At 46.2% G+C, this 452,500-nt stretch overlaps 12 protein-coding genes and 1 pseudogene across 28 annotated transcripts; 7 read left to right on the top strand and 6 right to left on the bottom strand.

Moving 5' to 3' along the window:
* The first annotated feature begins 12,733 nt into the window (after nucleotides 1-12,733).
* On the top strand, nucleotides 12,734-25,980 carry LOC146272212 (arf-GAP with coiled-coil, ANK repeat and PH domain-containing protein 3-like). Its single transcript, XM_084705926.1, has 8 exons — nucleotides 12,734-12,857; nucleotides 16,055-16,174; nucleotides 16,963-17,016; nucleotides 24,297-24,355; nucleotides 24,538-24,721; nucleotides 24,967-25,011; nucleotides 25,238-25,333; nucleotides 25,585-25,980. Exons 2-8 carry the CDS (start codon nucleotides 16,076-16,078, stop codon nucleotides 25,723-25,725), a joined length of 678 nt encoding a protein of 225 aa, XP_084562052.1. The 5' UTR covers nucleotides 12,734-12,857; nucleotides 16,055-16,075; the 3' UTR covers nucleotides 25,726-25,980.
* An 11,357-nt stretch (nucleotides 25,981-37,337) lies between these two features.
* On the top strand, nucleotides 37,338-47,659 carry LOC146272211 (arf-GAP with coiled-coil, ANK repeat and PH domain-containing protein 3-like; annotated as a pseudogene). The gene is made up of 14 exons (XR_014766678.1): nucleotides 37,338-37,486; nucleotides 38,157-38,208; nucleotides 38,324-38,424; nucleotides 39,403-39,514; nucleotides 40,221-40,431; nucleotides 40,991-41,060; nucleotides 41,152-41,246; nucleotides 42,180-42,392; nucleotides 42,556-42,651; nucleotides 43,151-43,243; nucleotides 43,420-43,628; nucleotides 44,432-44,541; nucleotides 45,120-45,230; nucleotides 45,574-47,659. The product of XR_014766678.1 is annotated as an arf-GAP with coiled-coil, ANK repeat and PH domain-containing protein 3-like (transcript).
* A 5,355-nt stretch (nucleotides 47,660-53,014) lies between these two features.
* ube2j2 (ubiquitin-conjugating enzyme E2, J2 (UBC6 homolog, yeast)) lies at nucleotides 53,015-60,048 on the top strand. 2 transcript variants are annotated; one of them, XM_084705924.1, is made up of 7 exons: nucleotides 53,015-53,196; nucleotides 54,099-54,229; nucleotides 54,470-54,510; nucleotides 54,724-54,826; nucleotides 55,376-55,514; nucleotides 57,406-57,486; nucleotides 59,496-60,048. In XM_084705924.1, the coding sequence occupies exons 2-7, from the start codon at nucleotides 54,099-54,101 to the stop codon at nucleotides 59,778-59,780; spliced, it is 780 nt and encodes a 259-aa protein (XP_084562050.1). In that variant the 5' UTR covers nucleotides 53,015-53,196; the 3' UTR covers nucleotides 59,781-60,048. The 2 variants fall into 2 exon arrangements, with proteins under 2 accessions (XP_084562050.1, XP_084562051.1); XM_084705925.1 differs by lacking the exon at nucleotides 53,015-53,196 and adding an exon at nucleotides 53,239-53,633.
* Nucleotides 60,049-62,939: 2,891 nt separating this feature from the next.
* On the top strand, nucleotides 62,940-69,663 carry LOC146272209 (RING finger protein 208-like). Of its 4 annotated transcripts, XM_084706114.1 has the most exons (4): nucleotides 63,766-63,844; nucleotides 63,973-64,032; nucleotides 68,573-68,990; nucleotides 69,190-69,663. In XM_084706114.1, exons 3-4 carry the CDS (start codon nucleotides 68,668-68,670, stop codon nucleotides 69,254-69,256), a joined length of 390 nt encoding a protein of 129 aa, XP_084562240.1. In that variant the 5' UTR covers nucleotides 63,766-63,844; nucleotides 63,973-64,032; nucleotides 68,573-68,667; the 3' UTR covers nucleotides 69,257-69,663. The 4 variants fall into 4 exon arrangements, with proteins under 4 accessions (XP_084562244.1, XP_084562240.1, XP_084562242.1 ...); XM_084706118.1 differs by lacking the exons at nucleotides 63,766-63,844; nucleotides 63,973-64,032 and adding an exon at nucleotides 62,940-63,191; XM_084706116.1 differs by having other exon boundaries at nucleotides 63,781-64,032.
* A 1,395-nt stretch (nucleotides 69,664-71,058) lies between these two features.
* hipk1b (homeodomain interacting protein kinase 1b) lies at nucleotides 71,059-86,123 on the top strand. The gene is given in 19 exon segments (XM_084704327.1): nucleotides 71,059-71,510; nucleotides 72,344-73,047; nucleotides 73,365-73,556; nucleotides 74,401-74,582; nucleotides 74,681-74,804; nucleotides 75,088-75,207; nucleotides 77,476-77,562; nucleotides 78,816-79,000; nucleotides 79,369-79,522; nucleotides 79,605-79,788; nucleotides 80,258-80,376; nucleotides 81,303-81,425; nucleotides 83,189-83,343; nucleotides 83,441-83,512; nucleotides 83,642-83,812; nucleotides 83,955-84,151; nucleotides 84,271-84,374; nucleotides 84,532-84,781; nucleotides 84,784-86,123. Coding segments are annotated over 18 exon segments (3,234 nt in total). The 5' UTR covers nucleotides 71,059-71,510; nucleotides 72,344-72,345; the 3' UTR covers nucleotides 84,897-86,123.
* On the bottom strand, nucleotides 86,112-89,238 carry LOC146272207 (coiled-coil domain-containing protein 42 like-2-like). Of its 3 annotated transcripts, none has more exons than XR_014766466.1 (7): nucleotides 88,877-89,235; nucleotides 88,639-88,744; nucleotides 87,986-88,090; nucleotides 87,427-87,627; nucleotides 86,753-86,970; nucleotides 86,508-86,669; nucleotides 86,112-86,247 (listed from the first exon to the last, which is right to left on the bottom strand). XR_014766466.1 is itself a non-coding variant. In XM_084704332.1 (7 exons), exons 2-7 carry the CDS (start codon nucleotides 88,702-88,704, stop codon nucleotides 86,191-86,193), a joined length of 813 nt encoding a protein of 270 aa, XP_084560458.1. In that variant the 5' UTR covers nucleotides 88,705-88,724; nucleotides 88,877-89,238; the 3' UTR covers nucleotides 86,112-86,190. The 3 variants fall into 3 exon arrangements, 2 of the variants coding, with proteins under 2 accessions (XP_084560458.1, XP_084560456.1); XM_084704332.1 differs by having other exon boundaries at nucleotides 86,749-86,970; nucleotides 88,639-88,724; nucleotides 88,877-89,238; XM_084704330.1 differs by having other exon boundaries at nucleotides 86,749-86,970; nucleotides 88,877-89,233.
* Nucleotides 89,239-89,303: 65 nt separating this feature from the next.
* Nucleotides 89,304-94,100, top strand: b3galt6 (UDP-Gal:betaGal beta 1,3-galactosyltransferase polypeptide 6). Of its 2 annotated transcripts, none has more exons than XM_084704329.1 (2): nucleotides 89,304-89,654; nucleotides 89,993-94,100. In XM_084704329.1, the coding sequence occupies exon 2, from the start codon at nucleotides 89,997-89,999 to the stop codon at nucleotides 91,017-91,019; it is 1,023 nt and encodes a 340-aa protein (XP_084560455.1). In that variant the 5' UTR covers nucleotides 89,304-89,654; nucleotides 89,993-89,996; the 3' UTR covers nucleotides 91,020-94,100. The 2 variants fall into 2 exon arrangements, with proteins under 2 accessions (XP_084560455.1, XP_084560454.1); XM_084704328.1 differs by having other exon boundaries at nucleotides 89,305-89,602.
* Nucleotides 94,101-106,603: 12,503 nt separating this feature from the next.
* Nucleotides 106,604-210,154, bottom strand: cpne5b (copine Vb). 4 transcript variants are annotated; one of them, XM_084704323.1, is made up of 21 exons: nucleotides 209,778-210,038; nucleotides 183,045-183,085; nucleotides 181,472-181,518; nucleotides 181,126-181,197; nucleotides 173,248-173,351; nucleotides 172,144-172,183; nucleotides 170,709-170,785; nucleotides 144,488-144,551; nucleotides 135,700-135,803; nucleotides 133,724-133,828; nucleotides 126,325-126,366; nucleotides 126,088-126,163; nucleotides 122,930-122,983; nucleotides 121,671-121,732; nucleotides 118,913-118,959; nucleotides 117,183-117,364; nucleotides 116,926-117,053; nucleotides 114,912-115,014; nucleotides 110,291-110,348; nucleotides 109,462-109,535; nucleotides 106,604-109,196 (listed from the first exon to the last, which is right to left on the bottom strand). In XM_084704323.1, the coding sequence occupies exons 1-21, from the start codon at nucleotides 209,885-209,887 to the stop codon at nucleotides 109,008-109,010; spliced, it is 1,779 nt and encodes a 592-aa protein (XP_084560449.1). In that variant the 5' UTR covers nucleotides 209,888-210,038; the 3' UTR covers nucleotides 106,604-109,007. The 4 variants fall into 4 exon arrangements, with proteins under 4 accessions (XP_084560449.1, XP_084560450.1, XP_084560451.1 ...); XM_084704324.1 differs by lacking the exon at nucleotides 181,126-181,197; XM_084704325.1 differs by lacking the exon at nucleotides 209,778-210,038 and having other exon boundaries at nucleotides 181,126-181,175; nucleotides 183,045-183,084.
* Nucleotides 210,155-218,869: 8,715 nt separating this feature from the next.
* kif21b (kinesin family member 21B) lies at nucleotides 218,870-259,618 on the bottom strand. Its single transcript, XM_084704321.1, has 34 exons — nucleotides 259,409-259,618; nucleotides 259,036-259,218; nucleotides 258,104-258,253; nucleotides 257,863-258,007; nucleotides 257,519-257,703; nucleotides 257,227-257,342; nucleotides 256,800-256,995; nucleotides 255,938-256,127; nucleotides 255,621-255,684; nucleotides 255,239-255,463; nucleotides 254,316-254,418; nucleotides 253,579-253,690; nucleotides 253,059-253,247; nucleotides 252,208-252,407; nucleotides 251,471-251,578; nucleotides 250,559-250,887; nucleotides 247,241-247,403; nucleotides 245,792-245,980; nucleotides 245,495-245,596; nucleotides 244,508-244,673; nucleotides 244,351-244,411; nucleotides 244,196-244,244; nucleotides 241,187-241,401; nucleotides 240,862-240,936; nucleotides 239,406-239,519; nucleotides 235,497-235,535; nucleotides 232,951-233,087; nucleotides 230,365-230,545; nucleotides 229,821-229,985; nucleotides 229,104-229,221; nucleotides 228,820-228,990; nucleotides 227,270-227,469; nucleotides 226,537-226,674; nucleotides 218,870-224,333 (listed from the first exon to the last, which is right to left on the bottom strand). The coding sequence occupies exons 1-33, from the start codon at nucleotides 259,616-259,618 to the stop codon at nucleotides 226,575-226,577; spliced, it is 4,950 nt and encodes a 1,649-aa protein (XP_084560447.1). The 3' UTR covers nucleotides 218,870-224,333; nucleotides 226,537-226,574.
* A 3,774-nt stretch (nucleotides 259,619-263,392) lies between these two features.
* Nucleotides 263,393-292,219, top strand: lhfpl5a (LHFPL tetraspan subfamily member 5a). The gene is made up of 5 exons (XM_084705284.1): nucleotides 263,393-263,455; nucleotides 266,647-266,807; nucleotides 288,584-288,995; nucleotides 290,199-290,435; nucleotides 292,099-292,219. The coding sequence occupies exons 3-5, from the start codon at nucleotides 288,593-288,595 to the stop codon at nucleotides 292,107-292,109; spliced, it is 651 nt and encodes a 216-aa protein (XP_084561410.1). The 5' UTR covers nucleotides 263,393-263,455; nucleotides 266,647-266,807; nucleotides 288,584-288,592; the 3' UTR covers nucleotides 292,110-292,219.
* Nucleotides 292,220-292,387: 168 nt separating this feature from the next.
* srpk1b (SRSF protein kinase 1b) lies at nucleotides 292,388-329,949 on the bottom strand. 5 transcript variants are annotated; one of them, XM_084704246.1, is made up of 18 exons: nucleotides 329,811-329,949; nucleotides 328,943-328,997; nucleotides 310,785-310,900; nucleotides 308,174-308,282; nucleotides 308,005-308,092; nucleotides 306,648-306,735; nucleotides 305,586-305,692; nucleotides 305,336-305,501; nucleotides 300,710-300,735; nucleotides 300,393-300,600; nucleotides 299,374-299,796; nucleotides 298,695-298,795; nucleotides 298,462-298,569; nucleotides 294,508-294,577; nucleotides 294,296-294,388; nucleotides 293,608-294,101; nucleotides 292,854-292,930; nucleotides 292,616-292,629 (listed from the first exon to the last, which is right to left on the bottom strand). In XM_084704246.1, the coding sequence occupies exons 1-16, from the start codon at nucleotides 329,821-329,823 to the stop codon at nucleotides 293,917-293,919; spliced, it is 1,956 nt and encodes a 651-aa protein (XP_084560372.1). In that variant the 5' UTR covers nucleotides 329,824-329,949; the 3' UTR covers nucleotides 292,616-292,629; nucleotides 292,854-292,930; nucleotides 293,608-293,916. The 5 variants fall into 5 exon arrangements, with proteins under 5 accessions (XP_084560375.1, XP_084560372.1, XP_084560373.1 ...); XM_084704247.1 differs by lacking the exons at nucleotides 328,943-328,997; nucleotides 329,811-329,949 and adding exons at nucleotides 323,846-323,873; nucleotides 324,674-325,845; XM_084704248.1 differs by lacking the exons at nucleotides 328,943-328,997; nucleotides 329,811-329,949 and adding exons at nucleotides 323,846-323,953; nucleotides 325,523-325,845.
* Nucleotides 329,950-338,005: 8,056 nt separating this feature from the next.
* On the bottom strand, nucleotides 338,006-364,240 carry mapk14b (mitogen-activated protein kinase 14b). Of its 2 annotated transcripts, XM_084705985.1 has the most exons (13): nucleotides 364,222-364,240; nucleotides 363,843-363,963; nucleotides 357,556-357,685; nucleotides 348,910-348,968; nucleotides 348,017-348,128; nucleotides 347,796-347,825; nucleotides 347,106-347,153; nucleotides 346,694-346,808; nucleotides 346,360-346,431; nucleotides 342,353-342,432; nucleotides 340,723-340,801; nucleotides 340,353-340,526; nucleotides 338,006-340,262 (listed from the first exon to the last, which is right to left on the bottom strand). In XM_084705985.1, the coding sequence occupies exons 2-13, from the start codon at nucleotides 363,959-363,961 to the stop codon at nucleotides 340,195-340,197; spliced, it is 1,086 nt and encodes a 361-aa protein (XP_084562111.1). In that variant the 5' UTR covers nucleotides 363,962-363,963; nucleotides 364,222-364,240; the 3' UTR covers nucleotides 338,006-340,194. The 2 variants fall into 2 exon arrangements, with proteins under 2 accessions (XP_084562111.1, XP_084562110.1); XM_084705984.1 differs by having other exon boundaries at nucleotides 363,843-364,238.
* A 669-nt stretch (nucleotides 364,241-364,909) lies between these two features.
* On the bottom strand, nucleotides 364,910-367,448 carry tmem167b (transmembrane protein 167B). The gene is made up of 3 exons (XM_084705986.1): nucleotides 367,295-367,448; nucleotides 366,190-366,321; nucleotides 364,910-366,013 (listed from the first exon to the last, which is right to left on the bottom strand). The coding sequence occupies exons 1-3, from the start codon at nucleotides 367,302-367,304 to the stop codon at nucleotides 365,931-365,933; spliced, it is 225 nt and encodes a 74-aa protein (XP_084562112.1). The 5' UTR covers nucleotides 367,305-367,448; the 3' UTR covers nucleotides 364,910-365,930.
* Nucleotides 367,449-452,500: the final 85,052 nt, after the last annotated feature.

Below are 452,500 nucleotides of genomic sequence, written 5' to 3'. Positions count from 1 at the left end.
CACAGATGTGGACGAGTCAGCAAGCTGCAAAACATGCACCACACACACACCATACACACACACACACACACCCACATATATATACACACACACACACACCATACACACACACACATATATACACACACACACACACACACCATACACACACACATATATATATACACACACACACACACACATATATACACACACATGCACACACACATATATACACATACACAGCTTGCATTGAGGAGAACTGTGCCTGCTTTAGGAGAGGACTAGGTGACTTGATGTTTTCATGCCAGGCAAACTTTGTCTGAAAAACATCCTGGATTTCACCTGACTTTTACTGTCTGTGTGCGTGTGTGAGAGTCTGTACACGTGTGTGTGTGCATGTGTGTGTACAGTATATATGATGTGTGTGTGACTGCATATTCTGGTCTTGTTCATATCCTTGTGGGCTAGAGTTCTTGTATAACTGGCTGGTAATCACAAGTGGGTTAGGGTTAGGGTTAGTGGTTAGTGGTTAGGGTTAGTGGTTAGGGATAGCGGTTAGGGTTAGTGGTTAGGGTTAGGGTTAGGGTTAGGGGTTAGGGTTAGTGGTTAGGGTTAGTGGTTAGGGTTGGTGGTTAGGGTTAGTGGTTAGGGTTAGTGGTTAGGGTTAGTGGTTAGGGTTGGTGGTTAGGGTTAGTGGTTAGGGTTAGTGGTTAGGGTTAGTGGTTAGGGTTGGTGGTTAGGGTTAGTGGTTAGGGATAGTGGTTAGGGATAGTGGTTAGGGTTAGTGGTTAGGGTTAGGGGTTAGGGTTAGCGGTTAGGGTTAGCGGTTAGGGATAGCGGTTAGGGTTAGCGGTTAGGGTTAGCGGTTAGGGTTAGTGGTTAGGGTTAGTGGGTTAGGGTTAGGGTTAGGGTTAGGGTTAGGGTTAGGGTTAGTGGGTTAGTGGGTTAGGGTTAGTGGTTAGGGTTAGTGGTTAGGGTTAGTGGGTTAGGGTTAGTGGTTAGGGTTAGTGGTTAGGGTTAGTGGGCCACAGCCAGCTGACGTCACACTTCCACAGGAGAGGGTTAGGGTTAGGGTTAGGAGTGGAGAAAGCCACTAAGAGCTTCAGGACTCGTGTCCTCTCAACAGTAACATGTCAACCTACATGGACAATTCAATCTCTGATCTTGTTGCCATGACTGCAAGTCTGTAAGCCTCCTCCTTGACCCCAGGACTTAACCCACCACACTGATCAAACAGGTTGGGCTTGTGGACATGCTGCTCTCTCCAACCTGAGGGGCCGACGATCACTCAGAACCAAGATGAGGTTCTCCTTGGACGAGCAGCTAAACTCAGACACACAAACTCCAGATCATTACGATAGAAACACCAGATCATTACAGTAGAAACACCAGATCAATACAGTAGAAACACCCGATCATTACAGTAGAAACACCAGATCAATACAGTAGAAACACCAGATTATTACAACACAAGCAGGCAGTTCTACCCCCAGTTTCTGGGGATTAGCGATGTGCTGCAGGCCCCTGTGTCGGGCGTGTATCAGTTACACAGGATCCTTTCAATCTCAAACGTGTGTTTTGGTTTCCATTAAGTTACGCTTCCATAAATCCCACTGAGGGTAAAACATGTTGCAGCTGTTTATCTACCTGGGATGGTCGTCATGGTGAACTGAAGTCAATCTCTTGCCATATGATGGCGAGGTCAAGTCTGGTCCCTCCCCTTTTTAATGCTCCCGCTCCTCTCGTTTAGAAAAGAGGGCCTTTGCACTCTGACTCAGATCCAGCCAAAGCAACCAACTGACTGACTGAATGACAGGTTGACTGACTGACTGACTGACAGGTTGACTGACTGACTGACTGACTGACAGGTTGACTGACTGACTGACTGACTGACAGGTTGACTGACTGGCTGGCTGGCTGACTGACTGGCTGGCTGCCTCAGGACACATCAGAAACATACATTGGTCTATTGTGACTGACACAGACACAGACTGAGGCCTGCTCACATTGCAGTGTTCACCCTACACTGTCTCATCATTCCCAGTCCTCCACACAGAGAACACCGGCTCTGCTGTACGCTGCAGATAATGACAAATGTACAGCAATGTTCATCACAAATGTACTTATGGTGTTAAGAGGCACAAAATGAACCACAATCCACCCTGTTTGCTCAAGATTAATCCAGCACTCAAATCTTGATGTCCCATCTAGTTACAGCTCCAAGCTGCTGTCTTAATGGTGGTCTAATGCCAAGCTTCCATGCTTTCCAGGATCACAGTTTCAGTTCCTCAGTAAATTCCTTACAATACCAAGCAGAGCAGCTCTTAAATGACCCCTGGTTCTAAAAGTCATAGTGCAGATTAATGTTATAGATGAAAACGTAAACCCAGATTAAGGTTATAGATAAAAACATAAACCAGACTGTGGAACTGCAGGGTTACACAGTCACACTAAAGAAGAATCCTGCTAGCATTAGTATGGGACGCTTAACCCTGTCCCAGCCCACTCTCTCTCTCTCTTTATTTCCTTCCTTCACAGCATCCATCTATCCCTCTGTCCCAGCCTTGTTTAAGAGGAGGAGAGCCCCTCATTACGTGGTGGCTGCTTGCAGAGCCAGATGTCTGGAAGATCAGACAACCCTCCATGGCTTGTCTGTGGTTGGCCCTCCTCAGCCCCAGACTACGCCCTGGTCCCTGGATCCCCACACACTGGGAGCCTCGGGTGGGAACTGGATGTAGCATTAGCCTCAGTTAGCATGAATGGGCAAACAAACCCAGTTGAAACATCTGACTCAGAGGATTCGTACTACGGTGAGGATCAGGGGACTCTAGTAGAAGCAAATCTGTATTTTTGTTACTGTAATTAGTTTGTTTTAGCGTCAATTTTGGGGAAGCTTTTCAGAACAGCAGGGGTGAGTTGGTAGGATTTAGATGTAAGTAGCAGAGGGGGTAGCTGTGTGTGTGTGTGTGTGTGTGTGTGTGTGTGCGTGTAGTTGTTACCAGGCATGTGGTGCAGTGTTCCCTGGTGCACATGGGAACACTATTTATTTTATCCAGACAACATTTACAGAAGATATTCTGGAATTTCAGAAATTGACCACTAAACAGAACCCTAACCCTTCCATAAAAGGCAGGAAAAGTGCCCCCCCCCCCCTTCACCCCCTGCTCCACAAACAACATTTGCAGCTATTATAAAGAGCATTCCCACCTGGGTCCCATTGTGGCCAAGCGAGGGACGTCAGACAGAAGCTGGGCCCTGGTGCCCCCCCTGCCCGGTGCAGACCCTGACTGGTAAACCCTGCCCGGTGCAGACCCTGCCTGGTGCAGACCCTGCCTGGTGCAAACCCTGCCTGGTGCACCCTGGCTGGTGCACCCTGCCTGGTGCAGACCCTGCCTGGTGCACCCTGCCTGGTGCAGACCCTGCCTGGTAAACCCTGCCTGGTGCAGACCCTGCCTGGTGCAGACCCTGCCTGGTAAACCCTGCCTGGTGCAGACCCTGCCTGGTGCAGACCCTGCCTGGTAAACCCTGCCTGGTGCAGACCCTGCCTGGTGCAGACCCTGCCTGGTAAACCCTGCCTGGTGCAGACCCTGCCTGGTGCAGACCCTGCCTGGTAAACCCTGCCTGGTGCAGACCCTGCCTGGTGCAGACCCTGCCTGGTGCAGACCCTGCCTGGCAAACCCTGCCTGGTGCAGACCCTGCCTGGTGCAGACCCTGCCTGGTAAACCCTGCCTGGTGCAGACCCTGCCTGTTGCAGACCCTGCCTGGTGCAGACCCTGCCTGGTAAACCCTGCCTGGTGCAGACCCTGCCTGGTAAACCCTGCCTGGTGCAGACCCTGCCTGGTGCAGACCCTGCCTGGTGCAGACCCTGCCTGGTGCAGACCCTGCCTGGTAAACCCTGCCTGGTGCAGACCCTGCCTGGTGCAGACCCTGCCTGGTAAACCCTGCCTGGTGCAGACCCTGCCTGGTGCAGACCCTGCCTGGTAAACCCTGCCTGGTGCAGACCCTGCCTGGTGCAGACCCTGCCTGGTAAACCCTGCCTGGTGCAGACCCTGCCTGGTGCAGACCCTGCCTGGTGCAGACCCTGCCTGGCAAACCCTGCCTGGTGCAGACCCTGCCTGGTGCAGACCCTGCCTGGTAAACCCTGCCTGGTGCAGACCCTGCCTGTTGCAGACCCTGCCTGGTGCAGACCCTGCCTGGTAAACCCTGCCTGGTGCAGACCCTGCCTGGTAAACCCTGCCTGGTGCAGACCCTGCCTGGTGCAGACCCTGCCTGGTGCAGACCCTGCCTGGTGCAGACCCTGCCTGGTGCAGACCCTGCTAAACACTGCCATACTACTGGGCTGGAATAATGATTAATTGTGTAAGTGCGCAGAAGACACATATAGTATCACATGGCTAACAAGAAAATAATCACACCATTTAAATGACCCTGACTGCAGCTGATGCAGATCCACCACTAGCAGTTTATATGCTAGTGGTGGATTTTACTTTTGCTTTGTAAATGTGTGGTCACAGACCTCTTTCAGAGACCAGAGAGGCTGCTTTGTTGGTTCAGCCGGTCGGGAGTCCAGCTCATTGTTTCTTCAGGGAATCAATTTCATGTTTGTTCATTGATTGGGGCTTTTGAAAGACATGGTGAAGGTGTCTTTGTTGCTGATGAAAGGGCCATAGAGTTGACTGGGGTTTGGAACATTTGTTGGTGTGAAAAGTGATCTGTTTGGGCCTGTGTGTTTTGTTGTAAAAAGTGGCCAATTTTTTGAGTGAGTGTGCATGTGGGTTAGTGTGTTTATTCATGACTGATTCAAGCAGGACAAAGACTTGGATTCAGACGGCTGTTTGAGGACACACCCTGCTCTGGTCACAACACTCCTTGTTGCTCTCTTTGCTGTAAAATACAATCTTGTATTTGTGGTCACACACACACTCACTCTCACAGACACAGACACACACACACGCAGACACACACTCTGCACCTGTGGTCTCAGCCTGCAGGGGTAAGGGACACTGGCAGAAGGGAAATATGAAACAATGAGAAATGGAATTAAACAAAAGAGTGATAGAAAGAGGGTTATGTAAAGAAAGAACAGACAACAAGAAAACTGGAAATTGGAGGGAGGGAGAGGGGGAGAGGGGGAGGGAGGGAGAGGGGGAGGGAGGGAGGGAGGGAGAGGGGGAGAAGGGGAGAGGGGGAGGGAGAGGGGGAGGGAGGGAGGGAGGGAGGGAGGGAGGGAGAGGGGGAGAGAGAGGGGGAGAGAGAGGGGGAGGGAGGTAGGGAGGGAGAGGGGGAGGGAGGGAGGGAGGGAGAGGGGGAGGGAGAGGGGGAGGGAGGGGGAGACGGGGAGGGGGAGAGGGAGAGGGAGAGGGAGAGGGAGAGGGAGAGGGAGAGGGAGAGGGAGAGGGAGAGGGGGAGGGAGAGGGAGAGGGGGAGGGAGGGAGGGAGGGAGGGAGAGGGGGAGGGAGAGGGGGAGAGGGGGAGGGAGAGGGGGAGGGAGGGGGAGACGGGGAGGGAGAGAGGGAGAGGGGGAGGGAGAGGGGGAGGGAGGGAGGGAGGGAGAGGGGGAGGGAGGGAGGGTCTCTGGGAAAGAAACGTGAGTAATGCCAAGGCCAGTTGCCATGGCAATGGCATGACACTGAGTCGTTGCCATGGAGCTGCCTACTTAGGATTCTGAGGAGGAAATTGGTGAAGTGTGCTTGTTCTTGTTTTGGGAGGGCGGGGCAGGGCGGATGAAAGAGGATTTGTTATAGATGATAATCAAGGGTTGATTATTGCCTGCTAGCTAGCCCGCCTGCTTGCTAGCAGTGTGGTCTCTCACTGCTGTGACATTCCTTTGTTTTGTCATTGGCCCGTATGTTATTTCATCATGGGATGTACCAAGGCATCATGGGAAATGTTGTTTCATGAATCTGTGTCTTTTACTTACATGTTCTGTGTGGTCCTCGTTGGAGAGTTTCTGATAGTATTTGACAGTCCTGTCAGATGCGTGAGGACGGAATATGTCATCTTAACCCTAGAAGACATACAAACGCTCACACACACACAAACGCTCACACACACACACATGCTCACACACACACACATGCTCACACACACATGCTCACACTGACATCTTTATGAAGTGGATCTGCCTCAGGGGTTCTCCTCACTGTTAACACACATGCCACTCTCTGTTCCTCCTACACGTACACACACACACACACACACACACTGTCTATCGGACATGTCGAGTTAGAGGGAATCGTCAGTGAAAGGTGCACACACACTCTCCAGATCAGCCTTGCACACATGCATTTACATTTAGTTATTTAGCAGACGCTCTTATCCAGAGCGACTTACAGTAAGTACAGGGACATTCCCCCGAGGCAAGTAGGGTGAAGTGCCTTGCCCAAGGACACAATGTCATTTAGCACGGCGGGGAACGATCCGGCAACCTTCTGATTAATAGCCCGACTCCCTCACCGCTCAGCCATCTGACTCCCTTATGACTCCCTCTTGACTCCCTCCACATGCTTCTGGTTCTTAACCAGCTCTGACAGCCACTGTGTTGGATTCTTGATTTTGCAGAGTCTTCTAAGATGCCCCTGTCTGCATGACTGCCCTGGCATGGCTGAATATTGTGTGTGTGTGTGTGTGTGCATGTGTGTGCGCATGTGTGTACCATACAAGCCACATTTTTTTATTTTGAGTTTGTGGAATGTTCTCAGCATGTGCTCTGACCTGCTTCAGCACGTCCTCCTGTGTGTCTGGAGCATGACAGAGCCCAGTCTTCCACAGATGGGTCTGACCCTGCCGCTGTCATCGCCCGTCCTCAGGCAAGGAGGAGGAGGAGGAGGAGGAGGAGGCCTCTGGACTGGCCCTGTCAAGGAGGAGGAGGAGGAGGAGGCCTCTGGACTGGCCCTGTCAAGGAGGAGGAGGAGGAGGAGGAGGAGGAGGCCTCTGGACTGGCCCTGTCAAGGAGGAGGAGGCCTCTGGACTGGCCCTGTCAAGGAGGAGGAGGCCTCTGGACTGGCCCTGTCTAGGAGGAGGAGGAGGAGGAGGAGGAGGAGGAGGAGGAGGAGGAGGAGGAGGAGGAGGAGGAGGAGGAGGAGGAGGAGGAGGAGGAGGCCTCTGGACTGGCCCTGTCAAGGAGGAGGAGGAGGAGGAGGCCTCTGGACTGGCCCTGTCAAGGAGGAGGAGGAGGAGGAGGCCTCTGGACTGGCCCTGTCTAGGAGGAGGAGGAGGAGGAGGAGGAGGAGGAGGAGGAGGAGGAGGAGGAGGAGGAGGAGGAGGAGGAGGCCTCTGGACTGGCCCTGTCAAGGAGGAGGAGGAGGAGGAGGCCTCTGGACTGGCCCTGTCAAGGAGGAGGAGGAGGAGGAGGCCTCTGGACTGGCCCTGTCTAGGAGGAGGAGGAGGAGGAGGCCTCTGGACTGGCCCTGTCAAGGAGGAGGAGGAGGAGGAGGCCTCTGGACTGGCCCTGTCAAGGAGGAGGAGGCCTCTGGACTGGCCCTGTCAAGGAGGAGGAGGAGGAGGAGGAGGAGGAGGAGGAGGAGGCCTCTGGACTGGCCCTGTCTAGGAGGAGGAGGAGGAGGAGGAGGAGGAGGAGGAGGAGGAGGAGGAGGAGGAGGAGGAGGAGGAGGAGGCCTCTGGACTGGCCCTGTCAAGGAGGAGGAGGAGGAGGCCTCTGGACTGGCCCTGTCAAGGAGGAGGAGGAGGAGGCCTCTGGACTGGCCCTGTCTAGGAGGAGGAGGAGGAGGAGGAGGAGGAGGAGGAGGAGGAGGAGGAGGAGGAGGAGGAGGAGGAGGCCTCTGGACTGGCCCTGTCAAGGAGGAGGAGGAGGAGGAGGCCTCTGGACTGGCCCTGTCAAGGAGGAGGAGGAGGAGGAGGCCTCTGGACTGGCCCTGTCTAGGAGGAGGAGGAGGAGGAGGCCTCTGGACTGGCCCTGTCAAGGAGGAGGAGGAGGAGGCCTCTGGACTGGCCCTGTCTAGGAGGAGGAGGAGGAGGAGGAGGAGGAGGAGGAGGAGGAGGAGGAGGAGGAGGCCTCTGGACTGGCCCTGTCAAGGAGGAGGAGGCCTCTGGACTGGCCCTGTCAAGGAGGAGGAGGAGGAGGAGGAGGAGGAGGCCTCTGGACTGGTCCTGTCAAGGAGGAGGAGGAGGAGGCCTCTGGACTGGCCCTGTCTAGGAGGAGGAGGAGGAGGAGGAGGAGGAGGCCTCTGGACTGGCCCTGTCAAGGAGGAGGAGGAGGAGGAGGCCTCTGGACTGGCCCTGTCAAGGAGGAGGAGGAGGAGGAGGAGGAGGAGGAGGAGGAGGAGGCCTCTGGACTGGCCCTGTCAAGGAGGAGGAGGAGGAGGAGGCCTCTGGACTGGCCCTGTCAAGGAGGAGGAGGAGGAGGCCTCTGGACTGGCCCTGTCAAGGAGGAGGAGGAGGAGGCCTCTGGACTGGCCCTGTCAAGGAGGAGGAGGAGGAGGAGGCCTCTGGACTGGCCCTGTCTAGGAGGAGGAGGAGGAGGAGGAGGAGGAGGAGGAGGAGGCCTCTGGACTGGCCCTGTCTAGGAGGAGGAGGAGGAGGAGGAGGAGGAGGAGGAGGAGGAGGAGGAGGAGGAGGAGGCCTCTGGACTGGCCCTGTCTAGGAGGAGGAGGAGGAGGCCTCTGGACTGGCCCTGTCTAGGAGGAGGAGGAGGAGGAGGAGGAGGAGGAGGAGGAGGAGGAGGAGGAGGAGGAGGAGGAGGAGGCCTCTGGACTGGCCCTGTCAAGGAGGAGACAATAAGATGTGAGTCCTGAAAGAGATGGATGACAAAGAAAGGAAGGATGACTAGTGTGGCGCAGGCAGGTCAGGAACTGGACTTACTCCAGCCAAGTGTAACTCTGGGAATGTGGCGGAGCGGCAGGTGCAGACCTGAAGACGCAGCAGCACTCTGCCCTGCCCCCCAGCTGTCAGGTCATCCCAAATATAAACACCCAGGGTTGGGACCTTTCACCTCACGGTGACCTGTACACAAGAGAGGAGGGCTGGAAAGGTGCACGACTTTACAGACTACACATCTTTAGTCAAATTACAGAATGTTCTCATAACATATAATTCAATTGGTGGATGCTCTGGATAAGAGCGTCTGCTAAATGACTAAATGTAATTGAATGGGAAATGTGTCAAAAGTTTTGACTGGTACTGTATATTAAGACAAATCTTGTGTTATTCCTGTAATTGAAAATGTTTAATGATTTGTTGTTTAGTTTTTTAGAGAGGAAAATATATCGAAATGAGGCTGACTGGGTTGGATAACATGTTTGTTTTTAAAGGTTCCTGTTGAGAAATTAACTTTTTATATAATCTGATTGAAGAGATTTTTGCATGCTGTACTTCTCCAGCCTGTGTGTTGAAGCGAGAGCTTGGGAACGTCTGTGGAGGTGTTAGTCATGCTGTGTTTAGAGCTACGGTTCTGTTCTTTACCAGGGTTGTCTACAGTGTTTATGCCAAAATGAAACATTATAAGGAAAATCTTTTGGTAAAATACAACTTAGGAACCGAGCCTTGGTTTAGACCATTATTACTTTAGATATACTGTGACTGTACACACACTCAGAGATGGTGTGTGTGCGTGTGTGTGTGTGTGTGTGTGTGCGTGTGTACATTACACTAATGGATAGGGAGCCTGTAGGTGCAAAAGTATGAGGGGCCGTGAGGGACATTATTCAGAATATGCTCTCACACACACTACTGAAAAGCTTTACGCTCACACACACTACTGAAATGCTCTCACACACACTACTGAAAAGCTCTCACACACACTACTGAAATGCTCTCACACACACTACTGAAAAGCTTTACGCTCACACACACTACTGAAATGCTCTCACACACACTACTGAAAAGCTCTCACACACACTACTGAAAAGCTCTCACACACACTACTGAAAAGCTCTCATACACAAAAATGAAAAGCTGTCAACATGAAAAGCTCTCATTCACGCAAATTTCAGTTGCAACGGAAGGCGTTTCAGTTGCAACGGAAGGCGTTTCAGTTGCAACGGAAGGCTTTGCAATTTTCGTATGGTCCTCCAGGTAGCCTCAATCTGCTAACGCAAACTGTCATGAATATATTTTTCAAGCTTGTTGTTTGGCCAACCAATGTCAACATGACACGCAGGCTTTTTATTTCGAGTCATCGGGTCTGTAACTCCCAGAGCCCCAGACATGACATCCGAAATTCGTGGCCACGAAATGCTATTTTGGGGATAACGACGGAGCCTAACTATATTGCTGGCAGTTCTGCTATACCTGTGTGGGGCACATAGGCTACCCAGAGCAAGCTAAAGGTGCAGTCATGGACAGAGATTATTTGATTCTATTGTATTTTAGGCTGGTGAATGACCGTGGTAAAGTTGGTTTGAAGTTCGATATTCAACAGATATTCGGATGCCCAGTATTGTGTTATTTTAACCGGCGTTAGCACCGCCACGACCGTCCGCTTAGCCAATGCTTTCGGCTGCCTAAACAACGCGTATGTTTAGGGACCATCACCAAATTATACATTTCAAAAGTCAATAGCTTCTCAACAACATGAACTAGGAGCATCAAAATAATGTTAAACTGTTGCATATGTATGCATTCATGCTGCAAAACCTTTATTTTGTTCATTTTCATCTCAAGTTATTAAAAACGAATTCTTAATTCAAAATAAACCTTAAAACTTTAATAGCTTTTTGGTCATGTGACCTATAATCCTCAAATTCATTTCAGAGTGTTCACTGACTATGCATATATAGCCTTATATATATATTTAAAAATATATATTCCCCGAGGAGCATGCCCCGGACCCCCGAGTGGGTTCGGATCCTTGTCACCTTTTAGGCACCCCCTCGCGGGAGCGCGCACGAACCACTCGGAATCTAAGAGTGAAGGATTTCGTCTTGATATCCCAACCAAACGAAGGGGAGTCTCACATTAAACCTCTTTGTTAAATAAATCAAGAGAAGGGATATACAGAACAGACAATAGAGGGGGGTGCATACCGTGTTCCTCCATTAAGTACAAATATTAATAAAGTGTCTAGATACAACTCTATTCAATTCTGCCCATAGTCTGTCAATCCTTTGGTTGTGTACTGAAACACCTTTAATAACACTACGACTGTTCAGTCCTCTTCTTTCCAACATAAAATGGGCAATATGTATATTTTCCATAACCTGATCATATCTGACGCGTAAGGACAAACCAAAGTTCTCTACTCCTCCCAAAAATAATGACAAGACACTTGAGGCTCTGTTGTTAGATAAGCACCGTAAGTATATAATGGTCCAGCTGAAGCCATCAACACAGCCATGGAAGACCATCCGTCATCTAATCAGCTTGTTGCCGTCAAAATGCCTGTTGGATCATAGCCTCATGATAATATCTGGACACAGCAAGAAATGCAGATAGAGTTTGTGTATGATCACCAAGCTCTCTATAAAGCCCCTCCTGACTGAAATTGTGGGACTCCTCACTTTGCAATGACTCAATGCATTGCGGATCACCAGAAAAAAAAAATATATATATCCTCTTCATTGCCTTGAACCTCAAAAAATAATGTTTGGACATGAAAAACTAAGAGGATCATGTGAACATGCATTGTGGTTTACCTCAAATCCAGTAAAAGCAAATGCACTTCCTGGTGTGGACGTCCTGTTTCCTTCAGTTGAAAGGAAGGCCTTCCTTTTTAATTGTAATGCTCGTATTCACCAATGAACCGTTATATTCCACAATATTATGCAAGAGCATTTCAGTTGTGTATATGACCACATTTCACTATTATGTGTGAGAGCTTTTCAGTAGTGTGTGTGAGAGCTTTTCAGTTGTGTGTGTGTCAAAGGGTATTCTGAATAATGTCCCTCACGGCCCCTCATACAAAAGGTTGCTGTCCCCCACTGACACAAACTCACACGTACACACTCAAGCACACACACACTCACGCACACACACATGCACGCACACTCACTCACGCACACACACATGCACGCACACTCACTCATGCACACACACATGCACACACACACACTCAACAGTCAGTAACTGTATCAGAGAGAAAACAGCCTAGAGGCCAGGGGTGTCTGTAACCAACCCCCATGTCTGAGTCTCTAAGAACAGCAACAACCCATGGGATTTATTATACAGTTTATTGTTAAAAAAGTTATGATTTAAAGGGGCTGTTTGTGTTCATGTGTGAGGATGTGACCTGTGTGTGTGAGGATGTGTGAGGATGTGACCTCTTACGTAATAGAGAGTGGACAGGCTCTCCTTAGACAGGCTCTGAACACACCTACAGTGTTTCAACCAGGGTTGATGATGCACACACACACTCACACATGCGCGCAAGATCTATGCAAGGGAACCAATGAAGAAGAGCCATGTGACAGTTGCATACCGGTGTATGAACCAATGACTGTGGAGAGCGCTGTTGTTTAAATAGTTAGCTAGCGCAACAAGCTAACAGACAACCTTTGTATCACCATGATTTGTCTCCTGGCAGCCCGCCGCAAGCAAAAACTTTTCTTGACTTTTTTACCGACTGACTGCAATACTTGATAAAGATGAATATTTCTGACATCTTCATAAAGAATGGCTGTGCCCACGACCATCTCATAATTTCCTTAATGATCGTGTGGTTAAGGCAGAGTTGTGTGTTGTGTTTCCTGTAAATCTTCCTGCAAAATGTGCACAATGTGCAAAAAGACTACAAATGTAGCCTCTATACTGTGGTATATGGTGGTATCCTACAGATCTCCATGCTGTGCTATCCTACAGATCTCTATGCTGTGCTAACCTACAGATCTCTATGCTGTGCTAACCACCTGCACGTGTGTTGCAGGGCTGGCATTGACGAGGTGGAGACTGATGTGGTGGAGATTGAAGCAAAGCTAGAAAAGGTATGTACCTGTTAAAACATCAAATGGTCCAATTGTCAATTACACTGAATATAGTTGATAAGACTAGTATGTCGTTGTAGTTAATACAGTAGTGTACACTAGTTGTTGACAATGTTGTTGTGATGTTGATGATGTACAGTTGTGGTCAAAACTATTGGGAGCGACATACATTTTGTGTTTGCAAAGCTTGCTGGGCCTTGGCATAAAATGACTGCTAACATAATTTCAGTAAGTCATATCATCAGCACAGGGGAAAGTGTGAACTAGTTCTAGCCAGGTGAAATCACTCTATCATTCTGATTGCATTTTTAGAGCAGATTGACTGCTGTAAAAGATGGGACTATTTGCATATATTGAATATTTTCGCCCCAAAAAAGCTTTTAAAAATATGAAATGTGCCTTATTGTGATTCTAGTATTCTATAGAAAAACATTTGAAAACCTCAAACATTTGAAATCCTCAAATACTGAACCAGCAAACTTTGCAAAACACAACATGTGTCATTGCCAAAACTTATGACTACGACTGTATGTGTTAATAATATGGTAAATAGTAAAAACATTATGGTTTGATATGTTTTGTTAAAGAAAAGAAATAGGACGACAGAGAATTCTTAATCCTACTCCTTTTATGGACCATTCAGAGATGGCAAAAGTCCACACATCCTTCACTCAAGTAGAAATACAGATACTCGTGTTTAAAAAGACTGGTAAAAGATGATGTACTGACGGCACGTTTTCACTCAAGTTAAAGTAAAGAAGTGTGGGCTCTGACATATACCAAAATAAAAAGTAGCCATTACTACTACCTGTTTTAGTGTCACGCAGGTAACTGGACCTCACATCATTTTAATACATTCATACAAAAATACACTATAGACACACAGCACATTTGCCAGGAATCCTTTTTGATGGTGACAATGTCAAACATCTCCCTCATATATGGCCATAGGTGATCAGTAATATCTCTATTCTCAGTCATGTTAACATTGGTAACACTGTTTCATCCATAACGTACCTTTTATTAAAACAAATTTTACCGTTCAAAACGTTTTTTTTTGCAAATGTTGTTTCGCAAATATCCTTTCGCAAATATTTTATCACAAATATTTTATCACAAATATTTTTTCAAAAATATTGTATAGACAATATTTTATAAACAAAGTTTACAAAAACATTAGAACATTCGACATTTTACCTTTCAAAATATTATAAAAAAATAAACCTTTCGAAATTTTGCAACTCTCCACTACATTGACAATTTCCATTTTCATTGGTTAACCTGTAACTGATTTGTGAATGACACTTCTGGGCTGTAACATTAGCAGTATTAGGTCATGGGAAGGGATGCTATGCTGATCTTATTGTTAGCATTAGCAGTAAAAGGTAAATTAATGTGAAGGGATGCTATGCTTATCTTATTATTAGCAATAGCATTACCTCATCTAATTGCTTAAAAAGTTCATGCAGGTCTTTAATGAGGAATCAATAGCTGTCTTTATTGTGATCTTGGGAGCCAATAGGCTACAGATGAAGATAGCCAGGCTGGCATTATTGGCACTGAGGAATGAGGTAGTCCCCTTGTAGCTGCAATAAATCAACATAATGGTCTTATCTTTTCTCTCTGCTTCTGTTTTAGCTTCTATCATGTTCCGATTCCTTTTTAGAATCTTATCTTCAGTGGCTTAAAATGTTTAATATAATGTAGCATAGCTGTGCATTAGTGTTGAGAGGCGTGTTTGACGCTGGCCTGCTTGTCTGTCATGTGTGATGACAACATCAACATCTGCTTCCAGCAGGCCAGCGTGTCACAGCGTGTCACAGCGTGTCACAGCAGGCCAGCGTGTCACAGAGTGTCACAGCGTGTCACAGCGTGTCACAGCGTGTCACAGCGTGTCAGAGCGTGCCAGCGTGTCACAGCGTGTCACAGAGTGTCACAGCGTGTCACAGCGTGTCACAGCGTGCCAGCGTGTCACAGCGTGTCACAGCGTGTCACAGCGTGTCACAGCGTGTCACAGTGTCACAGCGTGCCAGCATGTCACAGCGTGTCACAGCGTGTCACAGTGTGTCAGCGTGTCACAGAGTGTCACAGCGTGTCACAGAGTGTCACAGAGTGTCACAGCGTGTCACAGCGTGTCACAGCGTGTCACAGCGTGTCACAGAGTGTCACAGCGTGTCACAGCGTGTCACAGCGTGTCACAGTGTCACAGCGTGCCAGCATGTCACAGCGTGCCAGCATGTCACAGCGTGTCACAGCGTGTCACAGTGTGTCAGCGTGTCACAGAGTGTCACAGCGTGTCACAGCTTGCTCTCTCAGCCTGCTCTCTCTGCTCTCTCTTCACTAAGTTGATTACCCACATGTAATTAGATGTAAAAGAGAGGATTCCTGTCATGTTGCGTAGCTGCATGTACTAGAAACTGTTGGCCCCAGCTGTGGTTCAACCGTGTGGTGTGTGTATGTGTGGTTGTGAGTGTGTGAGTTTGTATATGTGGTTGTGTGTGTGTGTGAGTGTGAAACCCTGTGTTTTCAAGCTATGTTGAGGCCCTCAAGGTGTGTATGTGTGCATGTGTGTACGTGTGTGTGTGTGGTTGTTTATGTGTGTGTGTGTGATTGTGTGCGTGTGATTGTGTGTGTGTGTGTGTATGCATGTGCTCATCTTGTCACATGATGTCACATGGGTTCACTGGCTTCCACCAGTAAACCACCGCGACATGTTTGCCTCCATGCAGTCTCCCACACCATGGGTGACTCTGCTACACACACACACACACACACACACACACACACACACACACACACACACTGACACATACACACTCTTTAACACACTGACACACACACTTGCAGACATACAAAGGTCAGGCAAACACATTCATGTACCCCGCTGTACACACATGTAGATGTAGATATTAGTTGTATTTATATATACACACACAGACACTGCTGTGTCAGAGGAGTGGTAATGACAGTGTACAGCATTTAAGCTTCTCTCATTATCAGTTTAGTGGAAAAGTTGTTGTTTCTGGTGAACGTGGTGATTCAAGTCTTATAGTGCCATCTGTGTGTGTGTGTGTTTGTTTGTGGGTGTGTGTACACCTGGATAACCACCACTATCACCATCACCATCACATTCTCTAGAGTCGCCTCACTGTCGTCTCCTTACTGTCCTCCCCATCCTCCTCTCCCTCTCTCCTCAGCTGGTGAAGCTGTGCAGTGGCATGATCGAGGCTGGCCGGGCATATGTCAGCGCCAACAAGCTGTTCGTCAATGGCATCAAAGACCTGTCCCTGCAGTGCAAGAAGGAGGAGATGATCTCTGTGAGTAGACCTTCTGAAGAAACCTTTGGCCTTCCTTCATCATGTTTAGAAACAGTTTGTCAACACCACCAGTTCAGCTGCTCTTAGCTGTCAGATGTGTGAGGACATGAGGGCCAGGATGCAGCTCAGTGCTTAGAGCACTGCACTGCAGATCAAGAGTTGGAAGGTTCAACTGCGCTCGTATTGTATGATGGATAAAGTGTCTGCACATTTTTTATCATGACCTTACAGTCCTCACATTCTGAGTCTGAGAACCGGAGCTCAGCTCCTCATTCATCATCGTCCTTCTGTCCTGCGTTCCAGAACGTTTCCCCTCTAGAACAATAACAGTCCCAGATGTAAACAGTATTGTCCAGACCCAGGCGTTTGGGTTTCAACAGGGAGTGGGTTTGTACAGAGGGCCAGCTGTCGTAACTGTGTGAAATAATGGAGTCAGGAGATGGCCATGTTTATAGTAGTACTGTAGTTTCCATGGCGGGAACAGGAGCGATCTGAGATCTCCAGACAGCAAGGGTAGTCATAAAGACATTGCTAGGCAACAGGCTTTGATGCTATAGCTAACGTTAGTGCTAATGCTAGCTCTCTGAAGATACGTTAATAACCAAGAGTAAAATAAACTGCTAAATGTTCGGGTGGTGACTGATAATGTAGGTAATACTTTTATACAAACTAATTAGAAACATAATCTGTACAACATAGCATCCATCAGCGCTGTGCGCAGCCTTGAGGGGAGGGACAGTGACTTGCTGGCCGGGTGTTTACTCAGGTGTCTAAATCTGTCATTGCAGGAATGTTTAGAGAAGTGTGGGGAGAGTCTCCAGGAGATAGTCAACTACCACATGGTAAGACCCTCCACACACACACACTCATACACACACACACTCTCACACACACTTAGACACGCACACACATATACACCCCTCCATGTTGAGTCATGCTGTGTGGGTCCAGTAGAGCGAGGCTGTTTGTGGTTCCCCCTCCTGGGTCCAGTAGAGCGAGGCTGTTTGTGGTTCCCCCTCCTGGGTCCAGTAGAGCGAGGCTGTTTGTGGTTCCCCCTCCTGGGTCCAGTAGAGCGAGGCTGTTTGTGGTTCCCCCTCCTGGGTCCAGTAGAGCGAGGCTGTTTGTGGTTCCCCCTCCTGGGTCCAGTAGAGCGAGGCTGTTTGTGGTTCCCCCTCCTGGGTCCAGTAGAGCGAGGCTGTTTGTGGTTCCCCCTCCTGGGTCCAGTAGAGCGAGGCTGTTTGTGGTTCCCCCTCCTGGGTCCAGTAGCAACACTAGGAACACACACGTGTGTGAATGAGGGTGTGTGTTGTTAATCAGTCATGACCTTGACTGTATATCTGTTAACACATGGTGAAGGGGTGTATGTGTTTGCATGTTTGTGTGTGTGTGTGTGTGTATGTGTGTGTGTATATGAATCAAACCACATGCCCGGTCAGGCACACATATGTGTAAAACAACACTAATTGAACACTCACACACTTGCACACACACTTGCACATACACTTGCACACACACTTGCTCACACACACACACACACACACACAGGCCTTTAGAGAGTCCTGCTGTCCCCAGGTGTGTCCAGGGCTGTGTGCCAGGGTGAGGAGGTGTCTAGACCAGTCAGAGGGGAGACACTGGTCTGATGAACACAGCTCTGAGGGAGAGAACAACATAAACATGAGGTAGTGACATGAGGTAGTGTCTTTACACAGAGTACTTTGAGTTCCTGTTAGCTGGTCTCAACAAGCATGGTGTGGTTCTTTCTCTCTGTTACTGTCTACCTCTCTCTCTTCCTCTTCTCTCTCCTCGCTCTTCCCCCCCTTTATCTCTCCCTCCCCCATCTGTCTCCCCCCCTCTCTTTCCCCTCCCTCTCTCCTTCCATTTCCCCATGCCAGGAGGCTACCACCAGTCATCCACTTCCTCCCTGCTGTCTGTGATCACAGAGACAGAAAGAGGGAGGGAGAGAAAGAGGGAGGGAGAGAGAGAGGGAGGGAGAGACCCCATCCATCTTTGTTCTCCAATTCCTAGACGTCAATGTTTCAACACGTTTCTAGAGAGAGGACCAAACACCAACACACGCCCAGAATCAGTAACAACAGTTGAGGCATCTTGTTTATGGACACATAAACCACACATGGTTCATCTAAACAACACAGCAAACGGCTCCTTGGAATCTGAACATAGTTTTGCAAGTGCCCAATACGAACACACACAAGCACAAACACACACAAAGACACATACAAAATGACACAAACGTGTATTAATAGTCACAGATGTAAATGTTTGCTGTATTGCTTAAGACAGCACTGGTAAACACATGTCTGCAGCCCCTGATGGTCTAATCCCAGGCTGTAACATGTGACGTGTGAGTAGCAGGCAGCACAGTCCCAGCACTCTGTATAATGATCGTGTGTGTGTGTGTGTGTGTTTACTACTGAGTAAATCTCTAATTATCAAATGTGTGACTGACTAACATAGGATCAGCATCTAATCCAAGCTTTCACTTTATTTAATGATTGTGTTTGTATATATTTGTGTATAAGCATGGGTATGCAGTGTGTGTGTGTGTGTGTGTTCATCTGTCCATTTTAGCTTAAAACATTTTAACAAAAACGTCACAGAATGATGGACAAAAGATGGATAAAGCAAGACACACACAAGCTAACACACACAAGGAAACAAACGCACACACACACAAGCACGACCAGGGCAGCACGACCAGGGCAGCACGACCAGGGCAGCACGACCAGGGCAGCACGACCAGGGCAGCACGACCAGGGCAGCACGACCAGGGCAGCACGACCAGGGCAGCACGACCAGGGCAGCACGACCAGGGCAGCACGACCAGGGCAGCACGACCAGGGCAGCACGACCAGGGCAGCACGACCAGGGCAGCACGACCAGGGCAGCACGACCAGGGCAGCACGACCAGGGCAGCACGACCAGGGCAGCACGACCAGGGCAGCACGACCAGGGCAGCACGACCAGGGCAGCACGACCAGGGCAGCACGACCAGGGTGCTGCCCTGGGACAGGGCAGCACGACCAGGGCAGCACGACCAGGGCAGCACGACCAGGGCAGCACGACCAGGGCAGCACTATGAGGATGTGTGGGAGTGTCTTCAGCTATTGTACATGTCTCTTTGTCTGAGCAGCAGCCCAGCATCAGATGTGTGTGTGTTTCACCAGTCCAATCCCCTAACCTCCCTGTCCTCTCACCCTCTCTCTCTCCCTCTCATCCTCTCACCCTCTCTCTCTCCCTCTCATCTTCTCTCCATCTCTCTCTCCATCTCTCCCTTGCTGTGTGTGAATGAAGGGGACTTGTGTGAACTTGTGTTCTGCAGAACACAAAAAAAATCTCTGCCCTACACTGCCACTTAGTGGTAGAATACAAGAAGGCAAATGTCTAAAAAGTGCTGTTGAAGCAGACAGAGGTTCCATGTGCTGTCGACCAGTGGTTCTCAAAGTGGGGGGCAGCGTTCTCAGCCAAGACACTGGCTGAGTTTTGGATTTCAGTGGAGAGGGAATACCCATGGCCGTGGGAACTAGGGGTGCTGAAGGTGCTGCAGCACCCCCTGACAGCATGAACTAGGGGTGCTGAGGGTGCTGCAGCACCCTCTGACAGCATGAACTAGGGGTGCTGTGGGTGCTGCAGCACCCCCTGACAGCATGAACTAGGGGTGCTGAGGGTGCTGCAGCACCCCCTGACAGCATGAACTAGGGGTGCTGTGGGTGCTGCAGCACCCCCTGACAGCATGAACTAGGGGTGCTGAGGGTGCTGCAGCACCCCCTGACAGCATGAACTAGGGGTGCTGAGGGTGCTGCAGCACCCCTGATAGCACGAGAATTTATAATAATATGACTTAAAAGTCCACCACCGCGGCACAGCTTCACAGTAGTGGACTGGCCATCGGGAGCACCGGGAGAAGAATAACGATGGAAAACTAGGCTAAGAAACATAAGGGTGGGGCTGAAAGATTAAGAGACAAAAATACATCACTTTCACGAGACAATGTTCAACCAATACCAATTGAAAAACGCATATGTTTATTTTACACAAAGCTCAAAAAATATTTAGCGCTCAAATAAAGGCCCAAAAAATTGCCTCGCGCTCTACGCGCGCTGGCATTAACCATCGAACTCCCAAACTAGCATCACATCAAACTCAGATTGTGCATGCATTAGCAGGTTAGCTGTGGTGGCGTATACGGGGGCCGGTTCTGGTGGGCCGGTGTTGTCGCCCAACTGGTTACCACGCTAACTGGTTCCCCAGCTGTGCGTTCACGCATCAGTCTTCCTCCATCACCAGATTCGTCACAAATTCACAAACATGCTACTGGCGATTTTCAAGTCGGATCTCATATTTGCTGCGGCGAATATGAAAGTATGAAAGTTTAGGTTACGAGCGCACTACATTACATCCATTCACAACAAAATAAATGGAGACAAAATAAAACATTTGCATGCTCGCATGAAGTGGGATTCGATCGCACTAGAGCAAAAACACGCTCCACATGGCAGTCCGTTGCCTTACACTGAGAGCTATTTAGCTCACAAAATGTTACCAAATCGGTACGTATTTATTAACTACGTCGGCCTTCAGGTAACATCTTGTTTTGGCTTCTTCTAAAACAACTGGTTCCCATAGACACTACCCGAATTTAGGCTACTAAAAACGTATTTGGGGTTAACTCGAGGCAATAGCCACATTTACCAAGATATCAAAGCCCCCTAATGACACCACATATTGCAAAGTAATACTTAAATCGTCGCTGTTAACCCAAACAATACGATCAGTTTAAATGCGAACAGTAGTCTATAGATGGGATAATATTCTACCCGCGGCACAGTATGCAATTAGTGTCGCATGCATTTGTGAATAGCATCCAGGTTTCTATGATACATACATTTGTATTTTGTGTCTAACCAACACACGACACATGTATTGCCATCGTATTTCCTTTATTATGTGAAGCACTACACATGTTGTGTGAAGTACTATAAACAATGATCAAATACAAATGTATGTATCATAGAAACCTGGATGCTATTCACAAATGCATGCGACACTAATTGCCTACTGTGTCGCGGGTAGAATATTATCCCATCTATAGACTACTGTTCGCATTTAAACTGATCGTATTGTTTGGGTTAACAGCGACGATTTAAGTATTACTTTGCAATATGTGGTGTCATTAGGGGGCTTTGATATCTTGGTAAATGTGGCTATTGCCTCGAGTTAACCCCAAATACGTTTTTAGTAGCCTACATTCGGGTAGTGTCAACGGTAACCAGTTGTTTCAGACGAAGCCAAAACAAAATGTTGCCTGAAACCCAACGTAGTTGGTAAATTTGTGACTGAATACTACATTGTCTCATCAGCTTCAGTAGCTCGCCGTGTAAGGCAACGGACCTCAATGATGGATGTGTTTTTGCTCGTGGGATCGAATCCCACTGGAATCTTTTATTTTCTTAGCTTCCATTTATTTTGTCCTGGCGAATGGCTGAAATGTACGCTAGTGCTCGCTACATATACAACTTTGAAATGAATTGATTTCAAAAGATACAGCGAAGAAACACTCAGCCATACACGAAATCGCATAGGAAACGAATGGACACATGTTGTGTTTCAAAGGGTTACGCGTAGGCTATTTTGATCGTATTATCTGGGTTAGCAGCGACGTTCTTAGTATGAATTTTTAATATGTGATGTTAGAAGGAGCTGTGATGTCGTGGAAAATACGGCTATTGGCTCGAAACAACCCCAAATACGTGATTAGTAGCCTAAATTCGGGTAGTGTCTATGGGAACCAGTTGTTTTAGAAGAAGCCAAAACAAGATGTTACCTGAAGGCCGACGTAGTTAATAAATACGTACCGATTTGGTAACATTTTGTGAGCTAAATAGCTCTCAGTGTAAGGCAACGGACTGCCATGTGGAGCGTGTTTTTGCTCTAGTGCGATCGAATCCCACTTCATGCGAGCATGCAAATGTTTTATTTTGTCTCCATTTATTTTGTTGTGAATGGATGTAATGTAGTGCGCTCGTAACCTAAACTTTCATACTTTCATATTCGCCGCAGCAAATATGAGATCCGACTTGAAAATCGCCAGTAGCATGTTTGTGAATTTGTGACGAATCTGGTGATGGAGGAAGACTGATGCGTGAACGCACAGCTGGGGAACCAGTTAGCGTGGTAACCAGTTGGGCGACAACACCGGTCTGGATCAGAGTCCAGGGCCTTTTTTCAGTCCCACGTATGCGTAAACCACCTCCGTGGATGCCGGGATTGCGAGTCACTGGCACCATTATTTTAAGGGTCGTGGGTTGAAAAGTTTGAGAACCCCTGCTATAGACAGATCCTTCGTGAAGCTGGGACTTGGGGCAGGTTCCATTACGGTCGAGGTATAAACCTGAGACAGGACAGGGAGGTCATGAGAGGATTAATTACGAGAAACATTGAGTATCAAAGCACAAACTATTTAGCACAAACAATTTAAACGAGCAGCCGGAGCTCGCTACCAACTAGTGTAGAAAGTGCATTGCTGTACTTGGCTGTTGTTTATTTGGTTGTCAAGACTTTGCAAGTGATTGACTTCCTTTCACGGTTCCAGTTGTTCATTCTGTCACGTGGAGAGACCGGAAAACCGTTCAGTTCCATGGAGCGGATAGCAGTAGCAAGACATTTCATACAATTCTGGAGCGCGACTGTAATGATGAATATAGCGGAAACACTGGGGCGCAATTACTGCCATTTCTAGACTAACAATGGAGACAGCAAACGTCATCGGTTACAGAGATGGAAAGTAACAAAATACAAATACTTCGTTACTGTAGCCTAAATGTTTCTGGTATCATTACTTAACTTCACTGTTTTTTTTGGGGGGGGGGACAAATATCTGTACTTTATACTATAGAATATTTTCAAGCCAGGTGTTACTTTAGTTTTTATAAATAAATAAATATTTTGGGGAAAAAAGAACGAGACAGAGGAAGTTAGCGATGTCGACATGACTGAGAATAGTGACATTCCTGATCACCCATGGCCATGTATTGGGAAGATGGTCGAAATGATTCCTGCCAAATGCACTGCGTGTCTATAGTGTCTTTTTCTATCCGTGTATTAATATTATGTAAGATCCAGTTACCAGCTTGACACTAAAACAGGTAGCAGTAATATGTCAGAGCCCACACTTCTTTAACTTGAGTGAAAAAGTGTAGTCAGTACTTCAGCTTGTACCAGTCTTATTAAACATGAAAATCTCTCTTTTTCTCTGTGGCTCTACCCCCTTTCTCTCCCCCTCTATGTCTCTCTCCCCCTCTATGTCTCTCCCCCTCTATGTCTCTCTCCCCCTGTATGTCTCTCCCCCTCTATGTCTCTCTTCCCCTCTATGTCTCTCTCCCCCTCTATGTCTCCCCCCCTCTATGTCTCTCTCCCCCTCTGTCTCTCCCCTTCTATGTCTCTCTCCCCTTCTATGTCCCTCCCCCCCTCTATGTCTCTCCCCCTCTATGTCTCTCTCCCCCTCTATGTCTCTACCCCTCTATGTCTCTCTCCCCCTCTATGTCTCTCCCCCTCTATGTCTCCCCCCCTCTATGTCTCTCTCCCCCTCTCTCTCTCCCCTTCTATGTCCCTCCCCCCCTCTATGTCTCTCCCCTTCTATGTCTCTCTCCCCCTCTGTCTCTCCCCTTCTATGTCTCTCTCCCCCTCTATGTCTCTCTCCCCCTCCATGTCTCCCCCTTCTATGTCCCTCCCCCCCTCTATGTCTCTCCCCCTCTATGTCTCTCCCCCTCTATGTCTCTCCCCCTCTATGTCTCTACCCCTCTATGTCTCTCCCCCTCTATGTCTCTCTCCCCCTCTATGTCTCTCTCCCCCTCTATGTCTCTCTCCCTCTCTATGTCTCCCCCCCTCTATGTCTCTCTCCCCCTCTGTCTCTCCCCCTCTATGTCTCTCCCCCTCTATGTCTCTCTCCCCCTCTATGTCTCTCTCCCCCTCTATGTCTCTCTCCCCCTCTATGTCTCTCCCCCTCTATGTCTCTCTCCCCCTCTATGTCTCTCTCCCCCTCTATGTCTCTCTCCCTCTATGTCTCTCCCCCTCTATGTCTCCTACCCCCCCTCTATGTTTCCAGATTCTGTTTGACCAGGCTCAGAGATCTGTAAAGCAGCAGCTTCAGACCTTCATCAAGGAGTGAGTGTCGAATCTCCTCACAACTCTCCTGTCTGCTTCAGACAGGAGAGTGTTTGAGTGTGTTGACATACCTCAAACTTGGGTTCATTTAAATGTGTAGAAATGAAATATTACACACCAGCCAACATGTATAAAACAAAGCTAACTATCAATGCTAACCTCTCTCTTTATCTCTCTCTCAGAGACGTGCGTAAGTTCAAGGAGACGCGGAGACAGTTTGAGCGTGTGCGTGAGGACCTGGAGCTGGCACAGGTGAAGCACGCCCAGGCTCCTCGTACCCGTCCTCATGAGGCGGAGGAGGCCAGCACCGCCCTCTGCTCCGCCCGCCGCAGCTTCAGACACCTGGGGCTGGACTACGTGCTGCAGGTGGGGGGAGGGCGCCACTTACACATCTTACTGGGTCCCGACCATTCACTCCCATTCACTCCCATTCACTCCCATTCACTCCCATTCAAAATGGTGTCTTTGAAAATGGTGACCCTAAAACCCCTTACACAAAGTTATCAGAATAAGGGCCCCACAAGGTCATGCTTTTCATATTTCACTTGTGAGGACATTAGTTAAACAAGACCACACACACACATAAAGCACACTTTACTTTCTTCTTCTAGATCAACGTCCTTCAAGCCAAAAAGAAGTTTGAGATCCTTGATTCTGTGAGTAACCTTTCCTGATATTTTGAACAGTTTAGGATTGAACAGTTTGGGGGATTTTTAAGGTTTTGACAGGTTTCTGATTTACTTTGTGATGGGTTGATCTCTTTCCCCCTCTCTCCCTTTTTCTCCTTCTCTGTATATCTCTGTATCTCTCTCTCCCTCTCTGTATATCTCTGTATCTCTCTCTCTTCCTCCTCTGTCCTCCTCCTCTCTCCTCCTGTCCCAGATGCTGTCATGCATGCACGCCCAGTACACATTCTTCCAGCAGGGTTACAACATCCTGGATGAGATAGACCCCTACATGAAGAAGCTAGCAACAGAGGTGAGCAGCAGCAACCATGAGAGGAGGCCAGCACACCCCTGTCAGCCCAGTTACCTGCTCCCCTGGATGGGCTTGATGTCCAGGAAAGGCCCTGGCTTTCACTTTGCTGCCCCAAGGAGTGAAAACACTCAGATAATCCTTGAGTAGTTTGTCTTTTCTGTTTGTGAATGTGTGTGTCCAGTGTGTGTGTTTCCAGTGTGTGTGTGTGTGTATCCCTCTCCCTGACTGAGTGTGTGTTAATCCTGTTCCAGCTGGATCAACTGGTCATTGACTCAGCTGTGGAGAAGAGAGAGCTGGAACACAAACATGCTATCATCCAACAGAGGGTGAGACACTCATCCATCTCTCCTCCTCACCCCCCCCCCAGTCAATCAAGGAGAATAATTCAGTGATGTCATGAGTTCATCAGGATTATCTGGGTTTAGGATAGTAGGACTGATTGGCTACTGATAGATTGTAATAAATCTTTTATTTTTTTAACATCGTTGTATGCAAAGCTAAAGTTAAATGCAGTATTATTGGATTGACACTGTTCAGGACAGTCTTCCAAGCAGCACTGCAGCAGTCTGCCAGGAGATCAGGTGACTTCTGTAACATCGTGCAGATCAAGGATGTCTGCTCAGCTCAGGGGACATTCTTTTTCTATTTCCAGATATGATATTAAATTAAATGGACTCAAATTAAGTCGTAAAAATATCTCTCTGAGCTCTTCTTTGAAAAGAAGACCAATCAGATCTTCAGCATCACATGGCTTTTCAACAGAACAAAAGAAATCATAAAAGCTTTGACTTCAGATAACAAGAGTTTCAAAATATATTATTTACTTATTTTTTTATTACTTCCTGTACTTGTTTTTGACAAGTAGGACTAACATGACAAAATATGTTCCATCAAGTTGTTTTTAATCACCAAAGATTAAAATAGTTTAACTAACCCTAACCCTCACACACAGAGACACACACACACTCTCACACAACTTTACATTAACATTACTTTTATTCATTTAGCAGACGCTTTTATCGAAAGCGACTTCCAAGAGAGAGCTTTACAAAAAGTGATCATAAACAACGAGATAGCCTCAAACATTGTGGGAAGCCAAAAACATGAAGCATACACTGTGAAAAAGCAAACAAGTGCCAATGGGCAGAACCAGAAGAGCATGTAGTTAAACAGATTATAATTAAACAACATGATCCTCTAAAGTGCTAGAGTGTACCTGGAGGAAAGCAAAGCTACAATAATATAATTCACAGCTAGTACAAGCAGTTAAATCAGTTACAACTGGTTTCTGCAGTGAAGTCTTGGTGTCCCCAACCTTTCACTATCTGAATGGATGGAGTGGAAAGGTTCTCCCTACTTTCAGTGCGGATAGCCGGTCACATGACTCCCTAGTCTGCAGACATGGATGTTGTTACTGACACAGAATGACCACTTCTAATAAACTTGTTATACTAGCCAGTTTTCCAGAAATATATTTCAAGCTTATTTACGTTTTTGGGGTCATTTTTTCAGTTTGCAGAGGGCACTGTTTGAATCATGATTCCATCTAAGTTACTGCCAGTGACAATGTTGTTAGATATAGGTTAGGAACATTTTTACACAGGATTACCCAATTTCCTTTTTTTGATGCGACTATTTCAAATATGTGAGGTTGCAACATAGCCTATCACCATTCCCTCTTCCACCAAGGGAAATGACAAGAGAACCCTGTTTCATTGTACACTTCACTCTTAGAATTTTGAAGTGTAAATGAGCAGTGTAAATGAATGCTTTCTAATCTAGCGGGAAAATATTATACAAATTTACACTGTAGAAGGTCAAGAGTCGGACAACAAGAGAGCAAAACTACTTCATGTTTGGCCAACTACAACAGGCTGAATGGGGATTTGAACTCATGAGCATGAGGTTACAAGACAGCCTCTCTATCCTCTCTGCTACACATCAACTGTTGAGAATACATGAGTAGAAAGGGCATACTATTAGCTTTGGTCAGCTGTGGGACAAAGGTTAAGAAACGGTTGACATTTCAAGGTGAAATTGCATTAAATTGCGCATGGTATTTCAGAATTATGTCTGCCTGTTTAACTAAACAAGTATTCAAAATGATGACAGGCCAAAAGACTGTGCCTGGATTCAACCTGTGACCTTGCACTTTGCAGGACACCGTTTCAACCCATTGAGCTACCCTCAAGGATGAGAATGTGTCGTCAGTTACTGTATTAAAAAAAGGAAGCCGTTTCTCCTGTAGCACGGACTGTTCGATTCGGCCAAAGTTTAAACAGCCGTAATTCAATGATCTTTTGACATATCAGGGTGAAATTGCACATGGTACATCAGAACGATGTCATCCTGTTTAAACAGATATTCAATTTTAAGACAGGCCCAAACACTGTGGCTGGATTCAAACCTACGACCTTACAGGCTCAAACACTGTGGCTGGATTCAAACCTACGACCTTACAGGCTCAAACACTGTGGCTGGATTCAAACCTACGACCTTACAGGCTCAAACACTGTGGCTAGATTCAAACCTACGACCTTACAGGCTCAAACACTGTGGCTGGATTCAAACCTACGACCTTACAGGCTCAAACACTGTGGCTGGATTCAAACCTACGACCTTACAGGCTCAAACACTGTGGCTGGATTCAAACCTACGACCTTACAGGCTCAAACACTGTGGCTGGATTCAAACCTACGACCTTACAGGCTCAAACACTGTGGCTGGATTCAAACCTACGACCTTACAGGCTCAAACACTGTGGCTGGATTCAAACCTACGACCTTATACTTTGCAGGTCACTGTCCCACCCCAGTGAGCTATTCTCAGTGTTGAATATTGACATGTTCAGTTACTGTATAAAAAAGTGAGCTGTTTCTCTTGTGGTAAGCGTTGTTAGATAGAGCCAAAGTTGACAGCTCTAATTCAATCAGATTTTGACATAAAATAGGTGAAATTGTTTATGGTACTTCAGAGTGATGTCATCTTGAACCCTATTAGGTTTGAAAACCCATCAGTCAAAATTATATTGAATTTATTGACACAAAGATATTGTGACAATGTGGATATTTACGTCAGCCATTTTAAATTGCATTTCTTATTCCATGTCACCCTATATAAAGACATCAATTATACACATCTGTACAACATTTCAAATCAATTGGACCTTTGGTTTAAGAGAAGAGGAATTTTAAAGATTTCCCCAAGTTTTCACTGTACAGGAAAATACATCATGGCAGACCTTATGGGTCCTTGAGGCTTTTTTGTTCCCCATGAGAAATAAGACATGTACACCAAGTACAAAGAAGAATTGGAGAAATGGGGTGGAAATGCCATCACTTTGAAAATCGGACTTTAGGGCGTGGCCTGTGGCGCCCCCTATAGTCGAATGTGTCCCAAATTTGGTGTGGGGGTACCCACTTGGATGTAGTATCAATGTGCCAAATTAGAAAATGTATGACCAGGGACTTTTTTGAGATATTGGGGCTCAAGGAGAAGAAAAATCATAAGAAGAATACTAACAAAAACAATAGGTTCCCTCCTACCGGAGAAGCCCTCATAATAATAAAACTAACAAATACAATAGGTTTCCGCCTACCGGAGGAACCCTAATTAATGGATGCACTTGGGAATTTGCCGCCCCCCTCTTCATGCCGCCCCAGGAGGCTGCCTATGTCTCCTATTCCTAGGACCGGCCCTGCCAGAAATTGTACCATCTTTAGTTTCAAGTAGATCATGAATCAAGTCAAACTACTAGAGACAGAACACAGTATTATGATATTATAAACTTTTACTGAAATGCTGGAGTGTGTTCAGGGTTCTCAACTGACATTGTACTCTCTCTCTATCTCTCTCTCTATCTCTCTCTCTATCTCTCTCTCTATCTCTTCATGTCACCATGGTGATGTTTCTTCCTGCCCATGTGACCATCTCTTCCACACAGACTTTGATGCAGGTGAGTGTCTCCTTTCTCTAAGTACTGTGTGTTTTCTGCAGGGACTATCAGGTTATTTCTGAAGGATAGACCGTTGTAGTGTTTACAGAGGAGGGACTATCTGGGTGTTTCTGAAGTGTGTGTGACCTTTCCATCCTGAGTCAGAATTACGCTAGGTAAATCCTGCTCCTCTCTGGACCAACAGGGGTCTAGTGAGCTGCTGCTGCTGCTGTTGTTGACCGCTGCTCAGCTGATTGACTGACTTTTTACTGACTGATTTCTGGCTTAATGGGTTTGATGACAGTCACATGCTGGATGCTGTTAAGACAGTCAATAGCTGGGCCGTGCCAAATTATGTAGTGTCCTTGGGCAAGGCACTTTACCCTACTTGGGTGCCAGGCCCCAGAGAGGTCTGGAGGGGGCAGGGGGCCAGGCCCCAGAGAGGTCTGGAGAGGGCAGGGGGCCAGGCCCCAGAGAGGTCTGGAGAGGGCAGGGTGCCAGGCCCCAGAGAGGTCTGGAGGGGGCAGGGGGCCAGGCCCCAGAGAGGTCTGGAGAGGGCAGGGTGCCAGGCCCCAGAGAGGTCTGGAGGGGGCAGGGGGCCAGGCCCCAGAGAGGTCTGGAGAGGGCAGGGGGCCAGGCCCCAGAGAGGTCTGGAGGGGGCAGGGGGCCAGGCCCCAGAGAGGTCTGGAGAGGGCAGGGGGCCAGGCCCCAGAGAGGTCTGGAGAGGGCAGGGGGCCAGGACCAGAGAGGTCTGGAGAGGGCAGGGGGCCAGGCCCCAGAGAGGTCTGGAGGGGGCAGGGGGCCAGGCCCCAGAGAGGTCTGGATTAGATTAGATTCAACTTTATTGTCATTGCACAGAGTACAGTACTGAGGCAACAAAATGCACTTTAGCATCTAACCAGAAGTGGAAAAACAGCAAAAAGTGAAAGTAAAGGGAGGAGGTGGAGTAGTGGAGGGGGCCGGGGGCCAGGACCAGAGAGGTCTGGAGGGGGCAGGGGGCCAGGACCAGAGAGGTCTGGAGGGGGCACTGTGCTGCTCTGACTATGGTGGGAGGCAGAGGGCAAGAGCCAACAGATGGCATGATGGCACAGGAGGGGATTAAAGGAGAGGGGGAGGATGGAGAGGGGGACAGAGACAGAGAGGGACAGAGAGAGTTGGAGAGAGAGAGAAAGAGAGAGACAGACGGACAGAGAGGGACAGAGAGACAGTGGGCCTCATGTACACACATTCGCAAACGTAGCGTTATTGCGTTATGGCCAACCTGCAGATTGCGCACGCTGTGATACTTCAGTTTACGTCGTATTTACGAAACATGCAGGTCATCGGGTAATCAGTGCCTTTCTCCGCCCACTATACAGTACATTGCGAGCATTTAAACTCGCAATTGAATGGGCCTCCGTTTCTCTTTCTATTATGGATCAGCCACCAAAGTCGAAACAGCGATGACTGTTTGAAATGATCCTGATGCCAATACTTGTAATGTAGCGAGGAGTTTAACAACTGCTGGAATGGAATGTGAACACTGAGTCGGAGATTCGATGTAATCTCTGATTCTTCCAGTAACTATAGGCTAATATTGCATGGCTGCTTAATCTGTAACTTGAATGATTTCGTGTTCACTCAACTCAAAAAGTGTGATCCTTGTGGCAAAAATACTTTGGCCTGTCTTCGTCTTGCTCGGGTTACGGCTGCCATTTCACCAGGAGGCATATGCGCACCCTGGTTTATTCCTGCTTTTAAAAAGCGTAGAATTTTCACCGCAAAATAGAGATGCGCTTTCACAGGAGGTCTTTGTACATACCGTGGAATACATAATTAGGCGCACTTAAGGCATCCCTTCCCATCTCTTTATGGGAAACTCCCACTTTCCCCTGACCCTCCCGTGAATGCATATGCATGACACAAAAGCGCAATTTGCCATTTTCAGTTCCCGCGACAGGCAGTCTGCGCTTTTCCCTGAGTGCGGCATGTTTGTACATACTTCGTCATACGTTTACGCGCAAATTGCGAAAGAAATACGCCTGAAGTGGGCGCAAAAGCGTTAGTAGGCCTACATGAGGCCCTCTGTCTCTCTAAATTAGTGCCACCAACTGTCACTGCCAGTTCGTTCACATACACATCTGACTAAACACTATGGCTGTCCCCAACTAAGATTTTCTTTGGTCGACCATCGATTAATCGAAAATGGAAACTGTTTAAAAAAAAAAAAAAAATAAAAAATAACTTACCAACATTTTCGCAATCTGACTCAATGGCTGCTGGACATTGCAGATTCAGCCGCTAATAGCCTACTAATAATAAGACTCATATCACCAGTCCTGTTTTAACCGAATGCCAATGTTATTTAGTATCTCTTACAATTTACTACAAATTAATAATATTGTTTGTTTAGCATGCAAATCATAAGAGCGCGCTATCACTGCCTGAACTTGTAGCATGCAAACTTACGTAAAAGCTGAGTGGGGAACGGTGCAACAGAGAAATATTTTGTTGTCTTGGCCGGAGAAGGTAATGTCATTCGATTTGGATCTTATAATAGTGTAAGCTATTTTTCTTGTGAGCTTTTATTGTGAAAAGGGGGTCGTTGTTCGGACGGTCTAATAAGAGAGTGTGGTTCGGAAAATAAAGAGAGACGTGCGGTGCCGTCTTGGTTTCGGCATCGGAATCCCGTGTCCTTATTTTACAGCCAAACATAATAGCTATTGTCTAAAACCTTCGGCTACATTGGTGGCAGCGGTGGGATGCTTCAACCGGACTCTCATAGATCAGCTGGCCAAGTTGTTGCTTGCCTGTGGAGGCGAATGGGATGATTACCTGAAACAGGTGGCTTTTGCCTACAACACATCTGTCCACTCCTGCACCGGCTTCACTCCCTACTACTTGACTCATGGGCGGGAGGCTCGTGTTCCGGTGGATGTATTGGTGTCCTCTCAGACAGGATGTTCGGATGGTCATTCCTCTCATGCTGACTTTGTGACTTCTCTGGTGGGGAGGCTGAAAACTGCCTTCGGCACTGCCAGGCAACATGGTGCCGACGCCCGCGAGAATCAGAAGTTGTATTATGACAGAGCTGCCCGTCACAAGCCGTATGCAGTGGGTGATCTGGTGTGGCTGCATGACCCCACGGAAGACCGCAGGAAACTTGCTCCCCACTGGAGGGGGCCCTACGTGGTCCTGGCTGTCATAGGTTCTCAGGGGGAGCCTGGGCTCACTTACCGGATTGGCAGTCCTTTGAGCCCCAATGGGCGAGAGCAGGTTGTTCATTATGATAGACTCAAACCCTACACTGTTGGACTGGTGCCGGCTGCTTCGTCTCATGACGTCCCTGCTTCCTCTCTTCCTCATGCTCCTGTGTTGTTGGTCGGGGGGTTGCAAAACGGGGACTGCGGACTTGAGGAGCCACCGGGCACTGAGACTGTTCAGGATACGGGCCCCGGTGAGCTTCGACAGACTGTGTCTCGATTTGGTCGGACTGGGAGACTGCCAGTTCGTTTCATGGACTTTGTTACCTATCGTTGATGGTTGTCCATGTTGACTCTGTATGTGAGGTTCATGTGTTTTGCTGGCTGTTGTTGGAGTTGGTCTTGGTTTTTTTTCTATGGTTGTGGTGTTTTGATGTTGTGTGTTGGTGTCCTTCATGTTTTGGTAGTTTCTGTGTTGAAACGAGGACGTTTTTTTTGGAGGGGGGGAGGTATGTAAGCTATTTTTCTTGTGAGCTTTTATTGTGAAAAGGGGGACGTTGTTCGGACGGTCTAATAAGAGAGTGTGGTTCGGAAAATAAAGAGAGACGTGCGGTGCCGTCTTGGTTTCGGCATCGGAATCCCGTGTCCTTATTTTACAGCCAAACATAATAGCTATTGTCTAAAACCTTCGGCTACAATAGGCATATTCATTTTTCAACCCAGCGCGTTAGCATCAGCGAAGTAGGGCTAAGCCAACGACGTTGAACTATGAAAAATAAACCGTTGTTGGCAGAGTTTGCATTCAACGTTTTTCGAGTCACCCGGGACTTTGTAAATGTAAATGTACTTTAATGAAATGCTACCATACCACAGATTTATTTGCCATTTTGACTAATAACACCGACAAAGTAGGCTATGGCAGAGTTTGTAGTTCTCCAACCAATTGTGCTCGTGCCGTGTGCAAAATACCAAAACAAAACAAAGCGCAGATTAACGAAAGGGGAAATAGTAACACATTTTCTTTTAAATTATATATTTTTAGAGTTGCTTTGTTTGTCTTAAATAATATAATCTACAATTTCTGTAGAACATTTCATTAATTCAGCAATGATGACACAAGCGGGAATCAGATCTCACACTGCCATAAGGCAGCTTGACTAAAAAAATCTTAGTCGACCAAGAGCATATTGACCGGAAAATCGACTAGTCGACTGAGTGGGGACAGCCCCACTAAACACACACACACACTGACAAACACACCTTGACACACAAATTGAACAGTACATACACACACAGACAGAGAGTTTCTCACACAAATTCACATGAACAAACACACACATGGTCACACACACGCTCACACACTCAGACTAAAAGACAGTTCTCCTTCTGGCCATGTCGGAACAGAGTGCAGAGTGCAGAGCTGTGTCTAGACAGAACGTTCTCTCCTACCCTGCTAGTCCTGTCTAGACAGAACGTTCTCTCCTACCCTGCTAGTCCTGTCTAGACAGAACGTTCTCTCCTACCCTGCTAGTCCTGTCTAGATAGAATGTTCTCTCCTACCCTGCTAGTCCTGTCTAGACAGAACGTTCTCTCCTACCCTGCTAGTCCTGTCTAGACAGAACGTTCTCTCCTACCCTGCTAGTCCTGTCTAGACAGAACGTTCTCTCCTACCCTGCTAGTCCTGTCTAGACAGAATGTTCTCTCCTACCCTGCTAGTCCTGTCTAGACAGAATGTTCTCTCATACCCTGCTAGTCCTGTCTAGACAGAATGTTCTCTCCTACCCTGCTAGTCCTGTCTAGACTCCTCGCCTGCAAACAAGAAACACTCACAACCAGTGACAAGACTTGTTACTTTGAATGTCTGTTGTTCGGGGTACATTGTGGACTTTCAAACAGAAATGTGGCTTTTGGTGGGGAGACTGTCTCTTTTTTTTTTTCCTTGGTTCTCTCTCTCCCCCTCCTCCCTCCCTTCTCTTCTTCTCTCCTCCCTCCCTTCTCTCTCCCCCCTGCCTCCCTCCTCTCCCATCTCACCTCTCTCCCTCCTCTCCTCAGCACACATCTGCTACCCCTCTGCTCCTCATTCTCTCCTCTCTCTGCAGTCTTTTGTGTGTTCAGGTCTTCACCGTGGCCCCCAGGGATCTCTCCCTTTCTTCTCAGACAGAGTTACAGCATGTTGCTCCTCAGCTGTGTGTGTGTGTATGCGTATATTGTATTCCAAAATATTATTTCTTGTATACTTCCCTGTTTGCTCAGGTATCTTTCTTGACATGAACCCAGAAAGATCTGAAAATACAGTATATCACTACTGTGCTGCTATGTGCTGTCCCTAGTGACCCAGGGGACGGTGTGCCCTGTGTGATTTAGAGTGGGAACTTCAGTTGTGGGTGGGTACTCAGGGAGCAGTTAAGCCTGCCTGATTAGGCAGCAATGGTTTTGTGAACTCACAGACAGATGGAAAGCCAATACTACCAAAAAATAAGAAATCCTAGCTTGAGGTGAGGGAAAAGGGGGGGGGGGGGGGGGGCAGATGGGAAGCATACCGGTCATGAGGGCGCTCGTAAATCGTGTGTGCAAGCGGTGGGTTTCACGATGGCATCGGCCGTTTATGTTCTGGCTTTGCAGCAATGTTGGCGTTCCGGCGGGCATGAAGGGGTCAACAGGACACATAAGTCGACAGCTGTATGATAATAAGCGCTCAAGCGCGTGAATCCACAGGACTGAACACTGGGCAGGTGGCACGAGCTGAGCGAGCTCGCAGCACAAGCCTAACCCAGCACAACCCTAAGCACAACCCTAATACAGCACAAGCCTAACCCAGCACAACCCTAATACAGCACAAGCCTAACCCAGCACAACCCTAAACCTAACCCAGCACAACCCTAACCCAGCACAAGCCTAACACAGCACAACCCTAACCCTAACCCAGCACAAGCCTAACACAGCACAACCCTAACCCTAACCCAGCACAAGCCTAACCCAGCACAAGCCTGCTGTTGACATTGTGCTGCACTTGTGTGGGGGTCGCTCTTCTCCGTTCTTTCGGTGCATTTTGGGGAAACTCACTACTCCACTCTTACTGTCTGATCACCACCAGGGAAGGAAATGAAATCAGATTGATTGTTGCTTGTTATAAAAGAGCTTTCAATGTTATTTGGATATCGTTTTTTTATTTAAATGCTTTTGGAATCGACTTCTACTCTATACACTATATTCGGCAGATTGGATTATATACTGGTAAGATATCTTGTAAACGGCAGATTGGATTATACACTGGTAAGATATTGTATAAACTTCAATAACAACTTTTTTTCCCCAAAATATTTTTGCAACCTTTCAAAACCTTTTTTGACTTTCACTGTTTCACTGTGTGTAAAAAAACAGTGTGCATCATTGATGAGTACTTGATGAGGACCCTACTATACTCTACTATACTCTATTGTACTCTGCTTAACTCTGTTTTAGGCTTTTCTGTTCTCCTCTCACTTTCACTGTGTGTGTGAAAACAAAGTTGTGTTTTTAAACCTTTCCAAAAAAACCTTTGAAAATGTTTTAAGGGAAAAAAATATTTCGAAGGTAAAAAAAAAAAAAAAAAAAGTTTGTTAAAGTAAAAAAAAAAAGTTTGTTAAAGTAAAAAAAAAAGGTTAGAAAATAAATGTTAAGAAAGGTTGAAAAAGGTTGTCTGAACACCTCAGACCACGATGTGTTCACCAGTAGTGACGCATCTCAACCAGCCGACAGATTTCTGTCTTTCTGCTCCTGATGGGGAGAGAGGAGACAGGGCTGTCTGGGCCTCACAGCTCACCGGTATCTCTCCTCTCCTGTATCTCTCCTGTATCTCTCCTGTATCTCTCCTCCTGTATCTCTCCTCCTGTATCTCTCCTGTATCTCTCCTCCTGTATCTCTCCTCCTGTATCTCTCTCCTCCTGTATCTCTCCTCCTGTATCTCTCCTCCTGTATCTCTCCTCCTGTATCTCTCCTCCTGTATCTCTCCTCCTGTCTCTCCTGTATCTCTCTTCTCCTGTTAGTTTCCTATAGGATCACAATTACTCTTATTGAGAGACTTGTTGCTCTTGTAGGTTAGTTATAACAAAGTAAAGTCTTGTGCTCACTGTGAAATATTTTACTGTTGCAGTTTACCTTTACTGGAACCTAAATCTCACAACTTAGCCTTCCTCCCTCACCCTCATCACAGTCATGTCAGCAGCCTGGCTGCCACACTACTCAGGACGTTAAACACATCAGGTTCCATTCCATTTCAAATGTTTACAGTAGATCCTTTGTTGTAACCAAAGGAGGCAGGAGATAGGAGAGGTCCTGAGTGATAGATAGGGGACAACTAGTTGATATTAGTCACCTTGATAAGGGTATTATTGTATGTTTAGTCTTACCCTGTCATTAAGTTAATCAATGTATCAAAACATTAGTTATAACACACACATCAACACAAGCACACTGACATGGTGATTGGTATAGTAATGGGGGACTAATATGTGTTGTCAGTCTGTTGAAATCACATTATTTATGTTTTCTGTGTGTGGGTGTAACTTCCATCTACCATCATGTGATGTCAACAGATGATTGACAGCACACTTCCTTTCTATGTCAGCATATCGGTCTGCTGAGTGAAGATCACATTCCAGCCCCCCTAACCCTAGCCCTAACCCTGTTATCTGGGGTCAGAGGTTGACATGAGCCTTTCCCTGGAGAAGTGTGTCTGGTCTAACCCTAACCCACAGTAACACACAGCAGTCTGTCTCAGAGTCTCCTGGTTCGAGGTGCCAATCAAATGAACCTGATGTGCTTTTAGAACAAACTGCTTTTATCAAGAGCTTTTGCGAGTGTCTGTTTTGGGAAACATTAGCCAGGTAGTGTATCTTATTAGAGAGACATGCTAACAGTGCCTCTCCTTCTCCTAAACTTTCAGGACTTCTCATATGACGACACCAAGGTGGAGTTCAACGTGGATGCACCCAATGGGGTGGTGATGGAGGGATACTTGTTCAAGAGAGCCAGCAATGCTTTTAAGACCTGGAACAGGTGAGAGAGAAGGAGAGGAAGGAAGAGAGAGACCAACTAGATGTACAGTACCAGTCAAAAGTTTGGACACATTGAATGGGAAAATGTGTCCAAACTTTTGACTGGTACTGTAGATACAGATGTACTATAATTTTGGTTATTTGGGGTATTATGTCATAGAATACTGTGTAGCTACTGACTATACTGTGTGACACCATCCTACAAATGACGTTTTTATACTTATAAGTCCAGCTAGCTTAGCTACAATGTAAGTCCTGCTAGCTTAGCTACAATGTAAGTCCTGCTATCTTAGCTACAATGTAAGTCCTGCTAGCTTAGCTACAATGTAAGTCCAGCTAGCTTAGCTACAATGTAAGTCCTGCTAGCTTAGCTACAATGTAAGTCCAGCTAGCTTAGCTACAATGTAAGTCCAGCTAGCTTAGCTGCAATGTACATCATTGTATTATTTCAGTCTCATGCTCGCCCCCTGGACCGGCCCTGAGCCGCCTTTTAGCCTCATGGCTTCACCCATTGCAGATTCATTCTCATATCTTGACTGTATTTAGCTTCCATGGAGACAGCAAATGATTTTTTGGGTGAATTGCATGGGAGGGATAAAAAAAATAGTTCTGATCTACGGGGTTGTGATTGGTGGTCCATCTAACTGTGACCCCCCCTCCTCGTTTCCTAGGCGATGGTTCTCCATACAGAACAGCCAGCTGGTTTACCAGAAGAAACTGAAGGTGTGTTTTATTTTCCATGAAAGATTCTTAAGAGGTTTGCTGTGAAGTACAAAGTCCTTGTTTAAAAAAATGTGTATGTAGAGTGTTTATTGACAGGTCTGTCGTCCAATGACAGGACTCTCTGACGGTGGTGGTGGAGGACCTTCGGCTGTGCTCAGTCAAGCCTTGTGAGGACAGCGAGAGGAGGTTCTGCTTCGAGGTCGCCTCCCCCACCAAGTAAGTGTGTTGGTCCCCTGTATTCATGCAGGTGTGTGTTTCAGGTTCACGTTCCCAGTTTATTGCCATCATTAGTAACACGTACAGTTACATGATGTTCAGGTACAGTTACATTTACATGTATTCCTTTAGCAGACGCTTTTATCCAAAGCGACTTCCAACAGAGAGCTTTACAAAGTGCATAGGTCACTGATAATAACAACAAGATAGCCCCAAAGCATTGCGGGTAGCCAAAACAAGAAGCACACATTGTGAACAACCAAATAATAAGTGCCAAAGGGAAGAACCATAAGAGCATGTAGTTAAGCAAGTTACAATTAAACAACATGAATCGCCAAATGCAAGTGTATCTGTAGAAAAGCAAGCAACAGTAAAAAGAAAAATAAGATGAACTAAAATAGAATATTTTGCAGCGAATACAACAGTTTAAATCAGTTACCACTAACCAACAAGCGCAACAAGTCTCTAAGCAAGAGTCATTGTGATCCTTGAGGAAACTAGCATTGGGTTCTCAGCAAAACATTCCTAAGTTTTACTACCGGAACAAGTGCGTCTTGAGCCTTCTCTTGAAGGTGGAGAGACAGTCTGTGTCTCTGATGGAGGTGGGGAGTTGATTCCACCACTGGGGGGCCAGGCAGGAGAAGAGCTTGTGTTGGGACCGGGCGGTCTTGAGCGGTGGGACCACCAGTCGGTAGTCTGAAGAAGACCGTAGGTGACGGGTGGGGGTGTAAGGCTGCAGGAGAGACTAGATGTAGTCGGGTGTAGTCCCGTTTACTGCTCGTAAGGTCAGTACCAGGGTCTTGAATCTGATATGGGCCGTGATGGGAAGCCAGTGGAGGGAGATGAAGAGCGGGGTAACATGGGAGCGTCTGGGTAGGTTGAAGACCAGGCGGGCTGCTGCGTTCTGAATCCAGGTACATGATGTACAGGTATATATGAATACTGTGGGTGTGTCCTCACATGTCATGGTGTTTCTAGGAGCTGCATGCTGCAGGCTGAGTCGGAGAAGCTACGCCAGGCGTGGATCCAGGCGGTCCAGGCCAGCATCGCCTCGGCCTACAGAGACATTTCAGATAACTGCTACATAGAGGTATAGCCACTCACACAGACACAACTCATCTGAATACAGAGGGTTAGGGTCAGGGTCTCTCAGTGGGGATGTCTGGGTCAGGGTCAGGGTCTCTCAGTGGGGATGTCTGGGTCAGGGTCAGGGTCTCTCAGTGGGGATGTCTGGGTCAGGGTCAGGGTCTCTCAGTGGGGATGTCTGGGTCAGGGTCAGGGTCTCTCAGTGGGGATGTCTGGGTCAGGGTCAGGGTCTCTCAGTGGGGATGTCTGGGTCTCTCAGTGGGGATGTCTGGGTCAGGGTCAGGGTCTCTCAGTGGGGATGTCTGGGTTAGGGTCAGGGTCTCTCAGTGGGGATGTCTGGGTCAGGGTCAGGGTCTCTCAGTGGGGATGTCTGGGTCAGGGTCAGGGTCTCTCAGTGGGGATGTCTGGGTCTCTCAGTGGGGATGTCTGGGTCAGGGTCAGGGTCTCTCAGTGGGGATGTCTAGGCGAAGAACACTGATCCCCACGCTCTCCCCCTACTCCACTCTCCTCCCCCCACTTTCCCTCCCCCCTCCCCTCCTCCCCCCTCCCCTCTTTTCCCAACCTCCTCTCCTACTCCCCCCTCCCCTCCCCTCCCCTCTTTTCCTCTCCCCTTCCCCTCCTCCCCCCTCCCCTCTTTTCCTCTCCCTTCCCCTCCTCCCCTCCTCTCATCCCCTCTGCTCTCCCTGCTCCCCCTCCCCTCCTCTCCACAGCGTTTGGACAGAACTGCCTCCCCCTCCACGAGCAGCATCGACTCGGCCAACGAGGTGCGGGAGCGGGGGGGGCGCGGGGGGACAGTCTGGTCCAACTGGTGCAGATGCTGCCGGGCAACGAGCTGTGCTGCGACTGCAGCCAGGCCGCCCCCTGCTGGGCCTCCATCAACCTCGGTGTGCTGCTCTGCATCGAGTGCTCAGGGATACACAGGTACGGAACTACAGAGAGAGGGCAGGTGGAGGAGGGGGCAGGCTGAGGAGAGGGCAGGCGGGTAAGGATGTGGAGGAGAGGGCAGGTGGAGGAGGGTGCAGGTGGAGGAGGGGGCAGGTGGAGGAGGGGGCAGGTGGGTAGGAAGGTGGAGGAGAGGGCAGGTGGAGGAGGGGCAGGTGGAGGAGGGGGCAGGTGGGTAGGGAGACTTGTGCCCGTGCAACTCCAGTCCATTCATGGGCTGAGATTTTCCCTAAAACCTAACCCACCGTCACAGTGGTTAATCCCTCACTGTCACTCTGTTAAAACCTCAACCATTTGTCTTTTGTTGGGTTTGGTGGGAACTTATTTACAATAAGACCACCCCCTTATCCACGTACAGTTTGAAACAGTCTGGAGTGTCATGGATGTGTTCTACTATGACAGCAGCAAAAGTGATAATAACCACTGGTAAATTGGCTCGATAATTTCACTCGATATCAGTATTGAGTGTTTAGTGTGTCTTTCTGATCTTGTGTTAAGTGTTCTGAGTGTTTCTGATCTTGTGTTTGGTGTTCTGTAGAAGTCTGGGGGTTCACTGCTCCAAGGTGCGCTCCCTCACACTGGACTCCTGGGAACCAGAGTTACTCAAGGTGCACTTCCTGTTTCCTGTTCCTAACCTGACATCTTCCTGTTTCCTGTTCTTACCCTGACATCTGTTAACGACTCCCTCTCCCCATCCAGCTGATGTGTGAATTGGGTAACACGGTCATCAACCAGATCTACGAGGGAGCCTGTGACGAGCTGGGCGCCCGGAAGCCCGGTCCGGCCAGCACCAGGTGAGTCCTCCAGCAGAGAAGAAGCAGAACCAGGAAGTTCTCCAGAACCAATCTTCCCTCCAGTAGAGGGTACACAGGCTGCCAGACAACACTAGAGAGAAAAAATGAAGTATACTGAAATATAAATGGACAAAAAGCAGTAACATATTTTTTGGAAATAAAACCGCGATTTATACCCCGATTGTAAATTTTTCTTGTGGTGGTTTTTATAACAAAACAACAGTAGAAACACTTTTTTGTGAATGTTATTTAACCCGTTAAGGAGTAGCGTTGCACATATGTGATCGTTCAAATGCAGGTCTCACAGCGTAACGTTGCATTTATGCGATTTCAAACATTCCAACTGAATATTTTCCGATGGACAAAAACTATGCCACAATTGCTTTAGTATGGCTTCAAAATGTACTAATGAAAAGGTTAACAAGTAACACTAGCATGGTAGTCGCATTGCTACGAGTAATATGCTAGCTAATCTAGCCCGGAAGCTAACTAAAGATAGCTAGCTACAGTTTTGGAAAAATAACTTAGGCTTTGGGGACCGTCGGAAATATTTAATATATAATATTATTTATACTAAAGGTACATATTAGTTCATTCCCGGGCACAGGCCCGGCCTTAGCACATTTGGCGCTCTAGATTAGCTTCACTCACACAAATCTCCCATTCTGGTGGGGTACGGTTTATAGAAAATGTGGCTTATTTTTCGAAAAATGCATTACTTATTTTAAGTACACTTCCAATTATGTAGAAAAAGTCAAATATTAGGAAAATGTATGACGTTCTCACTGGATACATTTAATTTAGAGTTTAGGGATTTCCGCTTGCGAAAAACTATTAGCAGGAATGGAAAGAGTAGAAAGAAAATTGAAACATCACCAGATCTAGAGACAGGAATGTATGTTCTGTATTAAGTCCACCTCCTGTGTGGTGCAGGCAGGAGAAGGAGGCCTGGATCCAGGCCAAGTACGTGGAACGGCGCTTCCTGAGGAAGCTGCGAGGCGCTGGGGAGCTGGGAGAGGGGGGAGGGAAGCCCCGCCCCTGGGGGGAAGAAGTGTGTGAGACGCAGTAGCTCAGCGCGGCCGCCCAAGACCCACAGGAGGCACCGACACGACCTCGGGAGCGCCTTGCCTGCCAACCTGTCTGCAGGTCAGAGGCCCACATCCCTCTCTGGGGAGAACCAGTTCATGGTTGTTGACACTGGAGCATAGATCGATAGACAGCCAGGCTGTTTTGTTGAAGTTGTCTTCGTCATCCTTAAAGGGCTGTAAGTTTAGCTCAAGTGTTTCTCTCTTTCTTCCTGGATGTTCAGCGGCTGCAGCAGCAAAGTTCCGTCGTGACTCTCTGTTCTGTCCTGACGAGCTGGATCATTTGTTCTCCTACTTCGACACCGGGTCTGGGCCTCGCAGTAAGAGCATTGTGTGTTGTGGTAGTGTGTGTGTGTTGTGGTAGTGTATGTGTGTGTTGTGGTAGTGTGTGTGTGTTGTGGTAGTGTGTGTGTGTGTTGTGGTAGTGTGTGTGTGTTGTGGTAGTGTGTGTGTGTTGTGGTAGTGTGTGTGTGTGTTGTGGTAGTGTGTGTGTGTGTTGTGGTAGTGTGTGTGTGTTGTGGTAGTGTGTGTGTGTGTTGTGGTAGTGTGTGTGTGTTGTGGTAGTGTGTGTGTTGTGGTAGTGTGTGTGTGTGTGTGTTGTGGTAGTGTGTGTGTTTGGTAGTGTGTGTGTGTGTGTTTGGTAGTGTGTGTGTGTGTTGTGGTAGTGTGTGTGTGTGTGTTTGGTAGTGTGTGTGTGTGTGTTTGGTAGTGTGTGTGTGTGTGTGTGGTAGTGTGTGTGTGTTGTGGTAGTGTGTGTGTGTGTGTGGTAGTGTGTGTGAGGGGACTCACGTGTCCGTGTGGCACTGGTGGGTCCTGCAGGTCTGAGCAGTGACAGTGGCCTGGGCGGCAGCACCGACGGCTCCACAGATGTCCTGGTGTTTGGCTCTGTGGTGGACAGCGTCACCGAGGAGGGTATGTGACTGTGTGTGTGGGGGTGCATTTGTGTGCGTGTGACTGTGTGTGTGTGTTCTTTGCTGTATAGATATAAAAATACATATTTTATTCAAACATTGTTTTAGACTTATCTGAGCTCAGCATTACAACTAAAAATCCTGTGATTGTCACCAAGTTTCTTCCTCCCCTTACAGAGCAGTCTGAGGACTCCAGTGTGGAGGGTGAGGGTGAGGGCTGGGATGGTGAGGATGTGAGGGAACGCTCCCCTGGCTCCCTACTCCAGCGGGCATCTGGCCTGCGCTGCCTGGCCCTGATGGCTGAGGCTCTGGCCCAGGGCGCGGACGTCAGCTCTGCGAGCGAGGACGAGGAGGGCCGGACGCCCCTCATACAGGCCGTCATGGGGGTGAGGAACACAACACACTAGGGATGGGAAGATCCATCGGCATAAATGCTCACGATGCGATGGCCCGGATCAAAAAAGTGTGCACCGGATACAATGTGGGATGGAATCGCGATGCATCGTTTCTAACATCTTTGCATCGGTATAATCCGATGTATTTATATAGAATTATGTGTATGCGAACACATACTTTAGTATTTAGAAATTTGACCAATGATTTGTGACCAATAATTGTATATTTAGATAGTTTCATAAGCACGCTCTTATCTCCACTGCACACGCACACACTCTCATACACCACAAAAACACACAGACCTGTTTCGCTATGTTTGTGAGAACTTTAGATTCATATTGAGTTGAACTCTTTTACTAACCCGCCAAGCCTAAAATAAAAAAATAATAATAATTACAATAATCACATTTTCAAAATAATAATTTACACACAAATGAACACATGGTCTAGGTGGACATGTGTGAGCCTGCAGAGGAGTACAGCTGCATGTGTCCTGCAGGCCTCTGGTACAGCTGCATGTGTCCTGCAGGCCTCTGGTACAGCTGCATGTGTCCTGCAGGCCTCTGGTGGCGTGTGTGTGTGTGTGACGTGTGTGTGACGTGTGTGTGTGACGTGTGTGTGTGACGTGTGTGTGTATGTGACGTGTGTGTGTGTCCTGCAGGGCTCTGGTGGCGTGTGTGTGTGACGTGTGTGTGTGACGTGTGTGTGTGTGACGTGTGTGTGTGTGACGTGTGTGTGTGTGACGTGTGTGTGTGACGTGCGTATGTATGTGACGTGTGTGTGTGTCCTGCAGGGCTCTCTGGTGGCATGTGAGTTCCTGCTGCAGAACGGAGCTGACGTCAACCAGCGTGACAGGAGGGGGCGGGGCCCGCTGCACCATGCCACACACCTGGGACACACCGGGTGAGACTTCAACCTAGCCCCGCCCTCACCCTAGCCCCGCCCTCACCCTAGCCCCGCCCTCACCCTAGCCCCGCCCTTACCCTTGCCCCACCTTCACCCTAGCCCCGGCCCCTACCAGCCAGGGGTGTGTTTCCCGATAATGATGGATTGTAGCAACGATCGAGCAAAAAACTAAACCATCGATATTTCTTACGTGCGTTTCCCAAACATGCTCATAAGGAGTAGGGTAATCCATGCGCTTTATAGAGCTACGAATTTTCAACAGACACTTTAGCTACGATGTTTTAGGGAAAGGCCCGTAAAACTAAGTATCGTCCTACGATGGATTCTACGATCGACTTAGGCTTGCGATGCTTTCGGGAAACGCACCCAAGATCATCCTAACCCTGGCCCTCTACCAGCCAGTCTCTGGACCAGATGTAAACTTGACGGTCCTTAAAGCCAGTGTAGTAGATGAAAACTCACCCACTTGTATCTATTTATTATGTTGCTGTTTGTTCATGTGTGGTTTATCAGTCCGAACGTGACACATGAATCCCTCTTATCTTTCCTACTCCTCCCCTCTCTCCTCCCCCCAGGCAGGTGTGTTTGTTTCTGAAGAGGGGTGCGTCCCAGGCGGAGGTGGACGAGGAGGGGCAGGATCCTCTGAGTGTGGCGGTGCAGGCGGCCAACGCAGACATCGTCACACTGTGAGTGGTCACATTGGGGGCGGGTCTTCCCAGTGGTCACACTGGGGGGGCGTGGCTTTCCAGTTGGGCCCAGTTTGCTTTACTGACACGTCTCTCTCTCCTCCCCCCTCATCCTCCTCCCCCCTCATCTTCCTCCCCCCTCTCTCTCCTCCCCCCTCATCCTCCTCCCCCCTCTCTCTCCTCCCCCCTCTCTCTCCTCCCCCCTCATCCTCCTCCCCCCTCATCCTCCTCCCCCCTCATCCTCCTCCCCCTCTCTCTCCTCCCCCCTCATCCTCCTCCCCCCTCATCCTCCTCCCCCCTCATCCTCCTCCCCCCTCATCCTCCTCCCCCCTCCTCTCCGCAGGCTGCGTCTGGCCCGGATGAACGAGGAGATGCGTGAGGCGGAGGGTCCTGTGGCACTGGGCCAGCCAGGCCAGTACCACAGCAGCAGTCCCACAGAACAGCAGTATAGGAAGTGCATTCAGGAGTTCATCTGCATCACCATAGAGGAATGCTAGGGAACACCAGAGAGGCACACTGTTATCCCCCATCACGGGTGGACCTCAAGATCAATTCACCCATAGACACTGATCTGAAGTCAGCCAGGCCACTTTCCTGAAGATGTTCAGTAACAGGGTTCAGGGCTGGTTGGCTGGTCTTAGATCTGTGTCTAAGGGTAACATCTACATGGGCTGTTCTGCCATTCTGGACTCCATCTCTGGAAATGTTTTCTTCTGCTACTTCTGGAGCACCTGCTTTTCTGTGACTGTGTCCCTTACCTCTGCTGCCACCTGCCCCTCTCTGCATCGTATCTTTACAGACTGGAATGGGGTGGGAACAACACTGTATGCTTGTCACTGTGCAGGTGTCTGGAAGCATCTGGCCTCAGAATGATGTCACAGAACTATACACTTGAGATTTCGTGTTATGGGATGCTAAATAAAACTGCCATTTCCATGTTGAGTCCAGCAGCACTGTAACACACCTCCCAGTCCGCCAGAGCGCTGTGGGGAGAATGTGGCCTCTGCCTCAGTGTCCTCTCTGCATCCCTCCTGCCTCCTCTCTCTCCCCTCTCAATCTTCAGCTTAAAGATTTGTCCTTCAAGTTGATGTCACTTAGAAATGCTGTCAAAGGAATATGTGATGAGAGAGGGAGAGAGAGGGTAAAAGGATGCTGAGTTGGAATGTATTATATAAATATAATACAATTATTTAAATAAAGAAATGCAGCTGCACTTTTCTTACCAGACAGTATTAGGATTTTTTTTGTTTGTTTATTCAGTGTAGTTTTTTTTCCGTTGTGGTATCATTCACTCAAACTGTCTTTATTTGTGTTTTTAGTTTTATGTATGTCAAAATACCAGTGTAATGAATATCGAGATGCAGATTGTTTCTGGAGACCATTTTCTTTCTAGTTTTTCAACATGCAGTATTCTCTTCTCTTTAAACAGAATATCTTTTTGATATCTGGAACAAGTCACAACTGTCATACAAAACTTTTTATTCAAGATCTTGGGAGATATTAAGTTATTTTAAAGTGATTCCTTTATAGAAATCAGGATGTTTCTGTTTCTTATAAACATCCAGGATTGCAGTCAGGGAGCGTTGCTATGTGTATTGTGACTCCTATATATGATATATATGATATTTTAGGACGGAGGTTGGGGGCACCGTCCTAACATGATCCAGTCTGGATCAGTCCTAACACAGTCACATCATGCAGCCTATGGATACTCTCCACTGGAGTTGTTTTGTTTTAGGGCTGCGAAATAATTCGTCCTATATGGTTTATATTGGAGGAATGATTGGAGTCCAATGAAGATAGATACACCTTATCTTTTTGACTGGTCATCGCCTGTATTCTGCATGCTATCATCAAGACCAGAATGCTATAAAACGTTCCATTATTTTATAGTGAGCATGATGATCACTTAGCAGTGATCACTTCATCTTGCAGTCCTGTTGAAAAGCATGACCACACAATGACCAGACCTTTTGGATCTGTGTGCATCTACACAGCCAGATGATCTGTGTGCATCTACACAACCAGATTCTGAATCTGCGACAGCTTCAGGACAGTGTTGGTTATTTTTCATTGACCAAGAAGTAAGATTTCTAAATACGTAATAGTTTCTTTTTGCTAGTCTTCATCAGGGTCTTGATGTGTGTTTGGCATACATTTTTATAAACCTTTTGTCTTCTGCCAAAGACTTTCGAAAAGGGAAGCAGACAAATTCTCTGTCACAGTTGGAGTTCAACTTTTCAGAGTAAGATGACCACATAGGTCAACAATAATAATGTGTTTGAACCAGAGTCTGTGTTTTTCAAACGTTCAAAAAAGTAACGACCCAAGAGTAATTTGGGTTCTGGATTATGAATTTAACAGTCGTCTTCTGTTTTATTAGAAAATCTAGTTTGATTCCAGCATAAACTGGGATGTGATAGTTTGGAAGGTGTGAGCTGCCAGGCGACGAGCCAGGCGACTTAAGTGTCTTTTGGTGTGTGTATATAGACTGTTGGGGAGAGTTTTGTCTCCTGCTCCCCCATCATCTCTCCTGCTGCCCCATCATCTCTCCTGCTGCCCCATCATCTCTCCCTCTCCCCCATCATCTCTCCTGCTGCCCCATCATCTCTCCTGCTGCCCCATCATCTCTCCTGCTGCCCCATCATCTCTCCTGCTGCCCCATCATCTCTCCTGCTCCCCCATCATCTCTCCTGCTGCCCCATCATCTCTCCCTCTCCCCCCATCATCTCTCCTGCTGCCCCATCATCTCTCCCTCTCCCCCCATCATCCCTCCCTCTCTCCCCATCATCTCTCCCTCTCCCCCCATCATCCTCCCTCTCTCCCCATCATCTCTCCCTCTCTCCCATCATCTCTCCTGCTCCCCCATCATCTCTCCCTCTCCCCCATCATCTCTCCTGCTCCCCCATCATCTCTCCCTCTCCCCCCATCATCTCTCCTGCTCCCCCATCATCTCTCCCTCTCTCCCCATCATCTCTCCCTCTCCCCCATCATCTCTCCCTCTCCCCCCATCATCTCTCCCTCTCCCCCCATCATCTCTCCCTCTCCCCCATCATCTCTCCCTCTCTCCCATCATCTCTCCCTCTCCCCCATCATCTCTCCCTCTCTCCCCATCATCTCTCCCTCTCTCCCCATCATCTCTCCTGCTGCCCCATCATCTCTCCTGCTCCCCCATCATCTCTCCTGCTCCCCCATCATCTCTCCTGCTGCCCCATCATCTCTCCCTCTCCCCCATCATCTCTCCCTCTCTCCCCATCATCTCTCCCTCTCCCCCCATCATCTCTCCTGCTCCCCCATCATCTCTCCTGCTCCCCCATCATCTCTCCTGCTCCCCAGTGTGCTTCTGCTCATTTTAACTCTCAACTCACCTGCTGCTCTTAGCATTCAAACAACATACTTTCTGCCTGTATGATTTTATTTTTCTCTTCCAAATTATCTGTAAAACATTTTGGGATTACTGTTACATAGTTCTGTACTATTTGGAGACTGTGTATTGTTTACATTTGTATATCTTTGAAGTACTTCCTTCCTTCATGTGTTTAGAAACACTGAGAAAAAAGAAATGCAGAGAATAAAACTGATGAGATGTGTTTATTAAAGCCTCCGCCTTCTCTCTGGTCATATCTGCTTCTGAATAGGACTTCAGTGTTGTTGTAACTTTGTTGGACTGCTGACAGTTTGTCAGACTGTTAAAGGTGCTGACAGTTTGTCAGACTGTTACAGGAACGCTGTGGGACTTTAATGACTGATTGTCGGTGTCTGTTGTCTCTAACATCATATGGGTTCACTCTTGACTGTGGGGAATGCAGCTTCACGTTACAGGTTTACCTAACCCTAACCCTGTGGGGAATGCAGCTTCACGTTACAGGTTTACCTAACCCTAACCCTATGGGGAATGCAGCTTCACGTTACAGGTTTACCTAACCCTAACCCTGTGGGGAATGCAGCTTCACGTTACAGGTTTACCTAACCCTAACCCTGTGGGGAATGCAGCTTCACGTTACAGGTTTACCTAACCCTAACCCTGTGGGGAATGCAGCTACACGTTGGGGGTTTCCCATTATGGGGAATGCAGGTTTACCACTCAAACCGCTCAGACACTTGCCTTGTACAGACTCCTTATTCTTCCTCCTTTTACAACTAGACACATACAGTAACTCTCAAAGATATTTGATGTAGGGATAATACTGTAAAGGTTGTCACCTAAAACTGATTATGACTGGAGTTGGGGTTATTTTCTCACAAATTGCTTGTAAAAGGGGCTATACAAATAAAATTGGATTTGATGTTCCCAGGAAGAAATTCACTTAATGTCTGTTGTTGCTTCCATTGATACAGGAGTCACAGCAGGAACCAGGAGGGTGAAGAACAAGGATGGTCGTGACAGAGTGAGTGAAGCATCATGGTCTATAACATGGTCTCTTTCTTTGGGTGGTCACTGAAGGGAACTCTGGTTTGACATAAACACACACACAGGTTTGTTTTACCATCCTAGTGCAAACTGACAATTCACTCCCATTCAAAGTCATCCTATCCCTAACCCCGACGCGACCTGCTTTTGTCTTAAGTGTATATGGAACAGAAGGGTTGTTTGGTGGGATTGAATTACCTGGTAAACCATAAAGAAAATTTAAATTCAATTTTTGATCAATGATGAACTTGATCAAATATTCTATGCCAGTTTTAGTCAGTGGGCTGCTTAGACCTGAGTCACTGTGAGTGAGTGAATCAAGATGTTAACCCTTACCCATCCAGAGTTAGGGTTGGGTATCAGTCAACCAGAACTGCTTATGGACTCATGACCTATAAACGGGAAAGCTTCCCTGTATCATATAAAAGACCCTTTATCCTACTGTACTATAAGATCCAGAATGCTACCAAGCTACTAATGGAGCCTTATATCCATCACACACGCCTGTGAGTCACAGAACCAGACAGAAGGAATCTAGACAGACTTTTCTTCTGTTGCGCTTCACTAACAAGGGGACTCCAATTCTGTGAGATTAACACAGTTAACAATGATAATATGAAATAATGCGTTTTAGTGTTTAACCTAAAATAACTTCACAGTGGTTGTATACTGCATGTGACTATAGTGTGTTCCCCTACTGCAGGTTTCTCCACTTACACCTACATCTTTTGGGAGTTTTCTCTCTCGGCATCTCTCCAGCCCCAGGAGCTAAACTGACGAAGCACTTCAGACTGGGGTGGTGACTAACCTTCAGATTCAAGACCCTGGTACTGACCTTCCGAGCAGTGAACGGGACTGCACCCGACAACATCAAGTCTCTCCTGCAGCCTTATACCTCCACCCGCCTACGGTCTTCTTCAGACAACCGCCTGGTGGTCCCACCGCTGAAGACCGCCCAGTCCCAACACAAGCTCTTCTCCTACCTGGCCCCCCAGTGGTGGAATCAACTCCCCACCTCCATCAGAGACACAGACTGTCTCTCCACCTTCAAGAGAAGGCTCAAGACGCACTTCCGGGAGTTCAACGGTACTTAGGAATGGTTTGCTGAACGCAATGCTAGTTTCCTCTAGGATCACTATGACTCTTGCTTAGAGACTTGTTGCTCTTGTTGGTTAGTGGTAACTGATTTAAACTGTTGTATTCGCTGTGAAATATTCTATTATAGTTAATTGTATTTTTATTTTTAATGCAGCTTGCTTTTTTTACAGGTACACTTGCACTTAGAGATTCATGTTGTTTAATCGTAACTTGCTTAACTATATGCTCTTATGGTTCTTCCCTTTGGCACTTATTATTTGGTTGTTCACAATGTGTGCTTCTTGTTTTGGCTACCCGCAATGCTTTGGGGCCATCTTGTTGTTATTATCAGTGACTTATGCACTTTGTAAAGCTCTCTCTTGAAAGTCGCTTTGGATAAAAGCGTCTGCTAAATGAATAAATGTAAATGTAAACTGATGAAGCACTTCAGACTGGGGTGGTGACTAACTGATGAAGCACTTTAGACTGGTGGTGACTAACTGGCAACAACAACAACCAGACTGGCAACAGCAACCAACTGTAACACAACCAGACTGGCAACAGCAACCAACCTTAACTGAACTATCAAGCAGAACCATGCTACAATGAAACTCAGTGGGTGTCGGTAGGGATGTCAAAGTTGCTCAAAAATGACTTTCGAATATTCCCTTAAAAAAAACATATATTCGTATTTGAATTTCTGGTAGCGCATTAAGTAGGCTACGTCAATAACAGGACAAATTAATACAACGAAACACAACTACTTGTATACTGTAGGTAGGTAGGCCTAATTCATTTAAGTTTAAACATATTTGACAAATTACCTACACAAAAAAAAGTTAATGAACTAATGGACAAGACCGCAGACCTTGGCCTATCGCTCGCTCGCACACACGCACTCTTTCTTTCTCTCTCCCGCACCGTCGCGCTCTCTGCGCGGTGTAAAATGACCGACAACAATAAACAGATGCTGAGTTCTGAGCAAGCAATTTAAGGTTGCGATTCTGGTCCAAAATATGGCAGGCTTCATTCAGTGATTGAAACAAATATTACTAACATTAAAGTTTTACAGTAGAGAACCCCGACATTGAACGCTCCGAGCGAGCTGTCCTGTGGTAAACATTGAGAAGTTGCTAGTTGTTGAATGGTAAGCTAACTCCAGCTTACCTATGTTTACACACTACTTTAGATGTAGGCTCAACAAGTTTACCATCAACTGACCAAAATCAGAAATATTTCCAGACATCACTCTTTAGATTTATTGGGGTTACAATCACTTTCTCTGCTGCGGTGAAGCTGGGTTCTACACTTTCTGCCATCTTCCACGCAAGTCAACTGTCAGCAGTGACGCTGAGGCGCGCACCCACCCGCAAAGCAGACAGACGCGCTGCCGCTGCGGATGTGTTTTTTTTTTACATTCGAATATTAATTTTAATATTCGAAATTCGGTTATTAACCACTATTCGAATATATATTCGAATTTAGAATATTCGTTGACAGCCCTAGTGTGCGGTGGGCTGAACACAGTGATTTGAGGACAGAATGTAGACTAACAACTGTAAAGTTACTTTATTGTCATTTGAGGAAATCTAACCCTAACCCTAAAACAAAGCAGCACCAAAGTGCGAATTATACAATGACAATCTGGGGGGTCAACTTCTTCTCCAGGGTGACATATAAATGTATCGACCCCCGACCGTGGTGATAGGTTTGACTTTGACTACTGTTAAATCATTTGTAAAGTTATAGTCAAAGTCATACAAATAAATCAGTTTGTATAATTGCTGTTATTCTGGTGAACCAAGCTTTATACAGAGAATAAGAACATATAAACAAGAATATTTATATTGAAAAGGTCAAAACGTAAGTAAGTAGGCCTATACTTCATAAAAGGGTAGCCATGAGATCCATCATATGGATGGATATTCATGTTGGGGACAATAATATGTTTTGTGATGGTTGTGCTTTGTATTGATGGATTTCACATGCTGCAGGACAACCCAGGTAGGGTAGCGTAAACAAGCCTACGATAAAATAAATAAATAAAACTATTTTGTAGTAGGCTAGCCTATACGTTTAGCCGAATGCATCCGATATACTTTTTTCACTTCCGTTTAATTTTAGTGCCTTCTTACGTAGAACTTTTTTTTCTACATTTGTATTCAATTGTATTGTTATGATTAGACTTTTTCTCATATGAAATTGTTGAGACAGTGGGAATGCCATCATCGTGTACTATAAACTAATTGAATGTAAAAAGGTCCTAAGGAGGATGATCTAGAGACGCTGGTCCGCTCTACTCCCCCTAGCTGACGGCTCCGCTCCGGGAAGCCATGTTGAGAAGCTAACTATACTGTAAAGTCCCCGTGGTAACATCGCTGCTAGGTTATCGTTTTCGGTTTTGGATTTGACAACATAAACTACGTTTTACATCGGGTCTTTCCGCGAATAACTAATTTAACTGGATTCTCTGAAGAGGTGACTGATATATTATGTTGTGTTTGTTTCGTGTCTGATCTAGTTATTGTCCTGCTTTCGTTGTTTACGTGAAATGCTAGCAAGACTAAGCTAGCTTACATAGACGTTGGCTAGCTTGTTCTCGTAGCATTTAAATATATTAGCCAGCTAGTAGCAGGAGTGGCCTAGCCAGCCAGAACTAGCTTTGACGAAACGGACTGTTTGATAATGACTGCTCAGAGTCACTATAATACACCTCAACACAGCGACCTTCATGCTAAAACCTCTAGCTAGCTGATGGGGTTAGTTTAGTTAACACAGTCGTCTGTTCCAATGAGTTAATCAGTATGTTAATAATGACTTATAAGCTCCCAGCGTTTGACTACACTGGCTAGCTGTCGGATCTTTTGCTAGCTGGCTAGCAGAACAACGTCGCCACCACTAGCTTGCGTAGCCAGGTAGGACAATTTAAGCCTAAACTACACTAGCACCAGCAGCTATTGGCTTTGCGTCAGATTTCATTGCTAGCCTAACAAATTAAGTTATGTGCAAACTAGTACGCGAAGGAGTACGGATTGCGTGTGTATTACCCAATTTCTGGAAAGTTAAAGCTGAAGTCGTTCTTGTTTAGCTCATTGCGTAGTTGACTAGACAAACGTCAGTGAAGCTGTCATGTTCGTGTCGGTGGGTGCTGCCCAGGCCTGTAACTACATCACTATGTACATGAAATACATATCATCTGAAAGTTAACGCTGTCTGTATTTGGGACACCCTTCAAACAAACAAAAGACTTATCTTCACTCGGAAAGCCCAGTAAATGATCATCATTATGATTTTGTTGGTTAAATTCGAGATGACTGCAGGGATGGCATAACGTGTCGAGATGGGTTTTCTTTCTGATTATGTAACGCGTCTGTGTCCAGATGAACAGTAATGGGAGCAAGAGAGCGCCAACCACAGCCACGCAGCGACTGAAACAGGATTACCTCAGGATAAAGAAAGACCCTGTGCCTTACATCTGTGCAGAACCTCTCCCCTCCAATATACTGGAATGGTGAATGTCCCACTTTGATCATGTGACCTACTGCAACGTCTAGACATCGCTTATTTTACTGTGCTACTGATTTTATTAATTTTTTGTTAAAAGACAAGTCAATAATTTACAATGTGCTTGTTATGTGACTTTCTTTAGGCCTCTTATCCTATGTTTTGCCCTAAACACGTTTGAGTGCAAAGTAAGGATTGTGATAATCTTCCTAAGTACAAGTTCCATCAACTGTGTTTGGTTTTACAGGCACTATGTTGTCAGAGGCCCAGAGAAGACACCATATGAAGGTGACATTACTAACTAATGACATTACTAACTGGTGACATTACTAACTAATGACATTACTAACTAATGACATTACTAACTGGTGACATTACTAACTGGTGACATTACTAACTAATGACATTACTAACTGGTGACACACTGCTGCCAAAGTGAACATAGTTGTATCCTTCATTGATGAAGTGTGTTATGCTCATGCCAGCTCTTGTTATTCACAGGGGGATATTACCATGGAAAACTGATATTCCCACGTGAATTCCCCTTCAAGCCGCCCAGTATCTACATGATTACGCCAAACGGAAGATTTAAATGCAACACAAGGTACATTTATGACTCACCAGCTTGGTGAAAGGTGTCTACCCTGAGATTGCTCCTTTTGTAACAAGCATAGTGGAGCTGCTGTGTCAGACCTCCCCATCTTTCCCCTAACTGGTAGTCAGTGTTCGAAATTTAGAAACTTTTGAAATCTCTGTTTAGAATTCTCTGTTTTTGTTGTTGAGCAGCAGCAAAGTCCCCCTTCCAGAGTTGTAATAGCCCCCGCCCCCCTCCCCAAGTTGTCATAGCCCCCGCCCCCCTCCCCGAGTTGTCATAGCCCCCGCCCCCCTCCCGAGTTGTCATAGCCCTCGCCCCCCTCCCGAGTTGTCATAGCCCCGCCCCCCTCCCCAAGTTGTCATAGCCCCCGCCCCCCTCCCGAGTTGTCATAGCCCCGCCCCCCTCCAAGTTGACACATCAGCCACACTGTATTTATGCTAACAAGGTCACCTTATGCAAAGTGAACCAGTATGTTGAGTAACTAACTGATCAGCCTGCTTTACCATTACCTGATTGTGTCGTGACCCAGCCCTCCTGGATGACCTGTCTTGTCCCCAGGCTGTGTCTCTCCATCACAGACTTCCACCCTGACACCTGGAACCCTGCCTGGTCCGTGTCCACCATCCTGACCGGGCTGCTCAGCTTCATGGTGGAGAAGGGCCCCACCCTGGGGAGCATTGAGACCTCCGACTACACGGTGAGTTCAGGGGTCATCCAGACCACACGGTGAGTTCAGGGGTCATCCAGACCACACGGTGAGTTCAGGGGTCATTCAGACCACACGGTGAGTTCAGGGGTCATCCAGACCACACGGTGAGTTCAGGGGTCATTCAGACCACACGGTGAGTTCAGGGGTCATTCAGACCACACGCTGAGTTCAGGGGTCATCCAGACCTCCTCCAGACCTCCGACCACACAGTATGTAGACGGGTCCCCAGGAGTGAGACACCTCAGCCAGCTGCACCTGTCAGGGAGAAACTTTGTTGTGAATCAGGTGGTGGAGGACCTGAGGAGACACTCACAGGGAACAACTAAGAACCTGCGACTAAGAACCTGCGACTAAGAACCTGCGACTAAGAAGATGCGACTAAGAAGATGCGACTAAAAAGATGCGACTAAGAAGATGCGACTAAGAAGATGCGACTAAGAAGATGCGACTAAGAAGATGCGACTAAAAAGATGCGACTAAGAAGATGCGACTAAGAAGATGCGACTAAGAAGATGCGACTAAGAAGATGCGACTAAGAAGATGCGACTAAGAAGATGCGACTAAGAAGATGCGACTAAGAAGATGCGACTAAGAAGATGCGACTAAGAACCTGCGACTAAGAACCTGCGACTAAGAACCTGCGACTAAGAAGATGCGACTAAGAAGATGCGACTAAGAAGATGCTGTGTTGATCCAAACTAGTACATTGGTGTATTTATTCAATCCAGGGCTCAATGTTTCTACAGGCTTCATGCTTCAGGTCTTTGCATCAGTCCCAGTTGTTACTCTGGTTCAACACAAACCATATAATTGAAACCAGAGGCGTGTTCCATTAACCCTTGTGTTATCTTCGGGTCATTCTGACCCATCAGTCACTGTGACCCACCTTCGTATTGGGACAACTTTACCGCATACAAAAACAAACGGTATGAGCAATAGGGCTAGAGCCATTGTGATACATCCACTGTAAACATTAGCGCATGGTGCCGCCCCTCTCCTCCTCATAAGCATTTAAAGCTACAGACACAGAAACAGCTTGTTCTGTGGAAAGCTCATTGAGGGACTGCTTGTAGTGGCTGTAATTCTGCACCAAGGCTGAATTTCGGAAAGAGACTTCAGATACAGTATTAGGGGACCAGTAAGGCCTATATAAAAGCATACAAAAACGGCATGTCATGGGAACTTTAAACACTGATGAACAATGATTTCAGAATTATACAAACCTACATAGTCTACGCTTTACTTATATGGTAGTTTTTGAAATCAATCATTTATGCTGATGCTACATAAAATGTATTGATCTACATTATCCCAATAGAATGATCAAAGCTACATAAATCATGTACAATTGCAAAAACAAAACTCATTGACCTTTATGTCATTGATTGTCATTGATTTTGATGAGGAAGCTGTCATAGTACGCGGCTTAAAGAGATCGTTATTTCGGGTAAAAGTTTGTTTGAGCGACATGGAACAGGCCGGGATTTCATTTTTTTTTTAGTGTTCTCTTGTACTTGTATACTGCTTATTTTGTATTGAGAACTATTTTTTTTGTTTGTATTTCCTGTACCCATTTCCTTATTATGATCTTGCTGGCTGCAAAGCCTCCAATGTCCTCTTTGGAACAATAAAGTAAAATACTTTTATTAGCAGATTAGGGATGTCATAAACCCACCGGAAGTTGTGGCTCCTGAAGAGCCTGGCTGTAGACTGCTAGTGTACTTCCACTACTACAATTAATATTCTATTACAGCTGCTTTGATAAGAATATTGTGATTTACTTTTTATAATATGATTACACTTGGTGCAATCATATTATCAAAGGTTGTCTAGAATGTTTTGTGTTGTTACATGTGATGTGGTGACTTTGTTTACACAGAAACGCCAGCTGTCTGCCCAGAGTCTGGCCTTCAACCTGAAGGACAAGGTCTTCAGCGAGCTGTTCCCTGATGTTGTTGATGTAAGTATACAAACCTTCCCCTGAAGCTGAACCCAGCCAGGAAGGTTCCCCTACACCAGTGGTCTTCACTATATTTTTCATGAGAGCCACAATGATAAGACAAAGTCAATAGGAGAGCTACTTCTACTGCAAAGTATCAAAGATTACATCCAATCATAATTTGCATGCCTTTCTGCTTTGATTGCTTATTATATTGCTGGGATTGCATTCAACATGTTGCTTGGAAGCTTTCCTTGAAGCTATAAGTTGAGTGGTCACGTGTCAGTTAGAAAAGGGCAGTTATGTTGTTTGGAAATGCTGTGATTACATTCAGCATGTTGCTTGGAAGCTTATCTCTTCCTTGATACAATAAACCTTGTGTCACCAGACGTGTTGTTACCAAATGCCAATATAATAAAAAATGCCCGAGTGTTGTTGTTGGCAGAGTGTGCATTCAACATGTTTTGAGTCACCCGGTACTTTGATAAAATGCTTCCATACCACAGATTTATTTGCCATTTTGCTTAAAGGATTCAAAACAAACTGTAGACAAAGTATGGTAGAGTTTAGGCTCAGAGCTACAATTGTGCTCATGTGCCTTGTGCAAAAAAGTTGCTTTATTTGTCTTAAATAATATAATCTACCATTTCTGTAGAACATTTCTTTAATTCAGCAATGGTGACACAAGCGGGAATCTGATCTTACACTTCCATACGCCTGCAAAAAAAAAAAAAATCTTAGTCGACCAACAGCATATTTACCAAACAATCGACTAGTCGACTGGGTGGGGACAGCCCTACTATATATAAACTGGAAATAACCCCAGCTAAGCTAGTGTTGTTGTTATAATGTGCGTATGAAGTGCCAGGTTGGTCATGGTGGGCAATATGGCTAAAATCTTCTATCACGGTATGAGTAATTTTATATCACGGTTACGGTATAAATCACGGTATAGTAATTGTTCTGTAAATTCAATTAAGAAATGGTACAAAATAACCATACCGTACTTCATCATCACACTCGATTATTTATTACAAACAAAAACATTTGCATCACATGAGACAACACTTGAGTTAAAAACAAAAGACTCAAATAAGTTACGAGTACGAGCGTTCTGATTGGTCATGCCATCTGCGTGGTGACCTACTCACAGCTCAATACGGATCCGTAATGCCCTCCGACGAAAATTTCCAAATGAACGAAAGCGATCAGTCTGAGTTTTACTATCCATATATAACTTTGGTTGGTCGGTCGATACGTTCCAGCCTCAGTTTGATATTTCCCGGCATGACCTCACTCTCAGTTAGTAAGTAGTTAGCCTTCACTAGTCATCCTAGATCAAGAATGCTAGCAACGCCACCAGTGTAATTTTACAGCACTAGACATAAAACTTGAACAACAAATCGAATTGGTTACCTACAGAATGGGTCATCAAATATATAATTAATTAGCATCGGCATGAATGTGGTCCGCTTAGACAAAATACACTCCACATCAAAAATTTCGTCAGACCAGCGCAAATGTGCTTCAAGGTCAAACGAAAATAGTGAATCAAATAAAAGTTAAACTAAAATTCTAAATATCGCAAGAATGCAATTTATATGATGGCTTGTATACAATACAACAACCAGACATTTAATTGACATGTGTAATACAAAAAAATAGATTAAAAGTATACCGCGGTTGAAACGGTATAGCCAAATCTCTCCCGGTAGACACATTTCTACCGTCGCATGGTGCATATACCGCCCAGCCCCAGTTGAGATGGTCTCTGAGCCCGGTCTTGGATAACCGCAGGAGGCTTGCGAGCCGCACAATGAGTAACACTGCCCTACACCATGTCTCTCTCCCCTGGCTCCTGACCCTCTCTCTCACTCTCCCTTCCTCCTTCTCTCCCACATCCTCTCTCCCCCCTTCTCTCTCCCCTTCTCTCCCCCTCTCTCTCTCCCCCTTCTCCCCCCTTCTCTCCCCCCCTTCTCTCTCTCCGCTTCTCCCCCCTTCTCTCTCTCCCCTCCTCCCCCCCCTCTCAGGAGATCAAACAGAAGCAGAAGCTGCAGGAGGAGTTGAGTGTTCGCCAGCAGCCCCTCCCCCTCCCAGACGTGGTCCCTGACCGTGACCCACAGCACGCCCACTACGGCCTCCCGCCCCTGAACGGAGCCCCCGCCCCCCTCGCTCACCCCGCCCCCGGCCTACAGCAGGCCAATCGCAACCACGGACTGTTGGGTGGGGCCCTGGCCAACCTTTTTGTGATCGTGGGCTTTGCGGCATTCGCCTACACAGTGAAGTACGTGCTGAGGAGCATAGCCCAGGAGTGAGCCTGCTCTCCTCAGGCAGGCTGCAGAGGACAGTTAACACACTACTACAGAGGGGGGCCTGCGCCCCCCCCCCACCCAAGACTTTGGAAGATTGAGGTTCAGAGTCCCCCACCCTTAAAAGGGTGAGGCAGGATGAAGGTGGGGGGAGGGGGGTTAAATAGTTGTGATCCAATCTGCGTTTTCGGTGGTTTACAGGAAGTGCTTGGCTCATGGGCTGTAGGAGTGTGTGTGTTTGGAGCCGGCAGAGAGGTCCTTCTCTGTGGGTGTAGGGGGGGGGGGGGTTACAGGTCTGTGGGTGTAGGGGGGGGGTTACAGGTCTGTGGGTGTAGGGGGGGGGGGGGGGTTACAGGTCTGTGGGTGTAGGGGGGGGGGGGGGGTTACAGGTCTGTGGGTGTAGGGGGGGGGGGGTTACAGGTCTGTGGGTGTAGGGGGGGGGGGGGGTTACAGGTCTGTGGGTGTAGGGGGGGGGGTTACAGGTCTGTGGGTGTAGGGGGGGGGGGGTTACAGGTCTGTGGGTGTAGGGGGGGGGTTACAGGTCTGTGGGTGTAGGGGGGGGGGGTTACAGGTCTGTGGGTGTAGGGGGGGGGGGTTACAGGTCTGTGGGTGTAGGGGGGGGGGGGGGTTACAGGTCTGTGGGTGTAGGGGGGGGGGGTTACAGGTCTGTGGGTGTAGGGGGGGGGGGGGTTACAGGTCTGTGGGTGTAGGGGGGGGGGGGGGTTACAGGTCTGTGGGTGTAGGGGGGGGGGGGTTACAGGTCTGTGGGTGTAGGGGGGGGTTACAGGTCTGTGGGTGTAGGGGGGGGTTACAGGTCTGTGGGTGTAGGGGGGGGGGGGGGTTACAGGTCTGTGGGTGTAGGGGGGGGGGGGGTTACAGGTCTGTGGGTGTAGGGGGGGGGGGGGTTACAGGTCACTTTGTGGAACCACATCATTTGTTATTTGTAGTTTTCAGTCTGATGTGGCCCCATGGTGTGTGGTTCTCCAAACAATAGCTTCTTCTCATTCCTACCTTTCAGGAAATAAAACGTGTCTCTCTTCCTGGGATGTGGTTGAGATTCCTCTTGTAACCACATCCCTCAGATGGTTTAACTATAAAACAAGACAGTTGGTGGATTTAAGTTTAGCTCACATGCTTCAGTTTTCTAGTAAGTAAACATGACAAGCTTTATGTCTAATGAATCATTTAAAGGTGCTTCTACAAAGTTCCAGTTAAATAGTTGCTGTGAGTGACATGGAGGCTCTTTAAGATCTGATCTTGGATAAGGCTCTAGCTTGTCTGCTGTTGCCAAGCCTCATGGACAGGTGCCAGTCATCTCACTAGCTATTCCATGACAAGATTTGAAATACTAAAGCAAGTAACTAAATATGTGTTTGAATGATGTCTCGTTCACTGGAATTGTAGTCGGGAAAAACGCAGTAAAACACCAGAAATATGTCGGCCGTGAATATGTAATTCATCCTCAGGAAACACTCTAAGCCCAGTGACGGCGCATGTGGAACACAATCAGTCAAACTGTTTAAAGGGGAAAATTAAGAATGTTGTTGCAATAGGTTGAATACAAATGATGTGACAATGATCGGTGGACTTAATGTGATAGAATTTAAAGTACATGGATAAAGTTCTGAATATTATGATTAATGATGTTGCCCTGAATTTGTTTCTTTGGCTTTTGGTAAAATCCCATAATTGCTTTGTTTTGCAAGGCCTCTTGGATCTCTTCAGGTCAGGTGAAGGATAGAACACAGACCTGGTCACTGCCAGACAGAGCCTCTGGTCAGCACTGTCCACAGAGAGAATTAAGAGACCAATACCTTTTTAAATCTCCAATCGGCTTAGTTGACCGGTAAAGCAAAGCTCTGTTTGGTCCAAACAATGAGACAGGTTGGAGGAATCTACACAACCTTCTGTATATTTTTATTCTTGCAGTTTGCTTTCTTTTATTTATAATTGTAGCCTTGGGTGCTGGACGCTTATAGCAGAAGGACTGTCGCTTGCCAAACAGGGCATGAATAGTGTTGCTGACTAGGAACGCAAGAAGCTACCACCCGGGCTAGCAGATTGCTCATACTTTACTGTTGTGCATTTAGCAAAGGTTGTTCTATTGTGTGTTTATTTTAACATAAAAACAGTCAGGCAGAAGCTGCCTGCTGGCATCACATTCAAGCAGCACATGATGTGAGCCCTGTGGTGAAATGGACAGCTCCTGTCCACACTCCAGGCCTAAGCAGCACATGAGTGGAATTGTACATCTTCTTAGTTCATTCAAATAAATTACCCTGCCCAGCAGGACATTTAAGAAATCGCTTGTTCTCTCACTTTATTACAAGCTGCCAAACTGAACCAGGATTTAGGTGAATTATTGTGGGTTGAGTATATACTATTAAATCAGTCAGATGGCTATTGGACATGGAGCAACAAAAAAACAAAAACAAGGGAGGGGAGATATGTTTTTAATCAGTGTCCTCATAAATATTTGAAGATTTGTGAACATTTGTGCCATTTAATAGCTGTTCTCAAAGCTTTTGGACACATCAAATCATAAATAATAACTACATATGTGAAATATAGGCTATTAATTTTATGAAAAATCTCTTTGGTCAAGTTGTCCATGTTTCTGTCATGTGTGTTTGTGTGAGATGAAAATGAACACAATAAAGGCTGTGGAACATGTATGCATAGTCAATGAAAACTCAAATAGATTTGAAGATGATAGGTCACATGACCAAAAAGCTATTGAAGTTTGGAATACTAGAAAATTCACTGAAAAAAAGTGTAAGATAAAAATTAGAAAACTAAAGGCTGTGCGACATGTATGCATAGTCAGTGAACACTTTGAAATAGATCTGAGGGTGATAGGTAACATGACCAAAAAGCTATTGAAGTTTGAAATACTAGAAAATTCACTGAAAATTGTGTGAGGTAAAAATGAAACAACTAAAGGCTGTGCAACATGTATGCATACTCAGTGAACACTTTGTCACATGACCAAAAAGCTATTGAAGTTTGAAGATTTATTTTGAATAAAAAAATATTGTTTTACAACCTGATATGAAAATAAACAAAATAAAGGCTGTGCAATGTGAATGCATACATTTTGAACAGTTAAACATCATTTTTATGTTCCCAGTTCATGTTGTTGAAAAGCTATTGACTTTTGAAATTTGAAATGTGTAATTTGTTGATGGTCCCTAAACTTAAGCGTTGTTAAGGCATCCAAAAGCATAAGCTAATCGGCCGGTCATAGCGTAGCAAACCCCGGCTAAATTAGCACAATACTGGGCCTCCGAATATCTGTAGAATATCGAACTTCCAACCAACTTTACCGAGGTAACTTTGACAACACTTTCCAGCCAGAGAAACACGTTTTGGAATTGGCCGATGGGACGAGGACGTGCAGTGTCGCGTCAAAAAGAGGTGATGCGGAGATCTTCCTCATGAACAGCGAGGGCAAATGGGTGAAAGCGACAGACTGTATGGGGCTGGTTGTCACATTTTTTACTCTCGCCAGTATTTCTCAGCACTAGTACATTATAGAAGACGAATTTCATTATTGGTCCAGAGCTTAAGGTCTTGGGTGTGAATTAATATCTATTTTATCAACATGACACGTTTCAACTTAAAGTTATAAGCCACAAAATATACTCCGAGAAAGTGTGACAACCAACCCCGTTACGGTGAAGTTGGTTGTCAATGCCAATGTGATTTACAAAAATAAATAGTTTTTTCTTAACTTAAAGATACCAAACAATTACAATTTTTCTTAAAACAAGACGTAATGTGCCAATACAGTTTCTGCTATATGTGCTTAAATCCCCTTGTCTTTGCTCGGGTGTTTATTTATCTACAGAAAAGGGCAGGCATATAAATATTGACAGCTCCAGTCCCGCTTTCCAATCACAGCCTCGCCGGCCGGTATTCATATTCAGTGAACTGCGAACAGGTGCACGTGTCAGAAGGGAGCGCGAGTGCATGGAAATATTAGCGCGAAGGGCTTTGCATCACCAGTGCAGACCACCATCAGAAGCTGAAAGCACTCCTGGCCTCGGCGATTTACCTGACTGAATTTGGTGAATGATGGTTTCAATCATTTATATATTTTCTGGTATATTTATTAAGTTACGTTACCCATGAGCTCTGTTGACATAGACTTAGCTAATGTTAGCTACAGCTTGATGAATTGAGTCATTGAACACAGGAGGAGAGAACGCAACGTTAGCCAGCTAGCTAAAGCTCCGGTGGAAAATTCCAAATGAAGGTATGCAGCCCTTAGTGCCGCTTACACACAACAGTGACACTGACAGATCGAAAGCTAATTTGAGACAATATAAAGATGGAAACCAGGCTAAGAAACGTAAACGTAATTACCTTCACTAGACAACATTTTACCAATTGGACAAACGGCTATGTTTGTTTGTTTCAAGCTCCAAAAACTATTTTTCGCTGAAATCAGCCCAAAAAATACACTCGCGCGCGATGCGCGTTGGCATTAACCATGGAAGTCCCTAACTAGCATTACATCAAGCACAGAATTTGCATACATTGGCGGGGGGGGGAGTTTTGCTCTGCAGCCAAATTCGGTACAATGGGGCTTAATAGGGAGTGGCAAGGCTCTTTAGACAGGCTCTGGTTCAACGGTGGAAAATACAATGTTTGGAACTATAGCTCTAACGCTTTACTTCCGCATTCCTCGATAACAATGGGAGTCTATGGAAGTTTCGCAACTCTTTTTCTATGGCTCTGCCAACAGCCAACCCCATACCAGTGTGACAACCAACCCCATACCAGTGTGACAACCAACCTCATCTGAACTCTTGAGCTAAATGTTTAGCTAGCAACCACATGGCTTGACCTAGCATCTGATAAATGTACTAAAATTCTAGCTATTCCCTTCTACTCTTAAACAAAAGTTACAAAATTGAAATAAGTTAAATGTACAAAGTTACAGAAGAGATGTCATGCAAGAGTAAATAGTTACTATTACCCATTGAAATGTGAATTTATTGTCTTGTGCCAGGAATGCTAACTCTATTTCCATACTGACAACATGAATGAGCTCAGACAAAGCGGGCACACATTTGATGAGAACCATTTTACACAGCGCCCCCTAGTGTGGCTGTAATGAGCTCTGTGACAACCAACCCGTGTGACAACCAGCCCCTGTCTCCCCTACTATCTGAACACTTACAGTGGTGAGAATGATGAGTGTAATGCATGTTATGATATCCAAACCTAGCACGAGATCGTAGGTCACTTTAACTAGGATGATGTCTCTAAACTGCAAAATGTTGTAGAGGGAATGAAAATCAAAGGGCCAATCGATGGATCTAGCTTAAATTGTGAGGTCTGCATACAAGGGAAATTTGCTCAGAGCAGAAACTGAGAAGCAGATGAAAGAGCAAAGGCTGCACTTGATCTAGTGCACACTGATTTAGCTGATCGAGCCAGAAGCAAAAGATGGTTTCCGATATGTTTTATCATTCACTGATGACTAGTGTTGTGTTTGTCTATTACTTGAAGGTTAAAAGTGATATTGCCAAAGCAACCGAGAAACTCATTGCTGACACTGCCTCTTATGGAAAGATAAAGTGTATTAGGTCAGACAATGGCACGGAGTACAGAGGAGAAAAATTCCAAGCTTTCCTGAGTAAGAATAGCATACGACACGAGACGTCAGCACCTTACTCTCCTCACCAAAACGGAACTGCTGAGAGAAACTGGAGAACTCTATTTGAGATGGGTAGATGTATGCTTATCGAGAACAACTTGCCTAAAGAATTGTGGACATACGCTGTGATGACTGCTGCAGTAATACGCAACAGGTGCTACAATAGTCGGGTCAAACAAACCCCATACTACATGCTGACGGGAAAGAAACCAGACCTTTCGAAAATGAGTGTTTGGAACGGTGTGTTAGGCCTATGCTTACAAACAGGACAGGAAAAAGTTGGATCCCAGATGCGAGAAGGGAGTGTTTGTAGGTTTTGACAAGAATAACCCAGCACACTTAGTCTACTACCCACATACAAGGAAATTACTGAAGCACAGGCTTGTGAAGTTCATTACGAAGAATGTACTTGAACATGAAACTCAGACTGACCTAAAAATGACAGATGATGCTCATGGGAAGAGATTTGCATCCGCCATGCCCAGATAGCTGATCAGACCCAAAAAGAGGACCAAGAGTCTGACTTGGTAGATCCAGAAATGACTCTCAGACAAGAGACAGACAACAGAGGTGCCATACTGACAGAAGATAGTAGTACACGCTACCCCAGAAGGAATAGGATCCCTCCTAAATACTTGAATGATTATGTTTCTGATGTTGATAGTGATGATCAGTTATTTGCCAATCTTGACTATTGCTACAGGATGGTATGTAGTAGTGTACCACAAACTTTTGGTGAAGCCATGGATTCACCAAAGTCACTGATTTGGGCTGACGCTATAAAGGAAGAGATTAGTTCTCTCAAAGAGAATAACACATACAGATTGACCCCACTGCCAAAGGGTAAGACTGCAGTGGGGGGTAGGTGGGTCTTTGCAGTCAAAAGCAATGCTGATGAGTCTGAGACGTATAAAGCAAGATATGTTGCTAAAGGTTATACAGTCAAGTAGCTGGAATAGACTACAAGGACACTTTTTCTCCAACTGCGAATATGACGTACTCTGATGGAAATGGCAGCCCAGTATGACCTTAAACTCCATCAAATGGATGTCAGGACGGCTATCTTAATGCTCCTATAGATTGTGAGGTTTACATAGAACAACCAGAAGGATTTGAAGTCAAGTCAGAGACAGGTGAAAAACTTGGCGGCAAACTGAACAAGTCACTATATGGTTTGAAACAGTATGGACGGAAGGGAATAGGGTGTTACACGATCACCTCAGTGAAAATTGATTTACTCAGAATCCAGCAGACAATTGTGTCTACTACAAAGAAATGAGAAATTATAGGATCATACTGATCATCTGGGTTGATGATCCACTCAGCATCTAGGGACAGTGATTCACTCAATGATGTGAAGAAAATGTTGACAGCAAGGTTCAAAATGAAAGATCTTGGAGAACTTAAGCACTTTCTAGGCATAGATTTTAACCAGGGGAGGTAAGAATGAAACAAAAGCGATACATATAAAAAAATACTGGAGAAGTTTGGTATGTCAGAGTGTAAATCAAGGTCGACCCCATGTGAACAGAAATTAAACTTGGATTGTGATGAGGGACTTAGCGATTATAGGAGATATCGAGAGGTGATAGGCAGCTTGATTTATGTAATGACATGTACAAGACCAGACCTAAGTTGGATAGTCAGCAAGCTTTCACAATACCTATCACAGCCAAAACAACAACACATGATGGTGGCCAAACATGTGATGAGATACTTAAAATGCACAATCAACAAGGAGTTATGCTGTAAGAAAAGTAAAGAGGCACTGAAACTTGTGCCATATAGTGATGCTGATTGGGCAGCAGACCTAAGGGATAGACACAGTACTACAGGGTATTGTGTAGGTCTAACTGAAAAGGGTCCTGTTGTGTCATGGAAATCAAAGAAGCAGCCAACAGTTGCGTTATCCACATGTGAAGCTGAATATATGGCTTTGGCATGCGACTACTCAAGGATGCCTATACCTTATACAACTATTGAATGGAATGAATAGTGAGTGTAAATATGTGCCAGTCAAAATCTTGGAAGACAACTAAGGAGCAATTGCTTTGTCCAAAAGTCCTGTAAATCGTCAAAGATGTAAACATGTTGATATTCGTTTTCATTTTGTTCGATCAGCACTCAGTGATGGCAATATAACCATTGAATATAGCCCAACAGCAGAGATGGTAGCAGATGTTATGACGAAGCCTGCCACAATAAATGTTTGTTCTCTTTCCGATAAAGTCATTCTGATCGCGAGCTGTGTCACTTATTCCTCCGTAAATGTGTAGATATATCCTACCCTATGATGTACAACGCAACAACGCCTACTGTCTCCAAGGGGCAATTAGTTGCAGCCTCGATAATGCTTTGATACAACAGTTGTACAAGCTCATTATGACACTGGCTTATTATATATATTGTCCATGCAGCACAGCACTTCCGCTCGTGTTGCTTAATTAACTCGAATGTTATTTGTGGAAATAACATTCGATAACACATAATGTGAAGCTCGTTACAGTGTGAGCGGATACGTTTCTTAGTCCCAATAGCCTTTAGGCTACCGTATGGTATATCACCGAGGTGAAATCAGTTTCATATTCGAGATTCAACAGACGGAGCCTGAACGGAGGTACGAATATGAATGTCTGTTGAATCTTGAATATGAAACAGATTTAACTTTCGGTTGGAATATTACGGAAAGCATCTTGTCCAATCAAATTAGGCTACTAGCTTGTTGAACTTTGTAATTAATTTATTACAATGTTTACCTACAATGGCCTGCACGTGTATGGAATATTTCCTGAGCATACGTGCCAACTGATAAGTATTCCAAGGAAGCGATCCATTTCCAGGTTCCATTGAACATCATTCGGGTCACTATAACAATACGTCAGATTCTGAGGAAATCACGCGAAGTATTTTGGCAACGCCCCCAAACTGACTTTAAATAGGCTAGACACAGGCAGGGATTTAAACAGTGCTCCTTCGTAGCCTGACTATTCCACACAGCAAACGTCCTGATTTGGGTTAGGTCTTATAGGCTACTTAAATATAGCAACACACTGAGGATTTTGGTTTGATTTAAGATAGGAATATTTGAAGGTACTTTGGACCCAACTAAAATTGTTTTGGGCATTCTCAGAAATTTGCAGTCTGAACTTCACTGGTGTCTGGAAGCCGCGTCTTCTCCATTCAAAGAGAACCTCACGGATAACGTTCACCTACCCCAGCCCAGTCATGGTTCTGATCGAGGACAACGAATGTCCCGTGTGCTTCCTAGCCTACTCCCGGACGGAGAGAATCCCCCGGATGCTTCACTGCCAGCACACCTTCTGCGTGCCCTGCCTCCAAGCCCTCACACGGCTGCAGGGCTGCGTACTGACGGTCTGCTGCCCGCTGTGTCGCTGGATCACGTGTGCATCGGCCAGTCTCACCTTGTCCGGGTCGCTGTGGGTGAACACCAGCATCTGGGACCAGCTGGGACAAAGAGGGGAGGACAATGAGGAGCTGTGTGAATGGGCTGGAGTTGAAGAAGCAACAGAGACTACTCCGTCTAAACGGTCAGTGGGATTTGCCATATTTGATATTAGGTATTGTCTTCTGTGGAAGCATTTGTTACGTTGCAACAGTCGTTTGTTGTGAATGAACCCACTTTCAGATAAGGTTTCTCTTTGATTCTTCTCCATATATATCAGTATAATAAATATATAATTAAATCGGCTATTTCTCCTCCTCCTTTCTCTTTACTTCTGCTTACAGGAAGACTGAGTGGAGGACCAAGGTGTGTAGGTTCCTAAAGAATATGCTGGACATTCCACACCATTGATCTTGCTTGATCGACCCTGAGTTGAGCTGGACTGATTTGCATATTGGAATTCAGCAAGTGACGGCACGCTGGAGGACACATCCAGTCGAGCAGGCTGCAGGAAGGCTGATTACTGACAAATTAAAAGGTCCAACCTTACTAGAAGCAGCATGATACATGATGTAACCTAGCCTTTATGCAAAACTTACAATACAACATTCCCTACTGAAACTGAACTGGGATTAACGCCAATTACTGGCTCAAGTGGGTAGAGGTGTATTTAGTATAGAGTTGTTTTAAATAGTGCATGTTTATGAGCACTCCAGATTAAGACTGTGAAAATGCAGTGTTCTGTGAATACTGATGAGGCATATTGGCCACTAATCTGTTGTTCTTGTTCAAATTACCAATTAAAATGTATAAAGTAACACTTTTTTTAAATTCGTTTTATATTTATGAATGTACATACATATTTCCCTGTTGTACTCGCAAAAAGTGGGTATGCGCTATATGCGGCGCATAGGTGCGCCGCACTATGGGGGCGCCAAAGCAATGGTACAAATTAATACATTTAAAAAAATTAAATCTTTTGGGGGTATTTTCTATATATAGCTGCTGTTGTGCGTTTCTGCATTTCTTCAATGTTATAAAACATTTTAGAACCGCTAGGGTAGGCACCCTATCTTGTAAGATTCTATAATATAATTTTGACATAGGGAGCGGGGGCGCCGTGGGCGCTGAGCGAGCAGGTACGAGTATTTAGTTGTCGTCTATGGAAAATGATGGACAAAGCAAAAAAGTTGTCGGGGGCTAAAAATAGAAAAAGAAAGAGTGATAAGGAGATGGCATGTCAAGGGATGCAACAGTAGTTAAATAAGTGGATGGTTAAAGGCAACAGGTAGGATTTAAAGTGTGACGTTTGTGCTTGGAGGCTTGCAAATATTCATGTTAACAGACTAGCTAGCGTTTGCTAACACTGGGAATGTAGCAGCCAAATTTGGGTTTAAGGCTAGTTTAGAATATGCTAAACCGAGGTTGTTGAGCTGAAAACCGGAAAATATAAGGTAGCATGTACAATAAATGACAAGAATCTGGAAAACATAACTAATGCAATAACTCTGGTTTACATCGATCATGCACAGTATGCAATCATGCACAGATGTTCTACCAAACTTGGAGACTTGCAAATATTCATGTTAACAGACTGTTTTCAGACTAGCTAGTGTTTGCTAACATGAGCTTAAGTGGGGTTGCTTACAGATGAAGTCTGATTAGTTCTAATGCCAATTCGAAATAATTCAACATGTTTTGTTATAGGCTAAGCTAATCTTGCCATTGCGAATGAAAAATGCATTTTTGTAGGCCTATCAAAACCCCGCATGTGGGAAATATAACAATTAGCCTGTCTGACAGTGGGGAAGTAGTAAACAAATCAGAACGCAAATTTAAACATCCGCAAAGTATATGCTCGAATGCCATCAATGATGATTTATTTGTAATGAAAATAAAGTAGGCCTACATGAAAAAAGTGGGCTACAATAATGTGGTTGCTAGGGGTGATGTTGTCACAATATGGTTGCCACAATTTGTCGATCCCTGAATATACCTATGCTATATATAATTATTTATAATTATGATTGGCCTACAGTGGCTACTTTGGCTGCGCCAAATTTGTTGCTGCACACCCCTCTGACACTGGGTAGTTGCCTCCCTGGCTGCCCCCGCGACCCGACCCCCGGACAAGCGGTAAATAACGACGACGAGGACGACGACTCTGTAGTATTTATATTGTATATAATAACATGTATAGGCTTCTGCTGTTTTCTGCTCTGGTCCTCGGTCCCGGCGCAATATTGCGTCGTTACAAACTCAACGGTGTCTTGGAGCGCGTGAATTCAGCTGTATTTACGGTACCGGAAATTCTGAGATCAGTTAAGCAGCTGGTGATATGCTAAGGACGTGGTTTGTTCCGGTAAAAAGCTGCCTGCTCGATAAAGGATAGTTCATTTTAAGAACTCCTACCATTTTTTAATGAGAAGAAAATACGTTTTTACTATGTGACTACTTTTTACTTAATTTTATAAGAACAAATTCACGTTGTTGGTACGCCGGACAACTTGCTTGGTTTGTGGATGTCCTTGTCTCCTTTGTCGATGGAAAACACAATGCAGGCCTAAAGACTGCTAACGTTAGCAACAGTCTGCTAGCCTGCAGCTAATTGGGAGTTAAATCGATGACAGGGCCTATTTTCAACGCTGTACTGAAACAATTTACGGTATGTTAATCATTCTGACTTGTATTAGTGTATTGAATACACATCCAGACGGTATGTTATTGTTACTGCTTGCCCAGCTACTTCCCATTTGACGAGCAAAACTGTCTCCAGAATGTGTGGATTGCACACTTCAGTTTGTTACCGAATGATTAGACTGCGTTACAATAGCTACCGTGGTATACAATGTTATATTTGCTGACTTGTTAGTTATGAAATGACCAGATCAGCCTGAATCGGTTTATTCCCCAGATAACTGGCATGAATCAAGATCGTGATTCCTCGTCTCGCATGCGTGAAAACGGCTATGACGAACTGTCCAAGCGAGAGCTTATTATAGTAATGACAGCTCAATGTATCCCTGGCATGGATGCTATTAAAAAGTTTCAGTAGCATGTTAGTAAGGCCTAATGATAAGGCCTGTGTGTATCCTGTGTGCTTTTTCCACATGTACACTCTTGCACTTTTGAGGTTCTTGCTGTTTAACTGCAACTTGTCTGACTACATGCTCTTATTGTTCTTCCCTTTGGGACTTATTTGGTTTCACAATGTATGCTTCATGTTTGGCTAACCGCAATGTTTGGGGCTATCTCGTTGTTATTATCAGTGACTTATGCACTTTGGTAAAACTCTCTTGGAAGTCGCTGTGGATACAAGCGTCTGCTAAATGTAAATGTGTGTGCTTGTATTGTGTATTTTTCTGTGGTTATTATTGGCTGGACATTTCCTTCTGAGATCAAGTATGATTAAGTACATCTCCCTCGTAAAGCATCTGACTATAACTCCCTCCTCTCTCTGTTATCTACCCCCCCCCCCCCCCACACACACACACACAGTGATGTCGTCCCAGCTGCAGCTGTTCCCCCCTCCCTCCGTCTCCTCCAGTGCCTTCTGCCGGGTGAAGAAGCTGAAGGTGGAGAGCGGTGTGTGGGACGTGTCCTCCTCAGAGGCCTACGGCAGCGTGGGGGGCCAGACGGGGTACGCCTTCCCCCCTGGTGGACCCCCCTTCGCCCCGTCTGCCCTGGTGTTTCCCCCCGCCCCCCCCGGCTCGCGGGGCCAGGTGGCGGTCCGGGCAGCCGACAGCACCGGGAGCCTCCCCAGGGGGGCCAGCAGGCGCGTTGCCGCTGGCGACCACCACTACAACACACACTCGTCCCACGCAGAGGCCCGTGGGCCCCGCCAGGGGCAGAAGAGGAGGAACGAGGAGCCCCCAGAGGGGGGGAGGGGCAGCGGGAGCGTGCAGATCCTGGAGGAGCTTTCAGCCCCGCCTTTCTCCACCCGTGGGGGGGGCGGCGGAGGCACCGGGCAGTCGGTCCCCCACTCGGCCACCAAGAGCAGCAGCTCCAGCGGAGAGGGGGACTACCAGCTGGTGCAGCACGAGGTGCTGGGGTCCCCGGCCTGCAGCTACGAGGTTCTGGAGTTCCTTGGGAGGGGGACCTTCGGCCAGGTGGCCAAGTGCTGGAAGAGAGGAACCAATGAGATTATGGCCATCAAGATCCTGAAGAACCACCCCTCCTACGCCCGGCAAGGACAGATCGAGGTAGGGGACCCCCTGCTGTTTACCCTCTCACCCCCTGCTGTTTACCCTCTCATCCCCTGCTGTTTACCCTCTCAACCCCTGCTGTTTACCCTCTCACCCCACCCCCTGCTGTTTACCCTCTCACCCCACCCCTGCTGTTTACCCTCTCACCCCCTGATGTTTACCCTCTCACCTCCTGGTGGCTCTCACCCAGAGGGGCATTGGAAGTGTGTGTGTGTGTGTGTGTGTGCGTGCGTGCGTGCGTGCGAGCGTGCGAGCGTGCGAGCGTGCGTGCGTGCGTGCGTGCGTGTGGTTCCTAACTTGCTATCCCTCCTCAGGTGGGTATCCTGAACCGGCTGAGCTCGGAGAACGCTGACGAGTTTAACTTTGTGCGTTCGTACGAGTGCTTCCAGCACAAAGGCCACACCTGCCTGGTGTTTGAGATGCTGGAGCAGAACCTGTATGACTTCCTGAAACACAGCAAGTTCAGCCCTCTTCCTCTCAGGAACATCAGACCCATCCTACAGCAGGTACGGCCTTCTGATAGCAGCTCTATTGTTTTTCAATAACATATTTAATTAATGCAGCCATCTCTTTCAATCTATTTCCATGCACCTATTACTGTAACTTGGAAAACAAAATCAGTTGGTTATTGGTGCTCAGTGTTTCCCACAGATTAGAAAGCAGTTTGTGGCGGGGGGGGTCATTCGTTACACAACGTTACACAGACATTTTCTCTTAAATATATATGTATTAGCTATGTTGGATGCTGTCCTCCTCTCATACTCTTTCTTCAATGCTTAATGAATCTATCTCTTTCTCTCCCTGACCCTGTCTTTATGCTTGAGCAGCACTGGTTGAAGCCTGAAAATATTGTAAACAATTTCAGCATATATGCAGGTGGCAACGTTAGTGCTAAATAACTAGTTAGCTGGTCGGCTCCATGACATTGCGTAAGTAGGATTTGTGAGACTGCTCACCAAAAGAACAAGCGGGAACCCACTTGTCTAGCAGATTAAGACATGTTCATAGGTACCTAGCGAAAAGTAACCTAAACTTTCCGACTTAGCTACGGTATTAATGCTGAAGGCTCGCTGATATCGCATAGCATCGTTGCTAACGTGTGCTGACGTTGTGACTCTGTTTATGTGAGAGACGTGTGAGTGACAGAGAGACGGAGGGAGAGCAGGAAAAGGAAATGCAGCTGAACGAATACGCTGCGTGTTTTAGATAGCGTAAAACAAAAAAAGATAACTAAACACAATATGTGGCGGCCGATGTTGATTTTGTGGCGCACCGCCACAATTTAGTCTGTGTGGGACATACTGGTACTAGTAAAAGTGATGTTGAAGTGTGTTTCTGTGTGTTCCCCAGGTGGCCACAGCCCTGATGAAGCTGAAGAGCCTGGGCCTGATCCACGCAGACCTGAAGCCAGAAAACATCATGCTTGTGGACCCCCTCAGGCAGCCCTACAGGGTCAAGGTCATAGATTTCGGCTCGGCCAGCCACGTGTCCAAGGCTGTCTGTTCCACCTACCTGCAGTCGCGATACTACAGGTCACTGCCATAAACACCCCAGGTTCTGTGATGCTGCCAAGCGTGGCCGCATGCTTGTGATGAGTAACCAATGTGTTCTGATGTTCCCTGGTCTGCAGAGCTCCAGAGATCATCCTGGGTCTGCCGTTCTGTGAGGCCATCGACATGTGGTCCCTGGGCTGTGTGATCGCTGAGCTCTTCCTGGGCTGGCCTCTCTACCCTGGGGCGTCCGAGTACGACCAGGTAACCCCTCCCTCTCTCCTCCCTCCCCTCACTCCCTCTCCCCATCTCTCTCCTCCCTATCCCCTTCCCTCTCCCTCCTTCCCTCCCTCCTCCATTTCTTCTCCCCCTCTCCCTCCCTCTCCTTGTCCTTCTCTTTCCTCCCTCTGCCCTCTCCTCCCTCCCTCTTCTCCCCCTCTCTCTTTCCCTCTCTCCCTTTCTAGATAATCCGCTGGAGGTGTTGTGATTACTGTGTGTTCTGCTGATGCTTGCTGGTGGTGGGAGTGTAACAGAGTGTCTCCCCCAGATCCGCTACATCTCCCAGACCCAGGGGCTTCCTGCTGAGTACCTGCTGAGTGCAGGCACCAAGACCAGACGCTTCTTCAACAGAGGACCTGACTCCAGCTATCCTCTGTGGAGGCTCAAGGTGACCCTTGGAAAGGAATTTTTCCGATGACACTATATTTCTAGATTGATACGATTTGCCGGATTGATACAAATTATTTATTCAAATATGACAGCAGGAAACTCTGTGTACAGCAGTAGTCTGTGACCCGTGTATACCAGAGGAGGCTACAATCGTTCGGCAGAGAGGTCCTGTTCACAACTCACAGAGAGTCTTATTTAAACTCATAACAAACAATAATCTCAACCTAGAACGATCACAATACAGTGACAGTTATAACAACAGAGCCTCAGAACCTGGTGTCTCAGCCTCCTTTGATGTTACATCTCTCCCCAGAACAGCAGATGATAAAGCTGCAGGAAGCTGACCATCCAAATGGCCAACTGTCCTTTGTGGGGTCATTTTAAAACAAGAATTAATTAAATACACACAATGAAACAGGAAAAGATCTCTATTCAAAAGTTCAAAGAAGCTTACTGTATGTCATTAATTGACCCCTTATAGAACTTTCCCTCAGGTCACAAAAACCTTAAGACAGTGGTTCCCAAACTTAGTCAGGAGATTCTCTGAGTTTATAAATTGAAAAATTTGCGACAAAAAACTAGCAATTTTGCGAGAAAAAAACTCTGAGATTCTCCGATATTATATAGTCAAAAAAAATGTTTTCTTCTTCCAACGAACCTCATCGCTTCACTTTGTATGGTCAACCTCATCACAGCACAGCTGCTTGCCATGTATAAAGCCTGCAATAAAGAATGACATGTTAAAATTGTACTTTTCAATAGGTTTGTGGTTCAACAGGACACAGCCAAGATTCTGCGCTCTTCTAAGCTGATCCACACTTTGAAGATCGACTCATTTGAGGATCTGTAGTATTGTAGCCTGGCTGCCAGCCCAACTTCTCCCCGCCCACAAAAAAATTTGGTCGGGAAGTTGGGTCTGGAGGGTCTCGTATTGGGAACAACTACATAAAACCAGGATTGGGACGGACCAATGAAATTGCCAGGGCGGGCTTTATACGATGATGGACAGATGATCAACAGTAACGTAATCAACAACGTCACGAAAGAGCCCTTGGGTTCAATTCAGTTTCAACAAACAACATATTACGTTGCTCTGGTTGTAGGTCTATCCAATTGAGCGTAGAGGCATTTGTTTTAGAGTTCGGTTGAAACACGCCCCATAGTCACAGCCCAACTGAGAGTTTTCAGACTCATATTCTGACTAGAATTATGAGTATGACAATGTCAGGCTAGTAGTATTGTGTCCTGTTGAACCACAAATCAAATTTGAATTGTAGATGTAACCAGCGATGTCCTTGCATTTTTCCATCGCATTGTAGTTAGTGATGCACAAAAGTGGGTCAGATGGCTGAGTGGTTAGGGAGTCGGGCTATGAATCAGAAGGTTGTTGGTTCGATTCCCGGCCGTGCAACATGACATTGTGTCCACGGGCAAGGCACTGCACTCTCCTTGCGTCGCGGAGAATGTCCCTGTACTTACTGTAAGTTTCTCTGGATATCTCCTAAATGTCTAAATGTGATGTAAAAGCTATATCACCTCATCCAAATAAGTATGTTTCCTTCTGAATAGGCCAACATCATGACAATGTCTGTACAAAGTCTGAATGCTTATTACAATCTGGTGATTCTGCAAAAATTAGGAGTTGGCCTAGGCCGACGAAGTATAACTCTGACTTCTTCTTGCAAATGTACGTCTTTAACCTCAGAATATTACCCTCCTTCCTCTGGCGTTTTTTTTTTTACCTACATGGCCCTAATACACCGTCATAGAAGTTTACCTCAGCTAAATACTTTGGTCAGTCTGCGCACCAGTTTGGGAACCACTACCTTAAGACAGACTTCATTCACTACAAGATAAAAGGCCATATAAGATACTACACCCACTCTCCAGGGTAAATAGTCCCACAGAGCTTTCAGCACCTCAACCTTACTTAAACTAGTCACTGGCGGTCCATTATTAATGAACAAAGGAGCTTTAAAGTTTTATTCAACCAAACTTTTCCACCACAACCTACCAACACTCCCCCAGCGGGAGGAGGGACTTTGTCAACTATAGCAAAAAATAGTTGACAAATATTTTTGTTGTCAAAGTAGCTTGATCCTCAAAGTTGCTTTTTCGTATTTCACACACAGGCCTACTAACATCGCAGCAACATGTCCACAGACAGCAGTTGAATTGGTGGGGGTGTGTGGTATGTGTGGTATGTGTGTGTTGGGACCTCAGGTCCCATTAGGGTAAAAAACGAACCTGTGTGTTTGTGTTCTAGACTCCCTCAGAGCATGAGGTGGAGATGGGTATCAAGTCCAAGGAGGCGAGGAAGTACATCTTCAACTGCCTGGATGACATGATGCAGGTAAGATGCGGGTTAGATGGGTTAGGGGAAGATGAGGGTTAAGGTTAGATGACTGACAGAACACACGGGAAGTGTAAACTTTTGTGCCTTTAGCATGTGGTGTTGTGTCTGTAGCATGTGGTGTTGTGTCTGTAGCATGTGGTGTTGTGTCTGTAGCATGTGGTGTTGTGTCTGTAGCGTGTGGTGTTGTGTCTGTAGCGTGTGGTGTTGTGTCTGTAGCGTGTGGTGTTGTGTCTGTAGCGTGTGGTGTTGTGTCTGTAGCGTGTGGTGTTGTGTCTGTAGCGTGTGGTGTTGTGTCTCTAGCGTGTGGTGTTGTGTCTCTAGCGTGTGGTGTTGTGTCTGTAGCGTGTGGTGTTGTGTCTGTAGCGTGTGGTGTTGTGCCTGTAGCGTGTGCTCTTGTGCCTGTAGCGTGTGTTCTTGTGCCTGTAGCGTGTGTTGTTGTGTCTGTAGCGTGTGGTCTTGTGCCTGTAGCGTGTGGTCTTGTGCCTGTAGCGTGTGGTCTTGTGCCTGTAGCGTGTGGTCTTGTGCATGTAGCGTGTGGTCTTGTGCCTGTAGCGTGTGGTCTTGTGCCTGTAGCGTGTGGTGTTGGACCTGTAGCGTGTGGTGTTGGGCCTGTAGCTTGTGGTGTTGGGCCTGTAGCGTGTGGTGTTGGATCTGTAGCGTGTGGTGTTGTCTGTAGCGTGTGGTGTTGTGCCTGTAGCGTGTGGTGTTGTGCCTGTAGCGTGTGGTCTTGTGCCTGTAGCGTGTGGTCTTGTGCCTGTAGCGTGTGGTGTTGGATCTGTAGCGTGTGGTCTTGTGCCTGTAGCGTGTGGTGTTGTGCCTGTAGCGTGTGGTCTTTTGCCTGTAGCGTGTGGTCTTGTGCCTGTAGCGTGTGGTCTTGTGCCTGTAGCGTGTGGTGTTGTGCCTGTAGCGTGTGGTCTTTTGCCTGTAGCGTGTGGTCTTGTGCCTGTAGCGTGTGGTCTTGTGCCTGTAGCGTGTGGTGTTGTGCCTGTAGCGTGTGGTCTTTTGCCTGTAGCGTGTGGTCTTGTGCCTGTAGCGTGTGGTCTTGTGCCTGTAGCGTGTGGTGTTGTGCCTGTAGCGTGTGGTGTTGGGCCTGTAGCTTGTTGTGTTGGGCCTGTAGCGTGTGGTCTTGTGCCTGTAGCGTGTGGTGTTGTGCCTGTAGCGTGTGGTGTTGTGCCTGTAGCGTGTGGTCTTGTGCCTGTAGCGTGTGGTCATACATCCAGCAGTCTGACCACCTGGTTGCTCTCTGCCAGGTCAACCTGTCGTCTCACCTGGAAGGGACAGACATGCTGGCGGAGAAGGCCGACCGACGAGAGTTCATCGACCTGCTCAAGCGCATGCTCCGATTGGACGCCGACAAAAGGATCACGCCCACTAAGACTCTAGGCCACGCCTTCGTCTCCATGACGCACCTTCTGGACTTCCCTCACAGCTCCCAGTGAGTCAAGTCGTCACAGCGCCACTCTGTTGATTTCATCCACTGGAAATGACAGTATTAAATAATGAAAAAATCTTAAGGACAACCATATTGTTTCTACCACTAAACACTAGAGATAGATGTACACTTGACTTTAATATTAGAATATCCTGAATGTGGTAAGTAAATATCCATTCAACGAAATGTCTACTCCTGTAACGTAAATCTCAACAGATTTTTTTTCCTGTCTTTCTCACAGAGAAAATGTGGCCTGCGAAAAATATCAATTTTCGTTAACAACCTTAAAACTGGTACACATGATTGTGTTTGTGTCAGATTGTATTGTGAGTGCTGTTGATGTGGATGCCCCTGGCTGCTTTGTGTTCCAGTGTGAAGTCCTGTTTCCAGAACATGGAGGTGTGTAAGCGTCGGAGCTCTTCGTTTGACAGCAGCAAGACCCTCTTCTCCACCAACACCATGCCAGGCTCCGCCGCTGGCAACCTCACGGTCACCTTCAGCAGCCAGCTCAACCAGCACAACCAGGCTAGTATACCCCCTACCTCTGATAGTGGTATCTCCCTTTGGGCTGATTTCTATACTAACCATGTGTGGACCAACCCATCAGGTGCCTTCCGCGGGGGGAGCCGTTCCGTTGCTGAACTACCAGCCGGCCCTGTACCAGCAGGCCACCATCAACATCCCGGGTCTGGCCCCGCCCAGCGGCCCCCTGCAGGGCCGCCCTGCCCTCTGCAGCCAGGCTCCCCCCTTCCAGCAGACCCTCATCGTCTGTCCTCCCTCCACCCTCCAAGGTGCTCCACCTCCCGCCAGGGTTACAGTCTCACAGCACTGCTTTCTTCTGTCAGTCTCGTCCTGGCGTTAGCATTGGGTTCTGCGTGTGGTAACGTGATGTGGTTCTGCTTGTGGTTCTGTGTGTGGTAACGTGGTGTGGTTCTGCGTATGGTAACGTGGTGTGGTTCTGCGTGTGGTTAAGTGGTGTGGTTCTGTGTGTGGTTAAGTGGTGTGGTTCTGTGTGTGGTTAAGTGGTGTGGTTCTGTGTGTGGTTCTGTGTGTGGTTAAGTGGTGTGGGTTCTGTGTGTGGTAATGTGGTGTGGTTCTGTGTGTGGTAATGTGATGTGGTTCTGTGTGTGGTAATGTGGTGTGGTTCTGTGTGTGGTAACGTGGTGTGGTTCTGCGTGTGGTTAAGTGGTGTGGTTCTGTGTGTGGTAAAGTGGTGTGGTTCTGTGTGTGGTAATGTGGTGTGGTTGTGCTGGTCCCCAGGGCTGCAGGCGTCCAGTAAAGGCTCCAGTTTCCCCGTGAGGATGGACAGCTCCGTACCCATGGGGCCTCAGAACCAGACGGGCCCCTCGCTGCAGATCCAGCCTGGTGTTCTGGCACAGGTAAAACTGGAGGCCTGGTGCGTGTCCACTGTCTCTGGTGTGTGTGTCTCTGGTGTGTGTCTCTGGTGTGTGTCTCTGGTGTGTGTCTCTGGTGTGTGTGTCTCTGGTGTGTGTCTCTGGTGTGTGTCTCTGGTGTGTGTCTCTGGTGTGTGTCTCTGGTGTGTGTGTCTCTGGTGTGTGTCTCTGGTGTGTGTCTCTGGTGTGTGTCTCTGGTGTGTGTGTCTCTGGTGTGTGTCTCTGGTGTGTGTCTCTGGTGTGTGTGTCTCTGGTGTGTGTCTCTGGTGTGTGTCTCTGGTGTGTGTCTCTGGTGTGTGTGTCTCTGGTGTGTGTCCTGGTGTGTGTGTCTGGTGTGGTTTAGGGTTAGGTCTGGTGTAGCGATGGAGCTTCCAGTGTTTGAGGCTCCTTATCTTATTACAGTCATCTTGCATATTGCATCTTATTTAATTTGAGATCTTATTTTATATTTTATTCTTATATTGTATAGTATTGTTTTAGAATTAACATTTAATCATTTAACAGACGTTTTTATCCAAAGCGACTTACAAGAGAGAGCTTTACAAAAGTGTATAGGTCAATGATCATAAACGAGACATTGCGGGTAGCCAAAACATGAAGCATAGATTGTGAAAAAGCAAATAAGTGCCAATGGGTAGAACCAGAAGAGCATGTAGTTAACAACGTCCAAAGCAATTGTGTAAAAGCAGGTGTTTGTGTTAACTGGACTGTTCGAGGGGACTAGACTGTCCTTCCTTGAGCTGGTCAGTGTTTCACCTGCAGTGTGTTTTCTCTCCATGTCAGAGGGCTAACCCTAAGGGAGGTCAGAGGGGTTTGTCTTGTCCAGGTCTCCCTCGCATCTCCACAGATTTGCGTCCCGCACAGACCGTCAGTGCAGATACACCAACCCTAAACTTGTCCCCCCCCCCCAGGGCTCCTGTACGCCCCTGATGGTGGCCACCCTGCACCCCCCCTCTGTAGCCCCCCAGTACTCCCTGCCCCTGGGGGCCACCGGAGGGCGGCCCCCCCTACTGGAGCACACGGCCACCGTGCTGGTAAATCCCTCCCAGCTGGAGCCTGGACTCACCTACGACTAACCACACCCTCCCCCCCCTGTATTCACACACACACACACACACACACACACACACTCTCTCTCTCTCTCTCTCTCTCTCTCTCTCTCTCTCTCTCTCTCTCTCTCTCTCTCTCTCTCTCTCTCTCTCTCTCTCTCTCTCTCTCTCTCTCTCTCTCTCTCTCTCTCTCTCTCCACTGATAATCTATTTCCTTTGTGCTGTTCTCTCTCTCTCTCTCTCTCCACTGATAATCTATTTCCTTTGTGCTGTTCTCTCTCTCTCTCTCTCTCTCCACTGATAATCTATTTCCTTTGTGCTGTTCTCTCCCTCTTTCAAAATACTCTTCTGGGTTACAGACTGTCACAGACTTTCTCTTGCCTTTTTCATCCTCTTCCTTCCTCTCTCTGTCTCCCAACCATCTGTTTCCTCCTCCCTCCATCTCTGTAGGTGTGCTGAGGACGTGGAGTGCATGTGCTGTCTGCTTTGGCTGTGCTTTCTCCTCCCTCCTTCCATTGCAGTAAAGAGGACGCGGTCTGTTCACACACATTATAGAGTATGGCTCTTGGCATGACCGTTGTCATGGAGCTAGGCTGCTCCATCCCCTAACCCTTCTCCCTCATCCAGGACTACCTCATCCAGGACTACCTCATCCCCTACTCTCATCCATGACTACCTCATCCCTCTCATCCCCTACTCTCATCCATGACTACCTCATCCCTCTCATCCCCTACTCTCATCCATGACTACCTCATCCCTCTCATCCCCTACTCTCATCCATGACTACCTCATCCCCTACCCTCATCCATGACTACCTCATCCCTCTCATCCCCTACTCTCATCCATGACTACCTCATCCCTCTCATCCCCTACTCTCATCCATGACTACCTCATCCCTCTCATCCAGGACTAACTCATCTCTCTCTCCTTTTTAACAGGCTGTGTATAGTTCACATGGTTTGGGTCCTGTCCTGTGCATCATGACTGCTATGCATGACTGTATCAAGCACTTGGCTGTTGTTGCTGTGTTGAACATGTGAAAGGCACAGGCGCCCTGCTCCCAGCAGGTGCCCTGGGCTCTGTCCTGCTCCCAGGGTGTTACGGTCTGGAGGAGGGAGCCTGTCATCAGCCTCCTGTCTTGTCTGTTCCTCTGATCTCTCTCAGCATGGCTCCCTTCACTCATGGCGGTGCCTCCCCCAGGCCTGGTGTGGAGGGGGCTCCCAGGCCTGGTGTCTAGTGTGTGTGGAGGGGGCTCCCAGGCCTGGTGTCTAGTGTGTGTGGAGGGGGCTCCCAGGCCTGGTGTCTAGTGTGTGTGGAGGGGGCTCCCAGGCCTGGTGTCTAGTGTGTGTGGAGGGGGCTCCCAGGCCTGGTGTCTAGTGTGTGTGGAGGGGGCTCCCAGGCCTGGTGTCTAGTGTGTGTGGAGGGGGCTCCCAGGCCTGGTGTCTAGTGTGTGTGGAGGGGGCTCCCAGGCCTGGTGTCTAGTGTGTGTGGAGGGGGCTCCCAGGCCTGGTGTCTAGTGTGTGTGGAGGGGGCTCCCAGGCCTGGTGTCTAGTGTGTGTGGAGGGGGCTCCCAGGCCTGGTGTCTAGTGTGTGTGGAGGGGGCTCCCAGGCCTGGTGTCTAGTGTGTGTGGAGGGGGCTCCCAGGCCTGGTGTCTAGTGTGTGTGGAGGGGGCTCCCAGGCCTGGTGTCTAGATGTTAGCTGCTGTTGTGACCAAGGGCGTCTGGTTTATTGATGTTCTGTTCAGCAGGCCTGGCCCACCAGTGCCCAGCAGATCCTCATCCCCTCGTCCTGGCAACAGGTTCCGGGCGTGGCAGTCCACGGTGCAGCCGGTCAATCAGCCTCCGAGTCACACATGGAGACACTGCTCGCTGACGCTGCGACACAGCACACACACGGCTGGAGGTGAGACACACACACACCACACACACACCACACACACAGGTGTCCTGTTATCAAGGGGCCTGTATGAGAGCCAGTTGAACTCCTCTGCCCTCCGCAGGGGAGTGGTCCAGAGCAGAGCCCAGCAGGACAGGAAGAGGCTGAAGGCTGGGCGGGGCGACAGCAGGAGCAGGTGAGACCTTCACTGTTCATCCTGCTGATGGAGCCCTTCTTATGACATGTTTGCTGAATGTGTTTGTGTTTATCAGATGTAAGATTCTGCATATGAAAATGTATATAATTTTGTTCCCCCTTTTATCAGAAATGTGTCTGCTGCTTTGTTGCTTGGCAACACGGGTGCGACTAATCACAGCTGCAGTGCTGCGCTCTCCCAGCCAATCATCATCTCTGACACGCCAAGCCCCGCCCTCAGCATCATCACCATACACAGCGACACGGACACAGAGGATGACAGAAAGTTCCACCCTGCCAGGTGACTGCACTTCCTGCTGCACTTCCTGCTGCACATCAATGTAGTTTTACTGTTGTGTTTTTATAGGTATGATAGTGTTCTGTAATCTTATTGTTTTTATACATAATACAATGTTTTGCAATCTTATGGTGTGTTTCCACAGCTATGGTGTGACCCAGCGTGCTAATGTGATTAGCTGTGTGACAGTCCACGACTCAGACTCATCCACAACCAGCCCCCTCACGCCCCGCCCTCGCCTGCCCCCCTCCCACCTACCTCCCTCCTCCGGCCCAGCCCGGACGCTGGCTGTGGTCGCTCCCTCCCTCAAGACCCAGCCCTCCGAGAACCTGGCCTCCTCGGGTGAGAACCACACACACACTTGCGGCCCCCTCCACACACACCCACATACACAGTATTATGGAATTGTGCCACGGGCGTTAATACTGACCAGATATTATAGCCATTCCTCTTCCTTCCAGGATACATGAAGCCCAAGAGGACGTCCAATCGGCAGCCATGCAGCTCAGGAGAGGGCGTCGACCGGCTTGCTCCCAGTCAATCACACCCTCTCAATCTCAGCCAGGTGAGCGTCTCGGCCAATCATGTCGTCTAGAAGGTAGCTAGTGCATTTCCATTTTATGGTGGTTACTCTACAGACTGTAGAGGCAGGGTTCCAACTAGATGCAAGAAAGTTTGTGAGACAGTTGATTGCAATTGAACCATGTGTGTGTGTCGCTCAGGTACAGCCAGTGGTGTCGTCGTCTCAGGAACGCTCACTGCGTCGACAGCAGACCTGCCCCCCCGCTTCCCACTACAGCTTCCAGGAGGTGGCCCCCCTGGGCTCAGCCCCCGGCCTCTACAGCTACCCGGCCTCGGCAGCGCTGGCCTCGGCCTCGCAGGCCCTGGAGCAGCTGCTGGGCCCGGCCCTGCCCGCCTACCCTGCCCCCCGCCGGGACCAGGGCAGGAAGGACGGGGGGGCCTGGTCCCTGCGCTGGCTGCCTTCCCGCACCCATTCAGCGGGTCGCCCTATGCCACTCCGCGGGCTGAGGCGTACGGCGCCTACCAGCTCAGCCCCCGCCGCCTGCCCCAATACCCCTACCTATGAGGAGGGGATACACTCAGACGGACATCACTCCCCTCAGGACGGTCAGACGTTCTTAGGGAGGGAGGGAAGAGGGAGGGAAGATTGAGGGAAGAGGGGAGTTCTGCTGCAACAGTGATTTTACTTCCAACCCATTTTACTGTCTTTTTAGACTTTTAGTCCAAGACTTTTAGTATGTTTTTAAAAAGCAACAGTATCCAAGGGATAATGTGATATTGTAATTTTTTATTTTTTTTCCTTTTTCCTTTAGTCTGCTTGTTTTTATTCCCTATATATCTCTGGGCTTGTGAAGGAAGCGTTGTGGTAAAGGTGTCTGACCATGTGTTGTTTAAATGAGGGGGCTTTGTGTCAGAGGAACTCCTCTGTCATGAAGCCTTGATCCCCACAACCCTTCCAGCGAGCCTGTGGCTAGCACAGGGGGCTAGCGACATGAGCCTGTGGCTAGCACAGGGGGCTAGCGAAATGCTAGCTTAGCTAACATAAAGAGAGCCCTGAGGTATCCTGTGTTTTCGTTTCTTTAAATTATATAGAATGGTCCAGTGATATCTCACCTGTCTCCTCTTCAATGTCGCTCTCTCTCATATATATATAAATATATTATGTTTTTAGTTTTACCACACTTCATAGCCTATCTAATATTGTGACTAAATTATGTCATTAGTTATTGTGAGGCGTCACGAAGGAGGGTCAGGGATGTGCAGGAATAGTGTTGGGTGCAGTTAGAGGCAAGTGAAAGACAAGTAGAGGAGGATGGTTTTACACTGTGATGGATTTTGTTGTTACTTTTTGAAGCAAAAAAAAAAGTGTTAGTTTTGTCACCATGGTAATAATGTAGACAATGTCATAACATTGTCAAACAACACTGACAACTTTTAATGTTTGTTTCCTTTGTGTTGTGATTGCTGAATGTATTTATGGAGGTTGGAGGTGCATTATCATACCTCGCTGGCTGGGATAGATTTAAGAAACTGAAAAATAATTAACGCGTTTTGAAAATTGGCCTGTAGTGTCAGACTGTGCTCTGGGTGTCGGACCGCAGCAGTCAGGGACTGTGGAAACACCATCACTTTTGGGGTTCAGTCAAACAGACTTGTGTGTCCTTAAAAAAATGTCTATTCTTGTTCCGTCTTGTCTCACCATATGCACACATCAGTCAGGAGGGCTTAAGCTGTGGATCCCCCTGTTTACAACCTGCTAGCATTGTTTCCCAATAAAAGAACCAGAAGTCCATGTCATGACTGTTAGACTACTTATTTCAGACTGGTTTATATGGAGTTAAAAGATCCTCATGTAGAAGTCAGCGTAGGTTCACCTCCTCCCAGACAGCCGAGAGATTCCTGAGGTACGTCTGGACCTGCAACACATACCACTGTCAGACTGGACATGTTTACCACCAGGTGGAGACAGTTTGGCCAAGGTGCCAAAGTGTTTTATAAATGTGTCTGACAAGCTCAGTTTTGAGTGGGCGTATCCATTTAAAACAGGATTAAACGGGGTAAGTGATTTATCAAGACGGCAGTTTCATGGATTGGCCCTTGAGCTATTTCATTCTTTGCTGTACCCTAGAATATTTCCTGTTGCTCTACTCCCCCCTCCCACCCCGCCGATATGCACCTTCTCCAGCTGTGTGGCTGTGTCCTCGAGTGCCACAGTCTCTTTGCCATCTTTGGTTTTCTTGCTGGTGATTTGATACAGGTTTAAAATGGCCACTTTGATGGTTCCCAACAACAGTGTGTCCTTGGCTGCGGTGTTTTGGATGTGAGCCCACCGGTTGTCCTAGAGCGAATGCATAAGGCCGTTCAGAACAGACGTGTGTGTGTGTGTGTGTGGTGAGCTTAGTGTGTCGTGAGCTTACCCACACAGAGGTGTGATGGCGTGCCTGGTCCAGCTCCACCTGCAGGCTGGCCAATTGGTTGTTGAGTAGCAGCAGCGTGCCGCTGGTCTGGTCCTGGATGTGCTGGAGCTGGATGCGGATCCTCTGGGAGCAACTCTCGTTCTGCTGCGTGCTGCTCAGAAGATCCTCCCTGGTCTGCAGCAGCGTGTCCATCCGGGACATTGCCTGCCAGGCCTCCTGGAACTGCAGCGGACAGGCAGAGTTGTAGTCTGGTGTCAGTCCAGGACAGAAAGGAAAGTTATTCCCATGTGGGGAAACCCTACTGAAGTTTTTAGGGTTGAACTTTTAGGGTTCAACTCTTGCTTTAGACTAGAGAATGCAGTTGATTCCCTGACTGGATGCTCCACACAGGCAGCTAGTATAGGTTTACATAATGAGATTAGATAATTTATTATAATAATAATTTAGCTTGCTAGTATGTGAATAGTTTTATTTAAATTTCACTCATTATTTCTGTTTTTCTGACTGCAAAAGGGAGATTGACACTCTTGACTGAAACCTGGTTTCTTGAGTGTTTTGCTCACCAAATGGCACAGATTGCATTAGGTGGTCTAAGGTACAGACTCTCTGAGGAGTAACCCTAGACTGAACACTCCTCATCCAAACCTGCCCCCCTTGGAGAGGAGACAGGATCCTTACCTGCTCACAGGCTCTGACCACTTGATCTACATAGCGGGGGAATATTTTGTGCTTCTGTACCAAAGTCAACAGTTTTTCCTTCTTTAGTGTAAGTTCCTTCAGCTCTCTCCTCAGGAAGGCCAGCTGTGCTGCAGCCTGAGCTGCCAACACCCGCTCCCTCACAGCCCTCCTCGCCGCCCGGCTCCATTTCAGCTGACTCTCCTGGATCAGGCACAGAGGGCTGGATTACTGGCTGGACAGAGATGCAGGTTACTCATGTTTGAATAAACACAGTACCATGCAGACGTTTTAAGCACCCAAGATTTCTTCCGATGAATATTGTCTTACATGTATACCTTTTTTTTCAAGTGCTTTTAGCAGGTATATCAAGTAGATTGGTTTGGTGACCTCTTCAAGAGGTACTGGTGGTTTAAAGGCATGATAATTACCTACGTTTTATGCTCTCTCAGCCAATCCGTCTATCTGAACCTAAAAAACGTCCTATCTCACAGTTTGACTTGGTTGAAAACACAAATATCAGGCCCTGAAACTGACATTTGGCCCAGAGTGAAATCTTGACCTTTAGAAAACTGTCAAAGTTCCTCAGATCATCCCTTATGTCGGCCTCTTTCTGCTCCAGCTCCTCCTTTCTCACTTGCTGGGCCGACAGCTTCTGGTAAAACTTCTGTCACACACAGGTCAGAGGTCAGCAGGGGCGTGGCCATGTGGTGGCCAGGGGGGACCATGGTCAGAGAATGGCCACCCTGCCCCACCCAACCTCACGGCACGAAAAAATAAAACCCTGAACAGAAACAGTATAAAGCTGAATTAAATGCATTAGTATTTTTTTTATCAAGTCGTCTTATATTGTCATTTGTCACTTATGCTAAAAGCCCCATATTCGCAACATGTTGGGCCACGCCCCCATCAACAGTGCAAGACACAAAGCAGCGTGCCTGCATTCTGACAGCGCTTCAATGGAGACTAGCAGCTAACCACTGGATACCGTTAGAAAACTGCTGCTCTGAGTGATGCAGTGTGGGAGTTTTAAAACAGTAGTTTTTGACAATCAAGTGCCACCCCAAATAAAAGACTGACCAGAGCTGGCCCGCCCAGAAATAATGTCTTGGCTATGCCGCTGGAGGTCAGACAGGGGTGTTGGAGCACTGAGGAATGCTTGAGTGTCTGTTCTGTCTACAGGCCTCTGTGATGAAGGTATGTGATGGCTGTCACCTGTCTACAGGCTTCTAAGGTCTTCTGTGTTTCCATCTCTTCTCTCCTCTTCTGAATGAGGCGCATGGTTGGGGCCTGAACAATGTCTGTGGACGGATAAGCTGTCCTGTGTAAACACACACAAATACACATTCATTCACCTAATTTGGGTTAGGGGTATTACCCTATTCTCCTATTACAAATGTTAATGCCGACATTCTATTGTGAGAAGGTCGATGTATGCATTCTTTGTACTCACAACAGATGTTTCTGCAGGTTGTCTCCAAAGTCAGTTGTCAAGTAGTCTGAGAGACCCTTTGCTCCCGTCCTGTCGTCCATGTTCAGGCGGTGACCAGCGGTTCGGCCGGCTCTTGATTCAGGTAGCGACGGACTTCTTCTCATGCAACGTACTCAACAATGGTCCTTAGCAACCACCGAGTGGACTCCCGCATTTCATGGAAATGTTAATATTTATTGGATTCCAGATTTGGTAATGTCAGTTAATATTCTCAGACCATGACAAAGAGTACAGTTGGTACATATTTAAACACCATAATTTATTGGTTATTACTATTATCAACCCTGGTCGCTATCGCCTTTTTTCACCCTACGTCATCGATAGACAAAGCGGCTAATCTAGAGATAATCCACTAGGTGGCGCAAAATGGCCAGTCAAAAACTGCCTGCGTCATCACCTGATGCCTCGTCCTTCTGTCAGTGTTTACTATTTGTGGGAAGCAAAAATGAATCCTGAAAGCTATTTATCTGAACTTGCAAAAACACGCAAGTGTGTATTAACACAGAGCCCCCAAGAAACTTGGAGGAAAACCCACCATCAATGAGTCTGATTTTGTTCAGCTTGTTGTAGACTGCTCGCTAAGAGAGCATAGCAGGATAGCCTAGTTCCTCGATAGCTTTTAACCAGACCCGCTGGCAACGTCGTATACTAGCGATTAGCTGTCAGCAAATAGCAGTCAATGACCAGGTAACATTATTAGTGCTTTGAACATCCAACTCGCGTTGTGTGACATTGTCAGGTACTGTATTGTGATTTATGTTGTCTGAAGAAGCTGTGAGATGCGTGCTACTAGTTGCTAGCTAATGTTCTGCCTTGCTAATACATTTACTGTTCACAAGCGTTTATTTTAGCCCACTAACACCACGAAAACAGACAGATTTTCTGGGTGATACAATTGAACGTAACACAGTGTTACTGCACGCTGTCTGGCTAGTTAACGCTACTAATCATGATCAGCATCAGCTCCACTGCACTGCACCCTGTGCAGACTTTTTGTGGCATGGCTATCATAATTACTTCTGAATGAATGTGTAGGTGTTTAGAGAGTAACTAACCGTCTCCCTACCTCCGCCTCAGCACTATGAACCTGCTACGCCTCGTGTGTCGCCACAAGACGGCCCTCGCCATCGGAGGTCTGTGCATGTTTGCTGTGGTCCTCCTCTTTCTTGCCAAGTGCACCTCAGAGACCCTAAAACGGGGGCAGGCGGACCCACCCGGGCTGGCCCCCCAGGCCCACAGTGCCCTGCAGCCGCGCCCAGACAACCCTAACCCCCCCTCTCGCCCCAAACATCTGTCTGCCTTCCTGGTGGTTCTCATCACCACCGGGCCCAAGTACACAGAGCGCAGGAGCATCATCCGCAGCACCTGGCTGTCCCGACGCGACTCAGAGGTTCTGGCCATGTTTGTGGTGGGAACTGAGGGCCTGTCTGCAGAAGAGCTGCAGAACCTGAACACGGAGCAGGGCCGACACAAAGACCTGCTGCTGCTGCCGGAGCTGAGGGACTCGTACGAGAACCTCACCCTCAAGCTGCTGCACATGTACTCCTGGCTGGACAACCATGTGGACTTCAAGTTCGTCCTGAAGGCGGACGACGACACCTTTGCCCGCCTGGACCTGCTGAAGGAGGAGCTGAAGGGCCGAGAGCCCAGCAGGCTGTACTGGGGCTTCTTCTCCGGTCGCGGCCGCGTCAAGACGGCGGGAAAGTGGCGTGAGAGCGCCTGGGAGCTGTGTGACTTCTACCTGCCGTACGCACTGGGCGGAGGGTACCTGCTGTCGGCCGACCTGGTCCACTACGTCCGCATCAACGCCGCCTACCTGAAGATCTGGCAGAGCGAGGACGTGTCTCTGGGGGCATGGCTGGCGCCCGTGGATGTGCGGCGGACCCACGACCCTCGCTTTGACACAGAGTACAAGTCCCGCGGCTGCAGCAACAAGTACTTGGTGACTCACAAGCAGAGTCTGGAGGACATGCTGGAGAAGCATCAGACCTTGCAGAGGGACAGCCGTCTCTGCAGGGAGGAGGTCAAGCTCAGGCTCTCCTATGTGTATGACTGGGGCGTCCCCCCCTCGCAGTGCTGCCAGAGGAAGGACGGCATCCCCTGACCCTCACCCACCCTTCACCTTGGGAGGTCTGCAACCCAGGCCCCTACCTGCAGCTTGACCTCTAACCCTGTCCCCTACATGTCCTGTGGTGAAGGCGTCCTGTAATCTCTTCCTCCATCTGAGTTTGGGTTCAGAGTACAGCCTGAGTGTCCTCCAGTGTGTTGCCTAGAGTGTAGGACTGGACTTGGGCCTGGTCATGTGTTTGCCCCAGACTGTGAAGTGAGAAGTGTTCTCTTCTGGTGTTCAACTCACAACCCCGTGTTCCTTTTTGACATCCACCTTTGACCATCATTTTCAGTTGGCGTCTCTAGGTTCCAGGTTTGAAGAAATGAGCAACCAAATCAGATTTTTAAAATGTTTGTGAATGTGTCTATTTATTGATTATTTATTTTAGACCTTTGACTACAACATACTGGTACTGTAATGAAAGACTGGAGTTACATCCCGTACAAAGAACCTGCCTGTATCCATCCTGCATAGACTCACAGGAACCTACTGAATAAGCTGATGGGTGGCAGCTGCAGGTCTGGGTGTTGTGTAGCTGACTGAATGTGTATTTATGTTCAGGCCGAATATTGGCAGGATTCATTCCTTAAACATTTCCAGCGTGTTTTACAGTCTTTGACTTTTACAATACATGCGGTAAATGTGTTGGGTTAATGTAGTACCAGAGTCCTGAGATCTGGCAGTTTGGGATTTGGCGTGCCCGGACATGCCTGCCAGGGGGTTTACAGAGTATTGTCTGTGTGTGTGTGCGCATGCAAACGTTTTTACAACTTGTGTATGGGTTGGATGTGTGCACAAGGCCTATTTGCCCCTCCTGTGTCACTGGAAGGTTGTTTTATAACAAGGACAAAGAATATAGAACTCAGCCCTAACTGGCACTTTGCTACTTTTCAAAAAGCCATTTCATAAAAATAAATCACACAATATTTCATGTTAAGCTTGTAAGTATTCTCCCTGCAATATATATATATATATATATATATATATATATATATATATATATATATATATATATATATATATATATATATATATATATATATATATATATAATCCTAAAACAACATTATTTGTAGTATGCTGGCAAGATTTCAGCTGATAAAAAAAACTGTAAAGAACTGTATTTAGTGATGGCTGAGGGGAACATGACCATCAGGGCTGAGGGGAACATGACCATCAGGGTTGCACACTGTTAGCTCTACTGAATGTTTTAGTAAACTGTTTTCAAAAAGTGTGAATGTTTTATCTCATTCAGGCAAGATAAACACACACACACATAAATAAAAAACGAGTCAACCTTTGTCCACAAGGAAGAAGTTGAAATTATTTGTGCAAAGGATGGGAGTCATCATTACATGTCCCCACATACCTGTCCTGATGCAGCTAGCAACATACCTGTATTGATGCAGCTAGCATCATACCTGTCCTGATGCAGCTAGCAACATACCTGTATTGATGCAGCTAGCAACATACCTGTATTGATGCAGCTAGCATCATACCTGTATTGATGCAGCTAGCAACATACCTGTATTGATGCAGCTAGCATCATACCTGTATTGATGCAGCTAGCATCATACCTGTATTGATGCAGCTAGCATCATACACATACCTGTCCTGATGCAGCTAGCCACATACACATACCTGTCCTGATGCAGCTGGCTATAGAAGACGATGTCTTGATGCAACTAGCGGAAGACTATGCGTTGAATCATGTACACGTTTTTGTTCTTCTATTAGTCATCATGAAACTCGGAAGGGACATTGCAGCCTTTTTTGCCCCAGTAAATAACAAAGTTAGAGAACCATATCAAGGTATTGAGGGAGCTGGGAGAGCCAGAGCCATTTGTATGATTTTAATGTAAAGCAAAATTTAAGTATTGTGTTTAATGATAAAATATGTTTCATATGGTTAAATATCTTGTTACAGTTTTTTTATGTGCTCCTCTGATTAAACACGTTTTTTTCTGGGTTTGGTTGAAACACACCCCATAATCACAGCTAGGGTGACCAGACGTCCGTATTTCGGCCAGACAGTCCGGTTTTCCAACCTTTGACCCTTCCTGCCCACCGTTGCAATTTACCACTCGCGAAAGTTTTCCGATGTCAAAGAGAAAGACCTCCTTCTAACCTACGTGGAGTTCAGAACTCCACTTTGCCGTAAGAGCAGCAAAGATCAATATCATACCTTCTGTAAGTTCTGTCGCATTGACATTGACGTGAGTAGTAGGGGGAAAGGGGCTTTAAGCATGCCTACGATACGCAACTGCACAAGGATAATGCTAGGTCTGTCGGGCACTCTGCTTTACCCCCCCCCCCCCCCGCCTGTCAACAACTTTTTGGGGTTGTCCTCCTTTTTGACCCTTTGTCCTCCTTTTTGGACCCAAGTGTCCTCCTTTTCAGAGTCATTCTTCTGGTCACCCTAATCACAGCCCAATGGAGCAGTATCAGACTCATATTCTGACTACAATTATGAGTATGAAATCGTCAGGCTAATGTTTAGCAGGGCGTTGAGCTAAACCAGAGCCGTTGAAGGCTACCATAGAATGTAGCTACAGCAACCTTGGATAACTGAATAACTTTTGTCATGTTATTTTGTTAGAAATGTTATATTCATTACCATGCTAATGTAGCCGGTGTGTGGTGAATTGAACTCCTCAAGTTATTAGCAGACCACTCGCGTGAATGAATTGCTAGCTTTTTGTTGGCGTAGTTGGTCGTGGTGGCGCTTGTGGAGTCAGAGGTGGCAGGTTCGACTCCTGGCAGGAGCGAACAGTGGCCCTTATTCCTCTGATGGAGCTTGCAAGACCACGTCTGTTACACGAACAACACCAAATGCAATATCAATGTATTTTCACAGTTTTATTTTTTATTGAAATCTTCTTGTTTTAGGTCATGATAAGAATACTTTACAGGCATGGAACGCCAGGAATGTGCCCCTATGGCTGATCAATAGCAGGAAAGCTATTTAGGAGACGGGTTCTATGCTTTTATTTATGTCACATTGTTTGATTTAATATTGATGGTGGGGTTTTGTATTTGAATAAAACATTAAAGGCCAAACACTTTTTTTTGTAACGGTTATTATGCTTTTATTGTTTTGGAGGTCCTATGATCATGCATATAATGTCAAGTGCAGTTTTATTTGGCCTATTTATCTGCTTTTGGCTTACACTGCTATTTGCAATTTTTTTTATTTAAGGCATAGTTCATGCTAGATATGGATTCTGAGTAGGCTACAGCCAGGCCACATTTACATCCCGACCGTCCGTCCGTCCAACTGTAGCCTACATCTTGCTCAACATTGTCCGTCCATGCCACACAGGGACGGCCCTGTCAGCATTCAGCTGCCTTCACCTCCGTCTATGCTCTGGGCTCCCCTAGCGACGGACGTCCATGCTAAACAGGGACGGCCCTCAACATCCCTGTTGTTGGCCGTCCGTCCAAGTGAAAAAAGGGTCTCTAAAGTTTTGTTTCTGCTATCCTAATTGGTCTACTAACAACTTCATTAAATGACCAATATAGGCTATGTGTATTGAACAGCCATGTCAATTTATGCTGTTTAAATAACTGTAGACCTTCTGGCTCAATGCTAACTTTACCGTGTAAGATAACATGTCGCCGGATCCATAGTCAAAAACTACTTTTGCTGGTGCTACAAGGCTCAATGCATATTTCCAAAACTTGACTTGTCGCATGGTATTGGTATTGTTGAGATTTGTCTCCGCTCAAAGTGGTTGATGCACAAATTTGAAGTGACTGATTGGCCCCTAAAACATAAGAAACTTCTTAACCCTTGTGCTGCCTTCAGGTCACATGACCAAAAGGTTTATAACGAACCATCGTTGTGTTTACCCAATTTTACCCAATACAAAAGCAATTTGTTTTTCTTTTAACCTTCGCAATGTGGGGGGTCTGAGACAGCCCAACGGTTATGGGAAAATGCTTCACTTTGTTTTTGTATGCGGTAAAGTTGTTGCAAACGACGGTGGGTCACAATGACTGATGGGTCAGAATGACCCGAGGAGAACACAAGAGTTAAAATACCTAAAAGGCAATGTATATCAAAGGGTAATAACACAATGTTTAAATCTTTAAACAAGTCTCTAGGAACAATTCACTAAATAATTACAATATGTGTAGCCTATATCTAGGCTAACCCTATATATATTATAGTTGTTTTTCATATCTATATTGTCATGAGATGTTATTGTTGATTGGCCTAATTCTGTATGTACAAAAATAAATAAAGGTATGTATATACATATATAGCCTACACATAAATGCGATTCATAAAAATAACGTGACAAAGGTTATTGACTAATCCAAGGTTGCTTTAGCTATATTCTATAGTAGCCTTTGACGGCTCTGGTTTAGCTCAACATCCTGCAAAACATGGCGTCCCTCTCAACTATTCAGGTGCTATCACCGTCCGTTCATGCTAATCAGGGACGGCACTGAACATCATGGCCGTCCATACTCTGCAATCCCTGCCATCGGCGTCCGTTCATGCTCTATGCTCCCCCTAGCTACGGACCTTACTGTAAACCCATGATGTGACCAGAAGATGGTACTGTTTGATTTCTAATGAGACATTTTCCCACATTTCCCTCAGAGCAACCACACCCATTCATGACAATCACACTAAAGTCATACCTTACATAACATTTAGTTGTGTACATGACTTTGCATGTGTCCCTCTTCAAAATAAGATATTTAGCCACTAAATTAGTCAATGTGAAACTGATTCCCCCACATGATGGGTTACTTTGCTAGGTCTCAAAGCAATTGCATGTTGGTAAGAGACAGGAAGGGAAGATAATTAAGTTGAGTTGGTGCTGATGGCTCTGTGGGCATTTTACTCTGGGGGATGAGTGGAGCATCTTATATGGCCTTCTGTCTGCTCAGTGTAAGGGGCTATAGAGGCAGTTGCTCTGAACTTTGGCTATAGAAGGACTGTGTCCTGTTTCATTGTTTGTGTTAATTAAAGTATTGTTTGAAGATGACCACACAAAGGACAGTTGACCATTTGGCTGGCCATCCCCTGTGGTTTTATAATCTACTGCTCTGGAGAGAGATGCCACATCAAAGAACTGTGAGACAATTGGTATGGAGATGTATTGTATAAAACTATCACTATGTTGAGTTAGGCAATCACAGAGTTTGCTACATTGATTGACTGACCTTATAGAATGCCATTTGATCTAAAGTTTATATAAGGCAGTGGATGTGTGATAGTTCTCTATCACTCTTGCTAACGATATGTGACTAGCACACCCTTCGTAATGACTGATCACAAAGTACTTTGTTTAATCTTAAACAACAAACTAAATAAATGACGGCCAACAGCGAGTTTCCAGGTCCCTTCCAACGTCTATAAAGCAGAACAATGGATTTTTGGTGTTTCAAAACCCATTGACACTGTATGACTATGTTTAGCTTGTGTTCTGCTCCTCTCTCTTGCCAACCGTCTCTGGAGGAGGGGATCCCTCTCTGAATTGCTCCTCCCAAGGTTTCTTCCATTTTTTCCCCCGTTGGGAGTTTTTCTGGGAGTTTTTCCTTGTCTTCCTTGAGGGTTTAGGTTGGTTGAGGAGCAGTTCTATGGGCGTATGTGAAGCCCTCTGTGACATGCTTGCGTGTAAAAAGGGCTATACAAATAAATTTGATTTGATTTGATAAATTATATTGAAACCGCCATTTTGACTATGTTCAAATCTACACAGTGCCGTTAGAATTTTCTATGACAATGTATAAAACCAGTCATGAGCCAGGTTTTGCGCATTTTTCCTTTATAAATCACAATCAGGGTGAGATTGACCGCACGTGAACGAGCCACTGACCCCGCCTTGCCTCCTCCCATAAATGAATATGCAGATGGCCTATAAATGCACTCCTGAGGTCATTTCTTTGTCGGAATTAAAATGAACATGCAAAAAAAAAAAAATTCACAGACCATGAGATCGAGGTTCTAACAACAGAGGTGGAGGCGAGAAAATGTGTCCTGTCATCAGGTATAAGCAACAAAAGAAAGTCGGCGGAGTGGAAAACTGTCACTATTTGCGCCCTTTCTTGTTTTTAACCTGTAGATTTAGCTAAATATAAAGTGCATTACAATTATTATCAGGGCTCTATCTATTAGGCACTCTATCTGCGGTCTCTCGAATCCGTCTTAGATCCGAGCTGCACTTGCAGTTTCCACACATATAACAAACCAGACTGGCTGCACTCTATCTGCGGTCTCTCGAATCCGTCTTTGAACTGAGCTGCCAAGTGCAGTTTCTAAAACATATAACACAACAAAACACACTCCACAAACCACAAGCCACGGTCTTTGTGGTTTCCCAAATAAAATAAAACACAAAAATAACCCTAATAATAATAATAATAAAAAATAATCAAGATATAATAATAATAAAAATAATAATACAAATAAAAGAAAAATGTAACTCAACGAAATACAATCCGCAGGCTTTGCGGGAATCCAAAACACAACCCACAGTCTTTGCGGTATCTCGAGCCGTAATCTTTGGGGTATCTCGAGCCACAATCTTTGTGGTTTCCCAATATAAATAAAATGTAACTCAACAAAATAAATGAAATGTAACACATAATCATTAGTGCAAGTCAAAATACAAGCCGCGATCTTTGCGGGAATCCAAAGCAAATCTATAAAAACAATAATATAACTACTAAAAGTTGTAAAACCCTTCTGAGATAAAATTTGTAAAATGCTTTGGTTTTTTCTTCTTTTCCGCTAAATGGCTCAATAGTCTCGAGACGAGACGAGACGAGACGAGACGAGGCTCAATAGCTCAAAAAGTCCTGGACCCGATTTTTTCCAATTTGTCCCAATTATACAACAGGTCCCTCAGTACTCCCACATTTCTAGTGGCCCATGTGCGCCTATAGGTGGCGCTATAAGCCACGCCCAGAGTCTACGTGATTTCCCCAGCGCCTTATCACTCCAAAATGCCTGAAAATTGGTAAACATGCCTTATTTCTCATGGAGAACAAAAAAGCCTCAAGGACCCATATTGTCAGACTTATGAATTTTCTTGTACTGTCCAAATTTGGTACAACCTTTAAAACCCTTCTCCTCATGAACTATAGATCCAATCGGCTTTACATTTTTTCCAGATGTGTAGAATACATGTTTTTATAAAATATATAATTGAATAAGAAAGGCAATACAAAATGGCTGAAACAAGTGTATTTATGTAAATGTACACACTGCCGCAATATCTTTGTGTTAATAAATCAAATATAATTTTGACTGACTTTGCGTTGCGTCGCACAGCATTTTCACCCCTTGTCCCGCACGTAGCATATTGAAAATGCTGTGCGATACAGCGCAAGAGGGACAGGTGGTCATTGCTGCAGTCTCCCAGTCATGTAGATTCACCCTCTACAACATCCGGAAGATCGAAGATACCTGTCTGAGCACTCCACCCAGCTGCTAGTCCAAGCACTGGTCCTCTCCAAGTTGGACTACTGCAACTCGCTGCTTGCTTGCTTCCAGCATGTGCAACCCGCCCTCTTCAGAGGATTCAGAACGCAGCGACCTGCCTGGTCTACAATCTACCCAGACTCTCCCATGTTACCCCGCTCCTCATCTCTCTCCACTGGCTACCCATCAATGCCCGTATCAGATTCAAGACCCTGGTACTGACCTTCCGAGCAGTGAACGGGACTGCACCCGACTACATCAAGTCTCTCCTGCAGCCTTACACCCCCACCCGTCACCTACGGTCTTCTTCGGACAACCGCCTGGTGGTCCCACCGCTCAAGACCGCCCAGTCCACAAGCTCACACAAGCTCTTCTCCTGCCTGGCCCCCCAATGGTGGAACCAGCTCCCCACCTCCATCAGGGACACTGACTGTCTCCCCACCTTCAAGAATAGGCTCAAGACGCACTTGTTCCGGGAATACAACGGCACTTTGGAATGCTTGGCTGGACCTGATGTTAGTTTCCTCCAGGATTGCAATTGTTGCGCTTGTAGGTTAGTTATAACGAAGTTAATTCTCAAACTCTTGTACTCGCTGTGAAATATTTTACTGTTGATTGTTCTTCTACTGTTGTTATTCTTCTGTTTTAAGGGTCTTCCCTTTGGCGCTTGTTTAGTTTTTCACAATGTATGCTTCATGTTTTGGCTGCTTGCAATGTTTGGGACTACTTCGTTGTTATGATCAGTGACCTATGCTCTTTTGTAAAGCTCTTTCTTGAAAGTCGCTTTGGGTATAAGCGTCTGCTAAATGCGTAAATGTAAATGTACCCAGCATGCAGTGCGGTATGTCAAATAGGCAAAGACTTGTGGAAAATAGTGCGGTTACAACAGCCGTGCGAGGGATTTCAGTTGTTGTGTTTGTTTAGTTAGATGTTTGTAATGTTATTGTTTACCAGTTAATATAATCTTGGTGGTCACCCTGATTGTGCATGTTGTGTATTTTAATAGGACCAGAGAGTCGGCTGATGTACTGCCAGAGGCCATTCTTGCAAGGATCTGAGCATGAGCTCTGCCTTAGCTCGGTTGCCCACATGACTATTGTTAATTGTGCATTGAATGAGATTCTGGAAAGAGATCAGCTCAAGAAGAGTTACAATATCTGAGGGCTATCACACAAAACCAGGATAAGGGATTACGTCAGGATATTCAAGTTATCCTGGATGAAATTAGCTTTGAGTTGGTTTCACGAAAGCAGGTTGAAGTAAACCCAGCCAAGTAACTATGGAGATTTATTCTTTGCAGCTAGCCTGCTCCAAAGCAGACTAAAATTAATCCTAGAGTCTCATGTGTTAAATCAGCTGCCGCTCTGATCCGAAATAAACGTTTTTAACATTTATTCCGTTGTCTTCTGAATGTGTTCTTATGTATTTTTTATTAATATGCATTACTTGTCACTATTGCTGTCACGAGTTTGATTTTAAACCCTACTATTGCAGTTGTTTAGAAATGTTTGATGAAGTTGCAACTGTGATTTCATTGACGTCAGTAATACAGGCGATACACAATGCTCAAAAAAATAAAGGGAACACTAAATTAACACATCCTAGATCTGAATGAATGAAATAATCTCATTAAACACTTTTTATTTTATTGTTATTTTAGTGTTCCCTTTATTTTTTGAGCAGTGTATAAAGTCTCCTTCACCTGTGTTTCTTACTGCACCATGGCATGCCCATTTCTGAACAAAGTTTTGGATGACGAAGCATTGATAGTGAGACGTGCTTTCAGACGTGAGAGGTTAATACATTGTTTTACAGTGTGGATTGAAGTCATTTCTTTTTCTAGTTCTTTATCTCCAGATACAGTTTCCTCAGTGTTTTCTTATTGATTTCAATACCAAGGTCTAGATCCTGGAGACTTTTACTGACAGCAATCTGTTCATCTGCCAGCTCAATTTGCTTTTTCAGATGTTAAGTAGAGACATCTGACAGTTTGTGAATTCTGTAAACCCCCCATTGATTAGCACAGCAGGAATTGTGCATGATTTAGATTTCCTTTAGCCCATACTTACTATGTTGCCAGGCTGGCTGTCAGGCCTGCTGTGCCTGGATCCTGTTACAAATATATATTATGAGTGCTATATAACTGACTTTTATTGTGTTAATTGTTGTGTGGTTTGAGTTGTATATTCTCATGTGATGCCTTCTTGCTGCATACACATGCAGCAAAGAATAAACTGATCTGAAATGACTTCTCATCCATTATGGGCTAAATTTGCATTTCCATATGATTTACTTGATGCCTCAGGCCTTCTGGAGTACAGTGACACAGTCTCCTCATCATCAGCTGCAGAAGCCCCTTCCCATACTGCAGAAGTTCCCTCCCCCTGCCATATTGAATAGACTTTGTATTGACAGGATGTGCCAAGCCATGTGCTTTTTTTTTTTTTTTTTTTTTTTACATAAATGGATGAGAAAGTGAAACAATGTCAATCCAGATGTACATAGTTGGGATAAGTGCACCTTCGCGGCTTTCTTAAATAGACCATGGTATCGATCACAGATTGACTGATGTAGAAGTGGAGAAGACGCGTGTGGCATATTTTCACCAGCTCCAGGCTTCACCCCAGCTGAAGAATTGGCCCATATGCTTTTAATGAATAATACTCACTGGATCTTCATCTGGTGGCAGGAGAGTAACTGTGTCGCTGTTTCAAACCAAGGAAGGCCTGTGATGGAAGGGATTCAGGGTGGGACAGCTACTGACCACCTGCAAAAACTGCCCTCTTCATACAAGGTACTTGCAGGCCTTGTGTGTCCAGTGACACAGTTACTCTCCTGCCACCAGATGAAGATCCAATGAGTATTATTCATTAAAAGCACATGGGCCAATTCTTCAGCTGGGGTGAAGCCTGGAGCTGGTGAAAATATGCCACACGCGTCTTCTCCACTTCTACATCAGTCAATCTGTGATCGATACCATGGTCTATTTAAGAAAGCCGCGAAGGTGCACTTATCCCAACTATGTACATCTGGATTGACATTGTTTCACTTTCTCATCCATTTATGTAAATGTCTTCATTGCCTCAATATCTTTGTGACAATAAATCATTTTGACTGATTGTTTCAAACCTTATTGGCTTTGAGATTACATCATTCTGAAGTAATACCATGTGCAATTTCATGCAATTTGACATTAAAATGTAGACAGTTTCTCATGCTTTGTCCCAAAGCTGACCAAAGGTAATACTTTGCCCTTTCTATTCATGAAATCGCAATAGTTGGTGTATAGCAGAGAGGATAGAGAGACTGACTTGTAACCTTGTGCTCATGAGTTCAAATCCCCATTCAGTTAGCCAAACATGAAGTTGTTTTGCTTCTACATTGTACATTTTTATAATTTTTTGCCATTTTGCGGAGGAACTGGCATCTCTGCTTGTAGCTCTATTTTGTTCCATAGTTTTGTCCAATCCAGCAGCACAGATTTGATTTATTTACAGGACACATCTTTTTTGAAACCTCCTGTCCTCTCACCTTCCACAACCAAAAGCAATCTTGAACATGCAATACCACTAAAACAAACTCAGTCACCATCACAAATAAGTCAATGTCAAATGTACAGTATATCTCAAATAGAAATGCCCTACTGTGTATGTCCTTGATTAGTGCAGTTCATGACAAAGTAAAAGTCTGATAAAAGCTGACCATGGCATGGGTTGTGAGTGCATCATCTATTTTGATGGTGTTGGTATCAATGCTGGTGTGCAGAGAAGCTCCAAACTTGACATTAAGACAAGCATAGTTCCACAGCTCAGGAGCTGCCACATGCAGGTCAAAGGTGATTTGCCAGCGCTGGCATACGTCAGGTGACACTTCAATAGAAACAAAAATAATCAAGTCTGTGTTTGCTTTGACAGACGATGGAGGCGTTAGTTTGCTGTGCAATACATCAGCATAGCCCTAACCCTTAAGATCTGAAGTTTAGCAAAAACTTTGAGGACTGTTCTTAGTTTTAATGTTTAGTAGAAATATAGTTGGTTACATTCAATAAATAAATATTCCAATGAGATGGTGAAAAGTAGATATTTTTTGTCCACTGCTAATGATCTAAATATCAAATATGTAACAGAACTTGTATATTCGTTTTTTTTACTTTAGCATCTATATATCTATGGGGTTCTGTTGTGTTGGAACACAAATGTACATCACCAAGGAAGACCTTTGTGTCATTATGTCTGCTTTCCCTCTGGGTGACTCCGCTGTTATTATCAGCTTCACCTTTACCCCCCCATCATCCTCATTTTTGCGACAAACGTATAAATCAACAATGTTTATAAAAGTAGTCATTCCTTTTTATTCATTTTAATTTAAGGCAATCCAATACAAAGCATTTCACAACCCACCGTATGACAACAATCTTGTACAATAAAAACTCATAAAAAAAGAAAAGATAACTAAAGGGAGGCATGCAGCTGGCCTGATGCAGCTGGCCTGATGCAGCTGGCCTGATGCAGCTGGCCTGATGCAGCTGGCCTGATGCAGCTGGCCTGATGCAGCTGGCCTGATGCAGCTGGCCTGATGCAGCTGGCCTGATGCAGCTGGCCTGATGCAGATGGCCTGATGCAGATGGCCTGATGCAGCTGGCCTGATGCAGATGGCTTGATGCAGCTGGCCTGATGCAGCTGGCCTGATGCAGCTGGCCTGATGCAGCTGGCCTGATGCAGCTGGCCTGATGCAGCTGGCCTGATGCAGCTGGCCTGATGCAGCTGGCCTGATGCAGATGGCTTGATGCAGCTGGCCTGATGCAGCTGGCCTGATGCAGCTGGCCTGATGCAGCTGGCCTGATGCAGCTGGCCTGATGCAGCTGGCCTGATGCAGATGGCCTGATGCAGATGGCCTGATGCAGCTGGCCTGATGCAGCTGGCCTGATGCAGCTGGCCTGATGCAGCTGGCCTGATGCAGCTGGCCTGATGCAGATGGCCTGATGCAGATGGCCTGATGCAGATGGCCTGATGCAGCTGGCCTGATGCAGCTGGCCTGATGCAGCTGGCCTGATGCAGCTGGCCTGATGCAGCTGGCCTGATGCAGCTGGCCTGATGCAGCTGGCCTGATGCAGCTGGCCTGATGCAGCTGGCCTGATGCAGCTGGCCTGATGCAGATGGCCTGATGCAGATGGCCTGATGCAGCTGGCCTGATGCAGCTGGCCTGATGCAGCTGGCTGTCGGGTTAGTGGGACGGCCATCAACACTGGTCACACAGATCAACCACAAAGTTCAAATGGGGAGGAGCCATATCATGTTAGACCTCTCACAGAAGAATGGGTGAATATTTATATATATATATATAGTCATTTAGCAGACACTCTTATCCAGAGCGACTTACAGTAAGTACAGGGACATTCCCCCGAGGAAAGTAGGGTGAAGTGCCTTGCCCAAGGACACGTCATATTGGCACGGCCGGGAATTGAATTGGTGACCTTCAGATTACTAGCCCTATTCCCTAACCGCTCAGCCACCTGACTCCTGCTTTAGTCACCCTTTCACACATGACTGGGTGAATATTTAATCACCCTCACATGTTAATGCGTGAATATTTGGTCACCCTCTCACATATGAATGGGTGAATATTTAGTCACCCTCTCACAGATGAATGGGTAAATATTTAGTCACCCTCTCACAGATGAATGGGTGAATATTGGGGACCAGAATCTAAAGGAAACAATTAATGTTGAGTTGCTTTAAACAAATAAATTTGTATCGCACGTTGATAATTGAATTACATTTCAGATATGAAACAAATCATAGATCTATATCATTATAATAATCTTACATTGCTAGCCTTCTAGGTTGCTCGTTTTTCCAGTAATACCTTTGGCAAGCTTTGAGTTGTTGGTGTTTGTTTCCTTCCATGTGGACGGTGGAGTGCAAAGCCAGGATCAATACAATAACCCTAACCCCAAACCATGATCAATACAATAACCCTAACCCCAAACCATGATCAATACAATAACCCTAACCCCAAACCAGGATCTGCAGTCGAGGGAAGGAGATAGAACCTGGACTATGACATCACCTTACAGATGACATAGAACCTGGACAAAAGAGAGTGAAAGTCTTATATATTTGCATTTCCCCACATAACATTTTAAAAGGCAATGTGTCAGGGGGTGTAACATTAACAATTATGTCATAATTTAGCAGACACTTCAAAACTAACATACATGGGGAATTGAATGTGCTCTATCTTGATTTGTAGTAAAATATTCTATCAGAAAACTCATTCCCAGTTATGAGATTGAGAAAGAGGGATGCCATGTCTGATGTGAATCAGAATCAGAATGGGATTTATTCGATGTAAATCCCATTCGTGTGATGTTTGATTTGATGGCCAGGCATGAACAAACCAAGCGTTGGTGAGTAGACAGTGCTAGGTGGCGAGGGTCCTGCCACCCTGGCTCCGCGTCTGGGTCATGGGCAAGCCCAAACTGAACCTGCTGATTTGGGTCATGGGCAAGCCCAAACTGAACCTGCTGATTTGGGTCATGGGCAAGCCCAAACTGAACTTGCTGATTTGTAAAAAATAAATAAAAATCTGCGGTTATTCAAGACTCAAAATCTGTGGAATTCTGCAGATGAAGTCGATATAGCTTTAAAGAGATTCAATCTTTTGGATAATTTTATTGCAAGATTCCTCTGTCCTCATAAAGATTGCATGAAAACTCCCTGGCCTTGTCTCTTGCTGTAATTTTGTTTGATAAGGGTTTCCGTCCAGGGGCGAATCTAGGTTCCCACTTTTGGGGGGGCTAAGCCCCTAGATAAAACCTATTATTTTTCATGTGACCCAGCAAAATTAGGGGGGTCTGAACATGCCGTTCCCCCACAATCAATTAAGACGTTTAGATTTAAAATACGAAGAAGAAAAAAAATAATAATATAATTTTTTGGGGGGTAAAGAAACTTTTGGGGGGGCTCCAGCCCTCCCTTCCTTCGCTTGCTATCACATAGATCTACCTTCACTTGTGGCAATGGGCTCTGTCTATAGGTCAAAAATGTCTAAAGAATCGAGACATAAGCTACAATGAGTTGACTAGTTTGTTTATTTTTTTGCCTCAGGCCAATACGTTTGATTTGATATTCTGCATGTTTTTGTTGGAATTCCGCGCTCGCAAATTTCGTGAGGCAGTTAGAACCGAAACTGTACTGTAGCTAGTGGGTATGTGCCAGTGGAGCGAGTGGTACGTGACAGGAGATAGTGGTACATGCCAGTGCCTCCGCTAGTACATGACAGTGGGTAGTGGTTGACAAATGCTTAGTTTGTCTGCTGTTTTGAGTGCTGCAGCAGCCCATAACAACTGATCAATGACATAACTTGCTGAGAAGTTATTAACGCTATGCTTAAACTGACATTTACATTCACAACGTCATTACGAACAAAATTATTTTCTCCCATATCACTTTTTGACACAGGTTGACTTTAAAATGATGTAACTTCAGTCATGATAAAGATATCTTAAGTGATTTAATGAGTGAGTGATTTAAACAGATTTGCATCCAGGAGAGTTTGTAGTTTCCAATATGTACAAAACCCAGAAAGTACATTTGCAATCATAGGGTGTCATTTATTGACATGGTTCTTCATATGAAAATATTGAACTTATATTAACAACTATATTTACTCAGGAGTATCAAAATGTAAATGTCGGCTACACTATATTGACTTCAGTTATTACAATTTTTTATAATTAATTATATACGCCACTAGAAGGCGCTGATAACAACACAACGATGTGCATTAGAGACGTAGGAGAGTCTACAACGGTGGCTCATGTGCACGCTTAAATTCAGGCTTGGTCATGGACATAGAATCGTGCCGTTGAGGGTCTTGTTTAACAAATGTAATCAATAACTTTTTTTAAGTAAGAGGGAATGCAAAAATATTTGACGTGCCTATTTTTTCACCTGCCCATTAAGGTCCCAGAATGTGACGTAACATTGTGAAAATAAACATTCTTATTAATGCAACATGCTGGTCGGCTACAGCTTCAGTTTTTTTGGCACAAGAGAAGAGAAAGCAAACAGTCCAGTTCTTGCTGCCATAATTGGCACTAACATGCACATAATCCAGATGGAATGGTCTCTATGTTCCAGGTGTTGGCACAGAGTACAAACACTCTTTATTCTTCATGATTTTTCACGAACACAACCCTACATCCCCACGTCACAATGTCACCATGTCCCCATGTCACCATGTCACCATGTCCCCATGTCCCCATGTCACCATGTCACCATGTCCCCATGTCCCCATGTCACCATGTCACCCATGTCACCCATGTCACCATGTCCCCATGTCCCCATGTCCCCATGTCACCATGTCACCATGTCACCATTTCCCCATGTCACCATGTCACCATGTCACCATGTCACCATGTCCCCATGTCCCCATGTCACCATGTCACCATGTCACCATGTCACCATGTCCCCATGTCACCATGTCACCATGTCACCATGTCACCATGTCCCCATGTCACCATGTCAGAGACAGTTTAAACTGTGGGCAGGAGGTGTGGCATCATCTGCAGGATAACACATTCCAGATATTGTAGATATTGTATATATAGTAACACGATCATCTCCAAAAATAATAACGAAACATTTACAATTGAAGCATGTCTCTTTAAGGGATAAAGTGCTTCCCTTGAAGTTGTCTGTGAGAAATATGTAAATTACTCAAACACACTCCGGATGTCCACGTCTACACAACTCTTGATGATAAAATCTATCAGTAGGTTTCACTGTACAGATCATCTCTTATTAACTCCCATATACACAAAATTGTACCAAAATAATGATCAGTTTACACCAATTTCACCCCATTAATCTCACTTGCTCATTGAAAATGTCTTACTCATGGGGTGTGATTTGTTGACATGGGCAGAGTACTTTTTTCCATTGTACTTGAGGAACCAGAGAGCACGGTTAGAGTTGGGTATCAGAGAGCACGGTTAGAGTTAGGTATCAGAGAGCAGGGTTAGAGTTAGGTATCAGAGATTACTGTCATGGCAGAGATCCGTCTTTTTGCTACATTGTGGACATGTAGTCTCCTCTCATCTTAACATGATTTTGTTCAACTTAAGAACTTTTAATGTCTTCTAAGGTAGCAGTAAAGCAATCAACTGTTGGATAAAAGACAATTAAAATGATCCTTTCAGATATACTGAAAATGAAGTAGTTGTGTTTAGTGTTCTAAACAGTCTTATTGAGTGGCTGAGTGTCAACACACAACTGCATAGAAAGGAGACTGAAAGTGAGAACCACGTAGTCAATCACATATTTCTGTGTGATTTATAGTTTAAGTATAAATTGCTTTTTAATTTAGTGTCCAATTCATAACATTAACAGCAATCAGAGTATTGACCAACATGTTTGTCTAATGCATCCCTTGTGGCTCCATGCATCGTGTTTGTGTGTCTTGATCAATAAACAGCACTCAGTGGCCAAGGTGGAGATTTAAATACAAAATAAAAAATGTTGGTTCTCCTGGTATTCATACAATACATTATTGGTATGGTGATAGCAGTAACACATTTGTCACAGAATTAAAAACACTGCTTTTTAAACAGTTGGGATGAGGAACCATAGTTAGACCGAAGGGGACAATTAGAGACATTGGAAGGAACAAGTCAGTGTAAATATTAAACAATAATTATTTTTTGATGTAAAATGAACTGTTACTTGTGCTTTTAGACACCTTGTGAAAAGTGCAAAATTGTTGAAATATTACTGAGCTCTGTAGTAGAAATCTATCAGGGACGTTCATATAGAAACATGTTTTGTACATATCTATTATATAAACATGCAACTTTTGAAATTGTTAAAGGATAAATACGATGCCTTAACTTCATCTGAATGACCAACATGCTTCTATAAACCCACGCGTTGAGAGGTGGATCCCTGTCAACACCACGAGAACCCCAACCAGACATCCTAACCCACTGCAACACTTCAAACAGAATCTGACTAAAATTATTTGAACCTCAAACCTAAAACAAACATATTTATTGAGAGGTGTCTAAAAATGTCACCTTAAACAGGCTATGAGAAGCCACACCAAGGTCAGCCAAGGTCAAAGTTTGGATGAGGGCACACTTGTCCTAATACATTTAACAATAACAATAAACAGGCACAAGTTTTAACCACATGACCTCAAAGTGACCTGCTCTCACACCAGACATGAAACAGTCACAGTCTTAATTTGATAAAAAGACGTTTAGTTCACTAATTCACTGTTCATTCAAGACCTGATACAGCATTTTCCTCTCTCCCTCACAGTCTCTGTCACTCCTTCTTCAAAAATAAACAAAACAGATAAAACCATGACAAAGAGAAACCACCTCTTGAGGAGTCACTGGGAGGTACTAACACAAACGTTTCCTCCCACCTGTATGTCACTTCTCTTTGTTATATATTCATGGGAAGTTTCCCAGTGGGCTGCCTAAATTGGCCAAAATCTAATCTCCCATCAGTGCTCGGTTAAAGTGGGGCTCAGATCTGTGTGTGGTGGGTGTGTCCTGGGGGCGTGTAGGGGGGCGGGGCAGGGTTGGGCTTGATCCCTCTGCTCTTCATATAGGAGATGAACTGGTCTGGGATCTCTGCTAGCACGTCTTTGGCCAGACGAGCCATGCTCAACACATGGTTGCCTGTCCGGTCCATGTAGTCACGGAATGGGACAAACTACAAGGGAGGAAGGAAGCCAGCGTGGAGGAAAGGGAGGGATATACAGACAGAGGCAGAGACAGAGTGGAGTAGAAAGATTAGGAATTCTCACCACAAAAAGACGGGTCTATGACTAGACAGGTTAACCTTTTTAACATTGAACCATTTAACAGCAAAACTCCATATGCTGTGCATATGGAATAAGTGTGAATTTAAATATGAGAATGTTTTGTAGTGTGTACACTATAAATCAATAGAGTTTACAGGTAATGATGTGGGTCACCTGAACTATGTCTCGCTCTGCCAGCTTTCCTCTGGAGGAAATCCTGATGTCATCTCCATCTAGCTCTACCATGGCTGCAGACGGCACAGCAGACAGACAGACACACATGAAGCCACATGTACATGTTAGCATTCATGAGGGCACATACACAGTATTTGTTTTCTCCCGATAACTTTTTAATCCCCAAGTTGGAACCAAATGACTCATTCCTCAGGTTATGCAGTTCAATCAATATTAATTATCCTATAAGAATTCTGTATGTAAAAAATCCTCCCTCCTAACATTTGCAATCAGATGACTAAAAATAATCCATAAACAAACTGCACACATCCACTTACTCAGCTCCCCTCTATTGAACCAAATAGTAATTTCCTCCACATTTACTTCTGACTAATAGTTGTAAAGGAGAGTGGTTGCACTACCTGGCTGTGAGCTGTTCCAAGTTGAGTGAGTGTGAATACATTGGCCCTGTATCAGTCATTTCATCGTCTGAGTTCATGTTGAAGATGAGAATGTGGGTAGGCAGCCCACTGTACGGTAATTCTGCACTCCAACTATCAATTCTCAGACATTGAAAAGGTGAAAGCTTTCTATTAGGGGTTCAAGGTTAGCACCTAACTTACCTCACTCATTATGAGTATCAACATTGGTGGATACATTTTGTAAGCTGTTGCTAAATAGTATATTATTTGTTTGGAACAAACAAAATATAGTACACAAGGATATAGACAGTTGTCTGTACTTAATCTATCATATTTCTTCTTTATATGTACTTAAGGCTAAGGTTATGGGTAACTGATAAATTGTGTTAAAAAAGTTGCCTCTTTACCATCAAACTCAGCCTGCCCCACTCCCACGATGATGATGGACATGGGGAGCTTAGCGCCCTGTGGAAGAGACACTACTACTTTAATACATACATTCATTCCTATACTTTTATTTTATTAAAAAGGATCTTAACAGCGTACCAGACATGGGTGTTGAAGTGGTGTATACATGGGTTTGGGGAATTACACAAATATCAATTGTATATATATATTTTTAAAGGAAGTACACATGCCAGATCACAGTGCACTTCTATACCATTGCTAAGGTTCTATCAATCAGCAGGAGCATCAGCAGAAGGTCCAGTAACAGTGAACAAGTCGGTACTGCTACTCAGACGTACCAAGTCTGAAGGAGCAGGCTAATGCTAATGTCTGAAGGAGCAGGCTAATGTCTGAAGGAGCAGGCTAATGCTAATGTCTGAAGGAGCAGGCTAATGCTAATGCTAATGTAACACTGATGATTCTTAGTTTGTCTTAATCCAGTGGAGATGGTGAAGGATTCTGGTGATTTATCTGCAGCACCTTATCAGCAATGACCCCTCTGCTATCTGCAGCACCTTATCAGCAATGACCCCTCTGCTATGGAAGAATAGGGAATTTGCAGAATTGGCTGATGGAAAGGTTGTGTGTTTCAGTGAATCCCTAACTTCTTGACATCTTATCTGTCTGAAAGGGGACGATGAACAGGACCCAATCTTGATCAGTGTGATCCCATGTGTATTCTGTACCTCAAATCCAATTTTGCACTTTTTCAATCGGCCCGCTCATCTTATATGTTAAAAACCTCTGTTTGCTCAGTAAATCCTGACTCTTTACGGAGAGCCTTTAGGCCAGAGGGAGTCCCCTAAGCTGCCAGGTCAGACCAGCACCAGGTCAGACTCAGCACTGATCTTTGTTACTTAACTCTAACCCTAATTATTCAGATTGTTTCTAATACATTCATGAAGTCAAATAACAAGCCAAGTGCAAAATAACAACAATCTACACTGGTAGGACAACGTTTAGAAAAACCTGATGACACAGACCCTCACGTGTCTCACAGACACACGTGTCAGCTGAACAGGACTGAGGAAACAGCAAAAACACTTCTGTCACCAGAGGGGAAGGTGTTAATAAAGTGTGATGTTGGGTACTGGAGACTTTGTGGGCCGGGAGTGGAGAGAGAGGAAGGTGGGGCCAACTACACAGCTTGGGCGCCCATCTTACCAGAACCCTCCCAGCCACTCCCAACACACACCATGCAAGGCAGGACATTCTACTGTACTTCACTGTAAATATTGGCACAATTATACCCACTTAGAAAAAGGACATATTTACATTAAGAAACATGCAATTAGTGTTTGCATGTTTACTGCAAACACACAAAAATAGCAAGGTGTGTGTTACTGACTGGTTTGCTGGACCGATTCTCTCTGTGGACATGCTCTTACTTGATCCAATACATTGGTGGAGGATATGTATATGTGATTGGAAGTGAAGGGCGTTACCCAGTTAAAGTGTTTGTGTTGAGGTGTGAGTGTGTATGAGCATGTTCGTCTGTTAGCGAATAGCAGGTAGTGCCTCATCAAACCTTGCTCTTTTTTTGCTTCATTTTCAGGTTTACACTTCGTAATTGTGCAGACTTAATCAGTCTGTCTAAAGCGCTTCCTGTTGCTACGTATTCTCAGGAAGACAATTTTATTGAACAAGTACATTTTTATCTCCAGGACAAGACTTAACATAGCAAGTCAGCCAACCTGGGGGCGGGAGCTGCTTCTGTATATCTCAGCCTGCGCTGGAACAGACTGACGTGCCCAAATGATCAGTGTTCAACAGCTCCTGTCAGTCCTCCCACTCACACACACACGAGCCAACGTGCATACTAAGAAACTTGCACACACATACACACCACTCACACAATGTGTACAACACACACGTATGTACATACATACAAACACACGCCACAAACATCAAACGGCACCTAAAATAACCCACGCATCATTGCCCCACTTATGCCACCTTCTCATCATTGCCCCACTTATGCCACCTTCTCCAACTGGGATTGGCAGCTGTGAAGAATGGTAATAAGAAAACAAATAACGCGTCAATCAACACCAGTTACCGCCACGGTAATCGCACTGCACTCACACCAGATAGAAACCGCTCCTGTCCAAAGAAGAAGGGGGAAAAATACCATCCCATAATATTCTGGACACATAGAATAAAAGATCACCTGTGGCCACTTGGGCTTCCACTCTCATTTGGTATTTACACCTTCTATTGCTCTATTATCTCCAGCAGGCAGATGGTTTATGTGGGGCGTCAGGGCGGACTGTTGTCAGTACAGAGAAGGCTTTTTAATACTAATTAAACTGGTGCCCAGATATTAAGCAAGAATGGGCTTGGAGAAGGCCAGTCTCTGTTCTCTGGAAGTGTCAAATCCTAGTTTAGTGCCAGTAGTGTCAAAAACGTTCCCAAATGTTAGAGGGTTCTCTATGTTCAGGAGCTTGTCCCTGGTCAGAGAACTCAGGGAATCCTGGCAGAGCACGGAATTAAACATAACTAAACAAGCAGACGGGTTAGGGTAACTAACCCTAACTAACCCGCACTGATTGGCCGTGTCTGCCATCTGCGGCGCCATCTTTGGATCACGAATGTAGTGACCAAAACGATCATGGTCAGTATTATATATTCTGTTATATATTCGCTACAAGGTTACAAAATGTCCTGAGCGCTGTCACTGCCTTCCTTCACGTTTTCACATCAAACAAAACCCACGATGCATCTTGCGCCTGTGTCAGACTGTTGGTTAGTTTGGTAATGCTGGACTGAAGTCACATCCGACCCCCCCACAACCCATGACTCAGCCTCACCCCCTCCTGAATACAGTGGTCTTCTATGTGATCCCCTGGTGTATGTATCCGATTGGTTAGGTTTAGGGCAGAGCAGGATGTTCAGTGAGAGCATTTAGGGGTAGGGAGAAGGGGAAGAGAAACACGAGCAAGGAGTGAAGGCCGGATGGAAGGAGAGAAAAACACATGAAAGATGGAAGAGAGGGAAATAAGGGAGTTAGATGGCTGAGCGGTTAGGGAATCGGGCTATTACTCAGAAGGTTGCCGGTTCGATTCCCGGCCGTGTCAAATGACGTTGTGTCCTTGGGCAAGGCACTTCACCCTACTTGCCTCGGGGGAAATGTCCCTGTATTTACTGTGAGTCGCTCTGGATTGGAGCGTCTGCTAAATGACTAAATGTTAATGAAATGAGAAGGTGCAACACAAAACAAAGCCAGAGAGAATGGTTTTTAGGAGGACGTAAGAGAAAAAGAACATGAATGGAAAGGAAAGAATGAGAGAAAAGAAAAATGAGACTGTCTAATTTTTTTTACTGAGGGAAAGAGAGGGAGAACAAGAGAAAGTGAAGAGATAGACACAAGAACAGCTACTGGAGGGAGCATCTCTTCCTCTAAATGATGCAAAACCACAGCAGCAGCAGAAGAAGAAAGGAGAACAAGTGGGTCAGTGTTCCTGAAACCTGAAACGGGGACAGGATGGGCTAGAGAAAGGTGCACACACTCTCTCTCACAAACACACACACACACACACACTTTCAGAAGCTCACACGCATAAATCCATAAACATCCATTTGTATAAGCAAATACATGCTTATACAAATACAAATTCAATCATACATGTGAATGTCCACACACTCCAAAACAAACATTTTGACTGTGCAGACATTCCAGCACACTTTTACTACTAAGCACATTACACAACCTCCACCAATGTGTTACATGAAGTAAGAGAAGTCCAAAAAACAGAAGCAGTGTAGCACAGTAGTCAGTAACACAGCCAGATGATGCGGGTATAAGGTAAGGCAGAGTTACGCCAGGTGCAGTGTGGAGGGTGTGGTCAGGTAGATGGAGCCAAGCAGGAGGGCAGAGCCAAAGCCAGGTAAGATAGAGCAGCAGGCAAGATCTTAAAAGGAAGGTGTGGCTGTTCTAACGGTTTGACTAACAGTCGCAAATTCCCTTTAAATCCAGTTTGCTGGGTGGTCTGGTGCCTGAGGGTGGCACCACTGGCATCTCAGGAGGACCTAGTTTGATGAGGCGCCCCCTCAGAGGACACCACACATGATGACAGTCTGCTATCCAAAACAGTTGTTCCACAGCTCAGAGACAGAGAATGGCTATGTCAACTTAGAAGGTCAGACCGATATGTGAAGAGTTGGCAGTTGACATTATAAATCGAGAAGTCATTCTGTCACTTTATTTCAGCCCTCTTTCTTCCCCTTTTTCAATGTCCCCTCTTCGTTGACTCGGTCGCTTTCTATTTCATCCCTCCTCCACACATGTCCTCCCTCACTCCATTTAGCTGTGTTTGTCTTTCATTACACCCCCGATGCTCTTTCTTTATTTGTCCTTTTCTCTCCCTCCCTATTTAATCTTCTCCTTTCCCATTTTCTTCCTTTTCTCGCTCCCTCTTTATCCTGTCCTACTTTCTATCGCCTTTTTCTTCGTTTACTTTTTTTACAGTTTTTCAAACATCACTTTGAAACCAGTGTTTAGCCTGACATTGGTGTTTTCACTGGCAAGGTACGTTGCCTCTAACCTCGAGTTTAGCAGTACTGCTGGTGTCTGATACTCACGTTGACGATGGCTTCCTTGGTTTGGGCCATGTCTGATATGACGCCATCTGTGATGATGAGAAGCACAAAGTACTGGGAACCATCCTGAACTGCCGCTGCATATCTGTGGGAAAACACACACACACACACACATGCCCTCACACACACACACACACACACACACACAGAGAGAGCTCAAGATGTAGTCTTTCAACCATTATTTGCCGATCGTCAGATTGTCAGATCCTTAATCACCATTAAACGAATAATTTCTCATTATCCTATCACAAAAGAACGCTATGACCTAGGACTCAAATAAATGTGACGCTTGATTATGACGCTAGCTTCTCTCTGTTCAGGCCCTCGCTCCAGCTAACATCCTATTTTCAGACCTATTCAGATGCTAAGTGATGCGATAACTGTCGGCTCGTGTATTTATAATTATCTTGCCAGTCGCCTCGTCTCTCTTTTTAGGGGAATTTAGAAACATTTTATAGCACTATCTATCTTCTAGTTCATTCCACTCCAATCAACCCTCACCTCCACCTTCTGCCGGCACTTCACCTCTGTCTTTTAGAATGTATGTGAGACCTTCATCACTGCTAGGTTAGGGTAACCCTAGCCCTACCCCTGCTGAATCCTTTTTGATGGTGACAATGTCAAACATCTCCCTCATATATGGCCATGGGTGATCAGGAATGTCTCTATTCTCAGTCATGTCGACATCACTAACTCCCTCTGTCTCATCCATAATGTAACTTTTATTTTAGTTTTTCCTACCTTTCAAAACAAAAACAATCAAAAATAAGTTTTCAACCTTTTTTTAACGTTTTCTTTCGCACACACAGTGAAAGTAAAGGAGACAGGAGGAGAGGGGAGAGAACAGATAAGCCTAAAACAGAGCAGAGTCCAATAGAGTGGAGTATCAAGTACTCATCAACGATGCAAACCTATTTTAAAAAAGAAAATAGTTGAAATCTTTCAAAACTTTTTTTCAAAACTTTTGTTAGAAAATATTTTTGTGAAAATATCCGATCGTTGATGAGTAGGCCTACTTGATGACAACTCTACTATACTAACTCTACTATACTAACTCTACTATACTAACTCTACTATACTAACTCTACTATACTAACTCTACTATACTAACTCTACTATACTAACTCTACTATACTCTATTGTAATCTGCTCTGCTTTACTCAACTCTGTTACAGGCTTCTCTACTCTCCCCTCTTCTCCTTTCACCGTGGGGGGAAACGTTTTAGAAAGTTTTTCAAAAGTTTTTTTAGCAGAGCACAATAGAGTACAGTAGCATATAGTCGAGTCCTCATCAAGTACTCATCAATGATACAAACTACAGTTTTGAAAATATATAATTGTAAAGCAGATTAGAGCAGAGTACAATAGAGTAGAGTCCTCATCAAGTCTGCCTTGCTCCATGGTAGCTTTGTAGATTAGTACACGTTTGTTGTGATTGTGCCTGCTGCGTTTGTTGCGCAATGACAATAAATAATATTGATCATGCCACCAAATAGCGATTTAAACTAAAGTAACAAGGCTTGTTCTGAAAGTGAAAAGTTGTCAGAAAATGACAGTGAAGTAAAGTACTGATACCAGAAGAATCTACTTAAGTAACTGGTCACTTCCCATCTCTAATGATAGGCTAGCGCTGCTGATGAGTCATGATCGAGCTGAAGCCCTCCTGTGTCACAGTGAGAGAGGATTGGCCTCCCTTCGGTAGTGGTTCAGGGTGACTGATTCACAGCATTACTTTGTTCATTGATGCGATTACAAAAGTGTATACAATGTTTTCAAAGGTGTCTAAACTTATTGAATAGATCATGTGTCATGTTTATGGTGATTTAACAATGAATAATTCATAGATAAATATGAATACATCTTAAATTTGTGTTTGCAGTTAATTGCTTTTAATAAGGAAAGACAAACTAAGAACATGGCACATTTGTATGTTCTTAGCGTTATGCTGTACTTTACGTTACTCTATGCCAGAAGCAGGTGCAGGTTATGACCTTACCTGGCAACATGGTTCACAACAGGGGCGAAGTTGGTTGGACCGTATAGTTGTACGGTCTTTAGACTCTGGTGGTAGGCCTCCAGGATTCCCTCAATGCCGTTACAGTAGGGGTTGTCCATGTTGCCATTCTGGAGAGGACAGGAGTTCAGTCGGATAAAAGGTGATGTCTTGTTCCCCTCGTAATAATGCAGCAGGTTGAAGACAGACTTTTCATATCAAAGAAACATAGATACAACACACTCACACTAGTTACTTACCAGGGGGAACTCATGTGACACCCTTCCATCAGGGGGCAGCTTGGCCCCAAAGCCCAGGGCAGGGAACATCTTATCACTGTCATAGTCCTGGATGATCTCGCCCACAGCCTTCAGGGCCATGGCGTAGGCGTTCATCTGGTACGGGTTCATGTAGTGGAGGGAGGTGGACTGCGAAGGGTTACCTGAGCGGGTCAAAGGTCAGGAGGTTATTTCAATAAGAAGCAGTTGTGTGGAGTTCCTCCAGAAAATGCGAAGATGAGGACATTCAGATCAGCGGTGGGACCTTGAATACAGTGGTGAGCATTTGCAAACGAATGAATGTTGTTTCCAACATCAGCCAAACAGTAGCATACAAAATAAATACCCCATGACCTCTACAAACTACAGTTGGTTAGAAGGGAAAATGTAAAATAATTGCATCTTAACTATAGCAACTGTTTGTGAGCAAGCCTGCCATCACTACTGAATGGGGTGTGTCCATATCATGTAGGACTATTATCTTTCTGGGATTATAAATATGATTATTCAGAGGGGGACTTTGCAGGTCTATATTATATGGACCTCAAAGTATCCTTTGAAGCAACACAACATAACAATGGTCTTGGATTAATTGCAGGTCATGCTGAGCACTGGAAAGGCTGCATACTGCTCCTAATAACAGGCGTTTAGGATCCCTTCCTCAATCCTTTGGGAAGTAAATCCCCATTTTGTCTCTAACTGCCATAGAAAGCTTGACTCTTATCCATAATTACTGGCTGTAAGTAGAGTCATTAGCCATAAGAGTGGCTTTCAGCCTGGGGTCCTTCTGTGAAGCTGAGGGCTTGTGCAGCCATCTCATCTGAGCTGAGTCACAGCGTGTGACCAGGCGCACAGGAACAAAGACTACAAGACTATATCCATAACCCTCTGCCTAAGCCTAACCCCAGTGTATCCATAACCCTCTGCCTAAGCCTAACCCCAGTGTATCCATAACCCTCTGCCTAAGCCTAACCCCAGTGTATCCATAACCCTCTGCCTAAGCCTAACCCTAGTGTATCCATAACCCTCTGCCTAACCCTAAGCGTAGTGTATCCATAACTCTCTGCCTAACCCAACCCCTATGTCTATCCATAACCCTCTGCCTAACCCCCTATGTCTATCCCTAACTCTTCCATCCTGGTTATGTATATAGTCCCCTCCCCTCTCTTACAAACCATCTCTCCCTCCATCTTAACTTTTCTGTTCCATGTCTTTAACTCTTCTCTTAGTTCCGACACTTTCCTCTCTGCCTTCAAACAGGCCAGAGTTAGCCCCCTACTCAAAAAACCCTCCCTTAACCCAGTCGTCCTCCAGAATTACAGACCGGTATCACTGCTACCCTTCTTTTCTAAAACAACTGAACGTACTGTATTTAACCAACTGTCAAACTTTCTCTCTCAGAACAACTTGCTTGACCCCAACCAATCGGGCTTCAAGACTGGCCACTCCACGGAAACTGCCCTCCTGTCAGTCATCACTGCCCTCCAGTCTGCCAGAGCAGCTTCCGGGTTGCTAGACTGGTTAACTTAACCCTGGACTGAGAGTTTTAACTTAACCCTGGACTGAGAGTTTTAACTTAACCCTGGACTGAGAGTTTTAACTTAACCCTGGACTGAGAGTTTTAACTTAACCCTCGACTGACAGCAGTGAGACCAGAGCATCTGCCTTCATCCCCAGCACCCAACCCCCATGTCCCCTTTAGAATCACTCACCATTAGAAGCGGTGAAATCGATGGCCACAGTGAAATTGATCTGTGTTCTGAAATTGGGATGGAGAGAAGATCAAGTAAAAACTGATCACACACGCACACACACAAACACACATACAGTATTGTACGTACACACACACATACTAACACACACACACACACACACACACACACATATGCAGTCCATATCACATATTAATTCAATTACTAATGATTTACTCCTGATAGGGGTGTTTCTGTGAACGTGTGTGTGCCCTTGTATAAAGACACTTTTCATCAAGTACATTTCATACACAAGGCAGACATCGTGTGCTTCAGACAACATGTCATACGATGAAACTACATGTTTCAACAAACAAACAAGAATGTGTAAAAATACAATTAAATCATAAAAGAGTAAGAGTATAAGTACTTAAATTAAAGAGCAAAATACAAAGTGCAAGTTTTGTAATATACCAGAAAGCACTGATGAACATAAATGTTTTATTCTGGAATAAAATGTAGTCAATGTTAGCGCAAGTCTTAAATCTTGCATAATAGCTAAATGCTGCTTTTCCATGTTTTGTTTAAACTCTGGGGACAGTTAACAGACGAGTCCCAGGTGACCTGAGGGGTCTAGAGGGTTCATATTGTAAAAGCATTTCAGAGATGTATTTTGGCCCCAAACTATTTAGTGAATAAGTGAGCAGCAGTGTTTTAAACCAACTCTCGCAACACCGGGAGCCAATGCAGAGATTGGAGAATTGGCGTAATGGGCTCAAACTGTTTTGTCTTTGTTAGCAGCAGCATTCTGACTGAAGCTAGAAAATAACAACCGTATCATCTGCCCCTCTTACAGACAGCAGGAGGAGAAGGAGGAGAATGAGAGGAAAAGGAACATGCACTAAACTGAATGACAAGCAATTAAACTGATGGAGCCCTTATGAAAAAATCATAATTCAATTTTCTCCCTGATGAAACACTTTCACTGCAATAATCTTCATGAGCGAGACATGGTTTTTTTAGAGAAGGATAAACGCAAACCATTAGCTATTCAGTCAGAGACAATTGGGGGGAAAAAGATAATAAAGTATAATGAATTTGAAAAGAAAACCCTGTTAACCTTCCAGGCTAGGTAGGCTGGATGTAAACGTGGTCAGTATTTATTAAATGTTATTATCCATTCATAATAAGTGTGGGAGAACCTATTGCAAAACTCACAGCCCGGCTGGAAAATAAATATCTTTATGGTTTTATTACTGTCTTTTTCCTATGAGTGGAAATTCCAATTTATTGGTATAAAATATGCAGTATGAAGTAATGTCCTGGGAATTATGTTGATTTCCTCCAAGTTTTAATTATTTGACTGTAACTATGGTTTGACAGTTTGTCTGTCAAACTGTCATGCTTTCTTTCCTCCTCCTCCCTCCCCCTTCCTCCCGCTCACTGGCTCCTGAGAGACCCTTCTCTTTCATGGTGTCTGAACTGTTCATCAAGAGCCCTTCAATTTGTGTGTGTGTGGATGGGTGGATGGGTGTGGTTGTGTTGAGTGCATATTGTGTGTAACATCTGTTTATGGTGACGTATTTTGACACTGATTCTAGTATTTGCACTAAATCCGGTACTTCTGCTTGAGTGGCAATTTCCTCTACTGATTGAGCCTGGAGCTTAATCAGTTTAATGTCACTGTTTCTGCACCTGCTTTCACTTGCTAGCTAACACACATACACCTAAACAACTTTGTCTCATTCCTATTTACAACAATAAAGCTAAACCTTAAATCTCGCCAAGTAGAATCAAACTCATCTACATTTCACAATCTAGGCTGTCCTAATGACTGCTTGTCATTTACTCTAAATACATTTTATTATTCTTTGTTCCTAACATCCTAAAATAACTGTCACTTCTGCTACAGTGTCCTTCAGATCCCCCTTGCCTCTGCTCCTCTTCCCTGGTTCTATGGAACGCACCATAATAGTGACTCACAGAAAAAGAAAGCAAGCACAATCTTGCCAAGATACGGGTATATTATAACAGACTGTTATGTAAGTATAAATAACAGTCTGAATAAACTCACGCCTGTCTACGGTCATATTCAATGTTTAGGGTGGCTTTCAAATGATATATAATGGTCAGAGGTCAAATTCTTAGTGACCAAGTATCTTCTTGAAAGCTGTTTTTATTTTAATAATGATTATAAATGTGTCTGGGATGTGCAGTAATATCTCAACACCAATATTCAGTAATATCTCTCAACTTAACTGTCACTCCAAATAGCTGCAACTAGAGTTCTCTAGCTGTCAGGTTAAACTGATACTTTTGAAGGTTAGAAACCTTTGCCACGGGGTTGCCAAACGTGGCCAGCCCAAAAGCTTCCAGATGTGTCACGCTCGTCAAATTTGCCTGTCAACATCTACCATGGTCAGAGTGTCCGAACAGACAGCGATAACAGCGATCAACGTGCTGTCCCTGCCGCCTGGAGCAGCTCACCTCAAAATACAAAGTTTGTCAGTTGTTTTTTTGATCCTTAGAAGAGACAGACAGACTCCGCAGGCCTAATTGGATGTGAAAGACTGACATGAGCTCTCCAGTTTTGGGGAAAATGAGGGATACTAATAGAACCAAACTTGTAGACCATAGACAACCTTCTATTAAGTAACTTACAGCATGTGATTGACGGTAGTTTGCCCAATTTTTAAGCATACATACACACGTGTGAACTGGACACACACATGTATACTGAGGTTAGGGATCCACAGCGTGTAAATGAAAATTCACTGACCCTCCTTTGATGTAGTCCAGGAAAGTGCACTCCGCTTCGACTGAGAACGAGAGAAGAGTCACCTGTGATTGAGAAAAACAACATCTGTTTACACCCTCAGAGACAAGAGTCTCGCTATCAAATTCATGCGATCAACGTCCTCACTTGCTAGCTTAGCTAGCTCAATGTTACACCGTGACTGATGAGTTAATTTTGGCAGCTTGAGAAAACCTAGAGACAGGATGTTTTTGTTAAAAGCTGGCTGGGTGTGTGGAAAGCGAGAGGGGCAACCGAGAGAGGGAAAGAAAAAGCAAAAGTTAGTAAGAGAAAAAGCGAGAAAGTTGTGGAAAAAAAGAGGATGCATGGGTCCCTCAATCGATCATCACATTAGCCACCTCCACAATGCTACATACTATCATAAAGACAGGTTATCACATTAGCCACCTCCACAATGCTACATACTATCATAAAGACAGGTTATCACATTAGCCACCTCCACAATGCTACATGCTATCATAAAGACAGGTTATCACATTAGTCACCTCCACAATGCTACATGCTATCATAAAGGCAGGTTATCACATTAGCCACCTCCACAATGTTACATGCTATCATAAAGACAGGTTATCACATTAGCCACCTTTAGCGCTTGCTAACAAGCTTAGTCTCTGATCCCTCTGCGCAGAGCTTTCATTTCCTTCCCACTGTCCTCCTATGCTTCCCTGACACTATTAAAGTTCACCATGTCAGTGCCTTCTACGTTCATAATCTGGGTCCCCATTTTTGTATTTCTTTTCCATTCCAGTTGTTAGCCTTCTTACACTTGACATCACATGTCAGTGTTAACAAAAAAGAACATGCCCCTAAATAGTTGACTGAAGAATGACTGGAGGATCAAGGCACAACTGTCTTTAGAAAGCTCCTCCAACAAATACATAAATAAAATAGCTTGCACTTCTTTTATTTCTTCCTTCTTTTTTTATACTTTTAATTAATAAGCTGGTGAGGGGAGATACCAATTAATGAAGAAAAGCTACATTCACACTCATAATGAAAGCACTGCGAACCTTCTCCAAGAGTTGGCAATGCCATGGTAATTATCAGAATGGGGAGAAGGAAAGAAGGGGGAGGAGGAAGAGAAAGGGGGAGGAGGAGGAAGAAGGGGAGGAGGAGGAGGTGGGGAGGAGGAGGAGAAGGGGGGAGGAGGAGGAAGAGAAGGAAGGGGAGGACGAGGGATAGGAATGGCAGCTTTTTTGCTCCACTGTGACAAGCTTACTCACCGTTCCCGAATGTACATACTTCTTTTTCTTCATTTTCTTTTTGGGATTCATCACCTATAAAAAGACAAAACAAATCCACAGTGAGTATGGTATTCATCAGATGTATCTGAATTCCATCTGATGAACAGTTTTGAAGTTCTCAGTGGGGCAGAAGGTCCTTCCAAGGAACCAAATAAAGGAACAAACTGACCAACTATCCTGTGGATGTGCTGCGGCTGTCTCATTTACAGCACTGTGTCATTTACAGCACTGTGTCATTTACAGCACTGTCTCATTTACAGCACTGTGTCATTTACAGCACTGTGTCATTTACAGCACTGTCTCATTTACAGCACTGTCTCATTTACAGCACTGTGTCATTTACAGCACTGTGTCATTTACAGCACTGTGTCATTTACAGCACTGTCTCATTTACAGCACTGTGTCATTTACAGCACTGTGTCATTTACAGCACTGTCTCATTTACAGCACTGTGTCATTTACAGCACTGTGTCATTTACAGCACTGTTTCATTTACAGCACTGTGTCAAATGAAACACTTCAGTTATCCTGTCTCATTTTACAGCACTGGGTCAAATGAAACACTTCAGTTATCCTGTCTCATTTTACAGCACTGTGTCAAATGAAACACTTCAGTTATCCTGTCTCATTTTACAGCACTGGGTCAAATGAAACGCTTCAGTTATCCGTGAAATTTTCCCCATCGCTAAAATGTTTTGATATTGCTCACTCCTTCTCCCTCTGCTACACACACACCTTCTGTAGTCCATATCCATTTCTGTCTAATTGAAAATCAAATAATCAGCATATGTGTGTTTGTGACGATAGGAGGCCGAGTGGTACACACCACCGTTACAGCTGAACTCAGACAGGATGAGTGATGGGTGAATCTATATTATTGACAGAGTTGAGGATGGAAGATGGATGAGAGGTACATGTCTGCATGTATAAGTGCGTGTGTGTGAGTGTGTGTGAGTGTGTGTTTGTGTGTTTGTGTGAGTGTGTGTTTGTGTGTGAGTGTGTGTGTGTGTGTGTGTGTGTGTGTGTGTGTGTGAGTGTGTGTGTGTGTGTGTGTGAGTGAGTGTGTGTGTGAGTGTGTGTGTGAGTGTGTGAGTGTGTGTGTGAGTGTGTGAGAGTGTGTGAGAGTGTGTGTGAGTGTGAGTGTGTGTGTGAGTGTGTGTGTGTGTGTGTGAGAATGTGAGTGTGTGTGTACATGTCTGCATGATGGGGATACTAAGCACACACTTCAAGGATTAGTAGTTTCATGCCACATATTGACTTTTAATGACAGCTGATTTTTGACTGTGCTCAATAAATGCTAAAACGAACCTAAAACAATATAGCTGTAAAACCTATAGAGACACAGATCACAGACTGACCTTACACAACAAGCAAGGTTTCTGTACTGTACTTTGTACACAGTTAACATACACTTTTTTTTTATTCTATAGGACACACAAATGGCTTTTGGTTCTTACTCTGGGCATGCCTATGGATTGTATCCATATCTGAAGCATACTATTCTTAAAAGTTAAGCTGTGTCGAGCCAGAGAATGTCGTCAAAGAATGTAGCTGGATAGGAAAGTTACAGCAAACTACAAGAATCAAAGTTGGACTTTACCTGCCCCTCCTATCAATCACATGAACAAAAGCCTGTTCTCACCTGGAGATCAAATATGCCTCGTCTCATTAGCTCCGTACAGCTTGCAACCATAGGAACCATAAAAGTGACAGAGCCTAATTTAAAATGGACAGAAAGCAATTTGTTTGACACACAGAAAAGACTTGCTGACGCAAAAAAGAAAGAAAGAAAGTGCAGGACGTTCTTGTCAGATCGGGAGCCAGTGACTAATAGCAAATGGCAAATGAAGAGGGGTTAATGTTCAGGAGCCCTGGGCTGAGGAGAAACCTGTGTCTCTATTATCGTGTTGCTTTCGGACTGTCCAAACAACATCACTGTTTAAGGTACGCTCCGTGTAACGAACCGTAATACAACTGACAATACAATAAATTATTTGGTACAAGATGCTAATTCATAACCTAGGATTGCTGAAAAGGTTATGCATTTTATTGAATGCATATTGAATATTGACTGCTGCCATACCAAATTCTATTCCACTCAAATACGTAATAAGTGGTCATGCTTACACTATGCATCAATCACAACAATGTGACCTGATTGCTTCCAAGCCGCTCTCCCTGAGGACGTGATCAGTATCCTAGACATGTTTATTCAATCAGCCCGTCGTCCCTGGTAAGCATGCAGAGAGGATGTGAAGTTGAGGAGGAGCGGGTGAGGTGGGATACCGCCAAGATGGATTGTGGGAAATAACCATAATAATTCAGAATCCCTGGGAACGCTCTGCTGTTAATCCCATTTCACACTCCTGCTAATGGGCCTGTCCGTTTGTGTGTGTGTCAGTACTGTGTGCAGTGTGTGTGTCAGTACTGTGTGCAGTGTGTGTGTCAGTACTGTGTGCAGTGTGTGTGTCAGTACTGTGTGCAGTGTGTGTGTCAGTACTGTGTGCAGTGTGTGTGTCAGTACTGTGTGCAGTGTGTGTGTCAGTACTGTGTGCAATGTGTGTGTCAGTACTGTGTGCAGTGTGTGTGTTCACATCAAGCACAAACCAATCCAAGGTGCAGGTTGGGGAGAGAATAATGCAAAGCTATCTCACTCTAGATATGTAACCACAGGTGCAGGATTTACACTGAGAAAACAAACACTCTAACAAAGGGAATTATTAATGCATGGAATAATTTATTTGACGAGACAGAGCTAAAGACAATATTCTGTGATGGTTTTTCAAATCCTGACAGACAGTGTTTTGTGTCCTGAATTATTTAGTAGATTAGAATAGATGTCTGATTAGCACTCTAGCTACATTATAATCAATCGAGGAAGAGTGAGGTGTGACAGGACTGGGAGATAACAATGACACTAGTGTCGTATCATTTTACGAATGATGCTAGTATTCTAGTTCTTTGGTTGAATACCACCCATGTTTTAGAAACCAAGATTCAATTTCATGGTAAAACAACTTCTGATCTTCATCCTAACTTACCCACCTTAACCTTGAAATTCAAGGGGAAGTTCTGAAAAATGTTCTTAAGGATTGAAGTTCAAGATTCTGAGCTTTTAAACATGTGAAGTTACTCACCTCATAAACATTGAATTGGCTCTGCCCTCGAGCAAGCTCCCGGTAGCTGGTGGTGAACTCCCCGATGAAGTCATGACTGTCAGGGAAGTCAGAAGGACACTAGACGTGTTGTGTCAAGTAAATAACACATTGAAGAGGCTGAAAGTTGTGGTGGAAACTAAACATTTGGACTGATTTATTACGTAGGCATTGATCAGTGAAACACTAGCAAGCTAGTGGAAACCCAAAGATACCTACCTGCCATCTCGGTCCCAATCATACACCTCCACCTTGATTGTTCTGTAAGAGAGAATCACAGATGGTGCTTACAGCCACTGCTGCAGCACTGGGTGAACTGACTGTAGCAGTCATTTACATGTGGACTTCAACACTCACTGCATGATCAAATCATTATTGTTTTAATTATCATTTTGGTGTATTCATTTACTGTAGATAAATGATGACATTCAATCAGATACACACACACACAGACAGGCTCAATGTTCCTGCAGGTTCAAACTGAGTAAAAAGATGTAGCATCCAGCAAAAGGTAAACATCAACAGAGCAGGACCAAAAACAACCAACTCTCCTACGAGCTCATTAGCTCCGCCAAGGCTTCAGTGCTGGGACTAAATCAGGAACTTTGACAACGACAAAAACAAGCTATTAGCGAAGCCTCAACTCCTGTTCAAGGCTTGGTGCCTCTGTATTTGATTCCAACACAGACAATACTAATCATTTCAAATCTATTTATTTTTTTATCATTCAGTAACAAGACAAAATATAGCTGCAAGCAGCGATGCGGCTTCCTCCGCAAAATATTATAAACATGTACACTGTAAAAGATTGAGAGTTGGACAACAAAAGAGTAAAACTACATCCTGTTTGGCCAACAACAGGCTGAATGGGGATTTGAACTCATGAGCATAAGGTTACAAATCAGTCCCTCTATCCTCTCTGCTACACACCAACTGTTGAGATTGTATTAATAGAAATGGCAGAGTATTAGCTTTGGTCACCTTTGGAACAAAGGTTAAGAAACGGTTGACATTTCAAGGTGAAATTGCAGTAAATTGTGCATGGTATTTCAGAATGATGTCATCCTCTTTAACTAAACAGAATCAAAATGATGACAGGCCAAAAGATAATGGCTGGATTCCAACCTACTACCTTATACTTTACAGGTCACCATCCCAGCCCATTGAGCTATTCTCAGTGTTGAATAGTGTCATGTTCAGTAACTGTATTAAAAAGTAAGCTGTTTCTCCTGTGGTAAGCGTTGTTAGATTCAGCCAAAGTTGAAACTGCTTGTACATTTCCTATGAAAATGGGACAACGGGATAACTGGGTTGCTGCTGTAAAGAATAACTTACTTATAGTTTTTTAAAAAGGTTGTTTGGAGTGCCATAACTTGTCATGAAAGGGAATTTCAAATCATGCCTAGCATCAGTGGGGATGTGTCCTGGCTTAGGTTACTGAAATTCATTTGATAATTTCATCAATTTACTTCATTAGAGATAACCATTAGTGTTATCTCTACCATGCGTAGACTACAAGTAACTAGCTACTGTGGTGAACCTGGCTTGTTTTGCAGTGGTTTACATAGTCACGCTAAACAGATGATCGGAGTGTTGTGATGGGCTCAAATAAACACTAATTGCTATGTTTTACAACCGGAGGATTGATTGGAAGACAGAAAACCGTTTTATCAGAATAAAAAATAAAAACGATGCCTCTGACTGGTTTTGAACCTACAAAGCTTTACTTACCAGCACAACATCTCGCCAATTGAGCCATTCCCAGGCATGGTATACACAAAGTTCAGTAACAGTGGATAATAACAAAAAGCTGTTTCTCCAATGGCGAGCATTGTCAGATTTGGTCCAAGGACAAACAGCTGTAATTCAGTCATATTTTGATATATCAAGGTGAAACTTTGCATGGTACTTCAGAGGCATGTCACCTTAAAGCCTATTAGGTTTGAACCATCCTTCAAAAATACGTTTGATTTAGTGACACAAACATATAGAGGCAATGTGGACATTTACATAAATACACCCCTTTCAGCCATTTTGTACTTCATTCAACTGCCTTAAGTAACATTTTTAAATACGTCAATGATACATTACAGTACAATATTTCAAGTCAATTAGACCTTTGGTTCAAGAGAAGAGGAATTTTAAATGTTTTCCAAAATTATCACTGTACAGGAAATCCATCATGGCAGACCTTATGGGTCCTTAATGCTTTTTGTTCCTCATGGAAAATGAGACATGCACACCAAGTTTCAGTAGAATTGGAGCAATAGGGTGGAAATGCCATCACTTGAAAATCGGACTTTTGGGCGTGGGCTGTGGCGCCCCCTATGGTCCGATGTGGCCCATATTTGGTATGGGGGTACCCACTTGGATTTAGAATTAATGTGCCAAATTAGAAAATTTATGACCAGGGACTTTTGGAGTAATTGGGGCGCAAGGAGAAGAAAAATAAGAATAAGAATACCAACAATAACAATAGGTTCTCTCCTACCGGAGGAACCCTAAATATTCAGTCCAACATAGTCTATTTGAAAATATTACCTAAAGGTTTTTCTACAATGTTACTTCCAGAAGAAACAGTCAAATAAATTTGAATCTTGAGGGCCTAAACCTTACCCTAACCCTAGCCCATACAGTAGCTGACAGTCAAATCAACCATCATCAATTCAGTTTCACCAGGTTTGCATCTCAAAGTTTTTCTATAGACATCTTATCTTTATATTTAGACCTTTGTTCAAGGAAATGGAATGTCTTGCAACAACAGTGCTGCACCTTTTACAAAAAAATCCTTCCATCTCTCTTTTAAAACATATGACAAATTGTTAATGGGGACATGTTACAAACAGAAAAAGAGTTTCTTCCGTTTGCCTGACAAAACTTTCTCCTTTCCATACCTTCTTTCCATTGATCTCCTGTTCTCCCCTCTTCCCCCCTTCCTGCCCCCGCAGCCCACCCAGACAACAACACGCTAAAGACATCAAAGATTCCTTGCCGTCGAGGAAGACAGGACAGGAGATGACTAAAATAAGCTTCACTTCCTCTTCCTGCCTGCTAGCTCACTGTGCTTGCAGCTTGCACCCTTGAGTTTATCTTCAAGGTAGCGAGAGGAATTCCAGTTACCTGAGTGTGACAGAAGGAGGATGATGGAGCTTCAAAGAGAGAGAGAGAGAGAGAGAGAGAGAGAGAGAGAGAGAGAGAGAGAGAGAAAGAGAAAGAGAAAGAGAGAGAGAGACAGAGAGAGAGAGAGAGAGAGACAGAGAGAGACAGACACAGAGACAGACACAGAGACAGAGACAGAGAGACAGACAGAGAAAGCCACACACAGTGCTGCTTAAAGAAGCAACAGTCTGTTACTTATCCATGTTGCTGCTGACTAATTCATACTCAGAAGCAAGCAGGAATGCTACAGCACCAGATGCAGATAGACATTGTTACACCTGAGCCATACACTGTTACATTGTATAGTCAAAACTATACAAACATAAAACAGGACATCCCTGAAGAAGTTACAAATAGAAGTCCTCATGTCAAGTTTGGTTGCCTGGTTTTGTTGGTTGATTTGTGTTGGTTGTATTGTCAAACCAGTGTTGACATGTTTTTAGGGTTGATTAGTGAATGGCCGCTCATTTTAGATGAGTCAGACTTCTCTTCCTTGAACTAGGATTTTAAGGTTTGTCTTTGTGCTGTATCTAACTGATTTCAATGACAAGGAAAGTCTAAATGACTGCCAAAAAATGTATACATCCAAACATTTAAAGACGTCATCACACATATTGCCTGTGAAACACGTTTACTTTCACAATGGAGCAGGAATGACAGGAAGTTAAATAAAACAAGGGCTTCCTGTTTACTGATCTTTTGCTAGAGACGTAAATAGACTCTGACTCACCCACATTAGCTTGCTAATCAGTTAGTGGGTGTTACGCTATCATTTCCTCTCATGAGTGTATGGCATCTATGAGGGGGGTGGGTGGGCTCGACAGACAAAAACACCCTCCTATCTATCCTCTTCCTCTCTGCTCCCCAGCATTTTCATTATACAGTTAGAGTTCCTGTCAAGCAGACTGGAGGGGCTGCCCTCTGGGCCCTGGTGTGTGATCTGATGTTACAGAGCAAAGTATCCACTCCTGTATTTCATTTAAAATACCTACCTACCCCCTTCCTTTTCTCCTCTCCTCTTATCCCCTCCCTTCCCCCCTCCTCTCTCTACCTCCCTCCCTTCTACCTCCTCCCCTCCCCCCCTCTCTACCTCCTCCCCTCCTCCTCCCCTCCTCCTCCCCTCTCCTTCCCTCCTCTCTCTACCTCCCCTCCTCTCTACCTCCTCTCTCTACCTCCCCTCCTTTCTCCTCTCTCCTCTCCTCCCCTCTCTCTCTCCTCTCCTCTCCTCCTCTTCTTCTCCTCCCCTCTCTCTCTCTCTCCTCTCCTCTCCTCCTCCCCCTCTCCTCCTCTCCCTCTTCTCCTCCCCCTCTTCTCCTCCCCTCCTCCCCTCCCTCCATGCTCAGTCAGGCAGAGCACCTTTCCCAACTCAATGTGAGAACGTCTTGTGGGGGAAACAAATTGGTGCTTCAGTACTGGATATCCTTGAGTTAAGGGTTTTCACAAACCCCCTTGTGTCTGATCATCTGAAACCCACGGGCTGCTGGAGTTGGACAGAAGCGAAGGTTTGGCATGTGCATTCATAGATTAGGCTGGCTGCAGGGCTGATTTTATGGCTGTAAATCACAGGCTGTTTGTCTGATGATGTGGATGTGCCAGAGACAAGGGCTTCCTATGACAGACGCTCAATCTGTTTCTTCTAAACACACACACAAGCCTGTCCAAATATGTGCACACACATCCTTCCTTCTTTCTGACACACAAAACTCTCTTACACACACGAGCATGTGCAGATACACGCACACATACAAGCAGTTATTGCTTTCTTAATACACACATTAATCTCTCACACACACATCCCAGTTTGGACTAACCTGGGAGCTGGGCTGTCACTGCGTGATGATGACATGTGCAGTGTTTCCAGGCTGTATTTCATGTCTTCACCTGTCAGATCCCATTAGACTCACACCAAGAGGGAGACAGGGTACACACACCACAGAACCAGGAAGGGTGTGTGTGAGGTGTGCATGCATTGGTGTATTCTATGAAGTGCCTCTAATACAAGTCTCAATCCCTTGCGTCCGATTGGTTCTGACAGGGTGACGACCCACACACAGGTTAACGCATGATTGGTTGGAGAACCCTATGACCCCAGCCCAGTTACAGCCCTTAGACACTCCCCTTCCATCTCTCTCTCCACCTCCAGGCTTAAGTACCAAGAACCATGTGGGGGATGTTCCAGCTGCAGTATACAGACACTGGCTGCAGAAACATAGGTCGCAGAGCACTACAATAAGACCTGGAGGAATCCCTGGACCAAGAATGATAAGAATGGGGAGGAGGAAATGACAAGAGAGAGGAGGAGAGAGATGCTCTCCCATCCTGCTGACCAGGAACATCATCACATTATCGAAGCCTTCTTCTCTCTCATTCTCATCTAAATCATCTCTAACTCTTCTTTCTGTTTCATGTTTTTTCACACTTTCACACACACACCTCCACAAACACACACCTCCATTAACAGTGTTTCTGGTGATGCAGAGTCCTTTGCAAAGGGACTTCCCCGATCCGTTAACAAGGAAGAAACCATGAACGGACCACGCCCTGTTGAAACTGATTCAGCAACAGAATAGAATACGTGAGGAGCTGAAGGCCACGTTCCCTACACCACCATATTATCCTTTGGGTATGGCTTCTTTTATTTCTTTGGATTAACAGACCGACTGCTATATTGCTAGTCCAAGCACTTGTCCTCTCCAAGTTGGACTACTGCAACTCGCTGCTCGCCAGTCTCCCAGCAAGCACAACATGCCCTCTCCAGAGGATTCAGAACACAGCAACCCGTCTGGTCTTCAACCTACCCAGACGCTCCCATGTTACCCCGCTCTTCATCTCCCTCCACTGGCTACCCATCATGGCCCATATCAGATTCAAGACCCTGGTACTGACCTTCCGAGCAGTGAACGGGACTGCACCTGACTACATTAAGTCTCTCCTGCAGCCTTACACCCCCACCCTCCACCTACGGTCTTCTTCTGACAACCGTCTGATGGTCCCACCGCTCAAGACCGCCCGGTCCCAAAACAAGCTCTTCTCCTGTCTGGCCCCCCAATGGTGGAATCACCTCCCTCCCTACACTGACCGTCTCCCCACCTTCAAGAAAAGGCTTAAGACGCACTTGTTCTGGGAGTACAACAGTACTTAGGAATGATTTGCTGGATCTGATGTTAGTTTCCTCCAGGATCATAATGACTCTTATTGAGAGATTTGTTGCTCTTGTTGGTTAGTTGTAACTGGTTTAAACTTTTGTACTCGCTGTGAAATATTTTACTGTTGCTTTTCTACAGTTACACTCATGCACTTCTTGAGGTTCATGTTGTTTAATTGTAACTTGTTTAACTACATGCTCTTATGCTTCATCCCTTTGGCACTTATTTGGTTTTTCACAATGTATGCTTCATGTTATGGCTACCCGAAATGTTTGGGGCTATCTCGTTGTTATGATCAGTGACCTATGCACTTTTGTAAAGCTCTCTCTTGGAAGTCACTTTAGATAAAAGCTAAATGAATAAATGTAACTGTAAATATTGAGATCCATCAGTATGCTAAGACATGTTGATAACAATTTTGAGCGTGGAAAAAACCAAAGAGGCGACAGATATCAATAAGTGGTTTAAAGAGTATTAAAAGGAAGTGTGGACATGTGTGGCAGGTGGAAAAAATGAAACCTGACAAGATACGAAAAAAGAGGAAGAGGACAGGGGATACTAAAAAAGATGGTGAACTGGTAGCCCAGTGTTAGGGTAAGTTACTGACCAGCCGGTCAGTGACAGGGGGTGGCCCAGGGGCAGGGTTGGGGAGTGACATTACAAGTAATCGGATTACTGTATTCTGATTACAAAATAATTGTAACTGTAATCCGTTACTTTACTAGCAAAAACAATTTTAATCGGATTACAGATACGTTGTGAAAAATATTTACTTTGAGATACTTTTACATTTGGGAGTAGTCGATTTTCTCTTGAAAAATGTATCCTTTTAATTGCAAAATTGGCTGTTTTATCATTGGTCATTTTCTCTGTGACTAACAGTAATGCCCTTATTGACACAAATTGGGGTGACCTTTCTATTTATTTTGTATGTCCTGCTGCAACAGTTTCAAGGGTATTTTTATTTAGTCTCATTCCAGGTTATGTAAACAAACTTCAACTGGTTATGAACAAGGTTTTGAAAGAAATCCAAAAGTAATGAAAAGTAATCAGATTACATTACTGAGTCTGGGTAATCCAAAAGTTACGTTACTGATTACAATTGTGAATGGGTAACTGGTAACTAACGGATTACATTTAAAAAGTAACCTACCCAACCCTGCCCAGGGGTAAGAGACTGATGAGCCGGTCAGTGAGAGGGGGTGGATTAAACTACAGGGTCTGCGTTGACATATATATACAGCTTGGGGGTGGGGTGCAGAGGTTGAGAGAGAGGGAGAGGAGGAAGGGAGAGGAGGACGAAAGACTCAAACCTGTCAAAGTCCCCATTGCAAAGCGCTCTGACTGGGATGGTAAAGGACTGCCAGACCGGGTTTAAAGTGTTCTTCACCACCTCTGTTTTATGGCAGATAGTAAACCTGGGGTGGAGAGAGAGAAGGAGACAGAGAAAGGGGAGAAAGGAAGGAGAGTGGTCGTGAGGAGAAGTGTAAAATGGTAAGAAGAAGAGCAAAGGGAAAAAGATATCAGAGCACAGAAATGTCAAAGGAGGGAGAGAGAAGTTTTACAGGGTGGATAACAGAGAAATGATTAGTAGAGAGACACACATGGACAGAGATTGAAAGATCTCATTGCAATTCACAGAAACATAGACCTGTCTAAATGAGCTTTCTATAACGACCATCTTTCCACTGCCCTTCTACTCATGCCTGCTCTCGCACACATATTGGACATTTGCATTGTGTTGTTTTCATAGTTTGACACATCTGCTAAATTGAGCCTCTATACACACACACACACACACACACACACACACACACACACACACACACACACACACACACACACACACACACACACACACACACAGCTCATTTCCCCGTGGCAGTAGGGGTACTCCCACTTCACTGGCCACCCTGAGCCATTCAAACTGAACAAGCCCTGTAGCCACACATCGCCTTCATTTGTGCCTCTCTCTGCCCTGTAGCCACACATCGCCTTCATTTGTGCCTCTCTCTGGCACTGATGGTAGCTAGACACTTAGCACATCTGCAGGGTCCACCCGACCAGCGTCAGGCTAACAGTTAACGAAGTGCTGGGATAAACAGGCTCTGCCGAGGCCCTGGAGCCGCCAGGGAGCCCGGTCAGCAGGAAGAGGCTTGGGAGGCATGCCCCGCTCCCTGGACGTTGGGTGGGAGAGAATGTGTGTTCCATATTTATGAGACCACAAAGGGTTTTCGTCCCGTATGTTTTCTTAATTGTATCATGCTGTTATTTATCTCTCTATTGCTTGGTAAAATGGCCAGATGGATGATGCAGTTCAGTGTGTGAGTGTGCATGTGTGTGTATGTGCACCATACGTCAATGCAATGCCTCAATCTCCAGACAGCACCAGATGTGATGTACGTCCAGATGTACCTACTGCACCTTCCTTCAGACACCACCCCCTATTATCTCTCCATTTCTTTCCAGACACATTTATTCAGATCTACATGGGGTCAGTGACAAGTGATGCCCAAAGAATCCATCTGCACTTGATATGAATCTCCATGTTCTGGTACTTACTGTCCCCTTGATAGTGTTGTACATCCTGTATGAAGTCGTTCAGTTGGGAATGACTTAACACATGCATGTTATGGTTGTGTGTTTGTAGGTGGGGGAGGAAGCCTCACAGGCCTTAAATATGTCCTTGGCTGGAACAGTCTATGCAGACAACTTTTTTAGGGAGTCCACAGACAGTCCACAGGACTGGGGTCAGTAAACACTGAACGACAGATCAAAAAGTTGAGTTTTGGGGGGGTTTGATGGTGAGGTAGTACTGTCTGGAAATCTGGAAAACATACTGGAAAGATGAGTGCATGGCAGTGAGGTGTCTTGTGCTTAATGGTACTGTAGGGATTGCAGTACTTCTGTTCACTACCTACACTGCAGTGTCACTGGTGTACATGTAGTGCATGTTGTTCACTACCTACACTGCAGTGTCACTGGTGTACATGTAGTGCATGTTGTTCACTACCTACACTGCAGTGTCACTGGTGTACATGTAGTGCATGTTGTTCACTACCTACACTGCAGTGTCACTGGTGTACATGTAGTGCATGTTGTTCACTACCTACACTGCAGTGTCACTGGTGTACATGTAGTGCATGTTGTTCACTACCTACACTGCAGTGTCACTGGTGTACATGTAGTGCATGTTGTTTGTTGGTTTCTGTGATGTCCACAGCGTGTACAGCTAGTCCATAGGAACAACTTTTCTGAACATTACACAGAACCACATCACAGAACTTACGTTCCATCCTCGTTGCTTCTGTAGAACACCATAAAAGGGTCTGACTTGCCAAAGAAATCCTTCTTGTCCAGCTTGTTGGCACAAAACTGCATAGTTGCGCTGTCCTGATTTGCGGTTGAAAAAAAAAGCAGGGGAACAAATTTGAATGTTGACTTCAACTTTATTTGCAGTGAGAGAACACAAGGATGAATCCTAAATCTAATATTCTGCATCCTAATGAACACAACACCAGCTGTACTCTCCTTCATCTCAGAGTGCAAGCATGCATAACAATGTGATAAGATGTTTTGTTTGTGTGTGTAAGTGTGTGTTTCATCTCACTGATGATGAACATGAGGTTTTGTCTTTGTGTGGGTGTATAAGTATTTGCGCAAATGTGCATGCGTCTCATAATTGTTTGATGTGTTTTTTGTGAAAGCATGTGTGTATGTGTCTTCTTACACAGATAAAAATGACTGACCATCACAACCGCACCTACCCTTCCAAACACACAGACACACGTTACACACTCATCATAGCCCTGAACTGCTATCTCTGGTAGCAGGAAGGCACAATAGGGAAGCATCTGTATAGAGAACTGTAGAGTTGTCTTTGATTAGGCAGATGAATGACATGTCTAATTGAATGTTTCATCGCTGGGACTGTAGTTGGCTGGATGGAGAATGACGGGGATTGAGATGGAAGAGAAGAGATGAGAGAGGAGGGAACGTGTGTGTGTGTGTCTGTGGTTAGCAGTAGCAGGCCCTCTGCAGGCACGTCCTTGGGTGGAAAACCATAGCTAAACATGACGAGGGGGTTACCCTGACCATGCCTCCTACCCTAACCCTAACCCTGACAATGGTGTTACCCTGACCATGCCTCCTACCCTAACCCTAACCCTGACAATGGTGTTACCCTGACCATGCCTCCTACCCTAACCCTAACCCTGACAATGGTGTTACCCTGACCATGCCTCCTACCCTAACCCTAACCCTGACAATGGTGTTACCCTGACCATGCCTCCTACCCTAACCCTAACCCTGACAATGGTGTTACCCTGACCATGCCTCCTACCCTAACCCTAACCCTGACAATGGTGTTACCCTGACCATGCCTCCTACCCTAACCCTAACCCTGACAATGGTGTTACCCTGACCATGCCTCATACCCTAACCCTAACCCTGACAATGGTGTTACCCTGACCATGCCTCATACCCTAACCCTAACCCTGACAATGGTGTTACCCTGACCATGCCTCATACCCTAACCCTGGCCTTACCCCCTGCTGGCCCACCATGTGTGTGGAAGAAGACAGCATTGACAGTTTATAAGGTAATTAGCGTACACACTCAGCTAATCATAGCCCACTAGCAAGCAGTACATATGAAGTGCGCTAAAAGAAGCTTGGTGTGGGAACATTTCTTCCAGGAAGGCAGTGAAGTAAAATGTAAATTGTGTGATGCTACTCTTCAGTTTAGTAAAGCCTGAGTATGTTATGTACTTTCTTGAATTTCCTGTTGAACACTCTAGGGGGTGCAGTGCCAGTGTGTCTGCGGGCTGTTCTGTGATCTTCAGTCTGTGTGTTTGTTAATCCTCCATGATGTGCTCTCACCAGTAACACCACTAACACTAATGGTCCTGACCACTGCATCAAATCGCTGCAAGGCCACCTAGCATGACGCACACTCAAAGAAAATTCATGCTCAGACGTCATGTTGTGTTATAAAGGCTAAGTATCCACTCCTGCTATTTATCTGATACACTGATTTCTATGGTCGTTACTTCTGACAGACACACAAAAAGCTTCAATTAACCAATCTACTCTCACTTTCCTGCCAGAGTGAATGATGGTGCAAAGTGTATTTGCTATACAATATTCACAGGGGTATAAATTGCAAATGTATTTTGTAATGCTTTGCCAAGCCGAATGCATTTGTAATTTGGGGTGTGTTCATCTGAGTGTGTGTGTTTATCTGAGTGTGTGTGTTTATCTGAGTGTGTGTGTTTCTGAGTGTGTTTAGGTGTGGGTGTACTCCTAATGAACAGTGATTTGTTTCAAGGAATATTAGCCCATCTAATCTCTAGAGGAGCCATCATGGTTAGTTTGTAAACCTCCATTAGGCAGATATCATAGCAGGAATGCAAATTAGCATGCAAATGTTTTGTTGGCAAGACAAAAGATTCATCAAATGTTGAATATCCGTGAATTTTGGACAACCTTCTCCAGAAGCTTAAAAAACTATTGTTTATTATGACAAATTTGCACAAACCGCCATGGCAAACACTTTGAATAAATTAAAGACAAAATGGCCTGAGATAAATTGTAACAATAAAGTTCAATCCTTTTTTTGCAACTTTTCCAAACAAGGCTGACTCTGCGCTTTCTTTGCACTTGTTCATGATCCCAAACCCTAACAAATATGAATCCTCCCCAAGTGAGCCTTTTGCTCATCCACTAGAATCTTGTTCTCCATCCTTGCATTCTCTCAGCAATCAGTGTGACTGTGCCAGTGTGGAAGTGCGGGTTTGGAGTGGGATCTTCTTTATAGAGATGTGGTAGGGCAGGTGGGCTGGCTGGCTGGCTGGAACAGTAGGGCTTTAGCAGCACTGGGTGTTGTTGTGGGGCTGCAGGGCTCTGCTGGACAGCGTCAGGCCCAGTAATGACAGGCTAATGGCTTTTTAATGTTGTAGCACCTCAAGCCCGAGTGTGTGTTGGAGGGGGGTGTGACAAGTTTGGTGTGTGTGTGTGGTGTGGGAACAAGGGATGTAGAATAAGAGTGTGTTTGGCTGTCACTGTGCATGCTTCTGAGCCTTTCTGCCTCTAAGCGTTCCAGTACAAGATTGTTGTATGTGAGCAAATGTGCACAGTAAGTGTGCAAACATGTGCTTCCTGATGATGGCCCATATTATATTATCACACTTAGACAGGCTTCACTAGGCTCAAACACACTCCGCTCCAGAAGGCCTTGGGCACTCAACTCTGGTCCACTGGCAGAGCCAGAGAGAAGTTTATCAACAACCTTCCGCCCCCACCCACCATCAGTCCTCCAGCCATCCCACCATGCCTCACAAAGAGGCAGCTATCTGCTCCCTGACACCCCCGCTGGCACCATGGACCAAAACCTCCTCATCCATCTCTTGCTGCCATACATATTGTTTCCTTTCCTTTCTCTGGGGAATTTTCCCTCCCTCCTACTGATACATTTTAAGCCCCTTGTCTACGTGCCACACTTCACCCGTAGGCCTGGCCGGGCCGGTGGAGCCGGGCGAGCTGTGTTTGGGTTATGGAAACATTGGTAATGCTGCTCCTTCAGTCCTTGTGCAGTACAATGCTCTGTGAACAAACAGAGGCGTGTGTTTGGGTCCAAGAGAGACAGAATAAGCAAGAGAAAGAGAAAAATACATTGACAGCTCAAGACGCCAGGAAAAACTGAAAACAGCCTTTCATCAAGAAAACATAGCTGGTTTGTATAACTGTTCCTTTTTTGTCAAAGCAATAGAATGTGGCCCGATACCTTTTTGCACTGGTACAAGTTTACAAGCATTCTCACCTCGTGTGTTACAGTGTGGTATGGAAACTGCTAAGACAGCAGAGAAAGTTACTGAATGCAGTCTCCCGGCAATCGGTGACACATACATCAACAGTTGCAGATCCAGGGCTACCAGCATCGTGAATGACTTTTCCCATCCTGCCAATTGACTATTTGTCCCTCTCCCCTGGGGCAGTAGGCTGCGCAGCATCGGAACCAGAACAACCAGGTTAAAGAACAGCTTCATCCCAGAAGCTGTCAGACTTATTAACTCTGCCACACCCCAGAACTGACGAAACTGAACTGTTACACTGAATTGTTTCTACTATGCTGCTAATCTCTCAGTTTTTTTTATCCATGTGTGTGTATGATTGGTTGTCTGTAATTATTGTATTTATTTGAGATGAGTAGTTTAGTTATTCATTTGTGAGTGGTTTTAAACGGATCATTTGTTGTCCTGTAAGGGTTGTCCCTGTCATCAAAACACATGTCAGGCAATCTAACGAATGATGCTAGCTGATATGTAACGCCACAATTTCTCTTGAGGATTAATAAAGTACCAACCTGCATGACTACTTTTGAAAATACACACAGAAAGTAAAATACATTTCTGGGATTCAGAAATTAACCTGACTGAACATGGCCTGATTTAGACCCAGCACAAGTTATCTTTGAATATATGCCACTAAACTGCTGGTTCTTTCAACAGTAACAAACGCGCACATTTGTACACACGTGCTATTTTTGTGGGACAACAAATCCTTGAGGGTTTAGGTTGGTTGAGGGGCAGTTCTATGGGCGTATGTGAAGCCCTCTGTGACATGCTTGCGTGTTAAAAGCGCTATACAAATACATTTGATTTGAACAAAGTGAGCTATAGAGCTGCTTGTTGCGGCAAGAAACACTGTTGTTTTGGGGTTCAGTCAGATGTAAAGGAACACACACTTTTGTCAAAGCTGTCTTTTCCTAACACTTACCCATAAAGTGAATGGATGCACAACTGAAAAGTTAAAAACATTAACCAGTTAAACAACGTGATCCTATTCAGCGAAAGGTATTCTTCCACTACTGACATGCATTGTTCAATCCCTAAACTAGTGTCAAAATCAGGTATGAAATCACAAGTCTTTAGTCAGTTTTTTTGTGGCTTTAATGCAACTCATGTAAACTCACACTTTGAGTTCCTCTCAATTATCCACCAATTTGTGGAAAAATTTGAAAAAGGTAATTCAGTACTTTTATAAACTATTTTGTGTAGATGCACAGATGGTGGGTGATAACACTACAGGCTAGCTGCTTCTGCTAGTGGTTTACTGTCCCTCACAAGGCTGGAACCACACACACAGGAGGGAACCACACACACACACTGGAGGGAACCACACACACAGGAGGGAACCACACACACACACAGGAGGGAACCACACACACAGGAGGGAACCACACACACACACAGGAGGGAACCACACACACACACAGGAGGGAACCACACACACACACAGGAGGGAACCACACACACAGGAGGGAACCACACACACACACAGGAGGGAACCACACACACACACAGGAGGGAACCACACACACACACTGGAGGGAACCACACACACACACTGGAGGTACATAAAACGTTTCTGTTGATGGAATTCTGTCATGTGCATTAAATATTCAGCTGTTCTTGCTTCATTAGGAAACAGTGGCAGGCAAACACGTAAAACTGTGTGATCAACTGCCAGTACTTAAGGATAAGAAAATGAGTGCATCAATATTTAACAAGGAGGTGGGGAAAAACTCCTCAGGGAATACTGAGTTCAGCTGGCCACAGTGAGTGCTCTGTGTGTGTGTGTGTGTGTGTGTACTGCAGAGTTCTTGTTGGTGCATTAGTGTACTATTATATAGTGGACAGGAAAAGATAGTGGACAGAAAAAGAATAGTCATTAGAAATAGAAAATATGACAAATGGAACAAGTGATTAGGAGGGCAGGTGGGCTGGCTGGCTGGAGGGTGGAGTAAAAAGCCTATTCCATTTACGGAAAACAACCCAGAAAGCAACCCTGTTATCTTTCAAACAGAATTTTAAAAACATGCATATTATTTTGGCTATAATTACACAATATAAAACTCTGGTTTTAAATAACAAGTCATAATGCATCAACAAGGAACTTATGAGCAGGTTTTAACTGTTTATACACCATCAAGGTGCAGCTGTAGTAAGAGTGGTCTCTCCAGTCCAAAATGGTTGCTGTTCAATTAGAACAGGACAGAACAGGGCTTCCTTTTTGAATCGCAGTCTACAACGACCGCTTTAATGTAAGAGGGGGCATAAAAGATGAATGGAATAGGGGGAATTGTGCGAGGAAAAGAAAGGAGAGGATGAATCAAAGCCCAGGAGTACAACAAAGAAAGGGATGAGAGAGAAAGTAGGGAACAAACAAGGCAAGAAATCTTGCCAGATTCGATTGATGCCTGAGCAACTGTGACGAAGGTGTGTGTGTGTCGAAGAGACAAAAGACCCTGAAATTACTTACCATTGATGTGCCGGACATAAAGCAGACTCTCAAGTTTAAAATTGAATGAAAGTGTGTGTGTGTGTTTGTGTGTGCACACATGTCTAGATTGTGGGTACTCCATCAAGCACATCCCAACCCACGATTCAGCAGCTCTACCATATGTCTGTTTCAGCTTTCTGCTGTGGTTCTATGTATTCGGGTGATTCACTTAAAAATAGCTTTGAATGGTGAGTGCCTGTCTGTCACAATCACTGGCCTATGGGGCCCATCAAACAAAAAACCTTCTGATGGAACCTGACAAAAGCTGATTTGACTCAGTCTCAAATAGGCCCCCATGAGCCACGAGCACAGACCACAGCCCCACAGCCCACAGGATCCAAACTGCTCTCTGACATACAGCAAAGATCTAAGAGACTGTATCACAGAAACCTCTCCTTCATGTAGGTTCATATTTCAGTACATGCGGATTGAGGGTTAATGTGTGTGGAGGATATGGGTTGGTGTGTTTATTTGTATTAAGTGTATAGGTGCATTTGTTTATGTGTGAGACACAGAGCGCGAATGTCTTAGTATCTATTGTCCTTTTGGTGGTCATATTTCCCCAGACTGTGAGCTAGAAGGTCATCCAGAGGTCTGAGTTTAAATTAGCAGCACCATTCAGGCCTGGGTTATGATCCCCATCCTTCTATTGTAGCTACAGGGGTGGTTACACCAAGTGGGAAATTAGAGAATATCAATTAACATAGTGAATCTTCTCTCTGTCTCTCTACCTCTCCCTCCACCTCTCTCTGTCTCTCTACCTCTCCCTCCACCTCTCTCTGTCTCTCTACCTCTCCCTCCACCTCTCTCTGTCTCTCTACCTCTCCCTCCACCTCTCTCTGTCTCTCTACCTCTCCCTCCACCTCTCTCTCTCTCTCCACTCTCCTTCTCCATGTCACACACTGAACACAGTCCTTCTCCATACTGAAGCTGCCTTGCTTTTCCTCTCCACACGTTATCTTTAAAGTCGTTGCCTTGTAGTTTCTTTGATTTTTATAAAACCGGGTACTGAGATACAAATACAATGATACTATCCGCCATGTTTTATGTTCTGACGTGGTCAACAACTTGCCTTTTGATTGGTCAGATGACGGAAGCGAAACCTCAGAATGATCAAACTGGATCCGAAAATATGTATGCCGCAACATTTTTCAGAGAAATAATGTTGCTGGATACAGTTTGAAAACTATTGTTAACGTGCAAATTAATTGCAAGAAAAGAATGCGTCCAGTGTGCAGAGGCCTTAAGAGTGAATTAAAAAAATATGTTTTACAAATGTTTTACGTATGAAACGGAATTGTCTGCTTAATTTGATCTTGACATATAGGCTAAGCATTCTATAGCATATCATAACAATAAACCCACTATTAATTACATTATCTTAATGCAGTGTAACTACTTCAGCATAGGCACCTAAAATACAAAGATGAGCAAGGGCAAGGGCGTTGTAGCCTGGTCCTAACCAGACCCTCGTACATTTCATTTGTACAGAGGGTCTGGGATCGCCCCATTGAAAAGCGTTAACTTACTTGAAGGCGGGTCCTCTGTTGAAGTTTAAAACTTTTGGATCTGCCCAGAGCCACTCTGATCTGCCATAACCAATCGCAAGCGTTCGTCTTAGCCAACTCCTTCACCACTACTGTAACGGAGCTAGCTGCCGTAGCTGGAAAATCAGTTTTCCCGAACCCCGTGGGGAGGAGGGCTACAACATTATGGCCACCAACAAAACTCAGCAAGGAATGTTCTTGCTCCGGCTTTAACTTATGGATATTCGGCAGCGTTGCCACAACCGCAGAATAACTAACTTTGCTCGCATCTTTCTCCGCCGCCATTACTGAACTACTCTAACTAGTGCACAACATTAACGTCATCGTTCTCAGCCACTCCCTCTGTTTGCTGATTGGACCTACAAAAAATGTGTTTCTGAAAACCGACTTTAAAGTCAAACTCCCAGACCTAGTACAGAAGCAAAATCCAAATTGAGCGTGAGTACGTAGGAGGGCAGAGCCAGGCTAGGGGCGTTCAGCAATCGCTATCGAATCAACAGCCACGTGCAATTTAGCAAGCAGGTAAAGAATACAAACAACGAAAATCACCAGTTAACAATTTACATTTGGAAGAACTATAGACTAATACAATAACAGGTTTAAATGAACAGACAACATAATTTATACGACTTAAAGTTATCAAGGACGCCCACACGCGATCTCAAGCTAGTCTTTGGCTAGTTATCCTTTGTACAGCGGCAGTCTCTTTGCTTCCTCTCCCTTTAACGCCGAGTGGCACACGTGCCCGCTCGCACTGTGAACGTGTGTCCGTGCTATGCTCCGACATGCACTCTGCTGATAGACGGCCTTTTGTATGCCGTGGCGGCATAAATTCAACATAGCGGAAACACTGCCAACGAAAAGCTATCTCTTGAAGCGGGTGGCCTGCTACATACCTGAGGAGCAAGTTCCACGGTTCTCACTCCGTTACACAAGCTTGGATATTGTATCATCAAAATCCTGTTTGAAGATTATGGCAATTCATTATTTATCTAAACTATTTGAATCTTTGCATAGGATTAGGGTTAGGCAGGTGAGCCAAAAAGTTAGTTTTGGACGCGTGGTGTAGTGGTGTACAGGGAGATGTGGTGCTTAACAGTGTAATGAAGCACAGTATGACAGTGTAGGCTGTAGGGTGCAGTTTGAAAGGTGTAATAGTACAGAGAGGTGTGTAGGCTGTATTGCTCACTCTGCAGTTTCCCAGCTCCTCTGCAGACAAGATGATGGAGCCACATTTCTTCCCAAGGATCCCTCTGGAGGACACAACAAGGGGCATCATCAGTTGAAATTAGCAACACAATATCATACAAACATATCATTCAAACATATCATACAAACATATCATTCAAACATATCACAGCAGTTGGATCAAAAACTAATTTTAAAAAAATCATCTCAGTTTTTTGCTTAGCAATATATTTGCTTAACGTCAGTAGTAAAAGAAAAGTGAAAGGTTATAATTGGTTCCTGGCGATATTCTGACGAGTGAAGGTCATTGATGCAAAGACCCTCATTGTGAGGCCCGGAGGAGAACCAGAATGGCCCCAGGAGGGGTGTTTGATATTATTTGATATCATTATTGCAGTGAAGTCTGTGAACATATGGTGCTGAAGTTCTGCTGTCCATGGTTCTGAACAGATCCTATTCAAACTGAAGTCTGTTGCTGTCCATGGTTCTAAACAGATCATTTTATGTTCTAACCAGACCACTGGCTGCCTCAGTCATTGGAACCCAAGGCAGTTTATGAAAGTACTTCAGAATCACATGTTCTCAGGGAACAGGGAGAATTGTACAGACAGTTGCATACTGTCACAAGCAATCTTCAGTCACAGCATGTCATTACCACACGATAGCTCTGTGCTCCATCTCCAGATCTGTAAGCTCAGCTAAATGACATTTTATTTTTAATGTTTTCATTGAGAAAATCCTTGCTGTTTTAGTGCTTTGTTATGAGACTTCTGATTTGAGGTTTTACTGCTCAATAAATGCTTTGTGTCAGACAATGCTAATAGAGAACAGAAGCAACACTTGTATAGGTGAACAGAAGCAACACTTGTATAGGTGAACAGAAGCAACACTTGTATAGGTGAACAGAAGCAACACTTGTATAGGTGAACAGAAGCAACACTTGTATAGGTGAACAGAAGCAACACTTGTATATGTGAACAGAAGCAACACTTGTATATGTGAACAGAAGCAACACTTGTATAGGTGAACAGAAGCAACACTTGTATAGGTGAACAGAAGCAACACTTGTATAGGTGAACAGAAACAGTCACAGGCAGGTACCTGAGGCATTCTCCACAGCTGTGAATCTCCCTTCCATGTGCACATACACACATCAACACAGATGCACTGGTACACAAGCTTTATTCACAATGCACAGACACACATACACATGTTTACACACAGACACTATACACATGTTGACACACACAATTTCTTTCTTCTTCCTCAGTGTGTAATGACAGCTTGTCTTGAGTTCTCAGCAGTAGCAGACAAACCTCCTCAGGTCAACGTCTGACAGTTAAAATTGAAGAGCAATGGCTGGAAAATTACAGTTTTTTTGGGGGGAAGACCTATTTTTTGCCAATTTCTGCCTTTGTTGAGACAGTATATAGCAACAGGAAATGTAGGGATAGAGAGAGGGATGACACACAGCAAAGGGCCTGGGCAGGATTCAAACCCTGGCTGTCGTGGTAAGCGTAATTATTCTGAGAGCCACTTGGGCATCCCAGACATTTTAAAATAAATCCACTGAGATGTCCAGTGAAGCAATGGTGAATTCTGCCTTCAGCTTGGCATTTTTTTAAATAATTTCATGTGTTATTATAAATGTATCCTCTTAACAAAACAAATGGGTAAATATTCCATTCTCTGTCATCTCGAACTGCCCCTCTTTCTTTTTGGATATACTCAAATGTACCACAATTTCACCTTTAAAGCAATGTCAAAAGCATGTAACCAATCTCCAAGTCTCTAGATGGCATTGTCCAACGTTACAGACCTCCCCAGTTGTTCCTCCTCCTCCTCCAATATGATTACAAGTCCAATATGAATATAAAAAATGTTTTCTTCCATGCTATCTATAGAATAACCATAAACAACAGGATTGTAACTGCTAGAATTAGGTGCCTACTTCTATGAGTTCATGACAGTTAGGTTGATATTCTCTGAAACGCTAGCCTGAAACCAAGGGACGTGTCATCCCCTGTCTCTATTGTACATATTCTGTCACTCTTCACTATCTCTGTCCATACAAATACATAATCAGGAAAACATTGATTAACTCAACCTAACCAGCTGGTGCACTGGTACTCTATATTACCCAAATCATCTCATGTCATAGCAATCCAACTCACTGAATTGTCTGTTTCAATCATTGTTTTGTTTTTGGAGAGAATTTCACTGAAAGTGCTGACCAAACCATAACTGCAGCTGCATCCGTCTTTATTGTTCTGTCTCTAAACACCTGCATTTCTTCTCATTAACCTCAATATGGAACCTTAGCTGTAGTGTCTGTGTTTCACAAATGTCTATCAGGCTCCATTTCTGAGAACCCTGCCGCTGGAATAGCATGTCTATTGTTCCTGTAATGTGTGTGTGTGTGTGTGTGTGTGTGTGTGTGTGTGTGTGAGAGAGGATGCTACCCTTTAGAATCTGTCAATCTGTATGATCTGGGTTTTTTAGTGTTTCCATTGACTCTGTTTATAATTGGCTCATTCATCAAGCTGGGACTTCTTTCTACTGGGAGAGCAGTGTGTGTGCCTGTATGTGTGTAGGACCTAGGTTCTTCTTATGGGAGAGCAGTGTGTGTGTGTGTAAGAGAGAGTGTATGCATGTGTGTGTAAGAGTGTATGCATGTGTATCAAACCCAAGGCTGTACGCTAATAAAGAAGCATCCAAAGGAATATCAATTCCTGTTTCACAGATCCTACCATCTCCCTCTCTCCACTTCCTCTCCCTCTCTCCACTTCCTCTCCCTCTCTCCACTTCCTCTCCCTCTCTCCACTTCCTCTCCCTCTCTCCACTTCCTCTCCCTCTCTCCACTTCCTCTCCCTCTCTCCACTTCCTCTCCCTCTCTCCACTTCCTCTCCCTCTCTCCACTTCCTCTCCCTCTCTCCACTTCCTCTCCCTCTCTCTCCACATCCTCTCTCTGTATATCTGTCCTCTCTGTATTTCTGTCTCCTCTCTGTATATCTGTCTTCTCCTGTCTCCTCTATTCCTCCTCATCCTCCAAGGTCTGGTTTAAGGTCCCTGAGGCAATTGAGAACAGCTGCAGGTTTAATACATATTGCTGCTGTCAAACATGTCTTCAATGGGGATGGAAAAGGAGAGGAGTATGTACCCATGCAAACACAACCACACACACTTAGATCACTCAATAAGAGACTTGCCAAGCATTACCTGGTCATTGCCCACCAAGTCTAGCAGTTACATTAATATCCACAACCAGACCATTACTGTGTCAGTGCCTTGTGGTACCTACATTGTAATCAATGTTTTTTTGTTACAGTTCTGATGAAAATGCTGTTCAAAAGGTTCAAATGTAACAACTTAAATGATTACCATACCAAATGGTATTCCCTTTTCAATGTTTTAGTTTGGTTTTCCCGTCGCAAGCACACAGCCTCTTCAGGCTTCAGAACACAAGCAGACCTCCAAACATGTTGATGTAGTCCATCTTGTTTGTTTCTACTCATGCACTCTCCCTCTCTGATCCCTTATCTAACTGACCACTGGTGTGTCTGTATGTATACTCACAAGCATTTTTTTGTAGGTTGAGGGTTGAGAGAATTTACATCATTATGGATTTTCTCCATGTGAAAGGGTTAGGTTAGATCTTCCATGCGAAAGATCACACAGATGTGTTTTCCTCACACAAGCACTTGAAGACAGAAAGGACCAGAAAGGGTGCACTCCAGCTGTGTCAGGCCATTAGGAAACATAGAAGCTGTGTGTGTGTGTGAGAGTGTGTGTGCGTGCAAGTGCAGGAAGTAGGTGGGGGGGTTGTATGTGAATGAAGAAACATCTACAGATCCACAGGACCAGGGCAACAGGCATTAGTGAAGCAGGAAATGCCCGGGCAATCTCTTCTAACACTTCTGAGCACCCCTTCACCATCACACACACACACACACACAAACACACACACACCACAACCCCCCCAGCTTCCTTTCTTTCTCCCTCACCTCTCCACTCATCCATTTCCAAATCAATTTCCACTCTGGGCCAACCAGAAATAGCAGGTTTTCATAATGATGTGAAATAGCAATGGAGGCAAACAGAAGAGCCCAAATGGAGCTTTAGCTATCTGACCCCAACAGACCACCGCCTAATGAGCTTCGTCACACGGCTAGTATTGTATGGCCTTCAAGGATGAAAAGGCTAGCCATGAGAGGGTCAAGTTTGTGGGGCAAATGTATCAAGGACGGGTCACAAAACGTCAGCGAGCTCTTGCCCTTACCGTAAAGTCGCAGATATTGAGAGAAGTCTAAAGGCCCATGCACAGAGTGCAACATTTTTTCTTGTGCGTTTTTTCGCAATCATCAGCCTCAAAATTCAATGGCTTTGAAGTGACAAAAAAACTAGGCTGGCTATGGATGTGAAAAACGCAGAAAATTGAACCAGATGCAAACTTTTTTTGATGGACGAAAGTTTCAGAGGCAGTGTGTAAGCGCGATTGACATAACGTGAGGTCATATTTATTAATAGTCCAACTTGGATAGGACAAGTGCTAGTCCAAGCACTTGTCCTCTCCAAGTTGGACTACTGCAACTCGCTGCTCGCCGGTCTCCCAGCATGCGCAACCCGGAGGATTCAGAGGATTCAGAACGCGGCGGCCCGCCTGGTATACAATCTACCCAGACGCTCCCATGTTACCCCGCTCCTCATCTCCCTCCACTGGCTACCCATCAACGCCCATATCAGATTCAATGCCCTGGTACTGACCTTACGAGCAGTGAACGGGACTGCACCCGACTACATCAAGTCTCTCCTGAAGCCTTACACCCCCACCCGCCACCTACGGTCTTCTTCAGACAACCGCCTGGTGGTCCCACCGCTCAAGAGCGCCCGGTCCCAACACAAGTTCTTCTTCTGTCTGGCCCCCCAGTGGTGGAATCAACTCCCCACCTCCATAAGAGAAACTGAGGGCCTCATGTACCTACATTTGCAAACTTAGCGCCATGGCCAACCCTCAGATTTCGCACGCTGTGATAATTCAGTTTACGTCGTATTTACGAAACCTGCAATTCATCGGGTATTCAGTGCCTTTCTCCGCCCACTATACCGCACATTGCAAGCATTTAAACCCGCAATTGAATGGGCCTCCTTAAGGAGAATTCTCTCTTTCCATTATGGATCAGCCACCAAAGTTGAAACAGCGATGAGTGTCTGAAATGATCCTGATGCCAATATTTGTAATGTACCAAAGTGTTTAACAACTGCTGGAATGGAATGTGAACGCTGAGTCGGAGATTTGATGTAATCTTTGATTTCTTCCAGTAACTGTAATATTGCATGACTGCTTAATCTGTAACGCGTAATGATTTTGTGTTCAACTCAATTCAAAAAGTGTGATCCTTGTGGCAAAGATCCTTTGGCCTTTGTCTTAGTCTTGCTCGGTTAGGGCTGTCATTTCACCAGGAGGCATATGCGCATCCTGGTTTACGCCTGCTTTTATAAAGAGTACAATTTTCAATGCAAAATAGAGGTGTGCTTTGACAGGCGGTTTTTGTACATACCGCGGAATACATAATTAGGCCACTTAACGCATCACCGCCCATCTTTTTATGGGGAACTCCCACTTTCCCCTGACCCTCCCGTGAATGCATATGCACGACACAAAAAGCGCAATTTGCCATTTTCAGTGACAGGCAGTCTGCGCTTTTACCTCAGTGAGCCATGTTTGTACATACCTCGCCATGCTTTTATGCGCAAATTACGAAACAAATACACCTGAAGTGGGCACAAAAGCGTTAGTACATGAGGCCCTGACTGTCTCTCCACCATTAAGAAAATGATCTAGACTCACTTGTTCCGGGAGTACTGCGGTACTTAATAATGGTTTGCTGGACCCAATGTTAGTTTCCTCAAGGATCACAATGACTCTTGCTTAGAGACTTGTTGCTCTTGTTGGTTAGTGGTAACTGATATACATTGTTGTACTCGCTGTGAAATATTTTTTACTGTTGCTTGCTTTTCTACAGGTGCACTTGCAGGTACACTAGCGATTCACGTTGTTTAATTGTAACTTGCTTAATTACATGCTCTACCTTTGGCACTTATTTTTGGTTGTTCACAATATGTGATTCATGTTTTGGCTACCAGCAATGTTTTTGGGGCTATCTTGTTATTATCAGTGATCTATGCACTTTTGTAAAGCTCTCTCTTGGAAGTCGCTTTGGATAAAAGTGTCTGCTAAAGGAATACATAAATGTAAATGTATTTTTTTACGTGCGTACATTTCGGACACAAATTTCGGACTCGGTGAGCAAGGGCCTTTAGTCTTCTTTTCGTGACATATGGGTTTCAGAGATGTTGTTTGTTGTAAGTGTGCGATCAACAAGCTCCCTCCATCCCCAGGGGTGAGCAGCTGTTTCATGAATATGTGATTTATCGTTTCACTGCATCAGCTCTCCAGGAAGGATATGAATCTGCAGCGCAATCTGCATCCCTGTAACATCCAAACCCTTGCCCCAATCTGATCGTGTGAATGCAGATAATGTTGTGTAGCTGGGCCTGTGGAGAGAAATGAGGGGGGCAGGCGATGATCGAATCAGAGCCCATTCACGACTCTATGCAGCTCGATACCCAGAAACAAAGAGGGACAACAGAGGTACCTGGACCCCTGTCCTCCTACTCCTCTTGTATGTCCCCTACTGGAGAAGATGAGCACAGGCTCCCTCAACATCCTCTCACTGAACACGACTGAGGCACAGAAGTATGTTCCTCATCGTGTTGTCCACACACGAGGTGGAAACATGTAGCACACAGCTTCGTTACCAGCAGTGTACTGGGGGAGTGCAGGCTTCTCCAACACTGAGGGTAGCAAAAGGTTATTGTTCCCCTCTATTATTGAAAATCCCAGAGCCTTGTAACCACCAGATAGCCAAGGCAATAAGACTTTTGGTCTTAGAACTGTTCCTGATGAGATTAAACTGTGCCCCTCTTCCCCCCTGAAGAGCTGTGCTCTATTGGGAACAGTGTGAAAGCAGAGTCAGTGTGCATCCTCCCCCTCCCTGCATGCATAATGCCTCCAGTAGCCCATTAGGCTTTGGAGGCCTGGAGGGAATGAGACAGGCTTGTTATCAAACTGATATTAAAGGGGGATTTTACAGAGGAACCTCACTGTTGAAATGCAATTGTGGACCAGGAAGAAACAAGATGAGGGTTTTGTGCGTGGGTGTTTCCCGGAGAGCTACGGAGTAAAGTCTGTGTGAAAGAGATCTCTGGACACACCCAATAGACACACGTACCGCCTCGACTGTGAACAACGGAATGAATTTTTAATTACACCAGTCTTCAGAGGAAAACAAGAGAAAACGAACACACAAACCACTGAGTAAAGGAAACCTCATCAGACACAGAAAGAAAGAAAGCAGCAAGAGAAACCCAGCTGCACAAATCTTTACCTGGCAACTCCCTAACCCTGGGAGTATTACCATGGCAACTCCCTAACCCTGGGAGTATTACCATGGCAACTCCCTAACCCAGGGAGTATTACCATGGCAACTCCCTAACCCAGGGAGTATTACCATGGCAACTCCCTAACCCAGGGAGTATTACCATGGCAACTCCCTAACCCAGGGAGTATTACCATGGCAACTTCCTAACCCTGGGAGTATTACCATGGCAACTTCCTAACCCTGGGAGTATTACCATGGCAACTACCTAACCCTGGGAGTATTAACATGGTAAATCTAAGATGTGCAACGTTCCAATTTACCAGTTTAACCCTGTAACACACCTGTAGCCTAAACAGTATTTCCACTCATTTTGTAATGTAAAGCTCTGGTTGTATTTTTCCTCGGTTATGCAAGCAATGCAACTCAGTACTAATCTGCCTGCAGTGAAGCTACAAAAACTGCTGTTGTAATATTATGCATCAAGATAATTTTTTAAATCCGGGAGATCACATTTGAATGGTAATGGATCTTTTAGGACTGGACACAAACCCTTAGGTGCACAAACATGCACATGCACTTGACAGCAAAAGCTTTTTAATGTATTCTCTGGAAAAGTCTCACACAAAAATTCTACAGGCCTGAATTGTGAGAGACTGAAGCCTAATGTAGAGGGAAACAATGTTACTGTGGTACATCTCTCTTCGTTAGAAGGGGAACATATCAGAAGAGACAGTGATGAAGAAAGTGTTTTGTCCGTCTCTTTATAAACGGAGTGACTAAGTTCAGTTGAGTTCTGGATTTTAATAAGTATAATCAATCTGCATATTGGGAAAGAAAACCAAACCTCTGACAAATGACAACCCAACACCAGGCTTAGGTCTCAATCAAGTCTCTCTCCGCTCTGAAGGCCAGAGGACCATCTTTTATAGGGCACAAGAATGTAAACATAGATAGTGACAGTCAGGCAGAAATGACGTTACAACAGTCTACAGAGAAAGAGATTAACAGCTCCCAACACATGACCACTCAGACTAGAGAGTTCATAGTTGGAGCTCTCCTTGTAGTCATGACAAGGAACATTTAGTCAGTACTTTCTCCTGATCCCAAACATCTATTAACCCTGACACATAGACACAATCTACTCTTATTAATAGCAAGCTTACATGAGAACATACTAACTAGTATCCAATGACTAGTTCCATTGATCAGTGAATAATGTAAGCACACAGGAAATCGCAATTTCTTCCACAACAGAACAACGTGACCTTACCAGGCTGGTTTGACTTTGAAAACGAACTATAGTGCCTAAAACCCAAATGGAACCGTTCTTCAAGGGGTGAAGATACTGGGGTGAGAGTCTAATGAGCCACACAACAGCAAAGATGGTGAGTACACACATCCTTCACTCAAGTAGAAGTACAGATAAAGACTTTTTGTAATACTGATCACTCTAGTTTGAGCGATTCAGAAGATTGTGACTTGAAATGTCATGTTTTTAATTGTGCTTTCAACAAACTAATTGGTCATTTGGTAATTTATCTTCAGATACAGTATGTAAGTTGTTTAACAGTTACTGTTGCTCTTTTTACGGGTCACAGCTCTGGGAACTTAATTCCAAAGGTTTCGACTCGATGTGTTCAGTGGAACAAAGCTGTTCGTAGAATGTTACATTTAAGTTATCGGACTCACACTTGGCTTCTTATAAATAAATTACATGTGAATGCTCAGTTATGTATAAAAACACTACGTTTTATATCGTCAATGTTCAATAGTCCTAATAATTTTGTATCTTATGTTAGCCATTTGGCAATGAAGTGTGCTGCTTCTCCCGTCGGGAAAAATATATCCTTTCTCAGGTATAAATATTCTGTGCGTTATTGTTATGAACTGTATGCAAATATTAATCGTATAAAAAAATGTCAGGTGCTATCCCAAACCAGACAGGCCACAGTAAACCAAGTCAACAACATTATGTGCATACAAAAATGGATCTTTAACTTAGGGTTTGATCCCCCGATGATTGAATGTATGCTACAAAATGCTTGTTGTTACCAATTTATTGTTCGGTCTGCAAAAATTGCTAAAACTTTTGCTGATTTAGTTCTTGTTCTTTTGTTTCTTTTCTGTGTTTTTAGTTTTTAGTTTTTAAATGTATGATCACATACGAAATAAACTATTATTATTAAAAGTACTGACTACACTTTTTCACTCAAGTTAAAGTAAAGAAGTGTGGACTCTGACATATACCAAAGTAAAAAGTAGCCATTACTATTATCAGTCTTAGTGTCACGCAGGTAACTGGACCTCACATGGGGGATCAGGAATGTCTATAATCATCAGTCATGTTGACATTGCTAACACCGTTTTTTGGTTTACATTTTGTCAACCTATCTAAACCTTTTTTCTTTCAACCTTAAGGCCCCATCCCACCATGACTTTCTGGTCAACTTTCTATGACGTTAGAGGAAACGTTGTTAATTGTCCATGTTCGCTGAAATAGTGCTGGTATGGCGCAAGAAGAGCGTTGTGTGGACGCTGGTGACGCTGGTTATCGTTGGTAATCGTCGGTGAACGCTGGTTCAGTAACAACGTTTTGAACATGCATAAAGGTTTTCATGGAGACCAGCGTTCTTCAACGTTTAATTTTAAACGCTGGATAACGCTGGAGAACGTTTGTGGAACGTTAAACTAAGCCAAACTAACGTTGCATGCGTTTGGCTATCATTAACAGTCGTTACCCTAGCTTGGTTATTATTCATCCAGCGTTTTTTACCCGTTTGACCATAAAACCCACACACCAGCAAAACGCTACTCAGTTGTTATTCAGACATCAGACGCATCACACGCATCACACGCTCAACACGCTTGTCTAACGTTGACTAATCGTTCGTCGCGCGCTAGGCACACGTCATCACACGCACCGTCGCTGTTACACGCTCCTCATGCGTCAGTCCCACGCTAGTCATACGTTAGTCTCACGTTAATCAGAATCAGAAGGGATTTTATTCGCCATGAATAAAATCCCACACATACGTTAGTCACACGCCGGATGTGTCCACCTCGTCCTCGAAAATGAACGAATAGAACGTTCAGAGAACGTTGACCAGAACGTTATGGAGTGACGGGGCCGTAATAATGTCACACACGGTACAAGGAAAGGAGAACTTAAAAGCCAAAAACTAAGAAGAGTAAAGCAGAACACAATTGAGTACAGTAGAGACAAGAAATAATATCGATCATGCCACTAAACACAGATTAAAACTAAAGCAACGAGCCTGGCTTGAAAATGTAAGAAGTAGAAAGTACAGATATTTGTGTAAAAACATTTGCACCATTCAAAACACACAGGTGACGGAAGAGGAGAAATACATTAGAAGGTGGCACCTTAATGGAATGAGGACAATTTGATGAAAGAAGTACCATAAAAAAGTTGACGCTTCGATGGATTGAAGTTCACCTGTTAACCCTAAGCTGGTGGAGAGACTGAAGAGAGGGTTCGCTAACTCTAGTCTCTCCACCATCTTAGACGCTGAACATCAATCCATCGAACCCGAGGGAGGAAGACTTGGAGACAGAACACAGACATGTCCATTTATTTTTGGCAAGTGTGTGGCTTAGGCTGCTAGTCGGGGATATCCGATTCCGTCTCTGGAATTTTGTTGTACTGAAACACTGACCTCTAAACAAAGATCCAAGATGAGAGCAGCTCACTCATCCATTTACTTTGTCAACCTCCTTTTCTCACCATGATTAAGAATGAAACTGTCCCAGCAAGCGCCCCAGTGGTGGCAACAGAGGCCCGTACCGCACCAACCCAGACTGGAAGGACCAGAGTGGGAGGAGGAGAGAGCAAGAGGTGATGATTACTGGCAGCAGTTAAGTGTGCAGAAGACGATGTCTATCTGTTTCAAGTGGGAGGAATACAGCAGGAGGCATCTCCTTCCTTTAGGGCAGGCAGGCAAAGGGAACTGCGGGGTGTGGGCGAATACACACACCAATTTTATCATCATCAGACATTCCCTGGCGTCTAACAAGCTTAAATCCAATCAGGTAATTTCATGGGTGTTTGCAGAGCCGGTTGGGCCATTGAAGCTCACTTGCTCATGCTAACAGAGCATGTTGGAGGGCAAGCATATTCTGTTGATGTTCCTCAGCTGGTCATTATGCTTTGTTGTCGGAGCGTGAAACGTCCGCTACGACCTCACTGCTTTGGTGAATTAAGTCATTGGATGTTGGTCAAGATGGTCAATAAGAAGTCAAAGAAGCCACAGGGGCTGACATCATGGTGACCCACAGGGTGTGATGCATATTGCACCAATCACAGGGGGTGATGTATATTGCACCAATCACAGGGGGTGATGCATATTGCACTAATCAGCCCAAGCTGAAGACAAGTCTTAGTGTGGAGCTTCATGGAAGCGTGTCCCTCAGAGCCTCATAAGTAGATTAATGACCTGACTTGGAATTATGTAGTACTTCTAAATTAGCTTTGAATGGGAACTCAGACTACCAGTCCTTGTTCTTAGTATATGCATTAATCCCCCAGAAGCCCCATCTGCTTCTCCTGGGGCTCACACACACGTTAGAGAGGAGGGGAAAAGTTCAATGCAAACTTCAAAAGTTAAGAATTGTCTATTAACCCTTGACCTCTTGTGATTGGCTTACAAGTTTCATTCACATTTTCTATTGGCCATTTGTCCCATGTGTTGATTGGTGCTATGATCTAGCGTAAAGGAGGACGTGACCTCGTCTGGGAATCAGATGGTTTTGAAAGGCTGGTGAAGGACTGCACACCACCAGGTTTCTGCTCTTTGAAGGAATTTAAACTTTTTAGACATTTTATATGAATTGTAAATCTAAAATGCTTTTTGATGTTGGTTTTCACTGCAAATGATATTTGTGCTGTGATATGGGCTGCAATTATGTGTGTGTGTGTGTGTTTCTGCTCACGTCCCTCTGGAATGGGAAAGAAGAGTGATCAATCAACTCCATGATTTTCTCCATCACCCCATTCTCACCATCACCTCCATCACCTCCTCCTCACATCGTTCATCACCTTTTCCTCACCTCCATCACCTCTTCCTTCTCCATCACCCCCTCTTGGTAAGACTGACAGTGTGTTGATCTTAGTGGCCAATCATTGCTGAACAGAGGTCACCTCCCACTTGGTGGTTTGAGGAACAACTTCCTGACGGACAGGGTCAAGTATTGACATCTGGGATTCAATACATCAGGTCAAATCAGACAACTTGTCTGACCACACTGATCACTTTGACTTCAACAGGCCTCTCTGTTCATTTCGATAAGCCTATCACAGGGCAGGTTTTTATAACATTTACATTTTTCTTTCTTTCGAACAAGGCACTGGAGTCAACGAAACCATAAAATGCAAGGACTGCACTACTTCACTTCACTAACTTCACAAACTCAGCTAAAGGAACTCAAAGCACTAATTCACAGCCAAGCCTTTAAATGGAACCTGCAACCTCACTGACAGACTCAGGCTCACAGGGGAACTCCTCAGCTCAACACTGCTGATTCTTCAAAGCCCAATCCACCAGAGAGCTCATTTGACTTTATTACTGTTGCGACTGGAGAGAATAAGAGTGTGGAATGGAGAGGAGCCCCTCCCCTGCACACTAGACCAAGGAAGCTCTGAGAACCCAGATGGCTGCAGAGGCTCTTTTGTCTCAAGACACAAAATATAAAACGAAGAATACAAAGTAGAAGAACAAACAAACGTATATGTATTAACACAGAGGTGAAGGCAGTCAAATTAAATTGAGAGATAATTACTTCCATGACCAAGATTAATGTGTTTTATTATTCCAACTGTTAGCTAATGCAGTAACCCTATTTCCAGTCTGAAGGGTTGTCCCTCCAGGCAGTAAAAGCACTCTTGATGTATAATAGTTTTGTAATCAAATATCCGCAAACTAGTCAAATGAAGGATACTATTGTCTGGACCCTGTATGTTCCAGAAAACAACACAATACTCTGTCTGGCACAAACACAGACAAGCAGGGAAGACCCAAAGGCAATTTTTTGTTTTCACAACAGTTTTTGCAAGAAAATTACACCAGACAATTAGCTCTGCTCAACTAGCTGCCAAATATTGAATATTTTGATTGTAGTCAGTACTAACTGTGGGGGTTTTAAATGAGCTTTTCTTAAGGGAAATGTATAGCTTTTTGATAAAATTGCTGTCCCCTTCTCCTGGGCCCTGCTCTGTCGCTTTCTGTTCTAAAGGGAACCCTCTGTCTGAACATCTGCAGATTATCAACAAGGTTTATTGGGATCAAGTCATTCCCCCCTCACCACAGTGAGGTCTAGTCTGAAATGAGAGATCAAAGGTTGACCAGGAAGTGACTTGATGAGACCTTTAATGTTCCATACATCCCCTCCAGAGAACCCCCCTGAATCACTTCAGTTAAGGTAGCAGCTTCCTGCCACCGGAGGATTGATTGAACTGTGGTTGCACAGAAATATGAGCACTGCCTCACTAAAAAATGATTCGTTTTTAGGACAGTCTAAGAAGAAAAAATTTAATGTTGCTCTGAGACAGGCAAGTCCGTGGGGTATGGAAAGGGCATGCCCTGTGCCCTGACAAAAACTGTTAGTAAAAGAATAATCATGCATTGCTTTTTTCAACTATGTGACACGCACTGGTGAAAAGGGGCCATTGTTTTTTTTCGTTTGACAGTTTTCCTTTTCTTGCATATAACAAAAGTTAGTGTTGAAGAAGTCACTCAATATAATAAACAACAAGTTTAGGATCACTAAAAACTAAATTTGTTCTTGTTTACCTAAGCTTTCAGTTGAGTTGTAGGCACGTCATGCATGATGTGATTTGATCTGCAAAGGGGGGGGGTCAATGGTCTCTTAAGGGTGAGACTGCAGTTTTTCTATACATGCATAGCCTGACATTATGAAGGGGAGACATTATGAGAGGCAAGTGTAACTTACTTGGAAATTCTCAAATTTCTGTAACATTGAGCAGTAGCGCATTGTGTGCAGATGAAATTTGCATTTGATAAATCAAGTTGGCCATTACAATTATTGTTGCCGCTAATGTCATAACATTAGACACAAATGGCTATGTAGTGAAGCAAATGCACTTCATAGAATTCTATTAAGATTTCAATGTATGACACATCATTTTAAAGCTTACAAAGTGCACTTTCACAATCTGTAACTAAACTGAGAAATGACCTTGGCCGATAACGGACCCTTTTCACCAGAGCATGTCACATATGTTTTGCTATGGGGAGATGTGGACTAAAACTTGACAAAATAATAAAAATGACTAACATGCTAAAACTAACAAAAATAAAAATGTCTGCAAGTAAATGTGTAATGCGAAACTGAACAGTTGAGCAGCAAGAATTGAAACCTTTAAGAAATGTAAATGATGTTATTATTATTTGATGTTAAAATAATTACATCTCTTCCAAAAAGTAACAAAACAATTTTCCTACCACATGTATGAATACCTCAAAGCTTAACAATCGTTCCGAGGTTGCTTTTTTTGGGTTACTATGTTGCAAAGCTGCTAAAATAGCATAACAGTTGAATATTAGCATTTGTTAGCCCTCACTGGTTCTGCTTTGTAACCAAACCTCAGTCTGTTGATAGTTCTGCAAATCCTGCAGGGAAATATTTGTATGCCATCTGTCTGCCCTACAACCTGCTGTCCAACAGTCAGCGTTTCTGGACACTATTTTATGTTTCCTACCAGCTGTATTTCCATGCTTTAAAATGAAAGTTTGCCCATAGCAATTTGCTACCAATCCCTCCAATTAAATCAGTTAGATTTATTGTAATAGTCCATTCTAAGGGATTTAAATATGAAATGGTGCAGTGTTTCCCAGACTAATTTGTGGCGGGGCGCCACAGAAACAACACAGGCCGCCACATATTGTGTTTCGTAAAAACATTTTTTAATCACTATTTAGGTTAAAACATGCAGCGTATTCGTTCAGTTGCATTTCCTTTCCCTGCTCTCCCTCCGTCTCTCTGTCACTCACGCGTCTTTCTCACATACGCACACAGTCACAACGTCAGCAGACGTTAGCAACGATGCATACATACGCCGAGACTAACAGCTAAATCAGCGAGTCTTCAGCATTAGTGCCTGTCAGGGTGTGTGGAGGGGTAGAACCCAAATGCAGGAGAGAAGTGTGGCATTGCGAGAACAGATTTAATAATCAAAAACGGGACAGAGAAGGGTACTCACATGCAAACAGTTAGCAATAATGACAAGACAAAGACACAAAACAGAAACCTAAATACACAGAACCAAACGACACACAGGTGAAGACAATGACACTAACGAGAATTTTCCAGAGGAAAGCCAAAAACCAGATCACCAATTAGGGCCAAAGGGTGGGCAGGTGGCAGAGCTAGCGCTGACATGCTGATAGTTCTGATTCTCTTCCCAGAGGCTCTGCGGGGTCTGAACTCTGAACCCTGGCCCCTCCCGATTCACTTCATAGAGAAGATCACACAGACCTCAGACACAACCCAGCCCTCACTGCCTGTCACCCCTCATCACTGCATTCTCGCAGACTCAGAGGGGCAGGTGCAGGAGAAGCAGACAGAATGAAGGGCAGGTGGAGGAGAAGCAGATGTGACGTTATGTAACAGACGTAGCCACGGATGGCTTTAACGGTTTTCAAACCGTTACATTGAGCAGTTATTGTTTTATTCCTCAATTCTTTTTTTCACTCATTAATTGTTGTACTCTTTCTTTCTCACTCACCTTTTTTCGGTCACCCCTATACTCTTTTCCACCTCAACAAGACCATGGTACCACAGTTCTGCATTAAGTGAATAAATCATCCCGCTTCTATCAGGCGCACAAGACACACCAGCAGAAGCATGCGCACACTAATATGTTCCTTCCTTATTCACAAGAACATTCCTTCTCCTTGAGACATACACACACACACAAATCAAATCAACATTTATTTGTATAGCCCCTTTATACACGCAAGCATGTCACAGAAGGCTTCACAAATGCCCATAGAACTGCCCCTCAACCAACCTAAACCCTCAAGGACACACATACTCTACAGTACAATTTAAAGGTCCATCACTGATCTCTGCAGCACCGAATGACAAACTTATTTTGCTCTCTTTACACCTCCCTGGAGAAAGACCTGGAAACAGGTCCAGTAAAACCATAGGCCATCCATCAACACATAACTTGCAGAGGGGGATGGAGGGGAGATACTGTAGAAGGGGAGGGATAAAAGAGACCCTCTGGTGATATTTACACTCTTTGCCATTACTCTTGTATGACTATGTTTAGCTTGTGTTCTTCGGGAGTTTTTCCTTGTCTTCCTAAAGGGTTCTAAGTTGGTTAAGGGGCAGTTCAATGGGTGTATGTGAAGCCCTCTGTGACATGCGTGTAAAAAGGGCTATACAAATACATTTGATTTGATTTGACTCTTCTTTGGCCCACACAACACACATATTGTCACCCCCCACCCTCCATTTAACCCTTACTAAAACACAGACCACAAATCACCAAGGGGCTCATTTATAAAACTGCAGAATTAACATGAAAACGTTGTGTACGAACCTAGGGATAGAGTTAGGGATGCTCATAATAAACCGTGTGACTGTTTATTGACAACACGAATGTTTACCGGTCAAACAGTGTTGCCAATTTAGAGACAATGTCGCTACATTTATCTTTCACCTTCACTAGTGAAAAAAGTTGTATCTAATAACTAGCAACTAATCTAAGTACTAAGTACTTTGGCATCTTACGTTTTTGTTGTTGAGCAGCAGCAACATAACTGTACTTGTACATGCTATTATTGCCCCCAATCATGTAGGTACAGCCAGCGCTCTCAGATTCAATGTGTTTGTTAATCTGTTTTTGTTCTGTCGTTGTTTATGATGCTATTTAGAAATCAACCCCTTAGGGGAATTTTGTTTGTTGTATTGGTATTTTTTAGAATGGGTCACTGACACCATTTTACATTTTAAATCTTGTTGGTTAACGGTTAATGGTCGTTCACAAGCATCGGTTATCAGTCCACATTGTTTTCAAACAGACCATCCCTAGTACGAACAAAACGCAGAAAGTGCACATCCCACTCCGGTTTTCCTTCATTACTTTAAACTTGCCACAAGTTTAGTTACAGAGGGCTAAGAGACGTATGACTGAGCAGACCACCTGAAGTCTAGAATGACAACCGTATACAGTTGATCATGTCAGCACATGTTTAATGTGAAGTTGCTGAGAAGTCTTTGTAAAACTTTGTGTCACAACTCCATGGGGGCCCACACCCACTGTAGAAGATGCAGGGAGACGCTTTGGTTGTTGCCTGAGCCTGGCTGGGCTTGTATTGTGAGTTTAGCAGAGCAGAAGAGAGAGAGCAGTGACAGCTCTATCATGTCACAATTCTGGATCTCTGTTGGGACCCTGTGCTGGAGGGTGTGTGACTGAGTATCTGTGTTTGTGTTTGTTTGTGTGTCTAGGGGTGGGGGTGATATGATTCAGTAGGGGTGTCCCTCTTCACCAGAGTGGTGGTGTGGGACCTTGCCAGGGCACATTGGCAGCCTTGCAACTCCAGCTTGCGCTTTTAATCTTTACCTCCTTTGGTTTGCTTGCTGTGTGTGTGTGTGTGTGTCTTGCTTACATGTGTATGTATGCACAAGAGACGTAGACTTGGCCAGAAAAGAAACCCCCAAATGATTAAGGTCTTATAGCATCATAGAGTGCCAACATCTGTTGTAGCTTGGCAAGAAACCCTCCAAGCTTTCCTGAGTCGGAATGTGGGAGGGATTCTTGCCCTTAAAGATTGAAAGGCAAATCCCTTACATGTGGACCCTTGTCTGAGTCCGGTATCTGTTGATCCGCCCCAGGCTACCTTGGGGAATTTATAAATGAGAGAATGAGAGAGACATTGTTGAGGGCAAACAGGAAGGAGGAACAGAGAAAACTGAAGAGAGGAAAGTGAGAAGACGTGAGGTCCCTTCATTCCAAGGCTCTGCTAAAACTGAGACTTGGCCTGCTGGTGTGACCCCTATGAAGAGACAGATCAATACAGTGTAAAAGGAAATCAAGGAGACAACTATTAATACATTGCAGGCAGAGATTCAACCAAAGTCAAAGGTTAAATTTAGACTTGTGATCAAATTCTGGCAACACGGTGTGAAAATGATCTTTACACTGGAAGAGGATTTGGGAAAAGTGAAGGAGAGGTTAAGGAAAGTAAGGGAAGGAAAGTCTACAAAGACAGAAAGGTGGTCATGAAATGAAGCATGACCACTCAGGTTCTCTGCTTGCATTGGGCCACTACCAAGTCACCTCCCATTGGGCCACTACCAAGTCACCTCCCATTGGGCCACTACCAAATCACCTCCCATTGGTCACTACCAAGTCACCTCCCATTCGGCCACTACCAAGTCACCTCCCATTGGGCCACTACCAAGTCACCTCCCATTGGGCCACTACCAAGTCACCTCCCATTGGTCACTACCAAGTCACCTCCCATTGGTCACTACCAAGTCACCTCCCATTGCCCAGAAGGATAAGGACGTTCCTACATCAGAACTATAAGAGACTAACTTTGTTCTGCCCAAAGCTTCGCTTCCCAGCTGCTCAGCTGATAAAGTGGCCCACCAGAGAGCTGTACAGCAGTTCCGCTGATACACTGGCCCACCAGGTTCAAACCATCATAGAAAAAACCTTCAGCATCTTCATGCCGACTGATGGTGAAAAAGAAGAAAAATAAAGTATAATATCCTTTCCCCTGTGTGAACCCTGCTATATTTTCCACATTAGACAAAACAGAAGCAATATCTGTCAAACATCTGGTCTCGTGCAGCAGTGGTACTTGAGGGGAAATCAATCTTGTGTGTTGCTTTTTTTCTGTGTGAACTCCAGCAGGTGGGCCCCCCTGTATAGGTGTTGGGATATTAACACCTTCTGAAAAGCTAGAGGTTTAATTTCAGGTGAAGCTCACCCCCTCTTCACTCTGCTTTCCTTGCCTCTCCACACAAATAGTCTGTGGAATTTTAGAATTGTTTTTTTTCGCAGAATGTGGCAAATGGGTCCAAACACACCTCAGCAAAGGTGGGTTTTTTGACAGTTAAAACAGGGGTCCCCAAGCTATGGCCCGCCTGCACATTTGGACCAGCCCTCTGAACAATGCCAGAGGAATATTTTGAAATTTTCATTTTAAATAAGCTTATATATTTTAATCATATCATATCTGGATTTGATAATGTGACAAAATAACAAAAATGTCCCTTAGTTATTAACTATAATTATTAACGTAAATACATTATTCGGTAGATTCACCCACGAACAGAATGGCCCTCGCAGAAAAAAGTTTGGGGACCCCTGGTTTCGAATCTGAATGATATCACAGCAGTACCCTCCCCCCACCACCCACCACACCCTCCTCCCCCTCCTGGCCTATGGACAGCTTGGCCTTTTTCTGGCATTTTAGAATTATGCGAGCAGCCCGTCTATTTTCGCTCTTGAAAGGTGAGTAGTGATAAACGTGGCTTCCTGTGGCGTCTGAGAGATGGGAGGGATGGACTCTGTTTGGGTAGTCTTCAATACACTCTGTGTCTTATGTTGCCAGAAACTATTTCTCCTTCCATCCTCTCTAACAAACTAACGGACAACCTATTCAGTGTCCATGTGAAAACTATTTTGTTATATTTGAAAGTAAGAGTTGTCTACAGGTATTGTCACGTAACATTGTACAATTTTCCCAGAACCCAGATGCACAGTATGGGTACATAGTTATGCACTTGGATTAGTAATACATTTCAGAATGTTAAGTATTAATCAAGAATCAAATACTTATTTATTTTGAAATGGCAATTAAAAAACTAATTTTTTAATAAGGGGGACCCCCTGTCCTGCACATTTTAGATGTTTCGCTGCTCCAACACACTTGATTGAAATGAATGGTCGTTAACAGGCTTCTGCATAACTAGATAACAACCCATTCATTGAATCAGGTGTGTTGGAGCAGGGAAACATCTAAAATGTGCAGGATGGAGTCCCTGAAGACTTGAAGACCTCTGCTCTAATCTATAAACATGAGTGTTGAATGTACCCTCAGTCTCCTCACTAGAGGTGATAATCTCATATGATCAGAGTTGTCTATCACCTTAAAATGGCTGATGCTCTTTCAGGTCACTAAGTTATGACAAGCGTGAGGGCTCAAACTGTCCACATCTCCTGCTAGAGATATCAGCAACATGCAAACTGTCCACATCTCCTGCTAGAGATATCAACAACATGCAGAGCACTGTGACATGGACACGTCTCTACCAGCCCTGAAGGAAAGACTGGAGATGGCTGCAGTACAACCGCTGAAAGACATGCCACCCTCTGCATGACCTCGTTCCACCAACAAGGACTAGGGCCACAGGGCGGACTCTAAGAAATAACTCAGAAGTCTCCATCCCAACAGCCCGTACAAAAAGACTCAGCAATTCATTCCTCCATCAGGCATCAGGCACATCAGTCATCTATAAATATCTTTACATTGAGTCTGCCCATATCTAGGTATCTATGTACTTGTGAATTTAGTTATCACTGTTTGATTTGAATATGTACTGTAGTAATCTGTGTTCCACAGCCTGATCTTTTCTTTCTCCCTGACTTCATGTACCCAGCCTGGGCGCAGTCACCTCCAGAAAGGTGATTACTTACACATCAGCACTTACAGCTGACTGTCCTTAGCCTCCTTTTTGTAATTGAATGAAGACAGGATCACCCCGATAGTTAATTACCTGTTGAATGATTGTCATTTACACCTGTGTAACTCTGGCTACATGTACAGCATCCAAGGTTAGAACACAACTAATGCTGGGGACACACTATACAATTTGTAAAATCTTATAAGATTTTCAAACTGTGAGAGACTACAAACATGAGGACAAAAAATCCTAGATGTAGCTGTTTTGCTCCTACAGTGTATGGTCACTCTTAACACACCTCACACCAAGGGAACATCTGATAAAATCTGCGGAACCATCAAGATAATCAGGACATATGTTACCTAGGATTGTCGGAAGGGCCAAAATCGGCCCGATTATCCTGTGGTGTGTCCCCAGCATAAGCTCAGAAAGCTCTGGCCCTGTTTTGGGAGATGGCATCAAGACATGGATGTTTCACCAAAATCATTCATGTTTCTTCTGCATGTTGTGAAATGAAAACATCTGGTGGATATTCCAGACGCCTCCTGTGCCTCAGATACAGCCCACCCTGAGCCCTCCAGATACAGCCCACCCTGAGCCCTCCAGGTACAGCCCACCCTGAGCCCTCAGATACAGCCCACCCTGAGCCCTCAGATACAGCCCACCCTGAGCCCTCCAGATACAGCCCACCCTGAGCCCTCCAGGTACAGCCCACCCTGAGCCCTCCAGATACAGCCCACCCTGAGCCCTCCAGGTACAGCCCACCCTGAGCCCTCAGATACAGCCCACCCTGAGCCCTCAGATACAGCCCACCCTGAGCCCTCAGATACAGCCCACCCTGAGCCCTCAGATACAGCCCACCCTGAGCCCTCAGATACAGCCCACCCTGAGCCCTCAGATACAGCACACCCTGAGCCCTCCAGGTACAGCCCACCCTGAGCCCTCCAGGTACAGCCCACCCTGAGCCCTCCAGTTACAGCCCACCCTGAGCCCTCCAGATACAGCCCACCCTGAGCCCTCCAGATACAGCCCACCCTGAGCCCTCAGATACAGCCCACCCTGAGCCCTCCAGATACAGCCCACCCTGAGCCCTCAGATACAGCCCACCCTGAGCCCTCAGATACAGCCCACCCTGAGCCTTCCAGATACAGCCCACCCTGAGCCCTCAGATACAGCCCACCCTGAGCCCTCCAGATACAGCCCACCCTGAGCCCTCAGATACAGCCCACCCTGAGCCCTCCAGATAACCAGTTCACCCCAGCATGAACAGTTTTTTGTTTCAATTTTGAAAAGTACCTGTGTGTTAGCTTGGCAAATAAGCAGCAACGCTAATCAAGGTAACAGGGTAATTTCCCCTTTTCACCTTCTATGTGTGTGTTTTGTGTGTGTGTGTGTTTATGTATGGATAAGCTACCTGTGGATGTCTCACAGTTGGAAAACGCAGCTTTCATCTGGCTAATTAACCTTGTAACCAAGCAACTAAATGACCACCGCCTCTGCCCCTCACAACCCAACATCAATGTAATTATTTCTCTCATATATAGAGCTTGTGAGAGGCAAGCTAACACACACAGAGTTAGGACATGGCTGACACACACAGAATTCATAACAGGAGTATTTCTTGTGACTCTTCTCTGAAGACACACACAAAACATGTAATTACATCTTCCAAGGAATCAATGCAATAATTGAAAAATGTAATGGCAATATGGCTTTTTTCTATCTTTCACACATTCACCGGTTCCCTCACACCTGGGGACCAGTTATCAGTAACACCTGTCTATCAAGGTTGGCAAGGTAGTGTGGCCAGGGCCGGCGTTTGCTATAGGCAAACTAGGCAGCCGCCTAGGGCGCCATGAAACGGGGCCGCCAAATACCGAAGTGCATCCATTAATTAACCGTCCCGCACCACCAACAGAGTGCGCCGAGGATGGGTGGGGGGGGGCGTCTCTCTGATTTGCGCTCTGGGGGGGGGGGGGCATCTGGGGTGGCGAAGGTACTCGCGCCGGCCCTGAGTGTGGCAGGAAGGCCCCATGGACCCTCTCTCTCCATCTATTTAGTCCTTCTCACTGTTGCTATCTCTTTTCTCTCAGCTTTGGCACCTCTCTGTCTCTCTCTTCCCTCAGCTTCCTGTCTCCAGCTTCCTGTCTCGCTCACTCAACCTGTCCCTCTCTGTCTCTCTCTTCCCTCAGCTTCCTGTCTCCAGCTTCCTGTCTCCAGCTTCCTGTCTCGCTCACTCAACCTGTCCCTCACTGCCTCTCTCTGTTGCTCACATTCCCTCTTTATCTCTTGCCCTCCATCCCTCTCTCTCTGCCCCCCTTCCCTCTCTCTCTGCCCCCCTTCCCTCTCTCTCTGCCCCCCTTCCCTCTCTCTCTCCCCCCTTCCCTCTCTCTCTGCCCCCCTTCCCTCTCTCTCTGCCCCCCTTCCCTCTCTCTCTGCCCCCCTTCCCTCTCTCTCTTGCCCTCCTTCCCTCTCTCTCTGCCCCCCTTCCCCCTCTCTCTGCCCCCCTTCCCTCTCTCTCTTGCCCTCCTTCCCTCTCTCTCTGCCCCCCTTCCCTCTCTCTCTGCCCCCCTTCCCTCTCTCTCTGCCCCCCTTCCCTCTCTCTCTGCCCCCCTTCCCTCTCTCTCTGCCCCCTTCTCTCTCTCTCTGCCCCCCTTCCCTCTCTCTCTGCCCCCCTTCCCTCTCTCTCTGCCCCCCTTCCCTCTCTCTCTGCCCCCCTTCCCTCCTCATTCTATCTTCTACCTTCTGGATTCTTCTTTGATAATGAAAAACACAATGGCTGCTTCCTAATTAAGTGAAACCTAATTTCCTGAAGATTAAAGGCACTACAATTAGGAGGAAGAGAAGAGGAGGGGAAACGAGACAGAAAGCTTTTGTGTGCCTCTTAGGTGGGGTGTTGTGCAGTGTGTGTGTGTGTGAGAGAGAGAGAGAGAGAGAGAGAGTGAGAGAGAGAGAGAGAGAGAGAGAGCTAGAGAGAGAGTGAGTTTGAATGAAAAAAATGTATGAGAGTAAGATCTTTTCCCCACCCCCTCTGTAATAAACTCCTTTCATTCTACACCCTGTTTATCTGAGAAGAATTGTGAAGAATTTCAATGCTTTTTATGGATGTGTTTGATTAACAAATGATACACTATTCCCACTGTGTGCGTTACAAGGTAAACAATGGTGACAGAGAGATTGACAGAGAGGAAAGAAATACATTGAGAGAGCAAGAGTGAAATACTGTAATCTGAGAGGACCCGTCTGTAGTCTACAAAAATCAATCTATAGTCTGGGAAGAGTCAAGTACATACGTGCAAGCTGTGTGTCTGTGTGTTTGTCTGTGAGTATGTGTTTCTGTGTGTCTGTGTGTTTGTCTGTGAGTGTGTGTTTCTGTGTGTCTGTGTATGTTTCTGTGTGTGTATGTGTGTGTTTGAGCGTAAAGAAACAATAGTCTCTCTCAATCTCTCTGTACAAATCAATCCAAGCTCATTTCAGACTTTATGGCATTGACACAGGAAAAGCTTTTTGTTCCAGTGTTTGTATCTTTCAATATCTCTGGACAGCAGTGGTTCCTGTATTTGTTTTCATTATCTCTGGACAGCAGTGGTTACTGTATATTCTTTCATTATCTCTGGACAGCAGTGGTTACTGTATATTCTTTCATTATCTCTGGACAGCAGTGGTTACTGTATATGTTTTCATTATCTCTGGACAGCAGTGGTTACTGTATATGTTTTCATTATCTCTGGACAGCAGTGGTTACTGTATATTATTTCATTATCTCTGGACAGCAGTGGTTACTGTATATTATTTCATTATCTCTGGACAGCAATGGTTACTGTATATGTTTGTAATTAACAGTTGTTCAGATCAAACGTGAGTATATCTCCAGTATGAGTCTTTGGGCCCTATCTTGCACCCAGCGCAATTGACTTTGTCAACGATGCTGCTCTGACAAAGCGCTGCTCTTAAAGGAAATGTGAGATGACGCTCTGATTGGTTGGTAGGTACTTCAGACCAACCCATTTTAGATTTGCGCCAGGCGCAAAGTCATTTATCCCGCCGGCAAAATAGCAACCGCGCCGAAGTCCCGCCCACAAAGTTACTTGCGCTTTGCGTTTTGATACTTGCGTTTGAGATCATTAAAATAGGGCCCTTTGTCTTTCAAGACTGACGTTTTAGACCAGACATGCTATGCATGCTTGCACCAAGACATCTAACAGACCAGCCATGCTAGCACCAATAATTAAATACGTATCAAAACCAAATCTGCTCTACATGTCTGTAGAGCAGACAGCACAAAAAGCACACACCAGAAAAGTGACCAAGGTTATAAAGCAGAAGTACCTGAAAATATAAATATCTCTGAAATCCACAGGGTTAGGTCTGTTAGGTCTAACACTAACCCTAACCCTAATCCTCCTCTTCTCCTGTGCCTGTATTACTTTTGTGCCGGCAGCGAAGCAGCTATCATCACCATATGTGTCGGTAAGAAGCAGCAATAATCTCCATATGTGTCGATGAGAATTGCTCTTACAGTATGTTATCTCAGTAACAAATCTGTTTATTTACATCAGCTTACATTGCAAAGCTTTACCTGTGTATCTGATTGTGTATCATGAATCAGGGATTATATCAAGACTGGTGATACCGTATCTCTTTAAACTCTTATCATGTTCGTTGTCTCAGCGTTTTGTTGTGGCCAAATGCTGGCTGAATAGCAGCATTGTGATCTTGATATTAGTTCAATGTTTTGCAGCAGCCCCCCCTCCCTTTCTGTGTTCACTGTTATTATCTTGTTAGAAACATCTGGAGGACTCAGATAGTCTCCTCTTTATTCCCTCCTCTCTCTCTCCTCCTCCTCCTCCTCTTCCTATCCTTCTGTCTGTCCATAAGTCTGTCTCTCCACTCATCCCTCTCTCTCTCAGCTATCTTTACCTATAAGGTTCTCAACGTATAAAAACAATCAAACCTGAAACTAAACTCCAGCTGCTGATGGAAGCTTTTGTTCACCATAAATGAACTGCCAGTGTCTTGATGATTAAACCTTGTCAGCCATTGTTAGCTTGTCAACAGAGAGTCAAGACAATTGAACAACAAGAAGTCTGAACTCACCCAAGAGGCTTCTCCAGTCGGCTGGCAGGCGAGCCAACGATCTCACCCAGGGTGCAGTACATCTGACCAAGAAAGTCCTTGAAGAGAGAGAGAGAGAGAGAGAAAGAGAGACAGAGAGAGGGAGAGAGAGAAAGAGCACAGGGCAACGTATACAATGGTTAAAAATGTTTTAAAAAGTTGAGTGGAAAGGCCAAAAGGTGGTGAAGATGTCAGTGTAGAGAAACAGGAGGGGAGAGGTGTGTTTTAAAGAGGAAGTTGAGGGCACTGGAAGAGGGCACACACTAAGGAAAGGTGGTTAGTTAGAGATAGGTGAGGGTGACGAACAAGAGGTTAAACACATGCCAGTCCAGCTGTGTAAGTACAGTAGTAGGGTGAGAGAGGCTGAGACGTACGTTGAGGTCGGCGGGCTTCCAGAAGGGAGGGCAGGCAGCGGGGTCAACAACAACAGAAGACATCATATACCAGGTACGCACACCAACAAACACCATACCCACCTATATATACACCTTGCACAAGTCAAACCAGGTTGGGAAGGAAGTCTACAACTTTCCATGTCACAGGTGTGTAACGCTCAACATGCAATGGCAGAATGGATGAAAGAAGGTAGTTTGGTTTTTGATGGAGTTATGCAAACCTTCTGTATCCAAATACATAAAATAATCATTGAAACAGATTATTTTGATCAGAAAATGTTTCACTCAATGCTTTTTTGCCATTGTCTCCAAGCACACCATATTTGTATGCTTTTTTTAAATTAGCTAATTATCAGAAAATAATTGTGGTGAAGAATGTTCCAATCCAGCTGACAGAGGAGACAGGTGGCCAGAAGCATTGTGTAATACTAGTCTACATGACCAAACCACTAATATTATGGCATTTCAGAGGGCAGAGCAAGTTAGAGACTGAAACAAGCCAAGTGCTACTGACACTCTAGTCTGTACATGTTCAGGCAGAAGTTACAACAACATTATGACACAACATTACATTTAGTCATTTAGCAGCCACCGAGTACAGGGACATTCTCCCCGAGGCAAGTAGGGTGAAGTGCCTTGCCCAGGAACACAACGTCATTTGGAATGGCCGGGAATCGAACCGCTCAGCCATCTGACCCCCCAACATAGGCACCATTCTTTACATTCAGTGTATTTGGATACCTGGTGGCTTTGTGGGTATTGATTTGCATAAGTCCATGACAGTAGTGACATGCCACTAGATCAACCAATCAAGTTTTGCCACCTTCACACCACAGCCATAGACAAGAAGAATTTGGCCAATCTGAGATAGGTTCAGAAAAGAAGTACCTCAGATCTTAGAACAAAAAGACACTGTTGTTTGAATGACATTTATTTCAATTCCAATCATAAAGCTTTTTGTTTAGATCAGCTGGCCAAGCCCTGTTCACCTATGGCTCTGGCTCCCAGTGGAGGTCACTCACGTGTTTGGACAGGTCTGGACTTTTGGAATCCACATCGTACCTGAGAAAGGCACATGAGTCAACAGTGAGACGGTGACTTCTGACAGTGAGATGTTCAAAGTATAAAACAAAAAAGCAAAATAAAGTGTCTGCTTCAAACCCTTTTATGAAGCAGACAAGTTTCCACCATATTGCAAACATCTCAGGTCCTTGCCAACACATCTCAGGTCCTTGCCAACACATCAACATTTCCTGTGTGTGGCATCTGTTGTATCCACAAAAATGTATCTAAGAATATTAGCATATAACTAAGTAACTTGGTTCAGTAAATGTGAGGACCGGGAATCTGCTTGAACACAAAACCTTGGATGATCTAAAGCCACAGACAGCTTGGATGTTGACTCTCTCTTCAGAGAAGATCAGGACGATAGTTTCTTCTGTGGGTATGTTTCTAAATTTTTTCACATTATTGGAGTGAGGTATCCAACTATTATTTATGTTTCCCTGTCTGGCTGCAGTCATCAGCTGAGAGGAGCCCAGAGGTCTCTTCTGGGTTTAGATACAGCCAGCTTTGATCTGCCTCTGGCTGGTCTGCCTCTCTGAACAGTCTGCTGTTACTGTATCTGAAAAGTAGGAGCTGTGATGGGTCACCCTACTGAGGCGTTCAAAGCTGAATCTTTTACCAGAAAATCTCAAAGAAACAGGATTGGTTTATGAACGCAGCGATAAATCATAGGGGCCATAAGTGCTCTGAGTGCCCTGTCTGTGTGTCTGTTCCTGTGAGTTCAGACACATTATCTTAAAGATTAGCAATTAACAAGTTAACAGATACAGCACCGGAAAGTAAGAGGCAAAGGGCAAGGGAGAGATGAAACGAAAGACTCAAGAGATCGAGCGTGGCCACTAATGAAAAATCTGGTGAACACAAAAAATATGAAATCTTAATCTAATATTTCGTACTATTTCGGGGATTCTGTACCCTCCATTCTAAACGACGCAATCGTGTGGACATCAAGTCCAGGTGAGAGTAGAGAAAGAAGAAGTAGAGAGAGAGAGCCGTGGGAGGGTGATTATGTGTTGCTGGGGACTCCTAAGGACAAAAGCATCAAAAGGGATTTCACTCACAAGTCGAAGCGAAGACTTTGTTTCTCCTCAAAGAAGTAGTCGAGGATGTACTTTCTGACAAAGTCTGGGTTCAAGGTGTTGTCAATCACCTCAGTTCTTCCAAACTGGAGGGAAGCACACAACAGAAAGCAGGAGAAATTAAAATACAGTTAACAATGTAATTGTCTTTACTGAAAAGGACAAGATCAGTGTTGCCTCTATAGATTTCCTACTTTTGTTGCTAATCACACACACACGCACGCATGCGCACACACACACCCGGACACGCACCCGCGCACACACACACACACCCGCACACAGACACAGTCAGGACTGATTAGCCAAGGTGATGTGACACAGTGTGCAGAGGAAGCCAAGAACGTGTATCCAGCTTCCACTAATTACTGGAACTGAAACCGCCCACTCGACACATCCAGAGACAGGGGGGGCAGGGAGAGGAGAGGAAGGGAAGGGTGGAAAGAGAGGGCAGAAAGAGAGCAAAGTGATGAATACAGTAAAGGGAAGGGGGGAGGAACAGTGAAACTGAGCGCAGAGATGAAAGGAGAGAAAACGAGAGAAGGGAGGTGATGAAAAGAGAGAGCGAGAGGGGAGGTGATGAGGAAGCATTCTAAATTAGTGAGATTCTCCCTCCTATAGTGACAGTTCCAGGAAAAAAAAGCCAGTGAGAAAAGAAAACTGGAATTTCCCAACGAGTCCCGCCCCCACCTAGACTAAAAGGAGGACAGCCTGACTGACGCTGCGCTCCTCATAAACACATGGCGGATGTCTGAGAACTTTCTCCATTTAATATATGGCTTTACTCAAGGAGGCCTGTGAAGAAATGCATTCAATCCCAAGACACTGTCCACGCTAGCAATGTGCCAGTCGGGATACAGTTTTGGTAAGCTCTCGGAGCAACTACACGGCTATTTGTGTTGACTTATTAATTATTCAGTATGAGAAAAATTGCTAGCTATCCCAGGAGGCATTAAGTGTCTTTTAGTGCAACATAACAGTCCACTTCCTGCAATTGTACAGAAACCTCCTCTCACCACTCAGCTTGAAGCAGAGGGTATTGCATTTGCCTTATAGAAAGTTTAGCTCAAGAGAAGGTCCAACCAATACAATGCTTAAACTTAAACTTAATGCTTAAACTTAATTATTTCCTGGATGATTTTTAGGTGTCCTTCAGTCAAAAAGCCATTTGAGAAAATGCTAACAAGGTATGTAAGTCAAAATATGAGAAATGTCAGCTTAAAGTTGGTAATACTTTAGTCTTGACTACTGAAGCTGCACAATGAAATCCATACAAATCAATGGAAGAAATGGTAAAATAACTGATAACTTAAAATAACTGATAACTAGTTTTGCTTTCATCAACAAAAATTATGACTAAATATATATTTTAATGTTAGCTTTAAACGTTAGCCACTGGATCTGAAAACGACTGAGACAAACATGTGTGACAAGCATGTGTGTGTTTGTTTGTGAGTGTAAAGTGGGTTAACATGTGTGACTAGTGTGTGTACTGTGTGTGTGTGTATTTGTTTGTATGAGAGTGTAAAGTGGGTTCTTAGTTCCTTCCTGACTGACTCCATGTGTAAGTATCCTTTGTTGGCCAAATACTGTAGCTAGTTTGGCATTCACATAGCAATCACACTGAACTGAATTTGGCATCAACAACATGACTTTGAATACCTTATTCTAGACCACTACATACATTTAAACAAATGGTTTTGGCATTAACATGCCTCCCAAGACTACTGATTTGACTATTTCCGTTTTGATTAGAGGAGAGAGACATAGAGGGAGAAGAGACTAAAATACAATTGTCATTAACTTAAACTAAATGTTATCAGTTTTCGTCGACTAAAACTAGACCAAAATGTCATCAGTTTTCGTGACTAAAACTAGACTAAAATAGTCAGATAAGTCTGACTAAAATAAGAATAAAACGCTAAAACTTTTAGTCGACTGAAACTTGACTAGAGTAAATAGAGTAAGAACATGGCTAATACTAATAAAAACTAAAATGACAGCTTGACACCATGACTTAACAAGGAGGTTGGAGCTGTGCATTGCCGCACAGTCGTGAGTGAACAAGGAGAACAGGAAAGGGCTGAGCACACAGCCCTGAGGGGTACCTGTGTTGGTGATCAGTACAGATGAGGTGCGGTCACCAATTCTCACCACCTGTGGCCTCCCCGTCAGGAAGTGGAAGATCCACTTGCAGAGGGAGGTGCTTAGTCCCAGGTCCACAAGCTTGGAGACCAGTCTGGAGGGGATGATGGTGTTGAATGCTGAGCTGTAGTCAATGAACAGCATCCTCACATACGTATTCCCCTTGTCCAGGTGGGAGAGAACGGTGTGCATAGTCAGAGCAATGGCATCGTCAGTAGACCTGTTGGACCGGTATGCAAACTGCATAAGGTCCAGGGTGGGGGGCAGCGAGGAGCAGATGAATGATTTGAATTGCCGCTCAAAGCACTTCATGGTGACAGAGGTCAGTGCTATCGGGCAATAGTCGTTCAAACATGTGACCTTGGTGTTCTTGGGCAAAGGGATAATGTTGGTCCTCTTGAAGCAGGTGGGGAGTACAGACAGGTTGAGGGAGAGGTTGAAGATGTCACTGAAGACCCCTGCCAGCTGGTCAGCGCAGCCCCTGAGGGTCCTACCTGATATGCCGTCTGGGCCAGGTGCCTTGCGAGGGTTGATCTTCTTAAAGCACAGCCTCACCTCGGCTACAGTTAGTGTAGGCACACCACTGGCTTGGCCTTCAGGTAGCTCCACTGCAGGGGGGTCACTGTCCCTCTCAAAGCGAGCATAGAAGGAATTCAGCTCGTCTGGCAATAGGACAGAGGACCGGGTCTCATTGTAGCCTCTCCCTTTGTAGTCAGTAATGGCTTTAAGTCCACTCCACATGCGCCTGGGGTCAGAGCCATGGTAGCTGGACTCCACCTTGGTCCTGTAAGCCCTTTTCGCTGGTTTGATGGCCTTCAGAAGGTCGTATCTGGCCTTCCTGTACTCATCAGGGTCCCCAGAGTTAAAGGCGACAGTGTGGGCTCTCAGCTTGGCCTGGACCGCGACATCAACCCAGGGCTTCTGATTTGGGAAAGACCGGACAACCTTTTTGGGGACGTCATCTCAACCGGTCTGACCTATTTAAGCTTTTGTTCATATGCGGGGAGGAGAAGAATGGAGGTGTGATCAGCCTTCCCAAAAGCAGGGCGGGGGAAGGGTTTGTAACTGCCCTTGAATGCTGTATAAAGGCCGATTTATACTTCTCCGACCCCGTTACAGACCGACGCGCGCACGGAGTCGGACGGATTGGTTGAATTTATACTACTCCGACGGCTCTGCGTGCTGAAAGCAATTCACCGCCAGAACAGTAGATAGCGCTGCACTGCGATACTGGCCAGGTTATCGAAAAGTCGGAGCAAATTTACAAATTAGCCGTTTCATCAATAAAATAAGCACATTTTCAGCAACTATACTGCCCATTTCTCGTTACATTTTAATTCAGATGCTGATGTACTGTTTAGCTGAAATATGAATTGTAAAAACCTACAACAATGGCGGTCAAAGGATTCTGTTTTCTTGTTGGTCACGGCAACCCCGCCCCCGCCCCTGACTCAAGCAGTTCTTAATACGGACCAATCACAGCCAAGGGGTATCTGTAAAATGCCGACGGTCGATAGTCAGGAAAATCAGGAGGTGCACGCAGAGCTCTGTGAGGGGCTCAGAGAGGTCACGGAGAGGGAGTTCCTTGACGGAGAGGGCGTTCCCCGTGTGCGTGTCCGTAAAAACGCAGAAGTGTAAATTGGCCTTAACAATGGTCAAGGATCTGATCTCCACGTGTGAAGAAGTCAATGTGCTGATAGTACTTGGGCAGGACTCAACCACCAACAAAAATGAAGGCTGCCTCTGGGTGCACATTTTCCAGACCATTGATAATCCCATACAGTTCATCCAAAGCAGCGGCCTTCCTTGTCTGCCTGGGGGGGATGTAGACTGCACTCATGACGACCGCAGTGAATTCCCGAGGCAGATAGAAGGGTATGATTTTTACAGTTAGCAGCTCAAGGACCGGAGAGCAGTGAGATGCTACTACCGCTACATCCGTAGCCCAGAGAGAGTTAACCATAACACAGACACCTCCGCCCCTGCACTTCCCTGAATCAGCTGTTCTGTCCTGGCAGTATATGGTGAATCCCAACGGTGTAACCGCTGTGTCGGAGATCTCCGGAGACAGCCAGGTCTCGACGAACGCCAGTACACAGCAGTTCCTGATGTCCCGTTGGAATTTGACACGAGCGTTAAGTTCATCCATTTTGTTGTCGATGGACTGAACGTTAGCAAGTAAGATGGTTGGAAAAGCAGGTTTGAAGCACCGTTTCTGAGTTCGAACAAGAACTCCAGCACGCTGGCCTCGTTTCTTCTTCCTACGTCTCGCAGGTAAACAGCGGCGGAACAACGAAGGGCCAGCTGCAGTCCGAGCTCGCACTCCGAAAAGTGGAATTAAAGTTCGTAAAATAGTCCTTGCCAAGTGACAACTTAATGTCCAGAAGTGTCTGCCGGTCGTACTGAATAAACGACAATATAACATTGACAAAACAAGTAACGAACACTAACATGACAGACAAAAAGCTACGTTTTGTAGCTTTTTTTCGCAGCCATCTCTAGGCGCACGGGATGTAGGAATACTTGGAATGCTGAAGGAGCATTCCAAATATGAGCAGCATGAGTGGGCAACTTAGTGCAATGAGAAAACTGCCTTTCCCATACAATGTCACTTCTTTATCTTTTACGGCCCTGACGAGAACGTTGGTCTCCTCGAATGTGTACCGCTCCTGGCGTGCGCCTGGCAAATCCGCCTTTATAATAGCAATCCGCCATGGAACAAGCGCGCCTGCTCTTAAAGGGAATGTGGGATGACTCTCTGATTGGTTTATTGCACGTTATGCCCAAACCACACCTATGAGTAATGTAGTTACTTCAGAAGAACCCATTTTAGATTTGCGCCAGGCGCAAAGTCATTTATCCCGCTGGTATAATAACTCCGGCAACAACACCAGAGTACCGCCCACAAATTTACATGCGCTTTGCGTTTTGATAGTTTAAGATCGTTAAAATAGGGCCCAAACACTACATTACATTACATTTAGTATTACATCTTATCCAGAGCGACTTACAGTAAGTACAGGGACATTCCCCCCAAGGCAAGTATGGTGAAGTGCCTTGCCCAAGGACACAACGTCATTTTTCCCAGCCAGGAATCAAACCGGCAACCTCCTGATTACTAGCCCGCCTCCCTAACCGCTCAGCCACCTGACTCCTAGACTAAAACTAAAATTAAAACAGGCCGCCAAAAACAACACTGCTGATTAACTTATAACAGCATTACTTAAATGCAAATTATGTTGAATCAAAAAGGTAATTTTAGCAATTACATACAAAGAAAATGTCTAATTGTGTTTCACTCAGACAGACAACATTGTCTAATCATAGAAACGACACTCAGTTGAGTGAAGGGGAACTCCTCTCTGGCATTTATTCCACTCTAAGAAAACAAATAGTGATTTGTGATTCTGCAGTATGTGATTATCTGTGGTGACATTTGCAATCAGCAAATATTCTGCTGCTGTTCTACTGGAACGACAGTCATGTTTAGACTCTCATGCATTTGGAGATTTCTTGTCCATGTGTTTCTTCAACTATAACTGATTGGAATAGATATTGAAGAGCACTGCAACTGTTTTTGAGACGGATCCTAGATGTTGAAAAGCTCCAGTAATAATGTTAGCAAAGTAAACTGTGCCTTAGGAGTTGAAGTGTGATTTATCTGAGAGGGGAGGGGAAAGAATTACAGCTCGGGCTGAATTAGGACTTTATTAGTCACCGCTGGGCTAGTGGGAAATGTAATGAGATGCCACCACAAAGTCCTTGGGATAAACACACACATGCACACACACACACACATGCACATACACATGTGTTCATGGTTCTCTGACTTAATCCATTCCGAAAATTCTCTTAAGACACAGACACTGTCTGTTAGTAGTCCTTAAGAGACAGACACTGTCTGTTAGTAGTCCTTAAGACACAGACACTGTCTGTTAGTAGTCCTTAAGAGACAGACACTGTCTGTAGTCCTTAAGAGACAGACACTGTCTGTTAATAGTCCTTAAGAGACAGACACTGTCTGTAGTCCTTAAGAGACAGACGCTGTCTGTCTGTAGTCCTTAAGAGACAGACACTGTCTGTCAGTAGTCCTTAAGAGACAGACACTGTCAGTAGTCCTTAAGAGACAGACACTGTCTGTAGTCCTTAAGAGACAGACACTGTCTGTAGTCCTTAAGAGACAGATGCTGTGACAGTATCCTGGGCTGTCCCCTCATCTATGTATATTTTGTGGCCATACTTTTTTTCTTCTTCCAGGAGCTGAGTGCACAAGCTGGGCGTACGCCTGGGCAGAGAGCATTTCCCCACTGGGAAAAAATGTATATAGTACACGTGCACACACACAGTGCATGCATGAACACACACACACAGTGGAGTCACCATCAAGATCCTGCCCCTGCACTGTAGGTGCCAGGGTGCTGCTGTAGGTGACAGTGTAGGTGGCATTAGTGCAGCCTCATGTTTACTCAGGATGTCTAGCAGACTTGGATGTCTAGCTGACTGGGCCAGGCTCAGCGAGTGCTAACAATATTTCTTGTAGTCTCTGGGAAATAAGCAGTGACACATGCACACACACACACACACACATGTACATACACACAAACACAAAAAAGCAATCACACTCTTTCACAGTGTAACATACACACGTACACAGACAGACGTGCACAGAGTGTGGTGGCTTGTCTCTCTCTCTATCTCTCTCTCACACACACACACACACATACACACACACACACACACTCTCAAAGACAGGCTTTTCCATAAACGGCTAAGGACCTGGACAGCAGTAAACACAGTCTTTCCCTCATCTTCATGATTCAGGAATGTCAGGCAGCATCATGGATGATTCCTGGCCCCAAGCCAAAAATAGGACTGTGGTTACACACACACACAGTCACACCTTCACACACACACACACAGTCAATCCTTCACACACACACACATGCACGTGCACACGAGCAGAGCTCCCTGCTGCTTGAGTGAGCGGGCCTCTGTGATGTCACCAGCAGATTAGACAGTGCCAGTGGAGAACAGCAGGAAAAGGTCAAGCTTGTCATATCGCCAGAAAACAAGTCTCCATTTGCATATCCTCCCCCCCACACCATCTCTCTCCCTCACACTCACCATCTCTCCTCCCAACACCATCTCCCTCTCTCCCCCTCACACACACCATCTCTCTACCCCCCTCACACGCACCATCTCCCTCTCTCCCCCTCACACACACCATCTCTCTCCCCCCTCACACGCACCATCTCCCTCTCTCCCCCTCACACACACCATCTCTCTCTCCCCCTCACACTCACCATCTCTCTCTCCTCCCCTCACACACACGATCTCTCTCTCCCCCCCTCACACTCACCATCTCTCTCTCCCCCTCACACACACCATCTCTCTCTCCCCCTCACACACATTCTCCCTGACTAAGACAATGAGAATTAACTCTTAGTGCTTGGCTGCTTTAATGATCTTCTCTCATCATGTCAGTTCAGAGTGTGTGTTTGTGGTAATACACTCACACACACACAATGACACTCACACACGCAACAATTCAATCAGAAGCATTTATTGGCTTTATTGTATTCATCCATAACCTACATGCATACAGTATGCTAGACACACACACACTGATCTGTGGAAACATCATGAAGATCTTCCGAAGAGTTCAGAACAATCTACAACAAACAACATGGGTTGATAACGTGTAAAAACTACAATTACCCAAACTCTCCTTGTAAGAAAAACCCCCATAAATGGCCCCACTCTCTCTTCTGTAGAAAAGATGAAGACATACTATAAATGAAAGGGTAAAACAAAGGAGGGAGCAATGAAGACAGAAGAGAGAAACTTAAATTTGTTGCTGTTAGGGCCCAGCCAGGGACTAATTGGCGTCTCTTTTGTGTGTGTGTGTGTGTGTGTATGTGTGTGTGTGTATATGTGATCTTATCTCAATATAACATATAATAACAATAACAGAGAGGAGAGGAGAAGGCACAGCACTTGCAGAAACCCTGCACTATCAGTGCAACACAGACAGACACAGACAGAGCAAGTACCACTCACTTACCTCTCTCCACTGCTTGGTTTCCACTCCTTGCGTGTAGAGCACACACACTGTGGAGGAGAGAGAAAGAGAGAGAGGGAGAGAGAGAGAGAGAGAGAAAGGGAGAAAGAGGAAATAGAAGAGAGATTGAAGGACGGAGGGAGAGAGAGAGAAAAAGAGATGAAAGGAGGGAGAGACAGAGTAATGCAGTGCTAATCAATACAACAGAATTAGCTACAGCAGGCTGAACTCACACACACAATACTCTGCACTAGAGCGCTAGAAACATGAAGATCTACTCCTCACGTCACACTGACAGCGTGGGAGGAGACAATCCTCACGTCACATGACCATGATCATGACAGCATGGAAGGAGACGATCCTCACGTCACATGATCATGACAGCATGGGAGGAGACGATCCTCACGTCACATGACCATGATCATGACAGCATGGGAGGAGACGATCCTCACGTCACATGACCATGATCATGACAGCATGGGAGGAGACGATCCTCACGTCACATGACCATGATCATGACAGCATGGGAGGAGACGATCCTCACGTCACATGACCATGATCATGACAGCATGGGAGGAGACGATCCTTACGTCACATGACCATGATCATGACAGCATGGGAGGAGACGATCCTCACGTCACATGATCATGATCATGACAGCATGGGAGGAGACGATCCTCACGTCACATGACCATGATAGCATGGGAGGAGACGATCCTCACGTCACATGACCATGACACAGCGTGGGAGGAGACGATCCTCACCTCACAAGACCATGACACAGCGTGGGAGGAGACGATCCTCACGTCACATGACCATGACACAGCGTGGGAGGAGACGATCCTCACGTCACATGACCATGACACAGCGTGGGAGGAGACGATCCTCACGTCACATGACCATGACACAGCGTGGGAGTAAACGATCCTCACGTCACATGACCATGATCATGACAGCATGGGAGGAGACGATCCTTACGTCACATGACCATGATCATGACAGCATGGGAGGAGACGATCCTCACGTCACATGATCATGATCATGACAGCATGGGAGGAGACGATCCTCACGTCACATGACCATGATAGCATGGGAGGAGACGATCCTCACGTCACATGACCATGACACAGCGTGGGAGGAGACGATCCTCACCTCACAAGACCATGACACAGCGTGGGAGGAGACGATCCTCACGTCACATGACCATGACACAGCGTGGGAGGAGACGATCCTCACGTCACATGACCATGACACAGCGTGGGAGGAAACGATCCTCACGTCACATGACCATCACCATGACACAGCATGGGAGGAAATGACGGAATAGGAAGGAGGAAGGGAGGACGAGATGTAGTGAAGAGAGGTAGTGAAGTAAGAGGGAGAGATGTAAATCAGGAGAATTAGAAGAAAGGATGCATAGAGAGAGAGGGAGACAGAGTGAGAAAGTGGGAAAGAGGGTGAGAGGCAGCCAAGCCTGGTTGAGGTGGTTAGGTTAAGTATGTATAGGGGTTAGTATGTAGGGTAAGGAGGGTTAGGGTTCGTTTATTAGGCTTACAATGTATAGAGTCATACTCACATGGGTCGGACTTGGAGAATGTGTCTTTGTCAAGAAGATTCCTAAGAGAACAGAGACAAAGAGAAGCACAAATGTCAAACACAATCATCCCTAGATACTCATCCATACCCCCAGATACATACTCATCCATACCACCAGATAGGATAGGAACAGAATTACGACTAAAACTCTCCCAGATTCAACAATACTGTCTGAAAAGCAATTGTCCATCGTGTGTCATATGAATCACTGTGCAGGTCTTCCAACCTATAAAGTGTCTAACTATTTTCTCAGATATTTCTGAGATAACTGGCTTTTGCATAGAAATTGATATTCACTATAATATATATAGATATTCATAGGGATATCATGAGAACCGATACTTACGATACCTTTCGATGCTAAAATAACAAAACACCAATGATGCGATGCCCATTTTTTTGAAGCACCGTGAGCGCCGATGCCAGATGTTAGCATCGGTGCTATGCCTCTTCTGGAACTGATGGGGGCAGTATTCAGGTGTTTTCCCAATCTACGTTTACATTCAGAAAACCAAGATAGCAACTGCAGCTGCAGCGATCGCTCCACCTCGACTTGTTGAAAAGAAAGGCACAATGACCGTTTGAGGCAGATGACCGTGGCGTTATAATTAATCCGCAGAAGCCATTATGCAATAATGCTACCGTGGTCTTCAGACCAAGGGAGGTAATACTTCCAATCTAGCTAAGCACCTGAAAGATCGTTATCCGAATTTGTTTAAAGAATTCAAGGTGAGTTCTGATTCAGTTCCAGAAGAGGTGCATTACTGATGCTAACATCTGGCATCATACAAAATAAATCAATGTTCGTTGTGGTTGCGGCGAAATTCAAGACAATGGATTAAGTTGTACATAGTTTAGGTTAGCTATGCTGTAGTTTTAACGATAGCCAATCAAATCAAATGTATTTGTATAGCCCTTTTTACACGCAAGCATGTCACAGAGGGCCTACCTCGGTTAGAAGGTAAACTCATGTTAATCATGTCAGTTGAATGGCTTAATTGCACTTTATTATGTTGTGCTATGCTGTATTGCACATGTTTCGTATGTCTTATGAAATGTAGCTATTTTTTAAATATTTTAATAAAGAAGTTCATGTTTCAAATTCAAGTACACGGAATCTTAAAAAAAAAAAAGTTTTTTTTAACCTTGGTATCGAAATTGGCATTGAGAATCATGTTATTTTACTGGTATTGGCACCGTCTACTGAATTTTTGTTATCTTGACACCCCTACTCATTCATGAACATGTCTTCATCTTGGATGAAACAGCCCTGGTATCCTAGCAGCACCAGCAGCTGTATGAACAGCTCTGGTATCCTAGCAGCAGCAGCTGCTGTATGAACAGCTCTGGTATCCTAGCAGCACCAGCTGCTGTATGAACAGCTCTGGTATCCTAGCAGCACCAGCTGCTGTATGAACAGTTCTGGTATCCTAGCAGCACCAGCTGCTGTATGAACAGCTCTGGTATCCTAGCAGCACCAGCTGCTGTATTAACAGTTCTGTTATCCTAGCAGCACCAGCTGCTGTATGAACAGTTCTGGTATCCTAGCAGCACCAGCTGCTGTATGAACAGCTCTGGTATCCTAGCAGCACCAGCTGCTGTATGAACAGCTCTGGTATCCTAGCAGCAGCAGCTGCTGTATGAACAGCTCTGGTATCCTAGCAGCACCAGCTGCTGTATGAACAGCTCTGGTATCCTAGCAGCACCAGCTGCTGTATGAACAGTTCTGTTATCCTAGCAGCACCAGCTGCTGTATGAACAGTTCTGGTATCCTAGCAGCACCAGCTGCTGTATGAACAGCTCTGGTATCCTAGCAGCACCAGCAGCTGTATGAACAACTCCGGTATCCTAGCAGCACCAGCTGCTGTATGAACAGGGTTATCGAGACTAAGCTGCAGTTAAATGTCCATATCTTCTTGATGTTTATTTGTCCAGACTGGCATAATGAGATGTGTAAATATGTGAGTGTGTGTGTACAGGTGAGTTAGAGTTGGTAAGGGGGTGAAACATTCCTGTTAATTCCCCCAAATTTCTGAAATTCCCATAGGTGTGTTAGCTCTCTGCATGCCAGCCAGGCTGAAGTCACACGGCTCACCAGCCAGGCTGAAGTCACACGGCTCCCCTCTCAGGGAATTGTATTGCAAGCCTCCTGATTATCTGCACACCTCATCCACCTGTTTATGTCTCCTCCTCTGCAATTACTTCACCTTTCATTCTCGTCCCCCCTCCTCCCTTTGTCTCCCTATCCTCCTCCTCCTCCAGCAGAGGCAGGGGGGGGGGCTCCTGAGGATGGTTGCACATCATAGCTGAAGCGCGAGGGTCTTGATTTGTGGTGCAGGTCGAAGGAAGATGATTATAGGGATGGGGGAGGACAGAGAAAAGGTAATGCTCAAGAATTTCGAAGGCTCCCCCAGCCCGTTCCCCCCAACGCCCTCCCCCCAGCCCCCTCCCACTAACCCCCAGCAACCTCTCCCCAGCCCCCGCCCACGCCCCCTCAGCGCCCTCCCAATGACTTGCTTCTGTACATTGTATTATATAAAGGGTTGTGATTGGTCCAACCAAGGCTAGGTCAGATGGAAATCTGTCTGAATGGGAGGGGGGTCAGACGAGTCTGCCAGAACAACCAAACCAGGATCAGGCAGGTGTGGTTACATGCTAACCCTTTCAGTCTGTCACTGTCTTCCTCAGTTCCCGGGACACTGCCATTTCAACAGGTGAATGTGAGCGCTTGCCTCCCGTATATTAAATTGATTATTTTCTTTCAATCCCTTCCCCCTTCATTTCTCCATTTCCATCTCTACAGAAAAGGCCAGTCACACCTGTCACGGTAAATCTTTATTTCTCTTTTTCATTCTCTCCTCCCCATCTCTCTCTCCACCCCTACAGAATAGGAGCAGTTCTGTACCTTTCTGTGCAGAGGTGCAACGCCTCTCTGCTTGACCTTTTCAAAATGGCTGCCAGGGGCTGGTTTGTCTCACACCATCACCCCTTCTGCCCTGCTTGCTGGGGTGATTTCTCTCCTTTGACGACTGAGTCTATTGGTCTCTCTCTCTGGGATTCACTTTCCTCACTTCCATCCCTCTTTCATAGCTCTTTCTCTCTATCACTCTGCCTCCCTCTCTACCTGTCTCTCACATTCTTTTCATAGCTGAATCTCTACGTCTTCCTTCCATCCTAATGTTTTTGCGCTAGTACATCTTACAGTTATTCAAAAACGTTTTTCCTCCTCACTTTCCGTTCCACTCACTGTCTCTTCCTCTGCTCTCTCTCTCTGCCAAGTGTTGCACAGGCACATGAAGCCTAATAAAAACCTGCCTAAAATGTAAAATGTACCTCCAAAGGAGACAAACAAGACAAAACTACCCCACTGGGTTAAGGTTAGGATCAGGGGTTGGTTGGGGCTATGGTCCATAATCACCCCAACTTAAGTTTAGGCAAAAGCAGGGGGAACCCAGGAAGGGGAGTTCTAGTTAAGGACCTACCCCACTGGGTTAGGATTAGAGGGTTAGAGAGGAATCAAACTCCTGTTGGGGTAAAGAGCTGCTTTTCCACTGTCTGACCAGGTGTGTTCTAACCCTTAAAATCAACACCATCAATCTGAAGGTCTTGAGTGGAGTCAGTGAGTGAGTAGGTGAGGTCCACATGAACCACTTGCTAACTCATCACAAGTCAAACAGCAGGAAGATAATGACTAGGTTGGAACCAAACAAAGCAGTGGATGCTGTTTACACTAGATTATACATCAGATAGTGATTCAGTGTGTAAAGAAACTGTAAAACATTGCAAATGTTAACAGTGTGTTTAAACGCTGTCTTTTAAATAGTGTTTTAAGCTCCCATTCAGCAAGGCATGAATTTTGAATTGAATTTAGAACTTAGAATTTAGAATGTAAATGTGATGACATGAAAAAAAAAATATATATATATATTTCCTGCTATCTATCCTTGGACTGCTGATAGTATTGGTCACACTTACACACACACAAACAGACACACACACACCACTACCACCCCAAACACAAAATCTTACACACCAGAGAGCACAGGAGCAGGTGTCGATGATTACATTGGTAAATTACATGCTTTGCTTGGCAAGTGTAAATTCGGTTCTTCGCCCACTCTCTTCCGTGACTCTAGATTCAATTACGGCTGAAGGATTATAGCCTGCATATTGAGGAGTGCGTCAACATAACACAGAGCTGGGCTCTGGCCTCGGTCTGGCCATGCAACACTGAGTGTTTTGTATCCGGTGAAAAGGAGCCTTGCAGAGAATTTCATTATAAGTAGCTCAACTGGAGGAAATGAAAGACGCTGTGTGATGGCTCATTGTATCGACATGCATCTGTCCGTCAGCCTGTCAGCATGAGTCCTGTTACCCCTCTACCCCACTATTCACACCAGGCCTACAGGGTGTCTGTGTTCCTGCTAACTGGCCACGTCTATCCTCAGTCATTTTGACAAGTCAAATTGTGGTCAAAATAACAGAAGATGTTATAAGAAATAACAGAATGTGTTTTACATTACAAAGTTCTGTCTAATTAAAGTGTTTCACGCTTGTTTCACAGGTTTCACAACTTCTGTTTGCTTATTAGAAGGTTCTTGTAGCATCACTTCTCCTTGTGTCTGACTCTCTCCACCTCTACAGCAGTCTACTAAACTCATCTTGAGATACCATGAGTGAAATTAATTCCAGCATATCTGGGTTTACTTCATAAATTAAATTCATGCATATACTGTTTTGGATTACCACTAAAGAGGTCATCATTCAATGTGCTTCATACTTAGGGGACTGACCTATTGTTTCAAAGCATCAGGCTAAATCAAGTGCACCAACGCACTGGACAGTATATGCTAGTAATATATCAAGGTGTTGCCCTGCCATTAGTGGACTTCATTAAGGAGTCCCGGGAGGATGTGGGTGTTGGAATTGTACCCATAATGAAACAACATCAATAGGCTGACCCCCGCTAACCCCCGCTCACCCCCGCTAACCCCCGCTGACCCCCGCTCACCCCCGCTCACCCCCGCTGACCCCCGCTCACCCCCGCTAACCCCCGCTAACCCCCACTAACCCCCGCTCACCCTCGCTAACCCCCGCTGACCCCCGCTAACCCCCGCTGACCTCCAGTCTGAGGAGCTTCAGGGGAGCTGTCTGTGTCCCAGATTCTAATGATTGTCATTCTTTCAGTCATACAAGAGCATATAAAAAACGCATATGATTGCACACACACACACATACGCACGCACACACGTTTTCAAGTCTTTGCCAGCCTGGATGGGGAGGATGTTTCAACATGAACTGGAGCACATTGAGGCAGGACAAAAGGGTGCAGCAACAGGAACCCTAACCCAACAGCTGGAGCATCAAACAACATGACTATCAATTATTCATCCACAGGCTGTATGTGTGTGGAGGTCTGTCACAAGAAAAATCCTCAAAGCATTCTCTTCTCCCCCGACCTACACACACAAAATGCTAAAATGGCTTCTTCTCAACTCTACACAAGCTACATTTCCTACAGAAACACCATCGCAAGTGCAGATGCCCCTCTGGCTGTAGTATTGCAATATGTAATATACAGTACAAACATATCATATACATTATATAATGAAGCAATACTCGAGACTAGCCTGGCTGCCAGCCCAACTTAGCCCCGCCAACAAAAACATTTGGTGGAAAGTTGGGTCTGGGGAACCTCGGTTGGGGAAAAACTATGTCCGAACAGGAGCTGTTCGGATCAATCAAATTGTCAGGGCGGGCTATATGCGATGATGGACAGATGATCAACAGTAACGTAATCAATCACGTAATCAAAGAGCGCTTGGGTTGAATTTGTTTTCTACAAACAACATATTACAACAAACAACATATTCGAGGCAGTACTTTATCGTCAATAAAGTACGTGGTCGAGGGTTTGCCGGCCCTCCGCTGCGCGTCGGGCTAACAACATCCTAGAACACGTACTTTATTGACCTGAGTACTGCCTGAGTACTGCCTCGTGTACCTTAATGCTTTAATAATACGGTTACCAGTGAAATTATAAATAGTTAATAAATACTAAGCTGCCTTTCATCACAAAATAGTTATAGCCAACAAACGTTACGTATTGCATTTCAGTAGCCGAGAGAAAATAGTCCCGTACGTGTGACAAACAGCATTGTGAATAGTGATGGGAAGTTCGGATCATTTTACTGATTAGGTTCTTTGAATCTCGTTCAGTAAAATGAACGAATCTTTTTTCGAGTAATTTGTTAATTTCAACGGGGGGGGGGGGGGGGGGGCATTAAAATAATGTATCATGACAGTTTGTATGATTTGGTCATTTATTATCACACTAGCATTTAATTATCACGGCAAACAATTACACTGCACTAAACTGGTCTTGTGTAAATGTAAATGTGCCCCCTTGAATGTCTTCTGTTAATTTGGAGTGCGCTCCCCGAATTGCTTTTATAGAGAAGGGATTTTATTCGCCATGAATGTTTGCACAAACAAGGAATTTACTTTGGCAGGGAGGTGCATACATTAAACATATAGGAATATTGTAACTTGAATATGTGAACTAACTATACAAAGGAGCAAAGTGTAGCTAATACTAAGGGGGGTCTTGCTATTACTAAGGGGAATAAAAAATAAAATATAAGTAGTCATAATTTACAATCTAACCTAAAAAAACTGATAGCCTAGTGCAAGAGAACGATACAATAGTGCAAATTGCAATGTGCAGGGTGTCATTGTGCAGCTTGTGATTTAAAGTCAGTGTGAGTCCTTGGCCTTATTTAAGTGGCCAACAGCGGATGGGAAGAAACTATTCTTGTGGCGTGAGGTTTTGGTCTTGATGGACCGCAGCCTTCTGCCGGAGGGGAGTAGCTGAAACAGGGAGTGTCCAGGGTGGGAGGGGTCGGCCACAATCTTCCTCGCTCGCCTCAGGGACCTCGAGTTGTGCAGATCCTCGAGGGAAGGCAGATTGCAGCCGATCACCTTCTCAGCAGTGCGGATGATACGCTGCAGTCTGCTCTTGTCCTTGGCAGTGGCAGCAGCGTACCAGATGGTAATAGAAGTGAGGATGGGTTCAATGATGGCTGTGTAGAAGTGCACCATCAGTCTTTGGCGAGGGAGCTGATGTTCCCCAGTACACCAGATAGGAGCTGGTGTACTGGGCTAGGCTAGGGTAGGAAGGAGCTGGTGCACTGGGCTAGGTTAGGGTAGGATAGGAGCTGGTGTACTGGGCTAGGTTAGTGTAGTATAGGAGCTGGTGTACAGGGCTAGGTTAGTGTAGTATAGGAGCTGGTGTACAGGGCTAGGTTAGTGTAGGATAGGAGCTGATGTACTGGGCTAGGTTAGTGTAGGATAGGAGCTGGTGTACTGGGCTAGGTTAGTGTAGGATAGGAGCTGATGTACTGGGCTAGGTTAGGGTAGGAAGGAGCTGGTGCACTGGGCTAGGTTAGGGTAGGATAGGAGCTGGTGTACTGGGCTAGGTTAGTGTAGTATAGGAGCTGATGTACTGGGCTAGGTTAGGGTAGGAAGGAGCTGGTGTACTGGGCTAGGTTAGGGTAGGATAGGAGCTGGTGTACTGGGCTAGGTTAGTGTAGTATAGGAGCTGGTGTACAGGGCTAGGTTAGTGTAGGATAGGAGCTGATGTACTGGGCTAGGTTAGTGTAGGATAGGAGCTGATGTACTGGGCTAGGTTAGTGTAGGATAGGAGCTGGTGTACTGGGCTAGGTTAGTGTAGGATAGGAGCTGGTGCACTAGGCTAGGTTAGGGTAGGATATGAACTGGTGCACTGGGCTAGGTTAGGGTAGGGAGGAGCTGGTGCACTGGGCTAGGTTAGGGTAGGATAGGAGCTGGTGTACTGTACTGTGTTTGTGTGTGTGTGTGTGGGTGGGGGGTGTTTGTGTGTTTGTCTGCTGGTATGAGAAAGAACCGGGGAAATTTAGAACAAAGGTGAGAGAGAAATAGATTGAGAGCAAAAGGGAGAGAGAGTGAGAGAGAAATAGATTGGAAGAGAGAGATAAGAGGGAGAGGAAGAAAGTGAGAGAGATGAAAAGAGAGAATTTCCCTGCAAGGCTGTGTATCTGAATGCTGAAAATAAACAGGAGGTTGTTAAAGAGCATGCTGACTGGGGCATGTTCAGAGGGAATCTGACAGAGGATGAAATAATGAGATGGTCTTTTCTGGAGAGATGCTTCTCTCAGCGCTGGGAGATCCTCTCCAGCTGTGGTGCAATTCCCTCTGCTCTTTTTATGGCTGAGATTAGAGGAGGGGCTTGGGATTGCAAGTTCTGTCTTATAAGAATGCAACTAAAATGTTGTTAAATATCATGCAAGAATTTATATGAAAGCAATACGAATAAAAACAAATGCATACTGCTTTTTATGAACTAGCAATTTGAAGTATTTAATTCATTATGAAAACCTAGTGCAGGCCCCCAGTGAAAGAAACATGAGTTGATGATCCACCAACAGCCCTGAGGAGGACTGGAGACTCTCACAGTCAGTCAGGCACAGCAGGTCAACACATGACCTTATTTGGGCATAATTAGAACATATGGTCGGTCATTGGCTGACTTTGAAGGATGACCCTGGTCTGAAGGCTGGGCATCTGACATCAAAGCCCCTGGTCTCTGTAGCTCAAACCCCATGGGGGTTCCAGTAACCGTGCCATGCATTACCAGCTTCTCCAACACCAACAGCCCCTCAACATACATAAAAAAATCATTGTGTCAGTGTCATCAAATTTTCTTGTGCTTTGCAGCCAAAATGGCACCCACTGTTTCTTAAAACAGACATTGCCAGAGTCAACAGTATGTGTGTCGTTACAGTGCACTCCCGCCCACCTAGTTTAACCATGAAAACACAAGCTGAATGTCCTGATGGCTGTAACATGAATGATGCATACATGTCCTCTCTGCCTTACTGACCTCACAGCTCATGCACTGAATTAGAATCTAAGATGGTGGAAGATGTCCACAGGAAGCAATGTCGCTATGTCCTAAAAAGGGTATACACATACCAAAATATGTTGAATTTATTTTTAAATTGATGACTTAATTACCTGACAAATGGCTAAATAGGTCTATATTAACATGTTTAAAGGTGTGTAGTGTGCCCACAAGGTCCAAAGTGTTGAAATTGTTTCTAAACATCACAAAAACATAACGATTGGGGAGGTGGAGAGAAGGAAGCAGGGGGCTATTCCTGACCAAGAGGGAGGGGTGATTCCATCAACATGTTTGCATTAAAAATACTTTATCTCTTCTATTATCTTACTATTATCTTCCTATTATCCCAGGAGACTGAGGAGAGACAAAGCTACCAGAGTGAGTACACTGTCATGTCAGAGACATAAAGTAACAACAAGAGACTCGCTGCTTTTCAATTAGATCGCCGATCAATAATGTCCCACTACACTGTCCTAGCCTCTGGCTCTCCACACAAGAGGATTGGTCTGTGATCTGTAAGAATGAGTTGCTCCCAGCGAATCGGGAGGGGGGGGTTTATGAAAAGAAGGAAGAGGAGAGAAAGATGATCATTTATTGTCTTTGTCTCTCAAGACCTGAACCATCCCCAAGGACTCTATCCATAGCCCTCCCCAGACGGCATCAGCTATCCTTGTACCAATGTATACTTGGAGTCTTTGAACGTGCAAAATCCTGTGACCTGTAGTCATTTGGGTTGCTCAGAGGGTAAGAGCAGAATGAGAGGTAGACTAGGAGAAGAGAAGGGAGGGCTGGGAGCTCTTGGCATAAGGCTACAAAAGATTGTCAATGAAGACAACAGAGGGGATAATTGGAGGACCGTTGAATGAAGGGAAGAAAGAGAAAAAATGAAAGGGGTTAATAGAGGTAGGCCGTCTACATTGTAGACCTATGGCTAAACCCTCAATAGAATTCTTATCCTCATCATCCTTAAGGTCATCCCTTTAACAAAACTCTCCCATCAACCCAGCGGCATTCTTGGGGTTTCAGATAGGATTCGATGGCAGAGCAAAGCAGGGATCTTTTTCCCACTAGCTGTTGAATTATCCAGGCCTGGTGCTCCTCTGGGAGACCCTGATGGGATTGCAGACATGACGTCTCTCCAAGCAGGCAGACCGAGGGGAACAGGGGACAGTTAGGTAAGGTTGCACATATTGAGTTGCAGCCATCCAGTGTTAGAGCACTCAGGGCCTCATTTACTAACAGGATTGCGCCCATTTTAGGTGTAAAATAGCGGGTAAAGACATAAAACCGTATTCCGCACTTGACTAAAAACACAGATTACCGCTGCTGGGAGGGTATAAGGGAAAGTGGGTGTGTGCCGCAAAGAGATGGGAGGAGAGGTGTGTTTCTTCCTTGTAACATGTTAATGTTAGCTGTAACTTTGTGAACCAATATTTCTATCTCCTGTTCGCTGAACCTTTTTTTTCTTTTCCTCGAATCACCCATGGTGGCAGTAACATGCAGGCAATTTCTCCCGTCTTATAACGGCGCGATATTAACACTAAAGGGCGGAGTAAGGCGCTGATTGCCCGACGAGGATATAGTTTGATAAATACCACGCAAAATGCGGAAATACAGTGTGCTATTTGCGGTTGGGCAAAGGCACAGATTAAGCTGCGGTTGCAATGTTAGTAAATGAGGCCCTCAGTGTGCTTAGAGTGATTGTACCAGTACACAATGTTACACAGTGCTAGATTATATATAGTTGGACTTAAACTTGACAGAGTTTAAGATATTAAGGAAGAGGAGAAATGGGCCAAATTGAGTATGAGGATATTGTACTGTGGATATGTTTGCTCATAATATTTTATTTTATTAATTTGTTGGGCTTTTCTCTAAGGCAGAAATGTTGCCGGCGGCCATTTTTCTAAACTTAGCCTCTTGGCTCGCAATACTTCTGAGTGGGTTGGTGAGACTTGAAGCGACGTGTTATCTGACACAACTCCATTCCCAAACGTTTCCCACTTCTATAAAAGCAGTGTCGACACCATCAGCCTCTTCTGTCCTGTGTTGGTGTGTCTCCTACTTACTACACTAAACTCTACTGTTCATGAAAGATCCTCCCCTTACAGGTCTATATTAGATCTGGGGTGGGGAGGGAACAAGGCAGAACAGTACATATTCAACTCTCTGTTGCTAGCTAACAGAGGTTTGGCAAAACCCAATATCATACACATCATTTGAATATTTTAGTGAGGTGTGGTTACAAATTTGAGAGGAGGTTTTGTTTGTGTGTGTGTGTACTGCCTGCAGTGCTGTCCGATTTTCTGCCACTTCAAGCGGGTTGCCTAAATGAGATCCAGCAGATCTCGGCTGTGGGGATTTAGATCAAAGTTACACACTACCTCTTTTGTCTCATGCTGTCCTTCCCTCCCTCCCCTTCTTCTACATACATTTCTTGCTTGATCGCCAATAAACACCCTCTTTAAAAAGGTCTCCCTAAATTCAGATAACTTTTCATGAAAATACCACACACCCCCTGGAGGTAAGGTACAGCTGTGTCATTTCCAGCAGACTGTCGCCCACACATTCCGCCTCACATCTCACACTTGACTTCCCACGGTGGACTCGCCTCCTCCACTAATAAACTCCCTCTCCACAGTTGGCACACAGGGTGGAACTGCGCCAGCCTGCCAGAGTTCCAGCAGCCCCGCGGGCACACCACCAGACATCTCCAAGGTGTGAAAGCCAGCCTGGGAGACTGGCCTAGATAGAGCATGCCTTCTCACAGTTGGGTGGAATTAGAGCAGACTCCCACACATCCTCACAACTTCAAGGCCAATTACAATTTCTCTGCAAGAGGACAGAACTCTGGGTACTCACCTATTCTTGTTCTTGCATTACCTCACGGAACATTTCACCAGACTCATTTGCACCATTTTTTATACACCTGGCTGGTGAAATGTCACAACACAAATCCAATTATTTCTCCTTAGAATGAATACAGTTTTTATAGCTATTGTGATGTACCCAGAGTTAAATCATGTACAGTTCCCTTCCTCATTTAACCATCAAGCTGAAGCATGTAAACCTCAAAAGAGATGATTGTTTTAGTTCATAAGGTACAGTTATAGAGTTCTTTATATGTTTTTGTCCCTAAGAATTAAAAATCACTAAGATGTGCCCCAAAGTTACTCCCCTAAAGTTGTAGTATCTTAGCCTTCCTTGTGTTATCCTTCAGTTTTGTCCATGTGTTATCTGAATGATATGGACTGCAGAGGGTTTATTATATAAAAATGCCCGTTAGCTCCTCAGGAGTAATCTGTCAAAGAGACAGACGGTTCAGGTAGAAGAGCTATCAGATGTGACTCAGCCCATCAGAAGGACATTAGGCTCCCATTACAAGCTAGCACATGGCCTAGACAGATGCTATCCACTCTGATGGCTGTGACTCAGACAGCTCAACAAATTTTCAAGGACCTGTCTGTTTACGAGCTAATTACCCTAATAGTGTTAGCAAGTAGCTAGCCAATAGAGCTAAGCTACTTGTGTGACCTCAGAGAATCTTTATGGGCTAATGCAAGTCAGTGAGTAGACAACCTTGCTCTGAAAGTTCTCAAACGCAATTTTGCATATATTTACTCTAGACTCTGGATACTGTTGCAACACTGATCAGCGGTAACTCTTATTTACACTCCACAGAGAGGGTTAGAGATGCCCCATGTCGCTAATCATTTCTGTTTCCAATGATTTACAATTCTATAAATTCTCTTTTCTTTCTTGCAGGTGTATCTATCTTGCCACTCTCCAAGCCTGTCATCCTGTCTGTCTGTCAGCCTGTCTGTCTGTCTGTCTGTGTGTCAGCCTGTGAGCCTGTCTGTCTGTCTGTCAGCCTGTCAGCCAGTCTGTCTGTCAGCCTGTCTGTGTGTCTGTGTGTCAGCCTGTCTGTCTGTCTGTCTGTCTGTCAGCCTGTCTATCTGTCAGCCTGTCTGTGTCTGTGTGTCAGCCTGTCAGCCTGTCAGCCTGTCTGTCTGTCTGTCAGCCTGTCAGCCTGTCAGCCTGTCTGTCTGTCAGCCTGTCTCTGTTTCTGACCCCGGTCAGAACATTGTGTGTCCAGCCTTGATGAGGAGAGCAACCACCCACCTCACTGCACCTCACATACACACATTCTGCCCCCCAAAGTCACCATACACCAAAGACTCACAGCGCTGCTTTAGTACCAGCAGACATCCAACTTTCCCCATCTCAGTCCCTGGGCCTCCTGGGCCACAGACCCTAGTTAACGCTCACAGAGAGAGCAGGCGCTCTGCTCACCACCAATAGAATGCTTGTAAGGTCATGAAATGTCTCGCTTATCAGCAAATGATCTTCTTTAAGAGATCTCTTGCGGTATGTTCTACTGCGGATTGAGTGGGCACTAGAGGATAAGAGGGTTTCCAAGATCTGTAAATGAAGAGTTTCATTACAGCTGAAATGGAAGAGGAATTGGGATGAGCTGATTAGCTGGGGACTGTGGTTTGAGAAGGGGCTTTGCTAAGAGCTTATTCAAGTTATCCCACTCCATTGATTCTACAGAAGGACAACTTGGAGGACAATTATGAAGTGATTGGGTTTTTAGGGTATCCAGTGTACAATGATCTAGGATAGAGAAAAATGACTCCAGCCAAGTTAGATCAAATCTCTGCTTTTCCATCGTGTTTTTTGATTTCAATCAAGTGTCCACTCCTACAATATTTATTGTATATCACCAGACTGAGAGAATCAAGGCTTGTTTCTAACTGGCTCCTGAGTAGTTACTCCACCACTATAACGTGCCAGCCAACAGGAATGCAGCACTGCAGCACACCAATGTGATACAAAAGAAACAGTGAAAATAGCTGCCCATTTATTTAAAGGGACAATTCACATTAAAATCAAAAATACATATTTTTCATTTACCCAAGGAAAAATATGCTATTTATCCATCGACATTGTTTTGGTGTGACGTGGCCAAGTTTTGGATATAGTTAAAATTGTGTTTGCGTCATTGTTACATTTGAAGAGGTCTGTCATTAACCATTGATCAACTAATAATAATTAAAGATTACAACTAATGATTACTTTATTACTCTTATACTGTCTTGAATGTTCTGAATATAATAAACAATGTTTGATTTATACCCTGCTATATTAGCTCATGAGAAATATGCCTATCTGTGAATGATGCTGCTTGAAGCATTGATAAACTGTCATTATGCTGTTTGCTAAAGCTTGCTTATGCTTGCATAGCCATGAGTTATTTCTTTAAAGATGCGACTAGGAAATGCCTGTGACACTAGATTGTAGGTTAGAGGTCACAATGTTACCAAAGAGTATAATGCCATGCATATTTGAACGAGGAAAATATGAGGAACGTCAAGGCCATTTCTAGGAGCCCTATCTAAAGACTAAACACAAGCTTTCTAGCACCATGAATGCAGCGTCATCTCCCTGTGCATGCAAAGGCTATGTTGATTATCACCCACTGACGTTTCTAGTAAGAGTAAAACCTCCCATATTGTGATACTATTTAACTGCCCTGTGTTCTTTGTCCAGTCCTTTGAGATGCTCACCTTGAGCGTATCAGACACCTGCACCTTACATATATGTAATAAATACTTTAATTTAATCTTGAACTTGTATTTGGCAACTGACTTCATTGACTTGGTACTTTCACAGCAAAACAAGAGACTTTTCACATTCTCACATTCAATCATATATATTCAACTATTTGACCTCTTTGCGTTGAATACATGATGTATGATATAAAAAACGATCAGTGGCCATCTCTACCAACACAGAGACTTTCTGTGTGTGTGTGCATGTGCGAGATTGTGTGTGTAGCAATGAGTCAGTTTGTTCGTGTTTCCTTTTCTCAGTGTGTAGCTGCATGTGTGTATGCTCTGTTCTCAGTGTGTAGCTGCATGTGTGTATGCTCTGTTCTCAGTGTGTAGCTGCATGTGTGTATGCTCTGTTCTCAGTGTGTAGCTGCATGTGTGTATGCTCTGTTCTCGTGTGTGTGTATGCGCACGCATGCCTCACTTGTCTGTGTAGGCTATTTATGTAATTTATTTTTCTCACTGTTGAAACATCTTAGAAACAGAGTGCTTCATTCATCAGTGTTATCTATCATCATATGGTCCTCTGACACCATGCAACAGAAGGCATCTTTGATACGTGTCCCCACATACAAACACCACACACCCCAGACAGCTGTCCACCCGGCTATCTCAAGCAGTCTAACAGCCAAAGAAACAGACAAGCTAAAACATGTCTGTCTGTCAAGTAGAGTTGAAGGGTTATATATTTGCTTATATTACACTAACCCTAACACCCTCTAGATACACTCAAGCTGCCACCTCATACAGTCATGTAAACACCTCATGTATACACTACATACAGTTTATACATGCATGCATTTACTACATACAGTATAGACCTTTTTTGATGAACAGTCTATATATAGACCTTTTTTGATGAACATTCTGATCCAGTGGGTCGGTTAGGGGACACTATTCGATGTATTGCTGCTATTCACAGCCAGTTAATTGATGGTAATATGCGTTAGTCATGTTAACTCGATGGTAAAGTGGCTTGCGACTAATGTATGAGATGCGCTAACCGGATGTAGTTCAGGGCCTTGCGTTCTAAACTGGTCTGTTATTGTTTACGTTTCAAAAAAGGTCTATACATAATACTGTGGTGCACTTGATTCATCTAACACACTGCTGCAGTTAAATCAGTGGATCAATCGTGACTGTTGATTCAGATCTGACAGAGATACACTATGTTTAAATCTCAGTTGCTGTTTGTCTCTCCTGTAATGGCTGGTTTCTGAACAGCTACTCAGCATAATAATGATTTCTCCATCTTTTTCCACCCCAGAACGACATGCTGTACTCTGATCAAGACTATCTGTACACCCCAGAACGACATCCACGACATGTACTCTGAACAGGACTATCTGAGTTCTGAGTTTACTTCAGGGACTCAGTTAGGTTTAGGCACAATGGCCTCCTATCACCTGTGTCTATCAGTTCCATTTGACATCATACAGAGTTAATCCTACCTGTAATCCTACTGTAATTACAACACTGACAAGGTTAAGTAGGATCATGTGGCACTTACTTTCCATCCTATGAGATAATAGGCAATAATATAATCAACAAAATTAAGGAAAATCTTATAGAGCAAGCCAAACTGAAAATACTTATTGACAAAGAAGGTCTAAAGATATATCACCACTTTTAAATAGTTATATTGTTATTATACCATGGTCTGGGTGAATACTCGATTCTGATTGGCTGCAGGGGTGTACATTATAGGGTGATAACGGACACCTACTGCGTCATTGCAGAAAAACTGTCTTCACCGTTCTAAATTATTCCGCTGGCTACACAGGAGCCTGTACAAAATATCTTAAATATGTAACCATAACAACAGTGACGTAGTCAAAGCCTCCATTTACAATAAGTGAAAGACTTTAACAAGCAAACTTGTATTTACAACAATGAGTGACTTCAATATTTATTTTAACCTATTTGAAAAATGTTTCTTTTCTGAATGTAGTGTGTCAGTGTCACGTAACCGCTCATCTCACATCCCATTCGCTATTCACCTCGCTAGTCAATCTACTTCAGACAGTCTGCGGCTAGTAGCAACTCTACACATGGCCGATTATTTTCTTCTTAAAAATCTTGATTTTATTTGGGGACAATAACATGGCTTGATAGCTGGCTAGTCTTGTTGTTAAACATACTGTCAAATTATAATCACTGATTGGAGAAAATGTCAACTATGATGCGATCATCTCACATCCATTTGCTATTCAACTCGCTCCACAGGCTGCGGCCATACTGTAGCCCTAGTACTAGTATATGGCCGATATTGTTCGTGAAAATCTTGATATTGATTTTGGGACAGTGACATGGCTGGTTAGCTAGAAAATCTTATTGTCAAACATACTGTAAAATTATATTTACTGTTTGTCAACCGTACACAATGTTATTGGCTTTGAATCCTGCTAGCATAACGTTAGCTTTTGGGCTAATAGCTCAGCCAAAGGAAAGCCGCGGTGTTGGTTCTATGAGCTGAGCGGACTATAAATATCAGAGTTGGCTAACGTTAAAAAACGTTAGATTTCTATTGCAAAACGCCTTAAAACATAAATTAATGTTTGTAAAAAAAAAATCGTTGGCAAGTGACCATGGTATAAGCGGGATAATGCCCTTCGAGGTGTCCAATATCATCTGATAACGGACTCCGCGGAAGCAACTCTGCTCCGCTGCGCTTCGGACGGTTCACGTCTCTGCATCGTCCGTTATCAGATGATATTGGACACCTCGTCGGGCATTATCCCTTACTTGTTTCACTGATGGAAAGCAGCCTATTTCAGAATACCACTCACCCAAAAGGGGTTTGTTCTGATATAACAAGCTGTTAATCTTCACTAGCTGGCCAGAGAGAGAGACCACTGGACATTCTAGACATTAGAGTTATTGGGTTTTCATTGAAAAGTTACACACAGTCCATAAACATACAGTGTAAACCAGGTGTGATAAGACAAGAGACAGGACAGGTGTAATAGGACAGGTGTGATAGGACAGGAAAGAGAACAGGCATGACAGGACAGGAGAGACGACAGGTGTGATAGGAGAGGAGAGACGACAGGTGTGAAGGGACAGGTGTGATAAGACAAGAGACAGGACAGGTGTAATAGGACAGGTGTGATAGGACAGGAAAGAGAACAGGCATGACAGGACAGGTGTGATAGGACAGGTGTGATAGGACAGAAGAGAGGACAGGTGTGATAATAAAGGAGAGAGTACACGTGTGATAGGACAGGCCTGATAGGATAGGTGTGATAGGACAGGCCTGATTAGATAGGTGCGATGGGACAGGTGAGAGGACAGGTGTGATAGGACAGGTGTGACAGAACAGGTGTGAAAGCACAGGTGCACAGCCTGGTCCGGACCCTGTCACACAGTACACCTGCAAAAAAACAAAACCACGGAGAAACAAGAGGCAAGATTGCACACGTTTGAATTCCTGTCTAATTTGATTGACTGCTGCTGATACTGACAGTGCTTCTGTCAACAGCGTCATCCCAGCCTCTTCAGCCCTCCAGTAGGATGGGATCATGGCTAATGTCTTGCAGTTATCCAATTTAACCTCCCTCCTTAGATTAACTGATTTCATGAAGATTGTTTTTCTGGTTCTTAAACAGCCCCTCGGCCAGCCCTTGTGTACTTCTAATCAAATCCATCTCACGATCTTAACACATTGTTGCTGTTTTCTCTTCCCCTCTCCCCCTCCTTCTCATTTCCTGTCCCCATTCTCCACTTCCGTCCTCTCTTCTGCTCCCTCCCTCCTTCCCTACCTCCCTCCCTCCCTCCCTCGTCTCAGCTGCTCTCAGGTCATGATTCCCCGTCTCCTCTGACAGTAGCTTTAATGAAGGAAGCAGTAATCGCTGCCAAATTACTATAATTACCCCTGTGACAGGTCCAGATGCATCCCTACTCAGAAAGCGAAGGAGCGAAGGAGAGGAAAGGGGAGGGAGGGAGGGAGGGAGGGAGGGAGGGAGGGAGGGAGGGAGGGAGGGAGGGAGGGAGGGAGGGAGGGAGGGAGGGAGGGAGGGAGGGAGGGAGGGAGGGAGGGAGGGAGGGAGGGAGGGAGGGAGGGAGGGAGGGAGGGAGGGAGGGAGAATCACAATATTACACTGGATACCGACATTGCAAGAGAAAGAGTAGATCAAAGTCTCTTGACGCGTTTTGACATTTTCCCATTTCCCAACGCAAACATTTTTTTTTGTGTATTACATATTAACCTTTTAGGAATCCTGTTAAATTTGCCTGAAAAGGCCTAAACAGCATACTCAAAGTAAATTGAAAGCGGTTCTTGAACCATTTAAAGTACATGGATGTAAATGGTCTCTTTTGAAGGCTGACACTGGGGTTATTTCCCTTGTTGTCTGGACCCCTGTCAGTCCTACTGGTGTTGAGTAATAGAAGCTTGAACACAAGGAAGTGAAAATGTATATTTCCGCCTATATTATGTTTTGAAAACAGAGGCCTGAAGAGGCCTAGAGGTGGTAGGTATTAGCTGGAAGACATTATTGGACCACTACTTGAAGCCTTACCCAATTCAAATCAAAAGTCAAACAAGTCTTTCCTGATTCTGTCAACTATATTGTACAATGGACTTTTATTTTGAAGGCTCCACAGATACCTTGAATATGGGGTATCAGCAGAGCTTGTTCAAGGAGAGCTTTGCCACTCCCTATTAAGCCCCATTGTACCGAATTTTGTTGCAGTTCCACCAGAGTTCCTCTAGGAGTGATCACGGTCGAGTGCAAAATGAATGGGAGTCTATGGAGCTAAACATTTAGTGTATGTGTTTGTGTGCATGTGCGTATGTGTGTATGTGCACTTGATCCAGACAGAGCTGAGACTAGATCCAGACAGGGCTGAGACTTGATTCAGACAGGGCTGAGACTAGATTCAGACAGGAATGAGACTAGATTCAGACAGGAATGAGACTAGATTCAGACAGGAATGAGACTAGATTCAGACAGGAATGAGACTAGATTCAGACAGGGCTGAGACTAGATTCAGACAGGGCTGAGACTAGATCCAGACAGGAATGAGACTAGATTCAGACAGGACTGAGACTTGATTCAGACAGGAATGAGACTTGATTCAGACAGGGCTGAGACTAGATTCAGACAGGAATGAGACTAGATTCAGACAGGGCTGAGACTAGATCCAGACAGGAATGAGACTAGATTCAGACAGGACTGAGACTTGATTCAGACAGGAATGAGACTAGATTCAGACAGGGCTGAGACTAGATCCAGACAGGAATGAGACTAGATTCAGACAGGACTGAGACTTGATTCAGACAGGAATGAGACTAGATTCAGACAGGGCTGAGACTTGATTCAGACAGGACTGAGACTTGATTCAGACAGGGCTGAGACTTGATTCAGACAGGACTGAGACTTGATTCAGACAGGGCTGAGACTTGATTCAGACAGGAATGAGACTAGATTCAGACAGGGCTGAGACTTGATTCAGACAGGACTGAGACTTGATTCAGACAGGGCTGAGACTTGATTCAGACAGGGCTGAGACTTGATTCAGACAGGAATGAGACTAGATTCAGACAGGGCTGAGACTTGATTCAGACAGGACTGAGACTTGATTCAGACAGGGCTGAGACTTGATTCAGACAGGACTGAGACTTGATTCAGACAGGGCTGAGACTTGATTCAGACAGGGCTGAGACTTGATTCAGACAGGGCTGAGACTTGATTCAGACAGGGCTGAGACTAGATTCTAATCTGGCCTAGATCTGTGGAGCCATCTGATAGAAGCACTGCTTCTCATATGCCGTGCATAAATCTGTATGCTAATGTAAGAGCAGGCATTTAGCTTGGGAATTAAATCAAAGAGCTGTATCGATGTGCAAGGATGAAATGAGCCCAGAAAATCTCATCCTTCTCATCTCTCTCTTCCACTGGTTCCTTCTTTCTCTCTCCATGTACAGTAACTAACTACAGAAGTCGACGTGTACAGCAGTGTCTGAGCTTCTGAAATGTTCAATTCATCACACTTCAACGCCAACGGTGCTCCAATTAGTGTTAGAGCAATGAAAACCAAGTTTCAACTTACTTCCGTATTGATTAGCTGTTGATCAAAAGAGGAATGCACGTATGTCATTGGATACTCCCTTTTTCAATTAGTTTGAACTTTGACCCAATGCTCATGACCCAGCCGACCTGGCTGTCTGCTCAGCTTTCACCCCGGGATGGTTGGGATCTCTCAGGCCTCTGATGGCCACTACCATTTCTCATCATCATGACCTCCACTGGAGACCTACAGGCTGGGCTGTGTGGCACTACAGAGACATGACATAAACATTGTTACAGGGCTCAGTCTCACCCTGACCCTCACAGGATACAACTCGACTGCTCAAGGTAGTGAATCTGTTATTTTCTTGTTCATGTTCTGAAGCCCATCTCAAGGCCCCTCCACAGCTGTCCCAGACTGACCACCTGCCATGCTAACCCTTCTAACCATGCTAACCCTGCTAACCATCCTAACCCTGTTAACCCTGCTAACCATGCTAACCCTGCTAACCATGTTAAGCCTGCTAACCATGCTAACCCTGCTGTCACTGGGAGCAGAGCTAATACTAGTAGTAGAGCTAGCAGAGTACTACTGTGTGTGCGTATGTGTGCACGCATGCGGAAGCAGAGCTTGAGTGTGTGTGTATGTGTATGTGTGTGTGTATGTGATGAGAGAGCAGAGCTTGTGTATGCGTGTGTGTGTGTGTCAGAGTCAGATGTCGTCAGGGAGTCAGATGGCTGAGCGGTTAGGGATTCGGGCTAGGAATCAGAAGGTCGCTGGTTCAATTCCTGGCTGTGCCAAATGGGCAAGGCACTTCACCTTACTTGCCTCGGGGGGAATGTCCCTGTACTTACTGTAAGTTGCTCTGGATAAAAGCGTCTGCTAAATGACTAAGTGTGTGTGTGTGTGTGTGTGTGTGTGTGTGTGTGTGTGTGTGTGTAGAAAGGGAGCCCCAGACACTGGTACCATGAAAATCATATTACTGCTCTGCCAGCTGTGGTACCATGAAAATCATATTACTGCTCTGCCAGCTGTGGGACAATGTATTAATATTACTGCTCTGCCAGCTGTGGGACAATGTATTAATATTACTGCTCTGCCAGCTGTGGGACAATGTATTAATATAACTGCTCTGCCAGCTGTGGGACAATGTATTAATATAACTGCTCTGCCAGCTGTGGGACAATGTATTAATATAACTGCTCTGCCAGCTGTGGGACAATGTATTAATATAACTGCTCTGCCAGCTGTGGGACAATGTATTAATATAACTGCTCTGCCAGCTGTGGGACAATGTATTAATATAACTGCTCTGCCAGCTGTGGGACAATGTATTAATATAACTGCTCTGCCAGCTGTGGGACAATGTATTAATATTACTGCTCTGCCAGCTGTGGGACAATGTATACACGAACCAAAATGAGCAATGGAGTTCCACAAAGAGCATTAGGAGAAGTGTGTGACACCTGGCTGAAATAAAAAGGTTCTTCTGTAACACAGAATAATAGTCCGTTGTTAATGAGTAGCTATGCAGGAAGTAATAGGTAGTTCTACATTGATGAGTATGATTATGGGACTCGTCCCCCCCATATTTGGTCATACTGTATGATTATGGGACACGTCCCCCCCATATTTGGTCATACTGTATGATTATGGGAATTATGGGCAATTTCGATGTGTCTGCTATTAGGTCTTTCTGCAGCTCAGAAAATATCTAATCACGACCGGTCCATTTTCCAAATCCAGTCGACTTGGTTTACGAAACCTATTTCTCCTGAATCCATGTCATGTTTTCCCTAAACCTATATTGGTGCAACGTCAATGAGTGAGTAAGGAGCGCGAAATCATTTGGCAGTGGCACATTTTTATGGATGGTAAATATCCAGTATTTGGCTAACATACGACAACAACAACAACTAGGTGAATTTCACCAGAACTTCGAATGTAGAATTTGTGCAAACTTCGAATTGTAGATTTTGTGCGAATTTCGATTGCAATACTATACAGTTTCTATGAGGGACTTTTTACAAGCTAGCCGACAGCTATAGCCTGGCTTTACAGCTAGCAACAACTGTAGCTAGCGTTTTGGGCCATGTTCCTGTTGTCTGAATTGGGTTATCTAGCAAGTTATTTTACAGTCCTGCCATTTGTTCTATCTTCCTTCATCATTTTTATTCCTTTGGAATTGCGTTGCTGTTGTATTTCGCAGTAGTGGCCAATGCTAGACTCGTGAGTAATGAGTAGGCCTATACATTGATTTGGGTGTGGGTTAGCCATGTACTTACTTATGACTTATTTAGCCATTACGTTTGAGTCCGTTTATCATCACAGTTTCTTAAATGTGTTGAATGTTTCATTCCAAAATACAGATTTTTTGTTTAAATGCTAGGTTTCATCATTGTGCCAAACAAAGAATGTTTAATTTAGACATATTTTACAAAATGCTTTATTCTTGCATGCCCATGTGCATTTTTGCATTATGTAGGATTTTCTTTTACGATTTCATGGAAATCTTCCAGTGCATATAATTTAAAAAAATGTTATCCAATCATTGCAGTTGTTTTATGCTGTAGATCTTGTGAGGTGACGTGTTAGTGAGGAGTTAACATGTTTTTCTCTTTGAAATAAAGGTCCAGATTACAGTTACTGCGGGATGACAAGGTAACTCTTGAGTAACTACTGAAGAGTTAACATGTTTGTCGCTTTAAAATAATGGTCCACATCACAAGTAGTTCCTGAAGGATGACAATGTAACACTTGAGTAATTAGTGAAGAGTTAACATGTTTGTCACTTTAAAATAATGTTCCACATCACAAGTAGTTCCTGCAGGATGACAAGGTAACGCTTGAGTAATTAGTGAGGAGTTATACTGGTTTTCACAAGTAATAGGCCTATAATAAGTCAAATTTAATATTTGACCCATACGGTACATGTATACATTTCTGTGAGGCACTACTGATATTCTAACAAACATTGTAATCTGGAAGAAGTGGTTTTGCGCTTATCACAACATAAATGCAGGATGCAAATTGTTTTTGACAAGAAAACATCAATGTTTATATTCATATCCTAAAGAAGTCCTCCTCAGGCGGCTACTGTATCATAAAGGTAGGTCTTTGGAGTCTGAGACATGGAACTGACACTCAAGAGCTCATAATAGTGAACTAATCCAATAATGATAGTGTCAGCATCACTTCCTAATTATTAGAAATGTTAAACAAATTATCATTATTTGTATTATACCATGTTTAAGTTTGAAATAAACAGAGAACATAGTCCATCCTTTTGGTAAGAGTAGTCAAAATCTCAACCTGTAGTTAACATATTTGGGGGGATATAATATTGATAAACTGGTTTTCGCAAAGAACCCATTTGAGGCACAAGCTTCTGAAAAGTTATGACCATAAGAGTAAAACAACCAAATTGTTCACTTTTTAATCATGTTACTTTTGTGATTAGTAATTAATTAGTTATGTATTCTTAATTGGTCATAGTTCACAAGTAGTTCTCAAGAGGATACATTTATTTTGTGTAGCCGATGTGAATCGGTCAAACTCACTCCTCAGGTATTTAATAAGCCACCCGCGTCAAGAATGCGCTAGTATTTGGCGTAGCTGGTAGTGGTTGCGCTTGGCATGTCAGAGGTGGTGAGTTCGACTCCTGATCGGTGCGGCCAGACACCTCAGACGGAATTTGCCAGCAAGACCGCGTCCGTTGCATACCCGTTACATTAGTCGAAACCAAATACCTACAAAGGAACTACCTTTTGTTGTAAATTAGCTATTACTGCTTTGTCAATCTTGGTTCCATATTAGTTAAAAGTATTAAATTCGGTGTTAATGTAGAACTATTACTTCCTGCATAGCTACTTGTTAACAACGGACCATTATTCTAAAGTGTTACCGGTTGGTGACATAAACAAATCTATATGATGATCTGCCACCCACACCAGCACACTAACTTCACACATCTTGCATTCAACTCCCGAGAGTTATACTGTCAGACCGGCCCACTCAGTAAACAGCGCGCGGCCCACCCAATACACGGCGCGTTGCCCACTCAATGCATATCGACCATTGGCCTACTTCGAAAAATACCCATACACTTAATATTATTTTGGATGATTACAAAGAAATTACACCATATGTTTTATTTCGTAGGTTGAAATTCCGAAGTCCGTAAGAACACATTTCAGAAGACACTTCCGAACATTTTCGAAAAATAGGCACCATGAGTGTAAATACAGATCGCGAGGAGGAGTATAAATCTCAGTCAGTGATAAGAGCCTACTAAAGGTCTTGGAGAAACATACGTTATCAAGCTGTGTAATACGGAATAGTATGAGATGCTAGCGATGTCAGAGGGAAGGCCGGTTAGTGATAGAAGTGGGCCGATATTTTGGACCATTCCAACCCTGTCGGCCCACCGGGGATTCCACGGTATCCCTGATGGCCAGTCCGCCCCTGCACACAGAGTACACACTTACACGCTTCTTTAACCATCATCATAGACTAAATCAATCCACCTTCACTGAACTGAAGGATGCTAGACTCCCTCTAAATATTTCTTGGTCTGAAAACTTACGAGCTAAGTAGTTCCAAATTAAACGTCATTCAAGCAAAGTGACTACAAAATATATTTTATTTAACTGAAATCAGACTCTCCCAACCCTGCGTAGAAAAAAATATATAGCCGCACAAGTAAATACTCTTGTGAGGGCACAGAACAAAGGAAGAATAAACGACCATACCGAATCAAAGCACTCCCATCCTTTTAAAAAGCACAATTTTGGCATAGTGTTCAATAATGCAAAACCTGGCTTGTTGAAACTCAAAATAAACTGTGCAGGCTTGCAAGGCAGAGTTCACCAGAAGAATCTGGCCTTCACTACTAAACGTCCCTCAATAGACACAAATAGAAAAAATCCTCCTCAGCCTTTGAGTACGTTTTTTTTGTGTGTGCATTTTAGTGCTGACTAAAAACGAAATGTTGTTGCAATCATGATGAATGGCACTAGGATATAATTCAGGGACAAGGCTGTGCAAATTCTGGAAACATTTTATATCTAACATGTACTCTTTTCGTCACTTTTTAAAGACATGTCCATGACTAGAGCAAAGCTAAGACATTTGCACATGTAAGACTATACACAGGGCCTTCCCTGACCATGTAAAGAGAACCCTGCCACTGTTCACTGTAGCCTCCTCTCTCTCACACCCCTGCTCCTCTCTCACACACCTCTGCTCCTCTCTCACACACCTCTGCTCCTCTCTCACACACCCCTGCTCCTCTCTCACACACCCCTGCTCCTCTCTCACACACCCCTGCTCCTCTCTCTCACACACCTCTGCTCCTCTCTCTCACACCCCTGCTCCTCTCTCTCTCACACCTCTGCTCCTCTCTCTCACACACCTCTGCTCCTCTCTCTCACACCCCTGCTCCTCTCTCACACACCTCTGCTCCTCTCTCTCACACCCCTGCTCCTCTCTCACACACCCCTGCTCCTCTCTCTCACACCCCTGCTCCTCTCTCTCACACCCCTGCTCCTCTCTTACACACCCCTGCTCTCCCGCACTGCGGGTGCACCCCAGCGCACGCCCCCTGTTCTGCGACGGACCGTCTGTTTATATTTAACCGTTGACAGTGTTTTTCATGACCAAATTGGAGGTATGGATACCTACATTTGTATTTTAGAGCGCGTGAAATACAAACAATAGATTAGGCTACTTATGCACATTAATAAGTGACAACCAAAGTTATAAACCTTTTACGTATAATGGTGATGGCATGAATATATTTATAACTATCGACAATAACATGACAAGTGTTACACTTGCAGTTAAATCCAACTGTTAGGGCAGTGCCTGCATCCGACCTAAATCTCAAATGATTACACGTCCCTCATAAATAGACTATTGTGAGAATCGCGCAGAAGTTAAAAGTAGTTTCATGCCTTAAATGTTTTTTTACTTTTCGAAAATCACAACTGTGCCGAAAGCCAACACCATGCGTCTTGGATGAATGGACCACAGCTCAATACATGACGAGATCACTTCTAAAGTAACAGGTTTGAAAACTTTTGTACTTTTCCTAAAATAATTTACGGGATCAGCATGAGTGACACACTGTCTTCGTAACACTCACCTGCACGAGACGGTAATCTCCACCTTTGTGGCAGGGATATTTCCCGTGATGGGGTCGAACTCGTACACAGAGGCCATGTCTTCCAGCTTGTCCATAACGTCGCCCTCCATGAGTGCGAGGGCGAGCGCGCGTGGAGGCTCCGGACTGATCCGTGACTCGCACAGCCTGGCCCCTGTCGAGCGCGTGGTGTCCCCGGTGACTCGCGAGACCAGATCAGAGATCTTTCGGCCCCCGGTCCAACCGGGAGACCCAGCCACCTCAAAAACGTTGGGGGAAGAGAGAAAGAGAGAAAGGGGATAAAAAAAAGAGTAAAGGAATTCAAGACGACCCGACTATCGCGTCTTCGAATTGAAGAAGCGCACTGGCCAACTGTACGTAGAGTAGGCTAGCGTATGAAATCAGACAGGCGCGCCCACCTGAACGTGCCGGCTAAAACGGAACCAGAGCCCACAGAAAACCGCCGATCACTTCAGAACAGTGACCCGTTATCAACTGATCAATATCGGTTCATTCAAGTGGCAGCAGCAGCTTGCAGGAACGACGCCGCCTGTGTGCGCAGAGCGAAGCGTATGGAGAGAAAAGGGCTGTCAAGGCTCTCCACCCACTCCCACACATATACATGCGAATGTTAACCCCCCTTCTCGTGCTAGGGTTTGTAGTCTACAACCACAACGCTTGGAGTTGACACGCGCCGATAACCATTTGATCAGAGTTGGTCAAGATGCATCATGGTATGCGTAACTAGACATCCGTTTTGATAGAAGGGCGTGTATGCGCCTTATGCCCAAAATCACTAGCCAATATAGACATGAACTAATGATAATAAAAGTAAATCTATCGGCCATGAAGGCTATTTAATCTGTTGCTGTCTTTCAAAAGCCAGGAAATAATGACAATCTATAGGGTCCTCATATATTAGTCAATCCACTGTTTGGTCGGTAGAAACATGTAATGTATTTAATAGCAGTTAGCCGTCAACTGGCATTGGAGCGACTGTTTTTTCACCCGCCGCAGCATCTCGGCACCGCTCGCTCAGCCCCCGCTAGCGGAACATCCAACCACACCCCTGAAGACTGAGCGACATTTCGGGAAGGTATACGAAGATCTGCGAAGTAAGAATGCAGCTTCTGTAGCGGGACGGGGCACCTTGAATGCAACGAGACTACGGTGTTTGATTTGCATGCAAACAGTGATCTTGCCATGCATGCAAACAAATAGGTATATGTCGCTGGTATTTATCAGCACCAAGTTCTCCATGTAGATTACTTTACAACTCCCCTATCCTCCTCATAACACTCACACACACACACACACACACCGTCAGATAGTCAGCCAAGTTTCACCTGTACTTGTAGCAGATAGGAAGGTATATTATAAATAAGTAGGCTATGTGGTGGCGGAGCCAGATGTTGTAAACATTAAAGGTTTAGCCCCAACCTAGGACCAAGGTTTAATGTGAGCTTAGATCGGAACTTCCTCATGCGAGAGCGCTTTTTTGCATTAATTTGAGTGCAAATTTGAGCTTTATGTAATATAAACATTACGTTGGACTCATATTGTTATATTTGCCGAAAATTACAACCCACATTTTTACCTAAAAGATTCGTGGCTCAACCCCCGAAGCCAACCCCCCCCCCCCCCCCCTCAAGTTAAAGTAAAGAAGTGTGGGCTCTGACATATAAGTAAAACGTTTCCATTACTACACCTGTTTTAGTGTCAAGCAGGTAACTGGACCTCACATCATTTTAATAGCTTACATTAATAAAATAATTATTTTTGAGGAGGAGGGGATCCCTCTCTGAATTGCTCCTCCCAAGGTTTCTTCAATTTTTTCTCCTGTTGGGAGTTTTTCTGGGAGTTTTTCCTTGTCTCCCTTGAGGGTTTAGGTTGGTTGAGGGGCAGTTCTATGGGCGTATGTGAAGCCCTCTGTGACATGCTTGCGTGTAAAAAGGGCTATACAAATACATTTGATTTGATTTTGACTATGACAATTTTGAACATCTCCCTCATATATGGCCATGGGTGATCAGGAATGTCTCTATTCTCAGTCATGTCGACATTGCTAACTTCCACTGTCTCATCCATCTTTTATTAAAACAATTCTACCTTTCAAAACGTTTTTTCTTAAATATTTTTACTTAAATATGTGTTGAACCATTCAAAAGTTGTTTTTTTTAGAAAAAAAGTGAAAGGAGAGAAGAGGAAAGGTGAGAGGAGAACAGAGAAGCTTAAAACAGTTGAGTAAAGCAGAGCAGAGCCCAATAGAGTACAGTAGAATGTATATATTTTCACAAAAGACATTTCACTTATATTTTTCCAAAACCATTTTTTCACAAATATTTTGGACAAAAAATTGTTCACAAATATTTTGGACATCAAGATTCAAAAGGTGGAAAATATATATATTTTTCTTTTCTTTTTTGCATCATTGATGAGTCATCCATTTTTTATCATCATCAATTACTCATCAATGATGCAAATCTATTTTAGAAAAAAATCGAAAAATATTTTTTCAACCTTTCAAAACTTTTTGTCCATATTGTTGTCAGGACACAAGGACACATAGGACACAATTTATAGAAAATATAAAAAATATATATATATATTTTACACTTCAAAAAAACCTTAAACCTTTCACTTTTTTCACCTTTCAAAAATACTTTTTTCACCTTTCAAATTTTTTTGTTGTTGCAAATTTACAACCCCTTCTTATTCCTGTTAAATGTGCCCAAAAACGCCTAAACAGCATACCCAAACTAAATTGACTGCTGTTCTTGAACCATTTGGAATACATGCATGTAAATGGACTCTTTTGAAAGCTGACACTCTGAAGTTATTTTTCTTGTTGTCAGGACCCCTGTCAGTCCTACTGGTGTTGAGTAATAGAAGCTTGAACACAAGGAAAGTGAAAGTTTCTATTTCCGCCTAGATTTTGTGTTGAAAACAGAGGCCTGATGAGGCCTAGAGGTGGTAAGTATTAGCTGGAAGACAGCATTGGACCACAGGTTGAAGCCTTACCCAATTCAGATCAAAAGTCAAACATAATACCACAATATATTCATATTTTACACATGTTTTTATAAGAGTACATCCATGCGTTTTTTTTAAAAGGGCCTTTTGGAGACTCCAGAAAACCCCTGTAACCAAGGTCTAATTCTTAGGATAAAAAGGTATAATTGTTATCTCTAATGAAAGGTGGTACTTAGAACTATCATATACAACAGCTAAATCCCTCATTAGTATTACTGAAACACAAAAACTGAAGCATCAACACATTGGAGTGCTTTATCTGATTCCCAGGATTGGCGCACAAAGAACACTGACTTATTGCGCAATCAACTTTTATTTTGAAGGCTCCACAAAACCTAGCATATGGGGTATCGCCATTTACAGCTAGCGCTAAGCTACAAGGATAACTAGCTAATTTCATAGCCAGTCTAAGCCAGTTAGAAAAAATCGTGTAGAGGGGGTGGGGGGGGTGGGGTGGGGCAGGGGGGGGGGGGGCGGGACGCACAGACCTGGTTGGCTTTAGAGGGCTGTCACCGGGGCATGGAAGCTCCTATTGGGTCAACCAAGATGTCTATCAAAAGGTCATAGTTTAGCGGCCATTTTAAGACTATCCCCGGTTTCTACTCTACTCACATGAGTAGCTATTGGCGATTGTTTGTGACACTTCGTCCAAAAATGTTTTTGATTTGTAAGAATGAAGCAACAAGATCGTGGCTATGTGTGGATATAATTCATTGTTTGGACAACTACTCGACATGGTTTGATACTTTGGACTTGGGAATGTAAGCAGATGAGGTTTTGATGAGTTGTGTGCATACCTGGAACATTCCTAAGTAATCGTAGGTAAGTACAACTTTTTTCTCTGGCATTGTTGAATGAACGGTCACCCGACAAAGACGTTGACGGTACTTTCTGTTGCGAGTTCAGCTTGAATTGGTTTATTTCAATGGAAGCACAAGAATCGTAGCTTTCCAACGAGGTATCATATGTGTAGCCATCTAAAAAAAAAAATGTTTTGAATTTGAGAGCATTCTCACTGACGGAGGGGGGCGCAGCATTTCTGTATCGCGGGCGATACAGGACCTCTATCTGGTTAAAAAGTTTCAGAACTATAAACAAATCGTATGGGGCTCTGTGTTCCTCACAAACCACAGTGGCCCAGCAGGTGGTCAATCAGTGTGTGTCCCCCCCACCCCCAACTAATGACAGAGCGGGTGCAGGAAACTGCCCGAAACTGCCCCTCCTCTGTCCTTCCTTCCATTCTTTTGCTCTTCTTCCTGCACTCTAATTGCCACATTTCTGTTCACTTGCGTCATTCCCCCTGAAAATAACGCTGTGTTGTTGAGCAATTAAGCAAAACAGACTCTCAGGGACACAGACAACGAGGTCCAGATTCAGGGAGTCGAATAGTGGTGGCAAAGGTCAAGAAAACCACTGGTATTTTTATCATCTCCTGCGTCGGTGCACACTAATTTACTGAACATTACCATTCAAATTATCTCGAAGATCTCTTGTTGTCACTTCATTTCCTCAGAGAGTTTCTAAAAGGGGCTGAAAGAGAGACGTGTAGCCCAGGGCTAAGAGAGACATGTAGCCCAGGGTACAGGTACCTACAGTACCTACAGTACCTGTAGTACCTACAGTACCTGCAGTGCCTACAGTACCTGTAGTACCTGTAGTACCTACAGTACTTGTAGTACCTGTAGTACCTGCAGTGCCTACAGTACCTGCAGTGCCTACAGTACCTGTAGTACCTGTAGTACCTGTAGTACCTACAGTACTTGTAGTACCTGTAGTACCTGCAGTGCCTACAGTACCTGTAGTACCTACAGTACTTGTAGTACCTGTAGTACCTGCAGTACCTGTAGTACTTACAGTACCTGTAGTACCTGCAGTGCCTACAGTACCTGTAGTACCTACAGTACCTGTAGTACCTGTAGTGCCTCCAGTACCTGCAGTACTTGTAGTACCTGTAGTACCTACAGTACCTGTAGTGCCTGCAGGTACCTGTAGTACCTGTAGTGCCTACAGTACCTGTAGTACCTGTAGTACCTACAGTACCTGTAGTGCCTACAGTACCTGTAGTACCTGTAGTGCCTACAGTACCTGTAGTACCTACAGTACCGCAGTACCTTGCATTGCAGCCCACAAACAACATATTAGGATGCTTGTTTTTAACGATTTCAGGTGCACCTTGTTTATAGAAAATCTGTCATTGTTTATATGTTCACATTGTTTATATTACTGTATATGTTTATTATTTGTCGATTGTATTTTCACTTTTTATTCTCACTTGATCTCTGCTGCTGTAACACCCTCATTGTCCTGCATGGGAATATTGTTATCTTAATACAGAATATACAGTATTTTCTTGCTCAAACATACTAAAAGAGGGCCTCTAATTCTTTCTATTCTCAGTTAAGATTGGATGGTAAGCAAGGTTAGTACTGAGAATAGTGCATACTGTAGTATTAAAGCGCTCTGCTTGTGAGGCAGGTTAAAGCCCATCCTTTTTCTGATGGAGCCAAAGACTACTAATGTTTCACAGGGTCCAAGGTTCTCTCTGCAGGACACACCTTCACATTGCAGAGTGTCTTTACAGCACAAGAGAGTATTTGCAAACCTGCAAGACAAATACGCGAGTCTATTTCTGATGAAAATCTCCACAATCAAAGAAACAATATTCAGACCTGAAAAGAAATCCACTGGACAAAAGTTGACATTTGTGGTGTGCTGTAAAAACAAGTGTTTACGTTTTTGCGCACAGCCATATGTTCTAGCCCGTGTGAGTGTGGATCTGGAACCATGTTTGAACTGGCCTTCTACCCTGCGGTGGCGCTGGTGTACTTCTTCGGGGTGCTGCGGGGCAGCCAGGAAGACCGCGTGGAGCTGGATGAGAGAGCCTCCATCAGCGTGTTCTGCTTGTTCGTGCTGGCACAGCCGCTCTGCCTGGTGGTGGGCCGCTACACCGGCATGCTCCTGTACCTCCTCACCGCCCTGGTGTCCTACCACTTCCTGCCCTGGAAGGAAACGGAGCAGCCGGACCCAACAGGCATTGAGCCTGGAGACGTGGAGGAGAAGAAGAAAAAGACCAACTAAAAAAAGTTAAAGTTTGGATGATGGTAAACATGGACTGCACATACATAAACACATGGAGGGCAAACTGAAATCACAGGCTTTATCTATAATATACTCCACATTTTGAAGGTAAAGTTGCATTCATATTTTTCATACAGTCAGCTCAATTATAATTGTTTTGACTGGGAGAAGAATGCCCCTGACTGGATTTAAATGTGGCTGGTCACCTTATATCATTGTCCTTGTCTTAAATGTAACTTCCATTCAATGTTTAGAAGTATGTATCAGTTTGCTGTGTGATCTTCAACACAATATGTGTGTCCATCCTTCCGTGTGATTGTGGTGTGTGTGAGAACAGTTCATGAAAAAACAGAGAACTTAACTTCACACTTATTCCACTGATGAGACCCTGCTTTGTTTGTATCCATGGAGACTGTCAGTAAATGTATAAATATGTTGAAGAATGTGGGGAATATTTGAATTGTTAAATGTTGGGTGGCATTAAATCTTCTTAGAACTCAGTCTCGTTTCGGACTCTTTAATATTTAGTTTCTTCCTCTGCTTTTCACTGCTGTGCATTCTCTGACCTTCCAACATCTCCTGTCCATCTTCCCCTCACTTCACCTATCCTCTCCCTTCTCTCATCCTTCCTTTTCTGTCCCCTCTCCCTCCATCTCCGTGACGGCAAGGTGGGACTGATCCTCTCCAGTCACTAGTCAGTAGCTGACATGCCAGTCTGGAGATGGAGAACGCCCTCACTTCTGTTTCCCAAATTAACTCTGTAAAACACTCCCAGAGGTCAACTGTCGAACCATCCATCAATCTGTCACATCCTCACATCTGACTTGCTTATGGTTGTTCTCTTCCTCTCTTTTTATCTTCTATTTATCCATTTTCCTTTCCCCTCGTATATCCTTCACAGCCCTCTATCCTCAATTCCTAACCTCCGTCTCTGTCTGTCCTTCCTGTGATACAGGCGGCACTCTCACCCCTTATCTCCAGACCCTTCAAGTTAACACCAGCCCCCAGGGAGTCAGACCAGGGGAAATTAGCTGAAAAGGCACTCAAGACTATAGACACTTCCACTTCCTGTTTGAGAGGCCATTAAGCACGCCCCACAATGCCAGCTTCAGCAGAAGTGAGCAGGCCTTTTCAGTGGTAAAACATCCAGCTGAAGCGCCACTGCCAGCAGCAGAGCCACAACACTAGAGAAGTTTAAACTTGTTCGCAAAAATGAAACAAAATAACAAAAAAGATGAGGAAAATGATTTGCAGTTAAGAGGAAAAGAGAAGATACAAAATAATGTTTGAATTATTTTGATCAAAAGCAATTTTTAAGGAAATAAATTGATTGTGTATTTATGCAGCATTTACCACGGTGATACTGGTATCTAAGAATGCTAATTGGTGTTATCCAGTGCTGGGAGGAAGGGATGAGGGACTGCAAGCAGAGGCTGATGGGTAATTAAATGAGACCAAATTCACCATAGTCATTATGAAATTAAACAGAGTACAACATTAAAATTATATTGCTGAGTTTAAATATTGATGAATAGAGCAGATGTAGAGCACACTGGTACCCAAACTAAGGGTGGCAGTGAGGGAGGGTGTGTGTCTGTGTGTGTCTGAGAGGAGAGATAGAGAGAATAGTGTGTGTTTGTGTGTGTCTGAGAGGAGAGATAGAGAGAATAGTGTGTGTTTGGGTGTGTGTGCACATGCATTTTGGTCTTACACTCCAAGTTTGAGAGAATGAGTGAGTTAGAGAGCATTGAGAATGTTTATGGTCTTAAAACTGAGTCCAAGTATGAATGCGGGAGGGAATGTGTTTGGTTGTGTTTGAGCACTTATTGTTAAAGGATTGGCATTTGAAAACGTACCTAACCCCAACCCTAACCCTCCAGGTTTCTAATATCCATCGTACATTACTACGATTGATATTTCTGCCGAGTCCCTGACAAACCACACCCACACAGCAAGTAATGATCCTGATCTGCAAAGGAAACAAAGATGTAGGTGCAACACCATAGCTGTATGAGGTGTGGGTGCAACACCATAGCTGTATGAGGTGTGGGTGCAACACCATAGCTGTATGAGTTGTGGGTGCAACACCATTGCTGTATGAGGTGGGTGCAACACCATAGCTGTATGAGGTGTGGGTGCAACACCATAGCTGTATGAGGTGTGGGTGCAACACCATAGCTGTATGAGGTGGGTGCAACACCATAGCTGTATGAGGTGGGTGCAACACCATAGCTGTATGAGGTGGGTGCAACACCATAGCTGTATGAGGTGTGGGTGCAACACCATAGCTGTATGAGTTGTGGGTGCAACACCATAGCTGTATGAGGTGGGTGCAACACCATAGCTGTATGAGGTGTGGGTGCAACACCATAGCTGTATGAGGTGTGGGTGCAACACCATAGCTGTATGAGGTGGGTGCAACACCATAGCTGTATGAGGTGGGTGCAACACCATAGCTGTATGAGTTGTGGGTGCAACACCATAGCCACCCTCACAGCAGAGCTGACAGAGCCAGGGGGGTCGGGGGTCCCTTAACGAACATGTTTAATGCCGTTAAAATTCTCAACCCCCTCCCACCCCCTGAGATACGGGCTGTCTATCGTCCAGAACACAATAACTCACCCCTTCCCCACACATCAGGTCAATCTTTCTCTCTGAGGACAGGAGGAAAGGAGGACTTGGCTGCTGGCATTTTGAACAAGTTGAAGTAACAACAAAAAAAAGAGAAGTGAAAGCAATCTATTTGGATTAGAGGACAGGGCCTTTAGTTAGTAAAGAGGCTGGAGGTGGATTGGCCCCTTACAGCTGCTGTGTATCCCTACGCTCATATCCCTACACCACAGAAAAAACTGACAGCAAAAAAGCATTTGAGGAAAATGGGGCCTGTCAAACTATGACAGGTTCACTTAAGGTTGTCTGGGAAGTTTAGCGCGGCGCAGGTTTCAGAACAAAGAAAAAAGACCAATTACTTTTGTCATGTTTTGACTTTGACTTGTTTTTATTTGCATGAAAGAACCTTGATGCTTCATTAAATACAATTGTACTTACAGTATTTACAGTCATGGTATGTTACATGGTTTGGTCACATGCACATTGTAAGAAAAAGAAAATAAATTGTACATATTTACAGTGATCAGAGGGAGGAGCCTGTGCAATAAAAGCCATTGAACCCAGTAATTACCTTCCCTGTTGCAGGAGGGTCAAAGTTCAGGTTCTCCACCACACATGACCTCACAATGCCTCATATAAAGCCTCCCTGGTGACTGTGCCCGCTGGGCAGGCCTTTTCTCTCTGATAGAGAGTATGTACCTTCCAGAAGCTCGCATTCTAGTAAGCCCAGAATGTTTTTTCAGCCATAGAATTAGAACCAGATGAGAAAATGTGTAAATAGAGAAAACATGACAAGCATCTACCAACTAAGGCGATACAGTCTGATTACTGAATAACAACGGAAGCATAGACAAACAGTAATCAACGTCCACCATCCTGTCTGCTTGTGTGTGAAGGCAGTGGGGGCTGAAGGCAGAGGAATCATCCCTTTCCAGGCGGTTAGCCTGAAGGAGAGGAACATGCTTGCTCTGGAATTAAATATCATGCACTTACAGGTGCTGACGTTAGCCTGTTAGCTTTGCTGTAACGGTAGGCTTAATGTGCTTATTAGGCTTAGTGCAGTGACTGGACCCTGCCCCTTGTAGGTGGGTAAAGGGACTGATAAACAGCAAGACGAGAGCGAGGACATATCACTCACTAGCACCATCACATTAGACCCAAGTCCCTGTTTCAGAGGTAAGCACACACAGACCAGTAGGTCTGCATGACCGGCTCCCTCACAGCTACAGGAACTGCTCAGGGTCTCCAGGGAGTTATGGGGCAAAAAATAACCAAGCATTCAAACGTAAACCAATAAATTAAATAAAAACTGCATATACAGTCCTACACATATACAAATTATTAAGTCACAGAAATCGAGGGACAAGGTTTAAAGATTCAACCTCCTAAACTATGGGCACGCCAGCCAGACCATCAACCATGAGCAGAACTCCAGTTGGCTTCTTGAGACATTCTGATCTCTCTTTTTTCATGATACTGTTCAGTAATCACTGAATCTTCAACACTTACAACTAAATTAACATTGATAATAAGTAGACCATTCTTAGCTTTCAAAAGGTTCAACTTCAAACTTAATGATGCGAAGGCCCAGTCCTCATCATGCAGTCCCACAGCCTATGTACATGCATGCCAGGCACCTTAAAGCTACAGCACTACCAAGCGTTCTTTAGCAACTACACAAAGAGAGGAGATATAGAAACAGTGAAAGCAGCTAGAAGAGACGGGTTTAGCCTTGAGAGCAGAACACAGTGAAAGCAACACAAGACAGGAAGCAGAGCTAGTGACATAGCAAGCTAGCTCTTAGCAAACTAGCTCTTAGCAAACTAGCTCTTAGCAAACAACTGTAGCTATTAGCAAAGTAGCTCTTATCAAACTAGCTCTGGGTTTTTAATTGACACAGCTGTGGGTGGAGGAAACAGGATAACAACCCACTAGACCAGGGAAGGAATCTGAGGAGTTTCTCTTCCAAAAGTTTCAAGTCTCAGTAGAAGTGCACCTCGTGACTCGTTACAGAGGTGCGTGGCCTGACGGTGAATTGAACTGTAGTTTTTGGAACATCAATGCCTGATATTAGGCTTCTGGACTACACATTAGCGATGGCTCTTCTTCAAACAGTATAAATAATCAATTTCACTGACGGATGAAATCACAAATGCCACATCACTAAAGGTATTTAGTCTCCCAGGACTGGAAAAGTCTGCAGCCATGACACAGGTGCGTGGGAAACACTGTTTCAGTGGACCAGGACAGGAGGTCAAACAAGGTGTTCATGTTGGTTACCAGGTTTAGCACCAGAGACTTTAGCTTTGTACGCTTATCATCAGCTATGCCAGGAGATCTTTCTAGTGGCAAACATTGGCACCACACCAAATATCTCTGCAGGTTGAGATGATCATTATGAAGAGGAATGTTATGAAAGGAACTCGGACAGAATAAGGATGATAGCAGGAGACAGAAGAAAGGCCCAATACTCCATCTTTGACCAGAGTCTGAGACTAAGGTCTCTTTAAAAATGGCTTTTGTAAAGTCAAGGCATTTGGTACATGAAGGGATCTATACTGGGTTGCCATATTATTATTCTATCATGATCTCGCTTCTAGATAGACAAAAAATACAAGGATTGCTTTGTCGCAGTTCCCATATCCTTCAATAAAGGAACAAAAACCCTCCAGTAGGTTTTGATATCAGCTAGCAGCATCAGCGTCTTGTGAGAAACCAGATCATAAAATCAATCTTCACAATGTTCTCACATCTTAACAAATATAAGAAAAATACTAGAAAATGGGATGGGATTTGATGTGGGATCAGAACAATCAGGAATCTCTGTTCTGTGTTTTCCAAGCCACTGATATCTTCTCTAATCCAAGGTTCTATTGCACAGTACACGATTATTTCTCATCTTAAGCAAGGTAAAGCGCACTCAATTTACAAAGGAATAACTGTAAAGGGGGAGGGTGTGTGGTGGCGGGAGGCTGTTCATAGATACATACGTATCAAGATGGCAATGCTTTTCTTGTACATCTGCATCAGGCGGTAAAACAGGAACAGGGTGATAAGCTTAGTAATGTTCTTATCATTACTGGTTACGAGTTTCGAGTTTAAATAAAACGTTTGCTATCTGTGTGTTCGCCTGAGGAGGCTCTGATTGAGGGTGATAAAAATGTTCCATTAAGCAGATGGTAAATCTAGGATGCAAAGGCGTGCCAAGGCCTGACAGGCATGAGGAAAGCACGTGCACACACACACACATACACACACACATACAAAGTAGCAAGTAGCGAGACAGTTGCAGTAGTTTCGACTCAACAAAAGAAAGGATCTCAATACAGAAAGAAAGATTTTCTTCTCTCTCTTCTCTCTGACCCAGTTCCCCAACACCAGCCTAAGTAAGCTGCTTGCCGAGCTGAGAGCTCCAATTAGACAAATCTAGCCTGGAGCTACCAGAGCAGTGCAGCACAGCGAGACTGGGAGCGCTGGGCTGTCCACCAGCATGGCTAACCTTCAGACAGGAGCGCTGAGAGGCCAGCACACAGGGCCACAGAGCTTTCATGGTGATCTGCATGGAAGTCTCAGGCTTTGTGTGAAAGGGAGAGATAACGATCTGGTACTTTAACCCCTGTGGAGCTCTTGAAGGTTGGTGGTTATGTGTGTATATGCAGTGAACTGGAGAGGTGTGTGTGTGTGTGCACAGTAATCTGGGCAGGGGTGTGTGTGTGTGTGGGTAGCCCGTTTCTGCAAGCGTGAGCATTTCTCTCTGCGATAAGAGGATGGCTTGTTAGTTCCTCCAGGACTGTCGGTGTTAGTGGTGTTATTGGATCAGGGCTTCCCCCGGAGCCAGCTCAGACCAAAGACCTGTGAGCTCACTGGCTACCTCACACCACTTCAGGAGACGAGGAGTCAGAACGCTACACATGCCTTCAGTACACAAACACTGAGCTGGACCAGCACACCTGAACCACTTTCACTGAGGTAAAGAAGAGTTCTCCTGGGGGACGAGGGACCTTTACCCTGCGTTCACACTGCAGCGACGCGAATCGCTTGCTATCGCTCGCCTTCCCACAGTTCACCGCGCTCGGGGGCGTTTCAAACAGATTCATTTAGAATGTAGTTCTCTAAAGTCACTGTTGTAGTTGTAATGGCCAAGTGTGCATACTTGGGTTCACGTACTCGCAACATCGATCAAAATACAACTTGTATACAAAATACAAAACTGTTTAATAGACATACTTGACATGTGTAAAAAACGTTTTATTATATTACTCAAAGTCTCTGCTAATCTGTCGACATGATAAGGAGTTCCAGCCGGGCTAGCTAGCTAGCTACAGTAGTTACCACAGAACGAAGTTACGTAATGTCATTAGAGTGAATTAGAAAGTAACATCACCAACAACTTCGGCAACCTTGCGCCATGCATAGTTTTTTTTTAATGAACATCTCTGTACAAATACAGCTATGTATCGTACAGGACTGGGTAAGCAGCCACACAAATGATTAGTTTCTCCTCCACCTTGAAACCTAGAAAGCTAGAAATGTTTGCCATGGTTGCTACGTTACGAGAAACAAGAAAACACTCCGATTGGCCATCGCGAGCGAAAATCACTCCTCATTTGCATAAAGTTGAGAAAATCTCAACTCTGTCGCGTCGCCTCGCTACCCACAATGCACCACGCAAGCGATTTGCCTGGCTCCATAGAAAATGAATGGAAAACATGTTGTCGCTCGCATCGCATTGCTGCAGTGTGAACGCACTGTTAAAGTGAAACATAGACACAGAGGGTTAGTGCTGGGGAGCTGGGAGGGGTTAGTGCTGGGGAGCTGGGAGGGGTTAGTGTTGGGGAGCTGGGAGGGGTTAGTGTTGGGGAGCTGGGAGGGGTTAGTGTTGGGGAGCTGGGAGGGGTTAGTGTTGGGGAGCTGGGAGGGGTTAGTGTTGGGGAGCTGGGAGGGGTTAGTGTTGGGGAGCTGGGAGGGGTTAGTGCTGGGGAGCTGGGAGGGGTTAGTGTTGGGGAGCTGGGAGGGGTTAGTGTTGGGGAGCTGGGAGGGGTTAGTGTTGGGGAGCTGGGAGGGGTTAGTGTTGGGGAGCTGGGAGGGGTTAGTGTTGGGGAGCTGGGAGGGGTTAGTGTTGGGGAGCTGGGAGGGGTTAGTGTTGGGGAGCTGGGAGGAGTTAGTGTTGGGGAGCTGGGAGGGGTTAGTGTTGAACAGGAGTTCAGAAGAAACACATCAGAACAGTGTTTCTATAGGTGTGTTATATAATATCCTTGTGATTTCTGCCACCAACCTAAAGCACCCAGCATTCCCTGAGCTTCCAACACAGGACCTAACCCTCACCCCAACACAGGCTTCAGCACCTGTGACTCTGTCATCAACCTATAGGAGATCAAAACACTTGCAGAAATCCTCCTAATTCTATTGGCTCATATATGGCATTCCCTGAGGATGAGGTTATATGGATGCCGTGTTATCTTTGACAGAACACAAATACTTCAGTCTGTCAGCAGCTGTATCTATGAATGTCGATCAAGGACATTTAGTTTTGCTTGTTGGTTTTGTTTTACTCAGTAAAAAGGATGCTTTCCTTTAAATGCCTCAAGAGCAACAATTTATGTGGTTTCATCTCATTAAAATCAGTTCAAACCAGAATGGCACTTTGTAAGTAGGAATGGCAGTAGAAAAAGCACAAAATAAAAAAAAATGACACTTTGCATCGCCTTCATGTGTAAACGCCTGAGGTCACAAGATGAGGTCACAAGATGAGGTCACATGCGGATGACATCTACACGATGGCTGCTGTTGACCGTCGCCTTCTCCATCTTCACTGTCCAGATCTTCACTGTCATGTCACTGAGAGGGAGATGAGGAACAGAGAAAGGGTGGAGGAGCAGGGAGAGAGAGGTTTAGGGGGAGTAGAGAGAGAGAGAGGTGGAGGGGAGTAGAGAGAGAGAGAGAGAGAGATGGAGGGGGAGTCGAGAGAGAGAGAGGTGGAGGGGAGTAGAGAGAGAGAGAGAGAAGTGGAGGGGAGTAGAGAGAGAGAGAGGTGGAGGGGAGTAGAGGGAGAGAGAGGTGGAGGGGAGTAGAGAGAGAGAGAGGTGGAGGGGAGCAGAGAGAGAGAGAAGTGGAGGGGGAGTAGAAAGAGAGAGAGAGGTGGAGGGGAGTAGAGAGAGAGAGAGAGGTGGAGGGGAGTAGAGAGAGAGAGAGAGGTGGAGGGGAGTAGAGGGAGAGAGAGAGGTGGAGGGGGAGTAGAGAGAGAGAGGTGGAGGGGAGTAGAGAGAGAGAAGTGGAGGGGGAGTAGAAAGAGAGAGAGAGGTGGAGGGGAGTAGAAAGAGAGAGAGGTGAAGGGGAGTAGAGAGAGAGAGAGGTGGAGGGGAGTAGAGGGAGAGAGAGAGGTGGAGTAGAGAGAGAGGTGGAGGGGAGTAGAGAGAGAGAGAGAGAGAAGTGGAGGGGGAGTAGAAAGAGAGAGAGAGGTGGAGGGGAGTATAGAGAGAGAGAGAGAGGTGGAGGGGGAGTAGAGAGAGAGAGGTGGAGGGGGAGTAGAGAGAAAGAGAGGTGGAGGGGAGTAGAGGGAGAGAGAGAGAGGTGGATTAGAGGGAGACAGAGAGGTGGAGGGGAACCAGGAGAGATAGAGACAGTGGATGGAGGAGAGCCACGATTGGGGACAGAGGAAGAGAACATGAGTGAGAGAAGGAGAGAAAGTATGACTCAATTTCCTGAATCTTCAAACACATCCATTGTACATCCCACACAAGACCAGAGAGACAAACATCAAAACCAGCAGTTCAAATAAAGAGAATGAACTCTCCTCCTCTCTGCCCCCCATCCACACATACCAGCTCAAACACACAAACACACCGACCCCTCACTGCCTCACCAATTACAGAGCACAAAGGACTCAGACCCAAAATAGACATCAAACATCACTCTACCCCGTGTCGACAAGCCTCCCCTACAAGAACACTGAACAAACGGAACCCTCCCCCTTCTCTCTCTCAACCACCCACCCTCCCCTCTCTCTCTCTCAATCACCCACCCTCCCCACTCTATCGCTCTCCCCTCCCTCTCCTTCACCCTATTTCTCCCTCCCTCCTCCTCAAACTCTCACCTACCATCGTACTGTCTCTCTCTCATTCTCAGATAAACATACATCTTAGAGACGTGTATTGAGAACTACAGTATAACAACATTAGGATCCTGAAGGATGAAACATCCTTCTTCCAAGCTCAGCTCTACAGACTAGGCAAATCCTTCCACCTCATCACCTCCTGTCAACCGCTACTTCATTTTTCAAAGCCCACCACACATTCCACTCACTAAAACGGTGACAAGCAAACATTTGTCAGGCATTTTGTTAGCAGGCGCTAACGCTAAATGTTATTCTGTTCAGGAAACTAGCAAAGCTGAATCTGTGGAGCCAATTAGACGGGGCAGAGCTGACCACTCTCACAGTCGGCCATCTTGGACTGTACCAGATGACACAAGCAGGCTGAGCAGAACTAAGTAACTTGTTCAAAGTGAAAAGCAATTAGGGCAGATATTTGCTACTACTCAGGGAGTAGGGAAAGGTGACGGTAGCATGAGTGTATGAGAAAAGATATAAAGGAGACAAATGATCAACTTGCAAATTGCCTAGGAAAAAAAAGTATGGATTCAGAATTCTAAGAAACAGAAGGAAGACTGGAGAAATGTAGTACCAGAAGAGAGAGAGAGTACCAGAAGAGAGAGACAGAGAGTACCAGAAGAGAGAGAGAGTACCAGAGGAGAGAGAGAGTACCAGAGGAGAGAGAGTACCAGAGGAGAGAGAGAGTACCAGAGAAGAGAGTACCAGAGGAGAGAGAGAGTACCAGAGAAGAGAGTACCAGAGGAGAGAGAGAGTACCAGAGGAGAGAGAGAGTACCAGAGGAGAGAGAGAGTACCAGAGGAGAGAGTGAGTACCAGAGGAGAGAGAGAGAGTACCAGAGGAGAGAGAGAGTACCAGAGGAGAAAGAGAGTACTAGAGGAGAGAGAGAGTACCAGAGGAGAAAGAGAGAGTACCAGAGGAGAGAGATAGTACCAGAGGAGAGCGGGGGAGGCGGCGAGCGGAGCAGAGGCTCATGGGAGGCTGGTGGCGCGGCCTTTGATGGCCAGGACCCTCCGAGGGAGACAGGGAGTCAGACCTGGGACATAGCTCCACAACTTCACCCTGCCATCACTGCAGGAGGAGGGGAGGAGGAAAGAGGAAGGGAGGAGGGTAGAGGAGAGAGGAAAGGGGAGGGGAGGAAAAGAGAAGGGAGGAGGGGAGTGGAGTTGAGGAGCATATGGTAGAGTAAAGGGTGAGAGACGATAGGTGAGGTGAGTAGATCAGGAAAGGAGAGGGGAGGAGATCAGTGAAATTGTCAAGTCAGTGAAGAGAGGTTAGGGTTAGGGGGTTAGGGTTAGAGGGGTTAGAAGAGATGAATGGGGAGAAACTTTCTGAAGAGAAAGAGTGAGAGAACAGACCCTCACCCTAACCCCAGATGACCCTCACCCTAACCCCAGATGACCCTCACCCTAACCCCAGATGACCCTCACCCTAACCCCAGATGACCCTCACCCTAACCCCAGATGACCCTCACCCTAACCCCAGATGACCCTCACCCTAACCCCAGATGACATTCATAAAATATGTTGATGGTACAAGACAACTAGAACTTCACCCTAACTGTCCTTACATTCTGAACTGACCTTATTCCCCAGTAAAGCAGTATGGTTAGAGTTAGTAGGTTTAGGATTAGGGTTATTATTATGGTTAGTAGGTTAGGCTGTACCTCGAAGCGGTGAAGATTTGTCTGGAGTTTGTGCAGATGGCGTTGATGGGGCTGTCGTGACCCCGGAGCTCCCCTATGGGCGTGAAGTTGTCCACGTGCCACACCTTCATCATGCCCCCCCTGCACGCACTTAGCAGCAGGGGCCGGCCAGGCACAAAGGCCAGCGCACACACCCAGTCCTTGTGGGCATTGGGGATTTGCTGGAGAGGAGAGGAATTGACTTTTTCAGTGGAGAGATAAAGGAACAGTATACATGTATGTTTATAACTTTAGCGAATGATAAAAACTCAGCTTGAACATCTCTGGGTAAGAAATTACAGACAGGTGGTTGTTGACAACAGTGTAACTTAGCAACATGGACCATTTTAGAAGCATACGATTATGCTACTGGATGAATTATCAATGAGAACTACCTGCCATAAACACAATGAGCTTGCAGCCTGGTTCATGGGTGGTGCTAGCAGCCTGGTTCATGGGTGGTGCTAGCAGCCTGGTTCATGGGTGGTGTGGGGAGTCAGGTGGCTGAGCGGTTAGGGATTCAGCTAGTAATCAGAAGGTTGCCGGTTCGATTACCGGCCGTGCGAAATGACATTGTGTCCTTGGGCAAGGCACTTCACCCAACTTGCCTCGGGGGGAATGTCCCTGAACTTACTGTAAGTCGCTCTGGATAAGAGCGTCTGCTAAATGACTAAATGTAAATGGTGCTAGCAGCCTGGTTCATGGGTGGTGCTAGCAGCCTGGTTCATGGGTGGTGCTAGCAGCCTGGTTCATGGGTGGTGCTAGCAGCCTGATTCATGGGTGGTGCTAGCAGCCTGATTCATGGGTGGTGCTAGCAGCCTGATTCATGGGTGGTGCTAGCAGCCTGGTTCATGGGTGGTGCTAGCAGCCTGGTTCATGGGTGGTGTGGGGAGTCAGGTGGCTGAGCGGTTAGGGATTCAGCTAGTAATCAGAAGGTTGCCGGTTCGATTACCGGCCGTGCAAAATGACATTGTGTCCTTGGGCAAGGCACTTCACCCAACTTGCCTTGGGGGGAATGTCCCTGAACTTACTGTAAGTCGCTCTGGATAAGAGCGTCTGCTAAATGACTAAATGTAAATGGTGCTAGCAGCCTGGTTCATGGGTGGTGCTAGCAGCCTGGTTCATGGGTGGTGCTAGCAGCCTGGTTCATGGGTGGTGCTAGCAGCCTGATTCATGGGTGGTGCTAGCAGCCTGATTCATGGGTGGTGCTAGCAGCCTGATTCATGGGTGGTGCTAGCAGCCTGATTCATGGGTGGTGCTAGCAGCCTGGTTCATGGGTGGTGCTAGCAGCCTGGTTCATGGGTGGTGCTAGCAGCCTGGTTCATGGGTGGTGCTAGCAGCCTGGTTCATGGGTGGTGCTAGCAGAGCAACCTAACCCTCAGTGCTGACCAGACTAGGGAGGACAGCCTAACCCTCAGACCAGGACGTGAAGAAGAGACATGTATACATGTTATTAGGAGAATACCTGACATAACCAACACACCTGAGGACTGCTCTCTCTCTCTCTCTCTCTCTCTCATACACTCACATACCTGTGAGAGCTCCTGCTGTTCCAGATCCCACTTTTTGATGCCGTTGTCACGGGAACCACTAAAGAGCACGTCTCCATGCACAGTCAGACACTCGATGCCGTCGTAGTGAGGGGGCTCGAAGTTGTGAGCTGGGCCTACATTTCCCAGCATGCCCTCCGCCACGTCAAACACCTGGCATGAGACGACTCGTCAAGTGGGAAACAGCAGCGCTGACTACCATACCACCCAGACATCTACTACCTGGGAGGGTCATATAGACCCTCTATGTATGTGTGTGTGTGTACCTTAACATAGTGGTCCTTCGAGCCAGTGATGACCTGGTCCTTCCCCAGGAGAGACTGACCCACCGTGAGACACATGACCGAGCCTGTGTGGCCTGTCAGCTTCCCTGCTGGCTGCATCCTGTGGGGGGGCAGGAGATGGAAGGAGAGAGGGAGAGAAACAGAGAGGAAGGGAGAGAGAGGGAGGGAGAGAGAGGGAGGAGAGAGACATAGAGGGAGGGAGAGAGAGGGAGAAGAGAGACATAGAAGGAGGAGTTGAGAGAGACAGAGAGGAAGGGAGAGAGAGAGAGGAGAGAGACATAGAGGGAGGGAGAGAGAGGGAGGAGAGAGACAGAGAGGAAGGGAGAGAGAGAGAGGAGAGAGACATAGAGGGAGGGAGAGAGAGGGAGGAGAGAGACATAGAGGAAGGGAGAGAGAAGGAGGAGAGAGACATAGAAGGAGGAATTGAGAGAGACAGAGAGGAAGAGAGAGAGAGGGAGGAGAGAGACAGAGAGGAAGGGAGAGAGAGAGAGGAGAGAGACATAGAGTGAGGGAGAGAGAGGGAGGAGAGAGACATAGAGGGAGGGAGAGAGAGGGAGGAGAGAGACATAGAAGGAGGAGTTGAGAGAGACAGAGAGGAAGAGGGAGAGAGAGGATTGAAGAGAAGAATAAGGATGGTAGAATAAGCAGGAAATACCCGTGTGCCCACCCTGTGTGCTCATGCCTCTCTGTGTGTGTTACCTGCTGAGGTCCCAGGAGCGTACAGAGTTCCCGGCGGCAGCGTACAGCACCGAGCCGGTGGGGTTGAGTGCGATCTGGTTGATCTGGTACTCTCCCTGGGAGAAGGTGATGGTGCGTGTGGTGGAGCCAGCACACGCATCCCCCGACACCACCTGACCTGACGAACTGGGGGAGCAATGGTGGGTGGGGTCGTAGAAAGGGTGAAAGTGATGGATAAAGGAAATTATAGAACAAGAGAGGAAGATGAGGAACAGCAACATAAGGGTAGATGAAGGAGAGAGAAGACAGGATCACAAACCGTCTGTTCCGTTTTGATGACAGACTGTCAACACTGTGAGGGAGGTAGAGAAAGCGAGAGAGAGAGAGAGACAGAGAGACAGAGAGAGACAGAGAGAGACAGAGAGAGAGAGAGACAGAGAGAGACAGAGACAGAGAGAGACAGAGAGAGAGAGAGAGAGAGAGAGAGAGAGAGAGAGAGAGAGAGAGAGAGAGAGAGAGAGAGAGAGAGAGAGAGAAAAGGATAAAAAGGATATTGGGCACTCACGTGAGGGTGCGGACACACTTGGCGGAATCGCGGATGTCCCACACCTTGATGTAAGAGGTGGAGACAGAGAACAACAGGCAGGAGGAGGAGCAGTACTTCACAGACACCACATTGTTGGGGTGGCCCTTCAGTGTAACGATTTCCTGACCTGTCACCAGGTTCCACATCTTACAGGTACGGTCTGGGGGGGTTAGGGGGAGGGGCAGGAGAGTGAGAGAGAGAGATACAGGGGGGGGGGAGATACAGGGGAGAGAGAGAGAGAGAGAGAGAGAGAGAGAGAGAGAGAGAGAGAGAGAGAGAGAGAGAGAGAGAGAGAGAGGTGAGAGACACAGAGTCAGGGTTACCAACTGTACAGCAGCTATTCCCGACCTTTTCCACTTGCATATCTCAAATATTTTTGCGGCCGCACAACACATCGGTTCAATTAATTGGTGCTTCTCACACGTGTTGAACAGTGCATACTCCACCACAGGACCCAAACGTTATTACGGCAACATTTATTTGAGCATTCGAAAAAGACAAAGTGTCCATCACCGCCACAGTAAGCACACATTGTGAAGAGAGGTAACATGCATAACTACGTAACATACTACTGTCCTGCCATACTACTGTCCTGCCTTACTACCATCCTACCGTACTGCCATACTACCATACTACTGTCCTACCGTACTACCATACTACTGTCCTGCCGTACTACCATCCTACCGTACTGCCATACTACCATCCTACCGTACTACCATACTACTGTCCTGCCGTACTACCATCCTAACGTACTGCCATACTACCATACTACTGTCCTGCCGTACTACCATACTACTGTCCTGCCGTACTACCATACTACCATACTACTGTCCTGCCGTACTACCATACTACTGTCCTGCCATACTACCATCCTACCGTACTACCATACTACCATACTACTGTCCTACCGTACTACCATACTACCATACTACTGTCCTGCCATACTACCATCCTACCGTACTACCATACTACCATACTACTGTCCTACCGTACTACCATACTACCATACTACTGTCCTGCCGTACTACCATACTACTGTCCTGCCATACTACCATCCTACCGTACTGCCATACTACCATACTACTGTCCTACCATACTACTGTCCTGCCATACTACCATACTACTGTCCTGCCGTACTACCATACTACCATACTACTGTCCCACCGTACTGCCATACTACCATACTACTGTCCTACCGTACTACCATCCTACCGTACTGCCATACTACCATACTACTGTCCTGCCATACTACCATACTACTGTCCTGCCGTACTACCATACTACCATACTACTGTCCTACCGTACTGCCATACTACCATACTACTGTCCTACCGTACTACCATCCTACCGTACTGCCATACTACCATACTGCCATCCTACCATACTACCATCCTACCGTACTGCCATACTACCATACTAGTGTCCTGCCGTACTACCATACTACCATCCTACCGTACTACCATACTACAGTCCTGCCGTACTACCATACTACCATACTACAGTCCTACCGTACTGCCATACTACCATACTACTGTCCTACCGTACTACCATCCTACCGTACTGCCATACTACCATACTGCCATCCTACCATACTGCCATACTACCATACTACTCTCCTACCATCCTACCATCCTACCGTCCTGCCGTACTACCGTACTACCATACTACTGTCCTACCGTACTACCATCCTACCGTACTGCCATACTATCATACTGCCATCCTACCATCCTACCGTACTGCCATACTACCATACTACTGTCCTACCGTACTACCATACTACTGTCCTGCCGTACTACCATACTACCATACTACTGTCCTACCGTACTACCATACTACCATCCTACCGTACTGCCATACTACCATACTACTGTCCTACCGTACTACCATACTACTGTCCTACCGTACTACCATACTACTATACTACTGTCCTGCCGTACTACCATCCTACAGTACTGCCATACTACCATACTACTGTCCTACCGTACTACCATACTACTGTTCTGCCATAATACCATACTACTGTCCTGCCATACTACCATACTACTGTCCTAACTGTTTTTGTGTGTGTGTTTGTGTATATATGTGTGTGTGGACAACACTGGAACGGGGGCTTATTGAAAGAGGAATTATTTACTGTGTCGTCTCAGTTCAACTATCAGTGATTGGAAATACAGTGACTTGCTAAAGTAGGAAAATGGCTAGGTGAACATAACTTTTCATAATAATTTCAGGAAATCAAACACCTGCAAGACCCAGTGAAATGTTATATACAGCTAGCAAACCAACGTTAGCTAGCATTGCTAACGACATTGGCTAATTCAACTTCGATAGGCTATCCTCAGGATTTGCAAGCTAGATAAACTGATACTATATCTAAAATAATTTTGTAGACATAACAATGGATTTTGCCATGCATGGACATACGATCCACAACCGACGTGTGTTACGGCATGCTGTAAGATCGCCTATAGCCTACTTGTGCATTGCTTGGTATCATTGTTCCCGTATCAAGTGCGCATTATATTTCAGTGCAGGTTCAAATCCAATGTGTGTATGTGTGTGTACCTTTAGAGCCGGTGAAGAGCAGTTCGTCAGTGGCATCCACACAGAGGACGGGTTTGGAGTGTCCTTCAGCTGCGGCTACACACTGCAGGGGCGTCGTCCGCCCCCCCTTCAGACCCCCCAAGGGACTGATCACCCCCCTGAGGGAAACACACATACACATCACACATTGTCACACACACACACAGTCACACCGTCCACCAGACTGATTGTGCCCTGTGTCCCCCCAGTGATGTGATGTTATAACAGACCTACACACACCAGAGGATCAAAAATCATTAGAACACCCTGCCAACAGACATAAACCTGCACACCCGCCAACACACACACACAACATAAACCTGCACAACACACACACACACAGACATAAACCTGCAGACTCGCAAACACACAAACCGGCACACCTTTTTTAGTTGCTGCATCTATAATCCTTACTGTCATCTTATTTAAGGCTGTCTGTCATCTTTCCATATTTATTTAAGGCTTTCTGCCATCTCTCTCTCCAACCATCCCAGTTACTCCATCTGCCTGCTTAAACTAGAGCTGCTCTGGGTAATCTCTACACAAAGGTAGTCCAACCCTACTCATGGAGATCCCTGATCCTGGAGATCCTGGAGAACTCTCCGGTTTTCCACCAGTTTTTCACACTTTGTCGATCATGTAATTATTAGAATCAGTTGTGCTGGATTAGAGTTGAAAAGATAACCTACAAGGTGGAATGAGGCTTCCTCTCCATCTTGTTCTCTGTCTCCCATCTTTCTTTCTCACACTCAGCTCTCTCTTTTCCAACCACATATTCATTTTCCTGTCCTTCCTTATTATTTCTATGTTTTTCCAAGCGGTCTTGTACTACATCTGTCCCTCCCTCTCTCTCTTGCTCCCTGCCTCTTAATTAGAAGGAGGCGATTTGAACTGCTGGGCAGAAAAGAGAGGGAGAGACATTAAAGAAAGAAGAGAGTGAGAGAGAAGGGGACAGAGGGGAGGTCAGTGTAGGGAAAAGGACTGATGAGAGAACCAAAGATGAGAGAGAGATGGACAAAACAGAAGGTTTGAAGTCAGATTGTCTCGTCACTGAGTCATTTACAGACATCTTCACTTTACCTACAGTATTTAGAATGCTAACACACACACACACTTACACACAAAAATACACACACACCTAAACACGTAAATAGTTCCTCCCCACCATCATAAACTGACCCGCCCCCCAATACCTCTTTGAAGCATTGTTCAAATATAGCCATCAAAACAGTAACATCAACACACTCAGAAACCAGTTGTGATAGTGTGAGAGAGTGCATGCATGTATGTCCACTATGTTCACAACCCAAGACACAAACCAAATCATAATCAACTCCACACAACAGTACTGTTAAAAGATGGTCACAGCATGACTCAGCGACAGCTCGCAACTCAAAAACAAACGACACAACATCCTGTGTCATCACCAGCATGCAGCATGTCCACCAATGGAGCTAGCGTCCTGTGTTTCCACTTTATAGGCCAATCCTGGTTCACTTTGCGGCAATGTGGGTGGGGCTTAGGGTGTGGGACCTCCCACTTCCCTTTCTGCCTGGCCCAGTTCCAGTCTGAAGTGAAACATGACTGGATTGGAACCAGGCTGCTGCAGAGACCAGGAAGGGGTTGGAATGGAGGACATTTGAGTTTGAGAAGATTTTTATGGATAAAGAGAAGTGGTGGACAGGGGGTGTTTGAACACCAATCAGAAATAACCTTACTGCCATGGAGAACAGGGGCCTTCTAATTAACTACCCAATCAGGTCTAACAGGATACCTTGCAATATATCCTAATTGGTTAGAGTTAGATCTCCGACCAAACAAAGGATGTACAATATAATCCATACTAATTAGGTGTGGTTGCAGCATTATTCAAAACAGGAAGTGAAATGAAAGGCTATATTCCTTATTCATTAAAAGCTCTAGCTACTGTGGGGCCGTCACACTGTGGGCTTCTGAATGGGAACCTGTTAATGGACAATCCAATGCTTCTTATAGAGAGGAAAGATGAGAGAGGGAGAGATGTTTTCTAGTCTCCCAGGTGATAAGGAAGGTATCCATTCTGGTGTGAGGCAGGAGGGAAGAGCTACATCTCTCTCAGGTGACTGCTGATCCACAAGTGGAGTCAAGAGGAAATTACATCATTAACTGCTCGTGTTACTTTCTGCCAGATGGTCTGAATCTCAAGTGTTTCCAAATGTACTCAATTCTTTTGGGCATCTTCTCTGAACTTGTTAATGACTGTGGTAGAGAAGCCTCAGTCCATAGCATGGCAGTATGGTTGGTTCAGGTCTCCTGGTGGGGGCACAGCAAGGGATGGGGTGGGTAGGGGTGAGGGGATGTGGGGGGTAGGGGTGAGGGGATGTGGGGGGGTAGGAGGTAAAGCATGCTCACCAAAATGTGACATGAAATTAAGAGCCAGATGAGGTGCTGGCCAATCAGACACAAAAAGAGCGTGAGAAGAAGAGGGGAAGAGAGAAAATAGCAGAGAAGAAGAGGGGAAGAGAGAGAAGACAGACAGATATCTCTACCTGAGCACCTCCGAGAGAGAGGAGTCGCTGTCATCCGACCTGGAGACAGAACAGGAGCAGGGTTAAGGTTAGGATTGGGGTCAGGGTCATAGACAGGGTTATTGGTATAGGGTCAGGGTTAGGGTGGATGTAAGACACAGGGTTATTGGTATAGGGTTAGCTCAAGGTTAAAGGGAATAGGGCTGAACGATTTCGGAAAATAAGGTAATTGCGATTATTTTGACTAATATTGCAATTGAGATTTTATATGCAATTTTTTTATTATTATATGATTTATTATTAATATATATAGATATATACATGATTTCCAGTCAGCAACATAACACACAAAGTTCAGAAAAATTAAGGAAAACATATCGCCTGTACCTCTTCGAAAATATTTTGGTAAATCAAAGCTAAACTTAGGCTAATAACATGTGCGTTGCAACTTGCGCTGTTGGAACCGTCAGAAATATTTAGAACTCACGCATTTAAAAAGTTAAATCTTAAAAGAAAAAGAAACACTGTCTGAACATTTCTGATGCAGTCAGTAGCCTAACAGAAATAGTATGGCACTGACAGCCATAGTGATCCTACTGTATGTGTGACTGAGGGGCATCATATCTTTCGTGATAAACGCTGTTACTGCTTGAGGAATTTTGTACATGAATATGGACTAAGTCTTTGAAACATTTAGAACAGTGATCCTGTTGGGTGTTATTTGGCTTATTTGACACACTGGTGTTCAGCATTTTAGCTATGCATCGTACATGGATTTCTGGTATTTTTTTAGGCCCGAATTAGGTTGGTGGGTTAAATTGGCAAAGTGTCTGTAGTGTCAGGTTCTGTCGAGCCTGAGGCCATCGTACAGGTCAAGGTAAAGTGTACTGTGCACCAAAGTAAAATCGCAGCCTTTGCGATTACAAAATCTTGTTTTGTCACATCGCAATATTATCGCAAATGCAATTAATCGTTCAGTCCTAGAAGGGAAATTGACATTCAACGTAAAAGGTTGACCCAAGTTGGTCTCCTGCATGGTTAGCCTGGCTGGCAGTCTATAATAGGCTAGAGATGCAGCCAGACTAGCCCATGGCAGGGTCAGGGGATGGGAGCTTTATCCTTCAATGAGCCAATAGCAGGGCAAGGGTTAGGTTTGGAAGACAGGGTTTAAGGCAGAAACAGTTACCTACAGTAAAACAAAGGAACAGTTGGGGAGAAAGGGGAACTGGACCTGGAGGAGATGGGGGAGAGTTATCCCGAAACACGGAGATGCAGAATGCAGAAAAGAGGGTTAGCAGCAGGGAGACTGTAAGCTGATTGGAGAATTGGGTAGTCAATAATGACAGGATCTCACAGAGCGAAACTGCTGTAATTGTAGCTTGTCATGCACGTTTCAGAACATGGGGCAATGCCTGTGGGTGGAGTCTTCACTTTAGGTCCAACGGTACGGACCACAGAAAATTGCCCACCCAGGCAAAGAGGTGATTCAAATCAGCCATTAAAACACATCTTACCTAAGGTCTCCCTTAGTCTTAGACAATCACTAGGGGAACCATTCCATGTGCATGGCCATAAAACAAGATATTATGCTATAAATATTTGATAGTTCTGTTCACAGGATTGGCCCTGTGAGGGGTGATGAACTTGTATAAGGCTCGTTTGAAAAAAGAGCGATAATATCCAGGGGAAGCAGAGCAGTTAAAACAAATATACCCTCCATAAATTCCTCCATATCGTAATTTTTCACTTTGTGCTTTACGGGGTGTGGGCCTTGGTGGCTGGCAGTCTGTGAGTTTGTGTAGCTCTGCTCTCAGATTCACAACATGTCAACAGTCATTCATGTAGAAGAGAACAGTCATACATGTAGAAGAGATAAGAATACTCCAGTAGGTATTAGAATTTTGGACAGCGGGGAATACAATAACTTCAAGTTTTTAACAATGTGCACTTGTAAACATTCTTTAAATACACTCATGTGTGATCATCTCCCCAGTCTCATGCCTGAGAAGCACATAAGACTGATTGCATTGAAGGACCCATTTCTGATTAGGAAGAAAAGGGGCACGTTATATAAAATAATCTGACACTTTTGTGACCTCAATCAAAGACGATACAACATGCTGCAGAGAATAGCAACTAAGCTGTCAGTTGAGAGACAGCCTTGTCTCTAATAGCAGGCTGAATAGACCCCATCATTATGCATCCTCATGTTCCTACAGTAAACACTACATCCTCTGTGTGAAGGGTTAGGGTTAGAGGTGGAAACACAAAACTGCTCATGGCTTCTGACTGAAATCATGTCTCGTATCCTGCTGCCCTGTGATGCAATTTGATTCAGAATGTAATTTTAGCAGCTGCTTTTATTGACAAATGTATTTGCATTAGTAAATACATACGCGTTAGTTACTAATTTGTGTTTTATTTATTTGTATTGCTATGTATTTTGTGTTCGTTAGGGCTTTTATCTATATATAGTTAGTTTGGACCGAGTGCTTTTCAAAACAATTTTTTCCTCAATGGGATATCCTGCATTTAGGTTAATAAATGCATAAAATAAAGGTTAATAAATACAACTGTACAAAAACACAAAATTGTCGTATGTAAAAGCATTCGAAGAACGATACTGTCACTGTAGAAACAAAGAATGATACTATGTCACTGTAGAAAACAATTGAGGTCACAAAAGAAAAACCTTGCAAAATAAAAGTAATCCGACAGGGTTACGGTTGGACAGCTCTTAACCTTCTTTTCTACTGTCAGCTATACTTTAAACTTTATTTCTATAGCACATTTCATACCAGAAGGCAACACAAGGAGGGACTAACCCTAACCCTAACCCTGTATAAACATACATTCCTCTCATCATTAATTCTCCCAGCAGACATCAGACAATCCATTTTGCCCTCTGTGCCAATCACTTCTCTCTGACGCTTCAATCAAAATACAAAGTGGCCACCACAGACAACATTAACAGTGGGGGCTAATATGTTCTCTCCTGTGAACAATTTACCAACTCCTGGTTCAGACAATGAGGATCCACAGGATGCTCTAAACCCCTCTCTTTCCCTCCCACACACACACACACACCTAAACCCCTCTCTTTCCCTCCCACACACACACACACACACCTAAACCCCTCTCTTTCCCTCCCACACACACACACACTACACACACACACACACACCTAAACCCCTCTCTTTCCCTCCCACACACACACACACACCTAAACCCCTCTCTTTCCCTCCCACACACACACACACCTAAACCCCTCTCTTTCCCTCCCACACACACACACACACACCTAAACCCCTCTCTTTCCCTCCCACACACACCTAAACCCCTCTCTTTCCCTCCCACACACACACACACACACACACCTAAACCCCTCTCTTTCCCTCCCACACACACACACACACACCTAAACCCCTCTCTTTCCCTCCCACACACACACACACACATCCAGACCGGCCACGCAGCACAAAATCATTCCAAGCAGCTTCCTCTAACAATTAGGGGATCAATACATTCTAGAAGCGTCTGGGATTAATACAATAATAACATTGAAAGAAACTGTTTAGGAGTTGGGGGCAGGGGGCTAAATTAACTGCTGCCATTTCAGAACAGAGAACTGAAACAAGAAAGGAAGATAAAGTAGACCAATATTTCCTGTTAACATCTATTAGGGTGTGTTCATGTGTGCGTGTGTCTCTGTGTTTGAGAGTGGGTCTAGGTGTGTGTGTTTGAATCTCTGTGAGATCTATTGGAGAAATAAAACAGCTAGTCAATTATAAAAGAGGAGCCTCTCTACCACAGTGGCTCTCTGCAGCTCTGCCAGGTAAGAGAGAAACAAAAGACAGGAAGAGAAGATGGTTGTATCGCTGAGAAGTTTTAGAGACCAAACCCTTTGTGTTTGCATGTGTGTCCACTCACTTGTCCAGCGCGGAGCCCTGGTTTTGGTTGCTGGTGAGCCTGGAGAAGACGTTGCGGTCGTTGCGTAGCCTGAGGGGGGGGGAGGAGGGGGGGGTGCAGCCCCCGTCAGGAGGCCTGGTGGGAGGGGTGAGGTGTATGGGGGAAGGGGGGGGGTGTTGGGAGAGGGGGAGGGAGGGGTGAGGTGTGTGGGGGAAGGGGGGAGGTGTGTTGGGAGAGGGGGAGGGAGGGATGAGGTGTGTGGGGGAAGGGTGGAGGTGTGTTGGGAGAGGGGGAGGGAGGGATGAGGTGTGCGGGCGGGCAGAGAGGAGGGGTGAGTGGGGAGGGGAGCGGGGAGAGGAGGGAGGGGTGAGGTGTGTGGGAAGGAGGGACATTCCTTTTCATCAATTTTATCAACTTCTTTTGTCTTCTCACAATCAATATACACAGTGATCCTCTAGTCAACCCATCATCTGTCATCTTCTGTCAATACATATTGATAGAACTTCTTGTAGATATGTCAGCAAATGTTATGATCAATTTCTAAAAAATACCAGCTTCTATCCCTCACTACATATGGCTGAGTCACAGGACTCTAGTCTCCGGGTCGAAACGCAGGCGGAAGTCAGAGGAGTTTAGATGGCTGAGTGGTTAGAGAATCGGGTTACTAATCAGAAGGTTGCCGGTTTGATTCCCGGCTGTGCAAAAACGACGTTGTGTCCATGGGCAAGGCACTTCACCCTACTTGCCTCGGGGGAATGTCCCAGTAAATACTGTAAGTCACTCTGGATAAGAGCGTCTGCTAAATGACTCAATTTAAATGTAGGAAGTGCAAGTCGATCTTTCGACAATATTTTGTTGATAATTATTTTGTGTCGGTAATTGGGCCAATCACAGCAGCTCCTCTCGTTCCCATTCAAAGCAGCAGCATGCTTGTTAGGGGTTAATCTGGTAACGGACGCAGAAAGTCCAGACCGGCCCAGAGAGAAGCATTTCTGTCAGGTGGAAACTGACAATGATACACAGAGTACAGTGGTCGTAAGTTAAATTAACCACCAAATAACCAACCTATCTAGAAGAGCGGTGAGTGCTACATACCGGAAGATACCGCACGTTGTCTGTGCTGGTGTGTCAGGACTTGTACTGACACGGTGAGCACTAGTATTGTCACGGTGAGCACTAGCGTTGTCACGGTGAGCACTAGTATTGTCACGGTGAGCACTAGCGTTGTCACGGTGAGCACTAGTGTTGTCATGGTGAGCACTAGCGTTTTCACGGTGAGCACTAGGATTGTCACGGTGAGCACTAGTGTTGTCACGGTGAGCACTAGCGTTGTCACGGGGAGCACTAGAGTTGTCACGGGGAGCACTAGCGTTGTCACGGTGAGCCTGAGATTGCGCTGAACTGAACTGAACTGTGCGTCTGCATCAGCCCACAGTGACACTTCCTACTTAGCAACGATTGGACGGGAGAGAGGTACCTGTATGACTGGCCACGGTCATATGACTTCCTCCTCGTCACGGGGGAGGTGTCAGACCCCCGGGACTGCCTGGGACTGTCAGGAGAACACACACACACATTAAGGCAAGAGCATAAACCACAGAACAAGACCACCAAGGACCATTAAATCCTGGGGTAGAGATTTGGTTTCCCTCTTCTATCAAAGCAGTAGAAGGCTATATAGCTAAATGTTACAGTAGCATTAGCTATAAACACACCAAGACAACACCGCAACTCTAACAAAGGGACTATGAATTAATGCTAGCGTTAGCATGAGCCAAACAGTCCAGGATCTGCAGACTCACAAGGTGTGCCCCCTGACCGGCAGGCTGACTGTGCGGGACACCCTGTCCCTGTAGAGAGGGTCCAGCACAGAGAGGCTCAGCCCCCCCAGGCCCCCCTCCTGGATGTCGGTGAGGGAGGCCAGCGACTTGGTGATGGCCTTGGTGGATGGGTCCATCACGGGGCACAGGTACTCTGCCGATACAGCCTTCATTTGGGCCGAGAGACGGGGCTCCACCTGGGGGAGAGAAAGAGAGATAGGGAGGGAAAGGGAGAGACAGAGAGAGAGTCAACATTAGCCTGGTTCTGCCTTCCTCAGTACTTCCGCTCAATTTTAATTTTGCTTCAGGACTAGGTGTGGGATTTTTTTGCAGTTTTTGCAAACCACATTTTTGGTGGTCCAATCAGTAGTTCAGTAATGGCAGCGGAAAAAGATGCGAGCGAAGCCGTTCGGTCCGTTGTGGCAACGCTGACAAATATCCAAAAGTTAAAGCCGGAGCAAGAACAATCTTTGCTGAGTTTTGTTGGTGGCCATGATGCTGTGGCCCTCCTCCTCACAGGGTTCAGGAAAGGTTTGATTTTCCAGCTTGCATCTTTAGTGGTGAAGAAGTTTGCTACGGCGAACGCTAGTGATTAGTTATGGCAGATCCAATAGTTTTAAACTTCAACAGAGTACCCGCCTTCAAGGAAGTTAACGCTTGTCAATGGACTGATCCCAGACCCTCTGTACAAATTAAATGTACGAGAGTCTGGTTAGGACCAGTCTAAGTCAACAAAGGAAGGTTGACTGAATTTGAGGACAGTTAATTGTTGGCAGACACCACACCCTGCTGGCAGCAGGGGGAACTACAGAGGTGTAACCTCTGCTGAACCAGGAGAGAAACAGTGTAAGTAAAGAGAGAATCAAAACCAGAATTTGGTTTATTCACCATGTATGTTACACAAACACAGAATTTACTGTGGCAGGAAGGTGCAGACAATAAACATATACGGATCTTAAATTAAGTAAAAAAGTACAATAGTTGAAATAATTCTAAGAACTGAACAACAAAAAATAAAACAACAATAAAATATAAAATATATATAAGAATAAGAATTTAAAAGAGCAGCATGAATGGGCAAAAAAGCGGCTTGTGCATAGTGGGAGTCCTTGGCCTCGTTGAAGAGGCCAGTAGCAGATGGAAAGAAATGGTTCTTATGGCGTGAGGTTTTGGTCCTGATGGACTGCTGCCTTCTGCCAGAGGGGAGTAGCTGGAACAGGGAGTGATCAGGGTGGGATGAGTCGGCCACAATCTTCCTCGCTCGCCTCAGGGTCCTAGAGGTGTGCAGGTCCTGGAGGGTAGGAAGATTGCAGCCGATCACCCTCTCAGGAGTGCGGATGATACGCTGCAGCCTGCTCTTGTCCTTGGCAGTGGCAGCAGCGTACCAGGTGGTGATGGAGGAGGTGAGGATGGACTCATGGCTGTGTAAAAGTGCACCATCATTGTCCTTGGCAGGTTGAATTTCTTCTACTGCCGTAGGAAGTAGGTCCTCTGTTGTGCTTTCTTGGTGAGGAGCTGATGTTCAGTTCCCACTTGAGGTCCTGGGAGAGGATGGTGCCCAGGAAGCGGAAGGACTCAACAGTGTTGACTGGGGAGTCGCACAGGGTGATGGGGGTGAGTGGGGCTGTTTTCTTCCTGAAGTCCACAACCATCTCCACTGTCTTAAGAGCATTGAGCTCTAAGTTGTTCTGGCTACACCAGATCACCAGGTTGCCAGCTTCCCACCAGTAGTCAGACTCATCCCCACCAGAGATGAGCCCAATGAGGGTGGTGTCATCCGCAAACTTCAGAGGTTTGACGGACGGATGACTGGAGGTGCAGCTGTTGGTGTACAGGGAGAAGAGCAGAGGGGAAAGGAGCTGCCCTGAGGAGATCAGGTCCTGTCTGACAGGAAGTCTGTGATCCACCTGCAGGTGGAGTCAGGCACATTCAGGTGTGAGAGCTTGTCCTGAAGCAGGGTGGGGATGATGGTGTTGAAGGCAGAGCTGAAGTCCACAAACAGAATCCTGGCGTAGGATGCTGGGAAGTCCAGGTGCTGTAGGGTGTTAACTGCGTTGTCCACAGACCTGTTGGCTCTGTAGGCAAACTGCACAGGGTCCCGGAAAGGGTCTGTGATGGCTTTGAGGTGTGCCAGCACCAGGCGCTCAAAAGACTTCTTTACCACAGAGGTCAGGGCGATGGGTCTGTAGTCATTAAGTCCTGTTGGCCTTGGCTTTTTGGGCACAGGGATGATGGTGGAGGACTTGAGACAGGCTGGCACATGGCATGTCTCCAGGGAGGTGTTGAAGATGGTGGTGAACACCGGAGACAGCTGGTCAGCGCAGTGCTTGAGGGTGGCTGGAGAGACAGAGTCTGGCCCAGCTGCTTTGCAGGGGGGGGCTGCCTCTTGAAAAGTCTGTTAACTTCCCCCTCCTGAATGGAGAGAGTCGTCACTGTAGAGGGGGGGGAGGCCTCATGGATGAGACGGGGTAGTTCAGGACAGTCCAATTGTCTTTCAAATCTGCAGTAGAACTTGTTCAGGTCGTTGGCCAGGCGGGAGTTGTTGGTGGAGTGGGGGGCTCTGGGCTTGTAGTTGGTAATCTGCCTGAGCCCTCTCCAGACAGAAGCAGACTCGTTAGCAGAGAACTGATGCTTCAGTCTCTCTGAGTACAGTTATTTAGCCTCCCTCAACGCCTTGCTAAACCTGTTCTTGAATCTGTCTCTATCCCCACTCCTAAATGCTTCCTCTTTCTCCAACCTCAACTTTCTGAGCTCTGCTGAGAACCAGGGTTTGTCGTTGTTGAAGTTCACCCTGGTGTGTGTTGGTATACAGCAGTCCTCACAGAAGCTGATGTATGATGTCACAGCCTCAGTGAGTTCATCCAGACTATTGGTAGCAGTTGTGAACATATCCCAGTCAGTACAGTCCACACATTATGCACATTATGTCATGAAGTAAGCTAATACTCTCTCCTAATAAAGGAGCAAACATAAGATGAGGGTGTTCTGTACCTTGAGCTTGAAGTCATCATGACTGGTAGACTCCTTCATGTAGGAGACACTGGAGGGAAAGAAAGAATGAACAGGAGAAAGAGAGAGTGATGAACATGGTGATGCTGTAAGCATACCGGAGCCGTTCAGTGGGCTGCAGAGAGAGTTCATCTCACCTGCCCTCCGAGGCCTGGCTGAACTCTGACGGCTCCTCGTCGGTGCTGGTGTAACCGTTCTCTGTGGACCACACCACACACATCACAGATATTAAACCCTGCATACTGACCCCTTACTGATGTGTATAAGAATGTGTGTGTGCATGTGTATACACACCCTGCTGTACGTTGTGTATGAGTGCGTGCAGCTCTGGGATACACTCAGCTTTCTCTCGCAGCGCGTCCAGGATCATGTGGTTGTGGGCTGAACCAATCACGTCCGTCTGTTTGAGCTGGCCCTCCAGCAGGCGGATCTGAGCCTCCTTCTGGGCCACCTGCAGTCCCTGCTCTCACCAGCAGGGGAGACACACACCAGTCAGTCCCTGCCTTCACCAGCAGGGGGAGATACACACCAGTCAAACACAACTCATCCATTAGAGTGGTCGCTGGCTGTGCTTCTTTATCCTTACCGGAAGGAGAATTACTTCAGGAAAAGCACTAGTGACTAGCCCAACACAGCTTAACTTACGCCTTTCCACAACTCTCACAATAACTACGCCTTTCCACAACTCTCACAACAACTATGCCTTTCCACAACTCTCACAAGATATAAGGTTTCTGACTTGGTTACTATGGTGTCGCTTTCTGTCGCTGTGGACCTCATGGGTCGTCTATCCACTGGAGGAAAACGTTTATGATTCTTTCCATTAAATATTCATCTATTAATACATGTTATCTATTGGAGGTCATCACTTTCTCTTCAGGAATTATAGACCTCATTTGATCATGCCTAGCACCCAGATAATTATTAAAAGTGATGAGTCAACCAAAAAGCAACATTTTATTTAATTTTTCCTAGCCAGAGTTGAATAAAACTAGTGTAAAACACACTTAGTTGTTCATTGTTTCCAGAAATGTTCAACTGATGTAACTGTCGTATAAAAGCGGTGAACAGCTCAGGGGGTGCGATATCACCAACTCAAATCAAATGTACAAACAATTAATTGTAATTTTTTCCTTCCTATTCAAACTCTTTCTCTAATCCAGTTCCAAGAATGTTCAGGCAAACGGCAAACCAATGAATCAGTTTCTCACCTGTCTATGCAAGCCTTGAGGAAGTGCTCCAGAAGGGTTATGGTTAGGTTTATGGTTAAGTGTTCCTCACCCTGTCTATGGAAGCCTTGAGAAAGTGCTCCAGAAGGTGGCGTGCCTCGGCCAGGGAACAGGAACTAATGACCACAGACGTGTCCACCGAGTCCAGCTCATCCTGCAGGAAACACCCAGGCTTCAGTAGGCCACAAACGACCACATGAGACTGTAAAGTATATGTGTGTGTATATGTGTGTTTCCTATATTGTATGTATATATGTGTATATCTGTGTGTGTATATATATATATATACATATGTTTGCCTGTGTGTGAGTGTGTGTTTGTGTGTGCGCGCATACATGCTCATCCCTACCTTGGACTCCTCTATCTGGACAATGGTGGCCTGGCAGTCTGACAGACTGTCGTTGATGTAGTCCACGTTGGCATTGAGGACCTCAATCTCGTCGTTGGCTTCCTGGAGGAGGCGCTCCTCTCCCTCGGCCTTGAGGACCTCCCGCCGGCACAGCAGGGAGTCCTGCTGCAGAGACAGCTCCTCTCGCTTCTGGCTCAGCAAAACACCGGAGGTGAAAAAGACAGTATAAGGTCAGTATCAGCTGGTCAGGAAAGAACGACAAAAGAGGAATAAAGGTCCAACACATGTTCAGGGGGTATTCCAGAAAATGGGTTCAACAAACTGTGAACCTAACCTTAGCTCTGAGTTGATTTAGCCTAAAATGGGAAACTCCGACTTTTCGGTTCCAGAAAAGCTGATTTGAATGTGTTAAATCAACTCAGAGTACATCCACACTGAGTCGCGTATGAGAACTATTGAAAGCCAACATCAATGGAGCTCCGAAACTAGGATTCACCATGGCACCTGGTGACACTAAATGTTTTCTTACTTCACCACACTTCAGATAGAAGTGTTAATACGTGTTTATGGTAAATCGGAGCACATATTCTGGAAAAAAACAATACGTACGGCTGTAGCCACGTTTGGCATGGGAGACAATTGCTGGCCGAGTCAATGCATACATTCGAATGCAGTAGCCTGTCCATACACATTGAACATGAACATTTAACCACACTGTCCGTTAATATTACAGGTGGAAAAGTGGTGGAATTAATAAAATAGCATGTTCAATGTTATATTAAATATAAAAACATATTCCAAACAGGTAAGGTATAATTTGCTTAGGCTTATGAGTTTGTGATTGTAGTCTATACGTCACCTTGGTTTTAATCATATTCCGCATGATACAAAGTAAATGTCAGGTGGTGCCTATTTCAACTTGTAGTAGCAGTAACCCTCAACAGAATGCTTTTCATCACAGGATGATGAGGATGATTAAGATGATGAAGAGACGTTTACTGCTGTTAACTCACTGTAGCATTGCTAGTCATATGTTGATAAGGGTCAAGATTGTGGTGTGATTGGTTGTTCTTGGGTATAAAATAAATTGTGAATCATTGTGGATTCTTGATCTCCTGAGACCTTCTCCTCAGCTCTGGCTTGTCCTACTCCTCCTTCACCTCTTGCTTTCTATCTCTGGTTTACAATAATCATGGTATAGTAGGTAAGAGTTACCTTCATTTGTAATTGAGGGTGTAATTGAGGGAATCAGGGTTAACCAACTCAGGGCTTTCACTAAACCCGCTACCTGGAATACCCCCCTGGTGGTGCCACTACCACATTAATAATAAAACAGTAACACAATAATACAAAGATGAAGAAAAAATGAAGAGTACAGAGAGACAGAGTACAACTGGTATATAATAAAGCTGTCCATGTCAAGGTTAGGGGGAGGGGGGAAGGGGGTACCTTAATAAGACGGTCCATATCGGCCGCCACGTTTGCGACTGTCATGCGCTGCATCACAATGTCCAGAACCCGGCGCTCCAGCTTCTGCCACTTTAGACGAGCTGCCTTGGAGAAGCTGCTGCCAGCAGAAAGCACTGGCTTCCTCTGAGGGGCCTTCTTCCTGCTGGGGGGGAGACAGAGAGGGTGGGGGGGAGACAGAGAGAGGGGGGAGACAGAGAGAGGGGGGGAGACAGAGAGAGGGGGGAGACAGAGAGGGGGGAGACAGAGAGAGGGGGGAGACAGAGAGAGGGGGGGAGACAGAGAGAGGGGGGAGACAGAGAGAGGAGGGGAGACAGAGAGAGGGGGGAGACAGAGAGAGGGGGGAGACAGAGAGAGGGGGGAGACAGAGAGAGGGGGGAGACAGAGAGAGGGGGGAGACAGAGAGAGGGGGGAGACAGAGAGAGGGGGGAGACAGAGAGAGGGTGGGAGACAGAGAGAGGGGGGAGACAGAGAGAGGGGGGAGACAGAGAGGGTGGGGGGGAGACAGAGAGAGGGGGGAGACAGAGAGGGTGGGGGGGAGACAGAGAGAGGGGGGGAGACAGAGAGAGGGGGGAGACAAAGAGGGTGGGGGGGAGACAGAGAGAGGGGGGGAGACAGAGAGAGGGGTGGAGACAGAGAGAGGGGGGAGACAGAGAGGGTGGGGGGGAGACAGAGAGAGGGGGGAGACAGAGAGGGTGGGGGGGAGACAGAGAGAGGGGGGAGACAGAGAGGGTGGGGGGGAGACAGAGAGAGGGGGGAGACAGAGAGGGTGGGGGGGAGACAGAGAGAGGGGGGAGACAGAGAGAGGGGGGAGACAGAGAGAGGGGGGGAGACAGAGAGGGTGGGGGGGAGACAGAGAGAGGGGGGAGACAGAGAGAGGAGGGGAGACAGAGAGGGTGGGGGGGAGACAGAGAGGGTGGGGGGGAGACAGAGAGGGTGGGGGAGACAGAGAGAGGGGGGAGACAGAGAGAGGGGGGAGACAGAGAGAGGGGGGGAGACAGAGAGAGGAGGGGAGACAGAAAGGGTGGGGGGGAGACAGAGAGAGGGGGGAGACAGAGAGAGGGGGGAGACAGAGAGGGTGGGGGGGAGACAGAGAGAGGGGGGAAACAGAGAGAGGGGGGAGACAGAGAGAGGGGGGAGACAGAGAGAGGAGGGGAGACAGAGAGGGTGGGGGGGAGACAGAGAGAGGGGGGGAGACAGAGAGGGTGGGGGGGAGACAGAGAGAGGGGGGAGACAGAGAGAGGGGGAGACAGAGAGGGTGGGGGGGAGACAGAGAGAGGGGGGAGACAGAGAGAGGGGGGAGACAGAGAGAGGGGGGAGACAGAGAGAGGAGGGGAGACAGAAAGGGTGGGGGGGAGACAGAGAGAGGGGGGAGACAGAGAGAGGGGGGAGACAGAGAGGGTGGGGGGGAGACAGAGAGAGGGGGGAGACAGAGAGAGGGGGAGACAGAGAGAGGGGGGAGACAGAGAGAGGAGGGGAGACAGAGAGGGTGGGGGGGAGACAGAGAGAGGGGGGAGACAGAGAGGGTGGGGGGGAGACAGAGAGAGGGGGGAGACAGAGAGAGGGGGGAGACAGAGAGGGTGGGGGGAGACAGAGAGAGGGGGGAGACAGAGAGAGGGGGGAGACAGAGAGAGGGGGGAGACAGAGAGAGGAGGGGAGACAGAGAGGGTGGGGGGGAGACAGAGAGAGGGGGAGACAGAGAAGGTGGGGGGGAGACAGAGAGAGGGGGGAGACAGAGAGGGTGGGGGGGAGACAGAGAGAGGGGGGGAGACAGAGAGGGGGGGAGACAGAGAGGGTGGGGGGGAGACAGAGAGAGGGGGGGAGACAGAGAGAGGAGGGGAGACAGAGAGGGTGGGGGGGAGACAGAGAGAGGGGGGAGACAGAGAGAGGGGGGAGACAGAGAGAGGGGGGAGACAGAGAGAGGAGGGGAGACAGAGAGGGTGGGGGGGAGACAGAGAGAGGGGGGAGACAGAGAGGGTGGGGGGGAGACAGAGAGAGGGGGGGAGACAGAGAGAGGGGGGAGACAGAGAGAGGGGGGAGACAGAGAGGGTGGGGGGGAGACAGAGAGAGGGGGGGAGACAGAGAGGGTGGGGGGGAGACAGAGAGAGGGGGGAGAGAGAGAGGGGGGGAGACAGAGAGGGTGGGGGGGGGACAGAGAGGGTGGGTGGGGAGACAGAGAGGGTGGGGGGGACAGAGAGGGTGGGGGGGAGACAGAGAGAGGGGGGAGACAGAGAGGGTGGGGGGGGAGACAGAGAGTGTGGGGGGGAGACAGAGAGGGTGGGGGGGAGACAGAGAGGGTGGGGGGGGGACAGAGAGAGGGGGGGAGACAGAGAGGGTGGGGGGGAGACAGAGAGAGGGGGGAGACAGAGAGAGGGGGGAGACAGAGAGAGGGGGGAGACAGAGAGTGTGGGGGGGAGACAGAGAGGGTGGGGGGGAGACAGAGAGGGTGGGGGGGGGACAGAGAGGGTGGGGGGGGGGACAGAGAGGGTGGGGGGGGGACAGAGAGGGTGGGGGGAAGACAGAGAGGGTGGGGGGGGGACAGAGAGGGTGGGGGGGGAGACAGAGAGGGTGGGGGGGGACAGAGGGGGTGGGGGGGAGACAGAGAGGGTGGAGGGGAGACAGAGAGGAGGGGAGACAGACAGTGGGGGGAGACCGAGAGGAATGAGAGGAGTGTAAGAAACAGTCCATCAATACAAATGACCTCAAAGCCTCTCCACTCCAGCTGACAACCTTGTCTTCTACTCTGTTTGACTGCTCAGTACAGGCTGGAGCCTCTCCCTAATTCAACTGCAACACTCAATACTGGTATAGCCAAATCTCAACACAGATTCCCAGGACACAAAGCATTAACAGAAATGCAGCTAGGCTTTGACAGATCATGGCTAGAGGCAAAGACAGGAATAAAAACAGGCAGAAACTGTCTGGCTAGACAAACACACTAACACAAATATATATTTTTTAGAGACTTTGAGAATTTAAGATAAATAGCATACTTTTAAAGAATTTGAACAATATCTCCAGGGAGAGCTCAATTACAGTCTATTTAGTTACGAATATACTGAATAATTTATCAAAAAATTATAGATTAGCTTATTTTAGTACAAACTAGTCTGTGTTATTATGATTGTTCATATTACGACTGTGAAATTTGGATCTCATTTTAAGGACTGAGAAAAAATGTGTTCCATGATCATCATCATCCAGCTTGGAGACAATCAGCCCTTCTCATTCTCTAACAAAGTATTTCAGGGTTCTAATGAACCCTTGAACGCTTGAACCCTATGCCCTCAACACCCTTACCTGACTGCACGTGTCCCATTGGTGGTCCCCTCATTGTCATCATGGTAGCCGAACCCATTGGACTTGGTATTCCACTGTCTCACAATGCTGGACACACTGCTGCCCCCAACACCCCTGTTAGTGTCCGTCTCCGATGAGGTGGTGCTGGCCGAGAGGTCTGTGCCGGAGTCCAGCTGCTGTGGACGGCGCCCCACCCTGCCCGCCACCCGGCCCGCCGCCCGCTCCGACATGGGCTTGGCCAGCCGGCGCAGGGCCGTCACCTCCTGGGTCTTCCTGCGCAGGACCAGCTCCTGCTGCCGTTTCTGGGACTCCAGAGAACGGATCTGGTACTGGAGGTCAGGGTCAGGGTCAGGGTTAGAAGGGGACCTGGTACCGGAGGGTTAGAGTGGGGATCTGGTACTGGAGGGTGAGAGAGGGGATCTGGTACCGGAGGTCAGGGTAAGGGTTAGAGAGGGGATCTGGTACTGGAGGTCAGGGTCAGGGTCAGGGTTAGAGAGGGGACCTTGTACCGGAGGTCAGGGTAAGGGTTAGAGAGGGGATCTGGTACTGGAGGGTTAGAGAGGGGATCTGGTTCTGGAGGGTTAGAGAGGGGATCTGGTTCTGGAGGGTTAGAGAGGGGGATCTGGTTCTGGAGGGTTAGAGAGGGGATCTGGTACTGGAGGGTTAGAGAGGGGATCTGGTACTGGAGGGTTAGAGAGGGGATCTGGTACTGGAGGGTTAGGGAGGAGATCTGGTACTGGAGGGTTAGGGAGGGGATCTGGTACTGGAGGGTTAGGGAGGAGATCTGGTACTGGAGGGTTAGGGAGGAGATCTGGTACTGGAGGGTTAGAGAGGGGGATCTGGTACTGGAGGGTTAGAGAGGGGATCTGGTAATGGAGGGTAAAACACCAGAATCATTCAACAGACACACACCTCTTGTCGCCGTTGTTCCTTCTTGAGCTGGGCAATCTCCCTGTTCCTCTTGGCCTCCACCATCCTCCTCCTCTGCTGCTCCTCCTTCATCTGCTTCATCAGCGTCACCTGGGGACAAGAGCCGGTACTGCGTGAGAGGACGACTGCTACGTATTAAGGATGGCAAGATTCCTGTTTGAGGGTGGGCCATGTGTTTTTTAGAAGTCAAAAAGGAACAGCATGAGAGGAAACTGAATCGTATTGCATTAATAGTTGCTTAATTTGTATCTTTAAATGCATTGGACTGTTGGCTATGCATCGTGATGTATTTGCCTCAGCCTCAGTGATGCAGACAAACACCTCTGGAACAGACATAAGAGCTGCCCTCATGCTTCTGGGCATACAAGCGAGAGTGACATAAGAGCTGCCCTCATGCTTCTGGGCATACAAGCGAGAGTGACATAAGAGCTGCCCTCATGCTTCTGGGCATACAAGCGAGAGTGACATAAGAGCTGCCCTCATGCTTCTGGGCATACAAGCGAGAGTGACATAAGAGCTGCCCTCATGCTTCTGGGCATACAAGCGAGAGTGACATAAGAGCTGCCCTCATGCTTCTGGGCATACAAGCGAGAGTGATTGCAACATGTTTCCTGCTCTTGTCTCGCCTTCTCTCTTCACGTCTTTCACCTCTTCCCTTCTCCTAACCTCCCCTCTTCCCTTCTCCTAACCTCCCCCCTTCACTTCTCCCCCTTCCTCACCTTGGCCTTCTTCATATCGTTGACCTCATTCTGCAGCTTCTTCAGCTCCCTTTCGTAGCGCTCCTGGTTCTTCAGCAGGCGTGCATGCTCCTTCTGCGCGGCCTGCAGCTTCAGCAGGTCCCGGTTCATCTCCTTCAGACGCTTCTCGTACTCACACTTGATCCGGCTGGCCTTCTCCTCCGTGTAGTTCTCCATGGACACTGAGCAGGAAAGGGAGAGTATGAGAATTTTCCACAGTTACCGAAAAACAGGGGATGGGAACTGGATTGTTGGATGTTTTATCAAGGTTTTGCTGGAGTTAGTCTTGGGTAGTCAGTTGTGTTTTGGATGTCCGGACTATGCTAAATGCAAGGATGCGTTAGCGTACATAACCATCGCTCCAAGTATTGAAACATTGTTTTTCTGTCACAGTACTTAGAGTTTGTGAAACACACAGCCTCTGTTTGTTGACCATAAGCACACAAGTCAACTCAATGAGCCAACAGTGTCCCAGTGTCTGAGCGTGTTCCCCCATCATCAGTACAGCCTGTGTTAGCGTCCCAGTCAGACCCACTCACTAAGGTGGCTGTGTGTTCATCCTGACCACGTCTAATGCTGAGCTTGTGCAGAACAGGCACATTGACATAGCCCACACATGAACTTGCTTAGGAAACTTGTTATGCCCACTGTCCAGTACACACCCACTCACTCACCTTACCCCGCCGTGCCTACATTTCCCAGAGATCAACTCACAGAATCTGATGTGTTTGCATTAGAAAGTGTAACACTTTAAAGCGATTTCTTCTTTTACATCTTGTTCCTCCTGACCCAATCCACCACTGCTCCTACATTTCCCAGAGTCCCCTGCTCACTGAGGTTCTGCAGCACACGGTCTCTCTCCAGCTGCGTATCTCTGATCTTGTTCTGCAGCAAGACCAGCTTCTCCTCGTACTGCAGCTTCAGCTGCAGCAGCCGACGCTGGCTGTTCTCCAGCTCATCTATCAGCTTCTGCTTGATCTCAATCTCACACGTCAGGTCAGCCAGGTCCACCTGAAAATTGGCTAGGAGGAGGGTGGGGGTGGAGAGGGGAGGGGGATGGGTGTGGAGAGGGGAGAAGGGAGGGGAATCAGGGTGGAGAGGGGGTGAAGAGAGGAGGGGATGGGATGGAGAGATGATGGGGATATGGGTGGGGAGGAGGTGGAGAGAGGAAAGGGGAAACAAGGTTTACATGGAAAATGGCTGTGAGATGTAGTTTGTGATGGCTACATGCACACTCAGCTACAAAATAACTACAATTATTTTTAACTGGTGGTCTTTCTCACAGGCTTTAAGGTGGGGTTATGTGTCATCTGTTTTCAGTCTAATCCTAAAGTTGAGGTTCTTTATTCCTACCTTTGTCGTCTGTGTCAGAGTCTGAGTCAACCAGGCTCTCGTCGCTGTCAAACTCCTCGTCGTCCCTCCCCTCCTCCTCGTCCTCCTCGTCCTCCTCACAGCCACTTTCCTCCTGGAGGGGAGACATCACATCCTACACACGCAAACACACCAGAAAGTACACACACGTACACAATAAATTTTGCTGTTAAAAATCTGTTAATTTTTATAAAGACAGTTCCATTCCTCTTTTCTTCTTTTGTCTTGTTCCTGATAGTAGCTGTTCTGCAGCAGTGACTAATCTCTATGTAGAGGTTGGTAGACTACGCAGAGGTTAGTAGACTATGTAGAGGTTAGTAGACAACGTAGTCTACTAACCTCTACGTAGTCTACCAAACTCTTTGTAGTCTACTAACCTCTACGTAGTCTACCAAACTCTACGTAGTCTACTAACCTCTACGTAGTCTACCAACTTCTACGTAGTCTACCAACCTCTACGTAGTCTACCAACCTCTACGTAGTCTACCAACCTCTACGTAGTCTACTAACCTCTACGTAGTCTACCAACCTCTACGTAGTCTACCAACCTCTACGTAGTCTACTAACGTCTACGTAGTCTACTAACGTCTACGTAGTCTACCAACCTCTACGTAGTCTACTAACCTCTATGTAGTCTACCAACCTCTACGTAGTCTACCAACCTCTACGTAGTCTACCAACCTCTACGTAGTCTACTAACCTCTACGTAGTCTACTAACCTCTACGTAGTCGTCTGAATCATCCTCCCCGTTCCGTCCATCCTCCCCGTTCTCAGTAGAGTTCAGCCTCACTCGTTTCTTCAGTCCTTTCTCCAGCTCAGGACTGCAGGTGAAAGACAGCCAGTTTGAGTTAGTTACTGTTAGGGTTGGTTACTGTTAGTGATGGTTACTGTTACAGCCATCCTGAACCTCATGTTGTGGTTCTGCCCTCCAGACCTTTCAGAGTAAAAGTTCACACTGAAAGGAAACGTTCACTCAAGAGCAGACTTTTATTGGAATCCTGCACATAAAGATTACATCAACTACCATGTAAGCACATACGTGTACCTACACCGTACCTATAGTAAAAACTGTGAAGTTACGTGCTTGAGTACAGAACAGAAACGTGATGGCAGGTTTGACATGGCATCACGGCATGTCTCTCAGGTCTACAATCAGGCTTTTACACCAGTTGAGCGTAGACTGTGTTGGACTGCAGGCACACACAAGGGAGTCACCAGGCCAATCCACTACGAAAAGGAATGGGCATCAAGCCTTCATGACTCTTATCAACTTCAGTATTGATTTGTTAAGCCAGAAGTAAGCTGACATGATGTTTTGGGAGATCTGCCAAGTCCATATGGAGATTGGAGAAGCAGCTCAGCCATTAATAAAGACCTTTCTCCCTTTCCCTCTCTCTTTACACCCCATCTCTCCTGCCCGTAATCTCCCCTCCCTCAACAGCTTGTTAACAATTGTCACCAAAGTCCTGACTATACATCCAAGCGTCAGCCCTCCATAAAGTTTCTTTATTAGAAAACTCACCTCAACGCATCCTCCTTCGTCCCTCCCCTCCCTCCTCCTCACCTCCTCCTCCTCCCCTCCCTCCTCCTCACCTCCTCCTCCTCCTCCCCTCCCTCCCTCCTCCTCCCCTCCCTCCTCACCTCATCCTCCTCTGCCTCCTCTCCTTCTTCTTCAGTCTCTCGATGTCCAGCTTGGCGCGGCGAATCACGTCCGTCATCTCCGCCTCCATGGACCTGCAGGGGGAGGGGCCAGGCGGGTGGCCAGGGGAGGGGCCGTGGGAGGTGGGGAAGGGTGAGCGGGAGGAGAGACGAGATACGCTGCGACGGAGTGACTCGTTCATAGCCTCGCTCTCCAGGAGCTTGGACCTGAGGAGAGGGGGGTTGGAGGGGGAGCGGGAGGGGGAGGAGAGGGGGGAGAAAAGGGAGGGTAAGAGGGGGAAGGTACAGTAACTTTAGTAACGAGTAACTCCAGTAACTAGTCACTCCAGTAATTCCAGTAACAATTCACTCCAGAAACTCTTACCGAAGCTCCTCAATCTCTCGGATGTAGTTTTGAACGAGCGCCCCAATCTCCTCGTTACCCTCACCTGCAGGTCAAAGGTCAGAGAAATTCAGTCATTCAGAGACACATAGCTGCCTCACAAGACCACTTCGTTCTACTTTGAAACTAAACTTGAAGAACCAGGAGCTCAAAGTAACAGCACCTAAAACTTGTTTCTTGTGTTTTCTAGTGTTGGTTGTTTATGTGTCTAGTTTCAGAAATATGTTAATAGGTAATGTAATTAAAGTACTTTTGATTCATCCAGTCCCAATCAAAGGGTGAAGTCTCGCTCCTCTCACCTGACTTGGTGAGCAGGGCTCCCACTTCGTTAGTTAGGAGCTGTGTGACGCGTGTGTTGAGGTGGTCGATGGTTTCCTGCATGGCTTTGACGCGCATGCGCAGTGTGTTGCAGTCGCGCTGCAGCAAGGTGTTCTCCTGGAACAGATCGCTCAGACCGTCCTCACCGTCATCACCCGCCGTGCGCTTCCCCTGGGGACAGGAAGCCAAGGCGACGGTCAGCCAATGACAGGACAGCAAGCCAGAAGTCAGCTCATCCAACACTTCACAGAAAATATTTTCAAGTCACTGATGGGCCGAAATGTGAATTTTCATGAGCAGAATATGAAGTTGAAAAGACTGTCATAATATTACTCAGTAGCAACATTCATACAATATTAATTCTGTTTCTAACAGGGATCATGCAACCAGCTGGTCCATAGAAATTCAATCATAAATTCATCCCTCCACCCCCCCTCACCGCCTTGTACTCCGTCAGCTCCATCTGCAGGCATGCTATCTCCACCCTCCCCCTCACCGCCTTGTACTCCGTCAGCTCCATCTGCAGGCATGCTATCTCCACCCTCCCCCCTCACCGCCTTGTATTCCGTCAGCTCCATCTGCAGGCATGCTATCTCCACCCTCCCCCTCACCGCCTTGTACTCCGTCAGCTCCATCTGCAGGCATGCTATCTCCACCCTCCCCCCTCACCGCCTTGTACTCCGTCAGCTCCATCTGCAGGCATGCTATCTCCACCCTCCCCCCTCACCGCCTTGTACTCCGTCAGCTCCATCTGCAGGCATGCTATCTCCACCCTCCCCCCTCACCGCCTTGTACTCCGTCAGCTCCATCTGCAGGCATGCTATCTCCACCCTCCCCCCTCACCGCCTTGTACTCCGTCAGCTCCATCTGCAGGCATGCTATCTCCGCCCGCAGGGAGCTGATCTGCTGACTGGTCTTGTCCTGGTTCACCACCACCCGGTTCTTGATGTTCCTGGCCCGGTTTGCGTACTTCAGTGTGTTAAGGGTCTCCATGAAGTCCCGGTCTGACGGGCTCACACAAGCTATCATCAGAGTCTGGCTGTGTGAGTGTGTGTGTGGGGGGGGGTGAGTGTTTGTGTGTGTGTGTGTATGGGTGGGTGTGGGGTGTGTGTGTGTGTGTGTGTGTGTATGGGAGGGGGTGGGGGGAGGGGGTTAAAGGAAGGAGACAGGGTTAGATTCAGTTGATGTAAGGTAGGGTGTATGTGTGTTATATCACATTGTAGTGAAAGGGTTGCCTATTACAAGATGTTAGAGTGTGTGTGTGTGTTACCTGTTGCCTCCTAGAGAGTCCTGCAGCAGTCGTGTGAGTTTGGAGTCTCTGTAGGGAACATGTCCCCCCCTCCTGGTCTGGTCTCCCAGAGCACTGATCACATTCCCCAGAGCCAGCTGCAGACCACACACACGCACGCACAGTTATCACCATCATCATCACAGTCATTACCCCAGAATCATTCAACAGACACAACCAACATTGTTATCATAACCATTCATTTGTACAAACATGAAATATAAATGTTTTCCCTACAATTGATCATACACACACACAGTCCCCCAGTCCTCACCAGACCACAGTTGATGGAGATGCCCTCCCTGGCTCTCTCCCCAGTGGCCCCAGTCCTCTTCAGCCTCTCAGAACCTGCCAGGTCCACAAAGTGGAACTTTGCCATCAGTGTCTCATACTCAGGCTGGGCCAGGGAGGAGGAATCTCCAGTGCTCACCTCCCCGCTCTCTCCCCCACCCTCCTGGAGAAGGCAGGGGGGGGAGAGAGAGGGAAGGAGGGGGGTGGGCAGATGATTAGGCTCAACAGACATTAAGATTTCTAGATTTCCAGCATCTCTGCCTCTTTATCTAAATCATGACATTCCTCCCTCCCTCCCCCCTTCCTCCCTCCCTCCCTCCCCCCTCCCTCCCTCCCTAACCAGTGCTGTCTGGCAGACCCTCATCTGACAGATGTGGATGGTGAAGATGGCATGGGAGCGCGAGCTCTGGGCGTTCATCTGGGTGCTGGCCGTGGTCCTGGACAGAGCACCGAGCTTCAGACACTGCAGCATCTGGGGCACACACACACACACCATAAACACACAAATACATGTTAATACAGCTATGGCACACACACACCTCGTCCTGGAGGTGAGACACACACACACCTCGTCCTCGGAGCAGACGAGTCTGGAGGTGACTCCGGTGGTGTAGATGCTGCCACTGGCGTCCTCATGGATCTTGATGCTGGACTTCCTGCTGCGACAGTCTGGCTCCCGAGCCCCATCAAACAGGTCCAGGATCTCCTCATTGTACAGCTGCAGCACACACGCACACACACAGACACTCTATAGCAGACTATGCACACTATAGCAGAACATGTACAGACACCAGAGATGGGAAGTAACAAAGTACAAATACTTTGTTACTGTACATACGTATATTTTTCTGGTATCAGCACTTTAATTCACTATATTTCGGACAACTTTTTACTTTCACTCCTTAAATGCTTTCTACTTCTTACACTTTCAACCAGGCTTATTACTTTAGTTAAAATCTGTATTTGGTGGCAGGATCAATATCATTTATTGTCATTGGGTGCCCTTTTACCTTTCCTGGCGATCACGCACAATGGACAAATGAATCTACGTAGCTACCATGACGCAAGGTGGAAGGCAACAAGAAGAATCATTTATATTTAAAACGTTTTTAAAGGTTGAATTTTGGCTTCTCTGCCTTTTGGCTAAGATCAAGTGTAAAAAAATCACGATAAATGAAGTGTTAAAAAAAAAAAAAAAAAAGTTGCATTTTGTTTTTTTGAAATGTTTTTTAAAAACGTTTTAGGCTTCTTTGTTAAAATATATATATTTTTAAAGGTACGCTATGGTTGAGCCCACACTTCTTTACTTTAACTTGAGTGAAAAAGTGTCAGTACTTCAGCTTTTACCAGTGTTTTTAAACATCAGTAATTGTACTTCTACTTGAGTGAAGGATGTGTGTTCTTTTGCCATCTATGGCACACACTTATACACACTCACTCTCGGACAAACCATCTTAGAATTTGAGGATCTTGGTCACCTGTCTGAAAGGGTGTGCTCACCTCTAGGAACTGGGCACTGACTTTAAACTGTGGTGGGGGAGTGTTTGTCTCGTGGGCGTGGGCACAGCGCTGCTCAATGCCCTGGAACAGCTGCTTTACTGCCCGTGAGATGATGCCCTGCTCCTCCTCACACACACCAACCTCGAAGCCCGTCCCCATAGTGTAGGTCTTTCCTGAACCCGTCTGCACACACACACACACACACACAGTTACTGGATCATCTGGAAAAACATACTTTTTATGTTTATGTCAGCAAGTGTACTTCTGTATGACTGTACAAATGTAAACTATTGTGTGTGACCATGTGAAAGTGTGTGTATGAGTGTGTGTGTGGTGTGTGTGAGACTAAGTGTAAACGTGTGTGTGGCCTTACTTGTCCGTAGGCAAGGACGGTTGCGTTGTACCCCTGGAAGCATCCCTCTATCAGCTTGTGGACGCACGCCTGGTAGACGGACTCTTGCGACGACTCCCTGTCAAACACGTAGTCGTAGGTGAAGGCCTTGTCCTTCCCCAGCAGCACCTGGGGCTCGCCTGGGGTCACCAGCGTGCACACCTGGCAGCCCTCCATCTGCTCCTTTGCCATCTGGGGACGAATCCTACAGGAGAGGTTGAAACGGTGATCGTAAGTGTAAAATATTTGTGGGAATTTTGAAAATGACAGGTTTGAGAAAGACCAATTGTAGTTGGTTTAAATAATATAATCAGCCATTTAGGGCCATTGGAAATGTGATTTCTTTATAGGTACCGCATACTGTTTATTTTAACAGACAACTCCCAAATGTTACATAACAGGGTGAATGTTGAATTTCAGTCCTGAGAGCTGCTCCTAATTTAAAGATTACTGAAGGAATCTATCACAGACACACACACCAAAGTCAGTAACACACCCGTCTTACACTTAAACTTTCTTCCAGAGTATTCGGGCTCTATCTGGAAGCATGTAACTACAATAAATAACGGAAGAATTTTCTTTCTTTAAAAAAAATAAAAGCAAGACATTGAGGGGGAAACGGGGGATGTGGGAGAGAGAGAATTAAAACAGAGAATCCCCCATATCTCTGCTCTCTCGCCTGGCCCTGTGTTTATCTAGCTGCTCTCTCCTCACACCACTTATGTATTACTTCCTTCTCCCTCGTGAACATTTATCTCTATATCCATCTCTCTCATCTCCCACTCTTCCTCTCCGCCCATCTTTCTCATCCCCCCCTCTTCCTCTCCGCCCATCTCTCTCCTTCCTATGTGTCTCGATAGAGCGAGAGCGAGTGATCGAGAGCGAGGGAGAAAGCATGGTGTGTCTCTCCCTGTTGAGTTCATTACTCTATCTCTCTATCTGCTCACACTAAAAGTACAAATATTCAGTTCTACTGGGGGAATAACTATTTCACCACACTAAAACACAAAGACACACACTCCAACTCATCAAGACACAACACACACTAAGACACACCCAGTGTTCTACTGTTCTACCCTAGCTTTGATGCTGCAGAGGCATCACAACAGTGAGGGGATTCACATATCAGCCCCATCCAGAGAGAAGTAGGTTACTACAACTCCCAGGTACTACAACTCCCAGGTACTACAACTCCCAGGTACTACAACTCCCAGGTACTCCAACTCCCAATTTATGATGAGATGGACAGATGAAAGCCTAGTATGAAAACTACAATTTAGGGGATGCATCTAGGTGCCCACTGATTGGTCCAGGTTGAATTATTGGAAATACAAAATAATGTAACAGGTAATCTGTCCTTCCATGTTTTACACTATACCCAGCATACTACATTTACTCATTTAGCAGACGCTCTTATCCAGAGAGACTTACAGTAAGTACAGGGACATTCTCCCCAAAGCAAGTAGGGTGAAGTGCCTTGCCCAAGGACACAACGTCATTTGTCATGGCTGGGAATCAAACCGGCAACCTTCTGATTAATAGCCATCTGACTTCCCCTGCTACTGATTACTAAGCGCCAGATTTACCATCAGCTAGTCATTTAATTTACTGAGTGTGTTAAATGTGTCCATGACTGTATTTCAAGGCCAGGCCTGTAAGCACTTCACTTGAAATGCAAACGTCCCAATGAACCACTCTCATCTGTCGCCTCTTAATTACAGACATGTTCATCACTGTCCATGTGTCTCAAAGACGCCATTTTGTGTCTTCTGTCCCTTCATGCAAATCATGTCCCATGAAACTGAACAAAAGAAGGTATGGGTGAAACTGGCAGACATTTGGTGTCCTGGGTGTGTTGGTGTCAGACATAGAGCAGCTGCTTAGACATTAGGGAGGAGTGGTTGACAATAGGGCTGCAACAACGAATCGATTAAGTCGATTAAAATCGATTATTAAAAGCGTTGGCAACGAATTTCATTATCGATTTGTTGTATTATGTCACTCAATTAGTCGCAGAGATGTTTGAGTATTGAAAAAAGTTTAGTTGAGCGCTGAGCCGAGCGGAGGTAGAGGAAAGGCCATCGGAGAGAGGTTGTTGAGTAATGTTGTTTTGAAACACATGGCGGAGGCAGAGAAATTGGTACGACCCAAGTCATCCAAGGTGTGAGAGCATTTCACACTGAAGACATCGAAAAAGTGTGTTAATTGACCGAGGTGAAGTTAGTTTCATATTCGACATTCGACAGTTTCATATTCGGAAGACGCTACCAGAGCCTGTTTAAGGAGAGCCTTGCCACTCCCTATTAAACCCCATTGTACCGAATTTGGCTGCAGTTCCACCAGAGTTCCACTGGGGGTGATCGCGAGCGAGTGCATGTTGAATGGGAGTCTATGGAGCTAAACGGCTACATTTGTCTCTTTCGCCTGATTGTCGTTGAAAAACCTCCGATTTGATTGTAGTTTGTGCATGTTCAACATGGATTATAGGTCGAAAATTGAATGAACGAGTACTTATGTCCTTTTGATTTCTTACATGGTGAGTCGTTGTTGTACATAACACGCTAGCATTCTGCTACTGAATGCTGATTGGTTAGTAAAGGACTGATACGACCAGAGCTCCCGCTTGATGGCATCCGAAGCGGAATCAGAATGTCGGAGCATTAGCAACATTAGCAACAACATTAGCAAGCCAAAACTCTTTCAAGCATGTGTATTGACAGGGAGAGCCTAACCTGTCAGCTGTGTTGTCGATGCCCTGAGAGAAAAAAGTAAGTGACCAGAGCTTGCCGTCAAACAGTAGCTCTGGTCGTACGATGTATATGACGTCAATGCCATTTTCAAAAGCTTTTTAGAACAGAAAGGCGACTTTCAAAAAATCTAAAACCCGGCAGTGTGTATTTTTTTGGCCTCCCCTTTCAAATTCAGAATTCAAATTACTGGACAAAAAATTATATCCCGAGAAAAGTGGATTTTGAGGGGTACCGCTCCATAGATCTCCATTCATTCTGCACTCGCTCGTTAGCGCCCTCACATGGAATTTCAACCAGTTCAGAACCCGGAAGTTTCCCGAGAGTGGCAGTTCTCTCTATATTAGACATTCTCTGACGCTACTTTGCAGCATCGCGTTAGGGACCGAGTGAAAACTACCAATACCATTTTGAAAAATGACTTTTATAATATTTTTAGGAATATAAAACCTCAAACAGACACCATAGTATCTTAACAATGTCTGGTATACTTCCACAGCCTTTACTTTTTCAATGAAGTTTCAAATAAAACTAGAGAAGGTACAATTTCTGGGGAAATTGTAGGGTGTGCTTGTTGGTTGCAGGGGTCCGTATTTAAATTACATTTTACAACTGATATTTCTGTATATTTTATATTAAATGCATAGCCTACTTATTATTTATAAAGATTACATAGATGTAAAAGCATATTTTTTTCTGCTCATTTACAACTCAAAATACTTAGAGTGAAGGGTTGAATGAAATAGTTGTCTTCTCATTTCCCCTGCAAGAGGGAATGGTGATCAGCAACCTCATAGTTGAATCAAAACGAATACATTTGGCAGACCGGTGTAAAAATTGTTGTGATATTTTCAGGCATTTAGCCTACTCATATTGCATTCATTCATTAATAAAGAACCCCCTTTGAAGCTTGTTCTAACAACAACGTTACCACCAGTAGGCCTACCTATCTCAGATGGAATCGCGATTCAAATAGGGCCTAGAACCATCTGCTAACTGAAAATATGCCCCCCAAAACATAAAATTTATTTAGGGGAAAATCACTCATTCATAAAAATGTCAGTGGTAGCGATCATTGTCAGTAACAAGGCTAAATGCGATATAGCCCTGCTGTGAGGAAAAGCTGCCCTGGTAAATTGTAAGCTACTACTACTACTAGACTGTCTTGGTAGCCATTGCATTGGTTGAATTCGATTTAACGTTACTTCCGTTGTACGGTCGAGGCTGAAATCAATTATTTTCATGAACTGATTGAAGTTTAGGCTGTGGCAGTGGAGTTCAGGTTAGTAGTCACTAGTCAAATAGTTTCACCTATTGAAAGACTTTTGATTTAAGTAAGGGTATAGTGCCGAATATGTGCCGCCGTTTAACTTCCTGTAAACAGCTGTGCCTGTAGAGATGTTTTTGTTAGCTACTAGACTAGGCTACAGCGTTGCAGTGAGCTACACTGGTTTGAAACTACAGCTAATGATAATTTCACCCACAAATCGTTTACTTGTAATCTAATGTCATAATAAATCCTACAACAAAAATGTATTTGTGAAGAATGTTTATTTTAACAATTGAAAACAGACGCATCATAGACTGCTGTAGTATGTGTTGCCCGGGCAACAGAGGCTAATGTCATGATGCTAATGCTTCAGTGAAATAGTAGACTACTGTTTCCGAAAGTAGATGTACTTACTTAATAATATCAGCTTATATTGTACATTACACATCACAATTGTGTGTCATATCCCGTGTAAGTCGTAAAATTATCAAATAGTTATCACCCAGGCCTCTTTGCTTGTGGCGTTTCTGCAGTTGCTTTGCAGTAAAGCAGTTAGCCTAGCTATCCCCCAGAAGTTATCGAGCTCCTAAACTGATGTTCTGCTTGAGATAGTAACGCAAGTTTTCGTGACGTTAGTAGCATCAGTGACTGTGGCTAGCAAGTTAGCTACCGTTAGCTTCACTTTTCGCCACAAAAACTTAATTTCTACCTAAACCGTGCAACGGAACGTATATACAAATACAAGCAACTCAATCGCTACCAAGACGAAACTTTTGACACCTAGGTTGTGTATGTAGTCCATATATTTACTGAGTTTTAGGGGTGAGAAAATAAATAATAAATATATATGTGAGATAACAATGGTTGTGCCCTTGCCGAAGGCAAAGCACACCCAATGATAGAAAATCACAAATCTTTGAAAATAGCTTAATTCTCGCAAATCTTAACTTTTTTCCTAAATTGTGTAAAAAAATATATATATACACCAGATTATTCTAATAAAGTCTGCCCTACTTTCACAACCTTTAAATTTTAAATAAAGTTTTAAACAAAACTCAAATAAATTGCTCATCTTGGAAAATAGCATGAAATCAACGCTAATATTAATACCTTTTTCAAAATTGTGTGCCTGTATGTGCATTACATTTTTACATTTAGTCATTTAGCAGACGTTCTTATCCAGAGCGACTTACAGGAAATACAGGGACATTGCCCAAGGACACAACATCACTTGCAATGTGCACATTCTGAAGATTTTTTGCACTGTTAATTTTCACTGTTAGTTTTATTTTTTTAATAAAGGGTTGGAAATGAATGCTTTTTTGTTTTTATTTTTTATCCGATTCATCGATTAATCGAAAAAAGAAACGACAGATTAATCGATTATTAAAATAATTGTTAGTTGCAGCCCTGATTGACAAAGTCCTCTAACTGCAGCACTACTTACACTAGGGGTGGAACGGTACATGTACATATTGAACCGAAACGGTAAGGGCGTCACGGTTCGGAGCATAAAATTACACGGAGAATACACGGTTGAAATATAAATAAAACTTGCGTGCAAATTAATTAATGTAATGCGGAACTACTGTTACATTCTCATGTTCTTTAGGGACACCTTATCTATTGCCCCGCTTTAGCTCTGAAGCTCTGATTGGCGTCACCGTGAGTCAGAGGTAGCTAGCAGCACTAAGGACGAGTATGGTGAGTGGTGGCGACACACGAGAAATGGAGGACCCGCCGGCCTCTAAGATCACAAGTTTGGGAAAACTTCAGTTTCCCATTCAGTTACAGTAGTACAGGCGAGAGAGTGAATAAGACAAGCACTGTGGGCTTAATATTTTCTACCGGTTTGTAGTATTAATAATAATCAGTCAACAGCTTAACATATAGAATATACTAAAAATATGGATAAAAGTTTCATTTTAAATCAGATAAACCATTAATCATAACCTATCTTCATCATTACAACAATGTGATATCAAATTCTACGTCAAAACCTCTACATTTTCCTTTAGCCACCTCACTAGTTCCCTCCCCTCCTCCCATCTCTCAGTGCCAATAAAAACAGATCAGTAGGTCAGAGGAACAGGGCCTCATCCATTTCTGCTTCTGGGAGATAACAGTAGGAGACTGGACTCTGTTTTCCTTTCCTCATGTGACACGCTGCAGCTGTAAAGAAGAACAACCTGAACTCTTCTTATGACTATAGATAATTGAGTACATTATAATGTAGCCAAAAATGGTTAATTAGCTAGCCTAGCTAATGTTACTGCTCAAATCCGTTGGCTGGTTAGCTAGTGATAGCTCGCTACTTTTACTGTGTGGGTTAGATAAACCTTACCTTCATAATTGTCAATGTAGCTCAAAATGTACAATTTGAACCCCTTTTCTCTCTTGTTTGAAGGTCAGCAACATAGAATCCTATGTATCTTGAATCATGTATCAATTCCTATTGACATTAACGCATTAACTGATAGGTGAGTTAACTACTTTAGTTCATCGTGCAAACTATGACTGTTAGTTAACTGTGTGAACCAAAACCCTGAGTTAACAGGGTAATTTATGTGTTAATTACTACAATGGTGGTATCCATGGATTGAGACAGTACTTAATCATTTGTTAATAGTAATGTGCCTCCTCAAGTAAAGTCATAACATGAGTTACATTCACTAATCATTAACTAATTATTCACTCAACAAATACTGTTTTTTCAGAGTGACAACTTTTAAATAAACTCTATTATGAGTTTGAATCGTGCATTACAGTCAAAATAACTTTTTGACGAATTGATGACTACCATGCCGTTTGCAAAACGTTTTTCACTCGAACAAAAAATGCTAAGAAGAAGTCCACTTGAAATATCGACCAGTTATTTTGTATAGTTAGGACTTCGTAAGATGGGTAGCTCGGTCAGCAGGGAGCTGAAGAAGAGCGGCTACTGACGTCACTCTGCTGCGCCGCTCAGAATGCTTTTTCGTTCGTTGTGCATTTCTGGAAATTGATTTTGAATTGTGGTCACGATTTTGCAGCCACAATTTGAATTTTGGTCACGATTTGCTTCAATACTAATTTAACAATGTTCATGTGATTTTATACATCCTTAATGTTGTGAAATAAATTAATGCATACTAATTGTGAAACCATGATTATTCCTCAAAGTATAATCATTCCATCAAAATCTATAATCGTTGCATCCCTAGTGTTGACTGGAGGACAATTACCCCAGGGCCACCAGTCTGTCTGTCGGCCATTCTGATTGGACAGTGCTAACAGGCAGACAGGAGCAGCTGTGCTAAGCTGTGGAAACTCTGCAGACAGGCAGGATATGACATCATCCTGAGAGAGATGAGCAACTGATACAGTAAGTTCCTATATGTAAACCAGGAAGAGCTGTGTGTTAACTGACAGACACCAGGTATGGGAGCAGAACCATTTGAGCATGTGTACATGTCAGTGAATTTGCATGTTTTATGGACATAAGTTAAGTAGAAGGCCTTCTTGGCTTATTTTCTACACACACACACACACACACCCACACACACAGAGAAGAGACACTACACACACACGCACACACACACAGAGAAGAGACACTACACACACACACACACACACACATCGCACTGACAGCTGCCCTCTTTTTTTGACTGTACCTAAAAGCCCCTCATGTCAACAGTCTCATTATAACGATGATGTTCAGAGGTATGATGCCTGTCATCTCACACACACACACACACACACACAGAGGGATAGCCACATCACCACACACACACACACACAGAGGGAGAGCCACATCACCACACACACACACACACAGAGGGATAGCCAGATCACCACACACACACACACACACAGAGGGATAGCCACATCACCACACACACACACGCACACACAGAGGGATAGCCACATCACCACACACACACACACAGAGGGATAACCACATCACCACACGCACACACACACACACACACAGAGGGATAGCCACATCACCACACACACACACACACACACACACACACACACAGAGGGATAACCACATCACCACACACACACACACACACAGAGGGATAGCCACATCACCACACACACACACACACACACACACACAGAGGGATAGCCACATCACCACACACACACACACACAGAGGGATAGCCACATCACCACACACACACACACACACAGAGGGATAACCACATCACCACACACACACACACACAGAGGGATAGCCACATCACCACACACACACACACAGAGGGATAGCCACATCACCACACACACACACACAGAGGGATAACCACATCACCACACACACACACACACAGAGGGATAGCCACATCACCACACACACACACACACACAGAGGGATAACCACATCACCACACACACACACACACAGAGGGATAGCCACATCACCACACACACACACACAGAGGGATAACCACATCACCACACACACACACACACAGAGGGATAGCCACATCACCACACACACACACACAGAGGGATAACCACATCACCACACACACACACACAGAGGGATAGCCACATCACCACACACACATACACAGAGGGATAACCACATCACCACACACACACACACACACACACACACAGAGGGATAGCCACATCACCACACACACACATACACAGAGGGATAACCACATCACCACACACACACACACACACACACACAGAGGGATAGCCACATCACCAGTTTGTAAGTGAATCATCAGGGTGCCCATGCAGGACAGCAAGTCCCTCAGCAGCAGCCTAGTTTTACACAGTGACCTGGACAAGATATCCCTACACAGACTGATGCAGCACTGGGTGGAGAAGCTTATTACTGGCCACAGTATGGAGGACAAGGGGCCTCTTTAAAAGCTGGCTATCAGTGTCTGTGTAAGCTGAAGCATGCTGAAGCATGCAACATTAGACTTCAAATATTTATTTCACTCATTTCTGAGGCTACATAAAAAAGCTGTAAAAAGTCCACATTCAAAAACTTCACCTTCTGACACAACTCAGATTTAATTGAATTGTTCATCTCATCTGTTTAAAACCAACTTTTAGACATTTTTATACGTTTTTTTACTGAAGTACATAAATCTCTCTGTTCATTTTTTGTGATAATGTGTGGAACATTTCTTGCATGTACTGACTTTATAACCTCTCAGCATGTACCAAGATGTACATCTAGTAAGTCTTCCAAGCTGGTAGAAACAACTGAGACTGTATCTGGGCGGAGTACAGTGCCATAGTGCAAAATTGCAGATCAGTGACTATGTCAATGACCATACAGGAGCCTGATGCCGAAGTACAGTGAGGTACTCCACTTAGATTAGAATAGGTTATAGGGTTGACATAGGTTTTATGTGCATTTAGGGTTAGTATAGTCGATTATTTATTGTTATCTGTAATTTAGGAAGTTTTAGTGTTAGGGTTAGTATAGTCGATTATTTATCGCTGTATATTTAGGAAGTTTCATTTACTTAAGCTCAGCATAGATGTAAATTATGTTCTGTGTACTTATATGTTATGTTATATGCCAGGTGCTTGCGTTGTCTTGTCTTAAGAATTTCAGTGCCCAGTCTGACATTGTGTTGTTCAGTGTACCTGACAAATAAAAGACTTGAACTTGAGGTACAGTAGTGCAATGTTACTGAGTGCAACCGGTACTGAAAGTGACAGTGTATAAGTGACTAGTGTGCAGTGAATCAATGTCAATATCAGTGACCATTCAGAAGCCTGATGGCCCTTGGGTAGAAACTGTTGTCCAGTCTGCGGGTGCGCGACCGGATGCTGCGGTAACGCCTGCCAGAGGGCAACGGGGTAGAGACTGAAGGATGGGTGGAAACAGTCTCTTAGAATCCTGCCGGCTTTCCTTAGGCAACGTGTGTGGTAGGTGTCCTGTAGGGCTGGGAACTTCCTGCTGATGATGAACTCAGCAGAACGGACCACACTTCGTAGGGCCTTGCGGTCCCTGTCTGTGCAGCTCCCATACCACACTGTAATACAACCACTCAGAATGCTCTCTATAGTGCATCTGTAAAAGTTAGTGAGGACGACTGAGTCCAACCAAACTTCTTCAGTCTCCTCAGGAAGAACAGGCGTTTACGGGCCGCTTTGACCACCTTGTCCGTGTGAACAGACCAGGTGAGGTCGTTGCTGATGTTCACCCGAGGAACTTGAAGCAGCTGACCTTCTCCACTTCAGATCCATTGATGAGTAGGGGTGCATGCTCCTCCTCCTGCCGCCTCCTATAGTCCACAATCATCTCCTTGGTCTTGCTGATGTTGAGAGAGAGGTTATTGTTCTGACACCATGATGTCAGGGTGTCAACCTCCTCTCTGTAGGCTGACTCGTCACTGTGAGAGATGAGGCCCACGATGGTTGTGTCGTCAGCAAACTTAACAAGAAGGTTGGAGCTGTGCGTTGCCGCACAGTCGTGAGTGAACAAGGAGAACAGGAAAGGGCTGAGCACACAGCCCTGAGGGGTACCTGTGTTGGTGATCAGTACAGATGAGGTGCGGTCACCGATTCTCACCACCTGTGGCCTCCCCGTCAGGAAGTGGAAGATCCACTTGTAGAGGGAGGTGCTTAGTCCCAGGTCCACAAGCTTGGAGACCAGTCTGGAGGGGATGATGGTGTTGAATGCTGAGCTGTAGTCAATGAACAACATCCTCACATACGTATTCCCCTTGTCCAGGTGGGAGAGAACGGTGTGCATAGTCAGAGCGATGGCATCGTCTGTAGACCTGTTGGACCGGTATGCAAACAGCATAGGGTCCAGGGTGGGGGGCAGCGAGGAGCAGATGAATGATTTGACTAGCCGCTCAAAGCACTTCATGGTGACAGAGGTCAGTGCTATCGGGCAATAATCGTTCAAACATGTGACCTTGGTGTTCTTGGGCAAAGGGATAATGTTGGTCCTCTTGTAGCAGGTGGGGAGTACAGACAGGTTAAGTGAGAGGTTGAAGATGTCACTGAAGACCCCTGCCAGCTGGTCAGCGCAGCCCCTGAGGGTCCTACCTGAAATGCCGTCTGGGCCAGGTGCCTTGCGAGGGTTGATCTTCTTAAAGCACAGCCTCACCTCGGCTACAGTTAGTCTAGGCACACCACTGGCTTGTCTTTCAGGTAGCTCCACTGCAGGGGGGTCACTGTCCCTCTCAAAGTGAGCGTAGAAGGCATTCAGCTCGTCTGGCAGTAAGACAGAGGACTGGGTCTCACTGGAGCCTCTCCCTTTGTAGTCTGTAATGGCTTTAAGTCCACTCCACATGCGCCTGGGGTCAGAGCCATGGTAGCTGGACTCCACCTTGGTCCTGTAAGCCCTTTTCGCTGCTTTGATGGCCTTCAGAAGGTCATATCTGGCCTTCCTGTACTCATCAGGGTCCCCAGAGTTAAAGACGACAGTGCGGGCTCTCAGCTTGGCCCGGACTGCGGCATCAACCCAGGGCTTCTGATTTGGGAAAGACCGGACAACCTTCTTGGGGACAACGTCATCTATGCAGTGTTGGATGTCGCTGGAAACAGTGTCCGTGTATTCGTTAATGTCCCCATCTGCTCCCTCCTTGAACATCAGCCAGTCAGTGGTGTTAAAGCAGTCCTGGAGGGTCGCCACACACTTGTCACTCCAAAGGTGAACTGACCTCTCAACCGGTCTGACCTGTTTTAGCTTCTGTTCATATGCAGGGAGGAGAAGAATGGAGGTGTTATGGTTAACTGAAAGAGTCTGAAAGAGTCTGAGACTAAGAGACTTCACTGTCACTGATTTGTGACCGCCCTGATGTCACAGAGGCCTTCGTCATTCTGCCCCAACAAAGACAATTCTGGGTCATCCCTGATTTCACCCCCTCCAATACACCACTCATCCCCCCTCTCTCTCTCACACCCACACACACACCACTCATCCCCCCTCTCTCTTTCACACACACCACTCCCCCCTCTCTCTCACACACACAGTCGCCTCTGTGTGCTTAGCTGTTCCTAGCTGTAAGGGAAGGAGGAAGATACATGCAGAGCGAGATCTAACACACCGGTCCTGCGACAGGTTCAGCCAAGTGGCCAAATTCATATTCCTCACACACACACACCCATGCATGCACGCACACACACACACACACACACACACACACACAGTGAGATAACCGCCCTGAGGCCGGGTTTAGATTCCCTGCATGTCCTGCACCGAAGCCAAGGTCAGACAGACACACTACAGCATGACCACCAGGAACACAGAAGCACAGATCCACCAACACTCGACAGTCCGTGAATCTCTCACACAGCTTTATGACCTAGCACTCTGTGAAGCATGTGGATGACACACTCAGTGCTACAGCAGCATCTGCAGAGTTGCATTCCCGAAAATATCGCCCCGTAGACCTTGTTATGGGGTGAGGCCACGTCTGTTACATTAGCATGTCTTTCTGTCTGCCAGCCAGCACTGAGCATGAGGGTTAGCGTTAGCATGTCTTTCTCTCTGCCAGCCAGCACTGAGCATGAGCATTTGTCTGTTGACATGTCTGCCCCAGTTTAGCATAACAGCAGGATATACGGTTGTGCCTTGTTGTCTTTTTCCAAGTGGTAGTTGTAGGGTTATAAGATAAAAGACTAATGTGGGAGGTTATAATAAGCATATTCATAAGCGACAGTCTCACCTTAACAGGCTGGATGGAATAATAGACAACGCTAATACATGTAATTTGCTGAGTCACCAAACACACTTTATAAAATCTACATTTTTACTTCATGGATTATTATGGGGACATGAGTCATCCTATGTAGGGATATTTGCTGACAGTATTATTAGTGGTCTACTGTCTGCATCGACCTAATCCAGTGGGCTATTGATGCTAATTGTTGTGCAGTTGGTACTTTGTGCTAAATCAGCTGTTTTCCAAATTCAATATAGGACCACGCAACTTACACTCACACACAAGTCATACACACACACTCACTCTGTCTCACACACACACACACTCACTCTGTTAGCGATTAAGCTACTTAGCGCTGGAGGTGCTTATTAGCCAGCTGGCCAGACCTCGTTGTGGAGACTCGTGTCCGAGTGGAGCAGCACACACCGACATGTGGGGACACAGAGAGAGAGAGAGAGAGAGAGAGAGAGAGAGAGAGAGAGAGAAAGAGCGAGAGAGAGGGGGGAGGGTGAGACAGAGGAGGGTGAGAAGGGAGGGGCTGAGGGGTCTCTGTGTCTGGCCCAAGGCTGGGGGAGGGGTTTACAGAGGTGGAAGAGATTCAGGGTTTTCAACCACGTGTATCTGAATCCATGGATGTCTCTTTATGTATACATAGTATATGTGTGTGAGAGAGTGTGTCCTCTGAAGTTAGGCCAGAGGCCCAGAGAGGCGTCAGATTGTGCCAAAGGAGGCCAACACACCAGCCTCTTTGGACCAGCATGGTCCTGTGTGTGTGTGTGTGCGTGTGCGTGTGTGTGTGTGTGTGTTTGCCTGCGTACGTGTGTTTTATGTCCGTGTGTCTGCGTACGTGTAAGTAAGAGAGAGACAGAATATTACAATGAGAAATAGACCTCAAATGTAAATAACCCAGAAATCAATGTGTTTCATCAACAAGTATTCATACTGACCTTGGCTGTATAGGAGAAGTAATCAACCATGAAGCCCTTTACTTTCACGGACTAGACACACATACACACACACACACACTGCCTTGTGTCTCTGTGGTAACATTAGGGATGGGTGCAGCTGTGCCACACACAAACACACTGTTTCTGTCCATGTCATACACCCTCTGATTAGAAGGCCTGGTTCTGTTAAGGCTGATATTTACTGGACACAGTGGCACTATGGACGAGAGAAACACTTTCTGCTTTCTCTTTCTCTCTCTCTCTCTCTCTCTCTCTCTCTCTCTCTCTCTCTCTCTCTCTCTCTCTCTCTCTCTCTCTCTCTCTCTCTCTCTCTCTCTCTCTCTCTCTCTCTCTCACTCTCACTCTCACTCTCTCTCTCTCTCTCTCTCATCGCATTGTGTCTCAAGTCCCTGCAGCTATGTGATGAGCTGGCTAATAGAAACACATTCATGAAACACCTCAGTCTACACACCTATATACAGTAATATATAGTCTACACACCTATATACAGTCATATATAGTCTACACACCTATATACAGTCATATATAGTCTACACACCTATATACAGTAATATATAGTCTACACACCTATATACAGTAATATATAGTCTACACACCTATATACAGTAATATATAGTCTACACACCTATATACAGTAATATATAGTCTACACACCTATATACAGTAATATATAGGGAGACAACATGATGTCACTAAGTTGCAAAGATCAGAGAATACCTTTAAGTTCTCATTGGTATCGCTGACATGCAAATGGTCCAACCGACCGACTTTGAATCCTGTGACAATTCAAATGAAGCAGTATGTGTGTGTATTTTAATTTAACATAATACCAAGGTACATGCACTGGCAATCCTTTAGGCTGCTAATCCAAGAATTCTCTTGATGCTTTGATGCATTTCCTACCTTTCTTCGTCAGTCAACACCTTGAAACAGGAAGTCGACAGGAAATGGAGGGGAGGCCCTGGCTGTCTTACAGGAAGTCCTTCTGTAACAGCATTTTTAGTGAGAGTGCTCATGACCTGGAGGTAGAGTTCATCAGAAGAAAACCAGACTTCACAGAAAGCCCCTGAAGACGTTACTGTAGTTTTAGAGACGATCAGTTTTCAACAATCAGAAGCAGTTGGTTCAGTGTAAACAATGTAGCTGAATCCCAGAGCAGCTGAGGGTGCTCCTGCTACCTCCTCTCAGATTAGATCAGCTCACTAGAAGACAATTCAATGGCAGATCAAGGAGTCACAGCTTCAGAGATACCCCCCGAATCGTACATCCCTTTGGGTAAAAGCTTCTGCTAACTTAACAAGTCAAATGTAAAAGACTGCTTGTGGTGACCAGGCTAGATTCAGGACTACATAGACAACCTACGCATCAAACGTTTTGTCTTGGTAGCGATTGAGTTGCTTGTATTGGGATTTACGTTCCGTTGCGCGGTTTAAGTATAAATTAAGTTTTTGTGGCAAAAAGTGAAGTTAACGGTGGTTAACTTGCTACAGTCACTGACGCCACTAACGTCACTAATGTCAGGAAAACTCGCGTGACTTTCTCTAGCAGAACATTAGTTTAGCAGCTCGTTAACTTCTGGGAGATAACTGCTTTACTGCAAGGCAGCTGCAGAAACGCCACAAGCAAAGAGGCCTGGGTGATAACTATTTGCTCATTTTACTTTATGATATGACACACAATTGTAATGTGTAATGTACAATATAAGCTATTATTATATGGCAACGACGGTACAAGCTTTCTGATTGGCTAATGGGTAGTCATACCAGCCGCGTATAGCCCTCCTCGCCGGTCAATACGGATCCGTATTGACCTCTGACGTCAGCTTCAAAATGAGCGATATTGACGAGTCAGCTGCTGAGTTTTACTATCCAGATGATGCTGAAAAGATTTCTCATCGAAAGTGAGGATGAAGACTAGGCTCTTTGAATCACTTGTGTCGTTATTTTGTGTTGAAATTAAAGCCATTTAGCAGAATCAAGTTGTCCGCTTTCAATCAAAAGTAATGAGTACCTAGGCAACACATGAAACACACCGTGAGAAGACTTGAGAGCTAGCTACAATTAGCCTAGAGGTACCATTTATTTTCGTTTACAAAATGAAAAGAAGCTAAAAATACCATATAATAAACTACTTACTAACCTTGACCGTTCGGTCATGCCGGGAAATATCAAACCTCGGCTTTGTCGTATCCAGCCTCAGTTTGATATTTCCCGGCATGACCTCACTCTCGGTTAGTAAGTAGGTAATATTATTAAGGAAGTACATCCACTTTCGGAAACAGTAGTCTACTATTTCACTGAAGCATTAGCATCATGACATTAACCTCTGTTGCCCGGGCAACACATACTACAGCGGTCTACGATGCATCTGTTTTCAATTGTTAAAATTAACAATTCCTCACAAATACATTTTCGTTGTAGGATTTATTATGACATTAGATTACAAGTAAACGATTTGTGAGTGTTTCAAACCAGTGTAGCTCACTGCAACGCTGTAGCCTAGTCTAGTAGTTAACTAAAACATCTCCACAGCTGTTTACAGTACTAGTAGGAAGTCAAACAGCGGCACATGTTCGGCACTACCCTTACTTAAATCAAAAGTCTTTCAATGGGTGAAACTATCTGACTAGTGAATACTAACCTGAACTCCATTGCCACAGCCTAAACTTTGTAAATCTGTTCATGAAAATAATTCATTTTAGCCTAGACCGTACAACGGAAGTAACGTTAAATCGAATTCAACCAACGCAATCGCTACCAAGACAGTCTAGTAGTAGCAGGGCTATATCGCATTTTGCCTTGTTACTGACAATGATCGCTACCACTGACATGTTTAGGAATGAGTGATTTTCCCCTAAATAAATGTATGTTCTATGGGCGTATGTGAAGCCCTCTGTGACATGCTTGCGTGTAAAAAGGGCTATACAAATACATTTGATTTGATTTGATTTGATTTGATAAATGTCAAGCTTATTTACATTTTTGGGGGCATATTTTCAGTAAGCCTAGTACTTTTTGAATCGCGATTCCATCTGAGATAGCTACTGCTGGTAACGTCGTTGTTAAAATAAGCTTCAAAAGGTTGTTTTTTTATTAATGAATGAATGCAATATGAGTAGGCTAAATGCCTGAAAATTTCACGAGAAGGGAAAAACTTACAATGACGTTTAAGTCATAGAGATTAGGTCAATTTTTACACCGGTCTGCCAAATGTATTTGTCTTGATTCAACTATGAGGTTGCTGATCACCATTCCCTCTTGCAGGGGAAATGAGAAGACAACTATTTCATTCTACTCTTCACTCTTAGTATTTTGAATTGCAAATGAGCAGAAAAAAGTTTGCTTTTAAATATATGTAATCTTTATAAATGAGTAGGCTATGCATTTTTGTATAAAATATACAGAAATATCAGTAAAAATGTGATTTAAATACGGACCCCTGCAACCAATGCAAGCAAGCACACCCTACAATTTCCCCAGAAATTGTACCCTCTAGTTGTTCTTGTTTTCAAACACAAGCTTTATCAGCATGGCTTGGCAAGCTAACTAGCTAAGTCCATAATGACTTTGCACAGATCAACTTTCATGTCATCAGTTGGTTTGTGAGCCAACAGGCATCTCCCTCAGCCTGCTGTTTAGGTCGTCCGACCAACGTCATGTTATAAAACAGGCAATTGACAGGACACACTGTTCAGCCCTCCAGTGTTCATGAAAGATCTCAGCTGGGGTCCTTTAAACATTCAACTTTGCATCCTTCTTTGTTTTAATAATGGATGATGTAAGACTAGATAGATAAGTTCTGGTGATGTTTTCTGATTGGGTATTTACTCTGCATAACTCAAGACAACGATCATCTCAGTATGCCTGTGCCTTGTCCATGAATTGTATATAGCGGGACAAGTTATCCCTTATTTCTTAGCGTGAGAAATGGTTGAAATGTGTGAGAAGTACAAGGTGTTACGTGAGACTGTGAGAAATGACTGAAATGCGTGAGGCTCATGGCAAATGGGTGAGACTTGAGAGCCCTGTGACTGTTAGCTCCACATGGGGTGAAAGGTCAAACAAAATGTGACCTGGGAAAACAGGAAGTGCTTAGCGTGCATCTTGTGTCAATTATTACAGTGGTGAGACTTGTTGCTATACTGTGTCTCTGTGCTCCGAGTTTCACTAGTCAACAAACTAGTAAGGTTAGGGTTAGTTAGGATTAAGGTTAGTTAAATGACTAGTTGGATTAGGGTTAGTTAGGGTTAGTTATGACTAGTAGGCATCTCTGAAGTTGGAGTGGATTACCCGTTTCAGATGTCCCATTCTACTCTCACACTCAGAAGAGACAGGAACCACTGGTAAATATGACAAGTTAGGATGCTATAGGATAGCTACGACATCTTATCATCAGCTTTCATTTTTTCAGTCTTGATAGATGGGTGATTAGTTCTGCAGGAAGGAAGGGAGGTAGAGTGGTAGAGAGGAGGGAAGGAGAGAGGAGTGAGGGTAGAAAGGCGGGAGGTGGAGAGGAGGGAGGGTAGAGAGGAGGGAAGGAGAGAGGAGGAGAGGAGGGAGATCGAGAGGAGGGAGGGTAGAAAGGAGGGAAGGAGAGAGCAGGGAGGGTAGAAAGGAGGGAGGGATTTAATGGCTGTTGGAAGAAAGCCTAAATAGGTCCTAACTATTAAAGCTCTGAAGCCTAACAAGGGCCAGGGGCCACTCTCCTATTATTGCCATTACAACCAGACACACAACTACACTGGTTCCCACCGAAATCAAATCCACCATATTTTTTTTTTTTTTGGGGGGGGGTTATGCAGAAACCCTAGAGAGTTGCCTGACCCAGACAGACACACACACACACACACAGCCTCATGGGCTGTTCACACACAGTCAACAGGAAACAGGCGAGACTGGTAGCCTACACACAGGACACACGACTACAATAAAAACAAACCATTTGTAAAACTCCTGTTTAAAGCCCTCATATATTTCAGTTGTGTGGGCCCCCTTCTGTCTCCGCTGCATTCTGCTAACTCACACTCTGTTTTCACGATCAGTGTTTTGGTCCTTGACAGGGACCGGTGCAGACAGTCAATAAATGCATGTAATAGGTGTCATGAGCTCTCCCTCACGGCCCACATTGCTGCTCCTTATTTCCCTCCACTGGCTACCCATCACGGCCCGCATCAGATTCAAGACCCTGGTACTGACCTTCCGAGCAGTGAACGGGACTGCACCTGACTACATTAAGTCCCTTACACCCCCACCCGCCACCTACGGTCTTCTTCAGACTACCGACTGGTGGTCCCACCGCTCAAGACCGCCCGGTCCCAACACTAGCTCTTCTCCTGCCTGGCCCCCCAGTGGTGGAATCAACTCCCCACCTCCATTAGAGACACTGACTGTCTATCCACCTTCAAGAGAATAAAAGCGGATAAAAGCGTCTGCTAAATGAATAAATGTAATGTAAATGTCATGTCCATTGGCTGTCAAAAATAGACTTTACATATTGATATATACAGTAGCTTATAGCTATAATGACATAACTGTTGATTGTGTATCTGTGTGCAGACAGCCAGGCAGGGCAGCTGGTGTGTGTTTACTCAGTAGAACAGTTGAGTCTATTTTCCCACAGAGACCACAACACATCATCATGTGCCAGTAAACATTGTAACACACAGTCCACGTCTCCAGAACGGAATCATTCCATTTTAGTTTCAGAACTTATTTTCATCTCATCATCAACGGAGCTGATGACTCCCATGAGACTTGCGTTGTCTAGGCTCCTATGGGGCTTATGGGTAAATTAGTTTAAAGAGCGCCTCAGGAAGATGTCTGCCTGTATGATAATCTCTGTCTCTCTCTCCCCCCTCCCTCCCTCCATCCCTATCTCCATCCATTCCTCCCTCCCTCCCTCTCTCCATCCATTCTTCCTTCCCGCCTCTGCTCACAAGACAACGGTAAACAGATTTGTCTTTGTGTCCATTTATAATACATAGCTGTTGCCTCCACACCTCTGTAAGGAGTGCTTGGGGCTGGTCTGTGTAGTCATGTTATCACAAGGATGAGAAGAGTCCCACTATTCATAGCTTACTCCAGCTTCCATGCAGAAGCCAGTAGGATGTCACATCTGTGACATTCAGAAAACAAACAGCTTCTGTGTGTGCCTGTGTGCGTGTGTGTGTGTGTGTGTGCGTGTGTGTGTGCGTGTTTGTGTGTGTGCGTGTTTGTGTGTGTGGCCTGGCAGGCCTTGGGGTCTCCAGGTCAGAGTGGTGTGTGAGTGTTTGGCTCATCCATAATCCCCTCCACACACACACACACACACACCAATCAAACCCAGGTGTGGTACTCAGCAGAACTCAGCAAAAAAGCAGCAAAGCTGGAGCAGGGTTAAGGTTAGTCACACCTTCTTATCTGTGGTTTTGCCAGGAAAAAGACCACTGTCATGAGAAACCCCTGTTTTATTCCTCAGTAAGTTCACCTGTTTCTCTGTGAAGTTCCTATGTTTCCTGTCCCCAGTGCTGCTTTCAGTGCTAGTCATGAGGAACAATGCATGCAAATACAAGGCCACATCAGCTACAGAGGGATAATGGCCTATTCAGGCAGACTGTCAATGACATGAAGATTCAGTAAGTAATGTTCTAGATCAATAAACCTCCAACTAAATTACTAATGTATGTCTGTATGTATGTCTTAAGTGTTTTATACATTGTCCATTCAGTTTTGAAGAGGCCTGATCAGACACCCAGTTGCAGACACCCAGCTGGTCACATGGTATGTGTTCTTCCGCGTGTTGACACTGTGTCAGGCGGCACAACGTGAAAGGTGTGTGAGAAGTGTGACCTCCGCGCTGACATCTGCCAGCTCTCCTCATCCTCACATAATTCCGGTTTACCTAGAGGCCATTTTAATAAACCAGATAGTATGTCTGGTTTCAACACTCCAACTAACTCACTACTGACAACGAGCTACTAACCTATATTTATGGGTTACAGCCCCGGGATATAGGGCCATCAATATCACGGCTCACTTCAAAACTGTGTTGGTCTGTTGTGTTTCATCGCTCAGTCCCCCCCGTTGCGGGAGACGGTTAAACAATGGGCCGACAGAGCCCAGCCTCGCCACGGGGCTGAAACTATACACATGACTGCATATACAGTTCCAATTAGGTTAACCTACTGAAGTCATGTCTTATCACATTATTTAGGCTTACGTCCACTGAACTGTCATGAAGACAAGAACTTCGAGTTAATTCAGCCTTTATGCAAAACAGTCCTTAATTGTCCAATATGGATCAATTGTCAAAAATTCCAGTCTCTAATAGGATATAATCGATAATATAGGCTATGTGACAGTCTAGAATAGGATATAATCGATAATCTAGGCTGTGACAATATTGGATGTACTTAACAAAGATGATGAAGGACGATTGTTCCTTTAAAAGGAAAGGATCTCTGTGTCATTTTCAGAATCTAATCTCAGTTAAGACCAAACGACGGAGTATTTTGCATCCCCCATTCATTCAAACATGTTTTAACAACCCTTAACAACCTGCAAAAAAATCACATGAAGGAAATGGGATATTTCATTGCGGTCAAAAAAACGCCCCGTTCTCATGTACTAGGATGAGACTGGATTAATGACAGACAAACCGATCAGTCAATATTAACTGTTCAGCGCATTATTCAAAAGAAATAAGAAAAGCTTAGTAACACCTTGGCTCCTGCAGGATAAGACTGTCGTCATCTCCAGACGCGCACATGCTTTAGGCATGTCTTCAATAGGTAGGATATGTTAGTAAGGCAACACCCATAAAGGTAAATATATCTCCTGCACTTATCCTCACACAGTGCGAAAGACTACACGAGGAGATAAAATAAAGCCAGCTAATGCCATTTATAGGGCGCACGTGTGAGGAAATCATGTTTTTAATGTGTATTGATCAGCGGGCAACAGACAAGCACACACAATGTGATCCGCAAAGGTCGGCAGAAATCTATCAGTAGACATTCAGAGGCGCGTCAAAGAGCTTACCTTAAAGAAACCTTCACAGAGCAGTCGTTTTGGCTCGCCATGCCGCCGCTTTCCAAGGCTTGCAGGTTAGTTGGAAAGTATTGCAACTATTTCTGGGAGTTTGGTAAAATCGTAAAAATCCACTGTTACATTAAACAAAAGCGCAACTGCAGCGAGCAGTCGGGTTGATCCGGTCTGCCGTCATGACCTGCCGTCCGTACGCTCCGCTCCGGCCCTCGCGCTTGTCATTTTGCATGCCGAGTCATTTCTATGGTAGCCGTTTGCCACATCGCAATATCTTAAACAACACGGTTTTCTTTTCCTCTATTTCAACCGCTACATCCTGTCATCATACGTGCATGCAAACGCGCTTCGACGCTCACCCAAAACACAGCTTGCCTGTGAGCGTCTGTCACGTTGAGTGCTCGGAGAGCATAGAGAGGAGGGGGCGGGAGGTGCTCGGGCGGGCGGGCGGGCGTAATCGCAACAGATTGACAGCAGTTCCACCACTCACATCAAATGCTCCCGCCTCCAATTCCCTCAGTACACCTATTAGAGTACAGTGAGCAGGCACGAACACTAACCGAGAAAGGCTGTCGGGCGGCAACATCTGAGAGCCGTTAAACGCCAGTAAAACGAGGGAACATTCTCCTGTCGGGGGTTGGCTCATGGGCCACGGGTTTCACAAAGACGAGGTCAAAGCCAAAGGTAAAATTCGGTAGGGATATTCCAGTAAAGCAGAAAGTGGGCCAGTTTAATTCAAACTGGATGGAAGTTCGGAGTGTTTTGATGACAAGCCGAGTTTAAAGGGAAGTTGCAGAGAGCAGAAGTTGCTTCCTGCCATGAATCAGGTTTTTCTAAAGAGGAAACTGAGGTTCTTGTTCAGAGCTCGAGTAAACAGACAGACCACTAGCCCAAACAATGCCTGCCTCACCTCTCTTCTTCTCCTCCACTGTTTGCTGGACCACACAGCCTTCTTCTAAATGCTCTATCTAGCTCAATTCCTCAGTTCTCTTACGCAGGTCCTGTAGTTTGACTTTCGGGCCTCCAGCTTGGTTAGGCCTCATCCTGATGCAGGCCCCATGAAGACCCAGATCCCTTTTCTACGCAAAGAGTCAAATCTGACAAACTGCACCGATGCAATATCTAATCTGAATCATAGCTTCTCTGACAGATGTTTTGAAAAGTTCCACAATACAATGGCACTTTAAATTCTGTACAACTCTCTTGGTTCTTGTTGAGGTTGTTATATTGTAAAGAAACCTATAAATGTTAGACCAACTGTTTGTGCAGACACCAGGCCAACTAAGAGAACATGAGAATTGTGTTTATAAGAGTATTTCATTGTATAGAAAACTGGGACAGTCTAAGACACTAACGATGTTATGTAATGCTGTTTCAGAAAGAGCTCCAGGGACATAAATAAATCAATGAATATACATTTTTCTGGGTTTGAGAGATTAAGTGTTAGTCCCAGGAAGTAGGTGCTTGCAGGGGATTGGTGCTGTGTATTGTCTGGAGAGAACAGGATTCCTGGATAGATTAACGTATAGTTAGTTACCAGGATCAACCTCAATCCTCTGAGCCAGAGAACAAGCTGCAACTGAAAAAAACACAAAGATGTACAAAGAGACACAGGCTGTGCAAATGTAACAGAAGTGGCCAGGCCCCAGTTGGAGGTACACGCAGCCGACATTCACCCACACCAGGGATTGAACCCGCCAACTCCAACATACCAAGTGCGACTAATACCAACTACCCCACAAAAAAATAGCGTTGCGTGGGCGCGGGTGGTCTGTATACATACCTGAGGAGTGAGTTGAATTGATCTACGCTGGCTACACCAATTCCAAGACCTTATTAAGAATTGTCCTTAATTAGGCTTAACACCCACAGCACAAAACATTTAATCACACAACAGTATACACACAACCACTTACTGTAAGTTCCATTGGACACACATGCATGCACACACACACACACACTATATAAGAGAGGTTGGTACAGTCATTGGATGCAGCTCTACTTGAGGTTGACATTTTACTATATGTCTCCTTTCCCGTCTACCCCTGCTCTTGCTAGCCCCTCATAGCTCCTGCTAGCCCCTCATAGATCCTGCTAGCCCCTCATAGCTCCTGCTAGCCCCTTATAGATCCTGCTCCTGCTAGCCCCTCATAGCTCCTGCTCCTGCTAGCCCCTCATAGCTCTTGCTAGCCCCTCATAGTTCCTGCTCCTGCTAGCCCCTCATAGCTCCTGCTCCTGCTAGCCCCTCATAGCTCTTGCTAGCCGCTCATAGCTCCTGCTCCTGCTAGCCCCTCATAGCTCTTGCTAGCCCCTCATAGTTTCTGCTCCTGCTAGCCCCTTCATAGCTCCTGCTCCTGCTAGCCCCTCATAGCTCTTGCTAGCCCCTCATAGCTCCTGCTCCTGCTAGCCCCTCATAGCTCCTGCTCCTGCTAGCCCCTCATAGCTCTTGCTAGCCCCTCATAGTTCCTGCTCCTGCTAGCCCCTCATAGCTCCTGCTCCTGCTAGCCCCTCATAGCTCCTGCTAGCCCCTCATAGCTCCTGCTAGCCCCTCATAGCTCCTGCTAGCCCCTCATAGATCCTGCTCCTGCTAGCCCCCCATAGCTCCTGCTAACCCCTCATAGCTCCTGCTAACCCCTCATAGCTCCTGCTCTTGCTAGCCCCTCATAGATCCTGCTAGCCCCTCATAGATCCTGCTAGCCCCTCATAGATCCTGCTAGCCCCTCATAGCTCCTGCTAGCCCCTCATAGCTCCTGCTAACCCCTCATAGCTCCTGCTCTTGCTAGCCCCTCATAGATCCTGCTAGCCCCTCATAGATCCTGCTAGCCCCTCATAGCTCCTGCTAACCCCTCATAGCTCCTGCTCTTGCTAGCCCCTCATAGATCCTGCTAGCCCCTCATAGATCCTGCTAGCCCCTCATAGCTCCTGCTAGCCCCTCATAGCTCCTGCTCTTGCTAGCCCCTCATAGCTCCTGCTAGCCCCCCATAGCTCCTGCTCCTGCTAGCCCCTCATAGCTCATGCTCCTGCTAGCCCCTCATAGTTCCTGCTCCTGCTAGCCCCTCATAGCTCCTGCTAGCCCCTCATAGCTCCTGCTCTTGCTAGCCCCTCATAGATCCTGCTAGCCCCTCATAGATCCTGCTAGCCCCTCATAGCTCCTGCTAGCCCCTCATAGCTCCTGCTCTTGCTAGCCCCTCATAGCTCCTGCTAGCCCCCCATAGCTCCTGCTCCTGCTAGCCCCTCATAGCTCATGCTCCTGCTAGCCCCTCATAGTTCCTGCTCCTGCTAGCCCCTCATAGCTCCTGCTAGCCCCTCATAGTTCCTGCTAGCCCCTCATAGTTCCTGCTCCTGCTAGCCCCTCATAGATCCTGCTAGCCCCTCATAGATCCTGCTAGCCCCTCATAGTTCCTGCTCCTGCTAGCCCCTCATAGCTCCTGCTAATCCCTCATAGCTCCTGCTCTTGCTGTCGCTCTGGAATGGGAGGAGGATTACATAGGAGGTGTTTTGCCGACTCATTTGCTGTGGGGGAGAACTGAGAGTGGCATCGTCTTTTGTGTGTGTGGGGGCATGTGGTCATTCACACACTCTGCAGCCAGTACAGAGTGGAGGTGTATACAGGAAGAGTGGAGGTGTGTACAGGAAGAGTGGAGGTGTGTACAGGAAGAGTGGAGGTGTGTACAGGAAGAGTGGAGGTGTGTACAAGTTGGAAGGTGGACACAACCCTTTGTGTGTGTGTGTGTCACAAAGACAAATGTCACAATGAGGATAAGCAGAAGAACCTTCAAACAGACTGATAGACAGAAATGTCTTGGCCTCTAGAAAGATGTAGAAGGGAGGGAGATAATCACAAAGAGAATCAGAGAGAGTGAGACACGGAGTACATTTTTTTCCAAAGGTCTACACTTTGGTGTCACCAAATGACATTTTCACGTCAATAATGTTAGCCTCATTTTGAATATTGCAGTGAAAGGAACACATTGAGAATGTGAGAAGCTCAAACAGAGGAGACAGAGAGAGCAAACAAGCACACAGTCAGCTGGTTGGGTCTCCATCTGGGTCACTGTGTGTGTGTTTGCCTCTACCCAGGACAGGGTGCCTCGCTCTAGGGGCCAGCCAGGCGGATGGAGGGACGTGGACCCAGCCTAGGGCCAGGGAAGAGAGAGATGGTTGGCCGACTGACACTATTGTTGACTGAGGTTGTGCCACAGCACAACCAGTAAGGCAACTATGGGACAAGAGTGAGTTTTGTGTGTGTGTGTGTGCGTGCCAATGAGTTGGTATGGAAGACAGGTCAGAAGGAATACTGAAGTAGTTCTGTGATCCCGCCCTTCCCCCAATCCTCACAAAAACACACACACAAAGCCAACAGAGCCCCTGCATCTTCATTGACTAATGACTGAGGCCTTTAGGTGAGAGAAACCAAAAGCCTTACAGAGGCTGAGATTAGGGAAATTCTGTCAGAGAAATACTGCAGGATTTCTAATTGTAGGTTAAGTTAAGGTTATGTTAATGAAAAATCTCATGTGTACAGTACCAATACTCCAAGAATCAAATATATTTTTACACAATCAACCATTTCTGCTGACTGATTTGGGTGTGGTCTCTCCCTTGGTCTCAGCCCTCCCCCTCACCTCTCCCTCCTTCCCCCGTCACCTCTCCCTCCCTCCCTTCCCCACTGCCTCCCTCCCCATGGTCTCCTCCCCCTCCCTCAACCCATTTCTCTTAAGGGCATCCCATACCTCGTTTCTATGGCAACAGTCCAAAGTCGTCTAGGGGAGAGCCAGAGATGCTGAGGAGACAAAAAGCCTCTTTGTCCTACACACACATACACATACACACAGAGAGACACACACACAGACAGACACATACACACACACAGACACACACACAGAGACAGAGACACACACACACAGACACACACAGACACACACACACAGAGACACACAGACAGACAGACACACACTGACAGATAGAGCTAGCTAGCGGCATTAAGGGAGCGTCCAGAATTGTCCCTCCTAGCAGGGAGACTGAGCGGTCGCTAATGTCCACTCTCCTCTCATTATGAGAAGGACGCAACTGAGAACTATAGGAGACTGCTCTGGGACCATGGACCTGTCAGCCCTACACACACACACACACACACACACACTCCTCGTTCTCTTGTACTATCTGTATTTTTTAGGTTGGATTGTAAATTATGGCTACTTATATTTTATTTTTTATTCTCCTTAGTATTAGCTAGACCCCCCTTAGTATTAGCTAGACGTTGCTCCTTTTGTATAGTTGGTCCACATATTTAAGTTTCAATATTCCTATATGTTTAATGTATGCACCTCCCTGCCAAAGTAAATTCCTTGTTTGTGCAAACATTCATGGCGAATAAAATCCCTTCTGATTCTGATTACATGCCGATTCACTTCATTCTGTAAACGAAAATGTGATTGCATGCAGAGTAACTTGATTATAAACAGTTGACCTCCGACAGAAGAGCTGCCACTCCATAAAGCTGAAGGCAGTGACATGAGAGCGTGCCACATATCAACACACACACACATATATGAGCACACATACATATTTACACACACACACACACACAGCTAATGTCTGACAAAAAGCCACTACAGTTGTTATGAAAACAGCCACACCCCCCACCAAAACATACTTTTTTTGTGTTCTCATTCAAAACAATTGGTTCTTAGTCTAAACTAGTCACCATTCATATGGAAGCATCACCACTTCAACACATGTTGTCTTGCCTTCAGGGATTGGCTGATAAGAATCTAGGTTCGCTGGTTGCTACTGTTCAAATTAGTTACTGTGCTAGCATTTCAAAGTAGAGGTTTAACGTCAACACAGTCATTCAATGTTTAAAGATAGACAGATGCTATACTATGCAAAGGCAACTCACGGACATGCTTTGTACTAATCAGATGATCTGATAGGACATACAGCGGATAAACCAAAAGATGGTCAGACAAAAACCCTTCGTCATTGCTTTAAGCAAAATTAGGCTACTGCCTCTAAATAAAACAAATTAAATTACTTATACCCCCCCCCCCCCCCCCCCCCGATTGAGCAAGGACTATCTACGGAAACAGATGGTGACTTCCGTTCATCAAGCGGCGCGTGTCTGCTGGCTATTCATGAGAAGCAGCGCGCGGAGGGGATGAATGGAGCAGATGAGCGCGAGCATTTTATTGATTTACTGACCCCTCCCATCCCACGAGGCTATTGTTCGATTTGTCTCGCGCGTTTATTTGTATTAATAGTCCTGAGATGTATTGTGAAATTATGCGATGAGACAGGTGACGGCTAATATTGTGGGCCCATTATTCTCGTTCAATGTCATGATTATGTTTTACGTTGGCTTGGTTTTCACAAGCGCATCTGGACAGCTATTGTAACAAACGTTAACTGGAAAATGGCAACAACAAAAAATTTGATATGCAAATTCGGTTTGTAATTACATTCGGTAAGCAGTTTGGGTAATTGCGTAGATGGGACAGGGAGTAAAAATAATTTACGGAGTGGTAATTTGTTTAAAACAAATGACTAATTGACCTCAAAAAAAAAACTATGATGCTGACGGATCATCTTGAGATAATTACTATTTTTAAGTCCAATTGTCCTGAAACGTATTTCTCATTAGGCTTATACATGGTGGCTGCCTTATAGCGTCATCTACTGTTGAATGTTTGTATAGCCACGTGAAGTCTCAAAAAAAGTCTATAGCCTAGGCTAAGTTTGGGTTTCCAAAATGTGGAATTTTCAGTCTTATCTTTCATCAAAAGATGGACTTCCATCGGACAAGATTAGTTCTGTCATACTTGTACCATTAATAACCCATTACCCAGAACCACACGATGTATTGGCAACTATAGGGAAATGGCCTGCAGTTTCATTGCTTCAGCAGCAGGAGGGCTCCTCCTGCCGCCTCCTCTTGACACATATTCCTGGATACTGCTGTGTTGGACAGGGGAGGTAGACAAACCTGATGATAAAACATGTATGGGTCCCACGTGAAACAAGTTTGTTTGACGACTCATAGGCTACTCGTCATCGATTGACGTTATCAACAACGGGAGCTGTCCATGGCATTAAACTGCTCAGCAGTGTGCGTCAGAGCACAACAAGATAAGGCGACGAAAATTTGCACTTCTTCGTATTTCCAAGATTTTAGCATCTTCCAGTGTAAAGGTGAAATAACATTTAGCAGTAGGCCTATAAGAAATGTAGACGCTGGACATTGTAAACCCAGTTAATTTGAAACTTAGGTTACATCAATGTGAGAGAGCAGACCGGAACACCAAGAAACGGACGGTCCTTTTCTTTCTCTTGACGGAGACTCATAAACTTGGTGTTCAATTCTCTTAGTTTTTAAGTAAAAAGGGGTTCAAGGCATCCACGCTTGCTACTGCTTTTCAACTTTGTGATATTAGCCTACCTTTTGAGTTTGTAGTTTTCTATTCAGTTATCTAATTCGTACATATTTCTGTCCATTACAGCACATCATCATGCTCCCAGCTCAAGAAGCCGCTAAAATCTACCACACCAACTACGTGCGTAATGCTCGCGCAGTCGGGGTCCTCTGGACCATCTTTACCATCTGCTTCGCCATCATCACCGTGGTGGTGTTCATCCAGCCCTACTGGATCGGAGACAGCGTCAACACCCCGCAGGCCGGGTACTTTGGCCTCTTCCACTACTGCATCGGGAACGCGCTGACTTCGGAGCTCACCTGCAAAGGAAGTGCGCTGGATTTCGGTTCCATCCCGTCCGGCGCCTTCAAAACGGCGATGTTCTTTGTGGGGATCTCGATGCTGCTCGTGGTGGGCAGCATCATTTGTTTCAGCTTGTTTTTCTTCTGTAACGCGGGAAGCGTTTATAAGATTTGCGCCTGGATGCAGCTGGCCTCCTGTAAGTATGTGCGGTAAAAGCAGATAATTATTTATTTTCATTTTATTTGGGGGAGGAAGCCGGTGATGCGTGTTGTATTCAAATGCTTGTTTTCCAAATTCTGACAATATTAGATTGTTGACATTTTACAACATCTACCAGCAGATATTACAAGTTTCACTGGAGATTCTGAGTATCCTGTTGCACTTTCTCCTCCTCCCCTCACCTCACACCTGCTCCCTCCTGGCACCTGCTGGTAATGGTACACCAGAACTATTCACCATGCCAACCAGTCCACTTGTGTGAAAGGTTAAAATAATAGTTTTCATAACAGCCAGAACACAATGAAATCAACAGATGTTCAGTGCCCAAATAGATTTTCAATCAACTCAAAGTTGGCGTGAAACATTACATTTAGTCATTTAGCAGATGCTCTTATCCAGAGCAACTTAAAGTAAGTACAGGGACTTCTGCCCGAGGAAAGTAGGGTAAAGTGCCTTGCCCAAGGACACAACGTCATGTGCACCGGCCGGGAATCGAACCGGTAACCTTCAGATTACTAGCCCGATGCTCTACCCGCCCAGCCACCTGACTCACAGGTTGATGATTAGAAACCCAAACAGCAGAATATCAGTAGAACTTGTATTGAGGTCATGCTAACCAGCAGACAGCAGGAAGCATTCAGATTTATTGTCAAGTCTTGCTCTCCCACTCCAGCAGTTCAGCACCATGGATACCTCAGCTACATCATGCAAAGTTCCTTCTCAGCTCTCATGATTGTGAACATCTGAATGTATTCAACCGTTGAAGGCAACGGTTCTCATTCTGAGAAAAAGTTTGAGATACGGCCGTGGAATGTGTTGATGGTTCAGTCCAGTATGACCTACATCAGCTAGTGACACTGTCGCGTTCAGGCCGGATAGGTTAAACCATTCCAACTTACCCTTCCTGGGGAGAAAGTGAGTGTGTTTGAAGGAGTATCATGTGTCAGCAGCAGCATGTGCAGGTGAGACCTTCAGCATCTCACTGAATAATGAACAAGTTTCTCCGTCTGGAGTTGCTAAGCAACAGCTGCTGTGTGTGTAACTGTTTGTCCACGTGCACAAATCCTTTTTAGAAAACTAACAAACTTATCATTATACTTTAGTTTAAATCATACCCCTCCACCATAACCTGAGCCATGATTCCTACCATATAACACCCATTAATCCCCCTCTTCCGCAGGTACCTGTATGGTGATTGGCTGCATGATCTACCCAGACGGCTGGGACTCGGAGGAGGTGAAGCGCATGTGCGGCCAGCGGACAGACAAGTACACCCTGGGGAACTGCACAGTGCGCTGGGCCTACATCCTGGCCATCATCAGCATCATGGACTCACTCATACTCTCCTTCCTCGCCTTCAGCCTGGGAAACCGACAGGACAAGCTGCTGCCAGACGACTTCAAGGTGGAGGGCAAAGGTATGGAGGGATGAGGGGGAGACAGGGATGAGAGGAGGGGGTGGCAGGGATGGAAGAATGAGAGGAGGGTGTTATAGGAGACAGGGATTAGAGGAGGGTGTTATAGGAGACATAAGGAGGGATGAGAGGAGGGTGTCATAGGAGACATAAGGAGGGATGAGAGGAGGGGGTGGCAGGGATGGAAGAATGAGAGGAGGGTGTTATAGGAGACAGGGATTAGAGGAGGGTGTTATAGGAGACATAAGGAGGGATGAGAGGAGGGTGTCATAGGAGACATAAGGAGGGATGAGAGGAGGGGGTGGCAGGGATGGAAGAATGAGAGGAGGGTGTTATAGGAGACAGGGATTAGAGGAGGGTGTCATAGGAGACATAAGGAGGGATGAGAGGAGGGGGTCATAGGTGACATAAGGAGGGATGAGAGGAGGGTGTCATAGGAGACATAAGGAGGGATGAGAAGAGGGGGTGGCAGGGATGGAAGAATGAGAGGAGGGTGTTATAGGAGACAGGGATTAGAGGAGGGTGTCATAGGATACATAAGGAGGGATGAGAGGAGGGTGTCATAGGACACATAAGGAGGGATGAGAAGAGGGGGTGGCAGGGATGGAAGAATGAGAGGAGGGTGTTATAGGAGACAGGGATTAGAGGAGGGTGTCATAGGATACATAAGGAGGGATGAGAGGAGGGTGTCATAGGAGACATAAGGAGGGATGAGAGGATGGTGTCATAGGAGACATAAGGAGGGATGAGAGGAGGGTGTCATAGGATACATAAGGAGGGATGAGAGGAGGGTGTCATAGGAGACATAAGGAGGGATGAGAGGAGGGTGTCATAGGATACATAAGGAGGGATGAGAGGAGGGTGTCATAGGAGACATAAAGAGGGATGAGAGGAGGGTGTCATAGGAGACATAAGGAGGGATGAGAGGAGGGTGTCATAGGAGACATAAGGAGGGATGAGAGGAGGGTGTCATAGGAGACATAAAGAGGGATGAGAGGAGGGTGTTACAGGTGACAGGTGTATAAGATCGCATGACCTTTCCAGGGGTATAAAAGCTAGACAGATTAAAAGGGTGATGGTTTGAATAGCAGCAGGGGAAAGGGTGGACTAGTGAATGATAGGTAAGGAGGTGAAACAAAACGTGTGTCTACACAATCTCCCCAGCAGCTCCCCAAATAAAAACCTGAAGGATGTGAACTAGAAAAGCCACACACATCTAACCTCATTTCCAACCCCAGTGGTGTGTTCCAACCATTCGAGGCGCTTCTGATCCATCTCCACATCAGCCTCATCAGAGGCCAGAGCAGTCCCCTCCACAGTAACGAGCTCCAACTTCAAACAGCACCCACCATTAAATATACATCTCACCCACCTCCCAGAACAGACATGAGTCTGAAGAAACGTATTAATAGATGTTGAGCACGGGTGTGTGAGTTAGTTAGTTAGTTATAGATGTTAGTTGATAACTGGGTAGTACGCACATCTGTCTCAACCTAATGTACGGGAACAAGAACACATCTCCTGTCTGTAAGAAGGTATAGGGTGCTGTACAGAAGGGTGACTTGTCTTTGTTAATAAACTGAAAATGTTTAAAATTGTACACCCAAACAAGTTCTAAAGTTTTTCTTTCAACTCCATGTTTGACAGAATTTTTTCTTCGTTTCAGACGATGCCTGACTTCTCCAACTGAAGATACATTAACATTCAAAATAATTATGCAACAAGAATTCCTGATGCAGTAACACCTTGGAGCAATACAGATTTGTCAGTGACAATAAATTCTAAACATCTAAAGGCTCCTCATTCTTAACTGGCGGATCATATGTAGGCCGATGTTCCACATAGCTAGAATAAGTAACCCATAGCTAACCCTAAACCACACAAGTTGGCCTAGCATGCGATCGTTCCAGCAATGCTTCACACACACACTGTTCATACCAGACCCACACACACCGTTCTGCTTTTTCAAAATCTTTATTCTTCTCAACTACAGAAAAAGGTCTTTGTTTTAATCGTTTTACAATCAAATGCAGGGAGGGGGCGAGGAAAGGGAGAGAGACTATGAGAGTTGTGCTTTGTAGACAGTGGCAGGCTGATGGTTGGGGTGGACCACTGGAGGCCTGTTTCCTGGTAGAGCAGTGAAAAACCTTCATACTGTAGTATCTGCACAATCCTTTTTGTATGTTGGCTTCAAATACTGTTAAAACAGCATGTTGATGGGGGAAGGGCCACAGTATGAAAATAAGCTTTTAAAATGCAGCAATTTGCAAAAACTCATCAACGCATCTACAAATGTCATTCAAAATGATTGTTTTCATTTTTTACACCCAACCTTTATAACGAAAGTAGACAACATCTGCTTCTAGAAACTGTTCAGAAAAGATGCACACACACAGAGCGCCTTGGCTAACTGATACATACATGTACAAGATAGGTGTGGGAACCAGTCGCACGTGTGGTTTCTGCTGTTCTTCATCCAGGATAATCAGGAGTGAAGCCTCGGTTACAGGAAATGTCGTTTACACAGTCATGAGAAAAAAAAGAAAAAAAAAGAAAAAAAAATGACACCTGCCATTCTCTGTCACACCTTGTCCAACAATAGAGGAGGATTTCTGGACAGGGATTAGAGGGACACTTCTGGACAGAGACTAGAGGGAGACTTCTGGACAGGGATTAGAGGGAGATTTCTGGACAAGGACTAGAGGGAGACTTCTGGACAGGGATTAGAGGGAGACTTCTGGACAGGGATTAGAGGGAGACTTCTGGACAGGGATTAGAGGGAGACTTCTGGACAGGGATTAGAGGGAGACTTCTGTACAGGGATTTTAGGGAGACTTCTGGACAGGGACTAGAGCACAGGGACCAGAATAAAAAGGGGACAACACAACCTGCAACCCCTCCCAGTTAGCCTCTCACCTAGTCCTACACACCAAAACACTCCCTTCTTCAGGTTTCAAATGACAGTCCTATTTCTTTGTGTAAAAAATACAAACTAATATTCTAATGTTGAGGTCGCAAACAGTGTTTTGATGAGGGTGTGTGTAGTCCAGCTCTTCCTGTGAGAGCCTCACGTTTTCATTCACAAGCCTGAACTTACCCTAACCCTAACCATTCCTGTGAGAGCCTGTGAGAGCCTCACGTTCTCATATCCTCCAACTGACAAGCCTGAACTTACGAGGAAGGATCTCTGATTGAAACTTAGAAGACATGATGGAGAGAGAGAAGACAGGGGACAGAAGCAGGTGACTAAAGACGGCAGGACGATGACATGGTGCTCCAGGGTCCTCTGGTAGCTGAGTTACTGACGGGCGTCAACTGAGTTCATCAGCCAGTCTCTGTGTGTGTCCACAAGGGGGCAATGAGAGCACGATGTGCAAACACAGGCCCTCTTCAGGGCGTGTATCTGCTGTTACACATCATCCTGAAAGTGTGTGTGTATTCATGTGTAATCTGGTGCGGCAGCATGCAGGGCAGCGAGGGGCCTCTAGGGGGCTATCCAGGCATGACGGAGGCACTCTGCAGCTGTGGGCCTCCTCTCTGGGACCAGGTCCAACATGGGCAGCAGAAAGCTAGAGAAGGTCTGGGCCTCTTCTCTGGACCAGTCATACTTCTCCACCAACACCTCCAGCAGACCCCAGGGCTTCAGCCTGGTGATGTGCCTCAGATCACCTATACATACACACATACAGAGAGAGCACAGAGACAAGACCAGTATTATGGACAGGAAGTCCAGATCAAATGCGCCAGGATCTGCTGTGTTTATATAAACCACCTTGGACAAGACACCTGCTGTATTACTTTATTAGTGCGCAAACACACAAACACACAATGTTGATAATGTCCTGACAGCTGGGTGTGTTTACCTTTCTTGGTGAAGAACTCCTTTGAGTATTTCCCCACCATGATGAGCTTACGAGGTACTTTTCCCAACAGCTCGATGATCAATGCTATGTGGTCTGTGTATGAGAGTGCGTGTGAGAGGAGTGAGACGGAGGAGATGAAGGGATAAAGAGAAGAGATTACTTTAAAACAGCGAGAAAGTGTGTAGGTATATGTGTGTGAGTAGCATCAGTACCTTCATCTCTGCAGTAGTCCTCTCCAGAGTGAGGCTCAAACAGGTAGTCCCCTGTAGCCAGCTCAAACGCCTGAGGAGACCACAACAACGCCATCAACATCAGAGAGAGAGGGAGACAAAGGGGGAGAGACAGAGGGAGACAGAGTGGGGGGGGAGACAGAGGGGGGGAGAGACAAGAGTCCTCATCAATGACGCAATCCTTTCTTTCCCCACACACACTGTGAAAGGAGAGGAGGTGAGAGTAGGAAAGAGTAGAGGAAAACAGAAGTCTAAAACAGAGTAGATTAAAGCAGAGCAGAGCACAATTGTTCAACCTTTCAAAACTTTTTTTCCAATCTTTGAAAACGTATTTTCTGAAACGTTTTGGGGATTTTATTTTTTATTTTTCAACCTTTCAAAACTTTTTTTAATACAGAGGTCGGTCTCGGTCTGGCCGTTCCGTAGGTAAATCAGATTTTGCAGGTTACTTTTTAACCGGCCAATCAGCGAACAGAGGGAGTGGCTGAGAACGATGACGTTGATGTTGTGCGCTAGTTTGTGTTGTAGTTCCGTAATGGTGGCGGAGAAAGATGCGAGCCAAGCCATTCAGTCCGTTGTGGCAATGCTGCCGAATATCCAACAGCTAAAGCCAGAGCAAGAACAAGTTTTGCTGAATTTTGTTGGTGGCCATGATGTTTCTAGCTACGGCAGCTAGCTCTGTTACAGTAGTGGTGAAGGAATTCGCTAAGGCGAACGCTAGCGATTGGTTATGGCAGATCAGAGTGGCTCTGGGCAGATCCAATAGTTTTAAACTTCAACAGAGTACCCGCCTACAAGGAAGTCAACGCTTGTCAATGGAGCGAGGCCAGACTCTCTGTACGAGAGTCTGGTTAGGACCAGGCTAGCAGTTTATACCCCGATTTCACATTTCTTGTGGTGGCGAAGCTTATATTTCGAAGCAGCTTATAGAACGTTTTGATAACAAAACAGGCTTCAACATGTACTAATGAGAAGGCTAACAAGTAACACAAGTAACACTAGCATGGTAGTAGCATTGCTACAAGTATTATGCTAGCTAACTTAGCCCAGAAGCTAACTAAAGCTAGCTAGCTACCATTTTGGAAAAATAACTTGCGCTTGGGGGACCATCGGAAACATTTAGAACTCAGGCATCTAAAGGTAAATATTAGACTAGTTAATTCCTGGGCAATAGAAAACATGCTTTACATTTTGCTTCTGTACTAGGTCTGGGCTTTTGGAATAGTAGTTGTTTTTTGACAAACATTTTTGGCAGTCCAATCAGCGAACAGAGGGAGTGGCTGAGAATGATGACGTTGCGCCCTAGTTAGAGTTGTAGATCAGTAATAGCGGCGAAGAAAGGTGCGAGTGAAACCATTCTGTCTGTTGTGGCAATGCTGCCGAATATCCAGAAGTTAGAGCCGGAGCAAGAATAATCTTTGCTGAGTTTTATTGGTGGCCATGATGTTGTGGCCCTCCTCCCCACAGGGTTCGGGAAAAGTTTGATTTTCCAGCTAGCTCCGTTAGTGGTGAAGGAGTTAGCTAAGGCGAACGCAGGGGCGGAGCCAGATAATTTTTAATGCAGGTGCTAAGGGGGTGCTAGATCATTGACAGGGGGAACTGCGCAATTCAATATATTATATAAATACTATCAGGGCCGCCTGGGCCGGAGTGGGACCCATTTTCAGCCCGGCAGTGTAATGGCCAAAGCCAGCCCATCCCCCACCAGGGGCCGAGCCATACGTTGAACAATTGGGGCTTAACCCGAACCAAGAACCTAGTCAAGGTTTTGATGCAAGGTGAAAACGGAACTTCACATGAATGCAAGCGCGCCTAGCGCGCAAGCTCAATTTTTTGCATACATTTCTGTGCTAAATAGTTTTTTTAGCTTTCTGTAGGCTAATATGAACATTTCGTTGCACTCATGTTGTAATATTTTCTGAAATTACAACCCAAATTTGTACCTGAAAGATTCAGGGCTTTTGAGAAAACATTTCCCACCCTTGCACGAAGTGACGGATCTCTTTTTTTACCTGGCTTTTTCAGTTCCTTCCTTGCATCTTTTCCCCATCCATTTTATTATTTTTTCATCAGCTTAATCTTACTAACTTCACAACAATAAATCATTGTTTAGGGTTGTCTCCGTGGCAACAAACTTGGTACACGCACTTGTGTTATTTAGATTAAAACCTAGTGCAGCCTATTAGCTTACTTATCAGTCACACAGTAACTTAACACAGATCGTTTTATTCGGTGTGTGAAAAAAAGCAGGCGATCTGCTGGACCAATTTATGAGCAGGCAGAGCAGCCCACCGTAAATTCTCCCGATGGTAAATTGTGTAAAAAGCTGATTATAATCTCCTGTCTCCCTCCTCCTCTTTCTCTCCCTCCTTCTCTCCTCTGTCTCCCCCTCTCCGTTTACCTCTCTCTATTCTATTTCCCTCTCTTTCTCCCTCCCTGTCTCTCCCCCTCCCTGCGTTAACGCGATCTCACTTTAAAGTGCCATTAACGCAGGATTCTTTTTGACTGGGAATCACCTGTCGTAACATGACTTCAACTGCTGACGGTAGCTGAATGATGAAGAGAGGGTTTTTAGATGGGAAGTTCCATTTCAAAAAGTTGCGAGACGGCTCGTTTGACAAAACTAAGGCTGTGTGTACTGATTGTCAGGCTGAGTTTAGTTATCACCGGAGTACTTCCAGCCTAAACTATCACATGTAAGCAAAGCACACAGCTATCAGCAGCTTTAGCGATAGCAGCAGCAGCGTTCTCTCGGCAATATATGGCAGACAACACTTGCAAAAGAAGCGAGCAGCTGACTGGGTTCAACAAAATAGAAACTGTATTGTTCAATATTAAGGTAAATCTGTGGTTGCTTAAGTATCTGAAGTATGTTTGAGATAGATTTGAATATTATCGAGCAGGATATCGTAGTAGGCTATGAGACAACATGTCTTAAATGTATTTTATATTCCAGAACAAGTCTAATTTTGTGGATGTTTATTTTACAGCAGTATAGTTTGTGCGTGAATAAAACTCTCTCACAATTTAAGTTGTGTTCCATCTGAACTTGTTTTATGGACATTATCATACAGTTAGGCCTATTAAGAAGTTTCGAAGTACAGTGATCCCTCGCCACTTCGCGGTTCACTTATCGCGGATTCGCTATTTCGCGGATTTTCATAATGCATTTTTTTTTTTTTGGTGCATTGTGCTCTGTATTCTGATTCGCTAAAAACTCACTCCCGCTTCTTGTATCAAAACATGCTACGAATTGTGCTATCATTTTGTCGTCTCGTGCAGTTATGTGTACGTACATAAAACAGCTTGGCAAATTTACATTAAGTTGGCCAAATTATCTTGTAATTTCGAACATCTCCTAAACCCATAATGTCGACGAAACGGCCTGGACCGACAAAAGCACCTGCGGATGGGCCCAAACGGCGGAAGATGCTACCTATCTCAGATAAAGTTAAACTTCTGGACATGCTAAGGGAAGGTAAAAGCTATGCAGCCGTTGCTCGCCATTACGGAATCAATGAATCTTCCGTTCGTTACGTGAAGAGCAGTGAAACGGCCTACACGTGAGTCACTGTATTTGTATACATGTAATAGTTGCTAATTGTAAAAAAAAAAAAAAGTTTTCTATTTCGCGGATTTCACTTATCGCGGGTCATTTTCGGAACGTAACCCCCGCGATAAACGAGGGATTACTGTACACCCTTTTAATGTTATATATATAAAAGAAAATGGGTAACATTTTACCATATTAAATAGATTGAATATTTTTGCAATTAATCATATGAAATAATGCAATTAAATAATGTAATCGCTTGACAGCCCTAGTAAAAAGTACTGATACCGGAAAAATCCACTTAAGTACAGTAACAAAGTATTTGTACTTGTCGTTACTTCTCATCTCTGGTGATGTGTGTGATTGTGTGGTTGTGTGTGTACCATGCATGCAGTGCTCCAGATGTCAGCAGGGGTGCTGTATCCAGCCCCCATCAACACCTCCAGTGAACGATACTGACGGGTCTGGATGTCATCTGTGAAGTGCTTGTTCTGAGGGGAGGGGGGGGGGGGATGTCGGGAGGGAGGAAGAGAGAGAAGGGGAAAATGAGGAAGGATGCACACGTTAACAAATCTTACATGTCTGGTAGCTAACAGTTGTCCTCCTGCAGACTCACCACCCAGCAGGCGTTGCCCAGGTCAGCCATCTTCACCTGCAGCGCCTCGGCATTCTGGGGCTCCAACGGGTTCACTAGCAGGCTGTCTGCTGTCATGGAGGCTAAAGACACATAAGAGAGAAAAGAGGGAAAGGAGAAGGGAGAGGAGTGGAGAAAAGGAGGGAGAGGGGAGACGAGAGAAGAAAGGAAAGGAGGAAGAGAGGAGAGGAGAGAAGGGTGGAGGTGGGAGAGGGGAAAAGAGAGGAGAGAAGAGAGAGGAGAAGAGGGAATCGGGGAGGGAGAGAGAGGTCCAAAGGGAAGGAAGGAGAGAGAGACGGAGAGAGAATAAAAATTAAATTGACAAGAGGGAGAAGGTGTGATCCAGTCACAGATCGCAACAGAGGATTGTGGATAGTAAGAGGGTATTGTGCAGCAGAAGATAGTGGGTAGTGAGAGGGCATGAGGGAGCCAACGATTGTGGGTAGTAGGAGGGCATGGGGAGCAGATGATTGTGGGTAGTAGGAGGGGCGCCAAAACAGGAAGTCAGGGAGGAGGTCAATAAGGGGGGAGAAAGACAGAATGCATGAACGAGAAAGGAAGTAAAAAGTAAAAAGAAAAGGAAGTAAAAAGTACTGAAGCTACTGTAAACAGATAAAACATGTCAACTCCCAGACCCTCTTTATAACTTTCTGTCACAAACCGTTCAGTTTCTCCGTCTCATCCTCTGGGCTGGCCTCTCCTTCCAGCTCCATTGCCTCGTCCCTCCCCTCCTCCTTCCTCTCCTCCTCCCCTACAGGTTCTTTACCCTCCATGTCAGGGTCAGGGGTCATAGGGATGGAGTCGTACAGATCACCAGGACCTGTCCCGTTGCATGCTGGGTAGGGCTGGCTGGTCATGGCGTTGTGGTCAGGCCGGGTCTCGTTAGCATTCTGCTGGTCCTCCTCCTCTCTCTGCTCCTGATTGGTCCTTGGTATCTTGCTCTCCAGGGGTGCATGGCCATTGCAGTTCATCTCCTTACCGTTCTCCTGCTCTTCACCCCTGATCTCCTCCTCCTTCCTATCCTCCTCTTCCCTCGTGTCTGGGGGCTGTTTCTCCTCCTGACTCCAGATCTCTGTCACGGCATCTGAACAACACAGTTAATCAAAACGTTCATCCTGTATTTCATCTCTTAAAGAACCTTCCTTTATCCGGCCAACATCACTAGATTCAGCCCACTGAGCTCACAAAACAGGGTTTGGTCTCACAGGAACAGATTCAACGACTTGATGAACCTGCATATGGGCCCGGCGATTCTGTCCAATACCTGAACCATCCCTCACAACAGACGCATGTATGTACGTAGCTTAAGAGAGAGGGGGTGAGGAAGAGAGAAGGAGAGTTTGAAGTGGTGAGGGAAAAAGAGGTAGGGTGAGAGAGACAGAGAGAGAGAGACAGAGAGAGACAGAGACAGACAGAGAGAGAGACAGAGAGAGAGACAGAGAGAGAGACAGAGAGAGAGACAGAGAGAGAGAGAGAGAGAGAGACAGAGAGAGAGACAGAGAGAGAGACAGAGAGAGAGACAGAGACAGAGAGAGAGACAGAGAGAGAGACAGAGAGAGAGACAGAGAGAGAGACAGAGAGAGAGACAGAGAGAGAGAGAGAGAGAGAGAGAGAGAGAGAGAGAGAGAAAGGTGGAGAAAGAAGATCAGTAGTTCTGAGTGCATGTCGTGGATGAGGGACCTGTGCTGGCGATGTCCTGCAGTGTGGCGCCGGCATCGGCCAGGCTGCTGTCTGTGGCTTCTGTAGTGTCCTCCTCCTCTTCCTCCTCCTCTTCCTCGCCTCTCGCAGGTGCTCCCTCCATATCTTGGATCCTCTTCTCCAGCAGCTCCGCCTGCCTCCTCTGCTTCCTTTTCAACTTCTTCTTCCTGTTCTTAGATATCTTCACCATCTGAGGAGGAGAGAAGTGGAGAGAGTACCATCAGTGTATACCTGTATGTGAGTGAATTTGTGTCTACAGAATGTGTTCATAAATCAGACAGGAGGATGGAGACACGTACTTGTTTGGGTGCTGGGGCTGTGCTTACTGCAGGGAGGGGGAGAGAGAGGGAGAGACAAAGGGGAGGACAGAAAGGAGAGGAGAAAGATATATAGATATAGATAGAGAGAGAGAGAGAGAGGAAACAGGAGAGGAGGAGGGAGACTGGAGATTATAATCAGCTTCTCATCTGCTGGTTAGGGTCATTTGATGACTACATGACAGTAACATTAAGTACGTAAGTAAGACTTTATTTATATAGCACATTTCATACAAGAATTGTAGCTCAAGGTGCTTTACATAAAATTAATAAAAACAATAATACAAGTCATAAAAGTAAATTAAAATAGCAAATCTATAAAAACAATAATATAACTAATAAAAGTAGTAAAACCCTCCTGAGATAAAATTACTTAAATTCTTCGGTACAAAGGTAGGTTTTAAGCTGGCTTTTAAAAATGTCTAGCGTGTTTGCTTCCCTAATATTTATTGATAATTTGTTCCATAGTTTTGGAGCGTAATTGACAAAGGCCGAATCACCTTCACCTCATCTTCTTATGACTGCTTCGGTGACCTCTAAAAGGCCTGCATTTGATGATTGCAGTGTTCTAGCTGGTGTGTAGTTTAAGAGAGTTAGCAATGTTGCTAGGTCTTTGTCTGTGTAGATCAGTTTAAAGTAGCTAGGACAGGACTAATGTGTTCTCCTTTTAGTTTTGGATAATAATCTTGCTGCAGAACTTTTAATGAGCTGTAGTCTTTCAGTGGTTTTCTTGGGAAGACCAGTGAAAAGTGCGTTACAGTAGTCCAGCCGGCTGGATATAAAAGCATGAATTAACTTCTCTGCATCATTTTGGTTTATAAATGGTTGTACCTTTGCTATATTCCTCAGGTGAAAGAAAGCTGTTTTGGTCACTTTATTAATGTGAGAGTTGAAATTCAAATCTGAGTCCAGGATTATACCGAGACTCGTCACCTCTGGTTTAAGCCAGGGGGTTAAGCCTCCTAGATTCTTAGTAAGCATCTCTCTTTTGGAATTGGGGCCACATATTAGGACTTCGGTTTTGTCTTCATTTAATTTAAGAAAGTTATCATTCATCCATTTGTTTATTGCCAACAGGCAGTAGGTAATGGAATTGATGGCCGTTGGGTCGTTGGGTTTAGTGGATATCTATAGTTGTGTGTCATCCGCATAGCTATGGAAATCTATGTTATGTTCTCTGATTATGTCGCCGAGTGGTAACATATAAAGAGAAAACAGTAATGGTCCTAAGCAGCTTCCTTGAGCAACCCCATAGCAGTTCTCATGTTTCTTGGACCTATGGTGTCCTAAACTAACATAAAACTTCCTTCCTGTGATATATGATTTCATCCAATTCAATACACTATCTGCGAACCCAATAAGCTTTTCCAGTCTATTGATTAGGACGTCGTGATCAATGGTATCAAATGCTGCACTGATATCTAACAGGATAAGGATAGAGACTTTATTTGCATCAGAGTTTAGTCTCAGGTCGCTAATTATTTTGGTGTGAGCAGTTTCAGTACTGTGATATTTCCTGAAACCTGACTGCAAGACTTCAGGATGTTATTTTCTTCAAGAAAATAATTTAATTGGACTAAAACTATCTTTTCCAGTACTTTACTAAAAAAAGGAAGGCTTGATATTGGTCTGTAATTTACAAGTAGACTGTTTCTTTTATAGGGGCTTTACAACAGTTCTAAGGGATGTGTTTATAATCTCTAGCACCGGACCTGAGACACTATCAAACACTCGCTTAAAGAATGTTGTGGGTATAGGATCAATGTCTGAGGTTGTGGAGTTAGATTGACTGACAATATTGGAAAGTTCAGAAAGTGTGATACAGATAAATGTGCTCATGGTTATGTTGCAGAATCTACTGATGTCAGTTTCGACCCCACTAGTAATAATAATACTAGCTCTGATCAAAGCTATTTTGTTCTTGAAGAACAAAGCAAGCTCTTCACATTTAACTGCTGAGGATGGGGGGGGGGGGCAGGGACAGTGTTTAGCAGCTGGTCAATGGTGGAGAAAAGAACTCTGGAATTTCCTGTAATAATGTTGGAGAAATATTCTCTCATTGCTAGACAGATGGTTTTGTTATAGGTGGTTCATGTATCTTTGTAGATATTGTAGTGGATAGTGATCTTTCTTTTCCTGTTTGTTTTCGCTGCACGGCATTTTCTTTTCGTTTCACAATTTTCTTTTATTTCTCAGCCATGGGGAGGTTCTGTTTCTGCACTTCTTTTTGGTTTTCAGTGGTGCAACAGATTCTAACACAGATAATAGTGCATCATTGAGGTTCTCTACCATTTAATTCAGAGAGCAATCATGATTAATAACCTCTGTAACCGATCTACACATTTCTGATCAGTCCTTCATCCAATTTTCTTTCTCTCTCCCTCCAACCCCTACTACCTCCCCTCCCAACTTTCCGCCGCAACCTCCGCTCCCTATCCCCCTCCCATTTCTCCTCCATTGTAACATCCTCCCTCCCATTGACGAGTTCATGTCCCACCCCACCGACACTGCCACTAACACCCTGTTATCCACATTAAATTACATTTATTCATTAAGAAGTCACTTTTATCCAAAGCGACTTACAGTAAGTACAAGGACATTCCCCCCAAGGCAAGTAGGGTGAAGTGCTATTAATCAGAAGGTTGTTGGTTCGATTCCCGGAAGTGTGTCATTTGGCACTTCCGGGAATCGAACCAACAACCTTCTGATTAATAGTCCGACTCCCTAACCGCTCAGCCATCTGATCCCTTCCAAGAGAGAGCTTTACAAAGTGCATTGTTCACTCATAATAACAACAAGATAGCCCCAAAAACATTGCGAATAGCCAAAACATGTAGCATCCAAAACATTAATTGCATCACTTGACACTCCCCTGTCAACCAGGCCTGCGCGTTCTTCCCCCCCTGCCCGTGACTCACGGATGTTATTTGTGAAGAACGGTCCACCCTTCGGGCAGCTGAGAGGAGATGGCTTAAGTCCAAAGACAGTCTGGACCTTGATAAGTATCACTCCCTCCTTAAATCCCTCTCTGCTCACATAACTGGTGCTCTGCTCACATAACTGGTGCTAAAACCCACTACTTCCTCAAACCCCCACAAACTTTTCTCTACCTTCTCGTCCCTTCTTAACCCCCCTCCCTCCACCCCAACAGCAGATGACTTCTCCTCCTTCTTTGAGGATAAAGTCGCAGACATCAGCAATCGGTTCCCTAAACCCTCCTTTCTTACCCCCTCACCCTCTATGACGAACCCAAATAAATGTCTAAACTCTTTCTCTCCCTTGTCCAAGGCAGAGATCTCTGACCTCATTTTCTCTCATCGCCCCACCTCCTGTCCCCTTGATGCAGTCCCCTCCCCTCTCTTTCAAACCATCTCTCCCTCCATCATAACTTTTCTGCTCCATGTTATAAACTCTTCTCTTACTTCCAGCATTTTCCCCTCTGCCTTCAAACAGGCCAGAGTTAGCCCCCTACTCAAAAAACCCTCCCTTAACCCAGTCGTCCTCCAGAACTACAGACCAGTATCACTGCTACCCTTCTTTTAAAAAACAATTGAACGTGCTGTATCTAACCGACTGTCAAACTTTATCTCTCAGAACAACCTGCTTGACCCCAACCAATCGGGCTTCAAGACTGGCCACTCCACGGAAACTGCCCTCCTGTCAGTCACCACTGCCCTCCAGTCTGCCAGAGCGGCTTCAAGGTCGTCCATCATCATTCTGCTGGACCTTTCTGCAGCTTTTGATACGGTTAACCATCAAATCCTGCTTGCCAGACTTTCTGAGATGGGCATCACTGGCACTTCACTTCAGTGGATCTCATCCTACCTGTCGGGAAGATCCTACCAGGTCTCCTGGGGGGGCATAGTGTCGACCCCCCGCCAGCTCTCCACTGGTGTCCCACAGGGCTCTGTCCTTGGACCCCTCCTTTTCTCTGTGTACACTACCTCACTTGGACCGATCATTACCTCCCTTGGCTTCTCCTGCCACTGCTACGCTAATGACATGACCATGCCATTTTCTGTTTGTGATGATGACCGGTATGTCTAATGAAATAGCATGGTGGCTGTCCTAGCATAGCTTTTCTTTGCGAAAGTCCATGTCACTGAGCTGTTCCATCACAAGGGAATTCATCCAGGGGGTGCAGATCTATGCAGGGCCCATGTCCTTGCAGGAGGCTGTTTGAATGTTCTGTTCCATAATGAACACTCTGATTAATGTTCATTATAAGTATGAGAGAAAGTGTGTTGATGTGATAATCTCTCTGGTCTCCTGCAAACCGGGAGTCAAACGTCAGACCGGGCCGGTTATTTCTGTTATAAACTTGGGAGACTCACTATCACTGGCACACACGCTAAAAATAGGAAGGTTGCTTTATTCAGAAACAGCTTTTTATAAAAGCCCGTTTGTACCAATCAACCCTCAAAACAGTCCTTGCTTGTTCCTTCATATCGATATCCTGTTCTTTCAGTCTCATCCAAGTAATTCCATTACATCTCACACAACGAAACTCAACCATTGACAGCAGAAACACTAAGTACGAAAGCCGACCACCACAACTACGCTGCTTCTCCAGGAGAGAGCTGTGCGTGGTGATTGGATAAGGGGTACCTGCTGAGCCGGAGGGGGGCGGGGCTCCGGAGCGCTGCCAGGCAGTGGCCTCGGCGGCCATCTTCCTGATGTAGGCCTCGTTCACCGTCAGCAGCACGTTCTCAGGCTTGATGTCTGTATGGATGATCCTGCACTTGGTGTGGAGGTAGTCTAGACCCTGCAGCACCTGCAACACACGGGACAGGTCAGGACCCCTGCTGGGTCCCCCTACACAGTGTGAATGTGTGGGGGTGTGTGTGTGTGAGAGTACCTGCCGTATGATGCTCTTGACGCAGGGCAGGGGGAGACCCTGGTAGTTGGACTTGATGATCCACTTGAGCAGGTGGTGACCAAGCACCTCAAACACCATCACCACGTCTGGGAGGGTTAAGGACTGATGACCTCCTAGTCTATCTGAACACCGGCCAAACCAAAGGGAGGAAGTCCGGGCATGTTGCCTGGAGACACAGCTGTCCCTGACATGAGTGTGTTCGGCCCATGGCTACATAACACGAGTGTCAGGAAGGAGGTCTGACAGTGTGTGTGTTCTGGGGAAGTCAACCACCTCTAGTTTAACACACCCCCCTCTAGTTTAACACCACCCACCTCTAGTTTAACACCACCCACCTCTAGTTTAACACCACCCACCTCTAGTTTAACACCATCCACCTCTAGTTTAACACCACCCACCTCTAGTTAAACACCACCCACCTCTAGTTAAACACCATCCCCCTCTAGTTTAACACCACCCACCTCTAGTTTAACACCACCCACCTCTAGTTTAACACCATCCACCTCTAGTTTAACACCACCCACCTCTAGTTTAACACCACCCACCTCTAGTTTAACACCATCCACCTCTAGTTTAACACCACCCACCTCTAGTTTAACACCACCCACCTCTAGTTTAACACCATCCACCTCTAGTTTAACACCATCCACCTCTAGTTTAACACCACCCACCTCTAGTTTAACACCATCCACCTCTAGTTTAACACCACCCACCTCTAGTTTAACACCACCCACCTCTAGTTTAACACCATCCACCTCTAGTTTAACACCACCCACCTCTAGTTTAACACCACCCACCTCTAGTTTAACACCACCCACCTCTAGTTTAACACCACCCACCTCTAGTTTAACACCATCCACCTCTAGTTTAACACCACCCACCTCTAGTTTAACACCACCCACCTCTAGTTTGACACCACCCACCTTTAGTTTAACACCACCCACCTCTAGTGATACCAGGTGTTGGGAGACCAGCAGAATGCTCTGAAGTAACAAGGGCCCTGATAGGCTGAGGAGTTTTTGGGCTTTGATTGGAGGATACGGGTTCCATTCACGCCTGAGATCTTGAAGTCGTCTAGCAACTGAACAACCTTCTCTCTACTGGGGTCACTGGGGTCAGTGTTCCTGACCTGGCACACACACACACACACACAGAAGAGACAGAGGGGTGAGGTAGTGTACTACCATGTATGTGTGGTAGTATGGAGTCAGAGGTGTGTGTTTGTGTGTGTGGTGGTATGGAGGTAGAGGTGTGTGTGTGTGTGGTAGTATGGGGTCAGAGGTGTGTGTGCAGTCCTGGCGTTATGGCCCACCCTCAGAGCCAGCTGTGCCCGCCCCCAGAGCCAGCTGTGCCCGCCCCCAGAGCCAGCTGTGCCCGCCCTCAGAGCCAGGTGTGCCCGCCCCCAGAACCCTGTACCCTCCCCACTTGGGAGGTAATTGAGCTTAACGTTATACCACATGATTTAGGCTGTTTCTAAATTGATGCTTTGCGGTTCAAGAGGCCTAACACTGCTCTTTATATTTTCTGTATGAGCTGGTTCTGCAAAATGGTAGGCTAGTTGTCCATAACTTACCTGTTTCAATACCAAATAAAATCAGTTATATGTGTAAACCTGTATGGATTCAATCAATTCTAATTTGGAAGATGATTAAAATATGTTACATGATGAGATTTATTTAACTTGTGCTCCCCCAAAAACAATGGCATGCCCGTCTGTTAATTTGTGTCTGGCGTCCGGTCGGTGTGTGTGTGGAAGTATGGAGGTAGAGGTGTATGTGGGTGGTGTGTGTGGTAGTATGGAGGTAGAGGTGTGTGTGTGTGGTAGTATGGAGGTAGAGGTGTGTGTGGTGTGTGGTAGTATGGAGGTAGAGGTGTGTGTGGTGTGTGGTAGTATGGAGGTAGAGGTGTGTGTGTGTGGTAGTATGGAGGTAGAGGTGTGTGGTAGTATGGAGGTAGAGGTGTGTGGTAGTATGGAGGTAGAGGTGTGTGTGGTAGTATGGAGGTAGAGGTGTGTGTGGTAGTATGGAGGTAGAGGTGTGTGTGTGTGGTAGTATGGAGGTAGAGGTGTGTGTGTGTGGTAGTACGGAGGTAGAGGTGTGTGTGGTGTGTGGTAGTATGGAAGTAGAGGTGTGTGTGGTGTGTGGTAGTATGGAAGTAGAGGTGTGTGTGGTGTGTGGTAGTATGGAAGTAGAGGTGTGTGTGTGTGGTGTGTGGTAGTATGGAGGTAGAGGTGTGTGGTAGTATGGATGTAGTGATGTGTGTGTGTGGTGTGTGGTAGTATGGAGGTAGAGGTGTGTGGTAGTATGGAAGTAGAGGTGTGTGTGTGTGGTGTGTGGTAGTATGGAGGTAGAGGTGTGTGGTAGTATGGAGGTAGTGATGTGTGTGGGGTGTATCTTACTGTTTTGAGCAGCTTGATCTCGTCCAGGGCTGTCTCTGTGTAGTGCTCTGCACTCTTAACCACTTTCATGGCCACAAAACGCTTTCCCCTAGAACACACACCTCTATTATACATACTTCCCTAAAACACACATCCATTTTTCTTACAGACAGACTGGGTGAGGTCTTACTGGATGTCCCAGGCCAGCCACACGGTGGAGAAGTGTCCCCAGCCCAGTTTGCGGATCACGTGGTACCTCGCACTGAACAGGTCCCCGATACTCACATGGTGGTAGCCCCCTGGACACAAAGGGCACATACACATACAGGGCACACACACACGGCACCACTTAGAGGGGTCACACGGGGAGACTGAGTCTGTGCATGTTGTATGAGAGCAGTACCTCTGGAGTAATTGATGTGTGTGTGAGTGTGTAGTAGGGCTGTCAACGAATATTCTAAATTCGAATATATATTCGAATAGTGGTTAAAAACCGAATTTCTAATGTGAAAATTAATATTAGAATGTCTCGTCTCGTCATCTACCACTTATCCGGGGGTCGTGTCGCGGGGGCAGCAACCTAAGCAAGGAGGCCCAGACTTCCCTCTCCCCGGCCACTTCCACCAGCTCTTCCTGGGGGACACCGAGGCATTCCCAGGCCAGCCGAGAGACATAGTCCCTCCGTGTCTTGGGTCTTCCCTGGGGCCTCTTCCCAGTGGGACGTGCCAAGAACACCTCACCAGGGAGGCGTTCAGGAGGCATCCTTATCAGATGCCCGAGCCACCTCAACTGGCCCCTCTCGACGCAGAGGAGCAGCGGTTGTACTCTGAGCCCCTCCCGGATGACCGACCTTCTCACCCAATCTTTAAGGGAGAGCCCGGACACCCAACTCATTTCGGCCACTCGCATTCGCAATCACGTTCTTTCGGTCACTACCCTCTATTCGTGACCATAGGTGAGGGTAGGAACGTAGATCAACTGGTAAATAGAGAGCTTCGCCTTTCGACTCAGCTCCTTCTTCACCACGACGGACCGATGCAGAGCCCACATCACTGCGGACGCCGCACCGATCCGCCTGTTGATCTCGCGCTCCATTCTTCCCTCACTCTTGAACAAGACCCCGAGATACTTGGGTCAAGATCTCCTCCCGACCCGGAGATTGCACTCCACCCTTTTCCGGTTGATAATCATGGCCTCAGATTTGGAGGTGCTGATTCGCATCCCAGACGCTTCACATTCGGTTGCAAACCGCTCCAGTGAGAGCTGAAGGTCGCGGCCCGATGAAGCCAACAGGACCACATCATCTGCAAAAAGCAGCGACCCAATCCTGAGGTCACCAAACCAGACCCCCCCAATACCCTGGCTGCGCCTAGAAATTCTGTCCATATAAGTAATGAACAGAATCGGTGACAAAGGGCAGCCCTGGCGGAGTCCAACCCTCACCGGAAACAAGTTCGACTTACTACCGGCAATGCGGACCAAACTCTGGCACCGGTCGTACAGGGACCGGACAGCCCCGATCAGGGAATCCGGTACCCTGTACTCTCGGAGCACCCCCCACATGAGCCCCCGAGGGACACGGTCGAACGCCTTTTCAAAATCCACAAAACATGTGTAGACTGGTTGGGCGAACTCCCATGTACCCTCCAGGACTCTGCGGAGGGTATAGAGCTGGTCCACTGTTCCACGGCCAGGGCGAAAACCACATTGCTCCTCTTGAATCCGAGGTTCGACAATCCGACGGACCCTCCTCTCCAGGACCCCTGAATAGACTTTCCCAGGGAGGCTGAGGAGTGTGATCCCCCTAAAGTTGGAGCACTCCCCTTTTTAAAGAGGGGAACCACCACCCCGGTCTGCCAGTCCAGAGGCACTGTCCCCGATGTCCACGCGATGTTGCAGAGTCGTGTCAACCAAGACAGCCCTACAACATCCAGAGCCTTAAGGAACTCCGGGCGGACCTCATCCACCCCAGGGGCCCTGGCACCGTAGAGCATATTCGAATGTGTGAAAAAAAAAAAAAAGTGGGTGCGCGCATCAGCGTCACTGCTCACAGTTGACTTGCTTGGAAGATGGCAGAAAGCGCAGAACCCAGCTTAACCACAGAGAAAGTGATTGTAACCCCAAAAAATCTAGATTCATGTCTGGAAATATTTCTGATTTTGGTCAGTTAATGGTGAACTTGTTGATCCTACAACTAAAGTAGTGTGTAAACTATGTATGATGGAGTTAGCTTACCATTCAACAACTAGCAACTTGAGGCTACATCTCCATGTTTACCACAGCACAGCTCGCTCAGAGCGTTCAATGTCAGTTCTATACTGTAAAACTTTAATGTTAATAATATTTGTTTCAATCACTGAATGAAGCCTGCAATATTTGGGACAAGAATCGTGACCTCAAATTGCTTGCTCAGAACTCAGCAGTTGTTTATTGTTATCGTTCATTTTATACCGCTATGCGCAGAGAGCGACAGTGCGGGAGAAAGAAAGAGTGCATGTGCACGAGCGAGAGGCCAAGGTCTGCGGTATTGGCCATTAGTTCATTTACTTATTTTTGTGTAGGTCATTTGTCAAATATATTTAAATTTATATAAATTAGGCCTACCTACCTACAGTATACAAGTAGTTATGTTTCGTTGTATTAACTTGTCCTGTTATTGACGTACCTAATGCGCAACCAGAAATTCGAATATATTCAAATATATGCGCTTTATTTAAGGGAATATTCGAACATAATTTTTGAGCAATTTTGACAGCCCTAGTGTGTAGTACCCCTGCAGTAGTCGAGTGTGTGTGTAGTACCCCTGCAGTAGTCGTTGGGGTCCTCCTGCTCATCCTCGTCAGAGCCAAGGACTTCTTGCTGTTCTGGGAGGGGAGAGTCTGGTTGCTGGGGTGCTCCCCGTAACGCCGCCTCCGGCCTGCAGAGGGAGATACAGCTTAGTGGCAAATAACCTCCAACACAGAACTATCATACTCCAACTCTACTCACACAGCATTAGGGAAACTGTACAATCAGATACACAAGTTAGACAAATAAGGAAATATGGACTGGGAGAAAGCCGATCAACTGAACCACAGGTAATGAACTTGTTTGACGACAACAACAAAACAACCCATCTATGGGGCTACCCATCATGGGTTAGGGTTAGGGTTAGGGTTAACCCTAACCCATCATGGCCCGTATCAGATTCAAGTCCCTGGTACCAGGGGTGGGCGATTTGGCCAAAATCTTCTATCACGGTATGAGTAATTTTATATCACGGTTACAGTATATATCACGGTATATAGTAATTGTTCTGTAACTTTGTAAAACAACATGTTACTGGCTATTATTGAAAGGAAACGACAGTAGGAGCGTTCCGATTGGCTGATGCGTAGTCATGCCATCCGCGTGGTGACCGACTCACAGCTCATGAATGCCCTCTGATGAGTTTTACTATCCATATCTAACTTCGGTTTTGGCGTATCAACCTCGTTAAAGCTAGGTCGACACGTTAAAGCCTCAGTTTGATATTTCCCGGCATGACCTCTCTCTCAGTAAGTATTTTAGCCTTCACTAGTCATTCTAGATCAAGAATGCTATCAACGCCACTTGTGTAATTTCACAACAATAATTTTACAGCACAAGACATAAAACTTGAACAACAAATCAAATTGGTTAGTTGCAGAATGGGTCATCAAATTAGGGCTGCAACAACTAATCGATAATCAACGAATTTCATAATCGATCCGTTGTGTCGCACGATTATTACGCCATTCAATATGTCGCGGGGATGTTTGAGTATTTAAAAAAAGTTTGCTTGAGCGCGGAGCCAAGCGGACGTAGAGGAAAGGCCAGGAGAGATGCTGTTGAGTAACGTTGTTCTGAAACACATGGTGGAGGCAGAGAAATCAGTACAACCCAAGTCATCCAAGGTGTGGGAGCATTTCACACTAAATACATCGAAACAGTGTGTTAATTGACCAAGGTGAAGTTCGTTTCATATTCGACATTTGTCTCACTTTCGGAAGACGCTACTTTGCAGCATCACGTTAGGGACCGGGTGAAAACAACCCATACCATTTTGAAAAATGTAGACTTCTATAATATTTGTAGGAATATAAAACTTCAAACATACACCAGAGTATCTTAATGTCTGGGATACTTCCACAGCCTTTACTTTTTCAATGAAGTTTCAAATAAAATGATAGAAAATCACTAGTCTTTGAAAATAGCTTAATCCTCATATCTTAACTTTTTTCAAAATGGTGTCAAAACATCTTAAATATACATCAGATTACTCTAATAAAGTCTGGCCTACTAACACAACCTTTCAATTTTCAATAAAGTTTTAAACAAAACTCCAAAAATTGCTCATCTTGGAAAATAGCATTATATCCACGCAACTTTTTCAAAATTGTGTGCCTGTTTGTGCACATTCTTAAGATTTTTTTGCACTGTGAATTTGCACAGTCAGTTCTGTTTTTGAATAAAGGGGTTGGAAATTAATGCTTTTTTGTTTCTTATCCGATTCATTGATTAATCGAAAAAAAGAATTGACAGATTAATCGATTATTAAAATAATCGTTTGTCGCAGCCCTACATCAAATATATAATTAATTAGTATTGGCATGAATGTGGTCCCAGGGCTTTAGAGTGCGACTAATTTGGTCGCGTATGCGTCCAAAATTTGTACGGGTGCAACTAAGATGTTTCCTACGTCGCACCGGTGCACCTAACCTCCACTGCCTCTCCAGGAACAAAGCGTTTGTTTCTTCTTTGACGGAACTAACACTCATGGTTGGATCATATCGAGGTCTAAACTAATCAGAGACAGAGATGGGGCGGGTCTTTGCCTCTGATTGGCTGTGGGCCAGATATTCCTGTAGGCTTACACTGCCTCACGCACCGTGCTGCGTGATTGAAATTACGACCTGAGCACCAGAGAATCAATTATGGCAGACCTGGGCATTGTACGGCCCGCGGGCCACAACCGGCCCACAGGCTGTCCCAATCCGGCCCACAGGCTGTCCCAATCCGGCCCACAGGCTGTCCCAATCCGGCCCACAGGCTGTCCCAATCCGGCCCACAGGCTGTCCCAATCCGGCCCACAGGCTGTCCCAATCCGGCCCACAGGCTGTCCCAATCAAAAATGATCAAAAATAAATAAATGTGTTGAGCTGTAGTAAATATGTAGTCCTGAAAGACTAGTGATCAGGTGATTTACAAATGTGCGCTTGCGCAACCTCACCGACAGGAGAGTTAGCTGTTGGTTAGCCCTCGAAAATGAAAAAGGAAAGGTTGATACAGAATGTAGAGTTTTTAACAAGACATGGGCTTTTAAGTATCTGTTTACTGAGGTCAAAGTCAAAGCTGTGTTCTTAGTTTTGGAGAACAGGTCGCTGTGTTGAAGGATTATAATTTGAATCGGCACTAAACGGACTAACGCAGACATAATAAGAACTTGACTGATTCAGTGGGCGCGGGCGGATGGTTTGCTAGTTAAACTGCAGACCCGGATCATCACCCGTCAGCTGTCCTTTGCATATCCACCTTAGACATTCAGACAGATTTCGATTCACTTGTTCAACCCCACTGGATTCCTCTGACAGAACAAAATTAACTGGAAAAAAGTATAGATTTTTGTATAAAGTTGATCAATTACATACCTTTAACATACTGTAAAACAAGATGAACTCGTTAGAATGAAATGAAACTGATGTAAAGATTATTTTAGTTTTTACTGTTACTTCGATTAGGGCTGTCACGATAACTACTTTTTCTTGTGCGATATATTGCACCAAAATTAATTGCGATAAACGTTATTATTGCACACGTCTATTGTAATTTTCATTCCATTTTATGCCACTGATTACATAATGACCGAGTTTTCATGGCTGCTAGGTGAGATGTTAGGTTAGTTGGCTCGTTTTCACTTGTTTTAAACAAAGTTGACTCTCATCTCATTCGGCTTAATGACAAAATGTTCCCACACCGGAGCTGAAGATTGCGGCTTTGAAACCATTTGAACCATTTGGCTTTGAAGTCAATTTTTACTTGTTCTTCCTAACTAGCTGTAGATGTTACGAAACAGAAAACTTTATAACAAAGTGAGTTCACCCCTTCCCTTTACCTGTCGGTGTCCGCTCTGTGTGAGTGGAGACGCTAGTCCCGCCTACGCTTTTGACACAGAAAGCAGACACAATAACTGAGGCAGAGGGATCGACTAAAATGTTGGTGACATTCATTCTTATGTAAAAAATTAATATAATCATTATTTGTTATTATAAAAATTATCAGTTGCAATATATCGCGGCACCAAAAATGATTGCGCTCATTTCCATATACCGTGCGATAAGTCAATATATTGACTATCGCGACAGGCCTAACTTCGATAGTCTTTTCCTAGTTGACCAACATGTAAAATATTTATATAATATTTACTGAATATCCTTATTCTTCTGATAACCAGTAGCAGCTAATCAAAATATATACTTTACGGCTTTGTCAATGGGGGAAAATGAATAGTGAGCAGAATTAAGTTACAGTTATTGTTGGTGCAGCCCTTCAACACATTTTAAGTTTCTCATGTGTAGGGATGGGTATCGAGAACCGGTTCTGTAAGGACCCGGTTCCAAATTTCTCAAAACCCGAATATCCATAAGGTCCAAGCTTATCGATACCGCTATCGAGACCAAGTAATATAATGTAACGTTGATTTATGTCTCGAAAAACAATTAATGTTATTTAAATCAAATCACTGGCGCACAAACATTCAATGTTTGACTAATAAAATTACTAATTCAATTGGAATGCCTGCCAACCGCCTTTAAACTAAACAAAGAAGAATGTAATTGCCTCACGCGCTACTTCGCTTCATTTATCATTTTGTTGCTAGCTACAATGGCAGAACGCACAAAACGGTCAAAGGCTTGGCTACATTTTATTAAAGCCAAAGATAAAGGCAAAGCAAAGTGCAATATATGTTCTAAAATAATTTCTTATAAAGGGGGGAAAACAACTGCGATGAAAAAGCACCTGCATCATATAAAGATAAAATGCAGTACTTCGACTGTGTCCGAGTCGCAACGGTGCAAACTCCAGCTGCCTTTGCAGGACAATCCTCTGGTGAGCGCACCCGAACTTCGTAACGAGTCTACGTTGTTGACAATAATAAGCCAATTCAGGGCTCAACAGTGCAACTATTTGACTCGCATATACCCCTAAAATTTGATGAGTGCGCGAACTGCAAAAATTATTTACGAGCACAGTGTGTGAGTAAAGACAAGCCCCCCCCCCCTCACTGCTGATCATTCAAAACAGTCACCATGAGCATGGCTTTGTGGGATGCTTAAGCATCGTGTTCAACAAAAACAGACAGAAAAAAATAGGGATAAGATAAGGAAGGTTTGGGTTTGGTTAGCTGGTCATTTAGCTATATCGGGTGCCTTTTGTTGAAACGTGTACAACTTTTCATAAAGTCAATGAGCTTGACAATGTCACTTTTCGTCAACCAACCAATCACAGTCTAGTTACTCATCCAGGTTGTGGATATTACATCTGTAGTGGACAGATTTAGATTCAGCCAGTCAGGATCCATTGTGCCTATATGCTCCTTTGAGCCAGCCTCCTCCTGAGAGCAACACCTTCCCCTTGTTCTATCTGTTTTACTTAAGATATAGAAAAGTATCGATAGTGGTATTGATAAAGACTCGAATCGCTAAGCAGTCTCAAATGGTATCAATATCAATAAAAATTAACCATACCCATCCCTACTCATGTGGCACCTTGTCAAAATTAATTGTCCATCCCTGAGTTACAGAGCTGGGACATGGCACTAACCTTTAGAGCTAGGATTTTGATACTAGGGAGAGTGTGGCAAGCTGGTTTAGCCAAGGCCAAAGGGCAAGAAAGCCAAATTACAGGTGTTGGCCATCTGAAGGGCCGTCAGTAGCACTTTCTATTTTGAATTGTTTTATTTTGCTTGCAATGTTTTAGTTTGGCAGCTCAGTGATGCACTGATCAGAAGATTTTTATTTGTATATACAGTTTAATTGTGCTTAAAATAAAACCAATATTTACCTACACATGATTCTTGTTTATCTTGTTTATAATATATATGAATGTATATGGAGCGTGATAAAAAGGTGACCTTGAAATTGTATCGACGCAAGGAAAAATGTGGTTGCACCTAAATTTTGTGCTGGTGCACCTAAATAAAAAAGTTAGGCGCACCAGTGCAACCAAGGGAAAAAGTTAGTCTGGAGCCCTGGGTCCGCTTAGACAAAATACACTCCACGTCAAATTCCGTCAGACCAACGCAAATGTGCTTCAACGTCAAACAAAAACAGCAAATCAAAAGTTAAACTACAATTCTAAATATCGCAAGAATGTGATTTATATGATGGCTTACATACAATACAGCAACCATAAAAAGAAAAACAGAAAAAAAGTTGTTATTTATTTATTTTTGCGATATTTGCCGTGTTACTCTGTCCTGTTTTCTCCCTTCCATTCCAAAACGCCAATCTCCGTTCATTAGGCTATCGCACAACCCTCCCATCTCACCCCCCCGGTCTGACAGTGGCACCCCACCCTACCACCTTAACGAACACATTTTCTGTGGGAAACCCTGAAGCTCTTCTCCTGTCTGGCCCCCCAATGGTGGAATCAACTCCCCACCTCCAACAGAGACACCGACTGTCTCCACACCTTCGAGAAAAGGCTCAAGACGCACTTGTTTGGGGGGTACAACCAGTGTTTCCAACACAGACAAATTTGTGGCGGTGCGCCACAGAATCAACACCGGCCGCCACATATTGCGTTTCGTTATAACACATTTTTTTATGCTATTTAAATCACGCAGCGTATTCGTTTAGCTGCATTTCCTTTTCCTGCTCTCCCTCTGTCACTCACGCGTCTCTCTCTCACACACACACACACACACACACACACACACAACGTCAGCAACAACGTAGATCCACCGTTCCAGTAAGACAGACAGCGATAACAGCGAGCCGCATTAGTAGCGGAGCTAAAAGTCTAGGAAAGTTGAGGCTACTTTTCGCTATGGACCTACGAACATGTCTTAATCTGCTAGACAAGTGGGTTCCCGCTCGTTCTTTTGGTGAGCAGTCTCACAAGCCCTACTTACGCGGCGTCATGGAGCCGACCAGCTAACTCGTTATTTAGCACTAACGTTGCTACCTGCATATATGCAGAAATTGTTTACAATATTTGAAGGCTTCGACCAATGCTGCTCAAGCAGAAAGATAGGGTCAGGGAGAGAAAGAGATAAATATGTTAGGCATTGAAGAAAAAGTAGGAGAGGACAGCATCCAACATGCTGCTGTGAGAGAGAGCCAGCTGAAGCAACAGGTGAGGTGGACAAATATGTAGAAACCCCCCGTGTCTCCAAAAGTTAAATAAATCATGTGACTCAAATGACCCTTCTCTACCTGCAGAGATCGTTTTCTGAAACATTAAGCTTTGGGTGTAGGTAGGTTCTTGAGTACAAGTGCCAACAGGTCACGCGAAATCAGGTACCTACAGGCACATTCTCTTCAAATCTAACTAACCTGGAAGCTAAATGTACCAGAACCCAGTACTAACTATAGGGATGGGCGTGGTTAATCGAATATCCGGATATCCTAAAGTAAGTTAGTATTCGAATACTTTTTTAGTAGTTTAATTTAAAAAAAACATTTTATTGAAAAACCGTCGCGTCGTGTTGTGAATTCTAATAGTTGTGACGTTAGAAAATGATGAAAACCATCAAAAAAGATAGGCTACGTCTGTGTTCTGCTGCGAGTCTCCTTTAATTTCATTTGGCGCTACAAGAAGCATAGTGTCCTGGCTAAGCAGTACCTCGCAGCAACCTCAGGTCCTGCAGTCTTTTCTACGCCGGCCTGCTCGTAAATCGACTCCGTACTCGCCTCTCCCCTGAGCATGTTTACATGCTAATTCTCCTGAATAAAAATGCGTATGGCTAATGCAGTTGTGGCTTATTTATTTTCTAACCAGTAGCCATGTAGAGCTAGCGTAATCGGCTGTTTATGTTTGCATTGTGTGGTGGCGCACCGTATCCTATAGGATTCCGGTTCCAAGGTAATATCCAAGTTAATATGCAATAGTTCTCCATGTGTGTCTTTCGTTTTTATCGAGAATAGCCTACCCAATGTGTTTAATTTAGTCCAATGTAGCCTACTTTTTATTTCACATAATAGGCTAATCGCTTCTCCGCCAAATTAAGAGCCTACGTCTGAAGACGCAGCGTTTTTTCAAGTTCATTGTCTTTTCGTCATGTTAATAAATTGATCTTTCATTTGTTTTCTTTATTCAACCCTTATTTATTCTAATAGCTTAACAGTCCCAATTATTGCCAGAATGTGTGGTGGTTCATGTGTTTACTGTATGCTTTGCGTCACGTCAGGCTAATTACATAACGGAACCACATTAACAAAATAGATTATCCGGATATTCAAACATTTCGGATACTATTCGAATAGTGAAATCAGTTAAAATCTCCATCCCTAACTAACTACAGTTAAAATAACAGACCTGACAGACACCAAGTGCCATAAAATATTAAACGCATCATTAAATAACCTTCGCCTGAATGACTAGGGTTGTATTATTATAAATGTGATGTAGTCAGTACAGAAGTGAATTATTCAAATGTAAAGAAGCAGGTCCACTAAAAAGACTGTTCTCTTGGCAAAATCATGTAATCCGTTTTGTATGCTGTTTAAGAGGAGGGGGCTGAAATGAAGAGAATCTGGCCTTAGCTAAATCAATAAGGTGATCTGATCCTGGGAATGAGCCTAGGACTTCAGGCTGCGTGAGACTGAGAGTCATCATGACCACACAGAGAGCAGTCAGACTCAACACTCCAAACCTGCTTAGAAGACGTTCTAGAACATCTGGAAGTTCAGACTGCCCTGGTCTTTTGTTGTCTATTACATCTGACAACATCCATGAGAGAGATGGAAGGAAATATAGGGATGGATGTTTTAGTCTGACCCTAAACCAAATATAGAGCTTCCCTCTCTCACTCTCTGACCAGTGGCCAATCAGCAGTGAATAGGGCCAGACAGTCATAGCCTCTCCATCCATAACCCAATATCTGCTGCGTGTGTGTGTGGCTGACAGATGATCAGTGTGTGCCTTGTGTCTTCTTCAAGGGCCTCACCATGTCTCCTTGTGTTAAATCCACCATCAACACTCTAAAACTGCTTCCTCACAATCTAACTGTCTGCCTCTCCATGGTTACTTTCTAACCATAGTAGAAATAGTGATGGAACGATACTCTACGCACAATACAACTCACAATATTAAGTTCACGGTACTTTTGTAAAAAGTTTTATATAAAATAAAACATTTTATTATGACCCGTTTTGTTCTATAATTTTTGGGGCATTGATTCTGACGAATACTAAAAAATATTGTATATTTTCTCCTAATCAAATGAAAAATCTCAGAAATATATATTTTTGAACTAATAAATAACCATGCAATACAATTAATATGTCCTTTTCTTGAGTAAAACTAAACAAAATATGTTTAGTTTTAATCCCAAAATATTAATTCTAAAACAAAACCCAAATCAAATAAAGAAATACAACTAATAAAGAAATACTCTATAAGCAGGGCTAGGTGGCTTAAGGCAGGGTTAGCTGGCTTACAGCAGGGCTAGCTGGTTTACAGTAGGGGTGGTTAATTGAATACCCGGATATCCTAAAGTAACTTAGTATTCAAATACTTTTTTTGAATACTTATGAGCCTAGTATTTTTTTATGAAAAACCTTTGCGTCGTGTTGTGAATTCTTATCGTTGTGACGTTAGAAATTATGAAAACAATCAAAAAAGGTACGTGACCCTGCCTTCTGCTGCGAGTCTCCTTTCATTCTATTTGGCGCTACAAGAAGTTCAGTGTCCTGGCAGGGCAGTAAGCGTACCTGTAACTTCAGTCTTTTCTATGCCGGCCTGCTCGTAAATCGACTCTGTACTCGCCTCTCCCCTGAGCGTGTTTATATGCAAATTTTCATGAATAAAAATGCGTACGGCTAATGCAGTTGTGGCTTATTATTATTTTTTACCAGTAGCCATGTAGAACTAGCGTAATCGGCTATGTATGTTTGCATTGTGTGGTGCCGCACCGTACCCTATAGGATTCCGGTTCCAAGTTCATATGCAATAGGCTGGGAGATCAAGATGGCGCCATAGAGTGAACAGCACTGTAGACCAGCTTGCGGTGGCATTTATCAGTTATATACATAAAAGTACCATGTCTGTACACTGAATTACGGAATTTTGTAGGGGAGGTACTCTAACATGAGTCTAGATACTTATTTTCGGCAAACTTCAGAAAGCATAAGAAAAGCATTGAAGAAAACGGCAAAGACTAATCTTCTTAGGAAACTGGTGTTAGCGGTGAACTAACGGATGCTAGCCCAGGGATGGAGCCAAATATAATTTGGACAACATAACTGACAAAACAAAACAAAAATTGAGGTATATCCATAACCCCTACATTTGACCAAATGTATAAGGCTAACTTTGTCCCATTGTTTGAGAAGGTGAGGCAAGATTTGGAGCGTTGGACCTCTTTGCCAGTATCCTGGCAAGGTCGTATAGCCCTGATTAAAATGAATATATTGCCTAGACTGCTTTAACCTATCCAGATGATCCCGGTTTTATTTTCAAAAGGAGTCTTGAAAAAACTAAATGGTTGGCTTAGTGTATTTATATGGAGCAAACGCAGACCAAAGCTAAAGATGACTACCTTACAATTGCAAAGCTCTGAAGGGGGATTAGATTTACCAAATTTGAGAAAGTACCAGCTTTCTGCTCATTTGCAATGTATTTATGATGGGATCGTAAATGAGACAGCCTCTGTCTGGCTGGATGTGGAAACCTCCCTGTCAAAGCACCCACTGAAGGACCTGCTGTTTGTTGAGAGCTTTAAAACTGTTAGGTCATGCTGTGACTATATTGTTAAGGCCTATTTATACTTCTGCGTCTACGTTAACGGACAGACGCACGCACGGAGTCGGACGGATTGTTTGAATTTATACTACTCCAACGGCTCTGCGTGCTGAAAGCAATCCACCGCTAGAACAGTAGATGGCGCTGCACTGCAATGCTCGCTAGGTTATCGAAAAGTCGGCGCAAATTTACAAATTAGCCGCTTCATCAATAAAATAAGCACTCTTAGCAACTACACTGCCCATTTCTCGTCACATTTTAATTCAGATGCTGATTTACATATACTGTTTAGCTGAAATATGAATTGCAAAAACTTACAACAATGGCGGTCAAAGGATTCTGTTCTCTTGTTGGTCACGGCAACCCCGCCCCCGTCCCTGACGCAAGCGGTTCTTAATACGGACCAATCACAGCCAAGGGGTATCCGTAAAATTACGGACGGACAGACGGATAGTCAGGAAAATCAGGAGGTACACGCAGAGCTCTGCGAGAGGCTCAGAGAGGACACGGAGAGGGCGTTTCTTGACGGAGGGCGTTCCCCGTGTGCGTAAAATGCAGAAGTATAAATCAGCCTTTACTCTCAACATAATTAAGGCTTGGCATCTTACGCGTAGACTTGAGGGGAGGTCATTACTAACATCAGTTTTCACTCCTATTTTGAACAATCACAGTTTTCAACCAGGACCGCTTGATGCTGTCTTCAGACAGTGGCGTGGTTGTGGCATTTCTGAGCTTAAAGACATAATTTCTGATAATACATTAATGTCATGTCTAACCCAAGTGTTTGAGAAATATAATATCTCCAGACAGAGCTTCTTTTGTTACTTACAGATATGACATTATATATTGCACAGTACAACCCTAATTGACAACCCTGGTGCTTCTCCTCAAGAAAATACTGTTTGGAACAGCTGGGAGTATGTCTATCAGTTTACTCTACGGAGCTATATGTACTCTGTCAACTGTGGCTTTGCAGGAGCTTAGAGAAAAGTGGGAGAGTCAACTGTCTGTTACAATTAATGACAATGAGTGGGAAGATATTTGGATCTATGCTAAAGCATAGAATGCATATATCCCCCAACCGCAGACATCATTTCAATCCAACTTTGTCACCAATGTCTCTTTAATGTAAAACAGAGATTGGTACTCTAACCCATTGCCTTTGGTCATGCTGTAAACTGCAAAGATACTGGTCTAAGGCCTTGACAGAAACTGAAAAGATACTGGTCTAAGGCCTTGACAGAAACTGAAAAGATATTGGGCTAAGGCCTTGACAGAAACTGAAAAGATGCTGGTCTAAGGCCTTGACAGAAACTAAAAAGACATTTGGGCAAAAATTACAGATGGATCCAATATTTCTTATTTTAGGTCTCCCTGCTAGAAATGTAATGCTAAATAACCAGATGCAGCTCGGAAAAATATTTTATTGCAGTGGATAAGTGATAGACAGCCAACTGTTAAGGATTGGCATAATGTTTTGATGATTTAATACCTCTAGAATACCTGACATGTGTAATACATTCAAAATCAAAACAATTTTATAAAGTTTGAGAACCATATCTGAATTATTTGGACCCCACCGTCTCTGACATTATGTTACGGGGATTTTCTGAAAGGTCGTAACGGAGGGTGATTTGCTGTGTACCTGTTTTTCTTTCCTTATTCAGTCGTTTTGATTGTATTGTATGTGTGTAGCTGAGCCAATGTTGTTGCATCTTTGTGTTATGTTTTTGATGTTTGTTTGAGTCTTAGCTCAAGTCTTAGCTAAATGACTTAAATGTATGACGCACTTTTCGATCAGTCCTCCGACACCACAACACGATACTTGCAGAGTATAACAGCGCAACAGCTCAAACACAGGCAGGGATACAGTAGCAACGCCAGTGCTAAATAAGTATTTAGCTGCTAGGCTCCATGACGCCGGGTAAGATGGGCTAGTGAAACTGCTCATCAAAAGAACGAAAGGGAAGCCACTTGTTTGGCAGATTAAGACATGTTCGTAGGAACCTAGCGAAAAATAGCCTAAACTTTCCAAGACTTTTAGCTAAGGTACAATTGCAGAAGGAACTCTGATATCGCTGTCTTACTAGAACGTCGTATTTATGCGTCGTTGCTAACGTGTGCTGACATTGTGCACACCCAATGAATTCAAAATGTGTAGGTCGCACATGCGCAAGTGCTTGTAAAAAAAGCTTGCACTGTCTCAAAAACTGGTCGCAAATCACTGGCCGAAAGCATGTCATATCCCAGTATGATAAGTGGCGCTGTTTTCATTATAACTAGTGGTGATACAGCCCTTTCCGCTTGACCTCTTCACCACTACCAACAACAACAACAACATCAACATTTCGAGAAAGATGGCGAACGGAGAGCAAGGTGAAGCTACGTCCCCTCTACATTTTGTGCATGATGACAATAGGAGTACTGCGAATGCAAACGGCACTATTGGCTCGCGTTGTTTGTTTGTTTCTGCCGCGCCGTCTTTTTCGACTTCCAGGTCACAACCTGGGAGGGAGGGCCGCGGGATCTCAAGCATGCGCAAAGACGCAGAGTCCAGTTCTTAGTCCAATTCACCGTTTACAAGCATGCAATGTCCAAATTATCAACCGACTGAGTTATCTCGGAGTGTTGATCGGATCGTAGTCGGACCGCAATTAATCTAACAAAGGTGTTTACAAGAAACGGATCATTCTATTTCATTCCAAATAAGCCAGTAATTCGAATCCATGTAAAGGCAGTGACTGAAACATAAAAATAAAAACAGGTTCAAACCCTAATGCACCAATGCCCATCTTAGAAAACACCAATAACGATACAGCTGTTACAACACACACTTTCTAGACCACCGGTAACTGTACAGCTGCTACAATCATTCTCTCTCTCTCTAGACTCTTACCTGCAGGAAGAACGTATGCCCATAGCAGCTGGTAGAGACAGGAGAGGACAAGTCCAGGGGAAGGAGAGGGGAGGGGTCCAGGTGAGAGCAAGTCACCCTCTCCCCGCACTCAGACACAGGAGGAGAGGAGGAGAAGAGAAAAGTGTTGAAGAGAAGAAAAGCAAAAAACAGTAGAGGAGGGACGCAGGGAGGGGAGAAAGAGGGGGAGACAGGGGAAGGGGAAAAGAGGAGAGCAGTGCAGAGAAGAGGGATGGATGTGACGGCAGATCTGCCTCATGATGAAGGTGCTGAGGAGGCGCTAGACATTGCTGCTTTCTAGACCCCCCTCCCCCCTCCATCTCCCTCACTCTCCCTCTCCATCTCCCTCCCACTCTGCATCTCTCTCTCTCTCTTCTTCCTGCTCTACCATTCTCTCTCTGACCGACAACTCTCCTTGACTTCGTCACCACCCTGGCCCCTCCTGCTCCATGGACAGCTTCGCTCTGATTGGGCGGTGCAGCTAAGCACTGCATTGCAGGTGAAAGAAGCTGCTTTCTCCTCTTCAGACCAAAACAACCCCAGCCCCCTCCTCTCCCTCTCCCTCCCTCCCTCTCTTCCCCTCCTCTCCCTCTCTCAATCCCTCCCTCTCTCCCCCTCCATGATCTCTCTCTCCCTCCCCCTCCATTCTCTCTCTCTCCCCCTCATCCTCCTCCTCCCTCCTCTCTCTCCCTCCTCTTCCATCATTATCATTATGTTGCTATGACTACAAGGGGAAAATGCTGGCCAGTGCTGATAGGTGCTTAAATGACACAGATTGTTCACAAAAACAACATAACAAAACAACATTACCTCTACTGTGTTCCAGCATTACTCCTTCCACGTTCCAGCATTAATTACTCCTGTGTTCCGGCATTACTCCTACCACGTTCCAGCATTACTCCTACTGTGTTCCGGCATTACTCCTACCACGTTCCAGCATTACTCCTACCGTGTTCCAGCATTACTCCTACTGTGTTCCAGCATTACTCCTACCGTGTTCCAGCATTACTCCTACTGTGTTCCAGCATTACTCCTACTGTGTTCCATCATTACATAGAGGCACACAAAGTAGGACACAGGATACAATAACTGTTCACTGCTGCTAAAGAAGACTGCAGTAATCTTGGGACAATCCACCCCCCCCCGCCGCCTGTGTCCTGACACCATGCTCTGCTCCCTCTCCGAGTGCCAGCTCTCTGAAGACACACACACAGCATGGCTTATATAATGAGCTATGTCTGCAGCTAGGCAGCAGGGGAGGAGAGTTATATAGCAAAGAGTCAGGTTTTGGAGGAAGTCTGTAGCACAGCCACTTTCATCAGTTGAGTCTTGCACTAGCACTCAAACAACAACTTGACAATGACCTTAAAACAACTGTTGCACACTGGCTTGACAGGTAGAGACAAAGAGACACAGAGGAGAGTAAGAGAGAGAGGAGAGACCAAGAAAGAAGGGGGGGAGGTGTAGAGCCAGAGGAGCAAGTGTTTACTAAGTGAGAACTGACCAACATAAGAGCCACCAGGGGCACCCCCTTCACACTCACCCACACACAATCAGCCACCTGACACACACACTCATTGTCTCTCACACACAGGCTCTGTACACTTTATCTTTCACGCAAATCCCCCCCCCATACACAGAGTCCAGAGTGCCACTCACTTGCCCCTCACGCCGCTGGCAAGCTTCACCACCGCCGTGTTGAGAGAGAAGATCCAGTCCAAGAGCCACATGGCCTGGAGAGGCTAAGCTATGCTACAGGGGAGAGGCTAAGCTATGCTAGTCTACAGGGGAGAGGCTAAGCTATGCTAGTCTACAGGGGAGAGGCTATGCTAGTCTACAGGGGAGAGGCTAAGCTATGCTAGTCTACAGGGGAGGGCAGCAATGGCAGCACAGGAAAAGTACCCAGCTCTGGGGTTCCAGCCTCCTCTCTGCTCCCTTAGCCTTAGCCCTGCTGATCAGGCTGCTCACAGCAAGGCTGATGCTACTGAACAACTAAGGCTGGAGTGGGAGGGAAGGAACGTGAGGAGGAAGAGAAAGGGGAGAGAGAGCGAGTGATTGAGACAGAGAGAAAGGGGTAGAATGTGAGAGGGTGGGTTGGGGGACAGAGAGCGATGAAGATAGGAACAGAGGGAGGAAGGCAGGGAAGCTTGGAATTGTGAGAGGGAAACAGAGAAAGAACACATTAAGGCAGAGTGGTGAAGGGATAGAGTGAGGCGTGCTGACATACACATACATACACTCTAGTAAACATTCATTCCACAAGATTGTTTTAAAATGAATGACTAGCATTTCCATTCTTTAGTTACTAGCAAATTTTACGATATTTAGGCTACTAGTAATTAGGGGTGTCACGATACTAAACATTCAGTAATCAGTGCCAATACCAGTAAAAACATTTTTAAGATTCCATGTACTTGAACCATGAACTTCTTTATTAAAATACTTGAAAAATATCAAAATGTCATAACAAGACATCAAAACGTGCAATATTGCATGGAACATAAAAGTACAATTAATGCTCATAGTGCATCCCCAGACACATTTCAGACATTTTCAAAAGGTACTGTGCAAAAACAACAACAGTACAAAACAAAACAATGGATTTAGCAGTGCAGCCATTCAGCTAACAAGAAAAGAGAAAGAGAAAAGTTTTTTTTTTGTTCATAGCATTGCACACCTTTTTTTGGCTAGTTCAGTTTTTAGAGAGGAAAACTAACTCGTCAACATGGTCTTGGGTAAGTCAGAAACGTCCTACACTGACAATGGGTGTGTTCGACTCAAACACCCCTATTGATTCCTTAGACACTGAAGACTTCAGAAGCACAGCTTGAAGCCGCAATACAGATATAACTCCTTGCAAATTAGGATTAATGATAACGCCACGGTCATCTGCCTCATACGCAAAGTACTTCCATACACGACTCTGTGCCTTTATCAAAAAGCCGAGATGTTAACCTGTGACCCCCCCCTCCCTCCGCCAAGGTGTGCTGCTGGGGCGATCGCTGCAGCCGCAGTTGCCATTTTCCACATGCATTTTTCATCAGGTAGAGGCGAAGTCCCTGCCCTTCGGGTGGACTTACTTCTGAATGCAAGTACTGGAACACTGAAGCGTATACTGCCCCCATCAGTTCCGGAAGAGGTGCAGCACCGATGCTGCTAACACTGATTAAAGAGCCTGTCTGGAGGCACGCACTGTTAGCCCTAACCCTGTTAGCCCTAACCCTGTTAGCCCTAACCCTGTTAGCCCTAACCCTGTTAGCCCTAACCCTGTTAGCCCTAACCCTGTTAGCCCTAACCCTGTTAGCCCTAACCCTACTTGGCATCATCGCTAACATGCCTACGGTGCTTGGGCATCGTTGGTGTTTTGTCATTTAAAAAAAAAGGAAGGTATTGGTAGTATGTGTTCTTGTGACATCCCTACTAGTAATCCAGTTAAATTACACTTGCACTTACTCATTAGTTAAAAGTCAAGCAAAAAAATCCCCAACTTAATAGGTTGAGTTAACACACAAGTAACACGTAAACATATACAATTTGATGTTAAATATTGATAAGGACCACAATATGCTCTACTTATATTTACAAGTGCTACTGAAAGAAGACAGAAATGGCAGACAATGGCTGAACAAATTAGCTGTAAATGCAAAACATTGAAAACTCTCATCCAGACGTCACCAGGACACAGCCTTGTCCCCTGGACCCATCTGCTTCACACCCTCTTTGAGTCTGCTGAGGATCTTAGTGTCTAACCAGGCACACTCTGACCAGAGGAGTACATACAGACTTCTGAGTGAGTGAGTGAGAGAGAGTGTGTGTGTGTGTGAGAGAGAGTGTGTGTGTGTGTGAGAGTGTGTGGTGGTTATCATCTGTCTCATTATGTAACAGAGTCAACCAAGGACAGGGGCTCAGCCATCAGAACACCCAGGATGAACACACACATACCAAAAACCTGGCATCAGTCTTTCAATCTAGTAGGGATGGGCGTGGTTAATCGAATATCCGGATATCCTAAAGTAAGTTAGTATTCGAATACTTTTTTCGAATACTTATGAGCGTAGTTTAATTTTAAAAAATCATTTTATTGAAAAACCGTTGCATCGTTAGAAAATGATGAAAACCATCAAAAAAGGTAGGCTACACCTGTGTTCTGCTGCGAGTCTCCTTTCATTTCATTTGGCGCAACAAGAAGCATAGTGTCCTGGCTAAGCAGTACCTCGCAGCAACCTCAGGTCCTGCAGTCTTTCCTACGCCGGCCTGCTCGTAAATCGACTCCGTACTCGCCTCTCCCCTGAGCATGTTTACATGCTAATTCTCCTGAATAAAAATGCGTATGGCTAATGCAGTTGTGGCTTATTTATTTTCTTACCAGTAGCCATGTAGAGCTAGCGTAATCGGCTGTTTATGTTTGCATTGTGTGGTGGCGCACCGTATCCTATAGGATTCCGGTTCCAAGTTAATATCCAAGTTAATATGCAATAGTTCTCCATGTGTGTCTTTCGTTTTTATCGAGGATAGCCTACCCAATGTGTTTAATTTAGTCCAATGTAGCCTACTTTTTATTTCACATAATAATAGGCTAATCGCTTCTCCGCCAAATTAAGAGCCTACGTCTGAAGACGCAGCGTTTTTTCAAGTTCATTGTCTTTTCGTCATGTTAATATATTGATCTTTCATTTGTTTTCTTTATTCAACCCTTATTTAATCTAATAGCTTAACAGTCCCAATTATTGCCAGTATGTGTGGTGGTTTATGTGTTTACTGTATGCTTTGCGTCAGGCTAATTACATAACGGAACCAAATTAACAAAATAGATTATCCGGATATTCGAAAATAATTTTGGATACTATTCGAATAGTGAAATCAGTTAAAATCTCCATCCCTACAATCTAGTCTTTCAATCTAACTATGAGGAGGGTCCAGGGAAATGTGTCTGAATCTGTAGATTCATGGGAAGCTTCATGAGCTGTCATCAACATGCCTGACTGGAACCAGACTAATAGACAGACATGCATGTTGATGGTGGTTAGTCTGAAGATTAACATCTACGATTAAATTGATATTAGTCACTCTGTTACTCACCTTTTTCCTGTTTTTTTCGTCTTTGTCCTCTTCTTTCTCGCTTGAGCAGCAAGTACTGAATTGGAAAATGTTAAATAAGTAGTTAGGTAACGTTTCTTACACAGCAAATAGCCTACTCAAACATTAAATACTGCGCTCTGTCACAATGACTGTGCAATAACTCACTGGCTAGCTAAGCTATGTTCATCTGCTTACTGAATTTGCTAGCCAAACCCGTGGGCTAACTAGCTTGAATGAATGACTTCAGTAACACTGGGTAAACTAGAGTATAAATTGGTTAGAAAATACCATTATGTGCAACCTTTTTAACTAAAGAGTTAAACTATCCATGATCTGTCTTATCTATAAGTGTGCAATTTTATATTAAATATGGTGTGTAACGCGCTGACAGTGTCAGGATTTGAGTTAATCTTCCTGATTAACTACCAACCAACTCAGTTGGCAACTGATTTGAAGTTTACGCGGGGCTCGTGACTCCATGCTGTCTGCTCTAGCCTGGGCTACGCTAGCTAGCGACGTCTGCTCAACATAACTACCAGCAGGCTGAACAGCATTAACAGTGGACATTGTAGCTAGCCACAAGTCTGGACACGGAGCATTAACAGTAGATATTGTAACTTGCCAGCAGATTGGACACAGTGACGTTAACAGTGGACATTTTAGCTAGCCAGCAGGCTGGACACGAAGCATTAAGAGTGGACATGGAACTAGCTAGTACTGTAGCAGGCTAACGCGTGGTTCGCTTTTGTTCAGTGTCACTATGCAAGGCCATGACTATTTATTTTAGAATATCAAGTCCTCGTATATAACTTCACATAGGTTGTGGTCACATTTTGGATGATTTCGCAGTTTTCCACAAACAAATTACCTTTTCTTTCCATGTTGTTAGCGGGTTGGGAAATTCAAGTGGCAGGGATATGGGCGGCTTGCATTGGCGTGCTACTGCGCAGGCGTCTGCAGCTCGAAACTTCCACCAGAGAATGTCTCTGCTTCCACCAACAAAACTCACTACAAGACACGCCCACTTGTTGTCTGTCAACTTATATTAAAACCGGGTTGAATGTGTTCCGGGTTAATGTACCCTGAAAAATAGGACTCAAATATCAGTGCATCCACTGTATAAGTACTTTACAGTTTATTTTTCTGACAACTTTTAACTTTCACTCCTTACATTTTTTATAAAAATATCTGTACTTTTTACTTCTTACATTTTCAAGCAAGGCTCCTTACTTTAGTTTGAATCTATCAGATCAAATAAAAATGTGTTTGTATAGCCCTTTTGACAAGAAATGTTACAAAGGGCTTTACATACCCCCATAGAACTTCCCCTCAATCAACCTAAACCCTCAAGGAAGACAAGGAAAAACTCCCAGAAAAACTCACTGGAGAAGATAAAATTGAAGAAACCTTGGGAGGAGCAATTCAGTGAGGGATCCCCTCCTCCATAGATGGTTAGTGAAAGAGAGGTGCAGAAAACAGGCTTAACATAGTCATACATCAGGGAAGTGTCAATGGGTGTTGAAACACCAACATCCAGTGGTCAACTTGGGTCAGTTGGTAAATGTCAGTTTAAGCAGAGGCAGCCACAGGGCTGGGGACTGTGATCGGCGCAGTATCACAGGCAGTGCAGCATCACAGGCAGTGCAGCATCACAGGCAGTGCAGCATCACAGGCAATGCAGCATCACAGGCAGTGCAGCATCACAGGCCAAGGGGTGAGGAAAGGGACCGGGAACTTGCTGTTGTCCGTCATGGAGACTGGTTTCCGATTGGCGACTAGATTCAGCTTTGGCAGACTGTCACAGATCAACGTCCACTGGCGACCAGGTCCAGCATTGACCAGGCAGGTTCTGACAGCTCAAACCCCCCACACCACAGGGAGGAGTGGAGGGGTAACAGAGAGAGGAGAGCAGGAATTAGAGAATGCCAGGAGCAACTAACAGTTCAAGTAATATTAGAATTCGGTTAAGTGTGGAGTAGTACAGCAATTTAGCAGAGCAAAAAGGGTATTTGATGCAGACCCAGACCTATTAGCCCACATCAAGTGCAATTAACCATGGCCTTCTTCAGTGTTTTGAATTTTATCCTACAATTTTCAATTGCTGCCAGGTTCTTTTTTGGGCTATTATTCTCAATCTCCTGTTGAGAATATCGGTCATAGCCTAGCCTACTGTCAGAACGGTTTCAGACATCAAATTACGCTAATTATCAGTAGGCCTAAATGCATATATATATATATATATATATATATATATATATATATATATATATATATAGAGAGAGAGAGAGAGAGAGAGAGAGAGAGGGAGAGAGAATTTTGGTAGGTCTACAATTTAAGCATGTTAACGGTCGTAATGGTTTGACAAGTTGTCTCCCTTGCCATGTTAATTGCGGCAACATTTCCCTTTTTAACTCCCAAAAAACTAAAAAACTCTATTTACGCTGCTGAAACAACACCCCTCTGCTGCTTTACACTTTAAAATAACTTTTCGACAATCCCCTGATCTGTATGAAACGCCGAGTTAGTCAAAATTAAATCCATAAATAAATAGATAAATACAAACATAAATAAATATGGCTATGAAAAAAATTCTGAAATAAAAAAAAGACGCCAATAAATATATAAACATAGCATTATATAATTACATAGCTGAATCCATTTACCGACATCAATAAACAAATACATTTATTTATTTTAAAATGACGTTTTTGTAAAGACAACATTTATATATTTCATGGGACTTTTATTTCCTAATGACACATTTATTTATTTTTTGAGACTTTTACACATCACATTTATTTCCACGCCACATTTATTTCCACACCACATTTATTTCTGTGCTGTAAAGAGGGTTTTCACCGACGTCACGTTCTGGGCGTCAACCCGGATGCGTGGCCATTGTGGAGGCACTCGGTGTAAAAAACTGAACGAAGTACAATGGAGTATTATGCGCTTTGGATACTTTAAGTGAATGTAGCCATGTCCAAACAACCGAAAAGCTCATCAAGCGCGTCCAAGATGCAAAAGCACATAGGGAAGGACATGGACCACAAGAAAATGCGCGATATTTCGAGAAATTACAATTTCTTGGCTGTGCAGATCCCTACGAGTTAGCGTTATCCGTGACGAACCGGTGATTCTTCCTTCAGTTGCATATCCCGATATAGTCAACTACCTGGTTTTCTCACCGAGCCCATACACAGCAGAAGACCTTTAATCCTACAAAGGATTGGAGGCCTATAACCAGATGGTGTGTGGATGGGTGAGGGAGACTCAGTACCAAGTTATTCAACCAACCTAACCTTAGCTGTATGATATCATTCCGATACTCAAGGTGTAGCAAAGTGACTCGATCATGTTTTTTCCCTGGTAGATCTTGGTGGAGCGTTGCCAACCACAAGCGCCTCCTTTACTTTGATAATCTCTGACATTCCTCTCCCTGGTTTTTAATAACTTTTGGAAGTCGATAATATTGCAAATGTTTTTCTCAATCTGTCCTATTGGTACAACTTAAAACACGGCAATAATTAACCATTTTCCTTGACAACGTTGGGTATATACTTCAGTGCCTGTGCTTTGTTGTGATGCGGAGTGCCTCCAATATGGCGACTTCCGGTCTGATGACGCGCCGTGAAAACCCTCTATACATGGGGTCTTGATGATGATGCGTACGCAGCTTCAAGGCAGAAAGACGCGTTCCATTTCAGGAGACTCCGAGACCTTAGCACGTCACCAGCATCTCGTCATATCCATAGAGTTAATAGGTGCATTCGACATGACCCGACTTCATGCAGCGCTGCAGCCGGCTGCAGGCGGCTGACTTAAACAGTGAATTCTGGTTAGACTTTTTGTCCGACTTGACACGGCACCGAGGACACGTCACTGTGACGTCGCCATCAAAGTACCGTGAGATCGATTCAAGAACTGCCGGCTGTGTAGCCAAGCGCATTTTCTCAAGAGCAACTGCACGGGTTCAAGTAACGACACAGCTATTTCATGATTGGCCAGACTCACACACGACAACTTTGACGCGTGTTTTGTAATATTCAGACACCTTCAGTTTTGCCAATGCTCAAATCCGGACCAAACAGCTGAATTTAATTTAAAAATTATGGAAGAAAGGGTTTTACTCCGCCTCTTCACTAACGGAAAGACTACGTTTAATTATAAAGTAAGCAAACAGCGCTTAATCGGCCGTGACTGACGTCAACGCAGCAAACCACGAGAAGCTGGAATGTCCGACTTCACAGAGCCGTTTTCAACTCCTCCCCGACTGCAAGCGGCCACTCTCGCCGGTCATTTCATGAAGCCGCAGTCCATGTCGAACACACCAAATATAACTACAGTAAGCTACTGTTGTCTTCACAGATGGCGCCATTCATTTCTATGAAAAGTGCTCAGTGGCGCAGTGAGGCAAGAGAGAGCGCGAGACTGGACGCTGCCATCTTTCCACTTCCGTGTCTTCTGGTTAAGCTTTAAACAGTGGCTCTTTTTTTCTCTAGCTCCGAGACCACGTCATACTTTGCGACAACCAGTCGCGAGCATAGATTTATATGGTTACGAGCGTGTGAGCTAAGGCATTGCAGTTGCAGAATCTATGGGCAGAATGGGGTACAAGTCCGATAAGAATCAGACACATGATGCAAACTTAACGGAAATGTATTCTGTAACTGTATAGTATTCCTTTCACTTGTTTTTTAGAAATAGGCTATATGGCTAAATATAGGGCTATTCTAGATAGAACTCATCACATATGTTGCTTTTTTTCTTTGTGATATGAGTATGATTTCCAATGCATTGTATCGGATGAAATGAACTGTTAACACGAACAGCTCCGTTGTTGTTCTCGCCAGGCAAAGAAAGCTTGATAGATATTTTGGTAACCGAAATCTTCAATAATGCAGACTTACCATAGCTTGCTGTCAACTTTATATTCCAACAAAATGCCACGAAATTCACACTGCCTTCAATTTATTATCAGTGTAGAAATGTGGCCTGTGTTTTTTCTATGTTCATCCTACAAAACCAAACGTCTATTAATGGATATAACGTGATCTACCAAGACGTGTTAATAATGTAATAAATAAAAGCTTGAGAAGTGTGTCTAAAATATACTTTATTGAACATTTGCCTTTGAAAGGGGCATATTTATAGCACCAGGCTTCAAGACGTTTCCATCAGATGTAAGTGGGGGTGAAACATAGTCACTGAGGACCTTCATTGTCCCACAAAAGCAGTGTAGCTTGATGACACGATCAAAAAAAGAATAATGGGTGTGTTTAACAAAAGCTTCTGAAGTCAAGTCTAATATTATTTAAATATATATCATTTTCTATCGTGGTTAACAGTTAAAGTATTAATCTTCGTCTTTGCTCCAGATAGACACGTCAACAATCTATGCTCGCACTTAACATAATATATTTGCCATCATTTCATGAACATTTTTATGAAATATCAAATCTGTTTTAAAATAACGGGAATAAACTATATTAACAACATTTCATGTATGTGTGACAACAATTTGCTAAACTTGCTACAACAAGGCAGGCAAAAATTAGAAAAATTTCATAGAAAAATTATTCTATGAAAAAGCTAGTAGTATGAGCCAGGTTCGAGAATCGAACAAAAATTATTGGGGCAGATAGTTTTGTAAATGTTGACTGGAGTTAAAAGAATAAAAACGACCAGAAGAGTCGGGAAGCTAACCGTAAATGCAATACCACCTACATCCACCTACAGTTGCTTCAAGCCGAAGGGCGAGGGGTGGGGGTCTGGTCATATCACGCAGTCGGAGCACAGCTAGATAATCAGCGTCAGCGCCCCTGGGTACCCAGCATGCAGTGCAGTATGTCTAAAAATGCCAAAACTTGTGGAAAATAGGTTGGTTACAACAGCTATGCAAGGGATTTCAGTTGTTGCGTTCGTTGAGTTAGATGTTTGTTTAAGCAATAAGCCCCTTGGCTGAGCGGTGAGGGAGTTGGGCTCGTAATCAGAAGGTTTGGGGATCGATTCCCTGCTGTGCCAAATGACGTTGTGTCCTTGGCACTTCACCCTACTTGCCTCGGGGAGAATGTCCCTGTACTTACTGTAAGTCTCTCTGGATAAGAGCGTCTGATAAAATGACTGAATGTAAAAAAAAAAAAAAAAAAAGACTGAATGTCATGGGTCCGCTATAGCATTTCTGCTTTGGCATGACTTGTACTGGGAGGGAGGTAAACTGCATGGATTGGGATAGTGTGCAGGCAGGTGTGTTTTTATATAGGGTGAAATGGGATGAAAAATGTAATACAAAATGTCTGAAATGGGTGTATTTATGTAAATGTCCACATTGCCTCAATATCTTTGTGTCAATAAATCAAATATCATTTTGACTGATGGTTTTCAAACCTTATTGGGTTCAAGATGACATCACTCTGAAGTACCATGAACAATTTCACCTTGGTATGTCAAAATATGATTGAATTTGAGTAGTTTAAACTTTGGCTGAATCTAACAACTCTTACCACAGAAGAAACAGCTTACTTTTTACAGTAACTGAACATGACAATTTTCAACACTGAGAATAACTCAATGGACTGGGACAGTGACCGGCAAAGTATAAGGTTGTAGGTTTGAATCCAGCAGCAGTCTTTTGGCCTGTCTTAAATTTGAATATCTGTTTAGTTAAACAGGATGACATAATTATGAAATACCATGCGCAATTTCATGCAATTCCACTTTGAAATGTCAACCGTTTCTTAACCTTTGTCCCAAAGCTGACCAAAGCTAATAGTATGCCCTTTCTACTCATACATTCTCAACAGTTGGTGTGTAGCAGAGAGGATAGAGATCCTTGTAACCTTATGCTCATGAGTTCAAATCCCCATTCAGCCTATGGCAGTTGCCACTACATTAAGTAGTTTTGCTCTCTTGTTGTCCACCTCTTGACCTTCTACAATGTAAATTTTATCATATTTTGCCATTTTGCGGAGGAACCCGCATCGCTCCTTGCAGCTATATTTCTATTTAGTTTAGTCAGTTTCTGTGGTTTGACCATTTGCCTGTCTTCCGACCATGTTTTTGGATGACCTCTATTGCCCTGTCTGCCTGTGTATTGACCTCTGCCTGTTCCTGGACTACCCTGTTATTAAATAAACCCTCTGCACTTGGAGTCTGGTCTGGTTACAGTAACAGTACTGACTGCTCAATAGATTTTGACTGGTTGCAGGTTCATATCAAAGAACAAGAATTACAGTATCACAGAGACAAAGGACAAGTTTGTGAGATGCAGGATACAGTACTGTAAAATAGCTGTACAGGAGGAGGGCAAAGAGCAAAGCAGAGTAGTAATTTCTGATCAATTTTGAGCTACTATGATAGAACATGTGTTCATTCATCAAAAGACAACGACGGTTGAATATGAATTAGTTTTGAGATTAAAAATGTACTTCTCCCTGAGAACTATATGTTTTGAATAATGTGTTTTCTATTTTTTTGTATATTGTTTACTGACTGCTTGATAGTGTATATTATTTGGATCACTTTGTTTATGATTTGAGAGCAGGTAAATCGGTTTTGAGGCTAAAGTCTGATTTTGAGCACAGGTAAAACTGTTTTGAGGCGAAAGTTTCATTTTGCAAGAAGAGTCAGAGGTTTTGTAAATGGTGCTTGAAGATGAGGTTTTGTGTTTAATGTTTTTTTTTTATGAAGCAAGGTTTCATAAGGGTTAGGGTTAAATTGTGTTCTTGCAATTGAGAAAAACTGTAACAAAGGTATTCGCAATTAAATGAAACTAAGTCAGGAAAATAGGGAAATTCGCTTTTACAATCGGTATTCAGCTGCTTTCAGAGGTGCTGACTGCAGAATAGAACGACAATATAAAGTGGATATACTTTCATATATATAGATTAGTGAATTGTTACATAATGTATGTGTTTACTGATGTCAAAACTGCCAGCACTGTAAATGTACAAGCGCTGTATGGTGAATTAGGTCTACAATTGTGACAACTGGCTCAACCATTGTGCATGTAATCACTTCTGTTATGTTAAATGTTTAGGTGTTTGTGGTCGTAAGACAATTTAACAGGGAACCAATATAGTATATTTTGATCAACATAACATAAGCAATTCATAACGTAGGAAACAGCAGACAAATGAAGGCTACATAATCATGTGCATTGATTGTAGGCTACCACTGCATTGTCAAAGACTGGAATATGTGGAGGTTGAACAAGTACTTGTTCAGTGAACAAGTAGAACAAGTGTACAAGTACAGTGATAAGAGAATTTAAATTGTGATCAGAGCAATATAGGTACCAAAAACAAGAACTGTCATCACCAGCTGCATCACAGGCACTATCACAGGCACTGCACTATCTATAATTCCAGTGTTTCAACACCCATTGACACCGTATGACTATGTTAAGCCTGTGTTTTGCACCTCTCTTTCACCAACCGTCTCCAGAGGAAAGGATCCGTGACTGAATTGCTCATCCCAATGTTTCTTACATTTTTTCTCCTCTAGTGAGTTTTTCCTTGTCTTCCTTGATGGTTTACATTACATTTATGCATTTAGCAGACGCTTTTATCCAAAGCGACTTCCAAGAGAGAGCTTTACAAAAGAGCATAGGTCACTGATTATAACAACGAGGTAGTCCCAAACATTGAAAGCAGCCAAAACATGAAGCATACATTGTGAAAACTAAACAAGTGCCAAAGGGAAGGGATGGTTTAGGTTGGTTGATGGGCAGTTCTATGGGCGTATGTGAAGCCCTTTGTGACATTGTTTGTAAAAAGGGCTATACAAATACATTTGTATTAGATTTTTGATATAATTCCAGACATCTGTGTGTCACCGACATCATCGTGGACACTGTGCCCTATCTATAATTCCAGGAGTAAGTGTGTGTGCCACCAATTTTATCACAGGCACTATGCAAAACAATTAATCACTGAAAACTGCAAATTATTTAACTCATAGGTTAGGAATTTTTTCACACAAGTAGGTTTTTATCTGATTATTTGTCACCACCTACTGGATAGGACATACACACAAGGTAGATAAATGAGGGGCCAAGAGTCCTTTTTAGACAATAGACAGTTTTTGGAAAACAACTGCCTTTATTTTCTACCAGTGGTTTTACAGGCAACTTGACCTGCCCTCTTGGTTCAGAATGTGGTGAATCATTACAGTACACATAGTAAAGAAATGTCTGATCGTGTAAAAGTGATAAAAGCATCTCAACCAAGCAACAACAACCAAAGAAAAACAATAAAAGGTCAAATGGGATGAGACCTGTCTGATGGACAGGATTATAAATATAATTCTGTAAACTAGCTACCTTAATCCATGCTGACATGAGGCGTTCTGTAAACTAGCTACCTTAATCCATGCTGACATGAGGCGTTCTGTAAACTAGCTACCTTAATCCATGCTGACATGAGGCGTTCTGTAAACTAGCTACCTTAATCCATGCTGACATGAGGCGTTCTGTAAACTAGCTACCTTAATCCATGCTGACATGAGGCGTTCTGTAAACTAGCTACCTTAATCCATGCTGACATGAGGCGTTCTGTAAACTAGCTACCTTAATCCATGCTGACATGAGGCGTTCTGTAAACTAGCTACCTTAATCCATGCTGACATGAGGCGTTCTGTAAACTAGCTACCTTAATCCATGCTGACATGAGGCGTTCTGTAAACTAGCTACCTTAATCCATGCTGACATGAGGCGTCAGCATTCCCCTTCAGTATCCTGTAAACACGTTTACACACAATCAACCAAGCAACACCTTCTCACAGACTCTCTATTCAACACAAAGACATGGCCGCCCTGAATACATTTTGGTTCACTAAACCTGTACTCTATTCCATATACAAAAGTCCTATAATTATATTATAAAAATCAAAAAATGATATAATAAAGAACCTTGTTTAATGTACATAACAGAAAGGGATTCTGGATATAGATGTGTTCGAACATAGCATAAATAATAGAAGAGCATTTAAACAAACTGAAGCTAGGGTAATTTAACCTTCTGACAGCTAAGGAGACGCATTCGTCTTCCATCCTAACGGGAGAAGACAACCCCCCTCTTAAATACAAATATTTAATATTAGACACCTATAAAAAAATGCAACAAAAATGAAAATACTCATCAAAAAATAAGGTTGAAATTACATTATAAGATATGACTGCACTCCAGTGTTCCCTCTATTGCAGGTGATGGTGTCACGTGAACACCATCTTATGGTCTTAACAAAGCTGGACACAATTTTGCAATTGAAAGAAAACCCACACTGATTGCATGTTTTTTAAACTGTTTGAGATTGTTGCAGAAACCCTTTCACATGAACCTCATGTCTATGCTAACTCACATCGGAAAGTTCATAAAGTTTTACAGAGGAGTGAAAGCATGGATTTAAGGAATGGGTCAAATAAGTGAATAGACAACCTTGCAAAATGTACATTCTCCATCTTAGGACTTCATGATCCTCTTATCCTAGTCAGACTTGTACACTTATTCACTGATTTGGATTAGTTGGATTCTGGAATCATCCTGCAAGTCTTTATGTCACTAAGGGGTGACATTCAAAACTGTGTGCTGGGGGAGGGTATAGAAAGTATATTATTCTCTTTAGAAATGGCCAGTATAATTGGTGCACATGATCATTCATTTTGTGAACACAGCCATATATATATTATATACTGTATATTTAAATATTCTAGACAATGGCAATAAAGAAAACACTGCTCGGTTCTACTGAGCAAGCCTAAGTTAGGTAAGAAAAGAGCGGAGGGTATTTCAACGAATGTTCTTTCAAAAGGAGGTCAACTCGCAAGAAAGATCCAAACTAGAAAATAAATCATAAATAACTGTTCCAAGCAGGGAGCTGGATAGGGTTAGGGTCTAACCCTAGGATCTTCTGAGGGTTTAAAAAAAACAAGATTAGAGTACCGTTCTTTACTAAGGTACTTTGTGTAGAACGTTGCTCTGTCTTAGAACGTTGTGCTGTCTTAGAACTTTGTGCTGTCTTAGAAAGTGAAAAACGCATCAGAAGACAAAGTAGATTCAAACAAATGTCCAGGCTCCCAGCAGAGCAGAAAGATGCTGTGGTCCCTTCCACCCTGACATGAACACCAACAGGCACTTGAATGTCATGGTTTCTCTGGTTTGGTTTGTCTTGTTTGTGGAAAAGTCCAGTGAGTTGATTGATTGCCTCACGCAGCTTTAAGCAGGAGGAGCGTGTCTAGAGGTGGCCCCTCCCACTCAAGACTCCATCTCGTCCGTGTCATACACCTGCGGCTCGAAGCTGATCACTTCCTCGTAGGTCAACCCTGACAGAGGGAGAGAGGTCAGCATCATAAACAAGCCTCTGGAGTTCTGTCTTCCTACATCCCTCTCTTCCCAACCCTCCCGTCTCTTACTTTTCCACTCCTCTATCTCCAGCTCGCGGCTCTCAAAGCTCTGGTCGTAGGGCTCGGCTTCGGGCTCATCATCCGGGTCATGGTACTGGGAGAAGTAGGGGTGGGCCAGAGCTTCAGCCGCTGTGATCCGCTTGTCAGTGTCCAGAACCAACATCTTCTCCAGCAGGTCCACCGCTGGGGTGGACGGTTGAAACAGAAAGAATGGAGAGAGAGGAAAAGAAAGGACGAAATACAATTAATGACAGTAATGAAGAAGGGGAGCCAGAGAGCTGCTTAAACATCATCAGAGTCTTTGATTACCTAGTGGTTAAACATGATCAGACTCATTGATTACCTAGTGGTTAAACATGATCAGACTCTTATTGATTACCTAACGGGTTGGCACCAATGAACACATCAGCGAAGTTTCTCTTGGGCATTTGTGGAAGGGAGTTAATGTAGTTTCTGGCCTGTTAAAAAGAGGTTGCAGAATGTAATATTACTACTGTAGGAACACATACTAACATGTATAACATTGCTCCTGTATGAACATAAACTACCATTGAACAATGTTGCTCCTGTATTGTGCAATATGTTTTATGTCTGTTTGTCTTTTCCTATGATAAAAAAAACAGTCTGCCAACTTGAGGGGGGGCGAAAGAGTGTTCTGGTTGGCAGGGGGACAGGAAGGGTGTTTTGGTTGGCAGGGGGAAAGGAAGGGTGTTTTGGTTGACAGGGGGACAGGAAGGGTGTTTTGGTTGGCAGGGGGACAGGAAGGGTGTTTTGGTTGGCAGGGGGACAGGAAGGATTTTCTGGTTGGCAGGGGGACAGGAAGGGTGTTTTGGTTGGCAGGGGGACAGGAAGGGTGCTCTGGTTGGCAGGGGGACAGGAAGGGTGTTCTGGTGGCAGGGGGACAGGAAGGGTGTTTTGGTTGGCAGGGGGACAGGAAGGGTGTTTTGGTTGGCAGGGGGAAAGGAAGGGTGTTTTGGTTGGCAGGGGGACAGGAAGGGTGTTTTGGTTGGCAGGGGGAAAGGAAGGGTGTTTTGGTTGGCAGGGGGACAGGAAGGGTGTTTTGGTTGGCAGGGGGAAAGGAAGGGTGTTTTGGTTGGCAGGAGGACAGGAAGGATTTTCTGGTTGGCAGGGGGACAGGAAGGGTGTTTTGGTTGGCAGGGGGACAGGAAGGGTGTTCTGGTTGGCAGGGGGACAGGAAGGGTGTTCTGGTTGGCAGGGGGACAGGAAGGGTGTTCTGGTTGGCAGGGGGACAGGAAGGGTGTTCTGGTTGGCAGGAGGACAGGAAGGGTGTTCTGGTTGGCAGGGGGACAGGAAGGGTGTTCTGGTTGGCAGGGGGACAGGAAGGGTGTTCTGGTTGGCAGGGGGACAGGAAGGGTGTTCTGGTGGCAGGGGGACAGGAAGGGTGTTTTGGTTGGCAGGGGGACAGGAAGGGTGTTTTGGTTGGCAGGGGGAAAGGAAGGGTGTTTTGGTTGGCAGGGGGACAGGAAGGGTGTTTTGGTTGGCAGGGGGAAAGGAAGGGTGTTTTGGTTGGCAGGGGGACAGGAAGGGTGTTTTGGTTGGCAGGGGGAAAGGAAGGGTGTTTTGGTTGGCAGGAGGACAGGAAGGATTTTCTGGTTGGCAGGGGGACAGGAAGGGTGTTTTGGTTGGCAGGGGGACAGGAAGGGTGTTCTGGTTGGCAGGGGGACAGGAAGGGTGTTCTGGTGGCAGGGGGACAGGAAGGGTGTTCTGGTTGGCAGGGGGACAGGAAGGGTGTTCTGGTTGGCAGGGGGACAGGAAGGGTGTTCTGGTTGGCAGGGGGACAGGAAGGGTGTTCTGGTTGGCAGGGGGACAGGAAGGGTGTTCTGGTTGGCAGGAGGACAGGAAGGGTGTTCTGGTTGGCAGGGGGACAGGAAGGGTGTTCTGGTGGGCAAGAGGACAGGAAGGGTGTTCTGGTTGGCAGGGGAACAGGAAGGGTGTTCTGGTTGGCAGGTGTGTCTGCAGCCGGGGAAGCTAGGAGGGAGGAGGCTCACCTCGTGGCTGGGCATCCTGCTGATGAGGGAGGCCGGAGGCGTGCCGGTCAGACGCATGATTTGCTGCAGCTGGTTTATATCTTAGCTTCCGGGTCAAGGGAGGTCATAACATTGAGGTCAAAGTGTCTCTAAACAGCAGCACAGAGCAGGAGGAGGAGGAGCAGGGATCTACTTGCTATGTGTGTCTATTTATGTGTTGCAGTTTGTGTACAACTGGTGTGTGTTTGATTTCCGTATCATGTTTGGTCTGTGCGTGTGCTCCTGTACCAAGTTTGTTTATGTCTGGGGTGTGTGTGAGGCAGAATAAGGGAAGACCAACAGTAAGCAGGGAAGGAAACTACCGGAGGCTTTATGAGTCAGAGACCACAGGGTACCATTGACCCCCACACTCACACACTCACCCTCACTCTCTCACTCTACCACTCTCTCACTCACCCTCACTCTCTCACTCTACCACTCTCTCACTCTACCACTCTCTCACTCTACCACTCTCTCACTCTACCACTCTCTCACTCACACAAACGTATGCCTGGAGTTTTAGTGGAGGAAGTGATACCCAAAAAAGTAAGTATATTAAAGTATACTATAGGTGTACTAAAATATGGATAGTACACTTTTAGTTCACCTTTGATATACTTTTAAGAAGTACAGTATACTTAGAAAAAAGTATATCAAAAGTGAACTATTTTCATAGCATACTTAAAAGTATATCAAAAGTGAGCTATTTTCTAAGTATACTTCTTAAAAGTATATCAAAAGTGAACTATTAAGAAGTATACTTAGAAAATAGTTCACTTTTGATATACTACACTTAGAAAATAGTTCACTTTTGATATACTTTTAAGAAGTATACTTAGAAACAGAAAATTGTATACATTTCTTCTGGAGTAGGATGTACGTTTTCTATTATCATACAGCAAAAGCAGTCAAAATACTTTCAAAGTACATTACAGGTTACATTTTTTTGATCCATCTTATCTTATATTCTAATTATTCACGTCTAGGAAAATCTAATATGCATTGTACATTGAATCTTTTTTGGTACTGAAGCTGTAACCTTAATTACTGCCAAAACATTTTGAAGCCCTATAATCTTATACTAATAATTATTAATTGGAGTAGTAATGGAAAAAAACGAAAAAGCTACTTGAGAAAGAAGCAGACAGAAGGGTTGCATTATGCCCATTATTGAAGGTTATACGATCAAACTGACTGAAGAAAGAAATAACAACGTGAAAAAATGAAGATAGCGTGGCTCATTAGTTGGTCAATTCCCATGATGCAGGCCGGTAAATAGTGTTAACATTTGCAAAGTTTGCCGTTTGTTCAAAATACAAATGTAGCTTCATGAATTTAGTTTTTTAAATGTGTCACACAGTTGCTTAGGATGTAGTGTTTTTGGGGGAGGTAATAACCATGAGTTAAATCCATGAGTTAAATGAGTGTTACGTTTGATCAGAATACCTGGATTTTTACGACATGAGTGCACACACAGTAATTCGCTTTTTTCAACTAATAATCTGCAGTGTCACTTTGCCAAGGCTAACCCTTGGGCCCCCGTTTTCGTCAAGTGACGCAAGATTGGCGGCATTTGAGGGGCCTCCTAAACATTTAAATATACAAGTAAATTATTGTAAGTGGACGTTTACTTCTTGAAGTAGGCTACTTACTTTAATTGAAAGTGCACTTGAAAGTATTTAGGTATTTTAGGAAGTATTTTATTTTAAGTTTTTATTTAATTCTAACTCCACTAGTTTATGTACCTTAGTATATATAGTCCACATATTAACATTTTAGGTTCCTACATGTTTATTGTATGCACCTTCCTGCCAAAGCAAATTCCTTGTCTATGCAAACTTTCATGGCAAATAAATTCCATTCTGATTCTGATATACTTCATAAACTGAAAGTGCACTACACAGGTTACTTTAGAGTATTCAAAAGTAAACCTCAAATACACTATCAGTGTACTTTAAAGTGTACTAAATTACCTAAAAAGTGGGCCAATTCAGTTTACTTTGTACAAAAATAGTATATAACTAAAGAGGGTACAATTTCTGGGGAAATTGTAGGGTGTGCTTGCTTGCATCAGTTGTAGGTGGGTCCGTTTTCCCTTCTAGTGATATTTTCAAGCATTTAGCCTACTCATATTGCAATTGTAATTAAGCACACCCTTTGAAACAAGGAACCCCCTTGGCAACCCCCCTGAAACAAGCTACTGTAACAACGTTGTCACTGGCAGCATTTCAGATGGAATTGCGATTCAAATAGTACCGTTTGCTAACTGACAATAAGCCCCCCTAAACGTAAATAAGTTCGATATTAATTTAGGGGGACATGGCTAATTCAAAACCAGTTTGCTAGACGCAAGCTAGCTGCCGTTGCTATCCACACTCCACTGATGGTTTCAAAGCGTAGGATATTAAATAATTTCTTTTGTAAGGGATAACGTATAGAAGACCCGACAGGGTGAACAGCACCCCGACGCGAAGCGGTTTTGTTTCGCCCTGAAGGGGCTTATTTTCCCGATGATGACTGGCGTTCTATACATTATCCCGCTTATTACACGGCTACTTGCCAACAAAAATAAGTTAACACAGTGTGTCTTTTTACAAGTATTTGTTACCATTCGTATTGTTTATCAGCAGAGAAATAGTTCGCCAAAGACGTTGAACTTCATAGACTTTGAACATTATTTAGGCTTCAAATCAGCTGACGTCGCTAAGCAACAGAGTACGCTGGGGTTGAAAAGTTACCGGACTACTTGCGGAGTGCTACGAAAGACGTGAATCCAAGGCAAAAAGCCCACTTGCCTTGACAGAGGTCAAATATGCATAGCAACGGTCAAATATGAGAAAATTGTTCACCGCAGAACGTTGGGAAGCCCCATTCAAGTGAATGGAGCATTTTAAAGCATTAAGAACAGCCGTGTAATAAGACATAAAAGTTTAGCCATAGCTGTGGCATTGAAGACAGTACTGTAGCCTACTACTACACAATGCCAGTGGGCGAGCCGAGTCTGTAACTCTGAGCCTAACGTCAAAACAAGACGCGGTCTCACTCAAATTCCAAGTTTTACACAAATAACTAAAATATGCTGACCCGCTGGCTGTCTTCGCAATCGCCATATCTTTAGATCACTGCTGTCCATTTGAATGTAGAATTGACCTTGGTACGTAATTAAGAAAATACTCACCAGACGCAGTTGTGTCAACACTCGTTGACAACACTTTTGTTGCTGCTGCAATCGTCAATGGAAGCTGACGGGGCTCTCACGTAGCAAACAAATCAAAGTTTTTACAGCAACCTACATTAAAATCTCACCACCTGGCTGTCTTCACAATAGTCATATCGTCATAACATATCCCTCTTTCAGTTTTTTTGTGTAAAATTTTACTATAAAATTAGCTACGAAAATACTACTATTACGCTTTCTAGCATGGCTGCCGCCTAAAAGACTAGGCGGTCTCACGGGCGACCCGCACTTGCTCAAATTACAAAGACTTTCACGACTTAAATCAAAAATCAGAGATTGCAGTTCCACTCGAAATCGCTTTCTCAACAAAGCGGAATGGTTGTGATTTTTGGGGGGGTGGTATTTTTCACTCGTAATCCAAGCTCCAATTTGCGAGCTAGAAAGTCTCTATCACGTTGTATCCATGCGTCGTTGCTAACGTGTGCTGACGTGATGACGTAGCTAGCACAGATTACCCTTCGTCAACTAAAGGCACTTTGTCGCCACAAAAACGTTGTAACCTCCTAAACTTTACAACGGAACGTAAATCCCAATACAAGCAACGCAATCGAGACCAAGACGAACATTTTGACACAGGCGTTGTCTATATAGTCCAAATATTGACTGATCTTTAGGGGGGCAAAAATAATAAATAAATATATATGTGAGATAACAATGGTTTGTGCTCGCCGAAGGCAAGCACACCCCAAATAAGTACACTGCTAACACACTAGAACTCCTGCTTTGTCGTGGCAGGATGAATAAAGGATACGGTCGGTGCCAGGGAAGAGAGTCCGTCCTGTAAGCAGCTCTGCCATGATGCAGCCCACTGACCAGATATCCACTTCACACACACACAGGTTTAATCCTCTTAATAACCACTAGTCAGTTTAAAGTGTCTGCACTTCTGCGTAATACTGGATGTCTTCTCCCATGTGTGTGTAATGTTATCATGTTGTGTTGTGTGTGTGTGTTACCTATCATTATGTGTTGTGTATGTGTGTGTGTGTTACTATCATGTTATGTGTGTGGGTCATCTATCATGCTGTGTTGTGTGTGTGTATGAGTGTGTGTGAGTTACCTGTCATGTTGTGTATGTGTGTTACCTGTCATGTTGTAGTGCATCCAGTTGAGCATGATCTCCGGGGCGCGGTACCATCGTGTGGCTACATAGCCCGTCATCTCGTCGTCTGTATGTCGTGCCAAACCAAAGTCCAGGATCTGGGAGAGTATGGTGTGTGTGTGTGTATGGTAATGCATGCAAGCGTGTAGGAAGAAGAAAAGATAAGCTGCTCTGGGCTACTCAGCATGTGTAGGTGGCCCATACAACCCGTGCTTAAATATAAGCTACAGTCGTCTCTTTAGAGTTTTTATTAGTTTACATAAGCTTTATTTAATCAGGCGCCTGTGATGGGTCATTTAAATATACTTTTATTTCAGACTCCTCACAAACACAGTTTTTTAAATGTAATCTTAATTACTGTAATGATAACAAAATAGATGTCACATTTTCCTTACCTTGAGTTCGCAGTCCTCGTTCACAGCCAGGTTACTGGGCTTGAGGTCCTGTGAGGAGACAGACAAGTCAGGAGCAGACACAGTACTGCGCGGCAGGAGCAGACACAGTACTGCGCGGTAGGAGCAGACACAGTACTGCGCGGCAGGAGCAGACACAGTACTGCGCGGCAGGAGCAGACACAGTACTGCGCGGCAGGAGCAGACACAGTACTGCGCGGCAGGAGCAGACACAGTACTGCGCGGTAGGAGCAGACACAGTACTGCGCGGCAGGAGCAGACACAGTACTGCGCGGCAGGAGCAGACACAGTACTGCGCGGCAGGAGCAGACACAGTACTGCGCGGCAGGAGCAGACACAGTACTGCGCGGTAGGAGCAGACACAGTACTGCGCGGTAGGAGCAGACATAGTACTGCGCGGCAGGAGCAGACACAGTACTGCGCGGTAGGAGCAGACATAGTACTGCGCGGCAGGAGCAGACACAGTACTGCGCGGTAGGAGCAGACATAGTACTGCGCGGCAGGAGCAGACACAGTACTGCGCGGTAGGAGCAGACATAGTACTGCATGGCCATCTGACATCTGATAATGCAGCACGTGACAGCTCAGACATAAACCAACTGAAGGGATATATGAACTGGTCAAATGTGATATATACTGAGATCTTAGACACTAATGTACAGCCGTCCTTACCCTGTGTATGATATCTGCCGAGTGAATGTACTGCAAAACAAAAACACAATTTGTAAGTGCATATTACCGTGATTTATTATGGTCACGGATATTTGAGAAGAGGGGCCATAAATAATTGTATCTTAAATTCAATTACTGATTACAGTGTGCATACACCTGGGATCCATGCTGTTACCTAAGGACACACACCTAGACATGCCCATTCTGAACCCCCCCCTGACCTTTAACCCCCGCAGAATCTGGTAGATGAGAAACTGGACATGGTCGTCAGTCAGCTTCTGACACTTAACGATGTTGTTGAGGTCCGCCCCCATCAGGTGGGTCACCAGGTACCTGTCAGTCAAACACAACAGGACCAATCACACCCCTCCGTGGAGACGCAGAGACACGCACGCGCTGGCAAAAACATGTTGGGTAGTTTCCTGGAAAGCCCAGAGATGTCACAAAGTGTTTCCGGAACATTCTGGCGCTTTGAGAAGCCGAGCCGAGTCTGGCTCCTGGCCCCCGAGGTCAGCTGAAGGATCAAATCAGGAATCTGGTGTGTGTGTGTTTGCGTACATTGGAACCATCTGCAAACTGAACCAGAGATCCAATCAGTAATGATCCAGTGATTTGCCTGTACTTGACAGACCCACAGGAAAGTCTCTGAGTTATGTGGGTGTTGGTTATTCAGGCCGTGAGACGCAGCCTTCCCTAACCAGCCCTCTGCCTCTAAGCCCCACCCACAGCATCTACAAAAAGGTCAAAGGTCATGATCGTAACCAGCTGAAGAGGGGACAGTGATCTTGTTTGTGTAAAAATGTTAGGGGCTTGAAGCCTCTGTAGAGCAGAATTTATATGTGTGTGTGTATGTAAGCCACATCAGGTCTCAAGGTTACTAATTGAGCGTTCAGCACACAGCAGACCCTGAGACACGGAAGAATGCTTGTTACCGTGGATACGGGGTATAGTGTTGCACACAAGGCTGCCCTGCATGTGCCTCTGTGACATCACTGGGGGGGGGGGGGAACAGAAACAGACCCAGGGGACAGGGGAGAGAGAGACGACAGAAAGAAAGAAGAGAGAAACAGAGGGAGAACATTTGAAATGGAAAGGCAGATAGAGAGCTACTCACACATCATTAAACTCCTCTAGACAGGTGGCAGGCGTGAAGACATCCAGTAGACCAATCACCTGCAGAACAGAAAACACTGTTAACCCTTAAACCCTTACAGTCTTAAACCCTTACAACCGTACAGTCTTAAACTCTTACACCTAGGGCTGGGCGGTATGACGGTATATACCGTGTGACGGTAGAAATGTGTCTACCGGGAGAGATTTGGCTATATCGTTTAAACCGCGGTATACTTTTCAGTGTTTCCCACACATGATGGACTAATTTGTGGCGGTGCGTCACAGAATCAACACCGGCCGCCACATATTGCGTAATTTTTTTTTTTTTAACACTACTTAGGTTAAACACGCAGCAAATTCTTTCAGCTGCATATCCTTTCCCTGCTCTCCCTCCGTCTCTCTGTCACTTAACTAAGCTACGCGTCTTTCTCACATAGTCACAACGTCAGCACACGTTAGCAACGATGCATACATACATCGTTCTAGTAAGACAGACAGCTATATCAGCGAGCATTCAGCATTAGTGCTGTAGCTAAGGATCTAGGTACGTTCAGGCTACTTTTCGCTTTGTACCTTCGAACATGTCTTAATAGAAGGTTTGTTCTTTTGGTGAGAAGTCTCGGGAGCTAGCTACATACCCGGCGTCATGGAGCTGACCAGTTAAATAGCCATTTAGCACTAGCGTTGCTACCTATGGAGGATTATTGGGGCCAAAACTAAATAAAGAAATATTATAACACAAAGCTTAAATAAATGACTAATTATATAATGTAATGCCTAATTGACAGACAAAATATATAAATTACAAATTAAATGAGACACTAAATATATAAATGTTACATGTATTTGTGTGTATATATATATATATATATATATATATAGGCTATATATATATATATATATATATATATTTACGTTTTAATGTGTTCACATTTATTTATTTATACTTACATTTATTTATTTATACTTGCATTTATTTAATTATACTTACATTTATCCACGGTGTAACTTTCAATTTATCTACTTTCGTGTTTCGCGGGGAAAGCAATGCCTCAAAATTGATTACGTGAATGCATCATCAATATGAATATTTGAAGGAACATTTAAAATGTTTCCTTTAATTAATTGCTCATGATTATGATCATAATAAAACACAGGACAACGAGTTTTGTCAAAAATACTGTTAATGTGTGCCGCTGAGTCGTGTTACTGCACGTACACGGCAACCACTCAGCCTAGCAGGGGAGGGGCAAAGTGAGTTTGAGCGAAGTTAGACGGTGTTTGCACAACCACTATTATGTAAAGGGTGTTGTGTAGTCAGTGTGGAATGAAACTTAAGTATCGATCTTTTCACGCTATCAATCCGGCCACTGTCGGTCTTCAGATCTATTTGCCCACCCCTATGCTGTATCATCTCGCTGAGGATCGTGAACACATTTTCATTGATGTCTGTGTCAGTTAGGGCCAATATAATTCCTATAATTTCAGCGAAGCTCTCAATATGATGTAAAAAAGAAGTGAATTGGCATGTGCCTCCATCTCTTCAGCTACCGCCAACATTTTGACCACTGTAGCATTCAATATTTCATTCATTGAATCCGCACAAGGTGCTGCCATCTTGGAATAGACAAAAGCAGTCGATTCAAGTTGAACCACCAATCAGAGGCTTGAACCCGCCCCCTGACTTGGTGAGGTGTTACGACGGATTTATTTTGTTGCAGCAAGTTACACCGTGGATAAATGCAAGGATAAATAAATAAATGTAAGGATAAATAAATAAATGTAAGGATAAGTAAATAAATGTACGGATAAATAAATAAATGTGAACACATTAAAATGTAAATATATATATATATGTACACACAAATACATGTAACATTTATATATTTAGTGTCTAATTTAATTTGTAATTTATATATTTTGTATATCAATTAGGCATTACATTATATAATTAGTCATTTATTTAAGCTTTGTGTTATATAATTATTTATTTATCCAAGTATTTATTTATTTAGTTTTGGCCCCTATAATCCTCCATAGCTACCTGCATATGCAGAAATTATTTATTTGTGATTGATTTTGTGAAGGTGTGAATCATTTTGGATGAATATTTAATATAATAAAGTTCTGTGTAACAAATTATTAACGAAGGAATTATTTTGAACGTTTGTCTGAGGGCATTACGGATCCGTATTGCGCTGTGAGTACTAGGTCACCAAGCGGATGGCTTGACTGCGCATCAGCCAATCGGAACGCTCGTACTCTTAACTTTTTTGAGTCTTTTGTTTTTAACTGAAGTGTTGTCTCATGTGAGGCAGTTGTTTTTGTTTGTAATAAATAATCAAGTGTGATGATGAAGTACGGTATGGTTATTTTGTACCGTTTCTTAATTGAATTTACTATATCAATTACTATACCGTGATTTATACCGTAACCGTGATATGAAATTACTCATACAATGATAGGAAATGTTGGCCATATCGCCCACCCCTACCTTACAGTCGTAAACTCTTACACTTTTACAGTCTTCCACCCTTCCACTCTAACGCCATGGCTAGGATTAGTACAGTGTCAAATGACGTTGTGTCCTTGGGCAAGGCACTTCACCCTACTTGCCTCGGGGGAATGTCCCTGTACTTACTGTAAGTCGCTCTGGATAAGAGCCTCTGCTAAATGACAAAAATGTTAATGAACACCAAGCGCGGAAATTGTGCCTTGCGGACGCAGACTCAGCAGAGTTCTAATCCATTGTAAGCAATGAGAGTGACTACACCAGATGCGGGAACTGAATTTCCGCATCGACAATTTACGCACGCAAAATTGAAAAATAGACTGGCTTTTTTTTTCGAGGTTTGTGTGGCCTTTTTACATAGTCTGGTAATAAATTTATGAAAATTATAATATATTTTGTTGTAAATAATGAAGGAAGCAATAAATACGATTATTTCCCAAACCCTTGAGAGCTGTTTCCATGGAGATTTAACGTTTCTAACTATTTTAAGGTTGCTTTTCTAATTTGAAGATACGACAGGGATAGTAAGTGGATAGATTCAAGTGTTAAATAGTAAGTAAGATAGTTGAAAGTGTTTATAAAATAAATAAACAAAGACAGCAAAACTGATCATCTTCAACGCGTCCAGTGTAGCAGGCTAAATAAAATATCCGCTCCATGAATGTTCTATTTCCGCACGGCAACATTTCAGTGCTGGGTGTAGCCATAGCGTAACTCCTTAAACAGCCATCCATCCATCATCCAACGCTTTTCCGGGGGTCGGGTCGCGGGGGTAGCAACCTAAGCAGGGAGGCCCAGACTTCCCTCTCCCCGGCCACTTCCACTAGTTCTTCCTGGGGGACCCCAAGGCGTTCCCAGGCCAGCCGAGAGACATAGTCCCTCCAGCATAGCCTGGGTCTTCCCCGGGGCCTCTTCCCAGTGGGACGTGCCCAGAACACCTCACAGGGAGGCGTCCAGGAGGCATCCTTATCAGATACCCGAGGCACCTCAACTGGCCAACAAAGAGGTGCAGCGGTTCTACTCTGAGCCCCTCCCGGATGACCGACCTTGTCACCCTATCTCTAAGGGAGAGCCCGGACACCCAGCGGAGAAAACTCATTTTGGCCACTTGTATTAGCAATCACATTCTTTTGGTCACTACCCACTATTCGTGACCATATGTGAGGGTAGGAACGTAGATCAACTGGTAAATAGAGAGCTTCGCCTTTCGACTCAGCTCCTTCTTCACCACGACGGACCGATGCAGAGCCCACATCACTGTGGACGCCGCACAGATCCGCCTGTCGATCTCGCGCTCCATTCTTCCCTCACTCGTGAACAAGACCCCGAGATACTTGAACTCCTCCGCTTGGGTCAAGATCTCCTCCCTGACCCGGAGATTGCACTCCACCCTTTTCCGGTCGATAATAATGGCCTCAGATTTGGAGGCGCTGATTCCCATCCCAGACGCTTCACATTCGGTTGCGAACCTCTCCAATGAGAGCTGAAGATCACGGCCCGATGAATCCATCAGGACCACATCATCCTCAAGAAGCAGCGACCAGATCCTGAGGTCACCAAACCAGACCCCCCCAATGCCCTGGCTGCGCCTAGAAATTCTGTCCATATAAGTTATGAACAGAATATATGACAAAGGGCAGCCCTGGCGGAGTCCAACCCTCACCAGGAACAGGTTCGAGTTTACAGCTTACTGCCAGAAATGCGGACCAAACTCTGGCACCGGTCGTACAGGGACCGGACAGCCCTGATCTGGGAATCCGGTACCCCGTACTCCCGGAGCACCCATCCACATGAGCCCCCGAGGGACACAGTTGAACGCCTTTTCCGAGATTAACATTCTTTTTGGCCTAGCATACTTTGTAGTTTTTTTCACATGCTGTTGCAACAACTACTGGCGTTACATTTTACAGTTACATTTACTCATTTAGCAGACGCTCTTATCCGGAGCGACTTACAGTAAGTACAGGGACATTCCCCCGAGGCAAGTAGGGTGAAGTGCCTTGCCCAAGGACACAACGTCATTTGACTGTACTGTACTAATCCTAACCCAGGCACCAAGATGGAGTCAGACAAACAAACAGGATTTATCTGTTCTAATTATGGCTGTCGATTAAAATATTTAATCGCGAGTAATCGCATTAATGTCATAGATAACTCGCAATTAATCGCACATTTTTATCTTTTCTAAGTGTCCTTTGATTTATTTTTGTCCCATTATTTTTACTAATTTTAATGCTCTTATCAACATGGAAAAGTGGATCGGATTGCTCGGTGCAAAAGTTTTTTTTAAATTGAAAACAACATTGCAATCGCCTGGCTTTGAGGAGGGGGCAGAGAATTCGCATCAGCTGCGTGCTTGGCCATCAAGTGGTATTTCAGACTGGACATGCTGCGATGATAGCTTAGTTCACAACGACAAAACACACAGATCACTTTGGTCTTGTCAATGGAACCATTTGGCAACTTTTTTAAAGTAAACTTTCCATTCAGAATCTTATTGGCATCCATTTCGGCGTCTCGTGCTCGCTATCCACTCAAAACGTAACGTTAGCCTACTACTCTTTAGCCGGCTCGCAAGCCCAAACAAGTGTGTGTGGGCATGCCTGTTGTTTTGTTTCCAGTCTAGCTAGATCCGGTGTGGTGTTGTAGTTTTTCTAATGTCAGTAGTTGTTGCAACACCATGTGAAAAGAAAACTTTAAAGTTTGCTAGGCCGAAAAGAACGTTAATCTTGTGATAAAAGAATTGACGCAGTTAAAATGAGTTTGCGTTAACGCCGTTAATAACGCGTTTAACTGACAGCACTACCACCAACAAAACTCAGCAAGAACTGTTCTTGTTTCGGCTTTAACTTCTGGATATTTGGCAGCGTTGCCACAACGGACCAAATAGCTTCGCTCGCATCGTTCTCCATTGCCATTACTGAACTGCAACTCAAACTAACGCACAACATCAACGTCATCGTTCTCAGCCACTAACTCTGTTCACTGATTGGACCTACAAAAAGTTGATTTGAGAAAACCGACTTATATGCCAAATTTCTAGACCAGAAGCAAAATGAAAGCGGAAGTACGTAGGAGGGCAGAGCCAGGCTAGTAAAATTGTCTTTTTACACAAATGTTGTGTAAAAGTGGTATTTTGATAGATATTGTGAGTATATGAACCCAAGTCTGCACGCTTGGCCATGACTTCAGTGACCTTAGAGAACTAAAACTTGTCTAACACACCCCCGAGCGTGATGCACTGTGGGAAGGCAAGCAGTGCAGAGCGTTGAAAAACGCTGTAGTGGACACGCACCGTTAGGTGAACGAGAGCAGTGATTTGACAGTGTAAGTCAGTAAGTAGGTAAAGTTTATTTGTATAGCACCTCTCGCAGATAAAAATCACAAAGTGCTTCACAACAAAATGCAATATAACACTACAAATTAAGAAAACAGGAACATTTTAAATAGAAAACATCACAAACAACCATATAAACCCCTCAACTAACTAAAAGCCTGCTTGAAGTCTTGAGTTGCTTTTTAAAGCTTTGACAGAACCTAGGGGCCACTGCTCGGAGTGATCGATCCTCTCTAGTTTTAAAATGGGTACAGGGAACCACTAAAAGCTTCTGACCAAATTACCTTAGATTACGAGTGGGGGTATAAAGCTGTATCAAATCAGAAATGTAGGGAGGAACTTCTCCTTGCAGGGCTCTGAAAGTGAGGACCTGGATTTTAAATTGAATTCTATACTGGACTGGTAACCAGTGAAGTGATGCTAAAACAAGTGTAATGTGTGCTCTTTTGTTAATGTGCTTTAAAAACCTTGCAGCAGAGTTCTTAACGGCCTGGAGACGGTCAAGCTCCTTCTTATTCAAACAGGTAAAAAGACTATTACAACAATCTAAACGATAGGAAATACAAGTCCTCCTCTCCTACTCTTTCTTCAATGCCTAATGAATCTATCTCTTTCTCTCCCTGACCCTGTATTTCTGCTTGAGCAGCACTGTTTGAAGCATGAAAATATTGTAAATAATTTCTGCATATATGCAGGTAGCAACGCTAGTGCTAAATAACTATTTAGCTGGCTGGTTCCACGACGGAGGGGAGGAACGGCGTATCTATGCATCATTGCTAACGTGTGCTGACATTGTGACCATGTGTGTGAGAGACCCGCGAGTGACAGAGAGATGGAGAGCAGGGAAAGGAAATGCAGCTGAACGAATACGCTGCATGTTTTAAGTTGCGTAAAAAAATCAAATAATAACGAAGCGCAATATGTGGCGGCCAGTGTTGATTCTGTGGCGCACCGCCACAAATTAGTCTATGTGTGGGAAACACTGAAGTGGGTGGAAGTGCATGAGCAGAGCTTCCTCCCCCTCCCCCAACAAGAGCGACTGAGGTAGGTGGGTATCATAACAACAAAGAGGAGGCCCACACAGGGAAAAGGGCTGCAGCCATTGGTGGGCTCTGGCCAAGACAAACAGTGATTGGTTTAACAAGTACTAACAAAAAACAAAAACCCAGGCAGTATCCTGGCAACAGTGAAGGGGATAAACATAGAGGGCAAAACAGCCAAGCACCGTCTTTGCACTGTCGCATTTTAACCCCAAAATAATTTCATGCAAAAAGTAAGCTTCAGAAGACAACCCTAGTAACTGTTAACCAACAGCAGGCTTTCTATACTATGCCCACTCAAGGAGGTTTCTAGCACAAGATTAGAGAAGACTGCTAGGATAACACATCAAAGATAGTTGAGTGGCTCCACAGAACTACCACAGGCAGCCCAGCTTGTTCTCTGCAGTGCAGCGGTGTGGACATTTACATGTCTCAACTCAGCTTGCAGACCAGACATGACCGTTTGACCCACCATATTTCTCAACAGAGTTGAATCATTCAGTGGAACCTGATGCTACATGTGCTAGTCTAGCTTAGCTGCCTTTCCCAGTCCACCTCAACCTGTTTCATAGAGAACTAAATGTTGTCTTTGTTCTTCTATGCCAGCATTGCATAACAGCTGGTCTGTTGCAACTACTGTCTTTGAAATGCTAGGCAACAAAACAGAACTGGATTATAAACCATAGAGAGCCCAGTTGTGAGTAACAAGAGGCAAGGTGTTACTTCCAGCTATGAGTTTAGCTTGTGTTCTGCTCCTCTCTCTTGCCAACCGTCTCTGGAGGAGGGGATCCCTCTCTGAATTGCTCCTCCCAAGGTTTCTTCCATTTTTTCTCCCGTTGGGAGTTTTTCTGGGAGTTTTTCCTTGTCTTCCTTGAGGGTTTAGGTTGGTTGAGGGGCAGTTCCATGGGCGTATGTGAAGCCCTCTGTGACATGCTTGCGTGTAAAAAGGGCTATACAAATAAATTTGATTTGATTTGATTTGATTTGAGTCAGCAAGAGACAGGGATAGGGCTGTTGTGAGGCGGGAGGGAACACAGGAGGAAGGGTGTCAACTAACATGCCTCTGTTATGGAGACTTTCCAGTTGACCCCAACAGACACACACACACAAGCCCGCACAGGAATACACCAAAACATTCACACACACACAACACATTCACACCCCATCTACCTCTTGACCTCTGGCCTACACTGCACTAAAGAACAAAGTTCCGGTTAGGAGAAGGCAATCAATAACATTTCATAATGCACACCCACACCCTCCTTCCCCAGAGTCAGTTGCACAAACACGCTCTTGACTTCGACTGGAAGAGTTGATCTAGAGCAGAGTGCCAGAGAGAGAAAAAGTTAAGAAAGAAAATGCTTGGCCCTTTCTGACAGACATTCCCTGACTGACAGACAGTGTTGTCCTGAAGAGTGCACATGAGCCCTGGTGCCTGCTGGATAGTTTTGATCTTGCTCTGCTGGGAAAACCCCTTGCCTTCCATTTGTGCTGTATCCTCGCTGCCCAGTCAAAGCCAGGTGTGAAGTTACACTATTCTCTCCCTGAACAGCCTGGGCCCTCTCATGCAGCGGAATCTTGTCTTCATGACCTTCAAATATGGGGTCAAGTTCATCTTTAACAGTTCCCTGTTCTTGTGAAATGTGTCTAATTATTCATCACTATTAAAGGGATTGATGTTACAGGAGTGCCTGATAAAAGAGGCTAGATAGAGTAGTTAGATACACAAGAGGGGGTGGGGTTAGGAGGGGGACTCACATTCTCGTGCTTCATGTGTTTCAGAAGCCTCAGCTCTCGGTAAGTCCTTTTGGCATGGATGATGGACTGGAACGGCCGGGACAGCTTCTTCACGGCGATCTTGAGACCGGTCTTGGTGTCGTACGACGAGCTGAGGAAACAAAACAGTGACGAGCAGTTAGGTACAGATACGACAAGGTGTCTCACCCCACCTAGTCCTAGTCCCACCTCACCTCACCCCAAACCCCACCCCTATTCCTAGTCCCACCCCACCCCTATTCCTAGTCCCACCCCACCCCTAGTCCCTCTATCATCTCAGTGATCAAGTGTCACATCTCATACAGCGACTGTCCCTCTTTTGCCTCATTTCATCCAAAATGCAACTGCATTCCCACAGTCCCGAGAGGAGCTGTGTCTGTTATTATGTACATTCAACTCACAGGACAGTAGCGCCATTGTTTTGCGCTCAAACAGCTAACGCTCAATGAAAATAGTAACTGTATGAACCTGTTACTCAAACCTAATTACAATGACAGCTAACTTTCAACATTGTGCTGAAACCACAAGCAGACTGGGTTAGGGCAGGAATGTGGTGGATTAGCCTTCGTTTTTTGTATTCAAACACGACTGATGGTTGTCTGTTCTCTCCCTGGTAGAGCTGCTGCCTGGTAGAGCTGCTGCCTGGTAGAGCTGCTGTATGTTAGAACTGCAGTATGGTAGAGCTGCTGTCTGGTAGAGCTGCTGTATGGTAGAGCTGCTGTATGGTAGAGCTGCTGTATGGTAGAGCTGCTGTCTGGTAGAGCTGCTGTATGGTAGAGCTGCTGTATGGTAGAGCTGCTGTCTGGTAGAGCTGCTGCCTGGTAGAGCTGCTGTATGGTAGAGCTGCTGTCTGGTAGAGCTGCTGCCTGGTAGAGCTGCTGTATGTTAGAACTGCAGTATTGTAGAGCTGCTGTCTGGTAGAGCTGCTGCCTGGTAGAGCTGCTGCCTGGTAGAGCTGCTGTCTGGTAGAGCTGCTGCCTGGTAGAGCTGCTGTATGTTAGAACTGCAGTATGGTAGAGCTGCTGTCTGGTAGAGCTGCTGTATGGTAGAGCTGCTGTATGGTAGAGCTGCTGTCTGGTAGAGCTGCTGTATGGTAGAGCTGCTGTATGGTAGAGCTGCTGTCTGGTAGAGCTGCTGCCTGGTAGAGCTGCTGTATGGTAGAGCTGCTGTCTGGTAGAGCTGCTGCCTGGTAGAGCTGCTGTATGTTACAACTGCAGTATTGTAGAGCTGCTGTCTGGTAGAGCTGCTGTCTGGTAGAGCTTCTGTATGGTAGAGCTGCTGTCTGGTAGAGCTTCTGTATGGTAGAGCTGCTGTCTGGTAGAGCTGCTGTATGGTAGAGCTGCTGTATGGTAGAGCTGCTGTCTGGTAGAGCTGCTGTCTGGTAGAGCTGCTGTATGGTAGAGCTGCTGTCTGGTAGAGCTGCTGTATGGTAGAGCTGCTGTATGGTAGAGTTGCTGTCTGGTAGAGCTGCTGTCTGTGAGAGCTGCTGTATGGTAGAGCAGCCTGTTTGGGCTAAGGTTTTCACTTACTACAGGGAATCTTCCAATACCAAAGCCATGCGTGCATGAGTGTGTGTGTGCGTGCATGTTTGAGTACCCCTGTGGAGTTCCTGGAGAAAGCCCCCTCCATTCCACACCCATCCCAGGAAGGGCTGACAGGACGGAGCCTTCAGCACCGTGCAGCGGTTGAAAGAGAGGGGCTTTCCTCTGAAGGGACACAGATTTTTGCTCAGTGTTGCTTTGGCTGCAGCCTAACGTGGAAGCTCACACAAGGTGTAACTTCTTACTTAGGTTTCAGCCCACACAAAAAATGGCCAGAACTCTTTCAATCTTTCTGGAAATTGGGTCCATAATACATCAACATTAAAACATTCACATCCCTTCCAGGTCCTGCTGCCCCACTGAAGCCCCGCCCACCCACTGATGTTTGAGAGCAACAACAACGGCCTTTCCTACTCTGTTGCCAAGGCAACAGGATCTGGCGTAGCGAGATGTCCGACCAATCCCTTTTCCAGGAAGTTGTAAGTAGGCCAGTGTTGTAGCAGTCTGGGTATTGGTACTTTTCAGTACTCAGCAGACACGCTTGCACACACGCTAGGTTTGTGTGTCTGCTAGCGTGCAGTTGTGGATATATTTACCTCCTGATGGAACTTGGCGTGCCCAGACAAAGACAAACGTCCAACAGGAGTAGGTTTGGTTCGCTAACAGGAACAAGCCAGGGCAGAGGAGGCTAACTTCCAGACGATGACGCTTAATGTTCATCCATACAGCAGCACTATGCTAGCTGTTCATCCATACAGCAGCACTATGCTAGGTGTTCATCCATACAGCAGCACTATGCTAGCTGTTCATCCATACAGAAGCACTATGCTAGCTGTTTCTCCATACAACTGAATCGCACCTGTCATGTATTTGTGTGTGTGCACAGCATGTGCAAGTTTGACTCACTGTGTGAATCAGGGGGAACCAGTTTATCACCCACACAGATCCCCATCTCTATAATCCAGAATCAAATGTAATCGCCAAGTAAGCATGGGTATGTTGTTCTGGGTACAGACCTCTCAAGGGTTAGGGTTAGGGGAAGTTCAGCGGGAATCAATTGAGCTGACAGATTTTTCTTTCTCATTTTTTTACTTTCTGAAATTTGAAGAGCTTTTCTGTGTGTAACTTAAGGAAAACCTCTGAGATAGCCGCACAGTGCAGGAGAGACAAGCGAACAGATGGTTATGGTAACCCTAACCGTTCCCTAGTGTCACTTCACCACACATCCCACTTAAGATAAAAAGCCTAATTTGTGGGAAAAGTTTCAAAATCTATTGGTTGGCCAAAAAGAGTCGAATGACATTGGGTGAAGCAAGTCTTTCAAATATGATATAAAGCAGTTTAGTTTATCAGACTGTACAGTTGTGAATGCAGGTGGCTGAATGGGAGATGAAGGATGGCTTTCAGATTTCAGAAAGTAAGTTGTTTATGTAAACAGCTCATAGGCTGATTTTTATAATTTATCTGTTGTTTTAGCTTAACTTTTAACTTCATTTGCACTGTCACATTTTTGTAATTCATGCCTATTCTGTGTACAGTGAGAGTTCATTCCTATTCTGTGTACAGTGAGAGTGTAAACCAGAGCTAAATTCCGTTGGTAATAAAGCTGATTCTGATTCTGTTCTTCATTCTCTAACTCAGTGAATGAATACATGCTAAACCTTCCTTCACATATCACATATTCAAACAGGATACATATTGCATATAAAAACCCAATAACTTTAGGAACAAAATGGCCAAATATGCAGACCGTTAACTGATTGTAAACGTCTGTAAACAAGAGCAGCATGTCCTGCATGTTCTCCGTGTGTGTGTGTCAGCATTGTATGGACGCAGAAAGGTGGCGCAGGGAATGTATACTAAGACACATACAAACTTTCAAACACACACACACAAGGACATACAGGCATAAATGTATGCACACAAGGACATACAGGCATAAATGTATGCACACAAGGACATACAGGCATAAATGTATGCACACAAGGACATACAGGCATAAATGTATGCACACAAGGACATACAGGCATAAATGTATGCACACAAGGACATACAGGCATAAATGTATGCACACACGGACATACAGGCATAAATGTATGCACACAAGGACATACAAGCATAAATGTATGCACACAAGGACATACAGGCATAAATGTATGCACACAAGGACATACAGGCATAAATTAATGCACACAAGGACATACAGGCATAAATGTATGCACACACGGACATACAGGCATAAATGTATGCACACAAGGACATACAGGCATAAATGTATGCACACAAGGACATACAGGCATAAATGTATGCACACAAGGACATACAGGCATAAATTAATGCACACAAGGACATACAGGCATAAATGTATGCACACACGGACATACAGGCATAAATGTATGCACACAAGGACATACAGGCATAAATGTACGCACACAAACTCGCTCACCCCAACCATAGGCCACAGTCTATCAAGCCAGATTAATTGGCAGAACAAACAGTTTACGACTGGAATCACACTCACACACAAATATGCTGTAATGAAGGTAAGTGCAATAACAAGAAGCTGTAAAACTGTGGGGCTGTAAAGACAACAGCATTAAGGCGAAGCAGTAGAGAGGCAGGAAGCAAATGAGCGAATGAGAAACAGACAACATGGTCCTCTGCTCCGGACATAACACAGTACCTGTACTAATGTGTGTGTGTGTGTGTGTGTGCATTGTGTGTGTCATGTTGCAATACTCAATCCCACAGATAGACCTCATCAAAACTGTACAATACAGCTACTACAGGGCATGTTTGGGAAAAGATTTAGGAACATCAATTAAAGCATACTGTTACTTTTCATGCTTGCATCACAACTTCAAAACAGGGGAAGTGAAACTTCAGACTGAAATAAGTTTACATGCACCTTATTGCATAACAAACTCTTATCAGCTTGCTATCAGTCAACTATATTTAACTTATAATCAGACCTAGTGGCTCTGACTAGAATGATATCGGAAAAAGATTGAGGGGAATGCCAGAATTGGGGCATAATTGTAGGTCAGGTAAAATTCAACTAGGGTAAAATTAGGGTTAGCTTGAGAGTCCAGCGTGTTATGCCCCCCCCCTACCCCACACCCCCCACCCCCTCTTTGGGTCAGCTTTGTGAAGTACCTGACATCCAGATCAAGGTGGGACATACCACTCATAGACAAACAGGGAGTTTCCTTATGAGGGATAGTGCCTTTGAGGAACAGGTTGAAAACATAAATGGGGCTTTACATTCTTCAAGCGGTTAAAGTTCAAATGTACCCCCCGGGAAAGGAGGACTGAAGCGTGAGGAACAAAGCACGCCTGTCTTCCTGGCCAGCTGGAGACATACTGAAACACATTTAACCGCAGCCAAGTCACACTGGACTTGGTACAGAAAAAGCTAGTGGGCTATTTATGGAACAGGCTAATTCCACCTTCCTTTACTGCTGTGTAATCTTGGTGCAGGGGGAGGTTTGGTTCATTCCTGTAATGCCAAGTTGCAGAAGCTTGTTTGAATTATTCGTTTCACGTTACCTGCAAAGTACAGTTACATCAAATAGCTCTCTTTCAAAAGTGGCCAAGTAGGAACATTTTAGTAGCTGAATGATGAAACAGAAGCAGGTGGACAATATATTTTTAGTTGATCATGAACATGGTTTATAGAAAGACTGCACACACTCACTCAGCACTGAGTATAAGAGCAGAAAATAACCCCTTTCACAGGAGGTGGGTTATAAATTATAATTGAATTGAAATGAGTTTTTGTCCAAAAAAAGACCTTGGTGCATAATGACTAACAGAGTCACGGTTGAGGAGAGACCTAATCCCGGGACTGTGACTCATCCAGACAACAGGAGGAGGGTGACATCATTCTGGACTCATCGGGCTCATGCCTCTATAAGTTCACCGTGGATGGGCCTGTTTTCTGGCAAACACGTGACTTTGACTCACTGTATCGCTGCTGGCAAATGCAAGTTTGAAGGTGCGGTAGCCGACATGTCAACAATAAACATAACATTGTGACAGCAAGTTATTTCTCTATACCAATGGTAATTTACCTTGCGTTCACTTCCACATTAAATCGTCTACAATGTACAGTTGATATGCATCGCGTTGACCTGACGCAATAGCTTACTATCACAAAAAAATACCAAACGTATGCTAATAGCCTCTATAACTCTAGTAACCTTGACATAACCTATTCACGCACTGGATTTCATGAACTGACAGTTGTTGTTGCAATATTTCAGGCATGCAGAATATTTCTTGTAAGCAATCCTTATCTTGCTTCCATATTACAAACTACATTCTAGTAGTTTTCGTTTGCAAATGTGATTGACAAATCGTTGTATACACAAGCAGTACGTTCTCGCGCATGGCATAAGCAATTGCTCGTGCTTCGTATACTGGATGTGTTGCGAGAACCCCATGAAAACACAAAATGTTGCTTTCTGCACAAAAACGAAGATAATCTCCGCCGAAACTATCCTAACGACCCCGGGCGCTGCGTGACAGATACGGCTGCGCGAGATGATTGCATCGTTTAAAACTTTACAATGTACACAGTAAATAAAAGTATTCCCCTGTTGAAACCATTTCCGAGCTTTGCAACATCCATCCACGTAGGATACTAGGCTACCGTGAGAACGTTTGGGCGTTATCAAAAACGTCAAACTATAACAATGGTTGTGCAATAAGTTAACCAGTATTTACCATACAGATCCGTAAGCACCGGAACCAACCGGAGACAGGTTCTGGTACCGCTCCGGGACCTCCCATATCGTTTTGTTGAGCTCCTGTCGATAAAAAGTGGGTCTTTCCATCTGCGACATTCCTACAGAAAGACAGTCCCGCATAGAAAAACAAATCAGCCGAAACTTCTGATCTCTTCAGCGTGGTGATGCCCCTTTAGATACTAAAAAACGACACAACCAAACTAAGACTATAGTTATTCAAATACGTAGATGTGGTTTTGCACATCCATGATCATTTTGGTCATGCAAATCTTAATTGTTGCACGTTGTCTATGACGTGCATTTACAGTAAATATCTCCAGACAGGCGGTCAATTGCTGTAGATTTTCCAGACGTACATGGATACATGTCTTGTTTGTTCTGACTGGAGGAAACATGGACAGACCTTTTACGTCACGCACGAAGCGCGCTCCCGACTCCCACGTCTCGCGTGAAGTGACCCTAGTTTCCTTTCCTAGTATTTCCTCCGGGAAATACTTAGTGGGAATTCCCAGGTCTTTTTGTGAGATGCATCATACAAAGATTAGGGTTAACATAAATAAACTGATTAGACATAGCCAAGGAATTCAAGTTAACCGGGACATTTGGTTTCAAGTTAACCAGGACATTCCATTCCATTAGATAACAAATGTTTTTGTTATAGAATTAATCAAATACAAACAAGATTGGTCATGTAGTTGGTCTATAGAGATTTAGAATGCATTGCATCCTTTTTACATTAAGCAAACTACACAGAATTGTAAAATGCATGTTCTTCTGCATGTTTTTTTGGCTATTTATTGAAAATTCCAATTGGTCAACAACAGATAAAACTGTACCAATTTATGTTTATACAAAAATAAAGGTAAAAGCTATGGAAATTCATGTTGGATCAGTCAAGCAACCAACCAACCAAGGAGTTTGATTATTTTCAAAGTTGCTTTGAGGCTCTGCAACAAAATTTAAATATTTCTTCCTTCTATACCCTTTCAAAGTTATTGTTTACAGAAATCCCACCTCCACAAGTATATTAATAAATCAACTTCATACAGTTATACAGTTTATTTACTTTCATCCATAAGACAGGCTTCTCTAAATGTAACAACAATGTACAGCTCCGTTGTTATAAATGGTCTTGAATGGTCATTAAACCTTTGAATCTAAACAAAAAGGGCAACATTTGTTATATGGTTTGATAAACAAAGCCAGATTGGTTATTTAAACCAATTTTTGAGAGGATGAAACATAAAATACAAAACTGACTTTGTGCAGCAACTTATCACAAGAAATGTAGAAATTGTTAATAGTAACAACAGGTACATATATTAACTTAGCTCTTAATTCTATTTCTCTCTACTAAGGAAGGTTATCAGGACATATAATACCCTTTCAAACAAATCAACTCACACTTGGCTTGCAAGATGTGGTGTAAATCTCTCTGTTGTGCCATGAAAGAAACGTATGTAGAACATCTGGTCCGCATACACAGCGTCTCTATAGTAAATAAACATGTTGAAGGAGCTCCCCCATCTGCATCCTGTACCTGTACATTCTTCAACAAGTCTCATATCTGGACAGTATTACTCATAGATGAGGGGGACGGGGACGATACAAATTTACAAGACATTAATGACAAATTAACCCACCACCGAAGAGCCCTACCCAGACTGGGTCAAAACATCTAAATTGTGATGAGGTGTGTTTGATTTAGCTCCCGCAGCACAATATATCCCAAAAGAAGTGCACAGGCTTCTGAGCTGGAGCATTAGGGAAGCTGATTCAAACACACTTAAACCATCTCAGCAGTATTTCCACCCCGGTCTGGTTTTCCTCCCCTCCATCATAACTGTGCAGCTCATCTGAATCCACTGACATGGTGTGGTCTGCAGAGACGTTAAGTGGGAGGTGAGGGGTAGAATGATTCACACACCAGAAGGGGGCAGTATTTGCTTGTGTTTCAGAAAGGGTCTTTGAGGGTTACTGCATACATTGTCCAAACGATGTCTCTTAAGGTGTAGCAGTCAAGCCCAGTCCAGGCCAGTCCTACACCCTCCCAGCCTGTAAACTGTCACTTTAAAAAGACCAGGTAGAAGGCCATGGACATGCAGGACACCGCTACAGCAATGTGTAGCCTGGTTCCAATCACCGCAGCTGGGAAAGAGGAAGACAACAGGAACAGAAAATAGCACTGAGTAAATAACTGTTAAGTTTAAAACAATAATATTAACCACATCATTCTTTAATTACGCAAAGCATTGGACAGAAATTTGAGTCACATGCAAGAAGCAATACACACCCTGGGATCCAGACAGTGCTCTGTAGCGTACCTTTATAAAACACTCCCCACAGTCCTCTCTTCTCTGACAGCAGCCAGCTGTTGAGACGGGGAACTTTCTTGAGGTATGCACACGTGCAGATGAAGAGCAGCCCGAACACCAGGATGCCGTCGAAAGAGTACACTAGGGAGAGAGGAACGTCTCACTGGTTATCCTACACTTCCTAGACTGGCTTATAGTCTCGCTGACAATAAGAGGATACTATGTCTTAACTTGAAAAGATGCTGCAATATAAACAACTTAGTCTACATACACAAATGTTAACTTGTTACGGTAGGAGTTTGATGTTATGTTTCCATGGACTCATTTGTGCCCTCTGACCACTGAGTGAAGTAGCTCTGCTAAAATTCAACAATGCAAGTTATACAGGTTTGACAACTCGTGTGTCTACACCTGTGTGCTGTTAATAGGTGAACTGCATAAAATAAATATTTTTGAAGTAACGTTACACAACCATCTACTTAAACTAACCTAACAGTATAACTACCAACCATGTATGAGTTTCAATAATTCATAATAACGTACAGAGTACAAAACTGATGTAATGGCAACCGAGCTACGGCAGCGATCGAAAGTTCACCACCATCAGTAAAAAGCCTGCCATGACTGAAATGTAGTTCATATTTAACTTGCTAGCTAGGAGAGAAACAAAGCAGTCAACAAGAGAACCAGCCATGGATATCCTGAACTGCAAACTTTACTGACTTATGTCTAAGAATGACTACAATTAAAAATGCTTTTACACTACTAGATAGAAGTGGTTAGCTAGAAAGCAACCACAGCCAATAGTATAGTACAAACCCTGTTAGCCTAGCTAGCAGAATCTAGAACGTCATACTAGCTAGGCCTACTCTCTTGCATTCATGCAACGAAAGACAATGATCGGTTTGAAACAAAGGGAAAGGAGGGTGTATTGATACAATATAATTAATTTTAACTTAATCGTTAGGATGACTCTGTAGCTAACTAGCCAGGTTTACTGACTAGCTGGTGTCTGTGGGCCACGTCTACAGATATGTCGGCGAATGTAGCTAGCTAACAATGCATAACAAATACGATCATATTGCTAAATGAGCTCCACATTTTGCAAACCCACCATTTGTCATGATCGCAGGTTGCTGTATACGAGCCTATGTTGAATTGTCATTTATGTTTAGCGTTAATCATCCATGTTGTTGTCAAACGTGTTCTCCTTCGACAGTACAGTAATAGGCGGCCTCAAGAAAAGCATATAATTTCCTGTTGATTTCGTCAGACCTATTCAAAATAAAGGTCCCAATACAGTTAAAAGTCTTACTTAAAGGATGGGGGGAGTACATTAATTTTTTTGAATGAAGTTGTTTTTTAAACACATTTTTTGTGTTGTCGACAGATTTGGCAATAACAGAAAAAATTGCATTCATGCTGCTTATAATAATGCTATTTTAGAGACAATCGAGGTGGTTACGTTTCTTTCAAAAATTGATGGTAGTTTTTTCTATTTAAAATGATTATTATTATTGATGGCGCAAGGACCAAGGATATCGAAACTCGAATAAAAATGTATTATAGAAATTAGTCTTGATTTGAATATTAAATTCACACGTTCTGGCATGGCTCACGCCAGACTCTTATTTTGAAGGCAAATTCGCTAAACCAGAAATGCGATCGAAGATTATCGAGGGGGTGCTATGGGTACTTGACGCAATGAACAGCAAGAAGAAGCAAACTATTATTAGAGAATGTCTAATATAGAGAGAACTGCCACTCTCGGGAAACTTCTGGGTTCTGAACTGGTTGCAGTTCCACTCTCGTTCCAGTTCGAGTGCAGAATGAATGGAGGTCTATGGAGCTATACCCCTCAAAATCCACTTTTCTGAGGATATGATTTTTTTTCTAGTAATGAAAAGTAGTGAATTTTGAATTCGAAAGTGGAGGCAAAACAAATACACACTGCTGGGTGTTACATTGTTCGCCTTTCTGTTCTAAAAAGCCTTTAGAAATGTCATTGACGTCATACACATCTTACGACCAGAGATATTATTTTATGGCAAACTCTGGTAACTTCCTTTTTCCTCTCGAGCTATCGGCAACACAGCTGACAGGTTAGGCTCTCCTTGTCAATACCAGAGGTGTCAAGTAACGAAGTACAAATACTTTGTTGCCTTACTTAAGTAGAAATTTTGGGTATCTATACTTTACTGAAGTAATTATTTTTCAGCCCACTTTCTACTTCTACTCCTTACATTTTCACGCAATTATCTGTACTTTCTACTCCTTACATTTAAAAAATAGCCTCGTTACTCCAATTTAAGTTAAGCTTGTCTTCATTCCGGCTTGTCCTTAAAAACACACACAAAGAAAATTATCCAGAAATATCGCGCAATCCGGATAGAGTAACTTTGATTGTGGTTGGATGAGAAGTGTAAACATACCATTCCGACACCCTTATTGGTTTATACGTGATGCATCAACTGCACATGACACAAATCACGTCAAACTCCAGCAAGGAAATAGTAGACGTATGTAGCGTATGAAGATGTCCGTGGCAGATACTCAAGAGAACTTGAGCGTGTCCTAACCAACTAAAATGTCCTAACCAAGCACCAGCGGGGAGGTTGGTAGCTAGGAAGATTAGCCAACCCTTCTACATCCCTGGCCGTACCTGGAAGAATTTTTCGACATGTTGGATGCAAAAACAACTCCTTTCGAATGCGCTGCAAGCTCTGCGCAACCAAGTAGGCTTCCACGAGCTAATGGCTTTCACAAACTCGCCGTCTAATTTGAATAGAGGCTATTGATAACATGCCTCTGAAGTTTGACTTTTTGCACCATTACAATACTTACAGGCAACTAGTTAGTCATCATATCTTCTGCTCCATGAAACACATGTTAATGCTAAGTAGTAGGCTACACATATATGGTAGGCTACTAAAATGCGTTCATTTTGAATGGGCATAAACAGGTGCAGCCCACATTTTTCAACAATAACATTTCAATATAACAAGTCATTATGGCCTTTGGAAAAAAATATTTTTGGGGGGAGGTGGATTATAGACCGTGCATTAAAGACCCCTGTGCCTAAGCTTTTGTCCTTAATGGAATTCTTTCTCCTTACATTACTACTTTTACTTTTATACTTTAAGTAGTTTTGAAAGTGATGAACAGAACAGGCCAAGTTTGGGGCCTCTGGGGCCTTCCTAGGCAGAGTTATGGGCCCGACAAAAAAGCATGGCGAATATGGTCCAAAAATTCTCCAAATCCAATCCAAAACACGCCCGTAGAGGGGACTCTGATGAACAGGCCAGGCAAAGTTTGGGGCCTCTGGGGCCTTCCTAGGCAGAGTTATGGGCCCGACAAAGGGGGAGGACGAATTTGGTCCAAAAAATCTCCAAATCCAATCCAAAACATGCACCTAGAGGGGACTCTGATGAAGAGGCCAGGCCAAGTTTGGGGCCTTCCTAGGCAGATTTATGGGCCCGACAAAGGGGGAAAGTCATTATGGCCTTTGGAAAAAAATATTTTGGGGGGGAGGTGGATTATAGACCGTGCATTAAAGACCCCTGTGCCTAAGCTTTTGTCCTTAATGGAATTCTTTCTCCTTACATTACTACTTTTACTTTTATACTTTAAGTAGTTTTGAAAGTGATGAACAGAACAGGCCAAGTTTGGGGCCTCTGGGGCCTTCCTAGGCAGAGTTATGGGCCCGGGAAAAGGGGGAGGGTGAATATTGTCCCAAAAATCTCAAAATCTTCCTAGGCAGAGTTATGGGCCCGACAAAAGGGGAGGACGAATTTGGTCCAAAAAAACTCCAAATCCAGTCCAAAACACGCCTTTAGAGGGGACTCTGATGAACAGGCCAGGCCAAGTTTGGGGCCTCTGGGGCCTTCCTAGGCAGAGTTATGGGCCCGACAAAAGGGCAGGGCAAATTTGGTCAAAAAAATCTCCAAATCCAATACAAAACACGCCCGTACAGGGGACTCTGATGAACAGGCCAGGCCAAGTTTGGGGCCTCTGGGGCCTTCCTAGGCAGAGTTATGAGCCCGACAAAGGGGGAGGGTGAATATGGTCCCAAAAATCTCAAAATCCAGTCCAAAACACGCCCATAGAGGGGACTCTGATGAATAGAACAGGCCAAGTTTGGGGCCTCTGGGGCCTTCCTAGGCAGAGTTATGGGCCCGGTAAAAGGGGGAGGGTGAATATTGTCCCAAAAATCTCAAAATCTTCCTAGGCAGAGTTATGGGCCCGACAAAAGGGCAGGGCGAATTTGGTCAAAAAAATCTCCAAATCCAATACAAAACACGCCCGTACAGGGGACTCTGATGAACAGGCCAGGCCAAGTTTGGGGCCTCTGGGGCCTTCCTAGGCAGAGTTATGGGCCCGACAAAAGGGCAGGGCAAATTTGGTCAAAAAAATCTCCAAATCCAATACAAAACACGCCCGTACAGGGGACTCTGATGAACAGGCCAGGCCAAGTTTGGGGCCTCTGGGGCCTTCCTAGGCAGAGTTATGAGCCCGACAAAGGGGGAGGGTGAATATGGTCCCAAAAATCTCAAAATCCAGTCCAAAACACGCCCATAGAGGGGACTCTGATGAATAGAACAGGCCAAGTTTGGGGCCTCTGGGGCCTTCCTAGGCAGAGTTATGGGCCCGGTAAAAGGGGGAGGGTGAATATTGTCCCAAAAATCTCAAAATCTTCCTAGGCAGAGTTATGGGCCCGACAAAAGGGCAGGGCGAATTTGGTCAAAAAAATCTCCAAATCCAATACAAAACACGCCCGTACAGGGGACTCTGATGAACAGGCCAGGCCAAGTTTGGGGCCTCTGGGGCCTTCCTAGGCAGAGTTAGGGGCCCGGGAAAAGGGGGAGGGTGAATATGGTCCCAAAAATCTCAAAATCCAGTCCAAAACACGCCCGTAGAGGGGACTCTGATGAACAGCCCAGGCCAAGTTTGGGGCCTCTGGGGCCTTCCTAGGCAGAGTTATGGGCCCGACAAAAAAGCATGGCGAATATGGTCCCAAAATTCTCCAAATCCAATCCAAAACACGCCCGTAGAGGGGACTCTGATGAACAGGCCAGGCAAAGTTTGGGGCCTCTGGGGCCTTCCTAGGCAGAGTTATGGGCCCGACAAAGGGGGAGGACGAATTTGGTCCAAAAAATCTCCAAATCCAATCCAAAACATGCACCTAGAGGGGACTCTGATGAAGAGGCCAGGCCAAGTTTGGGGCCTTCCTAGGCAGATTTATGGGCCCGACAAAGGGGGAAAGTCATTATGGCCTTTGGAAAAAAATATTTTGGGGGGGAGGTGGATTATAGACCGTGCATTAAAGACCCCTGTGCCTAAGCTTTTGTCCTTAATGGAATTCTTTCTCCTTACATTACTACTTTTACTTTTATACTTTAAGTAGTTTTGAAAGTGATGAACAGAACAGGCCAAGTTTGGGGCCTCTGGGGCCTTCCTAGGCAGAGTTATGGGCCCGGGAAAAGGGGGAGGGTGAATATTGTCCCAAAAATCTCAAAATCTTCCTAGGCAGAGTTTTGGGCCCGACAAAAGGGGAGGACGAATTTGGTCCAAAAAAACTCCAAATCCAGTCCAAAACACGCCTGTAGAGGGGACTCTGATGAACAGGCCAGGCCAAGTTTGGGGCCTCTGGGGCCTTACTAGGCAGAGTTATGGGCCCGACAAAAGGGCAGGGCAAATTTGGTCAAAAAAATCTCCAAATCCAATACAAAACACGCCCGTACAGGGGACTCTGATGAACAGGCCAGGCCAAGTTTGGGGCCTCTGGGGCCTTCCTAGGCAGAGTTATGAGCCCGACAAAGGGGGAGGGTGAATATGGTCCCAAAAATCTCAAAATCCAGTCCAAAACACGCCCATAGAGGGGACTCTGATGAATAGAACAGGCCAAGTTTGGGGCCTCTGGGGCCTTCCTAGGCAGAGTTATGGGCCCGGTAAAAGGGGGAGGGTGAATATTGTCCCAAAAATCTCAAAATCTTCCTAGGCAGAGTTATGGGCCCGACAAAAGGGCAGGGCGAATTTGGTCAAAAAAATCTCCAAATCCAATACAAAACACGCCCGTACAGGGGACTCTGATGAACAGGCCAGGCCAAGTTTGGGGCCTCTGGGGCCTTCCTAGGCAGAGTTATGAGCCCGACAAAGGGGGAGGGTGAATATGGTCCCAAAAATCTCAAAATCCAGTCCAAAACACGCCCATAGAGGGGACTCTGATGAATAGAACAGGCCAAGTTTGGGGCCTCTGGGGCCTTCCTAGGCAGAGTTATGGGCCCGGTAAAAGGGGGAGGGTGAATATTGTCCCAAAAATCTCAAAATCTTCCTAGGCAGAGTTATGGGCCCGACAAAAGGGCAGGGCGAATTTGGTCAAAAAAATCTCCAAATCCAATACAAAACACGCCCGTACAGGGGACTCTGATGAACAGGCCAGGCCAAGTTTGGGGCCTCTGGGGCCTTCCTAGGCAGAGTTATGGGCCCGGGAAAAGGGGGAGGGTGAATATGGTCCCAAAAATCTCAAAATCCAGTCCAAAACACGCCCGTAGAGGGGACTCTGATGAACAGCCCAGGCCAAGTTTGGGGCCTCTGGGGCCTTCCTAGGCAGAGTTATGGGCCCGACAAAAAAGCATGGCGAATATGGTCCAAAAATTCTCCAAATCCAATCCAAAACACGCCCGTAGAGGGGACTCTGATGAACAGGCCAGGCAAAGTTTGGGGCCTCTGGGGCCTTCCTAGGCAGAGTTATGGGCCCGACAAAGGGGGAGGACGAATTTGGTCCAAAAAATCTCCAAATCCAATCCAAAACATGCACCTAGAGGGGACTCTGATGAAGAGGCCAGGCCAAGTTTGGGGCCTTCCTAGGCAGATTTATGGGCCCGACAAAGGGGGAAAGTCATTATGGCCTTTGGAAAAAAATATTTTGGGGGGGAGGTGGATTATAGACCGTGCATTAAAGACCCCTGTGCCTAAGCTTTTGTCCTTAATGGAATTCTTTCTCCTTACATTACTACTTTTACTTTTATACTTTAAGTAGTTTTGAAAGTGATGAACAGAACAGGCAAAGTTTGGGGCCTCTGGGGCCTTCCTAGGCAGAGTTATGGGCCCGACAAAAGGGCATGGCGAATATGGTCCAAAAATTCTCCGAATCCAATCCAAAACACGCCCGTAGAGGGGACTCTGATGAACAGGCCAGGCAAAGTTTGGGGCCTCTGGGGCCTTCCTAGGCAGAGTTATGGGCCCGACAAAAGGGGAGGGCAAATTTGGTCCAAAAAATCTCCAAATCCAATCCAAAACACGCCCGTAGAGGGGACTCAGGCCAAGTTTGGGGCCTCTGGGGCCTTCCTAGGCAGAGTTATGGGCCCGGGAAAAGGGGGAGGGTGAATATTGTCCCAAAAATCTCAAAATCTTCCTAGGCAGAGTTATGGGCCCGACAAAAGGGGAGGACGAATTTGGTCCAAAAAAACTCCAAATCCAGTCCAAAACACGCCTGTAGAGGGGACTCTGATGAACAGGCCAGGCCAAGTTTGGGGCCTCTGGGGCCTTCCTAGGCAGAGTTATGGGCCCGACAAAAGGGCAGGGCAAATTTGGTCAAAAAAATCTCCAAATCCAATACAAAACACGCCCGTACAGGGGACTCTGATGAACAGGCCAGGCCAAGTTTGGGGCCTCTGGGGCCTTCCTAGGCAGAGTTATGGGCCCGGTAAAAGGGGGAGGGTGAATATTGTCCCAAAAATCTCAAAATCTTCCTAGGCAGAGTTATGGGCCCGACAAAAGGGCAGGGCGAATTTGGTCAAAAAAATCTCAACATCCAGTCCAAAACACGCCCATAGAGGGGACTCTGATGAATAGAACAGGCCAAGTTTGGGGCCTCTGGGGCCTTCCTAGGCAGAGTTATGGGCCCGGTAAAAGGGGGAGGGTGAATATTGTCCCAAAAATCTCAAAATCTTCCTAGGCAGAGTTATGGGCCCGACAAAAGGGCAGGGCGAATTTGGTCAAAAAAATCTCCAAATCCAATACAAAACACGCCCGTACAGGGGACTCTGATGAACAGGCCAGGCCAAGTTTGGGGCCTCTGGGGCCTTCCTAGGCAGAGTTATGGGCCCGGGAAAAGGGGGAGGGTGAATATGGTCCCAAAAATCTCAAAATCCAGTCCAAAACACGCCCGTAGAGGGGACTCTGATGAACAGCCCAGGCCAAGTTTGGGGCCTCTGGGGCCTTCCTAGGCAGAGTTATGGGCCCAACAAAAGGGCAGGGCGAATTTGGTCAAAAAAATCTCCAAATCCAATACAAAACACGCCCGTACAGGGGACTCTGATGAACAGGCCAGGCCAAGTTTGGGGCCTCTGGGGCCTTCCTAGGCAGAGTTATGGGCCCGGGAAAAGGGGGAGGGTGAATATGGTCCCAAAAATCTCAAAATCCAGTCCAAAACACGCCCGTAGAGGGGACTCTGATGAATAGAACAGGCCAAGTTTGGGGCCTCTGGGGCCTTCCTAGGCAGAGTTATGGGCCCGGGAAAAGGGGGAGGGTGAATATTGTCCCAAAAATCTCAATCTTCCTAGGCAGAGTTATGGGCCCGACAAAAGGGGAGGACGAATTTGGTCCAAAAAAACTCAAAATCCAGTCCAAAACACGCCTGTAGAGGGGACTCTGATGAACAGGCCGGGCCAAGTTTGGGGCCTCTGGGGCCTTCCTAGGCAGAGTTATGGGCCCGACAAAAGGGCAGGGCGAATTTGGTCAAAAAATCTCAAAATCCAATCCAAAAAATGCCCGTAGAGGGGACTCTGATGAACAGGCCAGGCCAAGTTTGGGGCCTCTGGGGCCTTCCTAGGCAGAGTTATGGGCCCGGGAAAAGGGGGAGGGTGAATATGGTCCCCAAAATCTCAAAATCCAGTCCAAAACATGCCCGTAGAGGGGACTCTGATGAATAGAACAAGCCAAGTTTGGGGTCTCTGGGGGCTTCCTAGGCAGAGTTATGGGCCCGACAAAAGGGGAGGGCGAATTTGGTCCAAAAAATCTCAAAATCCAATCCAAAACACGCCCGTAGAGGGGACTCTGATGAATAGAACAGGCCAAGTTTGGGGCCTTTAGGGGCTTTCTAGGCAGAGTTATGGACCCGACAAAAGGGGAGCGCGAATTTGGTCCAAAAAATCTCAAAATCCAATCCAAAACACGCCCATAGAGGGGACTCTGATGAACAGGCCAGGCCAAGTTTGGGGCCTCTGGGGCCTTCCTAGGCAGAGTTATGGGCCCGGTAAAAGGGGGAGGGTGAATATTGTCCCAAAAATCTCAAAATCTTCCTAGGCAGAGTTATGGGCCCGACAAAAGGGCAGGGCGAATTTGGTCAAAAAAATCTCCAAATCCAATACAAAACACGCCCGTACAGGGGACTCTGATGAACAGGCCAGGCCAAGTTTGGGGCCTCTGGGGCCTTCCTAGGCAGAGTTATGGGCCCGGGAAAAGGGGGAGGGTGAATATGGTCCCAAAAATCTCAAAATCCAGTCCAAAACACGCCCGTAGAGGGGACTCTGATGAACAGCCCAGGCCAAGTTTGGGGCCTCTGGGGCCTTCCTAGGCAGAGTTATGGGCCCGACAAAAAAGCATGGCGAATATGGTCCAAAAATTCTCCAAATCCAATCCAAAACACGCCCGTAGAGGGGACTCTGATGAACAGGCCAGGCAAAGTTTGGGGCCTCTGGGGCCTTCCTAGGCAGAGTTATGGGCCCGACAAAGGGGGAGGACGAATTTGGTCCAAAAAATCTCCAAATCCAATCCAAAACATGCACCTAGAGGGGACTCTGATGAAGAGGCCAGGCCAAGTTTGGGGCCTTCCTAGGCAGATTTATGGGCCCGACAAAGGGGGAAAGTCATTATGGCCTTTGGAAAAAAATATTTTGGGGGGGAGGTGGATTATAGACCGTGCATTAAAGACCCCTGTGCCTAAGCTTTTGTCCTTAATGGAATTCTTTCTCCTTACATTACTACTTTTACTTTTATACTTTAAGTAGTTTTGAAAGTGATGAACAGAACAGGCAAAGTTTGGGGCCTCTGGGGCCTTCCTAGGCAGAGTTATGGGCCCGACAAAAGGGCATGGCGAATATGGTCCAAAAATTCTCCGAATCCAATCCAAAACACGCCCGTAGAGGGGACTCTGATGAACAGGCCAGGCAAAGTTTGGGGCCTCTGGGGCCTTCCTAGGCAGAGTTATGGGCCCGACAAAAGGGGAGGGCAAATTTGGTCCAAAAAATCTCCAAATCCAATCCAAAACACGCCCGTAGAGGGGACTCAGGCCAAGTTTGGGGCCTCTGGGGCCTTCCTAGGCAGAGTTATGGGCCCGGGAAAAGGGGGAGGGTGAATATTGTCCCAAAAATCTCAAAATCTTCCTAGGCAGAGTTATGGGCCCGACAAAAGGGGAGGACGAATTTGGTCCAAAAAAACTCCAAATCCAGTCCAAAACACGCCTGTAGAGGGGACTCTGATGAACAGGCCAGGCCAAGTTTGGGGCCTCTGGGGCCTTCCTAGGCAGAGTTATGGGCCCGACAAAAGGGCAGGGCAAATTTGGTCAAAAAAATCTCCAAATCCAATACAAAACACGCCCGTACAGGGGACTCTGATGAACAGGCCAGGCCAAGTTTGGGGCCTCTGGGGCCTTCCTAGGCAGAGTTATGGGCCCGGTAAAAGGGGGAGGGTGAATATTGTCCCAAAAATCTCAAAATCTTCCTAGGCAGAGTTATGGGCCCGACAAAAGGGCAGGGCGAATTTGGTCAAAAAAATCTCAACATCCAGTCCAAAACACGCCCATAGAGGGGACTCTGATGAATAGAACAGGCCAAGTTTGGGGCCTCTGGGGCCTTCCTAGGCAGAGTTATGGGCCCGGTAAAAGGGGGAGGGTGAATATTGTCCCAAAAATCTCAAAATCTTCCTAGGCAGAGTTATGGGCCCGACAAAAGGGCAGGGCGAATTTGGTCAAAAAAATCTCCAAATCCAATACAAAACACGCCCGTACAGGGGACTCTGATGAACAGGCCAGGCCAAGTTTGGGGCCTCTGGGGCCTTCCTAGGCAGAGTTATGGGCCCGGGAAAAGGGGGAGGGTGAATATGGTCCCAAAAATCTCAAAATCCAGTCCAAAACACGCCCGTAGAGGGGACTCTGATGAACAGCCCAGGCCAAGTTTGGGGCCTCTGGGGCCTTCCTAGGCAGAGTTATGGGCCCAACAAAAGGGCAGGGCGAATTTGGTCAAAAAAATCTCCAAATCCAATACAAAACACGCCCGTACAGGGGACTCTGATGAACAGGCCAGGCCAAGTTTGGGGCCTCTGGGGCCTTCCTAGGCAGAGTTATGGGCCCGGGAAAAGGGGGAGGGTGAATATGGTCCCAAAAATCTCAAAATCCAGTCCAAAACACGCCCGTAGAGGGGACTCTGATGAATAGAACAGGCCAAGTTTGGGGCCTCTGGGGCCTTCCTAGGCAGAGTTATGGGCCCGGGAAAAGGGGGAGGGTGAATATTGTCCCAAAAATCTCAATCTTCCTAGGCAGAGTTATGGGCCCGACAAAAGGGGAGGACGAATTTGGTCCAAAAAAACTCAAAATCCAGTCCAAAACACGCCTGTAGAGGGGACTCTGATGAACAGGCCGGGCCAAGTTTGGGGCCTCTGGGGCCTTCCTAGGCAGAGTTATGGGCCCGACAAAAGGGCAGGGCGAATTTGGTCAAAAAATCTCAAAATCCAATCCAAAAAATGCCCGTAGAGGGGACTCTGATGAACAGGCCAGGCCAAGTTTGGGGCCTCTGGGGCCTTCCTAGGCAGAGTTATGGGCCCGGGAAAAGGGGGAGGGTGAATATGGTCCCCAAAATCTCAAAATCCAGTCCAAAACATGCCCGTAGAGGGGACTCTGATGAATAGAACAAGCCAAGTTTGGGGCCTCTGGGGCCTTCCTAGGCAGAGTTATGGGCCCGGGAAAAGGGGGAGGGTGAATATGGTCCCAAAAATCTCAAAATCCAGTCCAAAACACGCCCGTAGAGGGGACTCTGATGAACAGCCCAGGCCAAGTTTGGGGCCTCTGGGGCCTTCCTAGGCAGAGTTATGGGCCCGACAAAAGGGCAGGGCGAATTTGGTCAAAAAAATCTCCAAATCCAATACAAAACACTCCCGTACAGGGGACTCTGATGAATAGAACAGGCCAAGTTTGGGGCCTCTGGGGGCTTCCTAGGCAGAGTTATGGGCCCGACAAAAGGGGAGGGCGAATTTGGTCCAAAAAATCTCCAAATCCAATCCAAAACACGCCCGTAGAGGGGACTCAGGCCAAGTTTGGGGCCTCTGGGGCCTTCCTAGGCAGAGTTATGGGCCCGGGAAAAGGGGGAGGGTGAATATTGTCCCAAAAATCTCAAAATTTTCCTAGGCAGAGTTATGGGCCCGACAAAAGGGGAGGACGAATTTGGTCCAAAAAAACTCAAAATCCAGTCCAAAAAATGCCCGTAGAGGGGACTCTGATGAATAGAACAAGCCAAGTTTGGGGCCTCTGGGGGCTTCCTAGGCAGAGTTATGGGCCCGACAAAAGGGGAGGGCGAATTTGGTCCAAAAAATCTCAAAATCCAATCCAAAACACGCCCGTAGAGGGGACTCTGATGAATAGAACAGGCCAAGTTTGGGGCCTTTAGGGGCTTTCTAGGCAGAGTTATGGGCCCGACAAAAGGGGAGGGCGAATTTGGTCCAAAAAATCTCAAAATCCAATCCAAAACACGCCCATAGAGGGGACTCTGATGAACAGGCCAGGCCAAGTTTGGGGCCTCTGGGGCCTTCCTAGGCAGAGTTATGGGCCCGGGAAAGGGGGAGGGTGAATATGGTCCCAAAAATCTCAAAATCCAGTCCAAAACACGCCCGTAGAGGGGACTCTGATGAACAGCCCAGGCCAAGTTTGGGGCCTCTGGGGCCTTCCTAGGCAGAGTTATGGGCCCGACAAAAGGGCAGGGCGAATTTGGTCAAAAAAATCTCCAAATCCAATACAAAACACGCCCGTACAGGGGACTCTGATGAACAGCCCAGGCCAAGTTTGGGGCCTCTGGGGCCTTCCTAGGCAGAGTTATGGGCCCGACAAAAGGGCAGGGCGAATTTGGTCAAAAAAATCTCCAAATCCAATACAAAACACGCCCGTAGAGGGGACTCTGATGAATAGAACAGGCCAAGTTTGGGGCCTTTGGGGGCTTTCTAGGCAGAGTTATGGGCCCGACAAAAGGGGAGGGCGAATTTGGTCCAAAAAATCTCAAAATCCAATCCAAAACACGCCCGTAGAGGGGACTCTGATGAACAGCCCAGGCCAAGTTTGGGGCCTCTGGGGCCTTCCTAGGCAGAGTTATGAGCCCGACAAAGGGGGAGGGTGAATATGGTCCCAAAAATCTCAAAATCCAGTCCAAAACACGCCCGTAGAGGGGACTCTGATGAATAGAACAGGCCAAGTTTGGGGCCTCTGGGGCCTTCCTAGGCAGAGTTATGGGCCCGGGAAAAGGGGGAGGGTGAATATTGTCCCAAAAATCTCAAAATCTTCCTAGGCAGAGTTATGGGCCCGACAAAAGGGGAGGGCGAATTTGGTCCCAAAAATCTCAAAATCCAATCCAAAACACGCCCCTAGAGGGGACTCTGATGAACAGGCCAGGCCAAGTTTGGGGCCTCTGGGGCCTTCCTAGGCAGAGTTATGGGCCCGGGAAAAGGGGGAGGGTGAGTATGGTCCCAAAAATCTCAAAATCCAGTCCAAAACACGCCCGTAGAGGGGACTCTGATGAACAGCCCAGGCCAAGTTTGGGGCCTCTGGGGCCTTCCTAGGCAGAGTTATGGGCCCGACAAAAGGGCAGGGCGAATTTGGTCAAAAAAATCTCCAAATCCAATACAAAACACGCCCGTACAGGGGACTCTGATGAACAGAACAGGCCAAGTTTGGGGCCTTTGGGGGCTTTCTAGGCAGAGTTATGGGCCCGACAAAAGGGGAGGGCGAATTTGGTCCAAAAAATCTCAAAATCCAATCCAAAACACGCCCCTAGAGGGGACTCTGATGAACAGCCCAGGCCAAGTTTGGGGCCTCTGGGGCCTTCCTAGGCAGAGTTATGAGCCCGACAAAGGGGGAGGGTGAATATGGTCCCAAAAATCTCAAAATCCAGTCCAAAACACGCCCGTAGAGGGGACTCTGATGAATAGAACAGGCCAAGTTTGGGGCCTCTGGGGCCTTCCTAGGCAGAGTTATGGGCCCGGGAAAAGGGGGAGGGTGAATATTGTCCCAAAAATCTCAAAATCTTCCTAGGCAGAGTTATGGGCCCGACAAAAGGGGAGGGCGAATTTGGTCCCAAAAATCTCAAAATCCAATCCAAAACACGCCCCTAGAGGGGACTCTGATGAACAGGCCAGGCCAAGTTTGGGGCCTCTGGGGCCTTCCTAGGCAGAGTTATGGGCCCGGGAAAAGGGGGAGGGTGAATATTGTCCCAAAAATCTCAAAATCTTCCTAGGCAGAGTTATGGGCCCGACAAAAGGGGAGGACGAATTTGGTCCAAAAAAACTCAAAATCCAGTCCAAAACACGCCTGTAGAGGGGACTCTGATGAACAGGCCGGGCCAAGTTTGGGGCCTCTGGGGCCTTCCTAGGCAGAGTTATGGGCCCGACAAAAGGGCAGGGCGAATTTGGTCAAAAAAATCTCAAAATCCAATCCAAAAAATGCCCGTAGAGGGGACTCTGATGAACAGGCCAGGCCAAGTTTGGGGCCTCTGGGGCCTTCCTAGGCAGAGTTATGGGCCCGGGAAAAGGGGTGAGGGTGAATATGGTCCCCAAAATCTCAAAATCCAGTCCAAAACATGCCCGTAGAGGGGACTCTGATGAATAGAACAAGCCAAGTTTGGGGTCTCTGGGGGCTTCCTAGGCAGAGTTATGGGCCCGACAAAAGGGGAGGGCGAATTTGGTCCAAAAAATCTCAAAATCCAATCCAAAACACGCCCGTAGAGGGGACTCTGATGAATAGAACAGGCCAAGTTTGGGGCCTTTAGGGGCTTTCTAGGCAGAGTTATGGACCCGACAAAAGGGGAGCGCGAATTTGGTCCAAAAAATCTCAAAATCCAATCCAAAACACGCCCATAGAGGGGACTCTGATGAACAGGCCAGGCCAAGTTTGGGGCCTCTGGGGCCTTCCTAGGCAGAGTTAAGGGCCCGGGAAAAGGGGGAGGGTGAATATGGTCCCAAAAATCTCAAAATCCAGTCCAAAACACGCCCGTAGAGGGGACTCTGATGAACAGCCCAGGCCAAGTTTGGGGCCTCTGGGGCCTTCCTAGGCAGAGTTATGGGCCCGACAAAAGGGCAGGGCGAATTTGGTCAAAAAAATCTCCAAATCCAATACAAAACACTCCCGTACAGGGGACTCTGATGAATAGAACAGGCCAAGTTTGGGGCCTCTGGGGGCTTCCTAGGCAGAGTTATGGGCCCGACAAAAGGGGAGGGCGAATTTGGTCCAAAAAATCTCCAAATCCAATCCAAAACACGCCCGTAGAGGGGACTCAGGCCAAGTTTGGGGCCTCTGGGGCCTTCCTAGGCAGAGTTATGGGCCCGGGAAAAGGGGGAGGGTGAATATTGTCCCAAAAATCTCAAAATTTTCCTAGGCAGAGTTATGGGCCCGACAAAAGGGGAGGACGAATTTGGTCCAAAAAAACTCAAAATCCAGTCCAAAAAATGCCCGTAGAGGGGACTCTGATGAATAGAACAAGCCAAGTTTGGGGCCTCTGGGGGCTTCCTAGGCAGAGTTATGGGCCCGACAAAAGGGGAGGGCGAATTTGGTCCAAAAAATCTCAAAATCCAATCCAAAACACGCCCGTAGAGGGGACTCTGATGAATAGAACAGGCCAAGTTTGGGGCCTTTAGGGGCTTTCTAGGCAGAGTTATGGGCCCGACAAAAGGGGAGGGCGAATTTGGTCCAAAAAATCTCAAAATCCAATCCAAAACACGCCCATAAAGGGGACTCTGATGAACAGGCCAGGCCAAGTTTGGGGCCTCTGGGGCCTTCCTAGGCAGAGTTATGGGCCCGGGAAAAGGGGGAGGGTGAATATGGTCCCAAAAATCTCAAAATCCAGTCCAAAACACGCCCGTAGAGGGGACTCTGATGAACAGCCCAGGCCAAGTTTGGGGCCTCTGGGGCCTTCCTAGGCAGAGTTATGGGCCCGACAAAAGGGCAGGGCGAATTTGGTCAAAAAAATCTCCAAATCCAATACAAAACACGCCCGTACAGGGGACTCTGATGAACAGCCCAGGCCAAGTTAGGGGCCTCTGGGGCCTTCCTAGGCAGAGTTATGGGCCCGACAAAAGGGCAGGGCGAATTTGGTCAAAAAAATCTCCAAATCCAATACAAAACACGCCCGTAGAGGGGACTCTGATGAATAGAACAGGCCAAGTTTGGGGCCTTTGGGGGCTTTCTAGGCAGAGTTATGAGCCCGACAAAGGGGGAGGGTGAATATGGTCCCAAAAATCTCAAAATCCAGTCCAAAACACGCCCGTAGAGGGGACTCTGATGAATAGAACAGGCCAAGTTTGGGGCCTCTGGGGCCTTCCTAGGCAGAGTTATGGGCCCGGGAAAAGGGGGAGGGTGAATATTGTCCCAAAAATCTCAAAATCTTCCTAGGCAGAGTTATGGGCCCGACAAAAGGGGAGGGCGAATTTGGTCCCAAAAATCTCAAAATCCAATCCAAAACACGCCCCTAGAGGGGACTCTGATGAACAGGCCAGGCCAAGTTTGGGGCCTCTGGGGCCTTCCTAGGCAGAGTTATGGGCCCGGGAAAGGGGGAGGGTGAATATTGTCCCAAAAATCTCAAAATCTTCCTAGGCAGAGTTATGGGCCCGACAAAAGGGGAGGACGAATTTGGTCCAAAAAAACTCAAAATCCAGTCCAAAACACGCCTGTAGAGGGGACTCTGATGAACAGGCCGGGCCAAGTTTGGGGCCTCTGGGGCCTTCCTAGGCAGAGTTATGGGCCCGACAAAAGGGCAGGGCGAATTTGGTCAAAAAAATCTCAAAATCCAATCCAAAAAATGCCCATAGAGGGGACTCTGATGAACAGGCCAGGCCAAGTTTGGGGCCTCTGGGGCCTTCCTAGGCAGAGTTATGGGCCCGGGAAAAGGGGTGAGGGTGAATATGGTCCCCAAAATCTCAAAATCCAGTCCAAAACATGCCCGTAGAGGGGACTCTGATGAATAGAACAAGCCAAGTTTGGGGTCTCTGGGGGCTTCCTAGGCAGAGTTATGGGCCCGACAAAAGGGGAGGGCGAATTTGGTCCAAAAAATCTCAAAATCCAATCCAAAACACGCCCGTAGAGGGGACTCTGATGAATAGAACAGGCCAAGTTTGGGGCCTTTAGGGGCTTTCTAGGCAGAGTTATGGACCCGACAAAAGGGGAGCGCGAATTTGGTCCAAAAAATCTCAAAATCCAATCCAAAACACGCCCATAGAGGGGACTCTGATGAACAGGCCAGGCCAAGTTTGGGGCCTCTGGGGCCTTCCTAGGCAGAGTTAAGGGCCCGGGAAAAGGGGGAGGGTGAATATGGTCCCAAAAATCTCAAAATCCAGTCCAAAACACGCCCGTAGAGGGGACTCTGATGAACAGCCCAGGCCAAGTTTGGGGCCTCTGGGGCCTTCCTAGGCAGAGTTATGGGCCCGACAAAAGGGCAGGGCGAATTTGGTCAAAAAAATCTCCAAATCCAATACAAAACACTCCCGTACAGGGGACTCTGATGAATAGAACAGGCCAAGTTTGGGGCCTCTGGGGGCTTCCTAGGCAGAGTTATGGGCCCGACAAAAGGGGAGGGCGAATTTGGTCCAAAAAATCTCCAAATCCAATCCAAAACACGCCCGTAGAGGGGACTCAGGCCAAGTTTGGGGCCTCTGGGGCCTTCCTAGGCAGAGTTATGGGCCCGGGAAAAGGGGGAGGGTGAATATTGTCCCAAAAATCTCAAAATTTTCCTAGGCAGAGTTATGGGCCCGACAAAAGGGGAGGACGAATTTGGTCCAAAAAAACTCAAAATCCAGTCCAAAAAATGCCCGTAGAGGGGACTCTGATGAATAGAACAAGCCAAGTTTGGGGCCTCTGGGGGCTTCCTAGGCAGAGTTATGGGCCCGACAAAAGGGGAGGGCGAATTTGGTCCAAAAAATCTCAAAATCCAATCCAAAACACGCCCGTAGAGGGGACTCTGATGAATAGAACAGGCCAAGTTTGGGGCCTTTAGGGGCTTTCTAGGCAGAGTTATGGGCCCGACAAAAGGGGAGGGCGAATTTGGTCCAAAAAATCTCAAAATCCAATCCAAAACACGCCCATAAAGGGGACTCTGATGAACAGGCCAGGCCAAGTTTGGGGCCTCTGGGGCCTTCCTAGGCAGAGTTATGGGCCCGGGAAAAGGGGGAGGGTGAATATGGTCCCAAAAATCTCAAAATCCAGTCCAAAACACGCCCGTAGAGGGGACTCTGATGAACAGCCCAGGCCAAGTTTGGGGCCTCTGGGGCCTTCCTAGGCAGAGTTATGGGCCCGACAAAAGGGCAGGGCGAATTTGGTCAAAAAAATCTCCAAATCCAATACAAAACACGCCCGTACAGGGGACTCTGATGAACAGCCCAGGCCAAGTTAGGGGCCTCTGGGGCCTTCCTAGGCAGAGTTATGGGCCCGACAAAAGGGCAGGGCGAATTTGGTCAAAAAAATCTCCAAATCCAATACAAAACACGCCCGTAGAGGGGACTCTGATGAATAGAACAGGCCAAGTTTGGGGCCTTTGGGGGCTTTCTAGGCAGAGTTATGGGCCCGACAAAAGGGGAGGGCGAATTTGGTCCAAAAAATCTCAAAATCCAATCCAAAACACGCCCCTAGAGGGGACTCTGATGAACAGCCCAGGCCAAGTTTGGGGCCTCTGGGGCCTTCCTAGGCAGAGTTATGAGCCCGACAAAGGGGGAGGGTGAATATGGTCCCAAAAATCTCAAAATCCAGTCCAAAACACGCCCGTAGAGGGGACTCTGATGAATAGAACAGGCCAAGTTTGGGGCCTCTGGGGCCTTCCTAGGCAGAGTTATGGGCCCGGGAAAAGGGGGAGGGTGAATATTGTCCCAAAAATCTCAAAATCTTCCTAGGCAGAGTTATGGGCCCGACAAAAGGGGAGGGCGAATTTGGTCCCAAAAATCTCAAAATCCAATCCAAAACACGCCCCTAGAGGGGACTCTGATGAACAGGCCAGGCCAAGTTTGGGGCCTCTGGGGCCTTCCTAGGCAGAGTTATGGGCCCGACAAAAGGGGAGGGCGAATTTGGTCCAAAAAATCTCCAAATCCAATCCAAAACACGCCAGTAGAGGGGACTCTGATGAATAGAACAGGCCAAGTTTGGGGCCTCTGGGGCCTTCCTAGGCAGAGTTATGGGCCCGGGAAAAGGGGGAGGGTGAATATTGTCCCAAAAATCTCAAAATCTTCCTAGGCAGAGTTATGGGCCCGACAAAAGGGGAGGGCGAATTTGGTCCCAAAAATCTCAAAATCCAATCCAAAACACGCCCCTAGAGGGGACTCTGATGAACAGGCCAGGCCAAGTTTGGGGCCTCTGGGGCCTTCCTAGGCAGAGTTATGGGCCCGACAAAAGGGGAGGGCGAATTTGGTCCAAAAAATCTCAAAATCCAATCCAAAACACGCCCGTAGAGGGGACTCTGATGAATAGAACAGGCCAAGTTTGGGGCCTTTAGGGGCTTTCTAGGCAGAGTTATGGGCCCGACAAAAGGGGAGGGCGAATTTGGTCCAAAAAATCTCAAAATCCAGTCCAAAACACGCCCGTAGAGGGGACTCTGATGAACAGCCCAGGCCAAGTTTGGGGCCTCTGGGGCCTTCCTAGGCAGAGTTATGGGCCCGACAAAAGGGCAGGGCGAATTTGGTCAAAAAAATCTCCAAATCCAATACAAAACACGCCCGTACAGGGGACTCTGATGAACAGCCCAGGCCAAGTTTGGGGCCTCTGGGGCCTTCCTAGGCAGAGTTATGGGCCCGACAAAAGGGCAGGGCGAATTTGGTCAAAAAAATCTCCAAATCCAATACAAAACACGCCCGTACAGGGGACTCTGATGAATAGAACAGGCCAAGTTTGGGGCCTTTGGGGGCTTTCTAGGCAGAGTTATGGGCCCGACAAAAGGGGAGGGCGAATTTGGTCCAAAAAATCTCAAAATCCAATCCAAAACACGCCCCTAGAGGGGACTCTGATGAACAGCCCAGGCCAAGTTTGGGGCCTCTGGGGCCTTCCTAGGCAGAGTTATGAGCCCGACAAAGGGGGAGGGTGAATATGGTCCCAAAAATCTCAAAATCCAGTCCAAAACACGCCCGTAGAGGGGACTCTGATGAATAGAACAGGCCAAGTTTGGGGCCTCTGGGGCCTTCCTAGGCAGAGTTATGGGCCCGGGAAAAGGGGGAGGGTGAATATTGTCCCAAAAATCTCAAAATCTTCCTAGGCAGAGTTATGGGCCCGACAAAAGGGGAGGGCGAATTTGGTCCCAAAAATCTCAAAATCCAATCCAAAACACGCCCCTAGAGGGGACTCTGATGAACAGGCCAGGCCAAGTTTGGGGCCTCTGGGGCCTTCCTAGGCAGAGTTATGGGCCCGACAAAAGGGCAGGGCGAATTTGGTCAAAAAAATCTCCAAATCCAATACAAAACACGCCCGTAGAGGGGACTCTGATGAATAGAACAGGCCAAGTTTGGGGCCTTTGGGGGCTTTCTAGGCAGAGTTATGGGCCCGACAAAAGGGGAGGGCGAATTTGGTCCAAAAAATCTCAAAATCCAATCCAAAACACGCCCCTAGAGGGGACTCTGATGAACAGCCCAGGCCAAGTTTGGGGCCTCTGGGGCCTTCCTAGGCAGAGTTATGAGCCCGACAAAGGGGGAGGGTGAATATGGTCCCAAAAATCTCAAAATCCAGTCCAAAACACGCCCGTAGAGGGGACTCTGATGAATAGAACAGGCCAAGTTTGGGGCCTCTGGGGCCTTCCTAGGCAGAGTTATGGGCCCGGGAAAAGGGGGAGGGTGAATATTGTCCCAAAAATCTCAAAATCTTCCTAGGCAGAGTTATGGGCCCGACAAAAGGGGAGGGCGAATTTGGTCCCAAAAATCTCAAAATCCAATCCAAAACACGCCCCTAGAGGGGACTCTGATGAACAGGCCAGGCCAAGTTTGGGGCCTCTGGGGCCTTCCTAGGCAGAGTTATGGGCCCGGGAAAAGGGGGAGGGTGAGTATGGTCCCAAAAATCTCAAAATCCAGTCCAAAACACGCCTGTAGAGGGGACTCTGATGAATAGAACAAGACAAGTTTGGGGCCTCTGGGGGCTTCCTAGGCAGAGTTATGGGCCCGACAAAAGGGCAGGGCGAATTTGGTCAAAAAAATCTCCAAATCCAATACAAAACACGCCCGTACAGGGGACTCTGATGAATAGAACAGGCCAAGTTTGGGGCCTTTGGGGGCTTTCTAGGCAGAGTTATGGGCCCGACAAAAGGGGAGGGCGAATTTGGTCCAAAAAATCTCAAAATCCAATCCAAAACACGCCCCTAGAGGGGACTCTGATGAACAGCCCAGGCCAAGTTTGGGGCCTCTGGGGCCTTCCTAGGCAGAGTTATGAGCCCGACAAAGGGGGAGGGTGAATATGGTCCCAAAAATCTCAAAATCCAGTCCAAAACACGCCCGTAGAGGGGACTCTGATGAATAGAACAGGCCAAGTTTGGGGCCTCTGGGGCCTTCCTAGGCAGAGTTATGGGCCCGGGAAAAGGGGGAGGGTGAATATGGTCCCAAAAATCTCAAAATCTTCCTAGGCAGAGTTATGGGCCCGACAAAAGGGGAGGGCGAATTTGGTCCCAAAAATCTCAAAATCCAATCCAAAACACGCCCCTAGAGGGGACTCTGATGAACAGCCCAGGCCAAGTTTGGGGCCTCTGGGGCCTTCCTAGGCAGAGTTATGGGCCCGGGAAAAGGGGGAGGGTGAATATGGTGCCAAAAATCTCAAAATCCAGTCCAAAACACGCCCGTAGAGGGGACTCTGATGAACAGCCCAGGCCAAGTTTGGGGCCTCTGGGGCCTTCCTAGGCAGAGTTATGGGCCCGACAAAAGGGCAGGGCGAATTTGGTCAAAAAAATCTCCAAATCCAATACAAAACACGCCCGTACAGGGGACTCTGATGAACAGCCCAGGCCAAGTTTGGGGCCTCTGGGGCCTTCCTAGGCAGAGTTATGGGCCCGACAAAAGGGCAGGGCGAATTTGGTCAAAAAAATCTCCAAATCCAATACAAAACACGCCCGTAGAGGGGACTCTGATGAATAGAACAGGCCAAGTTTGGGGCCTTTGGGGGCTTTCTAGGCAGAGTTATGGGCCCGACAAAAGGGGAGGGCGAATTTGGTCCAAAAAATCTCAAAATCCAATCCAAAACACGCCCCTAGAGGGGACTCTGATGAACAGCCCAGGCCAAGTTTGGGGCCTCTGGGGCCTTCCTAGGCAGAGTTATGAGCCCGACAAAGGGGGAGGGTGAATATGGTCCCAAAAATCTCAAAATCCAGTCCAAAACACGCCCGTAGAGGGGACTCTGATGAATAGAACAGGCCAAGTTTGGGGCCTCTGGGGCCTTCCTAGGCAGAGTTATGGGCCCGGGAAAAGGGGGAGGGTGAATATTGTCCCAAAAATCTCAAAATCTTCCTAGGCAGAGTTATGGGCCCGACAAAAGGGGAGGGCGAATTTGGTCCCAAAAATCTCAAAATCCAATCCAAAACACGCCCCTAGAGGGGACTCTGATGAACAGGCCAGGCCAAGTTTGGGGCCTCTGGGGCCTTCCTAGGCAGAGTTATGGGCCCGGGAAAAGGGGGAGGGTGAGTATGGTCCCAAAAATCTCAAAATCCAGTCCAAAACACGCCCGTAGAGGGGACTCTGATGAACAGCCCAGGCCAAGTTTGGGGCCTCTGGGGCCTTCCTAGGCAGAGTTATGGGCCCGACAAAAGGGCAGGGCGAATTTGGTCAAAAAAATCTCCAAATCCAATACAAAACACGCCCGTACAGGGGACTCTGATGAATAGAACAGGCCAAGTTTGGGGCCTTTGGGGGCTTTCTAGGCAGAGTTATGGGCCCGACAAAAGGGGAGGGCGAATTTGGTCCAAAAAATCTCAAAATCCAATCCAAAACACGCCCCTAGAGGGGACTCTGATGAACAGCCCAGGCCAAGTTTGGGGCCTCTGGGGCCTTCCTAGGCAGAGTTATGAGCCCGACAAAGGGGGAGGGTGAATATGGTCCCAAAAATCTCAAAATCCAGTCCAAAACACGCCCGTAGAGGGGACTCTGATGAATAGAACAGGCCAAGTTTGGGGCCTCTGGGGCCTTCCTAGGCAGAGTTATGGGCCCGGGAAAAGGGGGAGGGTGAATATTGTCCCAAAAATCTCAAAATCTTCCTAGGCAGAGTTATGGGCCCGACAAAAGGGGAGGGCGAATTTGGTCCCAAAAATCTCAAAATCCAATCCAAAACACGCCCCTAGAGGGGACTCTGATGAACAGGCCAGGCCAAGTTTGGGGCCTCTGGGGCCTTCCTAGGCAGAGTTATGGGCCCGGGAAAAGGGGGAGGGTGAGTATGGTCCCAAAAATCTCAAAATCCAGTCCAAAACACGCCTGTAGAGGGGACTCTGATGAATAGAACAAGCCAAGTTTGGGGCCTCTGGGGGCTTCCTAGGCAGAGTTATGGGCCCGACAAAAGGGCAGGGCGAATTTGGTCAAAAAAATCTCCAAATCCAATACAAAACACGCCCGTACAGGGGACTCTGATGAATAGAACAGGCCAAGTTTGGGGCCTTTGGGGGCTTTCTAGGCAGAGTTATGGGCCCGACAAAAGGGGAGGGCGAATTTGGTCCAAAAAATCTCAAAATCCAATCCAAAACACGCCCCTAGAGGGGACTCTGATGAACAGCCCAGGCCAAGTTTGGGGCCTCTGGGGCCTTCCTAGGCAGAGTTATGAGCCCGACAAAGGGGGAGGGTGAATATGGTCCCAAAAATCTCAAAATCCAGTCCAAAACACGCCCGTAGAGGGGACTCTGATGAATAGAACAGGCCAAGTTTGGGGCCTCTGGGGCCTTCCTAGGCAGAGTTATGGGCCCGGGAAAAGGGGGAGGGTGAATATGGTCCCAAAAATCTCAAAATCTTCCTAGGCAGAGTTATGGGCCCGACAAAAGGGGAGGGCGAATTTGGTCCCAAAAATCTCAAAATCCAATCCAAAACACGCCCCTAGAGGGGACTCTGATGAACAGGCCAGGCCAAGTTTGGGGCCTCTGGGGCCTTCCTAGGCAGAGTTATGGGCCCGGGAAAAGGGGGAGGGTGAATATGGTCCCAACAATGGGCCCGACAAAAGGGGAGGGCGAATTTGGTCCAAAAAATCTCAAAATCCAATCCAAAACACGCCCGTAGAGGGGACTCTGATGAATAGAACAGGCCAAGTTTGGGGCCTTTAGGGGCTTTCTAGGCAGAGTTATGGGCCCGACAAAAGGGGAGCGCGAATTTGGTCCAAAAAATCTCAAAATCCAATCCAAAACACGCCCCTAGAGGGGACTCTGATGAACAGCCCAGGCCAAGTTTGGGGCCTCTGGGGCCTTCCTAGGCAGAGTTATGAGCCCGACAAAGGGGGAGGGTGAATATGGTCCCAAAAATCTCAAAATCCAGTCCAAAACACGCCCGTAGAGGGGACTCTGATGAATAGAACAGGCCAAGTTTGGGGCCTCTGGGGCCTTCCTAGGCAGAGTTATGGGCCCGGGAAAAGGGGGAGGGTGAATATTGTCCCAAAAATCTCAAAATCTTCCTAGGCAGAGTTATGGGCCCGACAAAAGGGGAGGGCGAATTTGGTCCCAAAAATCTCAAAATCCAATCCAAAACACGCCCCTAGAGGGGACTCTGATGAACAGGCCAGGCCAAGTTTGGGGCCTCTGGGGCCTTCCTAGGCAGAGTTATGGGCCCGGGAAAAGGGGGAGGGTGAGTATGGTCCCAAAAATCTCAAAATCCAGTCCAAAACATGCCTGTAGAGGGGACTCTGATGAATAGAACAAGCCAAGTTTGGGGCCTCTGGGGGCTTCCTAGGCAGAGTTATGGGCCCGACAAAAGGGCAGGGCGAATTTGGTCAAAAAAATCTCCAAATCCAATACAAAACACGCCCGTACAGGGGACTCTGATGAATAGAACAGGCCAAGTTTGGGGCCTTTGGGGGCTTTCTAGGCAGAGTTATGGGCCCGACAAAAGGGGAGGGCGAATTTGGTCCAAAAAATCTCAAAATCCAATCCAAAACACGCCCCTAGAGGGGACTCTGATGAACAGCCCAGGCCAAGTTTGGGGCCTCTGGGGCCTTCCTAGGCAGAGTTATGAGCCCGACAAAGGGGGAGGGTGAATATGGTCCCAAAAATCTCAAAATCCAGTCCAAAACACGCCCGTAGAGGGGACTCTGATGAATAGAACAGGCCAAGTTTGGGGCCTCTGGGGCCTTCCTAGGCAGAGTTATGGGCCCGGGAAAAGGGGGAGGGTGAATATGGTCCCAAAAATCTCAAAATCTTCCTAGGCAGAGTTATGGGCCCGACAAAAGGGGAGGGCGAATTTGGTCCCAAAAATCTCAAAATCCAATCCAAAACACGCCCCTAGAGGGGACTCTGATGAACAGGCCAGGCCAAGTTTGGGGCCTCTGGGGCCTTCCTAGGCAGAGTTATGGGCCCGGGAAAAGGGGGAGGGTGAATATGGTCCCAACAATGGGCCCGACAAAAGGGGAGGGCGAATTTGGTCCAAAAAATCTCAAAATCCAATCCAAAACACGCCCGTAGAGGGGACTCTGATGAATAGAACAGGCCAAGTTTGGGGCCTTTAGGGGCTTTCTAGGCAGAGTTATGGGCCCGACAAAAGGGGAGCGCGAATTTGGTCCAAAAAATCTCAAAATCCAATCCAAAACACGCCCATAGAGGGGACTCTGATGAACAGGCCAGTCCAAGTTTGGGGCCTCTGGGGCCTTCCTAGGCAGAGTTATGGGCCCGGGAAAAGGGGGAGGGTGAATATGGTCCCAAAAATCTCAAAATCCAGTCCAAAACACGCCCGTAGAGGGGACTCTGATGAACAGCCCAGGCCAAGTTTGGGGCCTCTGGGGCCTTCCTAGGCAGAGTTATGGGCCCGACAAAAGGGCAGGGCGAATTTGGTCAAAAAAATCTCCAAATCCAATACAAAACACGCCCGTACAGGGGACTCTGATGAACAGGCCAGGCCAAGTTTGGGGCCTCTGGGGCCTTCCTAGGCAGAGTTATGGGCCCGGGAAAAGGGGGAGGGTGAATATGGTCCCAAAAATCTCAAAATCCAGTCCAAAACACGCCCGTAGAGGGGACTCTGATGAATAGAACAGGCCAAGTTTGGGGCCTCTGGGGGCTTCCTAGGCAGAGTTATGGGCCCGACAAAAGGGGAGGGCAAATTTGGTCCAAAAAATCTCCAAATCCAATCCAAAACACGCCCGTAGAGGGGACTCAGGCCAAGTTTGGGGCCTCTGGGGCCTTCCTAGGCAGAGTTATGGGCCCGGGAAAAGGGGGAGGGTGAATATTGTCCCAAAAATCTCAAAATCTTCCTAGGCAGAGTTATGGGCCCGACAAAAGGGGAGGGCGAATTTGGTCCCAAAAATCTCAAAATCCAATCCAAAACACGCCCCTAGAGGGGACTCTGATGAACAGGCCAGGCCAAGTTTGGGGCCTCTGGGGCCTTCCTAGGCAGAGTTATGGGCCCGGGAAAAGGGGGAGGGTGAATATGGTCCCAAAAATCTCAAAATCCAGTCCAAAACACGCCTGTAGAGGGGACTCTGATGAATAGAACAAGCCAAATTTGGGGCCTCTGGGGGCTTCCTAGGCAGAGTTATGGGCCCGACAAAAGGGGAGGGCGAATTTGGTCCAAAAAATCTCAAAATCCAATCCAAAACACGCCCGTAGAGGGGACTCTGATGAATAGAACAGGCCAAGTTTGGGGCCTTTAGGGGCTTTCTAGGCAGAGTTATGGGCCCGACAAAAGGGGAGCGCGAATTTGGTCAAAAAATCTCAAAATCCAATCCAAAACACGCCCATAGAGGGGACTCTGATGAACAGGCCAGGCCAAGTTTGGGGCCTCTGGGGCCTTCCTAGGCAGAGTTATGGGCCCGGGAAAGGGGGAGGGTGAATATGGTCCCAAAAATCTCAAAATCCAGTCCAAAACACGCCCGTAGAGGGGACTCTGATGAATAGAACAGGCCAAGTTTGGGGCCTCTGGGGGCTTCCTAGGCAGAGTTATGGGCCCGACAAAAGGGGAGGGCAAATTTGGTCCAAAAAATCTCCAAATCCAATCCAAAACACGCCCGTAGAGGGGACTCAGGCCAAGTTTGGGGCCTCTGGGGCCTTCCTAGGCAGAGTTATGGGCCCGGGAAAAGGGGGAGGGTGAATATTGTCCCAAAAATCTCAAAATTTTCCTAGGCAGAGTTATGGGCCCGACAAAAGGGGAGGACGAATTTGGTCCAAAAAAACTCAAAATCCAGTCCAAAAAATGCCCGTAGAGGGGACTCTGATGAATAGAACAAGCCAAGTTTGGGGCCTCTGGGGGCTTCCTAGGCAGAGTTATGGGCCCGACAAAAGGGGAGGGCGAATTTGGTCCAAAAAATCTCAAAATCCAATCCAAAACACGCCCATAGAGGGGACTCTGATGAACAGGCCAGGCCAAGTTTGGGGCCTCTGGGGCCTTCCTAGGCAGAGTTATGGGCCCGGGAAAAGGGGGAGGGTGAATATGGTCCCAAAAATCTCAAAATCCAGTCCAAAACACGCCCGTAGAGGGGACTCTGATGAACAGCCCAGGCCAAGTTTGGGGCCTCTGGGGCCTTCCTAGGCAGAGTTATGGGCCCGACAAAAGGGCAGGGCGAATTTGGTCAAAAAAATCTCCAAATCCAATACAAAACACGCCCGTACAGGGGACTCTGATGAACAGCCCAGGCCAAGTTTGGGGCCTCTGGGGCCTTCCTAGGCAGAGTTATGGGCCCGACAAAAGGGCAGGGCGAATTTGGTCAAAAAAATCTCCAAATCCAATACAAAACACGCCCGTAGAGGGGACTCTGATGAATAGAACAGGCCAAGTTTGGGGCCTTTGGGGGCTTTCTAGGCAGAGTTATGGGCCCGACAAAAGGGGAGGGCGAATTTGGTCCAAAAAATCTCAAAATCCAATCCAAAACACGCCCCTAGAGGGGACTCTGATGAACAGCCCAGGCCAAGTTTGGGGCCTCTGGGGCCTTCCTAGGCAGAGTTATGAGCCCGACAAAGGGGGAGGGTGAATATGGTCCCAAAAATCTCAAAATCCAGTCCAAAACACGCCCGTAGAGGGGACTCTGATGAATAGAACAGGCCAAGTTTGGGGCCTCTGGGGCCTTCCTAGGCAGAGTTATGGGCCCGGGAAAAGGGGGAGGGTGAATATTGTCCCAAAAATCTCAAAATCTTCCTAGGCAGAGTTATGGGCCCGACAAAAGGGGAGGGCGAATTTGGTCCCAAAAATCTCAAAATCCAATCCAAAACACGCCCCTAGAGGGGACTCTGATGAACAGGCCAGGCCAAGTTTGGGGCCTCTGGGGCCTTCCTAGGCAGAGTTATGGGCCCGGGAAAAGGGGGAGGGTGAGTATGGTCCCAAAAATCTCAAAATCCAGTCCAAAACACGCCCGTAGAGGGGACTCTGATGAACAGCCCAGGCCAAGTTTGGGGCCTCTGGGGCCTTCCTAGGCAGAGTTATGGGCCCGACAAAAGGGCAGGGCGAATTTGGTCAAAAAAATCTCCAAATCCAATACAAAACACGCCCGTACAGGGGACTCTGATGAATAGAACAGGCCAAGTTTGGGGCCTTTGGGGGCTTTCTAGGCAGAGTTATGGGCCCGACAAAAGGGGAGGGCGAATTTGGTCCAAAAAATCTCAAAATCCAATCCAAAACACGCCCCTAGAGGGGACTCTGATGAACAGCCCAGGCCAAGTTTGGGGCCTCTGGGGCCTTCCTAGGCAGAGTTATGAGCCCGACAAAGGGGGAGGGTGAATATGGTCCCAAAAATCTCAAAATCCAGTCCAAAACACGCCCGTAGAGGGGACTCTGATGAATAGAACAGGCCAAGTTTGGGGCCTCTGGGGCCTTCCTAGGCAGAGTTATGGGCCCGGGAAAAGGGGGAGGGTGTATATGGTCCCAAAAATCTCAAAATCTTCCTAGGCAGAGTTATGGGCCCGACAAAAGGGGAGGGCGAATTTGGTCCCAAAAATCTCAAAATCCAATCCAAAACACGCCCCTAGAGGGGACTCTGATGAACAGGCCAGGCCAAGTTTGGGGCCTCTGGGGCCTTCCTAGGCAGAGTTATGGGCCCGGGAAAAGGGGGAGGGTGAATATGGTCCCAACAATGGGCCCGACAAAAGGGGAGGGCGAATTTGGTCCAAAAAATCTCAAAATCCAATCCAAAACACGCCCGTAGAGGGGACTCTGATGAATAGAACAGGCCAAGTTTGGGGCCTTTAGGGGCTTTCTAGGCAGAGTTATGGGCCCGACAAAAGGGGAGCGCGAATTTGGTCCAAAAAATCTCAAAATCCAATCCAAAACACGCCCATAGAGGGGACTCTGATGAACAGGCCAGGCCAAGTTTGGGGCCTCTGGGGCCTTCCTAGGCAGAGTTATGGGCCCGGGAAAAGGGGGAGGGTGAATATGGTCCCAAAAATCTCAAAATCCAGTCCAAAACACGCCCGTAGAGGGGACTCTGATGAACAGCCCAGGCCAAGTTTGGGGCCTCTGGGGCCTTCCTAGGCAGAGTTATGGGCCCGACAAAAGGGCAGGGCGAATTTGGTCAAAAAAATCTCCAAATCCAATACAAAACACGCCCGTACAGGGGACTCTGATGAACAGGCCAGGCCAAGTTTGGGGCCTCTGGGGCCTTCCTAGGCAGAGTTATGGGCCCGGGAAAAGGGGGAGGGTGAATATGGTCCCAAAAATCTCAAAATCCAGTCCAAAACACGCCCGTAGAGGGGACTCTGATGAATAGAACAGGCCAAGTTTGGGGCCTCTGGGGGCTTCCTAGGCAGAGTTATGGGCCCGACAAAAGGGGAGGGCAAATTTGGTCCAAAAAATCTCCAAATCCAATCCAAAACACGCCCGTAGAGGGGACTCAGGCCAAGTTTGGGGCCTCTGGGGCCTTCCTAGGCAGAGTTATGGGCCCGGGAAAAGGGGGAGGGTGAATATTGTCCCAAAAATCTCAAAATTTTCCTAGGCAGAGTTATGGGCCCGACAAAAGGGGAGGACGAATTTGGTCCAAAAAAACTCAAAATCCAGTCCAAAAAATGCCCGTAGAGGGGACTCTGATGAATAGAACAAGCCAAGTTTGGGGCCTCTGGGGGCTTCCTAGGCAGAGTTATGGGCCCGACAAAAGGGGAGGGCGAATTTGGTCCAAAAAATCTCAAAATCCAATCCAAAACACGCCCATAGAGGGGACTCTGATGAACAGGCCAGGCCAAGTTTGGGGCCTCTGGGGCCTTCCTAGGCAGAGTTATGGGCCCGGGAAAAGGGGGAGGGTGAATATGGTCCCAAAAATCTCAAAATCCAGTCCAAAACACGCCCGTAGAGGGGACTCTGATGAACAGCCCAGGCCAAGTTTGGGGCCTCTGGGGCCTTCCTAGGCAGAGTTATGGGCCCGACAAAAGGGCAGGGCGAATTTGGTCAAAAAAATCTCCAAATCCAATACAAAACACGCCCGTACAGGGGACTCTGATGAACAGCCCAGGCCAAGTTTGGGGCCTCTGGGGCCTTCCTAGGCAGAGTTATGAGCCCGACAAAGGGGGAGGGTGAATATGGTCCCAAAAATCTCAAAATCCAGTCCAAAACACGCCCGTAGAGGGGACTCTGATGAATAGAACAGGCCAAGTTTGGGGCCTCTGGGGCCTTCCTAGGCAGAGTTATGGGCCCGGGAAAAGGGGGAGGGTGAATATTGTCCCAAAAATCTCAAAATCTTCCTAGGCAGAGTTATGGGCCCGACAAAAGGGGAGGGCGAATTTGGTCCCAAAAATCTCAAAATCCAATCCAAAACACGCCCCTAGAGGGGACTCTGATGAACAGGCCAGGCCAAGTTTGGGGCCTCTGGGGCCTTCCTAGGCAGAGTTATGGGCCCGGGAAAAGGGGGAGGGTGAGTATGGTCCCAAAAATCTCAAAATCCAGTCCAAAACACGCCTGTAGAGGGGACTCTGATGAATAGAACAAGCCAAGTTTGGGGCCTCTGGGGGCTTCCTAGGCAGAGTTATGGGCCCGACAAAAGGGCAGGGCGAATTTGGTCAAAAAAATCTCCAAATCCAATACAAAACACGCCCGTACAGGGGACTCTGATGAATAGAACAGGCCAAGTTTGGGGCCTTTGGGGGCTTTCTAGGCAGAGTTATGGGCCCGACAAAAGGGGAGGGCGAATTTGGTCCAAAAAATCTCAAAATCCAATCCAAAACACGCCCCTAGAGGGGACTCTGATGAACAGCCCAGGCCAAGTTTGGGGCCTCTGGGGCCTTCCTAGGCAGAGTTATGAGCCCGACAAAGGGGGAGGGTGAATATGGTCCCAAAAATCTCAAAATCCAGTCCAAAACACGCCCGTAGAGGGGACTCTGATGAATAGAACAGGCCAAGTTTGGGGCCTCTGGGGCCTTCCTAGGCAGAGTTATGGGCCCGGGAAAAGGGGGAGGGTGAATATGGTCCCAAAAATCTCAAAATCTTCCTAGGCAGAGTTATGGGCCCGACAAAAGGGGAGGGCGAATTTGGTCCCAAAAATCTCAAAATCCAATCCAAAACACGCCCCTAGAGGGGACTCTGATGAACAGGCCAGGCCAAGTTTGGGGCCTCTGGGGCCTTCCTAGGCAGAGTTATGGGCCCGGGAAAAGGGGGAGGGTGAATATTGTCCCAAAAATCTCAAAATTTTCCTAGGCAGAGTTATGGGCCCGACAAAAGGGGAGGACGAATTTGATCCAAAAAAACTCAAAATCCAGTCCAAAAAATGCCCGTAGAGGGGACTCTGATGAATAGAACAAGCCAAGTTTGGGGCCTCTGGGGGCTTCCTAGGCAGAGTTATGGGCCCGACAAAAGGGGAGGGCGAATTTGGTCCAAAAAATCTCCAAATCCAATCCAAAACACGCCCGTAGAGGGGACTCTGATGAACAGGCCAGGCCAAGTTTGGGGCCTCTGGGGCCTTCCTAGGCAGAGTTATGGGCCCGGGAAAAGGGGGAGGGTGAATATTGTCCCAAAAATCTCAAAATCTTCCTAGGCAGAGTTATGGAACCGACAAAAGGGGAGGGCGAATTTGGTCCAAAAAATCTCAAAATCCAATCCAAAACACGCCCCTAGAGGGGACTCTGATGAACAGGCCAGGCCAAGTTTGGGGCCTCTGGGGCCTTCCTAGGCAGAGTTATGGGCCCGGGAAAAGGGGGAGGGTGAGTATGGTCCCAAAAATCTCAAAATCCAGTCCAAAACACGCCTGTAGAGGGGACTCTGATGAATAGAACAAGCCAAGTTTGGGGCCTCTGGGGGCTTCCTAGGCAGAGTTATGGGCCCGACAAAAGGGCAGGGCGAATTTGGTCAAAAAAATCTCCAAATCCAATACAAAACACGCCCGTACAGGGGACTCTGATGAATAGAACAGGCCAAGTTTGGGGCCTTTGGGGGCTTTCTAGGCAGAGTTATGGGCCCGACAAAAGGGGAGGGCGAATTTGGTCCAAAAAATCTCAAAATCCAATCCAAAACACGCCCCTAGAGGGGACTCTGATGAACAGCCCAGGCCAAGTTTGGGGCCTCTGGGGCCTTCCTAGGCAGAGTTATGAGCCCGACAAAGGGGGAGGGTGAATATGGTCCCAAAAATCTCAAAATCCAGTCCAAAACACGCCCGTAGAGGGGACTCTGATGAATAGAACAGGCCAAGTTTGGGGCCTCTGGGGCCTTCCTAGGCAGAGTTATGGGCCCGGGAAAAGGGGGAGGGTGAATATGGTCCCAAAAATCTCAAAATCTTCCTAGGCAGAGTTATGGGCCCGACAAAAGGGGAGGGCGAATTTGGTCCCAAAAATCTCAAAATCCAATCCAAAACACGCCCCTAGAGGGGACTCTGATGAACAGGCCAGGCCAAGTTTGGGGCCTCTGGGGCCTTCCTAGGCAGAGTTATGGGCCCGGGAAAAGGGGGAGGGTGAATATTGTCCCAAAAATCTCAAAATTTTCCTAGGCAGAGTTATGGGCCCGACAAAAGGGGAGGACGAATTTGGTCCAAAAAAACTCAAAATCCAGTCCAAAAAATGCCCGTAGAGGGGACTCTGATGAATAGAACAAGCCAAGTTTGGGGCCTCTGGGGGCTTCCTAGGCAGAGTTATGGGCCCGACAAAAGGGGAGGGCGAATTTGGTCCAAAAAATCTCAAAATCCAATCCAAAACACGCCCGTAGAGGGGACTCTGATGAATAGAACAGGCCAAGTTTGGGGCCTTTAGGGGCTTTCTAGGCAGAGTTATGGGCCCGACAAAAGGGGAGGGCGAATTTGGTCCAAAAAATCTCAAAATCCAATCCAAAACACGCCCATAAAGGGGACTCTGATGAACAGGCCAGGCCAAGTTTGGGGCCTCTGGGGCCTTCCTAGGCAGAGTTATGGGCCCGGGAAAAGGGGGAGGGTGAATATGGTCCCAAAAATCTCAAAATCCAGTCCAAAACACGCCCGTAGAGGGGACTCTGATGAACAGCCCAGGCCAAGTTTGGGGCCTCTGGGGCCTTCCTAGGCAGAGTTATGGGCCCGACAAAAGGGCAGGGCGAATTTGGTCAAAAAAATCTCCAAATCCAATACAAAACACGCCCGTACAGGGGACTCTGATGAACAGCCCAGGCCAAGTTAGGGGCCTCTGGGGCCTTCCTAGGCAGAGTTATGGGCCCGACAAAAGGGCAGGGCGAATTTGGTCCAAAAAATCTCAAAATCCAATCCAAAACACGCCCCTAGAGGGGACTCTGATGAACAGCCCAGGCCAAGTTTGGGGCCTCTGGGGCCTTCCTAGGCAGAGTTATGAGCCCGACAAAAGGGCAGGGCGAATTTGGTCAAAAAAATCTCCAAATCCAATACAAAACACGCCCGTAGAGGGGACTCTGATGAATAGAACAGGCCAAGTTTGGGGCCTTTGGGGGCTTTCTAGGCAGAGTTATGGGCCCGACAAAAGGGGAGGGCGAATTTGGTCCAAAAAATCTCAAAATCCAATCCAAAACACGCCCCTAGAGGGGACTCTGATGAACAGCCCAGGCCAAGTTTGGGGCCTCTGGGGCCTTCCTAGGCAGAGTTATGAGCCCGACAAAGGGGGAGGGTGAATATGGTCCCAAAAATCTCAAAATCCAGTCCAAAACACGCCCGTAGAGGGGACTCTGATGAATAGAACAGGCCAAGTTTGGGGCCTCTGGGGCCTTCCTAGGCAGAGTTATGGGCCCGGGAAAAGGGGGAGGGTGAATATTGTCCCAAAAATCTCAAAATCTTCCTAGGCAGAGTTATGGGCCCGACAAAAGGGGAGGGCGAATTTGGTCCCAAAAATCTCAAAATCCAATCCAAAACACGCCCCTAGAGGGGACTCTGATGAACAGGCCAGGCCAAGTTTGGGGCCTCTGGGGCCTTCCTAGGCAGAGTTATGGGCCCGACAAAAGGGGAGGGCGAATTTGGTCCAAAAAATCTCAAAATCCAATCCAAAACACGCCCGTAGAGGGGACTCTGATGAATAGAACAGGCCAAGTTTGGGGCCTTTAGGGGCTTTCTAGGCAGAGTTATGGGCCCGACAAAAGGGGAGGGCGAATTTGGTCCAAAAAATCTCAAAATCCAATCCAAAACACGCCCATAAAGGGGACTCTGATGAACAGGCCAGGCCAAGTTTGGGGCCTCTGGGGCCTTCCTAGGCAGAGTTATGGGCCCGGGAAAAGGGGGAGGGTGAATATGGTCCCAAAAATCTCAAAATCCAGTCCAAAACACGCCCGTAGAGGGGACTCTGATGAACAGCCCAGGCCAAGTTTGGGGCCTCTGGGGCCTTCCTAGGCAGAGTTATGGGCCCGACAAAAGGGCAGGGCGAATTTGGTCAAAAAAATCTCCAAATCCAATACAAAACACGCCCGTACAGGGGACTCTGATGAACAGCCCAGGCCAAGTTTGGGGCCTCTGGGGCCTTCCTAGGCAGAGTTATGGGCCCGACAAAAGGGCAGGGCGAATTTGGTCAAAAAAATCTCCAAATCCAATACAAAACACGCCCGTACAGGGGACTCTGATGAATAGAACAGGCCAAGTTTGGGGCCTTTGGGGGCTTTCTAGGCAGAGTTATGGGCCCGACAAAAGGGGAGGGCGAATTTGGTCCAAAAAATCTCAAAATCCAATCCAAAACACGCCCCTAGAGGGGACTCTGATGAACAGCCCAGGCCAAGTTTGGGGCCTCTGGGGCCTTCCTAGGCAGAGTTATGAGCCCGACAAAGGGGGAGGGTGAATATGGTCCCAAAAATCTCAAAATCCAGTCCAAAACACGCCCGTAGAGGGGACTCTGATGAATAGAACAGGCCAAGTTTGGGGCCTCTGGGGCCTTCCTAGGCAGAGTTATGGGCCCGGGAAAAGGGGGAGGGTGAATATGGTCCCAAAAATCTCAAAATCTTCCTAGGCAGAGTTATGGGCCCGACAAAAGGGGAGGGCGAATTTGGTCCCAAAAATCTCAAAATCCAATCCAAAACACGCCCCTAGAGGGGACTCTGATGAACAGGCCAGGCCAAGTTTGGGGCCTCTGGGGCCTTCCTAGGCAGAGTTATGGGCCCGGGAAAAGGGGGAGGGTGAATATTGTCCCAAAAATCTCAAAATTTTCCTAGGCAGAGTTATGGGCCCGACAAAAGGGGAGGACGAATTTGGTCCAAAAAAACTCAAAATCCAGTCCAAAAAATGCCCGTAGAGGGGACTCTGATGAATAGAACAAGCCAAGTTTGGGGCCTCTGGGGGCTTCCTAGGCAGAGTTATGGGCCCGACAAAAGGGGAGGGCGAATTTGGTCCAAAAAATCTCAAAATCCAATCCAAAACACGCCCGTAGAGGGGACTCTGATGAATAGAACAGGCCAAGTTTGGGGCCTTTAGGGGCTTTCTAGGCAGAGTTATGGGCCCGACAAAAGGGGAGGGCGAATTTGGTCCAAAAAATCTCAAAATCCAATCCAAAACACGCCCATAAAGGGGACTCTGATGAACAGGCCAGGCCAAGTTTGGGGCCTCTGGGGCCTTCCTAGGCAGAGTTATGGGCCCGGGAAAGGGGGAGGGTGAATATGGTCCCAAAAATCTCAAAATCCAGTCCAAAACACGCCCGTAGAGGGGACTCTGATGAACAGCCCAGGCCAAGTTTGGGGCCTCTGGGGCCTTCCTAGGCAGAGTTATGGGCCCGACAAAAGGGCAGGGCGAATTTGGTCAAAAAAATCTCCAAATCCAATACAAAACACGCCCGTACAGGGGACTCTGATGAACAGCCCAGGCCAAGTTAGGGGCCTCTGGGGCCTTCCTAGGCAGAGTTATGGGCCCGACAAAAGGGCAGGGCGAATTTGGTCCAAAAAATCTCAAAATCCAATCCAAAACACGCCCCTAGAGGGGACTCTGATGAACAGCCCAGGCCAAGTTTGGGGCCTCTGGGGCCTTCCTAGGCAGAGTTATGAGCCCGACAAAAGGGCAGGGCGAATTTGGTCAAAAAAATCTCCAAATCCAATACAAAACACGCCCGTAGAGGGGACTCTGATGAATAGAACAGGCCAAGTTTGGGGCCTTTGGGGGCTTTCTAGGCAGAGTTATGGGCCCGACAAAAGGGGAGGGCGAATTTGGTCCAAAAAATCTCAAAATCCAATCCAAAACACGCCCCTAGAGGGGACTCTGATGAACAGCCCAGGCCAAGTTTGGGGCCTCTGGGGCCTTCCTAGGCAGAGTTATGAGCCCGACAAAGGGGGAGGGTGAATATGGTCCCAAAAATCTCAAAATCCAGTCCAAAACACGCCCGTAGAGGGGACTCTGATGAATAGAACAGGCCAAGTTTGGGGCCTCTGGGGCCTTCCTAGGCAGAGTTATGGGCCCGGGAAAAGGGGGAGGGTGAATATTGTCCCAAAAATCTCAAAATCTTCCTAGGCAGAGTTATGGGCCCGACAAAAGGGGAGGGCGAATTTGGTCCCAAAAATCTCAAAATCCAATCCAAAACACGCCCCTAGAGGGGACTCTGATGAACAGGCCAGGCCAAGTTTGGGGCCTCTGGGGCCTTCCTAGGCAGAGTTATGGGCCCGACAAAAGGGGAGGGCGAATTTGGTCCAAAAAATCTCAAAATCCAATCCAAAACACGCCCGTAGAGGGGACTCTGATGAATAGAACAGGCCAAGTTTGGGGCCTTTAGGGGCTTTCTAGGCAGAGTTATGGGCCCGACAAAAGGGGAGGGCGAATTTGGTCCAAAAAATCTCAAAATCCAATCCAAAACACGCCCATAAAGGGGACTCTGATGAACAGGCCAGGCCAAGTTTGGGGCCTCTGGGGCCTTCCTAGGCAGAGTTATGGGCCCGGGAAAAGGGGGAGGGTGAATATGGTCCCAAAAATCTCAAAATCCAGTCCAAAACACGCCCGTAGAGGGGACTCTGATGAACAGCCCAGGCCAAGTTTGGGGCCTCTGGGGCCTTCCTAGGCAGAGTTATGGGCCCGACAAAAGGGCAGGGCGAATTTGGTCAAAAAAATCTCCAAATCCAATACAAAACACGCCCGTACAGGGGACTCTGATGAACAGCCCAGGCCAAGTTTGGGGCCTCTGGGGCCTTCCTAGGCAGAGTTATGGGCCCGACAAAAGGGCAGGGCGAATTTGGTCAAAAAAATCTCCAAATCCAATACAAAACACGCCCGTACAGGGGACTCTGATGAATAGAACAGGCCAAGTTTGGGGCCTTTGGGGGCTTTCTAGGCAGAGTTATGGGCCCGACAAAAGGGGAGGGCGAATTTGGTCCAAAAAATCTCAAAATCCAATCCAAAACACGCCCCTAGAGGGGACTCTGATGAACAGCCCAGGCCAAGTTTGGGGCCTCTGGGGCCTTCCTAGGCAGAGTTATGAGCCCGACAAAGGGGGAGGGTGAATATGGTCCCAAAAATCTCAAAATCCAGTCCAAAACACGCCCGTAGAGGGGACTCTGATGAATAGAACAGGCCAAGTTTGGGGCCTCTGGGGCCTTCCTAGGCAGAGTTATGGGCCCGGGAAAAGGGGGAGGGTGAATATTGTCCCAAAAATCTCAAAATCTTCCTAGGCAGAGTTATGGGCCCGACAAAAGGGGAGGGCGAATTTGGTCCCAAAAATCTCAAAATCCAATCCAAAACACGCCCCTAGAGGGGACTCTGATGAACAGGCCAGGCCAAGTTTGGGGCCTCTGGGGCCTTCCTAGGCAGAGTTATGGGCCCGACAAAAGGGCAGGGCGAATTTGGTCAAAAAAATCTCCAAATCCAATACAAAACACGCCCGTAGAGGGGACTCTGATGAATAGAACAGGCCAAGTTTGGGGCCTTTGGGGGCTTTCTAGGCAGAGTTATGGGCCCGACAAAAGGGGAGGGCGAATTTGGTCCAAAAAATCTCAAAATCCAATCCAAAACACGCCCCTAGAGGGGACTCTGATGAACAGCCCAGGCCAAGTTTGGGGCCTCTGGGGCCTTCCTAGGCAGAGTTATGAGCCCGACAAAGGGGGAGGGTGAATATGGTCCCAAAAATCTCAAAATCCAGTCCAAAACACGCCCGTAGAGGGGACTCTGATGAATAGAACAGGCCAAGTTTGGGGCCTCTGGGGCCTTCCTAGGCAGAGTTATGGGCCCGGGAAAAGGGGGAGGGTGAATATTGTCCCAAAAATCTCAAAATCTTCCTAGGCAGAGTTATGGGCCCGACAAAAGGGGAGGGCGAATTTGGTCCCAAAAATCTCAAAATCCAATCCAAAACACGCCCCTAGAGGGGACTCTGATGAACAGGCCAGGCCAAGTTTGGGGCCTCTGGGGCCTTCCTAGGCAGAGTTATGGGCCCGGGAAAAGGGGGAGGGTGAGTATGGTCCCAAAAATCTCAAAATCCAGTCCAAAACACGCCTGTAGAGGGGACTCTGATGAATAGAACAAGACAAGTTTGGGGCCTCTGGGGGCTTCCTAGGCAGAGTTATGGGCCCGACAAAAGGGCAGGGCGAATTTGGTCAAAAAAATCTCCAAATCCAATACAAAACACGCCCGTACAGGGGACTCTGATGAATAGAACAGGCCAAGTTTGGGGCCTTTGGGGGCTTTCTAGGCAGAGTTATGGGCCCGACAAAAGGGGAGGGCGAATTTGGTCCAAAAAATCTCAAAATCCAATCCAAAACACGCCCCTAGAGGGGACTCTGATGAACAGCCCAGGCCAAGTTTGGGGCCTCTGGGGCCTTCCTAGGCAGAGTTATGAGCCCGACAAAGGGGGAGGGTGAATATGGTCCCAAAAATCTCAAAATCCAGTCCAAAACACGCCCGTAGAGGGGACTCTGATGAATAGAACAGGCCAAGTTTGGGGCCTCTGGGGCCTTCCTAGGCAGAGTTATGGGCCCGGGAAAAGGGGGAGGGTGTATATGGTCCCAAAAATCTCAAAATCTTCCTAGGCAGAGTTATGGGCCCGACAAAAGGGGAGGGCGAATTTGGTCCCAAAAATCTCAAAATCCAATCCAAAACACGCCCCTAGAGGGGACTCTGATGAACAGGCCAGGCCAAGTTTGGGGCCTCTGGGGCCTTCCTAGGCAGAGTTATGGGCCCGGGAAAAGGGGGAGGGTGAATATGGTCCCAACAATGGGCCCGACAAAAGGGGAGGGCGAATTTGGTCCAAAAAATCTCAAAATCCAATCCAAAACACGCCCGTAGAGGGGACTCTGATGAATAGAACAGGCCAAGTTTGGGGCCTTTAGGGGCTTTCTAGGCAGAGTTATGGGCCCGACAAAAGGGGAGCGCGAATTTGGTCCAAAAAATCTCAAAATCCAATCCAAAACACGCCCATAGAGGGGACTCTGATGAACAGGCCAGGCCAAGTTTGGGGCCTCTGGGGCCTTCCTAGGCAGAGTTATGGGCCCGGGAAAAGGGGGAGGGTGAATATGGTCCCAAAAATCTCAAAATCCAGTCCAAAACACGCCCGTAGAGGGGACTCTGATGAACAGCCCAGGCCAAGTTTGGGGCCTCTGGGGCCTTCCTAGGCAGAGTTATGGGCCCGACAAAAGGGCAGGGCGAATTTGGTCAAAAAAATCTCCAAATCCAATACAAAACACGCCCGTACAGGGGACTCTGATGAACAGGCCAGGCCAAGTTTGGGGCCTCTGGGGCCTTCCTAGGCAGAGTTATGGGCCCGGGAAAAGGGGGAGGGTGAATATGGTCCCAAAAATCTCAAAATCCAGTCCAAAACACGCCCGTAGAGGGGACTCTGATGAATAGAACAGGCCAAGTTTGGGGCCTCTGGGGGCTTCCTAGGCAGAGTTATGGGCCCGACAAAAGGGGAGGGCAAATTTGGTCCAAAAAATCTCCAAATCCAATCCAAAACACGCCCGTAGAGGGGACTCAGGCCAAGTTTGGGGCCTCTGGGGCCTTCCTAGGCAGAGTTATGGGCCCGGGAAAAGGGGGAGGGTGAATATTGTCCCAAAAATCTCAAAATTTTCCTAGGCAGAGTTATGGGCCCGACAAAAGGGGAGGACGAATTTGGTCCAAAAAAACTCAAAATCCAGTCCAAAAAATGCCGGTAGAGGGGACTCTGATGAATAGAACAAGCCAAGTTTGGGGCCTCTGGGGGCTTCCTAGGCAGAGTTATGGGCCCGACAAAAGGGGAGGGCGAATTTGGTCCAAAAAATCTCAAAATCCAATCCAAAACACGCCCATAGAGGGGACTCTGATGAACAGGCCAGGCCAAGTTTGGGGCCTCTGGGGCCTTCCTAGGCAGAGTTATGGGCCCGGGAAAAGGGGGAGGGTGAATATGGTCCCAAAAATCTCAAAATCCAGTCCAAAACACGCCCGTAGAGGGGACTCTGATGAACAGCCCAGGCCAAGTTTGGGGCCTCTGGGGCCTTCCTAGGCAGAGTTATGGGCCCGACAAAAGGGCAGGGCGAATTTGGTCAAAAAAATCTCCAAATCCAATACAAAACACGCCCGTACAGGGGACTCTGATGAACAGCCCAGGCCAAGTTTGGGGCCTCTGGGGCCTTCCTAGGCAGAGTTATGAGCCCGACAAAGGGGGAGGGTGAATATGGTCCCAAAAATCTCAAAATCCAGTCCAAAACACGCCCGTAGAGGGGACTCTGATGAATAGAACAGGCCAAGTTTGGGGCCTCTGGGGCCTTCCTAGGCAGAGTTATGGGCCCGGGAAAAGGGGGAGGGTGAATATTGTCCCAAAAATCTCAAAATCTTCCTAGGCAGAGTTATGGGCCCGACAAAAGGGGAGGGCGAATTTGGTCCCAAAAATCTCAAAATCCAATCCAAAACACGCCCCTAGAGGGGACTCTGATGAACAGGCCAGGCCAAGTTTGGGGCCTCTGGGGCCTTCCTAGGCAGAGTTATGGGCCCGGGAAAAGGGGGAGGGTGAGTATGGTCCCAAAAATCTCAAAATCCAGTCCAAAACACGCCTGTAGAGGGGACTCTGATGAATAGAACAAGCCAAGTTTGGGGCCTCTGGGGGCTTCCTAGGCAGAGTTATGGGCCCGACAAAAGGGCAGGGCGAATTTGGTCAAAAAAATCTCCAAATCCAATACAAAACACGCCCGTACAGGGGACTCTGATGAATAGAACAGGCCAAGTTTGGGGCCTTTGGGGGCTTTCTAGGCAGAGTTATGGGCCCGACAAAAGGGGAGGGCGAATTTGGTCCAAAAAATCTCAAAATCCAATCCAAAACACGCCCCTAGAGGGGACTCTGATGAACAGCCCAGGCCAAGTTTGGGGCCTCTGGGGCCTTCCTAGGCAGAGTTATGAGCCCGACAAAGGGGGAGGGTGAATATGGTCCCAAAAATCTCAAAATCCAGTCCAAAACACGCCCGTAGAGGGGACTCTGATGAATAGAACAGGCCAAGTTTGGGGCCTCTGGGGCCTTCCTAGGCAGAGTTATGGGCCCGGGAAAAGGGGGAGGGTGAATATGGTCCCAAAAATCTCAAAATCTTCCTAGGCAGAGTTATGGGCCCGACAAAAGGGGAGGGCGAATTTGGTCCCAAAAATCTCAAAATCCAATCCAAAACACGCCCCTAGAGGGGACTCTGATGAACAGGCCAGGCCAAGTTTGGGGCCTCTGGGGCCTTCCTAGGCAGAGTTATGGGCCCGGGAAAAGGGGGAGGGTGAATATGGTCCCAACAATGGGCCCGACAAAAGGGGAGGGCGAATTTGGTCCAAAAAATCTCAAAATCCAATCCAAAACACGCCCGTAGAGGGGACTCTGATGAATAGAACAGGCCAAGTTTGGGGCCTTTAGGGGCTTTCTAGGCAGAGTTATGGGCCCGACAAAAGGGGAGCGCGAATTTGGTCAAAAAATCTCAAAATCCAATCCAAAACACGCCCATAGAGGGGACTCTGATGAACAGGCCAGGCCAAGTTTGGGGCCTCTGGGGCCTTCCTAGGCAGAGTTATGGGCCCGGGAAAAGGGGGAGGGTGAATATGGTCAAAAAATCTCAAAATCCAATCCAAAACACGCCCATAGAGGGGACTCTGATGAACAGGCCAGGCCAAGTTTGGGGCCTCTGGGGCCTTCCTAGGCAGAGTTATGGGCCCGGGAAAAGGGGGAGGGTGAATATGGTCCCAAAAATCTCAAAATCCAGTCCAAAACACGCCCGTAGAGGGGACTCTGATGAACAGCCCAGGCCAAGTTTGGGGCCTCTGGGGCCTTCCTAGGCAGAGTTATGGGCCCGACAAAAGGGCAGGGCGAATTTGGTCAAAAAAATCTCCAAATCCAATACAAAACACGCCCGTACAGGGGACTCTGATGAACAGGCCAGGCCAAGTTTGGGGCCTCTGGGGCCTTCCTAGGCAGAGTTATGGGCCCGGGAAAAGGGGGAGGGTGAATATGGTCCCAAAAATCTCAAAATCCAGTCCAAAACACGCCCGTAGAGGGGACTCTGATGAATAGAACAGGCCAAGTTTGGGGCCTCTGGGGGCTTCCTAGGCAGAGTTATGGGCCCGACAAAAGGGGAGGGCAAATTTGGTCCAAAAAATCTCCAAATCCAATCCAAAACACGCCCGTAGAGGGGACTCAGGCCAAGTTTGGGGCCTCTGGGGCCTTCCTAGGCAGAGTTATGGGCCCGGGAAAAGGGGGAGGGTGAATATTGTCCCAAAAATCTCAAAATTTTCCTAGGCAGAGTTATGGGCCCGACAAAAGGGGAGGACGAATTTGGTCCAAAAAAACTCAAAATCCAGTCCAAAAAATGCCCGTAGAGGGGACTCTGATGAATAGAACAAGCCAAGTTTGGGGCCTCTGGGGGCTTCCTAGGCAGAGTTATGGGCCCGACAAAAGGGGAGGGCGAATTTGGTCCAAAAAATCTCAAAATCCAATCCAAAACACGCCCATAGAGGGGACTCTGATGAACAGGCCAGGCCAAGTTTGGGGCCTCTGGGGCCTTCCTAGGCAGAGTTATGGGCCCGGGAAAAGGGGGAGGGTGAATATGGTCCCAAAAATCTCAAAATCCAGTCCAAAACACGCCCGTAGAGGGGACTCTGATGAACAGCCCAGGCCAAGTTTGGGGCCTCTGGGGCCTTCCTAGGCAGAGTTATGGGCCCGACAAAAGGGCAGGGCGAATTTGGTCAAAAAAATCTCCAAATCCAATACAAAACACGCCCGTACAGGGGACTCTGATGAACAGCCCAGGCCAAGTTTGGGGCCTCTGGGGCCTTCCTAGGCAGAGTTATGGGCCCGACAAAAGGGCAGGGCGAATTTGGTCAAAAAAATCTCCAAATCCAATACAAAACACGCCCGTAGAGGGGACTCTGATGAATAGAACAGGCCAAGTTTGGGGCCTTTGGGGGCTTTCTAGGCAGAGTTATGGGCCCGACAAAAGGGGAGGGCGAATTTGGTCCAAAAAATCTCAAAATCCAATCCAAAACACGCCCCTAGAGGGGACTCTGATGAACAGCCCAGGCCAAGTTTGGGGCCTCTGGGGCCTTCCTAGGCAGAGTTATGGGCCCGGGAAAAGGGGGAGGGTGAGTATGGTCCCAAAAATCTCAAAATCCAGTCCAAAACACGCCCCTAGAGGGGACTCTGATGAACAGCCCAGGCCAAGTTTGGGGCCTCTGGGGCCTTCCTAGGCAGAGTTATGGGCCCGGGAAAAGGGGGAGGGTGAGTATGGTCCCAAAAATCTCAAAATCCAATCCAAAACACGCCCCTAGAGGGGACTCTGATGAACAGCCCAGGCCAAGTTTGGGGCCTCTGGGGCCTTCCTAGGCAGAGTTATGAGCCCGACAAAGGGGGAGGGTGAATATGGTCCCAAAAATCTCAAAATCCAGTCCAAAACACGCCCGTAGAGGGGACTCTGATGAATAGAACAGGCCAAGTTTGGGGCCTCTGGGGCCTTCCTAGGCAGAGTTATGGGCCCGGGAAAAGGGGGAGGGTGAATATTGTCCCAAAAATCTCAAAATCTTCCTAGGCAGAGTTATGGGCCCGACAAAAGGGGAGGGCGAATTTGGTCCCAAAAATCTCAAAATCCAATCCAAAACACGCCCCTAGAGGGGACTCTGATGAACAGGCCAGGCCAAGTTTGGGGCCTCTGGGGCCTTCCTAGGCAGAGTTATGGGCCCGGGAAAAGGGGGAGGGTGAGTATGGTCCCAAAAATCTCAAAATCCAGTCCAAAACACGCCCGTAGAGGGGACTCTGATGAACAGCCCAGGCCAAGTTTGGGGCCTCTGGGGCCTTCCTAGGCAGAGTTATGGGCCCGACAAAAGGGCAGGGCGAATTTGGTCAAAAAAATCTCCAAATCCAATACAAAACACGCCCGTACAGGGGACTCTGATGAATAGAACAGGCCAAGTTTGGGGCCTTTGGGGGCTTTCTAGGCAGAGTTATGGGCCCGACAAAAGGGGAGGGCGAATTTGGTCCAAAAAATCTCAAAATCCAATCCAAAACACGCCCCTAGAGGGGACTCTGATGAACAGCCCAGGCCAAGTTTGGGGCCTCTGGGGCCTTCCTAGGCAGAGTTATGAGCCCGACAAAGGGGGAGGGTGAATATGGTCCCAAAAATCTCAAAATCCAGTCCAAAACACGCCCGTAGAGGGGACTCTGATGAATAGAACAGGCCAAGTTTGGGGCCTCTGGGGCCTTCCTAGGCAGAGTTATGGGCCCGGGAAAAGGGGGAGGGTGAATATGGTCCCAAAAATCTCAAAATCTTCCTAGGCAGAGTTATGGGCCCGACAAAAGGGGAGGGCGAATTTGGTCCCAAAAATCTCAAAATCCAATCCAAAACACGCCCCTAGAGGGGACTCTGATGAACAGGCCAGGCCAAGTTTGGGGCCTCTGGGGCCTTCCTAGGCAGAGTTATGGGCCCGGGAAAAGGGGGAGGGTGAATATGGTCCCAAAAATCTCAAAATCCAGTCCAAAACACGCCTGTAGAGGGGACTCTGATGAATAGAACAAGCCAAATTTGGGGCCTCTGGGGGCTTCCTAGGCAGAGTTATGGGCCCGACAAAAGGGGAGGGCGAATTTGGTCCAAAAAATCTCAAAATCCAATCCAAAACACGCCCGTAGAGGGGACTCTGATGAATAGAACAGGCCAAGTTTGGGGCCTTTAGGGGCTTTCTAGGCAGAGTTATGGGCCCGACAAAAGGGGAGCGCGAATTTGGTCAAAAAATCTCAAAATCCAATCCAAAACACGCCCATAGAGGGGACTCTGATGAACAGGCCAGGCCAAGTTTGGGGCCTCTGGGGCCTTCCTAGGCAGAGTTATGGGCCCGGGAAAAGGGGGAGGGTGAATATGGTCCCAAAAATCTCAAAATCCAGTCCAAAACACGCCCGTAGAGGGGACTCTGATGAACAGCCCAGGCCAAGTTTGGGGCCTCTGGGGCCTTCCTAGGCAGAGTTATGGGCCCGACAAAAGGGCAGGGCGAATTTGGTCAAAAAAATCTCCAAATCCAATACAAAACACGCCCGTACAGGGGACTCTGATGAACAGGCCAGGCCAAGTTTGGGGCCTCTGGGGCCTTCCTAGGCAGAGTTATGGGCCCGGGAAAAGGGGGAGGGTGAATATGGTCCCAAAAATCTCAAAATCCAGTCCAAAACACGCCCGTAGAGGGGACTCTGATGAATAGAACAGGCCAAGTTTGGGGCCTCTGGGGGCTTCCTAGGCAGAGTTATGGGCCCGACAAAAGGGGAGGGCAAATTTGGTCCAAAAAATCTCCAAATCAAATCCAAAACACGCCCGTAGAGGGGACTCAGGCCAAGTTTGGGGCCTCTGGGGCCTTCCTAGGCAGAGTTATGGGCCCGGGAAAAGGGGGAGGGTGAATATTGTCCCAAAAATCTCAAAATCTTCCTAGGCAGAGTTATGGGCCCGACAAAAGGGGAGGGCGAATTTGGTCCCAAAAATCTCAAAATCCAATCCAAAACACGCCCCTAGAGGGGACTCTGATGAACAGGCCAGGCCAAGTTTGGGGCCTCTGGGGCCTTCCTAGGCAGAGTTATGGGCCCGGGAAAAGGGGGAGGGTGAATATGGTCCCAAAAATCTCAAAATCCAGTCCAAAACACGCCTGTAGAGGGGACTCTGATGAATAGAACAAGCCAAGTTTGGGGCCTCTGGGGGCTTCCTAGGCAGAGTTATGGGCCCGACAAAAGGGGAGGGCGAATTTGGTCCAAAAAATCTCAAAATCCAATCCAAAACACGCCCGTAGAGGGGACTCTGATGAATAGAACAGGCCAAGTTTGGGGCCTTTAGGGGCTTTCTAGGCAGAGTTATGGGCCCGACAAAAGGGGAGCGCGAATTTGGTCCAAAAAATCTCAAAATCCAATCCAAAACACGCCCATAGAGGGGACTCTGATGAACAGGCCAGGCCAAGTTTGGGGCCTCTGGGGCCTTCCTAGGCAGAGTTATGGGCCCGGGAAAAGGGGGAGGGTGAATATGGTCCCAAAAATCTCAAAATCCAGTCCAAAACACGCCCGTAGAGGGGACTCTGATGAACAGCCCAGGCCAAGTTTGGGGCCTCTGGGGCCTTCCTAGGCAGAGTTATGGGCCCGACAAAAGGGCAGGGCGAATTTGGTCAAAAAAATCTCCAAATCCAATACAAAACACGCCCGTACAGGGGACTCTGATGAACAGGCCAGGCCAAGTTTGGGGCCTCTGGGGCCTTCCTAGGCAGAGTTATGGGCCCGGGAAAAGGGGGAGGGTGAATATGGTCCCAAAAATCTCAAAATCCAGTCCAAAACACGCCCGTAGAGGGGACTCTGATGAATAGAACAGGCCAAGTTTGGGGCCTCTGGGGGCTTCCTAGGCAGAGTTATGGGCCCGACAAAAGGGGAGGGCAAATTTGGTCCAAAAAATCTCCAAATCCAATCCAAAACACGCCCGTAGAGGGGACTCAGGCCAAGTTTGGGGCCTCTGGGGCCTTCCTAGGCAGAGTTATGGGCCCGGGAAAAGGGGGAGGGTGAATATTGTCCCAAAAATCTCAAAATTTTCCTAGGCAGAGTTATGGGCCCGACAAAAGGGGAGGACGAATTTGGTCCAAAAAAACTCAAAATCCAGTCCAAAAAATGCCCGTAGAGGGGACTCTGATGAATAGAACAAGCCAAGTTTGGGGCCTCTGGGGGCTTCCTAGGCAGAGTTATGGGCCCGACAAAAGGGGAGGGCGAATTTGGTCCAAAAAATCTCAAAATCCAATCCAAAACACGCCCGTAGAGGGGACTCTGATGAATAGAACAGGCCAATTTCGGGGCCTTTAGGGGCTTTCTAGGCAGAGTTATGGGCCCGACAAAAGGGGAGGGCGAATTTGGTCCAAAAAATCTCAAAATCCAATCCAAAACACGCCCATAGAGGGGACTCTGATGAACAGGCCAGGCCAAGTTTGGGGCCTCTGGGGCCTTCCTAGGCAGAGTTATGGGCCCGGGAAAAGGGGGAGGGTGAATATGGTCCCAAAAATCTCAAAATCCAGTCCAAAACACGCCCGTAGAGGGGACTCTGATGAACAGCCCAGGCCAAGTTTGGGGCCTCTGAGGCCTTCCTAGGCAGAGTTATGGGCCCGACAAAAGGGCAGGGCGAATTTGGTCAAAAAAATCTCCAAATCCAATACAAAACACGCCCGTACAGGGGACTCTGATGAACAGCCCAGGCCAAGTTTGGGGCCTCTGGGGCCTTCCTAGGCAGAGTTATGGGCCCGACAAAAGGGCAGGGCGAATTTGGTCAAAAAAATCTCCAAATCCAATACAAAACACGCCCGTAGAGGGGACTCTGATGAATAGAACAGGCCAAGTTTGGGGCCTTTGGGGGCTTTCTAGGCAGAGTTATGGGCCCGACAAAAGGGGAGGGCGAATTTGGTCCAAAAAATCTCAAAATCCAATCCAAAACACGCCCCTAGAGGGGACTCTGATGAACAGCCCAGGCCAAGTTTGGGGCCTCTGGGGCCTTCCTAGGCAGAGTTATGAGCCCGACAAAGGGGGAGGGTGAATATGGTCCCAAAAATCTCAAAATCCAGTCCAAAACACGCCCGTAGAGGGGACTCTGATGAATAGAACAGGCCAAGTTTGGGGCTTCTGTGGCCTTCCTAGGCAGAGTTGTGGGCCCGGGAAAAGGGGGAGGGTGAATATTGTCCCAAAAATCTCAAAATCTTCCTAGGCAGAGTTATGGGCCCGACAAAAGGGGAGGGCGAATTTGGTCCCAAAAATCTCAAAATCCAATCCAAAACACGCCCCTAGAGGGGACTCTGATGAACAGGCCAGGCCAAGTTTGGGGCCTCTGGGGCCTTCCTAGGCAGAGTTATGGGCCCGGGAAAAGGGGGAGGGTGAGTATGGTCCCAAAAATCTCAAAATCCAGTCCAAAACACGCCTGTAGAGGGGACTCTGATGAATAGAACAAGCCAAGTTTGGGGCCTCTGGGGGCTTCCTAGGCAGAGTTATGGGCCCGACAAAAGGGGAGGGCGAATTTGGTCCCAAAAATCTCAAAATCCAATCCAAAACACGCCCCTAGAGGGGACTCTGATGAACAGGCCAGGCCAAGTTTGGGGCCTCTGGGGCCTTCCTAGGCAGAGTTATGGGCCCGGGAAAAGGGGGAGGGTGAGTATGGTCCCAAAAATCTCAAAATCCAGTCCAAAACACGCCTGTAGAGGGGACTCTGATGAATAGAACAAGCCAAGTTTGGGGCCTCTGGGGGCTTCCTAGGCAGAGTTATGGGCCCGACAAAAGGGGAGGGCGAATTTGGTCCCAAAAATCTCAAAATCCAATCCAAAACACGCCCCTAGAGGGGACTCTGATGAACAGGCCAGGCCAAGTTTGGGGCCTCTGGGGCCTTCCTAGGCAGAGTTATGGGCCCGGGAAAAGGGGGAGGGTGAGTATGGTCCCAAAAATCTCAAAATCCAGTCCAAAACACGCCTGTAGAGGGGACTCTGATGAATAGAACAAGCCAAGTTTGGGGCCTCTGGGGGCTTCCTAGGCAGAGTTATGGGCCCGACAAAAGGGCAGGGCGAATTTGGTCCAAAAAATCTCAAAATCCAATCCAAAACACGCCCATAGAGGGGACTCTGATGAACAGGCCAGGCCAAGTTTGGGGCCTCTGGGGCCTTCCTAGGCAGAGTTATGGGCCCGGGAAAAGGGGGAGGGTGAATATGGTCCCAAAAATCTCAAAATCCAGTCCAAAACACGCCCGTAGAGGGGACTCTGATGAACAGCCCAGGCCAAGTTTGGGGCCTCTGGGGCCTTCCTAGGCAGAGTTATGGGCCCGACAAAAGGGCAGGGCGAATTTGGTCAAAAAAATCTCCAAATCCAATACAAAACACGCCCGTACAGGGGACTCTGATGAACAGGCCAGGCCAAGTTTGGGGCCTCTGGGGCCTTCCTAGGCAGAGTTATGGGCCCGGGAAAAGGGGGAGGGTGAATATGGTCCCAAAAATCTCAAAATCCAGTCCAAAACACGCCCGTAGAGGGGACTCTGATGAATAGAACAGGCCAAGTTTGGGGCCTCTGGGGGCTTCCTAGGCAGAGTTATGGGCCCGACAAAAGGGGAGGGCAAATTTGGTCCAAAAAATCTCCAAATCCAATCCAAAACACGCCCGTAGAGGGGACTCAGGCCAAGTTTGGGGCCTCTGGGGCCTTCCTAGGCAGAGTTATGGGCCCGGGAAAAGGGGGAGGGTGAATATTGTCCCAAAAATCTCAAAATTTTCCTAGGCAGAGTTATGGGCCCGACAAAAGGGGAGGACGAATTTGGTCCAAAAAAACTCAAAATCCAGTCCAAAAAATGCCCGTAGAGGGGACTCTGATGAATAGAACAGGCCAAGTTTGGGGGCTTTCTAGGCAGAGTTATGGGCCCGACAAAAGGGGAGGGCGAATTTGGTCCAAAAAATCTCAAAATCCAATCCAAAACACGCCCATAGAGGGGACTCTGATGAACAGGCCAGGCCAAGTTTGGGGCCTCTGGGGCCTTCCTAGGCAGAGTTATGGGCCCGGGAAAAGGGGGAGGGTGAATATGGTCCCAAAAATCTCAAAATCCAGTCCAAAACACGCCCGTAGAGGGGACTCTGATGAACAGCCCAGGCCAAGTTTGGGGCCTCTGGGGCCTTCCTAGGCAGAGTTATGGGCCCGACAAAAGGGCAGGGCGAATTTGGTCAAAAAAATCTCCAAATCCAATACAAAACACGCCCGTACAGGGGACTCTGATGAACAGCCCAGGCCAAGTTTGGGGCCTCTGGGGCCTTCCTAGGCAGAGTTATGGGCCCGACAAAAGGGCAGGGCGAATTTGGTCAAAAAAATCTCCAAATCCAATACAAAACACGCCCGTAGAGGGGACTCTGATGAATAGAACAGGCCAAGTTTGGGGCCTTTGGGGGCTTTCTAGGCAGAGTTATGGGCCCGACAAAAGGGGAGGGCGAATTTGGTCCAAAAAATCTCAAAATCCAATCCAAAACACGCCCCTAGAGGGGACTCTGATGAACAGCCCAGGCCAAGTTTGGGGCCTCTGGGGCCTTCCTAGGCAGAGTTATGAGCCCGACAAAGGGGGAGGGTGAATATGGTCCCAAAAATCTCAAAATCCAGTCCAAAACACGCCCGTAGAGGGGACTCTGATGAATAGAACAGGCCAAGTTTGGGGCCTCTGGGGCCTTCCTAGGCAGAGTTATGGGCCCGGGAAAAGGGGGAGGGTGAATATTGTCCCAAAAATCTCAAAATCTTCCTAGGCAGAGTTATGGGCCCGACAAAAGGGGAGGGCGAATTTGGTCCCAAAAATCTCAAAATCCAATCCAAAACACGCCCCTAGAGGGGACTCTGATGAACAGGCCAGGCCAAGTTTGGGGCCTCTGGGGCCTTCCTAGGCAGAGTTATGAGCCCGACAAAGGGGGAGGGTGAATATGGTCCCAAAAATCTCAAAATCCAGTCCAAAACACGCCCGTAGAGGGGACTCTGATGAATAGAACAGGCCAAGTTTGGGGCTTCTGTGGCCTTCCTAGGCAGAGTTGTGGGCCCGGGAAAAGGGGGAGGGTGAATATTGTCCCAAAAATCTCAAAATCTTCCTAGGCAGAGTTATGGGCCCGACAAAAGGGGAGGGCGAATTTGGTCCCAAAAATCTCAAAATCCAATCCAAAACACGCCCCTAGAGGGGACTCTGATGAACAGGCCAGGCCAAGTTTGGGGCCTCTGGGGCCTTCCTAGGCAGAGTTATGGGCCCGGGAAAAGGGGGAGGGTGAGTATGGTCCCAAAAATCTCAAAATCCAGTCCAAAACACGCCTGTAGAGGGGACTCTGATGAATAGAACAAGCCAAGTTTGGGGCCTCTGGGGGCTTCCTAGGCAGAGTTATGGGCCCGACAAAAGGGGAGGGCGAATTTGGTCCCAAAAATCTCAAAATCCAATCCAAAACACGCCCCTAGAGGGGACTCTGATGAATAGAACAGGCCAAGTTTGGGGCCTCTGGGGCCTTCCTAGGCAGAGTTATGGGCCCGGGAAAAGGGGGAGGGTGAATATTGTCCCAAAAATCTCAAAATCTTCCTAGGCAGAGTTATGGGCCCGACAAAAGGGGAGGGCGAATTTTGTCCCAAAAATCTCAAAATCCAATCCAAAACACGCCCCTAGAGGGGACTCTGATGAACAGGCCAGGCCAAGTTTGGGGCCTCTGGGGCCTTCCTAGGCAGAGTTATGGGCCCGGGAAAAGGGGGAGGGCGAGTATGGTCCCAAAAATCTCAAAATCCAGTCCAAAACATGCCCGTAGAGGGGACTCTGATGAATAGAACAGGCCAAGTTTGGGGCCTTTGGGGGCTTTCTAGGCAGAGTTATGGGCCCGACAAAAGGGGAGGGCGAATTTGGTCCAAAAAATCTCAAAATCCAATCCAAAACACGCCCCTAGAGGGGACTCTGATGAACAGCCCAGGCCAAGTTTGGGGCCTCTGGGGCCTTCCTAGGCAGAGTTATGAGCCCGACAAAGGGGGAGGGTGAATATGGTCCCAAAAATCTCAAAATCCAGTCCAAAACACGCCCGTAGAGGGGACTCTGATGAATAGAACAGGCCAAGTTTGGGGCCTCTGGGGCCTTCCTAGGCAGAGTTATGGGCCCGGGAAAAGGGGGAGGGTGAATATTGTCCCAAAAATCTCAAAATCTTCCTAGGCAGAGTTATGGGCCCGACAAAAGGGGATGGCGAATTTGGTCCCAAAAATCTCAAAATCCAATCCAAAACACGCCCCTAGAGGGGACTCTGATGAACAGGCCAGGCCAAGTTTGGGGCCTCTGGGGCCTTCCTAGGCAGAGTTATGGGCCCGGGAAAAGGGGGAGGGTGAATATGGTCCCAAAAATCTCAAAATCCAGTCCAAAACACGCCTGTAGAGGGGACTCTGATGAATAGAACAAGCCAAGTTTGGGGCCTCTGGGGGCTTCCTAGGCAGAGTTATGGGCCCGACAAAAGGGGAGGGCGAATTTGGTCCAAAAAATCTCAAAATCCAATCCAAAACACGCCCGTAGAGGGGACTCTGATGAATAGAACAGGCCAAGTTTGGGGCCTTTAGGGGCTTTCTAGGCAGAGTTATGGGCCCGACAAAAGGGGAGCGCGAATTTGGTCCCAAAAATCTCAAAATCCAATCCAAAACACGCCCATAGAGGGGACTCTGATGAACAGGCCAGGCCAAGTTTGGGGCCTCTGGGGCCTTCCTAGGCAGAGTTATGGGCCCGGGAAAAGGGGGAGGGTGAATATGGTCCCAAAAATCTCAAAATCCAGTCCAAAACACGCCCGTAGAGGGGACTCTGATGAACAGCCCAGGCCAAGTTTGGGGCCTCTGGGGCCTTCCTAGGCAGAGTTATGGGCCCGGGAAAAGGGGGAGGGTGAATATGGTCCCAAAAATCTCAAAATCTTCCTAGGCAGAGTTATGGGCCCGACAAAAGGGGAGGGCGAATTTGGTCCCAAAAATCTCAAAATCCAATCCAAAACACGCCCCTAGAGGGGACTCTGATGAACAGGCCAGGCCAAGTTTGGGGCCTCTGGGGCCTTCCTAGGCAGAGTTATGGGCCCGGGAAAAGGGGGAGGGTGAATATGGTCCGAAAAATCTCAAAATCCAGTCCAAAACACGCCCCTAGAGGGGACTCTGATGAACAGGCCAGGCCAAGTTTGGGGCCTCTGGGGCCTTCCTAGGCAGAGTTATGGGCCCGGGAAAGGGGGAGGGTGAATATGGTCCCAAAAATCTCAAAATCCAGTCCAAAACACGCCCGTAGAGGGGACTCTGATGAACAGCCCAGGCCAAGTTTGGGGCCTCTGGGGCCTTCCTAGGCAGAGTTATGGGCCCGACAAAAGGGCAGGGCGAATTTGGTCAAAAAAATCTCCAAATCCAATACAAAACACGCCCGTAGAGGGGACTCTGATGAATAGAACAGGCCAAGTTTGGGGCCTTTGGGGGCTTTCTAGGCAGAGTTATGGGCCCGACAAAAGGGGAGGGCGAATTTGGTCCAAAAAATCTCAAAATCCAATCCAAAACACGCCCCTAGATGGGACTCTGATGAACAGCCCAGGCCAAGTTTGGGGCCTCTGGGGCCTTCCTAGGCAGAGTTATGAGCCCGACAAAGGGGGAGGGTGAATATGGTCCCAAAAATCTCAAAATCCATTCCAAAACACGCCCGTAGAGGGGACTCTGATGAATAGAACAGGCCAAGTTTGGGGCCTCTGGGGCCTTCCTAGGCAGAGTTATGGGCCCGGGAAAAGGGGGAGGGTGAATATTGTCCCAAAAATCTCAAAATCTTCCTAGGCAGAGTTATGGGCCCGACAAAAGGGGAGGGCGAATTTGGTCCCAAAAATCTCAAAATCCAATCCAAAACACGCCCCTAGAGGGGACTCTGATGAACAGGCCAGGCCAAGTTTGGGGCCTCTGGGGCCTTCCTAGGCAGAGTTATGGGCCCGGGAAAAGGGGGAGGGTGAATATGGTCCCAAAAATCTCAAAATCCAGTCCAAAACACGCCTGTAGAGGGGACTCTGATGAATAGAACAAGCCAAGTTTGGGGCCTCTGGGGGCTTCCTAGGCAGAGTTATGGGCCCGACAAAAGGGGAGGGCGAATTTGGTCCAAAAAATCTCAAAATCCAATCCAAAACACGCCCGTAGAGGGGACTCTGATGAATAGAACAGGCCACGTTTGGGGCCTTTGGGGCCTTCCTAGGCAGAGTTATGGGCCCGGGAAAAGGGGGAGGGTGAATATGGTCCCAAAAATCTCAAAATCCAGTCCAAAACACGCCCGTAGAGGGGACTCTGATGAATAGAACAGGCCAAGTTTGGGGCCTTTGGGGCCTTCCTAGGCAGAGTTATGGGCCCGGGAAGAGGGGGAGGGTGAATATGGTCCCAAAAATCTCAAAATCCAGTCCAAAACACGCCCGTAGAGGGGACTCTGATGAATAGAACAGGCCAAGTTTGGGGCCTCTGGGGCCTTCCTAGGCAGAGTTATGGGCCCGGGAAAAGGGGGAGGGTGAATATTGTCCCAAAAATCTCAAAATCTTCCTAGGCAGAGTTATGGGCCCGACAAAAGGGGAGGACGAATTTGGTCCAAAAAAACTCAAAATCCAGTCAAAAACACGCCTGTAGAGGGGACTCTGATGAACAGGCCGGGCCAAGTTTGGGGCCTCTGGGGCCTTCCTAGGCAGAGTTATGGGCCCGACAAATAGACTGTGGGCCAAGTCCGCTTTTCTCCTTTAGTTTTCGATTTGATAGATCTCCTTCAGGGAACTGGTTAATTTTTTATAACTGTATAAATAAATTGTTGTTGAGCACATAACCGCTTGTTTCCAACGTCAATTTTTGCACATTAAAAAGATAACGTAGATATATTATCGCAAGTTAACAACAAAATGTTAGCCGGAGTAAGAACCAATCAAAGCTTGTGTTGTTACCTTAATCAACCTGAGTTGACCAATCACGTCATTGTTTGAATCGGTGCCCGAAGACCCGGATGTGGCTAGGAGTCGGAAATCGCTTTGGCTCTAAACTCAGCTCTTCTGCCCGACTTTTCCGTCTCCGAAAGGATGTAGCTAACTTCTCCGTTGTTCTGGCTACAGTGTATGGCTGCACCACACGTCGTGGAAACGGTAGGTAATGTTCTCAAAATAGCTAACCGCTATCAGTATTTGTACAACTAATCTAAGCAAAGTACCTTGGTGGCGCTTTTTACAAGTGATGGAGTGGAGCCTACATCGGGAGGGCAGAAGGTAGACGCTCTTGGAACACCTCACTTGAATTGGTGAATTAGGCAAAGTATTAACCGTATCTCCATGAAGCTATTTAGTGAATTAACAACACCAGACAGAATGAACTTGAACCAGATTACGTTTATCAGTGCAATATCTGCATGCTCACAAAGTCGTGTTGCGTACTTAGACACAATTGGAGCAGTTAACACATTGACACATGTCTGTGCATGGTAGCTGGTGCTTTCTGCACGTGCAGTGTCCCCCCACACATTGTAGTGTTTTGCACTTGCAGTGTACAAGCTCCATGACACTTGCTGGTGCTGGTGGAAGTGTCATCCAATTAACTGCAAAGCATCCCCCCTCGATCCTCCATCCATGCTGGATTGGTGGAGGTATGTCTGGCATGTTTTCTAAACTTCTCCTGTAGAACAAAGGAATAGATAGTATTTTGGTATATATTCCAGTATAATTATTATATTATTATTTTATCTTTTATTTGATGGGCCTTATAAAAATGGCTATGTATTGTGTTCTTACAGTACTATTCTTTTTTTTCTGTTCCTAGGGTTAGCTCCAACATGACTTGGTTCTGTGTCATCTTCTGTGTCATCTTCACTATGGTCTGATGATGAGGATGATGACTGTGTAGCTTTATCATGGATTACTTCATCAGCAGTTAAATCATCAACATACACTAAATAATTTATTGAACATTTCAGAAATCTCAAAAATGGATGTGACTTTTGAAGTCTGGCTTTTAAGGAAAAGGCTTTGTAAGTTGAAATGTCAACACCTTCTTTTTCCTTAACTATTTTCTTAAAAAGGCCATTTAGCCAGGACAGCCTTAACACCTCACGGTTTCTCAGCAACCTCTTTTCCACCACTGACTTGCAGAAATGAGTGTAGCCTGCCTGATATGGATTGCTTTCTGGATTTCCCTCTTGAGGAATATTGGCCAGATGTCTTGTATAATGTCTGTAGCAGCTCAAATGATACATGGCCTCTGAAGCTACAAGATCCCTCCCACGTATGTGCATTAGTACACTTTCATCCCTCCGTTCCTCTGCAGCAACAAGTAGCTTACCGGCAGTTAGTGTTTCACACTGAGCAAGTTTTTCTTTTGACCTTTTTCTGCTGTGACTGTTAGTAATGTATTGGTTCTTTCTGCATATTAGGCATCCAACAGGCAAGAGATGGGAAGCTCTTTTTGGGAGGCTTGGGCCATCTGATGCAGAACGCAAAACCCGGACTTTGGGTGCAGTGTCATCACTGACTTCCTCTGGCAGTAGTTGGGCTTTATCTACATTTGTAGGGGACAGAACAAAGGGGGCAAAGCATATTTTTCAAAGGTGGTTACTTTTAATCTAGTAATCTTAATGTTTAGAATGGGAAGAAAACCATTGTCTTTTTTTTTTTTTACTTTCCTAAAAAACAACAATGACTTGTGTTCAATTCATTGTCAACCTCTAATCGATGCTTTTTGCCCTTGTTAAATGTCCAGCTTTTCAATAAAAAATGTAAGATACAAAGTGTTAAAAAATATACATTTATTAAAAATCACATTGTGTAATTAAGATTCACTGGTAGTGTGAGGTTTATTTAACAAACAACCAACTACAATACACGTATAACAGTTACATGAAGCACCAATACAAAATTATCTTAATAGAGAATTGGTAGAATTTATATTTTTTTATACATACCTTCAGTATCTTTGGCTGCTTTTTCTCTCCTACAGGCTCTTGCAATGTGCTCTTTATTAGTGAAGAGCATGTAGCACTCCCTATGGAAGCCCACATTAACTGGCACATCTTGGTCTCGCCACGTCTCCGTCAAATTAAATTTCGCTATTGTTTTTTCAGCAATCAAACTCTCAGCTGTGTTGAGATTAACCCATTTCTGGGCACACTGAACAAATGATGCCCAACTTGCTTTTGAGAATAGGGATATTTGGCTTTTTGTCTTCGAGGCAACATGTATACAGCACTTCATTGTCAAATAAGTTGCCGGCTGTCATCGCGTCTCGCTTTGATGTTTTGCTTTATGATGTTTGATGTTTTGCTCCATGTAACATTAGATAACCCACAGGTGATCAACGGAGGTCTGACGGTACTGTAAGTGCTCAATGTATATTATAGCTCATGTCATGTAACGTTAGACAAAAAGTATTTAAAAAAACTATTTTTAATAGCAGGCTTTCGTTCTAATCAGGGCGACGTGACAGGTTGTCAAGGAGACGGGGGATTTGTTTACGTTTTCTGAGGCAACGTTTTAGTAGTCCTACAAATTTGCCCTTTTAAAAATGTAAACGTTTAAATCGATATCTTCATCAAATATGCACATATGCACGTTGGAAACAATCGGTAAACTACTTATACGAATTTTTCCATGCCATCTGTAAACAAATGACTTAATTCCCTGACAGGGATCAATGAAATTCACAATTTCGGGGTCCGGCCCACGGCCTAAAAAGGGCAGGGCGAATTTGGTCAAAAAAATCTCAAAATCCAATCCAAAAAATGCCCGTAGAGGGGACTCTGATGAACAGGCCAGGCCAAGTTTGGGGCCTCTGGGGGCTTCCTAGGCAGAGTTATGGGCCCGACAAAAGGGGAGGGCGAATTTGGTCCAGAAAATCTCAAAATCCAATCCAAAACACGCCCGTAGAGGGGACTCTGATGAATAGAACAGGCCAAGTTTGGGGCCTCTGGGGGCTTTCTAGGCAGAGTTATGGGCCCGACAAAAGGGGAGGGCGAATTTGGTCCAAAAAATCTCAAAATCCAATCCAAAACACGCCCATAGAGGGGACTCTGATGAACAGGCCAGGCCAAGTTTGGGGCCTCTGGGGCCTTCCTAGGCAGAGTTATGGGCCCGGGAAAAGGGGGAGGGTGAATATGGTCCCAAAAATCTCAAAATCCAGTCCAAAACACGCCCGTAGAGGGGACTCTGATGAACAGCCCAGGCCAAGTTTGGGGCCTCTGGGGCCTTCCTAGGCAGAGTTATGAGCCCGACAACAGGGGAGGATGAATTTGGTCCAAAAAATCTCCAAATCCAATCCAAAACACGCCCGTAGAGGGGACTCTGATGAACAGACCAGGCCAAGTTTGGGGCTTCTGGGGGCTTCCTAGACAGAGTTATGGGCCATACAAAAGGGTAGGGCGAATTTGGTCAAAAAAATCTCAAAATGCAATCCAAAACACGCCCGTAGAGGGGACTCTGATGAACAGGCCAGGCCAAGTTTGAGGCCTCGGGGGGCTTCCTAGCCAGAGTTATGGGCCGTAAAAAAGGGCAGGGCGAATTTGGTCAAAAAAATCTCAAAATCCAATCCAAAAAATGCCCGTAGAGGGGACTCTGATGAACAGGCCAGGCCAAGTTTGGGGCCTCTGGGGGCTTCCTAGGCAGAGTTATGGGCCCGACAAAAGGGGAGGGCGAATTTGGTCCAGAAAATCTCAAAATCCAATCCAAAACACGCCCGTAGAGGGGACTCCGATGAATAGAACAGGCCAAGTTTGGGGCCTTTGGGGGCTTTCTAGGCAGAGTTATGGGCCCGACAAAAGGGGAGGGCGAATTTGGTCCAAAAAATCTCAAAATCCAATCCAAAACACGCCCATAGAGGGGACTCTGATGAACAGGCCAGGCCAAGTTTGGGGCCTCTGGGGCCTTCCTAGGCAGAGTTATGGGCCCGGGAAAAGGGGGAGGGTGAATATGGTCCCAAAAATCTCAAAATCCAGTCCAAAACACGCCCGTAGAGGGGACTCTGATGAACAGGCCAGGCCGAGTTTGGGGCCTCTGGGGCCTTCCTAGGCAGAGTTATGGGCCTGGGAAAAGGGGGAGGGTGAATATTGTCCCAAAAATCTCAAAATCTTCCTAGGCAGAGTTATGGGCCCGACAAAAGGGGAGGGCGAATTTGGTCCAAAAAATCTCAAAATCCAATCCAAAACACGCCCGTAGAGGGGACTCTGATGAACAGGCCAGGCCAAGTTTGGGGCCTCTGGGGCCTTCCTAGGCAGAGTTATGGGCCCGGGAAAAGGGGGAGGGTGAATATGGTCCCAAAAATCTCAAAATCCAGTCCAAAACACGCCCGTAGAGGGGACTCTGATGAACAGGCCAGGCCGAGTTTGGGGCCTCTGGGGCCTTCCTAGGCAGAGTTATGGGCCTGGAAAAAGGGGGAGGGTGAATATTGTCCCAAAAATCTCAAAATCTTCCTAGGCAGAGTTATGGGCCCGACAAAAGGGGAGGGCGAATTTGGTCCAAAAAATCTCAAAATCCAATCCAAAACACGCCCGTAGAGGGGACTCTGATGAACAGACCAGGCCAAGTTTGGGGCTTCTGGGGGCTTCCTAGACAGAGTTATGGGCCATACAAAAGGGTAGGGCGAATTTGGTCCAAAAAATCTCAAAATGCAATCCAAAACACGCCCGTAGAGGGGACTCTGATGAACAGGGCAGGCCAAGTTTGAGGCCTTGGGGGGCTTCCTAGCCAGAGTTATGGGCCGTAAAAAAGGGCAGGGCGAATTTGGTCAAAAAAATCTCCAAATCCAATCCAAAAAATGCCCGTAGAGGGGACTCTGATGAACAGGCCAGGCCAAGTTTGGGGCCTCTGGGGGCTTCCTAGGCAGAGTTATGGGCCCGACAAAAGGGGAGGGCGAATTTGGTCCAGAAAATCTCAAAATCCAATCCAAAACACGCCCGTAGAGGGGACTCTGATGAATAGAACAGGCCAAGTTTGGGGCCTTTGGGGGCTTTCTAGGCAGAGTTATGGGCCCGACAAAAGGGGAGGGCGAATTTGGTCCAAAAAATCTCAAAATCCAATCCAAAACACGCCCGTAGAGGGGACTCTGATGAACAGGCCAGGCCAAGTTTGAGGCCTCGGGGGGCTTCCTAGCCAGAGTTATGGGCCGTAAAAAAGGGCAGGGCGAATTTGGTCAAAAAAATCTCCAAATCCAATCCAAAAAATGCCTGTAGAGGGGACTCTGATGAACAGGCCAGGCCAAGTTTGGGGCCTCTGGGGGCTTCCTAGGCAGAGTTATGGGCCCGACAAAAGGGGAGGGCGAATTTGGTCCAGAAAATCTCAAAATCCAATCCAAAACACGCCCGTAGAGGGGACTCTGATGAATAGAACAGGCCAAGTTTGGGGCCTTTGGGGGCTTTCTAGGCAGAGTTATGGGCCCGACAAAAGGGGAGGGCGAATTTGGTCCAAAAAATCTCAAAATCCAATCCAAAACACGCCCGTAGAGGGGACTCTGATGAACAGGCCAGGCCAAGTTTGAGGCCTCGGGGGGCTTCCTAGCCAGAGTTATGGGCCGTAAAAAAGGGCAGGGCGAATTTGGTCAAAAAAATCTCCAAATCCAATCCAAAAAATGCCCGTAGAGGGGACTCTGATGAACAGGCCAGGCCAAGTTTGGGGCCTCTGGGGGCTTCCTAGGCAGAGTTATGGGCCCGACAAAAGGGGAGGGCGAATTTGGTCCAGAAAATCTCAAAATCCAATCCAAAACATGCCCGTAGAGGGGACTCTGATGAACAGGCCAGGCCAAGTTTGGGGCCTCTGGGGCCTTCCTAGGCAGAGTTATGGGCCCGACAAAAGGGGAGGGCGAATTTGGTCCAAAAAATCTCAAAATGCAATCCAAAACACGCCCGTAGAGGGGACTCTGATGAACAGGCCAGGCCAAGTTTGAGGCCTTGGGGGGCTTCCTAGCCAGAGTTATGGGCCGTAAAAAAGGGCAGGGCGAATTTGGTCAAAAAAATCTCCAAATCCAATCCAAAAAATGCCCGAAGAGGGGACTCTGATGAACAGGCCAGGCCAAGTTTGGGGCCTCTGGGGGCTTCCTAGGCAGAGTTATGGGCCCGACAAAAGGGGAGGGCGAATTTGGTCCAGAAAATCTCAAAATCCAATCCAAAACACGCCCGTAGAGGGGACTCTGATGAATAGAACAGGCCAAGTTTGGGGCCTTTGGGGGCTTTCTAGGCAGAGTTATGGGCCCGACAAAAGGGGAGGGCGAATTTGGTCCAAAAAATCTCAAAATCCAATCCAAAACACGCCCGTAGAGGGGACTCTGATGAACAGGCCAGGCCAAGTTTGAGGCCTCGGGGGGCTTCCTAGCCAGAGTTATGGGCCGTAAAAAAGGGCAGGGCGAATTTGGTCAAAAAAATCTCCAAATCCAATCCAAAAAATGCCCGTAGAGGGGACTCTGATGAACAGGCCAGGCCAAGTTTGGGGCCTCTGGGGGCTTCCTAGGCAGAGTTATGGGCCCGACAAAAGGGGAGGGCGAATTTGGTCCAGAAAATCTCAAAATCCAATCCAAAACACGCCCGTAGAGGGGACTCTGATGAACAGGCCAGGCCAAGTTTGGGGCCTCTGGGGCCTTCCTAGGCAGAGTTATGGGCCCGACAAAAGGGGAGGGCGAATTTGGTCCAAAAAATCTCAAAATCCAATCCAAAACACGCCCGTAGAGGGGACTCTGATGAACAGGCCAGGCCAAGTTTGAGGCCTCGGGGGGCTTCCTAGCCAGAGTTATGGGCCGTAAAAAAGGGCAGGGCGAATTTGGTCCAAAAAATCTCAAAATGCAATCCAAAACACGCCCGTAGAGGGGACTCTGATGAACAGGCCAGGCCAAGTTTGAGGCCTCGGGGGGCTTCCTAGCCAGAGTTATGGGCCGTAAAAAAGGGCAGGGCGAATTTGGTCAAAAAAATCTCAAAATCCAATCCAAAACACGCCCGTAGAGGGGACTCTGATGAATAGAACAGGCCAAGTTTGGGGCCTTTGGGGGCTTTCTAGGCAGAGTTATGGGCCCGACAAAAGGGGAGGGCGAATTTGGTCCAAAAAATCTCAAAATCCAATCCAAAACACGCCCATAGAGGGGACTCTGATGAACAGGCCAGGCCAAGTTTGGGGCCTCTGGGGCCTTCCTAGGCAGAGTTATGGGCCCGGGAAAGGGGGAGGGTGAATATGGTCCCAAAAATCTCAAAATCCAGTCCAAAACACGCCCGTAGAGGGGACTCTGATGAACAGCCCAGGCCAAGTTTGGGGCCTCTGGGGCCTTCCTAGGCAGAGTTATGAGCCCGACAACAGGGGAGGATGAATTTGGTCCAAAAAATCTCCAAATCCAATCCAAAACACGCCCGTAGAGGGGACTCTGATGAACAGACCAGGCCAAGTTTGGGGCTTCTGGGGGCTTCCTAGACAGAGTTATGGGCCATACAAAAGGGTAGGGCGAATTTGGTCCAAAAAATCTCAAAATGCAATCCAAAACACGCCCGTAGAGGGGACTCTGATGAACAGGCCAGGCCAAGTTTGAGGCCTCGGGGGGCTTCCTAGCCAGAGTTATGGGCCGTAAAAAAGGGCAGGGCGAATTTGGTCAAAAAAATCTCAAAATCCAATCCAAAAAATGCCCGTAGAGGGGACTCTGATGAACAGGCCAGGCCAAGTTTGGGGCCTCTGGGGGCTTCCTAGGCAGAGTTATGGGCCCGACAAAAGGGGAGGGCGAATTTGGTCCAGAAAATCTCAAAATCCAATCCAAAACACGCCCGTAGAGGGGACTCCGATGAATAGAACAGGCCAAGTTTGGGGCCTTTGGGGGCTTTCTAGGCAGAGTTATGGGCCCGACAAAGGGGAGGGCGAATTTGGTCCAAAAAATCGCAAAATCCAATCCAAAACACGCCCATAGAGGGGACTCTGATGAACAGGCCAGGCCAAGTTTGGGGCCTCTGGGGCCTTCCTAGGCAGAGTTATGGGCCCGGGAAAAGGGGGAGGGTGAATATGGTCCCAAAAATCTCAAAATCCAGTCCAAAACACGCCCGTAGAGGGGACTCTGATGAACAGGCCAGGCCGAGTTTGGGGCCTCTGGGGCCTTCCTAGGCAGAGTTATGGGCCTGGGAAAAGGGGGAGGGTGAATATTGTCCCAAAAATCTCAAAATCTTCCTAGGCAGAGTTATGGGCCCGACAAAAGGGGAGGGCGAATTTGGTCCAAAAAATCTCAAAATCCAGTCCAAAACACGCCCGTAGAGGGGACTCTGATGAACAGGCCAGGCCGAGTTTGGGGCCTCTGGGGCCTTCCTAGGCAGAGTTATGGGCCTGGAAAAAGGGGGAGGGTGAATATTGTCCCAAAAATCTCAAAATCTTCCTAGGCAGAGTTATGGGCCCGACAAAAGGGGAGGGCGAATTTGGTCCAAAAAATCTCAAAATCCAATCCAAAACACGCCCGTAGAGGGGACTCTGATGAACAGACCAGGCCAAGTTTGGGGCTTCTGGGGGCTTCCTAGACAGAGTTATGGGCCATACAAAAGGGTAGGGCGAATTTGGTCCAAAAAATCTAAAAATGCAATCCAAAACACGCCCGTAGAGGGGACTCTGATGAACAGGCCAGGCCAAGTTTGAGGCCTTGGGGGGCTTCCTAGCCAGAGTTATGGGCCGTAAAAAAGGGCAGGGCGAATTTGGTCAAAAAAATCTCCAAATCCAATCCAAAAAATGCCCGTAGAGGGGACTCTGATGAACAGGCCAGGCCAAGTTTGGGGCCTCTGGGGGCTTCCTAGGCAGAGTTATGGGCCCGACAAAAGGGGAGGGCGAATTTGGTCCAGAAAATCTCAAAATCCAATCCAAAACACGCCCGTAGAGGGGACTCTGATGAATAGAACAGGCCAAGTTTGGGGCCTTTGGGGGCTTTCTAGGCAGAGTTATGGGCCCGACAAAAGGGGAGGGCGAATTTGGTCCAAAAAATCTCAAAATCCAATCCAAAACACGCCCGTAGAGGGGACTCTGATGAACAGGCCAGGCCAAGTTTGAGGCCTCGGGGGGCTTCCTAGCCAGAGTTATGGGCCGTAAAAAAGGGCAGGGCGAATTTGGTCAAAAAAATCTCCAAATCCAATCCAAAAAATGCCCGTAGAGGGGACTCTGATGAACAGGCCAGGCCAAGTTTGGGGCCTCTGGGGGCTTCCTAGGCAGAGTTATGGGCCCGACAAAAGGGGAGGGCGAATTTGGTCCAGAAAATCTCAAAATCCAATCCAAAACACGCCCGTAGAGGGGACTCTGATGAATAGAACAGGCCAAGTTTGGGGCCTTTAGGGGCTTTCTAGGCAGAGTTATGGGCCCGACAAAAGGGGAGCGCGAATTTGGTCCCAAAAATCTCAAAATCCAATCCAAAACACGCCCATAGAGGGGACTCTGATGAACAGGCCAGGCCAAGTTTGGGGCCTCTGGGGCCTTCCTAGGCAGAGTTATGGGCCCGACAAAAGGGGAGGGCGAATTTGGTCCAAAAAATCTCAAAATGCAATCCAAAACACGCCCGTAGAGGGGACTCTGATGAACAGGCCAGGCCAAGTTTGAGGCCTCGGGGGGCTTCCTAGCCAGAGTTATGGGCCGTAAAAAAGGGCAGGGCGAATTTGGTCAAAAAAATCTCAAAATCCAATCCAAAACACGCCCGTAGAGGGGACTCTGATGAATAGAACAGGCCAAGTTTGGGGCCTTTGGGGGCTTTCTAGGCAGAGTTATGGGCCCGACAAAAGGGGAGGGCGAATTTGGTCCAAAAAATCTCAAAATCCAATCCAAAACACGCCCATAGAGGGGACTCTGATGAACAGGCCAGGCCAAGTTTGGGGCCTCTGGGGCCTTCCTAGGCAGAGTTATGGGCCCGGGAAAAGGGGGAGGGTGAATATGGTCCCAAAAATCTCAAAATCCAGTCCAAAACACGCCCGTAGAGGGGACTCTGATGAACAGGCCAGGCCGAGTTTGGGGCCTCTGGGGCCTTCCTAGGCAGAGTTATGGGCCTGGAAAAAGGGGGAGGGTGAATATTGTCCCAAAAATCTCAAAATCTTCCTAGGCAGAGTTATGGGCCCGACAAAAGGGGAGGGCGAATTTGGTCCAAAAAATCTCAAAATCCAATCCAAAACACGCCCGTAGAGGGGACTCTGATGAACAGACCAGGCCAAGTTTGGGGCTTCTGGGGGCTTCCTAGACAGAGTTATGGGCCATACAAAAGGGTAGGGCGAATTTGGTCCAAAAAATCTCAAAATGCAATCCAAAACACGCCCGTAGAGGGGACTCTGATGAACAGGCCAGGCCAAGTTTGAGGCCTTGGGGGGCTTCCTAGCCAGAGTTATGGGCCGTAAAAAAGGGCAGGGCGAATTTGGTCAAAAAAATCTCCAAATCCAATCCAAAAAAAATGCCCGTAGAGGGGACTCTGATGAACAGGCCAGGCCAAGTTTGGGGCCTCTGGGGGCTTCCTAGGCAGAGTTATGGGCCCGACAAAAGGGGAGGGCGAATTTGGTCCAGAAAATCTCAAAATCCAATCCAAAACACGCCCGTAGAGGGGACTCTGATGAATAGAACAGGCCAAGTTTGGGGCCTTTGGGGGCTTTCTAGGCAGAGTTATGGGCCCGACAAAAGGGGAGGGCGAATTTGGTCCAAAAAATCTCAAAATCCAATCCAAAACACGCCCGTAGAGGGGACTCTGATGAACAGGCCAGGCCAAGTTTGAGGCCTCGGGGGGCTTCCTAGCCAGAGTTATGGGCCGTAAAAAAGGGCAGGGCGAATTTGGTCAAAAAAATCTCCAAATCCAATCCAAAAAATGCCCGTAGAGGGGACTCTGATGAACAGGCCAGGCCAAGTTTGGGGCCTCTGGGGGCTTCCTAGGCAGAGTTATGGGCCCGACAAAAGGGGAGGGCGAATTTGGTCCAGAAAATCTCAAAATCCAATCCAAAACACGCCCGTAGAGGGGACTCTGATGAATAGAACAGGCCAAGTTTGGGGCCTTTAGGGGCTTTCTAGGCAGAGTTATGGGCCCGACAAAAGGGGAGCGCGAATTTGGTCCCAAAAATCTCAAAATCCAATCCAAAACACGCCCATAGAGGGGACTCTGATGAACAGGCCAGGCCAAGTTTGGGGCCTCTGGGGCCTTCCTAGGCAGAGTTATGGGCCCGGGAAAAGGGGGAGGGTGAATATGGTCCCAAAAATCTCAAAATCCAGTCCAAAACACGCCCGTAGAGGGGACTCTGATGAACAGGCCAGGCCAAGTTTGAGGCCTCGGGGGGCTTCCTAGCCAGAGTTATGGGCCGTAAAAAAGGGCAGGGCGAATTTGGTCAAAAAAATCTCCAAATCCAATCCAAAAAATGCCCGTAGAGGGGACTCTGATGAACAGGCCAGGCCAAGTTTGGGGCCTCTGGGGGCTTCCTAGGCAGAGTTATGGGCCCGACAAAAGGGGAGGGCGAATTTGGTCCAGAAAATCTCAAAATCCAATCCAAAACACGCCCGTAGAGGGGACTCTGATGAACAGGCCAGGCCAAGTTTGGGGCCTCTGGGGCCTTCCTAGGCAGAGTTATGGGCCCGACAAAAGGGGAGGGCGAATTTGGTCCAAAAAATCTCAAAATGCAATCCAAAACACGCCCGTAGAGGGGACTCTGATGAACAGGCCAGGCCAAGTTTGGGGCCTCTGGGGCCTTCCTAGGCAGAGTTATGGGCCCGACAAAAGGGGAGGGCGAATTTGGTCCAAAAAATCTCAAAATGCAATCCAAAACACGCCCGTAGAGGGGACTCTGATGAACAGGCCAGGCCAAGTTTGAGGCCTCGGGGGGCTTCCTAGCCAGAGTTATGGGCCGTAAAAAAGGGCAGGGCGAATTTGGTCAAAAAAATCTCAAAATCCAATCCAAAACACGCCCGTAGAGGGGACTCTGATGAATAGAACAGGCCAAGTTTGGGGCCTTTGGGGGCTTTCTAGGCAGAGTTATGGGCCCGACAAAAGGGGAGGGCGAATTTGGTCCAAAAAATCTCAAAATCCAATCCAAAACACGCCCATAGAGGGGACTCTGATGAACAGGCCAGGCCAAGTTTGGGGCCTCTGGGGCCTTCCTAGGCAGAGTTATGGGCCCGGGAAAAGGGGGAGGGTGAATATGGTCCCAAAAATCTCAAAATCCAGTCCAAAACACGCCCGTAGAGGGGACTCTGATGAACAGCCCAGGCCAAGTTTGGGGCCTCTGGGGCCTTCCTAGGCAGAGTTATGAGCCCGACAACAGGGGAGGATGAATTTGGTCCAAAAAATCTCCAAATCCAATCCAAAACACGCCCGTAGAGGGGACTCTGATGAACAGACCAGGCCAAGTTTGGGGCTTCTGGGGGCTTCCTAGACAGAGTTATGGGCCATACAAAAGGGTAGGGCGAATTTGGTCCAAAAAATCTCAAAATGCAATCCAAAACACGCCCGTAGAGGGGACTCTGATGAACAGGCCAGGCCAAGTTTGAGGCCTCGGGGGGCTTCCTAGCCAGAGTTATGGGCCGTAAAAAAGGGCAGGGCGAATTTGGTCAAAAAAATCTCAAAATCCAATCCAAAAAATGCCCGTAGAGGGGACTCTGATGAACAGGCCAGGCCAAGTTTGGGGCCTCTGGGGGCTTCCTAGGCAGAGTTATGGGCCCGACAAAAGGGGAGGGCGAATTTGGTCCAGAAAATCTCAAAATCCAATCCAAAACACGCCCGTAGAGGGGACTCCGATGAATAGAACAGGCCAAGTTTGGGGCCTTTGGGGGCTTTCTAGGCAGAGTTATGGGCCCGACAAAAGGGGAGGGCGAATTTGGTCCAAAAAATCGCAAAATCCAATCCAAAACACGCCCATAGAGGGGACTCTGATGAACAGGCCAGGCCAAGTTTGGGGCCTCTGGGGCCTTCCTAGGCAGAGTTATGGGCCCGGGAAAAGGGGGAGGGTGAATATGGTCCCAAAAATCTCAAAATCCAGTCCAAAACACGCCCGTAGAGGGGACTCTGATGAACAGGCCAGGCCGAGTTTGGGGCCTCTGGGGCCTTCCTAGGCAGAGTTATGGGCCTGGGAAAAGGGGGAGGGTGAATATTGTCCCAAAAATCTCAAAATCTTCCTAGGCAGAGTTATGGGCCCGACAAAAGGGGAGGGCGAATTTGGTCCAAAAAATCTCAAAATCCAGTCCAAAACACGCCCGTAGAGGGGACTCTGATGAACAGGCCAGGCCGAGTTTGGGGCCTCTGGGGCCTTCCTAGGCAGAGTTATGGGCCTGGGAAAAGGGGGAGGGTGAATATTGTCCCAAAAATCTCAAAATCTTCCTAGGCAGAGTTATGGGCCCGACAAAAGGGGAGGGCGAATTTGGTCCAAAAAATCTCAAAATCCAGTCCAAAACACGCCCGTAGAGGGGACTCTGATGAACAGGCCAGGCCGAGTTTGGGGCCTCTGGGGCCTTCCTAGGCAGAGTTATGGGCCCGACAAAAGGGGAGGGCGAATTTGGTCCAAAAAATCTCAAAATGCAATCCAAAACACGCCCGTAGAGGGGACTCTGATGAACAGGCCAGGCCAAGTTTGAGGCCTCGGGGGGCTTCCTAGCCAGAGTTATGGGCCGTAAAAAAGGGCAGGGCGAATTTGGTCAAAAAAATCTCAAAATCCAATCCAAAACACGCCCGTAGAGGGGACTCTGATGAATAGAACAGGCCAAGTTTGGGGCCTTTGGGGGCTTTCTAGGCAGAGTTATGGGCCCGACAAAGGGGAGGGCGAATTTGGTCCAAAAAATCTCAAAATCCAATCCAAAACACGCCCATAGAGGGGACTCTGATGAACAGGCCAGGCCAAGTTTGGGGCCTCTGGGGCCTTCCTAGGCAGAGTTATGGGCCCGGGAAAAGGGGGAGGGTGAATATGGTCCCAAAAATCTCAAAATCCAGTCCAAAACACGCCCGTAGAGGGGACTCTGATGAACAGCCCAGGCCAAGTTTGGGGCCTCTGGGGCCTTCCTAGGCAGAGTTATGAGCCCGACAACAGGGGAGGATGAATTTGGTCCAAAAAATCTCCAAATCCAATCCAAAACACGCCCGTAGAGGGGACTCTGATGAACAGACCAGGCCAAGTTTGGGGCTTCTGGGGGCTTCCTAGACAGAGTTATGGGCCATACAAAAGGGTAGGGCGAATTTGGTCCAAAAAATCTCAAAATGCAATCCAAAACACGCCCGTAGAGGGGACTCTGATGAACAGGCCAGGCCAAGTTTGAGGCCTCGGGGGGCTTCCTAGCCAGAGTTATGGGCCCGACAAAAGGGGAGCGCGAATTTGGTCCCAAAAATCTCAAAATCCAATCCAAAACACGCCCATAGAGGGGACTCTGATGAACAGGCCAGGCCAAGTTTGGGGCCTCTGGGGGCTTCCTAGGCAGAGTTATGGGCCCGACAAAAGGGGAGGGCGAATTTGGTCCAGAAAATCTCAAAATCCAATCCAAAACACGCCCGTAGAGGGGACTCCGATGAATAGAACAGGCCAAGTTTGGGGCCTTTGGGGGCTTTCTAGGCAGAGTTATGGGCCCGACAAAAGGGGAGGGCGAATTTGGTCCAAAAAATCGCAAAATCCAATCCAAAACACGCCCATAGAGGGGACTCTGATGAACAGGCCAGGCCAAGTTTGGGGCCTCTGGGGCCTTCCTAGGCAGAGTTATGGGCCCGGGAAAAGGGGGAGGGTGAATATGGTCCCAAAAATCTCAAAATCCAGTCCAAAACACGCCCGTAGAGGGGACTCTGATGAACAGGCCAGGCCGAGTTTGGGGCCTCTGGGGCCTTCCTAGGCAGAGTTATGGGCCTGGGAAAAGGGGGAGGGTGAATATTGTCCCAAAAATCTCAAAATCTTCCTAGGCAGAGTTATGGGCCCGACAAAAGGGGAGGGCGAATTTGGTCCAAAAAATCTCAAAATCCAGTCCAAAACACGCCCGTAGAGGGGACTCTGATGAACAGGCCAGGCCGAGTTTGGGGCCTCTGGGGCCTTCCTAGGCAGAGTTATGGGCCTGGAAAAAGGGGGAGGGTGAATATTGTCCCAAAAATCTCAAAATCTTCCTAGGCAGAGTTATGGGCCCGACAAAAGGGGAGGGCGAATTTGGTCCAAAAAATCTCAAAATCCAATCCAAAACACGCCCGTAGAGGGGACTCTGATGAACAGACCAGGCCAAGTTTGGGGCTTCTGGGGGCTTCCTAGACAGAGTTATGGGCCATACAAAAGGGTAGGGCGAATTTGGTCCAAAAAATCTCAAAATGCAATCCAAAACACGCCCGTAGAGGGGACTCTGATGAACAGGCCAGGCCAAGTTTGAGGCCTTGGGGGGCTTCCTAGCCAGAGTTATGGGCCGTAAAAAAGGGCAGGGCGAATTTGGTCAAAAAAATCTCCAAATCCAATCCAAAAAATGCCCGTAGAGGGGACTCTGATGAACAGGCCAGGCCAAGTTTGGGGCCTCTGGGGGCTTCCTAGGCAGAGTTATGGGCCCGACAAAAGGGGAGGGCGAATTTGGTCCAGAAAATCTCAAAATCCAATCCAAAACACGCCCGTAGAGGGGACTCTGATGAATAGAACAGGCCAAGTTTGGGGCCTTTGGGGGCTTTCTAGGCAGAGTTATGGGCCCGACAAAAGGGGAGGGCGAATTTGGTCCAAAAAATCTCAAAATCCAATCCAAAACACGCCCGTAGAGGGGACTCTGATGAACAGGCCAGGCCAAGTTTGAGGCCTCGGGGGGCTTCCTAGCCAGAGTTATGGGCCGTAAAAAAGGGCAGGGCGAATTTGGTCAAAAAAATCTCCAAATCCAATCCAAAAAATGCCCGTAGAGGGGACTCTGATGAACAGGCCAGGCCAAGTTTGGGGCCTCTGGGGGCTTCCTAGGCAGAGTTATGGGCCCGACAAAAGGGGAGGGCGAATTTGGTCCAGAAAATCTCAAAATCCAATCCAAAACACGCCCGTAGAGGGGACTCTGATGAATAGAACAGGCCAAGTTTGGGGCCTTTGGGGGCTTTCTAGGCAGAGTTATGGGCCCGACAAAAGGGGAGGGCGAATTTGGTCCAAAAAATCTCAAAATCCAATCCAAAACACGCCCGTAGAGGGGACTCTGATGAACAGGCCAGGCCAAGTTTGAGGCCTCGGGGGGCTTCCTAGCCAGAGTTATGGGCCGTAAAAAAGGGCAGGGCGAATTTGGTCAAAAAAATCTCCAAATCCAATCCAAAAAATGCCCGTAGAGGGGACTCTGATGAACAGGCCAGGCCAAGTTTGGGGCCTCTGGGGGCTTCCTAGGCAGAGTTATGGGCCCGACAAAAGGGGAGGGCGAATTTGGTCCAGAAAATCTCAAAATCCAATCCAAAACACGCCCGTAGAGGGGACTCTGATGAACAGGCCAGGCCAAGTTTGGGGCCTCTGGGGCCTTCCTAGGCAGAGTTATGGGCCCGACAAAAGGGGAGGGCGAATTTGGTCCAAAAAATCTCAAAATGCAATCCAAAACACGCCCGTAGAGGGGACTCTGATGAACAGGCCAGGCCAAGTTTGAGGCCTTGGGGGCTTCCTAGCCAGAGTTATGGGCCGTAAAAAAGGGCAGGGCGAATTTGGTCAAAAAAATCGCCAAATCCAATCCAAAAAATGCCCGTAGAGGGGACTCTGATGAACAGGCCAGGCCAAGTTTGGGGCCTCTGGGGGCTTCCTAGGCAGAGTTATGGGCCCGACAAAAGGGGAGGGCGAATTTGGTCCAGAAAATCTCAAAATCCAATCCAAAACACGCCCGTAGAGGGGACTCTGATGAATAGAACAGGCCAAGTTTGGGGCCTTTAGGGGCTTTCTAGGCAGAGTTATGGGCCCGACAAAAGGGGAGCGCGAATTTGGTCCCAAAAATCTCAAAATCCAATCCAAAACACGCCCATAGAGGGGACTCTGATGAACAGGCCAGGCCAAGTTTGGGGCCTCTGGGGCCTTCCTAGGCAGAGTTATGGGCCCGGGAAAAGGGGGAGGGTGAATATGGTCCCAAAAATCTCAAAATCCAGTCCAAAACACGCCCGTAGAGGGGACTCTGATGAACAGGCCAGGCCAAGTTTGAGGCCTCGGGGGGCTTCCTAGCCAGAGTTATGGGCCGTAAAAAAGGGCAGGGCGAATTTGGTCAAAAAAATCTCCAAATCCAATCCAAAAAATGCCCGTAGAGGGGACTCTGATGAACAGGCCAGGCCAAGTTTGGGGCCTCTGGGGGCTTCCTAGGCAGAGTTATGGGCCCGACAAAAGGGGAGGGCGAATTTGGTCCAGAAAATCTCAAAATCCAATCCAAAACACGCCCGTAGAGGGGACTCTGATGAACAGGCCAGGCCAAGTTTGGGGCCTCTGGGGCCTTCCTAGGCAGAGTTATGGGCCCGACAAAAGGGGAGGGCGAATTTGGTCCAAAAAATCTCAAAATGCAATCCAAAACACGCCCGTAGAGGGGACTCTGATGAACAGGCCAGGCCAAGTTTGGGGCCTCTGGGGCCTTCCTAGGCAGAGTTATGGGCCCGACAAAAGGGGAGGGCGAATTTGGTCCAAAAAATCTCAAAATGCAATCCAAAACACGCCCGTAGAGGGGACTCTGATGAACAGGCCAGGCCAAGTTTGAGGCCTCGGGGGGCTTCCTAGCCAGAGTTATGGGCCGTAAAAAAGGGCAGGGCGAATTTGGTCAAAAAAATCTCAAAATCCAATCCAAAACACGCCCGTAGAGGGGACTCTGATGAACAGACCAGGCCAAGTTTGGGGCCTCTGGGGGCTTCCTAGGCAGAGTTATGGGCCCGAGAAAGGGGGGGGGCGAATTTGGTCCCAAAATTTTCAAAATCCAGTCCAAAACACTTCCGTAGAGGGGACTCTGATGAACAGGCCAGGCCAACTTTGGGGCCTCTGGGGCCCTCCTAGGCAGAGTTATGGGCCCGACAACAGGGCAGGGCGAATTTGGTCCATAAAATCTCCAAATCCAATCCAAAACACGCCCGTAGAGGGGACTTTGATGAACAGGCCAGGCCAAGTTCGGGGCCTTCCTAAGTCCTAATATCTATTTTTCTATTACTAACCCTCAGGTGCCTGGTCCCGTGGACTATTTTATTTCACAAGGGCCCCTCCCTATATCTGGAGAGGCTGGCCCTGACACCCTCAGGTGCCTGGGTCCTCCCTACACCTCCACATCCCTTTGACTGACAGGTTGGGTGACCAGTTTTATTTAACAGGGGCCCCTCCCCATTTCTGGGGAGCTGCCCTGACGCTTTGGTGCCAGTTGACAAATCGCTGTGTCTATAGACAAGCAGATCGATTGAATCTTCACTAATACTCAGGCAGATACCCCTTTTCGGGGCTACCATTCCTGCCTTTGGTTTCTCAATCATTTTGAGTTCCCATGATCCTTTGGGGCTGACTGGTTGATGGACTTCAAACATTTTCCAGAATTTTCCAGTTTTATTAAGCTCACATTTACATTTACATTTAGTCATTTAGCAGATGCTCTTATTCAGAGGCTCAATTGGGTTTTTGATACCCGCCGACGCTTGCTGCTCTCACCGTTGAAAGGTTTGCTACCTCAGTTGATTGGGTCTCCCTGAAACATGTCAAGACCTCATCCGGATCCCTCGGCAGACTCCTGACGTAGGGGTTCCAGAACGGGTTTTCCATGGCTTTGGTGAGTATGTTTTCACGAGGTATAGTTATCGTCGGTAGAAGATTGGTGGGTCCAGTGGTTTAGCACAATGGGACATATTCCCCGGACTCACCCGCCGACAAACCTAGGCCCTAGCCGCTGGTAGAAGCTTGTAGGGAGTTCCAAGGCTCGATAACAGCCTTACCTCCATTCCGCCAGACCTCTCCTTAGCCCCCGCTGGACAAGCTGTGACAGGGGCAGCTTGTCTGGGTGTGTGGGAGACTTTGATCCACTTTGGGCAGGCTGTTATCACAAGCAGTCTGTCTGAGCAAGTGGTTCTTCAGGCCCTCTCCGGGCAGGCTGTGGCAACCTTGCGGTGTTAACAAGCAGTCTGTTTGGGTGGGCGGTAAGTATGCGGCCCTCCTGGGTCCCATTTGGGACAGCACGCAGGATGTGGTGGTCCAGGGCTCAGGACCTTGATCGTAGCCCAGTCTTCTATGGGGGGTAGCCCCACTCATGCACCACTGCACCTTTGACTGATCCTGATCATCACCCTTTAGCCTGAGGGGTGTGATCAAACCCATACCCCAGGATACGCTTTTGCCTCCCTGGTTCCTGGCACTTGTCGGCTTCCTCATGAGAAATTTCTTCTCTTGGACATTCTCTTGCACATTTTGTGCCTCTTACTGGGTATCCATTCTACCCCAACATTTTCCGTGTGGCGAGAGCAGTAGGCAGGATCCAAGGTAAGAATTGCACAATTTAGCTTATTAGCTCAACACTGATGGTTAAACAAACTTATTTTATTTTTTATTCCACATTACCTTAGACCAGTGGTTCTCAACCCTGGTCCCCTTATCCTGCATGTTTTAGATGTTTCCTTGCTCCAACACACCTGATTTAAATGAATGGTCGTTAACAGGCTTCTGCATAACGACCCATTCATTTGAATCAGGTGTGTTGGAGCAGGGAAACATCTAAAACATGCTGGACAGGGTATCCCTGAGGTTCAGGGTTGAGAACCACTTCCTTAGACTCTCCAATTCATCCTAAAAATAGGCTCGCCTCTCCCTCCCCTCATAATGCACAATCAACATTTCTAAAAAAGATATACAAAAAATAAAGTTCAATTTGACACCCCCCCCCCCCGACGCATGCACACACATCTAGTGGCCCTCATCTCCTATTACACCAACACCCCACCCATATCTAGCTTCCATTTATCACCTTATTCCCCACTTATCCCTACCCTCTAGTTGAACTCACCAACTCCTTTTCGATTCCCCTCCATTCCCAGTAACCCCAGCTTTGACCCCACCCTTATCTCCTCGGTCACCAATCTCTCAGCCCTGTAAAGATATTATTCCTCCTGATGTCTCACCATTTTCTTAGGGTTAGGGTTAGCCCTAACCCTAACCCTATTCAATACCCTCATTCTTGAATCGCACCAATCTTCAACATTGTCTTACCCTCATATCAAACACCTGCAGCACCAACCAATCTTATGCCACAACTTTTCTCAATCACCTAGTTACCTACAAGTATGGACAGGATTCCTACCTTACTTGACCTGGTTTCTCTTGTTACGTCAACCCTGGCAGTTCACTCCCAATTTGAGCCTCTGGGTTAGGGTCAGCCCCAACACCAAAATGTAACCTTGTTGGAGCTTCGGAACTGTACTACACCCTGTTGTGACCAGAACCCTACCCGACCCTCTGAGTCTAACCCTAACCATTTGGGAACTATGCCTAAACCTAAAACTGGATGCACAGCATCCTCCTCCACTCCATTTTAACAAGCTCTCATTGATTGTCTCTGCCCACCCTCCCCGTGCCTGAAATTCTAAAGGACCTTTATTTTAAAAGGCTTTCCGCTCCTGCCACTGGTCACCCTCACCCATGGCCTTTCATTTGTTGAACCCTTGTAGGGCCCTCCCACCCCCAGTGGTCATCATCTTACCGTAATTTCACTTCATTGGCACTTTTATTTTGAAAATCCTACCATTTATCTCTGGTTACCCACACACTCACATTCTAATAGGACCCTCATTGGACCTCTCTGCTACCATCATGACTTTCCCTCTCGGGCACAATTTGAAGGGACTCTTATTTTGAAGGACTTTCCTTTCACCCTCCACTGTCATTCATGGTCTTCCTACAATAAGGCCCTTGTAAGCTCTTTCCTTACCCTGATTGTCCTCTTCCTAAAGGGACTTATTTCGGCTTTCCGCCACCGAGTACCTTTGACCTTGTACTCCCATTCAATAAAACCCATGGCGGGCCCTCCTACTCGCTCATTAGCCTTCTCACCCTTTTCAGGACTTATTTTGAAAACCCCATCCTTTACTCCAACAGCCCCTATCCCCTCTACCACCTGGGACCTCACCAAACAACCCCGCCCATTATCTTTATCTGTGGAGGCGGTCATGAAACTGATGTCATCTTGTACACCCAACCAATCAAGGTTGTCCTCCCCGATTGCTGGACCCCTGGGTGATAAACACATCAAATTGGGAGACTTGCCGTCTAACCCTAACCCTAGGGGGACCTTCATATGACCCACTTGCATACCCATGGTCACAGAATGGGCATTACCCATCCCTGTGCAAACAACCTGCATTTTGACCCCCCAATCAAGAAGTGTTGGACCGTATCTTGAGTTCCGCATTTCCCAGTATCCCATTTTCGCAACGTGTCTCCTCGACGCCGTCACTGGGACTTGATTCAACCCTGGTGGCCCTGCCTAAGGAGAGGGGTGTCTAGTGAATTACAATAAGGCTGAAAACACCCAATGACCCTGGGTTTACTACTGATGCGTTTCCACAATTCAGGACCCTTTAGTACATGTTTGATATTCTCCTTTACTTGGACTGGACTTCAACCTGACCAACATGTATCTTTATGATTATGACCTGGCAGTTGGTAAACTTCAAGTCTCCAGACAACAATATTTCAACCCAGGTGGTGTTAATACTGATTGATACCCAGGGGACAAGTGTCCTTTTCTCCTAGTAGTGTTGCTTCAAACTTAACTATATATTGACAGAGGGATATTGTATACTACTACGCAAGCGGTTGTTCCTCTAAACATCTCCAGACTACAATATACCTACCCTGGGGTTTGTTGTTCTGAGACCCCCAATGGACCATTGACTCAGGCTTAAAGTCTCCGGACACCAGCTGTTACAACCTGGATGGTGTTTGTTGTTGGTTTGAGATCTTCAAGAAGGGGACGTGGAACCTTTAACCCTCGGTCGCTAGTTTGGACTTTATAATTTCAAGCAAATCTCCCTGACCTCTCAGTCTTAGTCTCCGGACACCAGTTATCGCTCAACCCCTGGAGGGTGGCGATACTCAGACTGACATCTATTATAGATGAAGACCAATGGTCTTAGACCTTTAACCACCAGCGCTCAATTGGATCGATTCTGGCCAAAACCTTTTATATAACCTCAGTCTCGGAGATTCCAGACACCGATAATATCAACCCTGGTGGTTATGATACTGTTAGACTGATTACCAGTTCTCTATACTTATTGTTGAAGACAGGCTGAGAGATTTAAAAGTGCTTTTGTGGGGTCTCACCTTAACTGTGGTCCCGCAGGGTGTTTCCTCATTGATGCTACCACACCTAACCTGCCTGGGCTTTGGTGTCTTCTCACCCCTACAGCTCCTTCTAATTCCAACCTTAGATTTGCCTTGATTCTCTTATCAGAAAGAAGAACTGAAGATTCTCCGTCTCACAATTTCCTCCTTCTGCTGTCTTCCTTTACCAAAAAAAACCTGTATCCTCGCCTTGGGGACCCTTGACGGCAGCTGCGTCCTACCGGAAAATGAAGCTTGGCGCATGTTCGGATAGGCAAGACCGACCCCTGCTTTCGGGCATACTCTAATGTTTCATGACTTACTCCCCCCACTAAGAATGGTCTACTTTTCCTCTTCCTATGTCGGGCTGTCATCTTGGTTTCAGTTAGATCAGCGCTCCCGTCTATCAAAGCTGTCAAGTCTTCCTCGTTGCTGTCAGCCTATCACAATGATCCCATGCCTTTGATCACGATTCTCTCCCGGTTTAGTTTGTCCATGCTATTAAGTGCGCGACCCTCCACCTCCCCACCTTAACCCTTGTCTCTGTTCTTTGACTCCTTGGCTGGGTTGTCGGCTGCAGCCACTGCCACCAGTGTCTGGATTCCGTGGGGGATTCTTCTTTAGATGTTGGGCAGGCGCCCTTTGATCACTAATTCCCCATGGGGTCTAAGCTCAACACTGTAGTACATTTATAATTCTGTAATAAGCATCACTTTAATCATCCCAGGGCTCTCCTGATTGAAATGGGTACGGTCCAGTTCCCCAATTTCACCTTGCCAGGATAACACCGCAGCCACCCATAAATCCTCTGGGAGGAAGCTTGTGATTCTCAACCTAAAACAATAAATACCCTCCCATCCCATCCTTTTGGACCACCCTTTTGGATGGGAGGTAGACTTACTTAGCCCTGTGGGCAACAGTGTCCTTTGCCCTGTGGGTGTCTGCTCTGTAGTTATTTCTGTCCCTATCAACTTCTTGACTCCTCCTTGTCATCTCTCCTGTCTATACGTCCTTGAGCCTCGACCTATACCCTTAACCTAAACTCAGGACCAACACCTAAATGTAACCTTGTTGGAATTTCGGACCTGTACTAGACCCTGTTGTAACCAGAACCCTACCCGACCCTCTGACTCTAACCCTAATACAGGGCGTATCCTAAAGGATCCGGTTCTGACCTTCTTGCTACCTACAGCACCTCCTCCACTCCAATGTGACTTATTTTGGCTAACCCTCATCTCTGTCCTCCTGTGCCTGCAATTCTAAAGGACCTTTATTTGGAAAGGCTTTACGCTCATCTGCCACTGGTCATCCTCACCCATGGCCTTCCCCCACCCCCAGTGGTCATCATCCTACCATACTTTCACTTCATTGGCACTTATTTTGAAAATCCTAAAGCCCATCTTTGGTTACCCCCAAACTCTCATTCTAATAGGACCGTCATCGGACCTCTCTGTTACCATCATGACTTTCCCTCTCGGGCACAATTTGAAGGGACTCTTATTTTGAAGGAAATCTTTCACCCACCACTGGTCAATCATGGTCTTCCTACAATAACACCCTTGTAAGATCTTTCCTTACCCTCCGATTGCCCTCTCCCTAAATGGACTTATTTTGACAAGCCTTTTGGCTTTCTGCCACTGAGTACCTTTGACCTTAGACTTCCATCCAATAAACCCATGGCGGGTTCCCTTACTACTTACTCATCATCAGAGGACTTTTTTTTGAAACCCTGTCTATTACTCCAACAACCCCCACCACCATCTTGGACCTCACCAAACAAGCCTCTCCCTCCATTATCTTTGAGGGCCACCTCCACATGTGGAGTCAGCAATCAACGTTGTCCTCCCCGATTGCTGGACCCATATGGGCTACAGACATCAAAATGGGGGACTTGCTGTCCATGCCTGTTCCCGAGGGGGACCTTCGTATGACCCACTTGCATACCAGCGGTCACAGCACAGGTATTATCCTTATATACAAATTACCTATATTTTGAACCACAATCAACACGTTCTTAAATCCACCAACAGGGGCAGCAATTGTGACCTTAGTATGGTAGTTATGGCAGCTGTTCGAAATGTTAGTTTTTGGGCCCCCCCCCTGTCTTGCATGTGGTAGATGTTTTCCTACTCACACATACCTGATTCAAATGAAGGGTGATTATCAAGCTTCTGAAGAGCTAGAAAACTACCAATTCATAAAAATCAGGTATAGGAGAAGGGGAAACATGGAAAGTGTACAGTAAAGGTGGTTTGCAAGGACCAAGGTAGAGATTAATCACTACTTCCGACGATACCCTGTTGCTTGATTTAGATTTCTACCTACTCCAACATACCTGATATGACTGAAATGTTTGTTACGTAGCTCTAGTAACTAAGGGAGAGAATCACCAGTGCTCAAACCTGGTCCTCAGGGTACCCTTGTCCTGCACATTTTAGTCTTTTCCTGCTCCAACATACCTGATACAAATGAACTGGTTGTTATCAAGCTCTGGAGAAGCTTAGTAATGACAGTTTGTTTGTGTCAAGTATGTTGGAGTAGGGAAAAATCTAAAATGTGCAGGGCAGGGGTGCCCTGAGGACCAGGATTTAGAAACCCTTGGGTCCAGGAGTAAAGGGGGCACCCCAGAAGTAAAGGTCAGGGTTGGGGCATCTAGGGTTAGGGTTAGGGTTAAAGGTCAGGGTTGGGGCATCTAGGGTTAGGGTTAGGGTTAAAGGTCAGGGTTGGGGCATCTAGGGTTAGGGTTAGGGTTAAAGGTCAGGGTTGGGGCATCTAGGGTTAGGGTTAGGGTTAAAGGTCAGGGTTGGGGCATCTAGGGTTAGGGTTAGGGTTAAAGGTCAGGGTTGGGGCATCTAGGGTTAGGGTTAGGGTTAGGGTTAGGGTTAGGGTTAGGGTTAGGGTTAGGGTTAGGGTTAGGGTTAGGGTTAGGGTTAGGGTTAGGGTTAGGGTTAGGGTTAGGGTTAGGGTTAGGGTTAGGGTTAGGGTTAGGGTTAGGGTTAGGGTTAGGGTTAGGGTTAGGGTTAGGGTTAGGGTTAGGGTTAGGGTTAGGGTTAGGGTTAGGGTTAGGGTTAGGGTTAGGGTTAGGGTTAGGGTTAGGGTTAGGGTTAGGGTTAGGGTTAGGGTTAGGGTTAGGGTTAGGGTTAGGGTTAGGGTTAGGGTTAGGGTTAGGGTTAGGGTTAGGGTTAGGGTTAGGGTTAGGGTTAGGGTTAGGGTTAGGGTTAGGGTTAGGGTTAGGGTTAGGGTTAGGGTTAGGGTTAGGGTTAGGGTTAGGGTTAGGGTTAGGGTTAGGGTTAGGGTTAGGGTTAGGGTTAGGGTTAGGGTTAGGGTTAGGGTTAGGGTTAGGGTTAGGGTTAGGGTTAGGGTTAGGGTTAGGGTTAGGGTTAGGGTTAGGGTTAGGGTTAGGGTTAGGGTTAGGGTTAGGGTTAGGGTTAGGGTTAGGGTTAGGGTTAGGGTTAGGGTTAGGGTTAGGGTTAGGGTTAGGGTTAGGGTTAGGGTTAGGGTTAGGGTTAGGGTTAGGGTTAGGGTTAGGGTTAGGGTTAGGGTTAGGGTTAGGGTTAGGGTTAGGGTTAGGGTTAGGGTTAGGGTTAGGGTTAGGGTTAGGGTTAGGGTTAGGGTTAGGGTTAGGGTTAGGGTTAGGGTTAGGGTTAGGGTTAGGGTTAGGGTTAGGGTTAGGGTTAGGGTTAGGGTTAGGGTTAGGGTTAGGGTTAGGGTTAGGGTTAGGGTTAGGGTTAGGGTTAGGGTTAGGGTTAGGGTTAGGGTTAGGGTTAGGGTTAGGGTTAGGGTTAGGGTTAGGGTTAGGGTTAGGGTTAGGGTTAGGGTTAGGGTTAGGGTTAGGGTTAGGGTTAGGGTTAGGGTTAGGGTTAGGGTTAGGGTTAGGGTTAGGGTTAGGGTTAGGGTTAGGGTTAGGGTTAGGGTTAGGGTTAGGGTTAGGGTTAGGGTTAGGGTTAGGGTTAGGGTTAGGGTTAGGGTTAGGGTTAGGGTTAGGGTTAGGGTTAGGGTTAGGGTTAGGGTTAGGGTTAGGGTTAGGGTTAGGGTTAGGGTTAGGGTTAGGGTTAGGGTTAGGGTTAGGGTTAGGGTTAGGGTTAGGGTTAGGGTTAGGGTTAGGGTTAGGGTTAGGGTTAGGGTTAGGGTTAGGGTTAGGGTTAGGGTTAGGGTTAGGGTTAGGGTTAGGGTTAGGGTTAGGGTTAGGGTTAGGGTTAGGGTTAGGGTTAGGGTTAGGGTTAGGGTTAGGGTTAGGGTTAGGGTTAGGGTTAGGGTTAGGGTTAGGGTTAGGGTTAGGGTTAGGGTTAGGGTTAGGGTTAGGGTTAGGGTTAGGGTTAGGGTTAGGGTTAGGGTTAGGGTTAGGGTTAGGGTTAGGGTTAGGGTTAGGGTTAGGGTTAGGGTTAGGGTTAGGGTTAGGGTTAGGGTTAGGGTTAGGGTTAGGGTTAGGGTTAGGGTTAGGGTTAGGGTTAGGGTTAGGGTTAGGGTTAGGGTTAGGGTTAGGGTTAGGGTTAGGGTTAGGGTTAGGGTTAGGGTTAGGGTTAGGGTTAGGGTTAGGGTTAGGGTTAGGGTTAGGGTTAGGGTTAGGGTTAGGGTTAGGGTTAGGGTTAGGGTTAGGGTTAGGGTTAGGGTTAGGGTTAGGGTTAGGGTTAGGGTTAGGGTTAGGGTTAGGGTTAGGGTTAGGGTTAGGGTTAGGGTTAGGGTTAGGGTTAGGGTTAGGGTTAGGGTTAGGGTTAGGGTTAGGGTTAGGGTTAGGGTTAGGGTTAGGGTTAGGGTTAGGGTTAGGGTTAGGGTTAGGGTTAGGGTTAGGGTTAGGGTTAGGGTTAGGGTTAGGGTTAGGGTTAGGGTTAGGGTTAGGGTTAGGGTTAGGGTTAGGGTTAGGGTTAGGGTTAGGGTTAGGGTTAGGGTTAGGGTTAGGGTTAGGGTTAGGGTTAGGGTTAGGGTTAGGGTTAGGGTTAGGGTTAGGGTTAGGGTTAGGGTTAGGGTTAGGGTTAGGGTTAGGGTTAGGGTTAGGGTTAGGGTTAGGGTTAGGGTTAGGGTTAGGGTTAGGGTTAGGGTTAGGGTTAGGGTTAGGGTTAGGGTTAGGGTTAGGGTTAGGGTTAGGGTTAGGGTTAGGGTTAGGGTTAGGGTTAGGGTTAGGGTTAGGGTTAGGGTTAGGGTTAGGGTTAGGGTTAGGGTTAGGGTTAGGGTTAGGGTTAGGGTTAGGGTTAGGGTTAGGGTTAGGGTTAGGGTTAGGGTTAGGGTTAGGGTTAGGGTTAGGGTTAGGGTTAGGGTTAGGGTTAGGGTTAGGGTTAGGGTTAGGGTTAGGGTTAGGGTTAGGGTTAGGGTTAGGGTTAGGGTTAGGGTTAGGGTTAGGGTTAGGGTTAGGGTTAGGGTTAGGGTTAGGGTTAGGGTTAGGGTTAGGGTTAGGGTTAGGGTTAGGGTTAGGGTTAGGGTTAGGGTTAGGGTTAGGGTTAGGGTTAGGGTTAGGGTTAGGGTTAGGGTTAGGGTTAGGGTTAGGGTTAGGGTTAGGGTTAGGGTTAGGGTTAGGGTTAGGGTTAGGGTTAGGGTTAGGGTTAGGGTTAGGGTTAGGGTTAGGGTTAGGGTTAGGGTTAGGGTTAGGGTTAGGGTTAGGGTTAGGGTTAGGGTTAGGGTTAGGGTTAGGGTTAGGGTTAGGGTTAGGGTTAGGGTTAGGGTTAGGGTTAGGGTTAGGGTTAGGGTTAGGGTTAGGGTTAGGGTTAGGGTTAGGGTTAGGGTTAGGGTTAGGGTTAGGGTTAGGGTTAGGGTTAGGGTTAGGGTTAGGGTTAGGGTTAGGGTTAGGGTTAGGGTTAGGGTTAGGGTTAGGGTTAGGGTTAGGGTTAGGGTTAGGGTTAGGGTTAGGGTTAGGGTTAGGGTTAGGGTTAGGGTTAGGGTTAGGGTTAGGGTTAGGGTTAGGGTTAGGGTTAGGGTTAGGGTTAGGGTTAGGGTTAGGGTTAGGGTTAGGGTTAGGGTTAGGGTTAGGGTTAGGGTTAGGGTTAGGGTTAGGGTTAGGGTTAGGGTTAGGGTTAGGGTTAGGGTTAGGGTTAGGGTTAGGGTTAGGGTTAGGGTTAGGGTTAGGGTTAGGGTTAGGGTTAGGGTTAGGGTTAGGGTTAGGGTTAGGGTTAGGGTTAGGGTTAGGGTTAGGGTTAGGGTTAGGGTTAGGGTTAGGGTTAGGGTTAGGGTTAGGGTTAGGGTTAGGGTTAGGGTTAGGGTTAGGGTTAGGGTTAGGGTTAGGGTTAGGGTTAGGGTTAGGGTTAGGGTTAGGGTTAGGGTTAGGGTTAGGGTTAGGGTTAGGGTTAGGGTTAGGGTTAGGGTTAGGGTTAGGGTTAGGGTTAGGGTTAGGGTTAGGGTTAGGGTTAGGGTTAGGGTTAGGGTTAGGGTTAGGGTTAGGGTTAGGGTTAGGGTTAGGGTTAGGGTTAGGGTTAGGGTTAGGGTTAGGGTTAGGGTTAGGGTTAGGGTTAGGGTTAGGGTTAGGGTTAGGGTTAGGGTTAGGGTTAGGGTTAGGGTTAGGGTTAGGGTTAGGGTTAGGGTTAGGGTTAGGGTTAGGGTTAGGGTTAGGGTTAGGGTTAGGGTTAGGGTTAGGGTTAGGGTTAGGGTTAGGGTTAGGGTTAGGGTTAGGGTTAGGGTTAGGGTTAGGGTTAGGGTTAGGGTTAGGGTTAGGGTTAGGGTTAGGGTTAGGGTTAGGGTTAGGGTTAGGGTTAGGGTTAGGGTTAGGGTTAGGGTTAGGGTTAGGGTTAGGGTTAGGGTTAGGGTTAGGGTTAGGGTTAGGGTTAGGGTTAGGGTTAGGGTTAGGGTTAGGGTTAGGGTTAGGGTTAGGGTTAGGGTTAGGGTTAGGGTTAGGGTTAGGGTTAGGGTTAGGGTTAGGGTTAGGGTTAGGGTTAGGGTTAGGGTTAGGGTTAGGGTTAGGGTTAGGGTTAGGGTTAGGGTTAGGGTTAGGGTTAGGGTTAGGGTTAGGGTTAGGGTTAGGGTTAGGGTTAGGGTTAGGGTTAGGGTTAGGGTTAGGGTTAGGGTTAGGGTTAGGGTTAGGGTTAGGGTTAGGGTTAGGGTTAGGGTTAGGGTTAGGGTTAGGGTTAGGGTTAGGGTTAGGGTTAGGGTTAGGGTTAGGGTTAGGGTTAGGGTTAGGGTTAGGGTTAGGGTTAGGGTTAGGGTTAGGGTTAGGGTTAGGGTTAGGGTTAGGGTTAGGGTTAGGGTTAGGGTTAGGGTTAGGGTTAGGGTTAGGGTTAGGGTTAGGGTTAGGGTTAGGGTTAGGGTTAGGGTTAGGGTTAGGGTTAGGGTTAGGGTTAGGGTTAGGGTTAGGGTTAGGGTTAGGGTTAGGGTTAGGGTTAGGGTTAGGGTTAGGGTTAGGGTTAGGGTTAGGGTTAGGGTTAGGGTTAGGGTTAGGGTTAGGGTTAGGGTTAGGGTTAGGGTTAGGGTTAGGGTTAGGGTTAGGGTTAGGGTTAGGGTTAGGGTTAGGGTTAGGGTTAGGGTTAGGGTTAGGGTTAGGGTTAGGGTTAGGGTTAGGGTTAGGGTTAGGGTTAGGGTTAGGGTTAGGGTTAGGGTTAGGGTTAGGGTTAGGGTTAGGGTTAGGGTTAGGGTTAGGGTTAGGGTTAGGGTTAGGGTTAGGGTTAGGGTTAGGGTTAGGGTTAGGGTTAGGGTTAGGGTTAGGGTTAGGGTTAGGGTTAGGGTTAGGGTTAGGGTTAGGGTTAGGGTTAGGGTTAGGGTTAGGGTTAGGGTTAGGGTTAGGGTTAGGGTTAGGGTTAGGGTTAGGGTTAGGGTTAGGGTTAGGGTTAGGGTTAGGGTTAGGGTTAGGGTTAGGGTTAGGGTTAGGGTTAGGGTTAGGGTTAGGGTTAGGGTTAGGGTTAGGGTTAGGGTTAGGGTTAGGGTTAGGGTTAGGGTTAGGGTTAGGGTTAGGGTTAGGGTTAGGGTTAGGGTTAGGGTTAGGGTTAGGGTTAGGGTTAGGGTTAGGGTTAGGGTTAGGGTTAGGGTTAGGGTTAGGGTTAGGGTTAGGGTTAGGGTTAGGGTTAGGGTTAGGGTTAGGGTTAGGGTTAGGGTTAGGGTTAGGGTTAGGGTTAGGGTTAGGGTTAGGGTTAGGGTTAGGGTTAGGGTTAGGGTTAGGGTTAGGGTTAGGGTTAGGGTTAGGGTTAGGGTTAGGGTTAGGGTTAGGGTTAGGGTTAGGGTTAGGGTTAGGGTTAGGGTTAGGGTTAGGGTTAGGGTTAGGGTTAGGGTTAGGGTTAGGGTTAGGGTTAGGGTTAGGGTTAGGGTTAGGGTTAGGGTTAGGGTTAGGGTTAGGGTTAGGGTTAGGGTTAGGGTTAGGGTTAGGGTTAGGGTTAGGGTTAGGGTTAGGGTTAGGGTTAGGGTTAGGGTTAGGGTTAGGGTTAGGGTTAGGGTTAGGGTTAGGGTTAGGGTTAGGGTTAGGGTTAGGGTTAGGGTTAGGGTTAGGGTTAGGGTTAGGGTTAGGGTTAGGGTTAGGGTTAGGGTTAGGGTTAGGGTTAGGGTTAGGGTTAGGGTTAGGGTTAGGGTTAGGGTTAGGGTTAGGGTTAGGGTTAGGGTTAGAAGCAATACGTAACTGAACCAAGCACACACACAACAT

This window comes from Hypomesus nipponensis, chromosome 9 (genome assembly GCF_054491055.1).
Source record: "Hypomesus nipponensis isolate SF chromosome 9, ASM5449105v1, whole genome shotgun sequence".
NCBI lineage: Eukaryota > Metazoa > Chordata > Actinopteri > Osmeriformes > Osmeridae > Hypomesus > Hypomesus nipponensis.
Note: the sequence above shows the minus strand (reverse complement) of the source record. Positions and strands in the feature narration are given on the sequence as shown.

Coding starts and splice junctions, on each gene's coding strand:
- LOC146272212 (XM_084705926.1), top strand. CDS start 16,076: ATGATCGAGGCTGGCCGGGCATATGTCAGCGCCAACAAGCTGTTCGTC. Junction 16,175..16,962: donor AGAAGGAGGAGATGATCTCT/GTGAGTAGACCT, acceptor CTGTCATTGCAG/GAATGTTTAGAGAAGTGTGG. Junction 24,356..24,537: donor CTTCAGACCTTCATCAAGGA/GTGAGTGTCGAA, acceptor TCTCTCTCTCAG/AGACGTGCGTAAGTTCAAGG.
- ube2j2 (XM_084705924.1), top strand. CDS start 54,099: ATGAACAGTAATGGGAGCAAGAGAGCGCCAACCACAGCCACGCAGCGA. Junction 55,515..57,405: donor TTGAGACCTCCGACTACACG/GTGAGTTCAGGG, acceptor TTGTTTACACAG/AAACGCCAGCTGTCTGCCCA. Junction 57,487..59,495: donor TGTTCCCTGATGTTGTTGAT/GTAAGTATACAA, acceptor CCCCCCTCTCAG/GAGATCAAACAGAAGCAGAA.
- LOC146272209 (XM_084706118.1), top strand. CDS start 68,668: ATGGTTCTGATCGAGGACAACGAATGTCCCGTGTGCTTCCTAGCCTAC. Junction 68,991..69,189: donor GAGACTACTCCGTCTAAACG/GTCAGTGGGATT, acceptor TTCTGCTTACAG/GAAGACTGAGTGGAGGACCA.
- LOC146272207 (XM_084704330.1), bottom strand. CDS start 89,019: ATGAGAAGAAGTCCGTCGCTACCTGAATCAAGAGCCGGCCGAACCGCT. Junction 88,091..88,638: donor CCTTAGAAGCCTGTAGACAG/GTGACAGCCATC, acceptor TGTGTGTGACAG/AAGTTTTACCAGAAGCTGTC. Junction 86,971..87,426: donor TGGTCAGAGCCTGTGAGCAG/GTAAGGATCCTG, acceptor TGTCCGCTGCAG/TTCCAGGAGGCCTGGCAGGC.
- cpne5b (XM_084704323.1), bottom strand. CDS start 209,887: ATGGAGGGCGACGTTATGGACAAGCTGGAAGACATGGCCTCTGTGTAC. Junction 115,015..116,925: donor GTTGTGAACCATGTTGCCAG/GTAAGGTCATAA, acceptor GTTTTCCCACAG/ATATGCAGCGGCAGTTCAGG. Junction 109,197..109,461: donor CAGAGCGAGACATAGTTCAG/GTGACCCACATC, acceptor CCTCCCTTGTAG/TTTGTCCCATTCCGTGACTA.
- kif21b (XM_084704321.1), bottom strand. CDS start 259,618: ATGGCAAAGGAGCAGATGGAGGGCTGCCAGGTGTGCACGCTGGTGACC. Junction 245,981..247,240: donor ATATGGACCGTCTTATTAAG/GTACCCCCTTCC, acceptor TTGCTGAGCCAG/AAGCGAGAGGAGCTGTCTCT. Junction 244,412..244,507: donor CATACACAACGTACAGCAGG/GTGTGTATACAC, acceptor TGTGGTCCACAG/AGAACGGTTACACCAGCACC.
- lhfpl5a (XM_084705284.1), top strand. CDS start 288,593: ATGCTCCCAGCTCAAGAAGCCGCTAAAATCTACCACACCAACTACGTG. Junction 288,996..290,198: donor CTGGATGCAGCTGGCCTCCT/GTAAGTATGTGC, acceptor CCTCTTCCGCAG/GTACCTGTATGGTGATTGGC.
- srpk1b (XM_084704246.1), bottom strand. Junction 306,736..308,004: donor AGATCAAGCTGCTCAAAACA/GTAAGATACACC, acceptor TGTGTGTGCCAG/GTCAGGAACACTGACCCCAG. Junction 305,693..306,647: donor CTCAGGCGTGAATGGAACCC/GTATCCTCCAAT, acceptor TAACCCTCCCAG/ACGTGGTGATGGTGTTTGAG.
- mapk14b (XM_084705984.1), bottom strand. CDS start 363,985: ATGCGGGACTGTCTTTCTGTAGGAATGTCGCAGATGGAAAGACCCACT. Junction 348,129..348,909: donor CTAGAGGAGTTTAATGATGT/GTGAGTAGCTCT, acceptor TTTGACTGACAG/GTACCTGGTGACCCACCTGA. Junction 346,809..347,105: donor ACGAGGACTGCGAACTCAAG/GTAAGGAAAATG, acceptor ATACTCTCCCAG/ATCCTGGACTTTGGTTTGGC.
- tmem167b (XM_084705986.1), bottom strand. Junction 366,014..366,189: donor GTGGGGAGTGTTTTATAAAG/GTACGCTACAGA, acceptor CCTCTTTCCCAG/CTGCGGTGATTGGAACCAGG.